Below are 480,477 nucleotides of genomic sequence, written 5' to 3'. Positions count from 1 at the left end.
TTCCCCTCTCCCAGGATGCATTCTCAGGTCATCACCAGTGAAATCTTCAGCAACTGTGGGGCCACCCTGTGCCAAGGAATGACCTATTCCCAACATTCCACTCAGAATGAGGTCCTCCTTGCCAGCCAAGCGTGTGTGAACAGTCCCCAAGTCCAGTTTTACTGCCTACTTTCTTGGGCCATTTTTTACCAACTGTGCCAGTTGGGTTTCTTGGGCAGCAGACACCAAGCCAATTTTTAGGTGTGCAAAAGATATATTGCAGAAACATTTGTAAAGGATAAAGGGGAGGGGAACAAGAGCAGGTGGGGAGAAACTAAATCACAAAGCAGTTCAGATGCTTGTGAAAGGAGAGAGGGAAGGAGAGAAGATTGGTCAGCAAGAGCCCCAGGCTTCAGTACAGAGCAAGAGAAAGCCTTGGCCAGGTGACTGCGGAGTGTGGGGCAGACTGCCCACTAGAGAAATCTTGTGTGTGGCTGAAATGGCCTGGCTATGGTGCCCCACTGTGTTTTGTCATCGGCGGGGGGCTTCCTGGGGAGGAGAATGGCCTTGGTGTGAATACCGCAGACCTGGAGGGACTGACCGTGGCTAGCTGGAGGTTGTTGGCCAACCACAGCTCATATGCTACTTGGAGGGAGATCTGAGGGTCTCGTCTCCACAGTCAAGTCTAACTGGCAGAAACAGGAGGAAAAGAAGCTACGGCCAGGAGGCCGCATGGCAAATAGAATGGGAGGCTTCCAAGGAGCATTGTGGATAATAAGCATGGGCAGGTGTAAATTCCACCTTTGTTTACATGCATATGGGTTTGGTGGGCTGGTTAATGTTACCACAGGCATGAATGAGTCTATGCAAGTATATGGGCTGCCATGAGACATGAGCTCTGGGAAGGGAGGAGGAAAAAAAATCTATGAAAAGCAGACACAAGAATTAAGAAGGCATAGCTTTATGGAACCATTTAATGTGGGAGGAAATCATCCTATAATCCTCAATATACCCAGAGGGCAATCACCCTATTATTGAAATCATCACAAAAAGGATAATTCAGGTTGAGTATCATCTGTTTTGTGAAGTAAATATGTACTCCTTTGTATGTGTACTTTAGAAAGATTTTCAACAAAATGACTTTTTAAATGTCACTAACTTAAATGCCAAGTCCCACCATTCTACACGAAACCTTAATGCTTTAAAAAGATTTATTTCTCTGTCAGATAGCTGGGTTATACTTTATTATCTTTCAAATATTTCTGCTGCCTGTTCCAAGATTTTTCTATAATTTTATAGCAATCTTTTTTTAAATTACATTTTTGATAGAAAGTATGCTACTTTCCTGACTTCTGTAGTTTAGCAAGCAGGGGGCCAAAAGGATCCTAACTTCAGTGGCAAAGAGTATAATTCTTTTTGAATTATTAAATACAAGTCAAGGTTCAAGGGAACTGTTTGTAGTTGACATACTTACAAATACTTTCAAAATACTTTTCCTAACAGTAGAAATAAAAATAAATCTAAATTATATTGAGTTTATAAATATTTTAAAGGCATGTTTAGCTATAACAAAAGGAAAGTTTATTTTGCTTTATTAATATTTATTTTTATTGAAGTATAGTCAGTATACAATGTTGTGTCAATTTCTGGTGTGCAGCACAATGTCAAACATGAACACACATATATTCATTTTTATGTTCTTTTTTTTCACCATAAGTCACTACAAGATATTGAATATAGTTCCCTGTACTATACAGCATGAACTTGTTTATCTAAAAGGAAAGTTTATGAATGATAGTTTTGGGCTATATTAAAACTACAAGAAGTCATTTGTATTAAGTAACATCATGTAGCTGTAGGTACTCACAGGCACTGTGTTTTATGGCATAAAGTTACATGTGAGGCTATTACTTGCAGTTAGATTTGGAGCAGAGGCGTTCATGTCTCTGTTATCAGCGCTACCATCATCTGATCCATTTCACTCATTATTACCAGTATTATATACTTATATGTGAGTAATAATATTTATAATCCTACTACTATGATTACTATCACAGCACTTCCACGTTCCCCTTGGTGGCTGTTCTAAATCTGAATGCAGCAAGAAAAGCAGAGAATTTGGAGGCAGACCTGGGTTGAAATCTCAGTTTGCCTCCTACCAGCTGCATGACTTCACCATGTCAGGTGCCTAGTGTATGGGGATGTTAATACCCACTTCCAGTGGTGGCTGTGAGAATTAAACACATGCGAATCACTATGTGGACTACAAATTTTGATTTCCCACTAAACTCTCCTCACTATCAAAGAATGATCTTCTTTCTGCTTCATGGAGAAAATTAGGGGGTATAAAGTTTATGTTACCAATTCTTCATAGATTTGTCTCTTATCCCTACCACTTTCTTGAAGTCATTCACATTCAGAGACACAAGGAGCTTCCTAAATGCCAAATCCTTTTCAGTCCTCTTTCTGTTTTTCCTCTCTGCTGCCATGACATGTTGACCATTTTCCTTCTTGATATGTTTTGATTTCTCAGCTTCTCTGAAGCCTCTCTTTCTAGTTCATTTTAATGTGTTTTTTTTTTTGTTTTTTTTGTTTTTTTTTTTTTTGTCTTTCTGCTTTTGGGTTTCTTTTATGGCTAGTGTGTCATGGAGTGCAAGGTCAGTAGCAGAAAGCAGTGAGTGGTGAGCAGGTTCAGTTTGTGATCCAAGAAGGAAGTCAAAAAACAAATCCAATCCTGGGCATATATCTGGAGGAAACTCTAATGCAAAAAGATACATGCACCCCAATCTTCATAGCAGCACTATTTACAATAGCCAACACATGGCAACAACCTAAATGTCCATCGACAGATGATTGCATAAAGAAGATGTTGTGTGTGTATATGCATATGTATGTATATATATATATATATACACACACACACACACATATATATGTACACACACGCACACACAATGGAATACTACTTAGCCATAAAAAACAAAATAATGCCATTTGCAGCAAGGTGGGTAGACCTGGAGATCATCATACTAAGTGAAGAAGGTCAGAAGGAGAAAGAAAAATACCATATGATATGTCTCATATGTAGAACCTAAAAAAAATGATACAAATGGACTTATTTATAAAACAGAAACAGACTCATATAAACATAGACATAGAAAACAAACTTATGGTTACCAGGGGGTAAAGAGGATGGGCAGGGATAAATTAGGAGTTCAGGATTTGCAGATACTAACTACTATATATGAAATAGATAAACAACAAGGTCCCACTGTATAGCACAGGGAGCTATATCCAGTACGTTGTAATAGCCTATAATGAAAACATATAAAAAGGAATATGCATATATCTCCATCACTACGCTGTACACCAGAAATCAACACAATATTGTAAGCCAACTATACTTTAAAAAAAACCCATATTTTTAAAAAGCCAACAACCAGGGTCAATACTGTGAAGGCACAGAAGCCAAGGAGAGGAGGTGCCAAAAGCTGTAAGGGAGAGTTGGCGCTGGAGAATGGGTCAGGAGCTAGGGAACGTGACAGGAGCTAGAGAACAGCCCAAGGTAACCGGAGATAGGAATGCAGGTTGCTACACCTAATGTAACCCAACCACTTTTGCCCGACACCTTTTCCATTTTCACCTGGCTCTCTTTTCTTGGGCTGGGTGCACAAGGAGTATAAGCCGACTTTTAACAGGACTGCCAAGTACCTTCTGCTTTTTTTTCCTTCTGACCTTTGAATATTGTTCCCTAAGGTCCTATTTCTTGGACGGCTCTTTCAGTCTACACACTCAGCCTGAATGATCTCATCCAGTCTCCTTTTTAAACTACCTAGTTCTCTTACAAGTTTTAGTCTGTCTGCTGGGTATTTATGTCTACATGTCCTGCAGTACTGGAAACCCAGATACCTAAATCGAGCTTATCTTTACTTCTTAAACTGTCCCCTCTTTCAGCTGCAGCATCACAGTGCATTTAATCTCTCATCCTAGAAAGCATGTTACCATTCTTAAATTCTTCCTTTGCTGACATCCAATAAGACACCAAGATTTTTTAAAATAATGAATAATTCGTTATTATTATTATGACTGCTTTTTTACGTAACCCTTGAGATAGCACTCTACTAAGCCCTGTATATACATTACCTCATCTAATCCTCATGATAGCTTTTAATAATAGCCTTATGGGTGCTATTATTATCTCTGTTTTAGAGATGGAGTGTCTGAGGTGTGGCATATTTGAATTATTCTCTCATGCTTTAAATAGCTCACTCCAGTTACACAGAATTGAATCCAGGCATTTTAGTTCCAGATCCTGCTCTCTCCATCACTAGATTCTGGTTTTACTTTGCTCCACTGTGTTCCTTTCAGAAAAGTCTCACAAATCCAGCCCCTCCTCCAGCTACAGTTACACAAGTTGATGTACCTGGACCCCAAAGCAGATCTGCACTAGAATCCTGGGGGCCCTGCCTGCTGTGTGAATTTGAACAAGTTGCCCTCTCCGCCTTTAATTCCTCATTGATAAGGAGGTATGTACTAGCTACATCACAGGTTGATTATAGGTTTTAAAATTAAATAATACAAAGAAAGAAAAGACTATAGGTAACCCGTGTAAAGATCAATACACTTAATACCCATAGGATGCTTAGGTAATCTAAGGAAAGTTTAATCTCCAATATCAGCCCTCAAATATTTTCACTTTGTCTCAAAAGATTTCCAGCTAGTGTCCTTGACATAAGCCCTGCTAAATTCATGCTCTCTATTATTGTCAGAATTATTTTTTAAAAAGCTAAATCTGATCATGTCACTTCCCTGCGTAAAAACCTTTGATACGCCTTTCCTCTATGGGATTGCCTTTTATGCCATACTAAAGCAGTGACTTAAAATGAAATCAACTTAAAATGGAATGACATGTTACCTTTTTCAATATTTCCTGCTACTCTCCCAAAAGTAGCACAGCCTTCACTAACACCAAACTTGCATAGACATGCCAGTCTCTTTGATGCTTTTTGGCCTCTTTCTGTTCCCTGTTTCAGTACTTGCCCCTTATCATCTAGAAAACTCCTACTCACCCTTCAAAACCCCTCAAGTTACCTTCCGCTATGTCAAAAATCAAACACCCCTCTGTGCCATTAAAAGTACCTTATTCATAATATTTTTCAGCTGAATTTGCAGTTACTGAATTAGAATTGCGTTCCCCAGGGAAAAGACCATTTCTCAATTAAAATCAATCAAATTTGGTGTATAGTATCTGGTACATTGCAGACCCTTACTATATATCACTGAGTGAATAAATGATCACTAGAAGTGAATAATCCTAATAGTTTACAAGATCTTTCCACATACTTTCGTTTTTATCACTTAATAGAAGCAAAAGATTTTGTTTGGATACAAGAGGCCATATTATTATTGTTATTAACTGAGACTTACTAAACCTTGCCAATGTTTTCCCCAATTGTGGAACTTTAAAACCAGGTGAAAATAACTACCAGTAATTTTAAAAAATAAAGGCAAATGTGAGCACATGGTTCGGGTTTTAAGAACAAGGTAATTATACAGCTCATGATAATTACCTGTGGGCTTGGTAAATATGTTGCAGCTTGATAATTGTGCTCCTCTTCAGGCTCAGATTAGAATGTTCCTTTAGTTTATCACCGAAGCTGCTATTTAAAGAGTCAGGCTAAAACCAGGAATAAGAGGAACTCTTCGGAATTACAGCAGCATATCCAAGTCTTTGCAGTTTCCATCCAATTCTTTTATGTGGCAACAATAATAACCAATTCAGTTAAATAATTTAAAATCAATAGATACTATTTTCCCCCTGAATTCCTTGAAAACAGTTGAGCCAAAGTAATGAAGAAAGTTAGTTGATGTGAAACCTGGAGCAGTTCATCAAAATGTCAGTTAGCACTTATTAGTGGCACATGAAATCAATTTAGTGTGTTACTCCAGCAATTTAAAAAAAAAATGGAAGAGAATAAAAAATACTGGAGTGTGCAGCATCAGGTAAGGGCATACTGTTCTGTGAAATCTTTGTTTCAATTGCACAGATGTGTGTTCACTGGCTTGGGATGTAAAATATACTTCCTACTGTGGTATATATTTCCCACTGTGGTATTTGTATATTTCCCACTGGTTTGGGTCAAAATTTTAAAGCCACCACCCTACGGGACACAGGAGTGGGATCAAGTCCAAGTAGCTACTTAATCAAATTGGTTTAATAACTTGATAACATTGAAATCATGTCCCACTTGGGGCCCCAAGCCCCAATTACATAATTATAATCCCAAAAGCATAATCAACGCCTGATTCATTCACCAGAATTGGCTTCAAATAACATTTAATTATTTCAAAAAAATCAAACCCATCTCTAAGAGATGAACATTCACTGCCACAAAAACTACACAGAACAATTTGCCGTGGCTTCTGAAGTCGATAGCAAAAAAGCAGTTTAAAAAACATTTTCAGCAAAGGCAACATCACTAAAATTAGACTCAGATCACTATTTTCAGTCATTAATTTGTAGTGGAGAGATTACAGGTGAGTCTTTTTGTATCATTAAGAGCATTGGGCTTTACAATTAAGCATCCTGACTCTATTTCTTCAAGTGTAAAGTGAGGAAAATAAAACCTACCTAGAGGAATTATTGCAAAGAGTAAATGAAATATATGTAAAGTACTTAGAAATACATGGGAGCACAGGGTAAATACTAAATACATGGTATGTTTTTAAATATTTTGTGGTTTTACTTTTTGGTTACATTTAGTTAAAATATTTACCCCTAACGGAGTAATATTAATGTTAAAGTTTTTTCTTTCTTTCTTTTTTCTTTTTTGTGAGTGTATTTGCATGCTACACACTTAAGTTGCATGTTTCTCTTTGCTGATAGTCACTTGGGCTGGTGCCAGTCAAAGGCTGCCCAACTGTTTGATCTGATAACAACACTGACAGTTCTACAATGTAACTCTCCCTCTAAGTTTCAAGTAAAATAATGTTCCTTGTAGCGTTTTCTCCAGCCCTCTTGCCACAGCTCCTCTTCCATTTTAGTCTTTGTTTCGGCATCCCTTTACATGTTGCCTATGCAACCATCCAGGGTTTACATTTTAGGAAACGTACGAAAGAAACGGAGGGACGGGTTAAGGGCACGGCCTTTCTCGTATATACACGTTTTTCCAAATATATAAAATTGCCTCCAGAATATCTTTGTACTCCCTAGGAAACCACAAATTTTATTTTTCATTGCAAACTCAAACTTCTCTGCCAAGCGTGCCTATCCTGAGCATAGCAGAAGGGTAACCGTCCGGAGCCTGCAGGGCACCTCCCCGGGTTCGGGGAGCCTGAATTTGTGTCTACAGCCCCCGAGCCGCCCCAGCGCGGGAGTTTCGAGGGGAGCCCGGGGACAGCTGCGGTGTCACGTGGGGAGGCCGCGCGGGGACCGGCGCCTGGGGCTCGAGTGCCCCCGGGAAGCCGGCGCCAAAGGGCTGCATCCGCAGAGCCCAAACCTGGGCGTTCATTAGCGCCTCGCTGGGAGAGGAGCTCGCCCGCCCGCCCGAGCGGGAACAGGTGTCCGTCCGGGTGGCGGCGCCCGGGCCCCTGCGGGCGGGAGGGAGGGGCTGGCGCGCCCGTGCGCGGAGGCCCGAGGGGGAGGTTCCCGCGAGGTGGTTCTTCGGCTCCTCCTCGGCGCTCAGGTTTCCTCTTCCCGCCCGCCGGCTGCCGGCTGCGGCGCCGCCTCCCTCCTCCCTCACTCCCCGCGGCTGGGCCCGCTCTGCGGCCTCGGCCCGCCTCGCCCCCGCCCAGGCCTCCTCCCGCTCGCTCTCTCCCTTCCCCTCGAGCCTCCGAGGAGCCCGCAGCCGCGGGGCGCCCGGGAAGATGGCGGCGGCGGGAGGCGGCGGCGGCGGCGGCGAGGGGGGCGCAAGCCCGGGCGGCGCGGCGGGGCCGGGGTCGGGGCGGCGCGGACCCGGCCCCTCCGCCGAGGCTCAGGACGACGCCCGGGGCCCCGCGCCCGCCGCGCTGCACCCCGAGGAGGTCGCCGTGCGGCTGCAGCGGATGCGCCGGGAGCTGAGCAACCGCAGGAAAATCCTGGTGAAAAACCTGCCTCAGGACAGCAACTGCCAGGTACTGGCACGGGCTGCGAGGCGACGCGTCCCGGGGGCTACGGGGCGGGAGCTTCAGGGGGAAGCTGCCCCCGAGGTGTCCAGGCTGGTGCCAGGCGCCTGGGAGCGGTCCTGCGGAGGAGGGGGTCGTGCAGAGTTAGAAGAACGGTCCGTGGCTTTGCAGAGCCCTCCGGGTTTCTGAGCCTGCGGTCACCCCGCGAGGATGGTACTTTAGGAAACTGAGTCTCGGACAGGCGACGGGAATTGGCTCGTCCAAGGTCACAGGAAAGTCCTGCTCGCGCTTTCCTTCCCCTGTGGTCAGGGGCGTGTGTGTGTGTGTGGGTGGGTGGGAGGGAGGGGTGTGGGGAGTAGTCGTGGACAAAGAGGTGAAAGAGGGTGGAGGTGAGCTGTGGGGCACAGGTTTGGGGAGGCCAGGTCTCGGGAACACTTGGAGACGGGCGGGGGGTCCCGCGGGGTCCTCGGGACTTGGGTGTGCCATGGGGGGCGGGGTCACGGCAGAGCTAGGAGTGAGTTTTGCTGTCGCAAAAGCACTCGACCAAGTTTGTATGAAAAAACTCTGCCCCCTCAGTTTGCTGAGGCCCTGGAGTAGAGAGGTTATCGCTGCGCTGTGGGGAGCCTTGCAGCCCTCTTCTGCCATGCCAAGTCCAGGAGGATTTGTTACTCAGAGACTCCGAGGAGACTTAAAGATAGGCTACGCTGTCTTTGATCCTGATTAACTGTTGCTTTAGGATTAAAAACTCTTTATCTGACTTTTTTTCCCCCTCCTTGATTGCCAAATTAACATGCTCATTGTAGGAAAGTTAGAAAATACAAAGAAGCGCAAAGGGGGGAAATAGAAACCACCTTTTTTTCTGATACATAAAGATAACCATTTTTAACGTGGGGTGTTAGCTTTCTTTTCCTGTGCGTGTATACACATATGTACGTAGTTTTGTTTTATCCCCCCCAAAAGAGAATTTCTTTGATTCTTCAGGGTTTCTTAGTTGCCTAGATGTTCACGTGTGTTTTACAAATAACTGCTATTTATACACTTTGTGGGGGTAGGGAAGGTAGTCTCTCCTAGTTTGCAGATTTGGGGCAATTCCTGCAGTTCATCCTGTGGCAGGATGCATGGAATTGCAGTAGGGTTGCCTATTGATAACCGCAGCAGTTCTTCCATAAAATCCACAAAATAACAAGACCAATGCTTCGTTACTATGTAATTAGACCTTACAGAGCCACTCACAGTAAATGTGAGCATATAACCTTATAACTCATATACGTGAGGGCTGTTTTGTCTCAAAAAGCAATATAAAGTCTCTGTCAGTATTTGTACATCTCATCTCTCTTTGAATGCTTTCCATCATTGTCCACTTCCCATCAGGCAGGTAATATTTTGTGATGCTGCCTGTAAGAACACCTGCAATGGGCTCATTTCATAGAAGCAACTTTCCGCTGCCCACACAAATATGGCAAATAGACAGCAAGTGAGCTCGGAAGAGGGAGGCTTGGGAAAGGCAGATGGCATTTTTTAAAAAAACTGAAGAAATAACAGCTCTGTGTGTAATCTAGAAGAGAGACGGAGAAGTGTCTTGGTTTCCTTTGTAGAATGTCACCTATTTTTCTTATGTTTCCTTACATTAATTCTAAAAATATTTAGACCAAAAATTTTTGATGGTTCTGTATATTCCTGCTTTGCTGTTGGTAACTTTTTCATCTTCCTTCTCAAGAGACTTGAAAAAATATATCAAATGGTCTAATAAAAGGAACAGTTTTAATTACCTGTTGTTAAGGATGGAGAGAGGTTTTATGAGAATTACACTCGTGTATTTTTGAGGTATTCTTTCTCTTATGAATTTATGTTTTGCCTAAATTTTAGGATTTTCTGTAAGATAGCAAGCATAAACTATCACGTAAGATTAGTATAAGATTTGTATGTTTAGATGAGTCTTTTACTGCCAAGTAATCTTAAATTTTTATGGTAAGTTAAATTTTTATGCCACATTCGTTTTGAGAGCTGAAAAGTTTCATCTATGAGCAAAAAAAAAAAAAAAAAAAAAAAAAAAAGTTGCTAGGACCTAGAGACTAGTTTCCAGACGTGCTAGTGTTTATTTTTCTCTATTATGATTTCTATAATAAAGTGTTAGTTTAAGGATTTCTGATGATATAGTTTTAAATTCAAAACAGATAAACATTTGATTATAGATAACATTTAAGTAGTGTTTTTTTTCTTACCATCTTCTATACTTGTACCTTTCCTAAGCTTTCTGATCACAGTCATAGCTATTAGTGGTCCATGTTACATAAATAAATAGAACAGACCAAAATATGCTAATTTCTAAAAGCAATTAAAAGACAGTCTTTTCTTTAGATTATTTAGATAGAGAATTACTTTTTTTTATTAGTCAAATAAAGTTAACATTTATTTGATCCATTTCTCAAGTTGTAATATTTTCATAAATATGTTCTGCAAGAATTTTTTTATATTTTATTTTTCATTTCCCTTAATTCTGTTTTTTTCTTAGTGGCCGCATTTTACTGTCAACTTACTAGTGAAGGATTAACTTTAATTTTATTTTACATCTTTTAGCCAGTATCACCTGGCTACATATTCTCCTTTTGAAATGACTAACATGGTTAAAAAAAAAAAAAAAACAACTACTTTTTGTTCAGTCTCTAAGTAATCAGATATTTTAAATACCCAGCTTCTTGTTTTTTCGTTTTTTTTTTTTTTTTTAGGAACAGTCTATGTTTATTCATTCATTTTTTCTGGAATATCACATTAAAGGTCAAGGTCATTCCTAACTCTGATTCTCAAATTGTATAGTTATGTTTCTAGAAAAGCTATGTTAGTAATTGATCAGTAGGAACCCAGTAATTTTTTCTTAATATTTTGAAAGCATGGATATTTTCTTTATTAAACATAGTTTGCATAAATTTTACTCAAATTTTGTTTAATTTTTGGTATCACAAATATATAATAGCTTTACACTTCCTATGATTAGAAGACACACTGAGAGTGTCATTTATAAGTGGAAGCTTTTAAGGATACAAATATCAAATAACTTACAGTAGTAATAATACTAGCTCTAAAAAAACCCCAAAGACCTTCATACTAATAAGCTCTCAAAAGCTGTCTCATTGAATCATTACTGTGCTGTCAGTCAGGTGCTGTCTGGTCGGCATGGTATGCTTTCTGGAATCCTCCTAGCCCAGCTTTCTCCTAGCCTCAATTCTGGTTCATATCCTTTCCATCGCTTGCACAGACTATTACAACTTTTCTCTTGGTCACCTACCCTCATTATTTTCCTGTGTCTTATGTTTTAGCCCATCCTGCTTACTGCTTCCCTGAGAGAGCTTCAAATCTGATCATGTCACTTCTGCTTAAAACAATACAAAAGCAAAAACAAACAGAAACCTTTGGCTCCATGTTCCCAGCACTGCTTCTCAGACTTTTCCTCAAATTATCCCTCATTTGTCTCTTTTCCTCAAATTTTAAGCTGTAGCAAACCTGAGTTAGCTTACTGCAGGACAAATTGTTTGGAGAGTGAATTGTCTTCATGTTCTGTCTGGAAAATTCATATGAATTTTATGTTCCAGTAAAATTGGGTTTAATTTAAAAACAGTGACAAACTTTTTAAACTCCCCTCTAAATTTTTTTTCATAAACTTGACACTTAGAGAAGATGCACCATGTTTATCCTATGATTTTCCATACTCCTGTATTACCATGGAGTATTCAGACCTCACTTTGAGAAGCACGACATAATAGGGTAGAAATCTAAGGTTCTAGGCTTTTGTGACTTGACCCCTGCCTGCATCTCCAGTCTCATTTCTTATTAGTCCTGCATTGGATTGTACTTTAATTTTTTAAAGCTACCTAGCTCCTTGAATACTTCTTGCCACTGTGACTTGGTATTTGTAGTTGTCTTTGAATGTTAGTGTTTTGTAATGTAATTGTAGCAATTAATTTATCATGAATAATATTTATAATAATTACTGTAATGACAATGAATAATAATGCTGCTGTGAACACTGGTTCTTATTTAGAATAGCCATGTATCTGTGTGTGTCTATATGTGTGAAGTCTTTTGCAACTCTGAATTTAGAATTTTGATTAGTTAAGGTAAGGCCCTAATGTGTTTTTTATTGTATTTCTATAAATTGTATTTTATGGTTAACCTGATTCTGCTTCAGTAGCACTGTTACTGGGAGAAATGGAGAAAACAGCGGCTTTTATTTCCTATACCGTTTGAGTTCACTCAGTTTTTTTCTTACATAGTGTATGTATGTACATGTATTTTGTTTTTGTTGTGTTTATTTTAAAATCTAAAAGATTTTATTGTGTAATTAGAAGAAAATGTGGAGTGCTTAGGGCCAATAGCCAGGATCAGCAAATAGAAGAAACAGTCTATTGTCTGACTGGGTATTATTAACTTTCATTTCAAAGTCTCTACTATGGAAGTTAATTGAGAAGCTTGATGGTTAATTCATAGAGGCTCAATTGAAAGCATAGTATTATCAACTAAGCACTTTTTAGAATAACAAGCCACCAAATATAGGAAATTCTGGTTGATCTTTCTTAAGCTACTTATTCTCATTTTTCTTTTATATTAGTCAAAAACCAATAGAATTTTCTCACATGCTTTGTGTTAGCTGTGGGATTTAAAAATGTACCTTATTTATTTTCTCTGACAATGTATTCAGTAATTGTTGCCTCTTTCTAAACTGGGGCTATTATTCACCGCTTTTTCCTGATGGTCCTGGGATGTTTTCACATTATGAAATTATTTTTTTCTTATTGAGAATGTCATTTTCCTTCCTTCCAAAAGTTACTTTCATGGTGTAGTTTTTACTACTTAAAAGTTATTTATTACATTTTCTTTTTCAACTTGGTTAATCAGAATTGAATTGTGGGTTCTATGCCTTCTATTATCCTATTCCCTGTGTAACAAGGGTGCTGAAAGCTGCTAAAGGAATATAATTCTAGATTTCTGGGACACCGCTGGCTTGGTAAATTCCTAGTCTTGGCAGAAACTCTTAAAAAGTGTCTCAGCAATACTTGTTCTTGCTCTGAAAACACATTTGAGAAGAGGAGTACTTTGTGGTTAGCATCACAATGCTGAGTGTTAACAAGCAGTCCAAAGACATCTCAGGTGATTTACAGACCACTTCCTAATTAATGAATGGGTTGTGCTTATAAATTACTTTTGGGCTTCCACCATGTTTTCTTGTAGAAAGAATATGGTAGATGGTATTTAGTTTTGCCAGTTGGCATTTTAATATTTAAGCCATGATACTTGTAAAGTGTAAGATTACTCTAAATAGTACAATTAACATCTGATTGGCTCTGTGTGGGAGCGGAGACTCCCATCTTCAAGTCATTGATGGGTGCACCTGTGTCTTGTGTCAGATGCTCAAGAAAGAGCTGTGTTTAAGGGAACTGCTCTTGAAATAAACAAGATTCAGAAGATCAGGGAAGCATTAAATGAGGTCAACTCTGGTGAAAGGCTGTTGCTGCCAAAGGGGCCCCTTCACTAACCCCCTCAGTTTTGTCTCCTGATTCTTCTGTTTGCATTTATCTTCCCTACCTGGCAGGCAGTGGCCCTTAGGAGTTCCCTGGGCCCATTTCTCATCTGTGGGCAAAAAGCTCTATGTTTAGCTCTACTTAGCCCAGCTGAAACAGGCAAATAAAGGAATGTTAAAACATAAGTAAAGAAAACAAATATTCTATAAATTGAAAGATCTTTAATAGCTTATTAGTAGCCCTGGCTTTGTTTCTATTTCATTTGCCTAAAGAGGCAGTTGCCTTACTGTCAGGGGATAGTGTACAGTGAGTCAGTCATAAATGAGAATTGGGAAGATCAGGCCACCCAGAACACCTGTCTGTATTATATGTTTTGGTTCATGATTATCTGTGGGGCATCGTCCTTGGTTGCTGTGTACTAACTACCTTCCGTTTGTTCCTCCAGACCTATCCCCACCCTTCTCACCTGCTTTGTGTCCTGGGAGGCTCACTGTGTTGTGGATTGCACTAACAAGGCTCTCTCATCCTCTGGTTTCTGATCGTTTGGTCAGAGCCACTCATGGGAGATCAAAGGGCAGAGGAGAGAGAGATGGGAGCATTTGTTCACCCAGCTCCCTGTCTACCAGGTTTCTGTGGCTTGGCTGTTTTCTCTTTCAAAGGTCACAGCTTCTTTCCAGTGGATCTGTCCATGCAGTTAAGCTCTCTGGGTTGTTGTCATTGTTCCCCTTCCCTTCCTAGGCCTAGGGGTTGCAGGGGACTTTCGCTAACTATGGGCTTTCTTCAAGCCTTTGTAGATAGTCTGTTTAAAAACTTCTCTCCACTTACTAGTTTTTGAACGTGCCATCTGTTTCTTGCTGAGACCTCTTACGCTGTTGCCTGCTCAGTCTCCGTGCTTCCTCTCTTGTAATAGCACCCAGATTTTCCTTTGAGGACCTACTCCTCCTTCATTATTTATTAATTGTTTGGGTTTACTCTCTGTCCCCATCCACAGAGGTGACATAAACCAACAAACAGGAGTCTTCCCTTTTGCCATTGGAATTGGTTAAAAGATGGGCAATAACCTGGACTTAAGCTAGTCAGTACATGGTAGTCCCTTGGCCCTAGTGATTATTTCAACCTACTATGATAAAGAAGCTTAGGACTTTTGTTTGGTTGTTTAAGTAATTCTTTCTTCCCATGGGATTTGAATGCAGAGACACATTGCTCTGATTGTAGCTGACAGTCTGAGGACAGAGCAGACATTCAAAGGAGGACTGACCTGAAAAAGAGAAGGGGAGAGAGAGAGAGAGAAAAAGTTGAGAAGCTGAGCTGGAAACCTGATCAAGCTATATCTGAAGCTTGACCTACCTCTGGACATCTTAGTTATGCAAGCCACTAAATTCCCTTTATTTTTCATTGTTTCAAGTTGAGTCTTCTGTTACTACCAACCAGTAGTATCCCAAATAATATAAAATCTTAATTTAAAAACACATAAATCTTAGTATTGGAAAGGGATGGTTAAATACCTTTCATCCATCCCTTTTGCTTATTAGACAAATCCAGTTTACAGAGTCCTAAACACATGGGTGCTAGCACATTTTTAACACCTTTAGTTTCAAAGAAATCACTGCTTTGTAAGGTATCCTGCTCCACCTTCAGATGGCTTTTGTTGTTTTGTCTTATTTATATTAAATATAGAAAATTTATTTCCCCAAAATTTTAATTTCTTGATCCAACTTCTTCCCTCCAGTAACACAGAGAATTTATGGTATTCTTTTTTCTTTTTTTTTTAAATGTATAACTTCACTTCCTTCATACCAGTACCTTTTAGGGTATGAGTTCAAGTTTCTTCACCATCTTATATTTCTCTGAACATACACTACTATCATTTTGTCATCGCATCCCTTAATATGTGGCACCCAAAATTGAGTATGCTGGTCTAGTTGAGATCTTCCTGTAATCCCTCTGCCCGAGCAAATTTCCCTTTTCTCTGGATTTCTGTAGTAATATTAACGTCTGTGTATTGGGTGCCAACTGTTGCCAGGCACTGTACGTTGTGCTTCATTTACTCTATATTTAATCCTTTTTTCAAGGCTGTAAGATTAGAATACTTTATTCCCATTTTATTGATAAGGAAACAGAGATGCAAAATTGATGTCAAGCAATTTGCCCAAAGTCATTCAGCTGATTGGTTGCAGAGTGGAGAAAACGAATGTTTTTTTTGATTCCAAAGCTCATATTCTTATCACACACATTATGATTGTAATTCCCCTCCACACGTACACTGTACTGTGTTTCAAAGGACAGGGGTTATGTGATACTTAACTTTGTGTCATCAGTGTTTAATCTAGAACCTGACACATTGTTCCAAGGGAAATTTAAAACAGAAGGAGACTACCCACGTATTTGTTCTAAAATGCTATACTTCTGTTAATGCATCTGACACATGGCAGGTTTTCAAGATTATCTTGTAAGATGAACACATTTTGCACTGTTAAGACTGTTAGCTTTTTGGCAGCGAACTTCATTCATAGGTAATTATTCAATCAATCAACTGTTTATGGCTTATGAATAAGTTGAAAGCTATAAACCCTCTCTCCAGAAAAGTGCTTATATGCTTAGGCGCACCGAAATTTACACGTAATTTCAAGGGGTTATGGATCTTTTGTGACTTACCCCAATCTCCCCCTGGGGGACTTACGATCTAGGCTGAGAAGCCGATGTGATTTTGATCATGTCTTTAGGACTTCACCTGAGTGTGGACCACTTGCGTAGATCCAAAACTGCTGTTTCAGAAGAGTTCTCATCAAAAACTTCTGTGGGCCATGGTTACGCATAGGTGAGATGATCTTCCATCTGGGCAAGAATGTGAATCAGCCTCCTTAATTTTCATTGCAGAAAAGACACCTGTGTTACATCATGGTTGATGTAAAAGCTCATGGTTTTCTGGTCCCGCAGCAGTACTGACACTCACAGTGTGCTGGCACAGAGTGGATGTGCAAACATTTTTTCCTTAGAGTCCAGGATATTACAGTGTAATATTTCCCACTTAACGTGTGTTAAAGGTCAAAGAGTAATATAAAGAACGTGTCTCTTTAAAACGTATCAAGACTATTCACAATAAGCATTTGTTGCTAAGAAAAGTTTCTCTTTTTTGTTAGGTTTGTGAGTCTCTAACTTACTGTGAGCCCCTAAACTTGGTGCTTAATTTTGTGCTTACTTACTGTCATTATCTTTAGATTTCCTTTGTCCCTATGCTTGTACATTTCCTTTGTGTGTTTGAAGCTTTCTGTTAAACATTTGTTACCACCTGAATGCCAAAATAGCGTTAGAATTCACTGCATTTGTTGGAGCCTGCATTTGTACTCCTATTCTTTGCCTCATTTCCTGCCATTCCCTTTCACCCAGCCCCACCTCGCTCTACTCTCCTTGGCCCCAATCAGTTTTTATATCTTTCCTCTGTGATTATCTGCTTTCAGTTCCCAGCTTGCCTTATTTCCTGGACTTTGGATCTCCTATTACTCTCAAGTTCAGCTGCTTGCTTTTGATTCCAGGTTAGCCTCCATCTTTCTGACTTTATACCTCATTGGGTTTTTGTATCCTGATCTAGAGTAGAAGTATTGGCAATAAACAAGAACATGTGAATCTGGGACTTTTTTTTTTTTTTAATTGAAGTACCATCAGTTACACTGTGTCCATTTCTGGTGTACAGCACAGTGTCCCAGTCATGCGTATACATATGTGTATTCATTTTCATATTTTTTCATTAAAGGTTACTACAGCAGAAACTTTTTTTTAGTCTGTTTTTGTGTATAGTGGCTAGCATTTGTAAATCTCAAACTCCCGAATTTATCCCTTCCCACCCTGGGACATTTTAAATTTTGAAGTGATCTCAAACTTACAGAAAAGTTGTAAGTACAGTACTAAGAACTTTTTTCCTGGGCTGTTTGAGAGTGAGTGCTGACCTAACTCTCTGCCAGCCTGAGTACTTTATTGTGTATTTCTTACAAATATGGACTTTCTCTAGCATAAGCACATCACAACCATCAGACTCAAAATACTGCCATCTAACCTTCAGATCATGTTTAAGTTCTGCCGGTAACATCTTTTATAGTGAAAGGATACAATTCAGAATCACATATTGCATTTAGTTGTTGTCTTTAGTCTTCTTCAGTGTGAAGTAACTTGACTTTTACAACCTTGACCCTTTTGAAAATTACAGGCCAGTTACTTTTATAGAGTGTCCTTCAATTTGGACATTTTTTATAGTTAGATTAATTCTGCATAATTAGATCCAAGTTATGTATCCTTGGCAGGAATATCCCAGGGTGGTGCACGTTTTAGATGTGTCCCATTGTTGATGAAGTTAACTTTGATCACTCTGACTGACTTTTATTAAAGTGACATCAGCCAGGCTTCTCCATGCAAGGTCTTTCTCTTTGTAATTCATGAGAATTTTGAGAGGAGATATAATTAAGACTGTAAACATTCTACAGGCACACTTTGCTTTAGTGTTCTTTGCTTTATTTGTGCTGCACAAATACTGCGTTTTTTACTAATTGAAGATTTGTGGCAATCTTGCATCAAGCAAGTCGGCACCATTTTTCCAACAGTCTTTGCTCACTTTATGTCTCTTTGTCACATTTTGGTAGTTCTCACAGTATTTCAAACTTGTTCATTATTATATTTGTTATGGTGATCTGTGATCAGTGATCTTTGATGTTACTACTGCAAAAAGAGTATCACACTGAAAGCTCAGATGATGGATAGCAATTTTTTAGCAATAAAGTATCTTTTAATTAAGGTATGTACTTTGAGACATAATGTTTTTGCACTTACGAGACTCCAGTATAGTGTAAATGTAACTTTCATATGCATTAGGAAACCAAAAAAAAATGTATGTGACTTGCTTCATTTCAATATTTGCTTTATTGTAGTGGTCTGGAACTGAACCTACAATATCGCTGCAGGTGTTCAGTTTACTCATTTATTACTTTATATACAAGACAAACTCTTGGTTTCCTGTGTTGTTCGATGGGTTATACTTTATTACTATCATTACTTATTTTGATGCTTTAATTGTTTTACACTTGGGCAGTGGGATCTCCTTCAAGCTGGCTCCTATGTCCTCTTTTTACATAAACTTTTTATTTTGGAATAATTTTGGATTTACAAAAGAAGTTATAAAGATTGTATGCAGAATTCCTGTATATTCTTTACCCAGTTTCCCCTAATATTACATCTTATATAACCAAGGTACATTAGTCAAGATTAAGAAATTAACATTGATACATCATTACTAACTGAACTGCAGACTGTTTGGATTTCACTCGTGTTTTCAATTATGTCTTTTTCCTGTTCCAGGATCCAATCCAGGGGACCACACTGCATTTAGTCATCACGTCTCCTTAGTCTCTGTTCTGCACCAGTTTCTCAGTCTTTCCTTGTTTTTCATGACGTTTATAGTTTAGTCCGGAATTTTTTAGAATGCACCTTAATTCCAATTTGGAAGATGTTTTTCTCGTGAGAGATTAGGGTTATGGAATTTTGGGAGGAATTCCACAGAGTTGAAGTCCACTAATGATTATATCATTTCAGGGGGGACATGATGTTAACATGACTAACCACTGGTGATGTTAACCTTAATCATCTGCTTGAGATGATGTCTGCCACATCACTCCTCTGTAAAGATACTATTTTTCCCATTCACTAGTCCTTGGAAATAAGTCACTAATTCCAGTATACACTTAAGGGAAGAGTCCTATGTCCTTTTTTAAAAAAATTATTACAGTATTAATAATTATATTAGTTTCAGATATACAACAGTGTATTAACTCAGTATTTTTCTAGATTATACTCCATTTAGAGTTATTGTAATACATTGGCTGTATTCCTGTGTTATGTATTACAGTATCTTGTTTTATACATAGTACTTTGTACCTCTTAATCCCCTACCCCTATTGTGCCCTTCCCAACTCCCTCTCCCCACTAGTAACCACTAGTTTATTTTCTGTATCTGTGAGTCTGTTTCTGTTTTGTTATATTCATCCATTAGTTTCATTTATATTCCACATATGAAAAGGATAACATACAATATTTTTCTGACTTATTTCCTTAAGCATAGCATCCTCTAGGTCCAACCATGTTGCAAATGGCAGAATTTCATTATTTTTTATGGCTGGTATTCCACTGTATATGTATGTACACACCACATCTTCTTTATCCATTCATCTTTTGATGGACACTCAGATTGCTTCTGTATCTTGGCTATTGGTCCTGTATACTTTTGACATGTCCTCATCATTCACTGAGCACTTCCTTTGCTTTTGACACAATTAGATGTTGCAGCTTATTTTGTACTTTCTGTGCTTTAGTCCTTGAATCAGCCATTTCATGAAGGCACCTGTTATAGACTGAATGCTTGTGTTCCCCCAAATTCATATGTTGAAGCCCTAACCCCCAATGTGGCTATATTTGGAGATGGCATCTCTATGGAAGTAATTAAAGTTAAAGGAGATCATTAGTGTGGAGTGCTGATCTGATAGGATTAATGCCATTGAAGAAAAGGCACCAGAGAGCTCTCTCTCTGTTGTGTGTCTCACCCCCCTACACACACCCCAATGTGTGCAAGCACCAAGGAAAGGCCGTGTGATGACACAGTGAGAAGGTGGCTGTCTGCAAGCCAGGAAGATTTCAGTAGAGACCAAATCAACTAGAACCTGGATCTTAGAATTCTAACATCCAGAACCATGAGAAAATACGTTTCTGTTGTCTGTGATATTCTGCTAGGGCAGCCCTAGAGGACTGTTACAGAGCCTAATTTCTTCTAGGGGAAAGTACTGTTAGGAAGCCAAGACCTGGGAGCTGGTTTTACTCACTACCATTGAGATGCCACTGCTATCTGTTCCCCTTAGTAGGCAGAGCTAGAGAATGTGTGAGTGTATGTATGTGTGCACACACGTATATGTACACCTACATCTACCTGTAGGAAGCAGTGAGTTCATACTCACACATCAGATTGTAGCCTGACACCATAGAGTTCCTTCTGGTTTTCTCCCATTCCATATTCATTACTTTTTTTCCTTTCAGTGAGAAACCTGGTGTTCATTAACCCTCTTATATTTACCTATTTGAACAATCCTCTTCTAAGTAATGAATCTTCCATCACCACTGCAGATGTCTGTCCCCTCCCCCTTGCAGATGCCCACCTCATCCAGCATAGGCTCCCTCCTCCTCCACTGGGCAGCGACACTTACCTGAGTTCTGACATTCTGTGCTGGGTTTTCCTGCTGTGTGGGTGTCCTCCTCACTTTGCTTGCACTCTGAAACCTGAGACATTAAATAAGGTATTTTGTGTAAAATATATGGGTAAGTGTACAGTAAGTGAGATCTATTATTAGGGGTAGCTGTGGTAGCAGATTTTGGAAATGGCCCTGCAAGATTTTTAATCCATGGAACTGTGAATGTGACGAAGTATCACATGTGTGATTGTTACATGACAAAAGGGGAGTTTTGCAGATGTAATTAAGATTACTAATCAGTTGATTGAAGGTTATTGGAACGGAGATTATCCAGGTGGGCCATATCTAATCATACTAGCCCTTTAAAAGCAGAGTTTTCTGTGACTAGTAGCAGAGGGAGAAGTCTGATGATTTGAAGCACAAGAAGGATTTGACGCTCTGTTGCTGGGTTTGAAGATGGAGTGGGCCATGTATGAGGATTTTAGAGCTGTTTCTAGGAGTGGAGAGTGGTCCCCAGCTGATGACAGCAAGAAAACGGAGACTTCCATTCTACAACCACAAAAAACTGAATTCTGCTAACTGCCTTAATGAGTGGAAGTGCCTTCTTCCTTAGAGCCTCTAGATAAGAGTCCAGTCTGCCTAAGACCTTGATTTTGGCCTTGAGAGATCCTAAGCAGAGAACTCACTTGAGCATGGCTGGAATTTTGACACACAGAAGTGAGAGATAATAAATGGGCATTGTTTTAAGCAGTTTAATTTGTGCTAATTTGTTGCACAGCAATGGAAAATGAATACAGTGGTACATCCAGGAAATAATTTGAGAGAAAAAACATTTGTGTCAGGGAAAAGGAGATTGTGGTTATGTATGGTTATTATTTGGGAGAGATAAATCCATCCCCTGGGGATATCTGCAAACAAAAACTGCTCAAGGAGAACCTCTTATGGCTAGATGTATAATATTAATTTGAGATATGTTGAATATTTTCTTTTAAGTGAATTAGGTATTAGGTTAGTGTAAAGAGTATTTTCAATTTTTTTCCTTTTTGTGTACTTGAAATATATTGGTTTATGTTCAGATTATAAAATCATCTTAGAAAAAAATACTGTATTGGAGTTGATAAAAGCAACCTGTAGAAATAAATATTCATGCATTTAACAGACATTCAAGGTCTGCTTTTTGCCAGATGTTGGAGACCTTTCTGCAAACAAGGCAGATATATGGTATTTACTATTACTAAGCCTACAGTCTAATGAAGATACAGGTATATGAGCAGTTAAAATACAGATGACAAGCACTGTAAGTGTTGTGATGGAGGAAGTAGAAAATACTGTGGGAACACAGAAGAAAGATGTCTACTCCACACTTGGGAGATTCAGAAAGGCTTCTTAGAGAAACTCATTTAAGCTGAAACTCAGGAAGAGAGAAGTTAACTAGGGGAAGGGAAAGAAAGAAAGAGGTGAGGAATATTCATAGTAGTAGTAACAAGATACAACAAGTCCTAAAGAAAAGAAAAAGCATGACCAATAATTAGCGTACCGTGGCCGAGGCACAGCATTTGAGAGAGGTTCTGGTTCAGTATAAGATCAGCACATTAAGCAGGACCAGATGATTATAAGCCATATAAAAGAATTTGGGTTTTAAGGGAAATGAAGATACGTTGAAATATTTAAACAAAGGGAGTGATGCATTCAGATTTCTAGCTGTCAAAGAGTGAGATTATGTTGTTTTTATTTTTATCTTTCAAATTGGGTTCTTACTCTGGTCTCTGTCCTAAGGTTAGGAAGTTAGTGATGCAGTAAGCATGAAGAATGTGCTGAGATTGAATAGTTCATAGATTTTAATTTTATATTGGTGATACTTGAGATGCTGTGTGTGTGTGTGTGTGTGTGTGTAATAGTAGTTCATTGTGTTTGCCCCAGAGTCTGTCAACCTGGCTTTGAATCCCAAATTCACTACCTACTGTCTATGTAAGTCCCTTCTCTAGGGTTCAACATCCTCAGCTTCAGAATCTGGATAATAACCTCCAACTTTAAAATCCAGATCATGGGGTTGTTAGGGTTAAGCAAGATTATTTCAATAAAGTGCCTGGGATAAAGTCATCATTGAGAAGATTATTGCTATTATATAACTAATAAAAAGCTGAATGTTTATTAATTTTTTTTAGGCCAAGTCAAAATGTTCCTTGGCAAAAAGTTGGTATTCAAATGAACTTACCAACAAAACAGCTGCATTGAAAGCTGTTAAATATTTAGCCAAGTTAAAATTGACACCGCATTTACTCAGCCAGTATCACAAAAGGTATCATATGATGGGCCTTGTCTTGGGCCAAAAAAAGTATTACCTGGTGTGGAACATTCAAATGAAGTTGTAGGCAAGCAGTTATAGGTTATAGCATATATAGGTATGGAGCCAAGGAGAGAAATTTGAGGTGGAAATAAAGAATTTGGAGATCACTGGCATGAAGATGGAACTTAAGTCATCTCAATAGATGCAGAAAGAGCATTTGATAAAATTTGATAAAATTTAGCACCCATTCATAATAAAAACTCATAGCAAACAGGAAAGAAGTTCCTCAAACTTAAAGATTATCTAGGAAAAACAAAAGCAATCATATTCAATGGTGAAATATTGAAAAATTTCCCTTGAGATTACAGGCAATACCAGTATCACTTCTGTTCAAGATTGCACTGGACATTGTGGCTAATATAATATGCTTAACTCCAGCTGTCTAAAAACTGATAAGTGAAAGAAAAAATTTTAAAACTGTTTAAAGACAAAATATCTTTATGACCTTGGTCAGGAAAGAATTTCATAAGGCACAAAAAGAACAAATTGTAAAGGGAAAAATTGATAATTTTGGCTTCATTAAATGAAAAACCTCTCTTTACCAGAAGTACCCACAAATAAACAAAATGACAGACCACTTACTAGGGGAATACATTTATAATATGCTTCCCCAGAGGATTAGTATCCAGAGTATTAAAAACAAAAACAGAAAACTCTTACATGTCAATAAAAGACAAACACAATAGAAAAATGGGCAGTAGAGATAAGTAAATGTTTATCAGAAGAGGAAGTAAACAAATGGTAAATAAATATGAAAAGATACCTGTATCAGAATTCTTCTGTAAAGCAGATTATATATAATATTTATGTTAATATATATTTATACAATACATATATAGAGAAAAGTTGATTGATTGATTGTGGGAACTGGCTAGACTAAAATCTGTTAGGCCAGCCAGCAGCTAGAAACTCAGGTGGGTGTTGATGTACAGTCATGAGAAAGGATTGCTTCTCCAGAATACCTCAATTTTCATGCTGAAGGCCTTCAACTGATTAGATGAGGCCCACCCACATTATCTAAGGTGATCTCCTTCACTTAGAGTAAACTGATTGTAGATATTAACCGTATCTGTAAAATACCATTACAGCAACACCTAAATTAGGGTTTAAGTAAGTAACTGGATTCTGGAGCTAAGTTCACACAGAAAACTAACCAGCACAATGCTTTATTAATCAAGGGGATACAAATCGAGTACAACATGGTATGATTTTATATCCACTAAATTGACAAAATTTAAGAATCTAATGAGACCAAGCATTGTAAGGACTCTCACATACTGTTAATGGGAATGTAGACCTTTACAATCATTCTGGTAAAGAAGTTGGCACTTTCTTGTAAAGGTGATCATTTACATGTGTACAGCCCAGGAATTTCACTCTTTCAGAAACTTTTGCACATGAACACCAGGAGATACATAAAATTTACAAGAAGGCTGTAGTAGTTTTAAAAACATATATTGAAAGAAAAATATATATATATAAATAGAAAAATAGCAACAACCTGGAAACAAGTCAAATATTCACTGATAGAAAAATAGATCTGTAAATCATACTGTAATCACTGAATGGAATATTAAACAGTACTGAATAAATAATAGCCATGTGGCTCATGAATGAATTTTAAAAACAGAGTATTGAATATAAAAAGTAGGGCACAGAAGGTTAAAAATAGCATAATACCGTTTTTATAAAGCTCAGGAACAAGTAAGCTAAAATGACATTGTTTGGAATTACAAACCTATGTGAGAACACCAGCTATGGGGGATGGGCGAGTGAGGGAAGGCATAGTATGACGGAAAAGCGTTGCCAGTGTTCTAGTCTTTAAGTTTGCTGGAGCTCCTGTGTGCTTATTTCATTATTATGCCCCATAATATGTGTTACAGATAATCCTGTTGTATTATCAAATCACTTAAAATTTTAAAAGAAAATAAATAAAACTTTTTTTATTCCAAAAAAAAGTGGAAGAGTGCTTTAAAAAAAATAAAAGAAGAGTGCTTTATCTACGAAAGCCTTTTTTTTAAGCACATAAGTCTGCAATGGGCTTAGAAGACCCCAAAGTCTATAACAGAACTATTCCAACAGTTAGGACATCACGAATGCTGTAAGAGAAATGCTTGCACTGAGTAGGATGTTGGACTGTATGATCTCAAAGATTTCCTTTGAGCCCGGATTCTCGATGCCTCTTCTCTTATATGATTCAAGTTTAAGACTTAGGCTGGGTTTCATTCAGGAAGAAGTCCAGACCAGCTGGAACAATGCTTACTTAACTTTTGGAAGGTTAGTTGACTGATTGCTTTGACTTGAAGGCTATTGAACTTCTCCCCAGGGAATGATGGTGAATCTGGTCTGGAAATAGGTTTCTAAAGCTATCTAATAATAATCAGTTTTGATGAACTCATGTTACTGTAAGAAGTTGGTAAATGATATTGCCAGAGGACAAAGTGTTATCATCAGAATTGCTGTCTCGTTCCTTAAAATTAGCTTGTAAGTTAATAGAAATGTCCTAAAGCGAGATTACTACAGGGAGGCATAATTTTAGTCCTTTCGGTTTTGTGTGGTGGAGCAGAGTAGAATTTTGGCAAATGGTTGTTAGGGCTCTCTTTCAGGTTTTAAGTTTTTAATTTGTCCAACTTGCTGAGGCTCAAATTGAGGGGTGACCCACTTTTGCCTGGGTCAAAACAATGAGGGCATGGAGAAAAATAATTGTTTTTTTCTTTGCAGGGAGCTTTGAAAAGTTTCCCAGTTGGCAAAATGTGTATTCCACATCTGATACATAGGAAAGCTATGTTTAGAATTATGGGTGTCTTAAAAATAAAATCCCTAAGTTGCAAAATGCATCTTTGAAAGCTTCAGATCTCTCTCAGGTGGTTCTGTCAGCTAAATGAGAAACATAATATGTCATTTGTTTATGAGTACTTGATAATATGAAGAGCAGTATCATGTTTTCTTTATCTGGCATTTGACAGCTGTTAACTAGTGAAATGAGAGATTAGAGTCTGTGCAAGTAAAAGCATACACTGGATCCTTCAAACAAAACTGTGTCACCTTCTGTATAAAGTATTAAATTAGCCGATTGGCAAGATGTGTGTGGTATGCTGTTGAGAGAGTTATGTTTTATTAACAAAGAATACACTATCTGTCTTTTAAGTCCAAGGAAACGTTGAAGCTTGCAAGATTAAAAAATTACCATGGTAATATATAAATAAATCTGTATCTATTCATCATATTACTATATAATTCATCAAACAGTATTTTATAGAATTGGTAATTTAAAACTTTTCTAATACTGTCTTAGTAATAAAGAATATAAAGTTACCAACTTTATCTTATCTTTCTTTTATCATAGATGACTGTCTTTTTTCCCACCCAGCACTGTTTCTATACCTTGCCTATTATATCACTCTTACCCCCACCCCTTCCATTGGGTTAAAAGAAAATATTTCTCAACTTGTAACTGTTCTCTTATTTTCCGTTTCCATATGATCACTTCTTAGGGCATTGATGGTATTGCTTTTGTAACTATTAGTGGTGATGCACTATTTTTAGTTAATCCTGGAGGGAATAAGGCAGTATAGCACAGAGGTGAAGAGTGTGGTCCCTGGAACCGGACCCACTGGTGAATCTACACTCAGCAAATGGCTAAGTATAAGACTTTGGCAAGTCACTTGAATTTGCTCAGCTCTGGTTTCCTGCTTTTTAATAAAAAGGGTGAGTTCAGTGCTCTGGTGCCTAGTAAAAGCTAGATGATGTTAACTGTCGTAACTATGGCAGTAATAAGAATGATTATTATTGAATTAATTAATTTAGATTGCAGACAACATTCTAGCACTTATGTCTGTTTAGTTTATTCATTTGCAATATAGAGTAGGTTGGCTGTACCTCTCTGATCTGGAGTCCAAATGTCCACTTATGTGATAGTCCAATTCCTTTAAAAAAATAATAACTACATCTGTCAGTAAAATTTTCAAGGCCAAATATATCAAGTCAATGACAAAATAAGTTATATTCACTTTAATGTATATTTGAGTGCCTAGCATATGCAAAGCAATGTGGATAGTATACAAATATATAAAATACAGTTCCTGTATTTGAGTATTATCAACTTAATAGAAAGGTTTGGGGAAAAACAGATGAAATACACTATACTTTCCCAGCTGAATGGTAGTTACGATATCAGAATTTAAAAGTTCAGACTGGATTATTAATAGAAGCTGAACAAATAAGACAGCTGGTTTAAAAATCTTGGGGAGCCAAGAAATAAATTGGACTACATACTATACCTTGATGGTTGTTCCTTTTTTCATACCCAGGAATCTCTGAATTAGGTTTATAATTTCTATCTCTTTGTTCTACATGCTGGTGCTACAACCATCAACAAGTGTAATACTTGTTAAAAACTCAGAATGTAGTACACAAGTAGAAATGTTGAATATGATTTCTGTAAGAGAGGCATAAATAAAGTATGACCATTGCTAGAGGTGGGAGGGGTGACGTTCTGTGGAAAAGAATTTTAAAAAGCTTCGTGGAAGAACATTTGAGCTGGGATTTCAAAGGATGCATGGGATTTCAGGTGAAGTTTGAGAGCTGCAGTGGTGTGTTTGGCCCATGCTGTGTCAAGGTATCAGCGTAAATTTAAAGTGAGGACTGTGTATTTTCCACTAACTGCATTTCTGTGTGTATTGAGCTCATGTTTTGTCTCTTTCAGGAAGTTCATGATTTATTACAAGACTATGAGTTAAAATATTGTTATGTGGACAGAAATAAGCGAACAGGTAAGATTTCAGTTCTCAGCACCTGATTTTATTTTAATTCTACATGTCGTCATTAGAGATCAAATTAGCTTCATGTCTTTTTTAAATCACTATGTTATACATCTGAAACTAATATCATATTGTAAATCAACTATACCTCAATAAAAAATAAGCCAGAAAGTGCAGTTGCACTGGTTTTTAAAATTATACGTAAAATAATATAATGTTACTAGAGCTTTATGAATTTTTATAATGAATGTTCTAATGTTATAAAATTATAATGAGTGTTTTTGATCTGCTTAGTATCTTTCAGTTTTTAATAATATTGCTGTATGGACTTAGTGACTAGATTATGTGATTGGACCTTGAGTTATACAAATTGGGGAAATTGTTTAATTATTCTGTGTGTTAGTTTTATATCTGAGATTAAAAGTCTGAACTAGATTATCTTCTTTGTGTACATATGATATGTAAATGTTCAAAAACATCTCTCTGAGATGACTTAAAAAATAAGGAAATGTGTGGAGGGTGTTCGAACAGTCATATACAGGCAGACTCCCAAGTTAGCAAATACTTCATAGAAATATTTTATGTTTTTAAAATATTTTTTTATAAGGGATAGATGAAATAGGTGAAGGGGGTCAAAAGGTACAAACTTCCAGTTATTAAAAAAAAAAGTCTTGGGGATGTAATTTATAAGGATGACTATAGTTAATAATAGTGTGTTGCATCCTTGAATGTTGCTGAGAGAGTAGATCTTAAGAGTTCTCATTCCAAGAAAAAATTTTTAGCTGTGTATGGAGACAGGTGTTAACTAGACTTATTGTGGGGATTATTTCATGTATATACAAATACCAAATCATTCTGTCGTACACTAGAAACTGTTACAGTGTTGTATGTCAGTTATATCTCAGTTAAAATGTTTTTTTTAAAAGTATTTTTGGTCATTAAAAAGATACAGATGCTAGAACCCAAATATAGAACTATTAATTAAGAACTTCTAAAGTATGGTTAGGAATTCTGCATTAATTTTTTTCTGACTTACAAAAAATTGTGAAAAGAAACATTGCAGTTAAACATGAGATCAAGTTCCTGTACCTCTCTGATTCTGTTCCCTCCCTCCCTGCTTACCTGAGGACAGGCACTTAGGAATTTGGTGTATACTTTGCAATCTGTGCTGTTATACTGTGGTAGTCATTAGAGCTGTTCACAGGTTCTTTTTCTTCTGGGCATGAGGTGAGATAGTGCTTCCCTGTCTCTCCTTGAAGTTACCAGTGGGCATATGATTTCCTTTTCGATGAATGAAGTGACATGTATCCCCTCCAGGTAGAAGATTTCAGAGCTAGCATGCGATGCACTCCCTGCTCACCCCTCTACTTGCTAAAGTGATTGAGGAAGGTTGTAGAACCTCTTTAAACATAAGTCCCAGTATGATTTTAATGAGCAAAGCTTGCTTCCTTCCTTTCTTCCTTCCGTCTGTCCTTCTTTCCATCCTTCTTTCCTTCAAGCATGGGATATGCAGCATGAAGAACAACAAGAAAAAAACCCTTTCATTTTGTTAAGCAATTGAAATTGTGGAGCTGTTTCTTGCCAAAACATCCCAACTAATGCCTGAAATTTTACTATATGTAAAGTTAACAGTGTTGTACTTGATGTTTTTAAAAACTTAACACAAATAGTATTCTACTGTACTTTTCATTTAGCAACTTGCTTTTTTTTTTTTTCTGACCTATACCTGTTTTTTTAGGTCTTTCCACATTGATACATATAGCTCTAGTTCATTGATTTAAACTACTGTGTATCATTCTGTTCTGTGAATTTATCCCCACTGATAAATCCACTCATTATTGATAGACATTAAGAAGCTTTAACTTTTCCAGTATTTCAAACAATGCTGTAATGACTATGCTTTTACTTGTCTTCTAAAATACATTGCAGCTGTCTCTCCACAGGTGAATTACTGACTCGTAGGTTATGTACCATTTCACTGTTGTAAATATTGACCACAGGCACTGTAGCCCACACAGGCCTGGGAGTGGTGCTATTCTCGCCAGCTAGGATAGTAGACAGCATAACTCATGGTTGATCAGAAGGCATATACAGAAGTGTTTTGTCTCAAGAGTGGAGAAAATTAACTCTAGACTAATGATGTCAAAAATTTTAAAGTGAGACACGATAGGGTCAAGCTCATTCCTGATAACTTAATACAACCCAGAACAAAACTCCAGAATACTTGTATGACTACAAAAACATCCAGTAGCCAGCAAGGTAAAAATTCACTATGTCTGGTATCCAGTTAAATATTACCAGATATGACAAAGCAGGAAAATATAACCCATAATGAGGAGAAAAATCAGTCACTCAAAACTAATCTGAAACGGAAACAGATGAACTAATGAAAATGGATGTTAAAACAGGTTTTATAACTGTAGTCCATATGTACAAGAATTGATAGTAAAAATTGAACATACTAAGATGATGGAAGATATTAAAAAATACTTTAAGTCACACTTTTAGAGGTGAAAACTACAATGTCTGGGATGAAAAATACAGTAGATGGAATTAGCAGCAGAGTAGATATTGAGGAAGAAAAGATTAGTGAACTTGAGTACATAGAGATAGAAGTAACCAAAACGAAACAGAAAAAAATTATAAAACCTGAACAGAGTATCAGTGAACTCTGGGCAAACTCCAAGAGTTCTAATATTGGAGTAATGGAGTCTCTGAAGGAGCAAATAATGCAGAAAAAAATATTTAAAGGATTAATGTTTCAAAAATTTACAAATTTGATGAGAACTTTAAACTCAGAGATCACCAAAGCTTAACCAACTTCAAGCACAAAAATATGAAAAAAACTACAATAAGGTACATTGTAATCAAATTGCTTGCAATTAGTGATAAAGAGAAAAATCTTTTAAAAAGCCCCCAAAAGGGACATATTATATTTAGATGGGAAAAGATCAAAATGTGTATTTCTTGGAGAGAATGCAATGAGAAGTCCACGGGGCAACATCTTTTCTTTTTAGCTGAAAGAAAAAAAAAAAGATCACAATAGAACTATTAATACACTAATGAAAGAAGTTGAAGAATATACAAATAAATGGAAGATATTCCATGCTTATAGACTGGAAGAAGTACTATTGTTAAAATGTCCACACTACTGAAAACAATCTGCACATTCAGTATAGTCCCTATCAAAATTCCATTGGCATTTTTCACAGAAATAGAATAATTCTAAAAATTTTATGTAATTGCAGAATATCCTGCACAGTCTTGAGAAGGAAGAACAATGCTGGAGGCATCACAGATTTCAGAGTATATTAAAAAGCTATAATAATCAAAACAGTATGGTGTTGGCATAAAAACACACACACAGATCAGTGGAACAGAATAGAGAGCCCAGAAATAACCCCCCACATATATGGTCAGTTAATTTAGGACAAAAGAACCAAAATATACAATGGGGAAAGGACAATCTTTTCAGTAAGTGGTATTGGGAAAACTGGACAGCCACAGACAAAGGACTGAAATTGGACCACTATCTTACATCATACACAAAAATGAACTTGGAAAGGCTTAAAGACTTGAATGTAAGACCTGAAATCATAAAATTCCTAGAAGAAAACATCAGCAGTAAGCTGCTTCATATCAGTCTTGGTGATGGTTTTTTGGATTTGATACTAAAGTAAAGGCAAGAAAAGTAAAAATATACAAGTGGGACTACATCACACTAAAAAGCTTCTGCGCAGCAAAGGAAACCATTAACATGCAAAGGCAGCCTGCTTAATGAGAAAAAATATTTGCAAATCATATATCTGATAAAGGGCCAACATCCATAATATAATGCACTCATACAGCTCAGTAGCAGCAGAATAAACATTCTTATTAGAAACTTGGCAGAGGATCTGAATAAACATGTTTCCAAAATAGGCATACAGATTGCCAACAGATACATGGAAAAATGCTCAGCATCATTAATCATTGGGGAAATGCAAATCACAGTGACAATGATATGTCACCTGACACTTGTTAGAATAGTTACTAAAACAAGAAATCACTTTAGAGAGGATGTGGAGAAAAGAGAATCCTTGTACATTGTTAGTGGGAATGCAAATTGGTGCAACAACTATGGGAAATGGTATGGAGTGCCCTCAAAATATTAAAACTGAAGCTACCATATTGTCCAGCAGTTTCACTTCTGGGTATTAATCTGAAGAAAACAACACTAACTCGAAAAGATGTATGTACTCCCATGTTCATTTCAGTATTGTTTACCATAGTTAAGACGTGGAAACAACCTGAGTGGTTACCAATGGATGAATGGTTAAAGAAGATGTGGTATATATAGACAGTGGAATATTTAAAGAGAAATCTTGTCATTTGTGACAATATGGGTAGGCCTTGAGGGCAGTATGCGAAGTGAAATAAGTCAGAGACAAATACTGTATAATCTCACTTATAGGTGAAATCTAAACAAACAAAACCCATGAGTTTATACATACAGAGAGCAGATTGGTCATTGCCAGAGGCTGGGGGTAGGGTTTAGGCGAAATGGGTGAAGGGAGTCTCAAGGTACAAATTTCCAGTCATAAAATAAATAAGTTATAGAGACATAATGTATAGTATGGTTACTATAGTTAATAATACTGTAGTGCATATTTGAAAGTTGTTAAGAAAGTTGAAAGTTCTCATTCTTCCCACCCCAGTTTTTGTAACTATGTATACTAATGGAAGTTAACTAGACTTATTGTGGTGATTATTTCACAACATATACAAATATTGAATTATCAGCTCTGTACCTGAAACTAATATAATGTCATTTGATTTATGCCTCAAAAAAAATCCCACAGAATTAGTTACTCACCAAAAATATCTTCTAAAAATAAGGGTGAAGAAAGATGTTTTACAGTCATATAAAAGCTGAAAGAATTCTTTACCATCCGACCTAAATACAAGAAGTATTTTAAAAAGTCCTTTAAGCAGAAAGAAAATGATGCTAGTTGGAATTCTGGATCTACACACACAAAAATGAAGACTACCAGATGTCTCTGTGTGTGTAAAGACTGTTTTATTAATAGTCAGATTTCTTTAAAAGATAATTGTTTACAATGAGAATAATAACACTGTATTGTGAAGGTTATAACACATGTAGAAATAAAATATGACAGTACAAAGATTGGAAGGGAGGAATGGAAGGATACTGCTGTAAAGTTTTTAGACTGTACACAGGGAGGTCAGTATCCCTTGATGGTAACTGATAAGTTAGAGATGAATTCTACAAAGCCTGGACACCCACTAGAAAAATACAACAAAGAAGCTCAGTAGTTGTATTAAATGACGTTGCCTTGAATTGCAGTAGCTGTGGTGGTGCTTGAAGAAATAAATAATAACAAATTGATGAAAGATAGTTCTAGTTATAAACTGTGACTTTGAAACTAGCTCTTTCTGTTATAGATAAGAAGAAATACTTGTATTAAAATAGGATACATTGACAAAAAATGTGTTCACATGCTGGCCATGTCCCAATACTTAATTAGAAGAGCAAGCTATGGCAAAAGAATAAAGAAAATTATGACTTGTGAAAGGATTGGGACCAATTGTTGAATTTTAAAATTTTGGTGGGGAAATGGAAACAGAACTAATCTCCAAATCCCTTACAGCCTTTTCTCTGTAGAGTAGCATCTACTTCCACAGAGTCAGTGTGGAAAAATTGGACTTTTTTTTAGAGAATGTGTGGCCTTGGAAAGAAATAGAAGATGCTAAAGAAAAGAATCAATGACCTCTTTTCCCTATTGCCTGGGTGTTTAAATTTGCTTCATTATAGTAACTAAATTCTACTGTAAGATACCCTACTCTGCTATGTGCCTGACATTGTGGTAGCTGATGGAGATACATTCATTAGCAACCGGAGGAGCTCACAGTTAGTAGGATAGTAGGCATCTGAACAAATAGATCGTAATGCAGTGTGATGTGTGCAATAATCCAATCAGGGTTCAGGATACAGTTGTGTAGTAAAACAAGGAATGGTTAACTCTCAGTGGAAGAGTGTATCAGGGGAGGCTTCCTGGAGGTCCTGGTGCCTTAATCCCTGGGCTGGATTTGAAAAGCCAACTAACATATTTGAGTGGCTGAAAATATGGGGAGAGATCCTGTAGGCAGAGGAATTACATGGTAATGTATAGATGCTTGAAACAAGTTGATACCTAGGGAGCAAAAAACTACAAAAAACTCAGTGTTTGTATTAGGAGATAAGGAAGTGTGGTGGGGAAAGGAAGTATGGCAGTTAACGAGGCTGGAGTTGGAGCACCAAGGGCCTGGTGAGGCATGATGACTGCCCTGAGACTTGGCTCCATTGGTGATACCAAACCATTGCATTTTAGGCAGTAAACAGACACAGTTAAGCTGGTTTTGAGAGATCACTTTATTGTCATTGTGGGAAAAGGATTAAAAAGAAGAAAAGGTTTAAAAAAAAAAAAAAGAAAAGAAAAGAGGATGGATTCAAGCCCAGAACTTGGGGATTCCTTTTATGTGGGAGGTAAAGGAAACAGGGTCCAGGGTAACTCCCAGGTTTGTGAGGGTGACACTGCCAGCTAAGGTAAAAGGAAGACGAGCAACGTGGGGATTTTAGGGGGATGGCAAGGAGAGGGCGACGATCTCGAGTTATATTTGGTCATGTGTGGCTTGCAACTGAGGATTAGAAACATAGACTTGAGAGTTAACGGGGTGTAGGGGCTTCTCTGAGCCCCCAGACTGGCCATTTTGCTCTGTTTAATTGCTCTCACAGCCCCTGGTACTTCCGCTTTGGTAACACCACACTTGTGACTCTCTGTCATGTCTGTCATCCTCTGTTGGGCTGTGAGCTCTATGTTGAAAGGGATCTGTTTTGTTCAGCAACTCATTTCCAGTGCCTAGCACAGTACCTGGCATGTGAGACTGAATAAATGGGCACAGATGTGAGTGCACAGAGAAAAGAGGGCATAGACAGAGGAGAGATTCATGGCTTAGAGTTGCTGGGTACAGTCACACAGGTGTCACTGTGTGTGACTCTGCCAGGAGGGAACCTTAAGTATTGCCACCTTACAGGTGTTAGTGGAATAGAAAAATCTAGCAAAAGGAAATGGAGGAAGGAATACTTGGACAGGTATGAAGAAAATCAGGAAGGACTTTATCAAGGAAGTTAATGGTTAACAGTTTCAAACCAAATGTGAACTGATGAGTATATGAGCTGATTTGATTGGCTTGTTTGCTGGTTTTAGCAAAACATCGTTAAATGATGTTCTGTGTCAGCATAAGGGAAGACAAGCATAGAATCAAAATAACTCAAGTCCTTTAAAAAGGGGATACTGGAAACCAAGAAATATTGTCAATAAGCACAGGAAAGTCATTTTTCCCCCTGGGGTTGGGAGAGTTAGCTATTCCTTTGTCAGTAGTTTCCCTGTATGTGGAGATCATGTTAAATGAAAAAATATGTTTCTTTTAAATGTTAGCATCATACTGTGTGGTGAGATACGGTCTGAGAGCCACATGGGCACTGAGACCAGCTGAGGGCAGAGCAGATTGACTGAAGTGACAGGCAGGATTGTCCATGCTATTTAAGCTCTTCTTTCTCTCTTGCTATGTACATATTTGCCATGTTGTTATCAATGCATTTGGATAAGCTGGATGCTCATATGGAGCAACTCCACTTTTTGTTCCAGAGAGGGAGAGGGAGGGAGGAATGTTGAGAGAGCAATGTGTTTGTAATTTGTGGTTTGCCTGTGTTGTTTCTTTTAGTTGGGGCTTTCAACTTTTCTTACATTATTGCTTGAAATCTTTATATTCTTTGCCTTTATGAGAACAGATAAACACTTTGATATGGCTACATTTTCATTTTATCTGATATGCATGTGTGTGTGACACTTCATTGGTTTAGAACTCTATATTTGTATCATGTTTTAGATTTTACAAATTGTTATGTGTGTTTGTTGCTTAATGGTGAAACAGCTTCATTAGGTCGACGGGACAGATTTTTGTTTACAAAGATTCAAAGTTAAGCTACTTGTGCAGTATCATAGTCCTGTGATCTTTTCATACCATATTGTTCATCCAAAATGCATACCAAAATGTATGTGTGTCTGTTGTTTCAGTGGAATTAATTTGATTTTAAGGAGACATATACATGAATTGCAGGAAGAATTGGCTTCTTCTGGGCATTCTTTTTTTTTGCTTTGTTTTGTCTTTTTTAGTTTCTTGTTATCAAACAGGATCTTTTAGAACTCCCTGGGAGGAAGGAAAAGTTCACAAAATTTTGCATCATATGTTATTGGGGAAAAATAACAAATCTGTATGTAGTTTGAAAAGATTACCAACAACCCCCCACCCCAGAATACTGTGGTATCTTATAGTGGAACTCCTAGTATTCTTTTTATACATTTTATTTGCGTTACTGGTCATGAAATTAGTTAAGTGGGGGTGTGTCAGCATGTAAAACAATGAAATAGGAAATATGAGAGTGCATTGCACATGGTAGGAGTGTTACCTCCTGATACTTTCAGAAATAGACATATGGATGTGTTTATTGAGTCACAGATAGAAAATGTATTTCTTACTGTGGGTTATTGTCAAAAAAGTTTGAAAACACTGACTCAAAGAACTCTCATTCATTTTATCTTCTTCCAGCTTTTGTTACCTTATTGAATGGTGAACAGGCCCAAAATGCAATTCAGATGTTTCATCAACACTCTTTTCGAGGAAAAGACTTAATAGTCCAGCTCCAGCCAACAGATGCTCTGCTCTGTATTACCAACTTGCCCACTTCTTTTACATTAGAAGAATTTGAAGAACTTGTGCGTGCTTATGGAAATGTCGAAAGATGTTTTCTGGTCTACAGTGAAGTTACGGGCCACTCCAAAGGCTATGGATTTGTGGAATACATGAAGAAGGACTTTGCTGCAAAGGCTAGATTGGAGCTATTGGGTAAACAGTTGGGGGCATCAGCTCTTTTTGCACAGTGGATGGATGTTAATCTGTTGGCCGCGGAGCTCATTCATTCTAAGTGCCTTTGTATAGATAAACTCCCTAGTGACTACAGGGATTCAGAGGAGCTGTTGCAGTTATTTTCCAGCATCCATAAACCTGTGTTTTGCCAGGTATGTATTTTTAAGGTCTCATTTGACAGATTTAAAAATATCTGCATATGTATCTATATGAATATCACAGTGGATAATCTAATTCTACTGTAGTCTGTAGTGAACACTTTAATGTCATGGTAAATTTTACATCAATTTCTTTTGTTGATGGTCCAAACTATATTATTTTTATATAATTAAGTATATCTTAGCAGATCCATCACTTTCTCATCTGTCTTTTCATTCCATCTATTCTTGAACCATTTGTGCAATAATCCATTCATCCATCCAGATTTTATCACCTTTCTGTGCCAGACACTATCTTGCTAAATATCAGAAATATAGAGAATAGAAAGATATTCTCTCAATACCTCACAGTTTTGTAGAAGAGACTGACAAGTAAGCAAATAATTGTAAATTCTGTGTGAAGATTGATAAAATAGAAAATACAGGTGTAAGAAGAATGTGTAATTCTGTTCTCAGTGGGGTCATGGTAAGTGAGGCGTTTAGAGAAGATCCTGAAAACTGACAAGAGGTAAGGACTTTATCCAAGTAAAATTGAATATATTCTGCTAAGTAGGCAAAAATATACACTGTTTATAGCTCCTCCCATTACAGATTTTTATAGCGCCTGTCAAAATTCTTTCTCTCTTGTCCCCTCTCCTCCTGTACTCCTTCCCGTCTTACCTCCCATCTTTCCTCTCCCTCACCCTTATTTTTCTATAATCATAGATTTGTTGAATAGTACATTGAAGTAGAAATTTGGGGGTTTGAGGATATTTTATTTATATCTAATTAATTAATTAAAATTAATGCTACCATCTTAACTTTTCTTATATTCCCCCATCCCAATATAATAAGCATCTGAGAAATTATCCAAGGAGCTTCAAAAAATTAGAATATTTTGTGACAAATCTTTTATCAAATCTTTGTTAAGTTATTGGAAGTTGATTGTCTTATTGCTATGCTGTTCTTGAATACTAAGAATTATACACTCATATCCTGTGGCCAAGCATACTTCTTTGTAGCTTTAGTTGAGACCTTTGGAGCTAAAGTGAGGGGAAGAACCATTTATCACAAATTGTATTTGAATTATGAATCCCAGAGTTGGAAGGGACCTGAGAGCATATCTAGTCTAGCTTTCCATCTGGTTGAAAAAAAGAAAAAAGGTTGTTACAATATTTGTGAGTGATCATTTAGCTTTTGTTAAACTATTTCAAAATAATAGAAAATGAACTATATCATAAATCAGACCATTATATATTTGAATGGCCCTCGTATTGAACTGAAATAGCCATCTTTAAAATGATTGATGCTGTGGACTTAAAATGGTATAATTTATTTGGCATGAAGGTTATAATGAACCAGGAATAATGAACAGGTTTTAGAATTTTTCAAAAGATTGATAAAGCCTTTGTCAGTAGCTCTGTTAAACTCAGGCTCTTTTGCTTGGTAGATTGACTTAGACTATGTTGAAGACACAGTCTTCCTACCTTGTGGTCAGATGGGACCAAAGGGACTAATGGCTTTTACAAAACTGATTTTAAGATTTGGTTTGGATTATGAAGGGAATGAAGTTGTAGGAGAAATGTTTGGAAGAGATAGATATTTTTCCCTTTCTCCCACGTAAATGGAAAAAGTTTTTATGGAGGAAAAGACATTTGAGGACAGTTTTAAAAGGAAGGAAGAATGTGAAGGGAAAATAAAAATTTGGTCTAACTGCACAAGAAAGTGGAAGAAAGTTTGTCTTCAAAAAGGAGAAAAGAAACTAAAAAGCAATAAGAAATGATTTAATTATAATATCAATTTATGAGATGCCAAATCCAAGTAGAAGTGTTGTAGATGTGTCTTAAAGACATATCAAGCTGAATTTTACCACCTGTATCATTTTATAGCGTGGACGTGTCATGTTCGGAACTTAGAAACCTTTTAGCGTCTTGTTTTGTCCTTCCTTTTGCTCTTTGTACCAGTCTTTACAGACCCAGGACTTGAATGCCTTCTTTTACACTCTTTCAGGTAGGTAACTGGAAACAAATCGAGTTCTGCATTGCGGGAATTTACTTAGGGCATGTTCAGAAAAAGGTTGCATCCCGCATATGGTATTAGAAGCAAACCTGGGGCACAGTTTTCCTAAATTAGATTTGCTTGGTATACTTGACCAGATTCCTGGGATCTGCCTAAAATACTGAAATAGGAGTTGCATACACAGACTTTATTTGACATAGAAACCTGATTAAATAGTTGTTCAGCATGTTTCATCATCTGTGTATCTGGTGAATTTATTTTAGAGAAAGTTTTAATTATTGTATTCCCATATTTATCTATAAATTATCAGTTATATGTATTTCTTAAAATAAAGGGACTATTATCATTTGATCATTGGCTTTTAAAATAAATCAGAGATTCAAAGAAGTAAAAGGAAACTTGACAGAATCTTACTTACCTTCCCATCTTCTGGAAGCACTGCATCTACCCAACTGGTAAACTTTTATTTTCAGAAAGAATGTATACATGATTTTCACTAGTATCATGCTCTGAAACATTTGTCCTTGAATTTATAGATGACATGCTTGTAAATAAATATTTCTAAGTATTAGAATTCCCCTTTTAATAAATGTGTTACATCAGCTTGCACAGGATGAAGGTAGTTACGTGGGTGGCTTTGCGGTGGTTGAATATAGCACTGCAGAGCACGCTGAGGAGGTTCAGCAGGCAGCCGATGGTATGACAATCAAGGGAAGCAAAGTTCAAGTTTCCTTCTGTGCCCCAGGAGCACCAGGGCGGAGTACATTAGCAGCGTTGATAGCAGCTCAGCGCGTGGTAAGTTTGTTCTATTTCAGCATATAGGTAAATTCAAGTAGTATTTTAATGTATCCAGACTAGTTGACCATTGATTGGACCTTCATTATATTTCCATTACATAAAGACATTCTTCCTTTTTTTTTTTTTTTTTTAAGTTGGCTAAATGGTACCTCTGCCAAATCAAGCCAGGAGTTAATACAAAAGAAATTGTGTTTAGTAAAGTTTATTTATCTCAAGAAAAAATCTTGAGGGAACTTCATTTATTCAGTAAAGTTTGAGTTTCTGTTCTGTAAGTTTTGAGTGCCCCTCTTTTCAAAAAGTGTTTATAAGTATCCACAGTAGAAGCAGAGGAAGGTGTGGGCCTCAGTGGCACACACGTAGCACATTGCGCTCACATCTTTATTGGAGCTGTCTGCTTTCTCCTCTCTCTACCTCTCTAGTCTAGAAGTTCCTTGCAGATAGAGACTATTCCTTTTTCCCAGTTTTCACTCCTTGCACTTAGCATAGTAAATGCCCACTGAGCAAATGAAGGAAGGAATACACTTTGAGGGGATCAAGGAAGACATCAGGATGAAGGAGACATTTGAGTGTGACAAAGTATGATTTTGAAATGTGTTGATGGGAGTGGAAGATGGGATTGCCATATAAATACAAATTTTGCATGAGATATACTTACATTAAAATTTTTTCATTGCTTATCTGAAATGCAAATTTAATTGGGCATCCTGTATTTTTACTTGCTAAATCTGGCAACCCTAAGCAGAGAGAGAAAGCGGTCACCCTCTGGCTGCGACAAAACCTTTTGAGCAGTAAGTAGTATGAGGTCAATTTTGATGCTGGAAGAGTGGTGAGTGGTCTGGGTAGACTGAGTGTATAGAGACGTGTGGTGAGGTGGTAGCTTGCTGTCAATGGAGGGAGGGCTGTTGCACTCAGAGTTTAGATTGAACTTGAGCAGCAAGTTCAAGTTTATAGATCCCATAGAGGACTTCGAAGCATATCATCAAGGCATTGAAAGAACCTGAATTAAGACATCAAGCGATCACATAGTCTGAAAAGGGTTTGTAGATGAACGGGAGAGAGGGGTGATCGCGGGGTGGTGGGGGTGCCGATGGGAGGTTGTCGTGAGTTGCTTCTCTCATATCGCTCGTCCTCCTCTTATCTTTGACCTCACTTGTGGTCCTGGATGCCCTCTCCCCTTTTCTTAGTTTGTCCTGAAGGCAGGTCGTACTCATATCCTTGCTTGCGTAATTGACGGCCTCAGCCAGCCTTTCACCATCAATTTCACGGCCTCTGGTTATGTTGTCTCTTTGTTGGGTTGAATTTGCTGTTTCCAATCCTGAATCCATCCAGTCACTCACTTCTGTAGCCAGCGCACCCTGTCCTCTTGGAGGAAAACAAACGAATAGGTGACGTGGTGCCCCTTCAAACGTCTGACATACGTTTATAGCTGATTCCCCAGCAAAACTTAGCTCATCTCCTGTCAGCCACTCCTCTCCATTTTGTGCAGCACCTGTCTCAGATCTTCACTCTTCCTGTTTGTCCTTCTTTCTGTCAGGTGATCGTGGCCCCTACTTTATAGAAATATGAGAGCCATTTTCACTTAATTTTGGAATCAAGAGAACCCTGACCTCATCAAATAATTTAAGTGTTTTTTTTTCTTCCCCTCCTCTTTTTCTTTCTGTTTCATGGATCAATTCGTATAAAATAGGGGTTATCTGTTCCTGAAAGTTTGAAAGTTCTCATCTATGAAACCGCATAGACCTAGTCCTTGAACCTCTTCCAGAGAGAAAATAATGATTACTAGTCAAGTTTCTTTCATGGATATTAGATATATTACTTTTATTTTTCTCTATATGCTATATTTGGCATTTGATTATATCATATAAATTTATCCACTTTGTCTAAGTTTTCAAATTTATTGGCACATAGCTACTTATAAAATTTTAGTTTTAAAATTTGTCATATATACTCCTCTTTCATTGTATATTTTATTTATTTGCATTTTCTTTTTTCTTCTTGATCAGTCTTGCAAGCTATCTGTTTTGCTTTTCAAAGAAATGGCTTTTGTTTTGCTCATTATTTTGATTTTTTTCTCTTCCTTGCTTATTTCTGCTGTTTATAGTTTCCTTGCTCCTTTCTTCTTTGGAATTACTCTTTCCCCCCATCTTTATTGATATTAATATTTATCTCTTTTGTTTCCAATCTAGATCATTTTCTTTTTCTTTTTTTAACTCACTTTTTAAAAAAAATTTTTTTAAGAGGGGTAGGTAATTAGATTTGTTTATTTTAATGGAGGTACTCAGGATTGAACCCAGGACCTCTTGCATGCTAAGCATGCATTCTACCACTGAGCTATACTCTCCCCCAAGATTGTTTTCTGATAAACCTATTTAAAATAAGTTTACTTCTGTAACTAATTCTATGCCTATGTGTCATAAATTTTATGACTGTCTCATATTTTTGTGATACTGTCCTTTTAGCTTAATTGATAGTTTTTTTCAGTTAATAGCCACTTAGAAATTTTTATAAAACTATTCTTCTGATACACTTTTTTTAAATTGCGATATAATTGACATACAGCATTATATTAGGTTTCAGGTGTACACTAATGATTCAGTATTTGTATATGTTGTGAAATGATCACCACAGTAATTCTAGTTAATATCCATCGTGATACATAATTAAAAAATTTTTTTTTGTAACAAGAACTTGTAAGGTCTCTCTTAGCAGCCTTCAAATATGCAACAGAGTATTATGAACTGGAGTTACCATGCTGTATATTACATTCCCAAGACTTACTTATCTTATAACTGGCAGTTTGTACTTTTTGATGTCCTTTACCCACTTCATTCATCCTCCCCTCCTCCCTGCCTCTGGCAGCCACTGATCTATTCTCTGTATCTATGGGCTTGGTTTTGTTTTTGTTTAAATTCTCCATTTAAGTGAGATCATGTAGTATTTGTCTTTCTCTGTCTGACTTATTTCACTTAGCATAATGCCCTCAAGGTCCATCCATGTTGTCACAAACGGTGAGATTTCAGTCTTTTTACGGCTAAATAATATTTCATTGTCTGTATACATATACACCCCACCTTTTCTTTATCCACTCATCCATTGATGGACACTTGGGTTGTTTTTGTATCTTGGCTATTGTAAATAATACTGTGGTGAACATGGAGGGGTATGTATCTTTTCGAGTTAATGTTTTTGTTTTCTTTGGATAAATACACAGAAGTGGAATTGCTGGATCATACAGTATTTCTATTTTTAATATTTTGTACTTTTTAAATTTAAAGTAATTTATGTACTGTTTTCCATAGTGGCTGCACCAGTTTACATTCTCACCAATACACACTAGGTTTCCTTTTCTCCACATTCCTGCCGACACTTGTCATGCTTTCTTTTAACTATATTTTTCCCTTTATTTCCCATCTACTATTAGATAGATTAAAATTTCCTTCTTCTGCTTTGAGAGTGATACGTTCAATTTTATCCTCTTGGTGAGTGTTCCTAGCTTATTAGCCCCCCTAGGTTGATCAGTATTTCTTCCCGCTTAACTCATCCTAAACTCTGTCCTCCTTCCTTCCTGTCTACCACCTACCACCATAGTGGTGTCCACATTTTTACTTTAGGGTTGCCTTGAATATTTTTGTTTGTTAGTTTGTTTTTATGATCCTGACTTTTGTGTACAAGATTTAAAATTAACTGTGATATTACATTCTTTAATTTCCATGTATCATGTAACATCAGCATGCATTTATTCTCTTTCGTCATTTTGAGAAAGGATGTTCATATAGTAAAAAAAAAATGAGATTGTGGCTTGGAATATTTTTAACTTCTTTTTCATATTTAAGTAATAGTTTAGCTGAATATAAAAATCTAGATTCAAAGGTTTTTTTTGGTAATACTTTGAAAATATTAATTTGTTGCCTTCTTGAATCCAGTGTTGATGCTTTGAGAGTGAAGATGATATTAGTCTGCTTCTTGGTTTTTTGTTGATATATGTTCTTTCTCACTGGAAGCTTTAGATTTTTGTTTGTTTTGTTTGCTTTGATGTTCTTAAATTTCACACCAAAAAAATGTGACTACATGTGTTGGTTTTCTACATCATATTTGGAATACTCTAAACCCTTTATTTTGTGGACTTTAAGTTTTCTTTAATACTGGGAAATTCTCAGCCATTATTTCTTCGAAGTTGCCTTTCTTTCCTAATCCTTCAGGGACTCCTGTTAGACAGATGTTAAGACTTCTAGTCTCTTTGTTGCCTTGGTGTTCTCTTTTGTTTTATTTTGCGTTTCTCATTTCCATGCTTTGTTTTGTTTGCATTTCCCATTTCTTTATCCTTTGCTCATATATCCTGGGTACTTCCTCTGACCTGACCTTTCAGATCCCTATTTTGTTTTTCAGTCACATATATTCTACTGTTTAACCTATCTGTTAAAGCACAGAGTAGAGGTTATGAATAATGCTTTATATGTTTCTGCAGTTTCCTCAACTACAGTATGGGGGTAATAATACTAACCCTGTAGAGTTGTTTTGGAGCATTGAGTGATCTAATCCATGGCACATGCTTAGAGCAGTGCCAGATGAGAGTGTAAGTGATGGCTGCTGCTACTGTTCCCAGCAGCTATGTTTGTCATGCTTTGTATTTCTGAGCAGTTGTTCTTTATAACTGCTTGTCCTTGCTTCGTGTTACTGATAAAAATGTGTTATCTTCTTTAGTATGTCTGTTATGTTTATCTAACATTCTTACTACTTCCTATCCTTTAATTCTGCTTTACCTCTTACAGGTGCTTCAGTTTGTTGCCTTTATTTTTTGTGGCTACATTGTCCAGCTATCTAGTTATTTTGTTCTGTGAATATGTATTTCTTTTGGTGGAGGCAAGGGTCAGCTTCCTTGTATGTGAATGTTTAGAGGTCAAGGGGGTGGAGGGTGGACAAGAAGAGTAAAGCCTGGCCTTAGTGAGGGTGTAGGAAAGGCAGGTAAGGACCTAGGGCCAAGAGCCTCTGCCTTGATCACAGCCCTTTATCCCACCCCAGCCAGGCAACGCTGCACCTTAGACAGTCTCCTTAATCTCTGCTCCCTGCCCTGCTCTTTTCCAAGTTCTGTCTGCCTCAGTTACAACCCCTCTACCCAATACTGCGGGAGGAAGGAACTGGAAATGGCTGGAGAGAGTGGGAAGGAAGTTCTTGGTGCCTGCACCTAGTGCCACGTGGTCCCCACTGTCTCTGAGTTTGCGTGCCACCCTGCTGCTAATTCATCGGTCCTATGGCTGCCGTGGACTGATGCTGCTGTTTTCCTGCCTCGTGCTGGTCAGGAAAGCCATGATCCCTAGATGATATGTGGAGGGGGAAACATAGTTAAAAATAAAAGGCTTTTCCCTGAAGTACCTGGTCTGGGGCTCCAGGCTCTCTCACACTCTCTGTTGTGCTACCTTGTGTCTGTCCAGGGATTGCTCCCGGGGTTTTGTGTCAGGTTCTCAGATCCATCACCCTCTTCTCTCAGTTTTTCAGTCTGGGTTGAGAGAGAGAATCCAGTTGTCCTTGTCAGTTCTCTTGGCTGGAAATTTATACTTTTCCTTTCATATCATTATATTAATATTCTCATCTATCAGGCTGGTATTTTAAAACAAAACAATTTCATGTTTTTAAGAAGCTACCCAATTACATGTATGTAAGGCCAGTTCATCTTTGTCTCATGTTAGAGGATTAAGCTATGGAAACAAAGATCTTTATTATAAGAAAAGGTTGGTTTGTAAGCAACTCACATTATTAAACTTTAGATCAGCATTATAGTAAAGGTCCTGTATGGTATCAAAGTATTCATATTGTATCAGCAAGTTATGTCTCTGTTACTAAATTCAGATTCTCTTGATATCTTTCTACTTATATGAAGAGATTTATCTTGCTATTGTTAGTCCTCTTAAAGCCAATTTCTGTTTAACTGGGACATTCTATGAGGATTTCAGTGTATCGTTGAATGGTAGAATGTCTTAACATAATTAGGAATTATGGTGGAATATATACAAGTATATAATGTAAAGCAAATTGTTTATCATAAAATAGATCTTATCAGATAAATGAGAATTTCTGTAAAAAAAGAAAAAACCTTTAAAATTTCATCTTTGTGCTTATCCTTGTTGTAATGTTTTCTGTTTCTGTATTCATTGAAGATGCACAGTAATCAAAAGGGCTTACTTCCAGAGCCAAATCCAGTGCAAATTATGAAAAGTTTAAACAACCCTGCCATGTTACAAGTTCTCCTTCAACCCCAGCTCTGCGGGCGGACTGTTAAACCAGGTAAACATCACATGTGCTGATTAAACATGGAACTTCGGCATGAAGTTAATTGTGCTGTTTTACGTGAAAAAACATTTAAATTAGTTCAAAAATATTTATTTTTTTCTAGAATTTATCAGTGAATTTTAATTAATAATCCAAGATGATATTATATTTGACTATTTTTGGTAGATTAAAAACTGCTCTGGCTTTATTTTTTAAGTATAAATAAATATTAAATATTAAACCTTCAGTTGAGTTACTAGTTGACGTCAATTTATAGACCAGGTTACATATGGATTAATAAGGTAATAAATAATGCACTATATTGTTACAGCCTATATTAACAAAGGATATGATACTTCTCTGTGTAACATTTTTAGCAGAGTCACTTTGATGGAAAGTGCTTAAGTTCTGTTTCCTCTCTGAGCTTACCTTTCCTTTTTATTATAAGATTGTTTCACTTTGTAGAAAATGACGAAAACATTATTATTTGCTGAGTGTCATGGAAATTTTTATAATGTTAGCATACATTAAATATCTATTTAGTATTCTTTCTCTGAGAAAGATTTATTTACCTTCTGAAATGCACAACTAATTGTACATACAAAAGATGTGTATTTTACCATTATGAGGAAATGAATGCCTATATTCAACACTAAGCTTTAGATTACAAATATTTAGAATAAATACATTTATTTTACTTCCTCCCCAACTAGTCTAACGCCGACTAGTATTCTGCAGTTCAATTCTAGCACCAACTAACTACCTGGTGTTAGCACAGATCCTACAAATAAGGGCTTACTCCCCAGCGGGTCTGCCCCTGCTTCAGACACCAGCCACAAGTTCAGGAGGTCCCCTGGCCGCCTACACTTCTGACTAACTGGCTTCAAATTTAGAGGTTCCTGCGACCCCTCGTCACGTTCAATAATTTGGTAGAAGGGCTCTCAGAATTTAGGAAAGCACTACACTAACGAGTACAGTTTTGTTATGAGGGATGTAACTCAGAAACAGCCTAATCTAGAGGCTTCGGGCTAGCCCCGGGGAGGGGAGGTGGGTCCCGGGTACGGAGCTTTCCTGTTCTTTCCCTGTGGGGCTGGGGCAGACCTGCCGCCCGGCACCGGTGTGTTCACCAGCCAGCTGTCTCCACTGACCTAACTTTGGTGTCTAGAGTTCTTACTGGGGTTTTGTTATGTAGGTAAGACTGGCCATGTTACTCAACTCTACCTCTAGCCCCCTTCCTCTCCCGGGAGGTCAGAAGGTCAGGCTGATACCACATAGCTCAAACCCCAACCCTCCTGAAGCTATCTAGGGGCCCACCAGGAATCACCTCATTAACATAACAAAGACGCTTCGATCACTTGGGAAATTCCAAGGATTTAGAGTTTTCCTTCCAGAGACAAAGACCAGTTAAATTCTTTTTTATACATATTAAAAGGTTCTTCCCTTATAGTGGATGGTAATTCCTAAAACTTTTACCCGCTTATTCTGGTTCTCCCTATGAAGAAGCACAGAATTAATCTGTTCCTTCCATAAGAGAAGCCTTCTAATATTTGAAGACAACTATTACGAAACCATAGTCTTCTTTGATTTTCTTTGTCTTCTATTCTCCAGACCAGTGGTCTCTTTTTGTTTATTTATTTTTGACTGTGCAGCTCTATCAGGAAAATATATTTTTAGCAGAGCCCCAATATATGCAGTGTATGTATCACTTCTGTGTCAATTATATGAATGCATTCATGTATTTAAAATGCAGCCCATATATTAAGAAATGATCAAGCCTAATATTTTTATTTTTAAGATGAAAGTAAATATAAATAACAGTTCTAATATTTGCTTTCTACACATTTTCTACCTCTTTGTAGACTATAGTTCTGTATTTGACTTTCCATAACATGTCATAGTATATGCTCTCTAGAGCCCCCCAACAAATTGTCCTCTTGTAGATAAACCTAGGTTTCTGGGTTGTCCTGAAATACGGTGTATACAGATGTGAATTTATCCCACAGATGGGTTCTAATCAGCACAGAATGCAGTTGGATTTCCTTCTTATGATCGTTATGTTTCTGTTAATGCAGTTCAAGATTGTATCAGTGTTTAAATAAGGATATTACACTTGGGTCTTTTAGAATGTATTATCCAAACCTTTGGGCTCTGGGTTGTCTTAAGTAACTTTTCCCCCAAATTATTTTTGTCTCTTCTTTTCATCTAAGATATGTATTCTCCACTCTGCCTTTCCACTCGGATTGATGTATGATCATGCGAGATTATGCTTTTTTTTTTTTTTATTGTTGTACTACTTTGACAATTTTAAGGAAGATGTGTCAGTATCACACAGGTGGTTTTCTCATTGTGTGGAATGGCAGGGGAAGAGGATTAAATACCTCCCTTGGACAGATGGAAAGCTTCCGGAGAATGTACGGAAAGTTTCTTGGTGTTCAGGAAAGACAAACTATTAATAAGTTCCATTTGTTTTTCCTTTACTACGTCCTTTAGTATATCTTAACTACATCCCTTACTATATCCTAAACTTCACAGAGGCCTCTGAGCAAACAAAAATAATTATAAAAAGTCATAATTCTCTATAATTGTTTATATTGTATAATATATATCTACAGGCATGCCTCATTTTATTGTGCTTCACAGATACTGTTTTTTACAAATTGAAAGTTTGTGGCAACAGTTATTTGTCAGATGATGGTTAGCATTTTTTAGCATATTTAATTTGAGGTATATATATTGTTTTTTTAGACATAATGCTCTTGCACACTTAATAAACTATAGTGTAGTATAAATGTAACTTGTATATGCACTGGGAAACCAAAACAATTGTATGATTCACTTTATTGCTATAATCACTTTATCTGAGCAGCCTGGAACCAAACCTGCAGTATCTCTGGGTTATGCATATATGATATTTTGTATTTAAACCCTTGCTCTACTGTTTTGTCATTGTATCATTTTTCCAAGTAACGGACACATATTTACTTGTTTATTGTCTCTCTCTTCCACTAGAAGAGAGGAGACCCCATAACAGCAAAGATTTATCTGTGTTGTTCATCTCAGGTGCCTAGAACAGAACTGCTATTTGTAGTGAAAAACACTCAAATATTGTTCACTGATTGAACTCCTTCTTTAGGGGGGAGGGTATAATAGCTCAAGTAGTAGAGGATGTTAGCATGCACAAGGTTCTGTGTTCAATCCCCAGTACCTCCTCTAAATATAAATAGATAAACCTAATTATCTCCCCCCTCAAAAAAAAAAAAATCTCCTTCCTTTACCTCACTGTTGCAGAGTTTGTACATACCTTGTTACGTATGGTCTAGTCTGTAAATTTCTAAGTACTTCTCTTGTTGGCCTTTGCTGTCATCTAACCTGTGCACCACCATCAGGTTGATCTTCCTCCCACACCCACTTTGATTATGTTTCTCTGACCGTACTGATCTTTTCTCTTCAATCCAGACCTTTCACTACCTTAGAAATATATAATGTAAACATTCTAGATGTCTTTCTCTCTATATGTGTGTGTCTATTTTAAATTTTAACTAGTATATAATTACTTATGGTCTAAATTGTGTTTTTAACAGCTTTATTGAGGTATAACTGGTGCACGTTCGCCTGCACATATTTAAATTGTACGAATTGGTAAGCTTTGACATATGCGTAACCCGTGAGACCATCTTTGTAATCAGAATAATGAACATCTTCATTATTCTCAGAACTTTCCTTCTGCCTCTAACCCACTCCTCCCCCCACCCCCAGGAAACTACTGATTTGCTTTCTGTCACTATAGAGTAGTTTGTATCTTCTTGAAATTTATATAAACGGAATCACACAGTATGTGCTGTTTGGCTTCTTTCCCTTGGCTTATTATTTTGCGATTCATACACGTTGCTGCATGTATCAATAGTTTTTTTCTTTTTAATGCCGAGAAATATTTCATTCTTCAAATTGCATATTCACTGATTTGTTGAACATTAGATTATTGGCTGTTAGGGGTCATTACAAATAAAATTGCTGTGAACATTTGTTTCTGGTCTTCATGTAGACTTATGCTTTCATTTATTTTGGGTAAAGATCTAGCTGTAGGATGGCTGGGTCATATGGTAGATGTATGTTTAAGTTACAAGACACTCTCCCAACTGTTTTCTAATGTGGTTGAACCATTTTACATTCTCACCATCAGTGTCCAGTACTTCATTCCTTTTTATGGCTGAATAATATTCCATTGTATGCATATACTGCGTTTTACTTATTCATTCATCCTTTGATGGACATTTGAGTTGTTTTCACCTTTTGACTCTTGCAAAGAGTGCTGCTATGAATATTCATATACAAGTATTTGAATATCTGTTTTCAATTCTTTTGGAGGTATATATTTAGGAATAGAATTGGTGGGTTATTTGGTTATTCTATGTTTAACCTGATGAGGGGCTACCAGACTTTTTCAGAGTGCCTGTACCATTTTACATTCCCATAGCAGTATACACATGATCCAATTTTGCCATATCTTCATAGGCTCTGTTTCTTTGTTGTTTTTTATTAATTACAGCCATCCAAATAAGAATAAACTGGCAACTCATCATGGTTTTGATTTGAGCTTCTCTAATGACTAGTGATGTTGAGCAGCATCTGTTTGCGTGCTTGTTGTCTATTTTTATGTCGTCTTTGGGGAAATGCTTAATCAAATTCTTTGCCCATTTTTAAACAGGATTGTGTGTCTTTTTGTTGCTGAGTTCTTTATATACTCTTGATACTATTTTAAATAGTATCGCTTTTTAAATTTCAATTTTCTGTTGTTGCTAACATATAGAAGTACAATTGATTTTGTGTATTTATCTTATATCCTGCAGTCTTGCATATTATTTCTAATAGGCTTTTCCCTTAGGATTTTCTGTATAAACAATTATATCATCTACAAATAAACACAGTTTTACTTCTTCCTTTGCCTTTTACTTCTTTTTCTTCCTTTATTGCAGTTGATAGAAATTTCCAGCATAATTTGTACATTGAACTGGTGAGAGTGGACATCCTTGTCTTGTTCCTGACTTTACATAGAAAACATTCATTCTTTTACTATTAAATACCTTGTTAGCTATAGCCCCCCCCCCCGATTTCCTTTTTCAAGCTGGGAACTTTTTCTTCTGTTCCTATATTACTGAGAAATTTTATTATGATAATTACCAAAATTTGTCTAATGCTTTTCTCCATTGATTGAGATCATTATATGTGGCTTTTTTATTTTTGATGAATTGTATTGATTCATCTTGATGAATTGTATTGATTGATTTTTGAATGTTTAATCTTTTATTCCTAGGATACATCACACTTGGTCATGCTGTATTATAATCCTTTGTGTGTATTGTTGGTTGATAGTGTTGTTCAAGTCTTCTTTACCCTTACTGATTTCCAGTCAACTTGTTCTGTCAGTTAGTGAGGGGGAGGAATGAGGCTTAGTAGAAGACCTAGCCAAGATCTAAGGGTAAGGGCAGTTAGATGTGAGACTGGACATTTTCAGAGTGTTTTAATTCTGATTGTTTTAAACTGGGAAATACTGTATTCTTTAAGAGCTATGAAAATATATTTAATACTTTATAACAAAATACAGTGACTGAAAAATGAGAGGAGGTAGTGTTGAGATTTCTAGCTGTAATTGTGGATTTGTCTACTTTTCCTTTCAGTTCTAGAAATGTTTGCTTTATATATTTTGAAGCTTTATTATTTGGTGCACAGACACTTAAGACTTCTGCATCCTCTTGATGAATTGATCCCTCTATCATTATGAAATGACCGTCTTTATCCGTCTTTCCTAATGAACAATGTCTTCCTTTGTAAGCAACTTATCCTAATGATTTAATCTTTCCACCACCTATGGTGAAACTGATTCATTCTAAAGAAAGTAGTTTCTAATGGTCAGTTTTCCAAAGATGTAACGGATTGCCTCAACAAGTAACAAAAACTTAAAATGCAGTTTTTAAAGCATGGGATGTACTTGTACAAAAGATACTATTTATAAATTTCAAATATGTTTGATCATAGGATTATATGCTTCTTGAAGTCCTTCCTAAGCCTGACCTTCCATGATTCTAATTAACTATTGTATTGCTAGAGAATTTTGTATATTATGACTATTTCCATCTAATAATTAGATGAAGTTGCTTCATATATTTTCTATTTCATGGGGTTTTTTCCCCCCTGTATATTATCTATTTTGAAAATATATCTTTTGATGTGTACTCTGTATTTATACTCTTATACAGACTTGAAAGAGTATGGTTGTCATTTATTCCTCTTACTGACTATGTACAGTATTGTTTCTTTTGTTTTTATATAAATATTTTAAAAATATACAAATATTCTCTTCTCAATTGGATTATAAGCTTTAAGGACAAGGATTGTGTCTTGTTCTTTCCCCTCTATTCTGACCCCATGCCAAAATACCCCAAATACCTAACAAAAATATTCAGCAAATAATATGGGTTCAATTAGTACTATACTTATTAAAAGATGGAATTAGTTTTCTTGCACTAAGTACTAGAGAAAAGAAAGGCTAGCTTTGGTATTTTACCGTTAAGACAGGTGTTGGAATTTTAAATCAAATTTCAGGGTTGAGTCACAAGGAAAGGAGCCTGTCACTTTTTGTACAATGAAAAGGTCAGTAAATCATTGAACTTCCAATGAATTTGTTAAAAATTTGAAGAAATAGCCATTTACCCTTTTTGGAGTTTGTTTTATTTATTTTTAATTTCATATATATCATAAAGTTAAATGTTTACTTTTGTTTCCTTAAAGCAGTTCTTGGAACACCTCACAGCTTGCCACATCTGATGAATCCGTCCGTCTCCCCTGCATTTTTACATTTGAATAAAGCACATCAGGTATATAAAGAGCGCTGAGCACTGAAGCATCCAACGTTCGGAGTGAATGTTTTGTTTGTTCTTAACACTTTAAGTTCTCAAGAAGTTAAATGAGTATTTTTTTAAGTCCTTATTAATAAATATAGCTGCATAAAAATAGAACTTAAAAAGCATATCAGATCACATTAAGCAAATCAAAGCAGCATACTTACATTTATTGGTTCTTATTTGCAGGGCATTAAGAAGGGAAGAGGTATATTTTGTGGTATGTTTTTCTAGGAATGAGTAGCTCAAAACAAGTCTTATGTGGTCTTAACTCAAAGTATTTACAGAAAGAAAAAAATAAATGAACATTAACTCTTATATCTTAAAATTAAATCAGTGTTATAAAAATAATTCCTGTATTTATGAGAGTAAAACTATTTTCTTACCTTTTTCAGATAAATATTTTAAAATGTGTTTGTATATATAAATATCCATAATATTGGAGATAAACATTACCCACTGTATTCAGGTACCATTTCAGGTGTATCTGTATTGAAGCCTAATTACAAATCAAACCTCACACATACTAGATGTTTGTTGTAGGTTGAATGAATGAATGTCTGTTTCTAAACCCAGCTTTTTAAGGAAGAGGTCTATCCTTTATTTATTTTTCATTCTTAGGATCTAACATAGGCCCTTGTACATTATAGAGTCTTTATTCATTCATTTACTCAACATATTTTATTGGAAATTTGACATGTACTAAACACTCTGCTAGTCATTGAGGCTACAACACTGAACAAAATATTCATAGTCACTGTTCTAACAGAATTTCAATAGATAGAGAAAAAAAACATTTAACAGTTAATTACAGTAAGGTTTAAAGAGTGGTCTGAGAGGGGAGTCCAGAGTATTGACAATACTCTCTTTACCTTAAAATAAGAGCAAACTGCTTAATTTGGCCTTGTGGGCCTGCCCGAGCAGGTCTCTCCTCCTCCTTGTGGTCCTTGAGTATCACTGTCCAGCTGCAGTGAACTGGTTGTGGTCCTTGAAGGATTTTCTTCTCTTCTCCGTAGGTGTTTGCTCCAGCTGTTCCTTCTGCCTGGAATGCTTCCCACCCCAACACCACCTGGTTCCCCCAGGCTTCATCTAAGGCTTAGATCTCCGTGCAAGAGTTAGTTACTTGGGAAACCTTCCTTGAATTTGCCAATCTAAATCAAGTCCCACCACTATTTGTTCTCATAGCTCCTTGTATTTTCCCTTCATACACTCATCACCATCTGTAATTGTATGCTTTATAGTGATCTCCCTTCCTCAGGGAACTCTGAGATCCATGAGGGCAGATCATATTGTATTTCTCACTATGTAGCACACTGCCTGGCACATAGAAGAGCTCGATAACTCTTTGTTGAATGATTAAGTGAATAAATAAATGATTGAGTGACACTGACATCAAAGCCAGAAAGGGGAGAAGAGAGGGGATGAAGGATGAAAGAAAAGAAGGCAGTGGTGTGGAATTAGTTTTGTGACTGTGTGGTCACATCTTGTTATATTATTGAAAAAATTAATTAGTGTTGCCTGTAGCTGGGAAGCGGGGCATTAAGAAGCTGCTGCTTTGGCTCAGATCCACTGGGGAACTGAACTTTAAAATGAGTTGGGTTATACAACAGGTGGCTCTTCAAAATTAAACTAACTTAATGTTTTATCGTTTTCACAGAGCTCACTTCTGGGTAATACTTCTAATTTATTTCTTCAGAATCTTTCTCATGTACCAGTGGCACAACAACAGTTAATGAAGTTTGAGAATATTCATACTAATAATGTAAGTAGGGAATTACTTTTTTCTTTTGAAATGGGTTCATTCCTTTTGTGTAATCAGGCCGTTGGTCAGATCGTTTATGAATTTTCACATGCGTAGCTTTTCTTACTAGGTTGCATTTTGTTGCCACGGGCCGAAGTCTGACTTTCTTTTCTTCTTTTTGCAGAAACCAGGCTTACTCGGAGAAGCTCCAGCCCTGGTACTTCAAACCGCAGCAGGGATCGGGTCAGCGCTTCCACTGAAAACAGAGCTGGGCCATCTTGGAGAAGCACATAAAAGTAAATGATGTGTGTTTGCTGAGAAGTCAGTGAACAGATTAGAGATTTAAAGATAGTTTACCTGTGTTCTACTTTGATTTACAGGAAGGTCAGATTTGAGTTTTATTCACTTAAAATTTCAAGCACCCTCTTGGCTTTTCTATTTTTAATAGTAGAACAGTGTTGATAAGTTATGGACGGACTGCTTCCATGCCAAGATAAGACCTTCCCTGTGGGATATGCTTTAATATTTGATGAAGGTTCACAGCAGCGTGAGGCAAAGACACTGATCCCCTTGAGACTGACGTGCTGCCCACTGGGCGGACAGCACATTACACAGGGATCCGTTTAATTTTTGCCTGGATAAGAGACCCTTAGCTTTTTTTTGAAGATTATCTGGTAATTGTAAATTTAAAGTTTGATTATCTCTGTGTTATTTTTCATGTGTACTTTGTGCTTCTGAAAAGATGACAAATTTAAACAGAACAATTTTTTTTTCCTTTATAGAAAAACAGGAGCATGGTGGTATGCCTAGATTTCTGATTTGAATGTGATTTTGAAAGGCACTTTCAAAGTTGATTGGAATTTGTTTGAAGTGAGCGTGCTGAGGGGGAAGAAAGAAGGGCTACTAGTAATAAAAAAAAAAAAGTCAAATTTGGATAGCATATTTAGCCTCTTGTACATAAAACCAACGAGTCAAATGATCAGATAATCAACTTAGACTATCGGAATTGACTTATGAGCTGGCCAGAGTTTAGCCAGTATACCAACAGGTATATAAATTTTTATGGTATGGTGGGGTCTATCCTAAAATTTAAATTTTATAGGACTAAAAGCTTATGCAAATGTTTATTATTTGTGTTGGGTTAAATAAGCCATTTGCTTTAGCATTATTGCTTTAAGAACACTGAAAATTCAAAGTATACAAATAAATATCACTAAAAAATAGAGCTGAGAATCTAAGTATTTAGTCCTAAAAATAATTTAAGAAGTTTGTTTAATGAATTGTAAAATATAACTTTGATTTAATTAAAATAGTTATCACAACTAGCTCTCTTCTTTTTTGACCTGTAGATTTTTAAAAAGTGGAATGGTTCATAATTTTCCTACTAAAACTTTCATTCCTTGTTATTTATTATAAACAAAAATGGTAAACTTTCATGTGTTAAACTTTCATTTGGTGCTTATCTATTCACAAATATTGATGTTTTTTGAACCAGCAGTGTGCTGGTGTTTAAAAACCATCTCTCTAGGTTAAAAAAGTAGTCTTGATTTGTAGTATTTGTGGGTTTCTGTATGTAAACACTCCAGCCATGGCTGATTTCAGGTTACCCATGTGAAGACTTTGAGTTCAAAAGCAAAAAAGAGAAAGTACAATTGATTCTTACGAGCTGGTGCAAGCTGGCTGAATAAATTTATTGTTGGGTTTAATCTAACTTAATTTTTGAGAGAGAATCTTTTTAAACTGAAAACTATATAAATTTTTTAAAATTATATATATTCCTTTCCAAAAAAAGTTACTGCTGTAACTTAAATGCCAACAAGTACATAAATTTTGCTCTCAGCTTCTAAAATATGCAATTAAAACTTGGAACTAAAAAAATATAACATCCTTGAGATGATCCTGGAAGTTGTTGAAAGTAAGAAAAGCATGATTACCATCAGAAGTTTTTGTTTTTTCCATATGGGAGCCTGCTAAATTACAACCTCTTACCTCACTTTTTAAATTTAACTGTTCTCCAAAAGGTAAATAATAGGTTTGCACACTTTTTGCCCACAAGTTGACAAAATCAGAAGGACTATTGTGAATAAGCCTTGTCTAATGCAAAGCCTTTTGCATTTGTGGTTCACTGCAGCATCTAATCTGATTCCAACTCAAACAACTGTAACAGCTGGCGTGGGCATGTTACCATTCTTTCCAAATCAGCACATTGCTGGACAAGCGGGGCCCGGGCCTGGGAGCACTCAGGAGAAACAGCCAGCCTCCGTGGGAATGGCAGAAGGAAATTTCTCAGGGTCACAGCCTTATCTTCAGAGCTTTCCAAACCTTACTGCTGGAGGCTTGCTCTCGGGACATCATAAGCAACAGCAAAGTCAGCCAAAAGGCCCGGAGATAAGTTCAGGGGTAAGAAAACCGTGTGTGTGTGCGCGTGTGTGCGTGTGCGCGCACATGTGCGCACATACATATATATTCACGTGTACACACATATATGTGTATGCTACACACATATGCATATACTAAAAAGGAATATAGCCACGTGAATATTCCTTTTTAACTACATCTTAAATTATTCTAATTCTAGAGTGTTCTAATTTTTGGTTATTTTTTAGCTGGTAAAATTTATGAAATACCAGGCAATCTTAACTATTTTTAAATTTCAAAAGAAGTTAATAATATACCTAAAGTATATAAATATGGATTACAAACTGGATAATTTCTATAACATGCCAGGACATGGTGACTTTTTCATGGTGTACATTTACTTCTCAAAATAGAAGAAAATATAATAAGAGGTTGAAAAAAAACTCTTGAAACAAACAAAAATCCATCTTTGATAAGTTATGCTAAATGATGCTTGGGACTCTGCTTTAACTACTTGCCAGTTTGTCATTAAAATAATTGTATAAAATGAGTTTTTTTTTAAGTCTGTTATTATAAAATATTTAAATATGAATTCTTTATTTCTATAAATATTTCCTTTTCTAAACTTAAATATCGGGTATTTTTGAAAACTACATATTTTAAAAATAAAATATAAAGTAATTTAAGTTCAGAATTTTGTAGTTTAGAAAAGTGTAAGACTCATTAATACTTATTTAATTGTATGATGACATTTATAAGGCTTTCTAAGTAAATAATAATGCTATTCTTTAAAATACACTCTTTTTTTCCTATCTTAAATGTATATGCTGTAGTTAATTAGGGTATTTTAATATTTAAAGGCAGAACAAATACTATTTTATCTGAAAAACTTCAGTGTCAGTTATTACTCTGGTCTGTTTAAAGAAATATAATTTTGATTTTAATGCTGGCGGTTTTTTACCCAGTATTTATTGGTTCATAAACCACTGACATTTGTAAATGTTATAATTGGTAGGTAGGATAAAGTACATTTAGTTTTCATTTTCTTTGTACCCTAAAATACTCTTTGGTTTGTAAGTGGCGTGTGAGAAAAAACATTTGTCTAGTTGGTTATATTCATATGTCAAAATAGTAATATTAACTTTGTAGTGGTTTTGGTGTCACCTAGTCATGGCAGGTGGTATGGACAGAAAGCACTACAATCATACATTGAGAGGGCTAAGGCAGTTCTTCATAGGATGAATTTTAAACATTTATGTGCAGTATTAATTGTTTGAGTTATTGAGGAAAATTAAAACTTATATATGAATAGTCTGTATCTTTTTGCACAGACTCTTTAATTCATTAAAAGCACCAAGGTCTTTAGAAAAACTGGACTGGAGGTGGTTCACATAGTGGACAAATGAGAATGTACCTGGAAAAAGACTGCCCAAGTCGGGCAGGGCTGGGAAACCAGTCCTGGGAAGAGCAAGCGAAACAGATATATGGAACTTGGCAAGAGCTGAACAGCTGACATTTAATTTGACGTTACAAAAGACTTCACAGACTGATCTAGTCATGTGGTATTTTGTGTTTCTCCAGTGGGCAGAACAAGTCCAATAAGTATGACATGCAATAAAGCAGACTTAGGCGTAATATAACAAAGAGCCATTGAAGTTTTCGAACAAAGAAAAGGTTTGGCAGTTTCACAAAGATGTGAATGTCGTATCACTGAAAACAGTTAAGCAGACCCCAGGTGAACATCTGTACAGATTGTTGTACAGGTGATTTTCTGGCAGTAGGGGATTGGACCAGGTAACCCCAAAGTATGTTTTCCAAATATATCAAGATTTTGGGCTTTGTTGAACAATTGGTTAAACTTGGCTTTGGAGTTTTAGATTTGCATCTTTGATTTTAAGTTGACCAGTGATTCTTGATTTTGTTTTGTCAGAGTTACTTCTGGAGTTAAAAAGAGGGCTGGATTCTTAATTCCCCCACCCCTGAGAATTTGATTCATGGAGATAGGGATGAGATCTGAATTTTAAGTATATAGCTCAGTGGCAGTAAGTGCATTCACATTGTTTTTGCAACCATCACTGCTCTCCACCTCCAGAACTTTTTCATCATTCCACACTGCAGCTCTACCCACTCAACAGCTTGAGGTTCATCTATGTTTTAGCATGTATTTGAATTTCTTTTTTTAAAGGCTGAATAATAATATATTTATACACATTTTGTTTATCTATTCATCCACTGATGGACATTTGGGTTGTTTCCATCTTTGGGCTCTCGTGAATAATGCTGATATGGACATGGTATATAAATACCTGTTTGAGTCCCTGTTTTCAGTTCTTTTGGTTATTTACTCAAAAGTTGAATTACTGGATCATAATGGTAAATCTACATTTAATTTTTTGAGAAACTGCCATTCTGTTTTCTGCAGTAACTGTACCATTTTGCATTCCCACCAGCAAAGCACAAGGGTTTCAGTTTCTCCACATCCTTACTAACATAATGTCTCACCATGGTTTTGATTTGCACTTCCCAAATAATTAGTGATGTTGAGCATCTTTTTGTGTGCTTATTGGCCATTTGTATATCTTTTTTGGAGAAATGTCTCTTCAAATCCTTTGCCTGTTGGGATTCTTCATTTTGTTGTTGTTGAGTTTTAGGAGTTCTTTTTACATTCTGGATATTAATCTGTTATCAGATATGTGATTTGCAAATATTATCTCCCATTCTGTGGGTTTCCACTGTTGATAGTTGACACCATTTGCTAATAGTGTCCTTTGATGCACAAAAGTTTAATTTTGAAGAAGTTCAATTTGTCTGTTTCTTTTATTTTTTCCCTTACTTTATTGAGGTATAATTGACAAAAATTGAATATATTTAGGTTGTTAATTTTTAAAGTGTACAACATAGTGATTTAATATACATATACATTTCTGCAGTGACTACCACAGTCAAATTAATGCATTCATCACCTCATATCACTTTTTGTTCTGTGTGTGTGTTTGGTGAAAACATTTAAGATCTACTCTCAGCAAATTTCATGTATACAGCGTACTCACGATGTTGTACTTTAGATCCTCAGAATTTAATAATTTTATGTCTGAAAGTTTGTACCCTTTGGCCAACATCTTCCCATTTCCCCCCACCCCTCCAGGTGCTGGCAATCATCATTCTGCTCTTTGGTTCTAATAAGTTGAACTTTTCTAGATTTTACATATCAGTAAGATCATACAATATTTGTCTTATTCTCTCTGATTTATACACACACACACACACCACTTTTCTTTATTAAATATTTATTATATAAACAGTTTCTTTATTAATCCATCACTGAGCACTTAGCTTGTTTTCATGTCTTGGCTAAGGTGAATAGTGCTGCAGTGAACATGGGAGTAGAAATATCTCTGACATAGTGATTTCATTTCCTTTGGATGTATGTGCCGAAACGGGATTGCTGGATCATGGTGGTTCTGTCTTGAATTTCTGAGGGACCGTCATGCTATTTCCTGTTACAGTTGTACCAATTTACTTTTCCACCAACAATGCACAAAGATTTCCTTTTCTCTGAATGCTTGCCAGCACTTAGATTATCTCTTGTCTTTTTGATGGTAGCCATTCCAGCGGGTGTGAGGTGGTATCTCCTTGTGGTTTTGATTTGCATTTCCCTGATAACTAGCAGTGGGAAGCTGTTGAGTCATACAAGTTCCTTTATACACTTTGGATAGTAACCTCTTTTTAGATACATGGTTTGCAGACATGTTCTCCCATTCCATGGGTTGCCTTTTAATTTTCTTGATTGTTTCCTTTGCTGTAGAGAGAAGCGTTTTAGTTTAGTTTAGTTTTTTAGCACTTGTTTGTTTTTGCTTTTGTTGTTGTAGCCAAAAAATCATTGCTGAGACCAATGTTGAGGAACTTTTCCCCTATGTTTTCTTCTAGGAGTTTTATGATTTCAAGTCTTATATTTAAATCTTTAATCCAAATTGAGTAAATTTTTGTGTATGGTGTAAGGCCAGGATCCAGTCTTATTCTTTCCTGTGTGGACATACTATTTTCCCAGGACCATTTATTAAAGACATTGTCCTTTACTCATTGTATATTCTTGGCATCATTTTCAAATATTAGTTGACTACATATACATGGATTTCTGGGCTCTATTCTTTTCACAGGTCAATGTGTCTGTTTTTATATCAGTACCATGCTAGCTTTTTTATTCTTATTTTTGTAATATTTAAAAAAATTGAGGTACCATGCTGTTTTGATTACTATAGCTTTGTAATATAGTCTGAAATCAGGAAGCATGATGCCTCCAGCTTTGTTCTTCTTCCTCAAGGTTCTTTGGCTACTTGGGGTCTTTCGTGGTTCTATATAAATTTAGAGATTGTTTGATCTATTTCTGTGAAAAATCTCATTGAAATTTTGACAGGGATTGCACTGAATCTGCAGATCACTTTGGGCAATATGGACAATAGTAATTTTTCCAATCCACAAACCCAGGATATCTTTCCAGTTACTTGCATCCTTTTCAGTTCCTTATATCAATGTCTTTTAGTTTGCAGTGTACAGATCTTTCACCTGTTTGGTTAAATTTATTTCTAAGTATTTTACTTTTGATGATATTGCAAATAGGATTATTTTCTTCTTTTTCAAATAGTTCACTGTTATTGTATAGAAATGCAACAGATGCAAACAGGGACAATTTAATTTCTTCTTTTTGACTTAGATGCCTTTTACTTCTTTTTATTGTCTAATTGCTCTGGCTAGGACTTCTAGTGGTATGTTGACTAAAAGTGGTGAGAGTGGGCATCCTTGTTTTTTTTTTGTTTTTTTTTTTTTTTGTTTTTTATTGAAGTATAGTCAGTTTACAATGCTGAGTCAATTTTTGGTGTACAGCACAATACTCCAGTCATACAAGAATATAAGTATATTCTTTTCATATTCTTTTTCACCATAACTTACTACAAGATGTTGAATATAGTTCCTGTGCTATTCAGTATAAATTTGTTGTTTATCTATTTTATGTATGTCAGAATCTGCAAGTCTCAAACTCCCAATTTATCCCTTTCCACCCCTTCCCCACCTGGTAACCATAAGTTTTTCTATGTCTGTGAGTTTGTTTCTGTTTTGTAAATAAGTTCGTTTCTTTTTTAGATTCCGCATATAAGTGATATCACATGGTATTTTTTCTTTCTCTTTCTGGCTTATGTCACTTAGAATGATATTCTCCTGGTCCATTCATGTTGCTGCAAATGACATTATTATTTTTTATGGCTGAGTTGTATTCCATTGTATAAATAAACCACAACTTCTTTATCCAGTCATCTGTCAATGGACACTTAGGTTGTTTCCATGTCTTGGCTATTATAAATAGTGCTGCTATGAACATTGGGGTGCATGTGTCTTTTTGAACTAAGATCTCCTCTGGATATATGCCTAGGAGTGGGATTGCTGGATCATATAGTAAGTCTATTTTTAGTTTTTTGAGGAATCTCCATACTGTTTTCCAAATGGCTGCACCAAATTACATTCGCACTAGCAGTGTAAGAGGGTTCCCTTTTCTCCACACTCTCTGCAGCATTTATTGTTCATGGACTTTTGAACGGTGGCCATTCTGACTGGTATGGGGTGGTACCTCATTGTAGTTTTAATTTGCATTTGTCTGATAATTAGCGATATTTGAGCATCTTTTCATGTGCCTATTGGCCATTTGTATGTCTTCATTGGAGAATTGTTTAGGTTTTCTGCCCATTTTTTTTTTCTTTAATTGAAGTATAGTCAGTTTACAATGTTGTGTCAATTTCTGGTGCACAGCACAATAATTCAGTCATATAGGAACATACATATATTCTTTTTCATTTTTTTTTTTACCTTGTTTCTGATCTTAGAGGAAGATCTATCAGCTTTTCACCATTGAGTATGATGTTAGCTGTGGACATGTCCTTTATATATGATTGTTATTTTGCTGAGTTATATAGGTTCCCTCTGCACCCAGTTTGTTGAGAGTTTTATCATGGAATGATGTTGAATTTTGTCCAGTGTGTTTTCTGCTCTATTGAGATAATATGATTTTAATCCTTTATTCTGTTCATGTGGTGTATCATATTTATTGATTTGCCTATGTTGAATTATCCTTGCATCCGAGGGATAAATCCCACTTGATCATGGTGTACAATCTTCATAGTTTTCTTTTCTTGTAGTGTCCTTTTCTGGTTTTGGTATGAGGGTAATGGTAGCCTTATAAAATTGATTAGGAAGTATTCCTTCCTCTTCAATTTTTGGGAAGATTTTCAGAAGGATTTATGTTAATTTTTCTTGTTTGGTAGAATTCACCAGTGAAGCCATTTGGCCCTGGGCTTTTCATTTTTGTCAAGTATTTGATTACTCCTTAATCATTATTGGCCTGTTTAGATTTTCTGTTTATTCTTGATTCAGTTTTGGTAGGTTGTATGTTTCTAGGAATTTATCCACTTTTTCTAGGTAACTTGGGTTGTTGGCATATATTTGTTGATAATAATCCCTTATAATCCTTTGTATTTCTGTGGTACCAGTTGTAATGCCTCCACTTTGATTTATAGCTACAGTTGACTCTTGAACAATGCTGGGATTAGGAGCATGGACTTCTGAGAAGCCAAAAATTGATGTTCTACTGTCTCCCTGAAAAACAAAGGAATTGATAAATGACTCACCCAAGGGTAGGAAGCTGAAACAGTTTGGATAGAATCAGGACCATTGTTCTTTTGATTCCATATATTGTGATCTCTAATTGAACACAAACTTCTCCCCACACTAAGTTAACTTGAAGATCTGTAAAATGGAAATACAGGTACTATGTTTATTGAAAAAAATCCACATCTGAGTGGACCTGTGCAGTTCAAACTTGTGTTATTCAGGGTCAATTGTATTTGAGTTCTCTCTTTCTTGGTTAGTGTAGCTTAATTTGTCTATTTCATTTATCTTTTAAAACGCCTACATTTAATTTCATTGGTCTGTCTTTTTCGTACTATTGTATTTATCTCTGCTCTAGTTTTTATTATTTTCTTTCTTCTGATAATTTTGGGCTTAGTCTGTTCTTTTTCTAGTTCCTAGTGATGTAAAGTTAGGTTGTTTCTTTGAGATCTTCCTTTTTCTTCATGTAGATATTTATTGCTGTAAACTTCCCTGTTAAACTGATTTTTCTGCATCCCGTAAGCTTTGGTATGATGTGTTTCCATTTTCACTTGTCTCAAGATACCTTTTAATTTCCCTTTTGATTTCATCTTTGACCTACTGGTTGTTCAGGAATGTGTGGTTTAATTTGTATATATCTGTGAGTTTTCTAATTTTCCTCCTAGTATTGATTTCTAGTTTTTGTATCATTGAAGTGAAATACTTGATATGATCTAAATAATCCTGAATTTGTTGAGACTTGTTTTGTTGCCCTGCATGTTTTTCCTTTCTTTGCTTCTGATTTTGTTATTGTTACCTCCAAGAAATCATTGCCAAATCCATCATCATTAAGCTTTCCACTTAAGCTTTTCTTGTAAAACTTTTATAGTGTTAGTTTTTACATTTAGGCTTTTGATCCATTTTTGTATGTAGTGTTATGTAAGTGTCCACTTCATTCTTTTATATGTTGATATTGTTTTTCCATCACTTTTGTTCAAAAGACTGTTCTTTCCCTCATTGAGTAGGTTTGACACTCATTGGAATTATTTAACCATATATGCAGGGATTTGTTTCTGGGCTGTCTATTATTTTCCACTGTTCCATATCCCTGTCTTTATGCCAGTACCATACTGTTGAGATTACTGTAGCTTTATATTAAGTTTTTAAAATCAGAAGGGTGAGCCCTCCATTCTTCTTCTGTTTTCACCTTTTTAAAGATTGTTTTGACTGTTTGGGGTCCCCTGATACTCCATATGAATTTTAGGGTGTATTTCTCTATTTCTGACCCCAAGGTTGGATAGGGATTATATTGAAATCTGTGGATCACTTCATGTAGTATTGACATTTTAACAATATTAAGTCTTCCAATCCATGAACATGGGCTGTCTTTCCATTTATTTGTCTTCTTTAATTTCTTTCAGCAATGTTTTGTGGTTTTTCAGTGTACAAGTATTTCTCCTCCCTGGTTCAGTTAATTCCTAAATATTTTATTCTTTTTAATGCTATTATAAATGGAATTATTTTTTTAAATTTTCATTTTGAATCATTTATTGTTAGTATATGGAAACACAACCAGTTTTTGCATGTTGACTTTTTATCCTGCAGATTTGCTTATTTCATGTATTAGTTCTAACAGCGTGTGTGTGTGTGTGTGTGTGTGTGTAATCTTTAGGGTTTTCATGTCATCTGCAAAGAGAGATAATTTTACTTCTTCCTTTCCAATTTGAATGCCTCTTATTTCTTTTTCCTGCCTAACTTCTCAGGCTAGAACTTCCAATACTATGTTGAACAGAAAAAAGCAGGCATCTTTAGCTTGTTCTGATCTTACAAGAAAGTTTTTAGTCTTTCACCATTGAGTATAAAGTTGGCTTTTTGTATGTGGGTTTTGTTATGTTAAGGTAGTTTTCTTGCTTGTTGAGGGTGTTGAATTTTAATCATGAAAATGTGTTGAATTTTGTCAAATGCTTTTTTGACATCACCTGAGAAGATCATGTATTTTTCTCTCCCTTCAGTCTGTTAATGGAGTGTATTCCATTGAATGATTTTTGTAATCCCAGCTGGTTATGGTATATAAGCCTTTTAATAATCTGCCAAATTTGGTTTACTAGTGTTTTGTTTTTGCATCAGTATTCATAAGGGATATTGGTCTGTAGTTTTCTTTTCCTGTACTGTCTGCCTGGCTTTGGTACCAGTGTAATATTGGTTTCATAGAATGAGTTAAGAAGCATTCTCTCCGATTTCTTGAAAGAATTTAAAAAGGATTGATGGTGATTCCTCTTTAAATGGTAGAATTCTCCAGTGAGGCCATTTGGTCCAGGGCTTTTCTTTGTTGAGAGACTCTGTTTAAGGTTTTTAAGTGATTCTCATGCATAGCTAGAGTTGAGAAACCCTACTGTGGATATAATCTGATGACTTTAGTAATCTGAATACTTTAGAAATAAAATCTGACATTTCTTTGCTGGCTGCCTTTCCTTTACTCAGTCATTGAATTTTCTTTAGGCTACTGTCCCTTCTTATGCTATATGCTTTTCTTTGGCTTGTATCTAATGGTTTTAGCTCCCGATTATAATCTTATAGTTCCATTTTAGACATCTCTTGAACTATATTATCTACTGGGCTGAGTTTCTTTAAGGGTAGTATCCCTGTTTTACTCATTTTAGTATTACCAGTGCCTACCACAGTGCCTAGAGCATAACAAGTATTAAGTAAACACATATGAATGGATGACTACATCTGCACCTGTGATTTACATATCAAAAGCACACGTGGACTTTTACGGGGCCTATGAAAGTGTACAAGACAGACTTCTCCATCCAAATACCAGACTGGCCAGATAAGGAACAAATGTTAAGGAGCTCTGGCTGTCAGATATAGAAATAAGCACTTGAGATTATACTTTCTTCATTCTGTTCAGGGAACAAAATAAAAATTATTTTAAAAAGAAAACACAGCTACTAGTGTTCACCTGAAATGTATCTTATTTTAAAATCTTTACCACCTGAGAGTGAAAAGTAAACAAAAAATTATGGCAGAAGAATATGGACTATATCAAAGAATCAGCCCATGATTTTGTCTCCTTTTTTTCTACTAAAGAAATACTAGAATCCTTACAACTAGTTGTGTAAAAATATATTGATATCACATATTTTCAAGAACTTTGAATTTCTAGGGTTATAATCTAAACGTTGATTTGGATTTTATTAAATCTACTTGTTCTCTTTGGTATTATTTTTAACCAGAGATAAATAAGGTTTGCCTTTGTCATTTGGCTGTGGCCATACAATATTAAGTAAAAATATTTTTTTAACCTTTTAAACTTGAAGTATAATTGGTTTACACATAAAAATATTAGTAAGAAAATGTTGGTAACAGTGTTTCTGAAAATAAGGTATGGGACTTGTTTTTTCTTGTGAACGTGAAAACTCTCCTGGTTCAAATGAGAAGGTTGTACACATGGCCTTTAATTCTCTTTCAGTTTTAAGTTCTATGGTTCTAGAATAGTTTAAAAACACCAATTGAAAAATAATAGCAGGTGAAATGTCATAATTTAAATCAGTATTCAGAAATATTTCAAGACTTTGTAGCATCAAACATTAGGTTTCACAGATTATTATGGCACTAGATTTATTGAAGAATAAATGTTTCTCTGATTTTTTTGCATTCTTACTGTCTCATACCTCTTACTAAGCACCCACTCTCTTGTTTTTGATAAACAGGCTGCCTCTAAGAATCAGACTTCACTCTTGGGAGAACCACCAAAAGAAATTCGGCTCAGTAAAAATCCATACTTGAACTTGGCAAGTGTGTTGCCCAGTGTGTGCTTATCATGTAAGTGAGTGCTCTTGTATTAATATTTTGGAGTTTTATTGAACATTTTTCTTAATGAGTTTTACTTTAGTTTTTTTACTTAATGGAAGTAAATAATGCCTGTTGACCAATGAAAGCCTAAATTATGTCCGTAGTCTCTAAATTGAAATAACTAAAACTGAGACACTTAAAATTCATTGAATTTTATTGAAGGAAAACAACTTTTATAATATTTATTAAGAATATAATCAATTAATTGAATTACTATGGAATCATGATTTAAAATAATTGGGTAAAGCAGTTATTTGGCAATATAATTCCTTATAGTACATATGGAATCATATTTCTAAAATACGATGTTTAAACCTTTAAGAAATCTCACAAATCCAGAATATTTGCAAAATACCCCAGAATATACTGTCTGCTAATAATTGGCAGAAGTAGAATTCTCATTTGCTTTTTTTAGATACCTCCTCAGGCCTTCAATTAGCGTAAATTAACTATTAATTCAAATTAAGAGAAAATCACATATATGGTGTTCTCTAGGCACTAAGATACTAACTGCGACATTGGTTGTTGAGGGGGAGGATGTAGCTCAGTGGTACAGTGTATGCGTAGCATGCATGAGGTCCTGGGTTCAATCCCCCGTACCTTCATTAAATAAGTAAAGAAACCTAATTCCCCCCCCCTACCATCCAAGAAAAAAACAAAGCACATGTGGAGGATTAAAAAAAAATTGTGAGATCTCTTAAAAAAGAAAAAAGAAAAAAACCCCAGAAATTTAACATTGGTTGTCAGTAGTGAAAAATTGGAAAGTGCCTTAATATACATCAGTAGGGGCGTGATTAATCATCACAGTTCATCATAAAATGGAGTACTCAGCATGTATATATAAGTTAAGAGAGCGCTAGATGTACTAATATAACACGATCTCTAAAGCAGATTGTTAGGTAGAAAAGCAAATGTATGCATAAAATGATTCCATGTATATTTACTTAAAGCCCTATATTCCTATATGTACATATTTGAATGTGTAAATGCATAAATCTAGGAAAATAAATTGTTACCTCTGGGGAAAAGAATAGGATTGAATGAAAAGAGATGAATGGTGAATTTTGTTTTTAATACACACACTCTGTATTTTATGAAGTATCTTCTGAAACCTAAACATTACTTTATAATTTTTCTTTAAAAGCTAGATAAAAACTTAATGTGTTTCTAGTATACCTGCTGTATTTTTATATGGTCTAAAAATTGATGGTTATAACTATTGCATTAATAAGATTAGTTAATTTACATTTTGTATGTCTTGTTTTACAGATTAGACATACATTTTTTAAATGGTTCTATCAAAGTTACTTACCCATAGGGCAGGCTTCCACTTTCATTTGTTTTAAACAAATGGGACAATAGCATATACCATATATTTTTCCCCTGGGGATAATAAATCTAGCTATTACTGGCAAATTACAATTTATGTTTGGTTTGAAAATGAGTTTTGTACTCTATTTGTAATTTATAATCAAACAACCCAACTAAAATACATGTATTGATTTTGTCATTAGCCCCTGCAAGTAAAACCGCTCTGCAGAAGACTGGAATTGCAAGCAACATTCTGGATGCAATCTCTCAGGGAAATGAATCACAACACACGTTGGAAAAGTGCATTGCTTATTCTCAGCCTTTTGGTGACTACACACAGGTACATGATTCTCGGATTTTGATGATATATAGAAAAATTGGTTCAACTGTGTATGGAGTTCACTGGATGTGAAATTGTGTTTCCTGTTACAGGAAAGTAAAATTGCACTGATCTATACAATATTTCTTCCTCGCCATTTGGAGTTTCAAGATGCATTCAAGAGTTTGCTAAGTACCATTTTGCACTAGATATTTCCCTTTCATTATTTACACTAGTAGTGAGCAAACCACGGAGCCAATCCAGCCCACCACCAGTTTTGTAAAGGTTTACTGGGATGCGGCCACGTCCGTGCATTTGCGTACTGTCTATGGTGCTGTTGTGCAAGAGTGGCGAAGTTGAGTAGTTACAGCAGAGACTGTATTGCCCACAGATTAAATACTTACCATGTGGCTCCTAACAGAAAATCTCTGCTGACCTGTGGTGTAGACCTGATTCAGGAACCTAAGGAAATACCTCTGTAATTCACCACTGCTTTCGTATGTAGAGACATGATCATAATGACAGGCACTATTATGCTAACTTTCAAACCATTCAATCAATAACATAAAAAGTATTCTATTCAATAGACATACTGTGTCATTACTTAAATGTCAGTTTCACTTTGGCCTTTTCTCCTTCAGCTTGTTCTTAGTGGTTTAAGTTGACAGTGTGTATTGTGTTAGTCTTTATATTATTATGTAATCATGAGAGTCTTTTATAAACAACAATTCTGATTCTTTCTTATTTCTCAGAGCAGTCACCTTCTTTGCTCCATCTTGTCTATGGGAGCAATACTTCCGCTTTGCTTTCTTAGGGAAACTGTTTGCTTCGCTCATCTCTAATAAACTTAGAAATGAAAACCGATGCAAGTTCACTTGGAACAGTGGATGCCTGACTATGCTTTTATGATAGGGCAGTCGAAACACAGGTCAAGCAGATTCTGTACAAGTGGTAAAGCTGGCTATTAGCAAAATATATAATAAAGTCTCTCATATATCCATGGAAAAGATGGAAAAATGTGGGTTCGAAGATGACATAATTAGGTGGCACATAGCTATACTTAAGGAACAGTAATAGTAAATTGATACAATCTGGAAGGCATTCTCTTCTATGTTTCATAAGGTTTCATCTTTGTTCCCTTATTGATTAACATCTTAACTAATGACTTAGATAAGGACATTGTATGCTGATGACATTTACAGGTGACAGAAGGCAAGGATATTATCAGATGTGTAAATCATTTATGAATAATTTATGGTTGTGAAAATTAGAAACAGCTTTAATTTCTAACAGTGTAGAAGACTGAATAAACAAATTATGTCATATTTATATGAGGAAATGCAGTTATTAAGAATCATGTGGACCAACGTGTAAACACACGATAAATGTTTCATAATCTATGGTTAATCTTAAAAGTTTATAAAATATAGTCCTATACAATTTTCATTTTTTTTTAACAAGAAAACATTTACTTTTATAACAAGAGGAAGCACAATTTTTTTTAATAGACTTTATTCTTTTGAGCAGTTTCAGGTTCACAACAGAATTGAGCAGAAAATAGACTCCCCCCATAGCCCTCCCCATCCACACATATATACTCCCCTCCCCTCAATATCCCTCATCAGTGTGGCATATTTGGTACAATCGGTGAACCAACATGGGCACATTATTATTAGCCAAAGTCAATAGTTTACATTAGGGTTCACTCTTGATGTTGTACATTCTATGAGTTTTGACAAATGCATAACGACATGTAGCCACCACTATAGTATCATACAGAGTAATTTCATTGCCCTAAAAATCCCTTGTGCTCCATCTATTCATTCTTCCCTCCCTCCCTCTCCCCAGACCCCTGGAAACCACGATCTTTTTATTGTTTCTGTAGTTGTGCCTTTTCGAGAATGTCATTTGGTTGGAATCATACAGTTTTGTAGCCTTTTCAGGTTGGCTTCTTTCATTCAGTAATAGGTCTTTTAACTTTCTTCCATGTCTTTCATGGCTTGATCTTTTTTTTTTTTACTGCACATAAATTTTTTAATTTACATATGTGTACTGTTCATTGTTTCTAAGAATGTTTAGAGCTTTAGCTTATTAAACTTACATAGTTATCAAAGGAATAAAGCCAACCACAAAATAAGAATTAACTCAGAAAGATACATACACCTTGCTATTAACAGTAACATTATTTATAATTGCCAAGTTATGGAAGCATCCTAAGTGCACATCAATAGTTGAATAGATAATGAAGATGCAGCATGTGCGTGCGCGCGCACACACACACACACACACACACACACACACACACACGTAATGGAATACAACTCACCCATTAAAAAGAAGGATATTTTGCCATTTGTGGCCCTTCATTCACTTTTTTTTCACTTCAAAAACCAGAATTAAAAAAAAAAACAATTTTATAACTGGCAGAGACATTTCCATTACATCAAAAACAACAAAATACCTAGAAATAAACTTAACCAAGGAGGTTACCTATACTCTGAAAACCAAAATGACACAAAGAAATGGAAAGATTTCTTGTGCTCTTGGATTGGAAGAGTCAACACTATCAAAATGGCCACACTACCCAAAGCAATCCACAGATCCAACACAACCCCCATCAAAATGCTCACAACATTCCTCACAGAACTAGAACAAACAATTCCAAAATTTATAAGGAATCACAAAAGACCCCAAAGAGCCAAAGCAATCTTTTGTAGGTCTCTCTCATTTTTTTTCCTCTTTGTTATTTTTGTTCTTTTTGTTCTCTTTTCTTACGGTTTGATGACTAGAGAAGGTCCTTTAACATTTGCTGTAAAGCTGGTTTGGTGGTGCTGAAATCTTTTAGTTTTTGTTTATCTGTGAAGCTTTTGGTTTCTCCATCAAGTCTGAACAAGAGCCTTGCTGGAAAGAGTATTCTTGGTTGTAAGTTTCCCCCTTGCATCAATTTAAATATATCGTGCCACTCCCTCCTGGTCTGTAGAGTTTCTGCTGAAAAATCAGCTGATAACCTTAGGGAGCTCCCCTGTATGTTACTCATTGCTTTTCTCTTGCTAATTTTAATATTGTCTCCTTATCCTTAATTGTTGTCAATTTGACAACATGTGCCTTGGTGTTTTCCTCTTTGGGTTCATCCCGTGTGGACCTCTCTGTGCTTCCTGGACTTGGGTAACTGTTTCCTTTCCCAAGGTGGGGAAGTTTTCGGTTATTATCTCTTTGAATATTTTCTCAGGTCCTTTCTCTCTCTCTTCTCTTTCTGGGACCCGTATAATGCGAATATTAGAGCACTTCGTATTGTCCCAGTGTTCTCTTAAACTATCCCCATTTCTTTTTATTCTTTTTTCTTTTTTCTGTTCTGAAGTAGTGATTTCCATTAATCTGTCTCCTAGCTCACCTATCCGTTCTTCTGCCTCATTTAGTCTACTCTTGGTTCCTTCTAGTGTATTGTTCATTTAGTGATTTTATTCAACTCTGTTTGGGTATTCTTTATATTTTCCAACTCTTTGCTAAAAACTTCACTTTGTGCATCTGTACTCCTCTTAAGTTCTCTGAACATCTTGGCCATCATTATTTTAAATTCTTTCTCAGGTGAATTACCTATCTCCTTATCACTTATTTCTTCTTCTGGGATTTTATCTTGTGTCTTGTCCTGGGAAATACTCCTTTGCTGCCTTATATCGTCTGTCTTTCTGTGTGTTTGTGGATTCTTTCCATAGGCTTTGGGATTATTGTTTTCTTATTTCCTGTATCTGCCCCTGGTGATTGAGGCTGGACTAGAGGCTTATGCAGGTTTCTTGGCAGGAGGAGCCAGTGCCTGCCCACTGCTGGGTGAAGCTTGGTCCTGGACCTCTGGTGGGTAGGGCTGTGTCTAGAGGCCTTTGTGGCTTAGGAAGTCTGATGATGGGTGTGGCTGTGCTCCCACCCTGTATGTTGTTTGGCCTAAGGCTTCCCTACAGGCTGTTGGGTGGGGCTAGGTCTTGGTGCTAATGATCCAATCAAGATGTCAGCCTCCAGGAAAGCTCATGTAGATTAACACTCCTGGAATGTCCGTCACCAGCTTTTATGTCCCCTGAGTGAGCTGCAGCCGCCCCCTATGTCCCCAGGAGACCCTCCAAATCCAGCAGGCAGGTCTGGCCCAGGTTCCTACGAAATCGCTGCCTCTGCCCTTGGACCTGGTGCACGTGAGTTTCTGTGTACGTTTCTCAAGCAAATGGAGTCTCCGTTTCTCCCAGTCCTGTGGGGCTTCCAGAGCCAAGCCCTGCTAGCTTTCAAAACCAGATGTCCTGAGGTCTCCTTTTCTTCCCAATGCCAGGACCCGAGCTGGGGAGCCTGACGTGGGCTTAGGGCTTTCACTCCTGTGGGAGGGCCTTTGTGACTTAACAAATCTTCAGCTTCTGGGTTGCCCACTGTGGGGGTATGGGGCCCAGTGATATTACGAGCACGCCCCTCCTGCCATCCTGCTGTGGTTCCCTCTTTGTTTCCAGTGGCAGAAGATCTTTTTTTGCTAGGTTCCAGTCTTTTTTCGATGGTGGTTTAACATTCGGTTGTGGTTTCATTGTGGTCGCAAGGAGAGGCAAGCTCGTGGTCCTGCCACTCCACCATCTTGACTAGAACTCACAGATTTTTTTAAAACTTATTTAAATGTATGATTTAAGCTTTTAAAAGTTATTTTTTATACTTACCTTTTCATTTCTTTTATTTCAATTTTGAAATTTGTCTTGCTTTTCTCATTAGCAGTTTTGCTTATTAGATTACTGTGGTTTATTATGTACTTACTGTAGCCCCAGAAAGACCTTTCCCACTTACACATGGAGAAAGTCTGTGATAGAGATGTCTTTGCATTGCCAGCCTTCCTCCTGCCTCTACCCTTGCTTAACCAGAGAGAAACGGTGGAGGTGTGGATGGATCCTCCTGGCATTCAGTGTCTCCTTGGGCAGTCCCTGCTGTTTCCTCATGCTTGTTTTTAAAGTGAGATTGGTTCTCTCTCCTTGTGTTCATTCACCCTTATAACCTAAATTTAATTAGATGTTACTAATTGAATAAAGTAACTAGTAAAAGGTGGCCATGTTTTAGGAGTTCCTTCTATTTCCGCTGCTAGAATGGAGGAAGAGATCTAAGGGAAAGTGACATTTTTTGTTTTGAACATTTGCTATATACTTTGTAATGTAAGCATTTGATCTTTATAACAATCTGGTGAGATTTAAATGACCACTTCCATAGTACAGGTGGAAAAGCGTAAAGGGGAAAGTAATCGTTCCAAGTTTATGCAGTTCGTAAAGGACTCATTTATTTCTCTGATTCCAAAATCCACATTATTTTCATTACACCATGGGGAAGTTTCTTCAGGCATGAAAGTGGTGTCTTACAGAAACTGTTGGATTGCTTTATACTGGTGGCTGTGCATAAGGATTGGGAGAGAGGGACATGTCAAGATATAGATGGGTATAATAATTTCTATTTTGGTAAAACTATCACATTTAAAAATCCTAATTGGCATTCCAGTATTGGTGAAGTTACTTGTATCAGAGTATCCCTTCTGCAGATAACAGTGATTAAAGTTGTATTAAGTATGAAACAAAATAACTATTTGAAGGTCCTGGAGAATGACCAGAAACAGGTAGAAACTGAAGGGGAGTCAGCCCTTGGAAGAGGGAAACTGCACTGATTGAGATTTATGCCTCTCTGGCTTTTTGTCTAACACCACCCCCTAGTCTGTGCAGAAAGTCCTACCAGCTGATGGAGTCACAGGATAGAGTTCAGGACTGTTAGCCAGGCTGGAAAATCCCAGAAAAAAATCTGTTTAAACTCAACCTAAATACACTTGACTGACTCCTGAACTTTGCGTGAGAGAGACTCCAGGGGACCTGGTGGAAAGCGACAGATGGAAGGCTGAAGAGATGCGAAGAGATTCAACTCCTTTCCAGCACAGAGATGGTTTGGAGTCTGAGTTTATGTAAGTTAACTCCTACTCAACAAAAATCAACAACCTTCAGAGGAGTATAATCCATAGTCTCTATGAATATATGATATACAATGTTCAGTCAACAAAAATAATTGAAAAGTTGAAAAAATTGGAAAATGTGACCCACAGTTAAGGGGAAGAGCAGTTAATAGAAACTGACCACAAAATGACCTAGATGCTGGTATCAGTAGACCAAGGCTTACTTAAAACAGCTACTGTAAACATGTTCAACAATTTAAAAGAAACAAGGTAAAAATGAACAGATGGGGGATTTTAGGAAGAAATATAAACTAAAAAAGAAGTATAGAAACTCCAGGAAAAAAAAGTACAGTATCTGAAAAAAAAAATACACTGGATGGGCTGAGCAGAAGTTTAGAGAAAGCAGGAAAAAAGGTTCAGTTAAAATAAAGACAGCTCAAAAGAAATAATTCAGTCTGAAGAACAGAGAGAAAGAGGTTGAAAACCAACAAACAGATCCTCAGGGACTTAAGGAACAGTATCAGGCAGACTAAAATAAGTGTAATTGGAGTCTCAGAAGGAGAAGAGAAAGATAAATGGGTATAAAGTATATGAAAGAATAATGATAAAAAATTCCCATGTTTGCTTAAAAAATCTTACAGATCTAAAAAAGTCAGAGACTTCCCCTGCAAAGCAAGATAAAGAAAAACAAAATATTATCTAGGTACATCGTTTATATGCTGAAAACCAAAGTTACAAAGAGATTATCTTGAAAGAACCAGATAAAAATAATGCATCTTAGAACAGTTTCTCAACTTTGGCACTATTGACATTCTGGGCTGGATAATTCTTTGTTGCAGTGGGGCTATACTGTATGTTGTAGGAAGTTTAGCAGCATCTTTGCCCTCTACCCAATAGATGGCCTCTCACTGAGATCATTGTGATTAAGCAACTGGTAAATATGTGGGTTAAAAAAAAAAGCTGTATATTTTCTTTTTTAAACTTAAAAGCAAAATTATAATAGTGCATGGTGGGGCTTGTATGTAGACATTACATATTTGATAATAATAGTACAGAGGATAGTATGGGGTGAATGAAATTGTTTCTGCGGTGTTTACATTTTACCTGAAGTAGAAAAATTAACTCTTATGTAGACAAATATAGCTAAAATGTCAACGGTTTAATTACGATGGAATTCTAAAAACATTTGAATAAGCCAAAAAATGTCAGGAAAGGAAAAAAGTCATTTAGGATGAATAGAAAACAAATAGCTCAGTGGTAAACCTCAACTGAATGATAATAATAGGAAATGATAATTGACTACAAGCTCCAGTTAATTGTCAGAACAGGCAAGAATATACACTTTTACCACTTCTGTTCAACAATACAAACTTGGAGGTTTTAGTTAATGAAACAACGTTTATTAAAAGGGTATGAAATAAGAAAGGAAAAGTAAAAATGCCTCTATTTGCATATGACATGAGTGCATGGAAAATCCTTAAGAATCTAAAAAGCAGCCACTAAATATAATAAGTAAACTTTCAAAGTCACAGGATAGAAGGGCAATATGTGAAAATGAATTGTATTTCTTTGTACCAGCAGGAAACAATTAGAAAATAGTTTAAAAATTTTTTCCATTTATAGTAACACCAAACATGAAATACATAGTAATAAATTAAAAGATCTGTAAAAACTATACAGTGATAACTACAAAGCAATGCTGAGAGAAATCAAAGAGGATGCCCATGAATGGAGTGCTACACCATGTACATGGATGGGAAGACTTACTATTGGTGTGATGTCAGTTCTCCGCAATTGATCTATTGATTCATTGCAATCCCAACCAATTTCTCAGCAGTCTTCTTCTACAAAGAGAAATTGACAAGCTGATTTTTTAAATTTATATTGAAATATAAAGGAATTACATTACCCAAAACAATCTTCTAAAAGAACAAAACTGAAATATTTCTATGTAACTTCAAGATTTGCTATAAAATCATAGTAATCAAGACAGTGTGGTGTTGGCATAATGAAAGACAAATAGATTAGTGAATAGAAGAGACTCCAAAAATAGACCCATACTTAAATGGTAAGTTGATTCTTGACAAAGATTTCAAAAACAATCCCATAGGTAAAAAATGGAAATGTTGTTGAAACAGCTGATTATCCATATTGGGGAACATGAACCCTAACTCTTGCCTCATACTTTAAAATTAATTTGCAGTGTATCTTGGGCCTAAATGGAAAATCCCAGCCACAGATAATGTCAAATGGCATAATAAGAACCTCCAAGCATTTTCTCTTCCATAAAAGCATCAATAAAATGAGCAGAAATGATCAGAATCAACTTTTACAGAACTCTGGATACTAACTAAAAGCATGAAGCAACCTGGGGAGTATTTATTCAAGAAAAATATCTGAATACTGATAAGAGCAGCTACCTTGATGGTCTCTTAGCCCGTCCTCTTTCTGTTTTCCTGTCTCTTTATAACAGCCCATAATCACAGCAAAAATCAGGAAGCTGGGATTCCCCAGAGTGGGCAGGAAAGGGGTGGGATCTCCACATGGCCTCACCCCACTTTTCATTTGACCTGACTCGGAGCTTGCCCTATGTGAAAAGCTTTTCCTCAGGGGAGTCTATTGAAAACATTTAGAGGAAATTGTTTAATTTTGTGACTGCCTGAGGTGGTAGATAACATTTGGGCCAAAACAAGAAAAGGCTAACCAAAAAGCATTAAAGGAAAAGTTGAGGAATTAGGCGTCCACAGGGGTTTTGAAAAGCTCGGATATATCCTGGGACTCTTCCAAGGCCATGCACACAGGAAGGATTGTGCACATGCTTGGGCAGGACCTAAGAAGGCTGTAAGCTCTCGTTTGTAGAAGTGAGGGCTAAGGCAGAGTTGTCATGACCCGGCTGAGTGGTGAAGACATGGCCCAACACACACACACAGCCCCTCAGCAAAGTCCGAGAGACTTACTGGTTCCAGATGTTTTAAGTGAATCTCTGTCTAATCATAAGGTGACCACTAAGCTAATGGAGTAGAGTCTTTAGTTACCACTAACAAAGAATATGCATTTTACACATTAGTTCAGAAAAGTCACTAAACAACAACAAACAGCAATGACAACAAATTTTGAAGAACTACAAACTGATTTCCAGAGTAGCCACATTATATCATTTTCAACAAAAAATCATGAGATGTGCAAAGAAATAAAAAATGGCCCATAAACAAAGGGAAAAGCAGTTAATAGAAACTGTCTCCAAGGATGCCCAACACTGGAGTTACTAGACAAAGACTGAAATCATCTATTTTAAATATGTTCAAAAAATATAAGAAAGCTACATCTAAAGAACTAAAGGAAAGTGTGAAAGCAGGGGCTCACCAAGTAGGAAATATCAGTATGGAGACAGAAATTATATTTAAAAAGAACTGAACAGAAATTCTGAATCTGAAAAGTATAATTAAAATGAAAAATAATTCACTAGGGCAGAGTAGCAGACTTCAACAGGCAGAATAAATAATCAACAGGTTTGGGACATAGGTTAGTTGAGATTGTCCAGTCTGAAGAATAGAATAAAGAAAAGTGAACCATAACAAGTGTTGGGGAGGATGTGAAGTTGGTGCCCTCATACATTGCTGGGGAGAGGGGGGATGTAAAATGGTGCAGCTGCTTTGAAAAACAGTTTGGAAGTTCCTCAAAATATTAAATACAGAGTTACCATATGACCTAGGGTGTATACCTAAGAGAACTGAAATATATGTCTACACAGAACATGAGTTTTCATGGCACCATTATTCATAATAGCCAAAAAGAGAAACAACCCAAATGCACCGCAATTGATGAATAATGAGTAAACAAAATGTGGGATATCCAAACAATGGAATTGATTCCACCATAAAAGGAATGGAGGACTGATCCTTGTCACGACATGGATGAGCCTTGAAAACATCATGTTACGTGAATTAAGCCAGATACAAATGGAACGTATTATATGATGTCATTTTATATGAAATGTCCAGAATAGGCAAATCCTCAGAGAAGGTAAACAGAGAGTAGTTTTGGAAATCACTGAAGAAGCTTTCTTAGCTTGGAAAGAAGATATAACCCAAGAGTTTCCAGGGAAAGGCAAGGCTTTGTTCCAGGTGAATCAGTGGCTCACCTGGCTAGAAACTGCTGAAGAAGAATCAGAGGAAGAAGCTGATTAAAAGAACCAGACAAAGCCTTAAATTGTGTAGAACATACTGTTGCTGTGGTGTAACTGCATTTGACCTAACCACTGCGGAAATTCATTAAGCTATAATGTCTCCACAATATTTAAAGCAGAAGCACGTCAGTTAGGATTTCCTTCTGCATAAGGATTTTTTTGTAGTGTAATGTCTTAATCATAGTCTACCATCAAATATTTTAGGAGTATCTTTAATGTTTAGATAGTATATTAGCAGCATGCAATAATTACATCATAGTTCTCAAGCAGAGGCAGTCTATTACAAGGACCTTCTTTGCTGCCAGTTATCATAGGCTGTTTTAAGTTAGAAAACTGAATAGCAACACTGAATACTGTAGAAATGCACTTTGCTCAATAATACTTGAGTTGTTGCAATATTTGATTATCCATTTGGTTGTTACAGAAAAACTCTTTTAACTGTAATTGATGGTTGTTGCTGTAATAGTATATATTGCCTGTATTTCTACCTCTTGTAATGGGCTTTATGTGTTACATTTTAATATCCTTGAGCCTGGGCAAGTGCCACAAGTGCTTTTAAAAGAAACATGGTTTACTTGCACAGTTGATCAGTTTTGAGAGTTTACTTGATCAGTTTTGAGAGATTGTAAATGCCCTTGAAGAGGTTTTTGTGGGTGTGAAACAAATGGTGAGAATTTGAATTGGTCCCTCTTATTACAGTATTGAAATTAAGTCTACTTAATTTATCATGTTCATGCCCTCATTCTATGTACTTGTATCTGTCAATAAACATTGTGATACTTGAAAAAAAAAAAGGTGGGGCCGAGAGAAGAGGGAGTTGTGGAGTCACCACTAACAGCTACAGGGTATCTTCTCTGGAGTGGTGAAAATGCTCTGGAGTTGAATTGTGCTGATGGTTGCACAGCCTTGTGAAAATATCAAACAAATGTTGGACGGTACTTTTACTAAAACAAGCCTTAACTGTACTGAAAGGGTAGTATTTTCATTCAGTGTTTTAGAGATCTTAAAGAAGTATTCAATGAGAAGCAAACAAGTTAAATCAGTTATTCCAGACCTAGTTCTAACTAGAAACCAATTTAAAATGCGCTACCCCCCCCCCATTTCTCTAGTTGATCACAGTAATTAATGAGAATTTCGACTGAGCTGCAGTTCTTTATTTTCTTAACAACTGCGCTTCTTAAATATTTGAACTGTTACTGAGAAAACTTAAATCGGAAATAGATGCAGTGGTTTAAAAACACACCGTGCCCACTTTAGCAGTGATAAGAGCATTGTAATCAGCTGTATAATCCTGTTAGTTTGAAAGTACAGGTGGAGTTTGAAATGTCAGTTCTGAGCTGGAGATCAGTAGGTACATCTATGTCAGACGGTTGGGAGAGACCCACCTGAAGGAAGAAGCCTTTGAGCCAATTTATTAAATATTAAACACCTAAATCTAACATCAAATTATAATCTGTGAAAAACAAGGCATTCCTCACTATTAGTAGAGTAGGTAAAATTTCTGTCAGGCAACTTTTGTTTGACATAGTCATTAGTTTTAATAATGTAAAGAATAACGTAAGAACCATTTCAGCTGTTTCATATGACTAAGTTGTGGTGTGGGGTTTTCATTTGGCGCTAGCCACAGTGGGTGGGTGGTGGTGTGCCCTACGTAAGGGCGGCACCATCTACTTGCATGTTGTACTCAGTGTTGCCCTTGGTTACAGGAGTCTTTCCTGCCAGAAAGCTGACTACCTATTCCAGGGAATCAACCAGAGAGTGTGTGATGAGATCGTGTGATGAGGGAAGAGGAAACAAAAACAAAAAATGAACAAAAAGGCCTTGTGATGCTTAGTTCTTTCATATTGAGCCTAATGCTGCCACCTAGTGGGAAAACAATGCAGAGAAACTTTCCAAAAAGAGTTTTTATGTGGACTGTGGTAGATCAGAATCCTGTGACAAACACTAACTATAAGAAATACATTTTAAAATGTAAACCTGCTTTAAACAGTAACTATCGAATCACATATTATATTTGCCCTAGATGGTAACTTGGGGAGTACATTAAAAAATGATTCTTGATAAAACTGGAATTAAGGAAAGCAAGTTTTTGAAGTCTGTTTACAAACCAAGTAAGTTTTGTAAATGTTTAAGAAAATCAACAAAAGAATAGTATACAGTCTGAATAAATCTGAAGACAGTTTTGAATTGCTGTTCTGACATGTTAGAGAGTCTTTTCTGATTGCTGTGGCAAAGACTTCCAAAACTATGTTGAATAAAAGTGGCAAAAGTGGGCATCCTCGTCTTGTTCCTGATTTTAGAGGGAATGCTGTCAGGTTCTCACCACTGAGTATGATGCTAGCTGCGGGCTTGTCATATATGGTCTTTATCATGTTGAGGTGTGTTCTCCCACTTTCTGGAGAGTTTTTTTTCATAAATGGATGTTGAAGTTTTTCAAAAGCTTTTTGTGCATCTATTGAGATGACCATATGATTTTTATTCTTCAGTTTGTTAATGTGGTGTTATCACAGTTACACACAATAATAATTGATTTGCAGATACTGAAAAATCCTTGCATCCCTGGGATAAATCCCACTTGACCGTGGTGTATGATCTTTTTGATGCGTTGTTGGAGTTAATTTGCTAGTATTTTGTTGAGGAGTTTTGCATCTATATTCATAAGTGATATTGGCCTGTAATTTTCTTTTTTGTGATATCTTTGTCTGGTTTTGGTATCAGGTTGAAGATGGTCTCATAGAAGGAGTTTGGAAGTGTTCCTTCCTATACAATTTTTTGGAATAGTTTCAGAAAGACAGGTGTTAACTCTTTTCTAAATGTTTGATAGAATTCACCTTTGAAGCCATCTGGTCCCGGACTTTTGTTTGTTGGGAGTTTTTAATTACTGATTCAATGTCAGTACTGGTAATTGGTCTATTCATATTGTCTATTTCTTCCTGGTTCAGTCTTGGCAAATTGTACCTTTGTAAGAAATTGTCCATTTCTTCTATGCTGTCCTTTTTGTTGGTGTATAGTTGCTCATAGCAGCCTCTTACAGTCCCTTGTATTTCTATGGTGTCGGTTGTAACTTCTTTTTCATTTCTGATTTTATTAATTTGGGCCCTCTCCCTTTTTTTCTTAATGAGTTTGACTAAAGGTGTATCAATTTTGCTTATCTTGTCAAAGAACCAGATTTTAGTTTCATTGATCTTTTCTACTGCTTTTTTAGTCTATTTCATTTATTTCTGCTCTGATCTTTATGATTTCTACTAACTTTGGGTTTTATTTGTTCTTCTTTCTCCAGCTGCTTTAGGTGTAAGGTTAGGTTGTTTAATTTGAAATTTTTCTTGCTTCCTGAGGTAGGCTTGTATCACTATAAATTTCCCCCTGAGAACTGCTTTTGCTGCATCCCAGAGGTTTTGGATCACTGTGTTTTTTCTTTCTTTCTTTTTTTTTTTTTTTTACAGTGTCTTTATTTTTTAATTTTGTTAAACATTTTTTATTGAGTTATAGTCATTTTACGATGTTGTGTCAAATTCCAGTGTAGAGCACAATTTTTCAGTTATACATGAACATATGTATATTCATTGTCACATTTTTTTTTTCCACTGTGAGCTACTACAAGATCTTGCATATATTTCCCTGTGCTATACAGTATAATCTTGCTTATCTATTCTGCATACGCCTGTCAGTATCTACAAATTTTGAAATCCCAGTCTATCCCTTCCCACCCCACTCCCCCTTGGCAACCACAAGTTTGTATTCTATGTCTATGAGTCTGTTTCTGTTTTGTATTTATGTTCTTTTTTTTTAGATTCCACATATGAGCAATCTCATACAGTATTTTTCTTTTTCTTCTGGCTTATTTCACTTAGAATGACGTTCTCCAGGAACATCCATGTTGCTGCAAATGGCATTATGTTGTCATTTTTATGGCTGAATAGTATTCCATTGTATAAATATACCACATCTTCTTTATCCGGTCATCTGTTGATGGACATTTAGGCTGTTTCCATGTCTTTTGTATTGTAAATAGTGCTGTTATGAACATTGGGGTGCAGGTGTCTTTTTGAAGTAGGGTTCCTTCTGGATATCTGCCCAGGAGTGGGATTACTGGGTCATTGGTACAAAAACAGACATATGGACCAATGAAACAGAATAGAGAGCCCAGAAGTGAACCCACAAGCTTTTGGTCAACTAATCTTCGACAAAGGAGGCAAGAATATACAATGGAATAAAGACAGCCTTTTCAGCAAATGGTGTTGGGAAAACTGGACAGCAGCATGTAAATCAGTGAAGCTAGAACACTCCCTTACACCATACACAAAAATAAACTCAAAATGGATCAAAGACTTAAACATAAGACAAGATACAATAAACTTCCTAGAAGAAAATATAGGCAAAACATTATCTCACATACATCTCAAAAATGTTCTCCTAGGGCAGTCTACCCAAGCAATAGAAATAAAAGCAAGAATAAACAAATGGGACCTAATTAAACTTACAAGCTTCTGCACAGCAAAGGAAACCATAAGTAAAACAAAACGACAACCTACGGAATGGGAGAAAATTTTTGCAAATGAAACTGACAAAGGCTTGATCTCCAGAATATATAAGCATCTCATATGACTTAATAAGAAAAAAACAAACAACCCAATCCAAAAATGGGCAGAAGACAGACAAGCAATTCTCCAAGGAAGAAATACAAATGATCAATAGGCACATGAAAAAATGTTCAGTATCACTAATTATCAGAGAAATGAAAATCAAAACTATGATGAGGTATCACCTCACACCAGTCAGAATGCCATTATTCAAAAGTCCACAGATGACAAATGCTGGAGAGGCTGTGGAGAAAGGGAACCCTCCTGCACTGCTGGTGGGAATGCAGTTTGGTGCAGCCACTGTGGAAAACAGGATGGAGATTCCTCAAAAGACTAGGAGTAGACTTACTGTGTTTTTGTGTCCATTTGTCTCAAAGTATTTTTGATTTCCTCTTTGATTTTTTTAATGATCCATTGGTTGTTTAGTAGAATATTCTTTAGCCTCCATGTGTTTGCAGTTTTTGCAGTTTTTTTCTTGTAGTTGATTTCTAACCTCATAGCATTATGGTCGCAAAAGATGCTAGGTACAATTTCAGTTTTCTTAAATTTACTGAGGCTTGCTTTGTGGGCCAACATGTGGTCAGTTCTGGAGAATGTTCTGTGTGCAGTTGGGAAGAATGTGTATTCTGTTGCTTTTGGATGAAATACTCTATAGATATCAGTTAAGTCCATCTGGTCTAATGTTTCACTTAGGACCTGTATTTCCTTATTGATTTTCTGTCTGGATGATCTGTCCACTGATTTAAGTGGGGTGTTAAGGCCCCCCACTATTACTGTGTTGTTCTCAATTTCTCCTTTTATGTCTGTTAACAATTGCCTTATATATTGAGGTGCTTCTGTGTTGGGTGCATATATATTTACAATTGTTATGTCTTCTTGGATTGATCCCTTGAGCATTATGTAATGTCCTTCTTTGTCTCTTTAACAGTCTTTATTTTAAAATCTATTTTGTCTGATACAATTATTGCTACTCCAGCTTTCTTTTGGTTTCCATTAACATGGAATATTTTTTTTCCATCCCCTTACTTCCAGCCTGCATGTGTCTCTAGCTCTGAAGTGGGTCTCTTGTAGGCAGCATATATATGGGTCTTGTTTTTGTATCCATTCAGCCAGTCTGTGTCTTTTGGTTGGAGCATTTAATCCATTTACATTTAAGGTAATTATCAATATGTATGTCCTTATTGCCATTTTGTTTATTGTTTGGGGTCTGTTTTGTAGATCTTTTTTTTTCCTCTTTCTTTTTGTTCTCTTTTCTTGTGGTCTGATGACTAGAGAAGATCCTTTAACATTTGCTGTAAAGTTGGTTTGGTGGTGCTGAAATCTTACTTTTGTTTATCTCTGAAGCTTTTGATTTCTCCATCAAGTCTGAATGAGACCCTTGCTGGATAGAGTATTCTTGGTTGTAAGTTTCCCCCTTGCATCACTTTAAATATCGTGCCACTGCCTCCTGGCCTGTAGAGTTTCTGCTGAAAAATGAGCAGATAACCTTATAGGAGCTCCCTTGTATGTTATTCATTGCTTTTCTCTTGCTAATTTTAATATTTTCTCCTTATCCTTAATTTTTGTCAATCTGATTACTATGTGCCTCAGTGTGTTCCTTTTTGGGTTCATCCTGTGTGGAACTCTGCACTTCCTGGACTTGGGTGACTGTTTCCTTTCCCAGGTTAGGGAATTTTTTGGTTATTATCTCTTCGAATATTTTCTCAGGTTCTTTCTCACCTCCTTTGAGACCTCTATAATGTGAATATTAGTGTGCTTCATATTGTCCGAGTTCTCTTAAGCTATCCCCATTTCTTTTCATTCTTTTTTCTTTTTCCTGTTCTGCAGTAGTTATTTCCACTAATCTGTCTTCTAGCTCACTGATCCATTCTTCTATCTGATTTAGTCTATTCTTGGTTCCTTCTAGTCTGTTGTTCATTTCAGTAATTGTATTCTTCAACCCAGGGCATTCTTTGTATTTTCTAATTCTTTGCCAAAAACTTCCCTCTGTGTATCTATACTCCTGAGTTCAGTGAACAAATTCACCATGATTACTCTAAACTCCTTCTCAGATAGATTGCCTATCTCCTCATCACTTATTTCTTCTTCTGGGATTTTATCTAGTGCCTTTGCCTGGGAGATATTCCTCTGCCACCTCATATTGTCTAACTTTTTATTTGTATTTTTAGGTAGGTTAGTTATGTTTCTCGACCTTGGAGAAGTGGCCCTCTGTGGGAAATGTCCTGTGTGTCCCAGTAGTGCACTCCTCTTTTGTCACCCAAGGGCCAGGGTCCAGTTGGTCCCAGGTAAAGTCTGCCCTGTGTTTGCAGATTCCTTCTACAAGCTTTGGGATTGTTGTTTTCTTATTTCTGATATCTGCCCCCTCGTGGATGAGACTGGACTAGAGGCTTATGCAGGTTTACTCCAGCTTGGTCCTGGACCTCGTGGAGAGGGCAGCTGAAGAGGATAATGAAGAGGCTTGATGGTGGAGAAAGAGGACTTAGGAGGGAGAGGCTCCAGCTAAGTAGACAGGTATGCAGTATTGTTGCAGACAGCCCGCATCTAGGGTGGGATTTCTTTTATTTTTTTTAGTTGAGGTTAATCAACATGTAACATTAGTTTCATGTGACAATAGAATGGTTTGACATTCATATATATTGTGAAATAATCATCACAATAAATCTCATTAACATCCATCACTGCACATAGTTATTACAGTTTTTTCTCTTGTGATGAGAAGTTTTAATATTTCCTCTCTTAGCAACTTTCAAATGTACAATAGAGTATTATTATAGTCACTATGCTATACATTACATTGCCAGGTCCTGTTTTTTTCTGTAACTGGAAGTTTGTACCTTTAGACCGCTATCACCCATTTTGCCCACCCCCCACCTCTGGCAACCCCACCTCTGGCAACCACCAGTCTTTGTGAGTTAGGTTTGCTTTCCTTTGTTTATTTTTTAGATTTCACGTATAAGTGAGGACATACAGTATTTGTTTTTCTCTAACTGACATTTCACTTAGCATAATACCCTAAGGTCCATGCATATTGTCACAAATGGCAAGATTTCCTTCTTTTTTATGGCTGAGTAATACTTCTCTCTCTCTGTGTGTGTGTGTGTGTGTGTGTGTGTGTGTGGTATCCCACATTTTCATCCACTGATGGACACTTAGGTTGATTCTTTGTCTTGGCTTTTGTAAATGATGCTGCAATGAACACAGCCAGATATCTTTTCAAACTAGTTTTTTTCATTTCCTTCAGATAAATACCCAGAAGTGGAATTCCTGGATCAAATGGTAGTTCTATTTTTAATTTTTTTGAGGAACCCCACATTGTTGTGCATAGTGGCTGCACCAATTTACATTCCTATCAACAGAGTATGAGGGTTCCGTTTTTTCTGCATCCTTGCCAACACTTATTTCTTGCCTTCTTGATAATAGCCATTCTAACAGGTGTGAGGTGATATCTCATTGTGGTTTTGATTTGCATTTCCCTAGTAATTAGTGATACTGAACATCTTCCCATGTGCCTGTTGGCCATCTGGCTGTCTTCTTTGGAAAAGTGTCCATTTAGCTCCTCAGCCCACTTTTTAATCTGGTTGGTTGTTTTTTGACGTTGAATTATAAGAGTTCATTATATATTTTGGATATTAACCTGTTCTTGGATATATGATTTGCAAATATCTTCTCTTCTCCCATTCAATAGGCTGTCCTTTCATTTTGTTGATGGTTTCCTTTGCTGTGCAGAAGCTTTTTAGTTTGACGTAGTCCCATTTGTTTATTTTTGCTTTTATTTCCTGTGCCTGAGGAGACATACCCAAAAAGATTTTGCTAAGACCAGTGTCAGAGAGCATACTGCCTACATTTCCTTCTAGGAATTTTATGGTTTCAGGTCTTACAGTCAAGTCTTTAACCCATTTTGAGTTGATTTTTGTGTATGGTGTGATATAGTAGTCTGGTTTCATTTTGTTTGTATATGACTGTCCAGTTTTCACATTTACTGAAGGCACTATCTTTTCTCCATTGTATGTTCTTTGTTCCTTTGGTATAAATTAATTGTCTGTATATGTGTGGGTTTATTTCTGAGGCCTCTATTGTGCTCTGTTGATATATGTATCTAGTTTTTTGGGGGGGGGGCAGGCAATACCATGTTGTTTTGATTACTATAGCTTTGTAATATAGTTTGAGGGTGTGTGATTCCCCTGGTTTTGTTCTTATTTCTCAGGATTTCTTTGGCCGTGCAGAATCTTCTGTGGATTATTATAAATTAAAAAAAAATTTTTGTTCTATTTCTGTGGGAACTGTCCTTGAGATGTGGATAGGGATCTCAGTGGATCTGTAGACTGCTTTAGGTATTATGGACATTTTAACAATATTAACTCTTCCAGTCCATGAGCATGGATTATCTTTTCATTTAGTTGTGTTGTCTTCAGTTTCTTTCAGTGATGTGTTCACTGTACAGGTCTCTCACCTCGTTGGTATTTTATTCTTTTTGTTGTGATTGTAAATGAGATTGTTTTCTTAATTTTTCTTTCTGCTAGCTCATTGTTAGCATATAGAAACAACAGATTTTTGTATATTGACTTTTTACTCTGCAACTTTACTGTATTCATTTATTATTTCTAATAGCTTTTTTTGTGTGTTGAGTCTTTAGGGTTATCTGTATATAAAATCATATCATGGGCAAATAGGGACAGTTTTACTTCTTCATTTTTGATTTGGATGCTTTTACTTTTCTTGCTTAATTGCTCTGGCTAGGACTTATAATACTACATCAAAATGAACGTAAAATAAAAGTGGTGAGACTCGGCATCCTTGTTTTGGTCCCTAATTTTAGAGGGATAGGTTAGTGAGTTTTTCCTATTCAGCCTTTATGTAGAGGTATGTTATTTTTATTCACACTTTATTGAGAATTTTTATCGTAAATTGATGTTAAATCTTGTCAGATGCTTTTTCTGCATCTATTGAGATGATCGTATGGTTTTCTCCTTTATTTTGTTAATGTGGTGTAGCATGTTGATTGGTTTTTGGATGTTGAATCATCTTTGTATCCCTGAAATAAATTCCACTTGATCATGGTGTATGATCTTTTAATGTACTATTGTATTTAATGTGCTCGTATTTTGTTAATGAATTTTGCATCTATGTTCATCAGAGATGCTGCACTTTAATTTTCTTTTTCTTTGTAGTCCTTGTCTGGTTTTGGTAACACTGTAATGTTGCCCTTGTAAAATGAGTTAGGAAGCATTCCCTCCTTTTCAGTTTTCTGGAAGAGTTTGAAAAGGATAGGTATTAAATCTTCTTTGCATGTTTGGTAGAATTCACCTGTGAAGCCATCTGGTCCTAGATTTTTGTTATTTAGGAGGTTTTTGATTACTATTTAAATCTCTTTACTAGTGATTGGTCTATTCAGAATCTCCTGGAGTCAGCGTATTTAGGTCTTTTTTTTTTTTTAATCCATCCATCCACTTGCTATTTGGATTGGTAAATGCAATCCATTTACATTTAGGGTGATTACTGATAAAGGATGACTTAATACTGCTATTTAATCTTTTGTTTTCTGGTTATTGTGTATCTCCATTGTTCCTTTTTCCTTGTGCTTCTGTCTACCATTTTGGTTTGGTGATTTTTCTATGATGTTTTTCTCAGTTTCATCTTTTTTATGTTTCTTGTGTCTGCTTTAGATTTTTGTTTTGTGGTTACCATAAGGTTTGTATAAAATGGTCTGATCTTGTGCCGATAGCATCTTATCTTCATTTGCATATATAGGTTTCATCCTTTTTCTCTTCCTCTTTTATGTTTTTGTTGTCTCAAGTTATCCCTCTTTATGTTGTGAGTTTAAGAAATTGAAGTAGGTATAGCTATTTTTTACTGTCCACCTCCCCTCACCAACCTTTGTGCTATAATGTGTTTGAAAACCTATTCTGATATAGAGTTTTCAAACACTTTATTATAGAGACCGGCAATTCTCTGTCTATTACTTACTTAAAGCTTTGTGTACTTTTGCCTTTTTGTTTCTGGTAGAAGAGCACTTTTCAACATTTTTTGTAGGACAGGTCCAGTGTTGAACTCCCTCAGCTTTTGTTTGTCTGGGAAAGTCATTACATCTCCTTCATGTCTGAATGATGACTTTGCTGGATAGCATATTCTCAGCTGACAGTTTTTATCTTTCAGTATTTTGAGAATGTCTACTCTATCCTGGCCTGTAGAGTTTCTGCCAAGAAACCTGTGGACCATATAATGGTGGTTTCTTTGTGGATTACCATCGTTTTTTCCCTGGCTGCCTTTAAAATTATTTCTGTCATTTATTTTTGGCAATTTTAGTATTGTCTTAGAGAAGGTCTTTTTTTTAATTTTTTTTTTTTTTGGCAGGGGGAGGGAGGCAATCAGGTTTGTTTGTTTGTTTATTTATTTTTGGAGGAGGTACTGGGGATTGAACCCAGGACCTTGTGCATGCCAGGCATGCACTCTACCACTTGAGCTATACCCTCCCCCCTGAGAAGGTCTTTTTTGCATTGTGTAATTAGATGTTCTCTTAGTTACATGGACTTGTATATCCAGTTCACGCCCCAGGTTTGGGAAGTCCTCAGCTATTATTTCTTTATTTTTTTAACTGTATAAACTGTTAACAGACAACACCCACAAATTTATTTTTTCTTGGACACACCCATAGTGTGACCATGGCAACCTTGGTCTCGGTGTGCTGGCCTTGGACACGAAGTCCCCAGAAGTGGCACAGCCCACTGTGGGTGCAAATCTTGTTCTGCTGCTCCAAGTCTTCATGGAGCTCCTTGTCCAGACCACTGGCCAGGACCTGGCTGTATATCCCATCCTTCACATACTTCTGTCTGTCTAAGGACCAGTCTGGGATCTTGTACTGGCGTGGATTCTGCATAATCGTGATTGCACATCGCGCCTCATCCTCAGTGAGCTCTCCTGCCCTCTTGGTGAAGTTGATGTCTGCTTTCCTCAGCACCACCTGGGCGTATCTTCGCCCCACACCTTTAATTGCAGTGATGGCAAAGGCAATTTTCTGCCGCCCGTTGATGTTGGCGTTGAATACTCACAAAGCGTGCTGGGACTTCGCAGGGCTTACTAGGGACATGGCGGCAGCCCCAGTGGCAGCATGCGTGCCTCCAGTGAAGAGCTGTTATTTCTTTAAATAAACTCTGCTCCCTTCTCCCTCCCTTCTCCTTCTGGGACACCCATTTTCCCAATGTGGCCCTTCCTAAAAGAGTTGGATAGTTCTTGTAGACTTTCCTCATTTTTTAGATCTTAATTCTCTTTTTTTCCTTATGTGTGTGTCATTTCTGGATTTCTGCCTTCAAGCTTGCTGATTCTCTCTTTCATGTGGTCTGCTTTCTTCCTGGTGTTTTCTGATGCATCTCGTGTATTGAGTTCTTCAGCTCCAGAATGTATTTAGTTCTTTTTTAGAGTTTCAGTAGTGAAGTGTTCCTTCTGTTTTATTCCTGGGCTCACTGAACTGCCCTGAGTTTCTCTGCGACAGCGATTTTGAGTTCTTTACCAGTTAGATCACAATATTCTGTGACTTTAAGTTTGGTTTCTGGAGAACTGTCATTTTCTTTTTTGAATACAGTGTTACTGTGGGTTTTTAATGGTTCTTGGTGAGTTGTTCCTCTGCTGGTGCGTTTGAAGTAATGAACACCTTTCTTTAGTTCAAACTTTTTTGAAAAACTTGATTCTAATGATTCAACAGGTTAGAAATCAGAGGGCGCCCCTTTGTCTTCCAGTAGGTGGCACCACAGCACAAGTTGTTAGTTTTCTCACCGGCGCCGCTTGTGGCTATACTTGAGGGTCAGCGCTTCCCAGGTCTGTCAGAGATGCCCAGCACCCTCCTTGTCGTTTCTTGTGCCTCCAGGGTCTTAGTGCCTTGCTGCTGCTGGTGTGGCTGGTGTCACCTCCTCAGGCACCAGGATGGCAGGTGCTTCCACCATGTCTCAGATCTCCTGAGTTGCAGGCTCTGCTGCTGTGGGGGAGGTGGGTGGAGAGCTGAGGCCATGGGCACCTCTGCCATGTCTGGGGTTATGGAGTTCCCAGTTACCACCACTGTGGGTTGGGGAATGGGGGCTGGAATCTACGATGCCTCAGTGGCTGATGGGACAGGTCGCCAGCCACGTTGCTGCTGCTGCTGTGAACAGCACCATGGCCGGGAGGCCGGAGTCTTGGATGCTGCCTCTCCTGCTGCCACCAGGTTCTCTGGGCCTGCAGGCTCAGCTGCCGTGGCTGGGAGAGCAGGACCACGGGCTCGGCCTCTGCTCGTCTCCCAGCTTTGCCTCCTCTTTGTGCTCCAGTCCTCCCACCTTTACATGTACAGACGTGTGGAGTTCTCTGACCTCCTGGTGTGTTGAGCAGAAGCACCTTGGTTGAGTTGTGGATGTTTTACTGGTTGTGGATTGAAGGGGAGAGAGAAAGGGAGTGTCTCACTCCACCATGATGCTGGTGTCACATTCTGTTGTTTGGTTTTTGGAGGGTTTGTTTGTTTTTTGTTTTTTTGTTTTCTTTGACATTCTTTTTTATTGAAGAATAGTCAGTTTACAATGTTGCATCTGTTTCTGGTGGACAGCATGTCTCAGTCATACATACACATACATCTGTTTTCATATTCTTTTTTTCCTTATAGGTTACTACAAGATATTAAATATAGTTGCCTGTGCTATATAGTATAAACATGTTTATTTTATCTATAGCAGTTAGTATTTGCGAATACATCTTATTTTTGATGTCACAATTTACATCTATCTTGTGTGTCCATTATAAATTATTGTGGTTATATAGTTATTTTTACAACTTTCGTCTTTAATCTTCATGCTAGTTTTGTAAGTGCTCAGTTCACTACCTTTACGTTAGATTGTTCTGAATTTTACTGTATATTTACTGTTACCAGTGAGATTTATACTTTGATGTTTTCCTGTTACTAAGTGGCACCTTTTTGTTTCAGCTTAAAAAAGTCTCTGTAACATTTCCTGTGACACTGGTTTAGGTGATAAACTCCTTTAGTTTTTGCTTGTTTGGAGCACTCTTCATCTGCCCTTCAGTTCTGAAGCACAGCTTTGCTGGGTAAAGTATTCTTGGCTGGCAAGTGTTTTCTTTCAGCACTTTGAATATTTCATGCCATTCTCTTCTGACCCGCAAAGTTTCTGCTGAAAAATCTGCTGATAGTCTTATTGGGGGTTCCCTTGAATGTAACAAGTTTTCTCTTGCTGCTTCTAATTTGACATTTTAATTGTCGTGAGTCTCTTGTGTTTATCCTATTATCCAATCCTGGGAGCTCCCGAGGATTCCTGGATCTGCATGTCTATTTCCTTCCCCAGGTTAGGGAAATTTGCAACCATTATTTCTTCAAGTAACTTTTCTGCCTCTTTCTCTCTTCTCCTTTTGGGACCCTTATGCAAATGTTGGTCTGCGTGATCATGTCCTATACATCCCTTAAGTTGTCTTCACTTTTTTTTCATTCTTGTTTCTTTTTGCTGCATGGTTTGGATGAGTTCCGCCTGCCCTGTTTCAGTTCACTGATCATTTCTTCTGTTTCAGACAATCTGCTGTTGAATCCCTCTATTGTGTTTTTCAGCTTAGTTACTGTATTCTTCAAGTCTGTGGTTTCTGTTTTTGGTACTTTCTTATGTTTTCTCTCTCTGTTGAAATTCTCACTTTGTTCATCTGTTATTCTCCCGAGTTTGGTGAGCATCTTTACCACTGTTATTTTGAGCTCTTTATAAATTAAATCACTTATCTCAATTTCATTAAGATCTTTTTTGAGGTTTTATCTTTTCCTTTCATTTGGAACGTATTCCTCTGTTTCTTCATTTTCCTTGACTGTGTTGGTTTCTGCGCGTTAGATACAATATACGCTCCTCCCAGTCTTGAAGGAGTGGCTTCAGGTAGAAGGTGAACCTTACCGTTCAATCCTGCCCTAGCTCTTGGTTGTCTTTTGAATCTGTGATTGTCCAAGCAGCCTGCTTTATTCTTGGTGGCTCTCAGGAGGTGAGGGTGTGCCAAGACCTGTCAGTGTCCCAAAGGGGAGGATCTTCATCAGCACCTAGAAGTCAGGCTGTTCGGAAGCTAGACCCTCAGGCAGCAGCTTTAAAAATATACAGATATACCTATTTCAGGGGAAGACTAGGAGACAGGCATTTGTCTGCTTCCTCTGCAGTGAGCCTTGTGTTATTAGCAGTTAAGAACTGTTTCTGTTGTCTGCTACCATCCCGCTGAACCTGTGAGCACAAGCCCTGCTGGCTAGCAGAGCCGAGCAGTCAAGCAGCAGCACAAAACTGAGGGCACCAGGCATGTACACAAGCTCCTTTCTCAGAGACACTGGTGACCTCAAGGAAGGCAAAGGGAGAATATGAAGGTGGCACCCACCAGCCTCCACTTAGGAGGGTGTCAGTGGGCTCCTATATGTGTGTTAAATTAGATGCCTGCCCCTCAGGTTGAAGCCTAAGATAAGGAAATAGGTCTCTTTCACAGACATACTGGATGCTTTTCAGTTGGCTGCCTCTGCGCAGGGGCCCCGGGGTGTGTAAGTCTGTACAAGCCCTTTAAGAACCATTTCTCAGAACACTGTAGCCTTGTGGGACTGGTGGATGCCAGCTCTGTTGGATTTCCAAGGTAGATGTTCTGGGGGCTCGTCTCTCAGGTGCAGGTCTTAAAAGTTGGAGTGCCTGATTGGGATTCCAACCTTTTCACGTCTCAGGGAGATGCTCAGGGTTGTGAATTCCCTCCCAATTGTGGGTTGCTGCTCTAAGGGTGGGGTTGACAGGGAGACAGTGTCTTAGTCTCTCCTTACCATTGTGATGTGGGTTTTTTCTTACTTGCCCAGTGTTTAGGAGTCACTGATCTAGTTTTGGGGTTTCTTTCGGAGGAAACTGCTCCATATGTAGCTGTAGACTCAGTGTGCCCGTGGGTGGAGATGAGTTCAGGATCCACCTACATCACCATCTAGAACTAAAACTGGGTGGAGTTTCTTGTACCCATTAACCCAGTTTTAACAATTTGCTTCCTCACCGCCAGGCTTCTTCCATCTTTACTCGTAACTGTTCCTCGTTATTTCAGAACAAACTTCAGATATATATTTTATTACCAGGAGAAATTAGACACAGGAGTTAAAACCAAATTCCTTGCTAATCTGTTTCAGTTTGTGAAACATTTCTTTAAACATTTATGTATGTGAAGAAGGATTTCAGTGGACTACCACAACAGTAGACCACATGAAATTAAAGCACCAAAATAGATGGATTTCTGATTTTGTCTTGTCATCCCTTTTCTTTTTTAAAAAAGTTCCATTATTTTTTCCAACTTCATTGAGATATAATTGACAAGTAAAATTGTAAGTTATTGAAAATATGTCAATATGATAATTTGATATACATATACATTGTGTAAGGAATCTCCCCAATGACTTAATTAACATACCCATCAGTTCACTTTCTGTCCTCCCTCCCTCCCTCTCTTGTCTTCTTTATTGGTGAGAACATACAAGTTTTATTGTCTCGGGATGTTTTAATTATATAATATGGTGTTATCAAGTATAGTCAGCATGTTAAAAATTAGATCTTCAGATCTTATTCATCTTATAACTGGAAGTTTGTACCGTTTTACTAACCTCTCCCTATTTCCCCCAGCCTCTAGCCAGTGGCAACCACTTTTCTACTCTGTTTCTATGAGGTTGACTATTTTTTTTTAATCTTTTAAAAAAAATTTCATTTAGCATAATGTCCTCCAGATTTATCTGTTGTCTCAAATGACAAGATTTCCTTCTTTAAGGCTGAATAATATTCTATTGTATGTATATATATGTGTGTGTGTACACCCAGTGAAATGCAAATTAATATCCAGACATACTACACTTTATTTTCTTTATCCAGTAATCTGTTGTTAAACACTTAGGTTTTTTCCATACCTTGGCTATTGTGAGCAATGCTGCTGTAAATGTGAGAGTACAAATATCTCTTCAAGTTAATTATTTTCTTTCCAAAGGAATTCAGAATATGCCCAGAGTGAAATTGCTAGATTGTATGGAAGTTCTGTTTTCAATCTCCATGCTATTTTCCGTCGTGGCTGTACAAGTTTACATTCCAGCAGTGTACAGGGGTTTCCTTTTCTCCATGTACTTGCCAGCATTCGTTATCCATTGTCATTTTGATAATAGATTTCCTAACAGGTGTGAGGTGGTTTTGATATGCACTTCCTTAGGGATTAGTGAGATTGAGTACTTTTTATATATCTATTGTCCATTTGTATTTCTTTTTAGAATAATGTCTATTTAGGTTCTTGGCCCACCTTTAAATTGGGGGGTAGGGTTTGGCAATTGAGTTGTATATGTTCCAAGAATATTTTGGATATTAATCCCTTAACAGATACATGGTTTGCAAATATATTCTCCTGTTCCATGGGTTGCCTTTTCATTTGGTTGATGGTTCCCTTTGCTGTACAGCTTTTTAGTTTGATGTAATCACACTTACTTATTTTTGCTTTTGGTGTTAAACCCAAAAAATCATAGCCAATACCAATGTCAGGGAACTTATTACCTACTATGTTTTCTTATTGGAGTTTTATGGTTTCAGGTCTTACATTCAAGTCTTTAATACATTTTGAGTTGATTTCTGAGTATGGTGTCAATAGTGGTCTAGTTTCATTCCTTTTCTCATGGCTATCCAGTTTTCCAAACACCATTTATTGAAAAGATATCCTTTCCCAGTTGTATATTCTTGGCTCCTTTGTCATAAATTAATTGATCATATAACATTTTTTTTTTCTGGGTTCTCTATCCTGTCCCAGTGATCTTTTGTGTCTGTTTTTATGACATTATCATATTGTTTGATTACTATAGCTTTGCCATATTGTTTGAAATCAGGAAGAGTAATGCCTCTAGCTTTGTTCTTTTTTTTTCAAGATGGCTTTCGCTACTTTGGCTTTTCAGGTTCCAAAGTTTAGGGTTATTTATTCTATTTCTATGAAAAATGTCACTGGAGTTTTCATAGTGATTGCATTGAATCTGTAGATTGCCATGGGTAGTATGGACATTTTAGAATTAATTCCTCCAATCCATGAACACAGACTATCTTTCCATTTATTTGTGTTATCTTTCTTATAATCTTCAACATACAATTTCTCACCTTGGTAAAATTTATTCCTAAGTATTCTTAATTTCTGTTTTTGGATAGTTCATTGTTATTGCAGAGAGAAGCAACTGATATTTGTATATTAACTTTGTATCCTGAAACTTTACTGAAGTTATTATTTCTAACAGTGTTTTGGTGGATTCTTTAGGGTTTTCTTTATATAGTACCATGTGATCAGCTAACAGTGACAATTTTACTTTCCTCCTTCCCAACATGAATGCCTTTTCTTTCTTTTTCTTCCCCCCTAACTGTCCTGGCTAGTACTTCTAGTACTATGTTGAATAAAACTGGTGACATTGGGCATCCTTGTCTTGTTCTTGATCTTAGAGGAAAAGCTTTCGGCATTTCACTGTTGACTGTGTTGTTGTCCGTATCTGTGGGCTTGTCATATATAGCCTTTATTATGTTGAGGTACAGTCCCTTAATACCCAGTTTGTTGAGAGTCTTTAACATGAATGGATGTTGAATTTTGTCAAATGCTTTTTCTGCTTCTATTGAGATCAGTTTTTATCTTTTATCTTGTTAATGTGGTATATATCACATTTATTGATTTGTGGCTATTGAACCATCCATGTATCACTGGAGTAAATCCCATTTAATCATGGTGTTTGATCCTTCTAATGTTGAATTCAGTTTGCTGATATTTTGTGAGGATTTTTGCATCTGTGTTCATCAAGGATATAGGCCTGTAATTTTCTTTCTTGTAATGTTTTTGTCAGTCTTGGTATACCAGATGTCTTTGGTATCAAGGTAAAGCTGGCCTTGCAAAATGAGTTTGGAAGTGTTCTTTCCTTTCCTATTTTTGGAAGATATTGAGAAGGTTTGGTATTAATTATTCTTTAAATGTTTTGTAGGATTCACCAGTGAAGCCATCTCTCCCTGGACTTCTGTTTTTAAATCATTGAGAGGTTTTTGATTACTATTTCAATCTCCTTACTAGCAATTTGTTCAGATTTTCTATTTCCTCATGATTCAGTCTTCATAGGTTGTATAGTTTGTAGGAATTTACCCACTTTTTCTGAGTTATCCAACTTGTTGGCATATGCGTATTCACAGTGGGTTTTGTGATCTTTTGTATTTCTGTGTTATCAGTTGTAACGTCTCCTGTTTCATTTATACTTTAATGTCAGTCCCCTTTTTTTCTTGGTAAGTCTAGTTAAAAGTTTGTCTATCTTGTTTATCTTTTCAAAAATCAGCTCTTAGTTTTATTGTTTTTTATTTTCTTTTTAGTCTGTTTCATTTATTTCCATTCTTATCTTTGTTATTTCCTTCCTTTGGCTAGCCTGGAGCTTAGTTTGTTCTTCTCTTTCCAGTTCCTCCGGGTATAAAGATAGGCTGTCCAAGATCTTCCTTTTTCCTTCATGTAGGTATTTATCACTGTAAACTTCCCTTTTAGAATGACTTTCGCTGCATCCCAGAAGTTTCACTATGTTTTGTTTTCATTTTCATTTGTCATAGAGTATTTTTTAATTTCTTCTTTGACCCATTGGTTGTTCAGGAGCATGCTGTTTAATCTCTACATATTTGTGAGTTTTCCAGTTTTCTTGTAATTGATTTCTAGTTTCATACAATTGTGGTTGGAAAATATGCTAGATATGATTTCAATCTTCTTAACTTTATTAGGACTTGTGGCCTAACATATGATCTATCCTGGAGAGTATTCCATGTGCACCTGAGAAGAATGTGTACTCAGTTGCTTTTGGATGAAATGTTTTGTCTTTGAGGTCCATCTTCTTGAACATGTAGTTTAAGTCCAATGCTTCCTTACTGATTTTCTGCCCAAATGATCCATTGTTGAAAGTGAAGTCTCCTGATACTGTATTATTGTCTTTTTCTCTCTTCCCAATTAATATTTGCTTTATGTATTTAGGTGCTCCCATTTTGGTTCATATTTACAACTATTATATCCTTTTGATTAATTGATGTTTTATAATGACCTTCTTTGTCTCATTACATTTTTTGACTTAGTTTATTTTGTCTAAGTATAGCTAATCTTGCTTTCTTTTGGTTTTCGTTTGTATAGAATATCTTTTTTCATCCCTCTACTTTCAGTCTATGTGTGTCCTTTAAACTAGGTGAGAGTCTTTTAGTCAACATATAGTTTGGTTTTGATTTTATCCATTCAGCCACTCTGTCTTTAGACATAGACAAAATTTAAATTTAATCAAAGTTATTTTTAAATTTCTTTTTAAATGAAGTATAGTTGACTTACAATATTATGTTAGTTTTAGGTGTACAGCATTGTGATTCAGTATTTTTGCAGATTAGACTCCATTACAGGCTTTTACAAGATAATGGCTGTAATTCCCTGTGCTACACAGTATATCCTTGTTACTTACCTATTTTATACATAGTGGTTTGTATCTGTTAATCCCATACCCCTAATCCTGTACCTCCCCCCTTCTCTATCCCCTTTGGTAACCACAGTTTGTTTTCTGTATCTGTTAGTCTGTGTGTTGCATGTACATTCATTTGTATTATTTTGTAGATTCCACTTATAAGTGATTTGCAGTATTTGTCATTCTCATTTCATTAATCATGGTAGTCTCTAGGTCCATCCCTGTTGCTGCAAATGGCAGCATTTCATTATTTTTATGGCTGATATTCCATTGTGTATGAATAAAACCCATCTTATTAATCTAATCATCTGTTGACGGGCACTTGGGTTGCTTCCATATCTTGGCTATTATTATAAATAATGCTGAGATGAACAATGGGGCGTATGTAACTTTTTGAATTGGTGATTTTTTCCCCCAGTATATATCCAAGAGTGAAATTGCTAAATTGTGTGGTAGTTCTTTTTTAGTTTTTTGAGGAATCCCCATACCGTTTTCCAGAGTAGCTCCACCAATGTACATTCCTACCAACGGTGTACAAGGGTTACCTTTTCTCTACATCCTCTCCACCATTTGTTATTTGTAGACTTTTTGATGATAGCCATTCTGACCATTGTGAAATGAGAGCTCATTGTGGTTTTGATTTGCATTTCCAATGATTAGCAATGTTGAGCATCTTCTCATGTGCCTGGTAGCCATATGTATGTCTTTTCAGAAAAATGTCTGATCAGGTCACTGCCTTTTTTTTTTTTTTTTTTTTTTGATTGGGTTGTTTTGATATCGAGTTGTATGAGCTGTTTGTATATTTTGAATATTAAACTCTTGTCAGTCGCATCGCTCACAAATAGTTCCTCCGATTCAGTAGGCTGTTCATTTTGTCTATGGTTTTCTTTACTGTGTGAAAGCTTTTAGGTTTAATTAGGCCCCATTTGTTTATTTTTGCTTTTATTTTTTGCCTTAGGAGACTGATCCAAGAAAATAGTGCTGATTTATGTCAGGGTATTTTTGTCTATGTTCTCTTTTAGGAGTTTTATGGCTTCCATTCTTATGTGTAGGTCTCTGATCCATTTTGAGTTTATTTTTGTTTGTGAGAATGTTCTAATCTCATTGTTTCATGTGTGGCTGTCCACTTTTCCTAGCACAACTTATTGAAGAGACTGTCTTTTCTCCATTGTATATTCCTGCCTCCTTGATGTAGATTAGTTGATTGTAGGTGTGGGTTAAAGTAATGTAGTTGTGGACTTATTATTGCTATTTTGTTCACTGTTTTCTGGTTGTTTTGTTATTCCTCTGTTCCTTCCTTCCCCTCTTGTGTCTTTGTGATTTGATAGTTTTCTATAGTTGTATGCTTAAATTCTTTTCTCTTATATATCTACTCAAGGCTTTTCCTTTGTAGATAATATGGGGCTTACATAAAGCTTCTTATATATATAATAGTCTGTGTTAAGCTGATTAACTTCAAATGCATACAGCTCTCTCAAACCTCCACATTGCTTTGATCTCACAATTTGCATCTTTTTACATTGCATATTCATTTACAAATGATTGTATAATTATTTTTTTTACTTTTGTCTTTTGACCTTCATACTAGAATTATTGATTTATCAGCATTATTAGAGTTTTCTGAATTTAAGTATATACTTATCTTTACTGGTGGTTTTATACTTTTACATGTTTTCCTGTTACTCATTAGCATCCTTCCATGTCAGTGTGAAGAACTGCCTTTAACATTTTATATAAGGCTGGGCTAGTGATAAACTCCTTCAGTTTTTGTCTGGAAAACGTTTTCAGTTCTGAAGGACAGCTTTGCCAGGTAGAATATTCTTAGTAGGCAATTTTTTTTTTTTTTTCCTTTCAGCACTTTGAATATAACTTGTCTCATTGTGGATCTCTTGGATTCATCCTGTTTGGTACTCTCTGGGCTTTTTCTGGATTGGATGTCTGCTTTTTCCCTCAGATTAGGAAAGTTTTCAGCCATTAATTCTTTGAAAAGGTTTTCTGCCCCTTTCTCTTTTCCTTCTGGGATCTTTATAATGTGTGTATTGATCAATTTGATGGTGTCCCATAGGTCCCTTAAGCTGTCTTCACTCTTTCTATTTTTCCTTTATGCAACTCTGATGGGATGAATTTCATCGACTTACCTTTGAGTTTGCTGATCCTTTCTTCTGGTTGATCTAGTCTGCTGTTGGACCCTTCTAAATTTTCAGTTCACTTATATCCCTCAGTTTTGTGATTTCTATTTGTTAATTTTTAATATTTTCTATTTCAATTGAAATTCTTTGTTCATGCTTGCTCTCCTGACCTTGGTGAGCATCTTTTTGACTATTACATTGAACTCTCTCTCAGGGAAGTCACTTAATATTTGTTTCATTAAGATCTGTTCTGGATATTTACCTTGTCCTTTTGTTTGGAACGTATCTTTTTGCTTCATTTCCTTTATTGGTGTCTTATGCATTTGATAAAACAGCGACTTCTCCCAGTCTTGAACAAATAGTCTCGGTAGATGATGGACCTTGTCATTCAGCCCGGTCTAAGCTTTGTTATTCTCAATTGTTTGTAATAGCCTGAGCCTCCTTTTTGGCTCTTAGTAGCTTCCAGTAGTTGAGTGTGTTCCACCTGAGTATCCAAAGGCACAGGATGGGGGGTGGGGAAGTCTGCAGTTAGCACCTAGATGCAGACTGATTACTCTGGACCCTCAGGCAGCAGCTGGGAAAGTATGTATTAAGCCCCTTCCAAGTTAAAAATGGGCATTTTTGCCTGCTCCCTCTGTGCTGAGCACAGGTGTATAGTCACTAGGCGGTTGGGAGGAGTGCTCCTGCACTCATTAAGAATTTTTTGTTTGCTATAGTCCTGTGGAATTCTTGAATGCAGGCCCCACTGGCTATCAGAGCTACGCGATCCACAGACCATTCCTTGGGTGTCAGACTTAAGAGGCATGGCATAGACACATCCCTGCAAGGCCCTCCAGGTAGATACTAGTGATTAGACAGGGCTGGAAGAAGGTGGGAGAGGCGTCCTGCAGCTTCCCCAGTCTGAGGAAGATTGCACTTGCCCTTGCACCTGGCTCTCGGGCAGCAGATTTTGAAGCATGCAGATAAACACCTCTTTCAGGGGAAGACTGAGAGATGGGTGATTTTTGCCTGCCCTGAGGGGATAGTCCCATGAGTGCTGTGTGCCCCAAAGAATGCTTATTTTCTACAGTCTTCTGGCTCTCATGAATACAAGCTCTGTTGGCTTTCAGAGGTAGGTGTTTTGGGAGCCTTAAAAGTTGGGATACTGGATGTAGGGTCCAAACCCTTCACCCCGCAGTGCTGGGAGTTCCCTTCTGATGTATGGTACTATGCTGTTTATGGGGATTGTATCTTAGCCTTTCTTACCATATTTTGATGTGGGTATTTTCTCATTTGTCCAGTGTATAGGAGCTGCTCAGCTAGTTTCTGGACCTCTTTTAGAGGCAATTGCTTTGTATGTATCTGTACATTTGGCACGTCCCTGGGAGGAGGGGAACTCTGGAGTCAACTTGGTCAGCATCTTGATTGTCTCCTCCTTATCCTTAACATGAATAATTGAGAATTGCTTTATCTACAAGGATAGATTCATCATCTGTCCCCTTTGTTTTTAACCAACTTAAAATGGGGTTCAACTTCAATTGTAATTTTAATTGTAATACGAGAAGGCTCTTCTGCAATGCTGGAAGCTTTCCTTATGAGTCACTTCTACATTCTTGTATATTAAGTTACAGAATTCTGCTTCAGTAAGCTTGTCACACATAGTATTGTGAAACCTAAAACTAAGAAGGATTTTAGGTGGTCAGGAGGTTGTGCTACAATCTGATTTATTGTAGTGGTAACTGACTACTTGTGAAGAACATTTTGGCCCTTATCATAAACACTTCTGAATTAGAATATCTGACATACAGCCTGGAAACTTGCTTTTTAACAAGCTTTCCAGGTGATTATATTAGACTAAAGTTAGAGTTCACGTTGCTCTCTAGAATGTATCATTGTATTATTCTTGACATCATTTGCTGGTTTCTGCACCTACTAGTTTATTCTCTTGCCATGTCTTTTATCACTAGATGAACTTAACATGTAATCTGACATGCAGTTCAATTCCTTAGCCCACTGTCCTTCCTCAGAAGAGTACTGGTATTCTGTGTTGCTATTCCAATTCAGTGGGATTTAACTAGGTACAAACGGCAGAAGCAACTAAAATGTCACTTTTTTTCTTTCCCTAAAATGTAGGGAGTGGTGGAAAGAGGAAGGTCCACAAGTGATTTTGATACAGAAATTTTTGTGTAATTTTTTGAATAGCTTTGTTATTTATCCTGCTATTCTGTTTTTACACCAAATCGCAAGTAGAATTGCTTCTCTTATATAATACCTCTTTAACAAATAAACGAATTTTAATTTAGATTTTAGCATTAGTTATGATTTCTTTTTCTAACAGGTGTCATCTTTAAGAAATGAAAAGCGTGGCTCGTCGTATCTTATCTCTGCCCCAGAAGGCGGTTCGTTGGAATTTGTTGACCAGCATTCTCAGGGCACAGGAGCACATTACATGGAAACCTACTTAAAAAAGAAGCGAGTGTACTGAGTTAAGTTCTCTCCTTAAAACCTCCTAGGGTTCTTTGCAGTATCTCTGCTGTTCATCGCTGCCTTAACTACATTCAGACTAGCCATATCCTTTAAATACGGGTTAAAAACTTCCCACAAGGAACTCTGCTGTGCAGCAGGCAGAATTGCCAAATTAAAAAAAAAATAAGTAGCAATAAGAAGAGACATCAATTGAGGACATTTTCCACTAGCATTAGATGTATCTTAATCTGATATTAACTTACACAGTCCATTGGAGAAATTAATATATGTTCCAATATTCCTCTTTTAGGAGTGGGAATAATTTTGACACCATATATTAAAGTTTGAAGCAATAAATGGGAAATGTTCTTATTTCCCGAGCCTTAGAATGAGTTCTCAATAAGCCATTGTACATTTCAGTTTACTTTCCCTAGAACTACAAGAGCGCAAGTACAAAATACTGTGATAGTAATGTTATAAAGATGCTCTACATGCAGACAAAATTATTAGCGCTGTACAAGTCATGCAAAATTAAAGTGAAACACGGTGATAGTGATATCCAAGATATACACTACTACAGATGCTTTACTTGTTATTTACCATTTATACCTTTTCTAAGAAACAAGACATTTTAAGAAAAGTAGCTTTGATCTAATTTCAGGGGTTGTCAAACAACTAACCCCCTGCAGTCAAATTTGAGTCCTCCACCTGTTTTTGTACTGCCTGCAAGCTAAGAATGATGCTTACATTTTTAAATGTTAGAGGGGAAAAAACTGACTTAAAAATTATTTGGCCCTTTATAAAGTTCAATGACTCCTGATATAATACCATTAATTCTCTAATCCTTTACTTCACCTACAAAAGACCTTTAACTTTTGCAACAGATTTGTAAGTGGCAAGGAACATAGGTTTCTGTGTCATACTTCACAGCACAGACTAGTGATGATCTGATTACTAGAACAGGGTATATTTTGGTCATCAAATGCCCTAGTTCCACAATACAGTAAAGCAGCAATTCTGCCCTTCCGGAAGTCTTATGGAAGGAACAGTATTAATAACCATTTTGAGGAAATAAGCTGTACTTCATTCTCTGCTTTGTCTCTTGTTCTTTTGCAGTGTATTAGGCTGAAAAATTATCAGCTATTTAACCCAATTTACTATTGCATATAACTTTTGACATCACCATTTCCTAAAGAGCTTGGTATTAAATGCATGAGAAACCCTTTTGCCATCTAGACATTTGTAAGTTTGTTCCTTGTTACGAGACTGTAATTGATGATGTGGAGTTTAGGCAATCTCAATGATCAGAGTCTTTTTGAAATCAGATCATTAAATATCTTGTAATTATGATAGAAAGTATCTCTCCTGTTTTAATTATGGAGTTAAAAACTGGTACATATGGTATGATTTGTGAAGAGTTTTACTTGGTCTAATTTATTGCATATATTAACTTCTATTGGCAATGACAGCTAGGAAGTTAAGAGCATTTCTAATAAGTATACTACCCATAAATAACTGATCAGGACAGGCATCAGTCAATTCTGACTCAGCAGCTCAATAATGGCTTCTCCATGCTCTGCACTTCTTCCCTTTTTCCTGTTGCATTAGCCTCTCCAATGCTTTGCCACACCTCTACAACAGTACAAATAGAAGAAAGGGAAGCAGGAAGAGGTTGGAAGAACTGAAAGACAGATAAGTACAAATTAAGTGGTGTCAGTAATAAGGACCATTACCCCCATCCCCCAGCCATAGTCTATACTGTTATTTTTCTATGTAAACAAACTGTTTGAAATGCTTTGAAAAATGGATCTTAATATTAAAAGGCATATGCATGTGAAGTGTCTAGTATATTTATTTGTATAAAGAGTAAACAAAGTGCATATAGAGTGGCCACAGGTTTGACACAGAGAGAGACCTTGGTGATGTAGGGTTATTGGAAAGATTTAAACGGCAAGTTCAAGTTTATTGTTGCCATTGAATCAATACAGACCTCTTTCAAGCTCAAAAGGGGAAAAGTAATGATACCAAAAGAAATGCTACACAGCATTGATGCAGACTCTTGGTCAAAAAAGATCGTATGGTTCACATTGAATCAGAGATTTTACATTTTTGATTACCCAGCTACCTCCAAGCAAACCGGCAACCGTCTAGTGGATCCTGAAGTCCATAGTGCTTCCAGAGGGGTCGGTCTTTCAAGTTTTACAACGTAAGGTGGCAGTCAAAATAGTGATCAACTCTTGCAGAGGGATGGTAAGTACTGAAACACTCTAAGAACAGTGCAACGTATGTGGTATATATATTCTGACATTCAGTATCCGAAATCAATGCTGGAACAGCTTGCCCCGAAGTGGTAGAGTTATAAAAGAATGTACATTACCTGGACATTTCTGAAAAGCATGTGTAAGAGCATCCAGGTTCTTGGAGTCAATCCTGACTAAAGGTATATGTTTAGGAAAGCACTGGCACAGGCTTAGTTCTCGAGAATTAACATCATGCAGCAAAGTATTCCATACCTGTCCCCCTGGCTGTGACCGGTTTCTAAAATAGGTACCACTGGTCACCCAAGGGGACAGGGGCTAAGCCATTGCAGAAACAACTCAGTTTATGTCCTACTGTTGACAGGAATACACTCATCTTTGTAGAGAAACAAGAGTATACTAACTGATACCTAGTATTTCAAGAATGCTTTGTCTGTCACTGTAGATGCTGAAATTTGAGGGCATGTTTCGAGTGTCGGCTAAGTCCATCAATCTTTATGTGCCAAAAAAGTGTTTCAGATAAACCGGCAGCTAACAAACAGAAATTAGGTTGAGAGGACTGTCAAGCTCCTCTTATTTTGGAAAATCCTACTCTGGTACTCAAGGGTGATGGTAAGTAAATTGTTTCGTCTGGTTAGTGGTGTATTCTTCCCAAAAGGAGGAGTGCTTAAGTGCTTTCTAATATTTGGGTGGTTATTATTTGTCAGTGTTTTACTGGTGCCAAATTTAAAGGAAGTACTCACGCATATTAAGCACTACAGTGTGCCTTACACATGGATACGTACCCAAGTATCATTTTAGACAGAATACAAACTTTTTCCATTAAAAACAAATTTTTTAAAAATGGCTTGGCTATTGGCTGGGGAGAGAACTTGTACAGAGTAGAATTTAAATGTTATTCATGCTGCTTATTTTAAAAGTGCTTCAAATCCTTCAATAAGGTTTTGAAAGGTTGTCCGATTAGATGGTTGGAATTCCCAGCATTTTCTCATGAGTTGATAAACCTGTAGAAAGAAAAAAACAATAACTGTAAACATATTAGATTTGGAAACTTTTTAAAAAATAATTATAGGAAGATCAAGAAAATAATTTTGGAAATGTAAATGATTTTCCTTAATGAGTAAGACTAGAAAACAAGAGTATTTGAGTAATTTAAAATATAGAAAATGTGACAACCATAGTTCATAAATAATATTTTCATATTTGGGAAGCTCATAAGTTAATTGACCTTCAGAAAAATCCAGATAATGACGTGATAGCTCAGTTTAGACTCAAATCTCCTCACTGGCTGCTTAATAAATAGTCTAAAGTTAGTCTTAAAGGCTCAATTCACGGAGAAATGCTGTGGAGAAGTGAGATGAAACACACACACACACGCACCTCTGTGTGTCTGTCACAGTACGGCTACAACAAAACGTGCTCCTTAGGGCGCTCACTGAGGTGCGCCTACTTTTGAAGGGAATCCCTTGCTTTACATATAACTGGTGGCTGTCATGATTTCCCAGATTTCTTATCTGAAATTCAGCTTCAGAAAACTATCTTGAAGTATTCTACCACTTCCTGCTCCCCCACTCCAGTCCGATGCTGGATAACCAAGTGGTGAAAACATTAAAAAAAAAAAAAAAGTTGAGTTTTATTACTGTGAAATGGCCCATAAATACCTCTTCTGGACAGTTAGGTGGACAAGGCAAACGTTTTCCTTCTTTTAATGTATTCACAAGTCTTGTTACCGTCATCTGGCCATGAGTTGGGCCTATCATTTTCAGGAACAACTAGGTAAAAATAAAACCAAACAGAATACTTTACTTTACACATATATTAAGGAAAAGTGTCTTGGACTTTCATTTAATTTCCAATATAATTCTAGAAATTTTACCTTTCCATTTGAACACACTGATTGGGCCCCACTTAAGAATACCACTTACAAAACGGAGGGATGGACACATTTTCATTGGGTGCCAGATTGTAACGACAGACAAGTAAGACTTACTGCCATGGGACTGGAATCTGAATCACAGTAAGTAAGCAGCTCGTGCAGAGTCACTCCAAAAGACCAGACATCAGAGGCGATATAAAATTTACACTGAATTAAACATTCTGGAGCATACCTGAAAGAAAGCAGACCATAAAACTTCACTTCCTGGAAAGCATATTCCAAAAAACATGACAGAGTAACTCAGGAACATCAGCTCTCTGGTGTTTCTTAGAATTTAATATTCTAAGACATGTGAGAGTGTTGTGTGTTCGTCACCTGTGGGCTGCTGTGGGGCACACCTGACACACAGTTCAGTACCCACTCTGGGCCCCCCGTAGCACATACCTGCCCCCAAATACCAGTAAGACAAGCCCGTGCTCTCATTCCTCCATGGGGAGGAAGCGGCAGTGACCTCACTGTTCAGTCCTCTTCCAAAGTCAGCTGTTTTGGTGAATGACATCCAATTGCCTGAGCCAGAAATTGAGGCACCTCCATAGCCGTTCTCCTAAACACCATTATCACTGTCCAAGGTCCTACCCTCACTGGCTCTGGCCGAACTGGACTCCTATCTTGCTCCTCTCCTTTCCAGTGGTCTTGTTAAACAGAAGTCCCTGCCCTTAATCCCCCAACAGCATCCCAAAGCTCTTGGGACAGAGCCCTCGCTCTGTGACTCGGCAACGCCCGAGACCTCCCTTCACGATGCGGCCACACGAGGCTGATTTCAGTTCTTGGGACAGCCCCTGCTCTGTCCCATTCTTGCTGTCACACGTGCCGCCTCCTCACCATCTTTACTAACCCCCAGGAATCCTTTAAGGCCTTATCTTAACAGAACTTCCAGAAAACCAAGCCTGAACCCTTCTACAGTTACGGGATCACAGAAGTGGCTGCCTCCCCCAGTAAATCCTTGACTCAGCCGTCTTGTTCACCGCCACGTCTCTAGTACTTGGCACAGGCTAGGACCTTGATACCTATTTGTGTAAGGAGTAAATTCCAAAAATCCTAAGTCTTTCTAATCTTGACTAGTAAGAGACATTAACATAGCTAGGAAAGGGCCTGTCACAACAGTGGAAACCCTACGAAGTGCTGATGAAATCCGTTTGATTCAGTTACCAGAACACAGGGCTGTCCCGGTCGTCCTTGACTGTGTAATACTCCTTATCAGTTTCAATTGCTTTGGTCAGACCGAAGTCTCCAATTTTCACTTGGTGTTCACTCTCAACAAGGACATTTCTTGCTGCCAAGTCCCGGTGAACGTACTGCCGAGAACCCAGGTAGTCCATCCCCTGAGGAAGAGAAGTAAGGGAGAGCGCGCTGCTGCAACCAGCCCAGGCTGGGTTTTGTAGCTATCATTTCATAACAAAAAAATACAAATGTCATTTCGTTCACGTATCACTGAATTTTTTTTTTTTTGATTTTTACTTTTATGCAAAAATAGTAAGACCACCTAATTTAAAGAAATACACATTAAAGTAGCCGTATTAACAAATCAGTTCCCTTTCTTAATAGAGACTAATCCTTTCACGCAAATCACGTAGAGCAAGACAAACGCAGCACAATTACTGGAAAGGTTCCTGCTTGCAGCCTAGTTGCAAACCCCTCACCCAGGACAGAGTGCCGGAGTTGTTTCACCTTTACTGTGCTGTCTCTTTTTTCTTTTTACCTTGCAAATCTGAACAGCATATTTTAACTGCTGTTTGAGGTTAATTTTGTTCTTGTTCTTTGGAAGATATTCCTTAAGGCTTCCCGAAGGCAGAAATTCCATGATGAGCTTAATACCATTTCCTCCTGTTCAGGGAAAAACAACACCCATCAGTACGAGGCTGCCAGATGACGGAACTGTGTGAGAGTAAAGGGCACACGATCCGGAGTCATGGGACCTGAACTGACTTCAGCTTTGCCACTGCACCACAGGCAGGTCCCCGGACCTCTCAGGCCCCAGAGCCTCAGGATCCTTACGCTTGTGCGCCCACCCCAGGGCCGCCAGCATGCACTGAGACAACTCCGTGTTCTGCAAACCGCTAGGCAAATGATTTTTTAAAATTATGAGCCACGTCATTTCACTACCAATTTTAAAGTACAATCCCCAACTATCGGACCGGCTTGTAAAAGATACACTTCTCAGTAAGTACTACTTGCCACCTTGATTTAGACAACTAGGAAACGAAATACCCCGGCTCGTGCTGGAGCAGGAGAGCAGGGCAAGGGGAGGAGCGGGGGGTGGGGGGGTCAGCTTCACCTGGCCTCAGGGCCCGACTGTGCGGGTCTCAGGACAGGCGAAGTCCAGTCCCCAGCGTGGGTGTGGGAGCAGCCGGGAGAGGCAATGCTGGAATCATCCCCTTTCCTGGAAGCTCTGCTGAGGGATTTGATAGCGCGTATGCCTCCGAAGCCAAGGCCCCTGGGGGCCCTCAGGTAGCTTGTTCAGGCGGCCCAGAGAAGGCGAGGGTACTGCCTGCTCAGCACCGGCCTTCAAGACCCCAGGCAGTCACTCCATCTCTAAACCAGCCCGCCTGTGCACAACGTACCGTCCTCGGTGCAGATGCCTTTGTACTTCACAATGTTCTCGTGATAAAGGTTTCTTAAGATTTCGATTTCCTTCTTCAGATCAGCTATGTGGTTCCCTCCACTTTCAGGCTTCAGAGATTTGACAGCCACCTGCTCCCCTGTATTGTCCCCCTCGGGGTCGTATCTGCAGAGCTCAACCTTCCCGAAGTGGCCCTGGAGGGAAAGACGCACGTGCTTGATCAGGGCAGCCCCAGCCTGCGCCGCAGGGACACACTTCCGAGACGAGGCGTGCTCCTCGGGCCGCTCCCCTGAAGGCCGACACAGCCTGGTCACAGTCCTTCCTCCCTCGGCTCACCTGCCACCCCTTCTACTACTAAGCTGTGACAAAAGTATCAAGTGATGTCAATCCCAGCTTCCGTGAAAGTGTAACCCAAGCAGCAGTGAAGGTTACTTCTGGACACGCAGGACAGCCCTGGGCCCAGGCTCCAGGGGAAGCCCCACAACGTAGCTGCGAAGAGCATGGTGTGAGGTGTCTTTAGAAGACGTGGGTCCGATCCCAGCTAAGCTACTTGAGAGCGACACGGGCCCAGTCACCCAGGCGTCCGCGCGGGCACCAGAGGTGCTCAGTGCACACAGTGGTGATGAACCCCTAGGGGGGCTGAGGAGGCAAAAACGCTGAGCTGTAGGTGCTCAGCACATGGCCTTGGTACGTGACGGGTACTCCAGGTGGGACAAAATCTTTGTTTACTTAATGACAACCTATGAAGATGCCAATCCCAGTAGCTCTTCTAGCCACATTTCCTGTTAGAAAACTGCCATTCCAAGTCCAAAGGGAAAGCTACCCTTCTATTTTGGTGTTTTATGTAGGAAACCCATCCCTCATTTAAGCAACCCCACGGGATATATATTCCCAGAAAAGTCAGAGATAGGTATAGATGTCCCCAAATCTCCCCCTTTCTATTCTCTTCCGGCCCTTAGAGAAAAACCGAGTCTCTGGAGGGGCTGACGATGTCCTGTGTGCATGGAGACAGGTACAATGCACGCCGTCACCGTGTGAGCGTCAGGTGGAGACACACACAATCCCCTGTGATGTCATTGGTCCAAAGAAAACACAGGAAGAGGCTTTCTCTGATCAACTTGGACCAGAAATGAGAGAACAGAGAGCAGCTCTGGATGTCCAGAGAGGTGAAAGGCCAGCAGGGACTCGAATGAAACTTGCCTCTCCCAAGTCACGGATCCTCTTTAAGAACCGCTTTTCAAAATGTGTGGGATCCACTTCGGTTGCTGGCTTTTTTTCTGATACGATGTCTGGATCTAACAGAAGAGAAGAGAAAACATGTGAAAGGCAGGGAGTGGCCCTCGCGGGCTCCCGGCTCGGGCTGCTCGGGGCGGGGCAGCATGAGCGGAGACTTACTCTGCTCCTCCAGCTTGTTGATGTCTCTCATGATGGCTCGGAAGAACGGTCTCTGGTTGGGGTCGTAGTTCATGCAGCGGGTCATAAGGTCAGCCAGCTCCTTACAAGATGGTGTCACTGGCCTGCACCGGCTTTCGTAGAACCTCTCTTTCTGTAAAGAAAAGAACCATGTAGAAGAAACCAAAGGAACCCTCCCAACCCCCAAAAGCCTTAGCCCCAGGTCAGAAGGAGCTCCCTAACAATCCCTAATTTAATTCCCAACAGCTCTTCTTAAAGGTAGACTTTATAAACGTGTGTGCATGCTACTGCCTTTTTCCAGCTGTGGGAAACCTCAGTCCTGATACTAAAATAATCTAAATTTAAGGAAGACAGGCAGTGTAACCGCCCAGTTCCGAAAGCTGTATTCCAGCAAAGTCATGCAACCTTCTGGAATGCTATTTGGCAACATGTACAGAAATCTTCTGATTCTTCAAACCCTTTGACTCATTAATTCCAATTATTGAATGACTCAGAAATAAGTCAGATATAAACATTTATGTTTAAAGATATTCCTTGCAGAATAAAAATAAAACATTACAAATTTGAGAACAGCCTGAATGCTAAATATAAAATTAGTTAGAGTTTAATCAAACAGTGAACTCTTACCTTAAATTAGTACAAATTTTAAGACTTATTTAATCATACAGGAAGTACCCACTACATTAAATGAAAAAGTACAGCACGTGTAACTGTATCTAGCACGATCCCAATTTTGTTTAAGAAGAGAGACACTAACAGACTGGAAGGCAACATGCTAAAGCGTTAAGCAGTAGTCGCAGTGCCCAGAATACAGTGATTAATACTTTTTTTTTTTAATAGTTTCCTGTATTTTCCAAATTCTCACCAATGGGGTTAATACTTTAAAAAACAAAGTGGAATCACTACATTCTAGGCTGGATTTAAGAAGCTGCCCCCGCTATCAGAGTGTCTCACCCTTCCAGCCTCCAGGGCAGCCCGGTGGAAGGGCCGCCCAACCCACCGACTTGGGAGGAGATCAGGGCTCTCTTTTATCAAAGGGACAGACCCTTCCTTACACCATCTCTGCATGTTGCTCAGCCCAGGGTACACAGAAGGCACTCAACAAACAGTGACTGACAGCAAAGGGTATACTGTTTTGTTTCCAAGGAAGTTAAAAATAAAATGACTCCCAAAAGCTCAGGCTGAAAATCCCAAATAGCAGATTTATAGATGTGATGGCTTCCCTGTTGGTTTCAGCTTAACTTCTCTTTCCCAAGTCCCATGTCATCTTTACCTGTCAAAAGGTTAACTAGCTAAAGGGTCTGCCTCTTCAGCATCTCCTACACGTGCACTCTCCGCTCCGGGTCCCCACGGCCACTTCCCGGTTCAGTCTCTCCCCACTGAGACCCTCAGAGCATGAGGCCTCTCCTCAGCCCGTCCATCCAACCACCATGCAGAGGAGCCGTCCCCAGGCAGGCCAGCCCCTGAGCACCTGACTCCTCCACCCAAACCCTCCAATGCCCACATCACCCCCGGTGAAATTCTGCAGCCTGGCATTCGGGGCCTCTACACAGTCTGACCCCATACCACGCTTCCCACCTCATTGCCTGTCATTCCTCTCCACACTCCAGGCAAACGAAACCACGAGCTGCTTCCCATGGACAACTGAAATGCCACCTTCCTCTAGACTCTGATCACTCCCTCCTGGCTAAAAATGATGCCTGCCTCTCTAAACACACAAGGCACGTCCCAACAATCCAATCACTGGGTTGGGATCAGTGGTCCTTTACTGAAATTTTTACTACTTTATCCTTTTGGAGTTGGAGCCGCCATACTTTCTGCAAGTTAACACGAGAGCAGTTGGGCCTCGTGGCTTTGCATCCTGGCTGAGGGGCCCAGGCCTCGAGCCACCTGCATCTGTTACCTGACCTGTAAAACAAGGGTAATGACACTGCCGCCACCAACACGCAGGGCTCTTAGGGTGACGGTTTCAGATACTGCATGGAATCCTCATCATTGCTTTTTGAGCCTAACTCTCCTACCACAGCCCAGGGTCCTCAGGGTATGGCAAGGCCTGCATCTGTTTCACTGTGCACCCCCAGCTTCAACTTAGGACAGGAGGAACTCAATAAACACCTTGTGCTAATTTTGCTGAAAAGTAGCCATTTAAAATTTCAAATCATGCTATGGCGATCTGAGCACGTACTGTGTACCTGGCACTCTGGGTGTATCCTGCAAAGTTGGCATTATTTAATCCCCGTTTTACAGATGATGAAACTAAGGCTCAAGGAAATTAAGTAACATTTGTGAGATCACACAGCCAGTAAGCCTGTGGAGCAATCCAAACTCAGGCCCACTCCTTCCACCATGTGAAACTTCGTGATGACTCCTGAGACGTTCATGAGTGTCCAAGGGGTCCTCAGCTCACACCCTGGAAAGCAACTGCTCACCTCAATCAGTGTCTTGTCTTTCAAGGGGATCTCGCCATTGTAGCAGATTTCCCAGAGTGTGGTTCCAAAGCTCCATTTGTCAGCAGCCACACTCAGGTTCTTGGAGTCTTCAACACACTCGGGAGCAATCCATGGGATTCGTTCTATGCACTCTGGAAAAGACAAGGGACACAGATCAGTTTCTGGAACCACCTGGGGAGTGGATCACTGTCACTGCAGCAGGAACTAGGAGCTAACAAAGAAGCTATTTCAAGTCGCACTTTCCAAACGTGGAGCACGGCTACACTGATCCTGCGGGGAGCTTGTTAAAGGGGCGGTTTCCCGGGCTCCTCACCCTGGCCCTTCAGATGCATCGGTCTGGGTCAGGGCCGCAGCTGGGTCTGTTTATCACAAGCTCCCCAGGAGGGTCGTGTGAGCCAGTCTTCTGAAGCTCTGGCCTCAGAAATGGCACAGCACCCTGGGGTGGAGGCCGACACCCTGGGGAGGGAGAACAGAGGGTCATGTGGACAAAGGCCTGCGGAGGAGATGGCAGGGGAGAAGCAGCCGACAGGCATAGCGGGCAGGGCCAACCTCACGTGCTCACGGTCACCCTGCAGGGTCACATCCCTTTCACATGGGTTTTCTTTCATTTGGGAAAGAACAAGGGAAGAGAAGACTGAGGTAAAGAAGTCACACCTCTCTTGCACCTGGCTACTAACCAAGGCCAGTGATCAGAGCAGGAACCCCTGCCACATCAATGCAAATGGACTTTAACAAGCCCAGTGGCCTCCCAGAGCAGCCTCCTGGCTCCCAATGTCACCAGAAGCTGAAAGGCCATCCCTAAGCGGGATGGTCAGGCCCCCGGCCCCCCCTTCCCCACCTTCTCACGTCCTTCCTCCTGGCACAGGCACGTGCAGGCCGTGCTGCAGGCCCACCTGCTGACCTGTAAGGCCCAGGCGAAGCCCACCGCCTCCCTGAATCACCTTCGGCCCCCGCAGGGTGATGTCTCTCGCCTCTGCATGCCCACAACATTTTAGGGCCACCCCTCGTGGGATCCTGAAGCTTCTCTACTTGTGCGCTAGTCCTCAGTGTCTGTCGGAGACCCTTGCTGAGATTCAGAGCTGAATCTGTCTCAGGACTGTCGGGTGGTAGCCAGATAGTAAGTGTCAAACAGGTACTAAAGGAAGCTTCCCGTTCCCCTTCCAAAGAACGGATGATTTGGGGCTTATCTGTGAGGCCTGCTTTTCATCCTGGTTCCCTTCCAAACTCAGTCCACCCCTTGACTGAATAATTGAGCAAAACTCTAAGTGCCAGGCACTGTGCTCGGTGCTGGAGGCTGCAGGCCATCGCAGGCCCGGGGGGACACCAGGGTCCCACATGTGGCCTACAGGGAGAGCACATCCTGGGCATTGCTCTCAGTGTCTCAGCTCCCAAGGCTGTCCTTTCCTTTGGAGCCTTCAACTCACGATAACCTCATTCAAAGAGAAGCAAGGCCACAGCAGTTGTTAAGGCGCCTTCTCACACTGCTCACTGCTACAGTGGATTTCAAAAGGAACACAGGGAGGGCCCAGGTCCCACTCCTCCCGACAGCTTTCTGAGCAGCCCCAGACCTGCGACCTCCCTTTGTGCTGCCCCAGCACCTGGAACACAGCTCCTTCATGGCAAGGACTGGACGTGCCTCTGGCAAGCTGCACCTTGAGGGCAGGGACCAACCCTCCCACATCTGACATCTTGGCAGGAGCACCAGACACCTTCTGCAGAAGTGTGCTTTCTACAAGGAGGCAGAACCCCAGCCCCAGCGCCCTCCCACTGCTGGCCTGACCCTGCCCCGGGTGGGGTGGAGGGGTGGGGGAGGAGGCCGGAGGGAGGGGAGACACACCTTGTCTGGACAGCACCGTGATAGGGATGCCGGGGTCACTGAGCTTGATGAACGGGCCGCACTCGCTGTCAATGCCCTCGCGGGCCAGGAGGAGGTTTTTAGTGCACACGTTTCCGTGGACCAGGTCTTTATCCTCCTGCAGAGTGAAAAGGCTGAGCTCAGCAAAGCTGCCCACGGGGCTGCCCATCTTCCCTCCTTCCCACACTCCCTGCTTCTAAGCCTCAGATCTTTTCTCCACATTCCCCAGCCACAGCCAGACCCAGGCAGCCTAGCTCTCCCTCAGATCTGTGGGACCCGGGCACATCTCGTAACATCCTTCTACTCCAGTTCCCTCATCAGGGAGACACTGGAGCAGGCCTCATCAGGCTTTCGTGAGAATTACACTGACTAGAGCCTGTAAAACAGCTTGACAGCTGAACCATGGTAAGCACTCCATAAATGGGAGTTGCTGTTGATGCTAATAAGTTTCATTCACTCTTTCAACAAGCATCGAACTATCTCTGCTCTTACCATACACTGCAGTGAAGTAAAATTTCCCTCTAAGCAGGATTCATACATGAGCACACACAGAACAGCCCAAGACGACTGTTTTCAATAAGCACCAGGCACACCTGTGTTTGAGCACAGAGCCTGGGCCCCTCCAGCCTGCTGGGCTGGTGCCTCCTTCCTGCGACCCTACTAGGACATTCCAGTTCCTGGTGGGGACCACCACAGACATCAGAACATACTTACCAAGTAACTCAGGGCGCTGGCCAGCTGCTTGGCAACTTTGAATTTCCAGGGTGTGGTGAGGACATCACTTTTCCGGTGCATGAAGAGGTCCAGGGGCCCCCCCTCCACAAACTCTTCCACCATGATATCTACAAGCACAAAAGCGGCCACATCTGCAACCCCTCGTGCCCTCACGAGAGCCCCCTTCAGTGGCTGGTCCTTGGCTTGGGAGGTGCACGTGGCAGAGGGCTTCAGGGTTGCACAGGCCTGGGTTCAAGCCCTGCCCAGAGCTCCTCTTAATCTCACTCTCAGGGCAATGAACTTGGCTCGGTGACCCCCACCTCCCAGGTCTAGCACAGCGTAGGGCCCAGAGCTGCCAAGAAAACATTAAGTGAGTGAAAAACAGATGGGATTTAGTCCCATGTCCACTATTAAGGGAAATCAACGCAAGTGACCTTCTCAGTACCTTGAATTGGCTGAGCGCAAAAAGAAAGGCGAGAAGCCTGGGCAACATGAAGGGGGTATCAGCGCCAAACACCTTCACAGCAGCCCTGCTCCCCGGCCAGGGCCAACCTCCCCATCCAGAGAGAACACACTTACTCTCCACGTCTCGGACACAGACGCCATAGAGGTACACGATGTGTTTATGGGAGACCTGTCTCATCATGCTGGCTGCCTCAAAGAAGGCCTGTGTGAGAACAGGACAAAGAAAGGTCAAGGGTCGGCCTCCACTGGTCTGATCGCAAAGGGGCTCTGCTGAGGAAAGTTGGTAGATCCCAGGAAAGCTCACCCCGTCCTCATCTGACACCCTGAGAGTACTCCCCTGGCCTCAACTGCCCAGGAGCCCTGCCAAGCCTTTACCAAGAGGGCCATCTGGCTGGGATGTGGGACTTATTTAAAAAACTTAATACAGAGCTGGGCTGGTGGGACAGGTTGGCTGACCACCTCCCCACGGGATACTCATGTCCACCACTTCCTCTTCAAACTCTGTTCTACACTGTTAAAGTAAAAGGGAAAACGATGCAGCAGATATCTCTCAAGACTTCACTTTATCACTCTCACAGTCCGTGGGATCCTGGATAAATCATTTTACTCCTCTGGGCTATAGTTTTCCAGATTCTGAAGTGACAACCCTGGACTGCACCAACCTCTAGGACCGCGTGGACCTCTAGGAAGGAAATGGGAGGAGGGCGGAAGGGATAGGGAGAAACAGGCCGAGCTGGCGGCTGCTGCTCAACCCACCTCGTCTTCTAACCACTCTTACTCATTTTACACACCAGGTTTATCTAAGACTGTATTTGCGAAAGGAATCCTGTGTGGAAAGCAAGTTTGCTTCACAGCAACAGATATGGCCACAATCAGGGCCCAGGCTCTTCTCGGCCCACTGTGCTCTACCAGCTCCAGAAATGGGGAGGGCAGGGTGGTCGTGAGGAAGACACTTGCCAGGGAAATGTCCCTGTGGCTGGGGTCTAACACTTTGAGGATCACTTTTATTCTCTTCTCTTCGGCAGTTCCTTCGTCATCCTTGTAATCCATGAGGGTCCCAGAGTAGATGTGTGTCCGTGTGCCTCTCCCAAGGTGCTCGCCCTGAAGGAAGCAGCAGGAGGTTAGTGGGACCTTGCCCTTGCCCGAGGTGCCAGAGCCGGGACTGAGTCCTTAATGGGAACACACAATGCCGGCAGGGGCGGGGCAAGGGCAAAAGAGCCCTAACAGCTCTCGCCTCTCCGGTGCCCGGTCCCGTCAGGACCCCGGAGAAAACAAAAAGCTACTTGGCCACACACAGATGTGGCACTTCCTGGACCCCAGCAGACAGTCCCCATATTCTCTCAACAGCAACTTGCTCTCTACCTCCAGGAACAGCCTGGGGCCAAAACATAGCCCTGACTTTCACAAAACCTCCAACTGCGCGGTGCGATTGATAGGCAGCGACATCAGCCCCACCCGAGGCCTCCAGAGCAGACTCAGAGCGGATCCCGCAGGGGCCGCCTCCCTCACGGGCTGGGGCACAAAGCAGACGGGCTTGCTGGTCCTGGCCCTACTGCTTGCTGGCCTGTTAACTGAGAAGCCTTCCTTCACCTTGCTCAGTCTCCACCCACTTTCTGTGAATGGGTAACAGTGTACCTGCCTCGTAGGGCTGTTGTCAGAATGAAGTGAAGAACTGGTACAAACCTGGGCACAGAGTAGGTAACAGCCAGTCTGTTGGGCCAGTGTGTTTTGTCTGATTGTCCCCTCACACCCACACTATTCATTTTCCATCCGTCTGGGGTATGGGGGTGCACATGTACATGCATTAAGATTAGCGATACAATTTACACACGCATTTGCTCCAGCAATGCCACAGAGGAAGGTGATGTGAAGACAGGCAGAGACTGGGGGACAGGCCTCAGTTTCCCCACATATGAAAAGGGCTAATAAGACCAAATGAGTAGACACATGAGATTGTCTGCTCAAGGCCCTGAGCACATAATGATCTGTCGCTAAGGACCTTTCCAGTTTATGCTTTAATAATTCCATTTAAATACTCATAATATTTGAAAATCAAAATGTGATTCATGAAACTTAGGCACTGTCAAGCTATTGACATTTAACCCCACGAAACTTGCAAATCAGAGTCCTATTATTCTCTTATCCTAGGATCCCCTGTAAGTGCAGAAGATGCGTCGTGCTGACCCCCTAAGCCAATTCCTGACCCCCCAGGAACATACACAATCGTTAATCGGGTATATTAATTTGCTCAAATGCCACCATTTGTCATCTGTCATAGCAGAATAGTGATACATCCGTCCCGTCTACTGTATCCTCATGGCTATTCATTACAGCTACATCTGTCATGAAGCAATTCATCAAGGTTATGGGAAGTTGTGTTCCCAGAACATCCCGTAAAAGCCATATGCTTTCAGAATAATTACTCTTCCCTAGAAGGGTTGCTTATTCCAGTGGCTGAGTCAGACACCATGCTGTCAGGACTCTACAGTGACCCAGAGGCTCCTGCATGTCCCACTTCAGCCTCCCCACCCGCTGCTCCCTCTGCCTTGGCCTAGCGTGTGTGCATCCTCTGAGGCTCTGCTCTGAGGCCATTTCCCCCAGGAAGTCATCTCTGTCCTCCCAAGGCCAGGGAGGATGATCGTCTCTGACAGCCCTCTCTGACATCCTGCCATGCTTCCCTACTTTGGACTTGTCTCCTGCTTATGGAACGATCTGTGTAAGAAAGACGAGCGTCTGCCCCCCTTCCTGGGCTGTGAGCCTGCTGAGGGTGACAGTCGTGCCTGACACGGGGAAATGCTCAATCACTGTTGCCTAAAAGACAGCTGGTGGCGTGGAGGATGATGATGTGCCCAGAGGCTCAAGGGGAAGGAAAGACAAAGACCCCAAGTACATGCCAAGCTGCAGGCAGAAAGGGGCTGGGGCGCTGCAGACCTGGGGACCTGAGTCTCTGGACACAGCTCTGGCACCACCCCCACCCCAGGGACAGAGCAGTAAGACCGGCCCTGAGTGAAGCATTTACATGAGGGAAGCGAGGCGCTTGTGGCCGTGGACTTCCACTCCCTCAAAACCTCCCCAACGATTTCAAGTACCAACTTCAAAAAGTAAGTGACAACCAGCCCCATGCCTGCCCGCCTCCACCAGGCTCCTCGGTGACAGCGAGCCCACGGTTCACCCTGTAACACCTCCAAGGCAGGAAGCGGCCTGCGCTGACTCCGTCCCTCCCAGTCTGCTGACACCCTGTCTCCTCAGCCTCCTCCTGGCGTGCAGTGTGTAGGGGGGCTGGGGAGGGAGTGCAGAACGGAAAGTGGGGGTTCCCTGGGCCTCACACCCCAGCCAAAGCCCAAAGGCAGCTACGAGGGAAAGTGGGCCCACCTAAGGCTGCAGACTCTGGGCAAAAGGCCCCCAGGGCTGGGACACTGGTCTGAGGGATCTATTTCTCCTTCAGGTCTGAACTGTGCGTCTCCTGCTCCCTCTGTGCTCTGTGCGCCCCTAGCTTTGATCCTTCTGGAAACGTCATCAGAAAGCCCAGAACTGAAATTCAGAGGTGCTTTTTCACACAGCATGTTTTGGGACAATGAGGGTCACACTTGCCCACGGGGGGCCAGATTCTTGCTGCCTGTCAGCATTCCGAGTTCTCCAACTCCTCTCTGCAGAAGACCCACAATGGATGGTTCCTGTAACCCCAGGTAACCCCACAAAATTTGACTAATCACTTCCTTCAGGGAGAAAGTCTCTGGCGTGCACCTGGGCAGGACAGCAGGGCCCTGGCTGACCAGCTTTACCTACAACAGGGAGGTTTCCTTGTTCTTCTCCCACCACCCTGGCCGCCCACTCCCCAGGCTGCTCTGCCGTGGGGAGGCAGGACCAGGGCTGGACCCAGAACTGCAGCAGTGACTCACTTGCATAATATCTTTCTTGAGGATCCGATCAAAACTCAGCTGGCTCATGGGGTAGACGGGCTGCCACTCTTGGGCTTTCTTAGTGGCCACCAGCAGGTTGGAGATTTCTGTGGAAGAGAGAGGAGCAGTCTGAGCAGAGCAGCCAAGGTCTGAGTTCCCAGTCATCCAACATATGCTGAGCCACGGGGCTTGCTCAGTACATACTTGCACATTTGTTGGTTCAACCGTTCAACAAATATTTACTAAGGACTTGATTCCTCCCATCCAGGAGCTCACGGGCTAGTAACAGCCAAAATGAATCAAATAATCAACCAATCAAAGGAAAAGCTGCAATCTGCGCAGCTCCTCTAAAGGGCAGGTGCAGGCGTTCCGGGGCTGACCCAGCAGGATCTGTCCTGGTCAGAGGTGAGGGGAGGAAACGAAGTGTTAGAAGTTGAGAACAGAAACTGCAAGAAGGTAGGGCCGGTGTCTATCTTATTTCCTGCTCTACCTCTGCAGCCTGGTACACAGTAGACACTCAGTAAATATCTATTAAATGTGTGAACAAAAATAATCAGGGTGTGGGCTGGAGGAGAGCTGAGGATGGAGGCAGCATGCTGGGAGTGACAAGAACTAAGGCAGGAGGCTGGAAAAGACAGGTTTTGTGCAAAAGAACAGCAGGTGATGCCAAAAGGTGGTGCCTGAGCCTCTCCGGGCTCCCAGCAGCACCTTTCACCCGGCACTGACTAAATGCTGGCTGAAGGTACAGACTACGAGCAGGCCATCTCCCAGATTCTACTGATTCAAACAGCAAACCGAACCCTTTACACAATCTGCCAGGCCAGGGTCAGCACAGGTGGCTAACTGGGAATTTATAATCCACAGAAGTTGCCTTCCCCACACACGGCCACTACGAGCTACAAAGATACTGTGCAGAGGAAAGCACCTTCCAGATTCGGACTAGTAGTCAGAGTATTCTAGGAACCCCTGAAGATTTTTAAGTATTCAGCCACTAGCTGCTAAGTACCAGGTCCCTAGAGTGGGCCAAGTGACTCGAACATGGTCCCTCGAATCCTCATTGCCCTGCAGGGTGGGGTTTGTTGTGTCTTTGTTTTTTTCAGCTCACATTTTGGCTGCTTTCTCTGTGCCAGCCACTGTCCTGAAGAGCTCTATACACAGCAGTTCCTTTCTCCTCATGATAATCCTATGAGGTATGCAGTATTCTTATCCCCTTTTGTAGATCGGAAAACAGATTCAGTGTCATTAAACCATTTGCCCAAGGTCAGGCAGCTAGTGAGCCCCAGACTCAGGATTCACACTGAAGTCAGGGCTGACTCCAGTCTCCTATCCCCTGGAGCACTCCTGGCCCTAGAGGGGGGTACAAATCTGGGAGTCAAAACCTGGGTTCAGATACAGGTTCCCCTTGTTACCACAGCCTGGGAACTCCCTTTCCCAGAGTCTCCTCTCCTCCCTCCTGTTACGCTGAGTCCACCGTGTTACCTGGGTAAAATCAGATTCAAACAGGCAACTCAGGACTGCGCTGATGGAGAAAGGACATCAAGAAAGGGGCACCTGAATGGTGCCCCCAGGAAAGGGTCTGAGCAATAGAGCCGTCCAGGAAATCAGAGAGGAGGATGGAACAGGGCCATTTATGAGCCAGTTATCCCCACAGCTGCTTCAGGGAATACGGCACTAGGGTCAACCATGTGAGTGGGGAAATCTGTGAAACCTCCATGAACCTGTTTTCTCACTAGAAAAACGGGCGACTCAGGCGTGCCCCTCACCGGGCTGCTGTGAGGGATAAACGAGATCAAGTGCCTGGTGTGTAGTGAGGGCTCCAAGACGGCAGCTGCTGTGATTAGGACCAGAACTCCATCCTCAGTGCCATCGCCCTGGTTGTACCAGCTGTTCCTGGAGCCCTGGCAACAATCTGCAGACGTCCTCAGTGTCAGAGCTGAATGGCGCAGACATCAAGCTCCAAGCTTGGCTCCACGTACGAGGACGTGAGCAGGCTCAGTGGTGACTGGGCCAGTGGGTCCTGAGGGGCCCGGTCGCCTTAACAAGGTCCCCCTCAGGTGTGGAGAGGGGCAGCGGTGCTGGACAACGCACAAGAGATGTGGGCCGGCTTGGCTGTCACACCCACTCTGAGTGGCCACCTGCTTTTTAGTTATTTCATGAGGAATTTCTTGGTTATATTTTCAAGTGTGAAACCCAGACTAGGGTCTGGCCATCAGAACCCTGTGCTCAGAAGGGCTGCGGCTCTGAGGAATCCAAGACGACATTCTCTCTAATTTTCACAGCTTCACCACGTCTCTACACTGCAGGTGGCAGAGAGAGAACGGGGGGCTTCCATGGGATGGCCCACGTCAAACAGCCTCAGACACGGCCTGGTCTCACTCCCTCCTTCAGAGCACCCCCACCCCCAGGGTCAGGAGAACTGGCCTTTACCCTGGAGTCTGGGGCTGGCGCCAGCACCTGCACCTTTGCAAAGACTGTGACATAGGGGAAAGATCACTGGAGTAGGAGTCAGAAAACCTAAGTTCAAATCCCCACTCCTCTAGCTCCTCTAAGTGATCTTGGTAAGTGTAATACTCTGCGTTGTTCTGAGGACTCAGTAACTTAAAACACGAAAGCCCCTCAAACAGCGCCTGCCAAACTCAAGACTGACTCACACGACAGCAGCCATCATCGTCATCGGTATTGTTTACCACCTTATTGTACCTGCTGCTCATGCTGCTACTGCCTGTGTGGCCTTGAGCAAGCCGGTGAACATCTCTGATCTTCAACTTCCTCATCTTTTTAATAGCTACAAAAAGCTATTGTGTAGATTTAAAAGATGCAAATACGCACATACACTGCTTGGCACTGGTAGGTACCCACCAAGACGGGCGCTCCTGCTGTCGTTATTCCCTTGACAGACATCAGTGAGCGCGCCGATCCTGTGCTGTGCAGTGTGTGCTGCCCACGAGTCAGGGTGGGGAGACCAGGTCCTGCCTTAAGAGTTTATAACCAAGTGGAGAGACAGACATTGAACACACTCAGCGCCAAGTTCCAAGAGCCTCAACAGAGCAGTGAGAAAGGCCTTCAATTCCATGCCTGTGCTTCTCCCACCAGTCGCTGGCTCCCAGGTCTGGGCCAGTTGGGGCAGCGTCTACACCAGAGACCTCTGCAACTAATGCCAGCAAAGAAATCACGTCCCAGTCTCCAACCTGCCGCCACTGACTCACTTCCCGTGGCTGCTGTTCTCCATCTCCTCAGGCTCACCCAGAGCCCACCCATTCCCAGGAAAACAAAAACCACTGCTGACATCTGGAAGGAGAGACTGTGTGAGTGAACAGGGCTGTCGGGCGCTAAGGTTCTAACTCACTCCCAGGTCTCACAGCCAAGCGGCAGATACATCTTTACTTTTGCAGAACATCTTCAAGCACAGAAACGAAGGCTGCAGTTACTCCCCAAGGCTGGCAGGAAAGGCCATCTGATCAACAAGAGCCCAAGTCCTTCCCCTTTCACCGAGTTCAGTGACAGTGCCTTGCCGGGAGACCAGAAGGCGATTCAAACACCAAGAGCCCAGGACCCTCTCTGCTCTGGTGCTGCTTCCTCTGCTCACCCCTACAGACTCATGGACACACCCCATTAAAAGACAAAGAGACCCCTCGGGGTATCCTTGACCACACTCACTAGGGTCTCAGGGACACTGTGCTGCCCTTTCCTGAGGCCTGCCTCCTAAGGGAAGTCCCTGCCACATGCAGGGCACTACCTTATGGTAGAGAAACAGCAAAGACCAATACTCATGGCATCTGGCACTGGGGGTAGACCTGGCACTCAAACTCTTGACTATGATCCTTAATAAGACCCACTTCACTTCTCCAGGCCTCAGTTTTCTCATGTATAAGATGGGACACTTGCTCAGGTGACCCCTAAGTGTCCTTCCATTCTCACACTCTGAGAGGTGATGATGAATGCACCTGCAGGACATCAGTAACACTGCTCACAGGGCTCACAGAAGAGCAGCTGACTTCCTCACCTTTCCTAACCACTGCCTGCAAGATAAAGTCGCCCTGCTCCTTGGCATGGCGTCCAAGGCCTCCCAAGATCCCAAATCTCTGCCCTCCCAGTCTCCCCTCCCCCTTCTCTCTAACTTCACTAAACACGTTAGCCCTCCAAAACCTTTCTGCAGCCACTGCGTCTGCCCACCACTCTGTCCTGCACAGGCCTGCTGGGAATGCCCTTATCTAACTGGTGCCTCCCGCTCATTTTCCAACACTTGGTTCAAGATCCACTTCTTCCGTGTAGCCTTCCATGTGATTCGGGGATCTTGACCATCTACTCCTCTGCAACCCCGGGGATGGATGGATGGACGGACGGACAGACAGATGGAAACATCCCTTACACACACCAGTGGCCTCATTTACCAGCAACATATTCTGCATCAGGCTGGAGAACCCTGGGGCACTGAGTCTCATGCATTTCTGACTCTGCATCTAACATAGTTCTTGGCCCACAGAAGATGTGTCAGGATCATTTCTCAAACAGATAAACCACTGACAGGGGAACTCAAGACATTTTATGTAAAAGAAGAAAGAAGTAAATTTCTGCTTACTAATCCTGTACACGCCTCTTTCTGTGGCCTGAGATGCTGAGAAGACCAGAACATCTTTTCTACAGAAAATGCTGACGCCTGAGGAATGGGACTTGAGTCAGGAACAGACTTGTAACAAAACTCAGTGAAAAACACCTAGAAGCTGTTGGGGAGGCACTACTGTCTTCAAAGCAGCCAGCATCTTTCGGTTGACCTGGGTCTGGCAGCGTCATGAGGGCCGCGGCCCGGCTCTGGTGCGGGGAGACTGACCTCGGGGCTTGGGCTGGCAGCAGCGCTTCAGCACGAAGCTGATGTTGTCTGTGCGCAGGATCTGCTTCTTCAGGTGGCTCATGAGGTCCCCGAGGCTGGGGAAGCCGCGGTCTGAGCCGTGCAGGCTGTAGCGGCCCTTCTGCACCTCGATCTGAAAGTTCTTGAACTGTTTCTGGCCACCCAGCACCTGCCATTCAGAAAATGATCAGAAAGGATTTGTTTTAAAAGGGGTTAGGCAAGTCTCTCATGGGTATGCGTGATGTTAACAACAGGGGAAGCTGGGTGGGGGGCATACAGGAACTCTGTACTGTCTCTGTAACATTTCTGTAAGTCTAAAATTATTCAGAAATAAAAAGCTTATTATAAATGAGTCAGTGAAACAATAACTAACTAATAAAAGGAGACAGGAGAAGGCACTGATAAAAGGGAGTTAACACCAGGCAGACAGCATAACAGAGCAGTGATTTCTGCAAGAGTATCACTTCATTTTGGCCCTTAGGATGAACTTTGTGGAAACACCCACCTCACAGGATTGTTGCTATGATTATATGACACGGTGCAGGTAGAAGAGTTAGGAAGCACTTTAGAAGGTTAGCAGCTATCATCATGCGTGAAATAATAAGCACTAGAACAAAACTTATGCAGGAACTCCCTCAAACTGAGCTCTTCCAAGAACCGCCGGGGAGGTGGCAGACAGCTGTCTGATCTGGTTTTGGGGTTGTATGGTGCCCCAGAGGGGGAGCAGGAGCAGAAGTTTTCCTTCATGAGCACTTCTGTACAAAGGAAGCTTATTTTAGTGGTTAAGAGTGAGGGTGAGAAAGGTGTACTTATGGTGTAAACTAGGACAAGATATTTAAAATCTTGATTCCTGTCTTCATCTGTTCACTGGGGACATCTCACCACCTCCGAGGGCTAGTGTAGGGCTTAAACAAGAATAGGCAGGTAAAGCGCTTGGCACAGCGTCTGGTGAGCTGTAAGAAACAGCAGGAGTAATCGTGTCTACGACTCCTGTCCTCCCCGGGTGACCTGACACCCAGGTAGCCCGTACTGAATCACTGACATTCTGGGCACAGCACAGGTCGAATCCACCTCAACACGTAGTTGGGCTGTCTCACGGCCCCATCCGTGATAAAAACATTCAGCTTCCTCCAAAGACTGATGAATACAGAAGAAAGGGATCCTGCCAAGGCAGCAGGCCTGCCAAGTGCTGGGCCACGAGGCCTCGCCGTACGGGAACACCCCAGGCGGGCAGTGGCCCCTCAAGACTCCACCCAGGACACTGGCAGCATGGGTTCTTCCTGCCACTCCTCGTCCACTCTCGACTGAGTCCAGCCTCCAGGGACTCTCTAGCACTTTTCCTTCTGGTGCCTGAGGTCTATAACATGCTGATGTGCTGGCTTCCACCTTGCAGGCCCCTCCCCGCCCCAGTTTCATGGTGAACCCTACCGACACTAGCGTATTTATCTGGACTAATTCTATAAGACTCTGTCTTTTAAAAGAGTCCATTTCTTGTATTTAAAAAAATTACATAACCAACAAAGCACTGAGGTCTAGTGAAGTAGTCGGCAATTGTAGCTTCGACCTTAGCCTCCAGGATTCACATCATTCCTGGCTTCCACTAAGAGACAGCTCCACTTGTCAAAACACAGGACAGCCATTTGCCTGTTAAAATGTCTGCAGCTACCATCTGGGGAAGACTGTGTTAGGCCAGGTTGCCGACAGGCCCTCTTGGCAGTGGTTTGTACCAGTGAATATGCTGCCAACAGACATAGCTCTGCGTCTGTGATGATCTTGGCACCAAGTGTAAGGTAAACCACTTAGTGTTTCATGTGAGCTTGTTTTCTGGTAGTGTTCCACCTTCCAGAGCACAGGGGACCCTGCCATGGGTCCCCTGAAGGAGAAAAGGGCCATGAGGAGGAGAGGCCATGGGGTCTGGCTGCCGGGGAGTGGGCTCCATTTGAAGAGCAGGTCTCTCCTGTCAAAACTGCCAGGGATTTTTCTCAAAGCCCCAGGCTTCTCTACCCCCTCCCCCAAGGGTGGTCCTTTCTGCGGCAGCGCCTGGACCAGGCTGCACTGGACACCCTGTGGCCACACAGCTTGGCCTCAGCCAGTGTCCCAACTGACCTCAGACTTTTCGAAGCAGGTAACGGTCATGAGGATGTTGTCGAAGTCGGTGCAGCTCCACCGCAGCACGTACATCCCCTCCTCGCTTCCTTCTTGCCGCAATTTGTTGATGGCATATTCTGTGCTAGAGGGAGAGAGAGGCAAAGAGAAAGCTCACACCAAAGGGAGGCGCCCTAAACCCATGGGATGTCCACCTCCCTGAGCTGCCTCAAGTCTGACGGTCCATTGCATTACCTAAAGGGTCCTAAAGTCCTCTCCAGTGAGACATCAGGCAAGCTGAGATGCTGAGAAGTCTCAAAACAGGTCAAGTCTCCAGTGTGTAGAGGGCTCAGCCTGCTGCCCAAGGCACTGAGCCCACTTGCCCCTGACTTCCCCATACACGCCGACCCCACTCCAGCCAGAGAGCTCCCCCGGGGCTGGGGGTGTGGAGCCCATGATGCAGCGGTAGGGTCCCTCCCCACCAGCCCAGGCAGCACAGCGAGAACATGAGCCTCAGGATGGCATGAACTTGAGGTTGTTCTGTTCACAGCCGTGTCCCCCCAAGTCACAGCATGCCTGGCTCATGGTAGCTCTCAATAAATAAGTGAATAACTGAGTAATGAACACCGAATAAAGAAGTCAATGAGGATTATGTGTCCCTAGGCCTGCACAAAGGCAGTGAACAAAGAGTTGCTAAATAAACCCACATAGGAGGTTACTACACACAGTGAGTTCTGCTAAGTGTTGGAGGAGGGCTGCATGTCAACACGGGTTGGAAAGGCAGAGACCAACAGCTCCATGTTCAATGGGCGGTGAGGGCAGACAGACAAGAAACAAGTGAACATAAACTTCTATGTCAGGAGGCAACAAATGCCCCTGAAGGAAAATAAAGCAGCGTGAAGGAGCCAGGGAGTGTGGGGTACAGAGGGGGAACAGGTGTTACTTTATATAAGGTGGTGGGGGAGGATTTCACCAATAAGGTGGTATTTGTGTGACACCTCAAGGAAGTGATGACCACACAGATTCTGGAGGGAGGGCTTTCCAGGCCAAGGGGAAAAGCAAGGGCCAGGACTAGAGCTGGGATATTGAGGCACATGCTTTATTATGCAGCTCAACCCCTGCTCTGCAATTCTGTGAGTCTGTCTGCCTCTCCAGGCCAGGGACCACACCACTAACAAACTGCATGTCCACAAGGTAACCGGGAAGAAATGGGAGCCAGCGCATGTGAAAGGCAGCTGAAGAGATGCTTCCGCAGATGTATTTTGGTCTGGGAAGAGAGACTCAGAAAAAAAAAAAAAAACACAGCAGCTGTTTTCCTTTGCCTGATGGCTGATCATGCACAAGAGGAACTAAAATGAGTCCCTGTTGCTTCAAACGGCAGAACTCAGATGAGCAGGCAGAAGTCACAGGGAGGCAGACTTCAACTCCCCATCAGAAGGGCTTGCGCGGCCCCCTCCTGAGGTCCTAAGCACATCACCGGAGGGGTTCCGAGCACAGGCTCCCAGCGCTGAGGTGCAGGTGGGACGAGACACCCGGCAACGCCCCTTCCACCTCTGAGGCTTGGTCACCCTGGCGGGTCACCTGGCACTGGAGGACCAGCCGACTCAGGATTCTGTTACTACACCGTCTGCTGTCGAGACCTGGGTCCGATCTGGAATCACCCAGCGTGTCTGGCACAGCCAGTGATTAGGAAGCGCGGCACTTCTGGTCAGCTGTGGGGGGGTGCTGTGAGGGCACCCAAGTCAGGGAGCAGAGGTGGGGGCCTGCTGCGAGAACCAAGGTACGGGATGACAGGGAGCCCCAACAGGACAGCAGGGACGGAAGAGGGCCTAAGTAAGCGCCGAGCAACACGCTCAGCTGGGCCGGCCTGAGCACCTGACTGACCGCGCCTGTGCCTGCGGAGGCCGCACGTCCCATCCCTAAACACATGGGTTCTTTTCACACCAAAGGCAACTGAGCGGGTTCCAGAACCAACCAGATTGGCCCATGACAGCCATTCTGTATGTTGTGGACAATGAGCGGGGGAGCCACGTCGGTGCAGAGGTAATGGTGGGCATCTGCCGTGAGCCGGAAGTAGCCGTCCACCAGGGACACAAAAGACAAGGCCTCCTCGTGGGACGAGAGCTTCAGTTCCTGGGGAGAGAGAAGAAATGCCCGTGGTTATGTCCCATGCCAGCCACCTGAAGCAGCTGACTCTGTGGGGAGGAACGCAGAGAGAAGATACTTAACACATGGAGAATGCATAAATGACCCCAAAGGGAAACTCTTTTGTTGACAGTAACTGTACCCCTTGCATTTATATACACTGACTGTTCACCACATTCATCTACTGAACTTTATCACATGAGCAACAGTGTATCTGTGTGCAGGGAAGGCGGAAGCCGGGCGGGCAGCCGTGGCAGCAGGAGACTGTGGAGAAGCAGCCACCTGGGTCCTGATGGAGGAGGAGGCCTGAACCAAGGTAGCAGAGGACTCAACATGGAGGTGCAGGGAGCAGGGGGTCCCCTGGTCTTGGCACTAAGCATTATTCCTGTTTCATAGAGAAGGAAACAGAGACACAGGTGCTTCATCCCATATGGAGTTGGTCTCAAAGGTGAAACTCCTGGATTTTAGTCCAGAATGGTACCAGACACAGCGATGAGGTTGCTACATTAAATCCAGGGGCCTCTGAAGCTCTGGAGGAGGCAGACAGTCTCACTGGAGGTGGGAGAGGCGAAGGCAAGAGAAGACGAGGAGGGAGGGAATTTCCACAGAAGCAAGGTTTTCAGAAAAATGCCTGGAGGTGAAGACAGGTGGCGTTTTTGCCTTGATCTTACACCCCTGAGCAGATACCACCCCATTTGAGAGGAACTGTGGGATCAACCAGGAACATCTGATGAAGGAAGGTATATAAAGGCATGATTTAGAGCTTTGGCTTACAAAAATGTTGACAAGCACCTGAGCCTTCAGAGAAGGGCAAAATGACATTTGAACATAAGGCTCTTTCCATAACACTGGAGAAAGAGGAGGCTGGTGGCAGAGAAAAGCAGACAGAGACGAGAAGACCAGTGAAGGGGGAGATACAAGCAACCAGACAGAATGGAGGCAAGGGGGGCTTAGTGACAGTCAGCTATGATGCCAAAGGAAGGGAGCTTTGGGACTGTGAGCCAAGGAGGCCAAGAGAGGGCAGGGCCACCATGGTGATGGCAATTCAGGAAGGGGACTCTGTGCTAAGTGTGCTCCCTTGCAGGTGTCACCTGGCATGTACCTGCAGTGCTCTGAAGAGCAATTTCAAGATGGTCTGGCTTGGGCAGCCCTGTACCCGGTCACATATAAGCAAGACCACATGAGCACTTAAGTTCTCTGAAAGCAGAAGTCTGAACAGAAATGGGAGATGTCAAGAAGATGAGAGAGAGGAGATAAATCAAGATAATGATCTGATGACATGGTAGTATGCTCTCCTGAAAGACCAGCGACCAAAGTACTGCCCCATCAAAGGGCTTGGAACTCCCATGGTTGGGAAGAGACAGGAGTGAGATAAAGAAGAAAAAGCATCACATAGTGTTAAATATCCCACAGGTTCTGGAGCCAGCTAGTCTGGGTTCAAATTTCAGTATCTCCACTTGCTATTACATTTAAGCATATGTAATCATCATTTTTATAAGTCAAAAATTGTCAAATATCAGCAATTTCAAATGGTTTAACCTCAAAGCTGTGTGACCTTGGACAAGTTACTTAACTTCTCTGTGCTTCAGTTTCCTCCTCTGTAAAATGGGGATAATAACATACCCACCTCATTCTCTATGTGAAAATGAAAAGAGTCATTATTTGTAAAGCCCTCAGTGGCACACAATGAGTGCTGGTGTTTGTAAAGGAAAACAGAGTAATGAGGAGATGAATATCTCCTTCTTCCTACCTGCCTCCCCTCCCTACAAAGTAACGCAGCTTGGCACAGAGTGCCCTCTAACTTAGATGACAGGTGCATCATCTGGGTGCTGCTCTTGACTCAGCTGGGACAGAAGGGGGCAGGCCCACAAAACAGGTAACAGCTGGCAGCCATTCTTCCTCCTCCTCTGCCCCGCGTCTTCAGGGCCTGGCCTGGTTGAAGAGTCAGATCACAGACGTGCCCACCTTTCCCTCACTAGAGTCCCTGGGGAAGAGAACACCTTGGAAACCAAAGCAGCGCAAGCTGGAGCTGCTACGTTCTCACTGCGTGACCCTGTGCAAGTTTCTGCATCGCTACAGCAAGACTCAGATTCCCCGATGGAAACGGAGCCAAAATTCCAACATCTTAAGGTCCCTGTAGGGACTAAATGAGATAATGTAGACACATGTGTACCACCACCTAATGTCTGTAATGTGCTGAATAAACAGCACTTGTTTCTATTTGCTCCCTCTGTCCATTTTCCATCTCTCCACTAATGTCCATCTGGACTTTTCTACTTCTCCCTTCACATTTTTACTACAGTTTTCTAATAAAAATCAATGTATTTTTATTGTTTAAAAAAAGGGGGATGATGAGGAGAATAAGAAAGTTAAAATTACTCATAATCCCATCATAAACAAACAGCTGTTAATATTTGATTATTTTTCTAAGGGCATGGGTATGTACATGCATACTCTATAAAAACTTTTAACAAAATTAGTTCCACTCTAACAATAGTTTTATATTCTGCTTTTTCCCATTTATAAAGTATTTTTCCAGATTGTTTTTTTTAATTCAGCAACTTGTTTATGTAATATTCTACCACTCAGATGAGTTGTGTTTTATTTTCCCATTCTATGATCATATATGTAGGCTAGTTTCAGTATTTTGACACTGTAAATGCTGTTGGGATGAACATTCTCATTCATAGACCACTGCCGGCCCCTCACTGTTTCTAGAAGACAGATCCAGTTTCCTGAAAGAAGTGATACACAGACATTTTCAAGGCTTTTAAGATACGTTACCAAATTGCTTTCCCAAAAGGTATGCCAAAAGGACAAGTTTTCCAGATGTAAAAGGATGACCATCTGTCTAACCGTATCACCAGATTCCCTCCCAGCACTGAGCATTATGACTTCAGCACAGTATTTGCCCGCGTAGCCGGCCATGACTTACTTCCCTGACACAAACATGTTTACTTGGCAGGGCTCCCACTTCCCCTGCCACGCTGGCCTGCCTGTCTAGATTATGTTCTCAAGTGATACAAAAAAAAGAGGAAGTGAGATGAACACCCCTTCCTCTGTCCGAGAGTCACTTGGGTGTTCCTGACACCACGACGAGGGTGGCCACTGCGGCCGGAGCCACCAGCCCGACAGTCAGCTCAAGTGCAAAGCGGGGCTTCCCACCGATCTCACCCCGGATGATCCACCCAACTCAGCAGACAGGAGCCGCGGCGGGGAATGCTGACTCTCACTGATCCTTCCCCTTCAAATCCGCCAACATTGGTGAACAAAACATCGACGCTGAAGTATCTTTGGGAAGACAGCAAACCCTGAAGCAGACATACCTTTGAAGACCGAAGAAAGACACTAGAATGTACCCAATTAACTTGAAAACTGACATTGATTCAGTGTCTGAAAAGGGACTTTCTGGCCTAAATAACACGATCATGAGACTTTCTCTCTGGGACAGGAACTCTGAAAAAGCAGGTGCAGCCTAGCCGTCGTCAGCAAAGTTTGCCTCTCAGCACAGACCCAGGAGAGCCGCTTCTGGAGTAAACTTACCATTTTCTTGTTGTCCTGCTTATTAACGCTGACCACAGACTCCTTGATTACGATGTGAGTGATCTCGGGGAAGTAAGAAAAGCTGTTCCACTCTTCCCGGATTTTGTTTTTCTCCTCATCCTTCTTGTGTTTATTTTCCAGTTTTTTCCGCTTCAGTTTATTTTTTTCCTTTTCAACAGGAACAACCTGGTAAGATGCATAAAAGTGACAAGGTTAGGTCAGCTTTCTCACTTTCTGTTGGTAAAAGGTCAACGCTCCCGGGAAGCCAATGCAGGGCCTGCAGCGGAGGAGGAGAAAGCCAGCGCCCCTGGAGTCACAGAGGAACAGAGAGTCGGCACCCGTGGGATTATTTGGGTCCCATCAAAGAACTTCACTCAGAAGAGACCTTAATGGACACACCGACGAAACTCTTCACATAATCCGTGAGACGCGAATAAACTCAGAAAGGGAAATAACTGCCCACCAGACCGCGTCCACAATCGGGTCCCCTCCCTCCCGGACAGATGCATGTGTTTCAACAGGCGGAAAACACATTCTGGACAGAACATTGGCTTTCTCCTTTTAGAAGCAATCACTGATGGTCTTGACTTTGTAGAAACACTCAAGTCAGAATTTTCAGAAGATATGAATCCCATGCTTGGATAACCTAGGGAGTCATTCATACGTGTCTGCACAAGTTCACGTATTTTGTGCAGCATGAGTCTTGGAGACCAGACCTCTGGGATAAGCTCCTGCCTCTGCCACTTATTTAACTAGTTAGGTCATCTCTTGGAGCCTCCATTTCCCCATCCATAAAATGGAGCTCTTACACCTCCACAAGGTTCTTCGAGAAGTAGGTAAGTTCTTAATAACACAGTTCCCACAGTAAATAGAATGCACGTGGTGTTTGGCATTGTTATTTTAGTGTAAGAATAAAACAGGAGTAGAAAATGAATCTCACCTTTACCTCAATATTATTATTTACAATAATGATGATGATGATGACAGCAACTACAATTTATTAAACATTCATTATATGCCAAGCTCTGTGCTAAATGACATGCAGCTCTCTCAACAGCACTCTGAGGTAGATACAGCTTTAAGCATCTCCATCTCCGTAGGTGAAGAGTATGCTGCTGACCTATGTGGAGGAACCCTTCCCAAGGCCAGGCATGTGTAAGCAGTGGAGCTAGGATTTGAACCAGGTCTATTTAGATTTAAAACCCATGCTTTTAAGCCATTCTGTTCAACTGCCTCATCCAACAAAGACTTCAAAAAGAAGCTTCAAACTGCAGGGAAAATCACCCTATTTCATGGAGCCACAGGCCTAAATTCAATTCTTAGCACAATCGCTTATTAGTTATGACCTTGGACAAGTCTCTTAACTTCTCTGTGCCTCTTTGTGTTCTATAAAATATGGAAAATGGTAGTATCCCCTCAAAGGTTTGTTTTAAGGAATAGATGAGCTAATACATGTAAAATGCTTAGAAAAGTACTTGGTACATGTAAGCACTCAGTAAATGTCTGTTATTACAATATACTGTACATGTTATTATTATATTCCTCTATTTCCCTACAGCACTCCATAAATATTTATTTTTAGATCTACTGCTACGTAGATGCAATAAAAGATGAATAATACATGGTCTCTAGCCCCTAAAATAAACTCAGCTGGCAGGGGTGATGAACATGCAGAGAGATAATTCCCACAGGATAAACAGAACACACTGTGTCACACAGGCTGTTCTGTTTTGATCACCCACCGATCACCACTTACATTTGGTTTCTGCCTCCATTGGATTCCAAGATTTCCAGTCACCATCACTTCATAGTAGAGAACGTTTCCACTGTCATTCGGATGAAACCGATTCATCTCATTTTCTGACGAGATCAGTAGCATGGACGTCTCAAATATTTCAGCACCATAATGTTTCGTCAGAGTCTCCAAGGTGGCCAGGTACTTCACCTTCAGGTCGTGCGTGGACACGCTGCTGTCGCAGATGGTCTTGTTGTTAAACTCCTTTAGGAAATCCTTGAAAACGTTATTTATCCGCATCCTGGTGAGAAGGTTCCTCTGTCTGATGGACTTATTCAGTGTTTCTGGAATATATCGCTTGTAGCTAAAAGAAAGTAGAAAAATACATCTCTTTTTCATGTATAGGTTAGGAGAGAGCAGCTCAGAAACAAACCCAAGTCTATAAACCTTTCTCCCATGTGTTGCCACATGGGAAAGTAGCTTCTGCTCCCAGGAGGTCTCAGATGGAGTCAAGCACTAAGGATGATCCTAAGGAGATGGCAGTGAATAGGGACTGAACAAAACAGAGAAGTACATGTTCCACAGATCTTACTGAAATGGCAATTCTTGCAGGTATTATCAAATTTTCTGGGTCACAAAGGCAGGAGGCAAAATTGACTTATTGATGTGTGTGTTTGCTGGTGTCACGATTCCTGTGCACATCAGCACTCACACAACACAGTTACTAAGATTCAGCATCCGTTACAAAGCAGTCTGAAAGGTGCCGAGAGCGACTGCAGACACTCTGTACATCCCACTTGGACGTCTGTTTTACAGCTTTTCTACAAAGACCACATGTTGTTTTTTATAAGAAGTGGGAGAAACACATAAAAGCTAATTAAATACAGAAGACTCAGTGCTTGCCATGTGAAGATGTCCCAGATCTATTAAATGGATCAACTAGTAAACTGAAAGATTACCCGTCCAGGGGCTAATGAGAGAGTATCTATGACTAACAGAATCTCAGCAAACTGACACTCTGCTAGGACAGGTGGCAACTTTAAGAAGAGTATGAACGAACATGAATATATGTGTGTGCACGTATGGCTGAAGCATTGTGCTGTACACCAGAAGCCGACACAACATTGTAAACTGACTATACCTCAATAAAAAATAAACAGATAGATTAAAAAAGAAGAAGAGTATGAACAGGACTTTAAGAAGAGTAAGAAAACGAGAACAAGGCCACTGGGGGCCAAACAAGTAGGGAGACCGGTCAGCCTGTTGCTCCCAGGCCTGAGCAGGCACCTGGCACCGAGGAACCCCTGCTGCACGGACGGTTACACAACAGTGGAAAACTGTGGAGTTTGGCATTTATTCCCAATAAATATCATAATGTTTTCAGATTTATGTAGTAGAGAGGAAGATCAGAGAAGAGCTGCCATTTTTCACTTTAGCCTCATGAAAAAATAAGTAAGAGGTACCCAGAGCAAAAAGCCACAGAAAAGGAGAACGTAGCAGTGCAGCACGCGTCTAATCAGTCCCTGCATTTCTGGGGAGCAACTGGTGGTCTGCGCCAGACTCCGGCCACGCACAAGGAGATACAAGTAACCTTAAGAGAAGATGCGTGCTGCCCGTCACAAACAACACAGCTATAAATAATTCCCTCTTCAAAATAAGATGTCTTGACTTACGACAATCACAACAGCTCACTAAGTATATCAACTGTATTTCATAGATGGGTAGAAGTTACACAGACTGAGTATTTTTTCACAAAAACCTGATTGCAAATGATATTTTTAAGTAAACACAATTTTCTTAAGGTTAACAACTGATCGCGCTTCCCATCAGAATTAACAGCCTTCTACTGAACTCTAGTTCCAGCTGGCAATTGGAGGTAGCTGCCCAGAGAGATATACCGAGAAAGATTTTAGGGCAGATCCAGCACAACAGGAAAAAGTGCAGTGACAGATGGCAACGCTCATCAAGGGCAGAGAGGAAAGAGGAGGGCACGTGGGCCATTAATTTGATTGGCATCGCCAGTCCATAATTTTCACCCTAGTGCAAAACTCAGAGGTCATCAGTTAGCCAACATTCAAGATCAGGACACAGATATAATTGTGCTACCTTTTATAAATACTCTAAAAATGACTTGGGCTCTGCAGAGAGCAGCAGTCAGCCAAAAGCTGGCAGTGGTTAAACTGAGATACATGAGAACCTACAAAAATAACAGCATCCCCACAGTCTTCTGGAGCCAGCAGGAAGGTTACCTGATATCCTTGGGAAGCTCGGGCAGCTGCATCTTCTTTATCATGGCGTAGTGGGAGATAGCCAGGACGGCCATTCCCAAACACTCGTTCTCAATATCATGCCCGTCCTGCTCCGTCTTGGGGTCTCGGATGGGAGCCAGGCACTTGACCAAATCGTACTGTCCCTTTGGAGCAGAGGTGAGAAGAAATGAACCACCATTTTAGTTTCAAGAGTCCACCCATGTCCCTGATCCTGAGAGGAAGGCTCCCCACACAGGGAGGTGCCACCCCAAAAGCAGGACAGCAGTGAGACTAACGAGATTTACAATTTCTCTCGCATGGAAGCTCTTTCTCAACAGCTGGGCGTGAAGGGCTCTGCGGGACTTCCCAAGCAGGTGAGGGTGAAACGCAGCACGCACTACGCTTGGACAGCACCAGTGGGCTGGGGTCTGGTCATTCATTAGTTCCACAAACATGTACTGAGCAAGGGAACTGGTGAATAAATGACGGGGCACCACACCCTCTTCTGATAAAGATTTACAGAAAGGAGAAGGAATCCAGATTCCACACTGCTTCGCACCACATGTTAAGGTGTCTCAAAATCTTCTGTTCAAGTTTCCAGTAGTGAAATGTATCACCAAAATACACCCCTCACTCACGGGGGTGCGCAGCAATTCCCAGAGCCAATGAGGGCTTCCAACCACAAAAAATAAAACGAAAAAAGCAGTGGCCAATACCCGCCTTGTACAGAGTAGTCATGACAATGTCAATGCTGGGTCCCCTTGATTAAACCCTAATCTCAGTGCCAGACTGTGCGAGTTCCTTTCACTTACTATTTCACTTAATCTTCACAACAGCTCTGTGACAAGGATGCTAACATCATCACCTCTGCCTAATGGATGAGGAATCTAAGGCATCAAAAGATTAAACAACTTCATTCATTCATTTGCTAATTACTGATTAATGAGAACCAATTATGGGCCGGATGTTACCCTAGGTACTTCGGATACAAGAGTAAGCCAAACCACATCCCTGACCACGTGGAGAGTCCATGAAAGAAAGAAAGAATAAACAAATAGAAACATATAACCTCAGTAGTTACCAGAACCAAAGTCAAGGAGAAGGAGATGCAGTGGGAGCCAGGGACCTCATGAGCAGGGAGTGGAGAGACAAACCCCGGCGTGACGGCAGGGCTGGGGTTCTGCAGCACCCCGCTGCCGGCATACACAGAACTCCAAGGCCCGTGACCGCGTCAGCCCTTCTCCAGCTCGGACAGAGGCAGAGGTGAATCTGGGGTGGTGCTCCCACGTACGTTAAGAACTCACTTACCCTGAGGGGACTTTAGTTTAGTGGTTTGGGGATGGAGCCTTCTCACTGTTGCAGTTCCCCTTTTTCCAAGATGGGACTTCTTGTTTCTCTCAGGTAAGAAAAGGACACTGACCACTTCTACAAGCTACTGAGGACCAACAATGATCATCTCTGCCAGCGACGCGCGTAGAGCAGGACAAAGCCTGACACCATTCTGTCTGGCTCTGATGTTCTGTAAACATCACCGTGCAGCTGCCTCAAGTAACTCATTCGTGAACCTCTCAAAGGTCAGGTTCTAACACAACACTTATTCTTGAAGTCTGGTGCACTCTTTCTCTACACTTCCTCTCCCAAAAAAGGTAAAAGAATTCAGATATGAATATATATTAGACTGGGAGGCTGAATTCAAAAAGACCAATCTGCAAATGGCCAGTTCACTGAATTTTTTCCACACAGCATCTGCCCGAGGCTGTGCCTCATGTCACTTCTCTGCTGTCTGCGAGGCCAGCTGCCAGGTGCATTACAGGATGGGGACAGTGCGCAATGCATAGTTAAAGCTGTGCAACGGGACAGAGCTGTCACACAGAACCCACACGTATGCCCTAAAGAAATAATAAGCAGAACACATATTTCACATATTCAGACATGCATATAAGGCTGTTTTATAACAGTGACAGCATAACAGGGAAAAATCAAGAAAAACCAAAAATGTTCAGAAACCAGGATTAGTTAAATAAAGAACAGTTCTTCCTCTGGATTCCCGCCTCATACTCAACTTCCTACCTGAAATCTCATAGGTCTCTCAAAAAGAGCTCCTAGTTTCCAGCCCTCCTCCAACCTGTCACTCCCAGTCTTCCCCTATGCAGGCAATGATGCCATTATCAATCAAACGTGGCCCAAAACAGAAATCTCAAAGTACCTTTGATTCTTCAGATACTCTCACTGTTTATATCCAACCCATGAGCCAATCAGATCAAGTCTATCTCCAAAATTAACTGCAAATTCATCCATTTTCTCCAGCTCTGCCGCCACCACACTGGTGCTCCTGGCACCAAGTGAGCGGAGGCAGGGGTGTGGGTGAACACCCACAGGGCCCAGCCCTCACAGCAGAGAATCCGCCAGCCCGAACGCCAGTACTGCTGCTGCTGAAGAACTTTGCTCTATGCAGAAAAGTACTTTCCCCACTCCCCTCTGAGAGCTGCAGACACTTTTTCACTCTTCAAGGTTCAGTATTAATGCCACCTCTTTTGAGAGACCGTCTCTGATCACGTGGTTTAAATCAGATCTCCCCATTCTCTGTCACAAAAGCTTTTTCCTTCATAGCACCTCTCATAATTTCTTGTGTATTATCTATGTATCATCTTATCTGCTTATTTTGTTTGTCCAACTCAATTACATCTGACGCTTATTTGCCACAATATCAGCAGTGCCCCAGTGAAAAGGACAGAGACGCTCGGCAAATATTTGTTTAATAAATGAACTGCTAGGAAGCCGTTAAAACAAAGATCTATATTTTTAATTGACGTTTAAAGGATCATCACCAATAGAATTAAAAAGTAGCTTATAAAATAGAAACAATAAGATATTTTCAAAAACTATATGATGCGTAATACATATCTGCATGGTAAAATCAGGAAGCACATAAAACAAAAATGTTAGCTATCTCAGGATAATATAATTTAGGTGACTCTACCTTCTCTTTCTGGCTTCCTTCTAGTGTCTAATCTTACCACCCTACCACCACCACCACTGTGACTTAAAGTGGCCACCTCCCCCCTCTCCAGCATCACTGTGACTGCTGAGAAGTGTGTCAGCCCTGCTGAACTACCGTCCCTCGCTTACAGCTCCCCCTGCTCTCTGCACAGGAGGCACTGCAGACAAGAAGTAACATGGTAGGGGGAAAAACAAAGGAACAGAGAACAAGTAAAGCCTAGAAAACCCACAAGAGGGATAACTAGCCCCTTGCCCCTCCTCACCTGGGGCACGTTCAGGGTTGGCAAGAACTACCCACGAAGCAGGCCATATAGTATCCCAGCCATCACCAGGGTTAGCTGCACCAGAGAACGTGAACCCTAACATATCTCACCCTCCCCACAAACTCCAGGTTCTCCTGAGCCCAAACGTCTCACCTGAGCAAACAGATACTCCAGTGAGCTGGCGTCAAGGAGAGGGGTTGCATCTGGAACTTTTTTTTTCTCGTAGCCATTCTTCTGCTTCTTTGGGGAATGTCGCCATACTGACTGCTCATTATCATTGGTCCCATGCCAGTTGGTGAAATAGAACCTGGAAGGCAGGAAGATGACTGTGGGAAAGGAGACCTTGGCATGTGTGGCAGAGATGATCCAGGGTGATCAGTGCTGGAGGCTGAACTTCCTTGAAAAGTAAGCAAATAGACAGACCTTCCCTCTGTGTAGCACTTCACTGTTTATAAGATCCTTTTCTTTTCATTCTTACAATCACTCTGAAAAGCGTCCTGCCAGAACCTCATCTGTGACTCAGGGAGATAAAGTGACTTCCTTAAGATCACAAAGATAGTACCTCTGACTTTCCACTGTGTCTTCCTAAATAACAAAACACTGCTGACTAGAACTAGATGCCAGCCCAGCAATTCCCCTCACCTTCAGTAATGCCACCCTGCCTTAAATCCAAGACCTATTTTATTCACTCTTGAACATTTCTGAAATCTAGTTTCGTCAAACAGTCAAGATGTACAGTTAACATGGCAGTGTTTCCTATTTCCCAGATCGCTATTATTAAATTGCTAGTTTATCTTACAACGAACAAGGTTTTAAAACAGAAGAAATACACGAACATCAGCTGCATTGTCAAGAATTAAATTAAAAAACACTTTACGTATACTATGCTATTTAACACTCACAGCAACTGCACAAGGTATGTTTCACTGTTCCATTTTATAGATGAGGAAAACTGAAGTTCCAAGAGGCTATGTGACCTAAGACTACAAACCTTTTCTCTCAACTCTGCTTTCCCTGGTTACCTGTAACAGAAACACACTGGGTTCCGGCATGTGTGAAGGTGACTGGGCTGAGCTGACCCAGGACAGCTCTAGGCCAGCGACTCAGCTGGGGCCTGAGCCTGTCTCCCTTGATGTGCCCACGTGCTGATGGAAAATCACCATGGCATGCAGAAGGAACAGATAAAACTTACTCCCAAAAAAGTGCTGCCACTAACCTCAGACTCTGTCACTGAGCTATACGCGCAGAGCCTAGGACACGCCAGGTCCTGTGCCACGCTCTGGAATGCAAAGGGCTCTCGGGCACAGCCCCACCTACTCTGAATTCCCTGTCCCCCATAGCCATCAGTCCAATCCAGCAATAATAAAGGGACATACAAGTGGGCACATCTCACAAACAGGACTACACTGTGACCCCACAGAATCTTCCCTTCCTCCATAAAAAAATACTGAAGTTTTATTTTACAGCTGTGTTGGTTTATACTCCAGGCTGGATTATATTTTTTTTTTCCTGATTTTACATGAAATTAAAACACTTTTGTGGGTCACTGATAACATTGTGAGCCCCAGGCACTGTGCCTCACAGCGAAGTTGTTCCTTGACATGAGTCTCGGATATGGTGCCACAGGAGTAGTGAGGAGGGAGAAGCTGCCCTCCACGGCCAGGGAGGGAAAGGGCACTAGAATAAATAAACGCCAGGTGATAAAGTCTGGACCATATGCAGAAGGCAAAAGAAGAGCCAAGCTCATGTGAAGCAGGATCCCCCTGGAAGAAAGGCCTATGGGAGATGGACTGAAATGAGACAGGCCAAGAGGCAAGCCGGTGCCCATGGCAACAGTGTGTGCAATGCCGTGAGTTTTGAGGGGACAGAGGCCTCAGCCATCTTACTCACCACTAAATCCCTAGTGCCTGGCATGTAACAGGTGCTTGATACATGCTTGGCTGTATAAACAGTAAGAAGTAGCAATTACAATGGAAAGGAAAGGATGGATAAGGAAGTTAATTTAAAGGTAAAATCAACATTTTACAACTTTCAGGTGATTCTATACAGCCCATCTTCAGTGTAACTTATGAACGTGACGGACAGGTGACCGTGTGCTTTAGCATCTCTCTCACACAGAAAGAACCACACATCCAGAGTCCACGTGCAGCAGGAACCACAGCTGCACGACTGTCCCCTCACCCTCCCATGTGAGAGGGGATCAGGCCTGGGAACAGTAGAAGCCTGAGGCTCTCAGCTGATGAAGAGCCGGTGTTCATGCTGTCCCCAGGCTGGGGAGCCCACTCTTCAAGGGCAGAACGGAGCACAGGCCAAGAGGACTCCCCCAGGATCCACTCTTGCGGGTAGACAGAAAGTAAGATGTGAACTAGCTCCACCAGCTGAGCAGATGCAGAGAAATCTGACACCGGGGCAGAAAGAAAATGGGAGGAGGACACAGCCAACCCCTCTGACTGCTGAGGGAAATCCGAACGGAGAGTTCGCATCATTCATACAACAGCTGGATCCACCAGAAGCTCCGGAGCTCTGCCTGGAAGGAGACAGGAGAGAGGATCTAAAGGGAACAATGAATGGAGCAGCTAACGGCTTCTGAGCGCTCACCACGTGCCACGTGCTCCACATACACAAGCTCCGTGCGGGGTTCTGACAGAGGGCACAGAAGTCAGGGGAAGAAGGCGACGAGAGAATGAGCATTACATATGGTATGGAAGGATACCTGGGATAAGGGTGGAGAAGAAGTCCAGGATGGAAGAAGTTGTTTTAAAGAGCAGCCCTGAAGGCAGATTTTCCTTGAACCAGCTGGAGCCATGGTTCTCCCACATCCCGCCGTGTCTCTGTGAAGAGCCAAGGGCCCAGCATGCTCCCTTGGGGCTAAACAAGCACATTTACTGAGGCTGCTGCCTGAGCCCTATGGGACTAGCTTTGGCTTGGAAGCCTTTCGGTAAGATGTTCAGACAGGATAAGGCTGAGGATATCAAAAACACAATGTGCAATATTTTAGAAAGCCTAAAATAAGGTTGAATCTCTAGAAATTACATATAGTCAAAAGCTGACTAATGAAACTTACAAGCTTCTGCACAGCAAAGGAAACCGTAAGTAAAACAAAAAGACAACCTACGGAATGGGAGAAAATTTTTGCAAATGAAACGGACAAAAGCTTGATATCCAGAATATATAAGCAGCTCATATGACTTAATAAGAAACAACCAAACAACCCAATCCAAAAATGGGCAAAAGATCTAAACAAGCAATTCTCCAAGGAAGACATACAAATGATCAATATGCACATGAAAAAATGCTCAATATCGCTAATTATCAGAGAAATGCAAATCAAAACTATGATGAGGTATCACCTCACACCAGTCAGAATGGCCATCATTCAAAAATCCACAAATGACAAATGCTGGAGAGGCTGTGGAGAAAGGGGAACCCTCTTACACTGCTGGTGGGAATACAGTTTGGTGCAGCCACTGTGGAAAACAGTATGGAGATTCCTCAAAAGACTAGGTAAGACTTACCGTATGACCCAGGAATCCCATTCCTGGGCATATATCCAGAAGGAACCCTACTTCAAAAAGACACCTGCACCCCAGTGTTCACAGCAGCACTATTTACAATAGGCAAGACATGGAGACAGCCTAAATGTCCATCAACGGATGACTGGATAAAGAAGATGTGGTATATTTATACAATGGAATACTATTCAGCCATAAAAACCGACAACATAACGCCATTTGCAGCAACATGGATGCTCCTGGAGAATGTCATTCTAAGTGAAGTAAGTCAGAAAGAGAAAGAAAAATACCACATGAGATCACTCGTATGTGGAATCTAAAAAAAAAACACAAACAAAGCATAAATATAAAACCGAAATAGACTCATAGACATAGAATACAAACTTGTGGTTGCCAAGGGGGCGGAGGGTGGGTAGGGATAGACTGGGATTTCTAAATTGTAGAATAGACAAACAAGATTATACTGTATATAGCACAGGGAAATATACACAAGATCTTATGGTAGCCCATGGAGAAAAAAATGTGACAATGAATATATGTATGTTTATGTGTAACTGAAAAATTGTGCTCTACACTGGAATTTGACACAACATTGTAAAATGATTATAAATCAATAAAAAATTTAAGAAAAAAGCTGACTACTCTCTATAAGACAATAAAAAGAAAAAAAAAAAAACCTTTAGATCACTGACTACCAAAACCAACATCCTCCATAAGCAACAGGATATACCGTACAGCAAAAGGAAATACAGCCATTATTTTGTAAGAAATTCAAATGGAGTTTAATCTCTAAAAATACTGGATCACTATGTTGCACACCTGAAACTATTATTGTAAATCAACTATACGTCAATAAAAATAAATAAATGTAACAACAGGGAATGTTTCAAGGGAAAAAAAAATTAACACCTTCCTCATCGCTAAGTAAGACAAAACTAGAAAACGTACACTGGAAGACAAATTCTGCACTCTCTTCAGAGTCAATTACTGAACTTGGGCCTCACAAAACTCCTGATACTGTAACATGCTAATGGAAAAGAAAATAAAGAATGACCTAAATAAATGTAGTATGACAGCTGCTTAGATTCCTCTGCAGAATGACGTGGAACACTGCAGGAAGGAAGGTGGGCAGGAGGGAGACCATCAGATAAACAGACCTACCAATGAGAGACACGCCCTCCTTGCAAGGTTTTGAGAAAATCATATTACAGACAACCACATATTCTAAGTTTGTGTGCAGATATAACACACAACGAATTCCCTTTAGGTTTCTATAGAAATTTAATGGTGGATAGGGAAGTATATTTGGATGAAAAAGAAAATTTTGTTTTCTTAAAAAGGAACAAAGAATATGCTTGTCTTTTATTAAGAAACATTACAAAAAACTATCAAAATCATTATCTAAAAACAGAAAACTACAATCAAAGTACAAGAGTACTTCCCAAAACAGAGCTGGGATTCCACTGAAATAGTCACCAACATTTATTTTCACATTACACCTTCTTTAGCGGTGAGATGATGAGGTTTCAAAATTTTTGTAGTTTGTTGTAATGCAAATGTTTTAGCTTAGGGTGGGATCTTTTTTCCCAGTTCAAAGAGCCTGTGGTAACAAAGCAATATCCTGTTGAAGCGCAATGTCAGGTACAAAGTCAAGGTGCCAAAAATGAGGCAGCCGTGCACTTCCTGGTAGCTGGCAGAAATGGGGAGCCGGCAAAGACAGCTTTTACTTGTGAGGCACTCACAGGGCCCATAACGTCGAATGTTTCAAAGAGGATTCTAGTGCTAATGAGACAATACACTAGGTGTGCAACTCTGAATAACTCACTTCTCTTTTTCGGACATCAGTTTCCCCCTAAAAACTGGAAGAGCTGAATCAGGCAAACTCAGATCTCTTCCAAGTTCTAAATTCTACTTATTCTAGATTCCGAGCCAAGTGGAAAAAGCTAGAGGGAAAGAACTGAAATTCAAGGACATGTCTCCTTCCTAGACTTTGAGCTGCAGATACATGACCAACACTGGGTCACACAGCCAAGCCCCAGGCCACAGAAAGCAAGATTGCACTTTGAAAAACAAAACCAATTATAGTCAGAAGGCTCAGCTGGAAGGGGGGATGGTTTCTCTAAATCTGGGGCATGAAATCTCACATGACACACACCTCTCTTCTTCAGGTGAGGCTGTGGGTGAGTAGAGAGAGAAGAGAAAAAGTCAGCCCCAGGGTGATTATCAAAGAACACAGATCTGGTTCAGCTTCCGCTGAGAAAAACACCCAGGCCACTTTGGAATGGTAACAACACGTCTGACTTCCCAGCGGGAACAGCAGCTGAGAGAGCCTCTGAGCTCCCCGAGGACTTCTCCAGCAAGTCCCTGCGTTCCTTTAGCACCTGAGCTCATCGACTGACTGAGTCATATCTATGTAAGTTAAGATCCTTTTCAAAAAGGATTCATCCTATTTATATGCTCCTCTGCTAAACACACGTGTCAACTTTGAATTCTACGTACAGAACAAACATGCTAATAAATTCAAGAGACTAGAGCTCTGAAGTTCTGACTGACTGTGCCACCTTGGGAGACTGACATTTAACAAACTCTATAACAGGGGAGAAAAGGCAAGTATCCATCAGAAGAAAACCCACAGCCCCACTAAACAAAAGTCCTCGGGCAGTGGATCAAAACATCCACTCCTTTAGAATAAGACTAAGCTAGAATTTCTAGGTTTTCACTTCAGGCAGTGATTCTCAAGCCGTTTAGTGGCAGCTTTTAGTAAAAAATATATTTTATCATGACCTAGTACATGCAGATAGATTATACATCTCAAAGTTCTAAAAACCAATACTCTTAGGGATATATATATATGCTGATACTGTTTATTCTCATGTTTCTTTTTTTAAAAAAATTCTAGTCATAACTCAATAAATTAAATTCATAACCATGATTCATATGAAATTATATTAAAAAACTCTGCTACAGATTACTAATTCTATTCAAAATACCCACTACACCATAATGATTTTCTAAAATGCTGCAGAGGAAGGGGATCAAACTCATCTTGAATTGTATTCCAAATACTGAAGAAGTCCTTTCTCATACCAAGCAAATACAAAACTTATGCATTACAAAAATGACTAATACTTCTTGGTAAGTGACTCGGGGCTCTAGGCCAGCTGTCATCCGCCCCTGCACGAGGAAGCCAGGCAGGTATGCATACCTCATCCGGTAGTGGAGCCGGAGCGACGTCTTGTCGTCGATGGTGATGGTGTGATTTGGAGCATACCAGAGCTTGGTGTTCTCATCATACAGGGCAAAGAGGTTATGACACAGAGGAGAGATACCTGGGGAAGAGTAAAGAACACATCAGAAAATTAAAGATAGATACATCTGGCCATCTGTTTCCAAAGTATGACATATGCAAAGACCAGGAATTCGCTCATCCAAAAAAAAAAAAAAAATCCAGGTCATATTTGTGTCCTCTTAGGGCCAAATATGACTTCCAAGCATGTTCAATCAGGCAGTTTTTAATCAAATAACAAAGAATCCTGGCTCCCCAGGAATATGTACTATAGCTCCTGGCAAACTGGGTTAAAACCATTAAAAAAAAAAGTCTAATGATATTTCTCATTACAGTATTTATGAGAGTCTTATCAAATCGTGCTTCAAAGAGAAAAAGGCCATCTGAGAGGTTCCCAAATCCCACCTGACATGCACAGTCACAGTCAGAAACATTCTTAGAGTTTGAGAAATCCCCAATCTGTCTCCCACAGAAAATGTTTGAACAACTCTTAACATATTGATTAGGCATTAAACATCCAAAAATGTTCCCAGTAGTAGCACACGAAATGCGTGTTAGAGTAAGTAACCAAAGTGATTTTTATCAGTGATTAAAATCTATTACCATTAATAATATACCTCTTAAGTACTCTGTATAGTTACCAAAAATATTTTCTATTAGTAGCCAACAAGAACATACACGTTTAGGAACGTGGTCCAACAGTGCTCCCTTACCTCCCCACCACATTAACTGCCTCCTTTGCTACAACAATGTTGGAAAAGACAAGGAAGAGGATGAAGCCAGTGACAACAAACTCACTTTTGAGCCCACGACCAAAGTGACACAGACCTGCAATCTGAAAGTATAGGGTGAGGTAGGAGAATGATTGCAAATAATCAATTACTGATCTTTTCATGTGTGGCTAGGCCTCAAATTAAGACACAAGGAACTTAAATGACGAGAGAACATGAGGTAACTGGCACCTGTCTCCCAACTCAGACATCTGAAGTGAGACTGACACTGACTGGGACCCCGCTGGCCCTGCCCCGCGAGGCAGTGACTCTCTCCAAGGCACAGAGTTAAGATGCTACAGGCGCCTTGGCATCTCCATGTCTCTGTGAATGCCTCAATTCTTGCTTGAGATATGAGGGAATCGCCCCTTCAGAGGTTACACTCCACCATGTAACAGAGAAGATGGAGCTAAAGGTCAAAGAGCAGGTTTCCCTTGGGAACAATGGCAAATAGCTTTTGGATCCAATATTATTAGGACTGTGCTTCAGGTGTACACTAGTAGGTTTTCATTCATAAGTTGGCCTCTGTGGACTGGTCTGGACACCTAGCCTTTCTTTCTACACATCCATATTTGAATGTACACTGACACGTACATATTTGGAGCATAATTTATTTGCAACCATGGATGTGTCTGTAATTCTACCACAGGTCTCCGATTCTAACAATATTACTACTTAAAAATAGGAAGATCAGCGATATCATTTACATAAAAGTACTGAATAACAACAATACTAGTATTTACTGAGGGCTTAGTGTCAGGCATCAGGCTAATACACTTCACATCTACAACCTTTTAATTCTCCTAACACCTAATAAGCTAAGTATTATTTTTAACATTTTACAGATGAAGAAATTCCTGAGATTTAGTCTGATTAGGTTACTCAGTTAGCAAAACACAGGGCTAGGATTCAAACCAAGACAGAGCTACTGACGGGGTAAAATAATGAGCGCGAAAGAACAAAAATGCACCGGACGTTGGTGAAAAACGAGGAAGAACACGGTGCTGCCCCCCCAGACTTCACTTACTGTAGTAATAATGAGAGCTCTCGGAATCTGTAGCATTCTGTGTTCATGCATTTTTAAAATTAACTAATTTTTGCAACACTCTTCCCAGCTGGTTACAGGATACACTACTCATTCTCTACAGACTGGGCACAGAAACTGGTGCCCCAAATTGACCCTGAGCCCAGAGTCACAGGAGATACGGTGACTGTGTCTGTCTTCAGATTCACAGGCTCTCCCCTCTCACCTCCTTAAGCAATTCCTCAACCTCTCATTAACTGGAGCCCAACAATTCTGCACAAACAATCCTTGTTGACAAACTGAGGTCTATACCTGCCATGCTAATGGCAAGAAGCCTGGCTAAGAGAATAAACACTATAAGCCAGCTTCTCAAGGGAAAGGGAAAAAAAAAAAAAGCCTTAAAAGAAATACTTGGGAAACACCAATTCACATCTAGTTGTTTTGGTAATGACAGATAGTTTTCATACTGCTGTCCAAAGCTGGTTCCTTACACACTCTGCTATCTACAGTCAAAGTAACTTCAAAGTATTAATGCATTTTCCCCTAATAATCTATAATGTAGTCAATTTTGTCTAGTGCTATGTTTAGTGATTAACGGTCTGCTACACTCTTCCCTACAGCACCAGCTTCTCTCCTTTTATTGGAACTCTAGTATTTAAAGCATTTTAAGCAGAAAGACATATATCAGGAAGAAAATGGATTTTCTACATAAGCTGCATTACAAACAAGGTAAGTGATTCTTGAAGTAACCAAACTCTCCCCAGAGTTGAGGTCTAAGATGAAATAAGTGAAGCATGGATCAGACTGTCTGCCATCACAGCCAGTTACTTCATCATAAAATGATTAATTTTTTTTTAAAAAAAAGCTCTATTGAGATGTAATTTACATACCATAAAATCCACTAATTTTAAGGGTATAATTCAATGAATTTTAGTATATTTACAGAGTTGTACAACCAGCACCACGATCTAAGTGTTTTAGATCTTTAAGGTTCTATGAATTAATTTTACTTGGCATTTAAAAGCTGGTAGGTAAAAACCGCCAGTGACCCCAAGTTTAAAGGATAATGAAAGGGGTTTATTTTGTTATTCAGTTTGGCTTCCCACCTTCCGAGGGCAACAGGCTAACTTTAGTAGGACAAGTCTCACTTTATTAAAAAAAAAAAAAAAAAAAAAAAAAAGATTGTGTTGTTCACAGCGTCACCGTCCTTCCTCTTCACAACTTGGCAATCTGACCAAGCCACAAAGTGACACGTAACTTCTCACTTCAATTCAGCATCACCGCTGAGGGTGCAGGGGGCAGAGCCAGGGCAAGAGGGAGGCAGGTCATGGTGGCAAACTTCTCAGAAGTTTGGAACAATGACCGAGATGTTGAGGGATGCCACTTACTGAGCTTGTGGCTTTGTGCCAGGCGCTGTGCTCAGTGCAATATTATTCCAGCTTCACAGATGTAGGGGAGACTGAAAAAACTGAGCCTCCATAGAAAGCAAGCATCATTCCCTGATACCCTGCAGCTCATTAGTGACACAGCCGGGATAAGCCACTTTGCAATGAAGAAAGTGAAAAATGACACTCTCAAAATTAAAATCACTGGCCTAGGGTCAGATGCAAGTCAGTGGCAGAGGCAGGGCAGAACCACTGACTTCCAGAGCCCACACTTCTTCCCACTCAGCGGAGCTGCCAGAGGCAGGCACACGGGGACGTGTACTCACAGCACTCCTGCGCCGCCCTGATGCACAGCTCCTCTGCCGTGTACTCTCCGCTGCCCAGCCGGAGGGGCTCCCTGTCCGGGAGATAGAAGAGCACCTCCACCCCGGGCGCAGGGGCCTCCAGATTCACCTCGGTCTTCTTGGAGCTCCTCATTTTAGCACAGAAAGCCATGGCATTGCAGTCCTCTTTTATGTTTAGATACTGTAGCAGAAGGAAAATAAGACAAGGTGGTCATTCTACATGCTGAAAGTTCAAGTGGTGAAAGAGTGTTTTGAAAGCAAGCAAGCAGTATTGGATAAGTACCTCCCCCTGCGCCTTCCCTCCATGAAATACAAATGCATCAGAGCTTACAGCAGGTGAAACCGTGGAAAATAATCAATTATGTGCTCTGATTAATTAACTACAGTCAGACCATAGTCTCAAAAATCAGAGTAATTTTAGAAATGGCCTAAATTTAGTTCTTCTATTTGCGCACAAGTCGTAGTTGACAACGTGCCTCATTCTGAAACCACTTATGTTAACGTTATTAATACTCCTGGCTACCTCCACTGGAATTGTTTAACTTCTGAATAGACCTATTGGCACAAATCACATTGTCTTTTAATTTTCTATCTCCCACTGAAGGGCAAGCTCAGCATGGGCATTAAGCACTCATGACCTACCTTCACGTCCCCACAGCCTAGCCCAGGGCTGGCTCTGCAACACTGCCCACAGAATGACCACCAATTCATGTCCAGAAGCCACATGGAAGGGGTAATGAAAATTAATGAGTGGAGCCAGGTCCCTTCATCCACAGGCAGCCGGGACAATGGGCAGCGCCTCGTGGCACCAGAATGAGAGCAGGAAGCCTTACTTCAAAAAGATCAGAACCCACCAGTGAAAAGCTTGTAAATAAGCTACTCACATGAGTGCCCACAAAAGGGAGGGCAACTAGGATCACAGAGCCAACCTCAGCAAGGCCAGAGAGTGGGGGGAGCTTGGGAAAGCCCTACATGTTCTTTCTTCCCCTCACTCCAACACCAATGGCCTCAAACTACTTTCCCCAAGCCCGGGTTCCTACTGCCTGCCAGGCCAACCTTCACTTATCCCCCTAACGTCCCCATAGCATATCACATCCTCCAAAGGCTCCCCATTAATCTACAGACCAATCCCAACCTCCTCCGCTGTGCGGCCAGCTTGCCTCACTTGCCTCATCTCATCTGGTACCACTCCCAGCTTCTTACTTCACACTGAAACCCACAAAGCTGCCATCGTCTTGTTACCCAACCCCCAGGCCAATGCTGTTTTTCTCATTTTCCTGCTTTTGCTCATGCTTGATTCCTCTGCCAGGAGTGCCTTCCCACTTCATCCCTTTCGTGGAAAACTTCAATTTTCATTAGAACTCTGCTTGGACATTACTTCCTCCAGGAAGCCTCCTCTGAACCCCATATCACCCCCCGAGTTAGATGCCCTCTCTCAAACTCACCACAACGCACTAACCACACTGAATCATGACCATCTTATTCACGTATGTCTCTCACTCCCTCGTGCTGTGAGTTCCTTGAGGACAAGGGCTGTGCCGTTCATCTTTGTATCACCAGTACCTAGCACAGAGCTTGCAGAATGACCCAAGACAAGTCATAGGGGGTGGACGGCAGTCACAGTTCTTTCCACCAAGTTCAAGTGCTTGGTCTATTAGCCGCTCTGGTGAAGTGAAATACTTACCAGAAAGACACGAACCACATATGCCTCAATGCTACAAACTGAGGGGCATGTGATTTTACTTGTTTAATCTCCAAAATAAATCTGAAAATTGGAGTTTCCCAGAGACCAGGCTGAAAGACTAGCTCATAACTTACCTTGAGGTTCAGATCAACTGTCAAACAAGAAAGTTTTAAAACCCAACACTGAGCCTCCAACTCTGCCCCACAATGAAAAATAGGGATGAAAAACAAAGTAGCTAAAGTCAGCTTCATAATGTAAGAAAAACCTTTGTGCTTGAGCATCTACACAGACGTGGCAGGGGAAGAATTCAAAGATGGTGTTACACATTTTCACCCTAAAAAAAAAAATCAGGCAACTATATATAACTGTATGTGTACAGGATGTGTCACCATTTGAAACAGAAAACAAAAATATAATGTCCAACAGGAGAGGATTTACTAAACAGAAAGAGGAATATCAACAGAGGAATACTATGCAGCTGTTCAGGGGACATAAAGCTACTGGAACCGACACAGCAATGTATATGACATACTGCAAGGGGGGGAAAAGCATAATATGGATATTATGATCCTTTTGATTATGTGTATGTACAATCTGGAAAATCAGGCGTTAAATTGTTAACAGTGGTACATACCTAGGAGGGGTTACAGGGAACTTTGACTTTGTACTTCCTATACTTTTGTACTAGAGTTTGTTTTTTTTTTAAACAAGCACACTCAACATTCAGAATGGACAAAAATTAAAAGAACAATATTGAAAAATAAAGGATACAGTATAGGTAGTCCTACAAGTTTAAGATTAGTCTCATTATTCTTTATAAAAGCTATTTTCCTTTTTGTCTTTCTTCTAAATACACAAATGTACATACTTGCATTTATTCGGCTGTCCAATGTCCCCCAAAAGCAGACTGGATTTTCTTCTCTACTTTCCAACGCCTGTTCAGAGATGAGCTAAAGACAAAAAGATACATAAATAAATCAGCTGCAGAGGTAATTGCATCAGAAAATAAGAGGACACTTTCATTAAGGAAGCAGCTCAAACCATAAGTGGGCAGGAAAAAGCATTTAGGAGGAAGAAGGAAAAAAAGAAAAACAAACACTGATGAGGACACTGAGCGAACAGAGAGGCATCTTACGGTGTAAAAATCAAAGAAGATACTATTTTCATTGCTTCAAGAAAGGAAGCCAGGGACATTTGCTTCCTGGCATAGGGTGTCCTGTCCACTGGAAGTGAGGACTGTGTGCCTTTTCCATCAACAAACTCTCTCTCCTGAGGCTGTGAACAATAGTTTAGGACTCCAAAGATGTGCACTTTTATTTCCCATTTCCTTTAGAATTACCCTCCTCCAAAACCAGCCTACCCTAGACGTCATTTTAATGGCAAAGCAGCAGATGGTATGCGAAAGGAAGAGAGCCTGGGGACAAATCTGACCAATATGCTTTCAGTTCACCAACAGATTTAGAGCCATTTTTACTTGAAAACTTAAGGCAGCAATAAAGGCCCTTCCAACTCCAACCTCACCTCAAAATCTAATTCATACTAAACAAAAATACCAGCTTGGTTCTGCAGAATTAAAAATGCCTGGTCCCATTCTCACCACCAGCCAATACCACTATCACACACACACACACACAGCTCTGTGCTGTTTTAACAACTTTCCTTGGTGCTCCTCACAAATTCTGTCTTAAGAGTAGAATCAAACTATTTTTTGCAGATAAAGAACAACCATCCATAGTGATCTGTGAGTGGTTTCCAAGTGAACAGGTATTATTATCTCAGTTTTGTTGGTCATTCAACACATTTTATCAGAATCCAGCTTGAGAAAGAGCAAAGTCCCATGCATCACATGGCAGAAGCGGAGAGGGGCCTGAGGAGAGGGAGACGGGTTACCTCTGCGGTTACAAGGCCAGCGTCCCCAAAAGGCTTCACAGTTGAAGTGGGAGGTGGCACAAATGAAAGCGGAAAAGGAACACAAAAATCAGTGGACTGGGAGTGTCATGACATCACTTTCTATGCCTCCTGCTAACTCTGGTGACTAACACTGGAGGGGGCTGGTTTGGGAAGGCTTTCTGCAGTGGGTAAGACTTAGGTAAAAGTAGTAATAGGAGGCCAGGCAGGGGATACAAGTATGAATTTTGATGTGACTTGGCTATTTTGTCATGGAAAATTTCAACAAAATTCAAAGAACAAATCATTGCACTTTCAGCTCTAAAAATTTAATGTAAGCAATTGTTTTAATTATGTAAATAAATACCCTGCCCTGCATCAAAACAGCAATCTGAAACTAGCTACATGCTAATACTTTGCTTCAGCTCAGAACAGGGGTTCAAGTCCCACATTCAGGAGACTCACTCAGCAAGTATTTTTCAGCAGCTCATGCCAGAAGCTGAGCTATAACAGGAGGCCACAATGAAGAACAAGAGTAATATGGTCTGTACTCATGTGGAGCTTACAGTCCTTAGGACTAATAGAATCAAACAAACATGCACAGAAAGAAGTAACCATAAAGAACTTAAAATGCATGAAGGAAGAAAAGAGAGCACACAGTAAGAGGAATGTGATGCAGCATGGGACTCAAGAGGAAAGTAATATTGAGCTGAGATTTAACAGCTATCACAGGAGAACAAAGTCTGGATAAAGGATCAGCATGTGCAAAGGCCCTGCGGAGCAAAGGAGCTAGCCTGGTCTCTCCAGCTGCATAAATGGGGATATCCCTCCAGTGCCTTTTTACCCCTGGGTAAAGAACAGCACTTGCCCATTCACACTCACTAAGAGCAAGTCTGGGGCCTTGCTACCCGACGTTTCCCGCAGCACGCTGCCAAGGATGACCAAAAATCGACCAAATGGGCTCCACGTTTCAGAACGGTAAGAAGCTTGCCCCAGACAGCAAATGGACACAAACACAGAACCGTTTAGAGTAGGAAGAGACCTAAAATTCCACCTGCCTAGGCTCTTTAAGAAGGGCTACCACATAAATCTTTTTAAAACTCACAAAGCATTTTAACATGCACCGTCAGATCACGTGTTACTGAACACAGGCGTCATGGGGTTGCTCTGGGCCTCAGGCAAGTTTTGCGAATCAGACTAAAATCACTAGGATTCTATCAAAATCTGTAATCAAGAAGAGTCTGTTTTTTCCCTTATTCTTTCTCTTCTGCAAGCAACATTATATTGAAACCACATTGTACCTAATTTTCAAACTGACCTTCAGAATTACTGGACAGGATAATAAAACTACGGTATCAGTTTGTGACGCTTAGCCTAGAGGTTAAATTCTGAGAAATCAAGATCAGCAACAGAATTTCTTGACAATAGGCATTTACTATGATGTTTTTATAGGCTGATTCAATAACAACAAAATCCCTGCTCTCAGAAAATTGACATTGTAATGATAAAAGTTTTCAAACACCCACAAAGCACTTAAAAGGCATGCTAGGCACCATTCTAAGCACTTAAACCCAAGACTGGTGATCCATTTTATATGAAATGATGACTCATTCAGGATGACAAGTGTTCTTGGGTTCCACAGTGTTTGTGCAACGGCTTCATTCAAATAACGTTTCCTTCTAAATAAACTGAATATGCTCTAGCTACTTATTTTTAGAACAAGTAGGAAAAGAGTAAGACCAACTTGTAGATACTTTGGATAGTTCTGAGAAATCAATTCAAGTTTTTGCTCAAGATAACAACAAGAAAATTTTTAATGTTAGAAAAACTGACCAGTAGGAATCACACTACCCTTTAAAAATAACATGATTTACTGGGTTCCAGTCTTAACTCAAATGAACACACAGAAGCTCAGAAAATGGGGAAAATAAAAGTAATCAAAAGCTTTTCGATGATAGTGAATTTTTTCACTCTACTCATAAATTTTCAAGGACTTGAAAGAAAATGCCTTTCTTTCAGTAATAAAGGATTATTTTAGTGGCTCAATATTGCAGATGCTACTTTACATTTTAAACAATCAGGGAAATTTTGTAGATTCTTGAATTTTTTAGTTTATAAAAATCTTATGCAAGAGGCATGTATATCTGATACTTTCTGAATGAGGGAAAAATAAGAGAAACAAAACACAATTTTGTGAGTTTAAACAGGACTAACTGCAAAAGATGGGACAGCACAACTATTTCCTAAGATGCAAAATTCCAGAAATCTATGTCCAAAGATACTGAAAGCCTCTTAAATTTTCAAGAACATCTTTTGAAACACGGGTACCTACATAAGGGAAGAACATAAATTTTAAATTTGAATAGTGATCTACTAAAGATAGACCATATTAATATTCACAAATATGATGATCAGAATACGACTGCTTTTGGCCAAAGGCCACTGCCAGATCTGCATGGTTATAAAAAAAAAATAGACTGGATGATGGTTAAAATCAATGACTAGAATCAAAATAAAATGCTTCGGGTATTTACTCAAGAAAACATTACATTTATGGATGTCTTAAAGGAAATAAAGTTTTTGCTTTCTAAAGGAGAAAATATAAACAAAGATGGTGATGAATTAAGGTATGAACCCAGACAAAATGAAAAGGAAAATATGTTATTTAGAAAATGTCCTGAAATCAATGCCTTAAGAAATTTTAAGACTGATGATCTTAAACCTTAAAACTACCTCAGCAGGCACCAGTCTAAGACTGGTGAGGAAGCTTCATGCAACAATATGTACCCCAAGAGGGCAGGGGCTTCTGTCGTCTCTGCTCAGTGCTTTACCATACTAGGTGATCAATAAACAGTTAAATGGTTATGAAAGATGAAGGTAACAGAGCAAGCGACATTGCCCAAAGGAAATATCACTGTAATCCAGGCTGTGGGTTTTACTGCCTCTATACATGACCAGCAAGTGGACCTTGAGCAAATCATTTTAATCTGAGCCCATCCATTAACCTGAGAGGAAACATCCTGCCCTAAGGATCAAAGAGATCTTTTGAAAAGTCTTCCTTAAGCTCCTACAATGCCTTTTTCAAATGAGGCTGTTGATGTAAAAGATGTTAGTGCTAAAGCAATGTAGGCTTTGTGGCAGAGGACTGAAGTGCGCTGTCAAATTACTTAGAACAAAGAATTTGGATTCTGAGCAGAAGCCTGGTCATAAATCAAAGTTCCGTTTCTTAAACTTCAGATGAAACAGGAGAGCAGTCAGGAGTGTGAGCTGGAGTTATCCTGACCTGGGTTTGAATCCTTCCTTCCGACCAACTAGCTACTGTAATCTTAGGCAAGTTACTTAATATTCCTAAACCTCAACATTCTCAGCCCTGGGGGGGTGGGGTGGGAGAAGGGGGCAAGGGGGCGGGGTGGATAAATATAGCATTTATCTCTTAAGAGTTGTTAAGAGTTAAATGAGTTAATGTATATCAAGTGCCTAACACTGAGCAGCAGGCAGTAAGCATTCCTAGTTTGGCCGTAAATTTCTGTTAAACTGATTACAGCTTGAAGGAATGCAGTTCCAGTCAAGGAGAGGAAATTCTAATATAAACGAGCATCTGCAACATCTCATGCATGGAGCTCAGGTTCGCACTTAATTTTCATAGAAGGGCAGGAGAGGTTTTAGGCCAGTGAGTGGGAGTGCCAGAATTCAAACACGTGACTCCTGATTTCAAGGACCTGGCTCTTTCCACAGGGTGATAAAAATGGCTTTAAAGTGCCCCCCATCATCAACAACACTGTCTTCTCTGGCTTCTTAGCATTCCATAGTCTATCATCCACCTGGGACGACTGATCTCTTTCCAGGCCCTTCCCTCTAGACACTGAAAGAACTGTCATCCAAAAATTCATTCAAGTGCCCCCCACCCTGCCTGCATTGCAGCCCACAACTTACGCTGTGTTCTGGCACCACTAGGGTAGGGGTCGAAGGTGTAGGAAGGAAGTTCTGGTGGTCCTGGCGCAGGCCCACCCTGGTGGGCACAGAAATCCCTTTAGGCCTAACACACACACCAGGGAAAGCATCTCTGCTTCCCTCTCAGTCCCATCGCCCGGGGCTTTGCACCCACCAGAGCCTTGGAAGTGACTGTGTCTGTTGTTCCCAGTGCCCCGGGCTTTGCCGAAACCCGGGTAACTGTTCTGATGAAGGCATCACAAGATGCTATGCAAAGCTGATGGATTCCAGCCAAAAAGATGACATAAATACAAAATCTGCTATTTTTTCCTGTCAGCATGTTAGAAATATGGCTTTTCTATATGCCACTCCTGCCACGTGGAATAACTCACTTCTAACTATAGCAGCAATTCCAGGAATACTCCAGAACCGTAAGTGCTGCTTCATTTACAATAAACTTCTAGGGGTGATCCAACAATCAATGCCAACGCGGAGGTCTGGGGCTCTGTGCACTGCTCCCAGCGAGCCTGCTCTCCCCGAGGGGCTGCTTCGGGTCAAAGTAAGTACAGTGTTTTGCTTAATTAAAGTCAGTAAGTGTTTACCTAGAAGCCACACTGCATCAGGATGCGTTGCTATCCCTTTCCCAACCTTTGCTTCTTTTCCACTAATACATCTATAACTTCATTAAAGAGCCCAAATATAGGGGTCGAAATAAGGTGGCGGAAGTGGATACTCCAACCATGGAAGGTGGAGAGAATGACCTGTCTTCATCTTTCGTGCTTTCCAATCATTCATTACTAAAATACTTGCTAAGCACTTGTGCCATCACAATAAAACCTTGCATTTATATGGTGTTTTGTAGCTTTAAAAAAGGGCTTTCACATCTGTAACCACATTCAAGTCTCTCACCCGCCCTTCACAGATGAGAAGATTCAGCTTCAGACATTCCCACGCTCAGGTGGCCGGTAAGTGGCAAGACTGGGCTCAGACACATTTCTTAGCATCCAGCTTCAATGCCCTTTCAATGCACCACACCTCCTTGGGCAAGGCGTGGGGCTCTGGGTGAACCTAAAGAGGTACCACGCTTGAAATCTGAGCCTGCCACAATCTTACAGCCTACTAACAGCTGGCAAGATACACATTTACGCAGAACCTCAGGAAAGCGAACGTGGAGGAGCTGCTGCGAGACAGGCATCAGGAACCACAGGAGTCAAGAAAGGACTATGAAGTGATCAGGGAGAGTGGACTCGATGCCCAGCCTCAAGAAATAGAGAAGACTGAAAACAAAAGGAAGGGTGCAGCTGTTCTGGAAATGGGTGGGAGGAAGGAAAATCACAAGGATGGAAGTGCTGGGAGGACCATGCAGACCAAGATGGTCAGGCAGGAAAGCAGCAGACTGCATGGCAGGTGGGGAGGGTGGACCAAGGACACTGTGCATGCGCATGGGTCCCAGTTTCTGCCCGTAGGCAGTAAGAGAAGCTGCCAATCAGGAAGAGACCTGGGTTCTGTCAGGACCTGCCAGGTCTTAATCAGGCCTCTAAATCTCTCTGAGCTCAAACCCTGTGTAATAAAAAAAATGTATGAGATGACCCCTAAGGTTCCTTACAGAACAGAAGCAGTTAGAAGCCTTGGTCTGGAGTCACCCTACCTGGATCGGATCACAGCTCTAGTGTCTGTGCGACCTTAGACAAATTTTTCAACCTCTACTAGTTTCTGTTTCCTCTGGAATTAATACAGTATCTACTTTACAGGGCTGTTGTGAAGAATCAAGATTTCTCAAATCTCTTACTTTAAAATAAGTTGTGACTGGTTCACACTCAAAAAGCTCACAGTTCACTAGTTCATCAGTTTTCTGTTGAGTATACTCAAAGCTTTCAAAAAGTTAGATTTAAACAAAACAAAACCCAAAAGTCACAAAGCAAAGAAACGCTATCTTACAAATGTTTGAAACCATATTATGCTGCACCCCAACACAACTAATTCTTCATTAATTTGTATTTTCAAAATATCATCATGCAAAGACATAGAACCTCTTGCTGCTATGTCATTTGACAAAGCTTGAAGGTAACTATAAAACTTCAGGGAAAGTGCAGGAAACAACCCTGAGTCCTCCCCATCCCTTGTCAACTTTTACTAATTTTTTTGTATGTCTATCGTATATTCACCTACTCCCTCTCTGTTATGTACTAAGCTCTTTGGAGGCAGAAACCCATCTAACATGTTTCCTGTAATTCTTTAACCACTCAGGATTCTTGGAGGCAAACAACAGAAACAGCTCTGTTTACCTTAGGATGAAAATGAATTAAGGGAAAGATATAAGGACACAGGAACAGTCTGATAAGGACATCATTTTCCCATGGCCACCACTGGTCAACCAGCCATCACAACTGGATTCCTGGCTCTGCTGCTTCCACAAAAAGATCTCAAGCTGCCCCTACTTATTTGCATCATTCCCTCCAGACTCAATGTCTTGGAACAGAGGAATCCAAAAAGCTGAAACCTATTTCCCCCCCAGTCACACGTCTGTATCTCCTTCAGCTTCCATAGCAACAAATGAAGGTCATTCCAGAAATGAAGGCGCATGCTAGGCAATGCCAATGCATGTTAACTGCTGCCAAATGGCAATGTCCACTCCAGTCTAACCTTCAAAGGATCTCATCTACTGTCTCAAGATAAGAGAGGCTGGGGAAGAAAAATAAGAGGAAATCTCAAGAAAAATTTCCCTACATGGTTCCCTACACCTCTCCTCAACCAAGAAATTGTAATCAGTTTTTATGCTTAGATTTGGAACAGCCTGCCAATAGTCTCCAAGGCTGCACTGCAGGCAGAGCTCTGCAGAGATCTGTATTTGCAGAGTAACCCACTCGGTCTTCACCTAGGCAGCAGACTTGATCACCAGGTCAACACTGCTCCTGCAGAGCAGGAAGCCTCCTCTCACTCTCCTCCCTGCCTGTCCCAGTTGTCTCCAGCACCAGCCCAGAGGCCAGTAATGGTTCTACACCACGATCTGACATTCCAGGAACCTGTGCTGACAGCTATGCTTTGCAACAGCTTTTCAAACCTTTTTGACCATGACCCACAGTAAGAAATACATTTTATAGTATGTATATAACAAAAAATGAGTTTCACAAAGATATCCTTACTATGCACAATTCATTCTGATATTTTCTATTCTGTACTATTTTCTTCTATTTTTTATAACAGATTTTTAAATGCTAAACAACTTCACAGTCCACTAATGAATAATAAACCACAGTTTGAGAACAACTGGTTTAAAGGACACAAACAGATTACCAAAATAAAATTTACTCTGTATTCACTGTTCATATTCAATGCATATATCTTCCCCAGCTGAACATGAAACAGTGAAATGTATTTCATCGGGAATTCCTCTGACTGTCAGCTGCACTGAGACCCATTGTACACCGCCACACCCACAGTCTTCATTTCACAAACCAGTTTTTCTCCAAGAAAGCTCTTCAGTTGGTTACCTCCTAAATCCATATAATGGTGCCAGAGATCAGGAAAACATAAAAACGATATCTGCAAAGCATGGAATATTCATGTTTTAAATTCTGCCAATAATTACCCATGATTTATTCCCACAGTCCCCAGTCACTAACCTTACGATCACCTCTCCAGCTTTGCAGGAAACTAAAGAATTCAAAATCTGTTCTGTTTACTTCGTATCTGTGAACATTTTTCAATGTATTTCATGGAAATAACCTTTGTGAATGGAAGAACTCAGCATATGACCAGCAATGGGTATTTCTGGGGAAGGGGAAGCTTCTCAAGTTTTAGAGGTCTAGTTGGTAGACGGTATGTATCATGAATTTGGCTAAGAGTCTTCTGTAGCAACTTCATATTTTTCTACCAATGAGCTGAAAAAGGTGATCAAACACAGGTATTCCTTCTCAAGATGAAAGCTCACTTTATACTCTGCACATAAGGCAGAACTTCAATAAGACACTTTTGGGTACTTCTGAGGCAAAGTCCCAAGCAAGAATAACCCTTGTCTAATGAACACTTAAATATAACCAAACTGGCATCCACCGCACTGCACCAAAATATGTGGTGGCAGTGCTTGGTCTTCATTCATTCCGTTTAATTTTCCTGTTGGTATTTCTGGGGGAAGGGAGAACAACATAGACTCCAGCCATGGAGCTTCTTCTGCCTCTCCTTTCAAGGGAATAATAGTGCAGAAAGAGAGAAGGGGAGGATAATGTGCTAAGACCGCTTGGAGGTCAATACTGCGGTAGAGCGTTAATGACTAATTAGACTAACGGAAACATAAGCGTAACAACAACTAGAAGGAATAACTCATTTGCTCCTGGAAATCACCCATTAAGTAAAACAAACAGAAACTCTCTATGACAAGCCTGTGAAGCACAGCTTGGTAGGAACATAAAAGAATGCAAGGAAAGATACATCATCAAGGAGGAATGAGCGACCCAGTATGATGATAATCCACGACTGATTACCAAACGCAAGACACGCCCCAGCAAGGCAAAAGAGAAGGTGTGAGGTTGGAGCTGAGGTTCATCCAGTCCAGAAAAATTCAGAGAAAGCCAGCATGGCAGAGTTAAACATTCTGGTCAAGGAGATTGCCTTTCTGAGACTGCTTTCTCTTGAGCAAATAAGGATAATAATAATTATTTTACAGGATTGTTCTAAACTGAGAGAAAAAAAACTATGCAGGTCTAACAGAACACCAGGCCCATAGGAGGCAATACAACAGCACGACCTGTATGGAGCAGGTGGGATTTGCACTGAACCTTTAGGAACAAGGAAGATACACAAACAGGAAGACAACAGCAGCTGACTGAAGAGAACACTGCAAATAATGGAGATGTGAGGAAGCAACAAAAGAAGGAAAAGTGGGGTGTAAAACCCTTTGGAGATTGAACAAAAGGTTCGTGGGAACAGGAAGAAATGAGGAAAGGGAAAAAGCTAAGGTCAGTTTACAGTGGACCACAAACGCCTAAACAAGAAGTATGGATTTTCCTTTGAGGAGACAACCCTAGAGGAGAACTTAAATTCCCAGACCTACATGAATTCCTCAGAAACAAGGAAGTCCCCCTGCACATGAATATGTGTGCTACGTGGGGGTGGGGGAACTCAGGCACAAGGAGATGATGGGAACGGCATGGGAGCACTTGAAATTCAACTGTGAAAAATAATACTCTTCTTTAACACATTTTAAATGGATCAACTAGTCCTTGATGGATACACAGGCACCGTACACTAAGATTTCCCCATCCCCTTCCCCTACCCAGTGTGAACATCCCAGGACAATAAAAGGTAACTGAGCAGGGTCCCAAATGTTGCTACTGGTAGGTGCTAATTTGAATACTCATGTGGGGGACCCATACTCTAACCCACCTTACTGTACACACAGGACTCCCACAAAGAAGTTTTTTTTTCTTCAAAAAAAATAAAATGAGAAGCTAGAGGTTTTCTTCTGCGAACTACACTGTGAATGAGTCAGAAAAAACTTTCCCAAAGCTTTGGCCTCCTGGCTGAAGAGCCAGCCCCGCCAGGACATTCACAAACAGCACTGGGGGATGAACACTGGCTGTTGATTCATCGTCCCCTGCAGTGCAGTCTCAGCGGGGAGTTCACAGGGATACCTAGGGAGTCACTCTGAATTATTTTTGTAACATTTCGTCCTTGGGAAAACAGGACACAGAGACAAAAATAGGAGGTCAGGAGGTCATCTATTACTCAGTAGAGTTGTTTATGCAGCCTGTTTCCCTTTTATCTAGATTCAATGTTCTGGATAATTGATAGACACAAGGTACGCATGTTTCCAGGGATCTAAATATGGCAGAATTCACAAAAGTCATGTTGAATGGAAATGCATCTGCCTTTGATGATTCAGAAGGCCGTAGTAGACCTCAGACCTTAGGATCGTGATTTGGACTGATTTTCATTTCACACAACTATGAGGAGGGGAACTAGGGGGAGAGGGGGAATCCAGTTAGTGGAATTTGCATCAACAAGTTCCCTTGTACTATCATCCATTTAAACAGTCTCCATGCGCTTACATGAATGTTTTATCAGCCATGGAGTTCTCCGACGTGTCTCCAGCCAGGTGTTCCCTGAACATCTCTGTCTTGGCCAAAAGAATTGTTTGTTCGGTGCATTACACCTGTACACAGAGCTAACAAGCACCAGAAGCGCAGCACAAACCAGGTCCTCAGATGTCACATCTCACGGATCCCACACTGCACCAAAATACACATTAATGAAATAGCCTCTGCCTTTTTAGCCTCTATTCAAATGAATGCAAGAAAGCAGAGTTGGTTTAATTGTTCATATCCATTAACTAATCAAGATCAATGCAAAATCAATGAACACAAAATCAACAAATACTATCCTATACTTTTTACAGCTTACAAAGCACGTTCAATACATGATCTCCAGTAATCCTCACAATAATTTTTTTAACATTTTTTGTTGATTTATAATCATTTTACAATGTTGTGTCAAATTCAGTGTAGAGCACAATTTTTCAGTTATACATGAACATATATATTCACCATAAGATCTTGTGTATATTTCCCTGTGCTTTACAATATAATCTTGTTTATCTATTCTACAATTTTAAATCACAATAATTTTAATTATCATTCCTCTTATTTTAATCATAAGCAAACTAAGGCTTAGAGATACTAAGTGACTTGTGAAAGGTCATATGTATTTATTAACTGGGACTCAAATCTAAGTCATCAGGAGGCAAAGGAAACAGAAACAACTGAAGAAAAAAATGACAAATGATCATGGTGAAAAGGTCAAATTCCACTAACAGTCAAAATAACAGGATGTCAGTTTTCTACCTATCTAATCAGTAAAGGTGGTATAATTGTCTTTGTCGATACAATCCTGATTAGTTAAAAGTATAAATTACTGTCATCTTCAAACTATAAGTTCTTTAGGGCTGGGACCGGGGGTTCAGGAGAGCTGACTCCTAGTCCACTAGTTAAGCTATCATATCAATACATCTCTCTGTTTGCTGTAATTTTAAAACAGTTCAAGAGTTACTAACAACCCAAAGCAATTAAGAGATGTGACAAGGCAAAATATAATTATTTATTAGTAAGTGACAGAGGTATTGGAAATGCTGTGACTTCAAAGGAGAAAGACATCACTGGCACACAGAATGATTCCAAAGGCTTCGTAAGTCAGAGATTTGGACAGGTAAAGAGGAGAGGTGACTTCCATTCCAGGTGAAGATAAAGGTGTGATCAAAGGCAGCAGGGAGAAAAGCAGCAAGCCTACCTAGTAAGGTGACTTGAGCATATTCAGGAAGCGAAGCAGGAAACAAGACGGAGGAGGCAGACTAGGGTCAGAGATGGAAGAGGTGATGGCGCAGTGGACAGTGGTCCTGGGAGTCACTGCTCACGCCCCCAACTGGTGAATAAGCCCCAATCATTCTAACTCCTTTGTCTCCATCTACTTCTCTCCATCATCCCATGATTTCTCTCTCAAATTAGTGCAACTGTCTCCTGAAAAGTTGCTGTCTTTCTTCTCATCTGCCTCTATTCCAGTCTCCATAGTGCAGCCTATCTTTAAACTGCAAATCTGAAAGTCTTATGCTTTCTCTTAAAATCCTTTATTTTCTACTTTCTCAGAAAAGATGGCCTTCAAAAGCTACTTGTGATCTCACCTCCCATGGCTTATCACTATTTCTACCCTAAACTCCAATGTATTATCTGCAATTCCTGGAATCCAGGAGACCCTTGTCCTCCAAGCCTTTGTCATTCCCACTCATTCTTCAGTTCACAGCTCAGAAATCGTATCTGTCACCCAGGCTTCCCTGATTTGAGCGACCTGCCAAGTTGGGACATCAGGAGCAGCCTGTGCATACCTTCACAGCAGCACTTACAATCCTGCTCTGTGACTGCCTGTAGAACTGTGTCTTCTCCACTGTCTTTGAGCCCCACGAGGACAGGAACCGTAGCTATTATCTGGCTACAGGGAGCACCCAACAACAGTGCCTAGGGTACAGCAGATATTCAATCAATGCTCGTGGAAGGAACAGATGCTTAAACATCTCCTTTTCCAGGGTGCCTTCCCTGACCATCCCCACATCTCTCTAGAAGTACCCACCTAACCCATGTGAATACTAGATACTAGTTTGCAATTAAGAGATTGAGAAACTTTATATTAAATGTGTAGTTAGAGGCCTTACTGAATTGTGCAAAACTTTGTAACCTTATATTTTTTAGTATCTTCCCCCACCTGAGATTTCTCAGTGTGTTGGGAGTTGCCTAGGTGAAATGACAGTCTAAGCTGATGTATCAACCAATTCAATTGGGCCAGGAAGTGAAAAAAAATTCAAGTTCATGGTGAGTATGGACCAAATGTTGATTGTTGTTACAGAAGAATCAATGATAAATTGGGAACAAAATTTATAGACACAGGTTTAAAATATTCTCTGATTTACTATAATATTGTCTGTGAAGGCATTTAAAATTTTTTAGTTAATTTTTTAAAGTGTACAATTCAGTGGCTTTTAGTCTATTGGTAAAGTTATACAACCATTTCCACTGTCTAATTTCGGAACATTTTCATCACCTCAAAAAGAAACCCTGTGCCCAATAGTAGTCACTCTTCATTCTCCTATACTACACCCCTGGAAGTCATTAATCTGTTTGCCTATTCTGGACATTTCATATAAATGAAATCATACATTATACGTGGCCTTTTGTGTCTGGCTTATTGTACCTAACACCTTAATGTTTTCAAAGTTCATCCATGCTGTAGCATGCATGAGTATTTCATTCCTTCTTATGGCTGAAAAATATTCCATGGTATGAAGGCATTTAAATTTTAAAAATCACTTTAGAGAAATAAAATAGTAGGAGCAAAAATACTCCTTGATCTTAAAAAGCAACATAGAAAGTGGAAATAGTATTATCAAGGAGTTAAATCTTTATCATAGTTTTCCCCATTGAATCATGTAACAACCTTGTGAGGTCAGTGGAGTCTTCATTTCCTCTAATGAGGAAACTGGGGCTCAGAAAGGTGCCATTATCTGCCAAATGTCAGTGTAGCTAGTAAGCGGTAGAACCAGAACCGTCAGTATATGTTACTCTCTTTGGTATTCTCAGCAGTAAGATCAGTCCAACTATTTTTGCCACAGGTAAACCTGAGCAGCAGCTCCCTCTCGGAGATAAATCCCAGCCGGCCGACAAAAGCTAAAGTACAAGGCTTCAACCCCTCACTCACTCACCTGCTCTCTCAACAGTTATGGAAAATAGTTATTGTACCAGGATCTAGGGATATAGCATGAACACTGGGGATACACAATGCTTTTACTTACAGATTTCTTTCCTTTGTTGTGTTACGTTATATCATGTCAAGAGAGACTTGAAACGTTTAAGTGATGATGGGAAGAAAAGAATCAGAAGGGCAAAGGTGAAGGTACAGAGGGGAAAAGGATGATCTACTAACAAATGGTTGGAAGAAGATGGGAATGGACGGACAACAGACCTCCCATTTAAGAGGGGGTGGCAGGGACTGTTAGTTGTGTGCCATTATCCTTCCTCCTCTTCTTCAACAGTAATTTTTAACTGCACGTATGGATGCACACAATAAAGACCACAACTACCAGCCTCCCTTACAGCAAGGTGGAGCCTTGTGAGTAAATTCTGGCCAACTGGATATAAATTATACGAAGTGTTGTGTGGAAGCTTCTTTCCAAGAAGCCAGCCCCTTTTTCTTAATCCTCTGGAAATGTGTACTGTCTCTGAACCTCTTTAAGGTGAGCTTCTAATATGAATGGAATAACTAAAGATACAAGGACTGAGGGGAGGATGGAAAGCCTAGTGGTTAAGTGCTCAAAGTTTAAAGTCACCCACCAGAGTGCTAATTCTGGCTTTTCATTCAGGAGATATGACCACGTAGACATGTTCCCAAGTCTCTGAGCCTCAATTCATTTATAAAATGGGCTTCAAACTGCACAGCCACATGCAAAGGAAACTGGACTACTACACTGTACACAAAAAACAACTCAAAATGGATTAAAGACTTAAATGTAAGACCCGAAACCATAAAACTCCTAGAAGAAAACAGACAGTAAGCTCCTTGACATCAGTCTTGGTGATGATTTTTTTTTGATTTGACAACAAAAGCAAAGGCCACAAAGCAAAAATAAACACGAGGGACTACACTGAACTAAAATACTTCCGCACAGCAAAGGAGACTACCAACAGAACAAAAAGGACAACTACTTATGGGAGAAAATATTTTTAATCATATCTTTGAGAAGGGGTTAATATTCAAAATTTATAAAGAACTCATGACTCAACAGCAAAAAAAAAAAAAAAAAAAAAAAAAACCCAAAACAAAAAAACAAACTCACAATCCAATTGAAAATGGGCAGAGGATCTAAACAGATTTCCAAAGAAGACATAGATGGCCAAAAGGTACGTAAAAAGGCATTCAACATCACTAATCACCAGACAAATGCAAATAAAACCCACAATGAGATATCACTTTACATCTGTTAGAATGGCTGTTATCAAAAAAAAAAAAAAAACAAACAAACAATAAGTGTTGACAAAGATGTGGAGAAAAGGGAACCCTTGTGCACAGTTGGTGGGAATGTAAATTGGTGCAGCCACTATGGAAAACAGTATGGCAATTCCTCAAAAAAATTAAAATAGAACTACTACATGATTCAGGAATTTATCTGAAGGAAATGAAAACACTCACTTGAAAACATATCTGCACCCCTCTATGTTTATTACAGAACTATTTACAATAGCCAAGACATGGAGTCAACCTAAGTGTCTACCAAAGAATGAATGGTAAAGAAAATACACACACACACACACACGATGGAATATTATTCAGCCATAAAAAGACAGAAATTCTGCCATTTGTGACAACATGGATAGACCTTGAAGGCATTATGCTAAGTGAAATAAGTCAGATAGAGCAAGACATATGCTGTATGATCTCATTTACATGTGGAATCTTAAAAAAAATACCAAAACTGAACCCACAGATACAGAGAACAGATTGGTGGCTGACAGAGGTTGGGGGTAGAGGGGTGGGCGAAAGGTGAAAGGGGTCAAAAGAGACAAACTTCCACAGTTACAAGATAAATAAGTCCTAGGTATATAATGTATAGCATGGTGACTATAGTTAACAATACTATATTGTATATTTGTAAGTTACTAAAAGAATAAATCTTCAAAGTCCTCATTATAAGAAAAAATATAACTGTGGTGATAGACATTAACTAAATTTACTGTGGTAATCATTTTATAGTATAAACATATCAAATTATGTTGTACACCTAAAATTTAATAATGTCATTATGTCAATTACATCTAAATATGAGTGAATGAATGAATAATCTATGTTGACCTGATTGAAACTAGGCGTAACATAAATGATATAGTAGGAATGCATTAAAAGACAAAAATGTGAGAAAAGAAAAAAGAATAAAATTTACGAGATTTCAAAAATAAAATGGGAATAATACCAGTTGCTGGTAATATCATAAAGTCCTTGCCTGGGATAAAAGAATCATGTGGCTGCTACCTTGGCCATAAGTCTAAATGACACCTTTGCTCATGAAAGTTATGGTGACCCAACCCACTTGTGTTCTAGTCCACACATCCGACTCAGGGTCAGAAATCATGTCTAATACATCACCACCGTACAGATTATCACAATCAAACTCTAACTTGGGTTCTCTCTCTGGTACATCCCATGCACTTGGGAAAGTCATCAACTTGCCTACAAGTTCCCAGAGGGCAAGAACAAGATCTTTTCTTCTCTACAGCCTCAAGGCATACTTAACACAGTCCTCTGAAATTAACATGCCCAGTAACACTGAGATGCTACAACATGCCAAGCACTGTACAAGGTGCTATGGTTATAATGAGAAACAAGAAAGATAAGATTCTTTTATATAGAAACATAACTTTTTAAACAGCAGTTACGTTAATAAATCTGAATCAGAAAATGTCATAGCCAAGAATAACATTAGTGACTAATTCATTCAATCTACTCATTTATAAATGTGGACAAAGACCAAGAGAAGTGGCAAGCTCAAAATGAATATAAGGGTTAGATTAAATCAGCATTCCCAAACCATGTTTTCTGGAACCTTGTGTTCTATGCAATGTTAATTATTTTATACACATATAACTCAGAAAACAGAAAGAAGGAAAAAAGGAAGTCCATAGTGAAATAAATTAGGGAAACACTAGTAAATAGTATTTTTAACAAGACTGCTCAGCCTTTTAATTTTTTATTTATTTATTTTTTTAATTGAAGTACAGTCAGTTACAATGTGACAATTTCTGGTGTCCAGTACAATGTCCCAGTCATGCATATATGTACATATATTTTCATATTCTTTTTCATTAAAGATTATTATAAAATATTGAACATAGTCCCCTGTGCTATACAGAAGAAATTTGTTTAAAATCTTTTTTATATATAGGCTAATATTTGTAAATCTCAAACTCCCAAATTTATCCCTTCCCACCCCCTTCCCTAGTAACCATAAGACTGGTTACTATGTCTATAAGTCTGTTTCTGTTTTGTAGATAAGTTCATAGTGTCCTTTTTTTAAATTTATTTAAAGATTCCATATATGAGTGATATCATATGGTATTTTTCTCTTTCTGGCTTACTGCACTTAAAATGATGATCTCTAGGTCCATCCATGTTGCTGCCAATGGCATTATTTTATTCATTTTTATGGCTGAGTAGTATTCCATTGCATATAAATATACCACAACTTCTTTATCCAGTCATCTGTTGATGGACATTTAGGTCACTTCGAGGTCTTGGCTATTGTAAATAGTGCTGCTATGAACACTGGAATGCATGTATCTCTTTGAATTAGGGTTCCCTCTGGGTATATGACCACAAGTGGGATTGCTGGACCATATGGTAACTAGTTTTAGTTTTTTTGAGGAATCTTCATACTATTTTCCATAATGGCTGCATCAAACTACATTCCCACCAAAAGTGTAAGAAGACTTCCTTTTCTCCACATTCTCTCCAGCATTTATCATTCATGGACTTTTGAATGATGGCCATCCTGACTGGCCTCATTATAGTTTTGATTTGCATTTCTCTGATAATTAGTGATACTGAGCATTTTTTCATGTGCCTTTTGGCTTCATTGGAGAATTGCTTGTTTATGTCTTCTGCCCATTTTTGGATTGGGCTGTGTTTTCTTTTGGTGTTGTTATTAAGTTGTATGAGCTGTTTATATACTCTGGAAATTAAGCCTTTGTCAGTCGCATCATTTGCAAATATTTTCTTCCATTTCATAAACTGTCGTTTTGTTTTGCTTATGGTTTCTTTCGCTGTGCAAAAAGCTTATAAGTTTAATTAGGTCCCATTTGTTTATTTTTGCTCTTATTTCTATTGCCTGGTAGACTGCCATAGGAGAACACTGCTAAGATTTATGTCAGAGAATGTTTTGCATATGTTTTTCTTCTAGGAGATTTATGTCTTGTCTTATGTTTAAGTCTTTAAGCCACTCTGAGTTTATTTTTGTGTATGGAGTGAGGGAGTGTTCTATCATTGATTTACATACTGCTATTCAGTTTTCCCAACACCACTTGCTGAAGAGACTGTCTTTTCTCCATTGTATATTCTAGCCTCCTTTGTCAAAGATTCATTGACCACTGGTCTGTGGATTTATTTCTGGGCTCTCTATTCTGTTCCATTGATCCATATGTCTATTTTTAAGCCAATACCATGCTGTTTTGATTACTGTAGTTCTGTAGTATTGTCTGAAGTCTGGAAGGGTTATTCCTCCAGCTTTGTTCTTTTTCTTCAATATTGTTTTGGTAATTATGGGTCTTCTGTGATTCCATATAAATTTTAGGATTGTTTGTTCAAGTTCTGTGAAAAGTGTCCTGGGTAATCTGACAAGGATTGTATTAAATCTGAGATTGCCTTGGGCAGTATGGCCATTTTAACAATATTGATTCTTCCAATCCAAGACCATGAGGTTTCTGTTCCTTTCTTTTTCTTGTTTGATAATTTTCTTTTGTATTATCTTGGTTTCTTTTTGGGTTTTGTGACACTGTTTTATGCTTTTGACTTGTAGTTACCCTGTTTTTCAAGTATATTAACCCATTACTATATCTATTTGCTTTAAACTGATAGTCATATAAGCTCAAACACATCCTAAAAAGAACAAAGAAAAAAAAATCTATATTTTCTTGCTCCCCCTCCCACCTTTAATGATTTTGATGTCCTCTTTTACATCTTCATATTTATTCTGTTGCAATTCATTGTAGTTATCACTTTCCCAATTATTAGCAACCTGCTTCTTTTCTATTTAGAGTAGACCTTTCAATATTTCTTTTAGTATAGGTTTAGTATTGCTGAATTCTTTTAGTTTTTGCTTGTCTGTGAAATTCTTTCTCCTTCTATTCTAAAGGATAGCCTTGCTGGATAAAGCATCCTAGGTTGCAGCTTTTTCTCATTCAGAATTTTGAATATGTCTTGCCACTCCCTTCTGGCCTGCAATGTTTGTGCAGAGAAAAATGCTGAAAGCCTTATGGGGGTTCCCTTGTAACTAACTCTTTGTTTTTCTCTTGCTGCCTTTAGAATCATTTCTTTATCTTTAACCTTGACCATCTTAATTATAATGTGTCTTGGTGTAGGTCTATTTGGGTACTTCTTGCTGGGGATCCTATTATGAGTAGGTTAGCACACTTTATATTATCCCATAGGTCCCTTATATTGCTTTTATTGGTTTTTATTCGCTTTTCTGTCTGTTGTTCTGATTGGGTGACTTCTGTTATTCTGTCTTCTAAGTCACTTATTTGTTCCTCTGCATTGTCTAGTCTACTTTTGACTGCCTTTAGCTCAGCTCTTATCTCAATCACTGAGTTTTCTGTTTTTCACCGGCTCCTCTTTATAGTTTCAATTTCCTTTTTAAAGTCTTCTCTGTCTCTATTCAGTCTCTTAGTTTCTTCAGTGCTTTTTTTTTTTCCCCCTTCAGTGCTTTGATCACTCCCTCTTTGAAGTCATGATCTAGTAGATTATCAAGGTCTATTTCATTGATCGTTCTTTCAGGGGATTTCTCTTCTTTTAATTAGGAGTAGTTCCTCTGCTTCTTCATTTTACTTATATCTCTCTGGCTCTATGGATTATGGAGTATCAGTTATCTACTGTGGTCTTGATGGGATTTTTTTTTTTTAAAGAGCATATGTTCCTGTGTAGACTGTGCGCCCCTAATAATTTTGTCACAAGCTGTTTTTAGTATGGATGGTTGTCACGTCTTTCTTCTGTGTGCACTGGCTGCTATCCCTTTGGTTGGGCATGTGGCTGGTGTTGTGCTGACCAGAGCCTGCCCTGGTTGCTGTGTGGGGCCTCCTTTTTGTTCTGTGGCTGTCACAGCCCTGAAAGGGGTGGGCCTACTCCCCTTTTGCTGGAATGGAGGCTTGGCTCTGAGCTGCGGTGTGCAGTAGGTGGGGTTGGAGTGCTTTAAGTACTCTTTGTTGACTCTGCCCTTGTCCCCGCTTTTGCTGTGGGAATGTCAGTGTGCTGCTCTGGTGTCCCCGGGGTTCTCTGCCCTCAGAGCTACCAGTGCAGTTCCACTGACTTCTGAGCTGCACACCTGGATCGTGGCACACTATCAAGTCAGCGCCCCCACTGAGTAAACTCTGCTCACTAGTTCCAGAAGCCCATGGGTCACGCCACTGGTTCTGCTCAGCCTTTTAAAAATAATGTTTTTATTGAAGTATGGTTGCTGTACAGTATTATATAAGTTACAAGTGTACAATACAGTGATTCAAAATGTTTAAAGGTTACACTCCATTTATAATTATTATAAAATATTGGCTATATTCTCTGTGTTGTTCAATACATTCTTGTATCTTATTTTTCATCTGATAGTTGGTACCTCTTACTCCCCTACCCCTACATTGCCCCTCCCCTCTTCCCTCTTCCCTCTCCCCACTGATAACCAGCAGTTTGAAGAGCACTCAGCCTTTAATATGATACTAAGTGTAGTGAGACTCCAACTTCTGCAAAATTATTTAACCTAGGGACTTCGTTTTTAATGGAATATATATTTGGAAAAGTCTGAGTCAGATGGTCTCTGTGTTCTCTTTCACGTTTGAAATTCTGTAAATTTATCTAAGAGTATGAATCACAGAAAGCCTTCATTCCTGGGCAGATAGTCTAATATACCAGATTCTTCAGAAAAGGTATTCATTCATCCTTCATCCATCCATTCATTCAATCACCTATATCCATATTCTTTTTCTCTGCCTCATATACACGATGTCCTCAAATTAAAGACACAAGCATAGGAATAAAATCTAAAATTTCAGCTTAATCAGATCAGACTAAAAAGGTACTCATAAAAAGGAGGGGTAGAGAATGAAGTATTTCTGCAATGTCACCTCAAGCAGGTGCTCTGGAAGGTAATGCCTGGGAAAAGTTACATTTCCCTATTATTCAGTAACCAAAATACCTGGGGAAATCCTTGTAATTCTGAGTATAGCAAGTTGGGTGCAAAGAAAATAACCCAAGGAGAAAGGAGAATCAGCGACCTGGGACACCGTGGCGGTGCCTTTCCCCAACTCCATCCCAAATGAGCCTCTGCCTTCTTGCTTCTTTCCCTTTCAGCCCATTTGATTTTCCTGTTTTCATTCCTAATCTTTTTGCAAATTTTCTCTTTTCACTATGTGATTGGCTAAGTTATATGACACACTGGCAGCTGGCCAGAGATTCTTCCCAGAAGACAGCCCACTTTTCAGGAAACCCTGCCTCATTCCCAGTGAAGGGAAGATGACAGAAAAGACAGGGGCAGACTGAGATGATAGCAAGTTCAAACAGCTTACTCAGATCTGGGAATTCAAGCAGATTCCTGTTCACAAAAAGAGACAACGCCAACTAACAAGTCGTATTTAGCACACACACATTACTTCTACGCACGTATATATCTCTATGTATGTCAAATTATCAGTGTTAAATTTTTTGAATATGAGAACACTGTTTACAGTAATAGCCCATGATCCCTCTGCTGCATATTTTCTTGGACTGATAAAAACAGAAATAAAAGCATATTTAAAGCATACATCATGTGGTAGGCCTCTTGTAAAACTTTTCAAACACACTCCCCACCCCCACATCCTCCTCCCCACCCTGTTATATAACCTGCACACTGGGAACCTCTGCTACATACCAAATTCACACGCACCTCACCCAATCCCACACAGATTTTCATAAGAGAAATCAAGTGGGAAAACAATTCCCCTAAATAACTTCCCCTACTCCTGTATTTATTCATGCAGTTAAGCACTAAATAATTTTCAGTGTGTGTTCAGTGTAGTATCTTACACAATTCCTATAACAATTCTGAGAAAGAAAGAGAGGCCAGGTTCTAGCATCCTGATTTTCAGAGGCTGGAGCCTCCTCCATTTCCCAATGTCCAAATGTCGATGAGACCTGGGACTCAGACCTTGATCTTCACCTTTTCTCTATCCACACTCATTACCAAAATAATCACACACAGTTGTTGATTTAAGTGGCACTTATAAGTTTGGAAATTGTCAACAAGTATCTAAGAATTCCCATCTCAAACACCCAATTACTTCAACTTCTCTACTTGGGACTTAATGAAGTCTATATAAAAAACACTTGATTCCTGCAACAATACTACATACCACCTCCCTCCTCCCCTGTGTTCAACATCTCAGTAAATGTCACCACTATTCACCACGCTGTTCGAGCAAAAAATTCAGAGGTCAGTCTTGACATCGCTTTTTCTCACTTCCAACATCTAAACCATCACCAGCTCTATTAGCTCAGACTCAAAAAGTTACACACCCACCAATTTCTCACTGCCCCCATTCTTAGTCACCATTTTCTTCTTAACATAAGCACCAAGAAGGCAGGGCTACGCAGTTTTATTCTCTATTGTATCTGCAATGTCTGACACACAATAAATGCTCAATAAACAGGGAATGAATAAATGAATGTTGGCACAGAGAAGTGACAGGACCCACAGAGTAAGAGAAGGACAAAAGCCAAGTCTTAAACCCAGATCTCCAAATACATGGGCAAGGACTATTTCGCACTACCTTTTGAAGCTTTAAAGGAAAAAGGAGAGGGGGCTAAATACTCCTACCTTTCATCCTGGTACTTGTTTTTCTTTTTCCTTTTATCCTTCTCTCTCAAATGCACATACTCAAAACTTCTTTTCCAATAAACTTCTACTCTAAGCAGTGAGGAAATGCATACAAAGGAGAGAAATGTTCACGGATTCAAAACACAGTAAACTTTTCAGTAACACCTTTAAAATTGAGTCTGTTTTGGTAAAATAGTGGAAAATGTTTCAAGATTAATAAGGATGATGGGAGAGGGGACCAGCTCAGATGCTTCCACCGCCTAATGCCAGTTCTGAACTGAAAATATCAGGACACGGGGCTGGGTGTAGGGTGTTTCTATGAAGCTAAGTAGTACATTTTATCTAAGTGCATTTATACTTTCTAATTGCATCCTCAAAGACTAACTATCAGAAAATGAAAAGGCTGGGTTCTAAAAGAGAGAATAACACTTTTTAAGCATAATAAACCTCTCTGGGCCTTTCTCAGACCTGCAGAAAAGTGGAATTTATAAAGTGTGCCAAACCCCTTACAGACTCTGAATGATAAATCTATTTTCCCGAGCCACAGGTTCCTCAGGTACAACAAGAGCACGCAAGTAAGATGTGTTAGGAGTGTGTACTCAGCCCTCACAGGCAAGGATTCCCCTACTTTTATGGCACTGGGCCCCTGAGAAGACAAGGAGCTACCTTCAAGTGCAGTAACACACGCTAGTGAAATGCTCACATGTTCCTTTACTACCAGAGAGCGACAACTACAAAAAAGCTACGAAGACTCAGCTTCATACCACAATTACCCCAGGGATTGGAATATAATTAAGACCCTTACCTGCTATTCCCATTAGCCTAAATCCTCCTAAATCAGAATTGCCCAGCTTGGAACTTAAGACACGTTCAAAAGTGTTTTAACACTGTACCAGCTGGTCAAAATGAAACTATTAAGAAAAAGAATAATGACAAAGGAATACTACTAACCTCCTTAACAGATAGAACATTTCAGGCACATTGAAAATGTCCATTTATCTCTAAACAGTAACAGTAATGTAAAGTGAAGTCAAGTCAGCACTGCTCAGGTTAAAACATTATACACTGTAATCATGAATAATTTTTTATCAAATCCTTAAACACAAAACCTAAAACCAGATTAAGCCATATATAGAAGCCATATATAAGGCTACTTTTTTGGTCCTTATTCTTATGGTGGTGATCCTCTCAAAATGATAACATAGTGGTCTGCATCCTTATTAAATTTAACATGACAGCGGTCTTTCTGCTGAGCTACCATTTCCAAGTACTCTTTATTCCTTTTTATGCATTCCACTGCTCAAGCTTTCAGTCAAGTCCTCTCTCCCATTTATTCCAATTAGTAAAACTTTTACTGTGCAGATATTTTTAAATTAATTATGGTTTCTTTTTAATTAGTGCATTTGGGAGAAGGTCCCAAAGACCCCAGCACAGAAGCAGATGGCTATGGCTCCTATACTTCCCAGTCTTCATGTTTTTACTCCTTTTATGAGCAAAATGCTATTTGAATATTCTTAATCATACATTCATGGCACCTAATTAAACTTACAAGCTTTTGTACAGCAAAGAAAACCATAAACAAAACAAAAAGACAACCTCCAGACTGGGAGAAAATACTTGCAAGCAATGTGACTGACAAGAGCTTAACTTTCAGAATATACAAACAGCTCGTATCTCAATAACAAAAAAACAAATAACCCCGTCCAAAAATGGGCAGAAGACCTAAACAGACATTTCTCCAATGAAGACACCCAGATGGCCAATAGGCACATGAAAAGATGCTCAATATCACTAATTATCAGAGAAGTGCAAATCAAAACTACAACGAGGTATCACCTCACACCAGTCAGAATGGCCATCATTAAAAAGTCCACAAACAATAATTGCTGGAGAGGGTGTGGGGAAAAGGGAACTCTCCTGCACAGTTGGTAGGGATGTAATATGGTAGAGACGTTATAGAAAACAGTATAAAGATTCCTCAGAAAAACAGAAACAGAGTTACTATATGATCCAGCAAATTCTACTCCTGGGCATATATCCAGAGAAAATTCGAATTTGAAAAGACACCTGCCTCTCAATGTTCACAGCAGCACTATTTATAACAGCCAAGACATGGAAGCCACCTAAGCATCCATCAGTGGATGACTGAATAAACAGCTGTGTGTATACACACACACACACACACACACACTGGAACACTACTCAGCCATAAAAAGGAATGAAATGTCATTTGCAGCAACATGGATGGACCTAGAGATCATCACACTAAGTGAAGTAAGTCAGATAAAGACAAATACCATATGATATCACTTAATATGTGGAATCTTAAAAAATTGACATAAATGAATTAATTTACCAAATAGAAAGAGACTCACAGACATAGAAAACAAACATGTTTACCAAAGGGGAAAGGGGGGAAGGAGAGAAATTGGGAGTCTGTTTTTAGCAGATACAAACTCCTATATACAGAATAGATTAAAAAACAAGGCCCTACTATATATAGCACAGGGAACTATATTCAATAGCTTAAAATACCTATAATGAAAGATATTAAAAAGTACATATATGTATAATGGAATAATTATGCTGTATACCTAAAACTAATACAATATTGCAAATCAACTATTCTTCAATTAAAAATAAATAAACAAAAAATCATTCTAATTGCTGCATTTCATTCCAAGTTTGCTAAATTAAAGGCTTTTGCCCACAGTCTTTAGAAGCATATACACACACCTTCAGTGTACACTGTGTTTGTAAACATAACCTCGCTAAGTCTGAATGTTTGTGTCTCCCCAAAATTCATATGTTGGAATCCTAACACCCAGTGTGACACTGTCAGGAGATGGAGCCTTTGGGAAACGATCAGGCCAAGAGTGATGAATGACATTAGTGCTCTTATAAGAGATCCCCCAGAGCTCCCCAGCCCCTTCTGCACTGTGAGGTTACAACAAGAAGTCTGCGACCCAGAAGAGGGCCCTCATCTGACCATGCTGGCACTCTGATCTTGGACTCCCTGCCTCCAGAACTCTAAGAAGTAAACTTCTGTTGTTTATAAGCTACCCAGTCTCCAGTATTTTGTTATAGCAGCCAGAATGGACTGAGACAAACCTCTATGCATAGGTGAAGTTGTTTAATTAGAGGTGGCCTTTCTCCAGCTCCAAAATCAAGCCAGTATTAAACTCCTAGGCAAAGTCATAGATTTCACCAAGCTCTATTCATCAAAAGCCCAGGCTGCTGAAACATCACTGGCGGAAAAACAAAGCGGCGAATGAATGAAACAATGATTAAATGAACAAAGCACACAGGAACTCTCACTGCTAACATTATGCTAGCAATTGCCATGTTTTTATTTCTTTCTCCCACCATTAAACTACTGGAATGCAAGGCGTTCCAATCAAACTTGATATTTTATTTTTTCTCCAAATCACAGCTTGGTATTTAAGGTGTATTTCTTTTCCTGATTCGAGGGCAGCTGGTTAGCAAGGGCTGCTTCACAAAGAAGCTGTTGACAAGTAAAATGGCACATGCACACCACGTGGTCTGAGGTGATTAGGAAGAGAGGGTCCCGGAGGCAGAAGTGGTTGAAACCAGGTTGGGTGAAGAAGTATTTAACAGAGGGGAGAAGATGATGCAGAAGAGAAACTGGGTGATAATCAAATACAAAGGTTTTAGGGTGGAAGGGAAGGAGAAGATAAGAGCAGGAAGAAAAGGTAGATAGGAAGGGTGAAGTTGAGAAAACAGAGAAGTTACTGGAAAAGATAAAATGAAGAGACAAGGAGAAACAGAATCATGAGAAGCTGTTAGAGAAAAGAAAATGGATGTTCTAATCCAGATCGAATTTTCCAAGTTTCAGTCCTTATCTTCATGTTAATGCTTGACACACTGTTTTATTGATTCTTGTTCAAGAGCTTTAACAGGCAACATGGTGAGCTAATTTGTTTAATTTAGCCCTATTGTTGTGGGGAGGGGATTTTTTTCAATGGGATGGTACATCAGTGTATACTCATTATTATTCTTAGGCAATACAGGTCTCTGCCACAAAAGCTTTTTGCCTTTTCAACTCCAAACAGTTCCATGAAAATGCCAAAACTATCATACTATCTTCATATGTGTACTTATTTAATCTGACTTAATCCACAAGATTCTAAGGCAGTTTATAAGAATATATTTAATAAAAGAGACATATTGAAAATAAAAATAAGAATCCAGGACCAAGGAAATTATGACACAAGACCAAAAGTCAAGACAAGAGGAAATTTCCAAGCTACAGCTTTCCAAACAAATGAGCCACAAATTTGGCTCTTAGTTTCCTAGAGGTTAAAAAAAAAAAAAAAAGGAAATATGAACAAATCAATTATTTTCACTGTCAAAAGGGGAAAAGAAAATGCACCAGTTTTTTTATCGTATTGTTCTAAAACAAATTTCTCCTGAGGCAGGAAGGAGCATTTGAAATTTGATCTCCTGAAGCTTCTGTAGTTCTCCCAATTACTTAGAGATTTGTGCTGCACTTGGGAATACCAACAGAGTCTTTGTACTCCAAAAAAAATCGTCAGGACACCTGCCTAAAAACTGTATTTCTCTTTGTTTTTTAGTATTTTTCCACAAAGTCACTACCCTCTCTATGATACCTCTGCCTTCTTGTACTTAGAATGTAATTCCTTAGAACACATTGGTCAAAATGGGCAATTAAAGTGTATAAAATGCTAAAACCATGACAAATCTAAAAAAATTTTCAGGAGTGGAGAAACAGAAACATTCTTAATCACTAATCAATCTAGTCAGAGAGATAAGATTGACATTGAACTGACAAAACTTACCAGAAAGCATCTAAGAAATGCTAGATTATTTGAGGTTTGGAGGGATTTGAGGCTAGAAGAGTAAGGCCCGAAAACCTCCCTACTGCAACAGGTTAAGAGTATACAACGGATGGGTGTACAGGGTGACCAAATAATTTATCACCCAAACTGGGACACCTGAGAGTTAAAGAGGGCGCTATTAATGCACCTAACAACAGGTATAATCCAGGGCCCTCCCAGGCAAACAGGAACATATGGTCACTCGGAGCTCATCACGGCTCTACATTCGTATCAAATGTATTTTCTCATTATACCCACCCATATCATCATGCAGGATAGAGAAAGGCCAATCATACTACCCCCATTTTACAGATAAAGAAAATAAATGCCAAAGAGATAAGTTAAGTAACTAACTCAAGTTTGCAAAGAGGACTATCAGAGCAGAGACTCCACCCAGGTCTATCAACTCCTAACCCAACAACCTTCCCCTAAAAAAACCTAAGTAATGACGCATTGCACCACTGACGGGCAGTGGAAGACCTGGACACTGCAGTCAGAAAGCTACAGGACAGATCCTATTCCCTCTGCCCCCAACACCCTCATAAACATCTTCTGAATGAGTCCCTGTCATAAGACAATAATCGCCGTCATCACAACAGCGATAAAGCTGACATTTACTATGCACTCACTATTGCTCCACTAGCTGTGCCGGCTGCTCTGCACGTATGATCTCAGTCTTCCTAAATACAAGACTACTCTCATCGCCAGTTCACATGATGGGAGAGGATAAAGTTCTCTGACCAAGGTCATACCTATAGGGAGTTGGCAGAGTAGAAGGACTGGAACCTAAATTCCAAGCTCTTAACACGCCCACCAAGCAACCTGAAGCTATTCTGAATCCCCTTCGTCTCCAGGACAGCTAGCTTCCATTCAGGCTGCATACCACAGCCAGGACCCATTCCAGTGGGGCCTCAATGGAAGAAGAATCCAAGAAGCTCTTGGGTTTTCTATCTGGCTGGAACTGAAATCTAAATGTTAGCAACAGGAAAGGGAAGGAAAGGTTCATTTCTGTAATATAAACTGCTCCTTATAAAAGTCCTCCTGGGAGGAATCAGCAGTCCTTTTGGGAAAATGAAACATTTAGACTCTGAAGGTGCATCAAAGGTGACTCTTCTAATGTGCAATTTGGGGCATTCCTCTCTGGCTGGCTGGAGAGAAATAGGATTCAATATTTCAAATGCAATCTCATACCCTCAGTATTTCTTCCTCTTCAGTTGCTCCACTGGATAAAGAGTAATGGACCTCCACTTCAATGTGTTTGACTGGTGGGTGGCCAGATAGTTTATTGTCCAAACTGGGAGACCTCAAAGAGTCAAAGTGGGGTGCTATTCATAATTATGCTGGCAAAATAGGTGTAAGTAGAATTTATGGTTAACTATTGATGACAGAATTCACAGACAACAAAGGAAAAATCAATTGCCATGGACTTACTGAGTTGAAAAGGCCAACTGCAGAAAAATATGTATGTCAGAATCCCATTTGGATGGATGGATGGATGAAGTATATTGAAATGTGGCGCAGTGGGAGCAGAAAGCAGAATTCTCTACCTCTCTATAAGGGTGGCCAAGGCAAGGTTTCACAGGTTAGATTACCCTAGGGCTGAGATTTGTGAAAAACAGTTGATACTAAACAGGAGAAACAGGTAGGAATGAAAAAGCACATTTTATGCAGAGATGAAAGCATGTGTAAGGGCACAGATTCAAGATCCTTCCATAAAATGCAGGGCGGTGCGGTATATGTGGCAATGGGGCGCTGGGAATGGAGCTAAAGCAGTGATAAAAGGCAGACCAGGGTCAGCCCTCTACGCCGTGCTGAGGAGCCAGGAGTTTATAGCAAAAGTTAGATAAAGCCAGTGAATGCTGCATTTGAGAAGGATGTAGTGGTTGTCTCAGGCAAGCAGGAGATTAAAAAGCAAGGAAACCAGCAGTCAGGAAGCCATGCAATGATCCAAAGAAGAAATGATGTCCAACCAAAGCGTGACATTCATGAATCCCCTACCTCAGACAAAGGGCTGGGCACGAGGGATTCAAAGGCAAACAGGATTACTCGCTGACTTACAGAGAGAGGGGTCTAACTGAAGAGACAGACATAGGGACAATTTTAATATGAGAGAATGATCATAGTTTGAATTAAAGGCTTAAATTTAACAACAGAATGTGTTTGACTCTAAGCACTTCAAGAACTACTGAAGAGACTGCTCACATAAAGGTCAGAAGTCATGAAATCCTAGAGCAAAGGAGGAATGAACAGCTGAGAAGAAAAGCTTTCTGAGACAGAATTATTCAAGGTTAACCTCTCAAATGTACTTAAGGATACCTGAGAAATATCTGAGCTAATACACTTAAAAATAACTATATTTAAAGTATTGCAACTTGAGGTATGTGTGATGGGGGTGGTTTCCTAAGTATAAATTGAAGCACAATACTATTCAAGGACAAAAATCAGATTTTTTAAGCCTGACCCAAGTTCAAATCCTACTTACTGGCTATGGGACCTCAAGCCAATTATTCTACCTGCCTCTCTTAACTGTAAAATAACCATACCTATGCCTTGTACCTCATATGATTGTGAAGAGTAAATGAATCAGTATTTCTGGTTAAAACATCAGACTGAACACAAGTGTCTAATTTCACTCTCTCTTAAAACCCCACTAAAACATCTGTGTGTGTATGTGGGTGTGTGGATAAAACAGCAAACTTAGTTTAGACCTTTCTGTTTTAAGGCTGAAACTACAAATATGGGAGAGGAACCAGAGAGGAAAAAAATGCAACCAACCTTGGGAAGTTGGTAATTAGATGGATGTATAAAAAATGACTTTGATGACCCACGAAAACTGAACCCCAAGCTGACAGTGACAAAAGCTGAGAACCAAATAAACGTATACCCCAGAAGCCTCGAAAGTCACAGGAACTGGAAACACCAGCAACCGGGGTAAGAGAAGAGGACTGGAGAGAGATAGATGCCCAAGGAACAGAATCCCCTTGCCCACTCCTCCACGCCAGCAAATGTCTAGCCTAGCACCGTCCAATAAAGTTCTCCACAATAACAGAAACGTTCTCTACCTGCTCTGCCCAAGATGGCAGACTAACGGCTAGTCTCACTAGTCAATGTGGCTACCGAGAGCTTACACTGTGACAAGGGCAAATGAGGAACTGACATCTTAATTTTATTTAATGTTTATTAATTAAAGTGGCTATGTGTGGTGAGTGGCTATCGCATTTTAGGGCAGCACAGGTCTTGGGGTTTATTTTCTCGGGAGAAGACAGAGGATCCTAAGACTAGAGATGCCAGGCAACAGGGACATTATGGCACACAGGGGACTGTGTCTGCACACACACAGAATGCCGATGGCTTGGACGCTGCAACCTCCACCCTCTTCCGCACAGGGCTCCAGAAATGCCAACAGCCAGTCCTCGACCCTCCAGGCAAAAGACTGGAATGTTCTTTACTGAGGAATGTTACCATCCTCCAAGAACAAATCTAAAGATACTGACACTGGAGGTTCCCCAGTTAATGGCTCATTCAAGCCACCTTTCAGTGAAGCTCAAAGTTCACAAGCTGCATGCCCGTGCTCAGCTTTTCCCTCATGTTTAACCATGAACAGGCAAGATAAACAAATGTTTGAGGAGAGCCTCTAACGTAAACAAAGACAACTCAGAATAAACAAAGCTAATTTACAGAAGGAAAAAAAATTTAAAAATTAATGTCTTCAATAGAAAGCATTTGGTAACTTACAGTTACCAAAGGGGAAAGGGGTGGGGAGGGATAAACTGGGAGTTTGGGATTAGCAGATACAAAGTACTAAATATATAACAGATAAACAACAAGGTCCTACAGTATAACACAGAGAACTATATTCAATATCTTGTAACAACCTATAATGAAAAAGAATATTTTTATATATAACAAAATTAGTATCTTCAGAGAGAGAAACAAATATTTTACCTATGAAGCAAGAATAAGATTTTTTCAAGTAACATTTCAGAGAAGGAGGAGCTCTTGAATATTAAATAGATGACAGCAGACATGAAATACAGGGCTGGAAAAGGGTCCTATGGAACTTCCTAAGTTGATGGAAATGTCCTGTATTTTGCTTTGGGTGTGGGTGCACAAGTGTATACAGTCAAACCTAAGTGAAATAAACAGGATTCGTGCATTTTACTGTATGCAAATTATACCCTTATTTTTAAAAATTTCAATGGAAAGGTTTGAGGATAAATCCTGGGAAACTGCTTAGCAAAGAACAGTTTGAAAATAAGAGAGAAAACCTAGGAAAATTAGGATCAGAAAGTCAGACACCTGAGTAAAAGGAGTTTCAGGAAGAGAAAACGGAGAAGAGAAAACCACCAGCAAAATCACTTAAGAGAGACTTTCCAAAACTGGAGGCTACCAGCTACCAGACTGAAAAGGCCCCAACACGGATGAAAAGACCTGCTCTGAGTACTAGTGGGAACACTGGAAACAAGACAAGAGATTCTGAAGCTTCCAAAAGAGAATAAAAGAAGCCACCTTCAAAAGACCAAGAATGGAGAATGCTGGTGGCTGGCTGGCTTTCTTCCTTCCCTTCTTTCTTAACTGGGAGACTTTTTAACAGTTGGGTGAAGCAAGGAGACAACTGACCAACGCCTTCAAAATTCTGAAGGCAAACAATTTCTAACCTAGAAGTCTATAACCAACCAAAATATGAATAAAGTAGCAAGGAGGAATAAAGGCATATTTAGACACTCAAGATCTTAAAAATTTTACCTGCTATGTCTCAAGAAGCCAGTAGAGGAGAGGCTCCCACACAAGAAGTAAAGATTAAACAGAGAGGAGGCAAAGGGAATTCCTAGGGGACAGAACAGAAAGGTCTCAGGGTGAGAGCTGCAGCCAGGCTGTGGGGACGACCAGCCCACATCCTCAGAAGAGAGGCTACTCAGGGCTGTCATCAGCAAGATCCCCAGACTTCATCAAGGGGCAGAATGCCAGCTTCCTCACTGAGTCTGGCTTTTCTTTCTCAGGCACTGATGAAGTTCTTCTTGCCCTTCACTCCATACCCTGCGGCCTGAGTCAGTGTAAGACCGCTGCACCCCAAAGAAGTACTATTTTGCTCTGGCCTTCACCTGAGGCTAAACGCAAGCCAGAGGGAGCTGAGAAGCAAAAGTAAAATGCAGATCAGCCACTCTCCTTGCTGATACTGACTCCAGGCTCCCAACAGATGGACCCACCGCAGTCCCCCAGACAGCCCAACTATAAGGAGCCCCATTTCCCACAACTCTCCCATGACTTTTCCCACGGACTTCTCCAAACGGGTCCTGCAACCTCTCAACTCCAAATCCTGAGCTTCTGCTCTGATCCGAGAGTACTGAATTCAAACTAGGGCCATGAAGCCCTTTCTCCTGAGAAAAGTGATGGCAACGCTGTCCTTTCACTATACATGGAGGTTTGTGCCTACTTTGAGGACACCTACACCAGAAGGCATAGAATAATTAATATGACAGTCAGGATGGTTGTTACCTCTGATGAGGGAAGTGTAATGGGGAGGGGCACCTGGAGACGTCTAAGATACTGGTAATGTTCTATTTTTCAACCTGAATGGTGACTACATGGGTATTTTCCTCTAACTACACACATATGTTTTATATACTCTTCTGTTTGATACATTTTTCAATTTAAAAGTTCCCTCCCAAAAAGATTAAATAAGCTAATATGTTTAATGCTTCTAATACAATGAGAGATCCTTACAAGACATTCATTATCAATTACCTTATCCTCCCCAGTTATTCAAATCTTGTGCTTCTGTAAAAACCATCTCAAATGTTAGCAACCTTCTAAAGCCTTGACTGTACAAAAATCCTCTTGACTTTTGTCAGTTTGTACCATTATCTACTGGTAATGTATATCTCCTTAGGCTGCAAACAGAAATTTTTTTTTATTGCATTATAGTCATTTTACAATGCTGTGTCAAATTCCAGTGTAGAGCACAATTTTTCAGTTATACATGAACATACATATACATATACACATATTCATTGTCCCATTTTTTTCACTGTGAGCTACCTCCAGATCTTGTATATGCTATACAGTATAATCTTGTTTCTCTATTCTACATATGCCTGTCAGTATCTACAAATTTTGAACTCCCAGTCTATCCCTTCCCACCCCCTCACTTGGCAACCACAAGTTTGTATTCTATGTCTATGAGTTGCAAACAAATTTTTTAAATCATTATTTTTCTTTTTTTAATTTATTTTTGGGGCTCTTTTTGGGGGGGGGATAGGTAATTAGGTTTGTTTGTTTGTTTTTAATTCAAAAGAGGTACTGGGGATCGAGCCCATGACCTCATGCATGCTAAACATGCTGCTCTGCCACTGAGCTATACCCTCCCCTCTTAAAAATCATTATTTTTCCTAATGATTGCTTCCTTCTTTCAGCTGTCCATTATCTATTGTAAAATGCAATAATGGTCCTAAGACAAATGGGGGCAGGTGGGGCCTGACTGTCACTCTAGATCCTCTCAGGAGAAAGTCAAGTTCTTACACGAGGTCCTTCCATCACTGAATGCCCTCCCATTCCCAGCACCTACCTAGCACAGGGCCTGGCACAGAGTAAGAACTCAAATGTCTGTTGATAAAGAGTAAATTAAATAAGAAGAAATAAGTTCTAAGAAGAGTGACAAATATAACTAAGCGGATTAATTCAAAAGTAGCCCCATATAGAAAGGTAAACGTCATTGTGATTATACCTGGTTAAATGAATCAAGCAAAATTTTTAAGCATAAAGAGGTGAAGTGGTATTCAGGATAATCCTTGAAAATTACTTCCAAGTCTGAAAAGGATTAAACCAGAAGACAGGGGTTTAAACTAAATAAACAGTGATTTCAAATAGAATAAATTGATGGTGGTGGTGGAAGAGGCCTTCTTAGCCAACACAGTGCCTAATCTTGGTGAGTAGACAGAACCTGTCGGCATTGCGATGTAGACCGGGTGAGCTCTAATCCTGCCTCTGCCATAATCTGGACTGGGCCTTAGACAAGACAGGTAACCCCTCTGGGCCTCAGTTTTCCCTGCCGTAAAACAAGTGGGCAGAATAAATGACCGTGAAGCTCCCTGAAGGCCAGCAGGGCCCAGCGATATGTCCCTGCTTTCTGCCTCACTGAGGAAGAGTCAGAGTAGTACACAGGGACACACCCAATGCAAAATTATCTCTTAAGATCCTACTGGTAGGAAAATGAAAAGACAGAGTTTCAAATTCAGGTGCTTTCAGGCAGGGTTCAAGTTCTAAAAGCTTTTTATAAATGCTATGCTTTGAGACAGTTAAATGCAGCGATTTTTAACCTCAAAACTGCTAAAGCCAAGAAAAATAATAAGTTGAACCCATGCCCACTTCTATTATGATTCCATTTTTTTAAGTAACTCATAAATGTGCATGACTCACACATCTGAATATAATGAGATGTTCCTTTATCATTTCGTCTTCCAGTGCCAGTAATCCCACATTACAGAGTGCCAAAGCCCTTTAATAAGTCTAGCATGTGTTTCTGGCCACACTCCAAAACCCAGAACAGGGCAGTTGTACTAGGAAAAAACCCAAGATTTCTGGGCTTTGAAATACAGAACATCCAGTCAGCTACCCAAAACATGACTCCCCTCACCTGTCCATGCACAGCCACCTAGACTTTTAATACCTGAAACCATACAACAATCATCCTTCAGGCTTATATATAGCCCTTTGCAGTTCACAAAACACTTTCACATCTGAGTCCCAGTGACCCACTGGAGTGCTTAGGGCAGACATCACTGTACCCATTTCCCAGATGGAGAAATAGGGCTGCAGAGAATTTAAGGGTATTGCCCAAGGGTATCCAGCTGCAAGTGGTAAAGCTAGGACTTGTAAACCTGAGCTCTTTTTAGCAAAATGCTTTGTGATCTCAGGATAAGAAAATAAGCAACTGAAATAAAAATTTCTAGAAACTTGTGATTTTACTTATGGGAGTGGTAATTCAATCTTTTGTAAACACTGTAAGCCCAGAAAAATGATTCTTAAACTTCCCTCTCCCTTTCTTATTTATCCTCTTTGTACTGTGGGTTGCTGGATTTATTATCAACCTCTGCCCTAAGAAAGTGTCAACTAAAGACAGCCAGTATATAAAAAAGCTACCACCCCTCACTTGTCCCTATCCCCAGCATCACTAATGAATGGATCCTTCTATTTCTAAAAGGATAAGAAAGGAGCCAAAATTAGAACCAGGCCCAGGGGAAGTTATATGGCGAAAGCCAATCCAGTCTGCTCCCATCACCTTTCTTTCACTGTCCCTCACAAAGTGGGTTGGAGAGGCTCAGAAGCCTAGACAGGCAGGAGAAGCAAAGACCAGGGGAGAAACCCCAAGGGTGGGGGGAAGGGCCACTAGGATAAGAACTGAGACAGGCAGCCCATTTGGGCTTGAACCCAGATGTGCGCCTTCTTCCAGTCCCAACTGAAGACAATTTTTGAAATGTGTTCTCAGAACAGAAACTGCTAGTTACAGCACAGCTGGAGTCAACGGAGGCAAAGACAGACTAAGAAACTGGCCTCAAATCACAGAGCTGCACAGGCAATGTGGAGCAGCCTGGGACCTGAAATCCTCTCTCCAAGCATTTAGGCATTTGGTAATCCTTCCTGAGAAACAGGGCTTTCAGTAATCTCTTCGGTGACAAAAATTCCCTAAGCAGCCAAGGTGTTGTCAGGTTCCTTATTTGTTTTTCAGAAGAAAAAAAAAATTACTAAATGTCCTCCCTAGCTATTTACTTGAGAATAGCTAGCCAGACTATCCTCTGTTTAAAAACAAGAATTTTTCATGGACCTGACAGTTTCATTGACAGCTACAACTAATTTCACAATAGCTGGGAGCACGGAAATTGACTCTGTATCCTTACCTTTAATTATACAAGAAGGGCTGGAATCCCCTGTCAGTTTATTCAGCCAAGCTTACAGGAAGTCACAATGAGGGAATTTCCAAAGCCAGACTAACATCAGTAGCATAAATACACTCACCTAGGCTTCTCAGTTTACAAACACACTTTTAAAAGCAGAGTAACAACAATGTAAAAATCTCCCCTACCCTTTACCACTTCAAACATTTAGTATGATTTAGGTTTTTGGTTAACCATGCCTGTCAAATGCTTTAAGCTGCTAAATTACTAAATGGGCTGGAACTTTCTAACCATACCTCATTTAAATACAATCATAGATTACATGCCAAAAACCTAAAACACATTTCTAAGTCTTGCGCCAAATGAGATATGCCTTATAATCAGGGCAGAAAAAATGGTAAGTAAACAAATTAATCATGATCGCTGTCTCCAGAACAAAGATATGTAAAGACATTAAGGAGTGGTTTTGGCATCTCTCAAATCCTGGCCCTGCTGCTTATGAGCTGTGTGGCCCTGGGCACTTGAGTTTCTGGTCTCAAGTTTCTGCATCTGCACTACCAATTTCCTCTCATCTCTCTTACCAATGACCATGCACAGAGGAAATAATACATGAGACACTAAACAAAAGACATCTATTAATTACTACAAACATAAATTCAGACTACAAGCCAAGGTGACTGCTTGGGTTCTAGCAGCATGTAAATTCAGGGTAAGAAACAATTACAGCTTTTTAATATTCTACTCTCCTCCCTTCAAGGTCCACCCAATCTAACCTCCTCCTCCACCACTTATCTCCATCTACTCCAGCCTAAAATGACTGACACAATGTAATTAGTACTTTATTAAATATTTTATTATATTTCCAGAATCACTCCTCAGCTAGTTCTAACACTTACCTGTTTAAGGCCTTAGGGAAAGAGTTCTGTTTCTCTAATTTCCAGTCTCATTATCCCTTCATTATTCTGGCTGATTATAAACTACACTGAGACCACAAGCGATTACACAATTGCCATTTATTTAGAATTGCGGAAGCCTGAAAATGCAAAAACCACTCTTGAACAGTAACAGATAACTTTAACATTCTAAAAGAACACTCTGACACTCTGAAACCACTCTGTTTCAGATCACATGGGGACACTCCCATTGGTTGGCTGTGGTGAACATGACAAGAATTAGAGTCCCCTGGGCTAAGATTCTCAGGTGCAGGGTGCTAGGGACTAAACCACTGTAACCACTTCACATCCATTCAGATACACCCATTTTCTTGAACTTCAAACCATCAGCTAAAAACAACTCTTTATTCAAATGAGTTTAGAGTCAAGGCTACACATATCACAACTTAAAATGGAGTTTAAACTTCTCCCTAAAGACTTCATACTTTGTCACATCTGATACGAAACCAACGCACTAGACCAAGGGTGCTCAACATCCTCGTCCCCCTTTTTTAAACATATATTTAACACTGCTCCCTTTACTACCCTGAAATGAAAATCAAAAATAATGTAAATCATTTACATATAAAGTTTCAAAATAATCAATTTAATATCCAAATCATAAATGAGATTTAACGAAATTTTTAAGAATGTGTACTTCAATATGTGACTGCTCTGTCATGAGTAAGTACCCTGGAAGATATAATGAAGTAGTCTAATATTTACAGCACCGGCAGAAGAACCATGAATGTAATAACTACAAATGCAGACAGATACCAGCGTGTTCTTCTGGGAGACACAAATATAAGCACACTAACATCGGTAACACAATTTTTTTAAATGGTGAACAGCTCTACATAAAGTTCCAAACAAAATAAAACAGTATTCTATTTATACAGTGTAATACATCCACTTAGATAGTAGTTGCATTTCTACAAAACTCAGGATACACAAAATGATGCCTAAGGTACTCTAGGTAAAATGAAATTAGGTTCTAGGCTCATAAAATTATAAACAGGTTTTTTTTTCCCCTACAAGAGTATCTAAATAAAGATCTGAAAGTCATATAGGCCACAGAATTCTTTTTTGCGTAGGACTGTCCTGTGCACATGATAGGGTTCTTAGTATTCCTGGCCATGCCCTTTAAGCGCCAAAGGTACCCACCCCACCATCAACCAACAGCCCCCCACGGGAATCACTGAACCAGCTGTGTGCTGCTCGGAGGCCAGGTGGAGTCTTACTGTCTTTGCGTTTCATGTACTGACCTTAGAACTATGCTTAGCTCCTAAGTGTGCTCAACAAGTCTGAGGAATCGGGTAGTCGTTCTTCTAAAACTCCTCTGCTATTCATCCTTCGGTAGCAGAAAAGCAGAGCCAGTATTTTCAGTCAATAAGAGGATGGCATCTACTGGACCAGAGTGTAAAACTGCTGACATTTCACTCACAATTAGAAACACTTTAAAGGATGCTATTGCTATTGTTCCTGCCCTATAATGACAGCCTAAGACTAGGACAGCAAATACACATCACGGCATGATGTCCCACTGAGCCTGGGAATGGCTTCAAAATCCATCTCAACATGGCCCCTATGAGTCCTGCCAAGTGTTTAGGCTTCCTAACCTCAGAAACATGGGAGAAGGCAATTAGTAGGTTCAGACAGACTTCCTGTGGGTGTTCAGAGCCTTCCACAACACACAGTCTAGTAACTTCCACCACTATCATCTGAGCACTTACTGTGTATTTTAGGCACATGGTGCTAAAATGCTTACTTGACCCTCACACAACAATATGAGATGCTGTAAGTCTCTCCTTCACAGGAAGCTAAATGAGGCCCAAACACAAGGCCAGAGATCAAAAGCTGGGCTGAATTCCAGCCCAGATTTATCTAGCTCCAAAGTCCGTGCTAGCTCTTTGTCTGCAACCACACATGAAACAACCTGTCTGGAAGAGTTGGGCAGTAAAGCTTCCCACTGCTGTGGCACTTCTCTGTGTGGCCCCAGGAGGTGGACAGGCACCTTCAGAACAGCCAGACAGCATGTCAAATAAAAGCCAAAACAAAAAATCTCTCTCTCATTGGCTCAGCCAGAAGCCAATCTGAGACTTGCGAGGAGTCCCAAATTAGATCTCTAAACCAAGCTTTGGACATCAGACTACGACATTCCCTGGTGCATAAAGACCCAGAGCTCCAGGATGGCATCAAGCCCTGCTGAGTGCTGGTTCCAATCTACCATCACTCTGCCCAAGCCTGGTTCCTGCTTCTCTCCTTGGAATGGCCAGTGCTGCTGCCCTCACAGCCTCCCTTCCAGCCTTTGAGCAAAACTCGATGTTTGCTCATCTGATGGCTTGGAGGAAATGTCCCTCTTACCTGCTCTATGTATGTGAGTCGTGCCCATCTTTCATAGTCTACAGTCAGGTCCTCTTCCCCAGTCCCACCACCAAACATCTCTTCATTCTCTACCTGGGACGGACTGACCCCACTTCAGAACCTTCACAGCACTTTCTTCAGGGCATTTACCCCACTCTTCACATCACATAATCAGTATGCATGTCCCTTCCCTAGAGCTTTATTTAGTTCCTTATTTACATCTGTATCCTCCCACAGTACTACCTACCAGTATCACCACCACCATCACCTCTACTAGATATAAGGTCCACTTAATGAATGCCTGAGATGCCAGTCACTCTTACACATTATCTCATTTAATCCACATATAAGTTCCATTTTGCTGATGAAGAAACTGAGGCCTTATATGATCCTGAAATCAGCACTATAACATCATGAATCTGAGCACAGTCTGGAATCAGACTGCCCATGTTTGAATCCCTGCTCTACCATTTACCAGTTGTAAAATCTTGGGTAAGTTATTTAGCCCTCTGTGCCTCAGTTTCCTCATCTGTAAAAGAATAATAATACACACTTCATAGGACTGTTGTCAGCATTGAAAGAGCTACTCTACAGGGAGGCACTCAGCACAGTGCCTGGCACACCATATGGACAAAAGAAGTGTTTGCTATTGTTACCATCGGTGCTGCCGCCAACCTTGTCTCACATTATGCTTCAAGTCCACACTCTGAGGGCTTCAAATATATCAAACTATTTCCCATCTTTGTCCAAGCTCTGAATTACCAGCACACCAGCTCCTTACCATTCTTTGGGTCTGACTGTGCGCTTGTCTCAGAAGGATATTCCCTGACAACCCTATTCAAGAAGATCCCTGTCATCCAGACCTGGTCTCCAGGACCCCCTCGCCCCTGCTCCCCAACTCCTATTTGCACCTTACTACAGCCTTGTTTATTTTTCTTAGAGCACTCAACCAACCTAGGATTCCCTTCCTTATTGGTCTGTGTATTTGTTTGGGGTCCATCTTCTTTACTAGAGATGAAGGAAAGAACCACATCTGTCTTTCTCATCATTGCATCTTGCTCACCCAGCCCAGGGCCTGGCATATAATCAATGCTAAATAAATATTTGTTGCTACCCTGCCTTCTACACAGTAAGTGCTCAAGAAATCTCTGTTGAATTAATAAATGAACGAACTATGGGATCCTTGTTAATGCACGGGTACTGCTGCTGTGAGGACAGGTGTCACCCTGCAAAGTACCATTTTCTGTATTTGGTCAACTCTGAATTACCAGTGAACCAAACATCTACTGAACACCCACACTGAGCAAATCTGCACGTTTTCTGTATAGCACAAAACATAAAGTCACTGTATTTGGCAGAAGATAATAGGTGGGATCAGGGTTACAGTGTATGGCTGGGTGGGTTGGGCACCGTCAGTAGTGCCCTACTGAGGTGAGGGAGTGATGTCTGAAGTCCCGCCTGCCTCCTGCTAGCCAGGCCATGCTCCCTGCTGCACGACTGCCCCATCAACAAGGCACTGCTTACTCATTCTCACAAAAGCAACATACAGATCAGTAGCAGCCCCAAGGAGGGTCAGTCTTTTTTCTTACGGTTGGGTCTCTATACCATGGGATTTTAAAGGCACAAAAGACACTATCAAGAACACCCTCCCATCCTCCCAGGGTCCCTGAAACAGTCACTTGGGGTGAAAGTATTCTATTCCATGAGATGCTTACGCTAATACCAAACAGGGAGGGACAGTCAGTCAGTTCACTCCCACCTTTTAACTCACACTAGTTTATCTGATTAGCTACTAGTAACTGTCATAGCAGAGAAGCCTGAAAGTTGAGTACTGAGAAGACTAAGTTTTCATGCAGGAAAAGGTGGTGACAAAGATTCAGAATAAGGAGTACTGCCAGGAAAGGCAGGCTCAGACTGGAGACCCCAAACTCCACCCACTTACCTGTAGCTCCCACCTCTCAGAGTCTGGTGCGTGAGTCAGTGCACAGGCATGTATCCGTGTGGCTACACACGTGTACACACAAAACTAGAGGAGGTGGCCACGTACATTTCCCTGCTTCTGACCCCGCAGGTCGTCCTAATTAGTCAGCAGAGAAAACCAGGGTACTGAAAGAAGCACAGAGACCCACATATCCCTCTTCTCAGCCTTCCCAGTAACATGCAGAGCGACCTGTGGAGAATCACTTCCACTCTCTAGGAAGGACTCGATTTCATCATTTATAAAATGAGTGAGGCTGTAATATGTAACAGATATGGATTTTTCAAGCTATGTTCTAAGGAATCAAAAGGTTCTGAGTGCTATAGATTACTGGGGAAGATAGGTATGCAGATTTCATTTTTAAAATATATTTTAACAATTTTTGAAATTATAATAAACCCCCACAAATTCAAGTTTTATATCAAATGTTAACCTACTGAGTGATCTTTCTGTGGACCTCAAAATAAAGCTTTCTTATCAATTCTGAGCTCATAGTTGAACATCCTGTAAACATGTCACTGTTTCTGAAGAAAGCTGGAACTCTATTTTGGGGGGGAGGGTTAGGTTTATTCATTTATTTGTTTATTTTTAGAGGAGGTACTGGGGATTGAACGCAGGACCTCGTGCATGCTTAGCATGTACTCTACCACTTGAGCTATTCCCTCCCCTGGAACTCCATTTTTTAAATTCAGGCCTATACTTGCCTACTCTCTTAAAAGTGCTCAAGCAAGTGTACTATCAAGTATACTTGCAGCATGCTCAATTAATTGCCAAGCAAATCTCAGGTACATCTGCTGGGATCACACTCCTAGTACAAGGGAATAGTCAGTTACTCAGTAACAAATGAATCACTAACAGGTTGCACTGGCATAAAAAGGGTGAGCACACATTACCATCTGTCTTGCACAGTGTCACAGAGAATGAAAGCATTTGTTAAATATTGTGATTCTACCTTGTGATAAAAAGTTCCCTGTATCCTTCTTTCAGGCTTCTGGGTAAATTTAATTGAAGAGTATCCTGAAACTATAAGGCAAGTTCTTAGTAAACCCATCTGTAATTATTTACCCACACAAATCCGATTTTTACATAAGGCAACCAGAACTAAATTCAGATGTAAACTGGGTAGTAAAACTGGCCGATGACTGGAAGTGCCTGAACCCAACTCAAAATTCAGTGCTCACGAAATCAGCTTCACTGTTCTCTTACCTTTATCATAAATCACTGTTATGATACTTATAAGTCTGAATTTATAAAATGAATCTACACTGAGGTTCCAAGTGGGACTGGATTTGAAATAGGGTTCCTTGGTTTCCAAAGAGTCAAAAACCACTATACCAGAGACCCTCAAAGTCTTCTTCAAGCTCTAATATTCACGGCAGAAGGCAGTTTCTAATTTAGGTCTGTATTGCCCACCCACCCCATTCTCCCTGACTCCAGCAGACTACAGCTCCCAGGGGAAGGAGGGCCTAAGCAGAAGTACTCCCTTTCTTTTTCCCTTATCTGCCACCAATAAGGTTCTGTACACTGGGAGCAGCTGTCTACCCTGGCCGCCAGTCATCTGAGTCCCCACCCCCAGCCACAGGGTGAAAGCAGTTCAGCCCGCCCTAACCACAGTAGTGGGGCAATCAGCTATTTGGCACAAAATTGACTGGCTGTGCCCCAAGGGATCACACTCTGGGAGCTCAGGCCGGCATGCAGAGGGGCCCTCCCAGTAAGAATTCTTAAGCCACTGCTGATGGACTCTCAAGCCATAGAAGGAGATGTGTTTTCTAAGTAAGTACAGAACCTTGGGGAAATCTCAAATAAGAGAGAATAATGAGGAAAATAAATAAACATAAACAAACACTCCATCAGTGTCAGCCATATACAAAGGCACCGTGCCCAGACTTTTACCTATATAACTCATTTAATCTTGAACCATCCCATAAGGGGGGGACCACTATCATCCCCATTTTACAGATAGATAAACCCACCGCAAAGAAGTTCAGTTTTACTGAGAGTTCCACAGCCAGGAAAACATTTTCCTTGCCTGGGAAGAGGGAAAACATAGGGCTCCCACCCAGCTGCTTTCAACTTCTAAATTCCTAGATTCTCGGTCTCAGGAAGCTATGTTTAATAACAATGGCTACCATCCAGACGTCAAATCTGACCAATCTCCAATTCAGCAAAACTGCTGGCAAGAACAACATTTTTCAGCCCCTGAGTAATCTTTGCATAAGAGTGACGTATCCCTCTATTGCACATGTTACCAGAGGAAGTAGAGAAACTTCTGAGGGACTTGCATAACACCGCCTAGAAAAAGGATTCCAGAAGGCCTTTCACATATGTTTTCACGATGCCCTAGGACATCACCCACCTCCCACCTGCACCCTCCCCTCACGATCCACGTGGGCAACGTGCTGACTGATGCTCACTTCAGCGGAAATTCAAAGGACAGACTGGACACCCTTCCTTCTCATGCTGCTGTCTCCACAAAATTATGGTGTCAGAATTCACTTCAAAGCATTCTCATGTCTCTGACAACCCCGCAAGGTGGAGAGTATAAAAAAGAGAATAGTGTATTTCTGGCATCACAAAAGCAAACTCTGTTTCATCAAACATGCTACTCTAGTTGAAGTTTCTGCTTTCAAAGAATCCTTGGGTTTGCCTTTAGACTCACATTGTTTCCTATTAAGTGACTAACTTTGAATCATTCAAATCTGCCTTGGTCTTTAGGATTTTCAGGCACTACAGAGTGTACAATTACTATATAAATATGGGTGCTCTCAAGTAATAAAAACACACTAACAAGACACAGCCAAGGGCCTCAAATCCACCTCTGACACTGGGGAGCTAGCAGAAAGCAACCCAGACACTATTAGAAGTCCTAAACAGGAGGAAAGAAAAATAAATGCTGACTGAAACCCAGGAGGAACAGAGTATCTTAAGAAACCAGAAAACACATGGAGAAATGGAGGAGGACCAAAAGCAGCCTCTGTTCCAGGTCACCAACTGAAATCTGCGAGGAAGGAGGAAGGGTTTCAGTGGGATCTGAAGTGCAAAAACTCAAACGTCCCCCAGTCCGGTCCTGAGAAACCTACTCGACGAACAACACAAAGGCACAACATCTGATCCTGTTCTGAGAAGGGGCGAGGAAAGGGTAGGGGCAACCACAGCCAGGGAAACCAGGCAGTGAAGAGCTGGGGCTTCTCACCTGCAACACCGGGCATCACTGCAAGTACTTGCTGCAGTGACTCATCGCAAGGAGTCCATAAAATGACAATGAAAAATAAACAGAAGAAGGAAAAACAGTAAAGGGGGAGCCTGGTACTCCGGTTACAAAACTAGACGAGTAGGGACCTCAGGTCATGGGCCCCTATGAGTGAGCGCCCCCTCAACCCTGACTGTTCCTAAGGCTCTGTCCTCCAGAGATTTTCCTGAAAGTCATCCATCTACTGGACCTGAAGAATTCCGGTTCATTCTCTTAAAGTCCAGCTCAAATGCCTCTCCTTCCCTGTGAAGTCTTCCTGACTTCCCAAATAAATGCAGTCATTCTCTTATAGGTGCCCCAATAGGACTTTTGTTAAACATGTTAATTACAACCTTGCTTACTTTTTGCATGTACTGCCCATCAAACTATACTAAGGCCTTAGGCTGCGTTTTATTCATTCTTATTTCTCACTGTCAGTGCTTAGAACATAGTAGGCAATCAATGGATAAATGAATTCCACCAGCAGGACTATCCAAAGTCCCCAAGGCCACAGCAGTTTGCACAAAGAGGCACGATCAACTTACGGAGTCAACTTGAAGACTAACCAGATCTTAACCATGGAGAGACACACCACTCCCTTTCCTTGCTCCCTCTAAAATGGGAATGAGGGAGCTTCTCCCTTCACTGCCACTAGAAATGGGAAGGAGAACGCAGAGGTAACCGACATCTTGAGGTAGGGCACTACCAATTAAACGAGTTTTCAATCTCACAGCCACTGTGACCAAAGTAAAACACTATATTTGGAACATGTTGAAAAACACTTAAAAATAATACTCAGCCATAAGAAAGAATAAAATAATGCCATTTGCAGCAACATGGATGGACGTGGAGAATGTCATTCTAAGTGAAGTAAGCCAGAAAGAGAAAGAAAAATACCATGTATCACTTATACATGGAATCTTTAAAAAAAAAAAAAAAGACAAATTTATTTACAAAACAGAAACAGACTCACAGACATAGAAAACAAATTTACGGTTACCAGGCAGAGAAAGGGGGTGGGAAGGGATAAACTGAGAGTTCAAGATTTGCAGATACTAATATATGTAAAATAGACAAACAACAAGTTTCTACTGTACAGCATAGGGAACTATATTCAATATCTTGTAGTAACTTACAGTGAAAAAGAATATGAAAACAAATATATGTGTGTTCATATATGACTGAAACATTATGCTGTACACCAGAAATTGACACATTGTAAACTGACTATTCTTCAATAAATACATATATTAAAAAAGAAGAAAAACACTTAGAAAATAGATTTCTGACCTTTTCCTTTCTCTGCCCATCAGAGAATAAAAGCAGGAAGACTGATCATCATCCATTTTACCCAAGTCTCCAACAACTGGTCTCTTCCTCCTACCAAGCCTGAATGGGAAGTCATTTGGGTCTCTGGCAGTACTTACCGTCCAGCCTTTCCTGCTGTGACAGAATACCTGAGATGCTGATGACAGAATCACCTACAACTATGATGGCTCATCTCTGACGTTAAGGGAGATGAAGAGGGAAAGTCCCTGGAAAACCACTGTACAAGCCTTTAAAATTTTGTTCAAAAGATGTCAGAGCCATAACTGACATATGAACAAATCAGGAAAGGCTGAAGTGTGACTTGACAGCATCCAATAAAACCGTCCTAGAAGAGACCTAATAGAACAGGTACATGTCCCAACACCTAGGACAGCTGCCCCAGAAAAAGACGGCCCAGGACACACCCCTTCCCTCCCCACTTTACAGAGCTCCCATAGGGCCTAGTCTCCTAGCCTCCAGCCCTACTCCACCAATATCAACACACGACAGAGTAAGCAAGAGGCCAATGAGCAATTTCTAAATTAAACTCCCTCACCCTCATGGGCTGAGGCCCTTTTAAGCAACACAGAGGAGAGGCAACAGTATAAAGAATCACATGATTCCAAACATTCACCTTCCTCTTTCAAGACAATAACCATCTATACTTTATTAGGGCCAATAAGTCTTACCCTCAGCTCCAGAGGCCTAAAGATTGCAAGAGTATCCTTGTTAAGTCTCAAAACCTCCTGTATTGTGGAAGAATTCACTCTTAGGGAAAAATTAAGTTCATTATCCCATGAAGTCAAAGAGAGGCACCTATGTACTTATCTGTCAGCTGTGCAGACACCCAGGCCTTTCACAAGCATGCCTGGGGAGGTGGGGCCAAACAGAAGTGCTGAGAAGCAGGACAGCTTCATGACTAGACTGCCTGGGTACGAACCCAGCTCCACCACTCACTAGCTCTGATTTTAAAAAGAGGGAAAATACCAGGCCCTACCTTGTGATTGTTAAGAGGATTAAGTTAGCTAAACTACTTAAAAAGAGCAAGTGCTATATTTCTTCCATAAGTGAAGAGGCAGAGCCACTGTTTCCTTGAAAACATGCTGTCCCACAGCATAAGACTATTCAGTGTGATAAAAACATTAGGCTGAACTGTATGAAACTTCCAAAATTTGACCATTTTCTAACCTACAAGAATGGCAATTTCATGTGGTTAAGTCAAATAGGTATGAATAAGAATGCAAAGCAGTGCGTTTTAATTCATCCTAAGTGCCTAAAGCAGCTCAGGTCTATTATAGAAAATCCTTCAAATGACTGTCTTAAAAAACAGATCAAATATCTGTGGGACTGACCCTTCTCATGTAGTTTGGTCTGCAGGACCTTGTGAAGGTTGAGCAACCTTGGCTATTTGGAGCGCTGACTGGCTGCCAAGCTGAGTTCCAGCCATCACCTGTTACTTTGACAACAGTAGCTTCAGGGCTACTAGGACCATCCGCAAAACCCTAAGTACCTACAGGAAGACCAGAGGCCCAAGAGGCCCAGCCGTAGTGACCAGACTGTCCCACAGCATTCTCCCTCTAATGGTGCTTATGGCTCCCAACAACCGACTTCATGCTTCTGACACAAACACAGTCCTGATCAGCACTACCTGGATTTCAGCCATTATTCTAGTTGTGCCTGAAGTTATTCAAACCTAGTTCAAAAAAGTTTCAGAAACCCAGCACTGATCATCTGTTATCTTAGAAAGTTTTTCCATAAGTCTAAAACCTTGAAGAATTAAAGAGAAAAACAGAACCCAAAGTTACTAGCAGGAAAGAAATCATTAAGATCAGAGCAGAAACAAATGAAATAGAGACTAAAACAACAAGAGAAAAAAAATCAATGAAACTAAAAGCTGATTCTTAGAAAAGATAAACAAAATTGATAACCCTAGCCAGATTCATCAAAAAAAAAAAAAAAAAAAAGGGAGAAGGCCCAAATCAATAAATCAGAAATGACAAAGAAGTTACAATTGACACCAGAGAAATACAAAGGATCATAAGAGACTACCATAAGCTACTATACAGAAATAAAATGGACAACATAGAAGAAATGGACAAACTCTTTGAAAGGTACAATCTCCCAAGACTGAATAAAAAAGAAACAGAAAAGATGAACAAGTCAATTACCAGCACTGAAACTGAATCAGTTATTTAAAAACTCCCAAAAAACAAAAGTTCAGGACCAGATGGCATCACAGGTGAACTCTACCAGACATTTAGAGAAGACCTAACACCTACGCTTCTGAAACTAGACTAAAAAAACTGCAGCAGAAGGAACACTTCCAAACTTATTCTACGAGGTCACCATCACCCTGATACCAAAACCAAAGATATCACTAAAAAAAGAAAGTTACAGGTCAATATCACTGATGAACATAGACGCAAAAATCATCAACAAAATACAAGCAAACCAACTCCAACAAAACATTAAAAGGATCAAACACCATGACCAAGTGAGAATTATCCCAAGGATCCAAAGATTTTTCAATATCTGCAAATCAATCAGTGTGACACACCACATTAACAAGATACGAAACAAAAATATGACCATCTCAATAGATGGAGAAAAAGCTTTTGATAAAATTCAACATCCATTTATGATAAAATCTCTCCAGAAAGTGAGCATACAGTGAACATATCTCAACTTAATAAAGGCCATATATGACAAACCCACAGTTAACATCATACTCAGTGGTGATAAGCTGAAAAGTATTCCCTCTAAGATCAGGAACAAGACAAGGATACCTTCTCTCACCACTTTATTCAACATAGTTTTGGAAGTCCTAGCCACAGCAATCAAAGAAGAAAAAATAAAAGGAATCCAAATTGTAAAGGAAGAAGTAAAACTGTCACTGTATGGAGATGAAATGATATTATACACAGAAAATCCTAAACATGCCACCAAAAAACTACTAGAGTCATCAGCAATTCAGTAAAGTTGCAGGATAAAAAATTAATATACAGAATCTGCTTCATTTCTATACACTAACAATGAAATATCAGAAACAGAAATTAAGGAAACAATTCCATTTACCATCACATCAAAATGAATAAAACAGCAAAGAATAAACCTACCTATGGAAGCAAAACATCTGTACTCCAGAAACTATAAGACACTGATGAAAGAAATTGAAAATGACACAAGCAGATGGAAATATATACCATGTTCTTGGACTGGAACAATCAATATTGTTAAAATGACCATACTACCCAAGGCAATCTACAGATTCAATGCAATTCCTTCAAATTACCAATGACATTTTTCACAAAACTGGAACAAAAGACTTGATAGTTTGTATGGAAACACAAAGGACCCCAAACCACCAAAACAATCTTGAGAAAGAAGAACAGAGCTCCAGGAATTACATTTCCTGCCTTCAGACTATACTACAGAGCTACAGTATCAAAACAGTATGCTACTGGCACAAAAACAGACACATAGATCAACGAACAGGATAGAAAGCCCAGAAATAAACCCACACACTTATAGCAAATTAATCTACAACAAAGGAGGCAAGAATAGACAATGGAGAAAAGATAATCTCCTCAATAAGTGGTGCTGGGAAAACTGGACAGCTACATGTAGAAGAATGAAATTAGATTATTATCTAACACCCTATACAAAAATAAACTCAAAATGCATTAAAGACCTAAATGGAAGACCAGATACTATAACACTCCTAGAGGGAAACACAGGGAGAACACTCTTTGATATAAATCACAGCAGTATTTTTTGGATTCATCCCCTACAGTAATGGAAACAAGAGCAAAAATAAATAAATGGGACCTAATCAAACTTAAAAGCTTTTACACAGCAAAGGAAACCATAAACAAAAAGACAGTCTAAAGAATGGCAGAAAATATTTGCAAACAATGCAACTGAAAGGGACTAATTTCCAAAATATACAAACAGCTTATATAGCTCCATATAAAAAAAACCAAACAATCAAATCAAAAAATTGGTGGACAACCTAAATAGACATTTCTCCAAAGAAGACATACAGATGGCCAACAAGCACATGAAAAGATGCTCAACATCACTAATTATGGGAGAAATACAGACAGATCAAAATGAGGTATCACCTCACACGGATCAGAATGGCCATGATCAAAAAGTCTACAAATAATAAATGCTGGAGAGAATGTGGAGAAAAGGGAACCCTACTACACTGTTGGTGGAAATGTAAATTGGTGCAGTCACTATGGACAATAGTATGAAGGTTCCTTAAAAAGACAAAAATAGTTATGATATGACCCAGTAACCCCACTTCCGGACATGTATCTGGAAAAGATGAAAACTCTAACTCAAAAAGATATACACACCCCAATGTTCAAAGGAGCACTATGTACAATAGTCAAGCCATGGAAGTAACCTAAATGACCATGGACAGATGAATGGATAAAGATGATGTGGTGTATACACAGTGTGTGTGTATGTGTATGTGTGTGTGTGTGTGTGTGTGTGTGTGTGTGTGTGTATATATATATATATATATATAATAGAGTATTACTCAGCCATTAAAAAGGATGAAATAATGCCAACTGCAGCAACATGAATGGACCTAGAGATTATCATACTAAGTGAAGTAAGTCAGACAGAGAAAGACAAATATGGTATCACTTATGTGTGGAATCTCAAAAAAATTATACAAATGAACTTATTTACAAAACAGAAATAGACTCATAGACTCACAGACACAGAAAACAACCTTATGGTTACCAAAGGGGAAAGGTAGGTGGGGGAAGAGATAAATTAGGGATTTGGGATTAACAGATACATACTACTATATACAAAGCAAACAACAAGGTCCTACTGTAGAGCACAGGGAACTATATTCAATAGCTTGTAATAACCTATAATGGAAAAGAAACTGAAAAAGAAATATATATATATATATATACATATATATATATAAGTGAATCACTTTTCTGTATATGTGAAAATTGTAAATCAACTATACTTTAATAAAAATAAAAATAAACTTTTAAAAAGGAATTAAAGAGATCTTGTAGTAACTTATGGTGAAAGAGAATACGAGAATGAATATATGTACGTTCATGTATGACTGAGTCTTTATGCTGTACACCAGAAATTGCCATAACACTGTAAACTAACTATACTTCAATAAATATATATATATCAAAAAAAAGAATTAAGGAGAAAAACGTATCACTTATGCTAAAATTCAATTAAACAAAACAGGCTCTTTGTGTAACAAATTCGCAACTTCCTGTCAATCTATAATTTAAAAAAAATTTTTAAGTTCAATTATACACAGTCACAGAAATGGTACTTTAGTAAAGAACAACTTTAATCAAAATTTTTAGATGCACTGTGTGATTTCATGTCTTTCTTTCCATTAAAAACAAATTTTTTTCAACTATTGTCCCAGTCAGTAATAATGAGACAACAACATATCTTTCTCTATCCTATAAACTAAGCCAAGCTAGGAAAAAAAATCCAAAAGCACTTGTACTTGTTAGAACCCTTGATTCCATGTTATTACATGAACTAAGGGAAGGCTTGGACCAAGATCATCGATCAGCCATCTGTGAAGGCACACAGGTGATCGGATTACTTTGGGCTTAACAGCCATGTTTCAGCTTGATTTTACAGCTCCACTTCCCTCAACACCAGAACTATTTATCTTGTCTACTTCCCTCAACCCAAAACCATTTATAAAGCCCAAATCAGTATTAGCTCTGAATGAAACTATTAAGTAAAGTCTTTCTCAACACCAGACCATATACTTTCAAGTTTCTCAGCTAAAATTAAGAGATCATTAAAAAAGAAACCGAAAAACAAATGCTTCCTCATGGAGTCTCTCATCTTGATATTTTATGTCTACACAAGGATATGATAGGGGCAGAGACAGATGGCAGGACCATACTGTCTCAGGACATGCTTCTTAGCACTTCAGAACAGAATCGTGGGCATTTGCCCTCCCCTGTCATTCTTACTTAATGTTATAATTAACTTAATATTTAATAATTAAAGAAACTGAACTAAGCTGCAAATTCAAGTAGCATTCTTCTTCATAAAGACTCTGTTGGCTCACATGTGTTTAGAGCACGATCTGAAAGGTGGTAACATATTTTGCCCTAAAGATACCCCTGTTCCACAGCTCACTGTCCTGGCTGCCATCAATCCTTTTTGAGATGCAAGAGGATGCCAGATGACTCTGAAAGCAGTAGATCTCTGCAAGATATATACACATGAGCACAACACACACCTCTAAGAGTGCCATGCAGTCGTGCACAGCAGGTGGCAGCTTACTGCTCATAACATAGGACAAGGAAACAAGTATAAACATCTTACCCCACCCTAAGTTCACTGGAGCTTCACAGTTTGCAGAAGTTTGGACTCACTCATTGCAGCTAACATATAGCATGGTTTAGTGGTAAAAAGCATGAGTTTTGAAGTCCGACAAAAGTTACTCATTTATAAAATGAATAAAGTACTTAATTTATCCAAATCTTGGTTTCCTCATCTTTAAATGGGGATAATACCATCCAACACACAAGGGCTGGGCACACAGATGTGTAATTTAGAAGGTCAAGGTCAGGGATATAATCCCCATACAAAAAAACAAACAAACAACTCACACACTACGACATGGTTTCAATCTGTACTCTCAAACCTGGATGTATTATACCACTAGTGTATGAGTGCCACACAAAGCAACAAAAGGGGGACAGGAAATAAAACAACTTAGACTACGTACTTCCCTGCTGGGTGGCTCAATACTATTCCTTTCTAAACGAAGACCAGTATGCAGTATACTCTATGTTTTAATGGTGCTAAGTCTCATTGTTTTGGAACACACATAAAGTATGAGTTCAACAAAAAGAAATGCTGCAGAAATTTCACGCAAATATTCAAGAACACATGTTGCCAGACCTCTTCACTGAAAGCTGTTCATGAGAGTGACTAGATGCCAACAAGCCAGTAAATCCTATGGGAAGAGGCCTTACATACAAGCACACTGATTACTTCAAGTATTAACAGGGAAGCTGACCAAAAACTATTGAAAGCACAACAAGAATTCTAGTCCAAAGCTACTAGTACAAACAAATACACTGTATATACATGGTGGGTATACATACAACTCAATATTCTCCAGAAGACATTCCTACCATAATACTCCTAAGAACCATCATTTAATGGAAGATCTGTTTTACACCCAGTTTTTGAATCCCAATTTCTTACAAAATTAGGCAAGTGAGGTTGAGGAGTTTACTGTTCCAAGGCAACAGTCAATAAAGAAAGAAAACTAAATTGTATTCAGTTACCTCAGTGCAAAGGCATATAGCAATATATTTTCAAGCTTTCTCATCAAAGTAGTTAAAGTTTTTTAAATACGATGATTATAACAAACTCTCACCCATCTAGAAAACTTGATTATCCTGATATGATTCATCCCTAAGGGTTCAAAAGAATCAAGAATTTACTGTAACTTGTATCCACATTTGGAAAAAGAAATCATTCCTTAACTCTATGGAAATATTTTTAAATATAAAATACAACAACATTACTGGAAATTCTTTCACTTGGGGCTTTCATTGAGGCTTACCTGCTTATTACTCTCTTAATAATCATGCATGAAAAGTAAAATAAAGATCACTCATCTTGTATTTTAGGGACAAAAAATTAAGTAAAAGAAGTCAACAATTATTTCAAATTTCCCTTTGTTGGAATGCAAAACAAACAAAAAAACAAACAAACAAACAAACCTAGCCTCCTTTCAGAGATCTCTGCTCCTATCCAAGAAGGTGGGGCTGGAGAGGGGATCTCGGAGCTGCGATACTACATTCAAATTCCTGCTAAAGAGCTTCATCTTATAGACGAAGAAATCAAAGCTCAGAGGCATGAAATGACTCAACTATGGTTTCAAAGTCTATCAGAGCCCCAATATGAATCCAGGTACCTGACTCAAGAAGCTTAGTGGTAATGTCTGAATCTAAAGACCAAATGAAGAGCCAGGTCAGCCACGTGCCGTCAGTGCCCCTCAGGATTTGCCCACAACTCTCCAGGAGAAGCAAGGAAGATGGTGGATTTGTGGTAAGTGGACCAGAGGAAGCTCTACCAACTGAAGTTCAGTCAACGTGGAGCCACTACATCAGCTTGTGTCTTTTACTGGAAACTGGCTGCTGACAAATGTAAGAAATTTAGATAAAACCCAAAAACAGAGAAACTGCTCCTCCTGGATGAACATAATAACTACAGGCAAAGATAAGCTACCAAATTAGAAGAAAAGATTAAGACGTTTTATGAGGAACATATCAAATTTTATTGTTCAGACATCTTGGATGCAAGTAGATATTTGGGTATAAGAGATAAAAGAGGACAAGTGGATCCAGATTTTCATGGGAAAAGAAGGTATGCTAACACTCCTGCAGGAATTTACCAGCACTTCACACTGGATGAAAAAAACTATGTTCTTTTCTTCCGGCTGTTTGCTAGAGAACCAGGATGGACCATTTTGATGCTTAAAGAGAGTACAGGAAATTTCTGGCACAGGCAGCATAGTGGTGTTCTCTAGAGACCAATGCACTACTTGAAAAAGTCCTAATAATAACTGAGCAGAAAATTATTTACTGTTGTTTACTCTTTGCATTTTCATTATAGATTCAGAACTGGGTTATCTTTCCTTGCAAGACTATTTCATCAGAAGATTTTTCAATGAAAAGAACAAAACTGATGTTTACATGGAACTGTAAAAACGTGGACAAATAACATTGATCTTTTTCAATTAAACCAAGAATCGTGCTTAAGTAACTGTGTTAGTATATACATTGAACTGTACACCCAAATGAAAGTCTCATTCCCAAAAGGCAACTGTTTAGCATGCTCTATCTGAATATGACTCTTAGACTTTAAGCCAGAATCAGTCAATGCCATGCCTGCCTTAGAACAAGTAACAGTAGACAACATAATTAACCAAATATAATACACTTTTTCTTCCAAAATTGTATCTCTGGGTTGGTGCAGAACATATCATGGGGCACACTTTCAGTTGCTTATACCACTTTCTTGTTCAAAACAAAGTAACTGTCTTAATTTTAAAAAGAGAGAGAAAAGAGAAGAAAAAGAGGAAATGACTGTCCCCAGATCTACTTGGTGCCTCAGGCACGTAGACACCTAGCCATTCCTTGGACATACGAGATTACACAATGAAGCACTGTTTGCAATAGCAAAAGCATGGAAACATGTCCATGAATATGGACACTGGTTAAATAAACCATGGTACGTTCACACAACAGAACACTCTGGAGTTCTACTAAATATGTAATACACACATGAACAAGGAAATATTCTATGTCTTAATATGGAAAGAGGAAGATATACTGTAAAAAAGAAAAAAACAAAGTACAGCATAGTATATAGAGTATATCACCTTTTGTGCAAAAACAGAAGAATATATACTTGTCCCTGTTTTGAAGAAAGCATCCTAGAAACTTGTTTGGAAAACCAAGGATTTCTGAAAAATGCACTAACCATTCTGTCCCTAGGGGCTGTTCTAATCTGCAGATTCTGGATGTGAGCTGCAGCATTTCCAGCCTCCAGCCAGCACTGCTCGCTTCAGACTGGCCCCTGCAATCTCAACTGGCAAGAGCCAACTCCTTAATATCTATCCTGGTGCTACTGTTTGTCCTGAACTCACTGGTTTCTGGATACCGACAGACTCCCTGGTTTGTCTCAGGTCTGAAGTCAAGGGGAGAGGAGATTCTGTCAGCAATCAACTCCTGAACGCGTTTTTCCTCAAATTGTAGGGCTTGTCCTTATATTTGTGCTACTAAATGTATAAAGGTATATAGAGTTATACCACCCCCTAGGTTTTCTCCACTTGTTTAATACATCATGCAGTGTTTATTTAATACATTGCACCCTTACAGCCGTCTGTTCGTTCATCTTTACTTCAAAAATCTGAACAGAGTCAGCATACACTTGAGCTCAGTGTTTGATGGTGAAATTTAAATGTAAATAAAATAAAAATAGTATACCCTCCCCCCAAATAAAAGAATATATACTTGTGTTTAATTGCATCTAGACACAAGAATTGAATAAAGGAGGATACCTAAGGGGCAGGGAAGGAAGATGACAGGGGCAAGGATGGGAGCAAGCCTTCTCAGTTTGTATCCAGTTATACTGGTTCGATTTCTGAACCATGTGGATCTAGTACCCAAGTCAAACAAAATATCAACATCACCAGTAACAATAATAGTAATGGAAAGTTAAAAATGCTTGCCAATAAACCCTTCGTAAGAGACAGATCTGCCACCTACAGAGTGAGGAGCATTAGAGCTGAGCAAGAGATTACACAGGGGTTCTCTTCTACTTCCCAAGAAGGAGAAAGAAGAGAGGAAGCCATTTACAGACCACCTACCACAGGCTATGTTTTCTGCATTTGTTATCTCATTAATATTCAAATTAACCCTAGTAGGTATTATCAGCCTCATTTCTACAAATAAGTAAATGGTGGTACACAATAAATGGCAAGGCATCAGGCAACTTGTCCAAAGTCACAGGGCTGTGATTGGAACTCAGGCTCTTATCTGCTGAAACTCTCATAGAAAAATACTTAAGTCTCAGTAAAATAAAAATCCTCTAAGTCGGTCATTCACCCATAACCACACTTCCTTCCACACTGTTTCCTCTAATACTCTGCTTTCTGAGTTTTGAGAATAAGTGTTTGTTAAATAAAGCAAACATTCTACACTGACAAAAGGGTACTCGGTATTTTCCACCTACTGAGCTCTGAAAAAGTTAATTACAGGGAATGTTATCAGTTTCTTCACTGAGGATTAACTATGGATGCAAAAAAGCTCTGAATAATGAACTTCAAAGGAACTGCAAAATCATCTTTGGCAGTAAGATGATAAAAATGATGCTACCATGGAGGAAGGAGGAAAGAAGTAGCAAGTAACATTTGCTGGGTGCTTATATACACCAGTCACTGTTCTAAATGCTTTAAATATAAAGACTCACTTAACTTTCATGAAACCCTGTAATTAGTCCTGTTATTACCTTTATTTTATAGATGAGAAAACTGAGACAGAGAAGTTAAATAACCTGCCCACACAAGACTGTCCTAATCCCCCTACCACACTATTCCCCACCATCCAGTACTGTCTCCCCTCATAGTACTTCCAGGCTGCAGCAACTGAAGGTGAACCAGAGGACGGCTCTTCTCTAACAAATAAGTGAATGATTTGCAATTGTAAGTATTTAACTGAGAATGTTCTCCTATTCCAAGAGAAGGAAGCTTCAAATCACTGCCAAATGGATCGATGAGACAAAGACTCAAAACCCCTGATTTCAGAGCTTTGGGCCATAGTCCAAGCAAGAGATGAAACCTAGAGAAAGGCAGTAAGGAGTGGCATGTTGAAAAGGCAAGGAGAGATGAGAACTGTGTTTCTTTCTCAATTGCATATTTAATAAGTGCTGCTAAGCAAAAACGTGGTTCCACGATCATATACTGGAAAACAGTCGACTGACATTCAATAGTTTCTTAACCGTAAGATTTCTTAGGGCTTCAGTATGTTAACGTGTGTTTTGGTTCTCCAAGAAAAGGATAAACTAAGCAACAACACACAATTTCCAAACTTTACTGACCATGAAATTCTTTATTCACAGAGCACCCTGAGAACAAACCATACTCAGGGACGCAATGGATTAAAAGGATATTCAGAAGTTAAAAATCTATCGAACTTAGTAACTAAGAATCCATAAGAGATGAGTCAAAATAAGCCCCAGGATAGTGAAGGTGATATAAGAGGGAAATTAAGGTAAAGAGCAGTTTTTAAGAAAAAAGATGAACTTAGTTTTGGACCTGTTTGACTTAAATTTGTTAAAAAACTGCCAGTTCACCAAACAATTGAAGCCAGGGACTCAAAGAACTATCTGTACATCTATGTTCACAGCAGCATTATTCATTATTCACAATAGCCAAAAGGTGGAAGCAACCTAAGTGTCCATTGATGGATGAATGGATAAAAGATTATTCTATTTTAAAAAGGGAGGAAATTTTGACACGTGCGACAACATGGATGAACCTTAAGAACATTATGCTAAGTGAAGTAAGTCAATCACGAAAGATGAAAACTGTATGAGTCCATTTAAATGAGGCACGTAGAGTAATCAGATTCACAGAGACAGAAAGCACAATGATGGTTGCCAGGGACTAAAGTGGGGGGGACAAGGTGGAGGGGTTAATGAGTATAGAGTTTCAGTTTTGCAAGATGAAAAGAGTTCTGGAGATTGGTTACACAGTAATGCAAACATACTTAACACTACTGAACTGTAACTTAAAAATGATGAAGATGATAAATTTTATGTTGTGCATTTTACCACAATTAAAAAATTTTAACTGCAAGTTCAAGACATTATGTCCTTATCTGTGTAGAAATCTTTCATCCCATGTGGTTCTGTTAGGACTGTGGATCACACTGTCCCACCTTGACCCCTGCCGATGACCCAGGTCTGACCAACCGCTGCCCACCTACGCAACCAAGGCGTGACTCAAGCCGGAGTCCTTCAAGAGAGATTTAAGAAATGGAAGCCAGAATAACAACATCTTGGGTCAGCCAGTTGTTCTCTTTCAAGACATTTGGCAAGAACCAGCAAGAAATGAGACCAATGAAAGAAAAGCAGAAACAAGCAGGACTCCTAAAGAAGGATCATGCCTTGACATTGCAGGAGGGCGTGGATTCTCCTCCCTTCCCCTTAAGAGGCTCTCGCTACATGGGCCAATAAATCCCCAAACCCTTCCTGCACCCTCCTCTGCACCCCCTACCAACACACACATAAAAAGAATAGAGACATCCAAAAGAAATGTGGTCTCGCTAAAGCACAGGACCCTGAACAAGGATTTTACCTCCACGGCTCCTTTTGAAAGTTCATCTGCAGTATCACATGCTAGAACAGTAGTACACAATTCCATAATTTAGTGAGTACAATTCCAAACTTAACACAATCTTTCCAGCTGGTAAATACATCATGATGCTAGGCCAGAATACCATTACATTTCTGAACAAAAAAAAAATGGTTTAAGAAAATCATTATCAATATAAATCTACACCAGGTTATGCAGAGGGAGAGAGACAGGAATAGACAGATTTGGAAATATTAATGTTTCAAAATTAACTGAAGTGTAACATAAAAGAGAGTAATTAAGTATTACCCTGAAACTGAGGCTTTGGACAGAAAATTCTAACACTCAAGTCAAAGGCAAGGAAAACACACACATAAGATCCTTTATCTGTGCTTTATTTGAACAACTTCACCCTTTCCCTGTTCAACTCAGTGCTCCACAAATTTGCAGGTTCCCTTGGTTTGGTTTTCACTAATAATTGACGAGGTTTAATTTTATTAAATACAAATCTAATCAATGATGTTTATGGCTGTCTAGGTATAATGACTTGCGGGCACGGAGGAAGGAATAAAGGGAGAAGGAATGGTGTTGCTCTGCAGAATTCATCTGACTTACTCAAAGAGGATACCTAAAAGGCCACCATGCCAGGAATTAATGTCAAACCAGTTTCGTATCTAAGAATCCGAAAGGCTTACAGCATCAGGCTGCAGAGTGCCTGAAGCCAAATCTTAAAAGTGAACTGAGCTTCCCAGGGACTGTAGTTATAAACTTGCTCTCGCAAGTCTTCACAAAGATAAACTAGCCTAGTTGATTTCACTGACACAGATATAACCAATAAAATAACTTCTGAACACTGGGGATACTAACCATGTGAAATCTTTACAACCACCAATCAGGAAAAGATCCATCTTCTGAAACCACCTAGGGCTTCTCTCTTTTATCATGAAAGATGACTAGCCAGTATTTTAATACCAAGGGTGGAGAAAAGACAAACCTATTTTACCTGGAAGGGTTTTAAAGGTTCATTGCAGCACAACTGGTAAACACAAAATGACAAGGCCTGTCCCTCCCAGTCCATCCCACAGAATTATCTTCAGCTATTTAAGGTGGCTTCCATCTCACGCCTCTAGAGCACATCTTGGAATCTGGCAGCCCACCAAAATGCTTACAACGTGCTGGGGAAAATTGAACGGTTAGTAACACTGTTCAGGCATCTCCCAGTCCCCAGAACCGTATGTTGGCCAAGAAACCTACAGAACTCACTGTCCTTGAAAACCAAATGGGCAGATTTATGACAGTTCCGTTAACGTACAGTCTGTGCTTTTTAAATCAATGCATAAGTAAGTATCCAAAATTTTAAAATGTGAAAAACTTTCAGACAACAATACCATCTACAGTCTCCTAATGGAAATTAGAAAAGTACGCAAAAATGGAGGCACAAAAATGTTTATAACAGGATTACTTATAGCAGAGAAAGTAATATGTATGTAGCATATTAGAAGGTTAGGTAAATAAACTTTCATCCATCCCTACAAAAGCTGTCACCCTATCCTTGGGCAGAAGCACGGTGCTGGTGACACTCGGCTGTGCCACACAGGCCACCTCGTTGACCTTGATCACTGCCCCACCTCAGCTGCAACGGCTTGGACCTGTGCTGAGCCCGCCCCGCCCTGCGAGCCAGCATCCTGTGGCATCATGTAGCACTTCCTGAGTGATTGCACTTTGTAATTTTGGGGACAGCTTTCTCTCTCCCTCTCCTTTCTCTTTCAAATCAAAACAGCAAGTCCTGAGGCTGACATCCCTCCACTGTGACCTGGTGTTGCTCGCTGACAGGGCTGGGCCTTGGGGAGATGGCCTCTCCCAGCTTCCAGGGAAGCTCTTTTCAAAGACAGCAAACCACACTTCTTCCTGGGGGGACTGAGTCCCACCTCCTGTCAGGGCCAGGCCAGAGAAGGCTATTTTCTATTCTGAGGAATTGTTATAATTTAAATGATATGTTTTAATAAAAATTCTAAGCTGTTAAAAAAAAAAAGTTCCTAACCAAAAGTTATTATTACCTCATAGGGGTAAAATTGCGAGAAGTCACTTGGTTAAAAAAAAACAAAAAGCAAAAAAAAAACCCAAAAGCCCCCCAAAACAGATCCCAACACAATGTTCTATGATCTCCTTGGAATTTTTTTTTTTTAACTTACAGGTCCATGTATGCATGAAACAAAGTCTAAAACAGTAAACACTGAAATATAAAAATGTTGATCTGAGTTACAAATCTTAGAACTCTTATTTATTTCTAATTTTTATAAAATGCAAATGTTATTTGTTTAATTTCTTTAAAATGCTAAATAAATTTTTAAAGAATCCAGCAGCTGTAGCAAATTTCAAATGACTGCCTAGGAAGGGCCAATATTAGGCTCATATCCTGACTTCTCTGAAAGTAAATGCAAGAATGGCTAACAGTATTCTATGAGAAACTGTAACTAGTTTTCAAACACAGATTGGATAAATAAATTACCTAAAATTAACACAAAAATAACTCTTTAGAAAAGCAACTAAAAGCGCAAGGGCCTAATGTCTCTAAACAGGAAACATACAGGTCAACGGAGATCCCATAAAATATGTATCCTTCTTGTACAAAATCAAAAAGTGACAATTATTTTGAACTCGCAGCCTGTAGCTTTTTAATGACTTAAGAAAAAGGTCAAAAGAAAAGAGGAAATAAAACATTTTCTCTCCTCAGAGGCCCAAGTCAGGGTAGCAGACTGCTTTGAGGCAGCCCGTTTCCTTGACCAGTTACTTCCCAGGCTCTGCTCCCAGAGTGAGAATGTGCTGAGAGAAGGCCCTGCTGCAAGAACAAGACAAGGACAGGTGGTTCTGACTCAGGTACGCGGGCAGGGCCTTGATCGTGGCCAGAGGCGACGGACCTGAAGGCCAAGCCTCTGGGAGGCTCTGTGGAACAGGGTGGTGGCACAGGGGCCCGTGAGAAGCTGGACGGAGCAGACGGCAGGGGAGGCATCATGAGCTGCGCTATCCCCAGAGCGGCCAGAGCAGCGCAGCCAAGGGGCCTAACTCAGATCCCTTCACTCTCTGAATCTCAGCTGCCTCGAGCCTTCAATCAAAGTTACACAAGAGAGCACCTTTTTTTTTTTTATCAGTAAGGACCTCTCAACACTTTGTTTTTGCTATTCTTAATATAACTGTTACCTCAATTAAGGCTTAATTAGATTAGGGGTGCTTGTAAAGTGGCTTTTCTCTTGATAAAAGGAACATAAAAAAAGAAACGCCAAACAATCCAGCAGGCCTTCCACAAGACAAACCCATAGTTAGCGTCTTATGATTGGCATTCACATGATCAATAATATTTTACTGACCATCCACTGTAGAGTAGGTACGAGACTTAAGTCTAGAAGGAGAAGCAACAGGCCTTGGTCCCTAACCTCTGCAACATCCAGTATGGCGAGGGCCAAAGACAACAGCTTGATATCTCTTCTCCCACAATATTCTGTTCTTCGTAAGGTCCAAGGCAATGGCTGGACCCTACCTAATCCTAATTTCTCTAAATCCCCAAATCTCCTACCCACAAATATGTCTTAGACTTCTCAGAACTCTTTGAACAAATTTAGTTTCCTAAATTCTCATGTGACTACCTTCTGTATCATTTATCTCTCTATCACAAATCCAGCATGGTGCTGTATTAAAAAAAAAAAACAAAACACTAAAGTGGTGGCCCACAGAGGTCTTGGGCAAGTCACCTAAATTCTCTGATTCTCAGTTTTCTGTTGCAAAATTGGGGAAGGAAGTGACCTGAGCAACTTCATTTTCTTTGAACTCTTAAAATTATTATAAGATTTTGTGATCATTGTGTAGCTACAAACACTTAAATAGCACTTACTAGAAAACGTCTATAAACTCAGAACTAAGTACGCTGGCCGTTCATAGCAGACCTGTCTCTATGATCTCTTAAAACCATTAGAGCTATCAGCTCTGACCTGAGAAAAGTAAACAAGACTCCAAGCTGAGAAGGAACTCGTCTGACTGCTTTCCTTGCCTCTCAATAATCAAAGCAATATTTTCCTAAGTGTCTGGCTCCCAAATACCTTTAAATGTATCAATTCAGCCTAACATAAGCAGTATTTTCATCTGATTGGTAATTGCATGGCAATACTCCTCTTTCAATGTTGCATGACACTCCATTGACTTTTTTTTATTGAAACATATCAAGCTACAGGAAAGTATAAAGCGGCATTGATTTTTTAAAGAGGACTAAATAGCATTACTCCTATGTGGCAACCACAATGGGTAGTGGCTGGTGATACAAAGGTCAGCCACAGAGGAGGACAGATAACTAAGCAGGTAAGTGCAAAAATGCATATCCCATTCCAGAACGTGCCTGGTTCAGGCATGACACATAAGCTTTTAAAGTTTAGCAATACAGGTGACACACTCCAGAAAGCACACTGGTAGTCTCTAGTTTGTAAACAGTTTTGCCTTTTTAAAAATTTATTCCCAGTTGGTTGTTCAAAATTTGGAGTACATTTTCCCCCAACACACAACACACTCTACTATAAATGTGGTTAGGTTTCCTAGTCAACATACAAATGACCAATTTAACACAAAGTATCTGAAACACTACACAGATGCCCTGCCAAAAAAGCAGAAAACACTGCAGCCAAAGAGAACCGTGAATGATCTTGTCATCTCTGAAGCTGGAGCTCGAGGGAAAGCCAGGTGTGGGATAGTAAGGGGTGCAGATGAGTGGTGAGGAGGTGCCTGCAGGTTTTAGGGCAACTAAGCTGAGGGATTTTGAGGCCAAGGGCCAGGTAGGCCTCGTTTCAGTTAAATCCAGGCTCCCCTCACTTAAAAGCTGGGTGCCTTTAAACGTGTTATTCAACCATTCTGAGCCTCAGCTTACTGATCTGAATGACTGGCACAGAGCAAACATTCAATAAACAAGAGTTGATATATTTTTTTCATTTGCTTGAGATTACATGGATTTCATCTTCCCTGGAGTAAAGGTATCCTTAACGCATAGCTGGGTTTATCCATCATTATTAGAAAATGTTCAGTTCCCACATGAAACAAAAACAGATTTTTATAGTGTCTAAGTAAGAGATGTACAAGGAATGGGATTGATGAGTGTATGTTACAGGAGAAAAGGACAGCCTGAATTAAAATGAAGTAACCAGGAAGAGCCAGAGACAGAGAGAAAGGAGAGGAAGACGATGTACAGAGGATCCCCCTGATCAGAGAAGATACGAGTTGGAATTTCAAGAAATTTCCAGACAGCTTATGTGCTGTCTACACAATGAGAAGACAGCAGGGATAGTAAATAATAGCAGGAAACCCTCACAGGGTGTTGGTATACAACACAGACACGTGTTCATTTAATCCTTACAACCTTGTAGGGATAAGGTAGATAAGAGGTCATCTTACAGTTAAGGAAACTGAGGTTGAATAACTTGCTAGTAAAATAATCTCACCTAGAAAAATAAAGGAGGATTCAAACTCACTGACTCTGGTACCAGATTTGAGAGTCTGAACCACTCTCCTATACTGATGCTATTTACTTAAGGGGGTTTCCTGCATCAGAAGTTCATAACTTGGATAATATCTATCTATATAAAGTCTCCACTTATAAACATGTAAACATTACGTAATTATTTATAGAGTCTCTGGCAGTGTCCAGCATTAAGAGGGGGAGCGGGTAACTAACATTTATTAAGTGCTGCTGAATCCCAGGCACTGCTGGAGCTATTTCATGTGGTCTGCCTCATTTAACCTTCACAAAACCACCTTAGTGATAGGTTCTACTAAATCCACTTTATAGCAGTTGAGAAAAACTGAGAATCAATTTTGAGCCCAAAGTCACAGAACTAGTGTCATAAAAAAGGCCTAAACCAGCTTCCCCCAGTTCCAAGTCCCAGCGTGTTTTTCGTAACACATCTAATATACTCAGATCCAAATAGGTAAACGTGGGACGTGTTATATAATAACATGTATTATTATATAACCTGGTAATAAAAAGTAACGGTAAATCAAGTCTGATTTTAAAATGTAAAAAAATTTGACAATAAAATACTAAACTCTCTTTAGGATAGCTAAATTAGTCCAACTGCCTATTCTACCTCCCAACCCCTCACCCCTGCCCCCTCAAAAAAAATCCTTTCAGATCTTCTTTATTAATTAGCATATAATACCACCAAATACAGGGGGTGGGAGGATATAGCTCAACTGGTAGCGCACATGCTTAGCATACACAAGGTCCTGGGTTCAATCCCCAATACCTCCTCTAAAAATAAATAAATAAATCTAATTACCTCCCCCTAAAAAAAAAAAACAAACAACAATACCAAATACAATATAGGTGGCTAGAGACACGTTTCCAGAAGCACTGGGTTGGAAAACTGTCTAGGAACCTATTCCATGGGTTCTCATTTAAATGCCACTGTCAGGAAAAAAAAAAAGGCGGAGGAGTGAGATAGTAGAAAGGCCCTTTAAGAGTTGAAGTGTTTTCCAATTATATATCTGTAAAACTTGGCGGAGGGGAATAGATAGAACTTTTTTTTTTTTTTTTTATGAGAGCACTGCAAATTTGAATTCCAGCTCTGCCACTTACTAGCTTTGTCTGCTCATATGGAAAATGATGCCATTAAGATCCAACTCTCTGGTTATTAAAAGATTAAATTAAATACCAAATGCAAAGCACATAAACAGCTAAAACACAGTAAAAGCTTACTAATCTTGAGTCTCGTCCTCTTGCTCCCTCTCCCTCCCACTGGGAAGATGAGCCACACCCCCAACAGCCCTGGACAACACGACCCACCCCAAGCACACGTTAACCGAAAGATTACAAGACACCCAGCCAGGGCTGGTCTCATTTTCCACCAAACACACACCATGAGTTCCATATTGCCCTGGAGCCTTTTTGCCTGTTTCTTCCAAGATACTTATCTTTTACTATCTTGGTGTCACTTCAGGCTGGGTAAACCAGGGGCCTAGTATTTATTATTTAAATTTCTCTCACCAAAAAAAAAAAAAAAAAAAAAAAAAGGAAAAAAAGTGGGCCTATTCATACAAATATGTAAGACTTATACAACATAATCATTTATTATAATATATGCAAGACTGAGGCAGGGAGATTACTGTAAGAAAAATGGATAACAACCTAAAACAAGCAAATAACTTGGCCTTGAGCTTCCTGACAAGGAAACATTATGATTGACAGCGCACTCTTTTCTCTGTAAAAGAAAACATGTCAATTCATGAAGAGGAACATCAAAAATTTGCCTGAACTTATTTATATAAGCCACTGAGAGGCTGAGAGGACCAAGAATACCACCAAAGTCTTCTAAAATACTTGGTGATCTTTCACAAAACAGTACCATTCTATATAAGAATCAAAGATTTAATTTGACCAAACCCCTTTTAGTAAAATGTTTCCACTTTGAACCTCTACAAATTGTACGCACCTACACAGGATTTAGCATTTATTTAATAAATAGCCATGTGCTCAAGGACCTAGGGACTGCATAGGAGAGGGAAGTCTGCAAAGGAACTGAAGCACAAGGCAGAGCGATGCCCAAGTACTACATATGTACATGCCTCTTGTTAGGGGCAGGGGGGATCAGGGACATTTGGAGGGGCCTTGAAAGTTACAGAATTGTGACGAATGGAGAGCAGGAGGCAAGGGCGAAGTGCATGGAGAAGGAGGGGGAGAGGAGGAAGAGGCAGGAGAAATGCTTGAGGTTTGAATGCAAAACAGTGAATAATCTATTTTAGCACCAGATAGAAGGAGAGAAATGGGAGAATAGGCTGAAAAGTTGAGCTCTTATCACAAGGAGCCCTGAACACTGCACTAAGGTAGAATTTAGACTTGTCTGCAGGCACTGGGGGCTCCCAAAGGCTTGTGCTCAGGGAAATTCTATGACCTGAGCCAAGCTGCAGGGAGATTATCCAATGTCTGTAAAGAGGGCAGACTGAAGGGAAAAGGCTACAAGCAGCGAGACTAGGTTAGAGATTATGTGATCACCCAGGTAAAGGAAAGCTCAGTCAGCGGGGCATACACTGGGGGACCCTGAATGATTACCTGTAAGTCTTATATAATTATATAAGTAGGCCCACTTTTTTTCCTTCCTTTCCTTTTTTTTTTTTTTCTGGTGAGAGAGAGAAATTTAAACAATAAATACTAGGCCCCTGGTTTACCCAACCTGAAGTGACACGAGTGCCACACGCATTGGTTTACATGTTGTCTATGTCTGTTTTAGTTCTGCAGCAGCACAACTGTGGAGTTGTCACACAGCAGGCCTCGAAGCCGAAAATATTCACTGTCTTCCCCTCTACAGAAAAAGCTCTCTCACCACTGTCTTTGAGGCTGGTGAACAGAGATGGTACTAAAAGAAACACAGAAATCACCTACTGGTATGGCTGGGTCAGAAAAGAGATGATATCCAAAAAGTGGGAGGTGTCAATGAGACACCCAGGCCAGGGAGCCCAGCGTGGGGCCCAGGCGCCTACTGTCCCCTGCCTGGTACTCTTCTTCAGGGTCACAGCATGGCGTGGCTCCTACTTGTTATTCATCATTCAGATCTGAGCCCAAATGTCATTCCTCAGAGGTAACCCCTCTCCCACCCACCTAGGCACTCTCTACCCATTACCTTACTAATTTTCTTTATTGCACTTGTCCCCACTTCAAATTATCTTATTTATTGACATGTTTACCATCTTAGGATGTGGGCTCCTTACGAACAGGGGCCTTGCCTCGTTTCCCACTGTGTCAGCAGTGCCTTGAACAATGCCTAAACCAGCTCAGCCAGCACTGGGGGAGGGAGGTGGGTGGAGGAGAAGGGCTACGAGTAAAAGGGACAACTGGAGCGCAGGTAGAAGCAGGTTGTCTACAGGTTTAGGAACAAGTAAGATCTGCCATTTGCAGAACCTTCAGGAACGTCTTCGTTGGGGGAAGGGGTGAGATAAGAGGAAGACAAGACACCAAAGAGCAAAGACATGGAGAGGAAGAAGCACTGTATCTCAGAAGTCAGACAGTAGGAGGGTGTGCGGCATCTTTCAGGAAGGGGCTGTTCAGCAGCATCAAATCTTTCAGATAACAAGAATAGAAAAAAGGCATAAGTCAGACAGTAAAAAGGTCACTGGTGACCTCAAGGGAGTCTCAAAGGAGGTGGCAGTCAGGTTGCGAAGGGTTAATGAATGAATGAGTAGGGGGAAGCTAGCAAGGAAGTTGGCAGCAGAGGGGGGCAGAGGAGGTGCCCCCAGGGGCAGCAGTGAAGGGGGGAGAGATCCTCCTGTTTTTCATACAATGACTCAGTCCTATCCTGTCACTGCCCTGTCTAAAGCCTCCAGGTCTCCCCTCTCCCCTCCTGTGTTCTGACAAGGCCCTGCTAGACCAGGGGCCTGCCCACCCACCCAGCCTGCCCCTCTGTCCTCAGCTCCAGCTGCAGTGTTGGTTCCACCTCAGATCCTGTGCGCATGCTTGTTTCCTCTGGTTGGAAAGCCTTTTCATCCTGTTGGCCTGGTTAACCCTTTCATCCTTCCGATTTTCAATGTTTAAAAAAAAAAAAAAAAAGTACCACAAAGACCCCCCCCCTTACTGCCCCCCACCTCTGCTTTACAGCAAACTAAGACACCTCCCCAGGTACTCAACATAATTACAACAAATAGTTGTGTAACTGTTGAACTACTGTGTTTTCCACTAGCAAGGAAGCTTCTTAGGGCAGGAATGTGGCCTATCTTGTTCACACATAATGCATGACCTACAGATAATTGTTAACTAGTGAAATAAACATAAAAACCTGACAGCATTTTTATCTCAGCTAGTTTGTGCATCACAAGTACCCTACTTCCCAAATCGACATGAGTGGACATACAATTTATGTTCAGGCCAGTCCAGCTTCCTCCGACCTCCCCTCCTACTTCTGACCAACCTGAGTGAAGGTCATTCTAAACAAGTAAAAAGATGGGATGTTTTGGAGATACCACCATACATCAAATGATTTTCCCAATTAGATAACTGATATACAGTGATTAGCAGAACTACCTAATTTTATAGAATGGCTTTAACTGAAAAAAAAATCGTTCAGAATATTAAATTTAGGCATTATGCATCTTCCTTTCTTAAGTCTGTACTTTGTGAATTAGCCCTAAAATGGGTTTGTGGTGTACTTGGCAAGACATGCAGCTCACCTCTCTACGACACGAATCACATCTATCTGCCTCCCTGTGTGGGGTCCCCCAAACTAGTTTAATAACAAGATTTTCACTGGGGAAATATACATTTGGCAGATTGTTTTCTCCCTGATTTTTTCCTCTGTCTTTTCTCTAACCGTAACATAAAATATTTTAATTTCTACTAATTGAAAGAAATTGCTATAAATTACAGCCTTGCTACAGTCTCAGCAAATTAACTGTGCAAGTAAGCCTGCAGATATAATTGTGCCTAACTGAATGAACTGCTGTCAGTTCTAATACCCTTAAGCCCTTTAAAACACCATTTAAAGAGTTACATTAATTACAAATTGTTCTTATCTATTTCAGCTTTATACATTAGAACTTGTCTGAGTTACTCAAGGTACCCGAAATTAACAGACATAAATCTATTTTTTTTTTAATATCTACAGGTCAGCCTGTTTACCATTTGAGCTGGAATTCCCTACCTACTGCTCCCTCCCAATAAAAATTAGGGAGTGTTGCTGTCATTTTCCTTCTCAAATTGGAAGGCAAGGAAAAGAGCTAACTTCTTTGCTATCAAAGCACACAGGATGGAAGTATCCTCAAGAGCTCTTTTCCAACTACATGACAACTGCTGTTGAGAAGATGAATAAATCCAGCAAACATTACACAGAAAGAACTACAGATATATTTTATAAACGATGAGGAGGAAGGGCCAGTTTTTTGTATAGTTTTATATTTTGGGTAAATCTTGCTTTAGGAAAAATGCAACACATAACATGGAAAAAAGAAACTGATAAAACCGCATTCAGGTGAAACAATGCATATTTAAGAGTTCTCTTAAATTTTTATAATTTCTTAAATAGTAAAATTTCCTGGCATACTTCCTGATTTATAAGATTTTAAATTTCCACGCAACTCTAAAGACACCATTTTACAGGTATGCCTGGGCCTCTCTGCCAACAGCTCACCACTTGCTAAGTAAACTGAATCAGTGAGAGCAACACAGTATCTTTATGTTGACTCTCCAGAAATTCTCATACATTCCTACCAAATTATATACCTTGGATGGCATTTAAAGTTAAATTAAAAGCACCTCTGTTTCTCATTTTTCCTTAAAAATAGAGTAAAACTTAATTTATCACCTTGGTGATGTCTACATACTAATCTTCTAGATGTGAGAAACAGCCTTCTTTAGGTGCCTAAGCTTTTTTGATTTATCCATTTTCTTAAGTTTTTTTGGGGGGGAGGCGTTTAGGGGCAGGTAATTAGGTCCATCTAGTTATTTATTTATTATTACTTTTGGTGGCGATACCGGGGATTGAACCTAGGACCTTGTGCATGCTAGGCATGTACTCTACCACTGAGCTCTAACCCCCTGTTTTATCAAGTTCTAACTGAAGCCTTTCTAATGAAGAATGTATCAGCTACTCTTTGTTTTGCATTTAATGGGTCACACCTCCCTACCATCTTAAAGCATTCTGAATATAATTTGAGCTAGTTGTTTTTAACACAAAACACACTCACCAAAACAAAAAAAAGAGAGCTAGCCGAGCTAACAAATGTTTAGCTCATACTATGTGCCTGGCACCACTCTAAAACCTTCAGCTGCAGTTCCTCAATCCAATGTTAGAAGTAGGTACCATCTTATCTTCATTTCATGGATAAGGAAACGGAGCTATCTTGCCGCTCATTCTCACAGCTAGGATCAAACCAAACAGTCAGGCTCCAAAACCCAAAAACACAGATAATGAAAAACAAGGCTAAATGAGTGTGTGTACTGTGATTAAGTGATCTGATTTAGTCTCCCCAGCTGGTGGGTTCCAGCCACTATCGCCTTCTCCGCAGATAGCCACAGCTCCCTTTTCTAGGTTTCACAGAAGCAGCCTCCTCTTGCCAATCACTCAAGTCACTTTCCCTGAAGAGTTAAAGCACCTTTCGTAGAGCAAAGATTCCTCACTGGGTTTCACGCTGAAGAAAACCTCTTCTTTGAGCCGGTCCTGTACCGTCCTGACAGCAGCTTCCTACTCCACCCCCACCTCCGCCCACTACTTGCTTATCTCCCAAACCCTACAGCTGCCGGCACTACCTGGCCTCATTTCCATTATGCTCCAAAATTTTATCTCTTCTCTTCTTAATGGCTTGGTCATTACCAACACCAATTAATGAACGGGGTTGTGAGAGTGACATCCTCAACTTGCTAGGGTATTTACGATGGCATTTGCCCCTCCACTAAAAGGCCCCACCCAGACTGTTCCCTTTTTTGAGTTGTGGCTCTGCTTTTCATAAACCTCTCTTCATTCACGTCCAAGATAAAAATTAACATTGCTTGCTCCTTTCTGTATTTATCCTCTTAACAACTCCCGTCTCTTTCGTTAGTTGTATTTAAGCTCCTATTGACTTGAAAACAAATTGTTAGGTAGATTGTCAACAAACCCTTTATAAATTAAAAGCCAAGCAAAGTAAGTTTTATTCCACTATAAGGAAAGCACATATGGACTTCATGACAACTAGTTTGGCTCTAAGCATTTCCCATTTCCTAGCAGTCTTCTGAACAACTGATAAGCAGTAGATAAGGAATTTTTTCTGTGATGGGGAAGATGAAAAGAGGAGCACAATGATCAAATAAAGCTGACCCTTTATAGAACCGTCAGTGCTTCACAGCTGTTCCAGTTTCTCATGACGTTATTCTTGAGCTGAAAAACTATGGATCCCCATCTTCTCAATTTGCTCACTCAACACGGGCCACAGTCCCTGACCTCACACTGCTCACAGACTTATGCAGTCTTCACAGTCTGGCCCCTTCCTGCATGTCCAGCCTCACCTCCTTCTGCTGCCCCTCAGTACACTGCTCTAGTCACAGCAGCCACCTCCCAGTCTGTTACCCATATCGTGTGCATACCTATCTTTGTATCTTTGCTCATGCTCCATCTCTGCCTAAATTTTCATCCCACCCCTAAGCAAAAGAACTACTCACTCATCAAGGCCCAACTCAAGTGAAACCTCTTCAAAAAAGAATTGGACAGGGCTCCAAGCAGGATTTAGCTCTCTTTAGTGATCAGGGTGCTCTTAATTCTGACCTCTACTATAACCTCATCCACAATGTGTTACAGCTATGTATAACAGTCTTATTTCCATATAAACTGTCTTATTTGTCTGCCAGGAACTTAGTAAGTACCAAAGAGATGTTGGTATATACAAAGAATGAGATAATGAATCTGTAATATAAAAAAAAATAGAAGATGGAGGAAGCTACTTCTCAGCCCCTAGACTTTAAAAGAGTGCCATAAGGTTTCTAGGAAACATTCTACAATCACAAAGTACGACTTATTTGTATGTGTATAATCTGCAGCTGAGAAACCCTGAATAGGCTCAGGGGTCTTCCACTAGACTGTATACTCTCTAAAAGCAAGATTTTTGCCTGTTTTATGCTGTTTATTCACTGAGACTCACAGCAAGAGCTTGACAAATATTCACTGAAAGAATAAATGAATGAACAAAGTGCTATGTGAATATTACTGGTAAGTAAATTCAGTTACCACAGATTAATATCCCAACAAAGACCAGCTCTGTCTTCTGGCTAGAGCAGACTTAAAGAAATTTTCATTTTGCTTCTAAACCAGGTCTTGCCTCAGGACTCAGCAATTTACTCACAGAACACCTAGGGAAAAAATGTGTGCCCACTGCCAGCTGTTAGGAATCACAGATCATAAAACCTCAGAAGTAAATATACCACGGAAATGAACTTCATGTTTTATGCCTTCTTGTTGCCTCAAACTGCCAAAAAAGCTGATGCACTTCAGAGAAAAGAATGCTCATAGTAAGTAGCTTCCTGCCCCTGAAACCCGGTCATTTCAACATGGCAGCTGTTTAACACTCTGTGTTACCATAGGTTTCGAGGTTTTCAAGACAGGAAGCAATAGAGGCACACCTAGCTCAGTTCAGGGGAGAGCAAGAAGCAGAGAGGAAACAACATGCCAAACGAGAACATGGCTGAGAGGTTAGCCTGCAAAGTATAAAGACAATGAACCAATTCCGCTAATGTCTCCTATAACGTAACTGCCTGCACATCATTATTTTAAAAAGAGAAAATGAAGGACATAGAAACAAACAGCACCTTCCTTGGTCACTAGCTGCTGCTTTTTCCATCGTTAACTCTTCTTCCAATAATTATGACTTGCAGAAAAGAAATTGGTAAGAAACTGATTGTCCTTAAATGTGAAAGGGAGTAGAACATGGATGACTTTTCTCCTCTACTTTCCTCTATGTTCTAATTTTTCTACAATGAGTTTTCCCTCGAGTTATAATGAGAAAATAATTTTTGTTTAAAGGAAGTATACAGCTAGAAAATTAATGTTCTAACATTAATAAAACTACATTAAATAAATCCTCTACCCCCCAAAATGAACAAAGAATTCCGTTAACACCAAACCAACCAAAAAGGTCTCCAGAAACTGCAAATATCTCTTTGGGTGCAAAATCACGCCCAGCTGAGTAACACTGTTCTAAAAGAATCTGCAAGGTTCTTTCTGACATCTCTATTTTGTGAGAAGGCTCCACAGACCACTGGGGCCACGATAAATCACAGACCATCAGATGCTGCTTGCTCAGCAAGATTCAGTTAATTAATCAATCCCTATCCACTTAAAACAAATTTTTTTAATGTAGAAATGAACAAGAACAATCTCCTTATATAAATGCTCACAGGTCCTGATAAATCTTCTAAAAGCATATTATCTCATTAGAATATAGTAAGTATATACATAATAAAGATACATAAAATGTGTGTTTTGGGGAGAAAAACATTTAACAGAGTAGTTAGAAAATATTGGTCTTTGCTAATAAACCTTATTAATGCAGTTATACCTTAATGTTCTCACTATAAAAATGGGTATAAACCGACACATTCTCTATACTTGCTTCAGCTGGGTCTCTATCAAATGTGTGTTACTTTAAGCTATTGAGAAGAAATTGAGTGATAACTTTGAAACATTGTTAGAATTTGTGGTCTGCAGCTGAAACCACTAGTGTTTGTGAACACAGATTCTAAACTGGCAGACCTCACAATCCCATTTAGAAGCACTCAGTTTAAATTTCTTCATGCCATTTAATCTGAGTCTCTTTTCCTACAAAAGCAACTCCGCCCTCAAAATTCCTTACTTTCACCAGCTATTTAAGCAAATGCCTGAATTGAAAACATTCTGCAACCCAATTCCTCTTAACACCTTAAATCTGTAAAGAGTAGATACCAATTGATCAGAGATAATTACAAGTAGATGTGTAGTATTAGCCAGATTGATTATTAAGACTGCCTAAATTACAGCAAATTGAAATGCAGTTATATTTTGGGAAGTGTTTGAATTATTTCATCTATGTATGTACAATTTACCCTCTATCATCATTTCCCAATAACAGTAAGCAATTGGTATACTGTGGAATGGGGAAACCACTTAAACTGACTTTATTCATATGGAGGATCACACTGCAATCCTAGTATTAAAAAAAAATACATTTGTGTAACTATTTAGAGAAACTAAGATACAGTCCAAGTGCTTAGTTAATATGATATGCAGAATTAAAAAGTTGTGATTATTCCTACTCATAATGTCCACAATCAAGCAGATATGATGTACTTATGTCTTTAAATGTGATCTAGATCTATATATAGCAGACATTTTCTCCACGTTACAATGCATATTGTACCCAAAGTGTCTGGTACTCCTGGCAGTCTCCATTAACGTTCACCACAAAGTACAAAAGAACACATTGATCCTTCAATAAAAACGACTCCCTGGTTGAAAAATATCAGTCACTCAAAGCAAAAGCCAGAAACAACACAAAATGGAGTTTTGGAAAGGAACAAAGGTTTAATCAATATAAAATGCTCATCTTAATTTTTTTCCACTGTGTATATGCCCGGAGCTCAAATCTTTTTCTAAAAAATAGTCAACAAGCCAACACTCCATGATCGTATCTAACCGTTTCTGCATTATACTCATCACTTAACTATGCCAGGTTTTTAATGCTTTCCTCCCCCTCAAAAAGTAATAACCATTTTATACCGCTATAAACTCCGGCCACTGAGTGGGAAAAAAAACCTGGACTCTTGGAAAAAAGTTAACACCGTGTATCCAACCAGGGGCAGAAGACAGCTCAGAGCCACGTATTAAGAGAAGTGGCACGGAAGATGGGGTCCTCTTCCATGGACACAAAAGAATTCACAGGAACTATACAATCAAAAAAAAAAAAACAAAGTGAACACCTGGCAATAATCATTCCCTTTATCTAGACTCCTAGAAAAGTTCCTTGGTAAACACACATCCAAGAAACCCACCTCCCTGTAAAGTTGGGGAGTGACCTCAGTGAGGTGTTTACTAGTTTTGCTGAAGTGACGTCTCCTTTTGATACTTGGCGACCACGCGCGGATGGGGTCCGAACATTAGACAAGAAGCAGGAGACCAGCCCCAGTTTCGGTTAATCAGTCCCTTTACAACAGGACTCACAATTCCGAGTGGCTTTCACTGTTCCTTTTCCCGGGCCCTCTCGCCCGGGGTGCGTCTTTCGCACTTTTGGCTGACTGCCTAGGGCCAGGGTCCCAACAGAACCTAAAAGGGGAGGGGGGGCGTTTCCTGAGTCCCCAGACGCCCCTCTGCCCCACACAAGGCCCCAAATCCCACAAACTTTCCCTAGCTGATATGGCAATGAAGCAAAATGTCTTAAGATCCTCAGTCTCCGTCCAGAGACCAGAAAAAACCTCCTGCCCCCGGCAATTCTGCCAGAGAGCTGGCGGTCAAGTTCTCGGTGCAACAGCGAGGGACGTCAAACCTCAAGCCCGCGCCTGTATCTCAGGGTGGTATAAACAGGATGTCAGCGCGCTCCAGGCTTGTTTATGAAAACTTGGTGTGCGCTCTGGGGGAGGGGGCGGCGAGCCTTAACCTTTCCCCTTCGGGCCTGGGGCCCCCAGCTTCCCCAACCTCCCCGCAGCCGGCCGGCTCCGCTCCGCTGGAAATCCCCCGCCTTCCCCCGCTCGCCCGTACCCCGCCCCCGCCCGGCCCCCGGGTCCAGCGCCACCACCGCCTAAAGGCCGGGGGTGCGCGGCGCGCGAGGCCCGAGAGCGGCGGCCGCGTTCCCCGCCAGCGCCGGGCTCCGCGCCCCTCGCCTTGTCGCCCGCGGCCGCGGCAGGCTTCTCCACCTCCACTCGATGACACTCACCACTTCCGTGTGCGCCTGGGCGGGGGTCTCCGGGTCTCTGCGCCGCTCGGGGTCCGGCAGCCCGCTTCCTAAGCAGCCAGCCCCGCCGTGCCCCGGCGTGCACGCACCCGGGGCTGAGTAGGGGCTGCGGGATGGGCTATCAGGGCTGAGGCGCCGGCCGGGGCAGTCCGCCGCTGCGGGTTACTCGGCGGCCGCCGCGGCCTGCGCTAGGCTACGCACCCGCCTCCCGCCCCGCCCCGCGGCCGGCCCCACCTACCACCGGGCGGCCGGCCCCGCCTCCCCATGGCGTCACGCGCGGCAGCCCCGGAAAGGGGGGCGGGGACCGCGATGGAGGCGGTGGCTCCGCGCAGCGCCCAGTGCCTCCAGCCTTCCCACCCCGCCCCCACCCGGCCTCGCTCACGCCCCCGCCCCTCGCTCGCTCCTTTTCAACCACGTCTTCTAGAAACACCAAGCTACGGATGAGAAACCTGCGAGAGCAGAAAGTGAAATGGTCGGGACTTGGCCATAGGTTGACCCTTCTCGAGTTTGGAGTGCCCTCCACCACATCTTCGTGCACTGCGATGTATTTCTCACGGTCCTCTGCCTCTTGTTCCCACCCAGCCCGAGGTGAGATTGCGGAGTACTTTTAACAGGAACTAAATAAGAAAGTAAATCTGCCAACGTTGACAAGTTACTCCAGATCCAACCTACTCTATTTAAAGAGGTCCTGGAAATTTAAAAACTTATGAGTAGTAATAAAAATAGTTACTGATATCTAATGTGTGTCCAGTGATTTTCATTTTTTACTAATAGTCCCTCAGAGTAGGCTTTATCTTCATTTTATCTGTGAGGAAACAAATCGAGGTTTTATTATCTTAGGGTCACACGACAGTCAGGATTCATTCCCCAGACGGCAGCCTATTGCCAATCATGATGACTTTACTTCCTAAATATGTCTCCAGTCCATTTGTTTCTCTAAATGTTCCAACATGATTCTAGCTGCCACCATCTCTCATTTGAAGTACCACAAACATCTCTTAAAATTGTCACTCTGTATTTAATCCAGTCTCCAATTAATGCCACAGTGAGCTTTTAAAAATTAAAATCCGTTCCATTCACTCCCATGCTTAATATTCGAGCGCCTAGTCTGGGAAAATCTTTGCATGAGAATGTGCCTAGGCCATGCATAGTCAGACTTCTGCAACTCAGTTCACTGAGCATTGAGGCTGCCCCAGCTGCCCTGACTCCACTAACCCCGCTGGAGGATTCCTGAAGACTTGGCGTGGGTCGGGGTTACTACAGTTTACTTCATACTGAGCAAGTGCTGGGTGCGGTACTCAGTGCCTGTCAAAAGAGCATTTGAATCTGGAGTTCTGGCTTTCAGGTCTGGCTCCCACCATTAACCAGCTGTGTTACCCTAAACAATTTGCAATTTACTCGTAAGAGTTGAGGAGCAGACTAACCTCCAGGGTGCCTTCTAGAAAGAGAGAGAGTTCACAGAGAAGAGAGGAGAATCAAGCGGGGAAACTCAGGCCAGCTGCCTACGTCGTGGCTGTCTGAGTGCATGTTTGGCCTCACCTGCCGCTCATGGCTGTTTGCATCATTTTCCCCACCTGTTAACTTGGGCGACTACCTTCCTCATAGAGATTATGCTGAAGGTGAACTAAGATGATAACAGCCCTGACACACGTGGAGGGCTTAAGAAGTCATTATGACATTTTTTTTCATCAAGCTGGGCCTTAAAGAGCAGGTGGGAGTGACGAGTGGTGACAGAAACTTGAAAGAATTGTATTTCAGGTAAGGCAAAGGGTACACACACAAAAAGAAAAGCTGCAATAAACCCACTGTGCTCAAGAGCAAATCTGGTTGCTCTGCAGGGTTCATGAAAGGAGGAAGGACCTTGGTTGAGTTCAGATCCATTCCTCCATCCCAGGCATTGCAGCGCATGCTAAGAATTCCAAGAAAAAAAGACTCAGTTCCTGGTGTTACCGAACTAAGTTTGTCAGAAGCTCAGCAAGCCAAACGTTGAGAGGCATGAAGGTTTGCAGCAGAGAAGTAGTTTATTCGCAAGGCAGCCAAGCGAGGAGATTGAACAAATTCAAATCCACTTCGCCAGAGGGGAGGAGCTGGGGGTATTTATGAGTTAAAGAAGTAGAGTGGTCTTTAGCATTGGGAAGGGTGATTGGAGCTAGGAAAAGGGTGAGGTAATCACGTTCTGCACAGGCGTATCTGAGGTAAGTGCTTCTTCATGGGATCCATGTTCAAAAACAGGCATTTAGCCTGTCCTGAGGATGGGTTTTTGGCCCTCCGACGTCAAAAGGTCATTTATTAGGGCCACTTGCACAGGCTGGGTTTTAGGGTCAGCGGTCCCAACTGGCTGGAGCTCAAACTAGACACAACTGACTCCAAGTTCCTGGAAAACAACTTGGGCAAACATCTTATGGTTTAGGTTATGGGAAGCTTGGAGAGTATGCAATTTGCTACAACATAATTAAGGCATACTTGCTCAGTGAAGGTAGGCTCCAAGCAGTGGGGTTTTTAGCAAGCTGTAAGAAAAGCTCAAGAACTTCTGTTAGTCACCAGGATCTGTTAACACTTGGGGCACAGTTTCACTGACCTCTGGCTGCTCACAGTGGAGTGGAGGAGATCGACAAGCAACTATTCAGTATGATTCATGCTCTTCTAAAAGTGATCAAGAGAAGAACTACACAACCCAGTCTGAAGAAACCAAAAAGAAAAGCTGCAGCTTCAAGCAGCAGACAGGTCACAGGAGCCAGGGAGAAAGTGGCACGTTCAGGCTGTACTAAGTATATGCTGTGTGGCTGGGTAATAAGAAAAGATGAGCCTTATGTAAAAACGTTTGCCTAAAAGAATTAAGTATGTTTTTGAGATATGAAAGCAGGTTTTTATTTTAGAAGAATCACTCTAGGGCAGAGTTTCTCATCCTCAGCACTACCGACATTTGGGGCCAGAAAATTATTTGTTATGGGGAGCGGAGGTGCTGTCCTGTGCACTATAGGATGTTTAGCAACATCTCTGTCCTCTAATCACTAGATGCCAATATCAACCCCCCCCACCTTGCTCGCTCCTTCTTCTACTGCCCCCACCCCAACTCCCCAGCTCCCACCTGGTCCAGTTGTGACAACTAGAAATGTCTTCAGACTTTGCCAAATGTCCCTTGGGGGACAAAAATCATTCCCTTCGAGAGCCACTAATCTAGGGATAATGTGGAAGATGGATTGGAGGGCAAGGAGATTAATCATACAACATTAAGAGAAGAACAACATGTAAGGCAGTGGACCAGGGAGGGATGCTGGGAAGTTGCCAAAAGCCTGAGGAGACAGAATAGACAGTAGGTGATGACTGATTAGATAAGGGTGCTGAGGAAGAGGGAGGAATCTCACGATTCCCAAATCGTCTAAATTTGTCCAATGAGTTGACCAAGTATGCCTCCAACTAAACTGGATGAGGAATTCAATTTTGTGTTTGAAAACAGAAATGCTTTCAAAAATTACTCTACAGGGAATATACAGAGGAGAGAGAGAGAGAGAGCAGTGTAAAAAGAGGAATAAACATATTTCCTTCTATCATGTAATATGTGGCAAGAAACCTACAATCTGCTACAAATATTCATCTAAGTTGAACTAAACAAATGATGAAGTAGAAGCCTCTTGTTAGGAAATTGTCTTTGAAAAAAAGAAACCTCAAAACAGCAACCATATATACATAGGTTATACATGTAAATCTTCATCAAAAGAGCATGTGCTCCACAGGGAGTTATATTCAATATCTTGTAATAACTTTCAAAAAGAATACGAAAGCAAATATATATATATATATGCATGACTGGGACATTATGCTGTACACCAGAAATTGACACATTGTAACCGACTATACTTCAATTAAAAAAAGAAAAAGAGCATGTGCTTACCAAGTCTATTTCTCTACAAAGCTTTTACCTAGATTAGTAGGGGAAAATAGATTAGATTCAAACAGTGAGGTTCGCCTTTAAAAGGTTATACTGAACAAACCTAAACTAAAACACCATTCTACAAATCATAAAATTCAATTACAAAAAGTTGGAAACTAGAAAAGAGAGGCAAAAACACCTCTAACCTTGCAACCCTAATATAAACAAGCTTATCACATTATGTATTTTCTTGCAGTTATTTTTTTACTAGGAATATTTTTAATATAAGCATAATCATGCTGTACATGTAACTTTATAAATTTTTCCTTAAGTGTGATTTCTAAGCATTGTTCCACTGTACTATAAACGTCTTCATAACTAAAAATTTCTTCATGCAAATAACTTAAAAATTAAATATGTAATATTTAGATACTTAGGAGAGTCACAGAAATGGGAGTATTGAATCAAATGGACTGCATTTTGGTTTTTGTTTTGTTTTATTTTGAGAGGGTAATTATATTCATTTATTATTATTATTATTGTTATTTCTTTTTAATGGAGGTACTGGGGGTTGAACCCAGGACCTCGTGCATGCTAAGCATAGCACTCTACCACTAAGCTATACTCTCCCTCAATATTTTTAGATTCTTGATTCATAGATTCATACTGGCAAGTCACTTTCCAAGAAGTTTCCCCAAATTAACACTGCTCTAAAAAATATACACAATGTTAGGTCATGAAACAATGGACATTATAATTTTTTAATGATTTATGCCTCTAATATTTTTAAAATGTAACTTGTTGCTTTAACTTTGAATTTCCATGATTGTTAAAGAGATTAATAATTTTCCATATGCTTTCTCACTAGTTTGTTTTTCATTTTTCTTTTAATTTATCAATGTGTGTGCTGGGGTAGGTAGAAGAAATACTGTCTATTTTGATTCTTTGTCCTTTATCTACTGGGGTCATAGTATCTTCTATCAATTTGTAATAATGAGATCTTTTTTTTGGTGGGGGAGAGGTAATTAGGTTTATTTATTTATTTATTCTTAGAGGAAGTGCTGGGGATTGAATTCAGGACCTTATGAGTGCTAAACATGCACTCTACCACTTAAGCTATACCCTCCCTGCCAATAATGAAATCTTTAACAAAAATAGCAATGGTTTCTCTGTCATACTGGGTTTTTTTTTCCCCAGCTTTATTGAGGTATAATTGAAAATAAAATTGTAAGATATTTAAAGTACACATCTTGATGATGACTGTGAAAGGATTCCTCCCAACTAGTTAATTAACACATCCATCACGTCACATATTTATCTTTTGTCTGTGTGTATGAGAATGTTAAAGTTCTACTCTCAGCAAATTTCAGTTAACACGATATAGTGTTGCCAACTGTAGTCACCATGTTATACATTAGATCCTCAGAACTTACTCATCCTACAGCTGAAAATTTGTACTCTTACCAAAACCCCTATACTTCTCCAACCCTCAGCCCTTGGCAACCACTATTCTATTCTCTGGTTCTATGAGTATGATTTTTTTTTTTAATTCCACATATAAATGATGCCATCAATCTCTCTTTCTCTTTCCAGCTTATTTCACTTCATATAATACCATCAAGGGCCTTCAGTGTTGTTAAAAATACCAGGATTTCTTTCTTTCTCAGGGCTGAATAATATCCCTTTGTATATATATATATACCATATTTTCTGTATCCATTCATCAGTGGATGGACACTTAAGTTGTTTCCATATCTTGGCTATGGTGAATAATGATGCAATGAACATGGGAGAGCAAAAATCTCTTTGATATACTGTTTTCGTTTCCTTTGGATATGTCTACCCAGAATGGAACTGATGGATCATATGGTGGTTCTACTTTGAATTTTTTGAGAAAAACTCCAGTTTTCGATACTGGCTGTATGAATATACATTCCCAGCAACATACACAAGGATCCCTATTGCTTCACACCCTCAACAACACTTGCAATCCCTTGTCTTTTTGATAATAGTCATTCTTGTGGTATTGTGGTACTGATTTGCATTTCCCTGATGATTAGTGATGCTGAGCACCTTTTTATGTAAATGTGGATCATCTGTATGCCTTCTTTGGAAAAACGTCTACTCATTTCCTCTGCCAGTATTCTAATCAGACTGTTTTTTATTTTTGCTATTGAATTATGAATGTTCTTTTTATATTTTGGATATTAGTCTCTTATCAGATAAACAATTTGCAAATACCTTCTCCCATTTTGTAGGTTCCTTTTTCATTTTGTTGACGGTTTCCTTCGCTGTGCTCCAGGAGTGTCATACTCTTTTGCTATATATTTTTCCAGCATACTATTTGCTCTCTAAAAAACTGTCCTTGTAAAAGTTTTCCATTTTCTTGTAGTCCAACTATGTTGAATTGTTGTGGGTTTTTGGTTTGTTGTTTTTTTGTCTGCATTGTGCTTTCATCTGTGATTCTTTAGGAAATCATCTCCTCTTTTTAGGTTAGATAAACAAATACAACAAATATTTGGTGAGTACCACTATGTGCCAGGCACTATTCTGCACTGCAAATACAGCAGTGAAATAAAACAGGAAAGACTCCTAGTTGGGGAGGATAGTTGAAAACAAGTAAATGAATAAATAAAATAATGTCAGATAGTGATACTTGCTAAAGGGAAAAAAAAAGAGATTTAAGGGCTAAAAAAGTGAAGGGAAATGGCATAATGTTCATTGTACATTTCTCTAGGTTTTACATAGCTAAATGTTTTTAATATCTAATATTTAAACCATCTAAAATTTCAACGCATGCTCTGAAGTGTCTAAAGTGCTCTCTTTTTATGATTGAGACTGTCATTTATCTTAAAAATATAGTATTTAATAAATTTATGCTTTTTATGTAACAATCCCTCTCCCTCATCCCACCCTCCAAAAAGAGGAAGTGTAAAGTTAAGTGTTAAATCTTTTATCTCTGAACTAAACTTAGACAGTAACTCGACAAGTCTTTTCCTATATGCTCTCTGATGCCCTGAATTTGGCTCCATCTCTGTTGGGGAAATGATTACACTTACAAGAAAGAGATCCTTTCCCATTGCTGAGTACCATGAAAACAGAAGGTCATCAAAAACACTTACTCATAAGGACAAATTGAGTGTAAGAAAAAGAGTCTGATTAAACGTAACAGGAAGGATTACCGTTTTTTGCCTAGCAGAAATTATGGGTGACATAAGAGTAAAAAACCAACACACGTTTGCTAAAAGCATAATCCGAGAAAGGATAAAAGATGAAAGCAAATGAATCGTATACCCACGCTTATGAACACCCACTCTAAAACCTTTTCAGACTAAAATTACGGAAGGAATACTGTCCAGAGTAGAACTTTGATGCCTCGAGGCATCACGTGTTGGATACAGTATTGGTTCTGCCCTCAAATTATTGCCTGAGGTAAACCTTGATTCCTCAACCCACTCCAGTAACTCACGAGGCTCTTCTTCCTCAGATACTTCAACTCTCATACGATGTCAACTCTGTCCTCAGCCCAAGTGTCCCAGGGCCGAGTAGTAAGTTTGACTTTGGAGTAATACGGAACTAAGTTTGAACTTCAGCTCAGCTCCACCGCTTCCTAGCTGTGTGCCCCAGGCAAGTTCCTAAATTAATCCTTAGTTTCCTCACATGTAATGAGAATACTACTACCCAGCCCATTTACCTCAGTAAATGATAATGAAGATTAGGTAAGGAGCCACATACAAACTCACCATTCCGACTACATGATGGTGCATGAATCCCGCTGCATTAGCTGGTTACTTGGCCATCAAGAGGCAGGTAAGACAGGATTAGATAGGCAAGAGGTTTACTGGGAAGGACCTGTGAAGGATAAAGGGGGAGGAGGCAGGAGGAGCAGGGAAAGGCTTCCAGACTCCGATGCAGCTCTGCTCTCTGCGGAAGAAGAGAGGAAAAGAGGGAAGATGAGGGAGAAAGAGCACAGTTCCCAGAAAGCTTCAGGTAGTCTGATCTGGAGTCCTCAGCCAAGGTGGCCACTGCTCCCTGGAATCCACCTGCCTTGGTGGGCTTGCCGTGCTGTCACTGGCCTGGGAAGCCCGGTCTCCATGCAAACATGGTGGTGGATGCACATAGGAACTGGCTGGAGCCCTGTGCCAGTCAGGCTCCCCACGTGAGGAGATCTGAGCAGGGCACTTTCTCGGTGGCTACATCCTACTCGATGCGCTACTCAGATCTGCTTCTAAGTGCAGGTGCAGGCAGCAGGACCTCCGTGGTTTTGCAGACCTTTGCCTACGGGGACACTTAGAAAAGATGGTTGCTGAGACAAACGATGGCCAGGTCCCTGCCACTGGTCTCAGAGACACAGCTGGTTCTCATCCTCTCTCTTCCGTCCATTCTAAATTCCTCTTACCCTTAGCGATCACTTCGGCAGGTCCTGGTGCAGTGACCCAACTCTTCATTCCTGAGCTGTCCGAGCCCTTTGCAATTACACCTGTCCCAGACTGGGAGTGATACGCACATCCACTCGTGGTTTCAGTGGGGCAACAAAGGACCAGGAGAGGCCCAGGTGGGACTCCTGGGTTCTACACCTGATCCTCCCAAACCCCCTGTGTAAAAGGAACTCCACACCCTCCTGCTGATGAGGATGGATTCCCCCTGCCATGAGGTGACTATTTTCCCCTGCTGTTTCCTGGAGACAGGAATCCAGAGGGCCTGGTGACAGCTACAATTTATACTTCAGTAAGATCTTTGTTCTGTCCCCTGGCAAAAGCATACCTCCTGGAGGGGCCAGGACCTCTAACAATTGAAGAGTCCAGAATGCAGGGACAAGAAAGACAAAGTCCCCCAGGGGGTCATTGGGAGTGACGGCTAGCAGCACCCCTTCTACTCTGACCCCTTGTTCCTGGATCCTTTTACTCTTGTAATTGTGGACATGGTGTCGCATAAAGGTCTCTGATTTAGAGCATATTCTGCAAGATGACGACCTAGCCTTTCAGAGGTTAATTCTGCTCTCTCACTTCAGGCGTGCCTTCCCGAGGCCTTCCAGCACTCTGTGAGGTCAGCTGCTCCTGATGGTTTCTTGTGTGATATACATGATCACAGGACCCCAGGGCCACGGGCCGGCCCACTCTTTTCTAGATTTTATGTAGTACCTTTGTTGGCTACATATTTGCCCTAAGGACATCGTGACCTATTAACCCTCTTGCAATTCCTACAGATCAAGCCCCTTTGGCTGCTCCTGTGACCTTACTGGTAATTACGGTAACTGTGAACTCTTGGCTTCTGGAAGTTAAGTACTTCCGATTGGTCTCTGTTACTTGGGAGGGGCTCCATTGTGCCCATGGTTCCTAAGGAGCCCAGCTCTGGGACCACTCACCTGTGTTGAGCCCTGGCCTTCAGAAGTGGCCTGCACTTTTTAGTGATGCTGGTACCCGTCTCTGTAGTGCATTCTTAATGGTTTAGGTGAATGGTGTGTTCTTTGGGCCTCCCATGGAACGTAATCCTCTGGTGGGTCTTCTGGCCTTTCATAATATTTCCCTTCTAGCATGCCCCTTTCTCTAAGTTCTCAGTCCTTCCTCTGCCTTCTGCCAGGGCAACTCAAGCTTCTCCACTTCACTCAGGTTTGGCCATCACTTTTTCCAGCCTTCTAACAGCCATCTCATACTGTATTTGTCTCATCCTCTAAGGTCTCTGCTAAACTAAATCCTAGGTCTTGAAAAGAGGCCCTTAGGTCTGACTCCAGAAATATTTATATTTCTCTTAAGCAAAGCAAAGCAAAGTCGGTTACCTACGTAACTGACTGTATTTCTCCCTTTGATGGTTATGAAGCTCAGAATCAAATTTTAGTCATATGTGTATTATATACAGGAACTTATAACACGTACTTTATATACTATCCTCACAACAGCTTCACCTTTCCTTTCACTTATTTAATTTTCACTTAATCATTTATTTTCACTTCACACTTACTCTTTCTCTTGCATTTATTCAGCACACTATTTGCTTAACCCTGTGCTAAGTACCTGTATATTAACTCATTTAATCTTGGTTTCCCCTGTTGTGGGATCTTGGAAAGGATACTGAGTTTCTATAAGCTTTGCTTTCTTCATCTATAAAGAAGATAATCATATGTCCACTTTATAGGATTATCATAAGGATTAATAATGATAGTTAACATCATTAGTTATCAGAAGACACTCAAATATTTTTGCCCCCCCAAAATCAAAATATCTAATATAATTATTTTACAAGATGTCAACAGAGTAAAGTCTGAAAAGATAAACACCAGTTTATCATAAAAACACTCAATATACAGAGCAGAACAAGTACTGCTAATCTTATTTATGATGGCTTTAATCTAATTGAAGGTTTTTGTGGTTCCTGTAATTAACAGCTCTAAAATAGAATCAATAAAACTAAGTTATAATGAATACCCCATACAGAAGGGCTCATTTAAGGATTTTTTAAAATATAGGACAAATAAGATGATGGCCACCCCAGAAGGCAGTGAGCTCAATACTTCACTGCAAAATGTACTCAGTTTTACAGGAATATCAGATTGCTTTGGACTGACTTACTAGCTATAATAACGAGGCTTATCCTACCCCAGGGACCTAGTATACTGCATTAATAATGAAAACACTTCGAAGAAATGCTATTCTGACAACCCAGCTTAGTGCCCTGAAAAGACCACTGGACCAGAAAGCAGGAAACTGGAAAGCTAGGCGAGGTCTGCAACAGACTATAAAGAAGCATAAGACAGTCTGGTTAACCTCTCTAACCTCACATCTCTCTGGGTTAGATCATGATTTTATGATGCCCACCAGCATCAAAATTCTGTGTGTCTCTTTTTTAACCTCATAGTATCCATGTAAAACATATTAACCAAGAAATCAGATTTGCATTTGAAGTGAAAAGCCTAAATGACATGCTCAAAAGCAATAGGAAAATAAATTATAGCCTAAGAATTAGATTTAATTCCTTCCTAAGTTCTAATTTTCTGGGGCTTTTTGGTAGAAGCACGGTATCTAGGATATCATGTATTCTCAGAAGTCTAGGCCGAACAATTCAACTCAATCCAACAAATACTTACTCAGTACTAGTATTTGCTAAGCACATACTAAGTTTGCAAGTTTCTGAGAATATAACACAGGACACATACGATCAGTAACAATCAACTGAACAGCTATGTATATAAAGTACTATATGTACTCAGCCCTTAGGAGGGGTGGCCAGGTTTCCTGCCCTCAGGGACTGGAGGCTGTAGTGAAAAAGGAAAGACACCCAACTGAAAAATAAATGATCAAGTGTCAAATTGCTGATACAGGTAGGAAATGTCTTAAGATTTCAGAAACAGAACACATCACTGGAAATCCAGGTGGACTTCCTGGAGGATGAAATGTGAGTTGAACCTTGAAGGGTACTGAAAAACAGACAGAGAAGTGTTTAGGCCTATTTAGTTGGTATTTATAGCCTTCTCAGAATTGTTAAGATTAGATTTATGTTTATGTGTGAAATGCATTTGTGTTGTCTTCACTCAGTTTTAGGTACCATGATGGCAGAAGCCACATATAATATTTATATTTGATTCAGCACAATATTTTTATGGAGTGCCTACTATATTTCAGGTACTGTACTAGGTAAGCTGTGAAGGGGAGGGAAGGGCAAAGAAGAAGAGAGGAAGGAATTGGAGATCTAGCTCAGAAGCCTGCCTCTCAAAGATCTAGGTAAGCGTGGTCTGGCTTCTACCTGGCTTGTGGAAGTACAGAGCCCTTTCAGGAGCTGGGTCACTTCCAGAGGGACTCCTCCACCCCCTCACATCTCATCTGTCCTGCACAATGTTGAAATGAAACTCTGCCTCCTCCTGGTTTTCCCGTCAAAGGCACGCACACAAAAGCTGCCTGGGTTTGGCAACAATCATTGGAGATAGAAGTACTTGGAGGGAGGAATCACAGCTGTTGGGCTGCTAGCTGCTCTCTCCCTTTTCCTCTTGCCCTCCTCCCTCCTCTCTTCTTACTCGCTCCATCCCAGATTGCCCCCCAACCAAAATCCCACACTCTCCCTGTAGAAGCACAGCAAGTTGCCGCTCCTCCAAAATCCAGGTCCTCGGGTCTCACTTTCTGCTTCAAGTACGCTCTAACCTATTCTATTACACTGAATTTTCCAAACCTAGATGCTTCTATCCCCAAGAGGAATTCTGGCGCCAGCTATTAAGCGAGAGTGATAGTTTCTCCACCTTGTTACAAAGAGCTAAGTGCACTGGTGACTCTTAAGAGAAACCCAAAGTGCTGTGGAGGGACAGGAGGAGGAGGGAGTGCGGCAGATGGGTTAGGAAGGCTTTCTTGGCCCCTTCTAAGTGATCTCTCTCTCTTCCAAATTCATACAACATTGATTGCCTGCCTCACTCCTTTGACACTTGTCCTCTGCTGCCTTCTATTGCTATTTCTCTTTCCATCCGTCCATGTGTTTTGCCTCCCTGACCAGATTTTTCACAGCTTCAACACAGCAGCTTTTCCCATTTCTCCCAAGAACTCTTCTGGGTAATGGGCCTCACTGATGGGTCTGAGTGAGTCTCAGCCTGCAGGAGCTGCATGATTTGCCTAGTCCCTAAATTTCCCCTCAAAAGGCTACATGACAGTTTTTTGGGTTTTTTGAATTAAAATAAAATACCTCAAAGAATATATTGAATATTTTTGACCAATTTGCTTGAGATGTCTGGAGATGTCCACTCATGTTACACCAACCAGCAGCTGGAAAGGACTAACGTGTATTGAAGTACCCCTAGGGATCAGCCATCTGCTTCAATTCTCACCATCATCTTTTGAGATGGGATGAGGGGATTTGCCAAAGGTCACATCACTACAGAGCAGGAACTAGAATTTTAATCCAAGAACACCTAGCTTCAAAGTTCCCATTCTGTCCACTACCCCACATCTCTAAAGTAATAATGCTTATTTAAAGACATTCAGATTCTCACTATTAAAAAGAAAAGTGGTTATCCACTAAGATACAGACCACCCCAATAGTTCGAGTCCTGCAGCAGCAGAAAGAAAACTGACTATGAACTTGAACAAATGGTTTCACCTTTCTGAGCTTCAGGTTACTCATCTGCACACACACAATCTTACAGAGTTGATGTCAACGCTAAATTAAATTATATAGAGAGACATATATGAAATATCTGGGAAGCAGTGTTAAGTGGAATGGCTGCTTCCTTTTACAGAATGTAAAATGGGAGTTGACACTCAGGTCTGACATTCAGCTTGGTTGGGCATGTGTTTTTCAATTGGGTTAACACGCTACGTTATTTGGGAGGGGCACTAGCTGAATCACACAAGAGCATAGTAATCATGAACTCAACGCCACCCAGCAGCAACCACAGTTCTTGGAGGGAAACTGGCGCTGCTGTCAACATCCTTTGAAGCCCTTCTCCACATTAACTACCATCACCTCCTAAACAAGGTGCTGTCAGATGGTTGCTATCAGCCGAGCTAGGAGGTAAGAGGGTTTAATGTATGAGCGTTATAAAAGGTGAGGAAGTTTTGAGGGCTGGTGTGGGGAGATGGAAGCACTCTTCCCAGCTCCCCAACTACTCCAAGTCCTGCTGACTTGTGTTTCTGAGAGCACAGGTTTGGCAGTGAATCAGAGCCGGGTTTTAGCTCTGCCCACTCCTACTTGTGTAACTTTGAGTTTTAAGTCTCAGTTTTCCCATCTATAAAATGGGGGTGATGACGTTTTCTGTCTTCTAAGGTTGCTGTGAAGATAAAGTTAAATAAGGAAGAATTTAAAGCACTTAGTACAGTATCTGACACATTGTAAGCCCTTAAAAAATTGGTTATTATCTTATTATTAACAGGGACCATGGCCTTGAAGGTCTAAGATGCACAGCAATAAAAAAGGAAAGAAAAGAAAGGCTCACTGTTGCTAGAGGATCAAGTTCAATGCCACAGTCAGGCATATAAGGTCTACCATAATCTGCCCCCAAGGCTCTGCTTTACCCCATGGTTACCTGCACAGACTCTGCAAAAACCTCCTTAGCTCCCCCAGGCAAGGAGAATTCCTCCTTTAGTTTCCCAGAATGTTTTCCATATCTTTCTATACCTTCCCTTATCACAATATATTCTCACTATTTGTTTGCATATCTATCTCCACTCTACCCTACAACATCCCAGGCTGAGTTTATGGACAGTGGAAACCATATACCATCTTTGTATTTTTAGCCATTAGGCACTCTGTAAGTCTAGGTTGGATGGATGGTGGATGGATGGATGGATAAGGAACAAGTACAACATAGTGACTTGGTAAAGGAATTAGGGCTAGGTACCCAGGGGACAGGGAAAGACAGTCTGTCTGCTTCATAAATTTTCCTAAGCCTGGGTCAAAGCACAAGTCTAGACAATATGACATTTGCAGAATTGTTTGCCTGCTGAAGTGGCTGGGCAATTTATGAGTGCCTTCTAGGGAAAGCATCACCGGGTAGGGACTGCTGTTAGGGCCAGTACCAGGCAGAACACCTTTGTAAGCAGGGAGCCAAGACAGGATGATGCCTCTAAGTCTTCCAGCGCCTTCAAAGTTAACATGTTAGGCAATTAGGAGCAACAAGTTTTTCCAGGTGTGGTCAGTTGACAGCAGGGCAGACAGACTTGTGGACACAGACCGTCCTCCCTGTGATTATGACCACTGTAAACAATGATACAAGATCTAGAGATAGAAAAGGGATATGCAGTGTGATTCCCACAGAGGACAGACCATCTGAGGATAACATTTCAAAGTACCTAGAACATAAAATACTTCAGAACACAAGGCAATATAGAGGGAGATTTATATCTTGACTTTTCAGGAAGCATGCTATTTTCATTTTATTTTATTCTTTTTGTTAAAGGTAACTGAAAATAATATTTAATTATTGATCATTTATTATGTACTTTACACTTTTTTTTTAAGTGATGTGCTGCTATTTACAATAGCCAAGACATGGAAACAAACTAAATGTCCATGTACAGATGAATGGATAAAGAAGATGTGGTGTATACACACACACACACACACACACACACACACACACACACACACACACACAATGGAATACTACTCAGCCATAAAAAGAATAAAATAATACCATTTTGCAGCAACATAGATGGACCTAGAGATCGTCATACTGAGTGAGCCAGAAAGAGAAAGAAAAATACCATATGATATCATTTATATGTGGGGGGGACACAAATGAACTTATTTACAAAACACAGACAGACTCTAAGACATAGAAAATAAACTTATGGCTACCAGCAGGGAAAGGGGGTAGGAAGGCATAAACTGGGATTTTGAGATTTGTAGATACTAACTATATATATAAAATAAACAACAAGGTCCTACTGTACAGCACAGGGAACTACATTCAATAGCTTGTAATGGTCTATAAGGAAAAAGAACATGAAAAGGAATATATGTATATATATAAAACTGAATTACTATGCTATACACCAGAAATTAACACATTATAAATCAACTATACTTCAATAAAAATAAATAAGTTTCTTAAAAAAGAGAGTCTCTTTATGTGATCATGGGAGGAACAGACATCACTTAGATGCTACAAGTGATCCATGTCATCATGAGGAGCCTGGATGACCACACCACGTACCAATTGCTCTTTGCCAATCAGACCAAGGACATTTTGCTGCAGCCGGAGCTGGAGGAACTGCAGAATGAACATTTCACTTGAAGCTCCGGTACATGGCAGTCCCTGAAGCCTGGGACTACAGGTGCGGCTCTGTGATCAAGGAGATGACCCAGGACCACATCCAGCCCTGGAGAAGGAGCCTCTGGTCCTCTGGCCCTGAGCCAGCATGCCTGCCTGCCCAGCCTGGACCACACGGTCACTCCCAGGAGCAGTGCTTCCCCTTCTGATGGCTGGGCACTGGCAGCATCCCACCCTAAACCCTCACCATGTCCTGCCTGCACCCGGTCCTCCCCTGCCAACGTTCCCTAACACTGTGGCCCCAGGTTCAGCCCAGCCTGCCTGTGTCCTGGGTGGTCACCCAGCTGGGCTGACCTGACGGGTCCCTTTGGAAGCAGAGCTCTATTTCAGGTGGGCCACCGCTGGCAAGATTCAGGGCGAGTTCCTGCCTGGCTCTCACTCAGCCCTGTCCCTGTCCTGAAGACTCTCTCTCTCTCCCCCTCCAACTCCCCCCTGCCTCCCTGCCCTCTTCTCCCACTACAGAGGTAAGGCTGCCATCACCCTTCTCCACCCATCCCTCCCTGCAGGAGACCACAGTCTGGAAATAAATGCAGGGGCAGCCCAGGGCTGCAGGGGCCAGGGACTGCCCCAGCCACTACTTGCACCTTTGCCTGCCACCCCTCACTGTCTGCCTCAGAGCCACGGCTAGGCCTCAGCAGCACCTGATACCACGTGAGATGATAACACCCACGAGTCCTGCCAGGGAGTGGCAAGGGTACTAGGGGTGAAAGGCTACTTCCCACCCGAGGGTCTGGGCAGGCCCTGGCCAGCAAGGAGCTTGGCTCTTCTTGTGGCTGGAATGGAAAAAGATGCTGGCTGAGGGCCCGTCCAGCTGGCATGTGGGCCTTCTTGAAACCCTGGCATTTTCCCCAACACACCCAACGTTCAGGCAATCTTAGGAGTTCCAAGCTGTCAACTTAGCAGAGTCTGATTCACCTGGGGGAGGGAGACTAGGGTGGGAGATTGATGGCAGAGCTCTACCCCTCCTCCTGCCCTCACCCTCAATGATTTTGAGCAGTGCCTCTTGTCTGAGGGACATTCTCAGTGACCTCCAGATTGCATTTAGACAACAGCTGTGTTGGCCTCTTGCATATCAGCTTTTACAGAGTTATTTATAAGCAGGAAAAAAAACAGAAATAAAACCTTGCTGATAATAGGAAAAAAAAACCAGATAAATGAAAAGACAACCCACAGAATTGGAGAAAATATTTGCAAATTTTATATCTGATAAGGGTTTAATATCCAAAATATATAAGAACTCCTACCACTCAACAAAAGGCAAACCACCCAGTTTTTTAAATGCTCAACATCACTAGTCATTGGAAAATGCAACTCAAAACCACTGAGAGATACCACTTCATATGTATGAAGATGGCTATTAAACAAATAAAGAGCAAAAATGGAAATAACTAGCGTTGGCAAGGGTGTGGAGAAACTGGAACCTTCACACACTGCTGGTAGGAATGTAAAATGGTGCAGTCCCTGTGGAAAACAGTTTGGCAGTTCTTCAAGAAGTTAAACATAGAATTAGCATGTGACACAGCAATTCCACTCCTAGTACATACTCAGAGGAATTGAAGAGAAGGACTCAAGAACAGGTATTGTTTGCCAATACTCATTGCAGCACTACTCACAGTAGCCAACAGGTGGAAACAATCCAGTGTCCATCAACGGACGAATGAACAAAATGTGGTATATACATATAAAATTCAGCCATTAAAAGGAATGAAGTTCTGATACACACTACAACCTTGAAATAAACCAGATACAAAAGAACAAATACTGTAAGAAACACACAGAGACAGAAAGTACATTTGTGTTTATCAGGGGCTGGAGGGAGGAATAATGGGAAGTTATTGCTTGATGGGAACAGAGTTTCTCTTTAGGGTGATAGAAAATTTTGGAAATGGATAGTGGTAGTGCTCACAACTTTTCAACATTGTGAATAATTAATGCCACTAAATTGTACACTTAAAAATGGTTAAAATGCGTATTTTGTCTTATGTTTATTTCACCACATACACACAAAAAATACCCTAATTGAACTGCTCTCGTTTATCAACCCTCCATCTAATTTTCCACGATCTTATCTTCCTCCTTTGAGACCGGTGACCTCCTGTTTAATGCTGCCCACTTCTCTTCCAATTGCTTGAAGTCTTTCTCCTCTGTGTTGTAAACCTGACACCCTGGCAACAAGTGGTACACTTGGGAACACCTGGGGAGAAGGATGTCCCAACCACACCAATGCTGGCCAGCTACCACAGCTGGCATGGGCAAAAACTGCTGGCATGGAACATAGAGCACCGGGGGAAAAACTGAAATGAGTACAGAAATACGTATGTATTATAAATATGTACGTACAAAAAATGTATTGAATAAAAGTTCTAGAAAGCACATGTAAACCATATTTGATAGCTTTAGAAACTGGTCCAGGGAGACAAGCTTTCTTAGGGATCACCTTCCTCAATGGTTTGGGGAGCAGAGCAGTGGCATCTTGATCTCCTGAAGCAGACTGCCCCCCAAGCATTAGACCACAATGACTGAGTCTCTTGAAAAGATTTAGACCAGCCCTTACTGTACTGATCTTTTAATGTCTTCTGTACTTAGAGTCTCACTTGTTTTGTTTTCCTAAGTTGGGCAAAATGTTTGATAGATTACTTGGCCTTTTTACAATTATCTCAAAGCTGAGGGGTATTTTGTGTGGACCAGGACTTTTCTTTTATAAAGTGAGAGCAGATACACAACAGATCCCCCTCTCTCTGTTCTATCCCACAGGTCTGCCCATGTGTTGAGGGAGAGAGGAACTTGGTTTTTTGTTGGGGGGGGGGTTGGGTTTGGGGGACTAGACACAATTTTGCATACATTTTTAAAAGTCAGATGTTTTAAATGCATTTATTATAAAATCACGTGCAGCAGTCGTTCAGAGTTGAGGCACTGGTGTCCTATTTCATTGTGGGCTCTGCCCTACTGTGTGCCTTGGGCAAGTGTGCCTTCTACCTCTCCAAGCACTGATTTTCCCGTCTGCAAAGTGGAGAGAATCCTACCTCAGAGGGTTATGTTAAGGTTAAATGAGAGAAGGTATGAGAGGTACCCAGTACAGTGCCTGACATAATGTAGGTACTCAAGGGGATTAGCTCCCTAATAACCCAATTTGTTACAGAGCAGCCACGAACACCCACAGGCCTCCTTCATGAAATTTTCCCCAGTGAACAGCCCACAATGATTTCTCTTTTCTCCACATTCCTAAAATACTTCATGAAAATACAGTTCATGCTGTAGCCATTTTTATACGTACACAAACTTTGATCAAATAAACTCTAAGTCCCTGGAGAGCAGTGGCAATAGTGTGCACTCTTGCCAACCTCAGAGCCTGATGAAGCCACATATGTGATGAGCCCTGAAGGAAAACTTTTTAAATTGAATGGCTGAGAAGCAATCTGGGACTCTGAAAAAAGCAATGGGCTTGTTGCCATAAGGCTTAGGTTCTAATCCTGGTTCTCACATGTGCAAACTTTGTGGCACTGAACAAGAAATTTCAAGGCAATTCGGATAACCAGTCTGTAAATTGGTATACTAGGCAAACCCAACTGCAATGGACTGAATGTTTGTGTATCCCCCAGATTCATATGTTAAAATCCTAACCTTCAATATGAAGGTACTAGGAGGTGGGACCTTTGGGAGGTAATTAGGTCTTAAGGGTGGAGCCCTCAGGAATGGGATTAGTGCCCTTATAAAAGGGACCCCAGAGGGCTCTCTCATCCTCATTCCACCGTGGAGGAGACAAAGAGAAGACGGTGGTCCACAAGCTGGTCCTCACCAGAACCTGATCATGCTGACACCCTAACCTCAGACTTTCAGCCTCCAAAACAGTGAGCAATAAATTTCTATTGTTTATAAGCCACCCAGTCTTTGGTACTTTGTTACTGCCACCTGAACTAAGACACTCACCTACTTTCAGGGCACATTTGCAGTGAGATTCAAATGTGACACTATGCATGTGAAAGTGTTGGTAATTCCTAAATTGTTGTCTTTATTCTAGGGTGGAACTAAAAAGCAACTAAAAAGAAGAGGGGTGGGGGGGACCTGCTGGGTGTTAATCATTTACAATCAGGCCATTGTCCCAACCAATTAATAAATTACACCTAAAGTTAAAGCCATTCGCAACCTACTGCCAGGATGAGGAGATGGACAGATTTTTAATGGCAAACTCTTAAGTACACAAAGGCTTATACTCAAAACTCCCATTAGCAATAATGAGAGTAATGCCTGCCAGGCCCATTGTGAGTTGAATGTGATCCATAATCTATCTTACTTAATGTCATCAATTTCCCTATAGCCCCTTCAAACAGTCAGACGCCAGTGAAATGCCGTAAGTGGAACTAATAGCATTGATCATGGAAAATATTGACAGTCTATTTCAATGAAGCTTTCCAACCCGAGAAGCCTACAGATATTTTGAAATTCTGATGTGCCTGTGTGCATTTATTTATTTACTTTTTAAATTTATTTTTGTTTATTAAAGGAGAAAGAGAATCCTCTAATGTTGAAAAGGTACTAGGAGGGGATAATATATGTAAATACATCAGCCAAAATATTTCCCCCAATACTTGGCTTTTTTCTCTTTCTTCTTATTGTATAAAAATTGATTGCATTTGTTGAGTCTTTTATAACTAAGAAAATCTTTCATATTGCCTTTGGTTTCTAAGAAATGAGCAAACCAAAAGAAATTTTAGAATTCTGTCAATCACATAAGGAAGAAATGATATTTACTCTTACCCCATATTCATTCAGTTATCAAATCCTATCACATCTTCCATTAATTATCTGGTATCTGCTTACTTCTAGTGCCATCACGCCCTTGCTCCAGCTCTTTTAATGCAGGCCCAGACTGAGGCAGTGACTTCCTAGATGGTCTTCCTTCTCTAAATCTCATGATAGTTAGATCCACCGTGCACATTCTGTTTTGTATAGAATGTAAAACGTTGAGGGCAAGGACTATGCCCTATATTTCCTTATATTGTAGATATAGTGAATATACATCCTGAACAGGAAATCTAGGCACATGATCTGACAAGTATATTTATAGAGAAAAAGAAGCAGAAATCTGAAATTGGACTTTTCTTTCCAAATCTGTGGTTACTGTATCTAATAGATGCATTCTAACAGAAAGCATTCTGCATCTTATATACTCAATACACATGGGTTGATTGCTTAGTCTGTTTTAGAAAAGAAATTGCTAACTGGTAGACTGAAGCTCAAATATGACTCATCATAATTTTTTTTTTGCCTAGCACTTAAAGAAATAAATTTGAATTAACTGTCAATACTTAAAAATTGCTGATTTCAAATTAAAAAAATCAAGCTACTCTTGGGAAATCTGAAGATCTGAGAAGACTGGATTTTTAGAAATCAGCTCAAGCTAAAGTCCACCCAAGATGGAGAAATCTAACAGAGATGGAAAACCCAAAGCGGGCTATACTTCCAGTGTAAGGGTAAACAGGAACACCTGCTGCACAGAAAGGGACAACAAGGACAACAACCTGCTTGTCTGGCCCTTGGCACTTGGTAGAAAATATATACAGCCACGTGCCAAGGATAATGTGGTTACAAATTATCAAAATATAAATATACATACATATATTTTGACATATATATCCTTTGATAATTTACATCCACAAGCTGATAATCCCACATACATTATGTCTATAGCCCAATTCACCCTACTTGTGTAGTGAAAAACAAGCAGAGATATTAATTTGGTCCTGGGGAAATAGTTATCCCAGGCAACTAGTAAAGGTAAGCACAAATGTCCTCTGAGTGAATGCAACTTCAATCTACATTTCAAACAATTCCCACAGACAAAATCCGGAGACTACGAGCTCAGAGTCAAAACCATAAAACACACAAGTAAACAAGGCACAGAAAATAAAAGACAGCAGCATATGTTGATATGACAAAAACCAGACCTGCAAAATCCTCAGATACAGAATGTCAAGACACAGAATATAAAATGTTTAATATTAATTCACTCGACAAATAATTTTTGACTACTTTCTTTATGCCAGGTAATGTTCTAAGCTCTAAGAACAAAGCAGCTAACAAAATAAATACCCTGGTCCTAAGGAGGTTACATTTTAGGAGAGGGAGACAAAAAACATGTAGTACGGCAGGTGGTGGGGAAAAAATGAGGAGACACATGGAGTGCCACAGAAGAGGCTATCTAACTCTCCTTACCACATGGGGTTTAGCTCTGGGCATGAGGGATGACCTGAAAGTCCCGGGCTTCTCATATGGCTGACATAAACAGGGGACACAGACATGACGGGATTATGATGGTCTCCAGGTAGGTAACCACACTCTGAGTATCAGTGCTGTGGAGGGAGAAGTCTCTTCTCAAAAGCACAGAGTTGTAGGCCTCCTTCTTCACTCCTGATGATGCTTACGTGAGGGGTAGGGAAGAAATATTCTTATCTGAAGGATAAGTTACTCCAGGGACTCCTCTTGCTTCCTGCTGATGGAGTTACAGAGGCCAAGGGAGAGACTGGCTTACCTTTAAAATCTTTGTTTCACGAAAAGAAAGCCTATAGAAATGAGCAAGAAACTATCCAGAATTGTCCAACAGAACTTCTACGAATGAAAAAAATGACAGAAATTAAAAACCCAAGTCCAAAAGGACATTAGACACAGCTGAAGAAAAGAACTGTCACCTGGCAATCAGATCCTAAAAAATATCCAAATAGAGATACAAAATATGGAAGAGAGACTGCCACACTTGGACAATAGAATTAGAAGGTCTAATACACATGGAATCAGAATTCTCTAAGGAGATGGCAAAAATGAAGGAGGGGAAACATTCAAAGAAATAATAGCTGAGAATTTTCCTGATTTTTGAGAAGTCATGATCAACCTGGTCACAGTTTTTGTCTATAAGTAAAAGTTTTTCTTAAACCACCATCTATGCAACCTGTTTTTAGACTTACTGAAAGTCTTGGATTTGTTCTTCTGATTGGAAACTATAGTAATCTCTGGGCATGCACCAGCATTAAGGCCATTCTCATTAATGTAGAGAAAAGAAATTTTTCATGATCGAACTTACTAATGATAACCACAGCCTGCTCTTAAATGTGATGGCCATGGTAGTCACTACCATTGAGTTTGGTTGGTTCTTCGCAGTTTTCATTTCAACATTCTTTTGGGATATTTCCTTTGAAAAATTTTCTATCTTCTGTTTTCCTTCCCCAGGAATGATTTTGGGGGTCTATTGAAGCTGGCCCTTTGGTGGGTTAAGTGGTGGGATCCAATTTTATCATGATCTTAGAGGCCCCATCAATCACTTTCTGTTTGCTATGTGAATAAGGTTCCAGTCTTTTTAGTGCAACATAAGAGGCTATTTCTTTGCCTTCTGTCCTGCCCTCTTTCTCAGATCTACTCTTAGTACACACACACACAAGACAACTCACAATTTCCCGAAATATATGAACACGTTTCAGACTTCTAGGCCACCATGCTTCTGTACAAGAACTCCCCCTTGACCTTTTCATTGTTCCTCCCATCCTTTTTCAATGCTCCCCATTAACCTCCTCTCACCTAAAATCTGTTGGTCTCAAGAAAGTTTATTGGTCTTTCACGACTCTTTTCAAACTGGGCATCTGGCTTTCCCTGAGCATCAGAGCCTTTCCTGACAATACCTGTGATACCTTGTGTTTCAAAGTGTTCATCTCTGTATCCAGGCATGTCTGGCATGTGATGGGTGCTCAGTAAATTCTTGGCGAATAAATGATACAGAAAATCTGGGGAACACTGGAGAAAAACTGAAGCTTAAAAGGTCACTTATTTCTGGTCCCAGAAACACCACTTGCAGAAAATTTATGTATGTAAATAATTAAGAATGTACTCAAAGATTTATCTCCAAGACTCATACTACATTGCTGTTTCAATAGCAAAATCCTGGACACAATTTTAAATCTTTCACTTGGGTTTGACTAAATAATGCACAATGAAATACTAAATAGTCATTTACAAACACATAAGGAAAATATTTAGTGGCATGTCATGGTATTTTATTCAAGGAAAAAAGGTTGTTCAAGGAGAAAATCAGTGTGTTTGGTCTGGTTGCATATGATGCTATACACCAAATTGTTAACAATGGTTTTCTGGTTGTGGGATTTCAATTATTTTCATTGTTTCTGATTCTTGGGGGAAAAATATAACTTTTCCACAATGAGTATTAATTATTTTTGTGATTTTAAAAACAGAATTTTTGTTTTTAAAGGAGACCGTCCTGTCCTTACATGGCCCTACTTCTCCTTGGAGCTCCAGCTCCACTAAGAGGCCATTCATATTCCAACATTCCAGGGTACCCCAGGGAAAGGGCTGTCCAGATATTTTAGCCTCATTTCACAAAATGGAGCCTTGGAAGGGAAAAACAGCTGCTTCAGTGAGTAGCGATTTTAAAACCTAAGCAAATAGAGTGGACAGTTCCCAAGATTTTTTACCATGTTAGAAAACTTCCACTGGCCTGTTTCACTTTTCAAGATAAACTCCCCTCAAAATTCTGTACTGATCCTGAAATGATTTGCTGTGGAAGGACTCCGTCCCATTCAGGATAGAATCCTAAACCTTCATCTATGCTTGCTTGGACGTTCCATAGCCAGAACCACCCGCACGCACGCACGCACGCGCGCGCACTCATCTTTTGCTGGGCTCCAGCCACGCCCCAAGTTAGCAAAAGAAGTCCAGCCCCCGCCAGCAAAGAGGCCCAGGCCTGGGGGTCCTCCTCTGCAAGGGGGTAGGCAGGCTTCGAGTCCCCTGCCTCGACTTCCTCCTCTAGTCTTCCCAGAGGTCCCTACTATCAGGTCACCAAGGAAGTCTCATTTGGGCCTTAGAGCTGTTCTGAAACTTCTAGAGGAAAAGATGCGTGAAATGGAAAAAGCCCTTGCAGGGGCCGACAAACAAGGCCCCTAGCTTGGTGTCGGTCACTAATTAGATGGCGATGGGGTAAATGATCTTCCGTTGAGTGGATTAAATCTCTCATCTGCCAGAGAAGGTGTTGACCTAGAATGACTGCATCCCCTCTCCAGAGGTGAGGAAGGTGAATGCCCCGATGTCTCTGGGCGTGCGCAAAAAAGAGAATTAAATGTATTGAGGGTCCCCCCAGGTGCTAGCACCCATGTAAATACTGTTCTACTTAATCATCCAACAATCCCATTTGATCGGTGTCCCTGAGCCCAATATACAGTTCGAAAATAGAGGCACAAGGGCTTAAACAAAGCTTTCCAACTTTTTCCACTTCATGATATACACGGGAAATATATATATATATTTTTATATAAATATAAATATAAATATCTATAAATATACATATAGATATAGATACAGATTTTATTTATTTGTTTATTCATTTATTCATTCATTCATTCATTTCACAGCACAGCTGGGGGATTGCGTGAACACCAACCATTAAAAATTGTTTCCGTCGCCCCGGGAAGAGGGGTTCCGGTTCCCAGTCTACCTGTCCTGCCTGTTACTTGTTGGCTGCTCACTGGAATGAAAGCTGTGAAGAGGCGGATCCAAGAGAATTATGATTATACCTGTGTCGAGACAGCCCCGGATTTCATTCGCCGCTCTGCCTCGCTTGACTTCAAGCAAGTAACTTTTTTTTTTTTTTTTTTTGAGCCCGTTTCCCCACCTCTAAGTGAAGGTAATAATAGTACGCGCGTCACTAGGATAGAGACAAGCATTTATCACGGGCATGCACAGAGGAATCACTCAGAAGTTGAACCCTTGCAGCGCGTGTCAGGTCCTCGCTGCTTCGGCGACACCGGGCGCGGGGCTGGGCGGAGCGCGGGGCTGCGCGGGGGCGGGAAGACGGCAGGGGCGGCCCCGGCGGCCCGGGAGGTTCCGGGTTTCCGCGCAGACTTCCGCGTACCCAGCCGGCTGCGTCACCATCCGAAAGGGCAGCCGGGCCGGCGGGGGCGGGGGCGCGGCGCCGCTGGAAGCCCCGGTGCTCTTACCGAAAGTGCGAGCCCGGAGTTCCCAGCCGCTGTCGATATGGCGAGTCTGCATCCCCCCCCCCCCCCCCGCGTCGCCTTGGGCCGCCGTTCCCGCTCGCGCTCCGGCCCCTCGCCGAGTCCCGGGAAGCGCGCGATGCGGACTCTGCCAGAGAGAGGGGACGGCATCGCCGCCCTTCTCCACCCCAGGCCCCTAAGGCGAAACGAGGCGTTCTTGGCCCGGGTTCGGGGCCAGCGGGAGCCCGGCTGTCCACGGCGCCGTGACTCCCCGTTCCCAAGGGGGGAGAAGTTGGCACCGTGGAAGCCTTCCCCGCTCCTTTCCACCCACGGACGCCCCCCCGACGCGCCCCATTGCACAATTTCTGCCGTGGAACTGCCGCGTGACTCGGATGGGGCCCAAAAAATTCTTCCCAGGTTTCCCCAGCCGAAAAATGAGCGGTTGGATGTCCCGCCCTGACCCCAGGCGCTCTTTAAATTGCAATTTTTCGGGTGACTGGGTTGCCCTTCAAAATGCAGAGGTTGCCCTTTACAGAGAAATAAAAACTCACTAACAAGCTGGCGCAACCGCCCCAGGTAGGCGCCAGGTGAATGCAACTGACACGTTTCCCGCACCCGCTCCCTCCCCCCACCCCGTGTATATTATTTTCAGGCAGGAAAAGTGTTTCGACCTTTTTGGAGGAGAATTCAGGAGATGATCTTAAAGAAGAGCAGGGAGTGATGCTTAGAAGCGTTGGAGACACAATCTTGAGCTTTCCAAGAATCAGTGTTATTAGCAGTGATGGTGCATAGTAGGTCCTGCATGAATAAATATTTGGTAGAGGGATTTAAGTGGTTCTGTAGACCAATGCCTTCAGTTGTGCAGATGAGGAAACCTAGAGGTTAAGTGGTTTGCCCAAGGTCATCTACCTAATTAATGGTGGAAGGCAGGAATAGAAACTGTCTCAATGTTTCAACCCCAAATACTTGTAATTATAAGATGGGTGTATTTTTCCCTATGTATGAAAATAAATGCCTTCTGCAGTGATCTCTGCAAAGCCTTACTCCACACCCTCTTTACTACTCATCTAAAATAAATAAAACAACAACAATCCCCAAATCCAATACATACGTGCAATAGGTTAAATTTGGCAAGATATCTAAGAGGCAATTTTGTCTTATTTCCAAAAGCTAATACCACTTCTTAATCACACAAAATATGCCAACAGCAACAGCAACAAAAACAAACAATGCTTCTCCAAGATGTGGAAGATACCAGTTTCCCACTAATCTTACTCTAAGTACAGTGTTTAGGTGTTCTGCATGGGAACTGCTAGACCCATGAGTGACCACCCACCGGTGCTGCTCTGAGACTGGTCAGTTGGTTTACTCAGGCTTGGAATAGATTTGTTGCTCATCTTTCAGAACAGACAAGCTGCAATCTGTGAGAACACAAGGAACTTCCATGACGGTCTTGCAGATGGCTGGACAGCTTGTTGTCTTTGAAGTTCCCAGGCTGACCAAGTATACCAAATGTCTAATTTAGGGACCAGAATTGCCAAACAAGTAGAGGTGAAGATCAAAGGAATCAAAACTATAAGCAGCAATCATGAGTAAACCTTGATTCTTTTTGTGGGTTGTCACCAATGGTTTCCACAATGATGATTATGATATAGTTATCGTAATACAATTTGAGGGCAAATTCTTATCCAAGAAAATGATGGTTTTTCTAGTGACAGACACAACAGCAGATCAAATTATGAAATGTCTCATTTTTTAGGTCAGCCAGATATACTCTGGAATAGGGCAATCTTCCTCTCTAACTCTGCTGTCTTCTCTACCTTTCTCTACCTCTGATATCTTGAAGATGGGAACAAACACAAATTGCTAGAAAAGCATGAAATTCTAAACTGCTAGGAAGAATATATTCTGGTTTTGATAATCCTACCCAATGTTCAGGCAATCAGAGCATCTTCTCCTAATATTCTAGTAAGAAGCCACTTTATTTTTCAGTAATTAAAATGTTGAAACTTAAAAAAAAGCATCATCTTATATTTTCCCCATACTTCAATTTCTAATTTGCCATTTTCCCAAGCTATTGAACCTGAGATCTGTCTAGAAAACACAAATTGTCAGTCCCTGTTATTGCCCTACTATGCTGCTTGAGAAAAGGCATCTGATCAAACTAAAAACATCTCTTTCAAGGTAGATCTTATGAATAACAACTTATTTGGATGCGAATGATAGTTTTTAATGTATTACATCTTTCATTCAATACCATTACATAACTGATACTGAATTTTTTATCAAAGAAAAATCTCTCAGAACAATTTCAATTGTTATCAACATTAATTAGTTTAACTATAAGATGATATTTATCAGTTCTAGTATAGCATTTTAGAATTGGTTGGGTCATTAGAGAAAATAACTATATTCCTTTTTATGGATGAGAAACTGAAATTAAATGTAAGTTCTTATTGAAATTAAGCAATATATGGAGTTCCTGACACAGTTAAAAACAGAACTGATTCTGATTTGCCATGTGTTTTACAAAATCATCACCATAGCCTTCATTTCATGAGTGTGTGATTTTATGAATGGCATGGTGCTTGGAACTCGGGATATAAAAAGGTATAAGAAGCTCTCAAAGACTTTATAATCTAATTGGTGATGTAGGCCAATGTTCTTTCAAACTTTTAATGTCCAAAGGAATCATCTAGGGATCTTGTTAAAATGCAGGTTCTGATTCATTGGTCCTCGGTGGGGGCCTGAGATTCAGTTTTGCCACCAACATGCCCCAAGGAGATGCCAATTCAGCTGGTTCACAGACCACATTTTGAGTAGCAAAGTGTGGGGACATATAAATAGAAAGATAACAGTCTAGATTTATCTGTAACCTGTTTAGCTTCATTTTCCCTATCTGGAAAAAAAAGAGAGAGAATATCTCCAATCTCCCTGGATTTAATAATTAAATGCATATAAATAAGATGAGAATGCACTTAACACAGAAGTTCAAGAATGTACAAATGTGTTTTAGGTTTAGAAAATGTCAGCAATTTTATTGAAACCAATGTAGTGACAAACAGTTGTAATCTTACACAATTTCAGAGAACAGAAAAGTAGGTACTCACTGTGACTAATTTTATGAGGCTGATACAACCTAGGTATTATAACCTAATAAGGACAATACATACAAGAAAGGAAAATAAAAGGCCCACATCTCTCATTAGCATAATTACTAAAATGCATGACTAAGTTTGGTTTTTCTCAGAAATGGAGGTTGGTTTAACATTAGAAAATCATTCGTGTAATTAATGATATGAACAGATTAAAGGATAAAATCATATATGATCATCTCAATTTCAGGAGAAAAAAGTGTATAGCAAATTAATGGTGAAATGCTGAAGGTATTCCATTTGAGTACAGAAACCATACAGGACTGCCTGATATAATTAATCCTATTGAATGTTATACTGGAGGTCCTAGCCAGTTGTTTTTTACCCCCTGGCCATTCTTTTTGTTGTACCTTGGCCTTGAAGGTAGGGGAAAGAAAAAAAATACACACACACATATGCACAGACACTCATTGGAAAGGACAAAACAAAATGAACATTATTTGCAAATGATTTGATTGTATATGTAGAAAATCTAAAAGAACCTGTAGATAAATGATAAGAATTCATAAGAGAGGTTAGTAAGATTGAAAGATACAAAATCAGTAATACTGTGGTAGGCAGAATGGTGCCCTCCTCCCCCACAAAGATATCTGGATATTAATCCCTGAAATTTTTGAATATGTTGCTTTACATGACAAAAGTGACTTTGCAGATATGATTACATTAAGGATTTGTGATGAGCAGATTACCCTGGATTATCTGTATGTAACACAAGTGTCCTTAAAAGTCAAAGAGGGCATCAAAAAAGTCAGGCTGATGCACCGTAAGAACTCCACCTGCTGATGCTGGCTTTGAAGATGAAGAAAGGGGGCCACAAGCCCAGGCATGTGGGCAGCTCTAAAAACTGGCAAAAGCCGGGGAATAGATTCTCCTCAAGAGCCTCGGAAAGGAACACAGCCTTTCCAACACCTTGATTTTATTAGCCCAGTGAGATCCATTTCTGTCTTCTGAACTACAGAGCTATGAGATAATAAACTTCTGCTGTTTTACACCACAAAGTTTGTGGCAATTTTTTACAGGAGCCTTAGAAAATAATACAATTATAAAATAATTGATTTCTAAATACCAGCTCATAAATGAAAATTAAGAAGATAATATCTGTGACATCTGTGGTAGCATCCAAATTTATTTTTAAAAATTCAGGAATAAAACTAAAATATGTGCAAGAAAATTATAAAACTATTGAAAGTTGTTAAAGAGGACCTAAATAAATGGAGATATATTATGTTCATGGATTGGAAGACTTAAAATTTAAAGATGTGAATTCTCCCCAAATTTATCTGTAGATTAAATTACAATTCAAATCAAAATCCCAATAGACTTTTTTTTTTCAGTAGAACTTGATAACTTAATTCTAAAATTTATATGGAAGTGCAAAAGGCCAAAAATAGCCAAGACACTATTGAAGAAGAAGAATAAGACAGAGGACTTGCCATCCAGAAATTAAAATTTATAAAGTCATAATAATAAAGATAGTATGGTATTGGTCTAAGGATAGAAGAATATATCAATGAATTTGTAGAGAGAGCTCAGACCTAGATCCATGTGGACAAAGAGGCACTGCAGAATCAAGGAGAAATAATGGACCTTTCAGTAAATGGTGCTGGAATGACTAGATATTCATTAAAAAAAATTAAATTGGACACTTACTTCATACCATACATATAAATAATATCCAGGTGAATTAAAAATCTACTATAAAAGGCAGAACTATAAAAATTTCAGAAAATAATATAGAAGTTATTCATGACCCTGGCATAGGGAAAGTTTTCTTAAGACATAAAATACACAAACCCTAAAAGAAAAGATTGGTAAACTCGACTGCATTAAAATTGAGAGCCTTTATCCATCAAAAGACTTCATAAAATATCTACCATCCACTGGGAGGAGATACCTGTTTACAACACATTTAAGTGATAAAAGAGCAGTATAAAAATACACCAGGTACACTTAGGAGTGAGTAACAAACACAAAGTAGGAAAGTGGGCAAAAGACTAAAACAGATACTTCACAAAAGGGAAAACTCAAATAGCCATTAAACGTATGAGAAGGAGCTCCACCTGATGAGTAAGGGGGAAAATACAAAATAAAACCACACTGAAATATTTTCATATATCCACCAGATTGATAAAAAATAAGTGACCATTCCAAATGCAGAAAATAGCTCTGGAACAATGGGAACTCCTATTCACTGCAGACAGAGTGTAAGTTTGTACAAGCCCTTTGAAAGCCAGTTGAGCATTACCTGCTAAGACCCAACCTGTACAATCCTATGACGCTGCAATTCTGTTCTTTCCCCTAGCCGAGAAACTCTGGCACTAGGAAACTTGTATGTGTTTACAGCAGCATTGTTCATAATGATAAAAAACTGGACACAATCCAAATATCCGCCAGAATATTTAATTAGTCATTGTATATTTACAGAAGGAACTGCTATACAGCAATGAAAACAGTGAGCTAACAGCTACACACATCGACACAGATAACACAAACACAATGTTGAAAGAAGCAAGGCCTAGAAGAAAACATACAGTATGATCTGTTTATACTAAATTCAAAGCTGACAAAACTAAATATTATTTTGTTTAGGGACACACACAGGTCACAAAACTAAAGAAAACCAAGGGGATGATGATCCTACAAATCAGGACTCCGATTACCTTGGTGATGTAAGGAAGGGAGGAGCCACTGAAGAGGCCACACAGGGAGTTTCTCCCACAAGGACAAAGTTCTTTTCTTAACCTGAAGGAGGTTAGATGAATGCTCATTTTATGTTTATTCTTCAGAATGTACACTGATATATTCTCATATGAGTATGATTAATTAAAAGAACTACTGAATTAAAAATAACACGAATTGAAATTACACTAGAGGTTTTGTAGGTGGAAACAAGGTACTTAGCTCTAAATCAAAACAAACAAAATAAGATCATCGTAAGTTTAACAGTAAGTATAATTCACAAACTCTCTTGATTGGACACCAGCTATACTCATTTTAGGACAAGTAAACCTGTTTCACCAACCTTGATGTCCATACTAACAGGAAGGTAAACAATGAGTGTGGGCTTCCTAGCAAGACAGACTTTCTGTCCTCACACAAGTGTGCAGAAGCAACAGACAAAGTCCGTTTCTTACCATGGGGAGTTGAGCTTGGTAAAATTAAATTTTATTTGGTAACCTGACTGATAAATCTTTAAGGCTCTGGGAGTGGGTCACTAAGTTATAAACTGAGCTTTCTCACCTGCACAGACTGACACATTTTTACAGTATAGCACCTGAATTTGAAAGTATCTTTAGGCCTAGGTGGTTTGCTTAATGCTTTTCTTTATTGGCTTTTGGGAGGTGGGGGAGTAATTAGGTTTGTTTGTTTATAATGGAGGTACTGGAGATTGAACCCAGGACCTTGTGCATGCTAAGCATGCGCTCTACCACTGAGCTATACCCTACCCCTGCTTTTCTTTGATTAAAAGTTTCCATTTTGAAAGAGGGATTTATATTTGATATAATATTTCCCTTTTCAGAGAGGAGGCATCTTTTATTCAGCTTTAGTAGCAAGTTACTCATATGTTAGCTGAACCTGTAGACTCATGGAATTATGTCTTATGTATAAAAAGTTTTCTTTATAATGTTTATCACCCAGAAATGATGAAATAGTAGTGTACTCAAATTAATAAACTAGGTAATTTTTGTCATCTGCCTTAAAAAACTTCACCCAAGATTATAAAATGTTTAAAAAAGAAAAAAAATTGATCTTTAGCTTCCTTATCAAGAATTCCTCTTTGCACAGTAATGTTGAATAATAACAATTTTGAAACAAAGTGGCCAAAATAAATGGTGTGAGTTCCAAGTGCGTGGACCTAAGGGCCAAGGCCTACAGGTTTAGGCTGGGGCTGGGGTAGTCAAGGGAGTCCTCCCGTGTCAGAGTGACTGGCGCTCAACCTTGGAGGAAGATACAAGGGGACTCACTTTTATGCATTTAAGTAAGAAAAACCAGCTATAGCAAGCCCAGTATCTGACAGAATCCAAGGCAGGAGTGTAACTGGGTCCCTGGAAGGAAGAAGACCAGGTACTATCTTGGGGAAATACCCGGCCTCTGTCTCTCGTCTCCTCTCTGCAGGTCTGTCTCATCCTTGTGTCCCTGCCAGCCAGCTTTGGCTGCATCTCTGGCCCCCATGGATCAGGTAACTATCCCATAGCTCCCATAGTGACCCAGTCCTGGCTGCCTAGAGAGCGCCACTCTCGCTTTGGGTCCCACTTCCAAGTTCCCACAGAAGAGACTGTCGTTAGCACAGCTTGGGGACTGGTGCCAACTCCTGGGCCAAACAATTGTGATCAAGGTAGGAAACCAGGAAGCCACTCCTATGGGAGGGACAGACCACCCAATGGTCACCCACAGTTGTATAGGTTCAATGAGTATAACAGGTCTTAATCAAAAACACTTATATTCACCAAGTCTTTGAAGGCTAGAATTACAGAATTGTTTACAATAATAAAAAGTTGAAAACAACATGGATGCCCATGAGTAGAAGAATGGTTAAAGAATTGGTGGTATGTATCTTCTACCAAATGTAATACAGTCATTAAAAATATATACGATTCCATTTACATTGAAGTATTTTAAAAATACATAGCTTTTGAATAGAAAAATTTCTGAAAGCACACTCATGAAACTGTTAAATGGTTTCCTCTGGGGAAGGAAGTGGGATTGATGAGTGGGTGGGGATGGAGCTGAAGAGTGACACTCATATTTTACTACACATCGTATGCTTTAAAAAAAAAGTACAAATATATCACTACAAATTAAAGCTTTTTAAAAGGTTGATTTCATTTTCAATAAGACAGGCATAAGGATATATACCTATCTCAGAAATTAGAATCATAATTCCTTTCATTTCTGAAGCAGCTTGCAGTTTACAACCATGGTAACTAAACCTTGCTCTGTTCCAGGCACCTTTTAAGTCTTTTCTAAATGGTAACTCATTTAATCTTCACAAGGACCCTATGAGTGGGATACTGTTACTCTCCCATCTTACTGATGAGGAAAGTGAGCGTGAGGCACAGAGAAGGTGAGTTACTGGCCCATGGTCACACAGCCAGTAAGTGGAAGAGCTGGGATTTGAACGTAGGCCTTCTGGTTCACTTTTGTTAAACTACACTTACACAAAAGCATTTTCACATGTATTGACTCATGTGCCCCCAAGCACCTACTGTCTCCCATGTCAAATGGGAAAAAACTAGGGCCCATATCTCAGTGTACTGTAATTGCCTGTTTTTAGGTTCACGTACCCACTAGACTTTAAGCTCCATTATGTAAGACATCTCTCTGTTCTGTTGATTTTGCACTCTGGCATACAGGAAGTGGGTAATAAGTGATTTTAATGATTTAATGATTTATAATGTCCACACATTCTTTGTCACTACATTTAAGAGGTAGAGTCTAATTCCTCTTCCCTTGGGGATGAGCTGGACTTAGTGACTCATTTCTAATTAACAGAAAAAAGCAAACATGCTAGCGTGTGACTTCGGAGACTAAGACACGATGGGCATGAAGACTTCCTGCTCTCTCTCTCTCTCACTGATCACTTGCTCTGAGGGAAGCCAGTTGCCATGTCACGAGGAAAGACGCACGTAGTGAGAAACAGAGGCCTTCAGCCAACAGCCAGCAAGGAACTAGGGCCTCCTGCTAACAGCTATGTGAGTGACCAAGAAATTTTTTAAAGAACCAAATAAAACTTTTAGAAATGAAAATCACAATTACTGAAATTAAAAACAAAACAAAAACCAGTGGCTTAACAGCATATGAAGACATAAAGGAAAAGAGAATTAGAGAGTAGGAAGTTCACGTAACAAGATTTTGCAGAATACAGCACGGAGATTCAGAGAAGTGAACATACGAGAGAGATTAAGATTCATGGAAGAAACAGTGAGAAAGCCTAACATACATTTAACTAGAATCCTAGAAGGAGAGGTGACAGCTGATACGATAGAGATAATATTTGAAGAAATAATGACCTATACTTTTGCAGAACCAATGAACGGTATCAATTCACATACTGGAAAAGCTTAATAAATCCTAACCAGGAAAAAAGAAAGCAAGAAAGGAGGGAAAGAAGAACTAACTGATGAGTGAACTTCACACCAGATTAACCATAATAAAACTAATGAACACACACACAAAAAGTTTTTGTGGTATTCTGGGGTACAGTGTGGGTGGAGATCATTGTCAAAGGAATAACAGTTAGACTGACAGTTGACTTCCCAACGGCAGCAATTTAGACCAGATGACAATACAATGATATCCCTCATGATGTGAAAGAAAGTAACTGTTCACCTATTATTCTACTCCTAGTGAAAATATCTTTCAACACTGAGTGCACAATATAGACATTAATAAATAAGAAAAGACAAATAGAACCACAGAGTGTTTGCTAGTATCCAGATCCTTGAGAAAGGGAATTCTAAACAATGTCATTCTGGAAGAAAGTATATGATCTCAGAGGGAAGCCCTGAGATGCAAGAATGAAGAGTGAAGGAAGTAGTCAAATGTGGATAAATCTGAACAATGCATTGTTGTGCGTAACACATTAATAATGTCTTATGAGATCAAAAAATGAATTAAAAACACAAAAGCAAAAACCATGCAAATTAGGAAGAGAGTAAATGAAGTAAGTGTTTAAAGCCTTTGTAGTCTCAATCCCCAAAATAACATTATTGACTAACTTTTGACGTGATAAATTTTATATAATATATATATATATATGCAAATCTCTAAAACAACAGACATAGAGAATGTAGCCTATAAATCAGTACAGGTGGAAAAATAAAATGATGAAAGTAAATAATCCAAAAGAAGAAAATAAAGATGAGAATATTTAAAGAACAGGTGAAACAAAGAGAAAGCAAAACGTGGTGATGGGTTTAAAATATATTAGTTATTAGTATTAATTAATTAAATAAAATACAAGTGGATTAAATGCATCAGTTAAAAGATAAAGGTTTTTAGACTGGATAAAAAACTGTATTAAATATTCAAACACACTGAAATTTAGAAGTAGAAATATATATACCCTGCAAATATAAGTATAAAAGAGCTGGCATTCTTATATTAATAGTACTCTAAATAGATTTTAAAACAAAAAGCACTATTGAAAACAGTTTGGCAGTTACTCAAAAAGCCACACACAGAATTACTACACAACCCAGCAATTCTACTCCTAGGTATTTACCCTCCAAAAATTGAAAGCAGAGACTCAAACAGATACCTGTATACCATGTTCAGTGCAGCGCTGTTCACGATAGCCAAAAGGTGGAAACACAAACCCAGTATTCAACAAATACATGGATAAACAAAATGCTAAAATATAAACATACAATGGAATATTATTCAGCCATAAAAGGAACAAAATTCTGACATATGCCACAACATGGATAAACATTGAAAACATTATGCTAAATGAAATAAGGCAGACACAAAATGACAAATATGATTTCACTTATATGAATTATCTATAATAGGCAAATTCATAGAGATGGAAAGTAGATTTATCAGGGGCAGAGGGGTAGAATGGGGAAGTTTTGCTTAATGTTTATAGAGTTTCTATTTGGGGTGAAGGAAATGTTTTGGAACTACGTAGGAGTGAGGGTTGCACAACACTGAGAATCTAATCAATGCCACTGAATTGTACACTTAAAAATGGTTAAAATGGAAAATTTTGTTTTATTTTTTTTACCAAATAAAAATTTACTAAGATAAAGACAATTGCTTCTTAATAATACAATTCAATTCAGCAGGAAATATATAAAATTTATATGCATCTAATAACACAGCCTCACACTATGTAAAAGAAAATCAGAACTATAAGGAGAAATAGACAAATTCATAACTATATGGGAATTTTAAAAATATATCTGTTAATAATAGAGTAAGAAGACCAAAAAATCCCACTAATAGATGATTAAAACAATGATGATTAATAAAGTTGGCCTAATTGAGAATATATATATTACACTTAACTGCAGAATAAATGTTCTAAAGTCCACACAAAATATTTCAAAAATGGACTCAAACTAGATCATTAAACCAAGCCTCAACAATTTTTTTCCTTAAAATTTCTGAACTGTACACTTAAACAATTTTTAGTATCTTTATTGTGGTATGATTCCTGTACAGTAAACTACACATATTTCAAATGTACAATTTGATGAATTTTGATAGATGTATACACCTATGAAACCACCAGCACAATCAAGATAGCTAACATTTCCATCACTCCCCCAGAGGTGCAAATTTCTAATTCCCAATTTATCCCTCCCCACCTCCTTTACCCTGTGAAAACCATGTTTGTTCTCCGTGTCTGTGAGTCTGTTTCCGTTTTGTAGATAAGTTCATTTGTGTCCTTTTTTTAGATTCTAAATGTAAGTGATATCATATGGTATTTTTCTCTTTCTAAACCTCAATAAATTTTTAAAAACCAAGATAACACAGAGGAGGTTTTCTGACCATAATGTGATTAAATATATCACTAATAAAAAGGTAAGCAGAATATCCTCGTATATTTGGAAAACTACTCATAATGGAAATTTTTTTTAATTTTTTCAATTGAATGATTTAAAAAAAAAAAAAGGTCTACCTCTCAAAAACATGTAGGATACAGCTAAAAAGTACTTGAAAGAGTGTTGATTTACAGCTTTAAATATTATATTGGAAAATAAAAAGGGCTAAAAGTTAATAAGCCAATCATCCATCTCAGGATATTAGAGGGAAAAAACCAGTAAAACAGAAAGAAAGTAGTAGAAAAGCTATTATCAATAAGAACAAAAGTACCTGAGATAGAAAAAATATGTAGTAGAGAGGAATAATAAAGCCAATAGCTGATTCTTTGAGAACATTAATAAAGGTGTCAAGTATCTGGTGAAAGAGAGAGAAACACACACACAACACACAACTATCAGGAATAAAAAGGGGCAGTGACTCAAGATGTTGCAGACACTGGAAAGATCAGGAGGATGACTAACTGTAGTCTATATGGACCAATTTCCTAGGGGAAAATTAGCAAAGCCTATAATACACAGAAAAAAAAAATCTGAAAATTCCTTTACCCATTACATAAATGGAATCATTCATAGGAAATCCACAAAGAAAACTCTAGGACCAGAAGGCTTTAATGTGAGTTCCACCAATTTTTTTTAAGAAATAAAGTATTTTAATATCACATAAACATAAAATTAAAAAGGAAACAACTCCCCACATCATAATAAGATACTAAAAGTTATCATAAATAATGTGACAAAATATAATTATAGACCAATTTGATCTATGGACATTAATTTAAAAATCTGAAACAATGCATTAGCAACGTGAATCCAGCAATATGAAAGGGTAATATACACCTTGGATTTATAACCCTTATAAATTTATAAATTCTTTGGATTTAATCCTAGGAATACAAAATTGGTTTAATGTTAAAAAATGAATCAATGTAATTTGTCATTAATAGAATAAAGGTGAAAAACCATATGACCACTTCAATATATTTAGAAGAGGCAAATGGCAAAAAAAAAAAAAATCAATATAGATTCTTAATTTAAAAGTTCAACAAACTTGAAATAAAAGGGAATTTAAAATCAATTAAAGGGTATCTACAGAAAATCTACAGCAAACATCATACTAAACAGTGAAACACTGGAAGCTTTCTTTTTGAAAGAAGGGAGAATGTAAAGATATCTACTATTGTCTCTTCTATTTGACATTATACTGATTGTTTCTTAATGGTTAGTTGCAGTGTAGAATCTAAAACCACATCAGTGCACTATGTATTCTGTTGTATTAAAACCCACTGCACTCTCTTTTTACTTTGAATGAAACTTTTAACACAAATCAAGATTTTTTAACATCATGCATTAGTCGCTTGGAAAATATTAGTTCACTGAGTTATGCATATTTTCCAAATGTTAGCACATTTCCTTATATAATATCAAAAATCTCACATTTGTTAATATCACCACTGATCTCATCAGAAAAATGTACTCAGTGTGCAATGTACTTGAGATTTAATAAAACTAATTTTTCCTGCTTTATTAATGATATTCTTAAGTGAAACTGGCATTTTCCTTGGTAAGTGGTGTTTAAGCACACAATGACTACCAACATCGTTTGGCACCACTGCCTTGATTTGTGCTAAGCTCCCAGAAGTTTCACCCACCATTGCATTTGCTCCATCAGTGTAGATGTTGACACAATGAAAAAAGGCAAATAACATATAAATATTGTCATAAAAATAGTTTTATCCTCATAGTCTCCCAAGAAGACCCGGGACCTTGACGTGTTCTGGACCATTCTTTGAGAATCACAGCTCTAAGACAGAAACCTCGGAGGGAAGCTGCTGTGTCAAAAGGTATGTATAACTTTATCTTTACTGGACAGTGCCATACTCTTTTCCAAAGTAGCGGTACTAATTTACACTCTCATCAACTGCCTAGGAGAACTGCCATCACTCCACATTCTCACCACCAGCTGGTATGGCATTGGTACTTTATTGTGGTTTTACGTTGCATTTGCGGTGGGGGGAACCAGGTGAAGCAAGTCTTCATACATTTATTGGCTTTGTGGACTTAGTCTTTTATGAGGTGCCCCTTTAAATCTTCTGCCTGTTTTCTATTGGGTTATCTGACTTTTGCATAATAACTTGTATGAGTTTTTGTTTCAGATGCAAGTCTTTTGTTGGTTATATCTGTAGCTAATTTCTTCTCCTCTGCTGTAGCTTGAGTTTTTACTCTCTTAGGTAACTTTTCATGAATAGGAGTTCTTTTAGTGAATTCTAATTTATCAGTTTTTATAGCTTTGCTTTTTGTATTATTTAAGAATTCTTTCTCTATCCCAAAGTCATAAAAAAAAATTCCATATTCTCTTCCTAAAACTTAGTTTTTTAAATTAAAAACAGATTATTTATGCTAACATGTAATGAATTTACTTTTTATATAAAATATTTTTAAAATTTTTCAGTTTTAATTTCTAATGCAATAAATATTGATAGATATAACCTTATACACAGAAACTCTAAGGTATCCTCAATAATTTTTAAGACTGTAAAGGAGTCTTGAAACCAGTAAGTTCAGGAACCATAGTCCTAGAGAAACTTCGGCATTGTGCACTAGAGGTAAGCATAAGAAGTTTCTTAGTAGCATTGTTTTGAATAGCCTGAAACTGGAAACAATTCAAGCATTCATCAAAAGTAGAATAGATAACAGCTCAGACAACTTAATAATAAAAAACAAACAACCCAATCCAAAAATTGGCTGAAGACCTAAACAAACAATCCTCCAATCAAGACATATAAACAGTCAATAAGCACATAAAAACTGCTCAATATCGTTAATTATCAGAGCAATGCAAATCAAAACTACAATGAAGTATCACCTCCTACCAGTCACAATGGCCATCATTAAAAAGTCCACAAATGATAAATGCTGGAAAGGGTGTGGAGAAAAGGGAATCTTCCTACACTGTTGGTGGGAATGTGGTTTGGTGCAGCCCTTATGGAAAACAGTATGGAGATTCCTCAAAATCCTAAAAATAGATTTACCATATGATTCAGCAATTCCACTCCTGGGCATATATCAAGAGGGAACTTTAATTCAAAAAGATACATAAACCCCCTTCATAGAAGCACTATTTACAATAGCCAGGACATGGAAACAACCTAAATGTCCATCAACAGATGACTGGATAAAGAAAATGTGGTATATTTATACAATGGAATACTACTCAGCCATAAAAAAGAATGAAATAATGCTATCTGCAGCAACATAGATGGACCTGGAGATTGTCGTTCTAAGTGAAGTAAGCCAGAAAGAGAAAGAAAAATACCATACGATTATCACTCATATGTGGAATCTAAGAAAAGAAAAAAGAAGACACTAACGAACTAATCTATAAAACAGAAACAGACTCACAGACATAGTAAACAATCTTATGATTACCGGGGGGGAAAGAGGGCGGGAAGGGATAAATTGAGAGTTTGAGATTTACAAATATTAACTAGTGTATGTAAAATAGATAAACAACAAGTTTCTTTTATATAGCACAGGAAACTATATTCAATATCTTATAGTAACCTATAATGAAAAAATATAAAAATGAATATGTGTAGGTATATGTATGACTGAACTATTATGCTGTACACCAGAAATTGACACAACATTGTAAACTGACTACACTTCAACAACAAAAAAGTAGAATAGATGAATTAAGGGTTGAATATTGTTACAACAGAACACTACATAGCAGAGAAAGGGAACAAAGTACGCTGCAAGACATGGATGCTGTACACAACAACGTGGATGAGTCTAAAATAATGTCTATAGTATTCTCCATACATATAAGTTCTAAACAGGCAAAGTCAAATTGTAGATTGAAAGGATGCTTGCAAAGCTGATCAAATATACATTCGTTGGTAAGACGCAGAAAAGCAATGAAATAATTGCCATAAAACATAGAATAAAAGTGACTTCAGCTGTAGGTGGGGAGGTTGTGCTTCTGGGGACACAGCAAAGTTCTGCATCTGGATCAGAGTACTGGTTATGTAGGTGTTCACTTTCTGAATTATTCTTCAAACTATACATATATGTTTATACATTTTTCTGTATGTTTTGCATACGCTTCTTTACATTCGTCAAATTTCACATACATTTTAAACCAATGTCATTTGATCTTTCAATTACCCTTTGCAGTTCCTGTGAAAATTTTCTCTATATTAGTCAGGGCCCCATCAGAAAAGAAATAATTTATTTGTACAAATTTGGTAATTTGAGGAGAGTTTAATAAAAAGGGACTATTTACAGAAGTGTGAGCAGGGTTTAAGGAACTCAAAAATGAAAATAAAATCCCCTGGCATTAGTGACTTGGTAGTGCCATCATCACACACTGGCTAGAAGGGGCAAGGAGAGAAAGCCAGCCTTAGAACAAGGAAGTGGAACCACGAGAAGAGAGCTGCGTGTCGGGGGCTAGGACCTCTAGTGGAAGGATGCAGCCCCCTCGCAGTACAGTGACTACAGAAAGAGCACAGATACGCTGACCGCACTCTTCTCCCTTCCTTCCTCTCATCTTCTCTGTGCTCCCTTGTGGCTGAACTGGACTAGAAACCAGAAGTCAGAGATGCAGTGCCTTCAGGGCCACCTCCCAGGAAATGGAGCAGGAAGAACGGTAGAAAGTGGATCCGGAGTGATTAAGAAGTTGGTCACATGTCTACCTGAACCTAAAATGTTAGCCATCAACATTATTTTTCTTTTAAAGCAAGGGCTACGGGGGGAAGGAAACCTGACTAAATGACAAAAAACATATCCTGTACAACCTCTGCTTCTGTAGCAGGTTACAAGGCTTAAGTTGGTACTCAAGGCTACCTTCTATCTCCCATTTCTATTCTTATTTTTTATCAGCACTTACGCTGAATGTGTTTGTTTGTTTGCTGTTTTATTTTGTTGTGTACCCCTCTCCATGCTCCAGGCTGCAAGAATAAATATGCTTTGCCTGCTTTTCTAAAGCAGGTTTGGAGAGACCTAAAATTCACGCATTAAGCTATGAGGTGTCGTAATCTTGTCTTTATTAGGTGAATGCACTTTTCCAGGGACCAGACTTGCCCCTTGGGCCAAGGAGTGCTAAGAGATGATCCACTGAATCCCTGAGTTCTAAACAGCCTTCCCTATACCATCCCCACCACGTAGCAGCAACTACTGCTAGTAAAGATACATCGCCCCTTCATTATAAATTTGTTCTATGGCCTGCAGAACCCCTAATGACCAGGGGGAAGTCGGCTTCCATTTCATTGGAACCACTGTATTCTGCTTCCTATTTTTCATATGAAGACCCCGAAGCCAGGAGAATTTGAGATATTTGCTTAAGACTGCACAGTTAGTACAAGAGCTGAGACTAAAAGCTCAGCCTTCTGATTCAAGATTAATTTGTTTCCCACATACTGGAGGAGTACATCTGTGTCTTATCACTATAACAGGTAGACATGGGAAACAGCACTAACATAATGTTAGACAGTAATAAAGGTGACTCATGGGAGGGAGAAACATAGTTGCAGATTTCTTCTAAGTATTAAGGCACCATAGGGAATAATAAGATATTTGTCTTCCTGCTGTCTTGCTGTGCCAAGCTACAGCACTGAAGATGTTTTTTTTGCCCTGGGTTTTTCCAAAGCAGGGCCTTTTCCAAAACAATTCAGTGTGATGACTATTCAAATGCCTTATAATGTGTTTGCTGATTAATTTCCTTGGTATTGGAAAATAATACCATTTTTCTTTTGAATTGCCCCTCCCCATTTCCCCAAAGGACTTCACATTGCTTTTTTTTTTTTTTTTAAGTTAGAGAGTTCATACTAGTGAAGCTCTTTCGTGAATAGGGCTCTTTCTAATCCATAAAACACCATCAAAATAGGTATTTCAGTGAGCCCATAGGGATGTCAGGAATCACGCTAGGGAAGTCTGTAAGTGACTGTGCATTTTGGGATTTCCATAGTCTTTCTGGGGGTAATTCTTTTCTTTTAGAGTTCACATATATCTTGTACACCAGACTGTAATTTTAATCAGACTATCAAAGACACTGCACCTTTGAAGTCTTTGAGCATAACAATATTTAACAGTGGCCTTATTAGGTGAATGCTTGAAAGTATTCAACGTTAAACTCAATTTACTTCAAGTCTGTAAATGTATTAACAATTCTTAAATATTTCAAATCAACTAGAAGTACAGAAGGCTCGTCCGCAACTCTTCTGAGATGACGTGTTCCAATACTGAAAGAAGCCTATGACTTAAGTCCAGGTCTCTAACCAACAATCACTATATCATCATTGGTGAACTCATAATGAGGGAACTTCATGGCTGAGAGGTGCAGGCCCCTTGCTGATCCTGCCAGGTGCATCAGTGTGACCCATGGCAAGGGCCGTAATAACTGCCAAAATCTCCTGCATTTTCAGTGGGCACACAACCAAGATGAGTGCAAACACCTGTCAAGACAAACCGGTCAGGTTCCTTCACTTGTTCTGCCGTGGGTCCCTCAATGGGACACTTCCACTGCAGCTTCCTGGTCAGTCTCCTTCTTGGTTCTATGGCGCACAAGCAGGGGTTTGCCTCTGCATTTGAAAGCCATGTTTTTGCCCTCTGCAATAGCGGATAACTTGATTTCAATTTTCGACATAGCCAATTCAGCAGCAGAAGCACTCACGCTGGGAAGCAAACTGGGAGACGACATTCTTGGCTGACACCCACAGTGCTTGACTACCGACACCCACAGCAGTCGCTGCTGTTATCAACTAGGAGAAACCTTTTCTAGCCTCACTGCTCTCTTTAGAAGACTTTGTGCTAACACTTCAGTGTGACCACGGTCAGAGAAGTCAGGTACTCTGATGTCTATATGGGAATAAAGAACAGAAGCAGGGACTCTGAGGCCCACAGAGGTAACCAAGGGTCGGCCTGCAGCTGGCCACTCAGTGACTCCGGGCACAGGAAGGACCACTTGCCATCCAGCACTGGCGACTCCGAGATGGCGGCCATCGCAGCCTGCACCTGGGGCCACAGCGCACCCACCACCCTGCAGGACTTGGCCAGCAGGACCGGCACGAACGGCCCCAGGGAGCTGCGACCGGCTTGGGGGTAATTAAACTGATCAGCAGGTAGTAAGTGATGAGGCAGAAGGCTGGGAGGTGGGATGAGGTAAAGAAAGAATTAACGACATGAGATTGAGTTACCAAAGGTGGAAATTTCGTTTGTAAGGGATGGTGGCTCTTTACCTTAGTGATTTCAAGATGGTAATCATTATTTTATTGTATTCCTTCTCTCTTTTTTTTAGGGTTTCTTTAAAGCTTTATTTTAGATTGATTATCCAATGAAGCAAGTTTCATTGCAGCTGTTTATTCCAGCTATTTTTCAGGGTATTTATAAACTCAGTTGAAGGTCAATTTTAATTATGATTCTTAGATCAGACAGTAAACATTTCTTACAGATAAACATAAATTATTCAATTTGAAGAATAGAGACAAAAACAAAGATTGAGGAAATAAATGAACAATACCTCAGAGACCCATAAATAGCAAGAGAACTAACAACATATATGTAACTGGAGCCCCAGGATGACAGGAAAAATAAAATACTGGGGCAGAAAAATTATCTGAAGAAACAATGACCCCAGGGTGTTCCTTATCTTTTTAATTTCTGAATTTTTAGATAGAAGTCGCCTCCTCTCTTGAGCTAAATTAGGTGAAATAAAGAACTTTGTCACAAAACTTTGTAAGAAAGGGGTAGAAGTTGGAAATTAATGGCTTATTAACATTCTCCATTCTAAGGTGAAGGATGAGGCCTTTAGTAACTTGGCCACCTTAGTTGACAATGGGCTGAGATGCCCTGCTGAGAAGGAGAACCAGTCTTGCAAATTTATCCTGTGCTAAAACAGTCATTGAGGAAACTTGATATGACATCTAATTTAGCACTTCAGTGCTTTATATAAAGAGAGAAGTTATCATTTGTGTATCTTAATCAAAGCAGTCAACATTAAAAAAAAAATGGTATTCACAATGTTTATAGCAGCACTATATACAATAGCCAAGACATGGAAACAACCTAAATGTCCATCAACAGATGATTGGATAAAGAAGTTGTGGTATATTTATACAATGGAATACTACTCAGCCATAAAAAGAATGAAATAATGCCATTTACAGCAACATGGGATGAATCTAGAGATTGTCATTCTAAGTGAAGTGAGATAGAAAAATGATAATAAGAAAAAGCATATCACTAGAGAAGTAAGCCAGAAAGAGAAAGACAAATACCATATGATATCACTCATATGTGGAATCTAAAAAAAGAAAAAGGAAGACAGTAATGAACTTAACTATAAAACAGAAACAGACTCATAGACATAGTGAACAATCTTATGGTTACCAGGGAGAAAGGAAGTGGGAAGGGATAAACTTGAGAGAGTTTGAGATTTGCAAATACTAACTAGTATATATAAAATAAACAAGTTTCTTCTGTATAGCACAGGGAACTATATTCAATATCTTTTAGTAACCTATAATGAAAATGAGTATATATCATGTATATGTATGACTGAAACATTATCTGTACACCAGAAATTGACACAACATTGTAAACTGACTATATTTCAATTAAAAAAATTAAATAAAACATACTCAATTTTTAAAAGTAGATTGCACTGGTCTTAAGGTTTAATTCAATGTTTTATAATTATACATACCCTTCTAACTAGCATCTGAAGTTCCAGAAAGTTTCTATACCCTTTGTCCCTTTCTAATTAAACACCCTTCCTTCTCACTTTCTGATTTCTATCACCATAGACTAGTTTTGCCTGTTCTTGGATTTCATATAAATGAAGTCATACTATATACTATATTACTTCAGGTCTGGTTCCTTTCATTCAATTCATGTTTTGCATGTATCAGTAGCTTGCTCCTTTTATTGCTGGATAGTATTCCTTTGCATGACTGTATCACAATTTGCTTATCCATTTCCTATTGATGGAAGTTTGAGTTGTTTTCTGTTTTTAGCCATTATGAATACAGCTGCTATGATCATTCTCATACAAGGCTTTTTGTAGACATATTTTTTTCATTTCTCTGGGGTATATATCAAGGAGCCAAACTGCTGGTCACATGGTAACTTTGAGAAACTGTCAGACTGTTTTCCAAAGCAGTTGCAACACTTTACATTCCCACTGGCAATGTATGCGGGTTCCAGTTTTTCCATATCCTTGTGAACACTTGTTATTGTCTGTATTTTTGATTAAAGCCACCCTCGAAAATATGAACTTGTATCTCACTGTGTTTTTGGTTTGCATTTCTCTAATGATTAATGATGCTGAGAATCTTTTCAAGAGCTTATTCACCATCTGTACTTCTACTTTGAAGAAATGTCTATTGTCAGTCAATTAAGGCTGCTATAACAGAGTGCCACAGGCTGGGTAGTTTATAAGCAGAAATGCATTAGTCAGAATCCAGGAAATTGTGAAAGTCAGTATCAAGGCACTGGCAGATGTGGTGCCTGGTGAGAGGTTGCTTCCTGGTTCAGAGAGGGCAGACTTTCCACATGTCCTTACATGGTGGAAGGGCAAGGGAACTCTCCGGGCCTCTTTCACAGGGGCACTAACCCCAGGGCTCTGCTTTCATGACCTGTCACCTCCCAAAGACCCCACTTCCTAACACCACCACACTGGAAGAATAGGTTTCAACAAATGAATTTCAGAGGGCTACAAATACTCAGTCTGTAGCATCTACTCAAATCTTTTGCCCATTTTTAATTGGGCTATTTGTATTTTTAATACTGAGTCCTAATTGACTTTTAACAGTGGTTGAATTGAAGTGAGGAAGTCTGTTGTATCAGGGTAACCTCTTTCAGCTGAAAGTAACAGAAATGACAATCTATACCAGCTTAGTATAAATGCAATTTGTTGTATCACAGAACTGAGAGTTTCTGTGGATAGTTCTGGCTTCAGGAATCGCCTGATCCAGTGCGGGAAAAAAATGACAGGGGACCCCACTTCTCCCTCTTCATCTCCTGGCTCTGCTTCTGCTGTGTAAGCACCATTCTTGGACACACTCTTCAATGACAGCAGCAGTGCAGTGCAGCAGCTCCAGCCTACGTTCTCCCAGGTTCAGGTGAACTGGGAACGAGCACTTGCTTTTCTCCCAGCAGCTCTGGCAAAAGACTGATTGATTACAGATAATCCCAGTTGGAGTGGCCAGGGGGATGGGTACCTTGATTGTTTTAGGAGTCACAGGCCCATTCAGAGTTGGAGCCCACCCAAAGCTCATGGACTGCAAGTGGGGGAGGAGAGTTTGCCAGAGAGGAATTAGAATACGTTTACCAAAAGAAGAGGAAAATGAATGTTGAGATGTCAAAAACTAGCAAATGTCCATTACAGTATTTCCCAACCATGGTCTGACCGAAAGTTGATAGGATTTTAGCAAAGCAACAAAGCCAGGAGGTATGGCTACAGGGTAAAATATTATTTTTTAATTAATTAATACGGGCATATTTATAAAAGCAAGAGAATAATTATCCAATGGTAAAATCACAAAAAAAACAATCACAACATTGGAGTTAGAAGATCTGGTTTGAAATTCTAGCTTTGATTTTTGCTAGCGCTATGACCTTGGAAAAAACCACTTAACCTTCCACATCACGTTTTTCTAAGCTGAAAGCATGATTCCAGCATCACAAGGTGGCTCTGGATATGTAAACACGTGCAAGTGCCTGGCACAGAAAGGACACTCTGAAATCCTGGGTTGTAGCTTTTTCTACTGGCCCTCCATGTGACCCCACCTGAGTCACTTCCTTCCCAATCAGCGTTTGCTTTCCTGATGGGATTTTAGAGATTTTCCCAGAAAATCTGAGAATCCATCATTTTATTGAGCCCTAAATGCAATCTCCGCTCTGTGATTAGAGCGTGATTCACTCAACGCTGAGAATGGTTTCTGGTCGGAGTATCATTAGAGCATGGTGAACGAGACCCAAATAGCAGCCTCTGAAGACAGCCTGGGGTGGAAGACAGAGATGATCATCTTAGCTGGAGGCCTGGAAAATGTCAGATTCCCCTGGTTTGACTTCCAGCAATGGAAATGAGTGCCACCTTCCCCCTCTCTCAGTGCACGCTGCCCCTTTGGATTCTAGTTTGGTAACTAAGCAGTGAGAGCCTCACTTTTCAGAAACTCGTTAAGAGTTTGGAGCTGCTCTGTTGGTAGCCCCAGAATTTCTATACAAGAAACGCTTAGGGGCAGCACTCTGGCTGAAACGAGTACCTAGAGGAATTGTTTTTGAAACTGTTTGCATTGTAATAAGCGGGTTTCACTGAGACAGTATACTATTAGAGATGACTCTGTGTAGGGCTGATGGTGACGTCTGGAGAGCGCTCACCCCTTGACACCACCGTGGACGGCCCCCTTTCTATCTCCATGACTCTGTGCCTGACTTGTGTAGGTAGTAGAGGCAGAGCAAAATGTCGTCATGGGCATTTCTGCTCCGCCCTGGTAGCCTGGGTTTTCTAGAAAGCAGACAGACACAAGGATGGGGTTAGAAGTACCAGCAAGTTATTGGAGGAGGGGTAAAACCTGTGGAAGTTAAAAGGAAGAGGGAGTAGGAGTGAGCAGGGAGAGTCTTTCCACCATGATGCAGGTCTGATACTTGTGAAAGGAGAAGGGATGGAAGGGTGATTTGGCAGGTAGAGCCTCAGACCATGGTGTAGCTCTGGATGGCACAGGCAGCCTAGCAGGGCGCCCTGGCACAAGGACTGCCCTTCAGGGAGTCCCACACTGCGTGGCGGAGGTCACGCCCTGGTCTCCCCACCATGCTCAGTCACTGGCTGAGGCTGCGCGGGAGAACATCCCGACCTTGGATGCTGGGCTGGCTCCAGGAGGTGCTACAGCTGGACACTGTCAGCTGTCCGCGCTCCTCGAAGCAAGTTGTTTCTTGAAGAGAGGTCTGAGTTGCACCCCATTCAGCTGCTGCAACCTGTGACCTCCTGCTGGTCATTCTGTCCTTGCGCATACTCATACTCACGGCAGAGAGGTGGCGTGTTGTTGTGCTTGGCTTCTTTCATGATTCCCTTGGCTGACCTTCTCAGTAGGTCATTGTCTACCTTAGGTTTCTTCTCTTTGAAAGATTTCCTCTGCCTGCAATGCTTTGGCCTCAGTCACTCTAATGACCAGCTCCCTCACCTCCTTCAGGTCTTTGCTCACGTGCCCCCTTATCAGTGAGCTCTTCTCTGACCATCTAATAAAATGGCAACCCCCTCACAACAATCCTTATTCCCCTTCCTGGCTTTTTTTTTTCCTCCATAGCACATACCATGCATGATTGAAAAAGTTTGTTTCTATATTTATCACCCATCTCCTTTGATTAAATTATAACTGATGTCAGGCTAGGAAATTTTGTTTGCTGCTCTATCCCCAGTGCCTACAATCGTGACTGCGCATAGCAAATGCCATTAAATATGTCAATGAAAGGAAAGGAAGAAGAAAGATAGGAAAAAAGGAAGAAATAAAACTGATAGAACCACGTGAATCATCTAAAAGTTGGTAGATACCACTAAACCTTCCTCTTTCAGATGCAGACTTCGTATCTAAGATCATCTAACTTCTCTATGGAAGTCAAGCTTCTAACCTCTTGCAAGTGGAGAAACTTGCAAAACTGTGTTACCAAAAATTGGAATTTTAAAGACAGGAAACGTATTTATTAACTGCTTTCTTGCATCACCCACGATGGTCACATGCTTTCACATACATTATCTCATTTACTCCTCCCACTCTCAGCAACACTTTTGATATAGATCTTGTCATCCCTATTTTACAGGCAAAGAGACTGAAGTCCAAAGAAGATACCCAAAGTCACACATACAACTGAAAGTACGGAATTAAAATCCAGAGTTGTCTGTTAGTGATAAACAAGAAACAGACTTTAGTACAAAATAAGAGCTGAGTGGCCAAATACTCTTAGCATTTGATAGTATAAATAAGAATAAAACTAAAGGGGGGAGGGCATAACTCAGTGATAAAGTGCATGCTTAGCATGTAGGAGGTCCTGGGTTCAATCCCCAGTACCTCCATTAAATAAACAAAATTAAATTGAAGAGTCATATTGCAGAGGATGGAGTAAGGAATCACTTTTACTATGCATGGGCTTCAACACTCACTATCAGCTACCCAACCCAAGGGAGGTACCATCTTCTTTTTTTTTTTTTCTTTATAAAGTCAGTTATGGACTGAATGTTTCCCCCTAAATTCATGTGTTAAAGCCCTAACCCCCAATGTAATGAATGGCATTAGGAGTTAGGGACTTTGGAAGATTAGTTTTAGATGAAGTCATGAGGGTGAAAATCTCATGATGGGATTAGTGCCCTTACAAAAAGAGGAGACATCAGTGCACCTTCTCCACCACGTGAGGATACAGCAAGTTGGTGGCTGTCTGTAAGCCAAGAAAAGAGCTCTCACCAGCAACCGAACTGGCTGGCACCTGGACTTAGGTTCCAGAACTGTGAGAAATAAATTTTTGCTGTTTAAGCCGCCCAGTCTATGGTATCTTGTTATAGCAGCCCCAGCAGACCAAGACAACTAAGAAACACACAGCCTGTAGAACTACCGACGACCCAGCAGTTCCACCCTTGGCTGTTTATCTGAAGAAAACAAAAACACTAATTTGAAAAGATATACACACCCCTGTTCATTACAGCATTATTAACAATAGCTAAGATACGGAATCAACCTAAGTGCCCACCAACAGACGAATGTATAAAGAAGATGTGGTACATATATGTAGTGGAATACTACTCAACCATAAAAAGAATGAAATCTTGCCATTTGCAATGCACGGACCTGAGGGTATTATGTTAAGTGAAATAAGTCTGACAGAAAAAGACAAACACTGTATGATTTCACTTATATGTGGAATCTAAAATACAAAACAAATGAACAAATGTAACAAAACAGAAACAGATTCATAGATACGCAGAACAAACAGGTTGTTGCCAGAGGGGAGAGGGTTGGGGGAGGAGAGAAATTGGTGGGGAGATTAAGAGTACAAACTCCCAGTTACAAAATAAATGAGTGACAGGTATGAAATGCACAGTGTGGGGAATACAGTCAATAATTATGTAATATCTTTGCATGGTGACAGATGAAAACTAGATCTATCATGGCAGTCATTTTGAAATGGATAGAAATACTGAATCACTATACTGTGTTCCAGGAGCTAACATAGTGTTACAGGTCGATTATACTTCAAAAACAAACAGACAAAAACTCATGGAAAGAGATCATATTTGTGATTATCAGAGGTGGGGAGCAGGGGTAGAGGGAACTGGATCAAAGTAGTCAAAAAGTACAAACTTCCAGTTACAAGACAAACAAGTACTAGGGACATACTGCACAACATGATAAGTATAATTAACACTGCTGCACATTATGTATGAAAGTTGTTAAAAGAGAGTAAATCCTAAGAGTTCTCATCACAAGGAAAAAATGTTTTCTATTTCTTTAATTTTGCACCTGTATGAGATGATGAATGTTCACTATCCTTATGGTGGTAACCATTCCCTGATTATGTAAATCGGATGATCATGCTGTACACCTTCAACTTATACAGTGCTATGTGTCAATTATATCTCAATAAAAACTGGAAGAAAAAAAAGAAAATGGCTTAAAGGGGAAAAAAAAGAAACATATAGCCATATAGCATCAGAAATTCTCCTTTAGGAGAGAAACCTGTTCTCACAGTAAGGTGACAACCAATGAAAAAAGAAGGAATGATGGAATTTGAAAATCATCAGTGGATGCTAAAACTCATAGATGAATACCGGGTAAGGAAGAGATAGTTATACAACTCTCAAAAAGTTGCTATAAATAATTTATTATTCACAAAAGAAAAACAGTATCTTAACAGTGGAAAAATCTGGCAGATGCTACTTTAAACAGCAATCCAAGTCATTGTCAGTGGTATTATTAAGACGAACCAGTATCAGGTGGCTCCTCATACGATGGTCTGAGAAGAATCCAACAGCACTTCTGTGGAATTGCTGCCAACAAGGTATAAGCTGAATGTAATCATGAGACAAGTCACACAAACTCAAGTTGAAGGACGTTCTACCAAATAACTGTCCCGTATTCTTTAAAAATATCAAGTTAGAGAAAGTGAAAGAAAGGCTGTAGAACTGTTCCAGATTAAAGAAACACAACAATGAAACGCAATGTATGATCTAAGACTGAATGCTGGCCTGGGAAAATAAAACAGCTATTAAAGGATGCTATTGGGGCAATTAATGGACTGTGCCTATGGACCATGTATTAGATAACAGTACTGTATCAATGTTTAATGTCTTATTTTGATCACTTTGCTGTGGTAATATAACAGAATATCCTTTCCTCAGCAAATATTCTGAAGTGTTTAGAGGTCTCCTAACATATGACATTTCCAATTTACTCTCAAAAGTTTCAGGAAAAAAAAAATCATACCTACATGCCATAGAAAAAGAGAGGTGGGGTGGGGAGAGGGAGAGAGAATGATAAAGCAAATGGACCAGATTGTCAACAATTGGTAATGTTGTGTATAGTGTATACAGGTGTTCCATGTATTACTTATTCAAATTTCTTCTAAATCTGAAATTACATCAAAACTAAAAATTACAAAAATGTGGTTTTAATCTCAAAGACCCTCTCCAGATGTGAATCTAGGGGCTGGTGAAACACTTCAGGTAATTACCACAGATTTTTCTTTAAAGCATTTGAATTATTCTGCAAATCAAAATAAGAAACTCAGGAAGGCTATAGAAATGCATAGCACTAATTCCTATTGGAAATGTAATCTACGCTTTTCCTCTAAGTGCTCATCAGAGATGCCTGAGCACTGGTCACTTTGTCAGAAGTGGTTGTTTGCAAAGAGTCCTTTGGCAAAACAGAACATTTTATGATTCCAATTTTGTAAATGGAAATAAAATGTATGCAAAGAGTAAAGGCTGAAAGAAACAACAATGAATCTACTCAAAATAATTCCAAATGACTTGGCCTCATTTTCTGACTCTTGATGTTAATTTTTTAAGCATTCCATACAGGAAACCTAAATAACAGCAGGATTTTTTAGGGAGAAGACAGCAGGTATTTTTTTGTTATATATAAAATACTTGTAAGTTAGAAATCACATGTGGCTCCTGTCTCTTCAGTTTCCCCATTTATCAATTTTCTAAATTACCTTTTCCACTCTCTTTCTCTCTACATTAGACTGCCCATCAGTGTTCACTGAGCACCTTCTAGATGCTATGCAAATATGAAAGAAGATCAGGACATGGGTCTCCGTGGCAGAGACCACTAGCTGGCTGTTCACCATCCATTTCTTCCTCTGAAACAGACTACCTTCATTGTTCGGTGAATCAGTGTACTCGGCTATAAAATATTTCCCAGACTTCACTGCAGATGTGGTGACCAATGAGACAGAAACAGAAATTATACGGTAAGGCTTCTGGAAAAGGTCTTTAAAATTTGATTGGGAGGCCTACCTTTTCCCTTCATCCTTTCCTCCATCTTGCCTGGAACACAAATATGATGGCTGGACTTCCAGAAGCCACCTGGTAAACACAGGATAAGGTTCACACTCTAGGGAATGGCAGAAGGAAGAGCCAAAGGAGGCCAGGGCCGTGATGCTGTCTTAGGGTCCACGTTACCCGTCCAGGCTGGCTTTCTCTGGACTCCTTTTACAGGAGAGAAAATGCAGCTTCTATCTTACTGAAGCCATCCTAACTCGGGATCTCTGCAACCAGCAGTTGAACGCAATTCTTAAATTATATAGTCCCTGATTTTAAGGGCCAATGAGGAGAGAAGCCTAGCACACATAAACACATCTAGCTGGGTGGTGTGTAGTTAAGAGAGCATGAGTGGAAAGAGAAAGAGCTTTATTTTTAAAGTATTTTTTAATAATTACTTTTAATTGCATTTTTTGGACCTTTTTTCTTTTTTTCACTGTATAGTCAGTTACAATGTGTCAATTTCTGGTGTATGCACAATGTTTCAGTTATACATATACATAAATATATTTGTTTTCATATTCTTTTGCATTATAGGTTACTACAAGACAGTGAATATAGTTCCCTGTGCTGTACAGAAGTAAGGACTAAGAGCTTTAGAATCAGTTACCCCTGCAGTTCTGTCTTCAGCTTAGAAATATAGGTGTGTGACTCTGGGCAAATTATTTAATCTTTCTAAACCTAAGGTTTCCTCTTTGGTAAAATGAGGATGACAGTAATTACCTTGTGCCATTGTAATGAGGAGATAATGGGACTGGCACTTAATAGGTGCTCAATCAATAAACTCACAGCAGGATGAAATTGATTTGGATTGACACTGCCGAGAAAGCGTTAGAGAGTAAGTTGGATTCTGTTGGCAGTGAAGGACTGAAACGTTCGGGAACATGTGGGTAAAGGAAAGGCATGGGGAAAGACATAGGCATTGGCTGAATATAACATTATTTGAAAGTTACAAGGAAAGCAATATTACTGGTATCGCTGAGTTGAGGAAAACAGAGCAGTATAGATAGGGTGATAACAGGGTGACACAGATGGGGTGGGATCAGGCTGAAAGCCAAAGAGAAGATAAGTGACTTACTTAATATGAAAGGGCACAGGAGAATCCGTAAGTTTAATATAAGAATGATCAGAGCAGACATAATAAAAGCTCACCACACTAAGGTTCAGTTATCCTGAGGGATTTTCCTTTAGAACAAGTGACAAGGAAACGAGTCTGTGTGCCAAATAGAAGGCAAGTATCTAACCCAAAAGAGTGGCCATTATTTTAATGGAAAGACTAACAGCAAACAGTAATCTAGTTGTTAGAAAGGCACTATGGAGCCACAGAAGCTTTCTTCCTGTGGTTTTGTACTTGGCAAAGGTGGTTTTCACTAGAAAAAATCAATCAAGCCAATCAAACAAAATATGTTTCTCTGTAAAAACCAGAAGACACCAGCAGACACTCACCCATTTCGATTCTAATGGTGTGTCTTTCTCTACCTCATTGAAAAGATTCACTCAGTAATGCCATTTGTTTTCAGCAAATACTTCAGAATTTTCTCAAGGTAAAAGTTAAGACATCTACTAACCAATCCCTCCACTCTTTGGTTTTCACAGAATCATCACATTTTACAATAAAGTTAAATTATTCTTATTTTTCCTATATGTTAGGATGGAAACTGCTAAACTAAACCAGACTTCTTGTAGGCCTGCACTTCCCAGAAAGAAGCCACTCACAAGTTCCAATCTGAAATTTTTCCCTTCCTTCTCGTAACTTGAAATAGAATATGTAATAGGAACTATAAACAAATGGGTATAAAGCTCGGCTGAGTAATCCCATCTCTGAGATGTCATGGAAAAGGCACAAATTTGGAGTGAGGAGACCTGACCTTCAGTCCTGACATTGCAAGTAAGAAGATGGGAGATGTTGGGCAACTCAGATTTCCTGAACCTCAGTTGTGTCTCTTGTAAAATAAGGATTATAAGCCCTTTCTATTTCAAGAAGTCCTTCTTTAAAAAAAATATATATATATGTATGTATGTATACATATATATAATAAAATCAGACTCTCCATTTGTCAAAAAAAAAATACACTTTAAAAAAACCAGACTCTCCACTAATCAAAAAAAAAAAAAAAAAAAAAAGAAGTCCTTCCTTGGGAGGATTGCATTAAAAAATATGTACAAGTGCTCTGTAAGGCTTAAAGAACTGTACAAGTGTGGTATTTTCAGTAGACACTCAGAGTGCCTCCCCACTATGTTCCATTCTTTGGGGAGTGTCCTCTTCACACCTTTCCAAAGGGTAGTCCCAAGCAGTCATAGCTGAAACAAGCATAATGATGATACTTCAAAAACAAGAGATACAGTTTAGAATGATGAAAAAGTTCCAGGGGTGGAGAGTGGTAATGGTTGTACAAGATGTGTATGTACTTAATGCCACTGAATTGAACTGTACAGTTAAAAATGGTTAAAATGGTAAATTTTGTGCTATGTCTATTTTTCCACAAAACAAAATGCTTTGTAAAACTAAGAGCTAACACGTACTGAGGACTCACGTGTCTTTCTTATAATCCTTGACACAGGTTATTTGACGTCATCCTCACAATAATGTCATGTAGTAGGTGCCAGTGTTATCCTCATCTTATAGATGAGGAAAGAGTGACACAAGAAAGCTAAGTAACTAACAAAGGTGACATGGCTAGTAAGTGGTAGCCATGAATCTGGACAGATTCCAGAGCCCTGGCCCTACTATCAATCCCCTCCCCCTCCACCAATCAGAGGAGAGCTCAAGTCACAAAGTCCAAGGAGCTTGGCTTTTCAGACTCTTGCTCAGGTATCTGGTATGAGAGATACTGAAATTCTGATCACGTAGTGGTTGGCGCTGGACTCTTTTGATAAAAACAAGAGGTTCCTGGCTCCAAGGCAAGTCAAAGGCTCATGAGCGCCAGAGTTATAAGCAACAGGAAACCAGGAGCAGGCGAAGAAGGCAGTCTAAAGAAATCGAGACTAGGGAGGGGAGGGAAGATGGAGTGTGCTGGACTTCTTTCCAGCTCCTCTGTGTGTCTCGCACTTTGTATCTTTGTGATTGTCCTACATACTTACCAACAAACCTCTTTTGCCTAGGCTCTTCCGACAAGCTGTGTAATCTGCAACCTAATGAGCTCTAATTATTCTAATGAAGTATTTCAAGAGGGAAGAGAAGCTGTGTATGCAAAAATATCTAGAGCATTGCTTTTTATAATAATCAAACATCGGAAAGAACAGAACCACCCAATAACTAGGGAATAATAAACGATACTATGTACATTTAGTGGAATACTATGTAATCATGAAAATGCATAAACAGAAAAACTGTATGTAAGTGGAATAATTACGATAGGGAAAATACATCAAAAACTATAAGTGCGGGAAAGAGCATGTGTGTTGTTCTATATTGTTCAAAAATCACATTAAATTTTTGAGAAAAGCTTGAGGGCTCTTAAAATCCCCTTTCTTAAAACATTTGATAGAATTATCCAGTCTCAGAACTGGAAATTAATGTTAGCAGTCATTTAGCATAATTTCTTCAGATTCTGAACACCCTTAGCAATGAAGAGTTCTCTGCCTTCCAGCATAGTGGCTGCCCACCTCTGGGGACAGAAGTGCCAAAGTTTCTCCTCTGGCTGGCTTCTTACAAAGTTCTTCCTTATGTTACCTCTGCAGTTTCTTCCCCTTAGTTCAAGTTCCTCAAAGAGGGGCACACAAGAATCCACAGAAACAGGCTTGACGTACAGGCCCTGCTCATCTGGGAAAATGATTTCAGTCATTGTCTTTAGCTCCAACTCCTATACTTGAAACATACATTATAATGAAAACAAATATATGTGTATATATGCATGACTGGGACATTATGCTCTACACCAGAAATCAACACGTTGTGACTGACTATACTTCATTAAAAAAGATAAACATACATTATAATAATCTAGCTCCTAATCTGTTTAACTGACCTAGGCATCAACCCTGCTAAGTCGCCTCAGTGAAGCCAGCGTGGCCCAATGGATGGGCTGCTGCGTGCAGCTGTGCCTCCAAGGAAAGACCGCCATGGGGGAAGGAAGGGTGGGCAGAAGCAGAGACAATACAAAATCAGTACCACGTTTTTAGAAAGTGGTGGGCTTGGGGGATGAGGGGGCAGAAATTCACATAATGTCCCAATAATTTCACAGCAGAGCTAGAAGAGAGCACTTACAGCTATCCCGGGACTCTCCGACAGAAAGCTCTTCCTGGACGCACAGACATTAGCAGTACCGACAGCTCTTAGGTGGCAGCTCTGGCTCGTTCGTGTGGTCACGAGGTCTTTTGCATGCGTGACAAAAACACAACAGAACGCCCGAGAGGCATCTGGACGGCACAGAGCAAGACAAAAGGCTGAACTCCCCTCTACAGAACTCCATTAAAAAATGAAGTGGGTCTATTACAAAGTCACAGTTTCCATTTTTCTGCTTTATTAAGTCAGCCATGCTGGAGGGGGTCTAGCCAACGTCAGCCTCCAGGAATGAGTGCAAAGGGGCAGGGGGCATGAGACTCAGGGATGTCCCTTCAGGAGCAGATGGAAGGACTGGCTCGAGATCTTCCATTCATTTTGGACAAACACACACATGTCCAGATTCAGGCTGTGGTTACTAGATTGCTCACTACCAGTCTTGTTTTATATTGAAACAATGACCTCTTGAAACCACAGGCCCACAGATCTCCTCCCCAACCGTGAACTGTTCCCCAGCACGGCCAGGATGAGATTCTCCCAGCAACAGGATGTCAAACCCTTCCACAGCAAAATAATTCACTTGCCACCATTTTTATTTGCATTATCTTCCCAGATAAGATTAATTCCTTCTTTGAAGAGACAGACATCACTGTAGCCTGTCAGATTCCAGGGAGCTGTAAAACTGCGGACTGCTCCAAGCAGGCAAAGATACTAATCTGTTTGATCTTCTTCAAAGCTCTCTGAGTGGGTGCAATGGCCCCAGATTTTCCCGAGTACCAGAAAGTGTAGTTGTACTGCAGGGGATGCTCTCTGGTCCAGGGACAACAGCCTTCCTCTTGCTACCGCTCTGACTCTCGTCCCATTCAGATGTTTCCTTCTCACCATCTTTCTCTGCACTCTTTTCTTCATTCTGATCACGGTCCCCACTGGCATCATCTTTCAAGGCCCTGAACTTGTTCACCTTCTTGCTGCTGCCGTCAGCACTGCCTCACAGAGTGAGGCTATCACTTTTACACAATGACACGCAGGGACTTCATGGGGGTGCGAACTGTGCAGCAGGGCCCCATGCTCAGAAGGGCCCCACACTTGTTTAATGCTCTGTTGTTATCATCTTGAAATTCTTCATAATTGTTTTGAACAAGGGAACCCACTCTTTCATTTTCCATCAGATCCCACAAGTCACGTAACCTCAAGCAGCTTCATGTCAACCCTCCCCACTCACCTGCCCCTTCTTTTTAGAGGACCCGACTTGGGGTCTTTTCACCATCCTGGTTGCTCTCCTCTGACTTTCATTCCCCGAACTCACCACAGACTCCACCTATGACCTAGTCAGTGAGGAGTACAGGGGCACCTCAAACACTGTTGTTACAAACAAGATCGCGTGCGTATCTGTAGTAACAGAAAGTAATAACTGTGTACTATGTGGTGGGCATTATGTTAAGCACACTACATGTGTTCTTATGTAATCCTCACAACAGCCCTTCCATTTAGGAGACAGATTTATCCCCAGTTTGCAGATCAGAAAACGATGACTTGGAGAGGTTACATGACTTGCTGAGGCCACAGGCGGCAGAGAACTCAAAGCCAGGTCTTCGCACGCTGGTACGGTATGCTCTACTAAGGCTTCTCCCCAGTTACTAGAGGCACTCCGTCCCTGGGGGGCTAGAAGCAGCACATATTGGGCTATTGACCAATTCTGGTCATACTGTCAGTGAATCTTCATCGGAGGTGACTCTGCTGAGGTCTCGTGATGCTGACTGAGCTGTTCCCACGTGGCATCTCCTTTCCTGGGCTCACGCCCTCTGTTTGGTTCTTTCCACCAAGCTCAGCCTCATTCTTAGGTCCCTACTGCTGTCACAAAGTACCATAAATTTAGCGGGCTTAAAACGATTCAAATGTATTATCCGATAGCTCTGGAGGCCAGAAGTCTGAAATGGGCCTCACAGGGCTAAGAGGAAGGTGGCGGCAGAGATGTGTTTCTCCTGGAGGCTCCGCAGGAGACCCTGGCCATTGTTTTCCCGTTGTCTAGAGGCTGCCTGTGCTCCCTGGCTTGCGGCCATTTCACTCCCATCTCTGCTTCTGTCCTCACATCTCCTGCTGTGACTGCTCCTTCTGCCTCCCTCTTATAAGAAGCCTGTGATGACACTGACCGCCCGGCTCATCCACCATAATCTCCTGATGCTAAGGTCAGCAGATCAGTCACCTGAATCCCACCTGCAATTGTAAGTCTCCCTTGCCACATAACGTAACAGATTCAAGGGTTCTGGGAATTAAGGCAGGGACATCTTTGGGGGGTCTGTTATTCTGTCCACCAGTCTCCCAGCACACCACACACACAACCCTGTCCTCAGGGGACCTGGATTCCAGGGCCTTCCCCACCCTCTGGAGCCTGCTCAACCTCCTGTGGCTGCATTCTGGTTCTTCTGTGTTCAGCTCATAAACATTTACAGAGCACCTATCATATGCCAGGCACTTTGCTAGGGGCAGGGGAGACCCAGAGAAAAAGACATCATCCTTGCCCGGAAGGAGCTCACATTTTAGAGAAGCTGACAGAAAAATCATGAAGGACAAGAATATACGGCAATTGCTGGGATAAAAGGGAGCAGAGGGAGTTAGCGGAGGGGCACTTGGGACTTGGGGTTTGGGGCGGGGAGGGATACGCAAAGATTTTTCTTAGCCCTCCTATTCTTCTCAAGAACCACAAAATCAAAACTGTAGGATTCATCCTGAAAAATGAGGATCTGTGATCTGGTCTTGGCTGTCACTAAAGGGTCAAGGCCCAGTGATTCCGAGCAGGGCTGGGCTGCTCAGAGGCCGAGCAGCCCAGGAGAACACAGATCTCCCTCTGTGCTCCTGCAGGCCCTGCTCCTGCCTGGGGTCCGAGGCAGTCGGCAGGAATTACTCGTTACCAAGGTGAGGAGGACCCCCGCCAAGGGGAACAAGCTATTTACAGTGTTCAAGGGGGAGGGAGTGATCCTCTCATTTCCCCAGGCTCAGCCTGAAAGCTGAGAGGGGAACAAATTGTTGGACTAGATATACAGAGATGTGGTTTAGTTCCTCTAAGCATCTCAAACATGGAGTCTGAGGAAGGAGCTGGAACCTGTAAGCTTTCGATGATTTATGTTTGTTTCAGAAACTGCACCACAACCGAGGACCCTGGATCTGTCTGATGACCAAGCTTTGTTCCTCCCTGATGGCCATTCTGTAACTGTCATCACAAGAAACCCGGAAGCCGTCATCTGAGTTGGTGCCCTTCTGCCCACAGACATTTCACAGGAACCAGCTGGCCTTGTTTCCAGCTCTATACTGAACTCTACTGTCTCCTTTAAGAAACACAAGCAAATGCGTGTGTGTATTTGCATTTTCTGAAGTCTCTTATTTAACACACACACACACACACACACACACACATACACAGGGAAATTTCCTTTCTAGCGGCACATATCCAAAATGCTACTTAGATGAGACTGAATGCATGTTAAATCAGCTGACGTTGTGAAATCACTAGTGTTCGTACAGGGCTTTATAGCTGGCCAAAGGTGTTCTTGGCCATTGAATTTTGCTCCTTATAAACCTTGTGAAACACTGTCCTCAATGGGGGTCCGTTAAGCCTTAAGGATCTTTCAAATCCAGTTCCTCCTGAGCACGCTGACTGAGAGGGTACTTTTCATGTTTTACTCTGTTGAATAAAACACATTCTGCTCTTTATCTACAAAGGACTAAAGCAGGGATCAGCTGCAGTCTGCTTGGTCCCACACCTGAAATGTGACCATCAGCCTCAGCCTGAATACCACCAGTGACACAGGCATCACCTCCCAAGGCATCTTTGCTTGGTTCTGACAGATGGCCAGAGACGCTGATAGATTCCCCCAGCGTGTTCATAAGAGGGCTTCAAGAGAGGACACCTTCAAGGGGTTTGGTGTGGGCCCATTACAGTTTCTCTATATTGGAAACAGCCAACCAACCCAATCAGGTCTTTTCTCCTGGGTAATACGAAATGACAAGAGGGGGTCACGAAGAAAAGGTGGTCCTGCTCCTCTAAACAATACAAAAGGCCTGCTGTTTATCCAAATCCTTGAAGTGCTGGGACCAGGAGGCTCCTTGCGGCTAAAGAAGACACTGTCTCGCATCTTTATGGTAAGCCTCCGTTAATGAGGAGAATATGAATGCTTTTCCTCCTTGAAACTTTAAAAAGTCAGGGGGATGGGTAACAGCTCAGTGGTTGAGCACACATGCTTAGCATGCACAAGGTCCTGGGTTCAATCCCCACACCACCATTAAAATAAATAGAAAATTCTTTTTTAAAAAGTTAAACTAGTATTAAGTTCTAATTGTGATGCTTATTCTAAAAATGAGGACATGGAGTCTCAGAAAGATCTATCAATCTACAAGGTCTCCTGGCTAGGAAGCAGCAGAGCGAGCTTCTGTAACTCTAGCTATAGACTTTAGTTAATTAAAAAAACAAACAAACCGCTCCCCCACCATCAAAAATCTAAGTGAAATTAAAAAAAAATTTAAACCTAAATTAAAAAAAATTAATGCATGGACATTAGATAATAAACAAAAATCGATATCATGACTTGGATGAATGTCCAGGAAACTCTGCTGAGATGAAAAAGCCAATTCCAAAAGGTATATACAGTTAAGATTCTACACATAGGACATACTTGCAATGACAACATTTTAGAAGGGAGGCTAGATTAGAGCTAGGACAGGGTGGGGTGGTGGCCAGCAGGCTTTGACTCTGAGCTGGGTGGCCTGAGGTCGCTGCTCCTGCCCACTGGCTGAGGTAAGAGGGAGCTTTAGGTCAAATGATCTCCACTGAGCCAATACACAGAAAGCCTTGGCTTCCTGAGACATTCCTCAGCTTACTGTCCACCCTAGAGAAATCAAGTGAGGTTGTTAAGTTTTTCAAATGGGTAGTGTGACATGAAGATTAATACACAGGTACCTGCCTGGGGAAAAAGAGCATTTACGGCAGCTTGGTGCTGCAGTCAACTGGACTTTCAAGTGACGGTGAAAATTGATGACAACCTGCAAACCATCGCAACTGTTTTATGGAAAGTCAGGGTGACTAGATGGCTCAGGAAGTGAAGCCTGAGAAAAGAGCAGGTCCAGCTTGGTCTAGCGCAGTTCCTTCTGAGCTGGTGACTGCTGGTAGTCAATGGGCCAATGGCAAGGGCAAAGGGGCACGAGAAGTTTCGCGGACAGTGCAAGAGAGAAGTGAAGGAAGAAGGGCCAACAGAGCGCAAGGCCAGGAGTCACAGCTTGAATGCAGTGTCTGGGCCCTGCCCTAGAGACCATGAGGCTCTCAGCCAGTCTCTGAGTCTGAGTTTCTGATTCCCCATTTGCAAAACAGGGTAAGGAACCCTTGTCCAGCCTACGTTACCAGGTTGGTGGGAGGAACAAATGGAATTATGTAAGTAACAAGTATTTTGTGAACACTTACATTCTAGGCAAATACAAAGATGAGTAATGTGATTTGACAAGATTCTTACTCGTGGTCCCTAAATTTCTGGACCTATGATTTGGCAAGTAAGCTAATTCAGTCTGAAGGCTTGTGGGTCCATGGCCCTCAACTGAACATTACTAAATGATCGGGTCCTGGCAGCAGCCGCTGCACTCACCGTGAATTTCTGTGGGGGCTCGTACAATGGGAGAAGGAAGCATCATGGGCCCAGCTGGCCTGAGCTCGAACAAGTCATCTGGCTCCTTACTCTGCTTCCACAGCTGATCCTTGGCCCAAAGCTATGCACACAGGAAGCCTTTAATAATGAGTAAATGCTCATCTAATTTGGTGAGTGCATCTTCCTCCATTTCCACTCATGTAATTTGGTAGGTCAGTAAGTCTGGAAATGCTGGACAGGAGAGGGGAAGACTGTCACGGTGTTTAAGTCTGGTCAGAGACCCTCTCGGAGGGAGGCACTTAGGGTTGAGTAGAAAACCTTCCCTAAGAAGAGAGAGACACAGTGTGGCAAAAAGCATGTCGGCTCCGGGCTCAGGTAGCTGAGTAAGTAACCGACTTCACCTTCCTTGAGTCATGATTTCCTCACCTGTCAAATGGTAATGACATCAGTGCTCTCCTCACAGAATGTCCTGAGGACTGAACGAGATACACAGATATGGAACAGCTGGTAAGAGCAAGAACACAGTCATGTGGATCCTTTCTTTCTTCAAAGGATAGGAAGAAGATATCGCAACTGTAAAGTACTGTCCTGCGCCTGTTTTTCTGAGAGAATGAAAACAGGAGCCTTGGATAGCTGAGCCTGTTCTCTTTGTGGCTCCTGGAAAGGCATCTTGTCAACCCTGGGATTTGGAGTCAGATAGATTCATATCTGTGCTCCACTAATTACAAGCTATGTGATCTTAAGCATGTTAGTTAATCTCTCCTAATCTCTGTTTCCTCCAGTGTAACACAGAGTTCCATAATACCTATGAATGTGGTTTTTTAGAAAGTTAAACAGGTAGTGTATGTAAAAGTGGCTAGGACAGCGTCCTACACACAGTCCAGATGCAATAAAAAGTTGTTCTTATCCTAACTATCTTGGGTGTGGCAGGAGTGCCTGGAGAAATGGAGGACAGAGTGTCCACGGGCACCACTGTTACTTTTCATAGCCCTCAGTCATCCTTGCTTCCATCTGTGCAGTACTTTCTTCCCACTGGAGTTCGACAATAGTTCACACACAAGGGCTTCGGGGGTGTGGATGAGTCAACCGGGTGGTGTGGCTGCCAGAAACAATGGATGTCATCCCAATACCCCACCTGGAGTCCGGGAGGACACAGCAAATTGGATGTGAACAAGCTGCAGAGCGTGCCAGAGAGCGCAAGCAGGATGGGGAAACGGCTGGAAAGATGCTGTGAGGAATGTCTGAGGCACTGGGACGAGACAGCCAAAAGGAGTACAAAATAAACCAGTATCTTTAGGGCTAATATGTGAAAGGAAGATTTCATTTATTCTGTAATTCCCTGGAGAGCAGAATGCAGACCAGCTTCTACAAGTTACCTGGAGATACCTTTCAGCTCAGTGGAGAGAATTTCCTGACAGCGCAGCCATCCGACGACAGTGCATCTGTCCATCAGTGGACCAGGCTGTCCCATGAAGGACCACCTGAGCCCACGGTCTGGCCCTTGTGGGGAGAGGTGGCGAGGCTGGCCTGGACATCTCCCAGGCCCTTCACAACTTTGAAATTCTATCTCATGAGAGGCCCACTGGTGCTTCAACAGAAGCCGTCTTGTGTTAGCAAGTCATTTATGTAAAGCTTGCCCTTTATTGTGTGTTATCAAATTTGGGGGCACCACAACTAGATAGAAGAAACAGGTACCTTAATTACCTTTTACTGGCTACAGTTACTACTGTAGATGAAACGCCCAATGTATTTAACAATTCCATACCGCTTATCTACGCTAAGGAGGCTACTCAAACTGCCAAACCAACCTTTTTTCTGACTGTGGCAAAATTTTTATTCCAACAACGTAGCAGAGAAAGGAAGTTCTTACCACCAACATCTACAAACTGATTTTGAAGGAGAGAGGATAGCTCAGTGGTTGAGTGTGTGCTTAGCACACATGAGGTCCTGGGTTCATTCCCCAGTACCTCCATTTAAAAAATAAGTAAACTTAATTACCTCCCCCCTCAAAAACAAAAAAGAGAAAAAGTTAAAAAAGAAAAAAGCTGATTTTGAAATAAAAGAGTAACTGCTTCTAATGTGAGCACATTATTTTATACCGCAAACTTCAGGGTCCTCATATGTAAAAAGGGGATGATAGTGATATTTACCTATAAGAACTGTTCATTCATTCATTCAACAAATAAGTGAGCAACCAATTATGTGCCAGGCCTGGTTCTACCTGCTGGGGACTGATACTATTGAGCTAAAAAGACATCCAGCCTCATGGAGCTTACATCCTAGTGGGGAGAGGTAGCAATAAATACAGTTAAGTAAACTGAAGCAGGCCAGTGTGAACACACCATGTAAAAGTGCTATGAGAAAACAAAGCGGGGACAGGGACAGGGACAGGGAGGAGGAGGCGGTTTCCATGGAAGGACTAAGTAAGATAATGCAGGTAGAAATGACTCCATGGACAGGTTATGGAGAAAGTCTTCAATCAACGTTAGCTATTATTATCCTGGGGACTTCTGTGTCTGCGGGACCTAGAGTTAAATGCATCATTCCACTCCTGAATTACTGCATAGGTGGTATGTATTCAAAATCAAACCCAAAAGGAAGCGGGTCCCGATGATACTGTTTTCAGGTAGAAGAAAAGAATCAATGAAAACGTCGTGCCTTTGGGGTTCTGGCAATGTCTCACGCAAGGACGCAGGTAAGAACCTATAGGAAACATGGGAATGTAGCAGCTGAGGCTTGAACTGAGCTACATCAGGTAAGTGACATCATTTTTCTAAGCCTTAGTTTTTTCCGCCTATTTGACCAGGACCATTGCGACACTTAGTATTTAAATGCTAAATAAATACATATCTAAGGTGTAATATGCATGGGCAGACAGCAGGTACAGTTAGCTCACATTATCATCACTGTCCAAACAAACTCATCTGAATTTTCAGAGGTTTCAGTGTGTTCAGAATGAAAAAACAAGGCAGAATTCCTCAGAAGGGAACATTCCACAATCATGTGTTGCCAGGAGTTGGACTAAGGTCACTTGTTATGAGAACAAACCAGGAAAACATAAGGAAGCGTTCAACTGATTAAATGTTCAGTCCAGAGCTCAACCTTGCTAACTCCTTGGCTGCAGTCTGCAGAATTCCAGAAGATGCTAACAAAGACACACTGATTCACTAAAAACAGTTCTTCGTACAAATACGAGGATTTAGCCAGAAAGCAGTCCAGCAGGATTTATGAAGTGTGCTTCCCTCCACAGAGCCTGCAAGTCGAGGAGACCCACAGGCTCCCTTTAATCAGCCCTGTTCTCCCGGAGAACTCTGCAGCATCGTCCCTCTGCTCTTGCCACTCTGACTGAAGAGCCTGGGATTTGAGAATTTAATTTGTTCTGTGTTGGACTTCGTCTCCTGGGGACAGCTTTAGGAGGAAGGAGCTCTTTCTGCTTTCCCAGAGGAGACAGCAGAAATTACATCCCCATCAGATCCACTTCCACAAGTTCTGAAGGAAATGAAAGCTTTGGGGTATTTATTGGCATTGGTGCCTCTTCCACTCAAATCCCCAAGGGGAGCTATTTCTAGAACTGGGAGTCCCCTACTCGCTCCTGCTCTGACGTTAGAGGGCTTGCATCTAGCAGTCTGCCCCTTCCAAGGGTAGCTGTGACCACCTGGCACTTCAAAAGGACCACAGAGGCCCCAAGGGACAAAGGTGTTGGCCTTGCCGGGTCTAAGTCAGTGCTTCTCAAGTTGCCTGTGGTGAAGAACCAGTTTGTTCTTATTTCCAATCCATCATGGACTGATACTTTAATCAAACACAATGAAAATCAATTGCTAGAAAAATTTTTATTAAAGACATAAAATGCAAGCCAATGTTTCTATTACTGGATTCAACAGACATGAAATTACTATCAAATTGCTATAAAACTTTTAAATGTTTACTCACAACTTCTGTATCTAATCCAGCCACGGGCAACAGCCCTAAGCCACTATTTAGCCATGAACATTTACTTGAAACAAAACACAAAGCCAAATGACCCCTTTCCTCACGAAATAAGATGATATATTTAACGCAGAGGTTGGCACACAGTAGTCACTCACTAAATGTTAGCTGTCACTATTGCTACTCTCTGCAGGCTGGTGAGAAGGAGAAACACTAACCTTGAGACTGAGATGCAAGTCTGAGTTCCTACTCCCTTCCTGCTGCCATTGGACAAGTGTCTTCACCGTTCTGGGCTTTAGTTCCCCAAATTTGCAATACATAGTGAGATGACTGAGAATCTAACATCTAGATCAATAATTTATGGGCTTAACTGAAAGCCAGAGTGAAAAAAGAAAAAAATTTGTGTCCCAGTACACAAACTCCTACACACACACTCAAGCAAGCAACTGCAAAGTTTCATGAAGTAATATGACCTCACCACGGGCTATGTACTCTCATATTTTCTATCTTGTTTTATTTATTTTTTTAATGCTGGTCAAGGCACATATAATTGATTTCAAACCCACAGTGTGAAAACTGCTGGAGCAAATGAGCTCTTGGGTTCCCATCCTCCACAGCTCACTGATCCGGCGAACGACCAGGAAGTCGTTACACACCAGTCGTCTACAAACCTCACTTCTAAGACAGGCCTGACATTTTTAAAGGCAGGTCCAGCTACAAGTTTTCATTTTTGCTTTTTTAAGCCACCTGGTTCTAAACTGGGATATTCTTAGTGAATCTTTTGGTACAAAGAAGGACGGTCAAAGATGTGGGACACACCACTGGGTGGTGACCCGCAGGTAACACTGGGTAACTCCCATCCATCCTCATGCACGGTGCCCGCAGGCAAATGTGCCAGGGGTCCGGACAGGGGAAATGCCCTTCCTGGATTCTGCTTTCTCACTGAGTTGCCTTCTGCTTTCTGGAGAAGGGAGAGAGGACAGCAGTGGGAGTGAACAGGCTGCTGGAAATATTAGGACTGAACTGGCATTTCCACACCTTCACGTGTAAGAAACAGCAGGTGAGGGGACTCTCTAGGGCAGAGAACACTGACAAGCCACCTTTGACCTGAGGGATATTTTACAGCCCTTCCATCCTTTAAATGAGTAACTTGAACTTCTGATTTTCAACTCAGCGAAGAATAAAACATGAAACTATCTTATGTCCAGTAACTTCTACCCTTCTCTCTTGAGTAATAAGGGCCTCAACCTGACCTCTTGCCAAGTTGAGTTGCTAAGCCTTTAATTTTGATGAGAATTTTTAATCCCATGTTCAAAACAAAGTCTCAGCTGAGACAAGGCTGGAGGCTCCAAGGGCCGGGGTGGAGGAGTCGAGTGGTCTCTCTCTCAGCCCCCTCCCTCCCCTTCTCCCTGAGCTTACTCTCTTGGTTGGTTCCTTTCATGACCATCCACAGTAAATCTGAGAGTTGGTTCTGCTGAAATGACATCTTTCAAAAAAAGCTCTGCATGAAATGGGGCTCACCTCTCCAGAAGCTGGAAAGAGGGCTCCCACATCAACCACCCCACCTTGGTGGGGTGAGTTTTCTGACTGGCCAGAGGCTCATCCTTTGGGATACTCCCCATATCCTGGCTCATTCCTGGGGTCCACTCTTGGGTTGTGGGGGCTGCTCTCCAGTGGGGCACTAGGCAGAAGGCTTTAGTCCCAAGCCACCTTCTACGGATTCACTTCCACTGACCACGGAGTCCAAGAAACCACATCCTTGTCCCACCAAATTTGGCATCTCTCCTTTCCACCGTCCCACTCCTTCTCTTAGCTCAGCAGAGACTGGGTGTGGGGAGCTCTTTCTGGGACAGCTAACAGCTCACCGATTTCCCAACAAAAGATATCTCCAAGCGGAGGTTCTCTCCTTGTCCTGGCTGTCTTTCCTATGGAAGGCCGTAAGCGATAAGGGCAACCTGGGAGCTGATTCTGCTGAAAAGGCACCTCTTGAAAAAGCTTTGCAGGAAGATGCTGGCCACGGAGCTGCAGCTCTCTGATCAGAGAAAAGTGGGGATTTTAAACACCTTTTTAGCTGTGGACTCTTCTCGTCCATTTTTAGAAAACAGGAAAGACTCCAGCCAGCATCTCACACATTAGATTTCCACTGTTAGCCACATACCAGGCTCCATGCCAGGCACCATGAACACAGCAATGGATAGGGCCACGGTCCCTGCCCTCAGAGAACTCAACAACCTAACAAGACATTACACACACACCATACCCCCCAAACACGTACATCTACGTAGTTCAACTGTGATGAGTACCTTGACAGAAAAGCACAGTGTCACGGGGCTGGACACAGCTGGGAGTGTCAGGAAAGGGGTCTCTGAGGAATTAATATTTAACCAGAGACTGAAGGATAAGGGATAGCCTGGTGAAGTGAGTGGTACAGGTGTCCCAGGCAGGTGGAAATGCACCTGAGGTGGAAAGAAGCTTGATTCCCTGGACAAAGGAGGGCGAGTCAACGGGGCACAAGCCATGGGACCAGAGAGGGAGGGGGAACCAGACTGCCCAGGATCTCAAGGGGCAAGTTAAAGACAGTAATCTTGATCCCAAGAGTAAAGGAAGCCCTCAGAGGGTTTTAAAACAAAATCATGCCATGACCAAATTTTCATTTTATGAAGGTAATTACAGGTGTACAGCCAAGAAGGCAACAGAAGGTGGGCAGAGTGGATGGGGGAGGGTGGTATGACAGTTCCAAAACACTCCAACATATGCTCGGTCTAACTCCTTTGCAAGGCCTCATCTCCTAATCTACGTTCAAGAGCAAAGCGAGATTAGTTTATATTTACTTAATCTCTCATACTTTTTCCGTTCTGGATTCATAGCCTTGCTCTACCACTTACTAGCAGTGTGTCTTTAAAACCCTCTGTGAGCTTCCTCAGATTTTTAAACTATGAAACGTGGAAAACTCTTCCATTCTGAAGATTTGAATTAGGATCAAACAAGGGCACTCAACACTGACTCATCACAAGGAAATAATCCTATAAGAAAGGAAGGGAGGAAGGAAGGAAGGGAGGGAGAGAGAGAGGGAGGGAGGGAGGAAGGAAGATCTCTTCCAGTTATTAGACCCAAATTACTTACACAAAATTCTACATATATAAATTGCACTAGACTGCCTAAATTGCATTTACTAAAAAGTGGCAAATTTTATGGTATTAGAATAGTGGTATTAGCAATAATTTTGTAGAAATCAATGAGTGATAACAAAATGGGGAAAATACATATCTAGACATAATTCTATACATTATACTGGTAGATATTTTAATTAGAAGTCCAAGATACCCTCCCCATAAGAAAGGGTGTCTGTGTTACCAATGACGTGGTTCCCAGAAATCTAGTCTATCACTGTAACTTTGAGAATTTCTGCCTTCCCAAAAGATCTAAACCTCTGAAAATACTTTAGCACCTGGAAAGGGGTCAGCAGTGTATCTGCATCTCAATCTGATGCAGATGACAGACACTGAGAGCTGATCACAGGTAGACCTGGATGGGTGGTTACAACATTCTCTTCTGTGGAACCCAGAGGTAGCCTGAAAAGTCTTTAAGAGCAAAGTACTCTAGGTAGCTACCCCTATGGACCCTAAGATATTCCTGGTCCAAAGATACTCATTTCCCACAAAAAAAACAAACAAGGAATGGGAGTCTAGGTAATATGTCTAGAATTTCATTTACAAAGATAGTGGCAGAAAATGAAAATGAATTTCCCACTAAATTGGAACTGTTCTCTGTCTTAACACTCTTTAACATCACTATCCATCTCATAATCTCATGAAAAATAAAAGTACAGTAACAGTGCAAATGCATAAAGCAAGATACAATCAGCTTATTTTACTCCATTTCAATTGGGTGAATTGTTTTAACATACATTACCTTAGGAGCATGCATTACAACACAAAACCCTCTCAAACTCTTTAAATATAAAGAACTCCAGCTGAGAATGTCCCAGATACACTCGAGTACTTGGCATCTCTTCCAATGGGAATCTGCACAATCATATTTTGGATATGAAGGGAAAAAAGTGGTTTTTTGGTGCCTCCCTTACTCTTACTCCTGCTTAATGAAGAATTTGTGTGGTAAAAGATTAATCTAACAGGTAATGAGGAGAACGAACTACATGGTGAGGATAAACTGTAATTGTGAGTGTAGAGTTTAAAGGAAGCAATTTTTAGGGGAAAAAATCCTCTACGAAGCATATAAAACACAAAAATCTTACTGTCTCCACCTCACACCAGTCAGAATGGCCATCATTAAAAAGTCCACAAATGATAAATGCTGGAGAGGGTGTGGAGAAAAGGGAACCCTTCTACAGTGTTGGTAGGAATATAGTTTGGCGCAGGCATTATGGAAAACAGTATAGAGATTCCTCAGAAGACTAAAAACAGGTATATTTATACAATGGAATGCTATTAAGCCACAAAACCCAACAATGCCATTTGCAGCAACATGGATGTCTCTGGAGAATGTGATTCTAAGTGAAGTAAGCCAGAAAGAGGAAAAAGAATACCTTGAGATCGCTCATATGTGGAAATCTAAAAATAAATAAATAAATAAATACAAAACAGAAACAGACTCATAGACATAGAATATAAACTTGTGGTTGCCAAGGGGTTGGGGGGTGGGAAGGGATAGACTGGGAGTTCAAAATCTGTAGATACTGACAGGCGTATGTAGAACAGATAAACAAGATTATACTGTATAGCACAGGGAAATATATACAAGATCTTGTGGTAGCTCACAGTAAAAAAAATGTGACAATGAATATATGTATGTTCATGTATAAGTGAAAAATTGTGCTCTACACTGGAAATTGACACAACATTGTAAAATGACTATAACTCAATAAAAAAAACTAAAAAAAAAAAAAAGACTAAAAACAGACTCACCCTATGATCCAGCAATCCCACTCTGGGGCATATATCTGGAGGGAACTCTAATTCGAAAAGATACATGCACCCCAATGTTCACAGCAGCACTATTTACAACAGCCAAGACATGGAAGCAACCTAAATAACCATCAATAGATGACTGGATAAGGAAGCTGTCGTATATTTATACAATGGAATACTACTCAGCCATAAAAAAGAATAAAATAATGTCATTTGCAGCAACATGGATGGGCCTGGAGACTGTCATTCTAAATGAAGTAAGCCAGAAAGAGGGAAAAAAAATACATTATGATATCACTCACATGTGGAATCTAAAAAAAAGAAAAAAAGGGAAGACACTAATGAACTCATCTATAAAACAGAAACAGACTCAGACATAGTAAACAATCTTATGGTTACTGGGGAAAAGGGGGTGGGAAGGAATAAATTTGGGAGTTTGAGATTTGCAAATATTAACTAATATAAATAAAAATAGATAAAAAACAAACTTCTGTATAGCACAGGGAATTACATTCTATATATTGTAATAACCTTTAATGAAAGTAAATATAAAAACATATACATAAAACTGGGACATTGTGCTGTACACCAGAAATTGACACACTGTAATTATTACACTTCAGTAAAATTTTTTTAAAAAGAATCTTGTTCTCTCAAAAAGCAACTGATTTGGAAGAAACAAATCAGCTTAATAATGGTACAGACAAATTTATGGCACATGTATAGTTGGCTGGTTATTCAGGGAAGCTCAAAATGTATGAGACACAGCAAAATATTTGAAATTGGCATGGCAGGGATGATAGCTTACTTTTTGATCAAGGCAGACTACTGCACGGGATGGGGGCGGCAGTTCCTACAAGAAATCTGATTTCCAGTGCACAACGCCAAGTGAGAGCTTTGTGATCAAGTAGCCAGGGTCCACAAATGAATGCTTTTTACTCATGGCTAGTGAAACATGCAGTCCTTTAGAGAAGGTTTATTGCTATCTTTTCCTAATCTCTATGCTTCTACTTTCCTCATTTTCAAACTTCAGCATGTAATAACACAGAAAGAAACCTTTCGTGATTGAGAGCAAGCTAGGGAATGCTCTTTATAATAAGGCTCATAATACTTTGAGTTACAAGTCTAATTAGGATGCTTTTTAAAACTTTGTTTTAAAATACTAATGCTATTCTTTTCAGACATTGTATTTCTACATTTTTGAGGATAAGAAATAATACGCCACACTTGAATGCTGCTTTAGACATCAAAATAGTCATGTATATGTATGTGTGTGTGTGTGTGTGTGTACACATATATATAATTCATATGATACAAACTATATATATGTAAAAGTAAAATTCCATCTTTACCACGATTCCAGAGAGTAGGCAACTGAGGCATCTGGAGCATGGGAAGGTTCCGTAAGTCACTGAGCTTCACCAGAAAAGGCACAAAGCCAGAAAGAGATGCTCCATCACCTGCCTTCTTGTTGAGTTAGTACTGTTAATATACTTCTCATAGTTCACAAAACTTTAAAGCTACGCTATGTCAGAAACCCTGGAAAAATGTTTAACAGTCTACATATTACAGAACTTTAAACACATAAAGATACGGGAATTACGTTTTAATTACTTATTTGAAACAGTGATTATCTTCACACTGAACACCGTCTGAAGAAGAGAGCAATAAACTCAATTCTGTTGCTGGCTACAACAATGCTATTACTCTGAAATGCTTTCTTTTGGGGGGGGGTGGTAAAATGACATAAAATTTATCACTATAGCCATTTTTAAGTGTACAGTTCTGTGGCAGCAAGTACATTCACATTGTATAACCATCACCATCCAACTCCAGAATTTTTTCATCTTCCCCAATAACTCTGTACCCATTAACTTCCCATTTCCCTTTCCTCCAGCCCCGGGCAACCACCCTTCCTCTTTCTGACTCTATGAATTTGACTACTCTAGGAATCTTCTATGACTCATACACTATTTGTCCTTTAGAGTCTGGCTCATTTCACTTAGCTATCGTCCAAGTCCATCCATGTTGTAGCAGGTGTCAGAATTTTCTTCCTGAATAATGCTGAATAATATTCCGTTGTAGGCATACACACTTCATCTATCCATACAACCATCGATGGGCATTTGGGCTGCTTTTACCTTCTGGCTCTTTTGAATGATGCTGCTGTGAACACTGGTGCACAAGTATCTGAGACCATTCACCTGGGTATGTGACTGAAAGTGGAGACGCTGGATCATAGGGTATTTCTGTGTTTAATTCATCTTCCCATTCTTACATCTCTAAACCGAAGAATACAGTGAATACACCAACCAAAAGCATACTGTGTGTATGTATGTTTTAAACAAAGCTGGAAAAACCCCATCAGATTTCTCTTGGATCACCTCTCACTTAACCTGTTGGAGCACCTTAACTCTATGAACTGTCCCAAAGTGCCAGGGATCTCCAGGCCCAGGCAAGCCTTCCAGTGCTCCTGCCACAGACTGAGCCCCAGGCTTTCCTGTTGATAGGAAATGGGACCCAGTATGGCTCTTTCTGCAGAAATGCAGGAGTGACTCCAAACTACACCTAACACTCCGCTCTGCAGCAGCCCACAGGCTCGGGTGTGGAACTGGGGGGTCAAGGTCCGGTAAGTATAAAACCTGATAAAATAAAACTAGTAACGGGAAAACAGGAAGACCAGGGAAGGTGGAGAAATACTCACCAAGGCCAACGATTGCACAACACATCACTCCCTGAAGCAGTTTTTTCCACCTGCTATAACACTAAAAATTAGGAGTGTTTCAAGTTACTTGAGAACTCACCAATCCCCAAACTTTCCTTTCTTAGAAGTTCTTCCAGGGTTTCTGTCAGAAATTCCTTTTCTGTTTATGGGAGCAGGAAACTCCAAGGACTTTCAGGACTGGGAGTAAAATCCACAACTGGGCAGAGCCAGCCCTCCCAATAACTAATCAAAACCACAGTCGAGCCTGCAGTTCAGAGAAGCCCTGAGTGGATGAGGACACGTGAAGGCCCTGGGCTGTAATGGGATCAATGCTACAACGAAAGCAACTCAGGGCCAAGCAGGTGTGGCTCAAGGGGTTCCTCCAGGAAAGGGCCCCCTCCGGGTGGAGAAGGGGGCAGAGAGGTCAGAGAACTGTGCAAACCAGCGGAGGAGCACGATGACCTGCAACGTCTGATGATGGCAAAGAGAGGGGCAGACCGAACCTCTCTGGACAGGAGGTAACGCTTCGCTTCCCTCTTGGCTCCCAGTTCCCTTTCTTCTTCTGTATTCTGTCCCCGTGACAAACCTGACAATAAAACTGGCTGAAGACATTAACTGGGCTGCGCTGATTAGTGGGTAATGTCTCTGTACATTAAAGGGTCACACACATTGTTCTCCTTCCCAGGCTCTCCCTGCCCTGTGTAGGCAGGTCCCGACCTCAACAGGCCCTGTTCTCTCCTTGCCCACTGCTTTGGGTTCCTACACTAGTCGGCTACCCACAGGGTGGGAAGGTTCCCAGGTACACATGTGAGCCTGGGGAGAAGTCAAGAGGTCTCTGTTTAAGGCACAGAGCCTAAACTACATGAAATGATCCAAGCCTTGCAACGGACTATGATCTAACACATAATAAGGTCGTGTACCCTGCGTCTTGTCTGTTGCTGGTCCACGTGTACAGCTTCCTTGGGAGTCTTCAGGGAGGAAGGCTGTGGGAAACCCTGGGTACTCTAATAATCCCACCTCTAAGCCCAAACGCACCTTGCACAGTACAGGCTGCAGACGCTCACTCTGCTAATTTTCCTAGTCTTTTACGCACACCTGATGGTGGGTTGGTATTTATAGCTTCATATCCCTGAAATTGATTTGTTCTAGATGTCATCACAAAATAGTCCTAAATTTTTTTTTTAAATGGAGGTACTGGGAACTGAACCCAGGATCTCATACATGCTAAGCAGGCACTCTACCAGAGCTATACCCACCCCCTTAATTATTTGACAACAGGAAAATTATTTACACACATTTTACTTTCATGTAAAGGTGACAGCAGCAATAACATGGGCATTCATCAAATATTTTTTGAGTTAGACTAGTTTCTAAATATTTTTTGTTACTGAAAGAAACATGCCATGTCCCCTTCCATTCCTTAAACACAAAGATGTAATTCTGTTCGTGCAATTACATGAATACTGTTCAACACGTAGGGCTTTTTTCTCCCTGCTTAAGCTGAATTTCATTTTGAACATCTAAATTCACAAGCATCAAGCTATTTTAATCGGGTTGCTTTTTACATTTCTAAGTGGCCCAACTTTCTCGGAATACCACTCCAGAAATACTAATCCACACTTAGCACTTATCTAGCATCAGTCACCTGAAAATTCCGAAGATCTTAATGATACGTCCGCTCAGCCCAACAGGGCCAACATCTACCCAACTCCTCTTCACCCTCCTATCACAGAACAAGGCAAAGACAGGTGGAACAACGTCCCCTGCGCTCGGGGAGAGGCAGAACACAGACACAGGGCAAGAGGGCTCCTGGGTCCCCGCCACCGCTTCTCCCGCCTGGGCCTCGCGTCCTCCTTCCCGGCACGGCGGGGCTCCTCCGTGGAAGGCAAGATGGCTGCCATCCTTCAGTTATCACAGTACTGTACCTTTAGAATGGACAGCATCAGCACTGTGATAACTGAGCCAGGGCAGCCTGTCAGTCACCATGTCGGCCGGCAGCATCCTTCCCGGGCGGCTGCGTGACTCCCTCTGAAGGCGCCCCACGAAGTGAAGGACTAAAAGGTCCCCTTCTGGTTCGGGATGTGGGGAAGCAGAAGTAAAAGTAGGGTCACAGCCCAGCAAGTGGTGAGGCTGAAACAGTAAAAGACCCAGTTGAATTATATTAAGATGCAAGATGAACACACGATGTATACATGTTAATGATAAGCAACCAATATATCAACTACGCCTCCCAGCTCTATTTCACAGTGTCATCTCTCCCCTGCGTGGATTCGCTGATTCCCTCTCCCTGACCTCAGCCATTCATGCAACAAGTATTTATCAATGTTCCAAGACCTCTTCTGGATGTTCAGGAAATGAAGATAAGACATGGTCCCTGCTCTCAAAGTGCTCATAATAAAACAGGGCAGTAATACTTCATGTCTACTTAACATTCAGTAATCTTCTATGTGCTTTCTCCTTTGGTTTTCACAAGAACCCTAGGGGGTTGTCAATAAATTACTCATTAATTCATCACAAAAGGATTCCAGAATTAGGCATGAGCCCATTTTACAGAAAGAAAATAAAAACCTAAGAGAGGATAGGTGATTTACCTGGTCATACCACTAAGTTACACTGAACCTGGGTTCAAATCCATGTCTAACAATTGAGCCTAGGGCTTTTTTCTCTCCCCTGACCTAGCCATTCAACCCCATCAACTGGATATTCAGTTTATACAATTTATGCAAACAAAAAGATTCCTGAAAACATCTACTTTTTGCTTAAAATTTTTAGTTTTCTCAGTATCTCAGATCATGAAGCAAAAATGTGTGGGGGTTTTACAATTTAAGAATACACCTGAGCAAAAAAAATGACTTACTGTTCTTGCTCTGAGTGCCAAGAATGTACTCAAATTGATGACACTGATGATTATGTATTTATAGCACACCTGTGGGGTGTTTTTCATTATAGTTGATGTCAGTCCTACAGTTACGGTCAAGGATGGTTAACAACCTTTGGAATGCCTATTAAAAAATCAACAAATACACATCACTTACTTTGAAATTATCTGTACCTTTGAGATGTAACCTGAAATCATTTCAGGGATGATTCTTACTTTTTATAAAAAGTACAAAAAAAATTCTGAAACTAGAATTCGGGCTTCAAAATATCAACTTATTAAAGCCATGATTCATTCATTTTTTTTTCCATGTCAGTCATAAGTTCTCAAGTCATTTCAATATGCGTGGAACTTGACAGATATTTGAAAAATAATTATGTTTTCAATTAGGTATTTGCTCAAAGATTCATTATATGCAAATGAGATATTAGCACTGTACTTCAGGTAAGTCAGATAGATGAATTAATTCTTTAAATCAGCAGAGGTCAGAAAATAGGAAAGTACAGTGAGCCTAGCTCAACTGTTAACTTTAAGCACTGTGAAACAGATCTTATCCTCAGAAAAGATCCTATGAAATAATCCACCTACACACAAATTAAAACATTCTCTAAAGTGCAAAAACATCTAAAATTTAAAGAGGTCACTGCCTAGGTCTTAGCCAACTGATGTAATAACAGAGTTGAAACACGAGAGGGCAATGAAGATTTAAAAAAAAAAAAACTGGATCCCTTAACCCAAGCTTCCTGGAAATAGTTGCACATTTTCATCCAAATTATAAACATCTGTTACATGAAGAAAGATATGGCGATTATTTGAGAATAAAATTTTAGATAGCTGATCCATCGAAAAGGATAAAAAGATTACCATCTAACATTTGTCAGCCACAAGTTCTGTCACCTTTGGAAAAGATGAATACTTACTCTGAGATACCAGAGGGTAGGTACATAAAGGAACAAATAATTCTGATATACTTAGTAATCAGACTGTTCTCCACTAAGACTGAGTACTAGGGCAACTGAATGTCTAAACGTGAAGTCCACACATACAAACATAACGTATTGCAAAGTTGAAATTCACTCCATTAGCCATGACCAAAAGTCAGACAACTAAAGACTTTTGGTCCAAAAGTAAAGAGTATTTCCTTTATTTCTTTCTTTTTCTCTCCATTTTTCTACCTAAATTGAGGGGGTGACAGGAGCCAAGAGGCCAAGTAAAAAAAAAAAAAAGCAGACTGCCATTATTCTGTGAATAAAGGAATATTTTCTCAAAATAATTCTAAAGCAGTTTCAAGGAAGAAAAATATGGGTTTTCAGAATTGTATTTTATAAATACTAATAAACACTTTAAAATATAAGTTTTATTTCTTCTTGGAAATTACTCCCTATAAATGTACATTAAAAAAAATTAAATCAGAAACATCTATTTTTTAACAGGTTTTTCTTACAAAACTGGAATTATTTTAATTTTAAAACAAGTGACTGCAGGTGTTCATACTACAGTATGAAAGGATACTACTGCATTAGTAAGAGAGAGAAAAGTGATATAAAATGCTTTCCTCCAGAGAATAAACCAATTGTAAACTTAGTTCTTCTATAAGAAAAATGATACAACTGAGAACAATTTCTTCGTGACGCATGCACTACATACTACTATCTAGAAAATCAAGTACTTCTAGCAAACTAGGATACAAAAAACGTGCTTTTTGATCTTGTGGCGTACAAATGCACGCAGCAAAAACAAGTCATGTCTCTCTTACCTACAGACTTCAAGTGAAAATGCGACGATCTTAAGCCTTTAAGTATCTGATTATATATTAAATAATTGGAGGAACCATGAAATGAGCTGCTGGCATGCAAAATATCTGATAATACTTTAAAAGTAAAATAGTTTAAATAGGTTGTTTAATTAATTTTTCCTTTAAAAATAATTTATTTTTGGATCACAAAATATAGGGAAGACACAAGGGCAATGCCTGTGATTCCAGGTTGTTTAATTTAAATCCACTGGTCTTTCACTAAAGAGCAATTTTTTTCTTCCCCAACTTGAAAACCACAATGCAACTCAATGACATTATAAAAAGTGCAAATTTGACCCAACTGTCTTGTTACTAAAAACGTACTGTCAACAGAAGATGCCAAATGTCAACTACTACTTTTGTCAGAAGTACAGAGAACGTATACCTGCATTTTACTGCAAAGCTTTGCTGTTAACAGCGTTTAAAAACTAACTTGTGCCAAGATCAGTAGGAAACCTGGACTAAGGGGGTTACACATTTTTTTTCTCTCTAGGAGAAATAAATTGGCTAGAACAACAAGGAAAAGCCAAGACGACGGCCTTGTGCCAAGTCAGCCCCAATTCTCACAGAAAAGCATTAACTGGGAGTAATTACAGAGGGGGTGACACTGTTTTACCCATTCCACGCACTGGCCTCTGAACAGTCGTGCTGCAGAACCTCAGCAGGTCCATGTAAAAGCAAAAACCTGATACAGAAGGTATGGACACAAGAATGCAGAGAGAGAGAGAGGAACAAACTTTCTCATCCAACGCTGATGGGGATTTTAGTTCAAAACGGCTCCAAGAGACTAAAAATTTACAAATAAATGCACTATCCATTTAGTATTTAGTAGAATATAATATTCGACACTATGGGCCTTTCCCCTTTTACACATGTACTCAGCTACACACTTAAGTCCAACTGTCTACTCCACAGTTGTTTTACTTTAGATTTTGCTCTAGAGTTAATTTTACCCCCCTAGATTTTGGATTTCATAGTCTGCCCACAAGTAAGTTTTATTCTGTTACTGCACCCTTTCAGAATAACCAGTCAAAAATACACCAGCTGACTTCTAAACGATCCACCCCTAGCTAACCATCTCTAAAAACCCCGGCCACCTCCAATGAATCTATGATTTCCTCATTACTGCCAGCATTGCCGTTTAAAAATGCCGGCTCTTAGTTCTCAAATCCCCTCAATGGACTGCTGAAGGGGGCAATACCAAAGACTTGCACTGACCTCCACTTTTAGAGCTTTGAGCTGTTCCAGAAACACAATCCCACTCCTCTTTTCTGCAGAGTCCAACATTCTCAGCTTCTATTCCTACATCAGGAAAAGGAACACAATTCTATTGTAACACAGTGGTACTGTACTCATTTAAGTGCTGTCTCTTAAACTGTGATTTAATTTGGCACTGTTTACATCTTGTATCCTCAGATCAACAGTATTGTTCCCAAAGTCTGACTCTTTTATGTCCCTTCACAACATGAATCACAGTCACTTCCACAAAGTGCAATCTCAACAAATATGCGACAGAATTCATTTCACAGGTATTCTCTAAACAGGTTATCAACAAAAGTTTATGTTTAATTCCTCCACCTACATGTCTACAGGTAAGGCATTCGACAGTTTCTCATCTATAAAATGAGGGGATAGTACTAAATGCCCAAGTCCCTTTCAGCACCATGACTGAGGCTCCTTAGACAAAACCAAACCCCAAAGACAATACCATCTCCATTCAGGTCAGCAGTGTACCTTTTTTTGGGAGGAAAGGGGTCAGCAACTTGGTGGGCTGACCACCAGTGGAGCTATGATGTAGGGGGCAGAAACTGGATGCAGAGAAAGAGAAGATAAACAAAGGCGAGTGGTATGACTAGATGTCACCAGATGTCTTGATTGTTACTGCGCCACATACTGTTCTCGGATATATTTTGGTATGCCCAGGAACCTTTCACAAAAGCAGCTCTAGCCAGATATGTGGGGCCCTAAGTCTTCCCACGACACCCCTTCCAGTGCCCTGGCCATTGTTATTGACCTTCCCAAGCAGGGCACGCCTCCTGCGAAGAAATCTGCAGGGCAGTCACTCTTCGGTCGCCTGTTTTGTAACAGCACATCTTGGGTCCCCTAATCTCTACATGGAAAATCGGAGCAGAAAGTAAATGGTTGACAAACATGAAATAACTGTTTCATGCAGTCACCTCTTTCGAAATTAATTCAGGAAGGAAAAGGAGCAATGTTATAGGCTAGTGCTGTCCCAGAGAAGTAAAAAGTAAGCCACGTATGTAATTTTTGATACTCCAGTAGCCACATTTAAAAAAAAACTAAACAGGTGAAACTAACATTAACAATAGTTCATTTAATGCAATATACCCCAAATACTATCACTTGAACATGTAATTAACATAAGAAGTTAATAAGATACCTTACTTTCTTCTTTTGTACTGAGTCTTTGAAATCCAGAGTGTATTATATACTTACAACACATCTCAATTTGGACACTAAATTTTCATCAGAAATAATCTGTATTTAGATTTCATAAAATTTATAGCTTAAAAAGTAGATGCATATGCCCAAGCTGTTTTCAAACATAATGAAGTTTTCCAATAACCTGAGTCGAACATCAACTTTCTAAATTAAGTAAAAATTTACAACCTGTTCATCATCACCCTAGCCAGATTTCAGGTGCTTCACAGCTACACGTGGCTAATGGCTACAGTATTAACGCAGGTACAGAGAGCCCTGTCTCTATCATCTGGATTCTTTTAAATTGGAACTCTTCACCCAGCAAGTCATTCTACAGCACCCACTAGGCACTCAAATTATGCCAAGTATTTTCTCCCTACATCTGATCCTTCAGTTGTTAGTACTTAAGTGATGATCACTTACTAAGCAGCTCTTCCTAAAGGCTGAACAATCTTTCGGCTCAGAGAATTCAGGGTGAAAAAAAAGGGAGACACCATGATTCAAAGATTCAGAGTTATTCTCTGATGTAAAGGTAAGGAAATCCTGATATCATTACTTCTTTGTCCAGGATATTAATCACCCGGCAAAAGTTAGTCATTGTTTACAGTAAGCCTCTCAATTTCAAACTCACAGCAGCTGTCACTGCATCCTCAGAGTCCTCGCCTTCAGGTCCTCCCTCCTAGCTCCCCCCAAGAGCCTTCTCTATCTCTAGCAAATTCTCCAGAACACACTCTAGGAACACGCCTTTAATTCATCCTGAAAAGTGCTTGTTATTGACATACCAAAACATATGAATAATTCAATAAATGAATCTCAAACCATCCTATTAATCATTCATTGGTCTAGGTACCCAACTCACCTTATCTTGAGAAAAGCTTTTCTGAATATACATGGAAAGTATCCCCCTACCCACCCCCAAAGGAACTGATTTCAAACACTACAGCTTTCTCTCCCCATGTCAAAGTTCACGGTTCCTCCTATGGCTGATTTAACAGTTGATCTTCTAAAAGGAGCTGAATTCCTAAGGTAGTTCTATTTTGAGCCTTCTTCCTGTTCTGAAGCTAAAGTTGGAAGGGCTTAGGTGGTGATGTCATAGAAGGGAGACTGTTGGCTTTCCCAGAAGGGTCTTCTCCAGCAACTATGGTGATGCTCATATGGGGGACACCAGGGGGAATGTGCACTTCACATCACTCCCCTCCCACAGTTTTAAGTCCCAGCTATTCATTAGCCAGCAGGAAAATAAGTTCAAATAAGCATGCAAACATATTTACATATTTTACTTCTTAAGTATCTCAAAAATGAAAAGACAAGGAAAATTCCTCACACTAGGGAAAAGGGGTGACAACCTTTCTCCACTCTCCTATCTGCACCTCCCCAAAGATCCATCACAGGAATAGGGGCAAAGAGGTAGCAGCAGCTGACAAGAATAATAAAGGATTATAAATCCAGGAGAACTGAAGACGGAAATGCTGCTGGGGATACTGAGGGCAGAAAGAACACCCCTGGGTCCCTTCTCTTCCACTGTTTTCTTCTTCGTTTTGGAATGGTTAGATTTAGGGCAGGGTGTGCCTTCTGCTTGGGAGGCGCGTCTGGCTGTGGAGAACCAAGAGGGGCCAGGGTGGGGCCCAGGAAAAGAGAGCCAGAGACTGGCTGCTTAGGCCAGATTCTGGGCTAAGCTCTTGGAAGGGGTCTGCGGGGAGAGAGAAGATTCCTTTGGAAGATCCAGTGGGGAATAAAGAACGCGTACTAAGCCGAAGCGGGTTACCTTTCTCTCAATCTAAAACCAGCAGTCAGTTGCTGGTTGGTGGGGTGCAGGTTCAGAAGCAAGAGAAAAATCCCAACACATCTGTGGACCACAACTTGATGGGGTGGGGGTATGGATGTGCCCAGTGCAATTAGCAGGTGAAAACGGCACTTTCTGGCCAATTCTGGGATGGGAGGGTTAGCTAAGAGTTCTGAGGAACAGAAGATTCCCCGGCTTCTCAGCTCACCTCTCCTCCAAAGCGAGCAATAAGCACAGGTGTGGTTCTTCTCCAAGAAGGTGGCAGCTGGCCTGCGGGTAGCTCAGAGAGGGAAAAGATTCCCCAGCCCGTGCGGGCAGGGAGAAGCCCTGGGGCCAGCTACCGCCGGGAGCCGGCGGTCTCCGCCAAGTCCCCTCCCCCTTCTTGAAAACCGACCGGGACCGGCATAAATTACAGCCACGCACCCCCTTCCCCAATAGTGTTTCTAATAAAAGAAATAGCCTCTCATGCCTACATTAAAAAAAGACTGCAAGCTCTGGCTGATGGAAATAAACAGGTGAGCCCCGAGAGGAAGCGGGAAAAGACTGGAGCTGGGAGAATGAACGTGCAGAGAAATTGAGGCTTCCCTGCCCTCCCCGCACACCCCTCCCCGCACACCCCTCCCCGCACACCCCTCCCCTCTCGCCCCGGAGAATCTGCGTGGCAGGTTGTAAGCTCAAAATGCCACTCTTACAGGCCCCCTCTTCCCGCCCCGCGCCCCTTCTCCCTCCTACCCCAGGGTCCGGCTTCACGGCCTCGTGGTAGCGCCCGGTCCCCGCGCCGCGCGGGGCTCACCCTCACCCCGGACCACCGCCGCCGCCGCGGGGACTCCGGTCTTCCTCTCTCCGCCCTCCCTCCTCCTCCTCCGCCGCCGCCGCCGCCGCCTCCTCGCAGACTCCTCCCGCCGGATCCTTCATGTAAACAACATCCAGGCTCTATTTACAGTCGCCGCCGGACGGCGAAGGACCCACGCCAGTGCCCTGGAAGGAGGCGGGGGTGGGGGAAAAGCGAGTGCGCAACATTTACACACACCCGCCCCGCCCCTCCGCGCCGCTGCCCTGCCAGGGGGCCGAAGCGGGGCGCCGGGGGGCTCTCCGCGCCCTCGACCAGCCTGCGCCGCTCCTGACACCCCAACGAGGGCCAGAGGAAAACCGCGGAAATGCCCATGGGCGAGGTCGCCCCCACCCCGAAAGAAGAAAACACACCCCAACCACTACAAACCCAGCCCAGCAACACCCTCCAAGTCCGTGCGGGAGTGCGGAGCCCCGGCCCGCCCAGCCGCCCCGCCGCCCCGGCGCCTACCCTGAGGTGGCGAACTGCGTGCCGTCCCCCTCAGCGGCTGCAGGCCGGTGCCCAGCGCCGGGCAGCGGCGCGCCCTCGGCCCCAGCCGCCGCCCGGCCCGCCCTCGGCCCGCCCCCCGCACGGCCGCCGAGCCGGCCGAGCCCCGCGGCGGCGGCGGCGGCGGCGTGTGCGTGTGCGCGCGTCGCGGCCAGCCTCGCTGGAACGGCTCTCCTTGCCCCCCGGCTTCCCGTGCCCCCGGGCGGCGGGCTCCGGCGCAAGACCCGGCCAGCAGCGGCCCGGCCAGCGCTCCACGGCGCCGCACGAGTGCGCACACGGACGTAGACACTCGGCGCACCAAGCCCCGCGCGGCCGCACGCCTCCCGCCGGCGCCTGACTCGGCGCGCGCCCCGCCGCCCCCGCGCCCGGCACGCCGCCCCCACACCCACCTGCGCCCCCGGGGGGTCCCGGGCCCCCCTTCCTTTGTTCTTCCCGCTATTTGCATGAGGATTATCTAATGACGCAGCAAGGATACAACGTGCTCGCTACAACGTGACCGTCGCCATTTTTCTGTTTTTATTCTATCTCTGCCATGTGATAGATTGGGGGGGGTGGGGGTTGGAAAAGGGAGAGACAGGATTAAAAAAAAAAAAAAAACTTCCGGGTCTCATGACCGCGAAGGGAGAAAAACAAAAGAGAGACCAGACACAACTCCCGGGAAAGGATGTGTGCGTGTGTGTCTGTCTGTGTGTGCGCGCGCACGCCCTTCCCTCCTCCGCTCTGAGAAGGGAGGCTCCCAGAGCAATCAGTGAGCATCTTCCCACTTTGGAAGCCGTGTGACCCCGGTGGGTGCAGATCGAGCCCTCTAGCCGTGGCGGTCGCGGGTCCCTGTCCACAGCCGCCACCGACTCTCTGCGAATCTGTCAGCTTCGTGCTTTTTTTGTGGCTCCACTTGCCGGTCCACCCCAGAGCTCACGCTCTTGCTCCTGGGCGGTGTACCGTTAGGGGTGCAGATAAGTCTCATTAATACCATGAAGGAGGGAATGATAAAGTTTAAAGGCTATCGTATTTCACAAGTTTTAAAATAGTTTGCTTGGATGCTGTTGTGCGTGACAACCGCGTGGCAATACTATGTAGAATCTAATATTGGTTGGAATCCTTCCTTTCTTTCTCTATCCCCTTTTCTCTCTCTTTCCAACGTGGGATACACCCTTGTGTGGTGTTCCCTGGGGTTTGTAATGTAGGGAGGGATCATTCATCGCGGATTGACTTATTTAGGAGGAAATTTTTAGTATGTGGTTGTTCGAGGTCAGGGGAGCATTGTTTAAGAAGACAGTCGCACGGAGCAAGGTGGATTCGTGTTACTTTCATCTCATTCACATTCAGAGGCGTGATAGATGAACATTTCATTCTCTCCCAAGGCTCGCGTTCACAGTTGCTGAGAAAAAAAGTATTTGGGAACTCCGCCACACTTTTCAGTGAGGTATAGGATTTTGTGCTTTTGTTTCCTGCTGTATTTCCTTTGGGCACTTTCACTTTTGTTTCTTTTGAGTTTCCTTTCTGATTTCTTGTCCTATTTCATAATTCAGAGCAGAAATGGACTTTATAGAATTGAGTGGGGTTCCTCACTTTACAGGCGAAGAAACTGAGGTACTGAGTTGCTCCAGGTCGCACATTTAATTCGAGTTGAGCCCCGCTCACCTGATACATCTGTTAGAGGGATGGCGGTGGAGAGCTGGGGAGGTGGAGTTAACGACGTATAGCAGCAATTCTACTTTGTGAAATTCATTTCCTAGAAATTAAAGATGGTGTCCAGTGTGAACTGATTGCTTCTTCAAAACGCCCTTTTTTGTGATTTGACTCCAGTGTATCTGTTAATTTAGGTTCTCCTTTACCTTTTCCTGGGAGAGTTTGCCACTTCATTGAGTAACCCTACATGATTGTTATGAATTGCTTTTATTAAAATCAGAGGTGACCACTCCGCCTCTGTGCATCCACTGTGTCCTTTTTGTATTTATGTACTGGTGCCTTTCACAGTTAAGTGTACGGGACAATTGATGTACCTCCCTGAACTAGAGGGTAAGCTTTGAAGGCCAGGGCCATGCGGTTCACGTTACATCTCCCATGTTTACCACCCCGCCGGGCAATGAATGAACCAGTGAAGGTCTGAAGAGGATTTTTTTCCATAATTCCAACCTGACCATCTCTAGAAAATTCCTCCCTTCTTTTCTGTGAAAACAGAGCACTGGAGATGGTTTTTGATTCTTACACCTTTGAAGACCATTTTTGGCAGGCTTCTAATTTATAGGGCCAAGCAAAACATAATTTGCTTTCTCAACTTTTTTTTAAACCAACTGCTGTCTCCCTTTTTTTTTTTTTTTACCATATTTGGTTCCTCTTCTTCAAATTCCATCTAATTCAAATAATTAGTTATGCCAACACTTGCCCTTTGACTTTTGCTTTCATGGACTCCAAAAGGTTGGTGAAGCTTAAACTGATTTTATCCTGCTTAGCCTGGAATTGAATTATCAGGCAGTATGCTTTATGAGACTGATTCCTTCTGGAACTGAGTGACCTAGTGAGGAGGCTGGCAGAGCAGAAGAGGGCTGCTGGAAAGATGTCAGCATCTGGACAAAAGTGTACATTTGCAACTTTAAAAGGCTAGGAAATAGCTGAGGTCTGCAGTTATACTTACAGATGGGAAGAGGGTCTGGATTGTAGCAGATAAGTTCATAGGCATCCAGACCAGTGAGGTTCCAGTTGTATATCTGAGCACGAACTGCACCTTTTCCTTTGGTTGGGGCAGAGAAGTTGGTATTACTGATTGTAACATCTAAAGTCCATGTCTCATCCCAGATAATAACAGTGTGACAATAATTTCATGGGCAACAATATCAACCTCCAGAAAGGTAGCAATGAAGCCTAATTTTGTGTAAAGTCATGTGGTCCCTTAAAACCCAAAGCTAAACAGAGAAAAAAAGGGACAGCTCAAAAGTATAGGAAACACCTCCATGTCTCTTGCCTTCCACATATGTGTGCTCACATCACTATAGAGATCAAACTTTAGTCCTCTGGGTTACTACAGAGCTGCTGATTAAAGAGAGCTCTTAGAGGCACTCCAATAATCTTCTTTCATCTCTCCAATACACACTTGAAAAATGACAATTCTTGGTATGTGAGATGGACTTTGGAATCAGGTCCTAATCTCAGCTCTGCCAGTCTGTTAGCTGTGTCTTCCTGGGTCAGTTACTCATCAGTTCTGATTCCCAGTTTCTTTACACATAAAATGAGGATTCAACACCTAGCTCAAAGAGGAGTTTTTAGGATTAAAATTTAATCAAAATTTAATAAAATATATATAAAGACCTAGGATGGTACTTGGAACATAGTTTTTTAATAACAAGTAGCTGTAATAATCTCTAACTGTATTCTTATTTACCCCCATGCACTTTTAGAATTTTTCTATCCCTTTTGGCTTCCTGTTCTTGACCCTTCAATATATCTGCTATTGGGAAAAGTTCTTTGACTATTGAGATAAATACGAAGTCCTACCCTTAAGTTCACACTTCAGCCTTGGAAAAGATACATATACCAGTAACTACATGGCAAATAGTTCTCTATAGGTGTGTAGTTCAACTACACGGCATATAGTTCATACTGATACTGGTGGACTGAAGACAAGTGATTGATTTATGATGATCTACCTGAGAAATATTTCATTAAGATCTAGATTTATTAATACCCAGGCAATGACAAAACTTGTGGAAGCAGTTAGGAAAGTGCCCCCCCACCAAAGAAAAAACAAAAAAAAAACCTCAGAAATTTTCACATAAATGAGGAAGATTACCTTTAAAACTCCATTTAATCATCATCATTCTACAGCCTTTGAAAACAGTCTTCTGGTCCTGTAAAAGGGGCAGGCTTCTTTTGCATTCATGTGAAAAATACACTAGGTTGTACCTTTGAAGTCATGTTGGACAAATGTAGTTAATAGGAAGCACTTCTGGTTGTTAATTAATTAGATCACTTTAATCAAGAACTATTTTCTGAGAAATTTATTTCCAGCCCTGGGTCAGATGTTAAGGAAACCAAGATGATGAAGATAGACTTTGCCCTTACGGAACTCATTCAACAAGCATTTGTTGATTACCTACTAGGGGTGCGATGGTGAACAAGACATTGAGCTTACTAGTGGGAGGCTGATACAGACACATACCTTTCCAGCTTCCTCAAGAAGAATGTGACAGACACAGGGTTTGGGCAATATATATATTCCCTGCCCCTACCCCCCGGGAAAATTTTTTGTTCCTTGAAACAAAGAGTAGATCTTGAAAGAATAATTTTGTCTCTATAGCGCAAGGGAATCTGGGAATCTCACTAGCATCAGGCAGAATTGTGAAGTAAGCAAAATTATATTCAGTTCTTGAGTCTATTTATACAGCTTTCTAATCTCACGGTTCCTGTCTTTGTGAACTGTTCTTCAAAGGGTTGCTACAAGGATGATTCTAAAATGTAAACCCGGTTAATTTTAAAATGTAGAATATATAAACAAGATTATACTGTATAGCACAGGGAAATATATACAAGATCTTGTGGTAGCTCACAGCGAAAAAAATGGGACAATGAATATATGTATGTTCATGTATAACTGAAAAATTGCTCTGCACTGGAATTTGACACAATATTGTAAAATGACTATAACTCAATAAAAAAAAGTTTTAAAATAAATTAATTAATAAAATAAAATAAAATGCAAACCCGGTTATATTATTCTGCTTAAAATTTCCACGGGTCCCTATTATCTGCCAGACATGAGACACAAGGTTCTTTGTGATCTTGCTCTGCTGAACCTTCTAGCCTCATCCTCCATAAGATCACAGATAGAGTTACTGAATTTAGTAAATAAAAATACAGGCTGCCCAGTTACATTTAAATTTCAGATAAACAGTAATTTTGGGGTATAAATATGTCCCCAGTATTGCATGGGACAGACTTATGCTAAAAATATTCATTGTTTATCTGAAATCCAGATTTAAGTAGGCATCTTGTATTTTATCTAGCAGCCCTCCCTACTCATGCCAGCCTGATTAATTAACTTGTCATTCTCCACGAGTCTCTTCATGCCTTTATCAGTGCTTAATGTCTTCTCCATCCTGCCCCTTATCCACATGATATTCTGCTGCTGCATCTTCAAAAGCCAGTTATGGGAGGTGGAACTTTGCAGGTGTGAGCATAGAATCCAATGTGCTGGGGATGGGCCTGGACACCTGGGTGCCTTGTTTAATATCTAGGCACCTGCCCCAGTTCCTGTTCATCCTTTCCATTCTTCCTCCTGAAACTGGAGTTCTGCCCTGAACCCCAGTTTACTTGGCTGGGACCCACACATGGTTTTTCACCCTTGCCAACTCTCTCCCTGGGGCTGTGAGGCTAAATCCTGTCTCCCAGCTGCTGGCTGGGCTCCTGATCTAAACTAGATGGACCATTGAAACCCGTTTCAGATGCTGCCTGCTTCCTGTCTTGCCTACTACAAAGGCTGAACAAGAGACTCAAGATGAAGTTTGTGAAAGTGGTTTGTAAATGATAAAGTCTCTCTGATGGTTATTTAGGTTAGTGCCTAATTTCAAGCTCTTCACCTGGTCCTGTATATGAAAGCCCCTCTCTAAAGTGCTCTTGTGTCTGCTCATGCCTGATGATATGTGATGCTGAAAATGATGTGGAAATTTTCCAAACGTCCTCTAATTTTGATTAGTGCATTCAACCACACTGGCTATTGCATTATGAATGGATCTAGACCAGTGGCTTTAATTTTTAAAATTTTAATTTTACAATCCAGGACATACCTCTTTGTAACTGAAGCCAAATTCTCATGGACTGTCATGCTCTGAGTGTGTGTAATGAACGCTGATATTTTCTATTCTATTTCATCTTTTAAAAATTGGTCAACCCACCAAATTAATTTCATAACCCATTAATGGGTTGTGACTTGCATTTTGCTAAACACAGATCTGCCCAATTTATTGAGATCTCCTCTATTATCCAACAGACTGGGACAGCTGTTCAGTGCCTACCTCATTTGGTGCCGTCTCCAATAGGAAGCATGGTGCCCGTGAAAGGAGTTGAGGCCACTTCAATGACATAAGTCACAGCTGTCCCTTTCGACAAGATCAGTAAGCAGAGTTCTGCCACCAGACTTTCTCACCTGCCTGAGGTTAATATGTAAAATTCCTTGGAAGGCCATTTACAGCGAGGGATAGCTGTAAAATGATCACAAATGGAAACTACATTCGTCTTAGAAGAGAAGGATGTGGTTTGAGGGGGCAATTATTTCTCAAACCTAAAAAAAATTATTCCTGGGTGGATTAAAGAGACTTAATTTTCTGAGGTTTCACATTGATTTCACGGTTAAACGTAAATGAAAGCTCCCTCACTCGCTGCTGTGATTCTGTTTTACTCTCTCCTAAACGGTAAGGGGGTTAATCTGATATTCAGAAGCTGGGCAACAGTAGATTCCAGAGAAAATAAAGAAAATGTACGGAAAGGAGGTATTGTTCAAATACGGTGGAAAGAAGACAATTTACCCAAGGAATTCTTATGATACAGGTAGTCGATCCAGCTGCTTGTTTTCAGGGTTTTCTCCTGGCTACCCACCCCTCTCATTTTACCTGGGGCTGTCTCATTCATTTTTCTTCATGGTTGGGGTTTATTTTTGTCTGTTTTGTTGGCCTTGCAAAGACCAGTGTCAGATTCATGGTGCCACAAAATCTAGATTGGAGAGAATTTAAGTGAGAACGGGAGAAGAGGAATTAGAAGCCGCTGTTATAAGAAAGGAGAAGGAGGAGGGCAAGGGGAAGGAGAAGCTAGTATAGACAACTGCTTGGCTACAAAGGCTTTCAGAGAAACAAGGTGGTAATCAAATGAGGGAAATCAAGTCAAGGGGCGATTTTTACTTGTTCGTCTTCAGAGTGCTTGAAAAAATTCATACACTGATGGAAATGATCCAGTAGAGGAAAAGTTCATGATGTAGGTTGGAGGGAGGATTTGCTGGGCTGGTGTTTTTGAGTCTGCTGGGGGAGGAGGAGAAGGCATAAGTGGAAACTTTTACATAGGGTCACCGAGTGTGCAGGGAGGGCAGGGTCCAAGGGGGCACACCTGTATGGACATGCGGACATGGTAAGAGTGAACTGAAATTCTCTTCTGATTCTTCAGTTTTCTCAGTGAGCAAAGAAGCATAGTCATGAGCTGAGAGTGAGGATTGGGTGGGGGAAGACAGGCAGACGTGTGAAATGGTCCGTTAGCAGAAAGTGAATGTACAAATGTACAATACGGGAGAGTGAATGGATCAGGAGGATGTAGGATGTTAGCTGGGAAGTAGTAAGGGCCTTCTTAAGTTCCTGGTGACAAGCTTAAGGTGAGACCAGAGTAGGTAGAAAGTTGCATTTAATTGGGGTTGTATTTTTTTCCAAGCAGTATGACAGAATTAAGGTGATCAAGGGAGTTTCGAGAGTGCTTATGTTTATTGACTCTGAATTTTAAGCTGAGTAAAGAGGGAACGGAGGGACACAAGGGGCAAAGAACAATTTTAAAAATGGTGCCTAAGATGCTCCTCTGTCTGGTCTTTGCATGACTGGCTCCCTCTTGTGGTTTAGCCAATCTCTGATGTCACCCTTTTAACTCTCTTCAGAGTACTGAACGTGTTTCCTTTTTACCCATACCTTGGAGACATTGCAAGTTAGGTTCCAGACCACCTCAATAAAGCAAATACCACAATAAAGCGAGTCACATGAATTTTTTGATTTCCCAGTGCATATAAAAGTATGCTTACACTATTCTGTAGTCTATTAAGTGTGCAATAGCATTAAGTCTAAAAAAAAAGTACATACCTTAACTAAAAAATACTTTATTGCTAAAAAATGTGAACCATTACCTAAGCCTTCAGTGAGTCATAACTTTTTTTTCTGGTAGAGGGTCTTGCCTCGATGTTGATGGCTGCTGACTGATCAGGGTGGTGGCTGCAGAAGGTTAGGGTGGCTGGGGCAATTTCTTAAGACAACAATGAAATTTGCCACGTTGATGGATGATTTCTCTGTAGCCTCAATGCTGTTTGATAGCATTTTACCCACAGCAAAACTTCTTTCAAAATTGGGGTCAGTCCTCTCAAACCCTGCCACTGCTTCATCAACTAAGTTTATGTAATATTCTAAATCCTTTATTGTCATCTCAACAATCTTCACAGCATCGTCACCAGGAGTGATTCTATCTCAAGAAATCACTTTCTTTCCTCATCAGTAAGAAGCAGCTATTTCATGCACCAAAACTTTTATCATGAGGTTACAGCAATCCAGCTACATCTTTAGGCTCCACTTCGACTTCTAGTTCCCTTGCTATTTTTACCACATCTGCAGTTATTCCTTCCACTGAAGCCTTGAACCTCCCAAAGTTACTCATGAAGATTGGAATTAACTTTATCTAAACTCCTGTTAATGTTGATATTTTGACCTCTTGTCATGAATCACAAATGTTCTTAATGGCATCTAGAATGGTGAGTCCTTTCCAGAAGGTTTTCAATTGACTTTTATAAAACAAAAATTGTACACTTTACGAACAAAATCTACTTTGAATTATCCTATAAATTTTATAAGGCAATTGCAACCGTGATTTTACTCCATTTGGTGATGTTTTTTCCAATTCCTTTCTGTTCCTCTCAAGACTCTGAACTTGGAATGATCTTCAGTTGTGGCAGGAAATGTTAAATGAGTAACTCTACATAGTTTTTCCAGTAAGTGCTCAATTTTTAAATTTGATTAAATGCCACAGTTTAATGTATATGTTAGACAATATTTAACAGCTCATAGGGTCACACAGTTCACTAGCGTTTTGCTCCAGCCTGGACGCTGATCATGGAAAAATAGATACCTCTCTGTGCCAACAGCTGCTGAGGAATCACTTCTATGGCAGCCATAGCCTTGTGAAATGTATTTCATAAATAATAAAACTTGATAGTGAGAATTATTCCTTGATCCGTGGGCTGCAGGATAGATGTGTTAGCAGGCATGAAAACAACAAGAATCTCATTGTACATCTCCATCAGAGCTCTTGGGTGACTAGATGCATTCATTGTCAATGAGCAATAATATTTTTAAAGGAATCTTTTTATCTGAGCAGTAGGTCTCAACAGTGGGCTTAAAATAGTAAACCATGCTGTTAACACGTGCCGTCATCCAGGCTTTGTTGTTCCATTGATAGAGCACAGGCAGAGTAGATTTAGTATAATTCTTAGGGACCCTAGGATTTTCAGAATGATAAATGAGCATTGGCTTCAACTTAAAGTCACCAGCTACATTAGCCCCTAACAAGACACATCAGCCTGTTCTTCGAAGCTTTGAAGCCAGGCACTGACTTCTTTTTGCTAGCTATCAAAGTCCTAGACGGCATCTTCTTCCAATAGAAAGGCTGTCTCAGCTATATTAAAAATCTGTTGCTAAGTGTAGCCCCGTCATTAATGATCTCAGCTAGATCTTCTGGACAACTTGCTGCAGCTTCTATGTCAGCAGTTGCTGCCTCACCTTGCACTTTGATGTTAATGGAGATGACTTATTTCCTTAAAACTCATGAACCAACCTCTGTGAGCTTCAAACTTTTCTACAGCTTCCTCACGTCTCTCAGCTTTCATAGAAATGAAGAGTCAGGGCCTTGCTCTGGGTTAGGCTTTGGCTGAAGGGAATGTTGTGGCTGGTTTGATCTTTCATCCAAACCATTAAAACTCTCTCCACATCAGCAATAAGGCCATTTCGCTTTCTTATCATTTGTGTGTTGACTGGAGTAGCACTTTTCATTTCCTTTGAGAGCTTTTCCTTTGCCTTCACGAATTGGCTAACTGGTTGGTGCAGGAGGCCTCGCGTTCAGCCTGCCTCAGCTTTCGACATGCCTTCCTCACTGAGCGTAATCATGTCTAGCTTTCGGTCTAAAGTGAGAGGCGTGCAACACTTCCTTTCACTTGAACACTCACAGCCCATCGTAGGGTCATTAACTGGCCTAATTTCAGTATTGTTGTCTTCCAGGGGATAGGGAGGCCTGAGGAGAGGAGGAGAGATGGGGGCACAGCTGGTCAGTGGAGCCATCAGAATACGTACATTTATCAATGAAGTTTGCCATCTTACATGGGCACTGTTCATGGTGACCCAAGACAATTAAAATAGTACCATCAAAGATCACTAATCGCAGATCACCATAACAAATGTAATAAATGACACAGTTTGAAATATTTCAAGAATTACCAAAATGTGACACAGAGATATGAAGTGAGCAAATGCTCTTGGGAAAGAATGATGCCAATAGATTTTCTTGACACAGAGTTGCCACAAACCTTCAATTTGTAAAAGATGCATCTTCTGCAAAGGACAATAAAACAAGGTATGGCTGTACTTTCTGTTATCTATCTAGCATCTACCTTTGTGTCTATATATTCTCTATCTCTGTATCTCTATACCTGTCTAGTAGCTCTAGCTAGCTATCAGCTGTTTATCGATTTATCTCTCTCTGTATCCATTCATCCATCCAGCTATATGTCCATCTATTTATCTCTGTTATCAATGTGTCTGTCTATCTGTCTGTCTGTCTATCTATCTATCTATCTATCTATGGTCTATGGTTTGTTTCACACTATTAGGATATAAGCCCCATGAGAGCAGGGACTCTGCCCACAATGTTAATTATTTTATAGCCGCAGCACTGATCTGGCACAGAAAGACCAAAAATTATAATCTGGAAAAACAATGAATGACTAGACTATGATTTTAAGGCCTTTACCATCCCAATCAAGGTCATCTGCATGTGTTCATATTTGTCAGTTTTCTCCTTCTAACCCCCACCGAGAGAAAGAAGATGCCCTCCCCTACCAGGGTCAGAGCTGCTCAGGAGGCCATCTACTTCGGGTCTCCTAGGGGAACTTCGGAGGGTGTAAGAGGAGAATTTTACCGCAGAGGTCTGCAGGGACCAGATATTTCAGAGGTGAGCCAGAAAGAGTGCCATGAAGACACAATAGCTTTCTGTTTTGTTTTATTTAAAACATGTTTTTTGAGGTTCAATTTAGATGCCATAAATTTCACCCACTTTAAGTGTAAACTTTGTTGAATTTTAGTGAGTTCATACATTTATACAACCATGACCACAATGCAGTTTTAGAACACTTTTATCACCAGAAAATTCCCCGTTTCTATTTACAATCAATCTCTGCTCCCACCCCCAACCCTAGGCAACTACTGATCTTTCTGTCTCTATAGATTTGCACTTTCTAGAATGTTCCTATCAGTGGAATCATACAATATGTAATCTTTTATGCCTGCCTCCTATTTAGCATAATGCTTTTGTTGTGTGTAATATTCTACTCTACAGATACTCAGCATTTTGTTTATCGATTCACCAGTTGATAAACACTGTTTCCAGTTTGAGGGCCATTATGAATAATACTGCTATGAATATTTGCATACAAGTGTTTTCGTGAGTATACATTTGCATTTCTCTTGGGTAGATACCTAGAAATTGAATTGCTAAGTCGAGTGATTAGTGTATGTTTAACTTTTTTTTCTTACGTGCCCAACAGTTTCCCAAAGTGACTATCCCATTTTACATTCCCACCAGCAATGTCTATGTTTCTCTGTATCCTCACCAATATTTGGTCAGTCTTTTTTGTTTTAGCCATCTAGTAGGTGTGTAGTGGTTATCTCATTTGGGGTATTTAAAATTTTTTTTCTTTTTTTACATATTTTTATTTTTATTTTACTTATTATTATTTTAATTTTTTCCCTTAGTGGAGGCACTGGGAATTGAACCCAGGACCTTGTGCACACCAAGCACATGCTCTACCTCTGAGCTATATCCCCCACCCTTTTTTTTCAGTTTTAATTTGCATTTCTCTGATAACTAATGATATTAGGCATTTTTTTCTTGTCCTTACTTGTCATTTATATATCTTCTTTGGTGAAGTGATTATTCAAATATTTTTCTCCTTTCTTATTGGGTAGTTTGTCTTCTTATTGTGAATTATAGAAATTCTTTATATATCCTGCATTCAAGTCCTTTATCAGATGCATGTTTGGCAAACATTTTCATATCCTTATTGATGTCTTTGAAAGAGCGTAAGTTTTCATTCTTATGAAGTGTTTGTTATTGTTATTTGAAGTTCAATTGTGTTGATTTTGTCTTTGATTGTTCATGCTTTTTGTGTCATATATAAGAACTCTTTGCCTAATCTAAAGTTGCAAAATTGTGTCCTATGTTTTCTTCAAGATATTATAAGTGGGGGAGGGTGTAACTCAAAGTGGTAGAGTGCATGCTTAAAATGCATGAGGTCCTGGGTTCTATCTCCAGTATCTCCTCTAAAAAAAAAAAATTAATAAATAAATAGACCAACTTACTGCCCTCCCACCACCAAAAAAATAAAAAATAATTTAAAAAAAAGATGTTATGAGTGGTGTAAGGTAAGAGTCAGGTTTCACCTTTTTTCACTTTTTGTTAAAGGATTATTCTGTCCGACCCCATTCAATTACTTGACACCTTTCTTGAAAATCTAAAAATAAATTAAAAAATAAAAAAGTTTTAAAAAGGACACCATGAACTCATCTACAAAACAGAAAAAGACTCTCAGACTTAGTAAACAATCTTATGGTTACCAGAGAAAGGGGGTGGGAAGAGATAAATTTGGGAGTTTGATATTTACAAATGTTGGCCCCTATATATAAAAATAGATTTAAAAAGAAAAAAAAAGGTTTCTGCTGTATAGCACAGGTAACTATGCTCAATAGCTTGTAATAACCTTTCATGGAAAAAAATATGAAAATGAATATATGTATGTATATGCAAGACTGGGACACTGTGCTGTACACCAGAAATTGACACATTGTAATCAACTGTACTTCAATTAAAAAAATCTATTGTTTCTGAAATTTTCACAAATAAAAATACAGAATCCAAAAAACAAAAGTGAATAAAGGGCCACAAATGGCAAAATATCTTTCTTTTTTATCGGTGAGTTGTATTCCATTACATATATATATGCTGCATCTTCATTATCTATTCAACTATTGAAGTGCACTTAGGATGCTTCCATATCTCAGCAATTATAAATAATGTTGCTGTTAATAGCAGGGTGTATGTATCTTTTTGAATTAATTATCTTGTGGTTAACTTTATTCCTTTGATAACTATGTGAGTTAAAAAGCTAAAGCTCTAAATGTTCTTAGAAACAATGAACAGTACATTGTGTGCAGTAAAATAAAAAAGATCTATCAAGCCATGAAAGACATAGAAGAAACTTAAAAGACATATTACTAAATGAAAGAAGCCAGTCTGAAAAGGCTACAAACTGTACAATTCCAACCAAATGACATTCTAAAAAAGGCACAGCTACAGAAACAATAAAGATTGTGGTTTCCAGGGGTCTGGGGAGAGGGAGGGAGGGAGGAATGAATAGATGGAGCACAAGGGATTTTTAGGGCAATGAAATTATTCCATATGATACTATAGTGGTGGCTACATGTCATTATGCATTTGTCAAAACCCATAGAATGTACAACATCAAGAGTGAACCCTAATGTAAACTATGGACTTTGGTTGATAATAATGTGTCCATGTTGGTTCAACGATTATACCAAATATGCCACAGTGTTGAGGGATGTTGAGGGTAGGGGAGTATATATGTGTGGGTGGGGAGGACTATGTGGGAGCTCTGTATTTTCTGCTCAATTCTGCTGTGAACCTGAAACTGCTCTAAAAGAATAAAGACTATTAAAAAAAAAAAAGAAAGAAATTCAGTTAACCATCAAGGTCTGTTGCACTCTCTGTTCTCTTCTAACCATCTAAATGGCCATTGTTTCTTAATTATTGTAGTTTTGTAGTAAGTTTTAAAATCAAGTAAAGTTATCCAACTTTGTGTTTCTTTTTCAAAATTATTTTGGTATTCTAAGTTCTTTGCACTTTGATATAAATTTTAGGAACAGCTGTTAGTTTCTACAAACAAGCAAACAAAAAGCCTTCTGGGATTTCAATAGGTATTACTTTGAGTCTGTACAACAATTTGGGGAAATTGCCATCTTAACAATATTGAATCTTCCAACCCATAGACATTGTATAACTCCCCATTTTGCTAAATCCTCTTTAATTTCACTCAGCAATGTTGTATAGGTTTCAGTATACAGGTTTGAACTTCCCTTGTTAAATTAATTCCTAAGTATTGTATTATCTTGATGCTGTTATAAATTAAAATTAAATTTAATTCATTTTCAAATTGTTTATTTATAGTTTATAGAAATAAAACTCATTTTTTTATATTTCTCTTGTATCCTGAGACTTCATTAAACACACTTATTAGTTTTAGTCATTTTTTATAGATTCATTGCAATTCAAAGGACTTTCTTCAACTTTATTGAGGTATAATTCATCAAAATTTAATATAGGAAAGTGTACAATGTAATGATTTGATATACATATACATTGTGAAAGGTTTCCCACCATAGTTAATTCACATATCCATCACCTCATGGATTTGGTTTTTTTTCTTTTTTCTGTAAACATTTAAGTTTTGCTCTCAGCAAACTTCAATTATACAATACAGTATACAAAGCAATACTCTATTACCATATTATACAGTAGATCCTAAGACCTCATTCATCTTATAACTGAAAGTTTGTACCTTTTTACCAGCTTCTCCCTTTTTCCCTTACCCCCCAAGCCCCTGGCAGTCACCATTCTACTCTGTTTCCGTGAGTTTGACTTTTTAAAAAATTTCACATGTGAATGATACCAAGAAATATTTGTCTTTCTCTGTCTGGCTTATTTCACTTAGCATAATGCCCTCCAGGTCATAAATGGCAGAATTTCCTTCTTCTTTAAGGCTGAATAATATTCCGTGTCTGTGTGTGTGTTTGTGTGTGTATCATATTTTCTTTATCCATTCATCTGTTGATGGACACTTAGGTTGTCTCCATACCTTGTCTATTGTGAATAATGCTGCAGTGAACATGGGAGTAGAGATATCTCTTCAAGATAGTGATTTTGTTTCCTTTGGATATATTCCCAGAAAAGGGATTGCTGGATCATATGGTTGTTCTATTTTTAACTTCCTGAGAAACCTCCATACTGTTTTCCACTATGGCTGTACCAGTTTACATTCCCACCAGCAGTGCACAAGGGTTCCCTTTGCAATTCTTCCTGTACAAGATCATGTTGCCTGAGAATCACAATAGCTTTTAAATTCTTTGCTGGCTGCATCCCTATCACTCCCTCTAGCTCCCAACACTATACCCTCAAAAATAGACTCTTGATAATGTCAAAGACTCCTCCTCTGAGGGTACGACAGTGTCCTTAAATTCCTCCTAAAGACTAGAGCATTCAATTAACAGTAATGTTGACCTCCAGCTATGGTAGCCTTCCACATTCATCTCCTACGAAGATAAACATGTCAAGAACCAAGAGCTTGTGTTCAAGCATCTAGGATGAAGGATGATTTTCCCCTTTACCTCTGGGACTTGCCTATGTATTTGCTTCAACTGTTGACCAACCATCCTACTGATGTCCATACTTTTCTTTTTAGATATGATAAAACATTAAACCAGATTAAAGTAAAATTTTTGCCAGGGAATTTTTTGTCTGTAGTGATGCTGTCTTTGTCTACCCTGTATTTTATAGCATTACTTTGAAAGGGCATGCTTATTTTTAATTTCCAAATGGCTGGTGTGTATGCATGTGCAGGGGTGGATATCTAGTGATGGCACTCGGTTATCATCCATTACTTAAGTCACACTTTTAGTCAATCAAACTCTATGCAACTCTTTTACATGTCTCACTGTTAATTTATTTGGCCTCCAATAGTTCTGGAACTGTTTAGGACTTTATGTGTAGTTCTCTCACAGTTACATCTTGTTAGATTCAACTCATTGTTCTAGACCCCTGAGATTTTTTCACAGCCTGATTTTCAGCCATCCTATATAATTTATCCCACCAAATTCATGCTTTCCCATGTTTGTGCAGTAGGTCACAGTCTTTTTTTTTTTTAATTGAAGTATAGTCAGTTTACACTGTTGTGTCAATTTCTGGTGTACAGAATAGTAGTTCAGTCATATATATACATACATATATTTGTTTTCATATTTTTTTCATTATACATTACCACAAGATATTGACTACAGTTCCCTGTGCTATATAATATAAGTTTGTTGTTTAATCTATTTTTTATATAATAGTTCGTATCTGCAAATGTTAAACTCCCAATTTATCCCATCCCACCTCTTAACTCCTCTGGTAACCATAAATTCATTTTCTGTGTCTGTGAGTCTGTTTCTGTTTTTTAAATAAATTCATTTTTTTAAAGATTCCACATATAAATGATATCATATGGTATTTTTCTTTCTCTTTCTGGCTTACTTCACTTAAAATGACAGTCTCCAGGTCCATCCATGTTGCTGCAAATGGCATTATTTTATTCTTTTTTATGGCTGAGTAGTATTCCATTGTATATATATATACCACAGCTTCTTTATCCAGTCATCTGTCAATGGACATTTAGGTTGTTTCTATGTCTTGGCTATTGTAAATAGTGCTACTATGAACATTGAGAGGCATGTATCTTTTCGAATTTGAGTTCCCTCCAGGTATATGCACAGGTGTAAGATTGCTGAATCATTCACAGTCTTTTTCCAAGTAAATTCTGAACAAAAAGCTCAGGCAGGGACAGAGCACTGTAGTATGCCATTGGAGACCTTCCCTCTGGTTGCCGGAGATCAGCAATTAGCACTCTTTAGGAAGGATTGCTCAGTAGGTTACACATTGACTTATCTGTGCCTCCTTCTCCTCTCCTATTAAATGAGGATGATTACAGTCTCCAACTCGTAGGACTTTTGTAAGGATGAAATGATTAAACACCTGCAACACAGAACAGTTCCTAGCACAAAGCATCTGTTCAAGAAGGTGAGTCATTATTACCTGGGGAGGCAAGGGTTTTACAGTCAACAGCTTGGCCTTTATCTTCATCTTGTCATTTCCTAGCTGTGCATCCTTAGACAAGTTCTTTAACTTCTCTGAACCTCAGTTTCTTCATCTTAAAATAATTGTAAGAACAGTGCCCTTTTTACAAAGTTGTGAGAATTAAATTAAATAATACAAGTAGAGTGTTTAACACAGAGCATAACACTCAATAAGTATTTGTTGCAATGAGTCTTACTGACATTCATCTTGTGTTCATGTTTTAATCTCCTCCCTCCATTCTCCTCTCAATGTATTTCCAAAGGCTTGAAGACTGAAGATATATCATATCTATAGAATTTCCCTGATCAACCTGTTTGGTCACTGAATTGCTAGTTTGCAGTTATGGTTCACTTAAATCATCTTTTAAACCTTTCTAAAACTCTAATAACACAAGCAAAATAATTATTTAAATGCTTAATTAAGGTATGTTATGGCTAGACTATTCATTTTGGATGCGTTTTATGAGCAAATCCACCCCAGACTTGCACGTTATATGTACTGTGGTACAGTTGATTAGCATACCCTCAGACCCTTGGAAAGATCGTGATCGTTTTATAGCCTGGGAAACACAGCTTGATTATTCAAAATGATTACGAAGGTATACATATATTTTAATCACTGCTTTTTCTTTTTGCGGGGGAATTAGGTTTATTTATTATTAATGGAGGTACTGGGGTTTGAGCATAGGACCCTGTACATACTAGGTAAGCACTCTACCGCTGAGCTATACCCTTCCCCCTGCCCCTTCTCTTTCCTTTGACTTATTTGGTGCTGAGAATTCAGCTCAGGAATGCAACCACCAATAATAATGCTGTTTCTATGAGAAGATAGTCTGCCCCACCACAGTCAGCTGAAATGTGGAATCTAGGACTCGCTGTGATAGAAGCCAGATACTGTTTGCCAGATCACAACCCTCCTTATGTGTATCAGCAAAAGAAATCCCAAATGTTAAAGGTACGTTCTCCACAAAACAAACAATTTGAAAGCTAATGCCTTATAGCAACTAAAAATCAAGGCTTGATTTTCTGATGTAGTGTTTTCAAATTGCTGTGTCAGATTTTCTAAAAAATGTCGTGTGAGCATAACACAAAAACTTGCAAGTCAAACACACTTGGATCTCATTCTCCATCGTGCATTTAAAAAAGAAAATAGGGGCCACGTTACCTGTCTTTTTGGATTCTCAAGATTTCTTTTCCGAAATGGGAATAATAATCACCAAAAGGATAGTACCAAAGATTAAATGATGAGTCTATAGTTCAGAGCCTCGTGCGTGGTACGTGGTGGCTGCTCAGTAAGTGTTAGTTCCCATCCTTCCTTTTGTGTTGTCAATGGTGAGCCATTAAAAAATATGAATGAAGGGAGAAAAGTAACTTTTTTCACTTGGCTCTGGTTTGAGTTGGCTCCTTTAAAAGCTACAAAGAGAAAGGTTTTATATTTTTTTCTTTTTTTATTAGAGGCACCATGATGGAGTTTTTAGTCGTGGAAAGTGAGGCCCCCTACTGAGGACCTTTAAAAAAAAATTGGTGTCTAGATTCTACCTACAGAGACTCTAATCCAAATAGGCTAGGAAGGAGGGGACGGTATAGTGCAAGTGGTAGAGCGCGTGCTTAGCATGTTCGGGAGCCTAGGTTCCATCCCCAGAATCTCCTCTAAAAATAAATAAATGAAAAAACCTAATTACCTCCCCCTTCAAAAAAAAAAAAAAAAAAAAAAAAAAAAGGAAAAACAGTAATAAATAAATAAATAAATAAATAGGCTAGAGTATGGCTTAGGTATTAGGATTTTTTTAAAGTATAATTTACATAAAATGAATTGCACAGACCTTAGGTATGTAGTTCAATGAGATTTGACAATTATTTACTCTTTTGTAACTACCACCCTAATTAAGATAGAGAACTTTTCCATTACCCAGAATTTGTCCCTTTTCTGTCAGTCTGTCCGACCCCTGCCCCCCGCCGTAACAGATGTTCTGATTTCTGTCACCACAGATTAGTTGACTGTTTTTGAATTCCATATGAAATTTATAAATGGAATCAAACAGTATGTACTGATTTGTGTCTTGCTCAATGTATTTTTGAGATTCATCAATGTTAATATGGATATCAATATTTTCTTCTTCTCCTTATTGTTTTTTTTAAAATATTTTTATTGAATTATAGTCAGTTTACAATGTTGTGTCAATTTCTGGTGTACAGCACAATACTTCAGTCACATAGGAACATGCATATATTTGTTTTCATATTCTTTTTCACCATAAGTTACCACAAGATACTGAATATTGAATATACTTATTGTTTTTAAGTACAAAGAGAAAATCACAATTTGTTTATCCATTCTCCTGTTGGTGAACATTCAGTTTGTTTCCAGGTTTTATTATTATGAATAAAGATGCTATGAACATCATCCAGTATAATCCAATAAAGAGATGCAGTTCAGAAAAGAAAAAGATGCTATGAACATTCTTATATGATCTTTTGTGGACATAGGTATTCATTTCTCTTGGGTAGATGCTTAGAAGTGGAATTCCTGGGTATAGGGTGGATATATTCTTTATAGTAAACTGCCAAACAGTTTACCAAAGTGATTGTGCCATTCATCGCCCACTAGTAACGTACACAAGTTTGAGGTGCTCCATGTCACTGCTAACACTTGGTATTTATCAGTCTTTAAAATGCAGCCACTCTGGTGGGTGAGAAATGGTATCTCACGGTTTCAATTTGCATCTCCCTGATGAATAATGAGGTATTCAAACAAATTTACATGGTATTGACACAAACACCAATAAATACCGTTTTGTGTGCATACTAGTGATTCATATATTTTCTTTTTTGAAATGTCTGTTTTGAAATCAAGTCTTTTTTTGCATTTTTAAAAACTGTGTTTTCTTTTCTGTATTAATTTGGAGGCGTTCTTTAGATGACTGCCGTGTGTGCTGCCCGGCACCTGCTTTGGTTATTCTTACACCAGCCGTGAGAGTTTGTAACTTACAACAGCCCCGTGCAAGGACTGCTGTGGAGAATAAAGGGCAGAGGGAATATTGGCATGCAGGGGTGCAGTGGGGCAGAAAGGAGAGCAGACTCAGGAGGCTTGATGGTGTACAGGGTGGTCAAGGGAATCACGCTGGTAGCAGGGAGGCTGAGGGAGCCGTGGGAGGAGGCTTCCAGCCCCCGGAAATCTTGGGGAGGTGGTGGACTTCCACATGGCTCTGAGAACAGAGGCTCAGATTAAATATATATATGTGTATATATCTCTGTATTTATATGTATGCATGTACATGTATACATTTTATATATACATAAAAGAAGTCTGTCATACTTGGATACTTCTGTGTCAAAGACTCAATCCAGGCCTTTTTATAAGTAATCTGGAAAACAAATGTGTGACCCAACTTCTACCTTGCCGTGAACTCCCCAAGGGTGGCAACACATCCTTTTGGAGCATCTTAGAACAGAGAAAATCCAGCTGTGATGCCACAGGACTCTGCTCCTCTGCGTGCTCTTGGTTCTCCTCTCGGCGGTCTCCTACTGTGGTTTCTTAAGTTACAGGTACAATTAGCGAGCTGAGCTTTAATGTATGGGTGGAGGCTTATTATTATTCCCGGCTTAAATGTGACTGTGGCTTAATTCTTATTATTTTTGGACTTTAGTCATTACTGTCGTTGTTAAATCTGCTGATCATCAGTCATTTCAGAGCCAAAACCGATAAAACACCAGCAACTGGAATACAAAGGACAATATAATCAACTCTGTTATTCAGAGATTCATTCTTTCCAATCCCCAATTTAGAATGTATTAGAATTTCTCCTTTGGAGATGCATTCGAGTTTAACTTTGTCGTGTCAGTAGCAAAAGACTTTGCAAAGCAAAATGATAAACAAGATTGCAAGAGGGATGTTCACCCAACTAAAGAAAACAGTAGGGAGAAATTTGGGAGCTCATTGGAGGTTTCCATTTACTTAAACAACTAGAAGCATGCGTGTATATACAAAGATATGACATATATTTTGCTGATTTATTTTCCTCTCTGTCTCTCTCATTAGACAGGGCTTTGCTGAGGGCAGGAACTATGCTCCTGCACAGGGTAGGTACTTAGCATCCATTCACTAAATGAACAGGGCCTTCCATGCTGCATGGATGGCTCAGGTATTAGTCAGACTCATGAGTCCTTTACCAGTGTGCGCACGCGCGCATGTGTGTGTGTGTATAAAACTGTCAGTGAGGTCCACTGAGCAGGAGTTGGGTGTGCAAGAGGTTTGTTGGAGAGAATGTCTGTGAAAAATAAAAGGCGAGAAGAAGCAGGACTGTGCAGGAAGAGCCTCAGACCGTGATCTGAGAAAGTCTTGGATGACCCGCTGGGAAGCTTTGGAAAAAGGTTGTCTATGAGAAGAGTCCCACACTGGGCAAAGGCAACCATACCCTTGTATCCCACCACGTTCAGTTGTTGTCTGGAGGCTACTGAAAAGGAGCATGGCGTCTCACGAGCTGAGGCAGATGCTGAAGCTAAAGTCAAGCAGCAACTTCTTTTTTGAAGGGAGATCTGAGTGCTGCACCTCTGTGGTTGCCCCAACTCCCAAGGTCATGACTCTCCCTCTTAACACAAATTCAGGCATGAGGTGACTGACCCTGTCTACCACCTCCCAAAACATTTCCCCACCTCTCCTCTGAGGAGCTGTGAATTGAGAGACAGAGAGCTCCACTTTGCACAAGGTGCCCACTATCCTGTGTTGGGGTGACAATACTTTAAATTTTATACATGTCATATAGGCTCTTTGTAGAAAATTTAGACAATGCAACCTATTCTAGGGGATAAAGTGAAAATCATTCATAATATCACGTCCCAAAGACAATTATTAGCAATTTTGTTTTCTCTTCCAGTAACATGCATAACAAAGCCTCTTCCCACTTCCCCCCATTTATCAAATAGCGTGCGCATTTCTCAGAGACAGATTGTTCTTGTTCATTCTGTAAAGTAGCCTGAGACTGGACTGAGAAGTTCCTAGTGCTGGAGTCAGATGGCAGGGTAGCCTAGAGGAAGGAGAGTGGGCTGGGGGAGGTGGAACAGTCAACTTCCAAAGCAGAATATTGACAAGATCAGATTTGTGTTCTAGGAAGAGAATTCTGTTATCAACCAGGAGGGTGGACCGGAAAGAGGCTGGAAATCTAACGAGGAGGCTGCTGACCTCAAGTGGAGGCTAATCCTCTGCCTAAAGTTTCAGAAACATCTAGACGGTAATGCTGAGAGCAGGGGTTTACTAGTGAGTTTATGATGGGGAAATGCATTTTGCACGGTTTTGAATTTCCATCACTGGCTAGATTAACCTGGTGGCAGAGCATTCCAGGAGAAGCTGTCTTTGCTTGTCCATCAGATACCTGAGTGTTGGATGCCAGTCTCTTAGGGAAAGCACATTTCTTTTTCAAATGTTTACTGTTCTTTACCTGGTGACTTGCCAATTGAGGGATCTACTCATTGTCTAGGAAAAATTACTTCCTGGTTAAGAGATTTTGTAAATCCAGCAAGGAGGCAAAAGAAATAGTTTTGAACTTGGAATCAAGATATCGGGGCTACATACAGTGGAATACTACTCAGCCTTAAAATAGAAGGAAATCTTGCAATATGTGACAACACGGATGAGCCATGAGGATCTTATGCTAAGTGAAGTAAGCCGGTTACATAAGACAAACACAAGTCCATTCATACGGGGGTACCTAAAATAGCCACATTCATAGAATCCAAGAGTAGACCGGTGGTTGCCAAGGGCTGGGGGAGAGGAAAGTGGGGAGTTTGATCAGTAGACATACAGTTTAGACAAGATGAATAAGTTCTGGAGAATAACTGCTGTATGGCTCTGTGCCTGGAATTAACAATAATGTACTGTGCACCTAACTCTCCTGTTAAAACGCTCTTACCACAATAAAATTTTTTTAAAAATTAAGAAAACATCAGGTTTCAAGCTCTGGCTTGTTTTAAAGGCTGGTGGTTTGATATTGCTTAGGACTTTTTACTCCTCTGGGCCTTGATTTTCCCATCTGTAAAATGCAGGGAGGAAGAAAACTAACAGGTATTCGGTCCTCTTATGTCCAAGACTTTATATACTCATCATCCTATTTAATGCTCAGAATAAGCCTGTAAAATATCACTCTACTCGTCTGACAGATGAGAAAACCTTAGATGGTCCAAGGGGGCAGGGTTCAAACTCGGGTCTGAAGCTCCACAGCCCACGATGTCTAAGGCTCCTTCCAGTGCCCAAATGCTGTAATTCGCGTGTGTCTGAAACATTCAGGCGGAATAAACACTAACGACTAATCAAGCTGCATAGTAAAGACAATAGATTCTCCAGTGATTACTGAGTGGCTACGGAAGAGCCAGTCACCCGGCAGGGAAACGTGGTTTGTCACTAGAAGAAAATGTAGCAGATACAGGGAGGCGGGACAACAATACATTTTTTGAGCAGCAAATGGCATTTCTTAGGTTGAAACTGTAGAAGCTCGGAACTTGACAAGTGCTCTAGGCATTGTGAAGAATGCATGCTCTGAATCCCTGGTGGCTTTAGGAGAGGAATAGGCATTGTCGGGTCCAGGTTAAGGGGCATCTTTTGGTGTTGCTGCTGAAAGGATCTCCCCCTAGATGGACAGGAAGCAAAGAAGAATACTCCAGGTCCCCCAGTTCCCAGGCCAGTGTGCTTTTATTGTTCTCAAGTAGCTTATACTCTGGTTGAGGAAACATGTATAGCACATATCTGTTCATTTCTTCATTCACTGATTCACAAGCACTTGCTGGGCATTTTCTGTGTGTCAGCCCAGAGTTGCATATAGGATATAAAAGCAAGTCCCCTGTTATGGGTTGGCTGTGTCCCCTAAGTTCATATATTGAAGCCCTAACCCCCAGCACCCCAGCACCTCAGAATGTAACCGTATTTTGAGATAGGATCTTTAAAGAGATGATTAAGTTAAAATGGGGTCCTTGGGGACCCTCCTGCACTGTTGGTAGGAATGTAAATTGGTGTAGCCACTATGGAGACGTTCCTTGAAAAACTAAAAATAGAGTTACCATATATGATCTAGCAATCCCAGTCCTGGGTATATATCCAGGAAAGACAAAAATTAATTTGAAAAGACACATGCACCCCAATGTTCACAGCAGCACTATATACAATAGCCGAGACATGGAAGCAACCTAAATGTCTATCAACAGATAAATGGATAAAGAGGATGTGGTATATTTATACAATAGAATACTACTCAGCCTAAAAAAGAATAAAATAATAACATTTGCAGAGAGATTATCATACTGAGTGAAGTCAGTCAGACAGAGAAAGACAAATGTCATATGATATCACTTATATGTGGAATCTAACATGTAACACAAATGAACTTATTTACAAAACAGAAATAGACTCACAGACATAGAAAACAAACTCATGGTTACCAAAGGGGAAAGGAGGAGAGGGATAAATTAGGAATTTGGGATTAAAAGATACAGACTATTATGCATAAAATAGATACACAACAAGTACCTACTGTATAGCACAGGGAACTATATTCAATATCTTATAATAACCTGTAGTGGAAAAGAATATAAGAAAGAATAGATACATATATATGTATAACTGAATCACTTTGCTGTACACCTGAAACATTGTAAATCAACTATCCTTCAATTTAAAAAATAATAATAAAAACTAAAACTAAAAAAAAATAAAATAAAATGGAGTCCTTGGGATGTGCCATAATCCAGCACGACTGGTATCCTATAAGAAGAGACGGAGACACAGACACAATGGACAGAGGGATGACCATGTGAAGACACAGAAGACCGTCATCTGCAAGCCAGGAAGAACGGCCTCAGAAGAAACCAACCCTGCTGACACCTTCGTCCAGGACTTCCGGCCTCCAGAATGGTGAGAAGATAAACTTCTGTTGTTATAGCACCCCCAGGGTGTGCTGTTTTGTTGTGGCCGCCCTAGCAGACTGATACAGCCCCCCTGCTTTGCAGAAGTTTCTGTTCTGGTGGGGAACACAAAGAAGGCAGCAAGCAACAGAGGGGAGCCCAGGGAAGCATGGGTACCCAGAGTGGGGACTTCCTACTCAGACTGCAGAGGGCGGGGGCCAGGAGACAATGCCTGGGAGAAGCGCTGCTGCAGAGAGTCCTCAACGATGGGTCCATCAGGAGTCAACGTGAGCAGGGGCAGTGGGAACCCTGAGACAAGAAAGCACACGGCACCTGCAGGGAACGGCGAGTCGTTGGAAATGCAGTAATGGGAGAAAACGTCAGTGCTGTTGTGTGGTTCCGACCCGAGCAGACTAGGAGATCAGAGAAAGGAGACATTGTTAGCGGCAACGATGATAATATCTCGTATTTTTACGGCACTTTACAGTCTGACAAAACACTTTCTCATGCCTTATCTCTCTGTGTCAACAGGGGAGTTGACCGATTTCATACACGAAGCAAATGAGGGTCAAGAGGCCAAATGGCTTGGCTGCAGCCTTACAGGAAGTTAGTGACAGAGTCGCGTCTAAAGCTCAGGGTCCTTTCCTCCCAATTCCAAGTGGGATGGAGGGTCAGAGGGCCCATGGCCAAGCTCAGCTGTGTTCCCTTGCCTCTGACCTTGCTCACACAGCTGCGCACGGGGCAGCCTGGAGATGGGAACAGCTCAGGTTTGAGGGGTCCCGGCAGGCAGGAAGGAGCCAGGGTAGAGCCCCATACGACCCCAGTGTTCTATACACACCACCTCCTGGGGTGGAGAAAAGAGCTCTGGACTCTACGGAAGGGCTTGTCTTCTCATTCATTCTGTCCCCAGTGAAAGGGTGTTTCAGGTCAAATGGAGACAAGAATAATGACACCCCCACCACCAGCTCTCCTCCCTGCCTGCCTCTCAGGCAGGACATTTTGTAACTCCAGGAATCCCATCCCAGGATGGACACTGGGCCCCCCAGGCTTGTGCAACATGGCAAGGGAACCCCCTTAAGGTTGATGTGAAGTAGGTAGGGCCTCAAAAAGAGGAGAAGACAGAGGTTCTGGGAGTGTGTGTGTGGGCGGGGGGCACTAACATTGGGCCAGTGGGTGGGAATGAAATTCACCTACACGAGGGGCAAAGGCTCCTGGCCAGCACCATACGTGTGGTCTTGTGAGCACCTGATTCTTGGGGGCATCAACTCTCAGGGCCGAAAAGGGCCTCAGAGCTCACAGGCAGATCTCCCTCATTTTACTCCCCTGGAAATCGAGGACCAAAGAAGAGAAAATGATTTCCTCAACTCTTTATGCTGTGAGTGTTCTTTCTCTTGAGAGAAATAGGCTAGGTCAGTGTTTCTTAAGCTTATTTTCATTATAGTCCAGGAATCTTTGTAGATATTTTTCCTAGTTGCCCTCCGCCACAGGTATTTGCATATGTGTTATGTACTATAGATCTGCTTATGTGCTATACACATGAGAAGAGGAAGAGTTTTTTTTGACCCCCAAGAACCAATTTTTGCACCCTTTGGGGCGATACTGCCCTTGTTGAGAATACACGGGACAGAGAGAACAATGTGGCCTGGTTATTGAGGCCTTAAAATCCAGGCAGAGAAACTGGATTTGGTGCAGTAAGCAATAGGGAGCCATGGTAGGTTCTTGAGCAGGGGAGATGCAGTGAGGAAAGAGGTGAAGAGCCTACCCCACATGATAATATCCATCAAACACTACATGCCAGCTGCTCTGCCAGCACTGTTGATATCAATAAGAGAAAGGCCAGCATGGCCTTCATATGCCCTTACCAACTAGGGGGAGACAGTGTTAAATATATGCACAATAATTATTTATTAGAGTTGTAATGAGTGCTGCAACTAACTTCACTTTTGTTTTGATATGATTATTAGCTCATTTAACCCTATGAGAGAAATATAGTTATTATACCCATTTTACACATGGGGAAAATGAGGCCCAGAAAGTGCCTTGCCTCAAGGCACATGGATTGTAATGGTGGAGCTGAGAGTCAGCCCAGGCAGTCTGGCTCCACAGTGTTTTAAACCACTATACTATGTTCTGGAAAATAGAGTACACTTGTGTACATACGTGTAATCATAATTCAGGCCGCAACCAGTGTGGGCTGCCTGTAGAGATTCACAGGCCTCCGGCAATAACGCTAATGAAGGCAAGGGCTGGAAATTGGAGTCTGGTGGACTAGAAGACATTTAAAGTCTGCTTGACTCTAGAATCCATAATCCCAGTAGAATTAAAAAAATGGGGTGAGAGTTAAGGTTCTCTCAACTTCAGCTCATGTAACCAGAGCAAGCCAACTGACCTCTGGCTCCCTTCTCAGCAATGAGCGGAAGAGGCACCGGCCTCTGTGCTATACGCAGAAGTGTAACACAGGGGCTGTGACTAAGTCACACACTCCAGTCTGCAGGGAAGGGCACTCGTGCCCCCGGACTTGAAACTGGAGTGGCAGTGAGACCAAAAACATATGCTCATGCTTTACTATTCAGGCACCTCTGAACTTTTTTCCTCCTCACCCTTTTGAATATTTCCAATGAATGAGATAGATTTTTTTAAACAATAATTTTAGCTTACATGGGACTCATATACCTGCCATAAACTGTAATTTTTTCCTTAATTTAAAAAAAGCCTTATTTTCCCTAGTGATTTTATCCTACTGCTCTAGAAGGGAGGCCAAGATACCAGTTTGAAGGACAATAAGCTAAACCCAGGAAAAAATCCCTCTCCAAACCTATGTCCTTGTTTGCTCCTTGCTGTCTTGTCTGTTTACTTATTAAACGCCTACCACATGCCAGGCACTGTGCTGGGGACTGTAAATACAGAGACCAACAAGTCAGAGTCCTGCCCTGTGGACTCATGCATGCGTGGGGGAGACAGAGAAGCACGGAGAGCATTGCATTAATACATATACACCCCGTGCTCCATGATATTTTTATCCTGTAGACTTTTGCATATGTTGTTCCCAAGGCCAGAAAGTATTTCCTTGGCATTTTGGGAGGCTGATTCCTGTGGGATGGAGCCCTGAACCTAGCAGAGGGACATCAGAGAAGGTTTCCTGGAGGAGGGGTGTGTAGGCTGAGACTTAAATGATTAGCATTCAGCCTGGATGTCAATGTCTCGGGTAAGTCTCCTGACCTCCTTGGCTGAGTGAAGTGTGCCTCTTTTGTACTCCATAGCCTCTGGCTCAAACCCTTATTTCAGGAAACATTTGTGACTGTCGAATAAATAGCACTTATCAACATCTTGTAATTGTCTGTAGACTAGTTATCTCTTCCACTGGAGTGTGATCTCTCTGAGAGAAAGGAATGTGTAGGATTTACTTTTTATCTCCCATCAATGAGAAGAGTGTCTGAAGATAAGCCCTCACTAAGTGTTTGCAGATTCCAGGGTGGATGGAGGCATGGATGGATGGATGAGTGGTGGGTAGGTGAGAGCACGGAGGAGAAAGTGAATAACAGTGCCCACGTGAAGGTAAGTGGATAAGTTGGATGGGAGGATCAATGTCACTTCCCTAGAAGTGACGACTTTGAGTTAAGCCCTAAAGAATAATCTAGTGCATTGCTTTTCAAACCCTAGTGCGCGTACGAGTCACCTAGGCATTTTGCCATAAAATGCAGCAACTAATTCAGCAGGTCTGGGGTGGGGGGTACCACATTCTGCGTTCCTAACAAGCTCCTGGTGATACTGCTGCTGCTGATCCTCAGACTGAACTCTGAATGCCAAGGGTGTCGGGAGAGGCTGGGTTTGGGGACTGAGAAGAAGACAGGAAGAAGGGAAGATGATCCAAACAGGTGGAAATGCTGGGAGCTGTGCTGGCTCCACCACGGGCCAAGCAGAGACCTCAGTGGCACAGGCTGGGGAGGAAGATGAGGGAGCAAGGAGGGGATGGGGCTGGTGGACACACAGGTCTTTCTATGAGGGTAGGGGATTAAAGTCAGACCTTCATGGAGACTCAAGGAGGCCTAAAGCAAGGACGTGGCACCCGAAGCTGAGATGAGGGAAAACCAGGCAGAGAAGAGAGCTAATGTTTCTTGAAAATCTGTGAATCTCTGCCTGTGTCCTAATCTATATCCATCCCTGCATCTACCTGTCACATTCGTTTTGTCCTCACAACAGCCCTGAGGAGATGCAGAAAGTAAAGATTCTTTTCCTTCTTTCCTTTCTTTTCCTTCCTGCCTTTCTCTTTCCCTTCCTGCCTTTCTCTTTCCCTGCCCACCACTCCCTTCTCCCCTTTGCTCTCTTTCTTTTTCTATTGCTCTTTGTTTGTTTTTAAGTTGGTTAGTTCACTTAATGTTCTCTTAATGTGGCAGAGGTTGCAGATTCAATTCCTGTTGAAAATCACACAGAACAATCTTTGGTTGTCTTAATTATATTCTATTGATCACAGGGAAAGAGAAGCATGAATCTGAAGTATTGAAAATAAGTAAGATACACTGTACTAAAAGAAAAAGGGAATGGAGATTCAGAAACTTCAGTTTCTTGTCCCAGTTCTCACTGCTTTTTTTTTTTTTTTAATTTTTGGAAAGATTCACTTTAAATAAAAAGGATTATTACTTCATGAAGAAGAATATGAAAACAAATATATGCATATATATGCATGACTGGGACATTATGCTGTACACCAGAAATTGACACACTGTAACTGGCTATATGTCAATTAAAAAAAAAAAGAGTACTACTTGAGGGAAGAGAAAGGCATTTTAAAGCTAGTACTTGAGAGGTGAGTTTTCCCTTGATTTCAGTGTTCAGCAGTGAGGCTTATCTTCAGACACTCTTCTCATTGATGGAGATAAAAAAAGTAAATCCTACACATTCCTTTCTCTCAGAGAGATCACACTCCGGTGGAAGAGAGAACTAGTCTACACAGTCTCTCTGCTGTGAGATCTGGGATTCCAGCAAGGGCTGAGCAGGGTGTGAGGACCCAAATAAACAGACGGAGGTTCAGAGAAGAGTTCTCAGCCCAGGGGGTGGATTTAAGCATAAATGAGAAATTTGCAGCCCTCATGCCGTTGCAGAGGCCGGGTCAGAGGATAAGGAGTCTGAAAGGCTGGGATCTGAGGGCGGGCTAGGGCAGGAGCCTGGGGCTCTCAGCGGATTCAGGGAGCGGTCCAATGCCAGACTCCAGCAAATCACGAGCTGAAGTGAGAGTTGCTGCTTCTGTCCAGATGGCTAGAGGCCGCCATGGTGAAACCCACAGGAGAAGCCCACAATGGAGAGTGAGGAGGCCTGGTAGAGACAAGCGAGAGGAGTGAGGAGTAGTTTATCAGCTTGGTAAACACTGATGGGAGAATCTAGAAGGGAAGGAAGAGCCTGACTTAAATTTTAACAGCATCCCTGACTCTTGTCATAACAAAACCACAACCTCCTTGAGATGTAGATTCTCCCCAGAGGTACACAATACAAAGGCTCTTCTCGGCTCCTTCCACTCTTTTTTTTTTTTAACTTTTTTTGTATCTGCTGATGAAGAAGATACCTAATTACATGTTTTCCCCCCCTTAATAGAGGCACTGGGGACTGAACCCGGGACCTTGGGCATGCCAAGCACGCATTCTACCACTGAGCTACACCCCACACCCTCCCCATCTTTTCTTTTTTTCTTTTTTAATTTTGAGGAGGGAGGTAATTAGGTTTACTTATTTATTTAGAAGAAGTCCTGGGGATTGAACCCAGGAACTCATGCATGCTAAGCATGTGCTCTACCATTTGAGCTATACCCTCCCCCTCATTTAACGTTAAATAGAGACTACCCATTTTAATCTCCAAGGACGGCAACTTTCAACTAAGAAACGTCTAAAATGTGTTTGTTTAGGAACAGAATTGATTCACTTCCTTTGTAATGAGCTCTGTTATTCCAATCCACTATTTTATGACTCATTTAGTCCCTTTATCAGAAAAACTGAGGACATATTCAGAACTCGATGTTTTATACACAGCTCTGTACAAACCAGGTATAAGTAGGAACTCCCCAAGCAAACATAAAAATAAACTGCTTTCTGTCAAAAGTCAAAATGACTGTGTTTAGAGTGTGATGCATGCACATGAGCCCCCCAGGTAGGATAGAGAAGATGAGAAGTCAGGGATGAAGGGACCAGGACACTGGAAGTCTCCTCCATGTGGATGAAACAATCACGAGAATAATGGTGGGCGGTGCTGGGGAGCATCACAGCGACCTGGGAGCTAAATCAGGGGCCGAGGGTTGGTGCGTGTCTGCAGCCAGGGGGGTGCTGGGGAGTGTGGTCTGACGATATGAGACTCACTGCTGGGGCTTGTAGGGTCCTTGAAAGGTCCTTCAATTCCCTTCACTAAGAATTGAAAAGAATTGAAAAGAGGGACCTGGTGACAATGAGGATAGTTACATTTATTTTATTTAAAAGGTGTACACTGCTGACTGTGAATCAGGCATCGTTCTGAGCGCTTTTACAAAGATTAAGTCTTTGAGTCCTAACGAGACAGGTATTACTACTCTCCCCATGTTACAGACGAGGAAATGCAGACATACAGAGAGCTCAGGTCACTGCTTGAACCTTATGAAACGTACGTCGTTCAGTTGGGATGCAAAGGCCCACAGAGGTGAAAATATTTGTGTAAAGCCAAAGAGTAGCAGGAAGGGATCAGAAGTCCTGTCTCCAAACTCACTGCTTTTTAAGCAGAACATCTTGCTTGCTGCTCATGTATAAGATTTTAGAAACAAATGGGTCATTTCTTGGACATCTTCTGCAGTCCTCTGTGCCTCCGCTAGACTTTGCAAATACCATTGGCGCGTACCCGATTGTCCTTCGAATACTCGTGCTCATGTCTTCCTACCAGAATTCCAGCAGCTGGAGGGCAGCAACTCCGTCTCTCTGCTCTCTGTGTGGGCAGCACTGAGCACAGCACCTGGCTTATACGAGGCGCTCTGTAATGTTTATTGGATAAGCGAGTAGAGTAAATCTCAGAAAACCCACCTTGATTTTTTTCTGACTGCTGGCACTTTGTTGCCTTGGATTTCTCTTTCTGACGCTGTGGAAGCCTGGAGGCATCGGGGTGTCACCTGCCTTGCCCAACAGCTCTCTGTGCATCAGTGTTTTATAGTCGCAGGTTGTGTGCTGCTGGTCCTGGGCCTGGCAGGTATCTCACTGATAGCTGGTCTTCTGCAGAGCAGCCCCAATCTTCTCTTTTTCTGGGTGTTTTAGTTCCTAGGTCCTGTTTTCTTCATATAAGCACCAGCAATTTCATATATTCTTTTGGTCTCTGCTTTTCAGACCGAATGCAATGTCCTCGATTGATTCAGTTGCATATATAGTGTAAGAACTTAACATAGAAATTTGAGCAAATTAACAATTTATCAGGCATTTCTTATGTGTTAGGTACCTTGCATTCATTATTCAATTTAACCCTCAAAAAATCGTCAGTGGAAGAGGTATAATTATCATCATTGTACAGATGCTGAAAAGGGAGGTTCCAAAGGGCTAAGTGATGGATCCAGGGTTATGCAGACAGTAAGTGGTGAAGCCCAGATATGTATGTGGCCAAAAACTACTCTCTTTCTGCTACAGCTCATTGTCACTAGAGGCAGAAATTGAAACTTATTTCATGAAAACTTTTTTGGGAAGACCTGCCTGACTATGTGCCAGTATTTTTTTTTTTTAGAAAGTCTCAGTGATTTGAGGACAGTGAACTCTGAATGAGTTGTCACTGTTGAGGTGGGAGGGCTGCCAAGAAAGCTAGCAGCGAGCTGGACAGCAGTAGCCAACTCTGAAAGCATCCAGAGTGAAATGAGTGTTTTGCCCTATTTGATGAGCAAGACAGATACATTCTCTGCCATCTAGAGTTTACATTTGGGTAGTTTTTGTTCTTCTGTTTTCTGTTGTTGTTTTTTTTTTTAAGTTCTGGCCAAGACAATTAAGTTGGGAAGCTGATAAACAAGAGAGTTTATAGAGAAGTAAAACAGGATAGCAACACTGAAACAGGAAGGAACAGTTAAAAGAGCAAAGAAGAGATAACAGAGAAGACCTAGAGATTAGATATATTCTGAGCGGCACTTGAAAGTATAAACATGGCCAGCATGAACAGAAGATAGCTAGCATTAAAAAAAGTCTTCATAATTAGCAATGGACTACCTCTAAAAATAGAGTCTCTCATTGTTGGAGGTGTCCAAGGAGAGATTGTGATCACGTTTCTGCGACATCATAAAGAGAGGCAGAGTACCTGAGACAAAGAGCGTGGAATCCGGAGGTTGATTGCCTGGTCATAATAATTCATTGCCAGTGTGACTTTGGAAACTCCTTAGCCTGTTTCTTCATCTGTAAGCTGGGAAAAGGAAGCACCTTCCTCCTAGGGATGTTGGGGGCATTGTATCAAATGCCAGAGCCCATAGCTAAGAGTAAGCCATCAGAAAATGGTGTCAGGTCGTATGAGTGGTATGTGGGTAGAGTTGGGGGTTGATGGCCATTAAGTGCCTTCCAAGTATACGATTCTGTGCTTCCACATTTACCATAGAATTTACTCCCAAGTGAAATTTTACAGCGATGGTTTCCGAAGGTCCGTGATTCCGAGCCAAGTATGCTGGCTGGGAGAGATTGGGAGAAGAGGTAATGGACAGGAGCCTCCCCTTGTGGGCTCTCCAGTCCCCAGAAGCTGCTGATGTGGTTCGTTTGGTGAAGTAACAGAGAGAAATGTCTGGTTCTTTGGGAGGATGTAACTTTCCTTGCTGAACCAACAGTGCCTCCTCACATTTGTTTTGTCCTCACTTCCTTTTGCACTTCATCTAATAATAGTCACGTGTGGTCCATCTCTAGGGTGTTTGCATTTTAGGAAGAAACTTGAAGGTAAATAAAAGAGAAGAAAAGACAGAGAAAATAAAAGAAAGAAAGGAAGGAAGAAAGAAAGGAGAGATTTGCGGGGGAATAAATGAAGAGTTTGGGATTTGCAGATACACATTACTGTATATAAAACAGATAAACAACAAGGTCCTCCTACTGTGCAGCACAGGGAACTACATTCAATATCTGGTAATAATCTATAATGAAAAAGAATATATATATATATATATCTGAATCACTACGCTGTACACCAGAAACTAACACAACATTGTAAATCAACTATACTTAATGAAAAAAAATTTTTTTTCTACTGGTGAAAATCAAGGTATGACTCAATGAACATGCTCCTGTTATGAACAGCAAGGGCCCCAAGATCTTCCTGAGCAAATAGGGCTCTCCCTGTAGGAAATATGATCTGGCTTTTCCTCTTCCTTTGCCATGGAAAAATTCCACTCCCACCACGAGCGGCTCCTTTGGCTGAGAGCCAAAAGGCAATCAGGCTGCCTTTTTCTCCTTTTCTCCTTCCCTGGAACAGCGAGTTCCGAGGGACCATTCCAGAGCACGGGCTTCCACAGCCCTCAGTGCCGTCCCTCAGCAGGCTGGTCAATTCAAAAAAAGATTTGTGCAGCCCAGCTGGAGGGTTTTAGCCTCTTTTTTCTTTTTTCTCCAGGTGTACCATTATAACAAGCTAACCAGGGGGCCTTTAGGAGAAGTCAAAAGGATCCTGCTTGTTAAAATGGTTTTTAGATTTAAAGCAGCAGTTGAGGACTTTAAAGTGTATATGTGTGTGTGTGTGTGCTTTGAAATTTTGGGTTTTCATTTTGAAGTCCAAAATTAATGCCAGCTTTTTCAAAAAAAAAAAAAAAAAAAAAGAAAGAAAAGAAAAGAAAAAGAAAAAAATGTTATTCCAGCTTGAGGCAACAAATCAAATACCATATATAAAAGAGTCAACGATACCCCCTTCTGCTTAAGCTGCCTTCCCCCACCCCCCCTCATAACAAGTGTGAACATTTTGGTGTGTATCTTTCCACATCCTTATCAATGCATATATATATGTCTATCTGTATATATATACACACATATACACTGTATATATGTATGTCTGTGTATGCATATATATATTCACATATTTAGCCATTTTTGTCATACTGTTTTTAAAATGAGACTCACAAACTCATAAAAATAACTTGCTTTTCTCACCTGTATTTCATTCAAGCCCCTCCAGGTAAATACGTATTGATTTAATGTTATTTTTATGCAGAATATTCATAGTTTGGATATACCATATTTTATTTATGTATTCCCCTATAATAAATGCGCAAGTGGTTTCTAGTATTTTTGTCTTTTGCCATTTCAAATAACATTTTGCATAGAATATTCATGTATCGATCTTCTTATTTATTCATACTTTCAGTTTAGTAGAAGAGATTTTGAATTACTGGGTTCACCTGAGGATTTTAGATATTAGCAGAGGGGAGGATTCAGTGCCTAGCAAAACACATAGCCCTTTGGCGACAGCTTTTTCCTCTTTGTTGGGAAAGAGGCCTGGAAAAATAATGTCCCTTTCTCTTCCTTCCCCACGCCATTATTCTCCGGCAGTAGAATGGGCAGGGATAATATATCCTTTGTAATTCAGCAAGGAATAAAAATGACCAGTTTGCTGGGTTATTAGAGGATACAAGAGAGGCCCAAATTAAACAACCACATATTCCTCCAGTAAGTCTTTTGTTCCTTTTCTCTTCTTCATGAAAAGGCAGATAATAAGGAAGAGGAGGCAAGCAAAGATTGAGCATTGCTGGACTTTAATAGGCACATAGTTAAATGATGGCACCTGCAAAGCCCTAGCTTATTCCTTGTTCAGGGTCTGAATATATCTTTCTTCTCTTTGCAGACCAGAGGAGCGAGGGGGTGAGATGAATAAGATGAATCACGATAAAAGTCCCCTTTCATTATTATTTTTGTGTTTTCTCATCCCAGACACTCATCAGAGCTCAAGGTTGGAAGGAGCCTTAGGTCATCTGGTCTGTTCTTCCTATTGTATCTGGCCTCATCTTGTTCCTAGTTTCTGCATTTCCTTCTTCCTCTCTTGGCCCTTCAAAAGTACACTTATTGAATGCTTCCTGTGCGCTAGACCCCAAGCGAGGCTCTGGGAGCAAAAAGTTAAGACACAGACCCTGTCCTCAAAGAGCTCACAAACAAGGGAAAGAAAAATCAGTAGGCTTAAAATTATAAGGGGATGATAGAGATGTGTGCAAGTACTAAGGCAACACAGAACAGAGGAGAAGCACCTAACATAGCAACAGCTGGGAGGATGGGCAGTAAGAAGAGGCTGGTAAAATTAAGTTTATGGAATAGAAGTTTGCCAGTGTAAGCAGAGAAGTTAGGAGGTCCCCGGAGAAAGAAAACCAGGAATGGTTTTCTTGACATGAGAACTCATTTTGGCCTAGGCCACTGTGTGATCTAAGCCTGGCCACAGCGCTTGCCCTTGAACAGGTCTTAGTAATCAAATGATCTCAAGGGAATAAAGGAATGCAGGAACAGAGAAAAGGCAGTCAAACAATAGTAAGCGAGAAAGCAGAGTCCTAGTTCCTTCTCAAGGGATACACATAATAATACATCTTTGAGTTCTGCAGGAACTAAGACCCCAACCAGCTAGAGGACGGAGTGATGAAGTCAACCCTCCTGACTTCAGTCAACTAAGGCATGGACTTTGTTGACCTTTGCCCAATTCTGTGCTGAATTCTCCTCTGCTTAAGTCCCTTCATGAATATGCATGTACCCTTAGCTTAAAGCTATCTCAGTTTTGCTGTCTCAGGAGATACTGCTTTGAGAAAGATCCCTGGTGTTCTCCATACCTCCAAGTCATAATAAATCTTCTTCTGATCTTGGGTTTGGTTTTGTCCATTGGCTTGACACCCATCATGAGGTGAACCCAGTTTTTGGGTAACAGTCCTGGTGATGGTGGTAGAGAGAGCAATGGATCAGGATGTGGAAACCAAGGTGGAGAATATGGTGGCAGTGGTGGAGGATGGTTGCAATGGAGGAGAAAATTTTGGCAGTGATAAACTATGGTGGTATTGGGAACTATGATTTTGGAAATTATAATGGACAACAGCAGTCAAATTATAGATCAGTGGAGGCGAGCAGTCTCTATGATGGTGGTTATAGATCTGGATCTGGTGGGAGAAGTAGTGGGTATGGTAGTGGAAGGGTCTAAAAACTCGGCAGAAAAGGGCTACAATTTTAGCAGGAGAGAGAACAAGGAGTTGTCAGGAAAGTTGCAGGTTACTTTGAGGCAGTTGTCCCAAATGCATTAGAGGAACTACATGAATTTGCCACAGAAGGAATGATGACTGATGACCATCCACAGCCAGAAAAGTGACTGCAGCTTAACTAGGAAACCCTTCTTGTTTAGGGCCGTCACAGTCATATCTTACATGTAAAAAGTACAACTAATGATTAATACAAGGTAGTGTCAGTTAGATGTACATTCCTGAGGTCTTTTAACAGTTGTAACTTTGCCCTTTTCTTTTTATTGCATCAGGCATGTTGCCCTGATCTGCAAATTGTGGTAGCTGTACCAAAAATAGAAAAATTAAGAAATCTTTAACCTTCCAAAGAAAGGTGATGCAATGATTTTTAAATGTCAATATGTATAATACTTAGGAAATTATGGCCTTTGCAATTGCTTAAAACAATGATAAAGTTCTAGATGTCAACATGAAAAGGGACGGAGTGAGCAAAAATGTTTAAAGACCACAGGTATAGAGATAAGGGCACAGGCTTTGCTGTAAGGAGGTTGCTTGTCAGTTGCGTGCCCTTGGGCAAGTGACTTTACATCAGTTGGGTTTCCTCCTCCATCTAGGCTAGCATTAATGGATTTGATAACAGCGCACACTTCATAGGAAGATTGAGTGAGATAAGACACCGAAAAGAGCCTGAACAGTGGTATATAATAAATAGTACTTCCTTCCTCCTTACAACAGTGCTGCAAGGAGGTATTGATTGATTCATTCAACAGTTATTTTTAGCACCCATGTGTCAGTCACTATTCTAGGACCTGCAGACACAGGCTGAAAAAAGTAAACAAGGTCCCTGGGACATGGATAACAGTGGGCTCTTGGAGCCAGAATCTCTGGATTTGAATTCATTCTTTACTAGCTGTATAATCATTGACAACTTACTTAATTTGTCTTGGTTTCATGACCTGCAAAACAGGGATCATAGTAGTACCTTGAAGGGTCCGTGTGCTGAATTGTAAAGGAGCTAGCAATGTGCCTGGCACATGGTAAACCCTCAGCAAATGTTAGCTATTAATGTCATTCTTTGTGAAGTTTGCAGTCTTATGTGGAGAGAGGGAGGCGAAAATATTTGCCTGCATTTTACAGGTAAAGAAACTGAGGTTCAGAGAGGTTAAGTAAACTGCCTAAGTCAGATAGATAGCAGGATGCAAGTGAGACTTTGTCCTCTGCCCCATCAGACATCAAAGCCTGCGTGCTGGACTATTTCTGTCTAACTGAGTGGACTCTCTCATGGCCTGTCTCCTCTAGGACATGCCCCTCTACAAATTCCACTAGTGGGGTCAAGGGTTTTAAAGAGTTTTCAATGAAGGACCTAGAAAAATCTAAGAACACAATTTATAAAGCACCAGAGCCCTTCATTATCTGATCTGTCTCCTGCAAAGTCTAGCTTCTGTCCCTTTGAATAAAACAGAACATCAAACAAGTCATATGGAAGGAACTCAGATTGAGTCTCAGGACACATGCCGTGCATGGATGTGGTGATTGCCTTTGATTCAATGCAACATCAACTGGCCTTTTATTTGTTTGTTTGTTTGAAATTTTGAAACGGTGCCGTGTTCCAGGCACTTTCCTACATGATGAGGATGTCAGGTCAAACACAGCAGCCTCTGCCTCTTCACAGTACTCGGAGTCCCACACATAAAACCGGGAACCTTTGCACAATGCACCGTATCTTATGACAACGATGATGTGAAATCCCATGATCATGTTGTAAGTAGGACTCCTGAGAAGGAAGAGATGAACTGAGCTACGGGACCCGGTGAGACTCCAGGGGAGACAACTGGCAAACTGGACCTTGAGGCATGATCAGTAGGAGCTTCCTCCTTGGAGAAAGGGAAATAGAATATTCTGGGACCTGAACAAAGATCTGAAGAGAGGGAAGGAGAGTTAGAGGGAAGGGGCCAAGGCAGGAATTCTGTGGTAAGGCAAGAGGACGCAGCTCCACCAAGGCAGGGACTTTCCTTCTTCACTCCAATGCCTCAGCTGGCGTGTGACACACCGTTTGGTCTGATTCTCATCAATTACTTGTTGGCTAATTGAATGCTAAAATCCTGTATCTCTTTCCAGAGATTCTGACTCAGTTGATCAGGGATAGGACCAGGGCACTGGTACATTTTTAAAACTCCCGGGTGGTTCTAATGTCCTTCCACATTTGGACTGAACTAAATGAATGACCCGATCCGGTGGAGATGAGAAAGTCTATATTTATAGTTTTCTGTGGGTCAGAAGCCTCACTCCTTGAAAACACCTTGGATGACGGTAGAGTGGTAGTTTCCTGTTTGATAGAAGAGGGAAATGTAAGATGCCAAAGACTTGTTTAAAAATAAGCCTGGCTGATATGGTAAAATATTAATGGTAGAATATAGGGATATAGGTGGGTGTATAAAATTTTTTCAATTTAGATGTATTTCTAAATTCTTTCTTAATAAAATGTTGAGAAAGAATTAATTTGAACCAAAGATAAAACATGCTAATTGAATTTCAATGAGAAATTGACAGAAGTCTGTGTCGTTTAGCCCAGCATCCTATGAGCAGGCGCAGAGGAGGAGGAGAGGCTGTCCAGGTGCTGGGGTGGTGTGATGGTCCCTGGTCTGGAGCAGAAGTTCATTCTGCTAAATGAACCCGGGATGTTGATTCACCTGGGTTCAAGTGACTTTGGGTGACTGATGTGATGTCTCTGCATCTTAGTTTCCTTGTCTGTTAAATGAGAGTCCTATTAATAGTTGTTTTAAGTACTGAACTCACAGAAATGTTGTGAGGACCAAGCAATATAAATGGCATAAATCAAATGGTTTTCAAAGACAGGGACAAAGACTTACCCAGAGATCTGATAGCACAGATCATTTAAAGGGAATCAGTTTCTGGATCTTGACTTCCATCTGTAATTCTGCTAGAAAGGATTTCTCTGAGGAAATAATGAGTGTTTCAGGGGTTATGCCTGTTCTCCCTTCTCAAGTCCCCTTTCACAATCATCTTTATCCCATTTGATGAAATAAAAAGATACAGCTGCCTCCATCTTATTATGGTAACTTGCACTGGGTGTGAAAACCTCCAGGGCGCCAAAGAGACCATTTAAAACACTAGGGGAGGGGGAGGGTATAGCTCAGTGGTAGAGTGCATGCTTGGCACGCATGAGGTTTTGCGTTCAATCCCCAGTGCCTCCATTAAAAGTAAATAAGCAAATAAATAAATAAATAAATAAATAAATAAATAAATAAATAAATAAATGCCTGATTACCTACCCCCTCCCCAAATAAAATAAAATAAAAGTATGAGGGTAGACTTAGCCTCGTCTAATCGAGGCTGGGTGCGCCCAAAGCAGGGCTTGTGGTTTTTTTCCTGACTTATGCTCATCCTGTGAAGAAGAAAAGGTGGCATCTGGAATGGGCTATGTTGGCCCCTATTGGGATGTTTTGAATCCAGTTACACTGTAGAGTGGAGTAGGGACATGATGGCATTTTTTATTCAACAACCTCAGCCTTTCCATCCCCTGAGTATTGCCAAAGAATCTCTCACCTCTGACACAGAGTCTTGTGACAACAAATAAACGGGGTGGAGGGGATTATTCATAAAAAATATTAAAGAGGGTGGCACATTATATACCTTATTTCATTCAGGAACAAATTCTCAGCAAGATCCCCTCTCTCTTTGAATTCAGAAGAGAGAAGGTTGTCATGGGGATATGTCTTAACATGTTTATTTGGATAGGAAAATGTACTCAGATCTTTTCTGACAGAAAAAAAAAATCTGATTTGGCTGGTTGGTTTGACAGTGATGGCTGATGTTGCCAGTTAGGTGTTAGGTGGGTATTTCCGTAAATCAAAGGAGCTAAAAATACAGCACCAAGATTTTTGAATAAAATATATTTAAATCACATTACTTAAGAGAGAAACATTTTCTTGTCAAAATTTTTATTACCCAAGAGATATTGAAATTAACACTATTTTCATTTTCTAAACCTTTTGGAACAGGTTCATATCAGGTTAATCAAAATGCCTCTAGGTGGAAAGGGAACAGGTCTGATTTAATCATCGCTCGATAATTCTTAAGAAAGCCTTTTTGATAAACTTCCCAGAAATCCAGAAAATGAATGGCTCTCCTGACTGGATAACAAATACTTTTGCAAGTCAGGTGCCTTCTAATTCTTTGCTTGCAACAGAATGGAGGGAAGAGTCAAGTTTCAGCTAGCGGATGACTGAGAAATACATTTTAATGATAGACCACTCTGTGGTTTTGGGAATATAACTTGGAAGGAGTTCAAAGAATTGAATGATATTGCCACAACAAAGCTCCTATTCCCATCCTTTGATTTGTGTGGAAAAGTTTCTGTAACACTTGTATCTTTAAAAACAGAAAAAAAAGTAGAATTAATGCTGAGCCCTATCTCAGCCTAGCAATAAGATTTATTTTATATGGACAAATTTTTTAAATTATAATTGTTCTTTAAAAAGTATGTTTTCTTAGTAAGAGGGGCATTTACAATATCACGTTACTTTCATCAGTGTAGCAGATCTGTCGTTTCCTAGCCCATATCCCCTTAATCCTCGGATGAGATCACAGGCAGACAGTCCCTACGTGAGGGGACGGCTCCCTGTGTTTTCCTGCTCGGGGGATGCCTCCGGAGCGACCTTCTACCAGTGAAAACAAGCTGGTGGGCTAACATCCCAGGACAGTTCTGAGGTGTGTTCTACACAGTCATTCAAAAAATCCCTGCGAGAATGAGCCCTGGCTGCCCCTCGAGGTGACCCACAAAGTCACGTGTACCGTACTGACTTCTCTCCCTCTCCTTTTTTCACTTTTCCTTTTCTTCATCATGCTTTCTAGGATCCCCTGTCAAAAACAAACAAACAAACAAAAAAACCACCTTACACCCAATCCCTGCATGCAGGATTTGGAAGAATCCCAAGTTAAGAAAGACAGATTCTAGGAATACAACAGGGAGATTGCATTATATGTGTTTCATTATACGTGTTATAGTGCATGAAAACAGTAATGTACGCTGCAGCGGGACAGAGATTTTCGTCTGTTTTATTCACTGATGCATCACAGACATCTAGAATAGTGCCTGAATCATGATGTTGAGTGAAGAGCAGTAATAGCTAATATTTGAGTGCTTACTATGTGCTTGATGTGATTTTTTTATAAAGCATTTAATAATAAAAAAAATCTTATAAAATAGGTATTCTTCTTCTTCTCCTTTTAGATATAAGGGAGTTAAGGTTAGACAATGGATCCAAACTACCCAGCTTGTAAATGGTGGGTCCCAGTTTCTAATTAAGTTCCCTTGGACACTGGGGTCCATTTTTCAAATTTTTTGTTTTTGTTTTGTGGTGGTGTTTTTGTTGTTACATGTCTGGCTCCTCCATTAACCTTAAAGTTTATTAAAGGCAGGAACCCTATTCAACTCGGTACCCCCCAACACCTAGCCTGGAAGCTGGAACAAATTAGGAACTTTGTCATATTGGTTGAATGAATAAAATGAATAGTGTCTTATTTATATATATTTGTGTTAAGGAAGAAAGGAAAATGATGTCTTTTGGAGCCAATTAGAAAAAAAGCCTTGAATATAACCTGAGATACGGTCTACTTTAAGGCAAAGCATTCTTAGGATGCCTCCCATTTAAAACTCCCCTGAGGTTTTTTATGCCACCATCAATTCAACCTGGATTTCATTTGGCCAGTGTTTGGAGCTGCCTTTTTTTTTTTTTTTTTTTTTTTTTTTTGAATTTTCCTTCATCTAAGAATTTAGCTCATATCTCTTTCTTTCATTTAGAGGTTTCCTGGTAGAGATATTTAAACCATGTCTGAACCTGAATTCTTTGTATCTGATAATCTCATGAAAATGAGACTCTTTTGACCATTATTATATCCTCAGAGCTGATTCAGTGACTGGCATGCAGTCGATACTCAATAAATGCTGTTAAATTAATAAATGAGGCAGAAGTAGAGAGTGGAAATTATCTAGTTTCCAATGATTATTCACAAAAAATTGACAAAAATATATCTCCAAGGTTTCATGTCAGTATAAAATAATACTGGATTTGCCAGAAGAGCAACTCAGTTTCAGGTTATAAGAAATTTTAACAAAAAGAATCTAGGTCTTCAACTGCTGTGTGAAAAATTTTTACTTTAAAATTTTTCTATGACTAAAATTAATATTTGTTATGAGTCTATATCAGGATGCTTTAATTGCCGGCAACAGAAAATATAACTCAAACTGGCTTAAACAATAAAGAATTTATTGGCTAATGTAAGAGGACGTCCAAAAGTGGGGAAGAATTCAGGGCTGGTCTAAGGCTGAATTATGTCATCAAGGACCAAGTTCTTTTCATCTTTCTGCTCTGCCATTCATGCTGTTGGCTTCAAACTAATGCTGGTCCCCCTAATGACTGTATGGTGGCTCTCAACAACAGTTGGGCTACAGAGACATCTTGTTTGAAAGAAAGATTGACAGGCTCCCATTGATTACTCTGAACTTTCCCAGAAACTTCTGTAAAATCGGTTCTACTTATAATTGCTCATAATTGGGTCACTTATTATTCTTGAATTAACTAATGGTAGGGGGGTGATCGAAATGCCCTTGGACCAATCAAGTGTATCGCTTGAGTCAGTGCCAGCATCCCAAGCTTCACTGTGGGTCCTCGATTAGAGAGAGAAGGAAAGCTGCTATGGGGTCCAACACAATGTCTATCCCCAAAACGTCTATTTCTCTAGGTGGTAAAGCTTCATCTCAGTTAATTCAGTGTCTCTATGCTTTGCCCCAGTTTTGGTGGAGAGAGGGACTTTGGAAGGGTCATAACTTTGAGGAAGCATCCTGGTCTGGTTGGCACCCATCCACATCAGCATTCACTGAGACACCATTGTTTACATCTGGTTTTCAATCACAGGTGACCTGTCCTCTCTTCCTCTCTTTCAGGTAAAGGGAACTGCTTTCCTGAGGCATGTGGGGAACCATGTGAAGTATTTTCATGTCTATCTGTCTAGTTAGGGATTTTAAGCTCAAACGCCTTTGGGGACAAGTCAGTATAGTAGACCAGGTAGAAGAGAACAGGGAGTGAGGACTGGAGAACCTAGAGAAGGCGTGCTCCACTCCAAGTCATCCAAAATCAAACTGTTTAAAAAACCTTGTGCTGGACAAAAAAGACCTCCTAGTGGACTGGACTCATTCTGTGATGCACTCCACCCTAGGGTTTGGCTACTTCCCTAGGTCCAGCCTGGGAAAGGGGCTGCAAGCCTTCCTGGCATTTCCCAACCTATCTGTTGTTTCTCACATCCTCCTGGCTGGGCTGGGCTCAGTCCCGGGAAATAAGCAGGTGTGTAGGTCCCTTTCCTTGCAGGGACTCATTTCCACTTAAATTCTCCTCTCACTCTCTCTTCACCCTAACCCAGGATTTTTTTTTTTCCTAAGTCCAGGATATGGGAAGTAGGAAGCTTTCAACTATTTTCAGACTCCCAAATCAATTGTATTGCTTGAGCACCAGCATTTTCCCCCTCTTTTTCTGGGGGCCTGGTCCCAAACTCAAAGCCAAGAAAAGACTCTTGAGCTTTTTCTATCTGCTACGTTATCATTCTTAAGTCAAGGGGCGTAACATTCCTTAGCTGTTGCATGAAGAAGGAGAAGGATCATGAGGTGAAATGTGGAAAATGTTATCCTGCTATAGAAAAACACATGTCTGGAACAAGGGAGGGTTCCTCAGACTACACTGGGGATGTCTTATATGTTGCTGTGTATCTCCTCTTAGAAGGGATGTATTCAACCACAGAAGATCCGGAGGGTGAAAGGACTCTGGATCGCATTATACAAGTATCATCAGTAAGACTTCTATACAACATTCAGCATCCAAGGCTGAGGATGTAATAGTCAAGATAGGCTAGCTCATGCTGCGATAATAAATGCCCTCAAAAATCCTGGGGACTTACAAAAATAAAAATTCATTTTTTGCTTATGTTACATGTCCCTCATGATTCAGTCTTTTCTAGGGAGGTGGAGTCAACTTTTCTCTGGGACCCACACCATTTTGGCGAAGAGGAAAGGGACAAGGGGAACCCTGACTCTTAAAGGGATTTGCCAAAGTATGTCACATGGCCACTCCTGAGACAGCAGGATGGGGAGGGCTATTTCATGATGGGAAATCAGAATATTTCATGGACAGGAATATAACTTACCATGTAGGAAGTCCTGTATCATCCTCTTTGGGGATCCTCTGTGGATCATCTAAGAACTCCCAGGAATTTGCATGGTTCAGAGTGAGGTCTCCTACAAGACAGTAGTATTTAATACATACTAGCTGTTACTGCTATCATTATTAATGCCTCATTAAGAAGGGAAGTTTCTTTCTATGTGTTACCTATCTATCAATCTTTTGAGGATGAACGAGAGAACTTTCTGGTAATTATTGTTTAGGCAGGAATTACCAGAAAGGTAACAGGACTGGTGGGCTAGTCTTCAGCAAGATACCATATTACATAAGGAATGGCTGAGAAATTCAAAATGTTCAGCACGAAGAAGAGAAGCCTCAGGTGGGACAAGATGGCTGTTTTCGACTATATGAAAGTTTTATGTGAAAACAAATTATACAAACAACCTGAAGGTCCTCAGGAGATAGCCCTGGTAGTGGAATCAATTTGTCTGGCATGGCTTAATTCTAAGGACCTGCCTTCAGTGCCGTGAAGCACACTGAGCTTTGTGGTGGTTGAAGAACCAAAGATAATAAAAAAAAACTTACACTTACATAGTACTTAGTGTATGCCAGGCATTGTCCAAGCCTTTACTTGTATTAACTAATTTCAGCTCAAAACAATCCTATGAGACAGGAACTATTGTATTCCCATTTTTTTTTTCAAGTAGAAAAAATGAAGCACAGATTAAGGAAATGCTAAAGTCACACATCTGAGAGTGGTGGAAACAATGACTGAACTTGTCAATCGATCTCTAGAGTCCATCCTCTTAACCCTGGTGCTATATTGCCTTTCTATAGTTGAATTCACTAGGAAACCCTTATTTAATCAGTCTTATAACTGGTCATCAAATTTCTGATCTTTGTTTCTCCTCTGGGTCTTCTGTGCAACTTTCCAAGAAGATACACCTTTTTTTTTTTTTTTTGCTATTTTTTTAAATTGAAGTATAGTTGATTTACAATATTGTGTTAGTTTCAGATGTACAGCATAGTGATTCAATTATATATGTATTTCAGATTCTTTTCCACTATAGCTTATTTCAAGATATTTAATATAATTCCCTGCACTACACAGTAAATCCTTGTTGTTTATCTATTTTATATATGGTAGTGTGTATATGTTAATCCCAGGCTCCTAATTTATCCCTCTTCCCACTTTCCCCTTTGGTAACCATAAGTTTGTTCTCTATATTTGTGGGTCTGTTTCTATTTTGTAAATAAATTCATTTCTATTATTTTTTAGATTCCACATATATGTGATATCATATAATATTTGTCTTTCTCTGTCTGACTTCACTTAGTATTATAATCTCTAGTTTCATCCATGTTGTTGCAAATGGCAATATTTCATTATTTTTTATGGCTGAATAATATTCCATTGTGTGGAATTGCGGATCATAGGGTAACTCTATGTTTAGTTTTTTAACGATCTAGATATTAGATCCTCCATATTGCTTTCCATAGTGGCTGCACCAATTTATACTCCCACCAACAGTATAGGAGGGTTCCCTTTTCTCCACACCCTCTCCAGCATTTATTATTTGTAGACTTTTTGATGATGGCCACTCTGACAATGTGAGTTGATACCTCATTGTAGTTTTGACTTGCCTTTCTCTAATAATTAGTGGTGTTGAGCATCTTTACTTGTACCTGTTGGCCATCTGTATGTCTTTTTGGAGAAATGCCTATTTAGGTCTTCTGCTCATTTTTTGATTGGGTTGTTTGGCTTTTTGATATTGAGTTGTATGAGCTGTTTGTATATTTTGGAAATTAGCCCTTGTCAGTTGCATCATTTGCAAGTACTTTCTCGCAGTCTGTAGGTAAGACTTTTAAATTGTACTCCCTTTCTACCCTTTTGATTTGTCTCTCAGAATGAGTTGTCCATAGTGACCTCTCAGACAGGTGGGGGTCTATGACTGGAAATCTGGGAGCCAAGTTTGGGACTGGCGTGGGAGAGAGGTAGCAGGGGCAAGGTGGGGAGGGAGGGCAGCTGGAACTTGACCCAGGGGTTGGTAGGCTGGTGTGTGGTCATGGGGTTGAAGAACAAAGTGGGAATGCAGTTTGAGAGCCAGATCCCCAGTGAGCCAACCTCTGGTCAAAGGGGGCTGGCAGCAAGACCTGGGACAGAGCAATGATTTGGCAACGAGTTGGCAGCAGGAGGCTGACAGATGAACTGGCAGGTTCAGGAGGGAAGATCTAAGTTAAAACTTGTGGAGACTCCTGAGGCAGAGGGCTTGGTGGGAAGAACCTTTCATAGGATCCTGCTTGTCTCACCCAGCTGTTGAGGGAGTGAAGCTGGTTTGAACATAAGTGACTGTTAGTATTCCTCTCCACTCAAGTTCTGGGGAGACTGCGTAGGGAGTAGTGGTTGTGTGTGCTTTAACCCTGATGCCTGAATTCAAATCCCAGCTCTGGATCAATGACACTCAGGGCTAAATTACCTAACCTCTTAGTGTCTTAGTTTCTTCATAGATAAAATAAAAAGATAGCAGTGTTACACCAGAGGTCTTTGAATCAGCACAGCACAGTGATTAAAGAGCACAGGCTTTGGAGTCAGGATGCTTGTTTTATGTCCTTAATCTTCCACTTGTACCTGTGGGAACCTCAGGCAAGTTACCAGATGTCTTGTTTCAATTTTAAGGTCTATAAAATGGACACACAATAATCAGCCACCTATGATACGGCAGTTGTAAGAATTAATATTATATATGACATAGAATAATAATATAATGTAATGATAAATAAACGATAGAGAACTGGCCTGGCACATAGAAAACACTCAATAAATGTTAAGGATAGTCTTTACAGACCGTATTGGAAGACCAATCACAGGAGGCTCCCACAGGTGAGATCCCCTTTACCCACCCAGCCTTGATGAGTTAGACTTGAGCAGAATAAGCTCAGCATTCACTTCTAGTTCCTTCATCCAGCTGGAGCAGAAAGAAAGTTGTAATCCCATAGCTGTTAACTTCGCACAGAGAAAAGACACACCCAAAGGCATCCAAATTAGAGACGTGCCTACTAACCCCATGGCAACTCGGAGAAGGAATTCTGCCATTGAGTGTGTTTAGGAAGGTGGGGTGAAGACTGGGGATGACAGTGCTGTCCATACCTACCACCAGATGTGCAAATCAGAGCACAGTACTGAGCAAGACGTCATCATGACATCATTATACATGGAGGGTGGAGCATAATGGATCATTAATTTGCTTTTTAGTGTTTCACAGTGAAAAAAGACCAAGGGTGGGAGTTCAACATTTTCGTCTTCTGAGAGAGCACCTCTATCATAGACTGTTATCCCGGGAGCAATTTGTAAGCAGTCTGTTGCTCATGGAGAATAATGCGTTATGACAGGGAAATATGAAAAATGTTGATTTCTTTCCTCCCAGTTCTTTTTTTAACTGCCTGGGAACTTTTTTTTTTTTTTTTTTTTTTTTTTGTCTGAGCAAGCAAGCTTGTAAAATAAATGCTGCTGCATTTTCAATAACTGGTAAGATGTCATGGGTTAATAACACGTGAGCTAGTAAAATTGGGGGATAAGATGATTCTTTCACTTGTAAGAATGTACTGTTGTCACACAGAATGCCATGTTAGTCCTTAAATTTATTCTTCACTCAATACAACCTCTTGGCTTCTTAAGTATTTCATGTGTGCCTTCAGGGAGAAGGCCAGGCACACTGGGGCTGACAGCTGTCCCTTCTTCCCATTATTTTGTATCTTTCTTTTCTGAAGCTTGCCATTTCCAAGTCACTAGCCTTTCTTCTGTCTGTCCAGAGAAGCTGCACAGAGAGCAAAGAGAAATAACTTTAACTGCTCTTCATTCAGCTGGTCATTCAATAATATTCACTTCCCATGTCTGGATTCTACACCTAGCTGTGGAGAGGCCATGATGAACAAGAGGAAGCCACATGTCCAAGGAGCCTAGGGTCCCCATCAAATACAACAGAAGTAAGCCTGAAATGATGAGACAAAGACAGTGATGGAGAGTGATAGCTGAAAGAATGGGGGAGGGGGGAGGCAGTTAACGTTTGAAGTGGGATCAGCATCGTATCTGTGAACTGTGGTTGAAGTGGTCACATCATTAAAAAAAAAGTCCTGGTCAGTTATATTAAACTACATTTCAAAGGTACTCTTTGAAATACATTCGAGTACGTGAAAACATCCCTGAAGATGCAAGAGATAAATTGATGTGGTGCTGGAGCCGATTCTAAGTGGTCCATGGATCTAGCTTTAGATAATAATCTGAATGTTAAAAAAGTATTCCCTTTCTAATTCTATTTTGAGCTGTATGTTTAGAGACAAACAGAAAGTCTCATAGAGGCTACATGTCTTAAACATCTCACTAACACTTGGTAAACAGTACCCTTACATTTTTTTTTTAAACAAAGATTAAGCTCAGAAACTCAACAGGGAGAGTTCAGCTGGAATTTGGTAGCTTTATTCTATTTTTCTTGCATTTTTCCAAGTGTATCCTTTTATTTTTGGTTAGTGAGTTACAGAGTTTCTTTTTCAAATAAATTATTTAAACAAATTGAGTTGGTAGAAAGAAGCATGGCAGGCAGATTAGAGCCAAGGTGGTGAAAGGCTGTGGCACAATTGTGGAAGGAGTACGGGGATGACGGAGGTTCAGTGAACAAGGGCACAATGCTCGGGATGAGAAAATCTGGCTGTGAGTCCCCGCTGCACCACCAGCTAGCTCTGTGACCTTGGGCAGTTCACCTAGCCTCTCAGAACCTTGGTTTTCTCATCTGTACAACAGGAACAAGAATCTCTACTCTAGCTTCTTTGCAAGCTTGTGAGAACTGGATGAAGGAATGTGTAAAGTGTGAACAACTGTAGACTTTATATTACCATCTAGTGAAGTTGCAGGGAGGCAACACGGCTTTATGGTGAATGTTTTAGGATGGGGACGGAGATTTGCCAACATCAACAGAGTTCTTACTATGGGCAAAGTGCTGTATATATATATGGGAATAATTAGGTTTATTTATTTATTTGTTTATTATTTTTAATGGATGTACTGGGGATTGAATCCAGGACCTCATACATGCCTAGCACGCACTCTACCACTGAGCTATACCCTCCCCCTCACAGTGCTGTATATTTTTGAAAGTAGAAAAATGAATACAATTTGGCCTCTACCCTCAACGTTTATAGCTTGTCTACGGACTAACACATAGATGTGCATTATTTTGTAGACTGTGATACATATTATAAATGGGCTTAAAGCCCTAGGCAAAGGAAATAGGAGGAGGTTGATTACCTGAGCGTATGTGATAAGAACAGCTATCATTTTGGAGTCTCTTCCAAGGGCCAGGGAGCCTGCGAGGTATTTTGTGACATTAGCTCATATATTCCTCACAACTGGGGAATCGAGATCAGAGAGGCTAAATAGCGGTTCCACGGTGAATCATGGTGATGATGTTCATAAATAAATACTTCTTAGACGCCCAGCGCTGTGCATCCTCCTATACATTATCTCATTTCAGTCTTACCACAAGCCTATGGGATAAGAGGCTTGCAGAGTTAGTGAATGGTGCTGTTGCAATTTAATTCCGAGGTGGTGTTCGACTCCAAAACCCATTTCCTCCAGTTCTACTGCTTCCAATCAGCAGCTGAGCTGTGGGAGCCAGACACTGGCTGTGCACAGGGAAGGTCCATTCGGGGCTCTTGTGAAATGTTAGGTTCCAATCTCAGCCGGGCTTCTCTAAGTTTACCTATGTCACAATCCCTCTTTCTGTCTCACAATATATGCTCCTAAACTAAAGCATCAAGTCGTAGGACCATGTAAGTGGCTAACACAGCTGCATGACACCATGAGGTGATGTTGGAAGGGACATTTCAAAAGGAGGCAGAAGAACTGGGTGAGAGGGCAAGGTAGGATGTCTACATCGAGTTTGTGGGGGCTAGAAGCTGTTACTTCCCGTAGGAACTTATAGGATCGATTCTCGGTAAACACAAAGGGAACTTTGGCTTGTGCTAAATCCAATCTCGTTTTAGAAAGAGAAGAGGTTACGGACCAAAGGTCCCTCAGCAGGCAGAGGAATCAAGAGATGGTACATCGCCCGTGTCTCAATGCTCATTTTCCAAGAGCAGTGGTTTTCAAAGAGTGCTCTCCAAATCAGCAACCCCAGCACTTCCTGGGACTTTATTAGAAATGCTCACCTCAGACCCATAGAATCCGAAACTTCCTGGGTGGGGCTCTGCAATCTGTCTTAACAAGCCTTTCATCATTCTGATGCATGCTTAGGTTGGAGGTTGACTGCAAAGTATCTGCTATATAGTATGCCGCACGTGGCAGGAAGAACAGGGGAGATTTAAGTCATTCCCCCGCCTCCGCTGCCAGCTCTTTTCCCTCTTTGTTCCCAGGTGAAGGGCTGAAGAGGCTCAGTGTAGCAACCTCCTGAGATCTATAGGACACTGAAGTATCTTAGACAAGGGGATGAGTCTATGGAACAAATACTGGGCTGGGGTTGGAGGCCTGGGTGTGCTCCCAGGTAGCCAGAGACTAGGTGTTGTCGGGCCATCAGTGTGCCGGAGGAAGTGGAGGAGAGAGGCTGGGCCCTGGGATACCGTGCCAGGTTCCCCCGCCCCATAACCCCCCAACACAGAGCAGCCAGGGATCTAGAGAAGGCTCTTCTCCACACTAACCCTCCGCATCTGTGAGCCACTAGTGGAGGCACTCAGAACCCTGCAGTGAATTTCTCCAGAGGCAGGAGGCCTATGGAAGGAAGGGCAGAAGAGTGAAGCTGGTGGAACGCAAAGGTTTGTGGAAGGCACCTGTGTGCCCCTGCGGACGATTTTTTGCTTTATGCTGAAGGGACGATAACATTTGAGGTGGGGAAATAAGAGAAACTGATTTGTACTTTAGCAGTAGCTCTGGCAGCAGCATCAAGGATGGACTAGCGGAAGCCAGAGACTTGTGGGCAGGCGATTATCACACTAAGTCCGGGTGGGAAATAGAGGCTGTGTGTGGGGTAGGAACAGATTTAAGAGAATACGGATTGGGATATGCCGGGGAGGCTAGGGACGCGGTAGGACCGACCTATTGGGACTTAGTGACATGTAAGTGTGGTGCAAACATCCTGGCTTCTGAAGTCCTGGAATCAGTTGGCTATAAGATCCTGAGCGCAGGTCAGTGATCATCCCTCCTTTTTCCTTCTTATCCAAGGAGCCTGGGCTTTGAAGCCTGACAGATGAGGGTTCAAAACTCCCGCGGGAATGTAGCTTCCACCAGGGCGGGATTCCATCTCTTTGGTTCACAGCTATATGCCGAGCGACTGAACAGTGTTTGGCACTTAGTAGGCGCTCTATAAACTTTTGTTGAATAAATGAATCAGTGACGATGGCTGTACTCCAAGCCTCCTTTCCTCCTCTGCATACCCTACCTGGAACAGTTGTTGCATAAGATCACCTAGCCCAGAACTTGATGCACAGTAGGCGCTCAACAAGTTGTGTTTTTTCCTTCGTCTCTACAGCAGAACGGGTCCCTAGGCGACCGTAAGGGAGGGGTTTCTGTCCCCTGCGCCTTCTCCACCTCCCTTCGCGCCCGCGGGCCCGCCGGGTCTTGGGGAGCACTTGGGCGGGGGGAGGCGGGGACAGAGGAGCTGCAGGGCGGGGAGCGGGCGCTGGCGGGCGGGCGAGCGGGCGGCTCGCGCGGAGCTGGTCTCCCGCTTACGTAAGGCGCGAGTCCCGCGCGGCCGGCCGGGGCTCCGAGTGGGGGCGGGCGGAGGCGGCGCCGCCCAGCGGGATCCGGGCTGGAAGCCTCGGAAGCGCCGCGTCCCGGCCGAGGTGTGTGTTTATTTGGCTGCTCTGGGTGGAGAGGCGCTGGACTCCGGCTTCTCGCGGTGGGGAGCGCATCCGTCAGCACTCGGCCGAGGTGGGCGCTGGGGCGTCCTCGCGGGCGACGGGCAGCAGTGGCTGCCACGACTCCGGGGATGTGACAGCCGCCGGGGAGGGGCCGAGGCGCGGACCGAACGCCGCCGACGTGCGGAGACCCGGCCTGGGGCTCAGTCCCCAGGCCGCTCAGGGGGTAGGGCGACTGGGGGCGCTCTTGGAGTCACCGCCCATCCGGCTCCTCACTCCGGGGAGACCCGCGTGGGGATGCTGGGCCGCCCGGCCCCCTACTCAGATGGGGCGTGGGGCGCGAGATCGTGGAAGGGACCGAGGTAGGACGGGACAGGCTGACCCCCGAGCCCCCGAGGGCTGCCCTGGCCAGGCGCGGGCGCCCGGGAGTTCCCCAGGATCGCAGCGTGGGGGCGAGGAGGGCGGGGAGGTGTAGCGTGGCGCCTTACTCCGCCTTCGAGCCGCCCCGGCGCGGGGCTGAGGGGAGGGGTTGTCTCAAAAGTCTCTCCTTCCCCTGCAGGGGCGGCGGCGAGTCCCCGCGCAAGCCCAGGGTGTCAGGCAGGGGCAGAAGAAACAAAGTTCCCGGGGCTTCTCTGAGGCCGCTGTCCGGGTTGCGTGTTCGGCCTCCCCCTCCTCGCCGAGGCAATGGCTTCCAAACTCCTGCGCGCGGTCATCCTTGGGCCGCCCGGTTCGGGCAAGGGCACCGTGTGCCAGAGGATCGCCCAGAACTTTGGCCTTCAGCATCTCTCCAGCGGCCACTTCTTGCGGGAGAACATCAAGGCTAACACGGGTGAGGGGCTGCGGGGGCGAGGGGCGGGGTGAGCGGACGCCAGATCGGGTGAGGCAGGGAGGCGAAGGGCCCGCGAGGGGCCGGGTCTCGTCGGTCCCCGGGAGCCCTTCCCCCGCCCGCGTGTGGTCGTGCAGGCTCCTACGTGCCGGGGCGCATGCAGCCGGTGGCCCGCTGCCGTGCGGCTTAACCGCGCCCGGGGAGGAGGCCAAGGCTCGCCGGGAGGAGGGTGGGAGGTGCGAGCGGCTCCTCTGGCTGTGGGGTAAAACCGGCAATCACCCAGATGAGGGAGCGAGATTAGGGCAGCTCAAAACCGCGAGCTTCCCTCTCGCCCGGCTTCCTTAAGGCTAAGCCATCCCCGCCCCTTTGCCGTCTCCCACCCCGTCTCTCGAGTCGTGCCCTCCGCAGCGCCCCCTTCTTTCGCCAGAGCCCCCCAGGCCGAGCGCCGCCCACCTGTGGGAATCGGGCCCCGCCGCGCGCTGGGGAACCTGTGGCGCCGCGCGCTCCTCCTGCCCCTCCGCGTCGCCTCGGGCCTCTGGGCAGAGCTCTGGGTGGCTCTGAAAGGCCTGTCTGTTCGCTGCCGCCCTTCTAAGGTAAACTCTCACCAGTAACTCCCCCTTCTTTCCAAACCGGGGCCTGGCCGTTAGGAGACAAGGAGGAGACTCAATCTGATAAATTACATTTAGAATCCAGCTTCCCTGGAAATGGCTTCTTGAGAATGCCTCCATTGGCTTGCATGGTGAATTTGGGGATATAGGTCGCCTGTTCTTGGTCTTTCAGTACGGCCCCTCTCCCCTTCTTCCACCCCGCGTTCACACCAGTGCATAATGAATTGGCATTAAAAGGCGAGAGGTAGCTGTTATGCCGCTGCGAGGTACACAGCCCTTCTGGAATGCAGAAGCTCACAATTAGCAACTCCTTTATGAAAACTTGTTATTGCAAATGGGGTGCTTCACCGCCGACACTGTTCTCATCGGTGTCCTGGATGGTTGTGGCCCATTATGGGCTAATTATCCAGGGATCTTCATTGCGGAAGCAAAGATTAGTTTGACGAGGTGGGTGGAGGACGGTGCTGGAAAACTGGAAGCTTAAAAGCGAGGAATTAAGAAATATCTCAGAGGCAGAGTTTTATTCATTATCTCTTGAGCAGGCTGTAAAAGCAATCTTTTATTTGGGCTTTAAGAATACTGCCCCCCACCCCCCATCTCTCCAGGGGCTGAGTTCTGCGTACTAGATTGCATCTTGAATTTTCTCTTTCGAGTATTGTTACCATAATTGGGTCTATTTTAATTTTAATACCACATTCAAATGCATTTTATTCCTTCAGTGTTTGGAATGCAGTTTGGGGATAGAGGCGGAGAACTGCATGAGGGGGAAGGCTGGCTCTCAACCCAAGGGTGTTGTGGGCAGGTGTGGCTTCTCCAGGGTAGGAAGATGGAGGCAGAGTCTGGGGAGGCAACTGCTGGAGTGGGATTGAGCCCATTTCCCCCAGTTCTCTATATCTGACATAGTAACTTGTTTCCTCCTGGCATGAAGGTCTTCACACTGTCCATCCTGGGACTGGATTAGTGGCTCTTTCCATTTTTAAAGAGAATGTGATGGGAAGTAGCCATCTGTACTTTCTTAGAAGTTTTGAAAACTTTCCACTTGCTGTTTTCCCTTATTTTTTTCATTTTAACTCTCCTTTGTTATGAATTTTAGTTTCCATTCTCTTTCAAATGCTTCCCCCCTGCCCCCCCCGCCACTTTTCTCTCAGGGTGACTATGAAATGTTTAAATTATCTTTCTTTTCCTTTTGGGAATCAAGTAGTTTTTGCATGAACCAATATAAAAAACTTTATCAGGGAAAGAAGAAAAAAAATAAAGGACAATGATTTGTTTTGAAAGTGGCCTGTTTCTAGTGGACTTGGAGGGTGATCTTGGATTATTTTTCTCTCTCAGAAGGTCTAAGAGTCTTACAGGCTCACTGCCTGTTAAATAAGAAAGCATTCCGCAGTGTTTATTTTCCTGTTACCTGCTGTTTGCTTTTAGCCAGTTTCCCGGTAGAGGAGTTCAGCGACCCCTCTGTATGTACCCCGTCATAGCTGAAGGATTGAAAGAGGTGATGAAGCCCAGCAAAACCCCAGGAAAGAAAACCTTGGTAGGAATTTGAATTGGAAAGAAGCTCAGGCCATCTGCTCCAGCCTGGAATGGGGCATGCTCCTGTCCACATGGCTTTCCTGCAGCCACTGCCTGCTGAAAAGCTGCTCCTCTCTGGAAGGGCTGCTCATTGCTTAGGTGAAGTCTTCCCTCACCAGTCTGGGCAGAATTTGTCTCTTTCCTCTGCACATAGCTTGTTGATTCTGTTGCTGTCACATACAGTTATGATACGGTGCAGAAAATGTCTTCTGCGTCATCCGGTAGATACTTACTGAGTGCCTGCTGCATGTCAGTGTTCTGGGTGCTGGGGGGCTATAGCAGTATTTCTTCCACCTTCACCACATTCCAGTTCTCTCTGATAGACTTAAAGGGCAGTGAACTGACGAAGTACCTAATGCATAAAAGGAGTTTAACAAGTCTGTGATGAAGGCATGGGTCACTGGTTCTCTCTACATCTTTCCCAGTAGAAGTCAAACAGCCTCTGGCGATCAAGTTCATTTTGTTTAATTAGCTCTGATTTATGGTAAAAGTTTCTATTTACTATGGATCTGAGGTTAGCCTCGTGACTGATGTTAACCATTGGCTCTGCCTGGTCTGCCCAGAGCCGTGCAAGCTGGGACTTGCCAAATAACTTACTTGAAGACCCACCCCCAAGTCTTAGGCTCACATTTTCTTTAGTACATTGTATGAATAGAAGAGAGGGTTCTGATAGGTTGCTAGAAGCCGGGTCCTACACTCTGTCATAAAGAATATTAGCTTTTTTCTCTCTATGTGTGTAGTGTTTGCATACATGTGCATGTGCACACACACAAGGCTGGCATTCAATAGTGAGTCCCATTAAAACTTATATTTAGTGATAGTTTCTTTTGTTGAGTGATGGGTGACTGAAACCTCCCTCTGAATGTGTGAGAATTCTGTTTTAATGATTGGCCAAATAGTGGAATTTTAAAAAATCACATTCTGTTCTGGATCGAGTGCAGGAAAATTGGCAAGTTTCCATTTGGAAGCATCCTGGACTTGATTGAGAGAAAAGATGTTCAAGAGCAAACCTGTTTCTTTTAATTAATATTAACTGCAGCTCTTGCTGAGGTTTGCAGATGGGGCCAGCATTTCAAATTAGACTATGGGCTGAGCCTCTCTTCTTTGAAAAGATGACCTAGTTCAGAGGGTTCAGGTTTTTTTTTTTTTTTTAATTCTCATTAAGTATAAATGTGTTTTTTCTTATGTAAGAATGAAAACTTCTGAGAATTATAGGACAGAGAAGAATATTAGAGAGACTAATATTCAACAGTGTATCTAAACCAAATAAATAGTTCACCTCTTTGTAGACCATATAAACTCTTGGCTTATCCTGGGATTTCTAGAATATGCTGTATTCCATTTTTTTCCCCCTAGCTTAGGGAGACTTGGGATGCAGCCCACGTCAAGGGTCTGGCCATTTTGGTGGAATCTCTCTGGTGCACAAGTCCTCTCCACATCCTCCCCCTATTTTTTCTGGTTTCTTTGTCTGAGGGCTTTCACGCGTACTTGAAGAGAACTATTTGTGACTTGAATAAGGTGTCCCCTGATGGTAAGAATGCCTTTGCCACATGCACAGCTGAATCTGAGCATTCTTCTAGTGTAGTCATTTTTTTTTAAAAGTAGCTTTTTCTAATCAAAGTCACGCCTTGTAGAAAATTTGGAAAATGGGAAGCTGTGGAAGACATTAAAAAGGCAGGTAAAAATTACCCACAATTCCACTCTGACACTTAAATTCTAACAGAAGTTATTTTTTTCTTTTCTGTGTGTTTTCCCCTCTACCTCCAACAAACTAACTTGGCATCGTATTGGTTGATAACTGCTCCCCCTTTCACTTAGACATGTATTGTGAGCATTTTCCTGTGTTCTTAAAGCTTCTTCAAACACATTTAAAATTTCTATGTAATAATGCATTCATTCAGCAGATACTTTTCGAGTACCTTTTGAGTACTCTGATATCCCTTAGTTCTTAGAGGTGAGAGTCCACAGCAAGGTGAGGAGGGGACAGGGAATAAACAGCATAGTGTTTGGTAAAGGTGCATGTGATGAAGGAGATGAAATGGTGATGGGTTGGTGATGAGGTCTAAGGTGGCTATCCTAGTTGTGTGATTAAGGATGCCTATCTGGGAGGTGAGGAACCACGGGATGAACACCTGATGATCTAGGAGCAGAGTGTTCCAGGGAGAAGGAACAGCAAGTACAGAGGCCCTAAGGTGAAAATGAGCATACTTTGTTCAAGGAACAGCAAGAAAGGCAGTATGTTTGGAGCCTGATGAGCAAGGGGGATGTGGAGGAGATCAGGTGAGAAAGGTGAGCAGGTAGAGCCTTGAGGGTCCTGGGAAAGACTGGACTTTGGCACTGAAAAGCTATTGAAAGGTTTTAAATAGGATAGCGACGTGAATGGATTGACTTTCTAAAAATTGACCTTTAGGATGCTGTGTGAAGTGACAACGGTCGTACCAGGGAGGCCAGGTGGACGAGGAGAGTGGACCATTGGACTAGGTGGTGGTGGTGAAGGAGGAGAGGAATGAAGGGCTTCAGGATGTGTATGAAGGCAGAGCTGACCGGACAGAATGAAGTGGCCGTGAGAGGTGACGGAGAGAACGCAGTCTACCATGAGTCCTAGGATTCTGGCCTGAGCCTCTGGGTTGAATGTGCCTTTAGATTGAACTAGAATGTGCCTAACCAATGTATTGTGGAACATTTGATTTTTTTGCTGTTTAATGATGCTCTTATGAACATCATTGTATAAACCATTGGGCAGATAAACCTTGGCATAGGTTACTAGGAATAAAATGACTGGACCAGAATAGTTTTAAAACCACAGGGTAACAGGGGAGTTTTAAATTTACAAACATCCAGTCAAGGTCTTGGTGTAAAAGTAGCTAATAGGTGCTACTTTACTGATGTACTTTCTGGCTTACTAAATATATTATTCAAGTATAGACAGAGATACACACATATTTGTGCCTATGTATTTAAACTCTTTCCTTGTTTTTCTGATTATAAAAATAGTATGTGTAAGTTAACAAAAGTTAGAAAGCCAAGAAAGATAAAGGAGCAAAACCTGGTAATCCCACTAACTGGAAGGAAAAAAAATACTGTTAATATTTTTATATGCAGTGTATCTTCTCGACTGTTTTTCAAGAATATATTATGTATTACTCTTTTGAAAATTGCTTGTTTTATTTCACTATGTGTCATTATTTTTCAGTGTCATTAACAGTCTGTTCTTTAATGTGAGTTTAATGCTTTTGTACTATTTCAATATAATTTTTATTTCACTCTTGATTTTTTGAAAAGGTAATACATGCAGATAGTAAAACTTTCAAATAGTACACTAGGAATGGAGGGGAAAATCTCCCATCCCTGACTTCTGTTTCCCAGTTACGTTCCATACAGATACTTTTTCATCTAAAGAATTTGTGCATACACATATCTCATATATGTATGTATAGTGGTGCCTCTTTTTTTTATGTACAAATGTATATTTTATTTTGCACTTCTTTTTTTAAAACTTAGCAGTATAGCTTGGACATTGATTTCAACTAGCATATGTCAATCTACAATATTCTTTTTAAAAAAATCTGCATTTTTTTTTAATGTACAGCTGTGCCGTTGTTTCTTTTCTATCCATTCTCAGATGTTTTGGTCTCAGGACCAAAACACATTTTTTTAACACATTTGAAAATCATTGAGAACCCCAAAGAGACTTTGTTTATAAGGGTTCTACCTATAAATACTTATATGTATTATTATATATACAGATATAGATACTGTTAGAAATTAAACAGAAAACTTAAAAATATTTACTAATTCATTAAAAATAACAATAATACGCCCATTACATGTTAACGTATTTCTATAAAAATGCAACTTTTCCAGAACAAACTCCAGTGGGAAGTATCTGGGTTGTTTTTGCATATTTGCAAATCTCATTAATGTTTGGCTTAACAGAAGACAGCTAGGTTCTTACATCTGGTTCTTCATTCAGTTGGTGTGCTATGTTGTTTTAGTTAAAGAATTGGAAGCATATCTGGTTTCACCCAGATATGTAGTTAGAGAAAGGGGGAACTCAGACCTCTGGAAGGATGCCTTGGGCCCTCAGGGATCCTCGGACCACACTTGGAGAATGGCCGGTTTAACCAGTCCCCTGCTGTTGGGAGTTTAGGTTACTTACAGTCTTTTGATATACAAAGCATGTGATGCTGAATGTCCTGTAAACATTTTCAACAAATGTGTAAGTGCCACTCAGTATTGGCTTGTGGGATGCAAAGAGGTGAGAAAAGTCTGTTCCCTGAAGGAGCTGCCAAGTTAATTGGGAGAGGCAGTCAGGCAAACAAGCATGAAGTCATGAAAGCCTGCAAGAGGTGGGTCCTGGGGACACAGGGAAGAGCTGGCCTACTCAGCATTTAGGAGGATTAGGCGAGACTTTTTAGAGGAGATTCCTGAGCCGAGTTTTGACAAATGAGCCCAGCTACAAATGAGGTGAGCAGAAGTGGTTGTTGCCACAACATACTTGGAACTCCTCTTCTGGAGCTTGGTTGTGGTCCACAGAGATCACTGCTTTTGTGACTTGATCGCACCTTGTATATTATCACTTTAGACCTCACTCATCTCTTAATTACACGTGCTATCAAAGGAAAGGGTTATTATGCCTGCTCCGTATCACCTTTTCCAGTTTCCATTACTTGTGCTTACCTCGACGACACACACACACACACACACACACACACACACACACACACACACACACACACGATGCCATGAAACTTAATCTTCTGCTTCAGACTTCCTGAAACTCCCGTGATGACGGCTGATCATGAAACTAGTAAATCAGGTACTAGGCTAATAGCCACAAATTCACCCATTATGAAGGGCCTGTTTCCTTTAAAACCTACCAGGTAAATCACTAAGTGGTATTATATTATGCTAGTCTGCTCTATGTGGGTCATATTGTGAGACTGTCTAAGGACTTGGAAATTACATTTTTGTTGTAAAATTCTGGAGCGTATGCTTTCACAATGGGTCAGATATATCAACCATGTATTGTCTTTTAGCAAACTAGGTTTTTGTTTGTTTGTTTGTTGTTTTAAAGCATGAGCAGGTGGTAGAGGCTACAGATTACTCTGCCTTTTTCCCCTCCACCATTTGATATTTTTAGTTCTGGTTGGCCTTTAAGACACAGTACAAAAGGTCTCATTTGTACAGCTTCATCAAGTCCAATTAGATGGCCAATGTTACATTTTAACAGTCTCACCTCCAAGTTTCAAGAGTTCTTGTCCTGGTTAAATGGCAGGTCCAGTAGCACGCCTCCCTTCCTTAGCCAGAGAGACTGATAGTATTGAAATAATGCAAAGTCATTCCTGCTCATCAAATTCCCAAGAAGCTAGAAATCAACTGTTTTCTGTTCTTCAGCACTTTCTTACTGACCAGTAACCTGTGACCCTGGCACTTTGTAATTCCTGTGACTTGGTCATTATAACTAACATGTGCAGAGGGTCAAGCGTGTGCCAGCCCTGCGCTGGCTGTTGTATGAGCATTCTCTAGTCCACATGCAGATCTACAGAGCAATTGTAATTCTTCATTTTACAAATAAAGAAATGGCCTCAGAGAGGTTGAGTTATTTATCTTAGGTCAAACAGGTAAATAGAGAAGCCAGCATTCACTCTTGAGACTGCATGGCTGGGATTCATTATATCGTGCTGCTGTGTGGGTACTCCAGTAACTAGTGACTGTCCACTTAATGTCTTAAAAATGCCACACGGGGGCATGAATGGCAGGGAATATTTGCAGCTTAGTTCTCACAGGTACACTGAGATTCAGCAGACGTTTTAAGGGTTGGCTAGAGAGATGTGGTTTGTTGTTGTTGCCATTCTGTTCCTAAAACATTAAAAAACAAATGTAAAAAAGGAAACACCGACTTTCTCTTTTCTCCCACAAAAAGGACCCAAAAAAGGTCTAAAATAGAAACCATGTGTAATTGTGAGGAGACAGAAACTGCTTTTCATCATAATGTGATAAGACTTCTGGAATAATACCTGAACTTGATTTTTCATGAGTCATTTGACAGATGTTTCTATGCCTGTATTAGGTATGGGGAGGCATGCATGAGTGCCCTCGAGGCATTTACGGTCCAGGATTCAAGTCCAAGTTTCCACAGTACATTCCCGTGGGCCCTGGTGGGGTGTATGGTGAGCATGAAGTGTTGAGGTCATGGACAAGGTGGGAGAGGGCGTTACGCAGAGGTGCTTTTCTCCCGTGATGCCCTTTCACACTCCTGTTCATCTCTCAGAGTCTATTTTCAGTCTCATCATTTCCATGACAATTTTCCACAGCTGTGGCAGCTACATGTCATTTTCTAATCTGAAATTTCTCTTATACCCATCAGTGTCTCTAACACGGCACGCATTGTCACCTCCCTGTAAGACGATCTATTTTATAACCTCAGTTACAGTCTCTCACCATCTGAATAGTAAGTTCATTAGTGCCAGTTCAGTTCAATGACTGTTTTGATAGCCTATTTGTGGCAGCAGGGGAGGCATACTATAAAAAAAAGGGAAAAATAATCAAGATAACTTTGTACACTGTGTACCTTATGTAAGTACGATGAAGAAATAGCACGATGACAGAGTGACTGGGAAGACCGCTTTAGAAAGTGAGGGGGCCTCTCTGAGGAGGTGATGTTCAAGCTGAGCCCTGAATGAGTGTAGAAGCCAGGTGCGTGAGGATTTGGGGGCAGAGGGAAGAGCATGTGGCAAGACTAATGTAGGAGTGAACTTCCATAAGTGGAGAGGAGAGGAGGCCGGTGTCTCAGGAGCACCATGAGTGAGGAGGAGAGGGCAGAAGAGGAGGCTGGAAAGGTGGGCATGGGGTCCTTTGGCATGGCTGGGAGTTTGGGCTTCATTATACCTGGATATTAAGTGATGGGTTTTGGGTTTTTTTTTTTTTTTTTGGTTGTAGTTATTTTTGTTTACTTTTTATGTATAACAGCTTTACTGAGATAACTTGCATATAATAAAATTTACCCTTTTAAAGCATATAAATCGGTGGTTTTTAGTGTATTTTATACCCATCGCTGAAACAAAGCAGGACCCTCGCCTCTATTACAAATCCTTTCCATGAACCCCATTTCTTGATTGTAGGTAAAAGGCTTCAGCCTCCTAGACCTTCCCTGAGTACCAAAGGGCAGATTCAAACAGTTGCTTATCAGAGAAAATGCAGAAAAGAAGGGAGGAATGGTCAAACAGTAGCGCGGCCCTGGGGCAGGGTCTGGGTTCCTCCTGAGGAATATACATAACAATACCTTTGAGTTCTTCTGCGGGAACCAGGGCCCCCACTCAAGTGGAGGCTGGTAACTTCAGGCCGAGCACAACCTTCCTGGAAGCTGAGATACCTCACCACCAACCAATCAAAAGGAAGTCACACATCCTGCAGCCCCCCCCTCCCCAAATTTTGCCTGTAAAAACTTCTCCCCTCAAACCATCGGGGCGTTTGGGCTTTTTGAGCACAAGCCTCTCTTACTCCTTGCTTGGCCCTGCAATAAACCGTTCTCTGCTCCAAACTCAAGACGTTTACGATTGTTTGACATCACTGTGCGTTGGGCATGTGAACTTGGGTTTGGTACCATTGCCACTATCTAATTTTGGAGAATTTTCATTATCCCAGAAAGAAATCCTGACTCATTAGCAGTCATTCCCTCTTCTCCCCTCCAGCCCATGGCAATAAGTAATCTACCTTGTTTGTATGAATTTGCAATCTTCTGGATGTTTTATATAAATGGGTTAATAAAATATATCTCTCTTTTTTTTTGTAGCTGGCTTCTTCCACTTAGCATGTTTTCAGAATTCAACTATGTTGTAATATGTATCAGTACTTCATTCCTTTTTATTGCCAGATAATATTCTATTGCATGGCTATACTACATTTTGTTTGTTCATTCAGTAGTCGATGGACACCTGGGTTTCCTGCTTTAAACATCAGTATACACTTTTTTTTTGTGTGGACATAAGGGTGTATACCTAGAATTGGAATTACTGAGTTATGAGTTATATGGTAACACTTTAATTTTAAGGAACTGCCAAAATGTTTTCTAAAGCGGCACCATTTTACATTCCCTCTGGCAATCAATGAGGTTTCCAATGTCTTTAATCCTTGTCAACACTTGTTATTGTCTTTTTCGTTTTTATTTCAGCCACCCTAGTGTGTGTGAGGTGGTCTCTCTTTGTGGTTTTGATTTGTATTTCCCTAAGGACTAAAGATGTTGAACATCTTTTCATGTGCTTTTGACCATTTGTATATCTTCTCTGGACAATTGTCTATTTAAATCGTTTTTCCAGTTTTAAGATTGGCTCATTTGTCCTTTATTGTTGAGTTCTTTATATATTTTGGCTACAAGTCTCCTATTGGATGTTGTTTGCATATATTTTCTCTCATTCTGTGGATTTTTTTACTTTCTTAATGGTGTCCTTGGAAGGTTTTAATTTTGATGAAGTCCAGATTTTTTTTTTTTTTTCACTTGAGCTTTTGGTGTTGTAGCTAAGAAACCATTGCCCAATCTAAGGTGAAGCCATTGTTTTAAAATATGAAACTGATGATCTGATTCACATTTTTTAATAGCTCTCTTAGGCTATTTGGAAACTGGATTGGAAGGTTCTAGAGTGAAACTATAGAGAACAGTTTAGGAGGTCGTTACAGGATCCACAGGCAAATGAGTAAACTTTAAACTTCAGTAAGCACTCAGTAAATCAGTGTATTCCAATAGCGTCCTGTAGATGGGAGTAAGACGGTCTTTACCTTTAAAGAATTCTTAAGGTAATACATATAGCCAAGTCATTGTTTTATCAGGCAGGTTATACTGAATACTATGGAATACTAAGGAATGAAAAATGTTTTATTAGAATAGTAAGGAGAGTTCATTTTTGTATCTCCAGTGTCTAACATACAGTCAGTGTTTAATAGCTGTTTGTCACACTTACAGATGACAGAGTAACCAGAAGCGATGGGAGAGATGGCATCAGAGCTTGGTCTTGGTGGGCGGGTAAGGTACTGGAAGATGGAAAATGGAAGCAGTGTTGTGAGACACCCAATGGGGCAGCTGGTCAGTGAGCCAGTGATGTGCGGGTTGGTGAAAGAATTTACTAGAGATTAAGTGTAAGAATAGAAAGGAGTTTATTGGGTGCGCTGTCGCAGACAGCAGCGGGCTACACAGACGAGAGGTGCCTGTGTGAGCACCGGGGTGAAGAACAAGGGAAAAGTTCAATAGTCACGCTGCTATAGGCAACAGCAGGCCACACAGGTGAGGGGTGCCTGCTCCAGCACCGAGGGCCAGGTGTTGGGGTGTTTTATGAGATCGGGTCACAAGGTGCCTGACTGGCTTGTGCACAGTCTCTGATTGGTTGCAGGTGAGGTAAGAACTTTAGGGTCCGTGAAGGGCAGTGGGATTTAGGACTCTGATAAGGTGGGCTGAAACAAACCAGCCTGAGCATTACCTAGGGCTGTTGGTAGGGGAAACACGCCCAGCAAAGAACACACCTATCTTTTGAAGAATCATTGGCAGATATCTGAGAGCCCAGGAATGGGGGTCTTGGACTTTGAAGGACATCAGTTGGCCCAACAAACAGGATATTTTTGACCAAAGAATCACGTCCGGGAGTAGGTGGTTAAAATTAAGGATATTTTGATTGACACCTAGAGTTGGAGGAATTATAGGCAATGAGGCTGGTGATGTCCCGGGGCTTATGTAGTTCCAGACCGAGTTTATAAATAGGAAGGCTATGAGGAGTCAATGCCTTCCTCAACCTCCTTTAGCGGCATGATTGTTGTTTTTCATGGCCAAGTATGGAGTGGACTGGAGCGGAGAGGAGGTGGAGCACAGCTAACGGTTTGGGTCAGGTAAAGGGTAAAAGTAATGGAAAAAGGGGTTTGGGAGAAGCTGAGGAGGTGATGGCAGTACCTGATGTGACCGTCTGTGTATGGGAATGGTGGGTAAGGGCAGGTCCCACTGCAGCCCTTTGAAGAGTGGAACTTCAGCGATTGGAGGAAAAGTAGTCCCATTTAACACTGATGGGCAGTCCAGGGGTGGGGAGGATAGTTTAACACAGCTAGTGGAAGTTCCAGGGGAAGGATCCCTGGCCTTTGGCACAGCAGGTGGTTGGCAGGGGAGTTGGCTGTATGGCATAGAGGAAATAGAGTTGCAGTTTGGAAGTCATGCATTCCTCAGGCCCAACCTCTTTCTAGCTTTGTGAACTGTGAGGGCATTAACTTGATTTCCTCCTTTGTAACAGTCCCTACCTCACAGGGCAATTGGGAGGGTCAGATGGGGTCATTTATGTAAAATGTCCAGTAAATAAGAGGTTTCTCTCTGTGGTTTGTTCCCTTCTTCCCTGGAGTCATATGCTTTGATTTCATTTAAAATCTTCCTCAGTGAACATGGTGCTTTGAATGGAGTCGCTAGCACAATCCAGAGGGGTTTAGGCAATATATGTGGGTAGGTGTGTATGGGGGTGTGTGTGTGTACAACTCAGCCACTCAGCAGAGGCTATCAGCATTTGCTGTTTTAAAACTCTGTTAATTGTATCATCCTTCCATTTTCCTTTGAATTTGTCTTGCTTCTGTTCTTGTCCAAACAAAAATATTTACGCTAAAGTTACGTGTGTGCCTCTTTTGGAAGACTCCCTTAAGTAAAATGGCGTTTTTAAAATTGTGTCATCATTAAGATAGACAGTTTTCTAACTATACCTCTCTGTCTGATTGGATAGATTTTCTCAAGGTCTTTTTAATGTACTGGACTCCTGGTATAGCGGATCCAACTTTTGCTTTGTTTTCCTAAATTCTAACTCAACTGCTTCTGTAGTTTTTCTTGTACACGACCCCTATAGATCTTGATAAAAGCAGCCAAGGTAGTTTGCAGGAGAGCTAGAAAATATCGATTGCGTGTATGAGTATAGTTTCCCAGTTTTCTTAAATGGTAACTGTAAATACCATCTCAGGACATAATTGAGCTTTTCCAAGAGGGAGATTAACTTTGAACTTGCAATACTTCAGTGGCTTAGTTTTTTAAAAATCAAGACTATAGCTTGGAATAAGATGAAAATGCAGGACCTCCATTTCACTGAGCTCCTAGTTTTGTTTTAGTTTTCCAGGTTTCTTAGGAATGAAACATTATGCATAACAAGGACTGCGTTAAATTTAATTATTTGTTTCATTTCTTAACATCCTAAAATTGGAAGGGACTTTAAGTCCTTCTGTCCAAGGGGCCATTCTGTGCTAGATCCCTTCTACGGCAGCTGACAGCCACTTGCCTCCTCGGGAGGCAGGCTCTTTCACTGCTGGACAGGTCGAATTGTTGGCAGATCTTTTCCCCCTTATACTGAGATGAAAGCCAGCTCCTTGAAACTGTCATCCATAAACTGTCATCCACTTATCCAACTTCAGTCTTTTAGTGTCACATAAATCAAATCCCCTAGCTCTTCAGATAATTGAAAATAGTTGCTAGGCACCACTTCCCTGACTTAATTTGTCTTTTTTACCCCCTAAGAAAAATAACCCTAGTTCCCCTGGCCCTTCTTCCAATGGTATCATTTCTAGATTCTTTTGCAGCCTGGTTTCACTATGACCATCCCCATTGACAACTGGCTAAATGTGGCAGGATCCTTGTAGCTATGTTACTGAAACCTGGCTTCCTCTCTTGGTGGGTGTCAAGTCAAAAGACACAATCAAGCCAAAGACTGGGAGAAGAAAGGATTTATTATGACTTGCAGCAAGTAAGGAGAAGAACACCGGGGATCTTTCCCAAAGCAATGTCTCCCCACAGCAAAATTGGGGAGGTTTTTAAGCTAGGGGTACATGCATATTCATGAAGAGGCTTGAGCAGAGGAGAATTCAGCACAGAACTGGGGCAAAGGTTGACAGAGTCCCAAGCCTTAGTTAATTGAAGTCAAGAAGGTCAACTTCATCACTCCATCCTCCACCTGGGTGGGGGCCTTAGTTCCGGCAGAACTCAAAGGTAAGTTATTATGTATATCACTTGAGGAGGAACAAGGACTCTGCATTCTCACTAGTGTTTGACTGCCTTTTCTCTGTCCCCGCATTCCTTTATTCCCTTAAGATCATTGATTACTAAGACCTGTTCGAGAGCAAGCACTGTGGCCAGGCTTGGACCGCAAAGTGGCCTTGGCCAGAATGCGCTCTCATGTCAAGAAAGCCATTCCTGGTCCTCTTTCTCCTGGGGTCCCCTAACCTCTCTGCTTACAGCTGTCATGGATTTACTTCTATAATCTGCTCTCTAAATGAACACATGGTTTGAGAGTATTTCTGAACGTTGTCCTGCCATGCACACTGTAGCTCAGGTAGCCTCATAAAGCTAACAGTATTTGAGAGTATATACCAGGGTCGTCTCAGACCTAAGCACAGATACTGATAAAGGAAAAAAAGAAAAATGAATGTGGGACATGAGGAGGGGCATGTCCCAGGTCTCGGTTGAGTCCCTGGGCCGTGCCCCGCCAAGGTCCTTGGCTTCGCACAGGAAAGAATTCAAGAGCGAGCCACAGTTGAGTAAAGATAGATTTATTTAAAGATACATATTACACAGAGTGTAGGCTGTTTCAGAAGGCAAGAGAAAGGTGTGGGTGTTGGGTGCTCAGGTTAAAGTAAAAGTAGATATGCACTCCATAGACCAGAGTGTTGGCTGTCTCCGAAGACAAGTGAGTGGGAGAGGGCCAAGAGGTGTGGTATCTCCAGTATTTACAGGTTCTGTAACTTCACATGCCAACAAGTGGGAGGACCATTCCAACTACTCTGGGGAAGGGGCTGGGATTCCCAGGAATTGGGCTGCCGCCCACTCTTCAACCTTTTATGGTAGCCTTGAAACTGTCATGGCGCCTGTGGGCATGTTATTTATTATGCTGATAGATTACTCTGAACGAATAATGAAGCTCAAGGTCTACTGGAAGTCCAGTCTCCCGCCATCTTGATCCTCTGGGCCTACTGGGAGTTGAATCTTCCGTCATTTTGGTGTTAATCGCTGTATCATTCCTTGAATGTCTGTGTCCTGCCCTCTTCCCTCCTGTCCCAATATCAGCTACTCCAGACTACTCAGCTCTGAAGTCCTGTCCTTTGAGTGAGGGTCCAGAGATCTCTCCTCCTTGGCTCACTCTGAGGGTTAAAATAGCCAAAGAATTACAAATTAGAAAGGGACAAATTAGAAAGATTCCAAGAGTTGGGTGAAATTATCCCTTAGCCTAAATGTTGTAGGACATGGATTGGCGATGAACAGCTCAGGACTACATTTGCCCAAATTGTCATTAATTATAGTTTATTTAGATTGCTTTTCACATATTATTTTTAAACCCCAAGACTATAGAGACTTATGCTGAATACTTTAGCAGTGCAAAGGTCTCTAAGTATAGCTGGGTTTGGAATCTGACTTGGCCACCCTAGCTGTACAAACCTGGGCAGTGTAGCTAACCTTTTTGTGTTTACTCATTTATAAATGAGAGTAATGGTAGAGCTACCTCATAGGGTTTCCTTGTGTGTATTAAGTTAATATGTGTTGGCAGGGCTGAGGCTAGGGTGAGAGGAGCCAGGCATTCTCCTTGAGTGAAAAATTTAAAGGGTTGCCAAAAAAATCAATAACCAAGATAAATCGTAGTTCAATGCAGTAAAATGAACAAAATACTGACATTTCAGATAGAGACTAGATTTGACAGGACTGAGATTGGGGTGAGATGTGTGGGAGTGAATTGTACAAGTGCAGGGTTGGAGCCCATCTTTATGTAAAATTTTCATAGTTTTGCATCATGAATATTTTGGCCTTAATTTTGATACTTGAAAACATTAGATTAAAATATTATTTATCTTGATTACTAGAGTTTTTTTTTCCGTGTGTCTTCTCCAATTTTTACCCCAAGAGCTCCACACTTCCCTCCCTCTGGTTGCAGGCCAGCGTGTTGTGTGTTGGGGTTTGTTGTTTGTAGTTACTGCAAGGATGGTAGTTTTGTGGAGGAAATCCATTTTAAGAGCCTCGTGGAAGGATTTCTTTCCCTAGCAGAGATATTTCTCTTAGGTTGTGTCAGAGTGCCAGTCCAAATCTCATCATCAAGGTCAATGTTAGGTTTTGAAATGTCATTTTTCAAACATTGCTGAAGTTCACACCCCAGAGAATAAGAAAAAAAAATGCATGCACTGAGCTTATGTCTAGAGGAATCTAGCCAAACCACGACACTGTAAAATCGCTTCTCCTGGATGGTTGGGATTGTGAAGGACATCGCAGATGGTGGCCGAGCTGGAGCTGGAACTACTGTTAGTCACTTGGCACAGGCGTGAGATTTTCTAAGTGACAGAAGCCAGGAACCTGGTGGGGAGTGGGAGGTGGTGCTTCTCAAAGTTAAATTATGGTGATAGAATCTTTCTGTAACTCTGGTTCTGCTCCAGTTTGCCTTTATACAGGCTTGATTATAAACATGTCTTAGAAATCTGTTTCATAGTTAGTGACCAGTGAAAGACAAAAAAACCCCAAAAACAAACAAAAAAACCCCGAAAACTTCCCCAAACTGTCAGAATCAATGTTTTAGAGCTTTGTCTTTGACGGTCCAGGTGTTACAGGCAAGGCAGCTCTGTTAGGGCATCACCCTATTGCAATGGCTTGGCTTTCCTTCCTTCCTTCCTTCCTTCCTTCCTTCCTTCCTTCCTTCCTTCCTTCCTTCCTTCCTTCCTTTCTTCCTTCCTTCCTTCCTTTCTTTCTTTCTTTTCTTTCTTTCTTTCTCTCTTTCTTTCTCTTTCTTTCTTTCCTTTCTTCCTTCCTTCCTTTCTTTTTCCTTTTTGATGCAGATTTATCCACTGTTGCTTTCCACACGAAGTAAGAGAAATAGTTGCTCTTAAAAGGTCACATAAACTGGATGCTGTTGATGCTTTGCATAAACGACATAAAGCTGAATAAACTAATAATTAACCATAGCAGTTATTGTTGGTTTTGATCAGGTTTAAATTCACCTGAAGATTTAATCATTTTTGTTTTAGATTCCAAGGAGTGGAATTCAGTTATAAAGTGGAATGTGTTTAAAACATAACTTTATTTTGTCTGCTGCTGCCAGACGTTGCCGCCTTGCAGTGGTGAGGTGGCTTCACTGCATGAGCTTGGTCACTTTTAAAGACTCCAGGTATCTTTTCTGGCTTAGGATTAAAAAAAAAAAAGTGGAGGGAGGATGAGAAATTCTTGTCTCAAAGGAACGTATGTCACCTTCTTGGTACCAGTTTTTGGAGAACAGCTGTGGCAGCTGCTGAACTATGTACATCTGCTTTGTTTTCCTCCTTTCATTTGGCAGGTGGAGAAAGTGTGAGAGTTTAAATGGAGTCTAAAATTAGTCTGTCTGGTGGAGCATTCGATTTCGTGGATATGCTGTTTGGAATAGCAGTATCTAGTGGCAGATGTAGAAGCTTGGGTATAGAATAAGCTTTGAGGTTGAAATCCGGGGACCAGGACAGCAGCGGCAGTTTGATTTACGAGGGCCACGTCCTCAGATGTCTAGGAACTCATACTGGAATAGAGACAACTGTGGGAATGCATTGTCCTAGTGTGAAAGTGATCCTCGGTTTAATGAGCAGAGTTTAATGTTTCCTGTTGGATAATAATGTACCAGCTCATCTTTAGATTAGTTAGTGAGATAAGACGTCCAGAGTGGCAGGATGAAATCCAACGCTTTCTTCTCTTCCTCCTCGTTAACTTCTGCTTCTGGGCCAGCTTGGACTGCATTTTAAAGAGATTTGCAAACCACAGATCCTGGGCGTTAGTGCTGAGTCATTACAATGGGAGTGCTTGTGCTCAGGAATAGACGTGTTGTCTTAGAGGTGGGGTGACTGGTGACACTGGGGAGCAGTCTGTGGTGCCTGGCTGGCCATCCAGCATGATCTGCTGAATTAGGAAGACTCAGGTTCCCCCACCTGCTTAGTGGGTACACAGCGTTTCACTGGCTGCCCTACTAACCACTCTCCCACATCACCTCTTTCTCGGATTGCTTGCTTCCCTGGAATTCTCCACGTCTGCTTTTCAGTCTTGTAAGAGCTGCCCTTTTCTGCCTTCCCTTCCTTCGCCTCATGTAGGACGTTGCTTTTATTTCTTTCTGCCTAATTTAAGGTGATTGTATTGAAGATCTGGGGGTGATGAAGATTAGTCTGGCATGAGCAGCATCTTGACGTGGCATATTAGATGCCATTGTCCTCAAACCTTGGCTGTACCACACACCCCGCTGTCCCTGCCTGCCACTCCCCCAGCTTAGAGTTCAACCTACCTTCTTGCTCTGTCCCTTTCCAGAGAATTGCTTTCTCTATCTCTCAGCTTTTAATCCTCCAAAACCTACTACTTCCTTATCCAGAAGAGTTTACCCCTTCACCGTCAACCCCCCAAATAAGTCCTAGTCCTACATTTGCTGATCCAAAAACTCATTAAATTGCTTCCCCTCAACAAAGGACCCGGAACAAAGCATAGACAGTTGCTTTAAAACTTTGGTGTGTGTGTTTTTTAAACCTGATAAAATTTTAGGTGAAAGTTTCTTATTTCCCTCCCCTCAGGTACTTCTAAGAAAGAGTGGAGTCTCATTAAGACTTAGTTTCCCTTTGCCCAGGACAGACCCTCAGGTGTCAGTGTTTTGTTTTGTTTTTTTTTTTTCTCTTGCCACATTTTATTTTGCTTTACTTTCTTCTTTTTTATAAATCTCATTTTTGTTTCCTTATTAAACTTAAAACTTATTGAGGGAATCCTTTTCTCCCTGACGCTTGCTTAGTTTAAGTCACTCAGCTGAACCTGTCCTTGGGGTCTTGTCAGCTGGGGAGAGGGCAGATGGCTGAACAAAGGGTTCCACTGTGGGAGGAACTGGGGCCGAGAGACTGACTGCTTGAGGAAGAGGAGGAAGGCGTGGGGGCCGGGCCTGGGGAGCCAGCGCTGTGAGGCGTGTGAGGTGCAGGCTCTGGGGTTGTATACTGCCTGGGAAGCCAGCAGGCCATTTGCTCAATCAAGCGTCTCGTATCTCCTCGTTTCTGCAACTGCAAACCGAGAATAATAATGGTACTACCTCTCAGCGTTGTAAAAAATAGATGAGATAATGCGCGTAAGGGGTTCGAATAAGGCTTGGCCCAGTGTTTGATTTTTTTAATGTGACCCTTAATAGTGTTGAAATAAACTTCTAGGCCCGAGATGGAACTACTCCTGCCTGGAGTGCCACGCCAGCAAACCGAATCTCAGATAACTGTCGTGTTCCTGTAAATGCTCCGCTAGTCCAGAAGCCCCGTATATCCAGTCAGCCAGTCCCTAACACCAAGCCGGCTCTAGTCTAATCGCCCTAACCAAGGCTGACAGTGTGGGCCCGGCCAATCAGATATTTCCTTTTTGTCTCTTTGTTCTTTATTCTTCTTGATCCTCTGAGGGCTTCCTGCCTTCTGCCCCATTTCGCAGTTCTCCGAAAGGAGACTGTCCGTTGCATGAACTATTAATATTTGTTTGTATCACCTACATTGTCATCTTTAATCATTTTTTTTAACAATAGGAATTAGTTTAACCTTATGGTTAAGTATATACATAGAAATACATAAAACTAACACACATTTAAAAAAGTTTAAAATATTCTCCCTTTCTGTGTACAAAACACCTTTTAATTTCATAAAAACAGTATAGTGATACTGATAGCAGTTTGACAACCACTAGTCCAGCACTTAATAAGTGTTTAATGACTGTTGCCTCTGGTGTTTTTCTTCCCATTATACTTTATCTATTTATTAAATAAATTGAACTGCTTTTATTTTATTTTTACTGAGACATAATTGACATACAATATTATATTAGTTTCCAGTATAGCATAATGATTCGATATTTATGTTATGAAATGATCTCCACAATGTGTCTAGTTAACATCTGTCACCATCCATAGCTATAAAACTTTTTCTTATGATGAGAACTTTTAAAATCTATCTCCTAGCAACTTTCAAGTATGCAGTACAGTACTTTTAACTGTGGTTACCGTGCGCTACATTGCATGCCTGGGAACTGAGGCATGTAACTAGAAGTTTATACCTTTGGCCCCCTTTACCCATTTCACCTATCCCCTACCCTCTGCCTCTGGCAACTACCAGTCTGTTCCCTGTATCTGGGAGCTTGGTTGTTTTTTCTTTGTTGTTGCTGTTTTTAGATTCCACATATGAGGAATCGTGGTATTTGTCTCTCTCTGTCTGACTTATTTCACTTAGCATGATGCCCTTAAGTTTCATCCATGTTTTTGCAAAAGGCAGGATTTCATTCTTTTTATGGGTGAATAATATTCCATTGTGTGTGTGTGTGTGTGTGTGTGTGTGTGTGTGTGTGTGTGTCTGTCTGTCTGTCTGTCTGTCTGTCTCACGTTTTCCGTATCCATTCATCCACTGATGGACACTTAGGTGGTTTCCATATCCTGGCTGTTGAACTGCAGTGAGCGTGGGGCTACACAAACCTTTTCAAGTTGGTGTTTTCATTTTCGTCAGATAAATACCCAGGGTAGAATTGCTGGATCATGCAGTAGTTCTATTTTTAATTTTCTGCTGAACCTCCATGCCATCTTTCATGGTGGCTGCCCTCTGGTATTATTACTGTTGTTGTCTTTGGTGGTGTTAAGGGACCGACTGTATGTCGGCCTGCTCAGTGGACTTTATGACCCCACTGGGAGCCCTGGCAGAAGAGAGTGTTAGCATCAGCTGTTTTCCTCCTTTCCCTTTGTCTGCAGGACTGTCTGCTACCCGCCTTGGGAGGCTGGTGAGCACGCACATCTTCCGTGTTCTTGCAGTAGCTCTCCACCAGAGTGTTGCCAGAAAGCTCTGATGGAGGGAGGGAACAAGGGAGGGAGGCAGAGAGAGAGGGAGAGAATCCCCACGGGCAGCAGTAGCAGTCCATCCTGTTTGAGCAGATGGCACTGGAGGGAACAGCAGCTTCCCTTTGCTGACCTGCAGCCAAGATCTGCACAGAGAGGCAGCCGACCAGGAGCCTGGCACAGCCAGGCCCACACCCGGGCCTTCTGCAGTGGGAAGGAATTCCTTTTATGTTGCTTTAAAAGTGAAATTCCTCCCTGTCCTCTGAATGGGCCTAGTAATTGGGTTTGATAAGGTTACAAGGAGGGGGCAGAAAAAAAAAACAACAAACCCAAACTAGAGAGCGTGTGAGATTTGCAGTATGATCCTATTTCTCAGGGCTGGAAAGTGCCTGGCAGGGTGAATACCAAGGCAGACTTGCAGCATGCGAGCTGGAGGAGGTGGTTAAACACTCTGGGTCTAAAACTCATCTATGATCTTGGCAAACCTTTTGGATTACTTGCCTTTTCCCATTTGTTCCCTTGCCCAGCTTCTGTTGCCTTCATTCCTGTCTGCTTTTTCTCCTCTGCTGCTTATGTAAGGCAGCGTGGGGTCCTTGGCCAGATGTTCCTGGTGTGCCTATAAATGCATGTGTTCCTATTCTGGGCCAAGAAAATACTCTCTGACGTAGGACATCCCAAAATTTGTTGGCTTATGAAATTCCAGCATCTTTTCTTTCATGATTTATTTAAAGCCTTAAAATGAAGTGACTGCACTGTTCTTTGAATCAGTATGGCGAGGGTCAAATCATTGATCTGCTGCTGGGATGAGAACGCCTAAGGGTAAAGAACCTGCTGGGTATTCTTTGTGCTTGGATATTGGATCACCTTCTTTCTCAGTAATGCTCGCCCCTCCCCTACCCAAAGTCATGGCTTTTGTCCACGCATATTTTTATCTTGGCTATTATAGAAACACACCCACCGCCAACACATTTCTGGACCCAGGGTACAAAATTAGACTAAGTGAATGTAAATATCCAGTCTGGCTAGAGAGGAAAAAAAGCAAAGAGGCCAAACAAAGCATTGGCCCTGATTCCCAGGAAGTCTTCCAGGCTAGGTGTGGATGACAGAACACTAACTAACAGATGATTCAGGCCTGAGTTCAGGTCTGGACTCCACTCCTCACATCCAGAATGGGTATAATGATCAGTGCCTTAGCTGCCCGTGAAAGCAAGGAGACTCTCCTGAAGTCCTTCTCCTAACCTCAGAGGTTGAACGTTGGTGGCAGAAAGGATCCTGGCATGTTGGGAAGCCAGTCCTCTAAGCCACAAAGCCAGGTACAGGGAGTTGAAATTCCACCTCTGAAATGATAGAAATTGCAAGAGTCCAACTCCTTCACATAGATGAGGAAACTTGAGGCCATGATAAGTGAAGACATTGATGTGGTCAGTCCTGTTGGCAGTGACGTGGAGGCAAACTGAGAACCAGGACTCCTGACTCCCAGCCTGGTGGGAATTCCTTGTATCACGTTGGATCTTTGTCTCATTAGGAAGGCATTCCAGTGTTTTTAAAAGGTTCTTCTCCCTTGATAAAAATGCAGATATTAAAAATGAGTCAACTGTATGATCTTACTTACATGTGGAATCTAAAAAACAAGTTAAACAAAACACCTTGAGCTCATAGATACAGAGAACAGATTGGTGGTTGCCAGAGGTTGGGAGGTGGGGCAAAATGGGTGAAAGGCGTTAAAAGAAAGGTACAAACTTCCAGTTATAAAATCAGTAAGTCATGGGGATGTCACGTACAGCATGGCGACTATAGGTAATAATACTGTGTTACATGTTTGAAAGTCGCTAAGAGAGATTTTGAAAGTTCTCATAAGAAACAAAATTGTAACTACGTATGATGACAGATGTTAACGAGACTTTTTGTGGTGAGCATTTCACAATATAGACCAATATCAAGTTGTTAAGTTGTAAGCCTGAAACTGATATAACGTTATCTGTTAGCTCTCAATAAGAAAAAAGAAATCAAATTACAATTTCTAAATTTTGATCTCACAATTAGTGGTAAAGAGATACACATTTGTATTTTCATAAATTTGGGTTCAAACCTAGATTTAAAGAAAAAAATCTTTTAAATACTAACCTTCTTTTGGCCTAGGGAGTGACCGATTATATGGATCACAGATTCAACTCATTTTAGCTACAATTTCCTTTGGTTAAAACACCAGTAATAATTGTCCCCATGGTGAGCTAAATATTTTACCCTGAGACTAAATGGCAGAGGAAAGGTTTTGAAGACAGGTGAACACCAGGTGAAGTCACTGCTCCTCAGGAGAGACGTGGTCAGTGATTTGATCCTCTGGGGATCCTAGTCTGATGACGTCCAAGAGAACCAAGAACAAATAGGATTCAAGTCTTTACAGTTCCAAAGTTTTGCATTATTTCACATTAGTTGCAAAGCTATCTCTGGTAACTTCTTTAGAAATGGTTTACAATCCCTCACGTCTTTGTGATGGATTAAGAAACCGTTAGGGTAAAATTTATCTGTGTTACACAGACACCCAGAAGAAGAGACAGCTCAAAGAGAGGCAGCCGATTTTTGACTGTGTAGCCTAGTATATGTAAACTCTCAGCTGGGGTGACTTCCAAGTGCCTGCCTGTTAGTTTGAAAATGGTAAGTTGTTTCCTTTGTGCTCAAGTTTCTGCTTCTTCTGTTAGCAGGTATTTTGGAGTCTTAATCTCAGTAATGCGTAGGAGCTGACTCATGCACATGGCTTCAGGCGGAGCGAGCATCCACTTGTAGGAACAGGTCCTCTCTTGTGAAGAGGTCAGACTGGGGATCCAAATGCAACCCGTGGCGGTGATCTTGAACAGACTGAAGCAATAATCGTGAGACCCATTGACAAAAGTACACAAAGTCCATTTGTATAGACTAGTCAGATAATAGAATGTTTTGCTTAATTCCGTAATTTACTTTGCTCACTTATTCAAGTTTTGACAAAGAATTAGACTGTGAAATAACATTTAAAGGAAACATTGCTGCACGTAATTCTTACTGTGTGGTTGAGAAGATTTTTCTGACTCTCAGTTGCCTTAGAGTCATGACTACGGTTATGAGGACTGTTGAACAATACAGTGGATGTATAAGGGATGCAGTGATAAGAAAGTTCATTGAATTTGTAGGGCCTTGGGGAGGGGAGGATGGAGATTTTAAAGATAGGGTAGTTCTTCATCTCAAGTAGAGTGACTCTTATTGATGTTAAAATAAGTTAGTCTCTGGTCTCAAGGGGATTATAATCTGGTTTGGAGGATTTGTAAACAACCCCATCGGACAGGAGGGGTGAAATGTAGGTAGAGGAGCAACCACGTGTGGTTTTACAGACTGACCTGCATGGGGTGTGGGGGCGCACCTGGCTGCGGTGTGGGTGTGGGTCCGGCAGCCCAGCCTTGGTTCTGTCTACCAAGCACCGTTCCCTGGCAAACAGCGGAGTCAGCCTGGAGGAATGGGCATCTTCCAAAGAAGGATGTCCTTTTTCTGATTTGTCGAGGGGCATCGAATGGGCTAACTTTGGCCCAAGTGCCGGTGGAATACAGAAGAGGGGGCCACTGCCCTGAGGAAGTAGAAAGCGCGTGGCTATGAGGTGCCTGGTATGTGTGGTACTTGAAGCGGGGTTCTCCTGCCAACTTCTGCAAGCCCTTCAAAGGCCAACTCCAGGGCAGGAAGTTTCCTGGGGCCTGAGGTCAGGTTGATGTGTCCACCCCTGTGTCCCCATCCCAGGCACATCTCTGTCAGCACTGTCTCCCTCCTGTCCCGCCTTTCCTCCATGAGTCTGTAGGCTGCTTCAGGGAAGAGACCAGTCTCCCCTGACTTGTGCCTGACACAGTGTACGAGTCAAAGGGTGGGTAGCAAAGGAACAGAGTGCGTGGGAGGTAAGGTTTGAGCAGTCGTTCCAGGCCAGGTCAGAAAGACCTTGAATGCCATCCTGTGGAGTTTCCGTGTCATCCTGCAGGCCAGGGAAAGCATTACTGTTGTTCAAGGAGGAAGCAGCTTGTGCCAGCTGTGTTTTTGAAACCTCTCTGGGAGCTGTGTGGAGGGTGGATCAGAGGAGGGAGAAGACCTTGCGGAGAGGAGGAGGCTGGCTAGTTAGGATGTATAGGATTTCAGGGCGCTTAAGAGTTTGGTAGGAAGCAGCTGCACAGAAATACTTGCTGTAAGTTTATTTATTTAGTCGAAGATACAGCACCTAAAGGAAGCAAGGTGGTTACACAGAGCAGGAGCAGATGTTTCCCCACAGGGCATACTATCTCCATTCTTGTGTGTGTGTATGTATATATGTATATAACAGAGATATATGCTTCTGTCCCTTTTGTACAGGGACTTGCTTCACCATTCTAGAAGAATGTACCCTAACATTCAGAGTGCTTTTCTTCAAGGAAATGCTCACAGACATTGAGAGACAGTCTTGAATAGTGGTTAAGAAGATGGACTCTGGTGCCAACCTGCTTGAGTCTGAGCCCTGGCTCTGTCACTCATCAGCTGAGTACTTTGGGAAAGTTACTTAACCTCTCTGTGTTCTGGTTTACTTGTTTGTGAAATGGGGAAAATAATAGCACTGGTCTCACAGATATTTAGGAGAATTCAGTGGGTTCATGTGTATAAACCACTTAGACCGACACTTCGCATATAGGAACATATACTTATTATCGCCATGTCCTTGAATGACATTTGTACAGAGGCATCATTCCAAGTTCTTTACACAAACATGTTAATCACATGCAACTTTCAGAACACTCCTGCGTGGTATTTCCATTTTATAGATGAAGAGACTGAGGTACAAACGCACCCACAATCTTACAGCCTTTAAGTGGTAGTGTCAGGATTTGAACCCAGGCAGTCTGGCTCCGAAGTGTATGGTCTTGACCATTACACTAGGTGCAGAGTTTTCTTCGTAGCTACCAATAGCCAGTGTCAGGGAGTGATTTAAAACCAATCCCTTTTTGGTGCGAAAGAAAAGAAAGCCTGGCTTTGAGCAAGGCCAGTTGTAGGATGGGTCCTGGACATCTGAGTTAAGTGCCCAAATGTCTTAAATTTAGGAGTTTCCATAATTTCTGCCTCTATGGGACTTTGATATCTATTTCTTAACCAAGATTTTAAAAAATATGTATTATTTTGTTACTAGAAGAGATTCATCAAAGTGATATGAAGGACAGTTTATAGAATAAAGTTTTTCTTAATTGTTTTTTCAAGTAACTACTTCAGTGCCAGAATATTCTTACAAGTAGGGGGCAGCAGATAAAGAACTTGTAGTTTGCAGTTATTAAACTGTAGTTTATTTTTGACTATGCCTCATAGGGTGTGTGCATGTGTGTGTGTGTGTGTTGGTGTGTGTTGGAGTTCTCAGTGACACCTTGGAGAAGGGGTGATGCTGGGGGTGGGCATTGGTCTCTCCTAGTCTAGGCAGCCTTAGGAGGGAATCAAGCTCTTTTACGGGGGTCTTTCATTCTTAGTGTTCTCTTGCTTGAACAATGAAAAGAACATTAAGTAGTTACCTGTTTCTGGTGACTGAGCCAGGCATTTGCTGGGGATTTGCAAATCTTGGGGATTTGCAACTTTGTGGACATTTGTTGGGCTCTGTCTTCTGTATCCAGTTTGCCAACACGTTATAGGCAATCAGAACAAAAAGAAGATATGCACTGTGTATGTGATTTGTGTGTCCACCACTCAGCCTAAGAGATAGAATATTACCAGTACGTTGGAAGCCCCCATGTGCCTTTTCTCCATTATCTGACTATCATCTGCATCTTATAATTACTCTCTTGCTTTACCATATACTTTTGCCATATATGTATGTGCCCCTCAATAGTACTTTGAGTAATACTCAAGTTTAATTTTGTCTGTTTTAAACTTTTATATAAATGGACAGATTTTAGGCAAAAACAAACAAAAAAAGAATTTAAATCTTCCTTATTTTTGTTTCTGGGTTGTGCCAATGAAAGACAGGAGACCATTCTTAGAACTTGACTTTGTTTTGAAATAGGGCAGATTGTCAACTGTTTGATGCCTGGCTAAGCCGTCAGGAGCACAGAACAAATAACTTGCTGTGCTCCCTTCATTGTTTCCCCGGTGGGCAGGGAAATGGGCCGTAGCCCAGCACAGAGTAGTTGTTTAGTAAATATTTTTGAATAAATGGATTGTAATAGCAAGGTCAGCAAACTTCACTTATTAGAACGTTCATGTAGTTGTTTTTGGTATCTCTTTGATGAACTGAATGTGGAAATGGATTAGTGGCTGAAGTGTTTATATGTGGATCTGGTTCTGTCTGGAATTGCTACCTCTGTTACAAAAGACTCAGTCAGCCCTGGTTCTCTAGGGGCTTAGTGGAGTTGGAAGGACCAGTCCGTCTTCAGGTGCGTATCGAATGTCTGCTTTGTATCAGGTACTGTGCATGGCGCATCAGAGACAGTCATACACCAGACAGACACGATCCCCTATTGTACGGTGGGGAAGACTGGCATGAGGGATTAAAACCCAGTATGATGAGTGCTGTAAGGTGGGAGGACAGGATGTCATGGGAGCACATACAGGGGACTGAACCCCTTTTGGAGAATTGAGGAGGGAAGCCCTGGGGCTGGAGAGTAGATATGAAGTGGAATGGGAGCACATGGGTGATGGGAGGAGATCTTCCAGGCTGCTGAGGTAGGCAGGGGCCGGATCTTGAAGGGACTTGAAAGCCACTGCCATAGAACTGCTTTGAAGTTTTTTGAGCAGGGGTGCGACATGCTCAGATAGGCAACTTGGACCACGCTGGCTGCAGGGTACAGAAACAGTGGTGTGAGATTGTGGGAGGTGGGGGAGATTAGTGAGAGGAGGAAGCTACTGAATGTTACATCCTGTCTTTTGAAGCCTACCCTTACAGTGGACGTAAAATCAGTTCAAGATTTATACCAGAGGCAAGACGACGTTTGTAATTCTAGTAGTCTAATTATGAACATTGTGTCTGAAGCGGTTTATTTTCCAAGGTCAAACTTAAGGTTAAATAAAGAGTCCTCCCCTGGTGAAACCACCCCGTTCCCTCTCCATGCACGGGGGATTGCTAAGAAGAGTGCTCTGGCTGTTTTTAAATGGTTCCCCCCAGGCCCCATCCTACTGGAATCCCCGGGGAATTTTCTCTGATACTCACTGTGGCAATCTGGTCAAGCTTCTGGAGGAAAACCTCCTAAGATCATGAGGCCCCCGTGCCTGGGCCCTCCTGGAGCCCCGTCCACATGAGCTCCAGCTGCTTGTCAGTTGCGGTTCAGTGTTTCCTTCCGGGCACCGGCTGCCCACACAGCTTCCACTTGTGAATCTCGGCTCAGGTGAGCTGTGACTCCCTGTATTTACCCCTCTGTCCGTCCAGTCTTGGGGACTGTGGTTTGCCCTGTGTCCTCCCCTCTTATGGAATCAGGAAGAGTTATTTATTTTTCAGTCTGCTCAGCTTTTTGACTTGCTGGGACATAGTGACAACTTAGTGTTTGTTCATGAGTCTGCTCCACTCCTCTCCTCTTTCTTGGGGGTGTTCTTAAACTTGTATGTCTAGTGCCTTGTCTGGTGCCTTTCACGTAGTCGATGCACAGAAGATTGAGGCTGGATAACTGGCAGGGTTCCTGGGGAGGAGAATTTTCACCTGTGGTTCTGAGTAGCTGGAGTGACTTTGGCACAGACAAGGGGGGAAAGGGGAGTTCTCCGGAAGGATGCTGGCAGAGTCATCGCACAGCTGATTGGAGGCGCATGCCACGAGAACCCTGGTCATTGTTGTTCTTGTGCTGGCACTTCCTGGGTTAGTTATTGAAAAAAAAAATATATGACAAAGAGAGACAAATTTAAGACAGATACATTCAAATAAAGTAAAAAGACCTCCCTTGCCTTTGCTTAAAGTATTAATAGTAGTTGAAGTTTGGTTTCAAGAGACTCTCATTCCAGAAGTGGATTTTACCTGAATAATGTTGATTAACTTGGAGTCTTAACCTCCACCTTGGTTAAAACAAATCTTTTTTGTTTCCAATGTCAAGAGACTAGGGGAGCCTGCTTGGCTTTTTGTAACTCTGGACTAGGGTTTAACTCTTCAGTGGTCAAAGGTGAAGTAGCCGGTAGATTCAGTATTTGACCCAATACTTTCATTTAGTTTGTGACCAATAGCCTATTTCTTTTTCACAGTATATTTATATGGAACTTTATTGGCAATATAGGAGCTTGTGTTAAGTATAAATGTGAGAATTACCGACTGTTTGATTTAATTTTTATCCTGACAGAAAGATTCTATAAAGTTTTGCTCTTGAAAGCTTTCAGTGGGCTAGCACCTCGTCCCAGTGTTTCGGTTCTGAGCTCTGGGACAGGCCTCCCGCATAGTAGGTGCTGCGTGCGTATCAGCTGAGTGAGTATTTAGTGGACTCAGAGAGTATTTAAACCACAAAACCAACCCCATCCCACGTTCTCCAGTTTCCCCTTAGTGAACGGTGTTTACGACCCACCCCCTTTCAGTAACCTGTCTTTCCCATTTCGGATCTTTATGGGTTTGTTTATTTCTTTGAGTCAGTCAGTCTCTGGAATGTTTAAGCTGGCAGTGTCACGGACCCATCTGTGTGTGTGTGCTCATGGTTTTTCTGAAGAAATGTCATTTGCTTAGGCTGACTCTCCTAGTTACTTGGACAGAGATATTTTCTTTTTAATCAGTCTTAAGATAGTCCACAGTGGTGGCCAAACCGCACCAGCCGCTCCCCCGCCGGGCTGCTGACAGTGCTTTGCCGTGTTTGCTGCCCCGAATGCAGTGATTTATATCCGCCTGTTAATCTGCATGTGGGCCATTTTCATGTGAAAGATTTGAGGACAATAAAAATCTCTTTCATATCTGGAAGCATGAGTTTTGGAGAGATGACCAATTTAATAGGAACTCTCACATTCTGTATGATCTTAAATTTTTTAACTTGGTATTATCTTCAATATACAACTTAATAGGTAGTATTCAATTTTGAAAATTTGTAGGTTGTCTGATCTGGTTAGTAATTGAAAATATATATTTCTCAAGGTTACCAAGATCATACCTATTTTAATTTATATTTAGTAGTAATTGAATGGAGTTGGTTTTTAAGATTCAGTATCACAAAATTTATGTTACAGAATAGGTGAAACATTGATTTTCTTCTAACACATTTAGCATTGACAATATAATATATCCATAATTTTATAATACATACCATTTTATAATCTGGCACTTAATCTTTCCTTTTCTGAAGAAAGTTTTCCCAAATGTGCCCTTAATCACTGGTGTTCTGGTCAGTCTCATAAACACACGATGGGTTTTCTTTTCCCTTTTTTGGTTGTTGTTATGCTTAAAAAAATGCAAAGCTGCTGACATTTTGCTGTTGTTATTGTTACTCTAAATTTATCAAGTTTATTTTTGAAAGCTTCCTAGTGATTTATGAACTATTTCAATGAGTGTGCATGTGCACGTGTGTGCACACTAAGGATGCAAAAGCTGTGTAAGACCACATACGTGTGTCTGCAGCCTTTCTTTGGAATACTACGTGAGAAATTGGAGCAGGGATGTGTTATATCCAAGCATGCTAGCATTAGCATTTCATGATACTGCTTTCCCTTCCAAGCAACCTGACAAGGGCACATGAAGGTCCTGTTTTCTGGAATGGGCCGGTCTTCTGACCTGTGTTTTTCTTCAGTTTGCTTTTGTAGTGAGGTCTTCATTCAGATGCCCATGCGTTGTTAAGTCCACTTTGCTCTGGCTGCTGTTGGCTTTTCCTGGTTTTCATGGTGGGGATTGTGAGACGTGGTGGAAGTTTGATTTTGTGTCAGATTAGAGGACATGCTGTCTGTCCTGCTCCAGAGAAGAGCCAAGGCTGCCAAAAATAGTTGGGAGAGGATGCTGCCCTTAGAGCTCTCCCTGCATTAGTAGACTGGATTCAGGTGGCTCTGGAGGGCTTCCACAGAGCTATTTTAAACTTGGAGTTGCACAGTGCACAGTGAGTTAGCTCACGGTACTTTCTCAAGGGGCAGGGAGCACCTTTGCTTTGGCTCGTCCTGTCTGTGCTTGGATTATTGTCACAGCCTCCTTTGTGTCCACCCACGCCAGCCTCGTCCAGGTTTCACGTTGCCGTGGGCATGTGGCATCACACGAGGCCTTGCACTTAGTTTAGTGTTCTGCTGTTGCCATCATGGGATTTTTAATTTTTGAACAAGGAAGTTCCATGCTTTCATTTTGTGCTGGGCCCTGCAACTTGAGCAGTTGGTTTTAGCTGTGGGCTGGAATTTCTGGAACTAGTTTTTTTTTTTTTTTTTTTTCTTTAATCCCTCAAAGTCTCAGCTCCTTATCCTACCCGTCTAACTCGACGGCTCATGGTGTGCATTTTTTCAGATGTCACTAATTGAGGTTCCTCCAGGTGTGTGAATCACCCCCATGCCTCTACAGCATCAGCTCCTGGTGTTTCTTTCTCCCCATTTTCCCTCCCCAACCTGGCTTATTGCTATTCATGGTTTGACATGATGAAGAAATAAAGCTCAGCTGTCACACCTAACGTGGCCGTCTCACCTAGTTAGTACTGATCACGCCTCATCTCATATCGCCCTTGAAAAAGTTGCTACCTGGCAAAGTTGGGCGGTATTTGATCTTGGGGTAATGATTCTGTTGTAACTGTGCAGGAAGATCAGATTGATTTTTATGAGGGGAAAAAGATCCTCTGTCATCTTCAAAGTGTTCATTCATACAACATTTTTTTTTGGAGTATCTGTGCTTACCAGACTATATTCTAAGAACTGAGGGTATGGTAGTGAACAGAGTGTTTCATTTTTTTTTTTCAGTTAACAATATTCTAGTTGAGGGGGCGCAGAAAGTGAATTAACAAATATATGTCAATATAGAATATGTAAGGTCTGGCTCTAGAAAACAATGTAAAGTAGGATAAGAGAGTAAGGATGATGGGGTGTGTGTTTGTGCTTGTGCTGTTTAGACACGGTGGGAGGCCTGTTTGAGGTGAAACTTGACCAGAGACCTGAATGAAGTGAGGACTTGACCCTTATGAAATGAAATTCCAGGGGGAAGAGTGTTCCTGGCAGAGGGAACAACAAATGCAAAGGTCCTAAGTGGGCACATGGTTGTGATCTTCAGGAAAGTGCACGGAGGCTGTCGTGTCTAGAACAGGCTGGAAAATGAAGAGAGAAGTAGGAGGTGGGTCAGAGAACAAGGGCCTGGTCACACAGGGCCTTGGAGGCCCAAGTGAGGACTTGGCTCATACTCTCAGTGAGATGGGAAGTCGCTGGAGGATTCTGATGGGCTTGCATTTTTAAAGGATACTCTAGCTGCTGTATTTATGCAAAAGAGCCATCTACTACCACTGCTGCTACTGAGAAGGGAAGTAAGCTGAGCAGTGAGAATTGGCTGTTTAGGTAATCTAATTATTCTTTGGGTTGACTGTGTGTGGAAGACCCCAGAAGCAATCTCTGAATTTGTATCTGTTTAAAGATTGGTATGGGTAAAGGACCCACTTTGATCTTGTTGCAGCAAACTGTGTTACAGCTCAGTGTTATAGCTCAGTTGTGACAGCAACCTGGATCTGGTAGAGACCAAGCAGCACTTGGAGGGTTGGAGAGCTCAGGTTTATTATGCCAGCGGGCCCAGAGGAGTTAACACTCCAAGCTCTGGACCCTGTCTGTAGGTTTACACAAGCTTTTATAGGCTACCAGTCTAGGCTTTGTAACATTTTGTAACGTCATATGCAAATAAGGTATAACAAAGGTGACTAATTAGGAACAAGCTTTGTAGAAATGGACCAGTCAGGAATGAGAGAAATGGACCAATCAGGAGTTAGCTCAGGGAACCAATAGAATCTTAAGGACAAGTTCCACTTTCCTAGAAGTAAACTGTTTCAGAGTTTAAAAAGCGAGATAATGCCGCAGGGCCAGGGAACCGAATGGTGCTGGCAGGAGGGTAGTGGCCCTGTCTGGGGCTCCTGCCGTCTTTTTCATGGGGTTTCCCACCTCAGTCTCAGCGATGAGATCCATTCACAGTCTGTTCATTCTTAGGCCATTTGTCTCCTCTTCACTCTGTAAAGATTTGTAAATTAGGTTTTGGAGTGTATCTCACTACTTCCTTCCTTTTGCGCTGCTTTCTGATAAGCCGTGTTAACCACCAGGGCCGTTCAGGGCCGTCATTGTCCACATAGCCTGTTCTGCAGTGCCCCCACGGTTTGCTCTTGTTTATTCACAACAGTTACTGTTGCATTGTTGTGTTTGATCAATTGTCTTGGAGATGAGAGACACTGTGAAAGTAGAAATTCAAGATCTTCATGTTCAATTATATAGAATGGGAGAAATTGAGAAAATCAAGACACACATATAAGGTACATAATCTTAGGTGACATTGAGAGAGGACAGTAGTCCCCCCTTATCCATGGGGAATACATTCCAAGGCCTCCAGTGGATGCCTAAAACCACAGATAGTACTGAACCCTATATATACTGTTTTTTCCTATATACACATGCCCAGGATAAAGTAAGTTTATGATAAAGCAATTTATAAATCAGGTCCAGTAAGAGATAAGCAATAATAATAAAATAGAACGGTTTTAACAATATACTGTACTAAAAGTTATGTGAACATTGTGTCTGTCTCTCTCAGAATATCTTAAATGTACAAATTTAATTCCTTTTTTGTCTTAACTAAGCACTTATCATGCACTCTGGTCATATCTTTTGCAGTTTAAAGTACAGCAGCAAAACTAGCATGGATTTCTTTTTCCTTCTTCACAATTTAACAGATTTGTCCTTGTCATAGATCTTAGCCGCCTCGGCATACAGTATTTTCCTTTCCTTATTAAGTCGCGAACTTTCATCTTTTTGTTAGCAGGTGGAGGGACCCCTAAATTAGGAAGCCCACCATAGTGTGGGTTCTTGCCGCTGGCTGTGAAAGAATTCGCACAGCAGAGGCAGAGGGACAAAGTAAGCAGCTGCTTTATTGCTCAGAAGGAGAAATGGAAGGAAAGTGCTTGAGCAGGAAGAAGGGAAGAAAAGCACTTGAGTGAGGAAGAGGTGCTCGAGTGGGGAGCCATCAGCCAAGATGGGTGGTAGAAACGGCTCTGGCCCGGGTCGGGCCACGTGGACTTCATGGGGGGCTTCTGCCATCATGTTCTCCTTCCAGGTGTGATGGAGCCAGTCAGCCCTTGTACGGGCTTTTCTGGTTGTTGTCATGGCAATCGTCAACTGTTACGGGCTCTTGGTGGGTGTGTCACTTACCATGCTAATACCTTACAATGAGCATATAATGAGGCTTCAGGTCCACTGAGAGTCAAATCCGCCACCATCTTAGACTGGGTTCTAACCAGTTCTTGTCTCTTCACTGCAGCTGCCTCTTGAGACTCAGATAGGAGTAACTGGTTTCAATTTGAGGGAGGGGCAGGGGTATGATCCTGAGGGCAACAGCCTTGGTAACAGAAAGGAATGTTGCTTTTAATCAGAATGCCTGCAATCTAGTGGACCCAGCACCTCTCTCAAAAAACCGTCTCCAAAGGTTTCATGCCCAGCCATGAAAGTTTTAAAGGGAAATGAAGGAATAATCTCAGCTAATCGTTGAGATAGGTGGTCAGAGTCGTTGCCATCCCCCAGTGCCTGCAGGCTTGTCCTAATCAATGGCTTGAGCCTGCTCTTCTCTGACTCAGGGAGGCCTGGGGGATGGCAGCTTTTCTATGAAGAGGCAAGGGTTGGGGGCTCACAGGGTCCTGCTCCCTTTCATTTTCACTTAAAAGAAGCACTTTATGGCTTCCCTTTGGCATATCTGAATGGCCAGCATCACTCCTCTTGCACTTGGGGCCATTATTACATAAAATAGGGTCACTTGAACACAAGCACTGTGGTAGACAGTCGATCTGATGACCAAGATGGCTATTAAATGACTAACGGGAGGAATATTCTGGACAAAGAGATGATTCACATCCCAGGGGACGGAGCAGGACAGCACAAAGTTTCATCACACTACTCAGAATGGCACCAAGTTTAAACTTATGAGTTGCTTATTTCTGGAATTTTCCATTTAATATTTTCAGACCACGGTTGACCTTGGATAACTGAAGCCAAGGAAACCATGGATGTGTGTGTGGAGGGTATTCTGATGTTTTGGCTGAGGTAAGAAACACTAGGACAAGAACAGAGTTGGAGGGGAACGTGGGATTTTGGACGTAAGTTTGAAGTGTCAGCAGGAGGTACATATTGAGCCACTTAGCAGATACTCTGAGGCCTTAGGGGCACCATTGTGGATACTGTTCTTCATTAAATTACTGAATCCAAATGTATCCCAATACCATAAATCCTCCATCTGAAGGGACCTGAAACATTAATGTAGCCCCGTGCCCAACCCAGTTTTCAAAATCCTCTGCAGTGTCCCTTCCTGGGCAGTCTTTGAGTCTCCATTCAAACATGTCCTTAGGCAAGCTTTCCTGTCCATTTGTACTTCCCACTACTGGTCCTGATTCTAAGACCTGGGGGTTGAATAAAATAGTGCCCTTTCCAGTTGTCAAGTATCAGGTGATGGATAAATTGTTGTCTTTGTCTGGGTCTTTTCTTTTCCAAATCAGACAATTCCTACTCTTTCACTATTTCCTCATGGGATGTTAGGAGCCAGTGCACATCTTGATCTCTCACCTTGGAAGAGGTATATTTGTTGTTTCTGTCTACCTTAAAGTTTGGTGAATGGGGCTAAGACCAGGGCCCTGGGGCTGGCCTGAGCAGTGCAGAGTAAGCACCATACCTGCTAGTTATTCTGAGCAGTCGGTCTGACAGCGATTTGTCGGATACAAAACACACACACACACACACACACATCTTACAGGTATTACCCAAGGGCACTGAAAGCAGTCGGTCTGACAGCGATTTGTCGGATACAAAACACACACACACACACACACACACACACACACACACACACACACATATCTTACAGGTATTACCCAAGGGCACTGAAAGCAGTCGGTCTGACAGCGATTTGTCGGATACAAAACACACACACACACACACACACACACACACACATCTTACAGGTATTACCCAAGGGCACTGAAAGCAGTCGGTCTGACAGTGATTTGTCGGATACAAAACACACACACACACACACACACACACACACACATCTTACAGGTATTACCCAAGGGCACTGAAAGCAGTCGGTCTGACAGCGATTTGTCGGATACAAAACACACACACACACACACACACACACACACACACACACACACACACACATCTTACAGGTATTACCCAAGGGCACTGAAAGCAGTCGGTCTGACAGCGATTTGTCGGATACAAAACACACACACACACACACACACACACACATCTTACAGGTATTACCCAAGGGCGCTGAAAGCAAATGTTCACACAAAAACTTGTACATGAATGTTTATTGCAGCATTATTCAGAATAGCCAAAAAGTAAAACAACCCAAGTGGCTTATAACTGATGTATGTATAAACAAAATATGGTATGTCCATATAATGGAATAATAATACTTAGCCATGAAAATGGTTAAAGAGCTGATAGATAGATAGACAGACAGACAGATAGATAGATAACACAGATGAACCTTGAAAACATGCTAAGTAAAAGAAGCCAGACACAAAATACCACATATTGTGTGCTTCTTCTGTATGAAGTGCACAGAATAGGCAAATCTATAAAGACAGAAAGTGGATTAGTAGCTGCCAGCACCTAGAGGGAGGAGGGTTGGGGGAGTGGCTGCTAATGGGTACAGGGTTTATTTCTGGGGTGATAAAAATGTTCTGAACTTAGGTAGTGGTGATGGTTACACAACGTGGACTATGTATAAAAACCACTGATTTGTACACTTTAAAATGATTAATATTATGATATGTGAATTATCTCAGTAAGTCTGTCATTAAAAAAATAATGAGTATTACCTCTTATTTGAAGATGAGGCTCTTATGAGGATTAAAATGAAATAGCACATAATGCTTAAAAGCACAGTGCTTAGGGTAGTATGTGCTCAGCTTAAGATTGTTATTGTTGCCCTTAACGAAATAATACTGCTTACATATCAACTTGTATTCACTGCTACATTTGTATGCTGTTACTGTTACACAGTATACAGTCAAGAAATCCTTGTTGAATGAATGTGTTTTGTTTACTTTCATGTGAAGCCACATTCGGGATCTGCTTCGTGTAGCCTGTTCCTGAGTCTCATCTTTGGGTCTAACTGTGAGCTCCTTGTCCAGTGGTAGTGATCGTGTGCTGGGGAACTCTTCATAGCACATGTTTCAGTGTTGAAGTTGGAGTTCAGAGTGTAGACTCAGTCTGGGGGAAAGAAGGACGGCTCTACCTTAAATTCAAGGTTAAAGTAGGGGCAAAATGATTCTTGAGCTTTTTTCCAGTAATATAATTCTGCTTTATGTTTTTGGAAGAACTTAATTGGCCTGTCAAGAATGTGATTCTTAATGGTTCATTATCAGATCTCTGGACAGCAGGGGACTTCATCTTGGGTTTAAAAAAAAAAATTCAGTTCTAGAAACTTAACAGATTTAAACTGCTAATTTGTTCTGCTGAAACCAACTCACAATTCCCACATATAAGAAATTATTATTTTAAATTAATATAGGAGCATTTTTTCTTTGAAAAAAAATTTTTTTAATTCACATCTTTTTATGAACTTGACATTTCACTAATAACACTGAATTGCTTTTACAACCACGTCAGCAAGATACTGTGTGCTTATACCGAGGTTCTCGGAAAGAAGTAAACTGATTGCTTTTTTCCCCCACTTTTTTTTTGTGGGGGAATTAATTAGGTTTATTTACTTTATTTTTATTTAGTTAGTTAGTTTTAATGTTTATTTTTAACATTTATTTATTTTTTATTTTTTTGGATGGAGAGGAAGGTAATTAGGTTTATTTATTTATTTTAGTGGAGGTACTGGGGACTGAATCCAGGACCTTGGGTTTGCTAGGCATGCGCTCTACCACTGAGCTATATCCTCCCCACCTTATTTATTTATTTTCAACGGCGGTACTAAGGATTGAACCCAGGACCTCGTGTATGCTAAGCACACTACCACTGAGTTAGAACCCTCCTCACCTGATCGCTTTTTGTATCATCCAGCATTCTTTCTAGGAGAGCAGTGAAAATTTTTTTCCCCTTAAAATCTCTAAAGAATAGTTGTACCCCTAGGCTTCCTGTAGTCTTCTGTGTACTGTGTAGTTGATCACATTTCTTTGTTACCATAAACTGGAGAGAGGCTCGGGGTCCACTTTGGGACTCACCTCTAGGAAGCAGCCCGGACTTCTCACCTGGCCTTTAGTGAACCACCCTCCCTCCAGACTTCAACTTGATTTCCTACTCTGATTTTCTCTTTGCCTAATTTATATTTCCTTTTATTTTTATTTCTGTCTGTGTATATATCTTCAAGAGATGCTTTTCCAAATCTTTGGGAGACAAATGGAAGAGAGTGCCACCACTATTGAAGCCAATGTTTAAAAAAATTACTCTAAAAACCTTTACCCCTAACTTCCCCCTATGCCATCAGGGAGGAATGGGAGAGAAGTCAAAACTGTCAGAAGAGAGTTTGTAAGCTTTTTTGAGTGTGCCCTTTTCCTGTCTTTTTAATAGAAGTTGGTGGTATGGCAAAGCAGTACATCGAGAAAGGTCTTTTGGTCCCAGATCACGTGATCACACGCCTCATGCTGTTGGAGCTGGAGAACAGGCGTGACCAGCACTGGCTGCTTGATGGTGAGTGGAACCTGTGGGTCCGCTGGGCTTCTGCCAATAGTGGGTCATGGTCTCCCTGCACAGTTCTTCATTTCTTTCTCCTAAATTTTTAATTTATTTGTTTGCTTTATTTTATTTATGTATTTAACTTTTAAGATTGAAGTATTGTTGATTTACATTGTGTTAGTTTCTGGTGTACAGTATAGTGATTCAGTTATACATTTATATGTATGTATTCTTTTCCATGTTCTCTTTCATTATAAGCTATTACAAGGTATTGAATATAGTTCTCTGTGCTATGCAGTAGGACCTTGCTTATTTATCTATTCTATATATAGTAGTAAGTATCTGCAAATCTCAAATTCCCAATTTATCCCTTCTCACCTCCATTCCCCCTCTGGTAACCGTAAGTTTGTTTTCTATCTGTGAGTCTGTTTCTGTTTTATAAATAAGTTCAAGGGTGTCATTTTTAAAGATTCCACATGTGAGTGATATGTGATGTTTGTCTTTCTCTTTCTGACTTACTTCACTTCGTGTGGTAATCTCTAGGTCCATCCACGTTGACTGAGTAGTATTCCACTGTGTGTATATACTGCATCTTCTTAATCCAGTCACCTGTCGATGGACATTTAGGTTGCGCCCATGTCTTGGCTATTGTAAATAGTGCTGCTATGAACATTGGAATATATGTGTCTTTTTTTGCAGATTGCAAAATAACCACCCTACTCCAAACATTCAGTCATCTGTTTGGCGACATGATAGAAACCCCATGCAGTGAAGCCTTTTAATTTCTCTGTCTTCAGTCTACCTTCCCTAGAACCATTGACTTTGAAGCACCCTTCCCTGAATTCCCATTATTGTTCCAGTTTCTATGGTGCCTTTTGTTTCCATGACGAAGTTGTTATAAGTAAAACTCATCTTAAATCAGGGGTTCTTTCATTCATAATAACCCACACAAATTGAAAGCATTAGTTATCATTTTTCACTTGTTAGATTAACAAAGATAGAAAATCTGAAAATCTTTTATTGAGAGGGTAGGAAATAAGTATTGTTGAGTATAAAATGGACAACCTTTGGAGGGCAGTTTAGCAGTCTTTGTAATTTTTGATTTAGCAGTTTCATGCTGGATTTCCTGCCTAAAGATATATCTTCAAGGATATTTGTTTTCAGCGTTGTTTGTAAACAGCAAGACACTGGTAACAACCTAAGTATGTATCACAGGGTTGCCTTAAATTCTGATACGTCCACTAACCAAATAATCTGTGCTTATGTGTTGATAGGGACAGATCTCTAAGACAGATTGCCAAGCGAAAAAAGCTAATTGCAGCATAGTATGTATTATGCACTATTATCTATGTAAAAACGGAGGGACAGTATAATATTACTATATTTACTTACAAATGCATACATAAACTATCTTTGGAAGGGTATAAAAAAACTGATGACAGTGCTTGGCATTACGATTAGGAGAGGATGAGGGTTGGGAAAGAGATTTACCTTTCATGGTGTATGCTCTTTGACACTGTTTTTTAGTATTTGAACAGTATCAAACTCCGATTAGTCCTGATTAAAAAAAAAAAAACTCAATTAGTGGTTCCTATGATACTTTACCCAGGAAAATGCATACAGATGCTCATACACAGACTATTGCATGATTTAGTGCTCCAGGAAGCTGGGATTTAGAGTCTTCTACTTTAAATTTGCCCAGTGTAATTCTTTAGATTTATTAAAGGAAAAAAAAATGGACTGGGTGGGTTATTTGTCTTAGATTCTTCAGTGCGATGAAAATAGAAACTTGATAAATATCCTGCTTTCTAGGAACAGAAATGGGGATAATGAGATTTTGATATAAGAAACTTCTTTCTGTTGCAGAGTAGTTTTCCTTTAGTTCACACAGTGCACTCTTTCCTCTCTTAATCTGGTGAAACCAGAGCCTCACGAGGTTTCGACAGTTGAAGCCTTGATGTTTGCCAGCCACAGGCAAGCCAGAGGGAATTGTCCTATGCTTAAACTATCAGATGCCTGTATTTCTCCTAGTCTGGAGCCATGAATCTCCAAAATGACTAGTACGGTGTGGGGTACTTACCCTAAATCTGTGTTTATCAGAGTGTGTAGTGCACAGTGTTAATAATGGCTAGACAAAAGACATTGTGGTCAAATGTGTTTAGCAAATATCAGTTTAAATAGTAAAAATTGCTAGACTTTATTGAGCACTAACTGTGTGCCAAGCATTGCTCTGAACATTTGATATTTATTATCTCATTCAATCCCTCCAAAAACCATATAAAGTGGAGATTGTTATTTCCATTTAATAGGTGAGGAAACTGGGGCAAACTAGGATTCACTTGCCTGTCCAAAGGTAATAGTCCTAAGTTAACCAATTTCTTAGGATTTTAATGAACCTTTAATATGATAATGTGATTTAACTCTTCATGGAAGGAGACATTGTGAAGCATTTTCTGAATTTATTGGGCCACAGAATCACCTGCCTTATTCTGAACACCCACTGAGAACCTCTTGAGTTGGCTCTGGGGAGCTTTCTTTGCGAATGCGACTATTTAACATACATTCTTCGCTTTGTAGATGTTCTGAAAAGTTGACTATAAAGTAGGTCATATCTTTCTAGAATGCCTTCCATTAAAAAAAAGAAAAAAGTGAGAACTGAGTTCTCATGGGGTTGGAAGGAATGAACAGCATGAACTGAAAACTTTTGTCAAGAGAAAGGCTAGAATGACCTGTGGAAGCCGTGTATTTGTTCATTGGGCGTGATGAATAAAGCTCCTACTGTGTGTCAGGACTATTAGGTGCTGTTGGTAAAATGGCAAGATGCTATCCTTTTCCTAAGGGACTGACATTGCAGTAGGGGAGTCAGGTGTATAAAACATTAGGTTCTAATTGTGTAGCAAAATCATATATGTGGTACCCTAAGGACACAAAGGAGGAAGTTACCTGTTCTGTTTGTGAAAATTGAGGTTGAAACAGCTTGATGGAAAAAGAGATAAATAGAGGAATGTTCTGCAGGTTGATGAAGGGGTGGAAGGATTTTTCTGCAGAGGGACAGCGTGAGCTGGATAAGAGAGGAATGACTTAGCCTCGTGTGTTCCTGGGACTGCAAACAGGGAGAGGCAGGGGAACTCCTGGGGTGGTGAACTTTGATTCCATACAGAGATGGTGAAACTGGAAATTGTTGGCTGTAGGGACAGACCACTGAAGAATTGTTAAGAAAGGGCATAACACGATTAGATCAGTTTGTATCTCACAAAGACGATTCTGTTAGCAGCAGAGCTTTTAGGTGTTGGAGTAGGGAGGAGGTGGTGGTTAGAAGCCATATGAGAAACTGTTAGAAAAACTGGGCCGAGGGATGTTGAAGGCCTGAATTTAAGCAACAGCAGTGGGATGGAAAGGAAGCACCGTTCATGAAAGCGTGCCTTGAGGAGGAAGAACTGACGGGAGCTGTGACTGATGTTAGGTACTAAAGCCCTGAGGTTTTCTTTGATCGCCTTCCCAGCTTTTGGAGTTCCTTGGCCATCACCATCTTCCCTGCACTTCTCCGCAGCTATGTGAACGTCTCCAGACTTTAACCATTTAACTGAAAAAAGTTAGCCCCCTAACTCCTTATCTGGGTATTTGCCATGACTGATAAACTTTCACTTTGCCATAACCTAACAGTCATTTCTCTAGTTTAAATCCTTACATTGTAAGACTTCACACCTTGTAAAATGAACTTACGTAGTTTTAAGTAAACTTAAAAAAAAATCTGTTTAAAAAAGAGATCATCTGTGTTAAACTCCTTTGGGAACATGGTTAGTGTGATAACCACTAATCCCAGTGAGTGCCAGCCTCCACACTTTGGATTCCAGCCCTGCCTTTTACCGGCAGCGTCGATGACCCGGGTCGGGCAAGTTACTTTGGCTCTCTGCATTTTATTCTTCACGGAAATCTGGAATTACAAAAAGGGTGAAGTAAGCGAATATACGTAAAGTGCTTAGGGAAGTCCTTGCCATATGGTAAGTGCTGTAAGTAAGTATGAGGTTTTGTGACTTGTACGTGAATGAGGTGCAGGGCGTGAGGTTTTTGGGGTTTTTTTGGGGGGTGTGTAAGGTTTTTTTGTGTGTGTGTGTGGCTACGTGAAGTGTGAAGTTCAAAAGTCGTTTTAAAAATATTTAGCTGGGCGACGTTGAAAAGTCAGCTTCAGTTAGGGAGTGTCTTTATGTATCTTTTCACTGCTTTGCTTTTGCTAAAACTTCTCTCGGGGAGAAGGACTGAAGTTCTTCTACATCATAGGCCTGTTTTTGGTAAACTACGTCAGTCTCCTAACTGATTTAGTTTGTATCTGTCTCCTTGAAAACCCATCTGGTCACGGTTTCGCTTGTGATTTTTCTTTAAAGCTCTGGAGTAAATCCACTTGGCAAAGTGAGGACAGGCAGGAATGCTACGTTCTGGGTTCAGCTTTAAACTCCTTATGTTACAGGGCACATGTTCCGTGGAGGACGTGCCTGTCGAGCGTGCTGAAGGTGATTGAGTGTGGAAAGGTCAAGAAAAGAATTCCGGATGACAGATGACTCATCATCTTGGTCCATATGGCTGCAGAGAGGCATCCTGCAAATAGTGGGTGGAAATGAGTAGCGTGGACGCAAGCCAAGGGAGCGCCAGGGGTGGTGGTGGATGGGCTTGGTGAAGGCTGTGTGGTTTGGTCAGCTATATCCTTGCCAAAACCAGCCCAGCACCACCTTGCCTTCACAGTGTGCTTTTCTAGTTGGGTAAGAAACACTCTTTGGTGTGTAAATATGTGTATATCGGTATGCTTTTTCCTCTTTCTCTTTTTTTTCTTTCTTTTTCTTTCTTTAATTTCCTTAGAAGTTAATGTTAGTGAGCAGTGTTTCTAAAAATAATTTTATTTACTTTTTAAGACAAATATTCTACCAGCAGAATGTAATGCACAAGTCTTCTAATTTTGTTATGAAACCATGTTGTTGCTTTGTTTCATAGGCAGGGTGTTTACTGCTTCCTAGGTGATCTTAAGGCGAAATAGTAACTAGGGAGCAATAACCAGCTTAAATACAGATTCTTCACTTTTTAAAAAACAGCCGGCAGCGAGATGGGGCATACAGAGAGGTGCGTTAGATAATAAATTTTTTTTTTCCCTTTCATTTCTAAACGTGACTGCCAAACCTGTGCACCTAAATAGTGACCTGCGAGTTCTCAGCCTCAGTCCTAATTTACATCAAGATGTAACAGAATTGTCTGCCAGATGACTTTAGGGTAGGTATTGAGATATTTTAAACTTGTTATCAAAGTTAGTTTTCACAGAAAGCAACCTTAAATTTTGGAATTATAAGTGGAATATAATTCAAGCCTTTCCATGGGAGGTAGACAACTTTAGAATGAGAGTCATCGTTCTGTCCATCCTTGTGTGTTCCATTTCTGAGCAGTGCTGAGCACTCACTAACTGGTGCTTTCTGTGGGTGATTCTGAGACTTTTTTTTTTAGCAGAAGTCAGAGCTGCTTGAATGTGTGCAGTGTTTGTGTGTGTGTGTTCTCCCTGAGAGCTGAATGATCTCAGACCTAAGGTATTCCAGGACACATGCCCACTCAGAGCCCTTGGTGTCCAAGTAAAAGGTGGGTGCTGGGAACCACACACACTAGAGCTGCAGTGTATGTCCTGAATTTGCAAATGTGTTTACCATACTGGACTGGTACGTAATGGCTCTGACCCTATCCCCTTCCTATTTTTCTTTCTGAATCAGGCCTCTCAAGAGTGTTACATCCCGCTGGGCAACATATGCCTGCAGAAAAAAAAGCCAACAGTCACGTATCTTCTGAATCACTTCTTTTAAGAAATGCCAAGGGCAGTTTTTTCCTTCTGTTGCCCTTGGTGAATGTAGGGTATATTTCAAAAATAAAATGTGTAATAGGTTTGTTTGGAAGGTCACTGAAGACATTGACTTTGGAGAACAAAAATAATCAAGCTTTGTGTGTGTGTGTGTGTGTGTGTGTGTGTAAGAGGGTAATAGATGATCTTACTTACCCATTTACATTCAAACGTTTAGTCCTGGAAAACATTTTGGGATAACCTTTGTGTCTAAGATCATTGTTAAGCAATATGTAAACTCTCATACCTTGGACAGAAGGTTACAGGCAATTGGAGTGGCTGCTGAAGAGTGGAGAGGGGTCAGAGAACTGATGGAACTCTGCTGGGGACAGTTATGCCTGCCAGGCATGGACTGAATGGTCATAATCTTTGGTGCCTCACCAGGTTCGCCCTGCCTGACACTGTCTATTAGGAATGAATTTGCAAATGAAAAGGATAAGTATGTATACATACAGACACCGATTCAGATGTTAGAACTTAGCATTTCAGTAATAAACTGCTGTGATACTCGGCAAAATGTTAAGTCTTTGTGAGGATCATCTTTGATTTAAATCTAAGCTGCAAGAAACTTGGTTTTTCTATGACTTTTCCTTTGTTCAGTACCCTTGGTGTCCACAGGAGCGCCAAGTATCTGACTGATAAGCATGGTAACACTCAGGATCTCTTCTCTTCTTCATTTTGCTGGATTCTCTCCTGAGCCCCTCATCCCCGTCTTTGTTCATTTCTGGTGGGTTTCTTCTGAGTAATCTGACTGCTGCCTTGGGATGAGGAACAGTCTTAATATAATAGATAATCCCGACTTTGTTTATTCGGTTAGTATTTTCAGAGAATGACTAGATTATAACATGCAAGTATTAAGGGCCAGGTAGAAAACACATGTATATGGGTATTTGAATATACTCCAGAAAAACTTGGTTCAGAGATCAAAAAAAGAATTGAAGATATATTTTTTGTGTGTCCCGATGAACTTGGCGTTGAACCATCTGAGGTGGGGATAGCACACTTCCTGACCTCATAGTCCAGGAGGAGCAAATGCTGAATAACAGTTGTAGGATCTTGGGAGCATCAGTGAAGGGGGTGGGAGGGGCCAGGCAGCACAGAGGAGAAAGTGACTGGCCCTCTTGTGCGGGTGAGGGAGGCAGCTATTAGGAAGGCTTCCTGGAGAAGGTGACACTAAGAGCTAAATTTTGAAAGTAGGAATAAAGCACATATTAGACAGACGGAGCATCGTGTACTGGGTACAGAGGCATGAAACAACGTGGTGTGTTCTGGAAACCTCAAGTAGTTGGATCACCCTAGAGCCAAAAATATGAGCAGATGAGACCAGAAAAGTGGGTGGGGGCAAAACTTAAACAGTTCTTGAAATTCAAAAACAGGGAGTTGAAAAAGTGTCAAAGTTAATGTTAAAAATGAAGTTAGAAGGGAGTTAAAAATAAAATTTAAAACTTTGAAAGAGTGAATTATTTATTTTTTAACTTTCCTTCCAACTAACATTTAAAAATTAACAAAATTTTAAAAAATTGAAATTCAGATGTACTTTAGATATTAAACTCTGGTTTCTCTGTCTTTGGGTCTATCATGTCACACACTTTCAGATGCAGTTAGCACACCTAATTGCTACTTAATTAGGAGTCTGTAAAGTAAGGCACAGGGTGAGACCCATTTTAGATGTTAGGAGAGCCTGCTTCCCTAATTTATGAAACAGGTATCATGGAAATTGGATGAATTAAGACAATTCATTGCAAAATTCCATCCAAAGCATCTGAGGTATACTTTGCTGGTTTAATAATGAAACAATCATTGTACACTTAATATGCACAAAGCACCATACTGAGAAAACAGTAGTGTGGTGGAAAAAGCACGGACCTAGGAGTCAGACCCGATAACTTACTAGCTTGTAGTCTTGAGCAAGCAGAGTTACCTTTCGTGGATTCTTTTTTCTCATCCATAAAATAGGCAGATGTATTTCATACACTTGAGAGGATTGGCTAACAAATGTAAAACTTGGGTAGTGGAGTTCTGGAACATAGTAGGTGGTCAAATAGAAGATGTGTGTTATTATTATCAATGTAAAGAATATCGACATACGTATGTAGAGAGAGACACTGACAGAGATGTTAGAACTTAACATTTCAATAATAAACTGTTGAGAAACTTAACAAAAATGTTCTTTCTAATAATAAGGATTATGGTATTCACCCCTCATTAAATACACTTGAGGAAAGCCTAACTCAATAAAATCACCAGTTTTCCATTAAACCTTACCTAGTAAATAAAACAAAACAGTGTAAACCTGTTGATTGCCCTATGACTAATAAGAAAACTTTGGAAAGATGAACAAGTGGATGAGGGTTAAAAGTAGAATGTCATGTGGAAAATGCAGAGAATCTAATTTTCCCTTTTTACAGTGTTTTTATAAAAATAATACATGATCACTATAAAACATTCAGGCCATATGGAAAAATGCAATGAAAGGCAATAAATCACTTAAAATCCCATTAGCCAGAAATAACCAGGGTTAACAATGGAAAGCCACCATTCTAGGCCCCTCTCCATGCGAGTGTGCAGATAGAGATCTCTAAGAATGGCATCATACTTAATGTACTTTTAAAAAGGCATTTAATTTTACTCAGATTTAACTATAGCAAAAACTAAAGTAAACCTAAAGGAATTATTACTGAATTTCAGAGAAAACTTTCTTCATCACCAGGGATATTAATTCCTATGGGAGTCCCTTACGATTGCAGAAGACAGGCAATTGATGTATTTGTTTTTTTTTTTTTTAATTTTACATTACAAATTTAAAGATATTCTCTCTGTAGAATGAATAGTAAGAGGATTAATATGCTCATACTTCCTCCCGTATCCTCTCCCCTTCCTTCCAATTTTTGTTAGCTTTTATTGTTAAAAGTTATAAATTTCTCTGTAACTTTAGTTTCCCAGTTTTTTGTCTTACATTTTAAAAATTTTAATGAATTCTGTGCACTCCCTTTTTTTAACCCACTACTCTGTTGATTTTACTTTGATTAATCTTAGTTATATCACTGTGAATATACTAGAAAGCAGTGAATCGCACACTTGTATGGTGTATGAATTATGTATGGGTGAAGCTGCAGTACCTTTAGCACAGCTTTTCCGTTCATCACCTAGTCGACTGAGTTTTGTTCAATCTCCCTCTTCTGCCCCTCCCATCCCTCTTTCCTCCTCCCCCTGCCCCCCTTCTTGCTGAACAGCTCATGAGGGGCTGTATTCCATGAGGTTTTGGGTTTAAGAATGTCTCCGTATTGTTCAACAGTTGAGCTGACAGTGACATTCTTGAGTGATCTGTGTGTCCTTCAGAACTTGTTTCATCATCTTCTGGCTGGATTATGGCTCTGCAGAAGTCTAAGGCCAGGCTGACTTTTCCCTTTTCTGAATGGTTTCTTTTTCCTGAAGAACTGTTTCTTCTTGCTTGAAGTAAATAGGGTATCTCAATGTCGGGTGTTTTCCCCCCCTCTGATATATAGTGTCTCCTTTTGATCTGCAGCTTGGTTCTTTCAGGGAAGTTGTCCTGTGTTGTTATGTCTTTTTTTTTTGTGGTTGTCCATTTGTTCCGTTTTTCTATTTCAAGAATGCTAGTTATTGGATGTTATGTTGAATATTCTTTGTCTTTATCATATTTTGTTTAAATTTTTCTTGCTGCTTTTCTTCCTTTTGTCTTCAAACATGATCAGGGCTAGGAGATCAAAGCTTTGGTTTTATTCCATTACTACTTCATACACTCTGCCTTTTGGTGCCACGCACGCCACACCTCAGGGCCTTGGTACCTGCTCTGCCTCTACCTGCAGTGCTCCGCCTCCAGATGTCCACGTGGACAGCTGCATTCAGAACTCTGCTCAGATGTTCCTTCCTGAACCATCCTATCCACCTGTGTCACTCTTTCATCTTACCCTGTAAACATGTGCAGATATTCATCTGCAAATCTGGTGTTTCCTACCTTCCTCATGCTCCCATCTTCCATGTAGGCCTCAGAGAGCAGAGGTTATATCTTTTTATTCATGACCATATTGCTAGTACCTAGCATCGTGCTTGACACACAGAAAAGGCTTACAGACACACAGCCAGTGACAGAGAGGCCTGGCCTGCCGCCTGTGGCCGAGCCTGTGTGGGGGGTGCCTGGCTTGTGTTATTTACCTTGGGGCAAAAATGTGGGCTTGTGAGGAAATCCTTTACAAATTCCTTTTGTTTTAATTAAGAAACAAGGGGGCCAATTTTCCCTTAATTTGTTTCTAGAGACATAGGTTTAAAAAACAAGCAAACAATTTTTTTTTTTTTTAAGGAGAGTTCTTAAACAGAAGCACCTTTAAGCAAAAGATGTGCAGATGACAGCTCCTCCTCAGTGCAGTATACAGCTTTCCTTACCAGGGAAGGGGCTCAGTGCTTTAGCATAATTTAAGAACAAGGATTGTAAATTAGTAGTTTCATCTATGTCCTTAAAACAGGAAAAGTCATTGTGCTGGTGCCAGAGGATTGCCATGCCATTTAGGAATTTCCCCAAGAACGCCTACCTCATGGGAATTCTTGAATTTTAATAGCACACTTCAAAGATCCAAACTTATGGTTTAAAGCCAAATTTTCTGTATCTTGTATCTGTCAGTGGATCACTAAGTAGTGATTATAACATGTCTAGGTTTTTAAGTCATTTACTACTAACCTGTAAGCTCTTTAAGAGCAGTATGGCTTATTCCAAATCTCTTAAACCCTGGGGTCTGTAACAGAGGAGTTGCAAGTGTCCCTGGAAGTTCTCAGCGAGCAGGAAGTAGGCCCCAGAGCACTCTCAGCACAGTGGGAAATGCAGGACTCACAAAGTGGTATGATGTAGTGTAAGCTCCATTTGTCAACATCTGGAGCACAGCTGTTTCTTAATCTTTTCACCATCTGTTAATAAAAATTGGCTGAAGTGGACTATGGAGCTCTTGGATACCCATACAAATAAATAGTGCATAAACTGATAAGATATGAGAGAGAAAAGGCCTTCATAAAACAGATTTTGATGGTGATTAATTTTAAGTTCCTACTAAGGCTTCTGGTTTGTGGTGTGACTGGTTTGAATACCACTGGGTAAGGGAAGACTGTGGAAGAATGACTGCTTTCAGCCTTATCCTTCAGTGATTAATTGTGATGGATCGTGGCTTGCATCTGAAACTGGGTTCTTGTTTTCCCAACACCTGGGAAGAGATGGGTGGTCAGAAGCCACCATGTTGGCGCCAGATCTTAATGGAGGTGGGAAGGGGACCTGATATTGTGTGACCTTTTCACAAGCTGCCAAGCAAGCCCAGGCAGGTGTTGGAAGTTACCCTTCAGAACTGCCCTTTTATTCGCATCAAGCAGAGGGTTTGCTTTTCTGCCTGGGGAAGTGGTGGTGGACTCTGGCCCCATGCTCTTCCTCTGGAGTGGATGCTCTGCAAATTCCCAAAACAGAAATGTCCTCATTCCCTCTTGCCCTCCACGGCCTCAGCTTGTTGTGGTGGCACCTCCTGCTTCAGCTGCCCTCCCTCAGGCTCTTGGCATGGCCGAGAGGAGCAGGTGCCGAGGTCCAGGGGCCAGCACTGCTGGGAACATAATACCAGTTAGGAATTTAGTCACATCTCTCTGCACCTAGTAAATCTTTTTTTTTGATGGTGGTGGTGGGGTGGGTAGGGAGAGTCTGAAAAACAACCTGTAGGCACCATAATTAGTGATACAGCACGAAATTGAACTACATAAAATTTCAGCTTTCGTCATGGATTGACTGCTTGAACAGGACAGAGCAGCTTTTCCAGGTTGGGTTATGAGATGGGAGATAGGGGTTCCTTTGTGGAAGCATGAGGTAGGTTTTCCATACTCCCGATTGGAAACCATGCAGTGGAACTGTCTCATTTGTGTAGCTAAAGGGAGGTAAGCAAGCTTTCCATGCTTAAAATGTGATCCTGGTTTTACTTTACTTCTTGGGTTTTCTGGTTCCCTCCACAGTGGAATATATTCACTTGGAACAGTCTGCCTAAGGAGGCAGAAATACTGCTGGTCATTTAAAAGCGTGTGTTTGGAGATTACTTTTAGTTAAAATAAAAGCAGACTACAACTTTGTTGCAGTTCTTTCTAAGTGGAAAAATTATTAATGCTGCCACCTGTTGACAGAATGTGAGTGTGCATCTGGTCCCCTTGGCCAGTAATCCTTGCCCACCAGGGACACCGCATCTGCGTGGAGTCTGACTATATCCTGGGCATTTCCGGAACAAACACAGCACCTCCCCACCACCCCCCAATTGAGACACCGATGTAAATCAGTTCAAAGGATGCTGGAGCCACCATGCCTCCTTGCAGAATACCATTTCCTCCTGTGTGCCCTGAAGTCTTAAAGTTAGGATCTCTAGGCTGAAGGATGTTCATGTTTTAAGAATCCTGTAGACAGATAAACACTGCACCTCATTCTGTAGGGCCTCTGCCCTTCTGCCTAACCAGAGTGACGGACAGCCCCTCTCTAGGATGTTGCTCCCCAGACTTCCCTGGGCCTTGGTGCCCACTTGAGAGATTTGGACATCACACCTGCCCTGAAAATTATACTCTTTGAGGCTGGTTTCTTCCAACTGTGATGCTTGGTTATTAATGGAAAGGGCAGTCATCCTTCAATGATTTTTTTTTTTAATCCTCTTCTCTTTGTTACTGATTTCCCTCCTTCCCCCTAATTCTTGACCCTTCCACTGTACCCTCTGGAATCCTTTTTCCTTAGAGTTCTCTCCACCTTCCACATGCCTTCTAACTTGGCAGGATGCTCTCTCTGCCTTCTGCCTTTAAGGAGAGCCTGGGTCTGCCCCGAGGGTACTGCTTTCTGTCTTGTCTCCTGTGTTACTGAGGAGACTCTTTCTTATGAAAACAACCTGTCGGGGGATGGTGGTGGTGATGGTTTTCTTCTGTCTCTCCACTGCCTCGTTCCTACTTTTACAAAAGCTCAAGCTTGTTTTTAGCCTTCATGTCTTTCTTATTATCAAACTTGCTGTTTGTCTTTTTTCCTCCAGTGCCACATGGCCTTCGTTTCCCCCTGGTATCGGCTCTTTGCCCTGTGTGCCTCTCCTCCCTAGCAGTTTACCCCAGGCCAGTCACCACTCTGGGATTTCCATATAGTAGTTTTTTGAATTAGGTATCATTATGCTCACTTTATAGGTACAGGGAGGTTCGGTCACTGAGGCTGCAAAGTGAGGAAGTGGTGTAGCTGGACAGCCAGCCTCAGCATTTGTCCCTGGAGTCTCTGCTCCTTTTTCCCTAGTCGGGTTTGTCAAGTCATGTGCAATGATATTCATTGGAGTATATTGGAAAGCGTTTAGATGTCCAGCAGTAGGGGGTGTTGGGTAAATTATGGTACATCCAAACTAGGGAGTACTCTGCAGATATTGAAGAGAGTGAGAGAGCAAAATGTACTATGTAGACAAAAAAAAAATCTCCAAGATATAAAGAAAGAAAAAAGCAGGATACAGAACATTTGTTGTGTGTATGTGGGGAGGGAGACTGGTGTGTCTGCTGGAGCAGTAGGCCAGGTAGTGTCCCTGAAGCTGCCCAGGATTTGGGTTCTCAGGTCATGTCTTAGGCTGACTGCTGCAGTCACCAGGAGCAGGCATTTCTTTCCGTCTGCGAGTTAGCTTCTCCCAGTCTGCAGATTTCTGTGGGGAGGAAGACAGCAAGGTGTGGTAAATGGTGTGTGATTCTCGAGTCAGATCGCTCTCGGTTCGTCAGTTATTAAATATGTATGCCATCTTGGGCAAGTCGCTTAACTTCTCTGAGCCTCAGTTTTTATAACTTGAAAATGGAAATGATGCCTACCTGGCAGAATTATTGTGACTTTTGAGGTATTTACTTATTCATTCAGCAAATATTTATTCAGCATCTACCATGTGCCAGGCTCTCCTCTAGGCACTAAGGAGATAGCAGTAAATAACTTTAAAAGTTCTGCCCTCACTTAGCTTGCATTCTGGTGACTGGCGTGGAGCGGTGGGCAGTGAGACGAGGTAAGACAAGGACACAGGAGCAAGAGGAAGCCTTTGGAGGCCACTGCAGAGTTTTGGCTTTTCTTTTGCATGTAGTGTGTCTGGCACATCAAGGATGCTCAACAAATAGTAAGTGTGATGGTGAGGATGCTACCATGATGCTCTGCTCTTTTGGTCGAAGAAAGGTAGGTGGGGTGACATTTAGGGTCCTTTTAATATCCCCTTTTATACCCCTGGAACAATAGTATAGTAGACTAGAAAGAGCACTGGAAAGACCAGAGACCTGATTAATCAAACCGAGTTCTGATCCTCACTGAATGCAGGCACGCACATTTATCAAACAGAGGGTGATGTTTCCTGCTCTGCCCACCACGTAGGGTTGATGTGAAGAATGAAATAAGTAAATTTATATAACCAGTAGTCTGTGGTACACGTGAAGCATAAAGGCTCCGTTTGCTGAATTATGATTGGAATATGGACTTGGAAGCCATCTGGCCCAGCTTCTCCCAAGCAGAGTCGCCTTGTCCGTGTGAATGCCTCTAGAAACAGGGCACTCACTAGTGGAAAAGACTTCAGAGCCATACCTTTCTTGGTTTGGGCTCTGTGTTGCAGTTAACGCAGCCTGTGTGTGGATTTGTTCCTTGCAAGGCGTGTCCCCGAAGTTGCTGCCACAGGGTACACTTGTACTGTCAGCAGCTTACGGCTGAGCATTGGTGCTGAATTTACCAATCTCAGCTTTAACCCAAATTAAAGCTCATCATGATGAGGTATTGCACTGGATCAGGAAAGTAAATTTAAGGAGCTTTACTATCCAAAAATTAGGTAGGTGATGAAAGGGGCAAACAGATAACTTGAGTGGGAAACTTAAGGGCCAGCGGCAGTGCCGCGCCTGAGCTCTAAGCTGTGCCCCGGTGCTGAGTCGTGCCCGGGCTCGGAGCTGTGCTGGTTGAGCTCCCTGGTGACTGGGTGGGGACTAGAATGTGGACTCTGTGCGACTAATGACTAGAAGTGCCGAGCTGTTACTACGGCAGAGAGCAAAACTCTTAGAAAATCTCAGAAAACTGGTTAAGTGTGGATGTGTTGGAGGGGGACCTTTCCTTCCTGCTGCCTTCTGATTGAATTGGGAGGCAGCGGAGCTCTGGAGGGGGGCTCTACCAGGAGCAACAGCAGCCTTTATTGAATACTCACTGTGGTCCTGATGGTTTGCATCTTAAACATCTTACAAGGGATTGTCTCTTCTAACCCACAGAACTGCCCTATGCAGTAGGCATTACCCTACCAAATTCATATGTTGAGGTCCTAGCTCCCAGCACTTCAGAATGTGACTCTATTTGGATACGAGGTCTTTAAAGAGGTGATCAAGTTAAAATGAGGACATTCGCTGGGCTCTAATCCAGTATGACTGGTGTCCTTATAAGAAGAGGAGATTTGGACACAGACACACACACAGGAAAGACCATATGAAGACACAGGGAGAAAACAGCCCCCTGCAAGCCAAGGAGACAGGCCTCTCTCACCTGCCAGCACCTTGATCTCAGACGTCTCACCTGCAGGACTGTGAGACAATTAATTTCTTTGTTTAAGCCGCCTGTTCTGTGATAACTTAGCAAATTAATGTCCCCTTGTTTTATGTCTGGGAAAACTAAGGATCAGAGAGATCACAAAGCCTGTGGAAGTTCTCACAGTTGTGGCTGCACTGAGCTGGGATGGAAATCTAGGTGTCTGGTTCCAAAGCTTCTGCCCACAGCTAGCAGGTTATACCGAGTCCTGAGTGTGCCCAGATTAAGGCTGCTTCTTTCTTTTGAAACCGCAGCTGTCACCCAGACCTTTGACTTCTGCTCCACTGTTCTCTCTAGTGTACCACACTTTGTCCCCGGCCACACTTTCTTTAGAGATAAGATGCAGACAGCAATGGTGTAAACTGGTGGCTTGAGTTAGGAGCTTAGTGGATCTGGAAGACTTTGCTCTCTGTTACTTTCCTTGCTAGTTCTCCTCCCAATACCGAGGCAGAGGAGATGCATTCTTCCAAGTGGTTTGTACCTGCGTAGACATGGTGTTAAACCTGCCCCCTAAATGGGGCAGATAACAAGTACTTAATGTTGCACTTCCACACTGCTGTCACTGAGAAGTTTGGTGGTTCTCTATCAATCAGAGGTAAATACTGAAGTCACCTGGACAATTAAAAAAATACTTAAATCCTGCTCCTGCTCCTGCATGTTCCATTCTTGGAAGCCTGGAATGGAATCAGGGTATCCATACATGGCCTTTCTTTTCCTTTCAGTCTTCCCTGGTCATTTTGATGTGTCCCCATCGGATGGAGAGTCTTTGAAGTTGTGGAATGAGGGCTGTCTATTGTTGTTACTTCTAAACTATTGAAAAGGTTGCATTCCAACAATATTAACATCTTAAAGCATAGCTCTTCATTTTAGCTTTGATTTGATTTGATTTCGTTTCTATGGTTCTTTCAACTTTAACCTGTGTTGAGCGGGGGAGAACACGGCAAGAGCTATTGTCCCAGCAGAAGACCTGTAAGTCACGAGAATGAGTGATGCTCTGTGATCATTAGCAGGTCTGACTGTGGGAGCCCAATAGTTGGGCACTACCCAGCATGGCTTTTGAAATCTCTTCTTGTGAATTCAGATTATTTTAGTTGCGTTTCCCACCCGTCCCTCCAGAGGCCCCCGGAGCTCAGAAACAGTTGCGGGGGAGCTGAGTGGACTGGCTTTATCAGACAAGGAAACTTTAGCCAGTGAGATTTGACTTTTTATTTGTTGGAAGAACTGTTCTATTCTCTTTTGGAGCTGCCTCTTCTTTCCTAGTGCTTTTTTTTTTTTTTTTTTTTTTTCCCAGCTCCCAACCTCTACCCAAAGGATAAAGAACAATGTTTTGTCAGGGTGGTGGCTTGTGATGCTAGAGCTGAAGGCCCCAGGGACTTAGGCAGAGAATTCAGGTCTTTAAGTTATCTCTGAAATTCTTTGTACACACTCATCAATTCATCAGTAAAAATGCTGAGTTTATATCTTTGGTATATGGATATTTATGTGTAAGTTATGTTACAATTATATTTATTATATACCTTATAAAATGAACCCTTTAAGGTAGATTAAAAAGAATGAGAAAAAATAAAGCAATAGTTCTGTTATTTTCTTTCTGTTTTCTGAAGAGGGTCTCTTTGGAAGCTCCTGCTTTAGAAAATGGCTTTTCCTTGGAAATGGATTTGGGGAAAGAGCAAAGAGATTGATTTGGGGTTGTTTTGGCTGCAGGCATCTTTCTAATTCCAGTTGTCACTTGAACAGCGGGTTATTCAGGGTAGGGCAGGACCTGGCAGTCAGTGGGAGAGTGAGTGCCTTCATGTGGAAGGCACACTAACCTCACTTTGCTGGTGTTTCATTGCGGAGGGTACCAGGCGCAGCCCCAGGGGACAGCAGGGGGATTGAGACCTGTCTTAAACCCCCACCTCGGGAAGCTCATCTTCCAGGGCAGACTCTGGTGCAGACCGCGGGGGGAAGCTAGGCTGAAGAGGACTGAGAGACCTAGCACCATGCCCAGACCTGCCACCCTAGTGCTCTCTCTAGCATCTGCAGTCTGATCTAGAGTGAGCTGCTGGGAGGAGGGAGGAGGAGGAAAGAACCTGGCTGAGGGCGTGAGCAGTATTCAAAAAGGAACCTGGTGGGAAAGATAGGAGGTGTGGCTTTATCTAGACTCTGCTGAAACCCCTTCCCTACCTCCCCACCCCCAATTTGTGTAGCCGTAGATAGAACTGAGCCCTGAGGGCCCATGTGGGTCCAGATCTTACTCCTTGGTGACCCAGATGGCATCACATTATTGTCTGTCTGATAGCTATCACATACGTGAGGCTCCAGAATACGCCCACATGCTATGAAGCCCCAGTTCTAAAATTCAGTTTGTTTTTGAACTTAATAATCAAAAGAGAACCCATATTAAAGCAATCAAGCCATTCCATAATAGAAAGAAGGTTACATATTGAGTTTACGGAGCTCAAAAGATTCGTATAATTTCATGGAATTAAATTGGGATTTTTAAAATAAGGCAGACTAATAAAATAAGTGTGTTCACTGAGTAGAAAAACTAGAAGACTACTAACTACCTTAGTGTTTGCCCCCTGTGTGCCATCGCTACCTTCCAGGGCTAAGGCCAAGGGGTCCACGTTGTACTTGATCTTAGGCAGATGTGATCTGACCTTTTACTTTCCCAAATACCAAGTGGTCATAATCTGATCTAACAGAAATGATGTTGAGATTTGAAAAAAAGTTAGCAGCTTATTTAAAGGCAATATTTTTTTTTCTATTTTGAAAATACTATATGCTCAGTTTTAAAAAATTAGAAAGTATAAACGAGTAGAAAGGAATCACCCATCGTCCCACTGCAAGAGCACCAAGAACATACTCCCAAGCGTCATTCCCCAGCACGTGCGTGCCTTTACTTGAAGGAGGTACTTAGCCAGAGAGTCAGTGTGGGAGGAAGGAGAGGATACAGCTGGGTGGCTACTGGCACAAGAGCCGAGGCTGCAAAATTAGAACGACCTCTTTCTCTGCTGGAGCCAACCTGAATGCAAGATAGATCACAAAAGACCAGCTTATGAGAATGTGGAAGCAGTTTCTTCTGATGCTACCTGTAATGTTGGAACAGCCCTTTGCCTGGTGGGAACTTTATCTGGGTTCAGCATGTGAGAGCCGAAGAACTGAGGTGTGCTCTGCAAGACAAGCCTTTCTTCACCTCTGTTTGAACTTGCTCTGTCTTTCCTTGTCATGAGAAGATATTCGAAACGTGCCCCAGGTTTGGTTCTCTGTTTCTGTGTCCCTTTCAGAAGAGATACCACTTAATCTGTACCCCTTCTGTCATAAACAACATCAGACGTTGGAAGCTTGGGCCACTGGATAACTCACCTTATTGGAGAGACTGGAAAAGAAGGTCCAAGGGAAGCCTTGCACAGACTGTCTGTGAAAGCCCAGTTTTGCTTTCCAGTCCATTGCAGAACCGCCCTTTTGCCAAACACAATAAAGACAAATTACTAGAAAAATCAAAGGAAAAAAAACCCTCTAAATTTAAGCCCAAATTCTAGATTCAACAGGCTTAAAATTACTCTGTGGAATTGCTATGAAATTCCTAAATGTTTTTCTCATTTGTGTACTCACTGTGACCAAAGCTTACACTGAACCGCAGACCAGATGTTGAGTTTAGTAAGTAAGATGTAGGGGATGGATAATTTCTGATGGAACTTGCAACCTTACATGCAAAGTACTATAAGCAAGCTCACCAGGGAACTTTGGAGATAGCCACAAGGCCCTATACTAAATTGCCTGTCTGTTTCAATTTTTTAGGAGCTAAAGGGAATAGCAATGATGAAGACAAAAAGTGTCCCTTTTCTCAGGGACTGAGATAGTGATAGAAAATAAACATAAATACTTGGAAATTGTTCATAGTATTAAACGATGGAAACTAAAAAGAATAATAAGATAGATAATGGGAGGGGAATGGGACTATTTTATTTTGGGTGGGGAAAGAGGGGTGTAATTAGCTTTATTTACTTACTGAAAAATTTTTTTAAACAGCAACATTATTTATAATTGCCAAGATACGGAAGCATCCTAAGTGCCTATCAATAGTTGAATAGATAGTGAAGATGCAGCATATATATATATATGTATATATATATATAATGGAATACAACTCACCCATAAGAAAGAAGGATATTTTGCCATTTGCAGCCCTTCATTCACTTTTTTTTTTCACTTCAAAAACCAGAATTTTATAACTGGCATAAACATTTCCATTACCTCAAAAACATCAAAATACCTAGAAATAAAGTTAACCAAGGAGGTTACCTATATACTCTGGAAACCAAAATGATACAAAGAAATGGAAAGATTTCTTATGCTCTTGGATTGAAAGAATCAACACTATCAAAATGGCCGCACTACCCAAAGCAATCCACACATCTAATGCAACCCCTGAAAAAACTTTTTTTTTAATGGCTGTACTGGGGATTGAACCTAGGACCTAGTGCATGCTATCTATGCACGCACTCTACCACTGAACTATACCCTCTCCCCCGGAATGGGGCTATTTTAAATATACTAGTTTAAAAGTCTCCCTGGGGAAATTACATTTGTGTAAATATCTCAGATGATAAGGAGTCAGATATTCGGAGATCTGCAGGAAGAACATTCTAGGCAGAGGACAGAAAGTGCAAAGGGCCTGAGGCAGAGGTATCTTGGACACATTCAAAGATAGAAAGGAGCTAGTGAGGCCTGCAGAGAGCAATACTGAAAGTAAGTTGATGTGGCCAAAGTCATCTTTGGGCACCACGTCATTTGACACTGGACAAAAGAAGAGTAAATTAGGGATGTGTAGATAAGGGAGATGGTGTCATGGGTAGCCCAAAGGTGAAGCTGAGGGAGTAGGTGAGTTGGTTTGCAACTGGGAAAAATACAAAACCAAGGAAAATCAGAAATTTCATCCATGACTTAGCCCAGAGTCCCAGTGTACGGAGAGGAGGGAAGAGGAGCCTGTTTCTGTATGTAAAAGGCGAGGATGAGGAGCCTGGGAGGAACAGGCTTGGGAGAAAGGGCCCTGGCCTCACAGGCAATAAGGAAGGCTCTGAAGGGAGCGTTGGAGAGTTTTCAGCAGAGATTGGCTCCTAAATACAGGTATGTGTGTGTGTGTATATGTATGTATGTGTATATCTATATATCTCTATATATCTCAATCACTGTACTGTACACCAAAAACTAACACATCTTTGTAAACCAACTATACTTCAATAATAAAATAAAAATAAATAAAGCAGGTCAATCCCTGGGGGGGGTGTAGAAATATATATATATATATATATATATATATATATATATATATATATATATATATATATATATATATATATATATATAAAATTTGGGGTCAATTAACTACAGTAAAGAAAGTGATGCCCATGAGTCCAGATTTCAATTTTGCAATTTTATTTTCCCACATTTAGAAAAGTAGGGTGAAAACTTATACATAAGTTTTGCAGTATCCAAATAGTTTCAAAAGCACCAGTTCTTTTTGAGTTTGGAATTTTGCCCTCCTTGTTATGGTGCAGGCTCAAATGAAAGTCTGGAGTGAAGGACCCTACTTTGATTGACTTAGACCTAAGAAGTATGTACATGCATACACACACACACACACACACACATAAACGTACATGTATGTGTGTGTACATCTATTGTGTGGTAGCCTAAGAACAGTATACTCATAAGCTAGAGCTTATGTTAGAGCTAAAAGGGCACAAATACAATTTTGTCGTTTCAGTTCTTTAACAGAAGAGGAAAGGGAGGTGTTACAACTTGCCCGAGGTCCCACAGGTACTTAATAGCAGAGCCGAGACTGGCGCTAGGACAAGTTTAGTGATTTTTCTGCTTTTATTGTATGACTCTTTACCCTTGAAGATTCCAAATGCTGAAGCTAGGTTATAAAGTGACATATTATCTTCTAGTATTACATTTATGAAGGTCGATACAAATTCTGATTAAAACTCCTTTCTGGGTAGTATATGTACAGATTTGATTATTCTGTCACTGAAAATATTTAAACAATTAATTGGAATTGAGAAGTGTCTTGCATTTGATATGTTTTGTTTTTGGCATTTAGGTTTTCCTAGAACGTTAGTTCAGGCTGAAGCCTTGGACAAAATATGTGAACTGGATCTAGTGATCACTTTGAACATTCCCTTTGAAACGCTCAAAGATCGTCTCAGCCGACGTTGGATTCACCCTCCTAGTGGAAGGGTCTATAACCCGGACTTCAATCCACCTCATGTACATGTAAGAATATACAAAGTACTTTCACAGATTGACAAGAAAGAGCCAGAACATTTCAGCTGGAAAGTGGGTGACTGATAGGAATAGGTTATTCCAAAAATAGCAAATATATATACATAGCCAACAAGTATTTTTAAATTCTCATCCACTAGTAGTCAAGGAACATAAATGGACATTTACAACATTTATTGGTTTTGGGGATCTGGGAAAATGGTATCCTCATCTGTATTATATGAAATATTAATAATCTTTCACAAAAGCAACCTGGCAACCTACATTAAAATTTTTAAATACATGTTTCACTCAGCCCACTTCTAGGAGTACCATCTATGGAAAGTACTAGCAGGTAAGGTCATGTACTCAGTGAGGTTTATTTCAGGGTGTTGTTTATAGTGGGAAAAACAAAACAAAACTTGAAAACAAAATGAATATTCATCTATAGGGATGGTTAAATAAATTCGAGAATATCCACATTTTGGAATATTACACATTTAGTAAAAAGAATGGCTTAATATTATATCCTTTGACCTGGAGAAATATTTCCCCTGGGTATTGTTGAATGAGAAAAACAAATAGCACAGTGACCACCCTTCTTTACGTATATCTGTTTATGTGTTTATAAGTACTCTCTAGCCTCATAAGAGCAGGGATAAAGTAGGATAAAGACATAAAGGATTTATTTTAGACTGGCAAAATGGTTGGGGCTGGGACAGAGTAAGGAGCAGTGTTAGAGTGAGTGGGGTCATGTGAGTGGTCAGAGTGAGCATCAAATATATATTTGCATAAAATCAAATCCATGGAAAAGTATATGTTTAAAGAAACTTTTGAAATTGACAAGTTCATTTAAAGAGTTACTGTTCTTTCTGGTAAAGACAGGAATTAGTGCAATCTGATAATTCTCAACTTCAATTATTTGGTGGTAGATAGTGTTACTTGTCCTTATCCAAATGTGGAAGGGGTGGCCATAGTGTCTTGTTGAGTTAATGTTTATGGAATCGGTTAGACCTGAAAATAGATGGAGTCAGTAATACCTACAGAAAACTACTTTAAGTGGTTAAGGACACCTTCCTGGCTCCTGGGTCCCATAAGTCATTATTAAGTTCTGATGAGTCTCTTTCATTTGTGCTAAGCAGTAGTCTCCTTTTGAAGTCTTCTTTTTGAAATGTGAGTAGTTCTGGAATTCCTTTATTAGATTCCTTCCATTCCATCCTAAGAAGCTAGTATGGGGGAAAAAATGGATTGGAAAATAGGATTCTGAATACTCACTGGAATCTAACACAAATGCTTCACATTTGGGCTCTGCATAGACCTGTGCTGATAGAAGGATCTTTCCTAAAATTTGAGCTTTAACACTGAGTTGCTTTCCAAAGACTGGGTATCTCTAAAAGAACACCTGCCATTACAATGCTCTTTCCAAAGACAGCAGTGGAAGTGCTGGTCTGGGCCAACTCAACCAGCGGCCGTAGCCGCCTCCCCGACCAGGGGAGATGCTGTTGTCCCAGCATCATTCTGCTCTTCCTGGAAGCAGTTGCTGTATTTCCTGATACTCGTGGAAATGACTTCTGAGCTTTGTAGCAATAGGTGAAATAAAGGAGAGGGGAACACAGGTGACTGCAGCCTTCTTCCACCCCATCTGTCCTGTTCTGTCAGGGTAACAGCCATGGAATGCACATGTGATCGTTATGTGGCTCACCAGTAAGTCCTCAGTGTAAGTTACATACCCACGGCCCTGAGCTGTCATGGAATTTCAGTGCATTTCAAACTTACAGCCAGTTTTGGGTTATGGAGTTGAGTTGTCTGAGCCTTTTGGTTCTGCTCTAGCCTGTCTTTTGACAGATTTATATCTTGTGACTATCTCCCTTGGTGGGCCATGGCCACGGACATGGGAGGAAAAATTCTGATGTGTCCATTTTGCTATTTGTAAGTAGGTATGGCTCTGGAGGAGGTTAAAATAATCAAAAATCAGATTTTCTAAAATTGCAGTTTTTCAGTTCTCAGAATGTTTCTTCCTGATTATCACGGGTACATGATTCATGCCTATTTTAATCTACCTTTAGATAAGTCATCATTTGATTTAGTAAAACAACCTAAGATTAATCTCAGAAGAGGTACATGATAGAATTTGGAAGCAAGCAGAGATGGGACTGAAATACCGTTTCCTAGATTGGTGTTTTTCCTAAGTAAACCATTTGATTCTTTGAGACATTTATTTTCCGTTTTAAGAACTCAGGCTTTAGAAAGCAAGGCAGTTTTAGGAATATTTAGAGGGCCACTGTGACATTGTCTAATGGTTGGTTGTTGTTGGAGGAGGCGGTGTGGAATTTTGAACTGTGAATTGAAGATATCATTTATCAAAAGCGCTGGAACATGTTTGGAAAGATCTGGGAAGTTAATAAAGATTTAATGTCAGTGCTCACAGAAAAAGGTTAACAAGCTGTTACGAGTGCCATTTCTTTTTCAACTACCCTCACCGTTACTGTTGTCACCCAGACCTAACTCGACCTGTGGTGGGAGTCAAAGGTGAACACGTGGTTTTGCGCAGGGAAGTCTCTGCCTGTGGACTGGCCCCACTGTTGTCTGTATTGACTGGTTTCTCTGGTATTTATAGGGGGTTGATGACATCACTGGTGAACCATTAGTCCAGCAGGAGGATGACAGACCTGAAGCAGTTGCTGCCAGACTAAGACAGTACAAGGAGGTGGCGAAACCAGTCATCGAACTATACAAGTGAGTGTGCGTCAGTGTTTCTGTGGCAGAGGGCCAACCGTAGAGGCGTGGTGCCCCAGGGGAAGGGCACTGGGCTGGGGCGGGGTCGTTTCTTTAAGCTGGATAAACCCTGAAGGCCCGATACGTCCCCAGAAGTGAGATGAGGTGCTGGAGTTGTACATGAGAGAGGATGCCTGGTACTTTACTTTCATAAGGACCTAAGCCCCCTCACCTCTGTCTGTTTGATTATAAAATTGCTTCTAGACTTACTTTCTTTTTTTTTTTTTAAGGGACTGCAATACATGTACATTTTGACACTCCTACATGTAAACATCTGATCTGGGTAGAGGATTAGAAGGGACTTGTGGCCTACACATGTCTGGAGGGAGTTTAACAAAGAAAAGCTAAACCTGTAAACTACAGATTGTAAGTTCAGATTGCTGCAGGGGCCAGGCAGGTATTGGATGGACGTGGTTGTCACACCGGGTCGGGGACATGGCAAGCTGGGTAGTCACATGACAGTGGCCTGGACAGCTCCTCTGTTGCTCCAGCCGGTTATCACCACAGGGCACTCAGGCTCAGTGTGGCCAATGATCCCCATTTTTTAAGAGAAGCAGAGATCAGGCTCCGTCTATGGGAAAAATCTCCCAACTTTTTTATTGGTCACAAATTAGAAAAATAACAACAGCGTGGAACCGAACAAAACCCACATGCAGCCCACATTCAGGACAGCAGCGTATTGCCTCTGTTATAATCGATTTCTGGCCCTGCAGCCCCCGACAGTTTAGCAAGCCTTTAGGTCAGAGGTTCCTGATCATATTATTAGAATCCATCATGCGTTTCATGGTCTACTGTTGTAAGTAGTGAGGGTTTAGAGTATCAGAGTTTGTCAGTGATTTTTGCCTTTCAAATGTGTGTACTGAGGCAGATTTGGGATTGTCCCTATGATGCTCTTCTTTGATATGTTTTAAAGGGGAGAAGAAAAGGCGGCGGGATGGCAAGCACGCCACGCTTCCTGAAGCTACGGCCTTATTTATTTCAATATACCTAAGTGGTGGCGTCGATACATCCGTAGGGGCCGTTTGGGCATTGAGTGATGTGTGATAACAGACCACGGGACCGTGCTTACACTATACCCAGGTTCTTCATCTGCCCTGGTATCATGTCAAAAGGAAACCTCAAATGCCTTGTGTGTTGGGCTTTGTTTTTCAGGAGCCGAGGAGTTCTCCACCAGTTTTCAGGAACCGAGACGAACAAAATCTGGCCCTACGTTTACACGCTTTTCTCGAACAAGATCACACCTATTCAGTCCAAAGAAGCATACTGAGCCCACCCAGTGGATGAACCAGGAAGACATGGTCATTCATCCAATTGTGTGTGTCGTAGTGGTGCCGTGTCCCAATTAGAAGCTAGCTGAGATAGCTTGCAGCGTCTTTTCTAGTTTAAATGGTGAACTGATGTGAAAACTAATGAATAGAAAGAGTTAATGAAGAGGCTCTTCTCTGCCTTTCTAAAAGAAGGGTCACCTACGCATGTTTAAGATGTCTCTGCACATGTCTCAAGTCCTTCACAAGAAAGCAAGTACAGCCTGGATTTCAAATGGTGTACACCCAAAGTTCTAGCTGATTTTTGACAGCCATGTTGTTGTCATAGTAGCCTTTTTACAAATGATGGTGGTGGTCCCTGGTTCTCCCCAGCCCCAAAGGCTGTTGAACCTTACACCAGGAGGCCCGAGAATGGCTTTGTCCCAGGTTCTCTGCTGTGTGCCCTCCTGCTGACAATGGGATTGAAGCTAGTTGCTCTCAGTGGTTGCTTCTGTAGCCTTGAGTGACTGTCCACAATTCATTTTTTTTCTGTTAGGAGTGACACTTTTTTTTTTTTTTTTGTACCCATAGTCCCCAGAATCTCTCGTTTCCAGACATCCTGGAATGAAAGGATTTGGCTTCTACGACTTTCATTAGACTGCAGTTTTTACACCTGCTTTCCCTTCCTAGACTCTTAAGCAATACAGATTGTTATTGCTTTTTCCCTCTCAAATTCCTAAGAGCCGAGCACGAGGGGACGGTGTTGAATCTCTTCATCCGCGAGGATCTGAGCTATGTGGAGGGTCTGCTTAAATTGCTGGTCTGACTCCCATGGGTTGACACCGCTTCTTTCTTTTATTGTGGCAAAATAAAACCCTCAGAGTCTATGGGGAACTCTCAGAAACCGGGGAACATTCACCTACATAAATGTTAAAAGACCATATCTTATGTATAGAGGTAAGTAAGACTGTATGGAATTACTGGACAAAAAGAATAGTTTAGCTTTTTATTCAAGACAAAAAAATGTGTTTTGAAAATGCTGCTAAATATTGATGCTGACAGTGTTTCTCTCCTGTGAGTGACTCAAGCGTATTATAAATAGTTGTTGGTAAAGGGAATGGAGCCTGTGGGGTTGAGGGAAATGTTGCACTAGCTGTGCCTAGACTGATGATGACAGCTTTACGATGACGGGAAAACAAAATCTTAATTTTTTTATTCTATTCCAAAGATGCTTTTTAGAGGGTGGCCATTAAGTCTAGAAATATAGATCATACTGTTTTGTCATTCATTGGAATGTAATATCAATAAACCATTTACAAAGGATTTGCCTGGTTTCCAGACTTGGTGGCCATCTTTTATAATTCTTGCTCTCCTTTGGGAAGGACAATGAAGTATATTCCTGTTGCCTTAAAAATAAATATTCCTCTTCATGCATCGCGATTGTCCCCAGGAAGGGTTCTTTACTGTTCCTGGGAGTGACTTCTGTCGAGCTCTTCATACTGGTGAGAAAAAAAAGAAGAGGCCTGTTTTCAGCACTTCAGTGGTGTTGAAACACATTACTTGTTTTCTGGAGACGTCCCAGTGAGTCCCCAGTCAGTTCACTGACACTTGTGTTCTGCACGGTAGCGAGTGCATCTTCCTTGCGAATCCTGCCCCAGCTCTGGCTGGTTTGTCCCTTCATGTGAATGTTCTTTGGCTACCTTAGTGGAAACCTAGACCGGTTTCCTCCTTATCCTCCAAATAGCAGTGAAGTGAGATGATTTTACTTTTTAGGTTTATGTAGTTAAAATGCCCAGTTCAGGTATGTGAAATACAGTGCATGGTATTGACTTCTGAGTGCTTGCGGAGAGTCGTGCCTGAGTGCCCGTTGATGGGGGTGGGGGAAATCAGACATGCAGATACAGCTCAGGTTTCCTGGGCAACCAGGCATAGAGAGAAACAAGTCTGATATGAGGAAAATTGCACAATTTAGAGTAGTCCTGCTGTGGAGATAATTTCCACAGACTAGGAAATATAGAAAGTTAAGGTTATTATATGGATCATTCAGAAGAGGAAAGTGTGTGCTTTTTCGGAAGCAGAAAAATCTTCAGACCTCTTCCTCCCCTCCTCTTGGTGTTTAGCAGATGCACCAGCGTGGAAGAGGTATGGGAAATGGCCTAGGTGATCCCTGACTCCATACTCCACTCCTCCATCCTTCCCTCCTTTCTCCCTTCCAGCGAAATAGACACAAAAATGGCCAGTGTCAGAGTCATCCTGTGTCTCAGCAGTGTTGGCTGTTTCTGAGGTTGCCCTGCAGTGGAGGGCAATCAGCTTTGCTAGGTGAGACCCAGAAAAGCCAGACATTCTTTCTGTGGTCTTTGAAACATAATGCTCGTTTCATGTTCAGTGGCCTAAAATATCTATTTCTGGTTCTCTTCAACAATCTAGCATTTCCTTCGATGATTTTGTTAAAATAAAAAGGACTTCAAAATATTTTGACAAAGATAAAATTAAAGGGACATCTTTCTTTGCTTTTCCTTCTACCGCCACACACGAGGTTCCTTCACAGTTAGGCAAAGCATGTAGTTTGGGTGGTTTCTAAGATTCCTGCCTGTCCTCACATTCTGTGAGTCTGGCCAGCTCTGCATTCATTTCGCTTTCCGTTATCGGACAGGCTTCCCACTTGAAAAAGTCACTGTGCTATTTCCCTCTCACACTGACGCAAACACATACTAGGTACCATTTACTGAAGGCCTGACCTACTGGGTGGTATGTGCAGTTTCAGGACCTTTACAAACATCTCATTTCCTCTTTCCGTCCTTTGAGTTAGAGGCATGATCCCATGTGTGCAGACAGAGGGCAAAGGTCAGGAGCGTGAAGCGTCTTGCTCCGGCTCCTGCTGCCGATGCGCAGTGTAGACAGGCCTCAAACCCAGGCTTTCCCGACTCGGCTCCTGGACGTTAACTCGCTGTGTCCCGTCCCAAGCAACCCAGGCCGCTGAGGTTTTGCTTGTATTTCCAAGTGGCCTCACATCAGAAATAGTGGAGTTCATAACGGGGACTTTCAGCTTTGTCTGGGACTGTTCCTTTTTTTTTTTTTTTTTTTTTTTTCCCCTGGAAGCTGCTAGAGGAGAGTCTGAGCCCTCATCCGTAAATAAAATGAAAGGCTGTCGAAGGGGGCTGGGCTCGGGTCCCGGCTAGATCGCGGAGGGGGCAAGCCGTGGTCCTCAGCTACCCTTTCGGTGTCCATGGTATAGTGCCCCTGAAGGGACCTTTATGCTTGGGCCACCCCCAGCCATGGTGCTCACACCCAGGCCTGGGCTCCTGCGAGCTGGCCAGACACTACTCACTTTGCCTCGCTGACGTCAGAACAAGTTGCTCCCGCCCCCATGCAAGGCCCTGATGGTAACTGATCTTCTCTGAAGTGCTGGCAGGTGAACAGATGATGACTGAGCCCCTGACATAGTAACCCTTGACTCTCGTACCATCTTCCCTGTATTCCGTTATACATGAGCATGTGCCTGCATGCCAGACCCATGCCTCTGTGCCCACCTGCTGACAGGGTGGCACTGCTTGTCAGGCACAGCCCTGGCAGAAATGGGATACAGGCTTCCTGTCTTCCCTGTCTCCCCCAGGGTCACTCCCCGCGCGCTCCAGCAGCCAAGCTCACACGAGCCCCAGCTTCCCCCAGGTATGCCCGTCTCTTTGGTAGGGAAGGGAAAAAGGTAAGAATAGCCACGGGTGAGGGGTGGATTCCTGAGAGAGAGATGCTGCTGTGGCTTTTCCTGCCATTTATGAGGTTGTGGATGGGATAATTTTAGATAGAAAGATGCCATAAAACCCATAAATAGGGCTTTTATAGAATTTAGGTCACTGGAACCTGCATTCAATATTTGGCTATTTGTTTAAAGAAGTTTTACCATCTGCTAGGGATTGGGTTGGGGAGAGGTCTTTGCTTAAATCATAAAGACAGTATTTCCAAATATGTTGAAGTATCAGCATTGTTGGTAGTTACGGCTCACTGGTACTCCAGGCTAAGTGCATTACATGCGTTGCCTAATAAACCCTCCACAATGACCCTACGTCCTAGATAGTTTTATCTCAATTACCTTGCCTCCTTGTATTTAAAAGCTGAAATAAGCCTGTTTGTTTAACCTTTTCATATACCTATAGGGGTTAATCAGGAAATTTAAAAGGGCCTTTTTGGGGTACATTTGCCTAGTTTGAGCCCCCTGTTCTCATTACTAGGTAACACAATGTATTTGCTCCCACCTGGAATCCTTGCTTTCGGCACCCTGGTGCTGAGACAGGAGGTGGGCACTCAGCGGGTCCTGGCATAGTTGCACACTGTATACACAGAGGGCGCACGTCTCATCTGTCCTCTGCGGGGTCACAGGATCTCGGGAGGCATTCACATCTACCTGATGAACTTCATTCAGTACCTTTCATTTAATAGACAGTATCTTTTCTTGCTGCAGTAATTTTGCCAGAACGGCACTTCGTAAGACAGAGTTATGTTCGTAGTATGAATTGCTTTCTGTCTATTCCCCTCCGTTTGCAGTAACTCTCTTGTCTCTGGTGTCTCAAAAGAAGAACCTAGCAACAGAGACTTCCTTTAATACGGGAATGTGGTCTGGTCATACGTTACCATCTTTTTCCATGTGTAACTGACCCAGTCTGGTTTCCAGGTGAGACATATACACAACCCAATGTCGGGAAACCATGAGCCCACATTTCAACTAGGAAGAGGAGTCTGCTTCCTGCATCTGTTGAGACATATTATAATTACAATTGTTGGTAAATGCCATACTTTATCTTTCTCTTAACAAATTGCACAATTCTTGCCAAAACAAATGCCATTATCTGTATGCTTCAGGGAATTCCCTAATTGGGGCAGTGTGTGTGTGTGTGTGAGAGTGTGTGTGTGTGTGAGAGAGATGGGTTGAGAGGGAAAGATGGGAAAACATTTCCAAAAGGGTGAAAACTTTTGTATGGTGTGAGTATTCATGCCTTCTTTGGCGATAATTAGGCTATTCCAGGAAGCACATCATTATTCTTGAAATAGAAGATTTCCTGTTTCAGACTTGTCAGAAGAGCAGTCTCAACTCCATTTCATAAAACCTTTCTTTTCTTCATTTTAAAGCTTTGGATACAAAGTCAGAAATGTGCTTAGGTAAAAACAAACTGTTTTGTATCTAGTTTAGAGAAGAATAAAGGGAAGAAAAATGAAAGCTCAGTCTTTGTGTGAGCTCTGAGGTGTCGGGGCTCAGAGGGCTTTTCTAGTTTTGTGAGAATTTGTACTACTGATTTTTATATATTCTTGTTTTTGAGACGAACAGGTCTTGGGAAATTGTTGAGTTGCAACGGCATTTCACTGTGATCTCTCACGAGCTCAAATCAGCTCTCTAACCTAATGATAGTTTGTCCCTGGTTTACCGTCCTGTGAAATGTCAGCTCCATTTCCCCGGAAGTCGCGTGTTTACGATAAGTCAGCGCTTTTCCTCATGTGGAAGTTGTCGGCCCTCTTGATTTTGGTGTTTGTGCTTAATTCAAAGTATCTAAACCTGTAGTCTGATCTGTACATGCTCCCTTAACTGTTAATTATGTTATTGATTATTTTATCTTGCTTGAAGATTGATTCATACTTTTTAATTTGATAGTAATAAAGATTTTTTTCCCTGCTTGTAACTAGTGAATTCCTGTAACATTTGTATAGCTTTTTACACTCGGCAGTGCACACCTTCATGGATATTCTCATCCATGCTGCTCTGCAGCAGCCCCATTCTCGACATTTTACCTCCCGTTTACAGATGGGGAAACACGTGTTCCCTGGATCAGGTGACAGTTGGTGGCCGAGCAAGACCCTGAGCCCAAGAGTCACGATCTCCTGTCTCATTTTCTTGTCTCCTACACCATGCTGCCTCACTTACTGTGGCCTCAAGCTCCTTACTTTCCCAGCACTTTATTCTTTACATGTTAATTGGGCATTCTTTAGTTTATTCTTGAAACAGCTGCATTACGTGAGCAGATCACATCATCACATCCTACACAGATGACATCATACAGATTAGGAGACTGGATCAGAGTATGTGACTCCAAGATTAGTCAGGATTACTCAGCGGAAGCAGAAATTCCAGCAGGCCTGTCTGGTGGGAGCTCGAGACATGGAGGAAATACACCTCCTACAGGAGAAGCCCCTTGTGATAGGGAGAGGGGCAGACAGCCTGGCTGCTCCCCACCTTGCACTTCCCAAAACTGTACAGCTCCAGGGGAGCAAATAAAATCACAACTCACCATGTAACACAATCATATCTACCATATACAGAAAACAGGAGACTACAAACTCATTGCATTTAAGTGGAGAAATAAGGATCTGAAATTAGTAGCACCAGCTTTGGAGTCCATATGGAAGTGGAGAGTGAGGGAGGGATTATTCAGAAAAAGGAGAGTGCAATGGCATCCCTTGAGTGGAAAAACTCTACACTTAAGTGGAAAATTAGTGAGAACAGCCACACTGGGTTAGAGCACTCACTACTGGGGAAAGGAAGGGGCTTGAAAGTACATGGGTTGAAATGTACCTAAACATTTAAGTGTGGAGAGGGTGTAGCTGCTGGGAGAGAAAAGGGGACGAGGAGACATCTCTCAGAGATTTAGTGACAAAGGCAGAAGAATAAAAAAATTGGTGGAAATTAAGTTTTCTACAGGAATAAGAGTTTCATTAAATCTAAAACATACTAAACTCTCCTTAATCCTCCTCCCCTACCCCCAGAGAGGCTATTCAGTACTTCACTGAACCAACAGAAGGTGGCAGTCTTGAACTAAGGAACTAGAAGCCACTCATCCTTTGACACCATCTGTAGAAACATCTGGTCCAGGAAAATCCAAAAGCCTTGAGAAATGACAGAAAAAGGCAGCCAACATCCACATGAAATTACCTTAAATAAAATTTGAGAATCAGCTGGTGAAAGCACTCAAGACCCAGCCTTCAAGTAGGAGAAGCTGCAGCACCACATTCAACAGGAATCAAATATTGTTAAACAGTCACAACAGATACGAAAAAAAAAAAAAACCAAACACATAAGTCAGAAACTCACAAACGCAGAAGAGGAGTGGCCACAAAACAAACACATGAAATAGAAATTGAACACAGAAAACAAACTGAAGGAAAAGACAATGACCCCCCAAATCAGGGCTAAATTACAAGGTGTACAAGAGGGAATATATTCAACAAAGTATACAAGGGGGATATTAAAAAGTGAAATGAAAATTTCCAAGAAAATGAAACAAAATAAAAAGTGAAAATCTAAGAGAAAAAAAGCTGTAGAAGACAAAGAAGATCTAACACACCTATAACTGAATTCTTCAAAAAAGAAAAAAAGCAAAAGATCAAACCAATATTTAGAGCTATAATCCAATAAAAACTTACCAAAAAAACCCAAAGACATCCTGAATTTACATATTGACGCTGATACGGGGACACTGTTTATTGAAAGTACACTGGAACTTTCAAAACTGACTCAGAATAGTCAACTTTAAGATATATTCTAGTATGTCCAGCAGGACCCCTCTGGGCCCTCAGGCAAGAAGATCAAGTGATTCAATGTACAAATAAAAACAACAAAAGAGCAACATTTTCAAGGAAAGAAAATGTGAACCAAGACGATGGGCTGGTGATTGGTTCATCTGATACTCAAGGTCCTCTGTCAACACAAGGAGTCTGCCAAGCTATCCATCTTCCTGATTCTTGGGTCAGTCACACACTTGTTTCCATCCTTTCAGACAGAGAGGTTCTCCTCCAATTTGCTCATGGGCACAGAAATCATTCTTCAGGCCCAGGACTCATTTTGCTCCTCCTGATCCCTACCAGGGCACTGGAATGTCTGAGAGACTGTATATGGGCAACTTCTCAGGATGCTGCCTCAGAGACAGGCTGTCAAGACCCTCACTCCAAGACCCTCCAAAATCTATATCCTCACCACTTTCTGTTAATCTCCCTGCTCCCCACCTCCCAGGGGAATATCCAAGGGTGAGGACACGATACGTGGGCGATCCCTCTGTCCTCAAATCCGCTGCTTTTCTTATTTACCATGGGTGTAAGCTAAGATTCATCCTCATTCCAAGGGTTTTAGACTGGAAAACCAAAGCCAGGGAAGACCCTCACAACCCCCATACTTATTTTTCCCCATCCTTCTCTCATTAAGCACAAGAGAGCCAAGCTGTTTGAATTGGGGAGTTGCAGTGAAAGAAGAATTTGGTTAATATTTCTAAATATCTTCTAGTGATATATTTTACTCATATTTATTCATATGTGGAGATGAAGAAGAAAGACCTGGAAAGGTATAGGTCAAACAGTTAACAGTGGCTGCTTCTGGGGAAGGCTGTGAAAAGTGGGGGAGCTGCAACGCTGCTGTGTCCCTGAAGGAGACAGAGAATGACGTTTGTGAACCCACTAATGACTCCTCACACACCAAACCAGGGGTTTGGAAAAAGTGACACGTATGAGATACTCCTCCTTTCCCTCCTTGTTTGCTGACTCTTTACAAGTGGGCATCACCTCTTAATTAATCCCTCCTAATGGGATATGATTAATAAGTAATGGATTCATCAAATGAGTTTCTGATCTATATTTAATTTCCAGTTAGAATCTTCAGTGGACCCCAAACCCAATTTGATCTTCCTTGTTTCAAATTCCTGTGATGAATTTTGTTTTTGTTACCAAAACTGTTAAGGAGTAGGAAAGTAAACGAATACATTCTCTGCTTCACCGTGCTTGACCGTCTCTGGTTCAGATCTAAAGAGAAAGACCTAACATGGAGGAAGAGGGAAGGGAAAGGGTCAGGATGCTGTAAAATGTATAGTCCCAGGACAAGGTTGCTACCAAGATGAGTGGGAGAGGAAGCAGAGCTATGTATTTGGAGCAAGGTCACACCTGTTTTATTGTATACAGACCTCTGTTCTTGGCCTTGGATGCTTCAGTGATTTGGATGGAAGTAAAATTATATTAATTAGATTTATAGCTGGGGGGGGATTGACTTCTGGATAAATGACTCAAGATTTCAAAAGACCTTGAGTCTAGGTCAAAACAACAAAATGCAATTTAATGGAAATGAATGCCAAGTCCTACATTTAGGTTTAAAAAATTCAGTTGTAGAACTTGGCTTGATAACAATTTTATTAAAAAAATTCTGAGATGTTTTTAGATGACTGTACACTAGCCTAAGCTAATGTTAAAAAAAAATCGTCCACCTCCTAAAAAACAACTAAGATAATCTTAGGTCCTATAATAAAAATGGAGTTTTGTGCTCAGATTAATGGAGGCATCATATCATTGTACTCAGCATTGGAAGTATTTCCAGATAAACTGTTAATGAAAAATATGAACAATATTATACTATGACATCATTTATGTAAAAAATGTGTGTATGTATATGTGTGTAGTGGGTGTGTCTTATATTTAACTTTCAGAATTCTGTTACAGGAGTAAACCTTTACAAATGATTTTTTTAAAGGATTTTTTTTTTTAATTTTAAAAATGTTTAAATGAATCCCTCCGCATGGCCATGTGTCTTGGTGGACATTGAATATACTGTATCTGGGCAATACCTGCAGCACTTGGGGAGGTTCTGGGTTCCACTTTTTAGAAAGGTATTGTGAAAGAAGAAAATATTCAGAAGGGAGAGAAGAGGAGAAGCAGCAGAAGGAAGGTGTGCAGGTGAAGGACGTGGGGCTGAGTGTGGGGACAGAACAAGACTGCATATTCTTGAGCTAATGGAAGAGCTGTAATGAGCAGCCCAGGGCAGAACTAAGACCGGTGACTTAATCCTATGAAGAACGTTGATCTGTGATCAATACGAAGAAGGCCTGTAACAGTTATTGTATCCCATAATGAGTAAGGCTGAGCTTTCCTCCCATTGCGTTCCCTGACAATTGGGAAGGTGATGATCATGTAAACAATAATGCTTACCATTTACTGTTTACTAAGTGTTGTTCATATGTTATCTCCTTTAATACCTACAACAGCACTATGAGGCTCAGAGAGGTTCAGTAACTTGCCCAAGGTTTGTTTGCTTCCCCACAAACCCGCAAAAAAAGGGATAGTCCAGTGCATCCATATTTCAAACACTTTTTGCTCTAGTCATCTAAGACTTTAGCAAAATGATAGCTCAGCCTATTCCGATACCCAGCAAAGAGTCTGCAACAGTAGATGTTTGTGTGCGTTAGCTGACGGAGAAAGAGTAACCCATAAATGGGAATGAAGCATGTGTAATAAGAATGGGCTTTGGAATAAAATGCACACAGCACTGTACTGGTTACAGATCTTGCGGTGAGCCCAAGAGGCATGAAGTATGTCTTCAGAGCAGCACAGTCTGATAGGACTTTCTGCAACAGTAAAAACGCTCTTTAACCTCTGTCAATACAGTAGCCACTAGCCACGTGTGGCAACTGGGCGCTTGAAATTCGGCTAGTTCAACGGAGGAACTAACTTTAAAATTTTTCAATTAAATTTTATTAATTAAATCTAAAAGCAAATAGCCACATGTGTCTGGTGGCTACCGTATTGAGCAGCATAGCTCTAGAAGCTTGGATTTTTCTTGCGCTTTCTGCCCTTGACTGCAAGAAGGGTGAATTGTGTGAGGAAAGCACATGAGGGTGTTGATTGTGCTGAGTTAGATGTAGTCACCTTCCCCCGGGCTCATCTGGGAGGTGTCACAGGCTGGCTGAGGAGTCACAGGCAGCATCAGCAAAATTCACTTCTCAGAGCAGCAGGCACTTTGAACCCATGGGTATGATGCCCAGGTGGCCTCCAGGCAGATCAGCCAGAGGGGAATGGCTAAACTCCTCAGGGAAGAACTCAGGGCTGATAGACTATACCAGTTGCCAAAAGGGCAGAGCCTCCTTCCTATCTCCCAGGGGCCATGGCCCCCAACGTTCATGGGTCACTAAATTCACATAGAGGAAACAAAGATGGAGACAGCTTGCAGAATTTTAGGGGACTTTATTGACCTTTATTGCCATAGCATCCCCTGGTCCCAAAGAAATCTCAAATGTGTATCTTTCCTGTTTCACTTTGTGCCACCTTCTCCGATGCTCACCAAGCTTCAGCCATACAGGTCTTCTGTGTTCCTGCCTGAATGCACCAGATCTCGGCAGGCTGTTGTGACTAAGAGTACAAACTATGGGGCCAGATCGCTGGAGTGCAAATCCTTCCTTTGCTGTTTATCAGCATTTATTAGCATTTGAATGAAATGTTACCTCATAGGGTTGCTGAAAGGAATACATGCATGACTATATGAAGAGTACTTGGACCACTAGCTGACACATAATGAGTATTATAAAGGTGTGGGTTGTCACTAGCAGTATTAGCAGTCCTCTTTCATTAAGGCTTGCTTCCTATTTTTCCCCTGGACGACTGGTCACCCTGCAGGTCACCCTCAGAGTCAATGTCATTTTCTCAGAGAGACATTTCCCCTTCAGTGAGTTTAGCTGCCCCGCCCGCCACCCCCACCACTGTGTGTTCTGACAGTGCTGGTGCGCTGGGCTTTTCCTTCGCAGCACCTGTTCCGTTTGCATGATTATCTGTGGGTAATTGTTTGTTTAATGTCTTTCTTCCCCATTAAACTATACGTAAGCTCCTCGAGTGAAAGAACCACGGTTGTTCACTTAGTTGTTCAGGGTTATATCCTAAGGGGCTGCTGGGATGTCTGTTCAAAGTAGTTGTTTAAAGAAAGGAAGAATTCATGGAGGCACATCGGTATCACCAGGTAAGGCAATCTGGTATTTCACAGAAGCAAACTCTCTCAAACATTCATACCGTCAAAAGCCTTCTCCATTTTGTAACACGTTTCACCACCCACCTGGCTCAGTTCTCTCCATCATCATTAACGACTCACAGTTAAAAATAAGAAGCAGAGGTGGTTATTCGTGGAAGAGGGAAACACAAATTAGCAAAAGTAATTGGGAGACACTTGTTCTTAGGGTTTATATCCAATGATCTTATTTGCTTTTTGTGACTCCTTGGGAGTTGTTGCTACGCAGCTCCAGTGACTTTTCCTTGGAAGTGTCCATCTGGCATCCTGCTGTCAGGGATACCCCTCAGCTGTTTCTCCCCCGGTATGCGTGCCGCCTCTGCAGGCCGATTAGTAAGGGTATTCTGACTGCTGTAAGAAACAGCTGCAGAAGCGCAATGCTGGACACGGCAAAGGTGTTCCTTGCTCACACTGCAGTCCAGTGTGATTGACGGAGGAGGGGGAGGGAACTGTTTCATGCAGTCCTTCATGGACCCAGGCTCCCTCTCTCTGGAAGCTCCACTGTCTTTCTGGGCTTCACAATCAGCCACTAGATCTTCAGCCTCCAGCCAGCTGATGTGTGAAGAAAGAGAGCTTGGAGGGTTATGTGAGAGGTTTCAGAGGCCAGGCTTCTCAGTGGGTTACATCATTGTTTCCCATTCCCTTAGCCAGACTCAGTCACACGGCCATGACCAGCTGCAGATTAGGCTGGGAAGGTAGTCTAGCTGTGCACCCAGGAAGAAGAGAAACATCCTTCTTGGTGATATTGGTGAGCACCAGCCACCTCTGTCACTAAAGCAGATGAATACCATGATAGCAAGGATGCACAGCAAATAGAGGAAAGGCAAAATCTCCAACTTTAACTATACTTATACCTCAGCTCCCCAAAGGGAGCATGCACACATTCTAAGGTTTAAAAGCCTGCTGTCTTTCCCTGAGGGAATGACACCACAATTTTGACTATTGCAAAGGCATTCCTCAGGAGAGCAAAAGATGTGAGGATTGCAGACCCAGCTGGTGAGACTGGTTTGAAATGGCCATCCCTACTTCCTACAGCTGCAGCAGAGTTCCTAGTAGAGCCCCCTTATTTTCATTTTTTTCTATTACCACTCATGTTAAAGCCTCATCAACAGTGTCATCTTTTCAGTGGGCCTAAAATTTGACACTTAATTTTTTTCCTTCTTATTATACAAGTACACATAGACATCTTGAAAAAAAAAAAGCAAAGAACTAGAAAGACATTCTCATGGCACAATTGGATTGTCATTTTCAAAAAGGTCTCTGACAAGGAGGCTGAGCAAAGAAGAGGAGAGACCCCCAAATCACCCTCTCTCAGCCCCTGTCAGCTGTTCGCAGGGCCCTGTCCTTCTCTACTTTGAAGGCTTCCCAACTAAGTGTCTACGGATAACCACTCACCCTGTATTTCATTTCCTATCCACCAAGGCATGCAGTTAAACTCTGAGCCACAGGGCCAACGTTTCCAGAAAGGTCGCTTGTCCTTTGATAGATTTTCCAGTCTCTACACAAAAGTTCTTCTCTAATAGAAAAGAGTTGAATACAAAAACCTTTTGTTACAGCATGTTCTGTGTCATTTAAAAGGGGAGGGTAAGGATTAGTGGAATTTGAACATTTGCTTTATGCCAGACAAGCTTAGATGCTTTGCAAATATAATCTCGCACTTCATCTTCAACGTACCCCTCTGAGACAGATATTAACTTCCCAATTTTACAGAGAAGAAAACTAAGGCACACGAAGGCTAGTAACCCGCCCAGGGTTGCCCAGAAGTGATCAATTCTGTGACTTTAATCACGCCTCTCCACTGCTCCTAAACCCCAGCTATTATAGGGACGATAGGGAGGGGGACTCCTGGAAGAGCTCCTCGGAAGTGAGGGGTGTCTGGGCTATGTTGGGCTGCGCATTCAGTTACAGGTCAGAAAACATTTCCCGGACATCTCTTCTCCTAGGCATCACCTTGGTTCCCGCGTCTCCCTGGCGATCCCAGCCCCCAGACCGCTGCAACGCTTCCTCCTTCTGCCCTTCCAGCCTAGAGTGCTAGTGACTGTTTACTGCTGCTGTTCTCTGGACTGCCTCATGATCAGCACTCCCCTGCAATAAAGTCCCTTTGTTCTGATGATGTAAACCAGAATAAATGTATATTTAACGAGAACCTCCACTCTGCCAAGTCTGGGCTGAGTGCAGAGACCCCTGTGATTAATAAGCCAGGTGTCAGATGCAAAAATGAGGCACTCATTTCTGGGGTTAGTCATTCCTCTCTATAAGTTGATAACTTTCAAAGACAGAAGCAAACCAATCATCAAAAGTGCGTTTGGGGTTCGTTTTTCTTTCTCTCCCACCTCCCCCCTCCACATTTACCTAAATACAAATCTGAGCTCTGATCTCACGTCAGTGATCACTTACTCCCATAAGAGTACTGTTGTCCGGCAAGTTCTACTTGTTTTAAATTTTAACCATTCCCAGCCCTTCCATTTCTACCATTCCCCCCCCCCCCTTTTTCTCCCTTTTTTTCTCAAAAGCAGCAGTCGATAGGGCAACACTAAGAAGACCTCAATGTGAAATTGACTTCTGTGGAGAAACTTGGCCCGCCTGCCCCTTAGCAAGCCATGCTGAGTAAAATAAGTGAACTTAAATTTGATTAGTTATGTGTTTGCCACAAACCATTGGTAGAGCACTTTGATTCTACACGGTTTTCACAAAACAAATTAAAAGCTGGACAACAAAAGCATTCTATTCTGTAGCTAGTAATTACAGCTCTTTATGTGGGAGTGGTAGACTGCCTTTCCTCCTGGTATTTGTACACAAAAACCAGGCGAGGCTTTTTTATTGCCTTCCGCACCCATCCTCCTGTCTCCATGAGGCTGAAAAATGTAGCATAAAGTATGCAAAACCCGGGAAGAAGATGGATCACTGACAACACCCAAGATGTCCTTGCATTTTGGCCTCCTTTTTGAGGCTTGTTAAGGTAATCATCAGGTGACAGGACTTGGTTCATCCAGATCAATGACATTAGCTTTGCATTAAGGAGCATTTCACATGATAAGGAGTAGGGAGCAGGGACCTAGTCTAATGGTATCCATGTGACGTCTCTGCTTTTTACTGATGTGCTGGGAGGGGCAGGAGGGCTCAGGCCTCATCATTCAGGTTATCCTGGCACATGGAAGAGCTCAGGAGGTAGGGCCATACTCCACTGGGGTTTGGTCTGCTCTATGCCCCTTAGATGGGCCATGGTTGCTGTGTGATCCTGGGCCAGGTACCTGAGGTCTCTGGAGCTCTGTTGCCTCACTGTATGATGGTATAACATCTACCACTCAGGGATGTCAGACGATTCAGTGAGGGGGGAAGGTGTGGTCCCCCAGCTCAGGCTTAGCCTTTAACAAGTGGGAATCTTCCAGGGCGGTGACCATCAGTAATGAAAATTGATTCTTGAGTGCATGTGAATGACATTGTCCACCAAGTGGAGATTCTGAGCAAATGTGGCCACTTTTGCACCCTCTGTACCCCCCCATCCCAGGAATATTATTTTTTGTCAAAACTTTTGAGCCTGCACTGGCCACCATCATAATTACCTGCACTCAGGGTATTAACAGCCATCTCCAGTGCCTCTCGCCTCCCCTGTGGCAGTGACTCTCCTCCCAAGCTGCCTTTCCAGCCAAGGGGTGTGTGTGTGTGTGTGTACGTGTGCCTGTGTATTGAGTTGCTGGGAGGTCTGGTTTAGCCGCAATGTTGACCATAAAGAAAAAACAAGAAAGTACGAACTCGAATTAAGTCGTTACGGGAAAATAGGCTGTTTGTCTCCGCCAGTAAGTCCTGTCCATTGCACAGTATTTTAATTACTCAAAGTTTGTGGTTGTAAGAGGTAGGAATACCCCGTGGAGGCTGCAGGGTGGGCCGTTAGAGGTACCCCTAAAGCTTCCTTCTAGACCTGCAGCTCATGGTCATGGAGACGGGGGGTGGGTTCCTGTCACTCATGCTTTCCCAGGTTATCTGAAAATCAGCTTTTGTTTCTCTGTTTTTTTCTCTTAACACCCTGGCAGGATTATCAAGGTACATTTCTTACTTATTAATATTTAACTTACCCGACCAAACAATTACATTTTAGGGCCCCAAATAAGTTTTCAGATTATTACAGCATTCACAAGTCACCTACAGAACTGCCCGACTGCAAGTCACACCTGTAACTCAAGGTTTTCCAGTTAAATAGTGTGAAATAGGTGAAATGAATTTCAATGTATTTCAGTTAACCTAGCGCACTTACATTCATAAACACACAGTCAACATAAAGTTAGCACTGAGATAGTTTACTTTTTTTTCTGTGAAATCTTTGACATCGTGGGTATATTTTACACGCGGAGCACATCTGAGTTCGCCCTTGCCCTGGGCCAGGTGCTCAGGTAGCTACACGTGGCTGGTGGCTACCACATTGGTCTCTGCGGGTCTAGGATTAGCCCAGACCATCAAAGCAAGTGAGGCAGATCCACGATTAGAACTGCTTCCTCTTGAAGAAATGCAGGCTGAGCCACACACAGAGCAGCGCATTTTGCGCTTGGGTACCCTGGGCCGGTGCAGGAGGGTTTGGTCTCCCTTTTATCAGCTTCCTGGGCCTGTGCTTCCTCACAGCTTGCCGAGGGGAGGGGGCCTCTGAGGCAGCTCTTCTCAGCGGGATTTCCCGGATCCGGGTCCGCCGTGAGCTGCCAGGGGCAAGGCATCCCTGCGGCTGGCCGTCACGCCCGCAGGTTGAGCTAACTGCCCCGGTGCAGACAGGAGGTGGCCCACGGCCCACCCGGCAGAGCCCCCCAAGCCTGCACCCCTTGGAGTTGACCTTGGAATTGGCGGTAAAAAGCAGATCCTCCCACTTCTCTTCTAGGACACAGGACCCCTGCTCAGCTCACCCATCCAGGCTCCCAGGGAGGTTCTGAGCCAAAAGCAACTTTATCTGTGCGCCTCAAATCTAAGTGGAATTCAGTGGCAAATCGGCATTATTATTTAATTACTTAAATAGCATCCCCTTTGTGAGAAGAATTCCTGGCATTCAGTTTTGACTGACCTGTTAGGGCTGCGGAACTTGACGGACTCAGCCCAAATTAAGTGTGAATGTGGCCAGTGCAGACTTCTTAAAAAATGGACTTGATTTGTTGCCTCTTTGACTCTTTCTTCATTTCTTTTTCTTTTTCTTTTCTTTTTTTAAGATGAATGATTTTGGAATCAAAAACACAGACCAGGTGGCCCCTGTGTCCAACAGCTACAGAGGGACACTCGCGGTGAGTAAATAAGTCTTAATTAAATTTTTTAAAAAATTAGAAAATGCAACCTCTAGGAGTGAAAAACAATGGGCTGGGTCCCAGAAGACTGCTTCTAGCCTTAGCTTTTTAATTTACTGGCTGTGTGACTCTGGACTTTCACTTAATCTCTCTGGGTCTCAGTTTTCTAGTCTGTAAAATGGGTGTCCTGGTGCTTGTTCAACTGGCCCTCCCAGATATGAAACCGTTTAATTTGTAGATGACGAGACCTTTGCAGTTTATTGCTGAGGCTCCTACCAGGCGAAAAGTCCTATGCATTCTCAAGAGAACAGAGCTGTAGAGACTATCGGTTCTGTTCATCCAGGAGTTTCCTTGGGTGACGGAAAGGCTGTTTAAGAACTGAAGTTAAAGAGCTGCTTCTCCTGTCAGAAACGGCAATGCCCACTGGGATGCAGGCAGCCTGTGCTTCCTGGCAAGACCGTGCAAACTGATGTAAACTGAAAAACAGATTAAAGATGAGCGAGCCTTCTCCACTGCATAATGAACAGACCTCATGTCGCTTCTGTCTCAATCCCTTTGGGAACATTCTTTAGCAGCAGAAACTGATAATTTCCCATTTGCCTTCTCCAAATGTGACTGTGAGATTTGATTTTTTTTTTTCAGTGCTGTATAATAAACATGTCTCAGAAGCAGTGATTTTTACATTGGCCTCCTCTGAGCTGAGTGTTTTTGTACAATAATGTATCCCTGGCATGTTATGTTTTTCTCCGTGTATCATCATGAGATTATTTGCCTGATAGAGCCCAAAGAGGCAAAATATGGCACAGGCCTCTAGAGTGTCATGAAGTTTATCAAACTTCAGGCTAGTGAGTTTTTTGGTTCAATTTGGTCAGACGTTTCCAGCGTGGCAGAAACCGGACAAGAAATTATGGTACTAAGTTTGAAACGACACCTCTAGAGAGAAAAATGCTCCTAAAACGTAAGAGAGTTTGGCGATGCCCATGTGATTTCTGGGTTTGGAGAAGAAACTCATTGCTGAAATTGATGTGTTGAAATATGTAGCAGGAATTTGTCTTGTCTTTGGCTTCCTGGTTCTAAAAAAAGAAGTCAAGAGTACAATCTGGAAAGGAAAGGCATTTCTTAGTCAGTCACCTGGGCAGTGCTAGTGGGAATTTAAAAAAATCTGTTCGCTGTTTCACCAAAATTAGACCTGCTATAGGGTAGTTTGTAAATCTAGATGAGTATTTTGCACTTGCTTGATTGGTTTTTCCCCCTGTGGGTCTTTGGACATCCTTGCCTTGGGTTTGGGGGGGCTGGTTTCCAACATCATTGGGACATCACTGACTCGAGTGCTTTGGGCTGAGCTCCAGGTTCTGCCTGTCCTCTTATGAAATGCGTCATTCATTGTTCCACACTTCTAAATAGAAGGCACACAAACCGTTTTAGTTGTAAATGTGTTATGCGGTTTTTAAATTGATGACTCAGCAGATGGGTCATTGCGTTACACATAACATGGGATTTTCAGCTTATGGCGGAAAAAAATAACTTTTCTCACGTTTTTCCTCAACAAGTGAAGCAATGATGAATCAAGCCTTTATCTGTTACTTGTAAGTGAGCCTTGCATTAAAGGCTATTTCATTTATAAATATTAGATGAAATTATGAGAAATCCTCACAATGTGAGGTTTATCTTTCTCCGTGTAACTCTCTTCCTCTTTCTCCTGAATTGTAGGTAGTTTACCTTTAAACCCATTTCCTTTGGAAATCTTTCCCCTTAATGATTTGAGGTGGGGAGGTGGTCATTTTCAATGCACTTTCCTTTTACAGAATTAAGCCTTAAGGAATATTCTCATGTGTACTGTTTTCTGAACTGGGATGGAGGAGGGAAAACTTCCAGTTTCAGTTAAAATGTTTCATGGTAAACGTTTCAGAATAAATGCTTCCACAGATAAAGTAATATATTTCGTTGTTTGATTTTTGATTTTCAGTCACTTGCCTTTCGTTTTAACTGCAGTGAGCTAAAACTGGCCAAGGGTCATTTTTCTTCTATACTCAATTTCTCTACTGTGTAGCTTACAAGGGCCAGGTGTTTGGACCAGGTGATCTCTGAGCTCCCTCCCTCCCAGCACTGTTCTAAGATTCTCTTGTTTTAAGTTCGTTTACTTAATTTACTCATTTAAATTGGTTAGGCCAGTAAAACTAAATTCCCAGGCATGCCTCTGGCTCTGAGGTCGATTACAGGCACACCTTCTCAGACTGTACTTCGCTTTGCTGCATGTTTTACAAATTGAAGGTCTGCGGCCACCCTTTGACCAGCAAGTTGATCGGCACTGTTTTCCCAACAGCATTTGCTCACCTTGTGTTTCTGGGTCACATTTGGTAATTCTCGAGATATTTCAAACACTCTGCCAGCAAAACAGATGAAGGCTCAGATGATGGTTAGCATTTTTTAGCAATAAAGTATTTTTTAATTAAGTGTTAGGCTTTTTTAGACATAATGCTGTTGCACACTTAATTGACTATAAACATGCGTCACTTTTCTACGCACCTGGAAACCAAAAAATTTGTGCAACTTGTTTTACTGCGGTATTTGCTTTATTGCAGTGGTCCAGAACCAAACCCTCGGTATCTCCAAGGTGTGCCTGTAAGTGATCCAGAGTAAAATATAATCCTTTAGGTCACTTTGACCCTCTCAGAAGTCTACTCAGGCTAGTCTATTCCATGCGTGACTTTGTAACTGGTAGTTTAATTGGGGTGTCTCAGTGAGACTGCCCGTGAACCACTTTTAAAATAGATCATTAAATAAGTCAGATATCACGTTTTGGTTTTCTTTCCATCTGCTTCTGCAGCACCAGCCCACCTTTGACACCTTCATCCGGTCCCTGCTTGCCGTTTTCCCCTCGTTAAATGAGGAACAAACACTCCAAGAAGTGCCAACAGGCTTGGATTCAATTTCTCATGGTAATTTGTTACTCAGACTCGACAAATTGAGCCTGGTATCCCTAAGTCGTCCAGTTACTAGGAAGATGACAATTCCTAAGTGACAAATGTTGGTGTCTTGAATCTTGGGTGTGAAGGGTCAGGTAGAGGTTCTACACCGGAGAAGACAGTTTTCCTTTTTTACACACGTAGTGACTGGTGTCCCCACCTGCCAGACACACCCCAGGGAGAGCAAGTGCCTTGCTGGGAGCAGACCACGTCGGGCCAGTGAGCTTTCCTTTAGGCTGTTTCCAGCTGCAGCCAGCCCAGCCTCATCTGCCAGTCCGCTCTGTGAAGCAGGCCAGTGGACGTTAAAATGCATCCCAACTTTTCACCCTGGGTTTGCATCATTACCTAGATCATCCCCTCACCCCTAACTCTTGAGTTTTGGGGCAACAAATTATTCTTGCTCATCATTACCCATCTGTGTTTGCTTCCGTAGCTGTTTGTTCTTTTTGAAGGAATAGCGCGTCAGACAGTGCCTCTGCCATTACTGTGATACGGTTATTGGTTGGAAACATTCCAGAGGTTACTTTGTCATATGAAGTAGGTGCTAGAAAATACAGCCCAGAAAGTTAATCAAAACACTTATGCTTGTGTAAGCATGCTGTCATGTAACGGTTGTTTATCACACTTGAAATTGCTGAAGGAATCCAGAGAAGGTGGTTTTTCAATAAAAATGGAAGATGTGTGGACGTCACAGGTGCCAAGCGTGGTGTGTTCCTTTTATGCCTGACGTCCCTTTGCCCGCTGCTTCATTTAATGGAAGTCACTTCCAGATTAGGCATTTACAGCCCCTTAAACCATGCTGTTTCTTTCCCTGTCTAACATTGAAGTACAGCCTTAAATAGAAATGTTACCTAGGCATCACCACTTTATGACGTTTTCTCCTGGAACTGCTCTCCAACAAATCCTGCTAGTCCTTCATCAGCTGGACCGGAGACGGATGGAAGTTTAAGCTTGCGGACCCCGACGAGGTAAGTCCAGCACCTGGGAAATCGGTCTCCCAGCTCTAAAACCTGATTTAGTCACTTGGGGTTCCCGGAGTCAATTCTCTGGGCACAAGAAAGGGTTCACCAGGATACAGATGAGAACACTCCTACAGGAGGCATTCCTGACTGTCGGGGAAATGTGGACTCTTGTTTCACTGATAAAGTTTCTAGTGTCCCCTGATAGTGCACAGGGCACCGGCCAGGGTTCATGCATTGTCTAATCCAGAGGTGCAAGCTGTAAACCGAGGATCTCACCTGACCATCTGAAAGTGTCTTAGGAAATTTGCCTGTTAACCCCGGGGCGACTCGGCCGCCAGTTGCTCCATGCCAGCGCTCTGGCTGGGCTCCCACGCCCCTCAGCTGAGCTTGGCAGAGCTGTACCAGCGAAATCAGCGGGCAGGTCCCATCTGCCCACAGCAGTCGGCTCACTCTGCCTCTTGCTCTATAAATTACCTAGACCACATAACGCAAAGGTAATGCAAGCCACTGATGCCATGTTAAATTTTCTCGTAGCCATGTTAAAAAACTAGAAAGGAAACAGGTGAAATTAATTTTAACACTTTACTTGAGCTAGTAGATTAACCTTTCGACATGTAATCAAAATTTTTAAATTATTAAGGAGATAGTTACATTTCCTGCTCAAAACTAAGACTTTCAGATCCGGTGGGAGTGTGTTATATTCTCACCATGCGTGTCAGTGTGGACCAGCCACCCTTCAAAGGCTCAGTGGTCTGGATTGGGGGGCGGGGAGTGGCCACCATATGGGATATAGCACAGGTCTAAACTTTGCCTGCAAACCTTCCATAAGTCAAACAGGGAGAGTTAAAACCAAGCTCTTAAGGGCAGAATTAATTGCACTGACCTAACGAACTGCTATTAATCCAATGAGGAACCGAGTTGAGGTGTGAATTCTCTTCATACTGATCTGTCTTTTCCTGGTTTTCTAAAAAAGAGACACAGGATACGTAAGATTGCAAATCGAGGTTAAAACTAAACAAGAAAAAAAGTTCCTTTCTGAATCACTGTTCTACAGGTATTTCAGCATAATGAAACGTGTTTAATGCTTTACATCTAATCCAATGGTGTTCCATGTAACCATGTTGTTTAAAAGCACTAGAGGCAGCAACACATTTTTCTAATAACTAGAAAAAGTCTTCCAAAATTAATGCTGTCATTGGCAGAGTGAAACTTATTGCTAATTTGAGAGATCCAGATGGTGTATTGAATTTATCCACCTGGTTAACAAACAGTTAGATGCTTATCAAGTACCACCTGCCCCAGGGGCTGGACTCCAGTAGACTGGTAACATGGACAGAGTTCTTGCCCTGGTGAGGTCTCTGGCACAGGGAGAGTGCAGTCTGGTGCCTCCCCGATTCCTGGCAGAAGCATGGAGGGCTGCTCAGTGTCACATGGCTCCGATCCCAGTGGATGTGGAGGTCTACATGTGGACCCCGGGGGTGGTTTTTCTGAGTGAGAGGCCTCACCTCCATCCTCAGACATGCAGCAGAGGGACACAGTGCCCGGGGAACGTGCTTGAAAGCAGCTGCAGCTCTGTGGCCCTCTTATGGTCGGGTCCTGGCGGGCGAACACGCGTCAGAACCCTAGTCGAGGCGGAACATCATTCACTTTTTCTTAATCTCCAAATAATTGAACTCTTTCCCATCCATCCCCCAGGTGGCCCGACGGTGGGGAAAGAGGAAAAACAAGCCCAAGATGAACTACTAGAAGCTGAGCTGGGGTTTGCGCTGTTACTGCAACAAGAACATCAATCCACAAGACGTTGGGGAAGCCGTGCGTCCACCTCTTCGTGTGCGGCCTGCAGGACTTGCCGGGCTTCACGCCCGAGGAGCTGCCCACCCTCCTGGGTGTCCGGCCGGACACGGGGGACTGAGGCCGCCCGGGCCGTGAGTGGGGCCACCCTGACCCGCGGCTCCAGGGATCCTAAAAGGTGGGACGGACGCGTCCAGGAACGACTCCGAGAAGCAGTGGCCTTATTTCCTCTGAAACAGCGGTTCTTCGCCGCAAGCAGCAGGGCTTCTCGCTTCTCAAGCTGCTGACAGGAGCGCGCTGTTAGAATGCTGTTATATGAGAACGGCCGGGAGATGCGCGCCGGGCAGCCGGCCTGGCCCCGGGCGGGCTGTGTTGTGACAGGGTCGCTTGGCCGGTGGGGAATTCTCCACGGAGCGAGCGTGTGGTGGACACACGGTTTGGGATTTTCTTTTGCCTTTGGCAACCAGGAATCGCAAATGCAGAAGAGGTCTCTGGTTCAGAGGGGAGGAGGGGAAGGAAACAATCATGCCATTTCAGAAGTTAGTTTGTATATGTGACTGTAATCTTACAAAATCCTCTAACAGTCCTATTTAACATAAATTGTATACTGTAATTTAAAATAAGTATCTAATTGTATGTGAAAGAAGAATGCAGACATCCAGTGTGTATTCCATTTTTTTAAGAGCACATGTGGCGTTTTGCAAACATTGATTCGGCAGAGGGCAGACCAAGCAAGGGAGGTTGTAATGTATGTATTATTTATATGTTAACAGGCCTACAGGAATAAGGCCTAAGGGTTAATTCCTGGTTTTTTGTTTGTTTGTTTGTTTTGTCTTGTTTTGTTTTGCCTGGGTTATTGTCTATGGCAAGGACATTGTACATTTGGGAATTTTTATAAGAAACTTACGGTTATTATCTGGGGTCTCACCTGGCCCCTTTGCTTCTCCTTTAATTGTAATGTTAAAGCTATAAAGCAGTATTTTTCTTGACAAATGGCATATGTTTCCCATTTCTATGCAAGCCTTTAAATCAGTTTATACACAAAACTTACTTTATTTTTCAGTGTAACTGTATTTCCCCAACCGCTAACCTCCCTGACCAGCCATTTCCTTCCCGTGCCCCACGCCCGAGCCCCGAATTATTCTGTATGATTAAAATAAGAGTCTTATTTTTGGGAATAAGCAACTCCTTTTCAGAGATCAGGAGAGATTTCTGTAGCAGCTATTTTTACTGCAAAAGCAATTCACTGGGGAAAAACAAAAAAAAAAGTAATTTGTAAGAAAGCTTTCTTTCTCTCTGTAAAGTTAACGTATTGTACAGAGCCGAAGGTTCAGGGGGAGGGCACTCTGTGTGAGGCCTCTGGGACGTAAGTGAAGCGTGATTTGCCCCACCCTGTTCACCTGTCAAGTCTTGGACTCTATGGATACCCAGCTGCTCCTTTCTGTTCAGCGTCCACAGCCAGAGAGGTTTTTTTCCCCCTTATTTTTTCTAATACAAAATGGCCAGAGGTGAAGAGAGGGCAGACCAGATGGGAACAAGAAGGCATTAGGGTCCTTCAGGTGAAAATGTCTTGATTCATGATGGAGAGTTTCGTCATTGTTTCAAAGGAAACCCTAGGTCAGCGTGTGCTCCTGACCTTTGTAAATGATCAAGTCAAGTTCACAGCCTTCAGGAGCCGCATGAGGGGATACGGGCCAGTGGTGACATCTCTAAAGAAGAACCATTCGTGCAGTAAGACCAGAAGTTTGGGTGGTAGGACCAGCAGAGCCGTGGCGGGAACCACTCGGTCTTGGTACCCACACAAGACCATTCCCAGCGTCTTTAAGCACAGGATGTTTTTCTCAAGCAAAACCTGTTTATCTCTCCAACATCTGCTTATAACATCAACAGACATGGGACTGGGAACATCTCGCTGCTGAAAGAAATCTTAGCTATTGGCTCGTTTTATATGGTGTTGAACCACATGAAATTGCCGATGTTGGTCTGTTTTTTTAATTGACAAAGTTGGCAGTTTCATGCGGCTCAAACTGAGAGTTCTGGAAACGCAAGTCCATGATAAACCTTTTGGCATGGTAATGAACAGACCTTAAGCACAAAAATTTTGTAATTTGGCCTCTTCCTCAAACAATAAAGTATTTTGTTTATATAAACTCTTCCTTGTCAGGGTCCTCATTCCTTGGTGGAGTGAGGGTGCTGGGCTCAGAGCCACCCACTTCTCAGTGGCACTCTGTCATTGAGAGTCATCTCTCCCTGTCACTGATTTTACACACCCATCGCCTCGTAACTCAGGACCAAGCTGGAACCAACTGTGAGCCCTTCCTGAAGGAATTCCCAAAAAGTGTTTCTTAAAGTGAAAAATTCTTTTAGGAAGGAATTAGAATAGAAAGATTCAGGTGTCTTGTCCTTGCCAGGGGGTTGGTGGAGATAGCAGAAGAGATTTGAGGATGTTTCTATGGAGAGTATTAGGATTTGAGGTTCAGGGACTTTTGTAACTGGGGTCATGACTCTCGTGGAGTTCTACCATTGCCAAGACGACTAAACAGAGGTGAGGGTGATGGTCTGTGGACACTTATGCTCAAACCCATTCTTGGGCTTCCTTTCCACTCTCCAAAATTAGTAAGGATTCCAAAAACTTTGGTGGTTCATATCAGTGGTGTGCCGGAGCCAGCTCCCCATGGACAGGCGGGAGCTGATGGTGCAGGTGTCTTCCCAGCTTTGCATCAGTGACATATTGGTGGCTTGAATTTGGTCGGGATGAGAGTATTTACACCACCGAGATCAGCAAACACTACAGATCAGGGCTCCCCCACCATCCCTTCTCAGGGAGCTGGTTGCTAAACATTTACCAGCACAGCACTGGTGGTCAATGTTTATTTACCATATGGGAAATTAAAGAAAATTTTAAAATATGATTCACTTTTGAAATAACATCTATAGAAAGATTTTTATGAAAAATAGCTTTTTCCCAAAATGTGAGAATGACATTGTTTTACATATTTTCAAACCTCTTTGATGCCTGGCTTAATAGAAGAGAGCTGGATTCTTACGTTGGCCTCTGCATTTAGCCCCTTGTGATAAATTTTTGGAGAAAATCAGGCCTCACACAGATATGTAATTGGAAGAGGGTGGTGTATTGAATACCTGTTTCAGGTAACTGGAAATCGTTTTATACTACACCCAAACTAACAAATGGTAGTTTCTTAAAGGGTAATTGCAGTTGGAGTTATGCATGAAATCATATCAATAAACTTGCCTATGGTTACAATAAATTCCACTGGTCTTTCTTGCACTTTGGGTCTATTACCCATGTGTGATTTTGTAACATGCATTAGTCATCGGAAAATATTGCTTCAAAATGTTGACACATTTCAACACACAATATTAAATTATCACAGTAGTTACTATCACCACCAGTCTCACCAGAAAATAACTAGCAAGCTCTCAAGCTCACAGTGGCAGACATAAATTGTCAAAAATTCAGATTTTCAGTTGAAAGCTTAAGGTTTATGATCAGCAGCAAATAAATACACTGAGTTTTTTTTTTGGGGGGGGGAACATTTCATTTCATTTACTTTTGAGGCAACGCCTGTCAAACACACAAGGCTGCATGAATGTAATTCACCAGTTGCTATTTCAAGTAAAAATGATGCTTGTGGATGAAGTGGTTAGTTTAGCTTGCAAGTCAAGTGTGCAACTACATTTCCCTGGACAAACAGTCTATCTTGATAGCACCAGAACTTCTGTGTACTTTCAATTTTATTACCCAGGAACCAAAAAGATGTGTGTTCACTTACTAATAAAATTAATTTTTTCTGCGTCATCAAGGACATTTTCAAAAGAAACTGGTGTTTTTTTCCTGCAAGGACCTGTTGAAAAATGCAGCAATTGCCAGTACAGTTTAGTGCTAAAGCTCTAGCAGTTTATCCCTCTCTGATTTTGCATCATCTGTGCAAACATCAACACAGTTTTTTAAAAAAAGGCAAATATTTTAATATTATTATAAAAATCATTTTAACCTTGAGGATCTCCCTGAAAGGATGTTGTTGTTGGACCTCACTTTGAAGACTTCTAGAAATCAGAGACGCTCACCCAGAACAAACAGAGTGGACCTGGGATGGGATGGGGGGCAGGGTGGGAAATTTTTCCTTTTGCGTCTCTAATCCAGTATCCATATTTCCAATCTTACCATTTCAGAGCCAGTTAAGATGAAGCATTTTTAATTTAACATGAAAAGAATTGTTTAATGTCTGCATAATAAGGAAAAATTTCATTCCCACAGGATGAAATGGATCCTTTCAAAGTCCTTCTACCAGACTCAGTCTTTGGTCCTTTAACATGTTCCACTCTAATTCTAACCCCTCCCCCCCTTTTAAAAGCCATTCTTCCATCACCCTAAGGACCAAACAACTTGTTAATAATTCTCAGGTCCCGAGCATCAGACTCGTTTGTTTGGTCAAGTTTGCAACAGGCAGGGGCTTCTGTCTTCCCAAGCTATAAGTGGACCCCAGAACACACCCCCAAGGTGGCTCCAATAGTTTGTTGATTGTTTATTCACTCATTTTTGTATTCCTCCTGCCAACCATTCATTTACAAGTGGTTATGAAATGTCAGGCACTGGGAATAGACAAATCACTGACAGCCAGACCCTCCATGTTTTCTAGGGGCCTCTTTCTAGTGAAGGAAACCAGGAATAAATATGGTGAGAGTGAGCATATGAGTTCCACCCAGAGCGGGAGGCTTGGCTCCCAGTGGTTCAGCTGTGTCTGGGGCTGGAGTCTGGATAATAACCATGCATGTTGGCAGGTGGGTTGTAACAAGAGAGGAAGAGGAATCAGCTTTGCCCAGTGCTGTGAGAGGGGTTGGGGGCCCACAGTGCTGAAATGTCTCTGCAGTCCGCCTTGTAGTTAGGATCAAAGACTCAGTGACCTGGGTCTCTTTCCTTCTCTTTGGAATCAGTTTCCTGGGGTGACTATAACAGTCTACAGGTTGTGGCTTAAATAACATAAAATTATTGTCTCTCAGTTTTGGAAGCTGGAAGTCCAAAATCAAGGTGTTGGCAGGGCTGGTTTCTTCTGGGGTGGTGAGGGAGCCTCTGGCCCAGGCCTCTCTCCTTGCCTTGTAAATGCTTATCTCCCCCCCCTGCCCAACCCTTGTCTCTTCAGAGTGTCCCCCTGTGTGTCAGTGTCCAAATTCCCCCTTTCACAAGGACATAGTCATAGCAGATTAAGGCCCATTCAAATGACCCGTTTTAACTCAATTATGTTCACAAAGACTATTTGCAAAAAGGGTCACACAATGAGGGATGGAGGTTAAGACTCCGATATTTGAGTACTGGGAGAACATAGTTTAACTCACAACCACTCTCGGCACTAAATGAGTCAAAATCAGCAAAAGTGGACCCTGAGAACACCAGTCATAGAAGTGAAGTTGGTGGGGGGAGGGTATAGTTCATCGGTAAAGCACATGCTTAACACGCACAAAGTCCCAGATTCAATCCCTAGTACCTCCATTGAAACAAACAAACAAACAAACAAACAAAAAAACTGGACTCGGATCATTTGTACAGGTGTACTACAAACTCAAGGGCAACTACAAAATATTTATTTTTAAAGTATGATTGATATGCTAGGAGAAAAAATAAAATAGAAATATTTATATTGCTTACCTAAAACTCTAGAAAGCAGAAAACTAGCTAAAGATAAACAAACAAACAAACAAAACAAGCACAGCAAAAAGAAAACAGTAATAAATACGGTAGCTATTGTTCCAAATATATCAATAATCATTTTAAATGTCAATGATCTAAATACATGAATTAAAAGAGAGAGACTGCCTGAGTGGATAAAAAAACAAGACCCAAAGATGGGTTGTCTACAGAAAAGCCCACTTTCGCCTATAGACACAGATAGAATAAGAGTACAAGGGTGGGGGAGGTGCATACATGGCATTATGCGCTGTCAAAGCCCATGGAATGTACAACACGAAGTGTGAACCCTAATATAATGTATAGGCTTCAGTTGATGACGATACACCAGTGCGGGTGCATCAGCTGTAACGGCTGTACTACGCTAACGCACCGACAGTACAGGATGCATCCTGGTGAGGGGCAAGGGGGCACACGCCAACCCTCTGCGATTTTTACTCAATTTTTCTTTAAATCTAAAATTGCTCTTAAAATAGTAAAATGTAATTAAGAAGGACAAGGATATTCTCACATTAGGCCATGGCCACCTCCTCCTCTTACCCCCAAGCCTCTGTCCTCTCCCTCCACGGGGTCCTTGCAGCCTGAGTCTTGGCACCCAGAGGACTGCCCCCCACACTGGCCTCAGCTGACCACTGTCTCCTTTCCCTCTTGGGTAAGGGGCTGGGGGCCAGTAGGTCATGGCAGACACCCAGGGGATAGACAAGGAGGTTCTGAGCCTGGGTCTGGCAGAGAGATGTTAGGAGTGAGAGATGCGGTTTAACAAAATGAAAGATGGAACCGTGAGGCAGAAGAGGATAAGCCCCACAGCTCAGGCGACTACCCTGGAACTGGCCCACCTCTGAGGAGGAGCTAACTGATTGGAGACCCACTCAGGGGCCACCCGAGGAGGTATGAGCCACGCATGAGGGAAGGAGCTCAGGTCATCGAATCACCCCGAGCAGAGACAGCCCCTTCCAGGGACACTTGGATTGAACAGGGCTGCACAAAATCCAAGAAATTATAAGACCCAGCCAGTTCCAGGGTGGTCGCCTGAGCTGTGAGGATGGATTCCTAGTCCCAGTTAAACGTTTGGGGTCACCCTTCATTCCAGGCCCCTGTCTTCCCCTGGTGACCGCACATAAGGGGAGAGAGAGCCTCAGAGGAGGGGGATCCCCGGGACATCTGGGGGCAGGACCAGGTTTCTCTGCAGCAGAAGGAAACTTTGACTCAGGAGACTGGCCCTCACCTAGGACGGGGCCACACCACTCTGCCCTGCTTTGTCTGACTTGCTTTTAGGCACAGAAAGGCATGGGGCCTGGCCCTGCCTTGACCCCCTAGGTTTGCTGCAGGGCCCGGAGGGCCAGCTCCAGGCTGTGATCAGCCCTTCCACCTCCCCCAGCGCCTGTGTAAGTGAGGTCACTTTCCACTTTCAAAGCCAAGTTAGGGACAACTGTTTACTGGGACCTTGCTGGCCTCCCCTCCCCCATCTTAACTGCCCAGCCCTGGTGGTCAGGCACCTGTTTACCTTGGAGACGGAACACTGCAGGGTTCTGAGCGGTCAGTTGGGGCCCACAGGACACTGGTCCTCAGAGGCAGAGCTGTGGAGGCCTCACAGCCATGGAGGTCCTGCTGCCTGCCCCTGGGCCCACTTTCCAACTGATCCTGGAGCTGCTGTCGGGTGCTCTGCTGCTTGTTTATGAAAGCCTGACACATGTCCCAGGTCTCTCTGTGTTTCATTGGGAGATCCTGGTGTGTGCTGGGGTGCTGGTCCTGGCAGTAAATAGATGGTATGCTTTAAGAAGGGGGAAGTTGCTTGGAAAAACATCTTCAGCCCGAGATGAAGTTTGTGAGAAAGATAAAGAGACTCCTGGACCGATGACTCAGGCTTACGAAGCCCTCAAGCCACCTGGGCCAGAGGCCAGTCCTCCCTTATTACAAATCTTATGCTTTTGGGCCTTGAAAGAAAACTTGAGAAAGACATTGCTTCAGGGAACTGTTGACTTTATAGAAAAGGCACAGAAGAGCCAGCCTCCTCAACTTTCCCAAGTCACTGATGGAAAACACACCTTAAAACCATCAGAGAAGAATGGAAAACAAGCTCACAAGAAAGAAGAGAAGGATTTGAATAAAAATACTGGCTTTCCAGAAAGTCCAGAACTGTTTCACCCAGAAACTGGAAGACAGAAGCAACAAGTCCAGGGAAAGGAGGAGTTGGGAGGGAGGCTGGAGCAGCCGAAGGCAGGAAAGGCACAGGTCCTGCAAGATAGAATCAGCCGATTAAGATCCACAGCAGATCACCTGCTGAAGACCACCCCGTCGCCCGACCTCCTTGGCGGTCCCGCGGATGGCGGGCACGCAGACGTCCAGCAGAGGAAGGAAGCAGAAAATGGCCATCGCCCTGTCCACGGGTCAGAAGGTGATCTGAAGGGCGTCACTGGTGATGCTGACTACAATGTACCCCTTCCATGTCCCCAAGAGGAACATCAGGGGACAACCAGATGCTTATGGGAAGAAAAACAGGCGATTCAAAAACTTACAGCACAAATAACAAGTCTTCAAATAGAAGAAGCATCTGTAAAGTGTGAGAATGCCCAACTTGATGGTGAGATTGAGCAGCTGAAGCTGAAGCTTCAAAGTCTGCCTGATGCCTATGACGACTGCGTGATGCAGCTTTACAGAGAATTCTCTCAGGTGGAAGCTCGCTGCTTAGAAGTAGAGAAAAAACTCACCAGCGTGCGTAGAGACCTGGACTCCACATGTCAGATGCGCGAACTCTGCAAGAAGATGGCCCAAGACGCAGGTGAAGAATTGGAGAGAACCACTTCCTACCACCTCAAGGAGATCCACTTCCAAGAGAAAAGAGCTGAGGAAAGCTGGCTGGCGGCGGCGGCCACCGAGAGAAAGCTCCAGGAGCTGCGAAAGGAGAGTGACCGCAACAGGCAGATGCTGGCTCAGGTCGAGTCCAACGTCCAGCCTGTCCCCAGGGGCCCTGGTGCTCCTGCTGCTCCGCCCGCAGCCCCCCGGGGGCCCGGCAGGGTCAGGGGGGCCATGGGCCATCAGGCCCCCTGGGAAGGAGGAGGGTAACGCAGTGAGGGTCCAGGGACCTGCGGTCACCTGCAGGTTTGACTCAGCTCACAACAGCCAGTCGAGACACAACCACAGCACAACATCTGCGTGTGTGTTCTCTTTTGAAAGTAATTTTGATTTTTCTCTTTATATTTAGCTACTATAACTTAATTGTTCTTTTTTAAGTAGATAAAGCATTATAATTTGTAAGATTTTTTTCAAATTTTCATTTCCATCTGCATATATTTCTGTTGAAATATTTTTGTTTGGTCCTTCTTTAGTTAAGCTACTGTTGCTAAATTGATGCCACAATTACTCTTATTAGAATAGCATGAAAGCTTTATGGTAGCATTATTTAAATATAGACCCAATAATATAATTCTCATGAACACGTAATGAGAAGTATTTTATTTTGATTTGAATTGAATGCCCACTATGACTTAGAGCATCCTTTAAGTCTGACATGGATAGAAAAGTTGAACACAATAAAGACCACTTCTGTGTGCAATGGCTAGTTTTACAAAACTGAGGAGGTAATTTAACATTTACCTTAATCAACTTCTGTTGATTTTAAAAAATGTAAAAAAAAAATAAAACGAAACAAAAATGTTAACAAAACAGCACCGCATTCAAACTAGATAATCTTTGTTAGTGTACTCCTAAATTCACAGTTTAGCCCTAAATTCATAGGATTGGATTAATCCTAAATTCACAGATTGGAGTACTTAAGATTTTACAACCATGTCTTTCTGTTTTGTAAATTTTTTCTTAAGTGTTATTGTTTTGTTAAAAAGTTCTCGTTTTTTAACATTTCTAAAATTTGTGAAGTCAAAATCAAAAAGTTTTCTCTTGATGGCAAATACACACACACACACACCAACCACAGTACAAATATTCGGCCTATTTCGTTGTTTTGTGGGTAGCTGAAAATGTAGTTAGAGTTTCATTTTTTTAAGTGATTAAATAAATGTTGAAAATAAAAATGTTTATAAAATTTTTATATAGATAGAAGATTCACAAATCATATCCACAGAAAATGAGAGGTACCTGATGATTCAGTAAGGGTCCAATAGAAACCCTTCATCCAAATGGTGCAGATGAGGGGACTGAGATGCAGGTAGTCACCTGGGCTATATCAGGGATGCGGGGAGGACCGACGATGACGGCTCTGAGGTACTGGCAGTAAGGAAGCTCTTCTCACTCCTGGGTCTGGAGGATGAGGGGTGAAGATGCCATCTAAGCTCAGCAAGGGGCAGTCAGGGGGACAGGGAAAACTTCCCCACCTCTGTCTGGACCATCCTTTTAATGCTGGAGCAAAAGGCAGCCACCCCAAGGGCCTGGGCAGGGCAGGCAGAAGTCAGCCTCCGGTACCGAGCTGCCCAGAAAAGGTTCATAGAACTTGGATAATGACCAGCACACTTGACTCTATTTGATCCATTGTGTCTGTGTGTTTTATTGCCTTCATTCACATCCACTAGAGAGTCTATGACCTTTGACAATGTATAGGTATTGGAGATGCCGTGATGGAAAAAAGCAACCAAGAGAGGCCTGTGGACCACTCACTGTGGATCCGGTGAGGGACAAGTTCAGATAATAAAGAAAAAGAGACAAAGGATGGTAATCTCTGCTCTGCAGACAATTCCAATAGGGTAATCTGTAACATGAGAAATTAGGAGGTGATATTTATGCTGAGATTTTAAAAGCAAAGAGGAGTTGGCCTGGGAAAGTCAGGGGGCTGAATATTCCAGGCAGAGAGGACAGGAGTATAGAGACTTGAGAACTGGGTTTCTGAGCAGGGAAATGGGGCAAAGAGGACAGCGCGGGGGGTGGGGAGGGGGGAACACGCCCACTGCACAGACATCTCTCTAGTGCAGGACAGGGACACCAGGGGAAGATTTAGACCTGGGGGAGAGGGTTGGAGGCCAAGGACGTGCTGTGATGTGTATCCTACACAGATCTCTGTGGATGGGGATAGAGTGGAAGGTGGAGCTTGGGGAGGGGGTAAGTTTGCGGGAGGGGCTCACAGGGGTCAGCATGGAGCACTGGGGGCTGCACAGGGTGGTTGTCACAAAGACTGAGGAGGAGGACAGATGGGGCTGTGTTCCGGTGGTTGAGGGTCAGAGGAGAGGAATGAATGACTCAGACTTCTTCTAAGAACGCCGTGTATGTTTGTTCTACAAGCAACTTAGTAAAACTGCTGAGTGAGAATCCTGAAGAAAAACTCAGCAAGACGTGGCTCGATGACACCCCATGAAAGCCCGCTTTTCTGATGCACGGAGGGTGGAGCAGGCATGTGCACTTGGACTCCCCAGGTGTCTGCCGTTCCTGAAGGCCCTCCTGATCAGTGGTCTTACCCCTCCCGGGGGTCCCACCACAGGGGCTCTGCGGGCAAGCTTGGGAAAGGCGGGAGGGGAGGGTGAGGATTCCCAAGTGTGAGGCACTGGCTACCTGAGTGGAGCTGTCCGGACGCTGCTCATGGGGAGACCAAGATGAACCCTAGGTTTCCTCTTGCAGGGTGTGCAGGCTGTGGAGAGACGGACTCAGGGACCAGAAGTCGTTGTAAAGGAGGCCTAGACACTCGTTGGCTCTGTACCGGCTCTCAGACTGCCTCTGCAGCAACCTTGGGTGAGGTGGGAGGTCAAGGAGGGCTCTCTGGGGGAGGTGGCCCCTGAGCTGAGTACTCAAGGATGAGTCGGAAAATGACCTCCAGTGCGTCTTATTTGGTGGGGCCTGTGAATCCCTTGGAAATCTTGTCACAAAGCAGATTCTGATTCATTAGGTGTTGGGTCCACCTGAGACCTACACTGCTCACCGGTGATCCTGAAGTTGGGTGGAGAAGTGGACGAGCACAGATCTTTAGGTGACGGTGGGGAAGGAGTGTGGGGAAAAGGAAGGGGGCCATGGCATTTCTGGCTTGAGCCCAGGCACAGACCAGAAGGCGTGGACAACCTGGCTGATCTGATCTACAACTTGGACAGGTGCACTGTCCCCTGAGGACACACCTCGTCTCAGAGGAGCACGATGAACTTCAGATTGGCAGGTGCCCTTGAGGAAGCCATGTGTGGGCAACCCTCTTAGACCTCCAGAATCCCCTGTGTCAGGAGATAACTTATGTCCACTCTCTTGCTCAGTCCAGACATCTGAGGACCCCTTCTGACCTGATCCTAGTTCCTCACCCCCTACGTCCACTCCATCACTTAGTCCACAGAAGATTCTTCCAAACTCCCTGTGTTTTCCCTCAGTCTCAGCCACCATCCTCCAGTGCAAACCACCCCTCTCCTTTAGATCACTGTCACTCTTGTGACCGTCCATCCTACTTGGGCCTCACGTCTCCATGCTTCTTCCCTTCTGTCTCCTCACAGCAGCCGGAGTCACCTCTTATCCCACAACCTGAGCATGGCCAGAAGAAGCCAGACCTTGGCATGCGTGGGATGAAGGTGCAGCCGACCCCTGACCTTGGTTCCCCTTCTCCTGGCTCTGGGTCATGTACAGCAAGGAAGAGCAGTGCCCACTGCACCCTGGATAGTTCTGGGGGTGCTTGGTTTATGCCTGTATGTAACTGACAGCTGCCCTTTTCACTCATAAAATCGTTCCAGTTACAACAATAAGTTATATGGTCACAAAATGAATGGCTCACTGGAGTTCAAACCTTTCAAAAAGAACTGCCACAATTTCTTAAAATATGTAAGCTCATGGGAAATGTGATCAAATAATTTAAATTTAAATCTGAATGCAGCAAATGGGAGTCAAAAATGCACCACTAATTTTGCCAATGTAACCAATAGAGCAACATCATATTTTTAGTTAAGATGATTCTGCAGTCTTAAATTCCTAATCAAAAGCCGTTCTAGTTTGGAAAAGGTCTCAACAAAAGCCAGGTAATGTGTGGGGTAAACACAACACCAAATACACTTGGGTTACAGTTTAGGCCCCTCCAGTTTACTGTGGAATCAGAAGAGATTGTTCTTGAAAACCCTTTCACAAGAGCCCATTCTAATGCAAAGTTCATGTGATACGAGGTTCACCTGAATTATAAACGATTCATTTGTTGGACTCAGACTCAAGGGCATTTTGTGGTGAAGTAAGACCTTGAGTCTCAAGATATAAAGACATGAAGTTGCTGTGCCCGGAAAAGTGCTCTTAGGAAGACAAGGCGGTAGTGACCCTCCATCCAGGGCCCCTCCCAGGGAAGCTCTGATTCAGTTACTGTCCCGTAAGGGGCCAGGACACCTGAATTTATTCCAGGATCCTCTCATGATTCTGATGCACAGTAGAGACGGGGAGTCACTGCAGTGGGGAGTCGACTCTAACATGTGTTGCAAGGTTGTGCATCCTCCTCTGAGTCAGCACTCAGGTCCCCTCCCTCACTTCTCGGGGCTCATGACACAAAGGTTACAATTTTTATAATTAATAAGCTTTAATTTTAGAGCACTTTGGGTGCACAGCAAAACTGAGTGGAAAGTGCATAGAGTCCCCTTACATCCCCTGTCCCTACACACTCAAAACCTTCCCATCACCATCCCCCACCAGAGAGGTGCATTTGAACCTGCACTGACCCATTCCCATCCCCCAGACTGCAGAGTTAACACGGGGGCTCACTCTTGGTGCTGGACGTTCTGTGAGCTTTGACAAACACATGATGACATGTATCCATCATGACAGTGTCATACAGAGTAGTTTCTGTGTCCTAAAAATCTGTGTTTGGCCTGTTCATTCCCCCCAACCCAAACCCTGGCAACCTTGACCTTTTCACTGTCTCCTTAGTTTTGTCTTTTCCAGGATGCCATGTAATTGGATTCATATAGTGTGTAACTTTTTTAGACTGACTTTTTCACTCAGTAATATGTTTTTAATTTTCCTCCATATCTTTTCATGGTTTCATAGCTCATTTCTTTATTAGTGCTGAGTAATATTCCATTGGATCCACCTCGATGTTTAACCCTCAGAGTTGTCCCCACTCAGCCACCAGTGATTCTTCCATTAGAGCTCAGGTTTTCCTGCCCTGGTGTTGGTTTCCAGGAAGATTTCTGCTCCTGAGAGTCTACTCTGGTTAAGTTGTGACTCTGTGCCTGCCTGCCTGTCTCTTCAATTTTGGAAGCAGTGGTTTGCCCTGTGATGTCATTACTCTGACATATTTAAGAGGAGTTATTAATTTTTCATTTTGTTCAGTTTTCACTTGTCCTCAGGGCAGAGTGATGGTTTCCAAGCCTCTTACACACAATTTATGGTATTTTCATTTCCACTCTCTCTCCTCCTGCATTGCTGATCTGTGGAACACTGACCTCAGAGGGGTCCCTGCTCCTCCAGCTTCCTCTGGGTTCGGGTACCGGGGAGCCCAGCAGGGCACTGGATGTCTTGCTCCCTTTGACCAGGTGGCCGTGAGCTGGCTCTGTCTGCGGGCTGAGAAACACTCTGCTCTTAAGGGGCTGACTCTACACGACTCTTCCTCAGTGTTATACCAACAGCTCTTCTTCCTTTGGTTCCCTCTGGCCCAGGTGTGCTAACTTCTCCACTGCAAGTGGCCCAGACTAGTTTAATGCAGCTGCTGCAACAAATCACCACAAACTGGGAGGCTTAGAACAATACACACTTATTACCTTACGTGTCTGGGGGTCAAAAGCTCAAAATCAGTCTTATTGGGCTAAAGTCAAGGTGCTGGCAGGGCTGGATCCTTCTGGAGGCTCCTATATTCCTTGGCTTGTGGCCCCTTTCTTCCTCCTCAAATCTAGCAGCATGTGATCTTCTCATCTCTCTCTGGCTCACTGATCACTGCATTTGTCATCACAGCTTCACTGACTCTGACCTCCTGCCTCCCTCTTACAGGGACAATTGTGGTCACCTTTAGAACCACCTGAATAACTTAGGAAAATCTCCGCATTTCAAGATCCTTTGCACATCTGTGAAGTCCCTTTTGCCATGTATCAGGTAACCTATGCACAGGCTTGGGGGTTAGGAAGGGGGTGTCATTACGGGGGCCATTACTCAGCCCACCCCACAGACACTTTATGCACTGCAGTCCTGCTCCACCCACACCTGTGTGAACAGCGCCTTTGTCTATGAACTGTCCGCAGAGTAACCTATTTCAAGCATCACCTGTTTCCCTGACTGTGCTGTCCATGGCTCCTATGTCAGAAATGTGTGGAAAAGACAAACTCACTAAGCATTTAACATTTTCCCAAGAACATGAATAGATTACAGTTTATGGAAAAGTCAGATTTATGCAAAAATGCAAATGGATACTGGCAGTGTTCTGTAAACTGAAGATTTCTGACAGGAAAATAAGATGAACACAATGTCTACATAAACTAACCTACTTTTGAATAACTCTGTCTAGATTTTCATATAATGCTGCTTTCATTATTGTGAGATGGAACCAGCTATGTTTTTTAGCAAGAACCATATTGCAGTCAACTAGGTTTCTACCAGGACTCAGTGGCTGCGCTTGGCTGTGCAACCGATGTGCTCTGTTCCTAACTTAACACAGTGCATGTGGAGTCAGAATAATGACCCCTCCCAAGGTGCCCATGCCCTAATCCCGGGAACTTGTGAATTCGTTGTGTTTCATGGCAAACACACTCTGCCAATGTCCTGGGTTATCTGAGTGGGCCCCGTCTAGTCACATGAGCCTTTGAAAGTAGAGAACTTTCTCTGACTAGAAGCAGAGGAGAGATGAAGCAGATGGTGAGTCAGAGAGATTCCAAGAACGAGGAGGATTCATATGCTTTTCTGGTCTTTGATATGCAGGGACCATGTCCAGGGAGCAGAGAGAGGCCTCTAGGAGCTCAGGGAGGCCCCCAGCTGACAGCCACAAGGAAATGGGACTTCAGTCCTACAACTGCAGGGAACTGGATTCTGCTAAAGATCTGAATGAATTTGGAAACAGCTTTTCCCCAAGCCTCCCAATGAGAGCCCAGCTGATCATCTTGCTTTCAGCTGTGTGAACTGACACAGAGAAACCCATTGAGCAAACCAGACTTCCAACATACAGACCCTTGAGATGTTAAAGGAATATTTGTTTAACCCCTCAACTTTGTGAGAATTTGTTATGACAGCAATAAAACACTAATATAATGCAATTTAAGTAAGAACAAGATACATGCTGTAAAATATTACTCTTTAATAAAAGATGCATCATTGCAGAGGTGGGATCAAGATGGTTGAGTAGGAATATGCTGAGCTCACCTCCCCTTGGGACTGGGACACACAACTATGTATAGACCTGCTCTCTCTGAGAACAACCTGAAGTTCAACAGAATGGCTCTTCTACAACTAAGGCTAAAAAGAAAGCACACGCACGCACGCGCACACACACACACACACACACACACACACACACACACACTGAGGTAGGTAGGAGGGGGAAAGAAGCAATCTCATCAGAACCCACACCCTAGCAGTTGACCCGAAAGAGGAAGAGGATATCACAAACTTAGAGGCCTTCCCAGCCCTGGGGTCCAGCGCACCAGGAAGATGAGCCCCCTTAACTGATTTTGGAAGCCAGCAGGACTTGTGACTGGGAGAACCAGGGGGCTACAGGAAACTGAGATTCCACTCTTGCAGGGTGCACACAACTTACTCCTGGTCTCAGCACCGAGACAGCAGATTGAAAAGTGCCTGGTGCTCTAGGTGGTCTGCCAACAGTGCTCCAGCACAGCTCCCAGCGCACACTGGCTCAGTTCCTAACCTCCATGCACACACTGGTGGAAACATTTTAATGCCCCAGGAGAAGCCCTGGCCCGTGCTGGGCTACAACTCTAGCACCCTCCCAGGTCTAGTCTTCTCCCACCAAAATGGCTGATCCCAACTTGCCCCAGGAAAAGCCCCAGCCAGCACTCCACCTTCAACCCTCCAGCTAAAGCCACTAGGGTCATGCAGATTGCATAGGGACACACCCACACAAGGACACACCTTCAAGACCTGAATCAGGTAACTATTGCACCTCACTCCATAGAGACAATCAGGAAAAGTCAAACAAAATGAGAAGACAGAGGCATATGTTCCAAACAAACATATCCAGGAAAAAAAGAAAAACCCTAATGAAATGAAGATAAGTAATTTACTTGAAGAGTTAAAAGCAACAGTCACAAAAATGCTCAGTAAACTTAGGAAAGAATAGAGAAACACAGTGAGAGCTCCAAAAAATAGTTAGAAGATATTAAAAAAAAAAAAAACAAAACCTCTCAGACCTAAAGAATACAATAATAGAAATGAAAAATACACTAGCAGGAATCAACAGCAGATTAGATGATACAGAAGAGCAGATAAATGACATGGAAGACAGAATAGTGGAAATCACCCAATCAGAACATCAAAAAGGAAAAAAAAAACAGTTTTAACTGAGGATAGCTTAAGGGACCTCTGGAACAACATCAACCATACTTACATTATATTGTAGGCGTCCCAGAGGAGAAGAGAAAGAGACAGAAGTAGAAAAAGTACTTAATGAAATAATGTTTGAAAACTTTCCTTATCTGGGGAAGGAAATATATACCCCGGTCCAGGAAGCAGAGAGAGAGTTCCCAACAAGATAAACCCAGAGATTCACACCAAAATAAATCATAACTAAAATGGCAAAAATTAAAGATGAAGAGAGAGTTTTAAACATAGCAAGAGAAAAACAGAGTCACATACAAGGGAACACCCGTAAGGCTATCAGTTGATTTTTGAGCAGAAACTTTGCAGGCCAGAAAGGAGTTGCAAAATATATTTAAAGCGCTGAGAGGAAAAAAGTGTATAGCCAAAGATACTCTACCCAGCAAGGTTATCATTCAGAATTGAAGGAAAAATAAAAAGTTTCCCAGGAAAGCAAAAACTAATAGACTTCATTGCCACTAAAACAGTTTTATAAGAAATTTTAAAGGGTCTTCTTTAGCAAAAAAGAAAAGTCCATAACAAGATAAAGAAAATACAGGAAAGCAAAAATCTCACTGGTAATAGCTAGTATATAGTAAAGGCAGTGAGTCAACCACTTAAAAAGCTAGTGTGAAAGCTAAAAAACAATTGGTAAAGTCAATTACAACTACAATAAATAGTTAAGGGATACACATAAAAGATGTAAAATATCTTTTTTTGTAGGGATGGAGCAAGAATTTAGAGCTTTTAGAATGGTAACCGCAAACCAAAAACCTATAATAAATACGCAAAAAAGAAATAGAAAGGAACTCAAACATAACACTAAAAAGAAACTTATCAAACTACAATGGAAGAAACTAAAAGAAAAAGACAAAAGAGAAGAACTACAAAGCAGACAAAGAAACCAAACAGAAAACAAGTAACAGAATGGAAATAAGTACATATCTATCAATAATCACTTTAAATGTTAAATGTAAGTGGACTAAATGCTCCAATCAAAAGACACAGGATGGGTGAACGGATTTTTTAACAAAGGCCAACCTGTGAGAGACTCACTTCAGAACTAAAGACATACAGACTAAAAGTGAAGAGATGGAAAAAAAATACTCCATACAAATGGAAACAAAAATAAAACTGGAGTAATAATACTCTTGTCAGACAAAACAGACTTAAAAAAAAAAAAGTCTATAACAAAAGACAGAGATAGGCATTATATAATTAAGAAAAAAATGAAAGAGGGCTGAAATAAATAAAATTAGGTATAAAAGAGGAGAAATTAAAATGGATATCACAAAAATACAATCATAAAAGAATACTAAGAACAATTATATGCCAACAAATTGGACAACCATGAAGAAATTAATAAATTCCTAGAAACATACAACCTTCCAAGACTGAATCAGGAAGAAATAGAAAATCTACAAAGACTGATTACTAATGAAATTGAATCAGTAATAGGAAAAAAATCCCAACAAACAAAAGTCCAGGACCAGACAGCTTCACAAGGGAACTCCACCAAACATTTAAAGGAGAATTAATGTCTATACTTCTCAAACTAATACAAAAAATTGAAGAGGAGGAAACACTTGCAAACTTATTCTCTGAAGCCAGCATACCTTGATTATCAAATCCTCAACATAACAAAGGCCATTTATGATAAACCATAGCTAAGATCACACTCAATGGGGAAAATCTAAAAACTTTTCCTCTAAGATCAGGAACAATATAAGGATGCTCACTCTCACCACTTCTATTTAACATAGTATTGGAAGTCCTAGCCACAGTGATCAGACAAGAAAAAGAGATATGTCATCCAAATTGGAAAAGGAGTCGCATCTGTCACTATTTGCAGATGACATGATACTATATGTAGAAACCTCTAAAGACACAACCAAAAGACTATTTGAACTAATAAGTGAATTCAGAGAAGTTGCAATAGACAAAATTACTATACAGAAGTTTCTTGCATTTCTATACACTAATAATGAACTATCAGAAAGAGAAATCAAGAAAACAATCTCATTTACAATTGAATCAAAAAGAACAAAACATCTAGAAATAAATTAACTAAGGAGTTGAAAAACTTGTACTTTGTAAACTATAAAACACAGAAGAAAAAAATTGAAGACAACATAAATAAATGGAAAGATATCCAATGTTCACAGATCAGAAGAATTAACATGGTTAAATGCCCATAATACCCAAAGCAATCTACAGATTCAATGCAATCCCTGTCAAAACACCAATGGCATTTTTCACAGAACTAGAACAAATAATCTTAAAATTTGTATGAAATTGTAAGTGACCCTGAATAGCCAAAGCAATCTTAAGAAAAAAACAAAAACAAAACAAAAAACAAAGTTGGTGGTATCTTGCTTCCAGATTGCAAACTGTATTACCAATCAAAACACCACGGTCTTGGCAAAAAACAGACACATAGATCAATGGAACAGAATAGGAAGCCCAGAAATAAACCAACACACATTTGGTCAATTAATCCATGACAAAAGATGCAAGAATATACAATGCAGAAAAGACAGTCTCTTTTAATAAGTGATGTTGGGAAAACTGGACAGCCACATGTAGACGAATAAAATTAGGTCATTTTCTCACACCAGACACAAAAATAAGCTCAAAATGGATTAAAGACTTAAATGTAAGACTTGATGCCATAAAACTCTACATAGAAAACATAAGCAGTAAACTCTTTGACATTGATCTTAGCAGTATTTTTTTGGATCTGTCTCCTCAGTCAAGGGCAACAAAGGGAAAAGTAAACAAATAGGACCAAATCAAATTAAAAAGTTTTTGCTCAGGAAAGGAAACCAAAACAAATCAACAAAACAAAAATACAACCTATTTAATGGGAGAAGATATTTGTAAATACATCCAATAAGGGGTTAAAACACAAAATATATAAAGAACTTATACAACTCAATATAAAAATCTAATTAAACAATGGACAGAGAAGGTAACTAGGTATTCTGCAAAGAAGACATACAAATGGCCAACAGGCACATGAAAAGATGCTCAACATCACTAATCATCAGGGAAATGCAAATCAAAACCACAATGAGATATCAGCTCACACCTGTCAGAATGGTTGTCATCAAAAAGACAACAAATCACAAGTGCTGGTGAGGATGTGGAGCAGAGGGAACCTTTGTGCACTGTTGGTGGGAAAGCAAATTGGCTCACTATGAAAAATGGTGTGGCGATTCCTCAAAAAGTTAAAAATAGATTCTAAACTTGTTTATCTATTTTATATATACCAGTCAGTATCTGCAAATCTCGAACTCCCAATTTATCCCTTCCCACCTCCTTTCCCCCTATTAACCGTAAGTTTGTTTTCTATGTCTGTGAGTCTGTTTCTGTTTTATAAATAAGTTCATTTTTTTTTTTTAGATTCCACATATGAGTGATAGCACAGGGAACCATATTCAACATTTTGTAGTAGCTTTCGGTGAAAAAGAATATGAAAATGAATATGTGTATATCCATGTATGACTGAAGCATTGTGCTATACACCAGAAATTGACACAACATTGTAAACTGACTATATTTCAATTAAAAAAATTTAAAAAATTTAAAAATAGAACTACCATGTAATCCAGTAATTCCACTCCTCGGTATTTATCTGAAGAGAACAAAACACTAATTAAAAAAAAAATGAATGCATCCCTACGTTCATTGCAGTGTTATTTACAATAGCCAAGATATGGAAGCAACCAAAGCGCCTATCAAAAAAGGAATGAATAAAGAAGACGTGAGATATATGTATATGTATATTTACACACATATATATACAATAGAATATAACTCATCCATAAAAAATAATGAAAATCTTGCCATTTGCAACAATGTGTATACACCTAGAGGATACTACGCTAAATGAAGTAAGTCAGACTGAAAAGGACAGATACTTTTATATTTGTATGATTTCATTTATATATGGAATCCAAATAAAAACAAGTAAAATAACAATAAGAAACAGGCTTATAGATAGAGTACAAACAGAAGGTTATCAGAGGGGAGGTGGGTGAGGAAAGGAGAGAAATAGCTAAGGGAGATTCAGAGGTACAAAATTCTAGTTGCAAAATAATTGAGTCACAGGTATGAAATGTACAGTGTGGGGAATATAATCAATAATTATGTAATATATTTGACAGATGGTAATTAGACTTGTGGTGATTATGTTGAAATGTACAGAAATCTTGAATCACTATGTTGTGTAACAGGAACCAGCATAGTGTTGTAGGTCAATTATACTTCTAAAACAGACAAACAAAACCCATGGAAAATGAGATCAGCTTTGTGATTACCAGGGGTTTGAGGGGAAGGGGAATTGGATGAAGGCAGTCAAAAGGTACAAACTGCCAGTTATAAGATCAATAAGTATTAGAGATGTGATGTCCAAAAAGATAAACACAGTGAATGCTTCTGTAGGATATACATGAAAACTATTAAGAGTCTAAATCCTAAGAGTTCTTATCACAAGGAAAAAAAATTTCTATTTCTTAAATTTTGTATCTATTTGAGATTATAATGATCACTAAACTTATTGTGATAATCATCTCATGATGTATATAAGTCAAATCATTATGGTATATACCTTAAACTTATACAATATTGTATGTCAATTACATCTCAGTAAAGCTGGAAGGAAAAAACAGAAAAAATATGCAGATACTGGGAGGAAATGATAATGATAGGGGTGGGGGATATTGGTATTTGTTAATTTTTTACTTTATGCTTTTATGTATTTCTAGTTGTCTGCAATGAACAGGTATTGCTTGTAAAACTAGAAAGAAAACAATAAATGTCATTTTAAAATGTTCTCCATAATCTAGAAAGTTCCTCTGTCCCCTTTTAGATCAATTCCCACTATCCTAGAAATGACCCTTGTTCTCATTTCTGTCGCTACAAATTAGTTTTGCCTAATCTAGAACTTCATAAATGTCTGCATACCCTACGCTCTTTTTTTGTGTCTGCTTCTCTAACTCAGATTGATACTTTTGCGATTCATCCACGATGTCATGTATTTCAGAGATCTGGCCCATTTTTTGTTGTTGTTTACCACTGTCTGGATATACTATAATTTGGTTATCCATCCCAAGTACAGAGGCATTTGGGTTGTTTTCAGTTTGGGGCTAGTATGAATAACAATGCTATCAACATTTTTTTGCAAGGCTCTTTGTGGACATGTGTATTCCTGTTTCTGGTTATTGACTTGAACATCATAGGGTTGATGTATGTTTGTGGTTTTAGGAAACTTCCAATCAGTTTTCCTCTATGGAAGAAAGACTGTATTTAAGCATGTATTTTCAATACAATAGGAACTTCAGAACTTTAGACTGAAAACAAGTTTAATGTGGAGATTGCCCTGAATTGTTTCCTGCACTAATAATAGTCCTACTGGCGTTGCCCCTGGGTGACATGGAACAGCATCATTGGCTCCAGTGGTTCCAAAGGCACTTGAGATGCCTTTAGGTTACACAGTTTAGCTTACATTCTGGAATTTTCTGTAAGGGAGGGTAACAGGACACCTGAGGCATAATAAAAGACAGACTCAGAGTTAAATCATGAAGTCTGAGGAATGTAACCTTCACCAATAATCAACCTTCCCATGTCTCTCTTGAGACACATTGCAGACACACGCACACACATTTATTTAT

At 41.1% G+C, this 480,477-nt stretch overlaps 4 protein-coding genes, 2 long non-coding RNA genes, 1 other non-coding gene and 2 pseudogenes across 14 annotated transcripts; 3 read left to right on the top strand and 6 right to left on the bottom strand.

Moving 5' to 3' along the window:
• The first annotated feature begins 7,324 nt into the window (after positions 1–7,324).
• RAVER2 (ribonucleoprotein, PTB binding 2) lies at positions 7,325–105,796 on the top strand. 2 transcript variants are annotated; one of them, XM_010949966.3, is made up of 12 exons: positions 7,325–8,091; positions 27,868–27,934; positions 36,572–37,041; positions 39,649–39,840; positions 45,996–46,122; positions 52,894–52,979; positions 54,700–54,765; positions 54,929–55,040; positions 56,876–57,144; positions 67,452–67,563; positions 69,108–69,244; positions 103,831–105,796. In XM_010949966.3, the coding sequence occupies exons 1-12, from the start codon at positions 7,846–7,848 to the stop codon at positions 103,975–103,977; spliced, it is 2,031 nt and encodes a 676-aa protein (XP_010948268.3). In that variant the 5' UTR covers positions 7,325–7,845; the 3' UTR covers positions 103,978–105,796. The 2 variants fall into 2 exon arrangements, with proteins under 2 accessions (XP_010948268.3, XP_045368397.2); XM_045512441.2 differs by having other exon boundaries at positions 54,661–54,765.
• On the bottom strand, positions 89,346–91,226 carry LOC141579575 (small ribosomal subunit protein uS13-like; annotated as a pseudogene).
• Positions 105,793–316,226, bottom strand: JAK1 (Janus kinase 1). Of its 2 annotated transcripts, none has more exons than XM_074376335.1 (25): positions 316,089–316,226; positions 154,248–154,329; positions 151,678–151,876; positions 148,092–148,215; positions 141,528–141,681; positions 138,112–138,275; positions 135,884–136,226; positions 134,128–134,313; positions 130,415–130,572; positions 128,461–128,584; positions 126,337–126,523; positions 121,509–121,615; positions 118,567–118,710; positions 117,724–117,811; positions 117,145–117,272; positions 116,413–116,548; positions 114,555–114,706; positions 112,108–112,258; positions 111,913–112,007; positions 110,714–110,906; positions 109,852–109,976; positions 109,302–109,474; positions 108,207–108,324; positions 107,878–107,988; positions 105,793–107,220 (listed from the first exon to the last, which is right to left on the bottom strand). In XM_074376335.1, the coding sequence occupies exons 2-25, from the start codon at positions 154,251–154,253 to the stop codon at positions 107,125–107,127; spliced, it is 3,462 nt and encodes a 1,153-aa protein (XP_074232436.1). In that variant the 5' UTR covers positions 154,254–154,329; positions 316,089–316,226; the 3' UTR covers positions 105,793–107,124. The 2 variants fall into 2 exon arrangements, with proteins under 2 accessions (XP_074232436.1, XP_074232435.1); XM_074376334.1 differs by lacking the exon at positions 316,089–316,226 and adding an exon at positions 231,198–231,434.
• On the top strand, positions 109,983–112,695 carry LOC141579576 (uncharacterized). The gene is made up of 2 exons (XR_012511190.1): positions 109,983–110,312; positions 111,672–112,695. It is a non-coding gene; the product is annotated as an uncharacterized LOC141579576 (long non-coding RNA).
• Positions 256,121–275,686, bottom strand: LOC141579708 (cytochrome b-c1 complex subunit Rieske, mitochondrial pseudogene; annotated as a pseudogene).
• Positions 307,740–317,656, bottom strand: LOC141579707 (uncharacterized). Its single transcript, XM_074377814.1, has 6 exons — positions 317,503–317,656; positions 316,657–317,146; positions 316,156–316,265; positions 312,350–312,433; positions 309,316–309,460; positions 307,740–308,588 (listed from the first exon to the last, which is right to left on the bottom strand). The coding sequence occupies exons 1-5, from the start codon at positions 317,654–317,656 to the stop codon at positions 309,432–309,434; spliced, it is 867 nt and encodes a 288-aa protein (XP_074233915.1). The 3' UTR covers positions 307,740–308,588; positions 309,316–309,431.
• Positions 317,657–317,926: 270 nt separating this feature from the next.
• Positions 317,927–321,299, bottom strand: LOC123615293 (uncharacterized). The gene is made up of 3 exons (XR_006722888.2): positions 320,480–321,299; positions 319,328–319,423; positions 317,927–318,424 (listed from the first exon to the last, which is right to left on the bottom strand). It is a non-coding gene; the product is annotated as an uncharacterized LOC123615293 (long non-coding RNA).
• Positions 321,300–328,439: 7,140 nt separating this feature from the next.
• TRNAT-GGU (transfer RNA threonine (anticodon GGU)) lies at positions 328,440–328,511 on the bottom strand. Its single transcript has one exon. It is a non-coding gene; the product is annotated as a tRNA-Thr (tRNA).
• Positions 328,512–369,420: 40,909 nt separating this feature from the next.
• On the top strand, positions 369,421–440,608 carry AK4 (adenylate kinase 4). Of its 6 annotated transcripts, none has more exons than XM_074376330.1 (6): positions 369,421–369,689; positions 370,264–370,533; positions 409,145–409,264; positions 430,763–430,935; positions 433,541–433,659; positions 434,851–440,608. In XM_074376330.1, exons 2-6 carry the CDS (start codon positions 370,389–370,391, stop codon positions 434,963–434,965), a joined length of 672 nt encoding a protein of 223 aa, XP_074232431.1. In that variant the 5' UTR covers positions 369,421–369,689; positions 370,264–370,388; the 3' UTR covers positions 434,966–440,608. The 6 variants fall into 6 exon arrangements, with proteins under 6 accessions (XP_074232431.1, XP_074232429.1, XP_074232432.1 ...); XM_074376328.1 differs by having other exon boundaries at positions 369,421–369,777; XM_074376331.1 differs by lacking the exon at positions 370,264–370,533.
• Positions 440,609–480,477: the final 39,869 nt, after the last annotated feature.

This window comes from Camelus bactrianus, chromosome 13 (assembly GCF_048773025.1).
Source record: "Camelus bactrianus isolate YW-2024 breed Bactrian camel chromosome 13, ASM4877302v1, whole genome shotgun sequence".
Classification (NCBI taxonomy): domain Eukaryota; kingdom Metazoa; phylum Chordata; class Mammalia; order Artiodactyla; family Camelidae; genus Camelus; species Camelus bactrianus.
Note: the sequence above shows the minus strand (reverse complement) of the source record. Positions and strands in the feature narration are given on the sequence as shown.

Excerpts from the sequence above, each read along its gene's own strand:
- RAVER2 (XM_045512441.2), top strand. The coding sequence starts at position 7,846 with ATGGCGGCGGCGGGAGGCGGCGGCGGCGGCGGCGAGGGGGGCGCAAGC. Across the intron at positions 54,766-54,928 it reads AGAATATTCATACTAATAAT|AAACCAGGCTTACTCGGAGA; the intron begins GTAAGTAGGGAA and ends TTCTTTTTGCAG. Across the intron at positions 69,245-103,830 it reads CTTTTGGTGACTACACACAG|GTGTCATCTTTAAGAAATGA; the intron begins GTACATGATTCT and ends TTTTTCTAACAG.
- JAK1 (XM_074376335.1), bottom strand. Across the intron at positions 126,524-128,460 it reads CCTGCTTCGAAAAGTCTGAG|GTGCTGGGTGGCCAGAAACA; the intron begins GTCAGTTGGGAC and ends TCTGAATGGCAG. Across the intron at positions 117,812-118,566 it reads GCCACAGGGACATTTCCCTG|GCCTTCTTTGAGGCAGCCAG; the intron begins GCAAGTGTCTTC and ends GTTCTCACACAG.
- LOC141579707 (XM_074377814.1), bottom strand. The coding sequence starts at position 317,656 with ATGAGACTTATCTGCACCCCTAACGGTACACCGCCCAGGAGCAAGAGC. Across the intron at positions 317,147-317,502 it reads AGGGACCCGCGACCGCCACG|ATAATCCTCATGCAAATAGC; the intron begins GCTAGAGGGCTC and ends CTGCGTCATTAG. Across the intron at positions 316,266-316,656 it reads ACGCAGTTCGCCACCTCAGG|GATCCGGCGGGAGGAGTCTG; the intron begins GTAGGCGCCGGG and ends GTTTACATGAAG.
- AK4 (XM_074376330.1), top strand. The coding sequence starts at position 370,389 with ATGGCTTCCAAACTCCTGCGCGCGGTCATCCTTGGGCCGCCCGGTTCG. Across the intron at positions 409,265-430,762 it reads CCAGCACTGGCTGCTTGATG|GTTTTCCTAGAACGTTAGTT; the intron begins GTGAGTGGAACC and ends TTTGGCATTTAG. Across the intron at positions 430,936-433,540 it reads TCAATCCACCTCATGTACAT|GGGGTTGATGACATCACTGG; the intron begins GTAAGAATATAC and ends TGGTATTTATAG.